The sequence below is a fragment of the Gavia stellata genome, chromosome 11, assembly GCF_030936135.1.
Source record: "Gavia stellata isolate bGavSte3 chromosome 11, bGavSte3.hap2, whole genome shotgun sequence".
NCBI classification, from domain to species: domain Eukaryota; kingdom Metazoa; phylum Chordata; class Aves; order Gaviiformes; family Gaviidae; genus Gavia; species Gavia stellata.
The window spans coordinates 24,296,554-24,833,152 of NC_082604.1; the positions used below are offsets into that span (position 1 = coordinate 24,296,554).

The 536,599-nt window shown below is 47.4% G+C and overlaps 8 protein-coding genes across 13 annotated transcripts; 6 read left to right on the plus strand and 2 right to left on the minus strand.

Annotated features, from left to right (window-relative positions):
- Nucleotides 1–118,543: 118,543 nt before the first annotated feature.
- Nucleotides 118,544–183,491, plus strand: PLD1 (phospholipase D1). 3 transcript variants are annotated; one of them, XM_059822950.1, is made up of 27 exons: nt 118,544–118,573; nt 137,514–137,699; nt 138,044–138,171; nt 138,466–138,611; nt 139,385–139,493; nt 141,047–141,112; nt 147,660–147,718; nt 148,251–148,343; nt 150,993–151,145; nt 151,927–152,076; nt 153,391–153,474; nt 155,235–155,316; nt 158,381–158,491; nt 159,840–160,046; nt 160,724–160,940; nt 161,898–162,011; nt 164,079–164,207; nt 164,556–164,674; nt 164,840–164,953; nt 171,109–171,219; nt 171,930–172,018; nt 175,106–175,219; nt 176,663–176,712; nt 177,749–177,883; nt 180,303–180,456; nt 181,100–181,214; nt 181,811–183,491. In XM_059822950.1, the coding sequence occupies exons 2-27, from the start codon at nt 137,546–137,548 to the stop codon at nt 182,033–182,035; spliced, it is 3,228 nt and encodes a 1,075-aa protein (XP_059678933.1). In that variant the 5' UTR covers nt 118,544–118,573; nt 137,514–137,545; the 3' UTR covers nt 182,036–183,491. The 3 variants fall into 3 exon arrangements, with proteins under 3 accessions (XP_059678933.1, XP_059678935.1, XP_059678934.1); XM_059822952.1 differs by lacking the exon at nt 161,898–162,011; XM_059822951.1 differs by lacking the exon at nt 158,381–158,491.
- Nucleotides 183,492–203,468: 19,977 nt separating this feature from the next.
- On the plus strand, nt 203,469–369,714 carry TNIK (TRAF2 and NCK interacting kinase). 2 transcript variants are annotated; one of them, XM_059822433.1, is made up of 33 exons: nt 203,469–203,526; nt 234,032–234,097; nt 292,991–293,047; nt 295,983–296,108; nt 304,458–304,568; nt 306,944–307,034; nt 308,406–308,536; nt 312,998–313,052; nt 313,847–313,925; nt 318,139–318,314; nt 319,972–320,038; nt 320,879–321,083; nt 329,886–329,996; nt 330,488–330,574; nt 331,734–331,934; nt 337,015–337,179; nt 339,016–339,255; nt 341,606–341,712; nt 344,470–344,633; nt 345,977–346,074; nt 346,794–346,817; nt 350,299–350,483; nt 353,713–353,839; nt 356,092–356,256; nt 359,708–359,822; nt 360,401–360,571; nt 360,868–361,011; nt 362,587–362,721; nt 362,990–363,090; nt 364,646–364,795; nt 366,069–366,228; nt 366,843–366,982; nt 368,868–369,714. In XM_059822433.1, exons 1-33 carry the CDS (start codon nt 203,470–203,472, stop codon nt 368,949–368,951), a joined length of 4,095 nt encoding a protein of 1,364 aa, XP_059678416.1. In that variant the 5' UTR covers nt 203,469; the 3' UTR covers nt 368,952–369,714. The 2 variants fall into 2 exon arrangements, with proteins under 2 accessions (XP_059678416.1, XP_059678415.1); XM_059822432.1 differs by lacking the exon at nt 346,794–346,817.
- A 6,792-nt stretch (nt 369,715–376,506) lies between these two features.
- Nucleotides 376,507–386,865, plus strand: SLC2A2 (solute carrier family 2 member 2). Of its 2 annotated transcripts, XM_059822478.1 has the most exons (12): nt 376,525–376,539; nt 377,221–377,316; nt 377,843–377,926; nt 377,999–378,117; nt 378,628–378,752; nt 379,530–379,645; nt 380,651–380,813; nt 381,695–381,882; nt 383,353–383,457; nt 385,371–385,472; nt 386,264–386,467; nt 386,674–386,865. In XM_059822478.1, exons 1-12 carry the CDS (start codon nt 376,525–376,527, stop codon nt 386,863–386,865), a joined length of 1,509 nt encoding a protein of 502 aa, XP_059678461.1. The 2 variants fall into 2 exon arrangements, with proteins under 2 accessions (XP_059678460.1, XP_059678461.1); XM_059822477.1 differs by having other exon boundaries at nt 376,507–376,539; nt 377,843–378,117.
- Nucleotides 386,866–395,034: 8,169 nt separating this feature from the next.
- On the plus strand, nt 395,035–403,128 carry EIF5A2 (eukaryotic translation initiation factor 5A2). Of its 2 annotated transcripts, XM_059822517.1 has the most exons (5): nt 395,035–395,208; nt 396,684–396,788; nt 398,371–398,502; nt 399,164–399,254; nt 403,100–403,128. In XM_059822517.1, the coding sequence occupies exons 1-4, from the start codon at nt 395,044–395,046 to the stop codon at nt 399,221–399,223; spliced, it is 462 nt and encodes a 153-aa protein (XP_059678500.1). In that variant the 5' UTR covers nt 395,035–395,043; the 3' UTR covers nt 399,224–399,254; nt 403,100–403,128. The 2 variants fall into 2 exon arrangements, with proteins under 2 accessions (XP_059678500.1, XP_059678499.1); XM_059822516.1 differs by having other exon boundaries at nt 399,164–403,128.
- A 448-nt stretch (nt 403,129–403,576) lies between these two features.
- Nucleotides 403,577–405,633, plus strand: RPL22L1 (ribosomal protein L22 like 1). Its single transcript, XM_059822765.1, has 4 exons — nt 403,577–403,609; nt 403,995–404,087; nt 404,486–404,607; nt 405,382–405,633. The coding sequence occupies exons 1-4, from the start codon at nt 403,601–403,603 to the stop codon at nt 405,524–405,526; spliced, it is 369 nt and encodes a 122-aa protein (XP_059678748.1). The 5' UTR covers nt 403,577–403,600; the 3' UTR covers nt 405,527–405,633.
- A 69,177-nt stretch (nt 405,634–474,810) lies between these two features.
- SLC7A14 (solute carrier family 7 member 14) lies at nt 474,811–490,219 on the plus strand. Its single transcript, XM_059822689.1, has 7 exons — nt 474,811–475,114; nt 481,344–481,580; nt 482,347–482,564; nt 484,507–484,653; nt 485,778–485,986; nt 486,548–487,425; nt 489,897–490,219. Exons 1-7 carry the CDS (start codon nt 474,811–474,813, stop codon nt 490,217–490,219), a joined length of 2,316 nt encoding a protein of 771 aa, XP_059678672.1.
- Nucleotides 490,220–497,751: 7,532 nt separating this feature from the next.
- CLDN11 (claudin 11) lies at nt 497,752–507,325 on the minus strand. The gene is made up of 3 exons (XM_059822903.1): nt 507,100–507,325; nt 504,121–504,285; nt 497,752–497,984 (listed from the first exon to the last, which is right to left on the minus strand). The coding sequence occupies exons 1-3, from the start codon at nt 507,323–507,325 to the stop codon at nt 497,752–497,754; spliced, it is 624 nt and encodes a 207-aa protein (XP_059678886.1).
- A 9,129-nt stretch (nt 507,326–516,454) lies between these two features.
- On the minus strand, nt 516,455–529,046 carry SKIL (SKI like proto-oncogene). The gene is made up of 6 exons (XM_009816386.2): nt 527,940–529,046; nt 522,949–523,046; nt 521,280–521,518; nt 520,808–521,058; nt 519,536–519,760; nt 516,455–516,616 (listed from the first exon to the last, which is right to left on the minus strand). Exons 1-6 carry the CDS (start codon nt 529,044–529,046, stop codon nt 516,455–516,457), a joined length of 2,082 nt encoding a protein of 693 aa, XP_009814688.1.
- Between the last annotated feature and the right edge of the window lie 7,553 nt (nt 529,047–536,599).

A 536,599-nucleotide genomic window follows, 5' to 3' on the forward strand; every position in this document is an offset into this window, starting at 1 on the left:
TCTCATGCCAGGGAATCCCAAAGTCCTCACGAATAATTTCATACACATCGCAAATTCAAGTTACAATAAAAAATACGCTGTGACTCAGGCGGCTGGTAACAGCCAGGTAATCAGCTGGCACAAGACCACCAGAGTACAGAGGGGAATTTTTGGCAAAGAGCAACAGGGAAATCCCCGCTCACAAGGAAAGCGTTGTGGGATCTAGTATGTATGTGGAGCGCTTGACCACAAAGCCATAAACTGGGAGTTTAATTTGTCTGCTCTGGAGGGGACGAAGGGCTGAGCCAAACTCACCAGGGTTGGAGCATGCGGTTCCACAGAGGCTTCATGCTGCAAACCTACCACCCCCATACCTGCTCTGCCCCCGCGTGCTGCTAGGCTTTAAATTTACTTTTTTTTTTTAGTTTAACTACTAAAATATTAATTTTTTAGCGAAAACCATATTAGTTTAAATACGCTCTCTTCATTTTCATCAACCTCTTCCAGAGCTCGTCGCACTCCCATCACCTGTGGAGAGACTTAGCCCTCTCACCTCCAGCCATACATCTCAAGACCAGCATTTTAATTTAACTCAGTACCAAATTTAGTACGACTCTCACAGCTCTTTCCGATGTTCTTAATGCGTGTGAAAACACCACTTTTCTAATCATCACTTCACTGAGATAGAAACAGAGGCAATCTATTTTCATCCACCTTTAAATGAAAGCCCTCCTTTTATTTGAGACTCAGTTACAGGACAGAAGTTGTCAGAAAGCTTGGGATGCAGTTGTCAAGAGGACAGTACCTCCACAGCCGGGTTTCAATTCCCATCTCCTGCCTGCACCAACTGCTTTTTCCCAGAGTCTGGCAGCGTTTTAGTCCTACTGTCACCACCACCCTGAATAATCTTCCCTGCAGCGCACACACCCATGGAGCAAGGAATAAGGACACTTGCCGAACACTCCTGTAGCCCACAGGATCAAGCTCTCCGATCTGGCACGGGGCTTTCGGTGACCAAAGCCTCCCTGGCTTGGTCATTCAAAGCTCTGACCCAACCGTGACACGGGCTACAGAAATCTGTCCGGCAGCCCAGCAGCTTTGCTCAACGCATTTTCCCCCTGAAGTTTTGCAATATTTGGAGCTTCTTCCTAAACCTTTTGCTTCTCATTACTTCACAGGCTCAGGTTTTAATTTTGAGAAAGATCCAAGTCCTCAACCTATATTCATAGGTGTTGGGTCTTGGGGGTGGAGGGGAAGGAGTGGGGCAGCGTGGTTTGGGGTTTTGGGGGTTTTGTTTGTTTAAAATTATGAGGAAGAAGAGAACGTGAGTTTTTGAACCATTTCTTAAATGCTTGGGATTAAGAGAAGGACTGAAAAAGCCTAATACTGAACACCAGTGAGAACATATGAGTTAGCAGCTTTCAGTGGAAACAGACTGATTTAGTCAATAGTCAGCTGTACCTCGAACTGCATTGGTTATACATGTAGTTATGTATCTGTAGTTTTTGTGTGTGTGTACATATGAATATTCATATATAAATACATAAAGATTATTTTACAAGAACACAATGTTCATAGGAACTATTTTAAACCCATGTAAAACACCCCCCTCCCCCAAATAAATGACACGTTCATCTAGTCTGAATCTGAAAGCCCCAGCTTTAACAGAGTTTAAGCGTCACGCCAGTGCTATTTTCTTAAGGAAAAAAAGCCAGACTAGCTTGAAGCTACATATTTTCCTAGTAATATTTCTATTCCAGGCACAACAACCAATATGTTGACATTTATTTGCTACATGTCATTATTTAAAGTTTTACAGCTGCATTCCTTTTGCTTTATTAATGGTTTGTCACTACAGCCATGTCTACACTTGCCTCACTTTAAAGGAAAAAAAAGAAAAATAAGTAAGAAGGGCTTCCTTTATTTGTCAGGTCTGGTATGACCCCGCCAGAGGTACTGCCAGCAACAGTACTGGCTACAAAGCACAGCTGGCCACAGGCATTTTTTTTAGCCATATTTCGCATAGATTTACTCCATGCAGAGTTACATAAGACAGGGTTAAAACATCTACCGTGAGGCTGGCAGAATTCACACCAAAGCCAAAACCGTTGGAAACGGGCTTCACACACTTTTTTAGCTTATTTGCTCAACCATCCTACTTAAAACAGATTTATGCACCATGCATTCACACCCCTCCTAAAACCTAGTGTTCCCCCCACCTCAGGCGATGCTCGTATAAGCAAACTAGATTAATACAAAGAAGGTGAGGTCTGAACACAAGCACTTTCTTTTTCCTGTAAATTCAGGAACATCGATGCAAGAAAAGACCAGACAAGGACTCAAAGAGCCAGGTCACATTTCAGGATATGAGAACTCTTCCTTAGCTAAAATATGAACTGCCAAACACTAAACCACAGCTTTTTTTCAGGTACTAACTCAAATTTGGGGTTTTGTCTAGAAAGCTGACTATATTTAAATTTACAAAAAAAGATATTTCCTGTGCGTCTACATTCCCTAGGTTTGGCTGGGGCAGACCACAGCAACGCCAACGTGGAGTAGGAGGCTGCATCTCCCTGTCCAGCTACCTCCAGGAATATGGGAAATCACAGCTTCCTATCTTGCTGTAGAGCAAGGAAGAAGAAATAACCATCCAAGTTTGATGTTTCTCTCCCCAAACCAAACTTCCAAACTTTTTGATGTTTGCAAGTTACTGTTACAAACCTGATTTTCAATTGGGTACTGCAGTCTTCTACTGATCACGGAGATGACTCTTTCCTTAAATTAATTCAATATGTGAATTAGTAATGCACATGACACTAGCGTGAAAATTGAAACACACAGAAGAACAAAGTATACCTATCTAAAAACCAGTGTCCATGTATGGTGAATTAATATGACCCAACAGGTTGTGTCAGAGTTCTCCTGAAATTCCAAAAGCACTGTGAACCACATCAAGATACCCAAGTCCTACTTTTCCTAGAAGGTTTTATCCATGCTATTAATGAGGCTACAAGCCAAGAACATTTTTCTTTTTGTGATTTTTTCCACCTTCTGCCTTTTACAAAGCTGAAGAACCTCCTCCAGCTATGGCAGGCAAATCCAGAGAACCTGGCAAAAGCCAGAGGAGTTCTGAATATTCAGTCTCTGTGACCGCTCTCTGCAAAGGCTCAAATTTTATTTCCCTGTAGCAGACCATTAAAAGCTACTGAACAAAGTGTTCTGAGTTTTATCAGAATCATCTGGCATAACAAAAGTTGGATTACAAAGATGACATACAGCTTTCCAATACCTAGTAGAGCCACGTATCCTGGTTTATTTAATATACAACCAAAATCCAGGACTAAACGCACATTTGCACTTGCGCAGTGCTTACTTAGGGTTATTCAGTCTGACTGGAAAAGACCTTACTGCATAGAGAGTAAGAAGCTACACCACCTTCAGTCCTAGCATTGCTATAGAAAAGATTTAAAGTTTTATACTGTGAGTATTTCAAAAGGAAGAATCTTCTCTTTCCAGCCTAAAAAAGAAAAACCTTACAATTTCAACATGATGAAGTTCATACATAGACGGTGCACGCGCACACACAAGCCCAAACAGTGCATGCAGCAATTAATAAGCAAGCAAAAAAACCCGCCTCATATTTTCTACAACATTTATCCTCAGGCATGATGAGCCATTTGTCCGTGGCCCAGCCACCTCCCGAACCAGCTGGGACCACAGCCCCGCCTGGCCACCAGCCGCACCACTGAACGAGACCGTCCATTTCTCAAACTGCTTTCCGTGAGATTAAGCTCAAATGCTACTCAGCAGTGGCAACCATCAGAGAAAGCCAGAGGAGCACTGGTGCTCAACCTTCCCTTCCTAAGTTTAGGATAAACGTCTAATTGTCACGATCAGTAACCATAAGCTATCCTGCCTTTGTAACAAACCCCCAAAATTACACAGTATTGGCATGTATGGTACACCCATGTCCAGTTCCCCCTGAAGAAAATGAACCTAAAGCCTTCCTTGTAAGGACAACTCAGGCATTGAGAGTGGCTTCAAAGATGGGAGAATCTACCACCCAACAAAAAGCAGTTTTCTTGAAATAGAGATTTTCTCCACTAATTCTTCAAAATAGTAAGACACATCCCACTGAGGCTGGGGAGAGAAGGAGAGGCTTGTGTCAGAACCATATATTTTACTTTTTCTTTTTAAAAATACCAGGTTATATAGTCTAATATGAGCTCCTTCCTACCATCACTTTTTATATGTATGTATGTATTATATGAGCTCCCCTTCTACCATTCTGCATGTAACAGGTGATTTTCTCCTCTTGCACAGTGGTCGATGCACTGATGGGAGAAGCAATCCAACCCAGCAGGAACTCCCTTGGTAGTTTACAACGATGGAAAAAGCTAGTTCAGGTGTGACGTCAAAAGTCAAAGCCTTTTGATGATGTAACCGACCTACTGAGCAGCAGTCACTTCAAAAGTGACTGTTTCTCCCCCCTACCAGCCATTTTCCCTGGCTTGTCCTGGGGCAAACCAGGTTCTGCAAGGAGGACGTTCAGAAATTGGCAGTTGTCTGACCGCAGAAGTAAAGTATTTGTGATATCTGATCTGCGTCCTCCAAACCACAACCTAATAGCACGACCAGCCCAAGCCCTCCACCCTCACCGCCACGGCTGGTTTGAACACAGACGGGTTCCCCCATCCACAGTGCTATATTCACCCTCAAATACTTGCGGTGTTGTAACCGGGACAAGAGGAAGTAGGAGTTGCTTAAAATGGTCTTGCCATGGTTAAAAAATATGTATGGAATCACGGGCTTATGTCAGAGGGAGTCCCACTGAGAAGTTAAACGCGGCCTTAGAAACACAGGCCCTGAAAACAGGGAAGATTCAAATATTTCTAGAGGAAATCTCACTTTTCAAAAGAAATACAGTGAAATGCAATGAGAAGAAGAAAATCCTTTTGCATTCGCAGCAGCCATTACCTGCAGCACACGTTATTCTTCTTCCATAAAAAGAAATATTCTTGGAATCATCTGCTATTTTCCAGGAGTTTCTATGTGGAATTGAAGAACCGTATCAAAGTCTGGTATGTCAAATCATGTCACTGCTGATGATTATACAGTTGAAGAAATGGGTGCTTTTTCCAAAGATATTTTGAACGAACTCAAAAATAACTCGAGAGAAAAATAACTCGGTAAAAATAGCGATCATGTACAAACAGAACGTGTGTACAAATAAGTCTATGGAGGCCTGTATACTCACCTACTCTGACACTAAGAATTTAAAATGACTACATGACCCACTAGGAAGGCTCTGAATGAGAAGTGCTTCTTCTGCACGTTACTGTTGATACTGGTATTTGCATGCGAAAGATGAAAGAGCTCAGCCACAGCCCCATTTTCCTATTGCATTTTGTACAGCACACGTTGAAATTTAAGATAAATTAAAACACACAAAACGCAATTTATTTTCATTGAAAAGCTGAGCGGTAAATATAGATGCTTTCAAGAGACTCTTGCCATGGCTTGCCACTTGAATTCAAAAAGGAGCGGTAATAATTGTTCATGTAGAAAAGCCTCTTGAGACATGAGCAGTACCTGGAGGTATGCGCACAGATGGTTGGTCAAGGCACAAACAGTCTGGAATTTGTCTTGTCTGATGTGCGTTCATTAGTTTAGTTAAATCGCATCCGTCTGAAGAGCGACTGAAACCTGAACCCATTCTTTCTCTGTTTAACTGCAAACACGGTAGATTAATTTGAAAGCATCCAAACAGGCTTCTTCATAACAATTTCGAAGAAATACATTTTAAAAATCTGTTATGACAAAGGAAAACGGGTTAGAGGGAATGCATACCTACGAAGCTCGCTGGCATTTTATGAAGAGGTAGTAAAATGCCTGCCGCTTGCTCTGGGCCGTTTCACAGACAAGGCCACCAATAGCTGGATCCTCTCTCGAGCAAGCTAGGCAGCATAAACATCCTCTCAAAACTTAACCGCTATAATTAATCAGCAGGTTTATTCCCCTCGAGTTCACTTTTATTTTAAATAACAACACATTTCAATGGCCATGGTTCAGTCCATCTCTAAAGATGGAATTAGCAGCAGTATTCAATTCTGTAGGGGATCAAGGAAAGCTAACGGTGTTTTTCCCCACACTGGTGGGATATTATTAAGGCAGCTATCCAAAGGGTAACGATATGATGATTTTCAGTAGTTTGCATTTATTTAGACCTAAAATTTGACATCTAGTTTTCAAGACTGGAAACTCCATTATTTTAAAGAACAATAAATTTTGCAATGCACTCAGCTGCATACGCCTCACGGGAAGTGTTTGTAATTTAGGAACAGACAAACTGTAAAAAAAAAAAAAAAAAGGTCCCTAGCTCAATCTTGGGATGAAATGGAATAACCAAGTAACTTCAAACACGTACCAGAACCGAGCATCAGGAATGGGGAGATCAGGTCAAATAGCATCACGCGGGAGTGTCTTATTTCACAAGGCAAGTACAACTAATCAGCATATAATAGCTCTGATGAAATACCAGAATAAAGCAAGCTGGTGCACAAAGGAGTCTTTTACCAAAGGAAAATGTCACGGCACTAGGGGGTTTTTTCCCCTCCCTGGTTTTCCGGAGGGGAATCTTGTGTAAACTTGTGTAGGAAAAGGCAGCCCACCCTCCTCCCACCACCGCGCACGCCTGGGGTGCGCACGTGCCCCGAAGGCAGTCATATTTGGGTGAAAAACATCATGGCACTAGATTTAAGGGAATAAAATACACCAGAAGTGAAACAGATGTCCAAAAATTGTATTAGGTTTATATTAGCTACAGCGGAGCAGAAAGCCACAGACAGACGAGCTAATGCAATGGCTCCACAGCGTTCGCACTTCTGCAAATAGTATTACAGCAGCAAATTCATCTGCTGCTCAAAATCAGTTCTAAAAGACACGAACGCACCATGGTCACAGCCGGCACCACTGGCCTAAGAGCGAGCTACGCATAGAGAAGACTCATATGCGGCTTGCCCTCCCCATCTGGGTTTTTCTGTGCTTTTTCTTCAATCTAAAAATTAAGTTAGTCATTTTTGCTATTTGTATTCCTTTCCTTCTTCCATGTCTTCACACTTTGCTTTCCTCGCCTTCCTCCACGTTAATCACAACAGATAAAGGGGACTCACAAGGGATGTAGTTGCAAAAATAGAGTTCTCAGGCACACAATTCTCACAGTATTTCATAGCACTTCTTCGAAGCAGCAATAGGCTGAGGTTAACTATTCTTGCACAACAGTGGCCAATTATTTTTTCCACGATTTTTTGTATTGTTGTTTCTTTACATTTTTGATTTGAGTTTTTTACATTTAAAAAATGTCTAATAATAAAATTTGTTCTGGCACAGCTTGCTTTAAATGTTTAAAGTAGTTGCTTTTTTTTATTTATTTAAAGGGAAATTAATTTCTGCAATTCCAAAAATACAAGCAGGAGTCAGCATTATGAACTAATTTGCTCCTGCTTATCCACCCTCGCAGAAACATTTGAGTAAGAGAGCTCAGGGTGCTGATCAAGCGACAGCCGTACAATACACCACCAACCGCACGCAGCATCTCTGTGCTTTTCTAGAAGACCTCAAGCCACATCAAACAGGACAGGACCTTTCTGTTTCACTCACACCCTCCTCTCCACAGGTCAGCAGGAAAGGACAGAGCTCTTCCAACTGCGGTCCCCCCTGTGCCGGGGCGAGGAGCGGAGGACGACAGTCCCCCGACAGCTCTCCATCCCACAGCACCAACTGGTCCCCTAATGGCAAAGAGCCATTTCGTGCAACAGAGACAACATTGCACGTTTCCTAATTAAATGATAATCCTGTTGGGGTTCTCTAGACTCTACATTGCCTCTGACAAAAGCAAATTTAAATGAAATTCACAACGTTACGAAAGATACTCGGTAAGCTTAAACACTGTTGCAAGTGAATAGCGAGTTATTCCAATTATTTGCTTGAGGAGGAACAAACCCCTTCAATCCAGACCTACACCCATTTACAATCTGAGCCCCGATCCTGCAGCCATTTGCACTAGGGTACATCTTTATGCACTCTTACTAGTTTTATTAGCAGTGTACTTAAGCACTGAACTCCCCCGGGTCAGGGCTGTGACCCGTGCACATGCCCAGGGACACAGGCAAAACCTCTACACGAAGAGAAGTTCTTGCACAAAGGTGCAAGTCAGATAAGGCGTATGCCTCATCTGTTTGCTTTCTTCTTCCGTTTAATAGCCAAAGTATTAATCACGGTTAGAGGTCGATAAGCATAGCATTTAGCGATAATACCCTCCCCTTCAACTCTGCGCTCTCAAATAACAATCTCTCTGCAATAATATCACAAAGACCTTGGTTATCTCTTCTAGTGTTCCTGTGCAGTGGAGAATCTACCGAAATCAATGGGGTGGGGTTTTTTTACCACTAATTAAACTACGAAGGAAAAAAAAAGGATATCTACCATATCAATCTGCAGCGCTTGAAAAGCACGCATACCAAATTCCATTTACAACAAGGTTTCAGCACACCTTTGTGCAAAGCAAACTTTTTTGTTGTCACCATTCACCGCTAACCTGACTCCAGGCTGACGCTGCGCTGACAAAGTGGCTCATTGTGTTTTTGTGGGAAACCGCTTCGGAGAGATCTCCCATTCAGCCCTGGGATTCGAGAACAGGCATTCACACGGAGCGGCCGCTGCAAGGGAGCGCCTCTGGATGGCTGCCGGAGAAGTTTCTCATGTAGAAGGAAAGTTGAATGCATTATCGTCATTGTGCTCACAGGATCCAAGTGCCTAAAGCACACGATCAACACAAAACCAACCCAAAACTCACCACCCAAACCCAATCATTCTAGAACTTTTCAGCATCAGGAGAAAAAGTTTTGTTTCACCATCCCTCACTTTCACAGAACATAAAGTAATTCTTGCAAGAATTTTTTACATTTCTGAACTGCTTTGTGAAAATGAAGACAGTATGCTACCTAAGAAGGTTTCTCTTTATTTGAGGTAGACAGGAATTTATATTAAAAAACCCCACCAACCCAAAATCCACAAACAAAAAAAAACCCCACACACAAAATCATCAAATCATTGTTCCATTTTCAATTGAGTAATTTTGGCATCCAGCACCTTACAGGAAAGAAGCCTCTCCTACTCCAGGTATCCGATTTTTATCTCCAATGATAATAAAGCATCAAGGAATCAAAAACACCAAATCTTTAAATACAGAGTACTAGGGGGTTTTGTTTTCTTTAAGGTGGGAAGACAAAGGGTCTCTATTTATCTAGACAGAAATGCTGATCTCTGTTATGCTGAATATACCAACTGATGCAACTATAAAGCTCAAGTTACCTATTAAAGGGTTTAAAAGGGAAAACCTTTGGGTTTGGCTACTTGTGTGAAATGGGGCACAGTTTGTAACACAGATTAGAGGAGAAATGAAGTTCTGTTGATACAGCAGGAGACAGTCCGGTGGCGTTACCAGCACTCAGGTTGTCCGTATCCAATTTTATCTTGAATCCTCACCCTTCTAAGTAAGTTAATTCCCACTCTCTGCCAATTCATTCAGGCAATGGAAGGCTGAAAAAGTTACTCTCAATAAAAATAAATTGGCATTGTTCTTTGATAATAAGCAACAGAGTGAAGTACTGGACAACTTGTATTATGAATTGGGAAACCAACATCCCTTAAAAAAATTAGACCAAACCCAGCAGCGTTGGTTGACAGGCAGCCACGCGGCACAGCACCAGGGAGACAGATGCTCTCGCCTCCGCCTGCCCTGGGTGCACTCAAACGGCAACAGCCCTAATCCTGTATCTCCTCACTATAGGAGTTACTCATTACTAAGCTATAAGTCTTTGTTAACTAAAGTTTTCTAATATTTCACCTATTGACTTTGATACTACAGCTTTCAGCGTTAGCAGAACGTGAAGAGGTAACAGCAGTACCGTAAGGTTATTAACACACCTTACACTAATTATTTTTCACATAATGAAAAATTTCTGAAGATGGATGAGAATTCTGCTAAATCCTAGAACAAGCAGCACACACCTTCCAGTTCACAGCACACTGCTCGTCAGGCTCCTTTGGGAATAACCTCTGAAAGAGTGAGTCTAAAGGCAACTTATCATTTCTGGTTCTTGGGGCTTTTTTAATTACAAAATATCATCCAAAATATCCTGCCCTACTGCTTTTAGCTCCAAAACAGGAGAAAACATTACACCAGCTTGCTGTTACTAGGAGCTATGGCTGAAAGTTAGGAAAATAGAGGAAAAGAGGAAGAAACGAAGCAAGAAAACGATGTGTTCTTACACTAGGTCTGCAGATGAATACCCAGAGTTTCTTGTTTCCTGAAAACTTGGAGGACATAGCTGTGACCATCCAAGTCTACAGAGACTCCATTTAGGATAAAACAGTTAGCATTAACCTGCAGGCTCTCCTTAAAAATGAATCTTGACAGAAGGCAGCTCAGGTGCTTCATGAGACACAGCTGGACACCCATGCCTGAAGAGCAACACGGCCAACCCCTCTGCGCACTGGAGACAAGGCATCATGCACTAGGAAGCTCACACAACTCTGGAGAAAGTAAAATTTTTAAAATAAAGAATAATTAAGGGGGCTCAAAGACAGCAATGGAAAGTTCTTTTGGGAGACTCAAGGGGCACATATAGAAGACAATACTAAGAACCAGAAGTTGAGCTAGGTAAAGGAAGGTAAATTTCTCCACAGTCAAACTGCAATAATTTTTTCATGCAAGCTAACTATTTCATCAAAAAGGGGACAGTCATGCTTCTTTGCGTATCCCTATTGACACAACCACACACAGCCCCAGTGAAGTCAATTAAACCCGTGAAACTAAAGTCAGCTTTCCGCATCCTTTAAATAACACAATTCTAGTCAAGCAAGATACTCGAACGGACAAGCAGCAGAAAGCAAACCAACTTTCAAGCTCCACGCCACATGAAACTGCACTTTCATTTTCCCTTGTAACACTTGGAGAAATTCATTTCTACAGCTGCATAACAAAATCCAGAGGTGCAAGAGTCTAGAATCAATACTCAAACACATTTAAGAAATCCACAGAATGGAAGAAGTTGTACTCCATAGAGGCGGACCATGAGAAGGTTGGTCTTACCGAATATCAGTGGGTTTTTGAGTGAGAGAAAAAAAAGTTCCTGACTTAAGACAAATGCACTTTTACTTCTGCTCTGTAAGAGAGATACCCAAGTACATCCCTCCCTCTCCCCGGCTCCCTAACAGCATCCCCAGCCCGTGGATGCAACGCACTATTCCAGCGAAACAGCGGGGAAGCGTAAACTTCCTGGCCCGCCTGATGCCGAAAGCACACTGCTGTCAAACCCCACGCTGAGAGCCCTTCCAGCCTGAAAAGTTATTTAGTCTGTGTTTGTCCCGGGAGCATTTCACACCACCTCTTCCGACACGCGTGGCCGTGACGAACAGGGACGTGTCTTGCATGGGCTGGTGTGGGAGTCAACAGAGCCGTGCAGCCGCATCGCCCCTCGTCCCCATCCAGCCCCCGAGCCGTGCCACTGGAAGTGCCCACCACAGACCCCGTCCAAAACGCCTCTTTCCTGTCTCTGCTCCACTGATTTTCAGAAGGTAAACTTCATTCATTTCCCAGGTTGGCCCAAACAACCTGCTTGCTACTTACAACCATGGGGTAGATCCATTGTAGAAGCCTCAGAGTAACTAGCTTTAAGGATGCAAAAATAAAATCATCAGCAACAAAGCAGAGTTTATCTTTCAGTCCTGTTAAACAAAATCATTTTTACTTTTATGATGGCGTATGCTTATCCACCCAGTGATAAATCTCTAGCAACAACTATTCACGGCATTTCAGTTTTCTGGAAAGAAGCATTAAAAAAACCCACAAAAAACCACCACATTATCCCAAAAATATTTCATTTGTAATTCTAGCTGGAATTCAAAAATGAAAGTATTTGGGCAAGGCAGAGAAAAAAACTAGCTTTGCATCTTAAAAAGATACAAACCTGGAACTCAAGAAATGGACTTTGACTTGGTTTGCACATGGGGTGGGGAAAATGACCTTCAAAAAAGGCAAGCGGTTTTGGAGGGTTGGGGAGAAGGTACAAATAATACAGAATTCACAGAATTCCAATAAACAGATGAGAACCAAATGTGTAAGTCACACAAATACAAGAAAATCCCCCTTAAAACTCTAGTTGGATGTGTCCAAACTAGAAAAAGACTGAACTTACAAGAAAGGCTAATTCTTTAAGAGTCTGTTTTCTACAGTATCTTGCATAAATATAAAACACTTCTTCACCACTGCATGTCCTGACAGTCTTCAGTATTCACCTTATCCTGGACATCCACCTCACTTTGCTTATTGCAAGAGAAATCCACACAAATCCTGATGGAGCAAAGAATGTTACACTATGTTTATGTCCTTTTAGAATAAATTCCGTATCAAATACAGAAATATAGCATTTAGATATATAAATAAATTTTTAAAATTAAACTGGGGGTTGACAGCATCTTATCTTTGACAGTGGAAGCAGAAACTTCAGAATATTACCAAACCAGGAGTTAGTCTGCAGACTCATGCAGACAGCCTGACGGCATTAGCACAGGAGCAAGCTTTCCCAGTGAAATTTAGTCACGCTCAATTTTACCTGAATGATATAAGTGACACATGACCCAACAAGATTTTATTCCACCGCTTTAACACCCAGGGGAGTGCTATCGAGGCACACTTACTTTGTGTGAATAAGCGGGAACACCCAGGCGCTATCACCCAAAGTACGGCACAATCTCAATTCTTTAATATTTACATTCTGACCCAGTTCAGTCATGTTTTGGCAGTGCACAGCAGAGCAGAGCCCACACAGATATCCACCTTAACAGTACAGTACACAGTTAATCAGTGACAAAAGCTTCCCCATTAACCCCAGTCGTTCTTCCAGCAAAAAGCTTCTCAGGTCTCAGAGTCAAGTGGGTTGCATTTGTTCCCTAATTTCTAGGGGGAAGGTACATATTTTTCCCATCATTTGACATGCTAATATCCAGTTTAAAAAAATAAGTAGAACTAACTGATATTATCCTCTACCTACACCGCAGCATATTCCTCTTGGGGCAGGGGAGGAAGATGACACGTCCATGCAACAATTTCAATAAAGACTCTCAACAGTAAGGGAGCCATGAAGAAAAAAGGGCTCCTGCGCTCTCTCTTGTGAACATATTCCTCCTCTCACTTCTCTCTAGTCCCTAATCATATCTCCAGGTAGTACAGAAGACAGTCTGGGTGTTCAGAGTTGTTTTAACCTGTTGATGAGTACGTAGGCAATGGAGCATGCTGCAGGGAAGCCCTCCAATACCAAAGAGCTGTTGAGCACCTCATCCTCCTCCTGATGCTCACTAAGGAAATGCACAGAATCACAGAATCATTAAGGTTGGAAAAGACCTTTAAGATCATCAAGTCCAGCCATCAACCCGACACCACCATGCCTACTAAACCATTCCCTCATCCTTAACGAATTCTGACTAATTTTTTCCATTGCCCCAGATGAAACTTCAACCGTAAGTTCTTTCTCTAATCTTACTCTGTGTTCCTAGGCATCAAGCCCTGTTAAGAATAATCTAAATCACAGATTGCTGGGCATACCTCCTCACCATCCCATACGTGCCAGAGGTACCTTACACTTCATAAAGCAACTGCCTAGAGCACAACATACGTACGTGAGTGCTACAGCTCTACACCAAGAAGTAATCCTTGCCTATTACAGTTTTAAATACTCAGAAATTAGTACTATGAAATTCAGCACCATTACAAGTCACTTCACCCTTGGTGCCTTCTCTGTTCAAGGAAGAGCAGAACAAGATTTAATTACCGTTTCAATCAGAAGCTCAACCTGCTACAACTTTTGCCTTTAAATTTGTAGCTGAAGAGATGGTGGATGCTCCAATTTTCCTCCTTCTCATCCATATACATTAGCGGTGCAGAAATCTCAGAAAAGTACGTGGTCAGAAGTAATGAATGAGATATTAGTTTCCACCTAAATTGAGCAGAGTATATATGTTTATTTTTAAGAACATGCTAAGGTACATTAGTCTTGAAGGCTTTTTTTTTAATACTTCTTGAATTGATTAAATTAAGGAAAGTCACTTTGTTACCAGTAATTTCCTTCTTGTGACAAAGACGAGTGGGTTGAGCCTCCTATCTGTTAAATGTGGAGAACGTACTTATGCTAATAATAAACAAAGAGAAAGTGTCAGTACAATCACCAACTGCATTCTGCTTACAGCGTGACTGCTGAAGCATCATTGGGTTGTAAGAGGATTAAGAATTCCTGAAGAAGAATTCCTGAAGATTAACGGAAAACTGATCAAAAACACAGAAACACGGTGGTATCTAACAGCAGAGCTACTTAGCTGGTAAACCGACAGAATTTTTAGACCAGCTAACAGACTGGAAACCCACCCTCAGAAGGCACCCTTCCCTCTCTAGGAAGGATCACTATGGGAAAAACATGATTTAGTGCAATTTAACATTATATCCCAGCTGTCAGATCTATAACTGATAACAGGGATCTACATTTGTCATCAAGTTACTAAGCTGCTGGGAAACTGGTAATGGAGAACTAAAGCAAGTGAGCTCCCTATCCCAAATATAAATAGGTATGGCAGACAAAAGGATAAAGACTTTATTTTATACTTTTTTAAATTTAGTACAACATATAGTCAAACAGAAGGTAGAGGTCACACAACAATTTTTAAACCACATCCAGAAAACCTAATCAGTGGCAAGAAGATACAAAGATGTAGAAGAGGTACATAAAATTCACTGCTGGATCCGAAGTTTAGCATTTAAAGGCGTGCCAGTGGTCCCAAAAACAGAACAAAAGAGGTGGGTTCTGTTCAGTACAATAGTGTCAGGCCACTGTTCATCCGTACAATAAATCTAATAACTACTTTTACAGCTTCCCTTGGCAGCTTTATCTCCTGCAGTCTACATTCAGGGTCTTACTCTCCCCATATCTAATCACAGAGGTTTGAGATCATCACGTAAGTCATGAGATATGTACGCATACAGACATATATACGTGTTTGTCTACATCATGGATATAGTTATCTTCATTTATCTTAAGATCCTTAGAATGCTTAAACCACGTTCAGAAAGAAGCGAGTTCAAAGACTATAAAGCAAAGCAGTGAAGAGAAAAGTCTCCATTTCTCCCTCTTTTTCCTGGATTTAACCTGCCACAAACACCTGTAGGCTGACGGTGTGTCCTTCGGTCTTAAAGCACAGCGTGCCTGTACCCCAAAGCCTTACGCACACTCGCTTCAAGAGAGCGGCGTACCGGGGAGCGCAGCTGCTGCCACTGGCACATACCAAAGATTCCAGATCATTTTTGCACCACGACTAAAATGTTCTCATCAACTTGGATTTCTGTTATAACATGTTACTCCAGCCTCAAAAAGTGCAATCTCAGCATGTAAGTTCAGTGTTGTTTTAGGAAGCCTTCTCTTGGGTGCTGGGGATGCAGAGAAAAGAGGTTAAGAAGTTTAACACACACCATAATCCTCCTATTTCCAAAACCAAAGTCCAGCTATAAACCCTAAGAATGCCACACACCTACCAAATTCTTTTTATTAGCATAAGGAAGACAGGAACAAGGGTACTTGGTTAATGCCTCACCTCTTTGTTACACTGGCTTCTTCCTGTAAGTTTTACTAAATTTCTAATATCTGAAGGTTAGCAACATGCAATGTCTACAGGGAAAAGAATCCTTTATGAAAATACTTGTTGCTAGAAACACAAAACAAACAGAAGGAAAAATTATGGTAAACAATAAATTCTCATTGTAGTTAATAGCTGTTGGTCTTTGTTAGAAACAGCTATGCCAGAATACACAGCCACATCCATGAGATCGAGTGAATTCTATCTGAAGTTTACAGAAGGAAGCAAATACAAACAGTCTTACAAAGGTATTTTCATAGCAGGAAGCTACGAGCACTTCTCTGCCGCTCCGGCGGCGGCTGACCCCGCCGCGCTGCAAGCGAACCCGGCCGTCAAAGGGGAGCAGGCAGCAGCAATGCTAAGTACACTCTCCTTTCGCTACGGGATTAACCAGACCACGACTCACCAATTAAATCCTGCTTTATGATTTCGGCTTTAATTCTTTATGAACGCAAAGGCAAAACACGCAACAGAGCCTGGTGGAAGTCAGTCCGGAGTGCTTTGCTCCGGCTATCCCTGTCCCAGGGCTCAGCCCTCCTTGGACGTAAATGCCTTTTTAATCACGATGTTCCAAAGTCTCTCTTTTTTGAAGAATCTAATATTTAATTGCTGTACATCATTGACGGCAAGAAATACAAATCACTGAATAGTCAATGTGCAACTAGGCAAGCTGGTGGTTTACCACTACATAAGGGATGTGTATTTTCCTGTTCTCCAAAGCCTTCCTATTTCTTCCCTGAAGATGGGAAAACTAGAAACTTCTCATCTTCTGCAATGCGCAAGTTTCCCTCCCCCCTTTCATTCTGTGGACTTTCTGCCAATAATATTGTTGAAAAATAAATTCTTGTGGACAGGAAATATCCTGAGCAAAGGATATCCAGCTTTATGATACTTAAAATATTATGCATTCCTCCTTATCTGTCATTGCGCAGGCCAGTTGTCGGCATGCGAGTGGGCGCGTAACGCCTTCGGGCAGCCGGGAAGGGCCCCCCACATCCCTCCGCGGTGGTCAGCCCCCTCGCACCTTCAGATAAACCAGCTCCTTAAGGTTTCCTTAAGATTTCCCTTTTCTCCGTACCCAGCCCCAGCCGTTGCATTGCGGTCCAAAGAGACGAGACGCCAACGCAGCTTTCCAAGCAACGCCGGCTATCAAGAGCACATCCTCCCCAACCTCTCCTGATAAGGTGCTTTAAATTCTGCTCACAACCCTCCTCTTAATGGCCTAATCTGATGTAGGTGGCTTGGCCTTTCAAGCGATCCCTCCGTTTAATTTCCTCAACAACTGCACTCCACAAAAGCAAACATCCTGTCCCGTTTCCAGAGCCAGATCCCAGTTGTGGCAGGCAGCTGTGCCAGCAGCGCGGGCAGGAGCGGAGCGGGGATGAGCAGCACGGCTCCAGCCCACGCTGGGGAGCTCCGCTGGCCGCCCTCATTACGGAGCCGGTTCACTCACTGGAACGGACCAAACGTTACGGTAACGGACGCGTGGTTGTAAAAGAAAGTTTGTTTGACAGGTCTTCAAGCAGCTGCAGGGTGGTGGTGCTGCAGCCCCTGCTGCCGAACCCACCCCGCGGTCGGGCTCCCCGTGCAACCAACTAGGAGCCAAACCAACACGTTCATACTTGGGGTTTTGGGGGTAAGAGCGACTGTACAGAAATCTTAAGCTTTGAATGAAGTCACCTAAATTACATGATGTAGATACTGGGGGATAGTCACATCATAACCTACCGTGCAACCCTTCCCCGCCTGGCCAGCTTCAAGCCCCATGAAACAACATCCAAGTTGACAACTCACATCTAACATTTTCTCAGCAGTCAGCAGCTTACATTTCTTAACCAAAGGCACACAACTCTTAAAAATCACCCACATTAAAATCGGGATTCAATCCCTTTAAGGCACTCTGACACTTCAGTAGCTTGCTGTCTCTTCCTATGAGGAGGACAGCCAACATCCAAAGCTGAAGGCAGAAGAGCAGTTGAGGTAAAGCCAAGGCTGCCATCTCTGGAATGAGGGTGGCTGTTCAACAGAAGAAAGCAAGCACTTCAAGAAAGAAAAGCAAAAATTCTGTCAGCACGAAATTGCAGCCATGACACTCAGATCTTTTTAAAATACATTTACCTAAAGGTGTTAAGTGCCATTTATTATTCTTCTAATAAACAGGCATCCAAATCTAGCCTTAGCAACGATTGGTACTTCCACTTTACACCTTTGCTAGTCTCTATTTAAATATCTCTTTTCTTTACAAGAACACCAAATCACTGTGGTTTCACTGGAGATAATGGGGGGTGTGGGGTGTGATAATGCTTCATTTGTAGAAGACTTAAAAAAACATCAGCTACCATTTTTAGTACCCCATAAATGATCACACTTTTCAAAGTGTTCTAATACAGCCTTAGCCAAAGGGTACTGTAATTTCAATTATACTTGCAATATCTGGCAGTCTTATGGCTACAGAAGACCCCTTACAAGGTAAGGTCACCGTGCGTCCCGCCAGCACGTAGACATTAATGCACTCTCCCAACACTGGCTGATTCAGCGCAACGCTGAACTCAACACCCAGCGACCACCACAACATTCAGGGCTGCCGCCTGCTAGATACCCGGACACCACCCTTAACACAAACTCACGGGTAAGTATGCTATTAATACAGTCCAAATACAACCATACAGATACAGTTTTAAACAGCTACACAGGATCGAAGACAGAAATCACCACTTTCACAAGAAAAATCTCCTGCACCTCCTCTTGTGGCAGAGCACCCCTAAAGATATTTACTCCACTATGGCCAGACCCAGTTTTTATAAAATTAAGTATTCCCTCTGAAAGACAGCTCTACAGAAAGAGGTATGTATCTTGCCCGATCATCAGACGCTTGGACACACTCAGGCTTCCGTCGGCACTGCAGCAACAAAAGTAAAGTTGCAGTGTTTTTTCTCATTTCTGTTGGCTTCACCTTGTTAGCTGGCACAGGTTAGATCCCACTCGGTGCCTCACATCAATAACTGATGTTCAAACCAAAATCCAAACAAATTACATCCTGATCTGCTCACAAATCAGAGCAAGCATTTCATAATAAAGTCCCGTTTATTCCAGTGCACTCAATGCCTGGGGGAAACTAACTTCTAGAAATATTGCACTCTATAGCTGCAGCATCATCTCTCTGATGTTCAATACCCACAATCACAATTTACTCAAATCAGCAACAGACATTATCACAACTGCCTAATCACCTCATGACAGCTCCCCAAAGAAGCTTACTGATTTTCCAGGGATAATTCACACCGCTGGATACACAATACCTTTGGGTCCCCACTCCTTCGGGATCACCCTGCTTGTCCTACCACCAACCTCCAAAGTCACTGAACTAGCAGGTCTGAACACTTAAAAGCTGAGATGAAGCCATCTCCAGGGGTGAGTACCTACGTTAGACATTGCCAACAAGCTTTGACTAGACTGCAGGAGGGAGGAAGAGAATTTGGAGCGCACAGCTCTGACACATCTGCCCACGGGGCATGGAGGGAAGAGAGCCAGCAATCTAAGCAGAGAAGTCTTTGTCCTTAGGTGACACTGAAGCAATCTACACATGCCAAAATTGTTGTGCAATTAGTACATTCTTAATTTTGTACCCTTAGAGAAGTAAGTAAGTGTATTAATCAACTGAAAATAGAGTAATGCAAAACAAAGCAACCCAAGTAACTGATTAGTTACAAGATGTCAAATGGAAACGAAATGTCTAATTATATACCATCAGTTCAAGTGTACAACACAATACAGACCTATAAAAAATATGCCACTTCCTAATTTAAACTAAACAATCCAACTAAACACCCCTGCTGAGTAACTCTGAAAAGAAAAAAGTTAAGAAACTAACACAATGGTTAAAGTTAATTGACAAACTTGAACCAAATTCACAAGATTCAAGGCTTCCTCCAAGACAATTTCATGCAACAAAATTCATTTAAAGGCATAACACAAAAGAAATGAAGGTTTTTGAGTTTTCCCCCAATATTCATATAAATTGTATACTCTCCTGTATCCTCAGCTTTTATTGTCAAAGCAGCATCTCAACCTCCAAAATCATTAAGCCTACTGAGAAACTGGTGTGGACAGGTATTAACCCATCAGGGAAAAATTTCTTCAAAAACCTCCATTCCCATTATTGCACTTCTTTGTCCCTCAAACGGTTCTCTAACACCATCGGTTGACATTATCAATCATGACTGTACAATCTAAACACAAACTATTGAAGCTTATCAGATCACTGACAGTGTCATTTTAAGAGCTTAAAAACTTAACAGTTTAGGGACAAATATCTTGAAAACAATGAAGCTATGCTGACATGCATCAGAGAGAAGTTTATCTATATGCTTGTCAAACTCCCATTTTTATTCTAACCTGAATAATCTCTATAGAAGATGAGCATCAGTAGGAAGGTGAGGGAAAGGGAAAAGACAACGGAGCATTTCAGAGGATATAAAGTCCCCTCAGACATTTTTCCAAATTCAGTTTCATAGAACCTAAGTGCCAAATATAATGGACATTTCCGATGTCCATTTCTGACAAGTTGGTTTGGTTGCTTTTTAATTATAAGTTGCCATCACTACTCCAGTAACAAAAAACTAGCATCCAAAATCCTTCTGCATGTCCTGGAAATAGCAGCAGTACATTTTGCAGAGGAATGTTGTTGTAGCGTTTGCAAATATTGTGGCAATGTTTTCCCTTATAAAATCAAACCAGTTGTTATGAAAAAACAGGCGTTTTCAGTAGAGTGTACCAAGCACAGTAAGATTCAGTCCTTCAGTAGGAAAGCGTAAATTTAATTGAATCAGATGGGATCAGGGCTCTTTTTCATTAGGAGTAAAATAGATTCAATGCTGGAGTGCTTGCCAAGGTAGTATCTGTGGTTTCATGAAAATAATAAAGGTAAAAGGATTGGGCTTTTTTGAGTTGTTTTGTCTTAAGTACCATTATTGGCAATTCAAAGAGATTTTCGGGAAGACTTTAGAGAATCATTTTTAGAAATAATCCTGAAACCTTAAGCTGCACTCAACGTGCAAGTTCCCATCAAGCCACATTAGCAGTCCTCTAAAAAACAGAATTAACCAAAAAGATGCTTGGAATTCTTTCTGCATTACACAGACCTTCGCATTCCACATCCGGCATCCCAGCTCTCTCATGCCTACATTTAAATCATTCACCCACCCTCCGGCAAGACAAAGCCTACTGCTGAAATCAAGTCTCCGATGATGCAAGTGAAGAACAACAGCGAGTGCAAATGTAGCCATAGTGTAGGTGAACCTACATAAACTCAGCTGAATTCAATTAAGTTAAGCCCATTGCTTTAAGGGCGGACCTCTACATATACACACACGTATGGGAAACATGACCCAAGGGCTACGTTCTTGGGTGGAAAAGCCAAACAGACTTCATTAAGTCTTGCTCCATATCTCGGCATGCTTCTTTTTGGATACATCCTAGTAGCTGAGATTTCCAACCAGGATATTACTAAAAGGAGATGCTGTTAATAATCTAACAGTTCTGTGCACTGCCTGGAACCCAACATACCATATAGATATCTCTGTTACCTGTTATTCATTCATACCTCAGTATTTCAGCATTAGAGTTGTCCTTGCGCTTCAAGGCTCACTATCCCTCCCCCCGTACGGACAGAAGTCAAAGATCCGCGGACAAGGACTTCGAGTCAAACACATCCTTTGCTATTTCAGGCTTTAACATAAGCAGATTTCAGCTCAGCTGGATTCTGTCTCAACTTTTGTTTATCTCTTACCAGTGCTGCACTAATTATTCCTGACAAAAGACAGACTTCAATTAACAGGCAATGACCAACCTTTATCTATAAACTCTTTCTTCCCATAAAAGTTCTGCCTCTAAGTAGCTATTAAACACCACATTTTAGCAGTGAATCATTAGGAGATATTCTTACCACACAGAGTTAATGCGGAGTTCCAACAACCAGGAGAGACGCAGGTTGCGGGGGCTGCCAGGGACGCCCTGTCCGCAGCAGAAGCCACAACGCACCTCATGCGCCTCTGCCTGTGGGATAGCCTTTCCGCAGATCCGGGATATTCGTGCTCTTGTGGCACACGCTGTTCCAGGAAGGCTAGGTGGCTGCTATTCAGTGCAGCGTGCTTTGCGGTGAGTAAATATAGAGACAGACAAGCTCTCCGCCTCAAGCTGTGCAGAAGAGAAAGGGAAGATCTTTCCCGACACCCTTTCGTACAGAGGACGTGAAAGCCTGTCTCTTCAAATATGAGAAACAAAGAGCAGAGACAGTTTCAAAGGAGGAAGAAGTTGAGGTATTGGGACAGACACGTAATTTAAATCAAAACCAGGTAGTTGAACTGTTCTTTTAACTGGCATATCACTTGCTAAGGTACTACCGGAGCTCTTTAAGCAAAAGCTGCCCCATACATGCACGCAGAGCATGGAGGAGACCAGGAGATTTCACCTGTAACACTTTTGCACTACTTTGCAAAACTAACTTTTGCACTTATTTACCTTCTCTTAACCCTTCTCCTTCAGGGTGGGAGGTGGTGGGTAGGGGACGAGACTGGCAGACAGGGAGAATGATCACTGATGCTTTGATTTCAAACACCACGAGTACTAACAGACTGAAGCCGAAGTGAAATACGCCATTTGTCCATTTAACAAGGACGTTTCCCCCTTGCGCTGTACCTCAGCAGGAGCAGCCCTGCCCACCCGGGGAAGGTGCTGTCACGGCCGGGGAGATGAGATGGGACCGGGACGCGGTGGGCGCAGGAGGGGCCCCAAGGCACGCCGTGCCCCGCGCGGGCACACCGCCAGCGCAGGAGGAGGGATCACACGCCATCGTTGGCTTGGCTTGAAACCCACAGCCGGCTTGTTTGAGCACAGGTTCAGGAAAGGCTGAAGCAAGCCCAACTCCAGGCCAGCACCAGCGGAGCCAGCCCGGACACCCCGGTGCTGCCCCGCTGCCGGGACGGCGCTCGGCCAGAGGCAAGGCAAGTCAGGTCTAAGGTTAACTTCCAGACCAACCCAGGGGTCTAACTCGTTGAGCCAAAACAAGAGAAGCGATAGGAATAAAGGGAGCTGGAGGCAGGAGTGACCTTTCAGTAGCAGCACTAATTTAGAGCTGTGTAATCAGGCCACGAACTTGCACTTTGATGTACATCTGTAGTATTTTACCTATCAATATACACGCGGAGTTGAAGCGCAGCACCTCCTTTTTTAATATCATGATGTTTAACTACTTAACCGAGGTGATCCGCCAAGTTCTGTATGGCAAACACCTGTGAAACCGCTTCCTTCCCCCACTGCCTACAACATATTTAGAGAATTATTTGATTTAGACCACAAAGGGAATTCAAACATAGCTCAAGAGCAAAAAAAAAACTTCCCTACACCTTACACACACAACCTATATAAGATGTGTGAAAAAACCCACTATTTTACTATCCTTCTGGCTTCCGCACGCTCAACACCCAAGAGCTGGAAGTTTCATCTTCACAGAACCAGTCTGGATCGTCCCGTGAGAGCTTTTGAATCACCACAGCAATCAAACATTAGAGGGAGATGAACTGGAGTTAGTACATGCAGTTTAGGTTTAAAAACACACATGCTAATTTCCCCACACTGATGAGAATTGAGAGGAAAAACTGACTTAAAAGAAAATTCAAGTTACAACTATAACATGACAACTGTAATTCTCCCCCACTTTTTTTTTTTTTAAGGCAGACAACTATGAAAGAGAACATATGATCCTCTCATTTGACAAAGAAGGAAACTTTGGTTAAAAACCTATCCCAATTCAGTGGTAAAATGAAGACAATATAAACATAATGCAATATAAAAAGGGATAGAGGGAGGAAAGAAGAACAAACAGCGATGAAAGTGAACTAGAACTGCAGAAAATTGGTAAGGGAAACCAAGACTGAAGCCAAGACAACTCAGACAAAAAAAAAAATATCATGACATGCAAGACAAGAGAAAATAAGCTGCTTTTTAAAATAAACTAGGAAGGACTGAAACCCAGTGGTACAAGCCCACTGTAAAACAGAATTGAAAATAGGGCTAATAATGCAAGGAAAAAAGCATTTATTAAGTGTTTTGCCCTCAGTATTTGGAAGGAAGAAAAAAAATGCACTTGTATGAAAGAGACTGATGAATTATCTCAGTGACCAAGTCAGCCTCAAAATCTTGCAATTAAGTTTTGACTTGAGCCTTTGAGGAATTGCCTGACCTACTGTCAACGACAGGACGGGATGCAGCAGGATGGAGGGGAGACCGTGCTGATCCAACGGCAGCCAGTAGCTGAGAGGGGAGCAGGGTGACCAGTGCAATTACATCCCATTAGCAGGGCACAGCTTTCAGATAAAACAATCAAAAGTCAATGTAGGATTCCAGTGATAAGGAATCCAAAGATATGAACATAATCAGCATTGTTGTTCTATATAAAACAGGTCCTGTCAAACAAATCCAAGTGCACTCTCCGACGAGATTACACCTTTGGTTGGAAAGATAGCTGGGTTAGCATGTGTATATTCTTTAGCCGGCGTTTGACTTAGTACCACACAACACTGATAAAAGAGTTAGCAACGCACAATCAAAATGAAATATCTTCAATGTATGAAGAGCTGGCCAGCTAACAGACCACAGTTTAATCTGGGAGCTGATAACACTGTTTGTCAATCAGCCATGCTATGGGTGCAGACATACCCCACCGCTCAATGCATGGCACACCGGTGGGACTTACTGGCACTGTGCAAGATTTATTTATATGGTTCCAGGGCCAACAAGGATCAGACGTTAAAGAACAATAAGAACCAGTAAGCAGAAGCAGGAGCCAGGCACAGCAGAGTTGGGCACAACATTAAAAACAAAAATCCAAAGATTAGCTGCTGGAGTGGATGGGATCAGCCAGGGGAAGTGAACAGTATTTCCTCCTCTTATGGAAATACGACTTTATGTGCTCACCAGAAATAAAAGTTACAAGCAAGCCAGGATAACTTTATCCTTTCTAAAAAAGAACTATAACCTTACTAAATTAAGCGTATGTTGTACTGCTTACTGACAATTTTATTAGCTTGCAAAAACTCAGTTGGCATTTGTAAGAAAACCGTTTTCACCCCCCTTACCCGTAACAAGTCAGCCTTTTACAAAGACTTCCTACAGATACAATATAATATATTAAGCAGAAGGCAAATAGTTATTGCCCTCTTGCCACATTAAGCTGTCAGCATTCCTCCTCTGGGAGAGACTTTCAGAGGTACTCGAACCGCACACAGGCGCTGCCGAGAGGCTTGTCAAGTCTCACGTTGGGGAGGGAAACCCCCAGACACATGCAGACCACTAACAGGATTTCTAGTCCAGCCTCAACTGGAGCAAGCCCCAAACAAACAAGTATCTCCAGTTGTTTCACCTCCGCGTCTTGTTTTCTCAGCTGTACAATGGGGACAATGAAATGCATCACCTCTGTTAGGTGCTCTGGTATCTCCTGAGAGCAAAGGAACCATCACGTTGGTTATTCACCAACGACTATTTAATGATTTCCTACTAAAATTGACAGCCTGTCCTGGCCAGTAATACTAATTAAAATTATCAGTTCACAGCATCTATTTGGCAGCCCACATTAACAACTACAGCTTTACACTGCAAATTTTTCACACAGACCTCCTAAAATTAGGAAATGCTTAGCAGATCGTGGGTGGGACTGAAACTAAACCACACTACCCAGCCACCCACACACCGCCACACCATCAAATAAAACCCCACAGATCACTGCTGCTGCCTGTGCTCAAGGTCCCAGCAACCTGCCAGCCCAGGGATGCTCCCTCTGCCCCCTCTTCCCCTTCCCAGCCAGGTTCTTCCAGCCAGCTCCTGCCCTCCCACCAGCACTTTCACCCCCTGAAGCTGGGCTAGTTCCCATTACCCAAATTAACTCTTCTCTTGCCATACTGGGCTGAAATCCCATCAGAACAACAAAAATCAACTCTGACATACTTTGCACTAACTCAACCACGATTGAGCAAGTGGCCACAATGCGAGATGCCGTTCCCAGTTGTTTCACTAACTCCCCAGGCAGAGACTTTTTCTTTTTTAAATTAAGAAAAAAAAACCCCGCTTTTAGATACACTGGCTTATTGTGATTTTTAATTAGTGACAGGATTTCAGATACTGCACACCCAAGGCCCCAAAGGGGGGGTTGAGGGGAGTACGTGTGCGTGCTTGCGAAACCGTCGTTCCTCCATCAATACAGCTCGTCCTCCAGCCCATCCAAGTTCTCAGCTGCCCAGTCACACAACTTGAAAAGTCAACAGCTGGGCGTTTTATAACCCTGGAGAACTCGCAAGCCAATCTTTACGTCGCTGGCAAGGAGTCTTGGCCAAAGCCCGAGGACCCCACGGGGACCATTCCTGCCCCACCACACTGCTTCACCTTCCTCCTTCAACCGGCTGCTAACGAAGGCAAAGTCCGCACTTACAAGCCGGGCGGACAGCTGTTTTGTAAGCAGTTAAATGATAGAGGCAGGCGTACTGGATTGCGTCGGGCAGTGGCTGGGATCCAGGATCTGCAACCATCTGGAAGTCTGCTTGGCTTTTGTTTCAAGTCTCCAGCACTGGGATGGAAACAAGCTCCCAGTTCTTCTGCATTAACATGAAGACAATTAAAACAATTTTCCCCCCCAAGTAGCTCAGAAATGAAAGCACATCACACAAGCTTAAACAAGGCAGTGTTGATAATATATTTAAGTAAAACCTGACTCTTCGGAACAAAAAAACCCAACCCAAAACAAAACCTCAGCTCAATCACAGAAAACAGCTTTGTCAACAAGTTCCCGTGACTCCTTGTTGCAAGAGGAAAACACCCCGATGAAAGCCTGCAGAAGGACTCACTGCGTCCTCCTCTCTCCAAGAAACATTAACTACTGCCTGACAAAGGCATTTCTGCTGAGAAAGGGAACACCACAGACCAGTGTTGCAACAATTTCAGTGTAGCTACCAAGCAATTAGCTAGATAATGCCTTCACTATGTGTTGATTTTTCCTTTTCCAGAGTACTGGTACAAACGTAACTAGTAGTTTGTTGTTTGCACAGCCACTTCTGAAGTTGCAGGTGACCCAATTTAGGTTTTCCTTTCCATATCACTGAAAATATTTTTTTTTTTTTTCACTTTAAGATTTTACATTGTATTTCAGGATAACTTCCACCTTACATCAGCAACTACAAATTCCGACTGATCTTGTTACTTTTTTTCCCCCCCTAAGCCAAAGCATAAACAAAGTCTATCTTGCATTCTGACTCTGCTTTGAAGCTTGTGATTATCCTGAAGTTAACATGCTCCTTCCTAGAGATTATCATTAGTAAAGTTTTGGATACAAACCTCTGGGCTTTACTCCGATAAGCGATCCACCACTTTCACAAATGCGTTTTGGAAAGCACCTTTATTGTTTGACCTGATGTTCAAAGCTCTTTGAAAGCTGCCTGTCTCCTTTCCTGAAGCTATGTTACATCAGGACCTTCTGTCAATAGAAGTGAGTATCACTAACAGGATATAGGAGTGAAATTCCACCGTGATTGCAGCCGTATCAAAGCTTCAGCACCACTACATACAGCTCTCCACATACATAACTTCAAGTGCAAGCAGACTTGATAAAAGTATTCTTGTTACATCGATTCATTAAAAACTAAGGATCGGGTTTATAAATTTTGTTGTTGCAACGAATGCCTCAAGTATTTTCATCATGCAATATTCCAGGAGAGAAGGTCCTCTTTTGGTCTCCCGCTTCCTTGACATCAGTCTGCCACTTGTACACCCCTTATTCATATATGAAAATACTACAGCTACATATTCTTTTGTAGCTTTGCATATAGCTCTATACATTAAAATCAGTTAGGTCTTTCTGCTTGCTATAAGGTGTCTCCTGTTTGGATAGCTGGACTGGATTGGACTAAGGTTTGATCAAATTCTGAAAAAGTTTTTATTTATTGACAGCTTGCATCCATGCCTTCACCTGCTGACACTGACTTCTGGCTTAAACAGTCCTGCACACCTTCACAGTGTTTACATCTCTGATGGATTTAGAGATAGTGAAGTTCATCGGAACTTTTTTCCTGTTAAATATTTCTCCATCTCATCTTACAGGAAAGGCTTTCTACACTTCCGCTCATGCTTGTAACCCTCTCCCGCAACTCTACCACTTCAAATTTATCCATCTTTCACTAACATAGGGGATCGGAATGCATACATTTTCCAAAAGAAGTCCCAGAAGGACTTGCAAAATATTATTAACCTCCCTTCCTATCTCTATTAAGAGCAATATAAAAATCCACCCTTTGGGGCATGCCTTTTTTCATGGCTGTATCACCACTAACAGACCACACTCACTATGGTCAAGCAGCACAAGTAGTTACACAGCCAAGTCTCTGCACCTGCTTCTAAAAAACCCTCAGTGCTAATATTGATCACAAAGGTCAGGAAGAGATGATGTTGGCAGAAAAACATCAAGCAGCCCCGTTAAATCATTGTCTAATATACTAGAAGACAATAGATAAAAATGGTACTTCCCTGTTTCTTCCAACTGTGTATTTTGCATATGACAAGAGTCAGATTCAGTTGCTTCCCCCTTCCATCTGCCAAATCCCTTTGCATTTTCCAAAAATGCATAAGTTGTTCAATGTTGTGAAACATTTTCTGCAAAAAGCAGGGATATGCAAAAATGCTAAAACAGAGGTACTTTATACAGTATATACCTAATATAAACTAGTCATTAAAGAACCAGACAAGCGCTCTTCAACATTTTTATGGGAAGTCAGCTTGTAAGATTTTCTTCATTTGAACCGCCTAAATTTTGTGTACAGCTCCCTCAAATTGCCTTGCACTTGCCAGGCGATGAGGCCGGGCAGACAAGCAGTGCCGGCAGGTCGGTGCAGGCGGCACCTCGCTGCCCTGCCCGAACAGGGACAGCCTTCTGCCGAGACTGCGAACCTGGGGGCAGCTCTGCAGGCGCACAGCTGTTCAGGGAACCACCAGAAGACGGTTAAACCTCACTCACTCTACAGAGCCAGGACACTGATAGGGAATTAAGACACTTCAAAAAAAAAAAAATCTATATATATATAAAATTAATGGAAAATAACTCTCCTGCGGACAGAAAAGGAGGAAAGTTGACAGATCCAATCTGCCATCCCCATATACTTTCTAACTTGAGTACAAAACCTCTTCTCGCCACCCGAGACTAGTCCAGGCACCAGGCCAAAGCTTTGCATTTCCCTCCCGAAGCGAAAGGACAGCTCTCGCACTGCCACGTCGCTAACCCACAGCCAGAAAGCAGCACCTCACCCCTACCCAGCACTGCCCACAGTTCTGCAGCTGCAGTAAAACCACGTCACTGCCTGTAATGAGGATATATCGAATTTGCTCAAAGGTGGTATTGTCACTGTTCGAGTAAACTCCATCATGTAAGAGAGCATATTATTATATTTGCTTATATTTCATTTACAGAACACCACAGAATCTTAAATGATGGCAGGGCCACAAATAACACGCTCGATCTACTTGCAAATGATTCCCTTCATTATTATTTTCATTGTCTTCACATATCCGTATTTTCTATCTCCCAACTCACGTTTCAGATGACACTACAACCATTTATCCACTCGCCTTTGCCTCCTTACGCTAACCCAACAATTCAGGATGCATTGAAATGAATACATTGTAGTCTAGAAAGATCTACAGAAGGAAGACGGAAATAGAGAAATAAGGATTTAAGATAGACAAGAAAGGACCCAGATCTGCTAGTAGGGACAACACTGTAATAGTCTAGAAGGTCTGAGAAACTGCAAAACCTTTTACAGCAATTTTTTAGAGTATAATATCATCCTGTTTGACTGCATGATCAAGAAATGCCAAGAGGAAGTGAAACCGTTGATGTCTAACTTCAGCATTTTATATCCACAAATATTGCCTTTACAGTAACATAGCAGCTCTCACATATCCACTGAAGCAACCTATTCAGACACGTAAAAATTAAAGTGTAGCCGTCTTGTACGTTAAATAGATTGCGGTTACAGAAGTATCTGAATGATTTGACTCTTATGTTTTATCCAGAAGCCAGAGGTGGCTGCTGTGGAAGAGATCAGAGCCCCTTTTGGTTGCGCTCGGTAGGATTGCCTAACTTCCACCCCATCACCATTTCCTGCCCACGGAACAAGGCAGCTGGAACATCTGGACAAGCACGTCCAGCTCTGTTAACCGAGAGGGGAAAGGGTAAAGATAAAACACTGCAGACACGAGAGCTTGTAGAGAGAAGACACTTCAATTAGTTAACAAGACCATTCCTCTCGTTTCAGATATTCTAGCAGTCGTGGGCGTACAGCGCCCTGACTGCCGCCTGCAATGCGCGCTGACCCGATGAACGGGCTTCAAATCAGCAACAACAAATTTGCACTGTATGTCTAACGAAGTCACAGAGGATGTTTATCTTTTGTGCGGTCATTAAAAGCACCAGTGAACTTAATAAGCAATAATAAAGATCTGTTAGAGCAGCATATGGAGTTGCAAAAATAAATATGTGCAAAGCAGAATCAAACAAGTTAATTTTGCCACCAGCTGAGATACAAGACCCAAGCATTAAGGCTGACGGTATGTAAGCATGAGCAGCGTTAACAACTCAGATCACTTTTTTCCCCCATTTAAGTCAAGTTCTGTGGAAGTTTTGCTTTGTTGAAAAGTCTTAGAATTCGACCCTTTTTCCTCTTTAGCCATAAGATTTCTTGCGTCTAGGTTATGGTCAGCTATCAATAACGTAACCCACATGTTCTGTACCAGTCCTGTAAGAGCGCAGCTCTAGACCTTCATGAAGCAAAACTGGACAATATGATACGGTAGCAAAAAACTCTGTGAGCCACAAGCTGCTACCTTGTTACGGCACTTGACCTTCCCAACGTGGTAGGAACGGCTTACTGCCGCACAGTCATGCAAGCCAACATTACCTACGTCTCTGGTGAAATCCATAGGAGATTTCTGTCTTCTGAACAGAAGGCACTGTTACCTCAGCAACATCTGAAGTTAACCAGAATGCAAAGGATGAAGTCATTTTGTTTTGGTTCTTTAAGGTTTCTGTTTTGTTTGTTGGGTTTTTGTTGTTGTTTTGAGGTCCTGCTGAACTAAAATGCAATTTAGTTCTATAACAAATAAACCCAGCGCACAACATACAAATAGAAGGTTACATAATGAGGCACCACAGGTATGAGCTACCTACCTGCTTGAGCGTAAGCGAAACACAAAAGTATCAGAAAATTATGCTTCACTTTTGCTTATTCCGAGAACAGAGTTTCTTTCATCAGTATTACCTGAGACCAGGAGAGCATCTATAGTAACCTAAATCACTAGCTGCTGATTAGGCGAGAGTGGGAAAACCGCTATGTCAAACAAGCTAGACTTACAAGTGTATCCACATACTCATGGAATTCCTATAAAATTAACCCTTTATCCTCAAAACGCCTAACATCATTTCCTGCTGGGACAAAATAGGCCTGAACTTTTCAGAGCAGAATTGAACGCCTGCGAGGTCGTGATGTGCAAAGCGAGCAGCGGATCACTCTTTCAGCTATCAAGTCCTTTTGCGCTGATCCAGAATGTTACATGTTGTTGAACTCCAGAGTTTATACAGGGGATTATTTGGGACACTGGTGCCCTTTTCCCTCCTCCTCCAGGCCGCATAAGGTCACCCATTTAAGAGGGGACAATGTATATGCATGCTTAGATATCAACAGAAATATAGTGAACAGACCATTCTCTAAAGGACTGACAAGTTAGACTGAAAGTTATGATTTATTTTGAACGTAAAGTTTTTTTTTTTTGCCTTCCCTTTCTCTTGCCCATGGATGCCGCCAACCTTCCCGCAGCTCAGCCTGCTCCGGGGTTAGTCTCCAAGTCTAAGCTCCCCGTAGCCCATTCACAGTGCTGTAAGCCACTCGCAGCTTACCTCCTTCCCACTTTGCCACCTCTGCGTCTTAGTGTTCCCTCTTACACGTGATGTTCAAAAGACGAGGCCACTTTACTACGTTACCAATTTCTCATTTCCTCCCCTATCACTCTTCATCCATGAACGCCCTTACCAAACAAGCCAGAAAACTTCTGACCCACTCTTCAAAACCAGCTTTTGAAAGACGCCCGTGGATTTTCTCTCCCCGCATGGCTGGCTGGCAGGTACCACCACCAATGACTCAACCTGTGATCCAAAAGCAGTGCCCTGTGGTCCTGCCAGATCAGACCACTTGGACTCTTCTGAAGTACTCGGGGACCATACACCACAGCCTTCCTGTGTCATTTGTACCCACCTCGGAGTCAAGACACAGCCACCTCGGCTGTAATGCTGGGCACACCCCCACTACACATGTGGATGGACACGTTCCTCCCATACAACAGCCTCGCGTCCACATGCCTGCATTTTTAGTCATGCAAAGGCCACACGTCACACCCACCACGTGAACAAGGGCATGAAGCAAAAGGGAAGAGGACAGAAGGGAATGCAGTGTGCCACAAACACAGATCTGCAGCCCCTCCCTCGCCCACATCTGAAGCATTCAAGAAAAGCCAGCAAAGAGCAAACGTTGTGCCAAATTAAGTGTTGTGTATCTAGTTGCTCAGTTCCCCAAACACAGGGATTGTCAGATGGTGTTGGCTGCTCAGGAGGGAGGGTTCTTCTGCAACACCAAATGCTGCACCCCGAGCCTCCAGCCTGGAGGGCAAGAGCAGCAGTAACCTCGCTGCATGGCTGAGGATCACCTTTAACAACCTGCAACCAGCAGAAGAACTTAAATCATACAGAGATATAATTAAAGGAAAACCCTATCTTAGTATCGGAAACCACGGGCGGCTAATGAATAAGCGTGCTAAAGAAAGAATGGGCAAGTGGGAGACTGAGAAAAGTCCTAGGAATAAGAAAAGTCATTAAAGCAGAAGCCAATTCTGTAAAAATCCAGAGTAAGAAACAGTTGTTTTCTTTCATTTGCTTTTCTTTGAGATGCCAAATCGTCTAACACTTTCCAGCATTAGAAAATAAAGACTTGTAGCTCTCCCCTCCCCAAGGCAGGCTTTGAAAACAAATTTCCTAGTTAACCTGCCAAAGCAGAAGATTTGACAGCAGCCGAGTGCCCCTCTGCCCAGCTCAGGGGATGACTCAGTGGAAAATAGCCCTCAAAAAAACACGTTGTCATCCTTCAGTCAGTGCAACTGAATAGGAACAAATTTCTCACCTTAAAAGCCATAGCTTCCAAGGCAGCCACAGTTAAAGGCAGCATTGTACACTAGAGGAACAGCACCAACACGTTTTGATGAAAAACGACAGCTTACTTTCTACCACTTTTTTCAAATTTTAATACAATTAATAAAAATGTATCTACTGGAATCAGACTATAAAATCATTTGCCCAGAGTTTTAGAGTATCTCACAAAAGAACAAGGTATTAATACATGTTAAGTAAAGTGGATTAAGAGCTGGGGAAAACAAGACCAACATTTTAACTGGTCAAGCCAACCAAACACACAATTCAAAGCAAAACACCAACCCTGTAACCACCCTCCTGCTGCAAGAAGAGAAGAACGCACACACGCACGTATTCAGCTAGGTCTCAAACTTGTATCCAGTTGAAATAGATCTAGAAGAATCAAGTACGTGGTATATCCCAGTTTGCCTTATCTTGTCACAAAACCAGGAATTTTTTCCACTTCAATCTAAGCCATTATTCCCGATACTAAAATGAAAAGCAAAATACTAAGTCACACAGTATGGCAACATGCTTCATGAAGTAAGTCAAGCCCAAGCTGTGCTTTTGCTTTTCAACCTCACCACCTCTATCAGTATTTATAGACAAAAGCCACTATTCAGGCTTTTGAGTGCAGGCATTGCACACCCCAAATAATCCACAACCTCTGCAGTTCCGACTGCGTCGCTTGTTAGTTTATTCTAACAAAGTGATGTTTTGCTTGCCATATGTTTGCTAGTAACAAGAGACTGAAAGCAATTCTTCCTCTTCTGTGAGTTGACATTCCGTGAGTCTGCAAGAAATACAGGCTGGCCAGAAGGAAACCTAGTCAACACTCTCATTAGCCACAAATGCTATCATCTTTTTTTCTCTGCTGCATTATTCCACATCAATAAATAAATAACGAGCAAAGAGCAATGCACAATACTTAATAACATACCTACATCAGCTCAAGTGTCAGCAAGCATAAGGTCACTTACGTTACGTGAATTGCCATTGAATAGGCATATACTTCCACAATAAAGGCGACTTTTAAAGTGAAATAAATTCTAGCAGCTAACTAATCTTACACTAAAGAAAAACAGTAAGGTGATCCTGAAACAAATCAGGACAACTCTCTAATCCCATGCTGTTTCTGCTACCAAGGTCCAAAATAATCACACCATCTTACTTCACTACAGTGTTGGGGTTGACTAAAGAGTCAGGCAGAAATACTTAGGGCAAAAGATAACACAGGGATTTAGATTATAAATGTTAGCGTTTGATTTACTGGGTGAGTGGGGAACGGGGGGCAACCATGTAAAATTGGCACAGCTGCATAGAGGCCCAGAGAACTAGCTACAAACTAAGCAGAACACAAAACTAGCAAAATATCGAATGTAAAAGCGTGGGGAAATCTGTCCACAACATCCCAAGGATCTCCGAGGGTGGCGAGGGTCATCTAACATTGTTGCTTACTGACGTTTTTATTAACAGCCTCTTGAGAGCAATTTCTTTTTTCTCTTTTCAAAACATTCCATATGAAACATTCCTGAAAGCATGAAGTATATGTTTAAATACATATATACACACACATTCTATTATTAGAGTCCTTTGCGAGGACCTAATAATAGAAATGGCCATAATTACGTATAAGGCAATTATAAGAGACTTACATATAAAGCATGCTTTAAGGTATGTGCGTTGCTGCCACAGAAGAGCTATACACTAAATCAGCATAGAGAAATCAGACAAGCCTATCACCTTCATCTCCAGAGAATTCAAGTGTTTGATTTTGGTTATCCGAAATCTAACAAAAAAATCCCACCAAAACACAACAGCAGAAACTCTGCTCCTGAAACCTTCTCCACTGAGTAGCTTCTAGAGGAACTAGCAGCAGATGCCAGCACAAGCAAATGCCACGTATCAGTATTAGGTGCAATCTTTGTCCTCTTCAAAAAATAATCTAAAACAGATACTTAATTACTTAGGAAATGTTTCTTGTTTCATATTACATAAATACCATTATACATAGCTACAGTTTAATAAGCAGAATATCCAAATGGTAACTTTCAGTATATACCACTGTTACAAACTGTCACCACCAGAAATACAAATAAATAACATTTCTTATACAGTTGGTGTTGCAGTTGTCTTTTTGTCTGTTATCCACTGACAAACAACACAATTTACTTGTAAACAAAGGATTCCTTAGATCAAAGGCAGAAAGAATGTCACTGGAGAAGCGGTATATTTTAACCTCTAAGCTCAAGGCAAGCCATCTTTTCCCAATTAAAAGCACCGTGAAGATTTGCTCAAAGCCGCACTATCTGGGACCTCCAGGGAATATTCCTGTTCAGGAACAGACTTTCACACAGACTACGCTTTTCTTGTGTACTTGCTTAACAGCACCCTCATTTTTCATCCAGAGAAGAGCAGAGATTTAACAACCGCAGCAGCATTTCTGAAAGGCAACTAATCTCTCCAACACTGTTACAAATTCCACAATAAATCATGTTTAATTAGTTTGTGCTTTTTTTCCCTGGCTGCCTGCAATCCAACAGAGAGGGGGCTTCCAACTTTAATTTTGCGAAGAGGTGCTTAGAAAAAATTGGTAAAAAAGCAAACCACCGCATCCCCACTGGAAACTGTGTGGAGAGTTATCTGCTTGCCGTCACACCAACATTCCTGCCTGCAGATGGCCTGTTACCGTTGCGTAGCCAGCGTCTCCTATTTCCAACTGCCTTGTTTGAAGAACTTCCCTCTTCCCACATACCTTCCATCTCCAGGGACAGATCACACAGGGACACTAAACCTTGGCCGTAAACAACATGACTTTTGATATTCCTGTTTCTAAAGGATCCCCCACCACTCAACTGCTGCCGTTCAGCTGCGCAGAGATCACCTAGGTGCAAGTCCTCTGTGCGACACGTTGGAGAAACTCTTCGCCTCGCTGGTATTTTGCACAGCTGAGATTTACACAGGGGTCTGCTGGCTTCCTCTGCTATTTATTTTATTTGCTGTACACTAAAGGCTATTGCAAACAAACGGGACTTGGATAACTTGCAGCACGTTGCACAAAACCATTCCGATGCATCGGGACACTCAGTTTTCCAGACTTAACACCCGCTACTACGGCATCCTTGGTGGGGAGATCGGGCTGCCCTCCCAGGGCATCCCAAACCGCCAGTCCCGCTGCTCCCACAGCTCACTCCATCCTCCCTCACGTCTTTTCTTTTGAGAGGACCAGCAAACTATATTGAGAAAAAAAGCACTGTGGAGAGTAATTTGTTTTATTCAGCTGTATACGGGCTCTGGGACTTTTATGTAATTATATGTATTTTGTAGGAATTAAGATCCTCACACTACAAACATTTATTCATACCGTAAACTTTGCTTCTGCGCTAGCGCTCACCAGACTGACAACCTACATTTTTGAGGGAAAAGCCAATTACACTAATTAGAAAGTTCATGAATACAACCACACACATGCATAAGTTTGCTGCATGATCTGATGTTTTCTTGCACAGATTTAGGAATTGTGGAAGTTCAACTGCCCTTAACTGCTTCTCTCTCTCATCAGAGGACTTAAAGGAATCTACAGAGTGAGAAGAAAAAAAACATAAGTTATCTGCTAAGAAAGAGGTGCTAAGCAGAATTCTTCTTTCAGTTCACTAAATACCATATGCAGAAAAAAAAAAAAAAGAAGTGCCAGAATAAACGCACTTTGGATTGGAAGTTATAACTTTTCCGACAGTAAAGACAAAATGTTTGCGGTATGGAGTTACAGCTCCGGGCTTCCTGGCGATAGTAGAATAGCAGCTTATTTTGGATTCTAACTTTCTTCATTTCTTATCCTTCGGCCAACTATAGGCTAACAGTACGAAAAACCCCTCTCATCGCTGTCCCAGCAGTGACCTCAAACCCAAACCAGATGAGTCCCGATGGGTCAAAAAAAAAAAAATAATTTAAATTTGTAAAAGATATCAGTTTCCACACAGACTCCTCCCTGAGCTACATTATGAGCATAAACTGGCTAAAAGATACTGAACTGGGAAGAACAATATGCGATCCTCCTGGGGCAGCAGACGTTTCTGTCACAGCGGGGTCCCGATACAATCGCAAAGCACAACTGCTCTAAAACCAACGAGAGGGAACCACGAAGTGCTGAAGATTAGGAGAAAAGCACTAACAGACCGCTTCTGTGCGAGACCCGAAATGACCCCAGGAACACCGCCAAGAATCATTTTCTTACTGGTAGCACCGGCAGCGTGTTCTCTGCTGAGAAAGATACACGGGCTGTAGGTGGGTGAGACCACCGGAGGACAGGAGCAAGATGCCTCCACTCAGGAGGCAGCCCATCGCCAATTCCTGAGGTTTATGGAAGCGACACCTTTATCCGGATTTCCATCCAAGCATACGTTGTGTCACCCACGTCCAGACCAGCAGCTCCCCATCGGAAAGGAGCAGAGCCCCAGTCCAGTACGGGTACCAAGGCACTGCCAGGCCTGGCAGTCTCAACCTTTCTTAAGCGAGCTCAGCTGCAAAAAAGGTTGAGAAATAGTGTTCTAGACTTAAAAATGGGTGCAAGTTTGAAATCCCATTACCTAGCACATTGTTAAGCTCGAGTTAGACTGGTTTGGCACCTTTCAGGAACGTACTGGTTGAGCCCTGGGTTCTGGAGGGTAAGTGGTTAGGGGATACAGCAAATGCGGTTAGGGCACGGGGAACTGGGATACGCGAATTCTGTTCCCACAAGTCCAGCACTGAGTTCAGAGAAAAAAATAAAAAAAAGCACAACAAAAAAAATCCAAAATAACAAAAGACAAGGAACTTCAGTTTTTCCATATCTCAGTTTCTCCATCTGTGATGGGGTAACTACCACTTTAAGGAGTCAGGCCAGTACTTTTAGGTACTCACACAAAGAAATGCAAAATTACTAATATGGAGAGAGGCAGGCTTGCCCCCCGCCTTTTATTCTACAAATATAGATGGGACAAATGGTTCATTACATTTAACTCCAAGCCGCACTACCTTAGCCAAAACCTTATTTAAATAGAACATTTCTGAGAACCGGGACGGGGGGAAGGCAGAGGGGAGGGACGCAGATGCGGTCTTAACCTAAGAGAGGTTAAGCTTTTAAAAGGCTTTTTCTTTTTTCATTCCGTCTCCTGGTAGCATGCCATTTTAAAAAGGTGTCTGGCAAGGAAAATGAAAAGTTTCCAGGGTTTTCCTTCCCAAAGCCGCCTCAGCCAAGAGCCGGGCGGGGAGGACGGGGCCGGGAGAAGTCGCTCGCGCCTTTCTCCAGCTTTTTCTCCAACATGCCCCCTGGATCCAGACATTTTGGGAGGGAGCTGCGGACGAGCCCCGGGTTTTCACCTGCCTGGCATCGCCCGGCCGGCCCCCGGAGCTGCCTCCTCCCGCCCCACGGGCTCGGCTCCTCCGGGGGGAGCGGCGGGCAGGGCGGGGGCAGCCGCCGCCACGCACACACCCACGCGTGCCACCGGCCCCCGCACACGCGGACACGGGCGCCGGCCCCGGCCTCTCCCCAGACTTCTTCCCGCGGGGGCCGCACCGGCCGTACCCGCAGCGGGGCAGGGCGGGGAGGGCGGCCGGGCGGAGGCGATGACAGCGCCCGGGCCGGCAGCCCCTCGGGATCACCGGGCGGTGCTGGAGGGCCTGTCCCGCCGCCAGCCCCCCGCAGGGCGGCGGCGGGGCTGCTCCCGCCTGCCCGCACGGCGCCGCCCGCCGCGGAGCTCCCGGCGGAGGGGGAGAGCCGGCGGGGCCCCGCGAGACGGACCGGGCGGGGAGAGGAGGGGCGGGGGGAGGCAGCGAGAGAAACTTTCCGCCGAGCGCGGCCGCGTCCCGCCGCAGCCCCGTCCCGCCGCCGCCCCGCGCTCCCGCCCCGCCGCCGAACAAAAGAGCCGGGACCGGCAGCGGCGCCTCGGGGCGGGGGACGCGGCTCCCCGGGGCTGCCCGTCGCGCCGAGCCGAGCCGAGCCGAGCCGCGGGGCGCCCCGCCCGGGACCCCCGTCCCCCGCCGCGTCCTTACCTGGCGGAGGGCTGGTGCGGGGCGGCGGGCCGGGCCGGGCCGGGCGCGGCGGTGAGTCCCGGCTAGCTGGAGCGAGCGCCAGGAGGGCTCGGCGGGGATTCCGCCATGTCAGTGATGTCGGCACCACATGGGGCCCGCGGACGGCCCACGCTACCGCGCACTCTGGAGTAGAGGCTCCCGCCGAAAAGCCGGCTGAGGCGGGCGGCGGCGACGGCGGGGCACGCCGGCCCTCCTGCCCCCGCCCCGCCGAGCGGCCGCTCCGCTCCGCCCCGCCCCGCGCCGGCCCCGCGCCGCCGCCTCCGCCTCCGCCCCGCCCCGTCCCCGGGCGCCGGACGCGGGGAGCCGCGAGGGGCGGGCGCGGGCGGGGGGGGGGCCGAGGCGGCGCCCGGCCGGGGCCCAGTCAGGGCCGCACCGCTGCGTGCCCCGCGCCCGCTCCGCCGCCTGCCAAGGGCCCGGCCCGGCCGCCGTCGCCCTCGCCGAGCTCCCGTTTCGCATCGCCCGCCCCCAGTGCCTCCCCATTCCTGCGCCGTTCCGTATTGGCAGGTATCAGCCCCGGCAGGCAGGTCACCCACCCAGCCTGCCGCCCGCCCCGTCGGCGGCCCTCACCGTGGCGGCGGGGGCCGGTCGCCGTTGTCCCACACACACGCCGTGTCTGGCCGGGGAGGGCCCCCGCCCGGAGGGCTGGGGTCGGGGTACGGTTCCTGGGCCCTCCGCCGCCGCCCCCCCCGGGCATCTGCTGCGGGGTGCGGCACGGGCGAGGCGCCGAACGGGAAGAGCGCTTGGGCCCAGCGGCGCGGCCATTCCCACGTTCCCGCGGGTTGGGAGTGAGGAGGAGAAGTTTCAGGCGACGTTGTTGAGGGATACAAGAAATGCTCAGACATGTCTGAGTTGTTGCAACGCAAAAGACGGGAAGTTTATCCCCTGGCTCTGGAAGAGAGCCCCGAGGAACCACGGCGGTCCCGTACCTCTCAGCACTGCGTCCCAACAACGTGGGAATCATGACGAGAGCTTTACTCTGCTTAGAGGAAAAGCTTAAAATAGGGCTCGGCCTCACCCACAGCACAGATGGCAGCCACGCTATGAAGGGTCTTTTGATCTGCCCGTAGTCCCTTGGCTAGCTAACCTTCCTCAGCAAAAGCTCGGCACCCACACGTCTTGTGCTCTGTGTTCTCTCCATGGCGATATTCTTCAACCTTATTTTCCCTTACAGCTTGTCTCAGCGGTTGATCCGCTTTACCCGCCAGAGCAAGGTTTCCTTGCAGAAACTAGAAAACCCCACGGAGTCTTAGGCAGCCCAGGTGTATTTTCATCACCTTCCATTAAACCATCAGCAGTAGCATTTTTTTTCCCATAGGAATCCTTGATGTTCTACTTCTTGTTGAAACTCAGACTACAGAAAAATTGGTTGGGCATAAATGTTCAGTAAAACCAAAACATCGTGCCCGACTGGGCTGGGTTTTCTTTATTTTTTAAGTGACCAAAGCACAGAAAAATGGAAATAAAGGTATCTGAAATAGATAATTCCTACGAAAATAACAAATTAGCATTTTCCCATGGGAAAGATTTTTCAATGTAAAATGGTCAGCCAGAACTAAGTATTGTTCATCGTTAATTGCAAAAACTTTCGTAATAAGTAAAATCTAAAAGTAGAAAAATGTTTTGTTTTATTAGTGACCCAAAACAGGCAGACTTTTTGATGATCCTGGATTGAATTACAGAGTCAGATGAGATTAATTATTCACTCGGGTGGTAAAGCCTTTACTTGGTCCTGTAGCCTGTTTTGTGAAGGAAAAGATAGAGAGAAGGGACAGAGGGAGGGGGGGAAGGCGAGAGGGAATGTCTTGGTTTGGAAAGGAAGTGGAAAGCCACTGACCTGAGTTGGAAAATGACAAAAAAAGATAAAATTTCATTTCAAGAGTAAACAAAATCAAACCTGAAGAAAGCAAAATGAAAAGAAACAAAGAAGAGGAAGGAAAGGAAACTACTGGCTTGATTTGTAGCTTTTCTATCCAACGGGCCAGAGGAAGGCTAGGTCCTCATTTGGAGAGTCGAAGCAGAGGCCCCAGGCACGGGGACGTTTCCAGCCTCACCTGGAACTGCAGAAGAGGCCAGACTCACAAAAAACAGAGCAAAGCCAGCCTGGGTCTGGAGCAAATGCGTACCTTCTTGGAGCGTTTTCTGTTCAGCCGCTCTGCTCTGATGAACTGGAAGAGCAGATACGGTTAAGAGCAACTGTAAAGTGGCTCAGTGGAAGCTGGGCATGGCTTACCAGCCGAGGAAGAGGGCAGGGGACGGTGAAGCAAGGACCGCTTTTCCTCGGAAAGCTCCTACATAAATAACAGATAAAACTGTTTCTTTAGTGGTTTACTCCCTGAGCCAGCTCATCTAGGAAGGGCATTAATCAGACCAGGAGGAAACGTCTTTTGCCCCTGAAAAAGGAAAAGGGTTAGGTTAAGTGGTGACACAGCAGGGACAGACAAATTACCCTGGAGAAAATGACTGACCTAAACTGTCATCCAAATAAATACAGACCAAAGCCATGAACTTAACTTTTGCATTTTGATGAGTCTGTGTTTTTGTGAGCCTGTGCTTTCAATAACATGCGTGTTTTTCTTTTATCACGGTGAGATCTTTCTGTTTATTCAGGAAGCAAGCGGCGTCAGAAACGCAGTAGCGCATCTCTTCCGTCTCCCTTCCCATGTGTGCCTGTGACAGAGGAGTGGGACGAAGGGACGATGCTGTCTCCTTCTTTGGCCTTTCTCTTGGATCCATGTCCCCAGGACAGTCATTCCCAAGCTGCAGATCCACCAGGAACAGACTGAAACTCCTAACTCCTTTCAAGCAGGGATTGTTTAGTCATCAGACAGTGACAATTTAAGCAGTGTTGCCTGCGGCTGGATCCAAACCAATTCTAAATCCTGTATTCTGCCATCTTCCCTGTCGTCCGCCCCCTCCTATGTGGTGACAAATCCCAGAGAGGAGCCCATGGAAACTCTCCATACGATCGGGATGTGGCCTTGGAGATCAGACATCGTTGCAAAGGCTGCAAAGACGGTCTTTTTTCTCACAGGATACTTTCCCTCACGTTTCTGATGGAATTCAAGTTAAACTTTTACTATTCCCACAAGCTGCGTGTTCTGTATTCTGGAGGGCATGCAGGCTGAGATCTTGGCATCAGTGCTGTTTGACAGTGGACAGAGAACGCTTTGATTGATTTATTTGCTGAATACTGGTTGGGTTTTTTTTTACCTGGGGCGTACTGCCCTCAGTCATTTTTAATACCACGTAGCACCAGCATATAGCACCAGCATATAGGGTGGATGGTTCTGCTCAAACGCTGGATGGACTGGGGCCACAGGAGTTTTCTCTCCATGTGCGTTATTACAGCTCTGAGCAGCTGTGGGGTGGGCTGGCTCTGGACTCGGTGTCTAGCGGGTTGCATTTACCCATAGCAAGAGCTCCGGATTCAGCTTCTTACTCCCAGGGCCAGCAGCAACTTGGATGGAGAAAAAGAGACGTACTCAGCAAGAAACACCTCGGGGACCCCTCAGCAGGGTGAGAGCGGGTGCTGCGGCACCCCTCACTCGGACCTCGCTCTGCCAGGGGAAGGGCAGGATGCTCAAAGCAAACAACTGGATGATCTCAAACAGAACAAAGACATCCAGAACAAAATGGTGTAGTGCCTCTCCTCCCTCCTCCTTGTGATCACATAACTTACTCCTTCCACAGAATAAAGATGGGACCATATAATCTGGTTTTTCTTGCTAATAAACTTTTTCGGGGGCCCTTGTCTTTTTATGTATCACAAACCATTAAAGTTAGTGCAATTTAAACAATTGGGTACTCAAAATCATACAGTCCTATCCGGTCCTGGTAGACTTCTCTCACTCTTTTATCTGAAAAAAATGAAAGCTAAAGGCAGATTAGATTGCAGAGATGAAAACCAACCGAATTCCTTCAATCATTACGATGTTTCGTTTTCGAGAGAGTGCCCGTGGAGACTGGCGCAAGCAAGAAGATCTGGGTAAGCATAGTTCGTAGTTCATAATGGTCACTTTTACTGTAGCGAACCCAAAATTCTGCAGGACGCTCTTTTTAAATAACTAGGCCATGTAAACATTAGCACGAACCAGGATTTCTCTCTGTACCTCTCTATTTAGAGGAAATGAATGCCAGTCATTCACTGAGCATATATTCATGTTTTTGCATTCATGAACTGACCGAGTTTGGTGAGGAGTTTGTATTCATGGCATTAATTAGCAGATTTTTCCCTTTTTAGGACACAGGTCAGTATTTCTCATGCTCAATAACACATGCAGAAATTAAGCCCCAAAAAATCTTATTCTTGGGATAAGATCAAAGGACTAATCTCTGTAAGATTCTGAAATAAGAATTATCTGCCTCTCTTCTTATTGGGGTGCATGGTAACTTTGCATTGCACATCAATCTGTGATAAAACCAGTCACCTACTGGACATCCTTTAATTACATTTAACGGGCAAGTCCTTAATGTGATCTTTGAATCTCTCAGACTACTCCTAAGCAATAAATATGCCCAGTCAAACTCTACTAGAAGTCACGAAAGATCCAGGGACTTCACCAGCAGCTAGAAGAGGCCCTCCAAATGCCAGTGCCGTTATTCTAAAGATGGATTTCTGACACACCAGAAGTTGTTGTCTGTCAGGGATATTATTCTATTAGTTGTTTCTTAAGCTTTACAAAGGCATCATGGAAAGAAAATGTTCCTGTCACCCTCCCTTCCATGAGAAGCACCATTGTCTTCGTAATTTATCTGCTTGCAAGCTGAGGACTTACACAGGGCATTTTTCACATTTTTTTCATCTACGTTGGTTTTATAACTTTAAATAAGTTCCCATCTGCCAAGAGCTTCCAAAGAGCATTGGCGCTCAAACAATTCAAGAAGCTTGCCATGAAGATTACACACCAGTTGTGCTTATTCAAAACAATAACTTCTGACCACTGCACCAGAAGAAAATACTCTCATTTATTGTCTCATAATCACGCATCTCTGCAGTGTTAGTTCCACTTTTGCCAATGAGAAGGATGTTCCTTTTGATATTTTGCAAATATTTCAGCTAAATCTCCTTAACACTGTGCAGTTCTTTGGCTCGCTAGGTTTGCTTTGGTTTGGTTTTGTTGAAAGCTCTTGTTTCAGTTCAGGCTCAAAAGAAAACAAAGTATTGCTTGCATTGTTAAAGCCAAAAGCAGGGCCATGGAAAAAAAAAAATGTTCTTCTTGGAAGATTTTGTAGATTGGTATTCATGAAACAGCTGGAGATGAAACATACAGCACTAATCCTGTCCAGTTGCTCCTGGTCATGTTGCACATTCAGGAAATTCATAATTAGGTGGTTATATCCCCAGTGTTTCCCCTGCAGCACTCTTTACAACTAGCAATTTATCTTCTTTCTTGTCCTTAAAAAAAAAAACCCAACAAAAAACACAACTACAAAGGAAGAAGTGGGGGACAAAATACAAGCAGGAATGACTTAAAATATGCTTAATAGTTTCTTCTCACTGTAAAAAAAAAAATCAGATGTTGTCATTTCTGCACATACCAGCAAACTTCTGCTGATCCATTGCCCTTTTCTATCACAGTACTTTTCCTCTGTGCTGTATCTCCTTCCTCTTCACAGTATTTATTTTACCAGCTAATTTTTTCTTTTTCCTTGCCAGTCATGCACCCGCTTTCCTGTAAAGGGCAGCCACGCCTGACAATTTAGAAATAAACGCTTTAGTAAGTAAACATTTATTTTTCTTGCCAAATGGAAGCACTATACATGGGGGTTTTATTCCTAGCTCCCTCCAAGGTTTCTAGTGAATTCCTAAGTAGTTTCTGCTCTTTATTTTGACTTCTCCAGTGGTATCGTGAAAGCCTTTCCTTACACACTGGGAATCTTCATACCGCATGCTACAAACGGTGTTTTGTCCGAAATTCATCTTCATTTCAAATCAGTCAGGGCACAACTTGAAGGATTTTTCTTCTTTTCATAGCCTTTAAACAGAACAGTAGCCCTGGCTACTGTTAATTACATACATAAGCAATGCAGAGATTGTTGTATACAGGATGAGAAACGTTGCCAGCTTTGGAATTAAACTGTTACCAGTGACTCAGCGGGTTTGCTCTGCAATAGCAAAGCATTAAATACAAGCTTGTTAAACAATCATTATTACTGATTTTTCCCCAAAGTAATTCAAAAAAGCACCTGGGAAAACCAAAAGGACTACTACTTCGATAACGCTGCTAGCTGAAGTTCGGGAGTTGCCACCCCTGCAGTTGGGAAGCGGCAGTGGTGGCTCCGAAGTTTGGCTTTTCAGAGATGAAAAAAAACCCACGGCAATTTCATCATGCCTACAGTGAATGCACAAATAACGTTAAAACAATAGAAGAGTCACAAACCCCTCTGGTGCTGAAATGGCAGTTCCAGCCCCTAGATCGCAAGATTACCATAAATCCCAGCGAGAGGTTAGGGAAGAGCCAGCCCTCATCCCAGCCTTCCTCCCGACGCTTCTTATCCAGGGGAGCCTCGGCCACATTGCTGCGCATTTATGGTTTCCTCGTCCTTTCAGAATTTTGCTAAGTGTATTTTTAGTCACAAATGCAGCAGAAATACACCTAGACGACATCTTTTTTTTTTTTTTCCTAGCCATCAGTGAGCATCTCCGATTCCCTGGCTGACAATGTGGAAGCGGAAGGCTCACTGCTTTTGAGTGGAGATGCCCAGTCGTGCCCACGTACAAGTCCTCTTTGAAAACATCGTGGAAAAGCATGATGATTTTCAAAGAAGTGAGACAGATCTCCTCAAAAGCTCGCTCTATCTGCAATAAAACAAGATCCTTTATGCCAGGTGGGAGGCCCTTACAAAAAACAAATCACCAAGTTTCAATATATGAGCTCAAAAAAAAGCATTGAACGATTTAAGAACATTTCACATCAGATTCCTCTCCATTAATGACTTTTCCTAGATCTTCCCCAAAACTGCATCGAAACACATCAAGTGTTACTTTGAAAAGCAGTCACATTTTAAAAATTATTCACCAAGTTGCTAACTTTTCCAGACTTAAAAGGTGATGCCTGAGATAATGTGTCTATTTCATGTTGATAAATAATTGAGTCCGGAATATAAATGTTTTGGTATGGCCTTGGAAAAATCTCTTCAGCTAAGTGTGCCTCAGGCTAGAATGATTTAAAAAATAATGCTTATTTTACAATTCTATTACTTCTTTTATCTCCAATAAATAGCCAGGCTTAACCTCTCCGTCACGCTCTGTCACACACACTATCACACCCACATTTTACCCACCTTTATCATTTTTTTAACAAAGTAAAGATCTAGTAGCATGCCCTAAAGATCAACAAAACCTGGAATTATTTTTGACTAAGGGAGGAGCAATGGCTACAAAGAAGGCAGTATAGGCAGCGTGCTGTCTCAGCTCCTGCCTTCTTGTGTGCACCCTAGCAGACCCCAGCTGCGCTACGCAATGATGTGAAATGGTGTCCGCGAAGGTCCCAAGTCATTTGATGGCTGATAGGTCAAAGATGAATTTATATCTCACTTGAAGGCTGACCACAGAGCTGGAGGAACAATTGTAGCGTGTTAAAATAAGAAGGCAGGTGGATTCTTCACAGGTTTCTGCTGCTGTTTTTCTTTTAAGCCTTGAAGGTTCATGTGATTTAAACAAATCTTGAAGCGGCAGGAAAGCAAATAGAACAACTTTCATTACCCACACAATGATTATGCAAGGCTTAGTTGGTGGGTATTTATAAATACGCTTTGTGATCTCCAGAAGAAAGTTGTTACAGAGGAAAGGTGCCATAAAAAAATCCAATTCTTCCTGTTATAAATCCTATACCATATACAATAAAGATTAAGTATAATAGACATTTTAGAAGGATTGACAAAGCTCTCATATGTATTTCAGATGTTTCTTATTCCCTCTCCCCACGTTACTTCAGCTTTAGAAACGGAGTTGCGAAATAAAGAGCAATCTGCTTTGGGTTGCACTCTTCACCAATTCCTCACCACGGAGCATGCATTTCTCTTTCCCTGAATTCAATTATCTGCAAGATTTGCAGAGCTGATTCCCAGCACCCGCAGCCAGTGCTCTTATCTTGTAGATAGGAAGCGGGGCACAGCGGTCCCTCTCTCCTCCCTGACCCCCAGCCCAGAGCCCGGGCACAGCTCCCAGCCGGAGGCAGGGCAGTGCCGTAGGCTCAGCCCTGCCATGGCAGTAGAAGTGTCTAAAGCTTCTCCTGTCCCTCGACTTAGCTCCGTGCTATTCCACGCATCGAAGCAGGAGAGACTTAAGTCTCAAGTGAAGTTTCTATCCCACCCAGTGCAGGGCTGTTAAACGTCTCTGTTGAAAATAACTTGACGACGAACGCTAGCAGGCGGCAGACAACGAGGTGTACGTGTGCGTGGTTAACGCCTCGCCTGTGACAGCCACACATCTTGCGGGACAGTTTTGCAGCTCTCATGACTGTCAGGCCCCAGTGAGAGCTCAGCCTCGCTGCAGCCAGGCAGCACTACAGTGCCTGGGTTTTGGCCAGGTTTTAGACCCTTAGACACTTGGAAAGGCTGGTAAGAGACCCAAATGAAGGGATTATCTCAAGATTTCCCCAGGAGTCCAGCTTCCTCTGCATTCCGGTGCCACCCGGTTCCGCCTCCCATGCCACCTAACACGTCTTTTTTCAAGCTGCCTTGGTCTCTCTCCCCATGCCTTCAGCAACCCACTTCGCTTCCCCTGGTCCATTTTTACTACTGAGCCTTTTTTACTGTCCCAAAGTCACAAACATCCTCAGGGTCTCACAGTCAGTGGTCCATCGTGTTTATAACTTTCCAGGTTTCTCCCAGCTCTGCTTGCTGCTGAATGAGGATGGGAAAGGGCAAAGATGTCCCAAGAGCCGTGGTCTCCCTTACCAGAGACCACATCTCTTCTCAGCCAAGGCTGTAAAGCCACGGTTACGTGAGCAGTAATAGTGGATCTCTGTACTTCCAGATTTCTTCTCACCGTGTTTATCCCAGAGCCGCATGTCTGTTGAATTTAACAGGGTGCACAATACAGTTCATGTCAACATGACACCTTTATGCTAACCCTGCATCTGCTCTGAGATTCAATGTATAGCTGGGATGGAAGTGATGGACAGTGCCTGATCTGGCATAAAGCCTGGCTGTTCAAAGTTAATCCATCAGAATTTTAAAAATAAACTGGAACTGGCAGAGAGAGTTTAGACCACATAAATACTTGGGCTCATATGGCAGCACTTTTTAATCCTGTCCTGTCCCTGTCCAAAAAATAACTGTATTGTGTTGTCACACCACTCCCTTAGTCCTTTGGTGTTTGGGTTCTTCCGTAACTATAAAATAGGGATCCTAGCATTTCTGTAATGGGATTCACATAAATGTCTCATGAAAGTGTGCACCTGCTTGAAAGCAATATTGAACTGATATTGATCATTTCTTCTGACTGGCACTAAAATCCTCAGAGATTAACCCAAAAACACATCAATCCTTCAGAGTGCTGGGGGGGTGTATTTATATTTAACTTTACCCTGAGATTAACATATTCAAAATAGACTTGGCTGTTCATTATATGAGACACTTATGAGAATATTCTGAAGTATTCAGAACAATCAAGTAAGGACATGCAGGATCAGGGTCCAAGATGGAGTAATGTGGAAAAAACATAGTTCTGTCTGGCACAAAGAAAATCCAGTGAAGAACAGAATGCTAATTTCAACAAATACTCAAGATATGCCCATATCTATCCTTACATTTCTTGTTAATGGTATGCCTGTAAAGAGGGAGAGTGAGCCACAGTTATTCTTGTTGGGGAAAGAGTTGAGCTTTAAATAATTTTTTTTTTTGTTTTGTTTAAGCTTTAGTAACTCATCTCTTTTTACAAGCTTGAACTTGATCCTGAAAACTGCTCAGTTCCATTCATTGATTGACTTTGTGACTCCATTTTAGTAATAAAAAAAGGGCACCTGAATATTTTAAATATAATTCACTGAATTTAAAAGAGAAAACTCTTGCAATCTGTAAATTATGCAGCCAAAACTTACAATAACTTAACTATGTTAATCAGGGGGTGGAGGAAACACATTTAAAGTGAGCTGATGCAAATGCTATTTTTTAAAGAGCCCAAATATATTAAGAAAGAAGTGAAAAACAAGTACATTGTTATTTTTTGTGATAAATCAATTAAATGCTCGAGTGTTTTCACACCTGGGACACAAGTTAAGAGAATGCAAGCTAAAAAAAATGAGAGCAGAAGAAATTTTAGGCAGGTAAATTTTAAGATAAGCTTGTTAACACCAGATTGCTTTCAACAGACATTATTAGTGGGATTTCTTTAAAGAAGATGTGTTTCTATCACCAATAGCTAAAAATAAGTGACCACACACCGCCCAGAACACGCAGCATGTGGGAGAGACTTGACAGGCCAGGGAAGAGCAGATGAATGGGGTTTGAAGTCTGGGATGAAACAAAGTGATCTTTTGCCGTCTCCTGATTAATTACGTTGGCAGAAAGAAGCTGCTTAATAAGGTTTCTTTGGGTGAAAGACGCAAACCTAAATTCATGCCCCTTAATTCAAAGACAGAGGTAAAAACCAGCTAAACCTGTGGTATTTCTGCATTGTTCAGAATACAAGTTGGGTTAGGCTGAGCTTTGTTCCCCAAACTGCAGCTCCAGCTATAGTATAGGTTCACGATGCAAAGTCTTTGGCAGCAATTCAGACCTAAGCTACCGCTGCCCCTCACTGCTAGTTGGTACCTCTGTGCTCTGCCCTCTCGGTCGTGCTGGTCCTCCTGGTTTTTGCATCAATGCTGTGAATCAGGTTGGGAAATTGATGTGGCTGAAAAACAGCATTCTTAGAAAAAAAATATTTTTTTTTCAGTTCCAGCTAGGTATTTCTGGGATTGGTTTCACACAGCGCAAGAAGCAGTGACCCAAAGGCAGGGGTGGTGGGCTGCAGTACTGAGGCAGGCACGGATGGAAGGGGAGGACAGCTATGCGGTAAGCACACGCAGCAACATGACTTTGAACCACCACATCTCGTCCAGGCACATGTCACATACCGAATTCCACCAAAAGGAGACAATTCTCCTTCAGTTCAAATGCAAGAGACTTGTGGTTTAGAACAGGAAAAGCTGTATTATTTCCTCTCCCTTGCTAAGTATCTCTGAGCAGCTATGGCGTTCGCCCTGTTGACAGGCGTGAAACCCTACCTGGTCACTAATCCCTCACCTGCTCCCAGGGATAATTGACTACTTAGCACAAATGTTGCCTGAAGCATTTTCCGTTGGGAGGTAGCCCAGATGCTGCAGAACGAAGATCCAAACTTGCTGATAATCCAGCAATACTGGGGTTATATTACCAATCTCGCCCACACCCTGAGTCATGTGTCTGCTGCCTCGGTTCCTTCTTTTTGCTTCCCTGATGAGCACATGCATGCACTCACATGCATATGTGCACAAACCACACGCTCTGGGGTTCAGGGCTTCCTGCATTCAGATTTATACAGCCCAAATTCCACCTAAAGGAGTTTTCTAAGGCTTAAATGCTTCTGGATGCTGAGATGCATCTGAAAGAAAACCAGGGATCTCAGTGGAGTCTAAGCAAGAAGAATCTGGTCACTGGTGTCTAGCTGGTTGTAGGTACACAGTAAGTATCAACAGTTGCTCCCTTTAGACAGCAAAAGCTGCATAGTTTTTGTGTACTTCATAGAATCACAGAATGGTTTGGGTTGGAAGGCACCTTTAAAGGCCATCTAGTCCAACTCCCCTGCAATGAGCAGGGACATCTTCAACTAGATCAGGTTGCTCAGAGCCCCGTCCAACCTGACCTTGAATGTTTCCAGGGATGGGGCATCTACAACCTCTCTGGGCAACCTGTGCCGGTGTTTCACTACCTTCACAGTCTTTGCTGCCTCTATCTATTATTTGTCCTCTTTTTTGGGAGAACTCTGCTAGTTCCTCTGCTGCCTGTTAGCCCTCTCTTCTGCCCAACTTCTTTATCCTGACACTTGGCAAATTCTCCATCTGTCCATTATTCACCCTGTCCCCAAACTCTCCCCCATAGATGAAGGGTCAGTGTAATTATGAATCTCTCTTCTAATAGCATCAATGGTGCAGCTATTTTATGTTAACTGTCTTATTATGTATTTATCAACCATACTGCACCTGGTAAGCTGATGGTAACCCCAACTGGTAACAGAGTGGTGCCACAGCCAACTGCCGTGGGGTACGGTTGTGAGCTAGGAAGGAAGGGTCCCGATTCCACTGCTGTGAGCCAGCCAGTTCTCATCATCCCCTGCTCTGGGAGTTTAGTACTTCTGTCTCTTCGTATTGGGCTCTTGCAATCATGATCCTTATAAGAAGGTCTTTTTAGAGTCTGTAAAAAAAAGTATTTGCTTTCCACTGCTGTTTTCAGGAACATTCATTTGCATTTGCTTGCTTTTTCTGCATGCTAACATGCAAATATCCAGAACACCCTAACAGGTCTCCATTCAGAAGTGCTCATATTAGTGTCTGAGAAGAAGCCGGGCATCCTTCACTTTGTATACAGTTCTCTTTCTTCTGCAAGTAAAGCTGGAATTAATTCCTCATCAGGATAAATCCTTTGCGGGTGAAAGACTTTCAGAACTCAAAACATCTGAGAAAATTAATACAGCAGCTTCCCTAAACATCCCAAAATCTTCAAAAAGAGTAAAGGTGAAGAAAAAAACCACTGAGAACAGCCAACAACTTTGAAAGAAAGCCCGTGTGGAACGGTGGAAGTGTTTGGAAGGGAGACTTCCCCAGGGTGAAGAGTCTTGCTTAACCACAGGACTGTTTGAAATGACCTGTCTGTGCTTCAGCTCCAGATTCACTTCAGTGCTGTTCACCCAGGCATGTTTGTAGCCAATGTCAGTCAGAGCCAGCATATTGACTTCTCAGGAACTATTATTTTTTTCTTTTCCTTTTATTTTTGGAACTAGTTCAGAATTAGTTGTGTACTTAGAGTTTAAATTATAAATGACCAAGAGTGATAAGGGACATGCCTTATTTCTCCCATACACACGCCTGTTTGAGCTATTTCCCTCTGGGTATTGCCCTAATGCAAGTTCTCCTTAATGTCCAGTACCAAGTTATTTCTTTATATGTCTCAGGGAGGGTAGAACCTGTCTACCTTATTTTTCTGTGCTTTGTGAGAAAGCACAGAAAGAAAAAGAGGAAGGCTTTTATTTTCCTCAGATGGTCTCAGTGCTAGTTGCAGACTAGGTCTTATTTTATTTCTTCTTTGGGACCTCTGGTCTTTCTCCAACTTCCTCATTGCATACCTAAACTCCTTTCTGGTGCACATGGGTTTTCTGAGGACTTCAGTCATCCCACCTGGAGGATGAAGTATGACAGGTCAGTGATTTGGAATGACCCTTCAAGGCATCCCTCGGGCACTGGTAGGCTGTCAGGACATGCCGTGCAAGCTCAGCTCGCTGTCTCTGTTCGGATTTACAGAAGACAAAGCAAGTCTGCCAAGCCAGAACAGTGGGAATCTGATGAAGAGGTAGGGTTGGTAGAGTTATCAAGTGAGGGTTGTGTTTATCAACCGGACAGGGAACTACTTTGACAGGCAAGAGTGAGTAAGCTTAGTTATGAAGGCAAAGAGATGAGGCAAAACTGAGTCTCTCCTTTGTTTTTGTTTTGTGGAACCAGAGGCCGAAGCCTTGCTGGAAACTGGAGTTTCTCCTTCCTGGAGGGTGGTTTGACAGATGAGCTTTCCTACAGAGCAGAGATCCTCCTGGGCCTTCCTCCTGCTTTCATTTTTGGCTTTTCTGACCCCTGAGGGGTTTTTTGCCACGATTCAAGAGCCAACCAGAAAAAGACATACAAAACCCCGCTTTTTCACCCTTCTTCCCAAAATTCCACTAGCTGGGTTAATTTTGTTCTTGTTTTTATTGCAGTATTTCCTCTCAAGTTTCACAGATCCTGGAAGCCTCTTTACCTGTGATATTACCAAGACTCTTTTCTATCAGGACTGTATATATCCAGAGCAGACATCTTTGATCATATTCTACCTACTACAAGGAGCAACACACCCCAATCACTGGTGGTGTTTAGACTCCCACTGACTTGTTTGGGTGTCCCAATTCAAGGAGAATCTGCAAAAGCAAAGACAGCATTAGCAGAGTTCCTCTTGACCTTCCCTTATCTGTAGACAGAGACAAGGGTCCATAAACTCGATGTTTAGTTAAAACATAACTGCTGGTACTGTTAAGTTCATAATGAGGAAAATGAAGCAGAGATCAAAAGATTCGCTTTTTTGTGGATTTCATTTTCTTCCTCATCTTTGCACTTTGGTCATAAACACCGCCGTTCCCCCTCTGCCCTCCTGTTCCATATACTGAAGATTAAGTTGGGAAATATTTTTAGAAAAGACATGAGTATACAGAAGGGAGTATTAGACTGTGACCTTATAGCTGCTTTTGAAGTTTTTGAAGGCTACATGGCAAACGTTCTCAGTATTTCCAAATTCTCAGAAAAAGGAGACTCAGAGATTGCTCTTCATTAATTTCAGTGTACTAACTAATTGGCCACATGTATGTTTATTCCCTCTCTCTCATGCATGCACAGACAGAGCAAAGCCAACACATATATTCCAAGAGGCCTGAAACAGATAATGGACCCACAGTATTGCTTCAATAGTTACTGGCATGGAACGAAAAGTAAACAGCAAAACAGGAAAAGGAAGGCTAAAACTAGATTAAACAGATTGCTGCATTCAAGAGTGTGCAGTCATCTGGGAACTTAATGAAAAAAAGAGTTGAAAGGAAAGGTTAAAACAAATAACATACAAGCTTCTCTTGTATTTTTGAAAATCCCTCACCAGCTCTGTGGTAAAATGCCTTTAACAAACTAGCATGCAGTATAAAACTTAGATATACAGAATTAACCTTTCATTCACTAAGGTAAGCAAAATATCAAGTTATTCCTCATCAGTGGAATTCAAATTAGGCCCAGACTGTTTGACAGGAGCTGGAAGGAGGATATCAGGGAACCAAAAAAAGGAGCTTCTTTGGCTCAGTTACAGGGAAAAATGCGATTTCTCAACATAAAGACATGTTACCAATAGAAGTTTATGCTGCATGTATGTAACACAATATGGCTTCAATTATCTGTAAGAGGAGGTGCGCAAAAATCAAGGTGATTTAAAAACCTGGCCTGTCACCAAAGCCAGCTAGATGTCTTACTGTTTCTACCATTTGAAGCCAAAGACTCCTGCTGAATACTCTAGTCCTTTTTAATCCTGATTTGGATTTGAAGTTGAACCCTAAGTCCTAGAATAACTCAAACCCAGATCTTAACCTGTTCCTGGCTTTGCTTCTGCAACAATTTCCAAGAGCTACAACCAGGAATTTCACTACTTTCCTGACTGACTTCACAGACATACCTTTTCAGGTTAGCTGATCAAGCCAAAAAAACCCGCCCTAGCCTCCTTCACCACTGTTTCAGGTTTTTACATTTGGAAATATGAAAACTATCTTAGAATAAAGACTGTGTTGGGACAACCCATCATGTCAGTTAGACAGTACTTGTCCCTCTTGTCTCATCTTCAAGAGAGTAATCAACTTGTCTGCAATATTTTGAGTTCTGCTGTAGCCCCATAAATCAAAAGGACTTTTTGGAGCAAAACATGTTGCTGTCCACTGGACAGATGGCACAGAGACTTTTCAATTAAGTTAAGCAGAAATACATCTATTGTTGCCCTGATAGGAACACCTGTAACCAATCCCACAGACCATTTTCACCATGGAATCTAAAAGCAAGAAGTTCTCCTATTATGCTACGAGGAATATTATGTTTGGGCAAGTGCTGTCTTTCTGATGGATTGTGTAACACAGGACACTTCTTCCTTGAACATGAAGTCTTCTGGTCCAGGCCTGAAAAGATCTTTCCAGTTGATTAGCCCAGCCTGGGCTAGTGAATCCCACAGGCTCACCTGCAAGTAGTTATGACTGAACTTATCCAAGAGCCAGATGCCTCTCCTGAATTCAAACTCAGGTAGCTAAACCTACATTTCCAATTATATTTCACAGAGGACATTACTTTTTGTTTATCCTTAACCAATGCTGTGCAGCAAGCATTTGTTTAACCTGTTTCTAAAAATTAGCTGTATTTCAGCTTCCAAGCAATGAAGATCCAGATAAAACAATGTTGTCTCCAGTTCTTCTAAATGGAAGGTGTTGTACCAAAATGCAAATAGAATCTGGAAGGCAGTGATGGTCGTTGTTTGTACTGCTAGCATCCATAGTAATTAAGGGGGTACTTGTAGAAGTCGGCACTGCTAACAAGCCAGTCTTACTGTTTTTATGTAGCAAAACATTTTTTAATATAAAAGGAGCTCTTGATATATCCATCTTTAAGAGTGATTTGACTGCTGAAAGCTATTTACAGCATAACTCCGGATAGAAGATCCTAGTAAAGCAGAAAGTGGAGTTTAAAATCCCATGGAGCTCTGAGTTACCGTGAAGGGGGAGCAGGACCTCTCGCTACACCAAGAGAGCTCAGGCTGCTATGGACAACTCAGATTTACATTAGCCCAGACTCCATTGAATCAGATCTTGTTCGGGAGCACTGGTAAGCTAAGGTCAATGCTAGGGTGGTTTGTGCTGTAGACATCTGAACTATATCTGACCTGTAAACCAACAGGAGATTTCAAGTTCTAGTACAGCCAGTATCATAACCTTTATCTGTACAAATATTTGTCCTGACAAGTAGAAAATATTTTGAAAAAATACACATTATAATGTACATGTTGTATTTCCACCTGTATGAGCCATAGACACCAAAGATTATTACACAGAACTGGAAACATCCTTACTAGATATGAAGCCACAGTAAGACCGAGGGCTTTATATATAGAAGTAGGGCAGTGGCTCCCTGGTTGCTGCCATTTTATTCTTCTGAAGATTCCAGGTACTGGTACCATAGAAACAATGTTAAGATATTAAAATTCTAAGATGTAATGCTCATCACTGTCTCTCTAGCATTAGATATTAGGCTTCACTGGCAGAGCAGGGAACTGTGCCTATTTTAGCAGCCACATCAGAGGATGAGTTTGCAGCTGGACTTACCCCTTTCTTCCAGCTGTTCCTTCTGGGGCCTGATGGGATTTCAGCCCCTGGTTCATGGATCCTCCCACATTCCCCAGCCCAGAAATGCTTCAAGATCTGAAACTTTAGGAGGAGGCTATTTCTCCTTGCACTCACTGCTGAGCCTTCAGCTGCAATCCCCACACCCAGTGGAATGCAGGTGGTAGACAGCAGTCTGTAATTACTTCAAGGTCTGCAAATAGAGGGGGAAAAAAAAGTACTCGGAGATGAAACCCTGGTCCAAATGGAATCAGAAGGAATTTAGCTGTTTACATGAATGGAGCCAGGATTACCCCTCTAGCCAAGATGATAAGACCCTGAAGTTTATCTATACATTTACTCTTGTTTTCTGCCAGCAATAAACACAGTAAAAAGTAAGATAAAGATGTATCAAAGAAGCTGACTGTGCTACAAGGGATGATTCTCCTAGCTTCAGGCCACAAGATTATCTTCCACAAAGCAGTATGAAAGCCGTTGTGCAAACACTACACACCATTGTTTATTTTGTCATATCACAGCTAATCATAACCCTTTCAAAATGCTGAGCAGATATTATGGAAAGCACCACACTGTCATTACTGTGGAAGGTAATCACTGCTAGATTGGAGAGTTCACTTAAACCACTTCAGCTGTGGCTTATATGCATTGTTGTACAGGACTTTGCAACTCATCTGCCCTTGAGAATGAAAATTGATTATGGGCAAGAACTGCTCCAAATATGAACTTTGACATACTCCAAGATCTGACTTATTTGTTATGCCATACGTAACACTACCATAGCTTCGATATACTGTTTCTCCACAATTTGGCAAGAGAAAAGGGCTTCATCACACAGCTTTTCCCAAGCGCTGGTATAAGCATCGTTACCACGGTGCTATTCTACAGGAGGGCTCTGTCAGAAAAACTGGTGATTTTAAGACATTACTGGTCACAGCTGTCTGTCCTGCTTAGGACAAGCACTTACACTGTCACAGTTGATCAGGTGTATCCCAGACATATACAACTGACTGCTTGTGAGTAAATGTATAGGTGAAGCATCCATTTGTTTGAGGCTTTCTTTTACCTGGGATCATCCCAGCTCTGACTGTCATCTAGAAATCCTAGAGAAATGACTATTTGGCCTCAACTAGCCATGATTTTCTGGTCCAAGAGAATCATCACAAAGAAAAAGACAGAGCTGAGGAAACCACAAGGGCTTGTGCTACCTCGCTGCTGAAGGCTACTGCTGACAGCTCACCCGTCTGCACCGCCCAGCCTAAGGTCTGGCGTATTAACTGAGACCATCAGGAATTTGCACTGAGACATTACACCGAACTGTGCAGCAGGATTCTGGCAAGGGGCAGTTGGCAACAGCAGGGCCTGGGAGGACAGAAGAGCAGTTAGGGATTTCAGCCCACGTTCCTTCACAAGATGTAGGGGCCATTGATGTGTTTAGTGCTCCTTTTCTAGAAGGTTGCTGACACAGGGGTTTCCCCCCCACCCGTTTTGTCCCCATAAAAACCCCACACACATTGACAGGTAAGACTTTTCAAAAACTTCCTCCATAACAAGAGATTTAAACCATACTTGATTTGCTTCCAATTTTGATTTCTGCTTGTTGCAAGCACCACAGGTCCAAAGCCACCTAAAATAATCATAGAATTATTTAGGTTGGAAAAGACCTTTAAGATCATCAAGTCCAACTGTAAACCTAACCCTGCCAAATCCAGAGGCTAAAAGGGCATCAGCTTTCCCGGTCCTGATGGACCTGACATGTTGCAGGGTTATTCCTTCCCATCATGTGGCCTGACACAAAGGGAAGAGACAGAATTACGCAGTTCTCCCGCTCCCCCCGCATCCTCCCGGAGACATCTCCCGTGGACACGGCGCACCGGACACAGCCTGCGTGTCAGCAGGAGCCAGCCCCATTTCCCTTCTCCTTGCAGTGAATAACCTCCAGCTCATACCAGGCAGCAGCAGCTAAATGGAAAAATTTACCTCTTTGTTTATCCACCAGCAGTAACATAAGGTTTAATCATATATCCCCAGTCATTCGGTGCCCCAAGATTGGCACCTGGAATTGCAATGCAAGTTCAGGGCTGTTGTCATCAGCACCCATTCACTTTATTAGGAGCAGGAGGACCTGAGCCTGTGGAAGCAGGGTCATTTTTCAGCTCTTGCACTGTTCCTTGAGCCAGTTACTGTCCTTGCTATTATGGCTGCAAAGCCAGGCATCAGCGTGTAAATCAGCCCACTTCTGTCTTGCAGAGTCTGCTAGACAAACTCCCAGCAGAGGTGTGAACTTCCCCAATTAATCTTAATGAAGTGTTAACTTCAAAGCTGAACTGCAGCCATTTACAGGTTAACAGAACCCTACAGAAAAAGCCTCCCAGCTTGACTCGTTAAAAACCAGCTCCAAGGGGACAGGATTGGTCAAATTTGGGGGTTATTCTGGGACCTGGAAAAAATCCCACTTCACTGGCAGCCTTTGCTCATGCACCACTTCCATTGCAGCTGCATTGTTCGGAGACCAAAGGGTCAGGCAGCCAGACTGGAAAAACTGTACAGTGAATGCGTGCTAAAAATATCCCTGGAATGGAGCAGATGGAGCAAGATAAGGAAGCCTGGATGATAAAGGCTGTAAGGAACTGTGTAAGCTTATTGAGCCAAGTGATGACCTTGCTCATACTGTCTTTTACATTATTCAGGTCAGTGAAGTGCAGAGCCAAAGTCAAGTCCTGAGCCCAGATTTAATCTATGTATTTCCAGAACCCTCAGTTAGCCAGGGATGCAGATCTTTTACCCTGAAAACAAGAAAGTGTGTGCTTCAAGTTGGTCTGTAGATGCTTGCAGTATTACTATTAGTTTTGCTAGCACTTTCAGCCCTTGGTTTATTAGTGCGTCTGGAAGTGTGAATCCACATCATGGACCCTAAATCTATTCCTTCATTTGGAAGGGTCATTAACCTTATTTTCCTGATACAATGCCACAGAAGTGGAGCCTTTGCAAGGAAATCTCCTCTGACATGTCTCTGCCTGATTTGCAGCCAACAAGCCCACCTAAGAACCGGGGAGGAGGATGTAATTTGGGGAACCAGGCTATGACCCATCAGTATGTATTCACTTCCGATTCCCAGCATGAAATGGATCTTTGTGCTCATTTATTACTCTAAATTAGGACAAATGTATTGAGCTGGTGTATTTGTAGGGACCCTGAAGGGAGGTGTCACCAGATCAGACTTGCATGACACATACGCTCAGGTACCTCATTTTTAACTGTCAAAGGCAATAGGAAAAGCAACTCCTTTGAAACAATTGCATGGATCTGTTTGATACAGCCCAAAAAGGCAAAGCCGCTGTGGTGAGCAATGCGGATTGCATTCCGGATATAAAGACTTAGTGTAGAAGAGGAAGATCCTTCCTGGCACTTCATTACAAGCTCCCTTGAAGACCTCTGACTCAGCTGATTATTAATTGCCAGAACATGCCCACATTTGCCTGCGTAAGCTTTTAAACTATAAAAACTGAAGAAAAAGGTTTAATTAATTATTCCTATTTTCAGAAGTTCAGGAGTAAATGGTTATGTTGCCATGGATGCAGTTCTGTTTATTGTTTTTTTCTTCATTGTTAGCTGCTATAACTAACAAGAAACAGGAGCTCACTTCCAGCACCATAACATGGCTCTGACTCCAATGTACTGCCAGGGTAGTAGCGGGGCACAACGCTTACGAAGTTTTAGTTTGGCTAGCAGATGGGTGTAAGTCAGATGATGCAGAAGCAAGCAATAGTTCTTCCAGATCCACAAGATTTTCTGCAGAATACCTCAAAACCAGCTATGCTCACGACAGTCAGGAAGCAGTTATTTTCACATTGCAAAGTTATTTCATGCTAGTGGTTACTGTGTGTTCCTCTCCTTTCTCTGAAGTGTCTCATTAAAGAAGACAGACTAATTGAGCTTGGCAACAGCAGACACAGTCAACAGTGGAGCAGAGCAAGAGTCCTACTCCTTTTAGGAGCCGTGGGTCATCAAAGACAGGGAGAGGAAGCAGTTATTTCAACTTACGCAGTTATAAGGTAATGGGAAAAATGGGTCTTTCAGCAGCCTTAAGCTGTGAGATCTGTTGAGCTGCTGTGACACTGCTCAGTCATGAAACCAAATCTACAGTTGCCAATAAGTTCTTTTCTAAGTCAGGGAGGCGCTATTTTTTCCATTGGAATGGGAACATTAGTGAATACTTACTCTGACACACAAGCTGCACAGGCTGACGGAGCTCTGCACTGCCTCTCCTTCTTCCATACCAGCAGGAAAAGAGTGGTGGTGTTCGTCCCCACCAGGAACACACGGCTGGTTGCTAACACATCTCCGTCACCTCCTTCCCCATGCGTGTGTTCAGGTGGAACAGCGTGGGCTGCACAGATTACACTGTCATTCTTAACGTCCTTAATCCTTAAGGACAAGCTCCAGGAAGAGCTGAGCATACAGCAGCTCCCAATAACTTTTCCAACCAATTCACTATCTATCTTGAAAGTCTGGGCTGTGTTGCAGTCTCCAAAAACTGACTCTGAGGTACATAGGGGAACACAATGGAATAGCTGTACTTGAGCATGATTTGTCAGATACAGTCTATACCCTTTTTAGTTTTAATTGCATACCCAGTATGTTCTTCACTTAGAAGACTTGTAGAGACCAGAAACCAATTGCTAACAAAAATAATGATTCTACATTTTACAGATCAATTATTAATGTGTAAAAACTTTGTGCTATTTCTTCTCTAAATTATTTTCCCCTTACATAGTAACAGTAGAAAGGAACTATGCATCTCATGACAGAGCAGCCCTGTTGACTGGGGAGAAACAGGTGCTTCCCCAAATGCTGCTCTGCAGGGCTGCCAAGACATCTGTAAATAAGTTATGCTGTTGCACTTCTCAATCTGATTTGCATAACAGAGCTTGCAAGAGTTTAAACCCATACCAATGAATATATTATTTTGGGTACCAAATCACTGAAGCCATGGAGGCACAAGTTCTTAGGCATCCCTCATCTTCTAACTAATTTCAGTACTAATAAGCAGAAGGGTGCGCACACATATGCTCATGCCTACATCCATTTCTGTATGTAAATATGGAATAATTAAGTAAACTACAACTCTTTGGTCCCAAAAGAGATGGCTAAGACAGGAGTACAGTAGAAGTTTACAGTGTAAAGTGACATATATAAGACAAATAAGAACTGATTGTTCACATTATGTCACTTCAAGAAGCGATGGGTGTCATACAGAGCTAGCAGGTACAAGGTTCAAAACAAAGAAGGTGTTCTTCACATCATACATCATTGAACTCCTTGCTACAGGACACAGGATGCTAAAGGTTTACACAGGTTCAAGGGAAGACTTGAGAAATTCAGATAAGGGAAATCCATTGACAGTTACTAAATATAAAGGCATCAACTCTGGTTCACTGAGCTGCAAATGGTCAGAGATTAAAGGAATACATTGGGGAAATATCACTTCATCATTAGCTTATGCCCACTCAACTACTCTTAGACTCTTCCATTAATATTTGCTTTTGACTATTTGTCAGGGAGAAGCAAGGGCCTTCTGCTCCTTAGGGGATGGACACCAAGGGGGATAACATGGCCAGCAGGACAGGGGGACTTCTCCAGCTACAGCCCATTCCCACAGTACCTGAGCAAGATGAGTAGGGGAGGTTCAACCAAGAGTCCAGACCATAAGGCAATACCATGGTGATGAGACAGGTCCAAGGCCAGTAAGTCAATCCAGGTGTCAGGGCTAAGATCAAGTCCAGTGATTGCTGGCTAGGTCCATGGCAGCAAAACAGGACTGAAGTCAAGTCCGGAGATCAGTCTGCAAGTTGAGGTCTGGACCAATAAGTGCTACAAGCAGGTAAAGGCATTGCCAAGCTGGAAACTGGCACCCCTCCTACACAGCTCAGGCAAGAACTGATGACCTCCAAGGCTGAGCTTAAATAGAGCTGCTGGGGCCATGGGTGTGGGCAGAGGTCCCAGGTGAGGCCAATCAGGGCCAACAAGGCTTCCTAAAGCACTCATAGCCCTGACACCACTGCTGGAGAGCAGGATCTCTGGTCTTAACATGTGGTGTTTTCCTCTATGATGTAAATCCACATCTGAAAGTATACATTAACAACTTACTGGCAGTGTGTAGCGTCAGCCTCACCAACTATTTCAACTGGAGGGACAATGATATGATGAGACCATTAATATTTCAGTAGATGAGGACCAAGCCCTGAAGATGAATATGTAGATCAACAGACCAATAGACTGCAATCATAGCACCTGTAGACAGGCGTAGTCACTAATTAGCACTTTGCACAGCTCCACTTATTCATGCTTCTGAGATCCAAAGACTAATGCCTTGGCTTAAGTTACACTGTATAGTGTTAACCTCTTCCTGAACAGAAAATTTCCAAAAGACCTAATATCTTTCAATTTTTCTCCCACTGATATGTTTCATGTTACATTGAAAAGGCAAGAAAATATTGCATGATTTTAACATATAGACTCGTGGAAAGGACTCTGAGTTGCCTGTTACAGTTACAGAATATGTATTATATTAATGGTTTTCAGCCTTCCATAATGTGGCCTGGATTTTAACAGACTATGGAAAGCCAGCCTGAATGTGAATCATGGACAGTCATGTGAATCCCTTCCCCTTGCATCTCTGATCACACAACATACCCTGGCAGGGACAGCAACAAGGTTCATGGAAAAATAATGGCAGTTATATCATTAATGTCTTAAGCTGCTCAAAATAAGAACACCAACACCAAACTATCTATTCTTTCTCTGTGGACCACTAATGATATATTCACTAAGCTTGCTGAGCCATGGGAACATACAGTCCTGTACTTAATAACATGAGTCATTCAAATGGAAATTTTCTACTCTGAAATTTTATGACTCTAATTAAGAACATTAAAAAAAGTCCATGCTTGCTTCATGCTTTTTTGTAACAACTTTTTTTTTTAATATTACCTTTATGATATTTGCAGTTGTAAGAATCATAAAGGGTAAATGAAATAATAAGAGTTCTACTTGCAAAAAAGGAGAGTTTATTGGCCTAAATTCATGGGTCAATATCCCAAACCACATATCAAATTAAGAAAACAAGTATTTTTCTTTTTTCTTACTGATGCAGTAGTGAACTCTCTTCTTAATTAAAAGTGCTGTTGCCATAACAGCAGTCAGGGTGTCGAGACTTCTGCTGTATTATTAAGTTGGGTAAACAAAGTGCATAGAAGGGTCTGAGGACTGAGCATTCAAAGAAATGCCCGGGTTTCTATCATACTCAGCAGAAATGGATGACAATCATGACACTACGAATCCTACCATGACAAGCTGTCTATAAGAAAATGGATTTGGCCCATCAAATCCAGCACTTCATCTCCGTTACGAAAAGTCTCTCAGAATGGGAAAGGAAAGAATCAGAGCAATGGACTGCAAGTGACAAACTGCAGAGGCAGTAATGACAGGGAGTCTAAAATATGCTACAGAAGACATTGCTGTATAAGCAACTCTTAGATGGAAATGGCAAGGCCAACAGCTAGCTAGAAATGGAAGACTCATCTGGACAGAAAGAGAAATGGCCTGAACTTCTCCCCGGAATTTGATCTGCAGCCAAAGCAAAAATGTAGTTTGTATTCGAAACAGTCAGTGCTGTTACTGCAGAGTGTTTGTTGTTCTCTCGGCTTTTGGTTCCAGTCTGATGTTCTGTTTCCACAGAAAAGTCATTGTACCTCTACAGACAATAAAACCCATGAAACTATAGTTATAAATGAGCATGGCCGTGGAACAGCTCTCATTCAACAGCTTCTTGTCAGCCTGCATACTGATGCCTTTCTTGATCACTGCAGCTTCCTCCCCAGCCTGCCTTGGTTCCTGGAAGAACACTGTGAAATGCAAGTAAGATTTTTATCCAAGGCAGTTTTTAGCCCTCAGCTTGCTACCACCAGCTCGCTCTGGCAGACTTGAACATCTGAAAGGGGGTTGCAGAGAGGTGGGTGTTGGTCTCTTCTCCCAAGTGACTAGCGACAGGACAAGAGGAAATGGCCTCAAGTTGCGCCAGGGGAGGTTCAGGCTGGATATTAGGAAAAATGTCTTTCCTGAGAGAGTGGTGAAGCACTGGAAGAGGCTGCCCAGGGAGGTGGTGGTGTCACCATCACTGGAGGTGTTCAAGGAACGTGCGGACATGGCATTGTGGGACATGGTTTAGTGGGCATGGTGGGGTTGGGTTGATGGTTGGACCTTATGATCTTACAGGTCTTTTCCAACCTTAATGATTCTGTGATTCTGTGATCTCAATTTACTTTCCTAATTCTGTACGAAACTGTCTGCACGTGAAAAATGGTGTATTATTTTAATCTATTATTGTATATTAATAATTTTATTATTATTACGGTCATTTTTCTTAATGACACTCACTACATTCAGACAGCTTTGCAAGAGGGACAGCATAACTGAAGATAGACATGGTGGGTTAGTGGATGTGGGTGCTGTAGTGTGTTGCCTGTGCAGTTAGTGATGGTAAGACTATGAAGATAACTCCCCATACACATCGTATTGTATCTTGCATTGCATCCAAGCGTACTCCTGCTGTCAGTCAATAGTTCAATAGTCTTTACTACTAGTTCAATCAATACTCTTTCTGGCAATACTGCTCCTACTTCTTTTCTGTTTTTCCTCCACCACTTCCAGCCAGCAGCTCAGTGTTTTCTTTAAGACTCAACAGTTTCGTAGATGTTCAGAATACTGCTGCCATGCCATGCTCAAACAACGTAAACCTACAGTGATTTTGTTCCGGCTTTCCCAAACTGACCTTTTTCTGGCTTTCCTAATACACCTTATCTTATTTGCATGAATCTCTCAGCTAATGAATTCATCAAGGAGGTGAATTCTGAAATCTGTGTGATTTAATCTCTGTGTCTTGGAGTGTGTCTCAGGGGCTCCTCAGGTTTGTGGCTGAGAGGAGGGGTTTAGTGGGGATTAATGGGGTTGGATGGGAAAAAGATCAGGGGCAAAGTGGCAGAGGATTGGAAACTGGGTTTTATCATGTTAAATTGAGTTGCAAATATTAAAAAATAAAACTTCACTGGTTTTGCCATTTTTCCCCTGTATTAGATTTTGTATAAATTAAAGACATATAATACATGGTATATAGAAATATAAAATACTATCATCTTGATTTATCATTTAAATATAGACCCATCCAGTGAATCAAGTTCTGAAAGGGACCTCTTGTTTTCCTGCTGAGAACTGAGTCCTTCCAATTTAAAGACTTTTTATAGGTTAGCTGCTATGGAAGTCGGTCTACAGGAGAGCTCGTCAGCTCAGCAGCGCTGCTCACATAGAGCATCCGACATCCATACTCTTTTTGTTCGCTGCATTTTGCTGAACACCAGACAATGTAAAAAGTCTTTGCTTTCGCCCCTTGTTACATGATCTTGGCCTCCCATAACACCGCCCTCGTTTCACCAGAGCCCTGGTCAAGTCAAGAATAAAACATATCCTTTACAGGAACATTTTTCAAGGAAAGTGAAAATTGTATCTAGAAGGCTCACTTAAAGAGATTAAATTAACTCTGAAACTTGTCACCTGCAAATACAGCTCAGCTGCTTCTGCTTCATGTATTCTCACCGTTTTACAAAATCATCTATAGAGATAACCCCTGATTTCAAGAGATGATGGGTGATGGGCCCGGATCAAGTACCCGAATCTGGGCTGAGACTGTTAGAAACTCCTCAGCCCCAGCTCTGAGATGTGAGCAGCAGGGCTGTCCGGAGTGTGAATAACTGGAATTTATATCAGGGTGATGGTGATGTAATTTGTACAGCTGGGACATCACATGAAAGCCAAAGAAAAATAAGAAACAACACATCCACAAACACAGACACACACAGATTAGTGGGAAATTTCACCTCAGGAAATCACTGTGGCTCTCTGTTCCTGTCAGTAATGTGTCTGCAAATGTCACCCAGCAGCAATGCATCACCCCACGAGCAGCCCCAGAACACAGAGGCAACCAAAAGGGTGATGAGAAAGAGGTTGCCAAATACTTTGGAAACAAGTCAGGGATTGGACCTGTCGGGAGAAAAATTACGCAATTAAATAAACAACTTTTGCCAAGAAAACCAAGACTGAGGGAGGAAGTTGCCTGTGCCAGTCCTGGCCACAGAGGAGAAAGCTGTTTCTCTGGGAAGGACAGTGAAGTCGGATTCAATATTTGCTTCTCCCCCTTGTCGACTTCCTTCTCTACTTAACGTCTCAGACAACTAAGTTTGTCCAAGCTGGTGCTCAGACCCAAAGCTTCCCCTGTGAGTGGTGTCTGGCTGCACACAGGCTGCACGTCTGCGTGAAACCACTGAACTAAATTTTAACAGGTATACGTGGCATGGGAGGGTAATTTCCCTACTCCAGAGAAGCCCCATTTTCTTCTCTGACCTCACCTTACAGCAGAGCTCTGTGGTCTGCCATTAGAAGAAAGACCTCTTTTATCTTCATTATAGACCAACAGTTAGAGAAGGAAAAATCACACGTCCAGGAAAACCTAATTCCATTCTCTGCTCCCTGTGAGCACACCTTCGCTGCTCACTGAAAGGAGAGAAGGAGGGTTGGTAGACCAAGCCAAAGGGTGCACCTTCAGATACCCGTGACAAAAGACACAGAGATGCGTGGCTCTCCTACGAGAAATGAGAGCCTACATGGACCCGTTGCTGGAAAAAGTCTCCGGAGTTTCATCTGCTGGTGTTCTGCTGTTTGTGTCCTGACCCGGAGCCTTCATGCTGGAGAGTCTGCTTCACTTCTGGGGCCCGCTCGGCCTCAGACGCTCTGCTGACATTACCGGCCAATTTGCCCATCACGACGGTAATCACAAGTCTACAAGGAAATGAAGTCACAACAGTAACTGGAATAACTTCAGAAAAGCCTTCCATGAGGCAGCGGGGACTGAAAACCATTACCGACGAGGGCTGAATTAGAAACAGTGGAAAACTCTATATCTCATTACAAGTTGCCACAATATGCGGATTAAAAGGATTAATCTGGTTGGTGGTGCCATATGCTGCTCCAGGTGGGCTGAAGAAGGACTTGGCTCGGTCGAGTACTCAGAGTTTTAACAGGTTAATACTGGCAAGTTTATTTAATACACTGAGCTCAGTTCCTGTTGGCTAATGTTAATGTTGGCACAATTAGGCTGATGAAAACACTGTGCAGATGTCCTCTGGTGATCCAGTCCCTCCCCAACACTTGTAACTATCAGATAATAAACTCTTTTTCCATGGTTGCTCCAGTTGGTGATTCACTGAAGATTACTTACACTAGTTCTCCACTTCCTTTTGTAATGTGTCTGGGCTTCTTACCTAATGCAGTACTTTCTTCTCGGCCGCTCTCGTTACTGGCCGCTCTCAATTTCTCCGGGATTCCTCGCTGCTTGCAGAGAGGAGGACTGAGCTAGGAGCGCAGCAAGCACACGGCCGACTGCCGCCCCGGCTGGGGCAGGGCTGCTGCGGGAGCGCGGGGGGGTGAGCTCCAGAGCCGCAGTGGGGACTGGCACACTTCTCATCTCACTAGTTGGTTTTAAATTGTTACAAATACTTCAGCTTGCTGGAACTTTTTTCTTTCTTTTTTTCTTCTTTTGGAGCTTTTTTCTCCTAACTGAACTTGTCTTACTCCCATGTAACTGATTCCCTGTTAATATTTATTAAACGTGACATTGAAACATGATTACAAATTTAAGCTCCTGCCTTATTTAAGCCTCCATTTAGAATATTCAAAGCAAATCACAGTTTTCCTATTGGAGTTTAATTAATTCTTGTCCATTGTTTTTGCTTCTAACAGGTAAATTTTGCTATCTTACTCCTACTTTTAATGATGCTCACCTTTCCTATAATCATTGCTAATGAAAAACGAGAGGTAGATGTTGAAAAAACAGTGGGTCCTTATAGGTGCTTGTTGTTCGATATTCAAGTGGAGGTATGAAAAAAGCAATCCGTAGAACAATTACTGGCTGTAAGAGCTTGAAGGCATGAGGAGCAAAGGCAAACCTTTGTTCCCTGAAGAGCGGTGGCATCACGTGGTGGGAATGCTCTTCCAGTTCTCTTGACAGCAACCTCTAGCATCAACATGAAGTCCAGAACAGATTTTAGTTGCTCTGCTTGCCCCCATACTGCTCTTTTCCAGCTGAGGAAGAAGTTCGGAGATTCTGGAGCATTTCAGCATGTTAATGTTGTTCTGCAAAGGCCCGTATCTACTGGGTGGAAAGTAGAGTGTAAAAGGACGTGTTGGAAGCAGGTTTAGTCCCCTGGCTATGTCTGGAAGGAGGAAAGTGGGTTTCATAGCATTCAGACAGCTCCTTAGCCTGGTTGTGTTTTCTGCTCCGTGCTCAAATTCCAGGCTTTCCTCTGTATTTTCATTTTATAGGAAGGAAATTTGCATGGGTGGGCCAGATTAAGGTCACTGTGTGGTACAATCAGATTCTGGGGCAGGACAATCAAGGACCAAGACCCCAGGACGTCCAGTGGTATATCCCCGCAGCTCAGCTGAATTGTCACCTGGTAGCAGTCCTTACTGCCCGTGGGGGACGAAGCCCTGATGTGATCTGCAGAAACCAGGCTGCTCCTGTGGTGCTGACTTTCCTCTTACTTTCAGCTGCTAGAGCATATTAAATAAGCCTTTTCCCAGTATTACTCCTCCATGCAAGCCCCTGCTTTAGTTGCCATAGGGATGGCTTGTGACTGCGACTGGCAGGGATCTCAAGGCCATCTCTCTGGTGATGTGATGTCTGCTGTCAGCAAGTGAAAGCCCTTACTCATTTGCATTTCACAGCTACAGTGATGTTTATTGCCAGCATCAGAGCAGATGAAAAGAATGATTTGTTTTATTTAATTTATTTTTTCTTGCAGGCCAGTTACAATTCTATTTTATATTCTCTTTTGATAGAAGTCAACGTGAATCAAGCCTAGAAACTCATCATCTGAGGCAAGGAATACGGTGTTGACCTTATCTCCAATCTAAAGTTGTCATACAGATTTTCAAGAAACATAAAGCCTAAGGAATTGATCTGTGCATGGAGAGAATCAGAACTGATCTGCGCATGGTGGGTGGCAGCGGTCAACTGTGCACTTCAAAAGGCATTCTCACAGAATGGCATTAGTCATTTACATGCAACAGAAAACGAGGAAAGCCCCCTTTCTTCCACTGCATTGTTTTACCTTGCAAAAGAGTATGTTGACAGCACTGTTTCTTAATTAAAAATACTTTGAGTGTGAGATGCGATAAATATGAACCTCTAAGAAGAGAAATAAAATGAATATTCAAAGAATAATTCAAACTATGTGTGGTTTGTGTTTCAGCAAACAATTCTGGGGAATTTGTCCTTATTTGTTAAACAATACTATCTAGACAGAAATATAAATGAAATACCCTACTTTTCTGCAACACTTTTCACTGTAACAACTCACCGGTGCTGCATCTGGCACTACAAGAGCCATGTACTTTCCCAAGGACCTCTGCTGTCTTCTCTTGCAGTAGGATGGGCAACAGGAGGTTTTGTTTTGGCCGTCTTGAGGAAGGGAATGAATTTCCCCTTGATGCCTCCTCCCCAAAAGTTAGCAATTAAGTGGAATTTCCTTCCGCAGAGCCACTGCACCCAGGAAGGGCAGGGACTGGGGACCAGATTGCGAGGCTGAAAAGGAAAAACCAGGGATCAGCTGTTTCAGCATGCAGCAACCCTTCTTCACAGGACGCGGGAAAGGACAGTAGACGCATGCCTGTGTGTCCTGTCGCATCCCTCCAACACTGATTTTCTAGGCATCGTGAATGTGAATGCAGGAGAAAGTAATGGATCTTAATAATGCCTGGTCCAGGGAAGGCTGAATGAGTTTTGTAGTTGAGTGGTTTTAGCTCAGCTCTTCCTCGCGGAAGAGGAGTGCAAATTCACATACGCTTTCGATTAGGAGTTTGTCTTCCACATGAGTCTCTGAGGTGGTGGAGAGGACAAAGTGTAACTGGAAGAATGGATATTATTAGTGACCTCTGAAACCATCTTTCAAACTTCTTTCAGATTAATTCTCCAAATTAGCTTGGCAGAGAGTAGGGCTGCCTTCCATTTCTTGTCCATCTGAGCGTATTTAAGACAGGCCATGTCTAAACTACAGGACCAGCAGTGCTCTCTAATTGTGGATTACACCCAAGCATGCAACTTTCTACTCTCTTCCCCCATGTTCTGGTCTCCATGAGAAGGAAAGGCAGGCAATTACTCTCCATGCAGGTTTCCAACTGAGCAAGACTGCATGAAAAATCTGTAAAGAATATTTTGCATGCAGTCTAGAAGTTACAGAATCAGCACCGCCCCATCCCTCTTGTGAAAACAGTTGTCATCATCTCTCTGTCACTCCCTGCTGGTCTTAATCATTGTATTTCCCTTGCATCTTTTCATTGCTTTCCTACTGCATTGCTATCTTTGCTTTTTCCTCTTCTCCATCACATTTCACCTCCTGCTCCACCCTGCTTCCTCCCTTGCTCCCCTCAGTCTTTACCATGCTACTCTTCACGTGGGTGAAAAATCCTAACGGAATAGGCAGGGTCCTGCCAAATAGGTGGGAAGGACTGACAGAGAATAACTGGATGTACGGACAACTGCAGACCCTTACAGTGGTGCCTGTCAGCAAGTGGCGGACAGAGGCTGCATCGCGTGGCAGAGTAGAAAAACGATGCTGTACCAATGAATCCGACACCAAGACTGCTAAGGCTGAATTAAAGAGCTTCGAATCACCCATGCTATCAAAAATGGGTTCCACTGATTGATTTAGAAAGACAAAAAGCTTTCAGGCTTGACAAATCAAAATGTAACAGCTACATCCGTGAGAAATAACACGGCTGAGTACAGTACTTGAAACTTCACGAGATGAGCTTGTCCTGCTCCTGGTACGTCTGTGTGTGCTGCGTCCTAGAAAACTGTGAGGCCCTTGTGAAGCAGGAGACCTACAGTAGAATAAACATTTGTATAGTGTGTGACTCACATACATAGAAACAAAACTGTCCTTGCAATTAAAGTCCAGGAAAGCATCCTAGAACCCCTTTGACTTAAGTATCTTAGGATACCCAGTGTATGCTCAGTAACTGATAGACGGCTGCTAACCGCAGGCTCGGGGCTGTTTTCTGAATCCAGCTTGTCCGGTGTTTGAATAGAAAACTTGGTAAAGGCATTACAACTTCCCATTGAGAGACTTCACATCTCGCTGAGAGGTCGATTTACATTTTTAACCCTACTGACTGTTGACGTATTTGTTCTAATAGCGTTCGCAGACAAACCCGGGAAGCTCTGTGGGTAAGAGTGCCTCCTGATTTCATGTGGATTGCTGGCGCTTTGAGTAGGCATTTACCAGCAGCTGGGAGCTTGGAGATACAGCATCTATTCTTTCCTTTCACATTTGCCTACAGAGCTGTAAATGTCAAAGCCTTTCAAGTGCCCCTCAAACAAAACGAGTTAGTAAATCAGCAAATGTGGCACCGCACACACTCATGCGGTGCATGTTAAGCTACTGTACTTCATTCATTTCTTTATCCGATGGCTCCGTGAGAAAAGAGAGCTCGCTCAGGCGCCGAGATGCCTTAGTCATTTTGTTTGTTTTTTCACATGGCTACTGTTCTTGTTTTGTTTTTTTTCCAAAAGCTGCGTCAGATGTGCTTAGCATTCAACTCAACTAGATACATTGGATGAAAAGGCTATTTTCTCTTCACTGATGAAATATAATTGAACCCACTTATAATGAACTCACATACCAAATAATGAAACTCCATTTGTGTGACCGGGGCTCTTTTCCGAACCCCACAATTCCCATTCCCCTAAGGGAATGTTTTATGTGCGTTTCCATCAGTTTCACTGAGATCACAATTTGGCACATCGGCTTTGCTTGAAAACGCGAGTTCTTCGTTGTCTCTATACCAGAGAGGAACAAGTTTGTAAAAAGAAAATATAAAGAGTAGGAGCAGTTTAATTAGCAATCAGTGTTATTTACAAAACTCCCCGGTCTGGCTTCGCCGAAGAAACCATTTCTTTAGCACCCGGTTTTTCCCAGTCTTCCATTTTATTGTTCCATTTCACTGCGACTCATGGTTTACTGGCTGTCGTCTTTACCTTCAACCTGTTTAAAGTTATCTCCTGCAAATTCTCCAGGAAGCTGCCAGTTTTGGCACAGCCCTGCAATCTATTCCCTTGAAAGCCGTAAGGACCTTGTTAAGGAGCGAAAGAGCGTAAGGCAAACATTTCTATTGTGTCTTTGGGGCTCCTGCAGAGATAAAACTCTCCCTTTGGTTCAAATATGGGAAGATGTGCCCAACCTCCTTTACGTGCAAGCATTGTGGATAAGCGGGGTACTTAGCCAAAAAGTGTCTGCATGACCTCATGTGCATATCTGGAGAATGTCAGAACTGCTCGCTGAAGATAAGGAGGAGACTCAGCCCCAGACAGGGAAGATGTGGAAGGAAGGGTGGGCTACACTGTCTATACATTCTGGATTTTAGGAAATAAGTACATTTCTCCTGCACTTATTCAAATCTGACTGCCTAAAGCCAGGCATTTCTGGTCCTCTGAGCTCTGCCCCCGGGGAGCTGGTGTGCGAGGAAGTCAAACCAACTGAAGGGGGCTTAGTTTTTAAACTGAGTGATGCGCTTTTTCTGAGGTGGCATTAACCTCGGCAATCTGGGAACTCAGGAAAAAAATCACTTAACTTTGACCAGACTGCTTCTGCCTGTTGCCAGCCGAGCGTTTTCACCAGCCAGGGTGAGGTCTCATCTGGGAGCGGGCTGCCCGCAACCAGAGACCTGCGGGTCAGCGGAGCCACGGGACTTTATCACAGGATCATTTGGGGAGAGGTTCTGATATGTGGCTGTTGTCTGCTTTTGTTCTCACACAGGAATAAATCGGTATTTAAACCATAGTTAAAATGAGTATCAGCAGCAGGTATATGTGTCAGGGCCTCACGTGGACTTAATGGTCCTGAGCAGCCTCACCTGGGACCTCACCCACACCCTGCCCATGGGCCCTGGACCCTATTTAAGTTCAGCCCAGGTCTCTTACTCCCTGTCTGAGCTATGTTGTAGGGGTGCTGGTTTGCAGCCTTGCTGCTGCCTGTGCTCCTTGGACTGATGCTGTCAGTAGCTGTCTCCTGCATGGCTCCTTGTATGTGCACTGCGGCTCATCTGGTCCTGTCTCTTTTTGCTCCTGACTGGGCTCCTCGGGTGGCCGCTGGGCCAGTTCATCCCTTGCTGGCTCTGGGGCTGTTGATGGCTCTGGCTGCTCTGCTCAGGCTCTGTGGGAGCGAGGCAGTGCCCTCACTGGGGTTGCCCTCGGTTCCCTTCCCTCAGGGAGCAGCTGGAGCCCTTGCTGTTACAAAACTAAACTATCTTATGTGTTGTTCATGTGCATTGTCTTTTCAGGAAACAAGGAACAAAATCTCTCTTTCTTCAAGAGCTGGGAGATGAATTACTTAAATGAGTGAGGCGTTCCCCCAGACTGCCATGTCAGTGGTAGCCCTGCTACTCCTGGGAGAGCATCTCTTCATCCATGTGAGTAAGAGCACATGAGCTGACCCTGTCTGCTTCAGACCCCAGGTTCTGAGAAAAGGCATCAATTTTTGAGCTCTTCCTAAACCAAGTATAATATATAATGGTTTCTGACTTATATGGCACCTCTTTCCTGCTCTGAGATGGTTGTTGTGACAAAGGGACAAGACCTGAATATGTTTTTCTGTAGTTGTCACCCTGCTTTCACTAGAAAGTGATGTTTCCCACTATCTAACTGATTTTTTTCAGTTATAAAAATTATTGTTAGCAAATATCTCTCTCGTAGGCATGGACTTTAACTTTTGGAGTGAACAAGTAATTCTAGCTCACAGGAAGTTATCATCTTACCGAGTGAAGCAGACAGCTATATGAGTAAATCCTAGCCACTCATTAAAACTGCGCTGTGGGTCTAGCTGGTGACAAACCACGTCTGTCAGACTAAAGACAAAGGTGGCTGTACCTTTGTTAAAGCACTGTGTAGGCTGAGGAGAGCCACTGTTGGTATATCTGTGCTGATCTGAGAATGACATTCAGATGGAGACAAAGGAAGGCTGGGAAGGTGTCTCGGAACTCCCCACCCTTTCCAGCTATATTCTGGGAAAGCCGATGGGTTGCTGGATGCTGTTTCCCCAACACCTGTGACCACAGGGGAGGCAGCACTAGGGAAGACCTGCAAGACTCATCTAACTTGTTTTTCTTAGGCTCCTTGGCTTTTCTGAAGTATCAGTTTATTGGTCCTGGTCTCTAATTGACCCCTCATCACACTGTGTTTCAGATCATGTTGAGGCAGGTCAAGTCCCTTATTACTCTTGTCTTCCCTTGGAGATTGCTTGGAGGTTAGACTAGGTGAGCTAACTCCATGGTTGAATTCACTCTGGTAGGTGATATATTACTAATATCCAGGAAAGGAGCACTTTGGAGGTCCTGCTGAGATGATACATGTGTAAACAGTGTACAAAATGAAGATGGAAAATAATAACGATGTCTAGCAGTAAGCCGTTACCTTGGAGCAATAGTCCGGTGAGGTCTGTGCCTGGTTTCAGTCTTACTGTAGTTAAATAGAGCTTTAGCAGAAATCCTGACAGCAGCTAGTCTACCTTTGGGCAAGAGCAAGGCTGAGCTTCTTTAAATCAGTACTAAAGAGGCATATCAGCTGCTGATTATCAATCAGCAAAGAATTAAAGTGTGAGGATGAATAAATATTGCTTGTCTTTTAAGACGAGTTGGTTGCCGTGTCCCGCAGCCTGGCTACTGAAACCGCCGGGAGCTGCAGACTGGTTTCCCTGCAGACGTGCAGCTTCCCCCACGCCTCGGCAGGGGCTGGGAATTAGAGCGGCAACTCTCACTTGAGTTTCAGAGTAAATTACATAGCACTTCAACCTAAGCGTTGCGAGCAAGGACGAAGGGCTGTTAGTTACTGCCATGATGAAGCTAATCCAGTCCTGAGGAGGATAAAGGGTTGCTTAGCAATACTTTAGCAATGACTAACAATGCTTTACTAGACTTTTACTGTTTACTAAGACTTTAATACTGCTCAGGGGGTTTTTTAGAGGAATGTTTTTACTATTTTTGCAATGGTCTCCCCTCTTGAGAAACTGTCAAACTCATCACATATAATGAACAGGCAGCAGCCAGCAAGCATTTGATTGCTGATCATGTGTTGATTTTTTGGCCTGACCTCATTAAGATGCCTTATCTCTACCTTCCCTTTCCCTAGGAGTTCTGAAATTAGCTACAGAGATTAGATTATTTAAGTGCTTTTCATATGAATGCCTCCTAGTCTGTTTATTTTTCCTAAACCACCCCTTGTCCATGTGGAAGCTCATTTCTGGTACTTAAAGGAGATATGTACTGGGGAAGAGATTGTGTGAACTAGTCCAGAGCCACATCTCACAGAAAACTTTATTATGGTCTTTTGTAAAGCCCTTTAACAGGGCAAGATGTATGTTGCTCCATTTAATATTCCTCACTAGCATAACTGTTAAGAAAAGTTGCCTTCTTGATGGCAAGAGGCTACTGTATACTTTACAGTATATTCATATCATTTCCATAAAATTATATATTGAGGGCCAAGTGCTCTATTCATGTTTTTAGTATTCAGCTGAAAAATACAAGCACACACCAAATAAACTGGACCTCTTATCTGCTGAGGCATCTGAGTCATGGCTGTCACTGCAGAAATTGTATGGTAATATTCTGGGGAAAGGAAAACACATTAAAGCAGAGGAGTGCATCTGGATTCTTTAAGTGTTCCCCTTGGCCGTATCCACACTTCGGAGCCGATGCTATCAGGGGAACCAGTAACAACATGGTAATCCCCAGCAAAACATAGCTCACATTTTAACTGTGTCCAGAGACTACCGTGCAAGAAACTGCCTCTGTGGGACTTCATTACGCAGCGTAGATGAGCCCTGCGTGTCTCACCGCCCCGGCCATTTGGTCCAGGCAGCCAGACCCTGTTAGCTCCCCTGCGTGAGAGCCAGAGCCTTTCTGTTCCAGCTGGGAACTGGGATCCCATTTAATCAGCAGTGTGTGTGGTGAAGGATGGCAATACGGTGGATTTCCGTATGTTTGCTCATATAATAGCCATGTATGAGTTTTCATCTTGGGAGCTCTTCAGAAAGCAGTACTGTGGCATGACTGCTTGGGGGCTTTAACAAAGCCACCTAGGTGGGACACGGCAGCCCCGCAGGGGATGTGAAGTCTGAGTAACTGTGTATCTCTCTTGCTTTGCATAGCTTAAGCAGTTCTTAGATTGATTCTGAGATGCGATGTGTCTCTGGTCTTGTGAACACCAGTATGATTTCCAAGGCTCTGGAGGATGCAATGTCCCTCATTCAGCTCCCTTACCTGTGCAAATTGGGACTGAAGAGGAGAGAGAAATTGAACGCATTACTAGAAGCTCCTGGTGCTTGCTCTGTGCTGAGATTCTGTTTTTAATTGTCACCGGAATTTATGTATCTCAGATTATTCAGCCGGGATCCTGATTTCTTTCAGCACTGCTAATTCCACTAATTTCTTTAATTTCAGCATACTTAGAAAAAGGGACAAACTGGATGTCTAGGAACTGAACTGGGAGAAGGTCGCACAGTAGTCGCCTTGGTCTGAGATGTGGGATGCAGCCTGGCGTGGCTTTGTGGACCTGTGAGGACGGCACAGGTCCTTCCCCTCTTGGATTCGGTGAGCTGAAACAGTGCTCTCGGTGTACCCAGTGCTGTGCCAGCTGCCCTGTCACCCGTGTGTCATCGCGCTGAATCACCGGGGGAAGGTTTGGTGACTAGACACTCTGGAGCACAAAGTCAGCTCTGCTCTTTGATGTTCCTAGAGGGGAAATGGAGAAAGCACGTTCTCTTCTGAGTTTTCTCTAAATTTATAGTCTAGCTGTAATCTCAATCACGCTGACATGGAAAGGAAGAATGACAATGCACTTTGAAGTTAAAATCCAGGTTTTAGTTGCTCCCAGCTGTAATATGAATATTACCCCAAAATCCAGTTAAGAAAACTTCTGAATTTAGCAGACATTACTTGAAATTTGAATGTTGTCCTCTAAAACCATGACTAGACAACAAAACTGATGTAGATAAATGTTGTCTTTGATCCTTTATCAATGTTGTCAATTAGAGCCTAGAGGACAGCAAAGAATTAGGGGTGACATTTCTAGTGAGCTGTTAGTATCTGAGTCCCCCGAAGACTCCTTCAGGCTTCTTAAAATTGGAAAGACCTCTTCTAGTTTAGATTTAAAAAAGAGAATCACTTTACCACTAACCTCATAGCACTGTTACTTAATGATGTGAGCTCAGTGTACCAACACAGACATTTCACTTGTATTTTACTGCTGGTATTTTTATAAGGTATTTGTCTAACTATCTGTGGAAATCCTTCAACACAGCTATTTCTACATATCTGCTTTTAGTTAGCCTCATGAAATCAGTATTTTGGTGCCTTCTTGGTATGTGTAGACTAATAAAATCCAATATATTCATCTTTTCTACTCACTTTTTCCAAGCCTGTCTTTCTCAGTGGCCCTCAGTGGGTACAGATGTCTGACACTGAAGGTTTATCCAAGACTTTTCTAATACTCTCTGCTATATCTGACTGCAATCGGTCCATAATATTTATTACCGGAATGTAAGGCTTCCTGAGCTTAGTAGCTGTGAGAGGAAGGGAAAGCCACACAATAACAGCAATATGTGTGAGACTGAGCACATTCCCAGCAAAAACAAACTTCCACTTGGGAAAAAGGATGACGATGGCACACTCCATAAAATAAAATCAAATTTGGGGTAGGTTTTCAGGTACAAGCCTCCTGTTGGGCAATGAACTGCGATAATTTGGGAAGTCTTACTTGGCAGAGCTCAGTAACAGGGGTGTCTGTAGCAGTGTCAAGCTCAAACACTGTTTGGGGTCTGGGGCTTGATTTTTCTGTCTTTGCCCTCCTTAGAGATATAAAGATAAGAGAAACATCAGCACCTAGCACAGGGGTAACAAAAAGCATCACTAAACTTCGGTGATTTGCCTGGGTGGAGTACCCAGAGACCAAGTGTTGGAGGCTGCCTGAGGTTTATATAGGGGTGCCAGGCATCACCTGATGCTCCTCGTTGAACCTCACTGGCAAAAGGATTGGGAGGCTGATTCTTAAAATAAAAAGCTGTTTTCTCCCAAGCAGTTTAGGAAAGGGGGGAAAATGTGTGTGTGTGGGGGGGTGATCTTTTCAAGAGAAGCAGGTAGGTGAGGGAGGAAGAGACAGGAATGCTCTCATAATGAAGAATTCCTTTTTTACAGGGATCTCCTGCCTACACAGAGAGGAATAAGCTTCAGAGCAGAGGGCTAGACATGTGGGGAGGGATTTTAATACCACAAAGGTAGGAAAATGTGCTTGGGGTATGTATTATTTGTCTAGCTTTTTTCTATTTCTTGTGCTAGCCAAGCTGCATTTGTTTTGGAGCTGGTCCACCGGCTGTACGCGTGTCACATACCTTTGCCCTGCAGCTCGGAGCGTGGGCAGGGTGGGAGCCCTCCCAAAGCACAGGACTGAATAGTTTGGATGGTTTAGCAAGCTGAATCATCTTGCCAAGGGGTCAGACAGGCAAGGTGCTAGGAAATTGGTAGGAATATGTGGCTGGGACTGGCACTGCTGCTTTTGGTGACACTGAGCTGTTACTGTGACTCAGGTACCTCATGACACCTCTCTCTTGGACATCAGCGCTGGGGTGAGGAACAGAGGGGAATGTCTAAGACAGTAGAGGCGCAGTTTCTGATTCAGACCGAGACAGTATTTAGTCTCAAAACCAGCAGACTTGTCGGGAAGTGATTGCCCGACACCTGTTTATCCAGTCGCTTAAGACCTGCCCATCTCTCGGCATGCTTCAGCTATATTTGATATTTTCCCATTCCATCATGCAACTGCTTTGGGAATTTTACTGTAAAACCCAGTTGGTGAGGTAATCCAAGTTAAATTGTGCTATCTTCCACCCTTGTTTTGAAGCTCTCTTTTCTCAGACTAGAGCATTTCTGTATTAGTGCCACCAGCCCAGACGGCTGTGGACTGTGGCAGAAATCATTAAACTGGCTTTGCACTGAAGAAACCATTCTGTGTAATTATATTCTGATTATAAAAGGTAGCTAGGACACATCTGCTGAAGTTAACTGTAAGTTCAACCAGGGCAGACATTACCGAGAAATTTTCCTAGAGCTTCATGAGATCAATTCCCCCGTGCCCCCAGTCATCTGGGAGGTGGATCCCTTCAGGGGTCAGCACATCCGAATTGTGGGTAGAAATGGGATCGCTGAGGGTTTATTCAGCCTAGCTAGTCACTGGGCTGCGTGTAGGAAAGTAGATACATTGGGTTAGTCCCACAGGGCAAAATCCCAACCCAGATGGCGGACACCGACAGCAAGGCGATAGCTGGTGTTGGTATTGTGGAAAAACTTGTGTCTCCCTCCCTTTTGAAGCAATCCTGTAAGGATCTATTTAAGCCTTCTGAGATGGGCCTTGAGGTAGTCCTCCCACATAAGAGCTAATTTTACTTCCAGTTCTTGTTCCTGCTTGCCACCAGGCATCTTGTGATAAGAGCGATGCCACAGTTCAAAGTGGAAACTTCTCACCTTGCACCATTCTCGTGCTGAAGTCATTACTGAGGCTGAGGGGATGCTTCCAGTAAGGACAGAGGTACCAATTTCTCAAAATATCCTTTTCTCCCTACTCTATAAACAGAATTCAGCTGCTGCTGACACCCTCTTCCTCCAAGAAATTGAGGGTATAATACTTGTGTTTCTCAGTTTCTTGGCTTTAGCCTCTAGCCTGCGGCAAACCTTGGCATCATCAGTCCCTCCTGGCAATTAGGAGTTAAAAGAAGAGTAAGACCTGCTTGGCCTTCCCCAAGAGCAGCTGTAAGCACCCACCCAGCATGGATACTGGGCTCTGTTTTCAGCCAGTGCCACCCTAAAGCCTCAGTCCAGGTCTTGAAGCCCTGGAAAGAGCCAGAATTTCGAACTTTTCCATCCTGTACCTGCTTCCTCCTCCTTTTGTTTTTGTTTCTCTCTGTTGCCCAGCTCAATATCTGCGTCTTTGGGCCCTCTATGAATGAAGTACATGACTTCTGCCATGTATGGAGACTCCAGTAACTTAGCGTTACTGGCGTGGATGGGAATTCACCCTGGGAGGCAGGCACCTAACAGCCAGGCACTCTGGTATCAGCTGTGTGGGCATCACTTTTCTGCTGGGTCTGAGCTTCCATAAATGGGCCAATCATTAGCTCAACTGAACTCCAAGTAGAATATTTCAGTAGGATTGGGATAAATCTCATAACTTGTAACTCGCAGGGAAAAGAAAACGGTATGCCAGCTTTGCAATTGGATTGTTTATTTAATCTGTGGAGTAGGTGCATGTTTTTTCTCCTTGAAGGCTATTCACACAATAGAGAAGTTACTGTAACTAGGGGTTTTCAGAAGATATGCATAATATTGCCAGGGTTTTGAAATTATTTTCTTTCTGAGGGTGTACATGTACCTTGTTTCAAAGGAACTTTACAAGAATCAGCTTCATCAGATTCTGATTCATCAGCTGTTGCCTTCAAAGGAAGGGCTTCTGGTTTTAAGAAAATATGACTATTAACTAATGCTTTTACTTCTCTTTGATCTTTGCCAGAAAAATTTCTTTCCTGAATTTCTTCTGTAGTCTTTCTTCCATATAGAGTTTGTGGCACACTCATTTGTTCCTGGATTAGTTTCCAATTAATTATCAGAGCCAGTTACAAAAATTGCCATCCAATACGATAAAAAGGCAATTTTTGTGGAGCTGTAAAATCAGGCAAACACTGTCTCCTTTCATGTGGTTTGGCTTTAACCTAAACTGCCCTGAAGGTAAGAGATGAGATGAACTGCTCCTTATTTCTGATGGGCATTTGCAGTCAAGTCGGATGTTAAGACAAAGCAGGAAGCACTTTGTCAATAATAAATCAGGTGTCCTGAGGAGGAAAAGGCTGACGGGGCCTCAGTGATGTTTTCTTCTCTGTTATTAGTACCTGCACAGTAGGATTAATGTCCGATGTTTTCTGAGGCGAGTCAAACATAAAAGCTTGAACTTGGATGGAAACGTCGGGATTTGCGCAGAAGCCAGCGCCGCGGGCGGGCGGCGTGGCGTGGTGGCCAAACGCCCGCGTGTCCCCCCAGCAGAACCAGACGTGCTCTTAGCCAGGGTTGGGGAATGTGAACTCGTATAACCTCCCTGTGCACAAAGAAACACAATTGCACTTCACATGCTTGAAAGTATGTCCCTTAACTGCTAGTTTGTCGAGCCCACGTTTCCAAGCTTTCAGTAAAGTCTGTAAGCACTGCATATTTGGTAACCACAGCTTCCTTAGTGTTTTTCCTGTATAAGATTATTTGGCTTCGCTTATTTACATGACGTATTAGCAGAATTAAACCCCTCCATCTGTGTGATGAGCAAGTGGTCTCGGGTCAGTCTTCTGCATTGAACCCGTGCCACAGGAGCTGGATCCAGTCCTTCCCCTCACAAACATTCATGCTATGACCCGTCCCGCTCGAGCGTTTACAGCCATACAGCAACTGGGATATTTTAGTAGGCTGCTCGATCTTCTTCGCTCTGGTCAGAGCAAGAGTTGATAGCACTTCATTTTTGCTTTCTGGTTGCTACCAGCGGTGGAGCTGCATGGGTGACAGCGGTGGCAAGGTGTCCACGAAAAACCATCTAAAGCAAACACCACCCAGAGACACGAGGGCAGCCTGGGGAAAGCTGGGGTGCTGCTGCTAATGATTACCTCCTGACTTGATAAACAGAGGATTTTGTTGTCTGGAATGACACATCTAGTGCTAAAGTGTTTTGTTTTTTTTTTAAACAAGCAAAATAACCTGTTCCTCAGTGCTGTAGTATTATTTAGATCCTGATTTGTCCTGCTAAGGAGACATTGTATTTTTGAAGAGCTGGAAAAGGGTTGCAGACTGGTAATATCACCTGGAGCTGCTGTAGCAAAATCTTACATGGCATCTTCATTAGAGCCCCTGCAGTATTAATTACTCAGAAAACTCATTTGTGGGCATTGACAGTTCAATAAGGAAGCGTGCTGAACTGAAATAGAAATTAAAACACTTGTGGAGAAAATAGCTTTTGTATGCTTGCTGCTCACATGAGCAAAAATGCTGACTAGAAACCCAAGAGATTAAAAAGGTTATCGGGCAGGAGTCTGCTGATTACCTGCCATAAAGCACTCACTTCAGCTGAGCAGACCATCTCCCACTGTAATTTTGCCTGACTAATGATTATAGGTTTAGGCTTTAATTCTGCCGTCTGCTCTGTGCGCAGATGGACACCTGCTCCGACTGCAGCCAGATGAGAGGAGGAACCCACGCTCAGGAGTGATGTTGTTTTCTGAAATGCCTCATAAATCCTTCCTTTCTATTTTGGTAGAAATGTCTCTAAGCATCCCTAAGCTTTATCAAGTGTATGTGATAGTTCAAGACTGTCGTTAACCAAGACCACTGAAAACGGCATTACTGTTTTAAAAATCTAAGTAACATTAATGTTTCCATAAATACCATATAGCATTTCCACACAGTTTAGAAACTGTTGTTGAGTTATGGAAAGTGAAAATGTAACACAGGCTTACGTAGGTCGTTAGCTATCAGGGTTGCCAGACTTCCCTCGTCTGGAAGAGATAGTATCTTGGCTTGAACCATAGTTATTGTCTCTCTGGGCAGAAAGACCTTAGGAGGTTAGGTTGGCTGAAGCTGCAAGGAACTTTCCTTTCCATTTCTCGTTAGGAGCTAGTGGATGGAAAGTGTAAGCAGCAGGATAAAGGATTGCAGGATGTCGCTGACCCTGAGCCACAGGTTGAAGAGTGGGGAGTAGAGTCGGGGAAAGGACAGTGATGGCTGTGCAGGAGGCAGGTGGGGAGACTGGGTGAACGGAGGTGGTGGGCTGTTTGACAGAAAATGAGTCAAAGTCAAGAGTGACCCACAATCAGGAATGACTTTTGGAGCAATGCTGTGAGTTGCAGGAGTCAAGGACACGAGTCCATGATCTCGTGCGTGGAAGGTCGGTGCTCAAATCTGTGGAAGCATCAAATGTGGGTCAGTGAGCTGGCTCTCAACTTGGCTGTGAGTACCAGCCTGACGCACAAGGATAAAGGTTTTCTTCTTAAAAGTAATGCAACAACCCAAATAATCTTTCTACTTTTCTTTTGTAAATTAAGGTATTTTCTGTGGTATAAATATAAGCCAGTGTCTGAGCAGGCAATGGAAAGACTGTAGCTTCATCACTTCAAGTGATGTACTGGCATTCATGGATTAAACCCATGGTTTTACAGCACAGTTGTGATTCAGATCCCATCTGACTTGTAATGAATCCTGATTATCATAACACTAGTTACAGCACTTGTGTCAGGCTGAGTTCAACAGCATTGTCTGCGTGTCTGCTGCTAGGTATGTGCTGAAGTATTTTGTTGAGTCAGGGCCTTTATATCTTGCTATATTTTTAGGTCAAATATCTCATTTTAGGTAGGTGCCTTACCATTACCTTCCGCTTTTACCTTTGCATATATGCATGATGTAAGTCTGATGTCTCAGTAAAATGGATACCACCTATAGTCAAATTTAATTGCAGTGAAATCACGGCACTGCTCAGACTTAGTAGCAAAATAAACTTTTCTGGTTCTTGAAGGGTGCTGAGAACCCTTTACAACAGGGTGAGGTAAGACCCTGTGTGCAGCCTCTTAGCCCAAGTGGTGGGTGAGGATTAATCCATCCATTTTGCATCAAACCCAACTGGAAGGACAAGTAGGATCTAGAGAGGCTTTTCTGCTGGAGGACAGCTTTCATGGTGGAGGCAGATACCAAAGCCTGTATCTCGAGTCTGTATCAGCTACTACCGCTTTGATTTTAAATTTTTCTCCTTGTCAAGGGCAGAGGTCCCGGCAGTCAGTGCTGTTCTGCGCAGGTGTTCATGCTGACATTAGGCTTGGAGATTTCCTCTGTTTCTCAGCAATACATGTTCTGCCATATCTTTCTGATGCAACCATTAAATTAAGAGCTTCCTTTAAGTGCACTGGAGGTTAACAGGATGTCAATACATAAAACAAATTTTCTTAATGTCAGCATAAGCCTTTGTTATCCCTATTAGTCACAGTGCCAAAAACAGAAAGGTGTTTCTGCTCACAGGGGATCCCATCCCCAAACTGGTGTAATTGGTCAACACCCTTCCTATGGCTTTGGGGTCAGCCCTTGAGTATGGAACAGTTATTGACCCTCCTGGGTAATCTAGAAATCATATTTGGAAAAGCTCTGTGTAGACCTAATTCAATGCCTTTTTTCCTGGTGTTTACAGTTATTGAGCAGATTAATACCGGTAAATATTAAATAGGGTCATCTGGAAAGGGATAAACACTCTAGCTTTTGCCAGCAAACCACTTCAGCATATGCTTGGAGATAAGCACACATACTAAGGTAAATGGAATTGCTCATAAGCTTGGTGTTGAGCATATGTTTAGGATTTCTGGATTTGAAGAACCTTATTGCTCAAAATCATCATCTTTTATCCTTAATGAACGGAAATTAGATTCTAGTATGAGAATTAATTTTCATTAAACAAAAAATTAAAAACTACTAAAAGGTAAGAAAGTCGGGATGAAAAAGGAAATTATCTAATTTGAATGCCATAAAATGGAAAGATCATAATTTCAAGAAACATTCCAAAATTTCTTTCCCATCTTCCAACCTGCTTTAAAACTTATTCAGGCCTCCAGATTGCCTGGCAGGGTCAGCTCAGCACCTCCGGGAGCAGATTGCCATGTGTGATGTCTCTAGCACTGCTGGTGAATGCCATGCTCGGGTCTGGCCAGCACAGGGGAGGACCACGCTAGAGGAGGAAGTAGGAAGGGCTCTCCCCTCACCGAACTGGCTGGAATAAGGTAAAAATAAGATTAAAACTTGTTTTCATGCTAATCCTTAGAGCAATGTCATTCATTAGGAAGTCAATGATCTGCATGAATTGAGCAGTTATTTTATGTGCACTTCAAAATCTTGGTTGGAGCTTAAAATGTCCAAATTTAGAATTACAGACCTGCTTTGGATGTCGTTACAAAACAACGTTTGGAGAGACAACTCACATGAAAACATATCTGACCTTCTCCCGCCACTAATACTGCAGGAGTGTGCAAAAGCTGATATGAAGAGAGCTTCTGGCTTACTGTATACGCCTTTGTCCCCAAGATTAAGAGAAGTAAGATGGTAAGAAACACTCTGAATCCTGCTTTTTCCTTGATGCACCATTGAAAACGCACTGCCATGCTGAAGAGTATCAGCATCAAAATGGAGGGAAGATTTTTCCAGAGAAGTCCAGTGCAAACTGAGAATTCCCACTATGGTCAGTGGGAAGCTATATAATCCTGGCCCTTCGTTTGGCAAGAGTTTGACTTTTTCACAGGGTGGAGTGTCCCCAGCTGGGGGGGACGGGCGGTGCGTGCTGGCGTTCCCCGTCAAGCAAAACTGGAGTAGAGAGAGGGAAAATAATTATTATCAGATCTTGGATGCGAATTCTTTATAAGATTAAAAATGGATAAGCTGTGCTCTTGAGAGGAAGACAGAGGAGGGAAGGGAAGCTGGCGAAGGGCTGCCCCTGCGGTGGGTCGAGAAGCACTCCCGTTACTAGCGATCTTGTAGCATCAGGCTTTTAACCAACTCATTAAAAGCTTGATTTGTGCTGTGCCTGGTGAAGGAGTGCCTCCTGTTTACCTACCCACCGTGATGGAGGAAAGGGCCTGCCTTGCTCCCACACGCAAATGAGGATTTATATGGCTGGAGCTGAAACATTTGGCAAGTGAGCGCATGAAATTTAAGGTTACCTGTAGGCAGCTGTTGCTCACCCTGTGGGTGTTTTATATGGCTATTTAATTGCGTGTTGCTCAGTACTAAATGAGTACGACTTGCGTGAATAACCACAGCAACGCAAATGCTGCTGCCTCTGAGATAAAGGACCTTATTTGAGAAACAAATGCTTAACTAGTAATACCATAGGGCTCATGCACTTTTTAAAGTCTGTACTTCATCTCTGACAAAAGGGAAAGAAACAGCCTAGTCCTTAAAAATAAACCCAAGAGCATTTTAAGGACTTTCCCCCCCCCCTTTTCTATTCTTTTCCCAGGTTGCAAAAATAACATCCAATAATGAAATGAAAACAAGCTGAATAGTTACATTCAGTGGAGGAGGGAAGAGGTAGTCGCAGACAGCTGGAGCATGTCTGGGCCAGAGTCTCAGTTCTTTTCTTTCTGCTAGTTTAGTGCCACTCCAAGAATGCAGACAATGCTGGCTATGACTGTTTCATATTTGATTTCCACACTTAAATCTGCGCTTGTTAAATGAAACCCCATTGTCAGGTTGGCACGCATCCACGCTGCCTCCTCAGGTCCCGCTTCAGAGCTTGCTGTCTGTGTTTGGGTGTCCTGCTCGTAACCCTTCGGTGAGGGTCAGGTATGCAAAGAACATTTTGCTGTTTTAGTGCTGCTTGCGGCATTGCAACAAAAGCTTCTGGACTTTTCTTGCAACCGCATCCACGGATAACCCTCATAAATCTTGGTCTGAGGGCAGACAGAGGTGCCGCAGGGAAGGGATGGGGTTTGGGAACGGCTTCAGGAGCGGCGGATCAGTCGGGCGCTGGGTTGGAGCTGGTCTCTGGGCAAGGTACCGGCTGTGCCACCCGCGGGAGAAAACACTTGGGCAAGCGGGGCCTGAGTCTGCAAAGGGCCGAGATCCTGCCCTGCTCGAGAGAGGACACCTCAGAGATGCTTCTGGTCTCGGTGGGCCCTTTGCGTGCTTTGCTGGGTCAGGACCAGAGGGTTCAGCAGTCGCGGGGCTTTGCTGAAGGCGGGGCAGGAGAAATGCTGTGTATTGGAAGCAAAGCAGTGACTGAATAACAAAGGATCATTTCATATCCTCTGTAAAATACCAGGGAGGGCATGAAAATGATGAATCTTTTATTAATAAAGCTTAGGGGATTACAAAACCCAACAGCTGTCCAGTCCTTTAGACCGCAGACCCTCTTGGTCTTTCTACCCCTCCATAAGCTGATATCATGGTCTGATACCTGCTCGTACGTCACTTGTGCAGTATGACTTACCGTTCAGTAAATGTCAATAGTGCCGAAGCGGACAGAGCTCTGCCCAAAGTAGTTTGCCATCTACTTCAGCACAAGGGGAGGGAGAGGCGGTAGGATGGGGCTGTGGCACCATGGGGTGCGATGCTGGAGCAGGAGGAAGCACTGGCCATGTTCTGATTCTTCAGATGCCCCGGAGGAGTCCGCTGCTGGGCTGTTGTCATGGAAACGCCGTTATTTTCATGGATTCAAGACTGGCTCCAAACAAAGGTTAAAGGGAAGAATAAAACCCAAGGGATCGGATGCAGGGGCAGTGAGATTTTCCTCAACGCAGCAAAATTTGCAAATGTCTGAACCAGCAGTGAGTCCTCCAAGGCATGTGGGCTGGAGGTACGGTACGTCGGGGCTGGAAATCGATGCTGTGCCTCATGCGGGAGCTGTTTGGGAGCATGGTGCTTGGGCTCTGGCTCCGCTCCAGGTCACCCAAAAGCCTGTTTCTCCTCCTTGTACTGCTCCTGCCCTCACCTCTCATCCTCCCACGCCGTCGAGGTGCTGCTGCCCTGGAGCAGAGATGATACTGGCTGGATGGTGGTTATTTCTGACACCTCTTTTGCTGGTCGGGTAACAGATCTACGTCTGCGCAGGTTTTAATGGCTCTGTGCATTAACGGCAGCACAGCGTTCACAGTCGTAAGGAAGAGCAGAAAGGCAAATCTTCAGGTTCTGCTTTCTGTAATGTCAAAAGCAAATTGTATAATTTCCATAAAATTTTGCCCAGCCTTTAAATTCAGAGGCCCAGCCTATGTATGCTAAAGATGTGTCCCCTGTACCCTTTGCATCCCAGTACCATTTCAACTAAAGGGACGAATTGCTGTTTAGTAAAGTGATTTAAGCCTGGAATGATGCACATGGCTTTAGGGGTGTTACTGAAGTACAAATGCAGTGCAAGTGCATTCAGGATCTGTCTGTCCCTGCACAGCCGTGCCGCCCTCCTGGCTGCCATTACGGCATTGCAGGCAGCAATCCACCTTCCCCACCGTGACTGATGCTCGCATTTAAATGTCCAAACCGGAGCAGTCTCACAAAAGTCATCACAGAAACCAAAGAGGCACAGAACATGGCCAAACTCAAGCACAGGTCTAGTATTTGCAGGGTGAGGTGGTACCACTCATAACGCGATGGGTCTTTGCAGAGGTTTGGGAAGTCGGTGTAGGGAAAGGGGAACAGGACGGCGTAACCCAGGTAGTTTGTCCCAGCGATCCCAGCAAGCAAGCAGTAGCAGTATGGGCCAAAGGGAAGAGATGCAATGGCAGCAGCAAATTGCACTGAGGCGCCCGTGACGCTCAGTATGCCGAAGGCAAAACTAGCCTCCCACTGAAATGGAGACAAAAGCTTTTTATCACTTTTCTGACCTGCTGAGAGCATTTTTTAAAAAACTTTAAAACTAAAGAGCTCAGTATTTTTGTATTTCTTCATTTGCAACTTGGAAAAAACACCCTTTTTTATATTCATTCTCCTTTAATCCGTGTCCAGAAAGGGATGTGATGGTAAGGAAAATTAGTAGCTTGAATGTCATGAACTTATTAAAGAAAAATGTGGATTTCTTTTTTACAGGGAAGACAAAATCATTGAAACCGTATTTTACTAAAAATACTAGAAGAATAAATTGGAACAGGTATACTTACGCAGTTTGTCATATGGCATATAAGTACAGTGAATGGCCTTTAAAATTTAAACTGCATACTTGAATACTAACCAAGCTCCTTGTTATAAAACAGACAATGTGATAGGAACTGGCAGAACTACTGTGCTGGTGGGATATTTAATGTGCACCCTCTGTAAGCCCTGCACAGCACATTTGATCCACAATATTAGCCAGAAAAGTGCTTTCCCTTTCGAATGCATTGTCCAGATTAACTCTGCTGCTCCCTTGCCATACAGACTCCTGGGCTTGTCACCCCCACGGATGGCACTTCACACTGACTTACCACCTACCCCTGCCCTCAGCAGCTCCATGCAGGACGATTTCGGCACGGTTGAATCACAGAATCACAGAATCACTACGGTTGGAAAAGACCTGTAAGATCATCAAGTCCCAGCGCAGCTCTGGGGTGGGTGGGCAAAAAGCTTTGCTGCTCGCGTCGGCACAAGCTGTCTCGCTGCTGGGTGCTCAGCCCTCGGCGCCCGCTCCCTGGCGCTCGTGCCTCCTTCTTGTCCTGGCGCATCCCTGCCCCAGAGGGGTTTGCTATGGAGCCAGCTCCATCCTTTGTGCCAGCTGAGAGGCTTTTCCATGCTGGGGGAAGCCTTAGAAGAGCTTTTAGGAATAATTTACATTTCCTTTGATCCAGGAACTCTGCAGGTAAAGAGCTAATACTATTAAAGCAAGCAATAACTAGCTGCTGCACGTGAGCCTCTTGAGGAGCAGAACAGGCTCTTCTCTACCGGGCTGGAATAACTATTCCACGTTTCTCCCTGGTTTGGTGCACAGAGAGTGGCTTTAAAAGGGGTTGGATTCTGCACAGCAGAGGCAGGACCAGGGCCCTGCCTCTGTGTGCATTCAAGGCCATTCAGGAATGTCCTGGAGGAAAAGTTAAAATTCACCTTTTGTGGACTCGGGCATAACATCGCATCCTTTTTACGCACAGCGTGGCCACAGGCCACGGTTACTGTTTGTTGCCAAAAGGCCAACAAAAACTGTTCTGTGCATCTCCTGTGTTTGTTATTCATGTGTTCCTGAGTGATCTTGGGGCACTTGGAAGAACATGGCCATCCCTAACAGGGGACACCGGCCAAGCCACCACGCTGGCACTGACCACTGCGGCATAGTGACTTCGATCAGGATTTTCCTGTTGACAAGTGGGGAGCAGGGGAGAAATCCAATGGGAGTGCCGGAAGGAAACCCCAGGAAGCACAGAAAGGAAGGTTATTAAGGTTATTTTAGTGTCTGCTTCATGCTGCTTTCATCACTCTGGACAAGGAATGAGTTTGGGTTTGGTTATTCTGCCAAAGTGCTGTCAAAGGCACAGCAGACATTTGCATTATTCACCAGGTCCCCATCAGGGCAGGGTACATTTCATCATTGTCCTTATTTCAGAACCAATTTTGACTGGGAGAAAATCTGTGTCGATGATGGGGAGCTGACACACAGGCACATTTTCATTCATTTAAATACACCAGCAGTGACTCTGGCTTGCAGGGACTAATCTTTCTTCCAGTGTAAGTCTCTTGGACCCACATGTATCTTTGCTCCTAACTTCAGGCTGGTGAACGGAAAGAAGAGCTGAAGATGTACTAAAGGCAAGAGTCTGGGTCCGAGGACATGGAAAATAGCACGATCTGGGCTGTAATTTCTGGTGCAATGTAGGAGACTTTATCAACATGGATCCAGAACCTTGAGCAATATTGTCCTGCGGCTTGATTTCCATTCTGGCACGCAAAATGCAGTAAGACCCAGGTTTTTTGTGGCACTTTCAATTTTTTATTTAGGGAATTTGAAAAATACTTGTCTTGAGGCTGAGCCTGGAGTTATAATCTTGGCGTATCCATACCATAAAATTCCCGTGGATAAAAGCAGAAACATCTGGATTCATGAGTGGATGTTGGCTAAATCCACCAGAAAAAAAAAGCCTTTAAGAGATCCTAGAGGGTTCTAGCCAGAATAAATAATACAACAAAATAAGAGTGCTATTAAGAGTAATTGTAATACTGAAGCTGAATTATAAGATGAGGGCCAAGCCCTTTTCACAATCTGCTTTTCCAGCTAAGAGCCCTTCAATTTACACTTAACGCACATGTGGCTGATGGAACAAAGAAAAATTGAAGAAGGATGAAAGCAGTGCAGAGATTATTCAGCCTTGCTGTTTTAGCTCCAGGCACATCGTTTAAATGAGTAGATGATCAGTTTCCAGTTTGTTTTAAATTCTCTGGCAAGAAATTTTATGCTCTATCCCAAGGTTGGATATGCTTAAAACTTTTTTTTTTTTTTAAGGCTCTGCCATTTTGTTTTATTTCTTAAGGCAAGACTCTGAAAGTGGTCTGCAGCAGTCACCTGAGTGCTGGGACTGGAGGGGCAGCCTGGCTGTGTCACTGATGGGGCCGCGTCCCTGCGCCCAACCCATGGGGACCCTAGGACCAGGTAACAGTTGCTCCTTTTCTCCCACACCCCTGGGAAGCTGAGGCCTGCCTTGCTGAGCCAGATGTTATATCTAAGATATATCAGCACCCAAAGTCAAGGCAAGTGGCCAAAACCACTGGGTCCCACAGACTTGCAGCCTCTTTGGCTGCACCCTGTTGTACTCACTCCTCTTGTCTGGTGTAAAGCTAGTGAAAGACGGAAGGTTTGTATTGCTTGTCCCTTACATATCACAGAATCACTACAGTTGGAAAAGACCTGTAAGATCATTAAGTCCAACCATCAACCCAACACCACCATGCCCACTAAACCATGTCCTGCAGTGCCACGTCCACACGGTCCTTGAACACCTCCAGGGATGGTGACTCCACCACTTCCCTGGGCAGCCTCTTCCAGTGTCTCACCACTCTCTCAGGAAAGACATTTTTCCTAATATCCAGCCTGAACCGCCCCTGGTGCAACTTGAGGCCATTTCCTCTTGTCCTGTCACTTGTCACTTGGGAGAAGAGACCAACACCCACCTCTCTGCAACCCCTTTTCAGATAGTTGTAGAGAGCGATGAGGTCTCCCCTCAGCCTCCTCTTCTCCAGACTGAACAACCCCAGTTCCCTCAGCCGCTCCTCATCAGACTTGTGCTCCAGACCCCTCACCAGCTTCGTCGCCCTTCTCTGGACACACTCCAGCACCTCAATGTCCTTCTTGGAGTGAGGGGCCCAAAACTGAACACAGGATTCGAGGTGCGGCCTCACCAGCGCTGAGTACAGGGGCACAATCACCTCCCTACTCCTGCTGCCCACACTGTTTCTGATACAGGCCAGGATGCTGTTGGCCTTCTTGGCCACACTGCTGGCTCATATTCAGCTGGCTGTCAACCAACACCCCCAGGTCCTTTTCTGCAGGGCAGCTTTCCAGCCACTCGTCCCCAAGCCTGTAGCGTTGCATGGGGTTGTTGTGACCCAAGTGCAGGACCCGGCACTCGGCCCTGTTGAACCTCATACAACTGGCCTCAGCCCATCAATCCAGCCTGTCTAGATCCCTTTGCAGAGCATTCTTGGTGTTTTCAGGGTTAAGAGCTGCTGAACAGCACATCCTCTCACCACCCAGCCCCTCCTGCATGGATCTCTTCCACCCTCCTTGCGCCAGGTCTCCAAAGCTGCCACAGGCATCAGGTCACACGGCATGTCTTCCCCTGCTGCGATGGGGTGAGCTACACCCACAGCCATGTGATTAAAAAGTTGTATGTTGCTAAAAATGCCCTTAACACGCTGACCCTCCCCTCCCCAACAGGTGTAGTCAGCATTTCACATTACCTGTACTTTGTTCATGCAGATCTGCATTACTGACCCTCGCTGACCTTGCACGTTGCGCTTCCAGATTCCTGGAAAGCCTCAGGCATTTGCCCGCTCTGTAACCTTCAGCCAACGCAACCTGGGGTGAGTTACTTCCTTGTGGAATAAAAACCCTATCAGTCAGTCCTTGTCTTGTCCTCCCTCCTTCTTGCCCTCGTCTTCCCTGTTGTCCATACCACAGCCAACCAGTTGAATAGCTCCTGAGGGAGCCGGTCTGTTGGTACCACTCTAATAGGTCCTCCTCCATGGAGAGACTTTAGATTGTCCTCCATAGAGATGCTTCCTGTGATGCACTGCCAATGCTTAAGGCTCTCTGAAGACTGCCACTAGGCTCTGAACAGTGGGATACATGTTTGGGGTGAGGCAACACTTGAAGTATGACTGGAAATACCAATGATACACAAACAGTGACATTTACGCTGCCTTATGTTCTATACAAGGAATAATCCTGTTTATACTGTAAGGAGTGGGGTTTCAACTGGCCTTAAAATAGCCTCAGCACATCTAGGAAATCCATAAAAAAGGATGCCCTAGTATTTCTTAGGACATTACTTTCAGCAGATCTTGTTATTTAGTTTGCTGCCAACATCTGTCATTTCCTCCACTGCGTATAGCCCAGCACCCACAGCCTGGGTCTGAACCAAAAGCTCACAGGACCTGACACAAAAACTTCAGAGCGCTGCCTTCTATTCGCATGGTATAGCTTCTCGACCATCAAAGTGAAGCAAGGAAATACATCTGCTCACAGATGTTACAAAATATTTGTTTTAGATTAGCTGCTATCGCTGCCACTGTCCACGTTTGCAGTCATATTCTTCCACCCAACTTGAAGCTGAAGGCAATAGGAAGGTCTGCTGAAACTGCAGGGCTCAGTTAGGATCAAATAGTTTGAGAAGCTGAGGAATGAGAGATGAAGCAGAGCTAAATTTAGAATCTCAGATAAGAAAATATCGTCAGTGCTCCGTGGTTTTATTTTGCTCTACACAAAGCACACCTTGGTTTTGCGTGGCTGTTTGCAGATTGTACCGATTCAAAGAAGGCTTGTGGAAAAAAAAGGCTTTGATGTCTTCAGTAAACAACTAGCAGTGTTAAAAGATCTTCAGTTCTTGTTAGTGTGCTGCAAACAGCTATGTTTGAAGAAAAATAAACATCCCAAGGTTGATGGAAGGGTAGGAAAGCCATAAAGTACTGTAGTCAAATCCTTGGTATGAGGACATCAGAACTGACAGTGCCATGAAAAACCTCTTTATTTTCTCTCTCCTTTTGGATTAAAAAGAAAAGAACAAACTGGCGCGTGGTTTACCAGCCATGTGGTGGGAATACATGGGTATAAAATCCCATGGCCAAGTGAGTAGCGACAGAACAAGAGGAAATGGCCTCAAGTTGCGCCAGGGGAGGTTCAGGCTGGATATTAGGAAAAATGTCTTTCCTGAGAGAGTGGTGAAGCACTGGAAGAGGCTGCCCAGGGAGGTGGTGGAGTCACCCTCACTGGAGGTGTTCAAGGAGCGTGTGGATGTGGCACTGTGGGACATGGTTTAGTGGGCATGGTGGGGTTGGGTTGATGGTTGGACTTGATGATCTTACAGGTCTTTTCCAACCGTAGTGATTCTGTGATTCTGTGATTACCATCAAAATCACAAGAATACTATCAAGTCCACTGGAAAACGAAAGGTAGGAGTCCCCTGGAGATCTTGCCCTCCAACCATTGGGGCAAGGGGAAGACGACTCCCCCTTCCTCCAACCCCCCTTTTGACTCAGCTTCCTCAGTGCTCCACCTGATGCCACAGGGCCACCAGCACCTCTTAACCCTTGCAGCTACCTTGTCCCAAAAAATCTCATCAGCTTTTACGTCGTGCTGAGGAGGCACCAGGCACGCATCGAGCTCTCAGTGAGGAGGAGGAGGATTTCACACTGCGTGCCTACCTGAGCTTTTACTTTGTGAAGCTTTTTGTACTTGTCTCATTGCATCACTTACTTACAACATCCCTTTGGAAATGCAGAAGCTTAGGAAATGAACAAAAGAAAAGAGCTAAACAATGATCTCAGTTACACCAGCATAACCCTGGGGATGTTAATTTACATTTATATCCTTTTAACAATCCAAATTTGGTTCAGAACAAGGAAGTTTGGGGTTTCTCAGTAAAGGGAAATTAAAAATCAGCAGGTCATGATAATAATCAATACACCAATATTTAATGCAAATTTAAATCTTATCAAGAGCCTCTAGGGAGCCTCTTGCTTTAGTTTCATGTAATTCCAAGCATTTATCTGTTTAAAGAGAGTTCACAGGACCTAGGAAATAAATAATTCAGACATAGTTGACTTTTAAAAGTCTTTGTAGCATCACTAACATCTTTCCTTTGATAACACTTTTGTTCTGCCAACCAAAGCTCCATTCCAAATGTGACTGGCAAGGCAAACACTGCTTCCACCAAACCAGGCTTGTAAGAAAAAACAGGGAAAAAAGCGAAAATTTTGGAAAAAAATGTTTATAATCCCAAAGGTAATAAGTATCCCTCTGGTAACTTCACACAAGCTCTTCACTTTCATTGTGAGCCTCTCCCTGTTGGATTCACAGCAAGGGTTTGTAGCTAAAGCCGAGGCAGAGACGGTTCATAATAAACAGAAGCTCCTTAGAGACCGTAGCCATGGCATGTGGGAGCTGTTTACCTGGCACAATGAAGCACTATTCTGTTTATCTTGAGATGTTCCGACAGAAACAGAAGGTATTACAGTGTAGTAAATAAGGCCCCTTCACCCTCAGGAATATGTTGGGGTTTTTTTCCAGACTCGTTGCCCTTCACTTTCAGCTGCAGAAAGTCCATCCTGTGATTTCTGAATTACTCTTTCATCTGTCTTCCCAAGAGGACAGACCGCTGCCTGGTGCAGAGAGAGCCAGAAACTTGCTGACAGCAAGTGGGGCTGGCGTTTCCAACGCTGACCAGCCCATCGCAGCCAGAATGAAACCGGCACCCTCAGTGCCAGCAGCGTCTGCAGGATACGGATGTGTCCTCCAGAGCAGGACCGCCTTCTCCCTAGGGAGAGTTATTGTCCATGTAATGTGTTTGTAGCAGGGAAATTTAGAAGGAATAGGCTCTAGCCTGTGACTTGAAATCGAGTGAATTGCACAGTTAATGCTGTTGGTGTCTTCAATTGCCCCAAATGTGAAAGATAAGGTCCCTGAGAGCTTTGAGAGGCGCTTTGGGAGTTGGAGGTCACTCCCAGGATCTGTTCCTGGGCATGACGGGGGAAAGGCCTTTGATTTCAAAGGGATTAGGGCTGGGTGCCTCCCACTGCTCATCAGACTGGAGCCCTGTTTTTCCCTACCTGCCACAGCAAATATTTTGATTGCAAGAGCCAAAGCAATTGTGTTGTGTACTTTATCATACGCAATCCCTGAGGCACGCTGCTGATAACCATCAGACTCATTTCAGACCTGTGGTGTATCCCTCCCTCCCTGCTGGAGTGCTGCCACCAACCAGGGTGGCACTGGGTACCACCACGTGTCCCAGGGCATGTCCCGATCCTCCTAAAGGGACTCGAATGGGACGGTCGCACTTTGGGGTAAGCCAGCTTGCACGGCGGTGGCTCCTTGGGCCGCTGCAATGCCAACGTCCCTCCACGCAGCGGGGGAAAGCGGAGCGGCAATTTTAACAAGCGGTAATTTTACCATTGAAGTTACGCCTTTGAAGATCCTATAATACTTAATTCACCCCGTCGGGTGGGATTCGGCACTGAACTGATTGATGGCATAGTGCAGCGGGCTGCGTGGAACGTGTTTATACAAATAGCATTCAGCCCTCTTTATCAAACACTATTCCAGTTCTAGTTTAATTAAAACACAATTAGCAGGGCTTGCAGTTTTCTTAAATGTGCCCAATCTTCTATGAAATTAATATTCATCTCTGTTCGATGTGGAAGTCAGTAAAGTGACACGTGGAAAATTACACGTTCTTGATTCAGGAATGCAACTCGGAGGATGACTTAATGTTCCTGGATGAGAAGATCGGCATGCCAGATGCGCCTAGTGCCTGACCCCTTTAAAGGCTCTGAAAGATCACACATAGCTTTAAAATGTCATTTCATGCATGCAGAAGGACGAAAGAGAGCCTGATAGCTTTACGTTACTTAGCTTCCCATTTAATTTGGTTAGGGTGGTGTGAATGTCTTAATAATGTGAAGCAGAGCTCTGATCTCTGTTCTGGCTGCATGTTTCCAATAGACACCCTAATGCCTTTCTCATGGCCGGAGTGGTTAACAATCTGTATTTTCTTGCTATTAATTAGAAGTTGTATTTCATTTCCTGATGAAGAGCGAGCCTCGCAGTGTAGCTGACAAGTTTGCAGTCCTCACTTTGAGTCACGCATTGAATCCTACTGAATTGTTTTATCTGGAGATAAAAGCAACAAATGTGAGTATAGAATTAATACCCTTTTAAAATTGCAATTATACCTTTAAGTCATAAAAATCAGGTGGCATTCAGTCTTTCCTGCTCTTAACATTTCCTCTGCTATAGACTTGAGTGTCCTTTCTTTTCCTTTGCCCAACTGCTTACTCCCAAAATCCGACTGAAAAGTATCTGGAGAATGATCCAGGTCTCTGTCTTTAATAAGTGGGTCCCCATAGCAAATTATATAACAGCATTTTGTACACTTGTGTTTTTCCTCTCCCCCAGTGCATTCCAAGCACCTACACAGTCATGCTAATTAGATCATGTAATAAACTTAAACGTGGCAAAAAATCTGTTCACAGGGTGTTGCAAGACAGAGCTGGATTTGGAAAGCAGCCATTCATGAATTTTGTTTTGTTTGAGAAAACCCAAAGGATGTTATTTTACTGAAGATGAAGCAAACCCCATGTATGAGGAGCTGTAATCTAGGGGGACAATTTATTTTATTTAAATAGTCCGCAGTGAGCCCTGATATAAGGGCTTGCTTATATGAAAACAACTGCGAAAGTTTAACAAAGCCATTAAAAATAATTAAACCTAAACCAAAAAACCAAACTCATGTTAAGCTAAACTTGATTGGTTTAGTTAAACTTAACTAATTAGTTTAGTTGAACTTAACTAATCAAAACTAAACCAATGTTAATCCATAATGTATACCTACTAAGCTAAGTAGCAAGGAACTTAACTTTGAGCATCAGGTAGCTTTTAAATGAAAAGAAATGTCTACATTGGATATGGTGATAGATTCAAAATGCACCTCAATCCATTTTTCTATAGATGGTCTTAAACTGTGCATAATATAGTAATCCCTGCATTCATGGGGTGGTAGAGGAGAGTGAAAACACAGCCTTCTCTGACATACCACTCAGCATTGCAACCTTACACCTGCATGCTCATTTCTAGGGAAAAGAGTAATTCTGAGCACTCTACACATTCGACAGCAATGTTTCATTGATCCTGGGTTTTACGATACAGTTGGTAACATGATCAGCTGTCAGGTAGGCATTGCTTCTTAATTTCAGTTCAGATGCTAAAAGTTTTGGCCACCGTTGCAGCGAATCCCATTTAAACCTGTAGATCTATTGAGTCGGCTCTTAAATATAACCACAGTAATTTTCATAACGACCTAGACAGACTGAGAGCATTACCAGATGACTGCACTTCTGCAAAGCTGGTGAAGGCAGTGACATGGAGCATGAAAGACACGGGAGAAGGAGCGGAGGCTGTGGCTGGGTAGTGGTGTGGTGGTCCGCGAAAAGCCAGTTCCCTGCCTGCAGATTTCCTCAAACTGCCATTGATGAAGTATGACGACTTTCAGCTATATCCCTGATCAACACTAGATGTTGCTATGCTGCTACTCATATAAGCTATACATTAGCGAAGCTTTTAAAGGGTATTTACTGCAATTTCCTCTTTCCTGTTTCTGTTACACGCTGTATTCTGAATGCTGGGTGAGCCGCTACTTTAATTTACTTTTTTTTTAAAGTTTCACTTTTATTTGTATAATATCAAGTGTATAATCCCCTCGAATGTACACATAAAACTTTACAAGCAAGAGAGACTCTTATAAGTGATAGCATGAAGCAACTCCTATATGAATGTCAAATATTTACTTAAACTCTGCTTCTGGATTTTTTGCAATCCAAGGGGAATGACATTGTTAACCAGACGATTCCGGGAACAGACTGACAGCTGCAAGGCCACGGAGGGAAGTTTGTTTATAAGGGGGGGAAAAAAAAAAAATTATAACAAATTAAAAAAAAATGGTTAGCCCTGCTGGGTTTCAGGCTTTCTACTCCCACATGTTTGAGTGGGAGAAAGGACAAATCTTAGGACGTTGATTTCCCCATGGCAACAGAAAACGGAAATTACTTTAACCCCATCTAGTGACAGATGACTCATTGCTCAGCCTGCTGCTATTTTCCAAGCACTGAAACAATACAGCTGCAAAGAAAAGGCCAGCCTATATTATCTCATAGGCTGAGCGCTGGGGCTCGTGGGAGAGGGCAATTCTCTGGCTGCCTTTTTATCGGGGAAAGACAGAGCCGGAGCCTTTTGGCGATTCTTTTATTGTATAAGGCAAATGTGCCCGCATGCTTTCCGACCCCACGCCGCTGGAGGGCAAACCCGGGCTGTCCCTGGGACGGAGGTGATGCAGTCCCCATGGGGTGAGCTGCTGGTGGGGGTCCCACTGCTCGGTCCGCCTCGCCCTGCATCCAGTGGTCCAGCGGGACACTTCCGTGCTTTCGGTTTAAACACCCCCCTTTGAATTACATGCAATGAACTGTGTATGCAATGGAGGAACGATTCGTTCACAAACGCAGCCCGGTGAGGGGACAGCAGGTATAAGCAGGGTTTCCAGGCCCCTGCATGTGAAAAAGGTATCTGATGGCAGAAGTGCGTCGCTGCATTGCTGGGGAAGTTGTAATAGGATCCCACAGAAAAGGCTGAAATAGAAATACTCAGCTTTGAAAGCTTAATTATCCTAGATGCAGGGGTAATTAGGGAGAGTGTTTTCTGAGCAAGGACGGTGGAAGCATTATCGCTTGGAGTCCTTAAACCCAGATGAGGTGTTGCCGTGAAAGACAAGCTCCAGCCCAGCTTGTAGGACAATTTGGTAAGCTATGTGCCGAGGCGGTCACCCTTAACAGCTGTATCCCTCTTCTTGCACCTTAGACCCATTGCATCAGAGCTGCACAGAGCCACCAGCTCATCTGAGGAGCATCTCTATTGAGCATCTCCAGCATCTGGACGACGACCCTTGCTCAGCACCTTCTGGACACGGCAGAGAAGGGCTGTTTTGGAGAGGAGCTGGTTCAAGCTCATGGACTCTGGGGTGTTTCTTCATCCGCCTCTTCCCACAAGCAGCACAGTGCAGGAGACACCCTCTCTACAACTGTCGGTTTTCCCAAATCCTAGCAAGGATTTAGTGAGGCTAGTAAGGCCTACTGAGCCTCAGATGCATTTTTCACATAAAATACTACACTGTTGAACAGGGAACCATAGAATCACAGAATCATTTAGGTTGGAAAAGACCCTTAAGATCATCGAGTCCAGCTGTAAACCTGACCCTGCCAAGTCCACCACTAAACCATGTCCCTAAGTGCCACATTTACATGTCTTTTAAATACCTCCAGGGATGGTATTAATGCAACCCCTGAGATGATATGCTGAATTATTGGTCAGTCAACACCCCTTTATTCACCTCAAACTGGGGGCAGACACCACAGTGTTGGGAAATTCAGAACCCTAGGGAACCTACATGGCAGGATGGTGTGATGGGATACATGAAACATTTTCTTTCTGGGAAAGACAGGCTGAACTGCTGGTCCAATAGCTGAGTCTTTACTCAATGTTGTCATTTGTATGCTGGTATGATTAATTTTCTGTTTCCTAACAGCAGAAAATCAAGTCCATAAGTTTCTCTTTGGATAGTACAATTAGCAAAAAGAATAACTCCATTACCAGGTCGTTCTGGAAACCAGATGCTGGATGGCATTAACAGCACAAAGATTACCTTCACGCAGAAATCAACGCATACCAACACGAACAGACGGCTTTCCAGGCTCAAACCCAGACCTTGAACCGGGTGCTCCGGGCTGCGCAGTGCGCTGCTATCTGTGCCTTGGTGCGGGTTCGTTATCTGGGAACACCCAGGGGTGGGCTACAGCCCTCCCAAAGCCGTGATTTCGACAGCAGCTTAACTGGGCTGCTCAGAGCTGCTGCCTCCACCTCGCCTTGCCCCTCTCGGCTGCTGCTTCAGCCCAAATCCATGGCCAGCTCTGATTTCTGCAGAAAGAAAAGGGATATTTTGATCCAGAGGTGCTTCTGAGCTATACATTATTTTCATATTTCTCTTCCTTCTTCTGATGCTTTCCTTAGAGTTTTGTTCAGCGCTCTCCTGTAATGCAGAATGTCCCCCTCCCAAAAATGCAAGAGCCCTGCGAACCTGCCAGCTATGGGGAAGGAGAACCAGACATCACAACAGCTTATTCTTGAAAAAGAAAATATGACTGTTACCGTCTAAACTTATGCCAGCCTGGTAGATCCAGAGAAAGACATGGGGATTCAGATTAAACTCCATCTTTCAAGAATTCGTCCATCAACGTTCTGGTTTAGAAGCCCATGAATTATGGTACTAAACAAAACGATCATTCCTTTCAGAGAAGAAGCAATTGCCAAAATGTCCATGTAGAAAATAACAGTTTTAATTTAGTCATGCTTTTTTGCTTTAACGTTCTCGCCACTTCTTTAACTAGAAAATGGCTGTATTACCTGGAAAAATATTTTTGTATTGCGGTGCTTGAGGGGAAAAGAGCTAATTAAATTTGTAAAAGTGGAAAATAATGTCTAAGGGGTCTTGTAAGGCTGTGATTCTGACTGCTGGTGTCAGCTTTACTGCCAATATGTGCAGATGGTAACAGATGAGCTACCATCAACCACCCTTTATTGTCCTAGGGCCCCGCTCAGCTCATAAATGTCTTCACCGGTTATTATTTCCAGTTACTTAGTGTGCAGTTTGTAAGTGCAATACTCCCATTGACGCTGTACCCCAAACCAGGAGAGCAGGGTAAGTAATTGCAGTTTCTCGACCAGCTCTGTGCGTACAGAGCTCCCTAGCCAAGCGCAGAGAGGCTGCAGAGGACACGCTGCAGCAGCCACACGTGAACCAACGTCAGTAATGAAACCAAGACCGCCACAGCTGAGTTGCTTGCACATAAATGCGGCTTTCCAGCAAGAGCTCGGCCCTGTTGGGACCTGTACAGCACAGGGCCAAGACCAGGCATGGACCACAGGCTCTGGGTTTGCCGGGCTGGTGGCTGCGCAGGTGAGGTTGAGCAGGGTGATGAAAGGTGGTTATTCCCCCGGTGGACTCCAGGACTTTTAGGTAAGGACTTCTCAGAGAACATATTGTACTGAATTTTGCATAGCCGGAGGACAGCATTTCTTCTTACAAACAAGGACATAATAGTCTTCTTCAGAACAAGAATATGAACCACTTTCCCAAAAATAGCATTTGAAGCTTTGGGCAAATGTAGTGTCCGCTCTTTGATTTATCAGCCTGACTCCTGTGCTGTGTTCAGTTCTTCACAGTCGTCCTTAGAAACACTTCCTCCGCCTCTTTCAGCATACAAACACTGCGGTAACTTATGTAAACCACAAACAACTGCTGTACACTTTTTGTCAGTAATTCTTAGTTCATACCAACAGGTTCTTCTATTAGCAGTATCCGCAGTTTCGGTTTTACCGCTCTGCAGCGTGCGTTGCCCCGAAGCCTCATCCCTAGGCAAAAGCAGCAAGCAGAGGAGCTCTTCGCCGCCGCCGGGCACGTGGAGGCTGGGGTCCAAACTCTCCATCTCCTTTTTGCAAAGCTACTTTCTTCAACTCTGTCAGAATATTTTCATCCCGCTTAAGCCATGAGGGCTTAGCTGTGCCTGGGTCTCCGGCCAGCCAATGCTCTCTCCTCAAGCAGCCTTCTTACTTCCTCGTGAACCCCAAGGCTAGTTTCCCTTTGAATGCAGAGTCCAAGAAATACCACCCCTTTCCGATTCTCGTCAAGGCAAAAGCCTTTCTTCCTTGGTGTCCGATTCTCCTAAGCGCATTTGAGTTTTCCTACTGCAGTCTGCTAATTTCCAAGCAGAGTTGCCTATAAAAATTTCCCTCTCTTGATTTCAACACATTTTCCCTTGCACCGGAGCAATGGAAACGGGCGCGGGCTGCCGGCTTTCCTGGCTCGCCTTTTGAGGAAGGCTGCAAATTTGTGTTTCCTGAGAACTACAATTCCCAGAAGACATCTTATCTTCCCCCAAACCAGGAACCGAGGTCCACTGGCTCTGTCGCATCTTTCAAAATGTTTTCTCCTCCCTACTGAGCAATGATGGAGGAAGGGACGAGGCCTCCTGGAGCAAGCACAGGCAGGTTGGGCAGGAGGGGAGTGTGCACGGGGAGAGGCAGGTCCTGCCGCTGCTGTTCCGTATCCGTCTCAGCACAGCCTCTGCTCATTCAGAGCTCCGTGCAAAGTCACGGGGAGAGCATCATAAGGTCACTGAAAGCACTGCTTCCGCTTATACAGAACTACAAAATCCCAAGCAAAAGCATGGTGTTTAAAGGGCTGGCCGGTGTTAAATAAAGTGCTTTAGGGACTGCGTGAGAATGGAAGAAATGCCCTCCCCAGCCCTGCGTCTCCACTGAAGTAATATTTCAGCACGCCTGTTCTTAGGAGTCCACAAAATCCTCCTCTTTAGCCTCTGATCAGAGACGTTTGTGGCACCCGCCGGAACGGCGTGCTGTGATCCCAAAGGCCCCGCTGGCTTCCTCCTGCCAGGGGAGCAGTCTTCGGAAAGATTTTAAAAGGACGGACTTAACTCCATGGCCCTAAGCAGTCTCCGTACCGTTTCAGGTGATGTGACTCAGTACCATACTCGGTCACTTAACAAGCCTTAGTGCTCCTAATTAAAACCAGTGCTTGCCCAGACTATCGCTGAGGGAGTGCTGTCTCAGTCAGTAAGGTCATTAATAGCGATACCACCCTAAACAAACCTATTTGCGCAGGGGCTGTAATCTCCGGGAGTGATCTCTGGTTTTTGCAATCAGAAGTCCTTTTACAACATCCTTCTACAGTCTGCTTTTCAAACTGTTGAACGCTCATGACTGCGTCTGGAGTCACGAGAAGCCTCCCAAAAATCAGATAGCGTAGTACATCGTCGGCAGCTTAAAAGGTCCAAGGCTGGCATTTGCAGTGCAAGGAGGTTAGGCTCGGTTTCCAGCAAGCCAAAGGAGTTGGGTAATGAGCTGCATCATGTCTTCAGTGCTTTAAAAACGCGGTGGGACTTGGGGTGCAAATGTGAAAAGTCAGACTGGCGTTTCAAGAATAGCACGCTTTTCCCCATCTAAGCAAAGCAGGACTTAGCTGCTCACTGATAGCAATAGTTTACTGAAATAAATACTGACCTTCAAACAAGTACTAGCACTAATATAAAAACTAACCTAAATACAATAAACCTAACCCTTGCCTGGTTTTTTCCCCACTGGAACGCACTCTGTTTCCAGAGGGTTTTTGCTTGGATTTCTCCCACGGAATCTCAGCATCCCTTTTCATCGCTAAACGAAGCTTCAGGAGAGCTTCGCTCTGCAGGTTCAGCCTGAACCACCGGCCTGACAAAAGCTGCTGTGTGAGGAACTAGAAGATGGAAAAGAAAAGTGATTCAGAGTAAAGATGAGACAACCTTTCAAAAACCTTCAATCAAGCACTTCTGAAGAGTTTATGGGAAATATCCCCACTTGCCAAGAGTAAATCGTGCGACAGGTATCGCACCCCCACCGCTTATGACATTTCCCTGTCCCTCACAGGAGGAAAATAACAAAATGCTGTTGCCGCAGAAAGCAATCAGATAATGCTCGTTTCTAATTGCTGCTGGCAGGGAAGCCTCGTTGTGATCCAATTTTGGTGAAGCAAGTTTTGGTTGCTGAAGTTCAGCCGCTAACACAGCACATGCCTTCACTACCTCTTCCCCAAAATGCTGTAATTTCAGTGAACGTCGTATGCGATGCTGAATATTTATCTGGAATAATTGGCCAGTGGCTGTAAGTAGCTGTGCACCATGGCGTGTGAGGGCTGGGTGAGATGCACCCAAGGAAATGCAGCTGAGCGGTGGGACTCCCACCTGGAGGGACCATGCAATTGCCGGCTGTTTGCAGGAAAATCACTGCTTGAACACCTAAATATGCCACAACCGTCTTGCTCGGCGATCGTGGGGAAGGAGTGTGCTCCCTCCCCACTTTGTTCTTAAAAGGTCCCCCGCGGGACCGGGATGCTGTATGTGCGTGGCTCCCCTGGGACCAGATGGGCAGCAGAAGAAAAGCAGAGCTGCCCTGTCAAGGTATTTTAGCAAATTTGAAATAGCCAAGTGGTTTCATACCGGACGAGCACGCTGTATCGGGGGCCGGGCGTTTTGAGCCAGAAGTTGCAATCCTGAAGCACCTTTTCCCCTGCCGTCACCCTGCAGCCCCTCACTTCCCTACCTCTGTTTACCCATTTTTAAAGCAATGTGAATATCCTCACAGCACAAATCTGTTAAAAATGATGATGAGAGTGGCTGGCCAGAGTCCCAGTTTTGCCTGCTTTTCTGAACACTGCAGGGGATTTTTCCTTTCCATTTAATATGATTAGGTGCAGGAATATTATACAATTTGTTTCCCACTACTCTGAGATAAAAAGTCACTTCTTCCTACCGTTAAAACAATAAAAATGTAGCTAGTTATTAAAAAAAAAGAAGAAAAACAAGGCCATGAACCGCTTGCTTTTGGGTCCTTCAGCGTAACACTGAAGTGACGTCGGAAAGAGGAAGCGCCTCAGCGCTGGAGCGGCGGCGGGGGATCCTGCGCTGCTGCTGGCGTATCTTCACCCGCTTTATCTCTTCACTTCACCCATCTTGTGGGTCAACTGCCTCCCAGAGCAGAGGCACTTCGGTCCTCTCTGCAGGCTCCGGGAGGGCTCCAGAGATAGCTGTGTTTACGGTGCGGTGCTGGAATTTCACACGGCCGGCCGCGTCCCGCAGATTACCGCCCAAGCACGGCGTGTCACGTCGTTTCTGGGGACGTTGCAGTGAATTTAGTTCAGAGCCAGGTAAGTGCTGGCTGGCTGGAGGGAGAGTTTGTCAGGGCTGGCTCAGCAGGGCACTCGTTGGCACGAGGTTTAATTTTGGGAATTCTACTAACAGCGGGAGAAAGTGATGTGAAATCGTCCTCTCCCTCGTCGGCTACACTCCATTCCTGACTCCAAAGCGTAGTTTTGCTTTAAACGCAGAAGGAATGGCACTGGCAGGAGATTAGGGTGTTTGTATCTGGGATGGGCAGTTTGCTCACAGTTACTTAAGTCAATACTAAATACAGACGTGCAGCTCTGAATCACGCCCAGCTGCAACCTTGCTGCGCATAAACCAGCCTGGAGATGTTTGGTTACTGGAAGAACCCACAGATTGGGAAACAGGTGTCTTCCGAAGCAGCTTTTCAGTTCAACGTTAATGCAAATTCCAAGTAAATGCTCGTTGTTTGCATACAGATCTGCCTGGAGAGATGCCAGTAATGATGCTGTGACCCCAAATAAATGCCAAGCCTTCCTGTATGAGCACAGAAACCTCCTGTGTCCTCAGCTGGAAATGGGGGTTGTAGCTGTGGAGCAGATGCCGACCAAATACCTCGCACTCATGTCATCCACCTACATGCGGGAGCGCCAGAAAACTCCCAGCAATGACCTTCCTCCAGCTGATCTGAGATAACTGGGTATCCGGGTATCCATTAGGGAGTGGCAGAAAGTTAAAAGACAAAGAAAGTTAAAAAACAAAGAAAGTCACAACCAAGCAGCCTGTCTCTGGGTGTGCGTTACAGGCTGCTGTACGTGATACTTATAATTAAATTGCTGAAGAACCGGTTCTGGTTTTGGTTTACGTTCCCTCAGTAAGCGTGACAGAGGGTAAAACAGGGTAACTTGGCACTTCACGGCCACTTTCATGTAAAGGTTTAATAACGACTGACACCTCTAAGGCTGCGTGCCACTGGTTGCTCTGTTTGTTAGTGTTCTTTATGTGTTTGTTAATAATTTTCAGAAATCTATAATGGGACACCGATTGCCAGCTGAGAGAGTGCAAAAACTGGATGAAATGGAAAAATTTTCAATGCTTTTCCTTTAATGTCTTCCTCTGTTGAAAGAGGACCTGATGCATTAGCCAGGCAAATGGGCGTTGCGGTACACGTAGGTAAATACCATGCTGCTCAGCACGCTGATCCCAAACCTCAGATAAACACTTGTGTCCAGTTATTTCCTCGAAAAAGGCTTCCATGTGAAGGCGACTCATCCTGTGTTGTACACTTGGGTATCTTTGTCTGCTGAGCACGCTGTGATTTGCAACACTCTGGTCTTCCCAGATTTATGGACAGAATTAAAGGAAGGTGAGAATATACCCACAGCAGTGCTCTTTTGAGGTCTGTGCAGCTCGCATGTTGGTGAGTATAAATAGAAACGATGGCATGGACTCTGCTGGGGTTTTGTATGTAAGATTTTGTGTTTCTTTAATTTTACTTTTTTTTCCACTTGTTCTTCCTTTTTCAGTTTTTATCCTGTGGCAAAGCCTGGTTTTACATGTTTTACTTGGACTGTGCAAAATGACTGGGAGTCTGGGAAAAAAAAAAGAGGAATAGAGAATTATGCAACTGGTTTTAGCGGAGGGCTTGAGCAAACTGGGAGTAGAGTACTGGGGAACTGGGACTGATGGCAGCTTTCAGTTTGGTTTAAACTCCGGAAAGGCAGCGCACAGTATTTCTTATTGCCTTTTTGCATGTGTGCTTGTCAAAGCGTAAAATAACTTTTTTGAGACTAGCTTTATGCTTCCTGATGGATTTTCTGAAGGAAGAATAAAACCTTTTTTGTGTGCCTTCTGTTGGGGGGTGCCATCTGCTCCAGCCTGCTTTTTCCTCCTGTGTGTCTGCACGCCTTTGCTGCGCGGTGCCACGGGGCGCCTGGTCCGTCTCTGGGGGACCTGCTGGTCACCTCAGACCTGCTGCTCCTTCTGCATCCCCTGCAGAGCCTGCGGGTTTTTCCAGCGCACGGTGTCTTGAAACTTTCATCATTCGTTCAACCCCTTTTTTTCTTCCTGTTGTGATCCACCCAATGGTGGGTGGATCACAACATAAAAATCCTCTTTCCTCCGGCCACCCTGCCCGTGGGCCACCAGCGAGATGGTGTGTGCAGCATCGCGCAGGGGACGGGGCGGTGGCAGGAGGGGACAGAGCCATCCTGGCTGTTAAGCTGCATGGCCCCAGCACGGGGACCTCGGAGGAAGCGCTCGCTCGCTCGCACGTTAAGGAGCAAAGTCTGAGAGCTGCCTCCAGCTCGGCACCGTCTCCTCTTCTGCGGAGCACTGAACAAACTCCTCTGCGTGAGTCACCTTCTGATTTAGGTGACTCAGAAGCTGGGGAGACACTAATGCAACAATAATCATGGTAAAACACTGGCTCTCCGTCTCCAGGAAGATGGAGGTGAAGTGGTAGAAGATGTATTAGGCCAGTTTTCTAGCAAAGTTTTGAACAGGAAAGTTTTTGAAGGTTATAGCAGAGCTCAGATACAGAGGAAAACAAAGTAAAAGCAGCTGCTTTACTAGTTGCATGTAAGATCAGAACTCCCTTATCTTGTCTGACCATCTCTCTACCAGATGCAGTTACAGTTTGCCTGGATATTTGTAAGTTTTTAAGTATGAATGCCAGAACAAACTATTCTGATCATCTGTTCTGACCTGCGGTGTCAGGCAAGCCACGGGATTTATAGTTTCTGTGAACAAGTGTAGCCTTGGGAAGGAAAAAACCTCTAGTCTTTAATAAAGGTATTTTTAATTATGATGCTTCTACTTCACCTGACGATGGACCGTTTCACCAGCTGGATTTGTGTCAAATCCAGCTTTGCCTGGTTCAGAGGCTGACATTCAGGTGACATCCAAGAAAGCATTTTCACTTCACGAGAGTAACTTTCCAATAGTATAAACAAGGATCTGAGGAACCAGGAAAGTAGCATATTGCAAAACCATGCAAAAAAGCTGATCCATGTGAGAATCAAAAATTAAAGTGATGAGCTAATTTTGAGCATTTTAATAGTGTGAGTGAACGGAGCCAGAGTTTAAATGAAAATATTCAGAACTAATACTGGCAGTAGCTCCAGGGACATGTAAGCCTGACAGAGTTGGTTTAGATGCAGAGCATAACTGGAATACACAGAGCTAGCACCAAGCAAAAATGAGAGTATAGAGAAAAATACACTATTTAAAAAAATGCACCTGTAGAAAGATAAGATATGTGTGCTACAGAGAGAGATTTTGTAGTGCCTTCTCTATATGGGATCATATGCAGCCAAAACAGCAATAAAGAGAAAACGGTGTTTTCTAAAGTTAACAAGGAAAAGAAACTCAAGAGAAACAGTACGGAACATTGTGAAAGAAGCAAACAGTGGCTCAGAGGATGAGATTTTTGCATATACTTAATTAAAACAGAGGGGGAAAAGAAAATAAAGTGGGAAGGTTGGAGCAGCGCTGGATCCAGAGGCATGAGAGCAACGCAGAGCTGGCGGGACGCTGGATAGCACAGGGTATCTCAGCACTGTACGAGAAAAGAGAGATTTACACCAGATAAAACCAACTTAAAATTATGCAATGAATAGCACACTTCCTATCCCCCCCTTCCAGCCTACTTTAAAAATAAAACATTAGGAGGAACTTCAATGCAGAAACTGTTGCTTTTAATTTAAACAAGTGAATATGTGCACCTAGAGATATAAAACCAGGGAAAAAGGATTCAGTGAGGAGGCACATAAGCAGAACAATGTTATGTCTCGAACAGATAAAGAACTTGCACTAAAACTGGAAAAAACGCAGTCGCTTTAGTTACAGCACACCCGCCTAGCCCCGCCGTGAGTAAAACGCTTGCTGCGGAGGCATCACCCAGCCTCACCTCTGGCTGATCCGTCCTCAGCTGGGCTGAGTCACGGGTATAAATGCCAGCAAAGGGGACGTTGGGTGGTGGTGCTTTCCTGGTTGAAGGGGTGGAGAGGGTTGCAGGAAGCTTTAGGGGAAGGAAGTCTAGGGATGAGTGAGCGGGGGATCTGTGCGAAAGCGAGAAGATGTTGGGGAGGAAGGGCTGGCTGAGACCTGGAAGTTGTTTCTGGTGAAGAAACGGGCTGACGGGCAGCGAAAGGGGAAGGAGGTGCCGGCCGTGTGGCAATGGCACCGCGAGCTGGGGTGGCACTGTGAGTATCTGCCGGGGGAGCGAGGCCGATGGAGCAAGCTTGGGCTGCGTGTGGGGTGGGAGAGCCACGCTGTGCTCCGTGCTGAGCTCGAGGGTTTAACTCAGCCCCAGAGAGGGCTCGCCAACACTGAGCTGGGGAATTACTTTTGGTTTGGGAAGTGCTAAACCTTTCTCAGGGCTTGAGTGGTGAGGGTGCAAATTGGTGGCAGCTCTGGGGACCTGGGCTCTGTGGAGGAGCCTCGGAGCGACCGGGGTGATGCAGCACGAGGGGTGCCGGGGTGATGGCCGCCGATGCTGACACCCGCGTGCAAGGGGCAGGGAAGAAATACAGAGCTGAAGAGGCATTAGACAAAGCCGCAGCAGGGTGAAGGCTGCGCAGGGGCGTTTGCTGCTCTCTTGAGGATAGAGGCATCGCTGTGGGGACCGTCAGCGGGTGGTTTCTTTGGCTGAGGAGATGGTGACAAGATCCTATTAAATATGTGAAATTCTGAGATGCCAAATGATGAAAAGCACATCCCTGTTCCCCAGAGCGGTGCGTCGGGGTGGTACCAGGCACCCGGGGGGGGGGTGGGGCATAGACCCCTACCCCAGCAGGGCCGGCAGCCGGGGCCAGAGGGGAGATGCCCAAAGCCCTCCGTTATCAGGAAGCTTCAGGCTTACGCTAAGATCATTTATTTCCTCCAGGAAAACCCTGCATCCTAAAGTAAGCTGCAAGGACGTGTCTTAAAATGTTTCTGAAAGAGGTGGTGTTCCCCCACGACCACAGCAGGAAAAGCCCCCGACGAGCATCCCGCAGCTCAGCGAGCAGGGTACCCCTGGTGCGGGCTGAGTCACGGGAACAGTGAGTTTTGACATTGCTAGGAAAAAAAATATAATGGTGCATACCGATGGCTGTCACAGGAAAGACTTGCTCCTTTCAGCGGCTTGGCGCTGCAAAATCCACTTTATACAAGACAAAGGTCTCTTCTCAGGAGTTTGAATGGCTGTTCTTAGCTATTGACAAGCCTGGAGTTAGCAAAATAGGTTCTTCTTCCTTTTCTATAAGCATAATAAACATAAATGTACTATGATAGAGTCAATAGAATATACTAAGTTCTTACACAAGTAAATTTGCTTAATTTTGTTCTCAGACAACAGCAACAAAGAGATGTTGCAGCGAATGCCTTGCAGTGATAGAGTTGCGTAGGGAGAGGAAATCGGGTCCTGCTTCTGAAAGGGGAGACAGAGTGGGGCTTTGTGAACGAAGAACAAACCTAAAAGGTGCTGCTTCTTCCCTCTGTTGACGCTCAAATATCAACACAGGGAATAACAGTGGAAGCTGCAGCTGGAGAGGGCACTAGGGGTCACCACTGTCTTATCTATGTCATCTGGATTTAATTCTGAAGTGAGATAAATAACATGATAGAAACCAAAGCCAGGCTATTCTGATTTTTTTTTTTTTTTTCCTGGTGGCCCAGACAGCTTGCATTTCATTTCTTCAATTTCTCCTCCTGCCTGCCTTCTGTCTGTCTCTCCCTTAAAACAAACCCCAGGGAAGCCTGTGGGAAGCAGCCAGGGAGGATGCTCTAGAAGCAGGGGAGTTGCATCAAAATTCCCTCTGTGCAGCTCCCATTTATTTAGAGCAAAGGTTAGGCAAATCGCAAACGCTAAGTCAGTCAGGCAGAATCACATAACAGCCTTGGCATGTTTCTGCAAGTACCGCAGAGCAAACTGATTATGGTAATGAATAGCACCCTTGTCCAGAGCGTAAATCCTGATACATTTTGCTCTGCCTGGCCAACAATCCCGGGCCTGAAGATCCTTCTCTCCCTACTTTTCCCCCACCTGGGGAAGTATCCCTGACATCTCATGAAACTGCATCTGTTATCTGCATTAGAAGGAGGACTGGGTGTCTGCGTTGTGAAGAGGACTGCAAATCCTCTTCTCTGAGACTTTTTTTGACCTCGTGTCTAGGAAGTAGCCATTGGGCTGAATCTGTTGTCTGAGTGTTGGAATAGTGCATTTTCAGGTGGGATGCAAGGTGTCTAGGGAGAGAAAGCATTTTTTTACTGAGGTAGCTGACTTGTCTAGAGGCAGATGGACAGGCTTTCAGGCATACAAGACCTGATGAAAAGGTTGTACCCCCTGAAAGCCTACCTTTTTTTGGCTATAGTACGTGATCTGGCAAGACATGGATTCCCTTTTCTTCGCAGATAAATTATGGTATAGTAAATTGTGGCATTTCTTGCTGCGTGATATTGCGGAAGTTGAAAGTTCATGTGAACTTGAAACCTGCCTGGACAATTTATTGAAAGAAATAGCTGCCAGGCTCCATAAAACTGCAAAGATCGCACTTCAATGTCCCTTGCTCGCAAATCCCTGGAGACAGGGAGAGTCCTGAAGAAGTTTCCCTATAACCCGTTTGCATAATCCTTCCCAAGCACCGGTTATAACTCAGTGCGGATGGCACCCCGGGATCAGATGGTGTTTAGCCTGACCTGGCACACAAGAGAACACAAGAACGGATATACGTTCTTCGATCATCCCAGCGATGATAAAGCTGCTTGGAGCCTGTTACTGTACACGGCTGTTTCCGGAGAAGCGTGCATGCAAATCCAGACCCGTAGCCCAGGCGAGAGTGTGAGCACACGCAGGCCACGTCTGTCGGAGCTGCTCGCTTCTGCCAGCTCCAGGCCTGGCCATCAGCTGCGTGTCAGCTCCGAGCTAGTTCCGTGTCAGCTCAGGTGTGTGTGGGCTGCAGTCGCGCTACCGTCCAAAGGTGGGGGAGTTCTCTGGCTCCCTATTTTTAGGATTTTATGTAACATCCAGCTTATATAAGCCTTTGTCTGTTAACAAAATGGGTGGAGCGTGTCTTGCTTAGATTCCTCGCTGAAGAAACGCTCGTTACTTAACTCATACTCAAGTGCTCATTACATACTTTAAGAATATTTTGGTTAGTTCCTTTCCTGTTGCTAATAATAATGTACCAACTTGACAACCTGCTATGGACAAATGATGAAACATGTAATTCACCATTTAATGAACTGCATCTTAGAATACATTAGCAACAGTGCTGTTGAGGTAGATGAGGGAAAACCGAGGCACACCCCAAACCCTGGCCCTGGGTTGCATCTTGCTTTCTTCTTGCCCTCTCCTGGCAGGAGACAGTTTGGGGGTGCTGGTAGGGGAGGAAGGATGGTTTGGCCTTGCCGGGACGGCTTGGCCTGCAGAATACACCCAAGTACCCGGTGCTGCTAGCACAACCCTCACCTTCAGCACAGCCAGGGTTGCACCCAGCACCGGTTCCCAGGCAGAGGGAAAGGGGAGAGGGCAACAGCACCGAGCACCCTGCGGGCTGGTGTCCCCGTCCCAGCGCGGCTTTGGACCCCGGGGAGGCCACGCTGGTCTCTGTGGTTAACTAAACACCTTTCCAGATCAGGGCTTCAGTTCTCCAGGTGGGTCGTAGCCTGCAGTGTGGAAATGGCAAGGCATTAAAGGCTGCCGGGTGCCCAGATTCCTGCGGTAGAGAGGACCGTGTAAATTGTCTTCAGATGGACTTGTTGAGCTCACTTAAACCTGGCATTCATCTTACTGCGGGGCTTTAAATAGAAAGACAGTGTGTCTTAGCTTAACACCATAAGGGGAGGGCGTACACCCCCTCCTTCCCCCAGCTACTGTGCTTCATCTACTGACATGCTTGGCATCCCTTTAAGTTTTGTGAATTGCTGCGAAAAACCTCCTTTTTCTCTTCCTTCCCCCCCTTTTTTCCTTAAAGCTGTGCGTCGCCCCGCAGCCCCAGCGCTGCCCCCCCCACCACCACCACCACCCCGGGGGGGCCTCGGCGGCTGCCGGCTGAACGATGTGCCAGGGGGGGCTGGCAGGGTCTCCTGTCCAAAAGCAAGTTTGCCGCCCAAGAAATAACGTCTCCTCTTAGCTCTGAGGGCCGTTTCGGTCCCCTGAGGCTCTAAGGGGTGACACAGGTCGGAGATGCGCCGCCGCAGGGAAGATCAAGCGAGAAGTGGTATCTCGTGTTTTATTCCATACATTTTTTTTAAATTACTTTTTTTCTTTTAGCTATTTCATTCACACACCCCCCCTTGGGAGGAGGAAAAAAAACCCACCAACCAAACCCAAACAGTGAGAGCTTTGGTTTTGTTTCCATGGGAATTCTGCGGGAGCGGGAGGGTGCGAGAGAAAACTGAAATATTCTGGCCAAACCCGCTGAGGGTTGGGGCCGGGGCAGCCCCTGGGCTCTCTGGTAGCGACTGAAGTCCCGGGGTCTCACCGTCCTCTGGCCGTGCACGTGGGGAGGGCTGGGATGGGGCTGCGACTGCAGCTGGGTCACGGGGAGCGTCTGCGCCAGACGAAGGGATTTGGGTGGGAGAAGACATGCCTACAGCTCCCAGGAGGCACCGTGGCCAAGCCAGGCCATCGTCTTTAAGTGCCTTTCATCAAAATTTCCTCCCCTGCCTCTTCCTCCGAAGTTAGGAGGGCTATTGCGGTCCTTGAAGCGGGGAGAGGAGGTAAAAAAAGTACTTGATAATGTGATTTCTGCAAACACCCCGCCCTTTTCCTTTTGGAATACTAGTCTTATGGGACAAAACCGTAAAAATCGCTTTTTTGTGCATGTATGTGGCTTAATGCCAGTTGGCCCATGTTAGGTGGTCTCCGGGTTGCTCCATCCTTGGCGGCATCACCAGTGGCTGCCCCAGCGTGGACCCCACGGGGTTTTCCTGGGGTGTCCGGTGCACACATCCACGGGGCTCCATCCGTCTGCTGTGGGTGTTGTGGCGGTCTCTGGGTGCGGGAGCAGGAGGCTTGGTGGTGTCCCACGCTGGAGCTTGCAAGCCTCCTGCGGTGCCAGAGCCAGCCCTTGTCTCACCGCCAGGCAATGCAGCTGGTTCCTCTCGCCCCTGGGGCTCTGCAGGCTCCTTCCCAAGTGGGACCCAACTGGGGCGGGGGGGGAAACGACCCCCAGTTTTTCCCCTAGCTGCCCTCCGGCCCCCATGGCTTTGCAGAGGCACCCGCGTCACCCGTGCTCGGGGCCGGGGAGCGTCTGTGCGGCTAAAGGGGAAACACAAGGAGGAAAAAGGTCCTGCAGGTTGTCTGTAGACATGAAAGACAGGCAGAGAAGTGCTCAACTCAAGCAACTGATGTTTTTCTCAGTTGGTTTTGCCATCTTTGATACTTCACCTAACCAAGAATACGTCGGTTGCTGTGAACGGTGTCGGCTGGAGCGCGGCAGTTCAGCAGCACCGGGCTGGGGAGTAGCCTGTTGTTTGTGACACTGTAAATAACACAGCGCTGGAGTTTGTGCTAGTGTAGCTGTGCTCATCTAACAAGGGCAAAGCAACCTGGTGAGAAAAACTCCGTAGGTAAAACCCTGTATTTAGATGACGCCTGTGTTCAGTACGTCAGACGGATGCCTGTCGTGGCTCCGCTGAAACCGCTGCGGGCCCTCCTGCACTCCAGCTCTTGGGCAAAACTGCTTTTTGCCGTGGAGTGAAAGGGAAGGGTGCTTTTCTGGGTGCGAGAAAATGGTTTGAGAGGCTTGGAGAAGTTGATGGCTTCTTTGTGCTGCCACATGCTCCCTCCCGCCTGCTCTGAGGCCATAGTTCGGCATTTTTCTAGTGTCTAGCAGCCGCCGTCCCTCTGCTCCTCCCCTCTCCCTGTGTTTGTGATGCCAACTGGTGACCAAGACTGGGGAGGGGGGTCTGTGTTTAAAAAAAAATAATCCTGTTTTCTTTTCCTGTGTTACCTTTCAGCTGGAGGATTGGGTTTGGTGCACAGCAGCATAGACTTAGTCCTCAAAAAGCCCTTCTGCAGGTATCTCTCTACGCCTCCTGTTTCCCCGCCTTTGCGCAGCTCATTAGGCATGGCAATGAAAAATTTTAAAGAGAAGAAAAAATATTAATAAAGTGCAAGTAAATAAAATTTAAAAGAAAATATTCCTAATATTCGCACCTTGGTTTTACAGACTGCAGCAGCATCTCGTGTTAAATAAGAGAACTTCGCACTCCCAGTGATGGCAGTAAGTGTCCTCCGAGGGATGCGTGGGAAGGTCCTATAGATCGAAAAGCAGGTGGGAGCAGAGAACCGAAGAAACCCCTGACAGACAATATTGTGTTTCTTCAGCGCTCAAGATATTTTTGAAGGTATGTGCCAAGCACCCACTTTATGAACTGCCTCTGGGACAGGGAAGGTTATGGGAAGTGTAGCAATCACTAATGGACACGGGCACAATGGCTTTTCTCCTGTACGAGACGATAACTGTGGGTGAAGAACCTGCTCTGTCGTGGTGCTCAGGAGAGGGAATTGTGCTATGTAGATGCCAGAATGCTCGTGGAGAGTGTCTGCTCTCTTCTGCTGCTGGTCTAGCCCTGCTCAAGGTGGCTGCCAAAATAAACCTAGCAGCAGAGAAATGAAATATGCATTAACTGAGCTAAGGTTTATGGATTTGTAAAGATTTTCCAGAATTCAGCCAGCCAGTTGTATAGGTGATGAGCGCTGGGCGGGCGGGCAGGGGTTTGCTGTGGAGAGAGTCGCTCCTCTCTGTGTCTGAGGTGTCCCCTCTCCGTACCAACATGCGTGGAGAGGTGCACAGAGATGGGAGGTGGCGGAGGTCCCCGGCAGCCCGCTGGCCCCCTGCCCGAGGAAGCTGTGGGGTTAGCAGAGGTGGGGCTGGGGAGGATGGCGGAGGTGGGGCAGCCCGGGCGGGCAGGTGCCCTGAAGGATGCTCCCCGTGCCGTCTGTCCACTGATTCCCATCCCATATGTTGGCATTAGCATGAAACCTCTCTGCAGCGTGGGGTAACGTGTCCTTCTCGAGCATGGCTTTGCCTGCTCTTTGGGGTGAAAGGTGATGCCAGGGATAATAGGGTGACTTTTCTTATTTCCCATTGCCCCTATTCTTTGCTGCAGAATTCCACCCTGATTTTCTCTGTTGCTTTGTTCTCTCATGACACTGAGTGTTAGAAATGTCTGTGCCGTCTTTTTCCTTGCTCAATACAGGCAGCACTGGTGAGCCACCCTGACTCACAGCTCTCCATAGGTGCTGAGTGTAGCAGTGTTTGAGCTCAACACCGTGAGCTGAGAGAAGCCGTGTTGCAATACTGTTGGGAACCCACCTTAGATTCCTCAGTCTGATTTTTAAATATGAAGCACATCACTCGCGCTGGTTTTAGTAAGCTTTTGGTAAGCCACGTCATAGTAAAGCCGGTGCAAACGAGCTGAGCCGATGTGCTGCGGGTGTGCCCGATGTGCAGGTGTGAACCAACCATGGTCTCTGGTGGAGAATGTGGAGACGCTTCTGATGCTCTGGTGGAGAACGTGGAGATGCTTCTGATTGCACTGCCAGAACAGGGGTAGAGTCTGTCCCTGCATTAGCAGCAACCACAGTTGGCTTGCTGATCTCATGTAGATTTGAGGACCACGGTTCAGTTCCTCACCTTTTAAAAACAAACAAAAAAATCCTTTAAGGAAGAAAAATATTGTAACGCCCGTATCGAAATCTTGCTGTAGAGGCCGAAGCGGGAATGCTGAATTCCCTGGAAAAAGTCACCAACTGTCCCCTGTACAGCTGCGGCGGTGGAAGCCGGAGTACTGCAGACAGCCTTCAGGCATTTTACCAGCGTGCCAGTATGCAAGACTGTGTTATAGCTGTTTAACGTATGGACGATTTTTGCTTCTCCGCTTGTCGGTTCAACGCTTCTGTAAGCACAAAAATTTTCTCTCTTGCTAAAAAATCTGCTTCTTTGCATATTAAAAAGGGTGTATGGGAAGTAAGATGAAAACCGCAGATGAGTCCTGCTCAGATACAAATAATACGTGACCATAATGATTAGGTTGTCTTGTGCTAAAAATAACATTGCACGTGTACTTAATTCATTGTTAATTTGCACGGGCTTTTTTCATTTGTTCCCCTTGCCAAATGTAACTCCTTGGCGGCGGCAGGGGAAAACTGCCTTCTCCCCGCTGCAGTAAGCGGGCTTCTGCGAGGAGGGTGCGAGGAGGGTGCGAGGAGGGTGCGAGGAGGGTGCGAGGAGGGTGCTGCCGGGGCAGGCTGCGGGGGCCTGGGAGCGCAGCGCATCCCCTCCAGCCCCTGCACTCGCAGGGCTGTGGAGCTGCGGTGGAGAAGCAGACTGTCTCCTCACCGTTAGCGCATCATTTCTTGGCGGTTATTTTTTTTTCTCTCGAGGAAGACGCGCCCACCCTAAGAAGGGGGCAGCACCCCTGCCACCACCCTGCCCTCTTCCCCCACCCTTCCTGCCGCTATCCCACTCTTCTCCTTCGCGCGCGGGGAGTGGTTTCCCTTCATCAGCCGGTGCTCATAGGCTGGAGCGCCCCGTGGGCTGGGTCGCGCTTCCTTTCGCCTTCGGGGAGCCCGCCTGGATGCTCCCACCCAGGCGCCGGGCGGGCGGTGCCGGGGCGCGGGGCGGCTCCTCGGGCTGCGGGGCCGCCGCTTCCTCGGGAGAACGCCTTGCCGGGCTTGCGACCGCAGCATGAGGCACCCGCTCCCGCGGGGGCAGGAGGTTGGTAGAGAGGGACCCGCCGCCGGCTGGTTGCGGCGCGGTTCGGTGGCCGCCGGCGGGCGGGGGGAGCCCGAGGCGCTCCCCGGGGCGCCGCGGGGAGGGGGCGCGGGGCTGGGCGCCTGGTTTGGGGACGGTCCGGGGCGGGGGGGGAGGCGGTTACTTCAGCACGGGACGCTTATTTTCAAGGGAATTCCCCGCTTGGGCTCCTCGCTGAGGCCGGGCGGCGAACTTCGCCGGTGGGAGGTGTTTATCAGCCCCGCAGGACGTGCTTGGGGTGGCTTTGCTGGTCTTCCATGCTTTGAAATGGGGGGGGGCTTGGGTTTGGGTTTGAAATGGGGGGGGGGCTTGGGTTTGGGTTTGAAATGGGGGGGGGCTTGGGTTTGGGTTTGAAATGGGGGGGGGGCTTGGGCTTGGGTTTGAAATGGGGGGGGTTTGGGCTTGGGTTTGAAATGGGGGGGGGGCTTGGGTTTGAAATGGGGGGGGGGCTTGGGTTTGAAATGGGGGGGTTGGACCCAGCGAGGCCGGTGAGCCCTGTGCCGGGCTGGGGTCAGCCGTGGGGGCTCTGGAGCCGGGAATTGGGAGATGGTGGCTTTACCCTTGCTGCCAAGTGCGGTGTTGGCGAGGTGAATTTGGCTGGTGCCTCTCCACAGCTGGGGAACGGCGTCGCTGCCCCCTCCCTTCTAGCAGTCGCCGTTTCGGGTCGTGGGGAAAAACCTGAGAGTTTCCCAACAGGCTGGCAGCTGGCTGACACAACCCCTTCTGCCCGCTCGGTTTCTTGCAGTGAAAGCCTTTCCTGCCTGTTGCTATTTTTCTTTATTTGGCGTGATGTTCTTTCTTGGTATAGGAGGCTGCCCCTTAGAAATCTTAAGCCCCCAAATGCCTCGGATCTGGCCTGGGCAGTGATTCAAGCCGCTGCAGCTCCGTTGACTTTGGGAGTGTTTTGCCTGCGCGGTCAGGGCTGACGCGCGCCGTCTGTACGCAGCAGGACAATACGTATTATGTGTCCAGGTCTACGCGGTCTCCAAATCCCTCCTTTAAGTAAATCTGCACGATGCCTCTGAAGTCAGTAGAGTTATGTGGCTGTTCGGGGGACAGACACTGATGGGGTAATTGGGTAAAATGAAGCTCCACTGCTTTGACGTCCGGTTGAGGATCGTAAGTAATGGGATGTCACGGCGAGGCTGGTGCGTCCGTGGCTGCTGGGACAAATGCTCTCCCTTTGCGTGCGGCGTTGTGTTTCGTAGCTGCCTGTGTTTGCAGCTCGGGGGGGTGGGAACTCTGTTTTGAGTGTCTTTAATCGCTCAAGAATTCATGTTTTCCTTCCTGTGCCGTCTCTGGCATTTGACAGCGTGAGCTCATGCCAGAGGCTCGCAGGTAACAGGGGAACTTTTAATTTCTGACCGCCTCTTCTCATGATACTCACAGGAGTGTTAGCTCTGTGGCTTGGGTCTCACAGCCAAAACCTGCCCAGCTTTGCCAGAAGTTGGGAAGCACCAAGTTTAAGCCTTCGAGCCCTGGGCTACCCTTCCTTTTCAGCTTGTCATCAGTCTGTACTGTATTTACCGTGAGTAGCCAGAAAGCCCCTTCCTTCAGGGTAAGTGCTACCGTGTGATGCTGAGTGCTGCCCAAGGGTGCTGGGATCCCTGATCCCTGCTCAGGGGATGGGTGCTGAGCACTGATGTGGGATGGCAGCTGCCAGCCCCCTCTTGTGCAACTGCCCTGCGCTCGCCTGCGGCTGCAAGGGGCCCTTCCTCCCCTCCTTTTGCTGTGAGATATCACCAAACCTGTAAAATCAGGTTTTTTGCAGCGGGAAGGTGTGTCTGGCCTTCCCCGGAGCTGGGGGTGCAACACATAGGAGACCTGCGGTGCGCGCATCGCCGCGGCGTCCCCATCGCCCGTCTTCATGCAGGGTTTATCTGGCTGGGGGGGCTGAGCCCCGCGCTGCCCTCCCCTCCTGCGAGGGGGCCAGCCCCACGGTCCGTCAGAGCTTCCTGGGGGAGAGAGTCGAGGTTTATCAAACCAGGCTGGGGAAAAACCCAGATGCCTCTGAGAAGACCTACTAAAATTTACAGAGATTCCTGTAGGCTGTGGTTCAGCCGAATAAATGAAAGTTTACTGAGAGGGACATCTGTTTAATTTTTTTTGCCAAGATTTGACTTTCCTACTTAGAGAAGATCGAAGGGTCTCACTTGAATACCCATTTGCACATTTTATTTTGTCCAGGTATATAACATCCTCCTTTTCAGGATTATTGAAAATTAGTGTTGAGGCTCTGGCCTTACTGGAAAAGACTTTATTAAGTGACTTTTCCTGGGGGCCACGATGCTTTTTTTACTTTGAGACGCTTGAACTCCTGCCACAAACAATGCTGTTGCGTGCAGGTGTCTCCTGAGCTCTTGTGGCTGAGGAAGAGTTTGCTGGGGGCAGAATTGCCGCTTCTTTAGACTGCTGAAGATATTGTTTTACATATAAAGAAAATTGTAAGCGCTAGGTAGGTAACCTTTGCTGGAGAATTCATTCTTTCATGAAGCAGGCTGAAGTCCCATGCCTCACCTAGAAATTTTTACTACTTTTCTTAATAGTAGCAAAGTGTAAAGGCTTGTGTCAACTTGACATTGTTATCCACCGTAATTTATGAAGTGTTCTTTAGACTGCAGGTGTGTCTGCAGTAAAGGAAAGATCCCGTGTTTACAGTGGGTCTGCTTTTGAGCAGTGATTTGAGAAATCTCTTCCTTAATAAACCATGCAAAGAAGTGCAGTTGTGCCTCCGCTATTGGTTAGTTATGAACTGAACTTGGGTTTTCACAGATATTCCTTCTCTGGTAATTGATTTAAAGCAGGTCAGCAAAAATCTTCAGGGAGAGAAACGTCAGGGGAATGTACTCACTGCCAGTGTTGCCACAAATTTTATTCCTTTGAAATGAAATCATAAAGAAGATATCAGTTATTAATGTTCATACAGGCTTCTAACTTGATCTTCTCTGTCTCTGCCTAATGAACATACCAAAGGAGAAACTCGGTCTCTGAAATGACTGAAGCCCCGGAGTACTGCAGCAAGCCGTCAGGCTCTGTTATGAGAAGCTCCTTTCTCCTATTGCCTTTGTTGCAAACAGGTGCTTCCTTGATTTTGCATTGAAACGGCTATTTTATAGCAAGTCATTTAAAAAAAAAATAATAAAGAAGTTTAGGTGGGAACGGGCATTGTACAGTGGCTCTGAATCTGTGTATAATAGAGCTGAGGAAGCAATTTGATTTTTTTTTTTCTGGGTGTTGCGTTGCTGGAGTATCTAATGTCAGTAAGCACCTGGTTTTAGCTGAGGCTGAGGAGGGTGAGAGCCAACACTGCTCGCCTTTTCCTCCTGTTGTCTGGCTGGCAGTTGGTGACGTGGTTTTTAACTTGCTCTCGCAGGCCCTGTACTCTGGAAACTCTCCTGCAGGGACGGAGAGCGATTCGGTCATGGCCTGTGTCTGACGGAAGCTGCGGTTGGGTTCTTTTTTCTTTCCCTTCACAAAACCTTGGCCAGCCTTTATTTTTGCCAAAAAGAAGGGGTTTTTCTGTCCTTATTCAGGTGCTGCTTGCCATACTCTTTCTGCACTCTGAGATGTGGGATGTGTGAGTAGCTGGCACGCAGCCTGGCTTCTTTGCAGCTGGCTATGCGGGGCCAGACCTTGGCCCTGCTGAGCTGCAGGATGGCAATACGTATATATTATATTATTAAATTATTTTATATATATGAAAAAATAATTTTTTAACAGATACTTAGCCAGGTGCCCCTGTCCTGCCACTCATTTTCATGGACTCGTGAGCATCTGCTGGATGTACATACCAGTTCCACATATGCAGACACCCTGGGAAGCAGAGAGGGGTGGAGGGATTGGGGGGGGAAAAGCTCTGCTTGCCAACTTTTCTTTCTGAAATATTTGCCATGCTGCTTCTCCCCCTGCTTGGTGTCCAGGGTGCCAGGAGGCAGCTGTGGTCCTTGGGGCAGGGGACACGCACCCTTACCCTGGCTCCTGTGCCTGGGGGGAGCAAACGGGAGGGAAACGCATGGATTTGCCGGTCGTGAATTTTATATATAATGTCTTAAGGATTCAGCGCTTTTTCTGTTTCCATGCAATAATAGTGGGAGGTAGCTAATTGCTGGGGTCAGCATCGGGTGCCATCGCCACTGCCCCGAGCGCTTCGCACATCCCTCGCTCCTCGTGCCCACTCGTTGCGGTGGCATTTAGTGCTTTCTAGATCCTTAAAGCAGATAAACACCAAAACCTGGGGGTTTATGTAACAAAGCAGGAGCGGGGCTCGTGTCTGTCAACTCGCCTGCGCTGGGGTGCCACGTCCCCCAGGCACCCATCTGCTGGCGTGGGGTGGCGGGGAGAAGCTGTCTGGTGGCTGCTGCTCCCACGCTGGAGAGCCGGGACCCCAAAAGGAGCTGGGATGGCGCCAGGCATCCCCCCGGCACGTGCTGCCAGGGAAGGAGAAGAAGCCACGCGCCCTGGCAGGGAGGCGAGTTTTGCTTCTGGGAATAAAAAATTGTGATTTAAAAACAGCTCCGGCTTGCAAGAGTCTATATGGACACCGGTGAGGGAAAACTTGCTAAAAAGGGGTCAGGGAGGGGAATGGAGCTACTACCAGAAGGACCCGCTGCTGCTCTGGCAGGGAGCGTGGCATGCCGGGTGACAACGCAGCATGTGGTCAGGGTTTATTGCCGAAAAGGGATTGCAAGGTTTTAATATCGAGATAATCACCTCAAGATAGCGATCTTATCAGGCTAATGCGCTTGCTTTGTTGCCAAGAAAATATGTCTGAGAGTGGGGCTGGATGGGAATGAGCCCAGCAGTGTCTCCTTGGCACGTGTCCGCTTGTCTGTTCCGTGTTGGCACCGAAGCTGGTGTCGGCCGTGTGCAGCGTTCACACCTCCATGCTCCTCGGTTGATCGTGTTTCTGCAGCCATTTTCCCTTAAAACTTCCCCTCTGCACTCTGGGGATGCAGTGCTGGCTGTGTTGAGCTCCAGCAAATAAAATTGTGCTACACCTCTAGCAGGATTTGACAGCAAATTGGTCAGTTTGCATTAGTTATATTAGTGTAGTGATATTGTCCCTTCCTCCTCTATCCCCTTTTTTTCTGGCAGAGAAGGCACAGATAAACTAAGAAGTGGTCCCCTGCCTTAAGGAGCTGACTCTCTAGGGAGAAAGGCTGTAGTAAAAAGGCATCATGAATGGTGATGGGGTGGGCATTTTGCAGAAGAGAAAGAGCATCCCTCCGCCGCCCGCCCTGGGCAAGCTGGGACAGGGTATGGAAAGCCCCTGAGAGAGGGGGAGCAGAGCTGAGGATGAAAAACCTCATCACGATTTGCAGGTTTACTCAACAGAAAGAGCCTTTTACCCTGGGTGGGGAGACCTGTTTGCACCATACTGACAGCAGCAACTATTCAGAATATTTCTCTGGCTTACACCGCTGTTGGTGGAAGAAGAATGAAATTTTCATTTCCTTGATTACATTTTTCCAGGTCTAGCTGTAAGTAGGGCTGATTCCTGTCTTAGACTTTTATTTCTGGCAGTGCAACGAGCCCTCCTGTGTAGGGCACGTTTTTTTGAGTGAAATAAGACAAACCCGCTGATAAACGCCCGGTGCTTTCCAGGGCTCCCCCAGGGCCGGCGGCGGGCGCGGGGGGGATCCCGGTGCTGCTCCCCAGCTGGAAGGTGGTCCAGGCACAGAGGGACCGCTCTTCTCCGGGACGAGCGTCCCAGTGCGCAGAGACAAAAGGCATACTGGGCAGACAATGTCCCACAGAGCAGCGCTCTGATGGCCTCTGTCCAAGCCTCTGCAAGCGGGTGATTCACAGCCAGTTGGTGTTTCTGGTTATCTAGTCGTGTGGGAACTTGCTTCTCGGCTCTTCTCCCATCAGGGTCCCACCGGTGGCGTGCCCCGGAGCTCCTCCGTGCCGTCGGCGCTGATGCCTCACCGAGCCGCTTCCCAGAAACTTCACCTGTTTTACCAGCTGGACTTTTAGGAGGATTTTTTATTTTAATTGGAAATCCTCATCCCCTGCTCTTCCCCCCGGGTCTTTATTTCCCCTCCCAGAACGCAGCCCTCTCATCAACACACACCGCTAACTGCGTGGCTCTCGGATCAGACGCACCTCGCAGCCAGCATCAGCTGGGCTGACTCCTGCTTGCAGCCTCCAGGGATCCCCGGGGTAAAAATAAACCAACAAGAGTAATTCATTGCATGTTTCCAACCCTTTGGGTGACCTGGGGTGTTGTGGCCATGGCAGTACATTGTAACTGTGCCCTGCTAGCTGGCTAAAGGCAACCTCACTGCTTTTTTCTTATTATTTTAAAAAAAAAAAGTTTCTCAGCAAACTTTGAATGTGACGCGCAAGAGGTAAAATAAGTGGATGTTTTGGGCATGCATTTTCTCTTAATTCAAGTAAAATGCAATTACATGATGCAGTTGGCTTTTTTGCGTGAAGAATGCAAATCTGCCTTGTTTAGTGTTTTCTTGGGTGTGGTGAGAAGCACCCGTGGGTGCTGGGGTCCCCCAGGAAGATCAGCTGTTCTCTCTCTGTCACAGCTAAAGGGCTGCTGAAACAGTTTGAACAGCAGGCAGTGCATCATACAGTCTTTTCGGAAAGAAATGCTTTGGTGTCTCATTCCTCTTTTTCTAAATGCCTATTTACATAGTCCCCATGAGATGTTCTGAAGTGTATTTTTCCATGACAGGTTTCCTGCAAATCGTTTAGGTTGGTTTTTTTTTTTTTTTTGCAAGGGTCCCACCCAGCGTTAAGTCTTACAAGAAAGAATAGTAGATGACTCACGGTGGATTTTAAACTTCTGCGGTTAGACCTGATCCCTCTGAGTTTTGGCAGCAGTTATGACAAACGAGCCATTTTGTTGACTGGGAGAAAGAACTGGCGAGATGGGAACTGCTGTATGAGTCTGTTCAGGTTTTTTTCTCTCCCAAACCTATCGCTTTTCTTTCTGCTGAACAGCTTTTTTTCTGCGCGTAGAAAACTGTCCGCAGACACCTTTCTGAGCTGCGCTGCTCCAGAAGGTCGTGGCAGTTGAGGGAAAAATAATATTTAATTTTTGTCTCATCGTGTGCGGCTGCCCATCTCGCGCTGAGGTCTGGAGGGTTACGCTTGTAAGTCGTAACCTTCATGCTCTGATTTCCTCTAGGAATGTGTAGGAAAATACTATACAGGAGTTTTCACAAAATGAGAAAGAGCTGCAGGGTGTCTTTGGCTCGTCCAGACACCCATGTTGCTTGTAAGGTGCTGGAGGTGTGGGAACGTGGGTAGGGGAGAGGAGCGAGGAGGCAGCTGAGGCTCGATTTGAGTTCAGACACAAACATCATCTTTCACTGCCTGCCATCAGCACACCTCTGTACTGGCTTGATGGAGGCATTTCCCTCTGGGAAAGGAAGGAAAAAAAAATGTATTTGAGGCACCTATTTTGTTCTAAGGAAGCTGTCAGTATTGTCAATATGTGTAAATGAGCTATTTTGCATAAATTGGCAGGTGTTTAGTTGTATTTAAGCAAGAAACACAGGAGAGCTATTCTGTTTCTCCCAGTTACTTCTTTATAATGAGCATTTTTGCATTGACTTTTCCTGGGTTTGATCTTAGTTCAGCAGGTACCAATCTGAAACCTCAGCCAGCGTTCCAGAGTTACTCGTGAAATCGGAACTGAACTTCTGTAATTATTTGCTCATCGTTAATTCTGCTAATGAATCGAACTCTTCAAGGTATAGAAAACTAACTTTCCAGTAACTCGAGTACCCTGTGTCCTCAGTGCTGTTACAATCCCATAGCTGCCCAGGGAGGTGGTGGAGTCACCATCCCTGGAGGTGTTCGAGGACCGTGTGGACGTGGCACTGTGGGACATGGTTTAGTGGGCATGGTGGGGTTGGGGTGGTGGTTGGACTTGATGATCTTACAGGTCTTTTCCAAAAATAGGGATTCTGTCATACGGAGATCCCATGGAGGGTCATACGGAGATCCCATGGAGGGTCTCCTTGGGAGAAGCTGATTCGCGAAGCCCCCAAAGCCCTCCATAACATCTTGGGGCCAACGCCACCTTTTCCCTCTGAGCTCGGCTCACAGCTTCTCTTACAACTACCTATGGGACTTCCTCAAGCCAACTGTTTTCTTCTTGTAAACTAGATGTTCTCAAATATTTGTTTTAGCTGGCCAGAGAGAAGGAAAATGCAGTTCTTGGGAGGCCTTAATATTATCCTAGATGCATAGATGAAGCTGTTCATGAACTGCTAGGGGACTCCTGGGTGTGAAAGGGAGGGTGAGGGCTGATGTTTGCCCGTGTCAGTGCTTGCTGTTGGCCGTGGCTGAGGATAAGCAGCTGCTTTTGGAAATGCAGAACAGTAGCAGGCGTGTGCCCGCCTGTCATCTCCTCTGGCACGTGTTGCTGCTGGCACGATGGGCGTGTGGTGCTGGATGTCCCGGCTCGATGGTGGGAGCCGAGACCATTGAGCGCTGTAGCTTTAGGGGCAGGCTAAAGAATGGAAGTCGGCTGAGGGTGGAGACATCAAATTCTTGTGGAGTTTATTAGCCAGAATGCATGAAATGTCTTTAAAAGCGTTGCTTAAAAAAAAAAAAGTCATTAGGGAACTTCCATTTGGAAAGGTGCTAAATCCAGGTTTGCAGGCAGGGGTACGGGAGCGTTTTGGGGCAATGCAAGTGGCTGCACCATGTCATGGGGCTTGGCACCAGTGGCTCCAGCTTGTCCCTATTCTGGGCAGGGACAGTGGGTGACGGTGGTCTCGGGGTGGTGCAGGGTCCCATTTGGGATGGGGAGGCAGTGGGGTGCTGGCTGAGGAGCAGAGAGAGGAGCTGTGACACACTCTTGCTGGGATGGCTGGAGGTGTGTGGAGTCCCCAAGGTGCCCCAGCTCCTCCCGCTCCCACGAACCTGACGTTCAACCCGTGCTTTAGGTTTACCAAAGTACATCCCTGATACGCTGCGCGCGCAGTAAGCAAACAGCTTGGCAAAGGTTAATGTTCAGCGTGCGCGGTGGCGGGGTTGGTTCATGCCACCGGGAAGCATCAGCATGGGACGGCACCTTGCAGTCGCCTGCGCGGACCCGGGGGCTGCCCGGGTGGGTGGACGTGCAGCAGCCGTCGGTACTGCATGCGGGTCCCCGCCATGCACCCTGCACTTGGGGGCTTTCTTTCAGAGGGACAAAAGCAGCAACAAAACCTAGGTGGTGGTCACCCTGCAGTGGTTGTCCTGGAAGCTGGTGTTGTCCCAGGGAAGCCACCCTGGGAGATGAGCTTGTGCCTTGAACCCCCAGGCAGGGGAGGGAGCTGGATTTGGCTGCTGCTTGCACAGGAGCACGCAGAGTCCTGCACTGTGGTGCTACCTTCCTGCTCCACCGTGGCCTTCTGCTCATGCCAACTGGTTTTTTCCAATGAAAATTATTTGAGGAATTCAATTAAAACTAAAAAAAAAAAAAGACAACAGAAATGGCATTTTATTAAAGCAATAAACTATTATTAAAAATGCATGGTCTCAATCTGCTACTCCTTGTTGCTGTGATACCCACGGAAATTTCTCATTTCTTTGAGCAAGTCACGTAAAGGGTCAACAAAAAGCTATCACCTTCATGTGCTTTCATGTGTGGTTTTTAACAGCAGGAGGAGAAAAGAAAAATCATGTTCCCACTTAATGGAAACTTGGCAATAAGCAGCAGGGTTGCAGCTGGAGCGGGGACGGTGACCTCCTGACACATACCTGCGCTCTCTGCCTTGATGTAGAGCAGCAGCAGCAGCCGGGAGCGAGTGCCAGTGCAGGGAGCAGGGCTGGGGAGCGGCGGCTGAGGGATCCGGTTTTAGTTGCCCAAATCCCTTCCCAAGTGCAGGCGGCAGTGCTTTCCCCGGGTTTAGTTTGGCTGGCCAGAGTTATGTGAAGTTCTGTAAGTGTTTGCATATATCAGCTGTCGCCCGACCCCTCCGTGGGATGGAGGTGCCGGGCTGCCATCCAGCGCGCCCGCTCGGCTCCCAGCCACTGAAATTCCCTGTGGAAATGTGGCTTGGCAGGTGGCGGTCGCTGGAGCAGACGTGGCACCGGGAGATAACAGAATAGTGTTGAGTGATGTACAGGACATCAGCCACATAGATATCTATACATTTAGATCATGAAAATATGCCCTGTATTTATGACATGTTCAAGTATATGTAAGAGCGGCAGCAATGGTTACCATCCCGCGGGCACTGTGGCAGTCCTTGTCACATCTGATTGTTGTGGAGATGGTTATTCCAAGAGTCCTTTGCGTTATGCTGTTGCCCTGGCAAGCTTCTCGGGTTTAGGATTTTATATTAAGCTTTTACAGCCGAGCTCCGTGTGTCTGCCAGCACGCTGAAGTGCTGCATCCTTTGGCCTTCCTACTGTTTGTGCTATTCGAAGCAGGTACTTTTTCCAGCCCCTCTGTTCCCTCCACTCAGGACTCCCTTTGCCAACCTCTGTTGCGGAGTTTGGGGATTCCGAGGTGGTGCCGATATCCGAGGTGCTGTCAACCAATTCCCTTTGCCCTCTGCAGCTACAGCGCTAGCAGGTCTCTGGGAGTCGATAAGACGGTGCTGGAGGCTCTGGGCATCCCCTGTCCTGGCTTTCAAGGGTGTTATGTGCTGTGCCCCTGGGTTTAGGGGTGCGGGGCGTGTGCCGTGACCACATTAGAGAGCGGAGGGTTCACGGTGACCCGGGGGTTGAGCACAGCTCCCCGGAGGATGCACGGTACGAGGGGTGAGCGCTGTACTTAAACACTCATCTGTGCCTGAGGAATCCAAAACATGGTGATGGATATGTACATGAAGGGCTGGCATTAATCATCGATAAATACTTAATGATCGGCTTCCCCGGGGAGGCTGTGCTTCCCGTGGCAGCCCGGGGAGCGGGGGCTGTGGTCGGGGTGTGCTGCCGGGCAGGGGGGAGCCGGAGCAACCAGCACATCGGAGTGAGATCAGCAGCCAGCGCTCATCTGTGGATGTTTATGTTTTTCCTTTCAAGTCACTGTTCTGTAAAGCAAATAAAATGAGTCCTTGGGAAGGGCCTGACGCTTAGGCTGGTCCTGGGTGTGGGGGAAAATGCAGCACAGAGGGGTTTTCTGACTAGGGCAGTGGGTTAGTCACCACGTAATGACAGCGCTGCCCGCTGTGATGACCGGTGCCTTACCTCATCGTTTCCCTTGACCTGCCTGTTCTTTCTGTTGCCTTTGCTCTAGCACGAACGTGGTGGGATGGATGCTGCAGGACCCAGTACCAGGGCAGGCTCTGCCCCGGTACAGATAGCCCGGCAGGGACTTCCATAGATCGACCTGTTATTTCCAGGCAATCCCAGTCTTGAAGCATCTCGTCCCCTACTGCAACCTGGCTGTGCGGATGCCTGTGACTGAGCTTTTCCTCCGGGCAGGCTGGTGGCTTGGCCATAAGCCTGACGCCGAAGGGACTATGGAAATCAATAAAGCAGAACCAGGGAACTGTGCTGCAGTCGTTAAAGTGGGAAGCGCTAATTGGTTCCTGCTTTTAGAGGTATTGGTATTCAATGTAGGAACTCTGTGAGAATAATTGTTTTGGAAAGAGTGTTTTAAAATATTTTGGTTTTATCAGGACTGGGTCAAAGATAAGAAATTTAGGTCAGGACCATGTCTGAACATGATGTTGTTTGATTTGGAGTCATATTTCAGTTCTTCCCCAGCTCCAGATCTTTCCAGGATGGGAGCAATCTTTGGTTCTGGGTTGTTTTGTGTGTGTTAAAAAATAAACTCTAATCCTATGGCGCTGTCCCTGTAGTATGAGCATCCAGAGGGGCGGATTTTCAGGAGGCGTCTCCGTGTGCCATACTGGCCGCTTGCTCATCTGGCTAAATGGCTTCCTTGTACTGAACTGAAGAACAGGGTTAAATCACTGCTGAGCATTTTTGAACCCCCCAGTCTTTTAATTTCATATGTAGGGAATGTAACATGCTACCTACAAGAGCCCTTGGACTTCGATTAAGTAGTGGCAGAGGGTATGCTGAAAAATAAAATCAGTGCACGTCTTTTTTGCTTCTTATGGGTATGTGGATTTCCTGGGCTGGAAAAGCAGGATCCTTGTCACAGGTGGGGACCCTGAGCCCGGGGGACATTTCCCGGCTGCTCGGTGGAGGTCTGAGACCTGCCAAGGGCTGCGGAAGAAAGATGTGCCGGGGCGGTGACAAGCCCGGCTTCTCCTGGGGGATGCAAATAATTCCTCAAAAAGGGCTCTTGTCAGCCGAGGGTATTTCTCCGTGAATGAGTGGCCCAAAGCTAATTTTAGGTTTAAAATGTGAGGAATGGGGGAAACATTTACGTGGAAAAGCTTCATCACCACCAGGCAGGGCAAATAGCTGTGGAGGGCATCGTGCGTAGGATTTCCTTGGCATCTCCTCTGGGCTCTCAGTGCCTGTATGGCATCCAGGCTCCTGGCAGCAGCCTGAGGAAATTCATGGCTCAAGTCGTTTGGGGTTTGTTTTGCTGTTTGTTTCTTTTTTTTTCTTTTTAATAACCCCATCTCATTGCCCTGTTTTAGCCCGAGCCCATTCCGCTTTGCTCCATGCGGCCACGGAGGCTCGCGTGGGTCCCACCCCCGGCACTGCCTGGGGGACAAAACCAAGTATGGGAACAGAGGTCTCTTGTCACAGTCCTTGCCAAAAGGTCACTGTACTGGGAGAGATGTCATGAGAACTGGAACGAGGGTAGTTTTCAGGGATTATAGTGTTTCTCGCCGTGGGGATGGGAGTTGATGTAGAGCATCAAATCCTGGGAGGCATTAGCAGGAAATGCTTGTTTTTACTGGATGTATTTTTCTTTTCCCTCCTCCCCTCTTTCCCAAATGCAGGCTTTCTTGGTTTCATAGCGTGGTGCTTGTCAGCATCGTAACTTCCTTAAGGAGCAGTGATTATCTGGGCTTGTTGCAGATCTGCCGCGATACATGCAAGACAATAAACTCGGGCTGACCAAATTTTAGGTAGTCTGTGCTATTACCAGCTGCGTACATCTTCACATCAGGACTTTAACATCTTCAAAACGCAGAACTGTTCATGAATATTTACTAAAATATGCATTTTTCTGCCTTCCAGTTTCCATGCCTTTAAAGCCGTGCTTTTGTTGTCCTATGCAACAAGTAGAAAAACACTGTTTCTTTAGCAAAGGCTGAGATTTTCGTATGATCCCCTAAGTAATAACTTGGGGTTAAAGCATAACCGAAATTGCAAGCCCGATATCTATTTTTGTTATTTGCCAAGTTGCGGGGTTGAGCTAGGGGTTTGCAATACATTCACAAGGGTTCAGGGATTATATATAGCTAATTTTTATTTTTGTGTAACTTTTCCTGTAGTTGAAACCTTGACTCTTGGTGCAGTCACTCTTTCCATTGTATATATTTTGCTAGTTCAAGAGGTTTGGGGCCCGTGTGCTGCGGGGACAGCCAGGCAAAGGGAGATAGAGAGCTTAAGTCATGCTTGGAAGACGAAATCATTAATCTGAAAACTGGGCTAGACAAACGTGGTGTCAGCAGTGTTTGTGGGGGTTTTTTAGTATGTTTTTTCCCTTTTTCAATTTTATTACTATCTCTCTCTTTCCTTGTGTGTTCATTCTTTCCAAAGCTTTCCTTTACCGCTGACTTTTTTTCATTGGCTTTTCCTCCTTGCTGCTCTTGCCCAGGCTGACTTTGAGCCGGATAAAGCCGGAGCAGCGCCTTCCCTCTGTTAATATGCGGGTCGCCGCCAGCTCCTGGCCACCCAGGCGGCAGGTTTGGGTGCTGGGGGTCTTTGGGGGGAGTCTCCCAGGGAGACCTGGGCAGGTGAGTAAGGGCAGCCTGCCCTTAGGGACCTCCAGCCCTGGGGGCTCTGCAAACCCCTCCTCGGACAGTCCCATGCCTTTGCCATCAGGGTTTTTTCTCCCTCTGCTTTAAACCTGCAATTCAGAGCAATTAATTATCTCTTGTCCGTCCTGCTCACAGAAGTCTTCTACACAGTTGCTGACTGCTGTCACGTTTCGTCCAAGCCTCTTCCTTCTCTCAGTCCTGACACTGTGTTCTCATGGGTCAAGTGCTTTAGGTCTGACTCTTCCCTCTTTGCAGACAACACCAAGTTGGGTGGGAGTGTTGATCTGCTCGCGGGTAGGAAGGCTCTGCAGAGGGATCCGGACAGGCTGGATCGATGGGCTGAGGCCAATTGTATGAGGTTCAACAAGGCCAAGTGCCAGGTCCTGCACTTGAGTCACAACAACCCCATGCAACGCTACAGGCTTGGGGACAAGTGGCTGGAAAGCTGCCTGGTGGAAAAGGACCCGGGGGTGTTGGTTGACAGCCGGCTGAAGATGAGCCAGCAGTGTGCCCAGGTGGCCAAGAAGGCCAACAGCATCCTGGCCTGTATCAGAAATGGTGTAGTCAGCAGGAGTAGGGAGGTGATCGTGCCCCTGTACTCGGTGCTGGTGAGGCCGCACCTCGAATCCTGTGTTCAGTTTTGGGCCCCTCACTAGAGGAAGGATATTGAGGTGCTGGAGCGTGTCCAGAGAAGGGCGACGAAGCTGGTGAGGGGTCTGGAGCACAAGTCTGATGAGGAGCGGCTGAGGGAACTGGGGTTGTTCAGCCTGGAGAAGAGGAGGCTGAGGGGAGACCTCATTGCTCTCTACAACTACCTGAAAGGGGGTTGCAGAGAGGTGGGTGTTGGTCTCTTCTCCCAAGTGACTAGCGACAGGACAAGAGGAAATGGCCTCAAGTTGTGCCGGGGAGGTTCAGGCTGGATATTAGGAAAAATGTCTTTCCTGAGAGAGCAGTGAAGCACTGGAAGAGGCTGCCCAGGGAGGTGGTGGAGTCACCATCCCTGGAGGTGTTCAAGGAACGTGTGGACATGGCATTGTGGGACATGGTTTAATGGGCATGGTGGGGTTGGGTTGATGGTTGGACTTGATGATCTTACAGGTCTTTTCCAACCTTAGTGATTGTGTGATTCTGTGATTCCCATCTTCTACACCCTGTCTTCCTTTTTGGCTTGTGGGTGGTAGCCCTGCTTGGGCATTTGGCACAGTTTTTGCCTTTGTTCGGATTGCTGGTTCTTGACCCACTGAAACCCTGGTCTGTCTTATTGGTGTGGTTTTGTTTTTTGTTTTTTTTTTTTAATTTTTCTTTCTCTAGCAAACTGCTGCTTATTTTCTATCCTGTATGGCAACAGCCAAATACTGAAATGTAGCACTTGTTTCTAATAAATTTCATCCTATTATTTCCACCCTCCTGCGTTTTGCTGGTATCATTTGAGTTCTCTCTCTATCCTTCACATAATTACAGCCTCCAAAGCTGACAATACCAGCAAGTTCTATGAGCCCATTCTCTAGTCCCTCATTAGCCCCAGCAGCGAGCGGCACTGGATAGACGGGGCCTTCTTGATGCAGCCCTTCTATTTTGCTGCTGAATCACGGATAACCGCGCTTGGCACATGTTTGTACCCAGCCTGTTGCAGATTAACCCTGGCGCATTCCTCAGCTTGCCTATGGGAATGCAGACAGTGTCCACATGGAAACTCTGGCCAAGAGGTTAAATAGCTCTTACCGAGCACAGCCGTATAAAGCAATGTGCAGAAGCTTTCAGAGGGATGTGGTATGTCCCTCCTTTCCAGCTGACCCCCGTGCTGCCCTCCCTGCCCGTGGCTGGGTTTGCCCCGTGCCCTTTGGCTCTGCAGCCGCCGGCTGTGACGGGGGGGCTCAGCCGCTCCCCGGGTCCGTGGGGCTTCTGGCTGGGCCGTAGGCAAGTCACGTTTTCCCTCTTGAACCCAAATCTGTCTCTAATCTCAACAGGGGGAATCTTGCCGCTGAGACTGACCCGGATCCAACTGAGTTTGAACTCTGCTTTATCCCAGGACTTGTCTGTGCCAGCTGTGAAAACAGCTTTAGCTTTTTAAAAAAAAAAATAAAAAATGTCCTGAGTTATGCAGCGCTGCTGTGGTCCTTAGCAAATAATTGTTGCATACACTGGTTAATTGTTTATCCATTAACCAACTGCGTCAATTAATCTGACAAGAGGATCCCGGCTGTACCTGGCACGGCGGGGAGGGGAGGAGGAGGGAGGATGCTCATCCTTTCCGTGTTGGCTCCTGTCCGCGTGCTCTTCCTCCAGCCCTGTCGATGTGATATTTGTCTGCTGGTTTCGTTCAAGTGTAATTGCTGCCATGGCTTGTACAAAGTGTGTTCGGGCTTGTCTTCTCTTTGACTGTGCAAACCTCTTCTTTTGGAAAGTGCACTAAGTTTCCATGAAGGAAGAGCATCTTTTCAGACTTAAAAAAAAAAAATCCACAAACTGTGTTTTGTTTCTAAATATGAATACAGACAGAAGAAATGCAAAGCAAGATGCTGCTTTATTTTCAGCTAGAGGTGGCCAAAAAAATTATTTGTGTGGAGTGCTGAGTGGGAAAAAAAGCAGGATTTTATTGTACGTGTTGGTGCAGAGTGAGGAAGCGCTGCTGCCCGTTGTGGGGCAGCTCTGGGCTCTGTGCTCCCCCTTACCACCCCCCGGGGTTATTTGGGAAAGCCTTGATAGCATTGCCTCCCTCCCGGGAATGCTATTTATGTATGCCTGCTTTCTAGGGAGAAAATCAAACATCTGAAGCCAGTCTATATCTGGTGGAATGACTTCACTGCTAGGAGAAAATAAAAATGCACCTTATGCTCTCTGAGTAATCAAAGTCCCCTGCAGCATACTGTTTGGAATGGGTAAAATGTAAAGCTTCCGACTTGGAGACCTGGCTTTCCCTAGGGCCACAGGGAGGGAGGTGTGGGGCAGCGCTAATGCCGAATTCCCGCTGCAGGGAGGCTGTGCAAACCGGGTAGGGCGGTGGGTAGCATCGGTGGCTTGATCGCCCCGCCTTTCAGTGTCTCTCCATCGGCGAGGGTCCACGCAGGTTCCCTTTTTGCCCTCCCCGGGCCGAAGGGGAATGAGGTACCCGGGGGTATACGTGCGTGGGTTTGTGTTTGAGTTATTCAGACGGATCTCTTGAAGTGACGTGCTGGTCCAGCGAGCTCCCAGTCTGGCCCTAAAGCCTTTTGTGCCGTGGTGGCATTCCCAGCCACCGGTGGAAGGTGGCAGAGCCACCAGCACCCTCGCAGCCCTCACTTTCCAGGATGAAGTGGTTGATTCTGCATTTACTTTGGTATAGAGAAAAGATTGACCCAGTTTTTCTTGATTCAAGTCTGTGTGCAAATGGATTTTTTTGTTTTTCTAAAGGCAACTGATTTTAACATGTTCTTGAGCTTACATGATGTCAGCCTTCTGTAGTAATAAAATTATGTACTTGTTTCAAGAGGAAACAATAATAGTGTTCTTTCAAAAGCAGCTAAACACATGAATTATTAAAATGTTAAATTATTTCCAAATTACGGCATATCCAGCTCTTTCCATGGAGCTCGCTCAAGAATAATTGCACAGTGTTCTTTGCAGAATTTAACATCAGAAATGTTGCACTTCTTTTTTTTCTTTTTTTTTTCTTAAATCATTCTTTCACAGAACGTAAGGACTTCCACGGGTGTAAATGGGCATCCTTGTATTGGCTTCTGTAAAATGTTGCCAGTTTGTCCCATATGTATTTTTCCAGCGTAGCTGTCAAGCTGTGACATTTATTGCAGAGCACAACAAAGATTGAAGGGACTTTTTATCACGGAGATGCCCAGGAGCTGGAGCTTGGCTGCGTGCAGGGACTAGCAGCCAGGTCCACAGCCCCACGACGAGTTGCAGAGCCTGGAGGAGGAGGAAGAAGCAGCTTTGCAAATACTTACAAGCGCTGAAAGCTTGCGTCAGTGTTAGTGGATGTGCCTTGTATCTTGATTTTTTTTTTCTGGTTTTTTTTTTTTTTTTTCCTTCTTCCTTCCCCGCTTTTGTCCTGACGCAGGCTCCTGGCATGGGTGGGTGGGGATAAAGGTGGGAAGTGCTGTAGTCATCAGTGCCCAAACATCTCCAAGTGCCACTGCCTGATGGCACCAAGCAGGCGACAGCCTTCCCCGCGCTCGCTGTCCCTCTTGCAGAGGGATGGTGATCTGGTCCCCTGCAGCCCCTGGGGCTGTATAAGGGGTGCGAGCTCCCTGGGGGGGCTGTTGGAGGGGTGAGCACAAGGACGAGCTGCAGCGTCCACCCGTGTTGCTCCCAGGCTTTCTGTGGACATCGGGGTGCCCTGATCCCGTGCTGCTCCGCGGATGGGAGCCCTCGCAGATGTGACTTTTGAGCCTGCTGAGAGGATGGAGCCGTGGGAGAGCATGAGACACGCAGATACCACGGGCGATTGTGTAAGGTGCATAGAAACAGAGGAAATATTAATAATGCAAGGATTTTGTATTGCTAGTTCAATCAAAGGAAGAACACTTAACAAAAACGCCTACTGATTTTCTGAGTGAGCTTTTCCTCTGTGCAGCCAAAGCTGGGAAACGCAGCGTCGTGTGAATTAGGTCTAGGATTTGGCCAGGCATTAATACTGTTTGTGCTTTTTCTGGTGCATTGTTGGTATTACAGAGATAGCCGAGATGATCGGGTGAGTTGATGCAGAGGCTTCCTTGCTTTCCCTTTGAAATCAATATGTGAAGGTACTCCTAAGCCACAATGAACTCCCTGCAGGTTTTTGTAGCTGGAAAGCATTTTTTCCATTTCAAAGTACAACCGGAGCGTATGAGCCCTATGGTCACCGGCATTGGGGGAAATACTCTCTTGCAGCCTGAAGCTACCTTTGATTTCTCGCTGCTCTGGGCAGCGGTTTACTGTAGCTGCAGGGCTGGGCGTTTTGCGTTGGGTGTGTAGGATGGGGATAGTTGGGATGAATGGGGGTAAGGGGCTGGAGGGAGGACAGGGCCACGCGCTGCCGGGGGTTCCCTCAGCCCCGCTGTGCCGGTGTTGCAGAGGGGGTGATGACAGCCCTGCTCCTTCCTCCTCCCCAGCCCCCCGCGGCTCCGGCGCGCCGGTCCCTGAGATGTCACTGAATGCCGAAAGCCATGCAGCTACGTCGACGCTGAAGAAGATCGCTGCAGACATGAGCAACATCATCGAGAGCCTGGACACGAGGGAGCTCCACTTCGAGGGGGAGGAGGTCGACTCGGAGGTGCTAAATGACCCAAAAGGCGCCGGTGAGTTGATGCCCATATGTTCTCGCTCCGCATCCCGCCTGGGTTTAATAACTGCTAACCTGTTGAGAGGTAGGGTACAACCTCAGCAGTTTTACCAAGCCCAGCCGTTGGCCCTGTTTTAGGAGCAGGAGGCATTACTCTTAGCGGTTGAGCTCTTCAAGTCAAGTCCTTTCTGTTGGAAGCTTGTCTTTAAGCTCTCTTAAATAAAATCTGGTGTATTTTAGTGGAATTAATGCTGCTGTGCAAATGCTCCCATATTAAACTGTCGCAGTTATCTGCTGGCTTTCCTGCCCTCGTTGATTGTTACAAGGCTGTTGAGCTAACAGGGTTTGTCATCCTTCCAGTGTGCATTCCCTTCTCTGCCATCTATCACACCCATGGGTTCAAAGAGCCGGCCACGCAGACGTACCTCACGGGATGTCCTGTTCGAGTGCGTGTGTTGGAAGTTGAACGCTTTACTTCCACAAAGAAGGTCAGAATTTCCAGAAATGGAATTTAATTTCCCTAGAACTGTATTAAAATGCTGTTTGTGGGTTAATTTGTGCCTGCTTGTTGATGGGCTGAGGAAGCAGGGATGCCTGTGTCTCAGAAAACGCTTGAGAGAGAAGGTTGCCTCTCTGTTTATAAAACCTGATGAAGCAGAACAAGAAATTGTGAGATAGAATGATCCTTAAGTAAAATTGAATGAGGGCTTTTTAGACCAGCAGCTGCAGGAAAATGACTTATTTCAAAGCTGCATCCCCTGTGGTGGTGTTCTCCTCTGCAGGTCCCAAGCCCCAACGTTTACACCATCGAGCTGACCCATGGAGAGTTCACGTGGCAGGTGAAAAGGAAGTTCAAGCACTTCCAGGAGTTTCACAGGGAGCTGCTGAGGTACAAAGCCTTCGTGCGCATCCCTATCCCTACCAGGAGGTGAGTGTGCAGCCCTGCGGACGCAGCGGGCTTTGGGAAAACGCGATTTTCTTTTCTCTTTTAATAGTATATTGGTGTGGCTTCGCCAAAGCCAATTCTTTGCTGTAAGGAGGAGACTTTAGTTCAATCTCTGCATATTTAGCAGCTATAACCTAAGTGGTGCAAGCATCTCCCTGCTGACTCAGAAAGTATGTTGTGTCCCAGGTCATCAACTTGTGGGCTGAATTTGCCTTGAAATTGGGGAACGGTTACACTAATGGAAATTGTTGGTGCGATGTCGCTTTCTGCCAGCATGGGCTGCATGTGGGAGGCGCGGAGGTCCCCGGCATGGGTGGTCAGCCCTGCCTGGGGTGGCTGGAAGCGTAAGTGGAAAGAGAAGTGAAGTGGTGTGGGTTGGCAAGAGCCTCCTGATGTGGAGAAATGTGGGGAGATGATATTAGGAAAGGTGAAATCCTGAGGGGTTAAGGGCGAGGGGAACATAATGCCCTAAAAATAGGTTTTAGGCTCCCTTTCCTTAAAGGGCAAGAGGGGACCCTGAAAAATCAAACTCTCATATTTCTGTGTTGCATTTTTGTTTGTGAGCCAGTTGGAGCACAGTGGCTTCTTAAATGAATCCACACTTGCTTTTTTTGCTTTCCTGCCCACCCATCTCTTGGTTTTTAAGAATTTGGATGGGAAAAATAAAGTCATCGCCCAAGAAGGGTTACGGAGCGAGGTGCACACACACAGTTGCAGCGCTTAGACTCGACGTCGGGGTTTGTTTTTCCTTCCAGTCACACGGTGAGAAGACAATCCATCAAAAGGGGAGAACCGCGGCAGATGCCGAGCCTGCCGCACACCGCGGAGAGCACGGTGCGGGAGGAGCACTTCTCCAGCAGGAGGGTAAGCGCCCGGCTGGCTCCGCGGGGTCGGGGGGATGCTCTGCGGGGGCTTCTGAGGTGCAGAGATGCCAGGCAGGTTGCTTGCAAAGCCACACGCTATCAAAGTCTTTGGTTTATTACCATTAAAGTCTCTTGCTTGACCAACTTAGGCTTTGGCAAGTCCAGCTTTAACGCCCAATCCTCCTCCGTGCAAAGACGAGGGTGCTGCTCCCGGGGTTCATATGGGTGAAGTTTTCCTCGGCCGTGGAGGAAAACCACGATGCCCAGAGCGGCAGTTCCCCTCCTCCCACCTGCTCCGATATAAAGACAGAAGAGGCAGTTCGCAGAGTCAAGTTGCGTGATGGAGGCAGCCCCGTGGCCATCAAAATCTGAGAGATTTCAGTCCTGTCCCCCTCTGAAAGAGGAGATGACAGTCAGGCTCTTGATGCTGAAGCGGGTAATTTTAGCCGAGGCACACGTGTTCTATGTAACTTCATCAGATGTTAACAGATGGGCCCTTCTATGAAGAGGGTGGATGTCTTCCTACCTCTTCATTGCAGCTTTGCTGTTTGGAAAAAAAAAAAAAAAAAGAGTCTGTAAAAACCCATGTTTGTTCACCCTGTGCTTATCGTTCTCTTTCTGCTGTTCACTCCCTCCCTGGGCTTTCTGCCGCTGAAGCCTCGAGTCCCAAAAGGTTGTGTCTTGTGGCTGTGCAGTGCAGATAACCCTCCCTGCTGTGCACAGCTTCGCTGCTGTGCGGGAAGTTTCAGGAGAGAGATGTTGGTTTAAAAGAGGAAGAAAAACGTTTTCTAGATTTTTTTTTAATTCCCCCCCCCCCTTGTTTTCCTTGTGGGAACCGCACAGCTTTCACCACGGGGATGTATACCCCCGCTGCCCACCTGGGTGGCTCAGTGCTGTGATGCTAACACTGAGAAGAGCGGAGGTCCCGATGGCATTTGTTTCTTTTCACCTCATTTTGTGTCCTATAGGACTCTGCCTGGTTTCCCACACCCAAACAGCTTAATCTCTTCTTTGCCCACTTACCATGAGGACAGGAAGAGATTCTTTCTCCTGTAATGGTTTCTTCTCTTCCCCTCGCCCGGCCACTGCCCTCTCTGTGGCTTTGGGACAGGGCAGCATGGTCACCGTGCTCCTCACCCCATGAAGCCGGCGTTTGGGTTAAATAAGCTCTCTTGGTTGCGTCTGAGGCTGTGTTTTCTCACGAAGCTGATTTGTGTGGGTCAGAAACAGCAGGGACTGATTTTTATATTTAAAATTGTTCTGAGACTTGGGCTCAGCCAAGAAAGTTGACCTCTAAAATGACAGTGCCAAGCAACAGGTCTGCTGGTGGAAGGTACAAACATGGATCTGTGAACAGTAAACAACCTGTGATTGAACCGTTTGTGCTGCCGAGCTGTAATCTTCAGTGAGCACATAATTATTTATTTATCCATTCAAGCTTGAAAATGTATCTGATTTCTTGATCGCTTCCTAATGACAGACAGTTGGATTGTGTTGGATTTTTTTCTTGAAAATTCCTGCATCTTATCTAAAGTTTCAATGTTTCAATTGTAGAAACAGCTGGAAGACTACTTGACAAAGATCCTAAAAATGCCGATGTACAGGAACTACCATGGAACAGTAAGTAGAAATTAGTTTGCTTAAATGCCTAAAGAATATTTGCTTTACAAATGTTGAATTAATTGGAAGAAGACATGCAGCTTAGATAAGAAATATTTTACAGCCGTTTTGCAAACGTTTTGGCTTAGCTGATTTCTCCAACATGGATGTAATGTGATTGAAAGCAAAGAAAGAGGGTGAATGGCTCACTCTTTGAGGTCACTATTCTAACACAGTGATAATCTCAAGGTAGTCCAGTCCAGAAAGCTGATCGTACATGTATGATATAGTGGGTTTCTCTTTAATTCTGGGGAGTGTTTAAGAGGACAAATTGAAGTTTTAAATACTTAAACAATTGGAATCCAAACCACACCTCTTCAGTTTGGGCTTTGTGTGTGGTCCTGGGTGCAAATTTGTCTCAGGTTCCTATTCTGTACAATTCCACTGGACTTCGGTGACGTTGAGTTTGTATGAGTGTGATACCCGTGCGCCTCTGCAGGTATTTTTGTCACTTCCAAAGGGAGATGATAATTGACTTGTTTCCTCAAGTCAATAGTCTTTTTGAAATGAGGAGAGATGTCAAATCTAACTTCAGACCTACTTTAAGCAAAAATATTTCCTTTGGAAGCCATCCTCGAGTGTTTATTCAGTAGTCCTCTCTGTCAGCCGCAGCTGTAACATCTCCCTGGGATGGTAATTTATTTCCCCCTTTTTTTTGCTGCATTATAACTGTGTTACTCCATCTTTTGTATTATCAGAAAAACCTGATGCATGCACTGAGTGGCTGCAGAGCTTGGTGACGCTTCTGAGCAAGGGGTGGTAACTGGGAACACTTGGTTTTCAAACAATGCAGAAATGCAGACTAAACTTAGGGTATTTGTAGCAGCCAGTTCTTCTCTTCCACTTTTGTTGTTGTTGTTCAGTAGGAATTCTGCTCTTTTGCAGGTTTTCAGTTGTGTAGAGATGTTGGGCAGCTTGTAGCTGGATGAAATGCCCGAAAGCAGTGTGTGCTTGTGTTGAGCACCGCTTGTTACGTGGGACACAGTGCCCAGGGTCCTATGAGGAGCAGCTGAGGGAACTGGGATTGTTCAGTCTGGAGAAGAGGAGGCTGAGGGGAGACCTCATCGCTCTCTACAACTACCTGGAAGGGGGTTGTGGTGAGGTGGGTGTTGGTCTCTTCTCCCAAGAGACAAGTGATAGGGCAAGGGGAAATGGCCTCAAGTTGTGCCACGGGAGGTTTACCTTGGATGTTAGTGTAGATTGGATATTAGAAACAAGTTGTTCACTGAAAGGGTTGTCAGGCATTGGAACAGGCTGCCCAGGGAGGTGGTTGAGTCACCATCCCTGGGGGTATTTAAAAAAACATGTGGCGCCTGGGGACATGGTTTATTGGTGGACTTGGCAGTGTTAGGTTTACAGTTGGACCTGATGATCTTAAGGGTGTTTTCCAACCTAAATAATTCCATGGTTCTGTGATCTAGCATTGGCTGGCGTGCCTTATTTCGACCAGCATGCTTTGGGTTGCAAGAAGGCTTCAGATCTGGGCTGAGAGGACCTGTGGTTTTTTAGATCACTTCTTTTGGGGACAGGATGTGGAACTTAAGCAGTCAAGAGCTGTGTTAGTCTGCATGTGGAAAATAGTCATCTTTTGTTCTAAAGGCAAGATTGGGATAACTTGGCAATTTTGATCAGTAGCATATGCAAAGCGGGGGAGAGTTATTCTACAGTGCAGATCCGTCTTGTCAGTCTTAGGCAGGCATTGCTTTTTTCAAATATTCTGGAGAATTTCTGCTCACGTAGAAACGTGGGTGATCTTTTGACCAGGCTGTGGTTCAAGGCAGGCTGCCGCGGTGGGGGCCGGGCGAGGAGATGAGCGGTCCTGCCTTGCCCGGGCAGCTGTGGGGTGCTCCCCTCCTCCTCCGCTGAATTGCCCTTCTGTCCCCAGCCCCCGGAGCCAGATGTCACTTTGCACATAAATTCTCAGTTTATTGTTGGCTTTTTGCTGGATTTGGCTGCAGCGAAGCATTCAGCGAGGGCTTTGCTGCTAATGGCGGTGCTGCTAAGTGCGGCGGGTACTGCAGGCGATGCTGGAAGAGTGCACAGGGAGAAAAACGTTTCCTTTTAAAAAAAAACCACCAAAACAACCCCCGCCATTCTCAGGCTAGAGACTAAAGTGAAAATTTCTGGCATTTTCCTTGGAACTGTATTTGTCCTCCTTAAAACAAAATGAGGGCTTTGCTCTTCCCGTGGGTGAGAAGTCTTTTGCCTGAATGCTGACAAATGCTGTCTTAATCTCAGAGCACATTTTGACACCTGTGTGCTCCTCTCATCAAATCAGTGCACCGAGGTGTTTTTCAAAATCCTACATTCTTTGTAAAGTCAAGCATGGAGTTGCAATGGCAAGCTGCAGCCTGCCTGGTGCGTAACCCTTGGTCCTTGTGAAGAGTCTGCTCGGGTCAGTCGCATCTCCTCGGGGATGTTTTTACAGCTGACCTGCACAATTTAATTAATTCGCTTTTTTACTTCTTTTATTTTGCCTTTGTGGTTACTTTGCTATTTGTCAGTGAGAGGATCACCACTTTACACGCTGTCTGGAGGACGTACAGTGTGCTGGGAGACTCGAGCCTGCAGGTCAAGCTTGTAGCGCCTTTGCAGACCTGGAGTCCCCGGTGGGTTGAGGATCAGGTCCATGGTGACCGCGTGATATTGTGGAGGTTGTACGTCCTCTAGCCCTTTCTAGGTGATGCTCCTGCAGGCTGTGGAAATCAACCTGCTGAAGCATCATCATTTAGAGATGTCCCTTGCTTTGACTAGTTAGCTCTGACTGGTAAAAATTACAGCCTTCTTGCTTTTCCCTTAATTTCTCAGCATTTGTTGTAACAGAGCATTTTGTACGGAGTTCACAAATAGGCTGGTAGATGCGTTGTATTTTGTGATCAGACCCCAGACTTCATAGCCTTTCATTATTTTTTTTTTTTTTCCTTTTGGCTATGTGACTTATGATTAAATCTCATGTCTTCTAGTCCTTTCCAAAACCTTTTTATAGTACTTCTGGGCTGAAGCGCTTCAAGACAATTACCATTAAAATGAAAGTTGTGGGAATCTCAGTGTGTTAGTTGTCCACGCCTTTTGCTGGGAAATGGAAACTGGGGGAATATAGCCCAAAACCATTAGGAAACAGGGCCTGTGGGCTTGATTGTATTCCATATAAAATTTTTCGTAATTGGACCTTTGCATCATTTTTTTATGTGAGCTGCAATAGTTGGAAGATGCCTAAGCAAAATGGAAAAATAAGATTTGGTTGAGCCAAAGTGTGTGTCTGTAACATTTTGCATGAGCCTTAGTAATTGAGTGTAAGAACCTCATCTTAAGCGAAAGCAGTACAACTTAAGAACAACTCAGATATGTGAGAGTGGCTCTGTTTTGCCTCTGATGTGGCACTTGGATCTGCAGACCATTGCAAAGGTCCCCACCCATCCCTTCAGTATTTTTAGTTATTGCACTTGAACTTTATTATGTTTCATATTTTTTTAAATTTGGGTTTAGTATAAGCCAATGTTATGTGTAAGAAATAGCTGGCATCTTGCTTAAAATATTCTGAACAGTGATGTAATTTCATTTTATTGCTAACCACTGCTGCTAATCAACTCTTTATAGTTTTTTTTAACCCGCTAAATTAAAAACAAGAGTCAAGATGAAAACACAGTGTGGAGCTGCTGAATTCTTTCTGAAATGCAGATGCTCGGTGAAATTTTTGCTTACATAAATGACGCATGCTCGACATTGCTGGCAGAATGGGACGGTTTAAAACTGTGGCTCGTGCACCTTGCAGCTGGTTCTCCACCTTTCATAGCTTGTCTTTCTGCAGCTGATGGCTCCCGTCTGTGGTTTTTTTTTTTTTCTTTTTATTGCTACAACAATGTCATTGAAACGGCATTCTCTAGGCCTGTATTTCATACTTAAAATATTCTTCTGCGGATGGCTCTGAAACCAGAGCGGGATGCCGGCTCCCCGGGGAGGCAGCTGGGCAGTGCTGGAATTCAGATGTGAAGGAGATGAAAGTGCCTCGCTGCTCTGCCTTCCCCTCTCGGTTTTTCTCTGAATGACGAGCACCTCGGATGAAAGGCACTGTAACAGTAAAAATAGCTAATGCAGCAATAATCATAATAATAAATCATTCGATCAGGTATTTTCCACTGCACCGAGGAATTTTCCTTCTAACTGGTGGAATTTATTTATGGTTTTTTTACAAACCAACAGTCCTGATTGATGCTGCTTGATCAACGTGTTGGGTGGGCTCCTGTCACTGTCATTGCTTTTTCAAAGACTCCTCGGCTGAAGAGCAGGTTGCTGCGCTGCTGGGCAATCTTTTCTTTCATTCTTACGTACTAGTAGTTCTGTTTCTGCAAGTGATTTTTTTTCCTCCTGTTTTTTTCTTTTTGCTTCTTTGAGGACAATTATTTCTCTGCATGCAGTGCTCCTCAAATTGCTGCCAGCTTTCTGGTTGCAGCCAACGTTTTCAAAGGGTTTTGACATTTGTGTGCAGTTTTTCTGTGTGCCCACTGTGAGAGAGATGTCTGGGTTTCTGATTCGTCTGATGGGGAATGCCAGCCATTTTCTGAAGAAATGAAAATGGGATCCAGGGCAAAGAACTGGCCCGAGACTTTTCTGATGAGAGCTTGTAGGATACGCTGGGTTTCCAGATGCTCCCCATCCCACTCCGAGTGTCACTGCAGAAACAGCCAAAACGTTCGTAGGGTCACCACTGGTGCTTTTCCAGAACGTATAGTGAGAGCGGTGACAGCAGGATTGTTAGTAAAAGCATGGAATACCTTGTTCTAGGCACTTTCTGAAAACAGGCTGAAATCACCCCAAAATAAGGGCATTAAATTTGCCTCTACTGAATGGAGGTTACTCTATGTCCTTGAGCTACTCAGAGGAGAACAACAGATTGTTTGTTCTTCTCCGTGACCTTACTGATGTGAGAAGTTTGGGAAGGAGCAGCAGAGCGTGAGGAGGAGGAAGGATCTTCTGTCCTACTGCCGCTTCCGTGGGGCAAAAATGATGGTGTTGGGAAGGGAGCCTGAGCCAGCCTCACCGTAACTGCAAGATAGACTTTTGCCCCAAATTTACTGCTATTCTTTGTTATACATAGTGTTTGAAAATATCTCCGAGACTTACGGGTCCAATCCTGTGCAAAATCGGATTTTGCCGCTGAGGGCCCTGAGGTTGGTTTGCCAAAGAGCAGGTGACAGTGGCCACCTTGGAGGAGAGCCCTTCCTTTTGGGTGCTGGCACCTGAGCTGCTGTGGGGCATGGATGGGCATGGCCTGAAGCTGGCCCCGAGGTTGTCTCATGTCCCGACCGCGGTCAGGAGCGTGGCTTGAGTCCTGGGCTTCGGTCCCAGCAGGCTTCGGTGCCAACACATGTGGTTAGAGGGTTCCCTGCGGCTTGCTGCCTGACCAAAGGGGAGAGCAGCTCTCGTCCGCACCCTGCCCTGGGCACCTTTCTGCACCTGGACCATTTTATGCGATAATGAATTACAAGTGCCTGGGTGCAGAGAAGCCTCTGCCATGCAAGGCAGCTCCTGCCCAAGCCCTGTCCTGCATGGGACGCTCAGGGCAGGCGTTTCTCCCTGCCGATGGGGCCCAGGGCTAATAACCAGCAGACTGTCAGGAATGTCCTGCTGTGCCAAGAACAGCCCGCTCGGTCGAAATCGCCTGGTGTCCTATTTTTAGAGGTGAACGCAATCGCGCTGTTCTTCCTCACCGGCTTCGCTTGTCGTTACATTCCTCTGCAATCTCTGCTGAAGCAGAGGAGCCGTGAGGAGGCAGGTTGCTTGGATTTGAGATTTGCTGGTAAACTTGATAGTACGGCACATGGGTTTCCCAGGCTGTGCTGCTGTGGAGCTCTGTGCAGAATGGCAGAAGTCACAGAGAGTGTGCTTGACCTTGCTCTCCTCCTGCCCCGCTGTGGCTTTCCTGGGGGTTTTTGGCTCCTGGGGCCAGACGGGGCAGTGGACTGTGTGGAGCGGGAGCGACCTGCTGCAGTGGTCTTGGAGGATGCTCGTGGGTTGAGGGGCTGAACCCCCGTGTGGTGTGTGTCCCTGGGGTAGGGGACTCAAAGGGAATAGGTTGCTCCCAGCCCTGGGTGTGTGTGCTCGTTCCCTTTCCAGCCTTTCTCTGAGGTTCACTGGAGGAAGAGAGGATTCAGGCAGCCAGCCAAGTTCACACAGGTCCCCAGACAGTGTCAAACCCGAGTCCTCGTTTCAGCCAGTGATCCAGGCGGGAGGATGCCCTGGGTCCCTGTGATACATTTGATCTTGATTGTCCTGGTTGCCCGAAATGTGTTCTCCAAAGCACATTTAAAATAAACAAGCAAGCAGACAAACAAAAACCCCAACCAAACTACTTTTCTTGGTGGTCTTGAAGATGCTTAAGCGGTGGTGGGTAACTTCTGCTCAGGATCTTCTGTAGGTTCTCTCTTTATGACAAGTCACTTCGATAAATCAAAGTATTTTGTGGATTTCAGAGTATGAAAGATGGGGGAATCTTTTCCTCTTTCCCCAGATGGAGTTCATTGCAGTAAGCCAGTTGTCGTTCATCCATGACCTGGGACCGAAGGGCATGTGAGTTGTGAGCTGTGTCTTTGTGAGTTATGGTTCACCAAGAGCAGGGCCTTATAAATAAATATTGTTAAAATGGATAGTTTTCCTTTCTGGCAAATAACTGACTGGGGAACATTTCACCACCCAGGTAGGAAAAATTATTAACGTTGAGACAGAAACGCTACAACTTTGGGGAACAGTTTTGAGAGCGGGCTGCTTTGCGAGATGCGGGCTGCAGCGCACGGGCTGGCTGACGGGGTTTCTCCCCTTCCCTCCCTGCAATGTGTTGACCTGCTTGTTCTCATGCTTGTGCTATAAAACAGGGCGCTGCATTTCTTAAATCTGCATGATTTCCCTTTGCAGGGTTATTTTTGCCCTTTTTTCCAGCTTTCAGGGCAGTGGCACAGAGGCTGCTTGGGCACGGCTGGAGGCACCAGGAGCTATCCCTGGGACCAGGGGCTGGGGGTTCAGCAGGCACCCTCCACCCAAGAGCCGCCCTGCACCTCCAAGAGAGCTGTGCCACCCGTCCTGACCATGTTTCTGTCCTTTGCAGGGAAGGGTTGATCATGAAGCGCTCCGGGGGCCACCGCATACCTGGCCTGAACTGCTGCGGCCAAGGAAGGATGTGCTACCGATGGTCCAAAAGGTACTGCCAGGGCGGGTGAAGGTGGCGATGCTGTGTGCTCCTTGGGCACCCATACAAAAATCCTCGTTTGTTTTTTTCCCTCACTAGAAGTCTGAGTGAGATTCTTGCTTTTTTACAAAAGCTACAGATTTTCAGGTCAAAAGGGTCTGCAGGTTATTCCTTTCTCACCCTCCTGCATGGAGGATGGTGAGGTTTTTCTTTTGCATTGGAGTTCATAGCAGAAGGGATGTGTTGCTCCAGAGGAAAATTGGGATTTCCTACATCCCTGAGCTGGCAGAATTGGCAATAATCCCCTGGTCTGTGCCCAGCTTGCCCTGCTGCGGGAGCGGCTGGGGGCCCTGTGCCTTTGGGAGGGGACACGGCTGGTGACAGTGCCCCGGCCACATGTCAGCCCAGTTTTCTGAGCTTCTCTTCCTCAATACACAAAAAGAAAATCGATTCACTGAAACGCTATCTGGGCTGTTTTGGAGTCTGGATTAAATCGGACGTGACCTGCAGCAGTAAGGAGCTCTGTTTGTTGCAATTAACCTTGGAATTAAATACATAACCTCTTCCTTATTACTGCACGTGCTTAAATGCCGGTGTTTTCATGAGAGTTTTCTCAAGCCACCCTGTTCCCGTGTCCCTTCCCGCTGCAGACAGACATAACTTACTGTCCCCATCCCTTTACCTTCTGTGTTAGATCTCGGTGTTTCCTGGGGCTGCAGCGCAGGGAGGCGTGTGCTATGGAGGAGTACATGTCTTACCAGCTAGCATCCAAAAAATGTAAGGGGTATTTCCTGGAGCTTGCCCTTCCTGGGCAAATCTTTCCTTTTGAAAACACAAATAGCACATATCTGCCTTAGAGCAACAATTTCTTGGTCTGTAACAGCTTCCCCAAGCATTATCAACCTGTGGATTTTAGCATCACCAATGGGCTGTTATTAGTTTTATCTTAAAAAATTCTGGTTTCCAACAAAACCTTTCTGCATTCTCATGAACAAAAGGTCCTATTTCTTCATAGTCTTTCCAACATTTCTTAATGTAATTTTACAGAAGATCTCTATAATGAGTGTACAAGGAGATGAAGATGTGACCTTCTTTCAGGTCAAATCATTAAATTTTCTCCAATTCTTTTTTTCTCTTTTATGGAAAAAAAATGCCTTTTCCTCTTGATACTGCTCAGTTAACTCTTCCCTATGTTATGCAAAGCTCAAGCTTTAGGGGGGACAGTAGCACATTCAGCTCTGATGGATCTTGATTTTCCTTTATAGCCTAAAAAGAGGATGGGAGAGGTGTTTGAGTGGGATTATGTGCAGAGTAACATCAGAGGGCTGCCTGGACTGACAGCGTGTGCATCAGTAAATAGGCAAACAACAGTAATATTTCCCAGAGAGTTATTTAAGTGAAGGATTTTAGGACACGTCAAGCTGGGGGTAGAGCTCCCTCCGAGCATGGGGCAGACTTCAGCCAGCCTTTTCCCACAACAGCTTTGCTGCAGGCATTGGGTTTTCTACACCCCAAATTCATTTCACTTAGCGTAGTAGGTTGGGTGTGTTATGGCCATGGGAGCTGTCTAAAGGGACGCGGAGGAGGACAGTGGGGTGAGGCCGTGAGTGGGCACAGGCAGGACTTCTTGGGCATGGCGAGCTGCCTGGGAAAAACAGAAAGGGGAATGAATGCTTGGAAACGTACCCACGTGGGATGTTTTGGAGTGAAATTATGGGCCAAATAGGGAGGGGGGAGGTCTTTTGGCACCAAATGAGAGGTGATGCTGGGATAACTCTGTCATTGGCCCTGAAGAAAAGAAAAATTATGGGCCCTGGAAGTAGATGAGGAGCTGGGGCTGTTACTAAAGATACAAGAATGAACAGATTTTTGCGGTATTTTCTGTTGCTTTGTGTGTTTCTGAGTGTGCAGAAGAATGAGGCGAAGGTCTGGGGGTGGAGACCTGTGTGGGACAGAGGGGGCCGGTTACCCCAGCTACGCCACAGGGGGAGAAAAAATTAGAAATGCCATTCACAGTAAAAAATGTGTTTTTTTCCTAGAGTTGCCTTCAGGCTACGGCATTTATGTAAAACCTGCTGGTCATCTCTCATCATGTGTTTCTAACAGGGTGCCTGTTGCTTGGCAATAAAAGCTTTCCAAAATGTCTCGCTCATATATTTTCATAGGAGTGAAAGTGATCCTAGCATCATAATTAATGATAGAAATGTCAAGTAATTCCCGTATTGCCTCTAGGTATAACATACAAGCTGAATAAAAATCTGGGATGGAGGGATCCTTGTTGCACCTTGCCTGGTGCTGGGGCACCTGGCTGGGAGGTTTGTGGGCAGGGAGGTTCGCACGGATTTAGTTAGACGCGAGAACCTGTATTTTCAAAGACTTCTGTAAAAAGGAGTCATGCAAATAACTCTGAAAGTCTTATTTTTGAATTCAAACTCACTACCCAAGTTCACTAAATTGGCACTTTTCTGCTCAAGAAAACCATACCCAGGACCTGCCCCTGAAAAGAAATTTTACCTTTTAGTTGAACACTCCTTTCCCTGATAAATGAGTTGCACTTGTTTTGAAGGAAGCCCCTTTTCACTTTATTGGTCTTTTATGGCTCACCTGTTGAAGAGAAGGCATGGTTGAAATACAAGTTGCCTGGTTGCTGTGCCCGTACAGGTGGCTGGTGGTGAAGGACTCTTTCCTGCTGTACATGAAGCCAGACTCGGGGGCCATTGCCTTTGTCCTGCTGGTAGATAAGGAGTTCAACATTAAGATAGGCCAGAGAGAAACGGAAACAAAGTACGGGTTGCAGATCGACAATCTCTCTAGGTAAGAAATACAGTCTTTATTTAGACCCCTTTTTTTTTTTTTCCTTTGCTTTTTTTAAGGAGGAATCGATGCCCGTCTCCAGGAGGGGTTAACAAGGTGTGCCGGGCTGCCGCGGTGCAGCTCAGCTTCCCGCTGGGTTCGGCGCCCGGGCAGCTGCTGGTGTGTTTGTACCTGCTGGGGATTTGGCCTGTGTAATGCCGATCATTTCCCATGTCTTAATGAGGCGTTTGGAGCCTCAGCCACCACTTGTCCATCCTTGCGGTTATTGCTCAGGCCTGAGGGCACGGTGCGCGTTGAGTTGCACGGTCTGGTTTTGCAGCAATTGCTTACAGTAATTTTCTAGGCATGCTGTTCCTCGGTGCTGCAAGCAGGGACACGTTCCTCTATATCCCAACTGGAGTATTACCCAAAAGACATGCTAGTTGGGATAAAGAGGTATTTAATGTTTTTATGCTAGCATACAGTATAAATTAGTCTTTTAAAAAATACAGCATTAGCTAGGTCCAACTCTCCTCCAAGTTAAACTGATGCTATTAGTTTAAATCTGAGGGGTTTGGATTTTTTTTATGCTTGGCAGTGTGATACTGTGCTAGTCACTCGGAGCAGCTCAGTGCTGATGCATCCATTTGCAAACAAAACAACAAAGCAAAGCCCTTACGTTTTGCTTAAATAAAATATGACTGATACAGGTGCATTTATCAACGTGGGCAGGCAGCGAGGAGCAGCCCAATTAAAAGTACATGCCTTCAGCATCCTGCCCCATGCATCGTCTGTTTTACAGGTCGCTGATTTTGAAGTGTAACAGCTACAGACATGCCCAGTGGTGGAGGCAGGGCATAGACGAGTTCATTCGGAAACACGGCAAGGACTTCCTCACAGCGCACCGCTTCGGCTCTTACGCAGCCGTGCAGGAGAACACGCTGGCCAAGTGGTGAGGACCGCGGCGAGGCTGCGACCATATCATGGTGCCTCGGGCGCTGATACCCGCAGCAGGAGCGGCACACGCCTGCCTGCGTTAGCCTCGGGTCTGATGGATAGAGCTGGTAGCATTCGGTACCTGTAGGGACTGATGATAATCAGAGAAGTTGGGAAAAATGGGGCTTTCTTCACCGGGAATAGAATAGCAGTACTGATGACAGGAGTGCTTTGATCCTGTTATGGCTTTGCATCACAGCTAATAGCATTTTGAAATATCAAGTTTCGTTTGAACACGTTGGATATTTATCGTAATGATAAAAATGGTGTTTTGATGCACATACAATTGGCGTGATGCTTATGAATTAAAACCAGAACTGCTCTTTCATTAAGATATTCCTGGATTCAATTTTATCCCAGTTTCTGATTCTGGAAATGCTGTTCCCTAAGGCTTTAGGTCTTTGGGCTCTGGGTTGTAAGCCCACGATAACACAGGTGCTATAGAAAATGTCTGCCTCTTTGGCTACTCCCTTCTCCGTAGCTGCCTCCCAAAGCAGCTGTGCTGCAGCCTGTCCTGCCCGTGCTTCTCTGCGACCATGGGTCTGGTCACGTCCTTCATGCTCTGAAATGCAAGATATGTCCAGCTCACCACATTTGCAAGGCTGATGCTCGTTCTGTAGCATAGCATTACTCTTCCAGGCACCATGGATGTGTTCGGGTGCAAATGTCATTCATCTGGTTGAAGAGCAGCATCAGATTCAGGCTTTGCGGACTGGCTTTGCCATGAAAGAGAATCAGCAAATGCAAATTTGGGTATAGTCTAAGGGGACTGGGCTTTATCCACACAGCAGTCCCATGAGAAATCCTTCCGTCCGTACAGTAACCTGATTGCACTAAGCCATTCCCAGAAGCACCTGAGAAAATTGGTTCTAGCTGGAAGCAAACCCTCGCAGTGCTCTCACTGCAGCTTCTGCCTTGCAGCAACCGCTGCCCATGTAGTTTCTGTAAATCAAAGCAAACACCACTCTGCCATCCTTTCCTGAGAGCCAAACCTAGCTTGCACGTTGAGCAAAACCCAAGAATATTGTGTGCAGTTGGCAGAAGTACCAAGTGGCACTTAATAATCTCTTATTGTGCTGTTTCGTTAAGCTACTAATAGCAGCATGAAATTCTCCCTGCGTGTTGTCCTAATTCCTGAAATTAGGTTTGTGTTTGCTTTTGAGAAGAGAATGTAAGTTGCATTAACATGGAACCCTGTTGGTTTTCAGCTATGGACTTTGTTTAATGAAGTGGGAGGAAACCTAGATCTGTTCTGTGTTTGCTTTTACAGGTATGTAAACGCTAAGTGGTACTTTGAAGATGTCGCAAATGCCATGGAAGCCGCTAAGGAAGAAATTTTCATCACAGATTGGTGGTTCGTACTTACATATTTGGATGTTGACCAGCCGTCTCTCTTGGGACATTCCCAACAATGCGGCGCTGTTCGGAGGCCCTACAGTATGGCAGCTAGCCGTGCGGCCAGATGGTTTGGCAGCACACCCAAACATCTCCTTGTGCTGTATTCAAAGGCCTTTTCAGGAGGGTTGGCAGCAAAAGCGCATGCTTGAAATCAACAGCTTGTTGTCTCCTTCCAAGGAAAGGCCTGGAACTGCATGAAGGCACCACCTGAATTGCAAATGTTATGGCTTGAGGCGCTCATCAGGAGCGTAAATTACTGCAAACCCAAGGGCGTAAATTACTGCAAACCCGAGGGACAAGAATGTTTTTCAGGGTGTAAGGGAATATGGACACTCAAACACCTCTGACGGTGCTCTTCCCATGTGACCCTGCACGGGACCCTCCGTTCAGCTCCTCGCTGTTTTGGGAAGCCTCGTGCCGGCGATGAGAGCATTTTGGTGGGGTGTAATTTTGCTCTGCTCTTAAATGGGCTAGACAAAGGAGGAGAAGTTCTGTCGTTCCTTCCCTGAGCTGCGTGGCTGCCGAAGGACCTGGCTCTGCCCGCTTCTTAACTAGTAATTCAATATGTTTATGCAGTGCTCTGGTGCCTGTTTGAGGCAGAAAAAGGGTGCTCTCACAGACTTGGGGCAGGGTTTCTTGGCTGGACACCGGTTGCAGCTGCCTGTGTCTTGCCTTTGTGGAGGTTAATCTGGCTGAGCCAGCCTGGACCTTGGGGACAGGATGGTAGGGCAGGCTCCCAAGCCACAGCTCAGAGGTCCTCTTTAACCTTGGGCACGTCTCTGTGCTCCTCTTTCTCCATCTGTAAAATGAACCTCTCGCTACTAACCCACTGCCCTTAGGAACTGGGAGGATTAATTCTTAGGTGGCAATTATGAGAAAACTAAATATGATGTTTGCATTTACTGGGGTAAACCTGTTCCCTGACACGGCCACAGATAAACGCAATGCTCCTGGATCCCCACGTGCAACATCAGGTAGCACGGCAAGAGCATCGCCTTTCAGATCCGTTGTCTCTTACTTACCATTTTATTCAGACAATTGTTAATGTAACTTGGAATTGCAAAACTTATCTGAAACTTGGAGTTTAAGATAAAAATGCTGTAGTCAGAAGCATGTTTTTATGCTTTAACCAAGGACAAGTTCCCATGCTCAGTACGAAAGTAAAGGAATGAAATTCTGTCACCTTGCTTTGCAGGAGTTAGATGAGATTGCTTAATTATTCCTTGTAATCCCTGAAGCGATGAATCAATAAAATGTCCTGTTGAGAGATCGTATTGCTTTGTCTTTAGGCAGCAAGGAAAATTCAGCACAAATCTATGCTACTCAGATAGCCTAAGTACCAGGAGAACTGAAATCCCACTCTTATCTATTATTCATGTCTACACATTTCTTTCAAATCTACCTTGGGGTTTTCTTTTGTTCCATCTTTTTCATAGATGGAGTCCAAGTTTCCCCATTTATACATCACTGCTAAACTTGGTTTCATGGGTTGTTGAATGCTAAGATGAATGTGCTGGACACGTCCCCTGCCCTCTGTAATGCTCCGTTATTAAAAAACAAAGAGCATGACGTCGGAGGATGCATCACTCTGGGACATGAGCCTTCACATCCACTTTATATAAACTTCTTGATTTCTTTGCTTCCTGAGTTGATTAGGCAAATGTTCTGTTCGCAGACTACATACAGTGTGTTTTTTCCACCCCTTTATTTTCTTAGGCTGAGCCCAGAAATCTTCATGAAACGACCTGTCGTGGAAGGAAATCGCTGGCGGTTGGACTGCATTCTCAAACGGAAAGCAGTAAGTGAGCTCCAGCTTCAGCCATCGCTCTGCAGAAAACCCCGTGTGCCCACCCGGTTACAGGGTCGTACTGGGACTGGAGCGTTTGCGCCATTTATTTTGGTAGGGATGAGAGTTAAAGCTGACCAAGCTTCACTTCCCATGGCCTTGGAAAAGTATGCGTCTTGATTTGCTTCCCCCTGGTTTGGGAAGAGCTTGGAGGCAGAAGGGTAGACCCTCTGATTGCCCCTTCGAGTCCTCAGGTTTGGGTTGCTTCAGCCTTGTGTTGTGACTGCCCCATCTCCTGGTGGGGTCAAAGAGCTGTTGCTGTTGGGTGCTTTCCTTGTGGCATATGTAATTTAGAGGTATGGGAAGGACTAAGCACTTTGTGGTGGCTCTTGGTAGGTGGTTCCTACGTTACTGTGCTATGCAAATCCTCTCTGTCACTACCATGTATTGTGTGTCTGTGTTGCAGCTTTCAGAGCTGAAGCTGTGAAAGATAGATCAGCCTTCCAAGAAAAATCAGGATGTCATTAGCAAAAAGTCACTTGGTATCATCCAGAGGTTCATGCTATCTCACGGCAGCCTTCTTATTGGGTTTTCCGTACTTGATACATTGCATAGGTCCTTGCTACAACTGAACACCAACGGACTGATGTTCTGGCTGTTCCCCTATCATTCCTTGCTGTAGCGAAGAAGTGCCTGTTGACATTAAACATCATTCTAGTGTCCCCCAGCCCCGTTACCCCTGGTGGAGCCCCTCTTGCCTTTGTCCTGCCTGGCCCAGGCTGCCCAAAGCTCTTCTTGCCATAGCTCTTTCACAGCTGCTACCATTGGTAATAACGAATTTTAGTGGAGCATAAGAAAGGCCAAAGCCTGAAATGTTTTTGTGTTTTCTTATTACTATTTTTATTTCCAAGGATACCTTACATGATTAGAAAAGGCTTTATTTTTTTTGATAGCTGCCTCTTACTACCTGTACGTGTCCTGGTTTTGTTTGTTCCTACCCACCCCTTTCTATATTCTCATGGCTCTCGTGACCCCTAAGAGGAGGAAGATGAGCAGTGTGCTCCCTGCCGGTCCCTTCTCAGGTGGAGGCTCTGGTCCTGAGGGTCCTGGTGCATTGCTGTGGAGAAGGGATTTGGGGAACGGGCTTCAGGAAAGCATGAAAAAAAAGTGTACGGACAGAAGCAGCATCACGTTCCCCAGAGCTGGACTGTGGTGCTCACAATGTGTTTACAAGGAGGTGATAAACATGACTCAGAGACTTGGACTCCTATTTGCATTGCCATGTTATCTGAGTTAATAAATGCTCGTGTTCAGTAAGCAAATGCTCATATAAACTTGATAAGGCTTTTTCCCCTTTGTTTTTATTTCTCCTTCTCTGGTGTTCCTCCTGAACAGAAAAGCTCAGACCTGCTGTTGACCTGGTGCCTTTCCTGGCACTCCCAGTCAGGATTCCTGCGCGAAGCTCTGTGCATACTCTCCTTTCTTGTGCAGCACTTTGAGATGTGAGCAAGCAACTGCAACTACTAGCTCTGTTTCTCTTTTCTGCAGAAACCAGTTTATTTTGTTGTTGGTTGTACTCTGCTTTCCAGTAACACATCTGGATCCAGACTATAGAGAACGCGTTTCACAGAGCCAAGCAAGGCAGACAGAGGAGCTGAGCGCGAGGTGTTTACAAATGTGGGCTGTACTTCGGTTGTTCACCCAACCCATGATAACACCAGTGCTAGAAGTGGTAGCTTACCCCACGTGAGCGATGAGTCAGGAAGGGAAGCATGGCCAGGGAAGTCTCTTGAACTCTTGGTGCGGTAGAAGGGCTGGAGTCCACGTGGACATCCTGAAGTGGTCTTGGACTCCCTCCCCTTCCAAACCAGTTGTCGTCATAGTCCTCACCCCTCCGCGTGCCTAGAGAAAAAAAAAAAGAGTTTTTTGTGTCTGACTGTTGTTGATTTGTAGTCTTATGTTCTGGCAAATGAAACGTGGCCACAGGGCATGCTCATTGGAAGACTTTGGCTTTGTTTGTCATGTTGGCATGGATTTTCCTATGGCTATTAAGACCTTGTAAGAGTGAGGAGTGTGTTAAGGTTAGTTCCTGGAAATACTTGCCTGCTTTCTCACTCATGGCATTTCTTTGGTTCGTCAGGGCGGCAGCAAGCTGGTGTCTAGGTGTAGGGGTACGGCTGTCCTTCGCGTATGTACAGTGCTGCCTTGGACTGCTCTGGGTGCAGTGGGAAGCAGAATATCCTCCACAATTTGGAGACTGCCTAAGCTCTCAGTGGCAGCTTTGTGGGAACAGGAACTTAAAAGGCTGTGGAAAGTTTATGTCTCAAGTTGAAGCTGGCAAACTCCACTGCGAGATTTTAAACCGTGCTGATTTACAGCAGCTGAAGGTGTCCCAGTGTGTCACCAGCATCTGCCAAGGTTTGGGAAGTACTTGACAGTTTTGAAAGTGCTTTAACAAGTGTCCTTAGAAACCCTCCTGTGGATACCATTCTAGTCACAAAAAGCACCATCCTCTGAGCACTGCTCATTGTATTCCAGAAGCATGTTTAGCTCTACCAGCAGAAAGAACTTTGCTGGCATTGGGTCGGTTGCATCCCCTTTGGGAGAGGGATGGCCGTGTGACCGCACTCGTATCGTTGTCCTGCAGATGCTTGTAACTGTAGGTAAACCTCAGGGCAACCTGAAACAGCAGAAAACTGAACTTCAGTGGATGTGTGCAACGCTGTTACATGTGGAGTGAATCACATTTGCAAAATTTTACCTCAAAGGATGTTTAAAAGGGGCTACTGTAAGAATGACCTGTTGATGGGCTTTGGCGTAGCTCAGCTTTTCACGGATAAATCCAGGTACTGAGCCCTTCTCTGGAAGCTGAAGAGCTTTCCTGAGCAGTGCAGGTCCTTGCACGCTGTGGGGTCACCATGGTGGATCTGCAAGAGCATAATCAAGAACAAGTAACCTCAGCCTGCATTTCTGCCCGCAGGCGCAACACGCTTACTGCTTCTTAGCTTTTCCTTGCTTTGGAAATGGATGGTATCCATTGAAATACCTGCATACCGTGTGTTTTTATTTCTGACAGCAACAAGGAGTGAGAATTTTTGTTATGCTGTACAAAGAGGTGGAGCTTGCCCTAGGGATCAACAGTGAATATAGCAAGCGGACACTCATGCACCTCCATCCAAACATTAAGGTAATTGCTCATCCGGCAGTCGTGTGAAGGACATCTGCATTCATTTACTCTCAATAGCTGGTGTTGACCCTCAGTGTATTTCGGTGTGAAATGGAAGAACAGTGTTTCCCATCATTACAGTGGGAATAGTCTGAGAAGACATACCCGTACAGTGATTACCACATCTGGCAACTTCATTTCTTTAGGTTATAATTGAACATAAAATTGCTTAGTTTAGACTTGCCAAAGCAACTATTCATCTAATTCACAAGAAACATATTTCATGTGACAAGTTAATGGGGTTTCATCAGATGGAAAATTACAATTTGAGAATGTTGTCGCATTTCAGCATTTCTGTTCTTATATAGACAACGAGAGTCAACACTGGATGTTTACGTTCCCATTGCAAATGAACAGCATTGCGCTGTCCTGTGCTGTTTCGCTGCTGCTCTGCCACTGAGCAGAAAATGGGTTGTGGCACGCGAACCAGTAGATAAGGCTAGATCTAGTCTCATGAAATTAGAAACCATATACATTTAAATGAGCAATAAGATATATGTATGCATGAGGGTGACTAACAAACTGCCAGAATAATAGATTTATTGTCACTTCACCAGTTGTCACGGTGAAGGGAAGTGTTTGTTCACCATCATCTTCGCAGCAAGGCTGGAAGGTGTAACTGGAAGATATACCCTGTGTGTGTAACAGATTTTTGGGAGCAGCCAGGTGAAACTCTCTAGCTTTTTCCCCAGGAGGCTGGTCTAAGGGCTCTCCCCTAACATAAAAAAAAAAAAATTAAACTATATACTCAATGCTTAGCTATAGAAAACACTTTGCTGTAAACACATGTCGAAAGGAATCTCATGAACAAATGTCAAACTATTTGCTGATTTTAAACTGGGGAAAAGAACAGCCAACTTCTCATTTCACTTATATAGTGGCAACAACCAAAGAAGTGAGTCAGATCACCAATATGTTGTTTTCTTTTAGAGCAGGCTCCGTGTTTGGAAGGTCAGCTGTTATAGCTCTACTGAAAGCATGATTTTGTTTGTTGAAACAGTTTCCTTGACTATAGTCCTCTTATGAACGGAGTTGTTGTAAGTGTGACCTACCCCAACATCAGTAACCATCGCTGCTCGGGAATACCTGCATTGTGGGGAAGCACCAGTCTGCCAGTGAGGCTGAGCCCAACTCGGGGGGGAGTCATGTAGCTTCAGTAATTACAGCAGTCTGTGTGGAGGCATCTTCTAAAAACTCCAGTGTTTCCCCATCATCCTGAGCAGCCAAAAAAAAAAGCTGGGCAGCTCTCTGGCTGGAGGGATGTAAATTAGGCAATGGTGCTGAGCTTGAGGGCTGTTTCTCTCCTCAGGTGATGAGACACCCAGACCACGTGTCCTCCTCCGTGTACCTCTGGGCCCACCACGAGAAGCTCGTCATCGTTGACCAGTCCGTGGCATTTGTGGGTGGCATCGACTTGGCGTACGGCAGGTGGGATGATGACGAGCATCGCCTGACCGACGTGGGCAGCGTCAAACGAATGGCGGCAGCGAAGTCGGTGTCGACGGCCAACCTGGCAGTAAGTGAGCTTGCTCCAGCTGGTGGCCACCTTCAACATCTGCACGTCAGGTTTGCGGCGGCGGTGAACAAGCCGTGTCCACTTCTAAGCACAGGGTTTGGTTTAGGAGGTTTAAAGAGGAATAGTAATGGGAAGGACGAAGTATCTGAGTATCGAATGACTTCAGAGCTAGATCCTGACCAGCCCTTGCTAGGGCACGGAGGTAGACAGCTGGGTTTCCCCTGGAGCTTGGAGCAGCTGTCACCATTTGGAGGCTACGTTCTTAGCTAGAAATGCACAGTAGGCACTCGCGGAGTGCTCCGAACTTCTGGATACTCGGGCCTTCAGCAGGCGCCTTGCTTGCTGAGCTTTCTGCTAACCTGGGTCTGTATGCATCCAGAGATCTGTAAGAAATTTAGAGGTCTAAATGTATGAGAATTTCAAGAGGAGTAATAATCCAGAGTAAATTTATGAGATCGAAGAATGTGCTGCTAGCATTAATAGGGTTTTCTGTCGGGTGTCTCCTCGGTACAGGCTCTCTCCCTCAAAAGCATTCGTAGTTCCCACTGCAGTGTGTCGTTGTCACGGAGCAAAGTTTGGCTGGTGGTTTTTTTCTGAGCATTGATATGCATGATAATCTGTAATTAAAGGGGAACCTGTGCGTACATCACCTGCAGCAACGTCCTGTGTCTTTTCAGTCTGCAGCGGAGTCGTCTGAACATGTCCCCCTGCAGTCTCAAGCTCTGTCCCCAGAAAGCCACTTGTTCCAGAGAAATGCTGATGATGCCCCAGACATATCAAAAATGAAAGGAGTAGGAAAATCCAAGAAGTTTTCAAGGTTCAGTATTTACAAGCATCTCCATAAACACGGCATGCACCACGCTGACAGCGTCAGCAGCATAGACAGTGAATCAAGTAAGTAATGTTTTTCAACTAAACAACATATAGAAAGCATGTGTGGAGGTGGGTGGGTGGGTGTACATGCAGATTCACGTAATTTCTAGGGTAATGTGTTCTTTGTAAGGAAGGAAAGTTGATGAATTTCTTAACTATCAGAATAATAACTGCATAGTTGATACGTAAATTGATACGTAAAATATACAAGAAAAGTTTTAAGTGGATTTGCATTTAGTTAATTAGCAATTGTCATGAGCCATCAGATGACGTGATATAGTGTACATCATATCTGATGTTTATACTGCTGGAAAATTTTTGTTCTGTAAGAGAGAATCGAATCTTTTATTTTTCGACTTGTATTTATTATAACAAGCAAGACGGTCTCAGAACGTGATTATCCCCTCTCACAGGCTAGTGTTACCTAGGTTTAAATCAGTGTACTTAAATGGAAATATTCCCAATTTACCCACTTACTAGAGAGAACAGACTATTCAACAGCTGAAGATTTGAATGCAGCTTTTAATTCCCCACATTAAAAACAGCTTCAAAGCTAAAATTACAAGGATCAGCTTGACATTTGTTCCAGCATGGAGTCCTTCCTGAAATCTGTTCCTGACGTCCTCAGCTCCTGAAGCTGTAAATTGCTCAAGGTGGGAACTTATTTGAGTTCCCATCACTCCCTGCAGATCTTACTCCTGCCTCTGGCCGGAGGAAGCCTTGCTGGAGCATCGTTTGCATTGGTGGCAGTCAGCTCAGGACATCGCCGTGGCTTTGCTGCTTCAATATATCTGTTTGGTTTAAAACCAGCCGGGTCTTGAATTTGGTCCTTTGCCTGTTGGTCACTTGTAGTTTCAGCAAATTGACATCTCGTTTGAGCTCCTGTCAGGCAAAGTGTCTTCAGGCAGGATCAGGCACCAGTGTAGCAGAAGTGGACGTGCGTTTTTGCCATAAATAGAGCATCTTGACTTTCTGCAGGTTACTGTAACCCCACTAGAAGTCAACCGAATATAATCCAGAGTTTAAAGCCCCATCTGAAAATGTTCCATCACCACAATGAATCCAAACAGGGGCTCGCTGAGCCTCAGGAGGGTAAGTGGAGGAAGGCAGAGATGCAGACCCCTTCAGGCTTTAGCTGCCGACATTTTTGCGTTGTAACAATGGTGAGAGTTAGGTTGGGTGCCAGGATCAGCCTTTGCTGCTTGTTGTTCTCCCAGCATCCTTAGCACCCCTCCGAGGACATCCTGGCAAGAGAACCTTCTCCAGAAGCTACAAAAACTGCAGCAAAAATAAAAAAAATAATTTAAAAGACACCAAAACAACAACAACAATATAAAAAAAACCCAAACAAATTTGCAATAACAACAACAGTGAACAGTTGAAGAAATAGCTCTGGTTCTGGTATGTGATGATTTCAGCAGCTCTCATCCTGCAAAGGAAGGGGCTTATTACTGAAATTGGGAACTTCTGCTTTGCATATTTTAAAGTAAACCTGATGCAGGAAGACATGCAAACAGAGAGAGGAAACAGCAAAGTGGCTGCTGCCAGACCTGTTTGGATGAAGACTTGGGGCCCCCTTTTTGCCCCTTATTAAAATCAATGAAAACAGACTCGATTGAGAAAGGAGTTGGGTGGTTATGAGCACTGAGCTGTTCTGATCTCTGGACCGATGTTGAAAGGGCCTGTTTCAGTATGGTACCTCATCGAGATGCCTTTGAGTTCTGGGACGGGGTGAGGAGCAGTTCTTCAACATCTTCCTCTTGCTAACGTCTTCCTCTAAGGCGCTAATTGCCAATTATAAAATATTGGTTACGAAGTAGTGGCAGGTAACAGGAAGAGATGCAGTTGCTTCATGGAAATGAAGTGGGATCTCCCCTGTGGTCACCTCATGCTCATTCATGAGTCGGTGTACAGTCATCGAAGCTCGGTACATGAAGTGTGTTTTGGCCGGACGGCGTGTCCCACCCATTCCCATTCGAGCATGCAGAGTCAGCGATTCCCCAGCTCCACCTGGACTCTCACTAGAAACTCATGCTTCCCAAGGCAGCTGTGGTGCATACCTGCTGCATGGCGTTTTTGGCATGGCTTGGCTCGGCTCGGTGGGGTTACGGTGGTGCTGGCAGGGCTTGCTTCGTGTAAACTGGTCTTGTTGCACTGCTGCCGATGTGTATTTTGTTGACTGTTGAAAGGGGGTTTTTTGTGCTATGGGGTTTTCATGGTCACCTGGTGATGTGGTTGGGTAGGAGAAGGCTTCTGCTGTTGGCATGTTACTGTGTGATCACTGCACTAGTATTTGGTACAGTAGATGAAGGCTGCTCTCAGGGTCAGGAAATAAAGCTAGTTAAATGTTCATGGTCTAGGCCAACAGTTTTGGTTTTCTTAACAATGAGGAAAAAGAATTCACTCTGCACCAAAATATGTGCTCTAGAAAAGGGATCCTATTAGGAGGGAATATTCCTGTCTACAATATTTTAGACCATTTTTAATCACCATCAGTTTGGAATTCAGGATCCATTTGTCGAACATGTAAAATTTGTATCAGAAGACTCATTGTTATTTGGAAAAACAAAAACAAACAAAACCCATGATACTTAATGAGGGAACATGAGCTTGTTAATCATCTCATTCCAGTTAATAAAGACTAGCTTCTGTTGGAGGAGATACACTCTGCTACAGAGGCAAAATCATAAACCCCCTAGTAGAGAAGTTAGAATTAGTTCATTAGTCTTGTAAAATATATTAACTAGATGATATATGTGATGTTCCTGTACTTATATCCACTAAGGTCAGTTGCAGTTGAGAGTGGACTGCCACGTGGTAATATTTAGGCGTCATAGGACTGTGGAAAGACAAATGATTATAGGGTGATTTTTTTAGTCCAATGTAGAGAGAGTTCAGCGTCTGCTTTTTGTTTCCATAACAGACGCCTATACATAACCTGTCCTGATGGTGTAACAAGTATTAAAATAGGGAAGAAAAAACACTAATATGCATCCTTTGAAAGCAACGGGAAGACTAGGGAGAAAACAGCTTCAGCCAGCTGGGACTGGCAGGTCCCACCAATGCTTTTCCGTGGCAGTGAGTCTCTCGCCAGCAGTGTGCAATGGACAGCCATGACTTTGGAGCGTGTGTTTTTGTTATCTTGTTTGCCTGTGACAGATAAAGGATCCATCCGCAGCTTGAAGACGGGTGTTGGCGAGCTGCTTGGGGAAACCAGGTTCTGGCACGGAAAAGACTATTGCAACTTTGTCTTTAAAGACTGGGTTCAACTTGACAAACCTTTTGCTGGTAAGTGCCTTTGCACCCTGGCAGTCATTACTTTCCCCTAAACGCTATTCTGCATCTTTTCAGTCTCAAACCATATTTTTTCCTGCTTCTGAGCCAGAGATAATGAGGCTATTTTGGTTTGGCTGCTAGGAAGAAGCAGCAAAGCTCCCTTTGAGAGGTTCTAGGGCCAATTATGCTGTTACGGTCTGTGGACTTGGACTGCCAGCAATTTCATGATAAGTCTAAATTCATCTGCACAGCCCTTGGTGTCATGTCCCAGAAACTTTCGTCTGAGGAGGGGGACGCTGTGCTTCTCCACATTCATGCCCTTTGTCTGAGGAGGTCCAAACATGCTTTCCTGTCCCGTAGACTTCATTGACAGATACACCACCCCGAGGATGCCCTGGCATGACATCTCCTCCGTGGTGCACGGCAAAGCAGCGCGTGATGTCGCCCGACACTTCATCCAGCGCTGGAATTTCACCAAGGTGGGGTGCGGGCATCACTGCTGAGGGCATGGAAATAAATACAGCCCCTGCCTCACCCACGTGCCCTCCCTAGGCAGGCATTTTATGGTTTTTTTACGTTATTCTGCTATGTTGCAATCTCTTCAAGGATTTTTTTTTTTTCTTTTCTTTTTTTCCCCTGGACAGATTATGAAGCCCAAATACCGATCCCTGTCCTACCCATTCCTGTTGCCAAAATCTCAGCAAACTGCTAATGAGTTGAAGTACCAGGTGCCTGAGGCTGTTCATGCCACAGTCCAGGTGGGTGTTTATGGTCTCCTGCTCACCCGTTCCTAAGAGAGCTGGGTTTGCATCTTTCCAGCAGGAAGTGTCGATGCCTCACAGACCCTCTGCAGAACTTTAAATAAGAGTTTTTTGTTTTAGAATTTCATGTAACTCGCAGCATAGGTGGTCGGATCCTCAATTACAGTAAAATAATGCAAGTCTCTCAGAAGAGATGCGTTAATTTATACCTCCATCTTTGAGGTAAGAGGACCAAGCTGTATGCAGTACTCAAGTTGTGGGAACACCATGACTTTGTATAGCTGTGTCATTTTCCATTTTGTTTTCAGCTGCTCTTCTTCTAATGCCTAATGTTTGGAGTTTTTACGTTTTGGGAAGGCCTGATGGGTTGAGGTTGCCCACTGAATATTTATCTCAGATCTTAGAGCGATCTATCAGGCCCCCGACGCCTTGCTCAGGCGGGTGGTGATCAGCTAGAGCCCAGCATTAAGTGGAGTCTCAGGGCTGTTGCTTTCTGCATTGAACTTCATCTGCATTTTATTATGCAGCCACTCAGCCCTGTGGGTCCTCTGCAGTTCTGCACAGTCAGCCCACAGTCTCGCTTGTGACAATCATCCTCACAGTCATAATTGCCAGGATACCTATATTTAAAACCCTGTTAGCTATATTGAGTGCATATATTGAATACTACTGTTACCCAGCAGAAACATGAACTTGTTGAAGAATACAAAGTCAAACTAGTTATGCTGAAGCAGCAAAACAATTGTGTGTCTCTGTGGATGAAAGATGTATGAAATAAGAGCAATTAGACCAAAACCAGGAAAAATACATGCCTTTGCTCTTCGTAAGGAGTGGTCCACCCAGATGACAGCAACGCTTGGGGAAGCTTAGTGTAACAAGATGCATTTTTCTGGGTTTGTGGGTTGCCAGGGTATTGTCTGCTCCTCCCCGCGTGGTGTGAGGGGTGGCCAGCACGGGGATCTTGTGTCATGGATCTCGGGTGTTTTACATCAGCCTCCAAAACAACGCTCGCAGCTGGTTGAGAAATAGTCTCACTTCAGGCATCATCATGCTTCCCTGTGGCTGCAAATGCCTCCCCGGCTGTGTCTGTGACACCAGCTTTTTGGGAAATTTTGTTCTCATGGAAGTGAGGGGGCTTGTGTCCCCTGAGCACGCTCTAACCGCACGATAAGCCTCAGCTCCTAAATCATGGGGTTTGCTGTAGCAAAAAGTTAAGCTCTACCGATTACAAAACTGGAAGCAGTTCCCAAAGGAGAAACTAAACTGAGCACAGTCTAGGTCCAACTTCCCTTCAGTCCGTACTGCAGAGCTGCTGGCTCGGGACACCAGCCCTGGGAGAGGAGGATGAAGCTCAAACGGTGACTGCTAAATGCCACATACACCAATGCTGAGTGATGGGTGAGCTGTTTGAAAACTAGCCTCATCACGACATTGTTAGGGCGTTACAAATAACTGATACATTCCAGGAAATGAGGGGCTGTTCTCAGTGATGCCATAAACGGCAAAAAGAGAGCAGGTTTGTCTTGTAAATTATTCATTTGAAACTACCTTGCTCATTTCTAATTTATGTCAAATTGCAGCTTTTAGAGATCTGTCAGGATAGCCCAGCCCGGCATATAGCCAGATAAATAAAACTCTATGATATGAGGCTGAAAACATGTTGCCCTGCAGTATACCAGCCTTCCCGGTATGAGGGAAGGCTGTGGGGGAAGAGCGTTTGCAGCACCGAGCACAGTGGAAGCAATGAGGGCAGCTCCTCTGCCCAGGCTGGGGCACCCTGCCCGGGTGCAGGTCCCTTGGCCCTGGGCTGCTGGCAGCTGGGTTGTGATCTCTGGACAATCTTCTCGAGCTCTGAGGCATGGTTTTGCACGCACACACTGTAATTTTGGCTGTCCTTTCCACAATGCTCACATTAGCCTGGTTTCCATCAATCCCTGGGTGACACAAGTGCCCTGAGTATCCCTGAAAGTCCCCGCTGCAGGTCAGTGAGCGGCTCGGGCTCTCCTCCTGATGAAGGTTTCAGATTTGGCTGCCAGAGGAGGTGGGGAGATGGGAGGACACCTGCAGCCTGGTTCTGAACCCCCATCCTCCCAGTTGCCTTTTCCTGGGGCTCCTGGGGTGTGCATCGGGGTGTCCACACATGGCTCCTCCTTTCCTGCAGCCACAGGAATATCAACCTCTTGCCTGTCCAGTGTATTACAGAATCACTAAGGTTGGAAAAGACCTGTAAGATCATCAAGTCCAACCACCAACCCAACCCCACCATGCCCACTAAACCATGTCCCACAGTGCCACATCCACACATTCCTTGAACACCTCCAGTGATGGTGACTCCACCACCTCCCTGGGCAGCCTGTTCCAGTGCTTCACCACTCTCTCAGGAAAGACATTTTTCCTAATATCCAGCCTGAACCTCCCCTGGCGCAACTTGGGGCCATTTCCTCTTGTCCTGTCGCTAGTTTCGGACCAGAGGGCTGCGGGTGCTCATGTCTCTTTTCAGTGGTACAGTCGAGTGCAGAAATAAGCAGATACCCTAAAATCTTTCACCAGCTTTTCTGTCCAGAAAATCTAGAGCAATGTTGGTGCTGCTCTTGATGTTGAACCCTTTGGTTGGCCAACAGCCAAACCCGTGTTATCCCTGTTTTGGTGCTGCATAGAGACCTTATAGGCAGAGGTTACTGCCCCGAGGTAAAATCCAGCGTCCAGTGACTGTCCCTGGCTGTGGGGTGATTGAAGAAAGTCTGGCTGCCAGTTTTCTTGTTTCTGAGCTTGCTTGCAAATCTGTCTTCAATTGTGGGCAGATCAGAGGAAGGGGAAACACAAAGGATCTGTGGGGATTGCAATGTTGCTGCAAGCCCGAGCCCCTGACCTGTCAGCAACAAGTTTTGACCTCATTGTACCATCTGGTTTTGCTCTCCTTTGTCAGAGGAGAGGAGCAGGAAAGTGTTTTCAGGAGGGTGGGGGTGGCAGGAGCGACAATGACGGGGGCTTTCCCCTGGGCAGGGAGGGTGAACGCAGCGTGCATGGGAAGCGATGCGGAGGTACAGGCTGGGACGGAGGAAGGGAGCCTGTCAGCTCCACGCGTTAGTCAGACATGGTCTCTCATCCTCTTTCGTTTGAACTTCTGGGCTTTGCTCGCAATAGCAATGTGGTTGCACATTGATTTTTGCAAGAGTCAAATAGTCGTCTGCCAAAGGCAGTGCCAGGTTTTTTTCCATCTCTCTATTTCCATTCCAGAGTTTGCAGTTATCAGCCAAAGCCAGCGCTGCAAAAGATGTGACGTGGGGAGGCAATATCCAGTTCCTGATGTAAATGCAATGAAAATTTAATGCTTTGGCAACGGCTAATGCCCTTACCTCTTTGAAGTCTGCGTGAGAGCTTGCATTGTTCAGGATTTATACACTAGCCCACAGCAAACATCAAATTTATTACTGTTGTATCGGTTAAAGAAGTTAGAGATGACAAGCCCGGCACAGCACTCAGCACTGCTACTGAGAGGCTTGAGGGAGAGGAGAGGGAGGAGGATGGAGCCACCAGCCCTGGTTGGTAGGGGCTGTGCTGGGCAGCGTGTGGCCTTTTCTCCCTGGGAAAATAGGCTGGGTTTGAACCAGCTTGCTTTAAATACTCCGCCAGGAAAGGTGACATGTCCAGGAGCGCGAGATGAAGCATCAGTGATGAGGGAAGGCCAGCGCAGGAAACTTCTAGGTGTGTGTTTGTCTTTGAGTGCTGCAGCAGCAGCTTTGTTTCCTCGGGGTGCGTGCCGCATCCATGCGGTGCTGCTGTCGGTGGCCGCAGAGCCACCAATGTTGGTGGCCTTGTCCTGCCACCTCCTCACTTGTTGGCCTGGCTGTGGAGCTGCGCTGTGACTGGTGCTGGCCGCTGAAGTGATCCAGGTTAAAAATAATTTGATTTTGAGGAGGTCCAAGCTGGAACACCTTATACTCATTCTGCTGCCCCAGACAGCATCTTCTGTCACCTCTTCTTCCCTCCGCGCGTGGATTCGAGGTTGTACCTGATGTCAGCTTTTTGGGTGATGCTGAGCCAGCTTTTTAGGACAAGCTACGGTACATTTTTTCTGGTATGACGGTCCTGTAACAGCGGGCAGCCTGGTGTGTGGAGGGAGCTGGGATGCTGACGTGGGGAGGGATGAAGAGGAAAGTTTGACGGAGGTCCCCAGCCCGTGGGGACCTGCTTTGTGGCTTCACCGCAGCTGGACGAACAGGAGGGAATGATGTGCAGTGTCGCTGGCCGGGCTGGTGAAGGTGGAGGGCCTGGGAGCTCCTGCCAGGCTGTAGCCTAAGCTGTATGTATGGAAGAATTAGCCTGCTTTCTACCCAGAAAAGCTGTTTTTCTGTCCTTATTAATGCAAATGGTTGTATTTTGTTCGGGAGCTCTGTCTGCCGTGGTGCTCGGCGGGGTTTCAGCAGTGCCCAGCCTGGGAGCACGCAGCGTTGGCACGAGCGGAGGTTTGTGCAAGCAAAGGGTGGCTGTTGGGGACCAGCAGAGCCCGTGATGGCCCTTGCATTCAAGCTAGTTCCCTCACCGAGCATCTGCGACCCCGACATTCCGTTTGGGAGGCTGCAGAGCGCTCCCTCCTGTTGGCCAAGCGAGCAGCCAAATAGAAGAGTTGCAGGAGCTGTTTTTTGGTGACTTGTGGGAGAAAGCTCCTTCTGTCCAGGTGAAGGAATCAGCTCAGGAGTCGTGTGCTACTTAACAGCAGTGCCCCGCAGTGCCACCTCCAGAGATGCTCTGGAGACCAGGGAGTTGGTTTGGTTACGGCACACAGCACCTGGACCAAGGGGCCAAATCCGTATCTACTGGTGTACTGCTCTAGCTGTTAGAGTAATTAATTAGCCCTCGAAGGTCCTCAGCCATGCCACATCCAGCAGCCTGCTATGGTGATGGATGGTGATGACAGCGGAGCTCAGGGTATCAGGGATGTCGGGGGGACAGGGAGAGTAACATGGAGCAGAGCAGAAGCTGGATATGGAGAATGAAAAGAAATCCATTGGAGGCACTTCCTGGGAAAAATGTGGTTGAGCCCTGGAAGAGATCAGGATTTTGCACGCTGACACACACGTTTCACAGATCCTCAGCACTTGGATCTTGTCCTGGGTGTGACTGGCCCCGAGTGCTGGTTTAATGGCTGTATTGAGATATTTTAAGGCTATTGTTTCAATGTTTTTGTCTTGACAATGTTTAAAGACAGAGGCTAATCACAAGTAATTATTTCCCCTGAGCACGTACCCTGCCAACACTTTAAAAACTACATTTCCATCTAGGAGAATGTCACTCAGGGCATAGGTGGCTGCTTCTTGACTCAAAGCTCAGGAGTGGGAGATGCCGTGGCATCTCTGGCTGCCGGGGATGGGAAGCTGCCTGCCGCGGGGATTGCTCAGCCCGGCTGAGAGCATGAACAAAGGTCGTTTCTCTTATTGGTTTGGCTCTCTTGCACAAGAACTACAGGAGGCAAGGGCACAACGTGCCCCAGGGATCTCGCAGTATCTACTTTAAATGTGGATTTCCAGTAAAAATTAATAAATGAGTGTGGGCAGCTGAACTGCTATGAATTTTAAAAGTTGTATCATTAAAAATCGGATGGCTTGTGCAAGAATTTGGCAGAAGAAATAAATGACCTCGAGTGCTCAGGACAGAAGCATGGCCTGCATTATCAGACTGACTGTATAATTACGTACCGCCTATTTGCGGGGAAAAACGCATTGCCCCAGCTGGAGACCAGCTTTAAGTTTTGCTAGAGAGGAAACTTGATTGGATGCACACCCCTAAAGCTTAGAAATTTAGGTTGTTTTAAAAGTAATTTAATCATAAGGCCTTAAGTAAGAATGGAACTCCTGTGCTGCTTGTATCGCACCTAAAACTCTCAGGTGGGAGAGGGCAGTGATGCAGCAAAGGGACAGGGCACTTATGTTTTAAATCAAAATGTTACTAAACATTAATACTCTATTTGAGCGTCCTTTCTCCTTATTACAAATGCAGTATAAGTGGTGAATGTTGCACATATTACCTTATTTAGTGAAATCCTGACAAGCAAACAGTGCCAGGGAAGACCATTGCCTCTTAAATAATTCGGTTGCAATGCTGCGCCATCCTGGATGGGAAAGAGCTGAAGGTGTTAATGTCTCGCTTTCCAGGTGATCCGTTCTGCTGCTGACTGGTCGGCCGGCATTAAATACCACGAGGAGTCCATCCACAAAGCCTACATCAGCGTGATAGAAAACAGCAAGCACTACATATATATAGAAGTGAGTGGCCATGAGGGAAGGCAGGAGGGTCCTGATGCTCTGGGCATGGCTCGCAGCCATCAGGAGGGTGGTGGTCTTCTTGAGGCTTGGTCTTACTTTTTTATGAACTTAGATACATATTATAGAATCATAGAATATGTCAAGTGGGAAGGGACTCAAAAGGAGCATCATATGGATATTAATACCGAATCTGCTCTGAATTTTTGGGGCTGTTTCCATTGACTTCAGGCTGACAGCCTTCTGACCGCAAAAGCAGACCTCTCCTTTATGAGTCTCTTTGCAAAATTGCCAGCAACTGTCATGGCCTGTGCAACAGTCTTCCTGTCCCCTCCATGGCTTTGCAGTGTCCCCTGTGCATGGGCTGATCTGGCATCCGTACAGCCTGGAGCTGCAGGAGTCTCCTCTGTCAGAGCAACTCTCAGTGCTGGCTGAATAGAGACTCTTATTCTCCTCTTTTTTTCCCTTTTGTTTAGCCTCTTGTTAGGTTGCTCTTGAACTTTCTAAGGAGTGTGATTAATAAGAACTAATTCATTCCCTAAGCAGGCACAGACACATACATCATTTAATAATAATTTATAAAAAGCATCCATTCAAATGGCACACAAAACCCAGCTATCTTTAGTTGCTGTTGGTCTGAAATAAAGCATGCAAATGTTTTTTTGCTCGTTGCTGGCAGTGTCTGACAGTAGCTTTGCTTGCTTTTCCTGCAGAACCAGTTTTTTATTAGCTGTGCTGATGACAAAGTTGTCTGGAACAAGATCGGCGATGCAATCGCTCAGAGGATTCTTAAAGCTCACAGGTAACCTGTTCTTAACAAGGCAATGAAAGTCTTCCAGGGGCATTTATATGCTGTGGTGTAAAATAATATCTTAATGGACACAACTGTACAGTAGCTTTTCCAACACAGAACCGATGCGGTCAAACATCCGCTTGTGTTTGCAGTAGTGAGACTCTTTAGCGGTTTCTTTGCAGCCAGAAAGTGTTTTTCAGGACTTGCCCTGATGCAAATGTATTTTTAACTATGGAACTTGTTTAAAAGCAAGTCCTTTATACTGTGGTTCAGTGACACCTTTGCTCCATAGCCAACCAGTCTTGAACTGTGTGGTAATGCAAGTTAATGGGTGAGAAGGTTGAACTGGGATTTGAGGCTTATTTAAATTGTCTGTAGAGAGGACTGGCTTCAAATAGGGGAAGCAAACACATTTCGAGGATTTTACTTCAGGGTGCAGCTATTTTTTGAATAACTTTCTGGTAGATGCTGGAGGGTATTTACAACCTCCAGCCATTGCAAAGGGGCCATCGTTTGTTCCTGGATTAATCGAATCCAACCGTGTTTTAGACACTCCTTTTACTTGAGCGTGCCTAACCCTATGTTAACATTAATACCACAGGTAGTGGCTTGTCTTCACTTGATGCTGGACAGCCTTGCTTAAGGTTGCTTTCCCGGAGTCTGTCTTTAAGATACATAGATGTCATAGTTTAAAACTGTGTCCTGGTCTTGCTAGGCTGATACACAGAAAACTTCCTAAACGCCTTCCTTTCATCTCTCATGTGCTTTTTTGCATGGAGACATTTCTTGCAATTATTATTTTTTCTATACTGTAGTTGTCCAGAGCCAGCCAGGGGCTGCTTTTTCCCAGAGGTGCGCTCTCCAGAGTCACAGAAATTTCACTCTCTGACACTTGAGCTTGAAAATTCCCACTTGGGTAAAGGCAACCAAGCTGAGACAGACAGTGGCTCCTGCCTCACAGGCACTGAGGTATGGGTAGTATCTGCACGGCCACAGGAGCTGCCATGAGACTGGCTTTATTCAGAGGCACTGTGGAAAGAGGAGCACTATTCAAACCGGGAGAGCATGGGTGTTATCTGCTGTGCCGTTAACAACAGGGCAGAGTAACAGGGTGGAGTTGCTTGTAATCTGTGAGCTGCAGTGCATAGCCCAAGTAACTGAAATTAGCTAAGGCTGAAAAGATGGGGTGGATTGTCTCATCCGGGGTAAATGAGGAGTGGTGCCAGCGCTGCTGGAAATGGTGTTGCTGGTGTTTGCATTGCAACCTGGAGGCTCGCGGGCAGCCAGCATGGCATCTCTGTGCGGAGTCCCCTTGGAAGGCCGCTCTGGATTGCCTTTCCTCCCTTTGGGAACTGATTGCCACAGGCCCTTTGCATTGCTTGCCTGCTTTTAGCAATGCTGCTGAGATAGCAGCATATTCTCCAGGTAATCTGCTAAGATTTTTCCTCTTATGGAAAGTCTATATACAGGGTGACATTCTGTCCAGACATCAAAAAGTCTAGTAGGAAAGGGAAGCGCACAAATTCTTCAGTGACCCGTTTTCAGATGTGGTGCTCGCTTCTGTATTACTCCAGTTTTATGCCGATATTGTGCCAGCTTAATGTCGGTGATTCCTAACTGAATATGAGACTCAAATTCTGCACGTTCTGGAGCGCTTGGCATTGCCTAAGATTAAAAGTAAATTCAGACCTAAATGGTTTGTATCAAATGTTCATGTTCCAAACTGACCCGGGAAAACAGTATAGGTAACACACAGATGTTTAATTATAAATTAAGTTCTTAAGCTTGTGCACTTCTTGCTCTGCTAGACTAAATATTTCCTACTGCTGTAGTTAATAAAGTTCTTTTCTTGGTTTCCTCTCTTTTTCATGGGTGGCTCTTTAACTAGTTTAATAAACACTGGGCTTAGACAAACAAGCTGCTTTTGGGAGAATGCTTTTGTTGGTAGATCTTTTTCCTGATACAGGCTTAGTTTCAAAGTGTCTCGTCCTGTATGGGTAAGACCTCATTAACTGTTTCTGAGGTCTGCTGACAAACTAAAGCTAGTATACAGTGCGTAGCACAGCTATAAGGAAGCGCTGGCTGAAATTAAAGAAACACAGGTCCTCACGGTCTCCCTCCCAGCTCAGACGAGACCCCAGTGCTTCACAATTCCCCTGCCCTTAAATTCACAGGTGTGACTTGCCCGAGGAAGGAATATTTTTAACAGAAACTGCAGGCTGGCTCATCTTCAGACTGCTCCTGAAATGGTTTTGTCCTGGTTAAACTGTGTTTGCCATCTAGTGGCAGCACCCTTCAATGGAGCATCCTCCTCCTCCTCCTCTGCGGCGCAGGGGATTGCCAACACCCAGGGGCGCCTGCAAAACGCTGGCAGAGCAGACGCGCCTGGCATTTGTTAGCAAAGAAAACCCAAAAGTGGGCTTTAAGAAAAGCCCCAGGCAGTGCCACGATAGTAGCTTTTGTTCTGAGTCAGATCACGATTAGGGTACGGTTTAGTTTGGGAGAACTCTGGAATTGAGTTTTTGTGGCTTGTGATGTTCAGTGAAATACTTGTCTTCCTTGAACGATCAATGTTTTGCTTGTGCCCTGAGCTTTTTCCACCTTTTGTGATGTTTCTGACTTCTAAAAACCAGGATGTAGTGGGAACGTCAGGTTAGATTTTGGTTTTCCGCTCTGTAATCTGTGCTGTGCCCTGCCAGGCAGTCGTACGCACCAGTCTGCACCAGTATGCGTGTGACTGGGCTGTCAGGGTGCTCAAAAGAACTTTTACAGTGGCAGACACAAGCTGCAAAATAATTAGCCTGCCCTTGAACTTTAGTGAAAATGTGTTTCTTTTCCTTTAGCTTCTTTTGTTGTCTGCTGAGTGTAAATTATTCCTTCTCCCCCTGAAGGTCTGAGCCCTTGCTGAAGTACTGATGACAGGTGATGAAGACCTGAAACTGGAAATACGCTTCACACTTTGCTCCCTTAAAATTTGTGTGGTAGCCTTGGCTGGAAACTAAGTCGGTCAGCACAGGGACAGTGAAACCAAGGGGACTTGCCTTGTACAAAGCTGTAACATTTGCAGGCTAATATTCCCCCAAACTATCGTTTCAGGGAAAACAAGCGTTTCCGAGTATACGTGGTGATCCCGCTGCTGCCTGGGTTTGAAGGAGACATTTCGACTGGCGGGGGCAACGCGCTGCAGGCCATAATGCACTTCAACTACAGGTACCGCAGGCAGCCCCGCTGCGGGGAGGGCTGTCGGAGACCTCCCCGGTCACCTCCCAAGGCTCCAATGCCATCAGCATGGCGTCACGCTAGAGGTCCACGCGAGCACATGGTGTTTGGAAAAGGAGAAGAAAACTGTTTGTGTAGTTTTCACTTAGTACTTTAGCTCATTTATTTGCTAGCCTTGGGATTTGCATTAGGAGGTGAGGGTGATGCTAGCTGAGCAGGGAAGTGCGGTGGGTAAAGCCCAGTGCTCTCTGTGGGTAAATCCCTGCCTCTGCCCTGGCACGGTGGGTCCCCCGATCCCTTACACAAACCCCCCCGTTCCTGACTCTCAGCTGCTTTCCTTTTAGCTCATCAAACCAGGACTGACTTACCCCTGAGGTCTCTACCCTCCCGCTCAACAGTCGTGCTCTCCTTTAGGCACTTACGTGGCTTTTACTGCGGTCCCTCCCGGCAGCATCCCCATCGCCGCTGCAGCCGGGAGGGAGCACGCAGCCCTGCGGGTTCGTTAGCTCAGGGGATCTGCGCCCGCTCTGTTGGGTGGAAGAGCTGGGCTTTGTCTCCAAAGCTGCCTTTTCAGCCGATACTTCGCCTGGCTCTGCCCGTCAGCCCCACAAAGGCAACAGCTTCTTCCTCTGCTCCAGGATGGATGTTTTTGGGGGCAACACAGCAAGTCTCGAGGGAAGGACTTACAGGCAGCTGTTCCGGGTAGCCCTACGCTGGGAATGGGGTGTAGAGGAAGGTAAAATGGCCCAAGACAAGGAGGTTTTACTGGAAAACTGCTGTGTTCTGGTATGGCCAGGGCACAGTCAGTCTGCGGAGACTACTGCTACCTCCGGAGTGACATCTCCCTTGGCCGCTGGTCTGCAGGGGTCCTGCCACACCTCCGTAAGGACGAGTGGGGCAGAAGATGCAAGCAGAAGGAAAGCAGCATGTCTCCCTAACCAGGCCGTTCTGCCTGAGCTTTCTTCTGCAAGGGCAACCATAGGTCTTTAGAAATTGCCCATGGGTTGGATTTTTTTGGAATGAGAAGCTGGCGGTGGCTTTTCCAGCCCAGCCGTAATCACGCAAACTGCCTGACCTGGTGTTCTGCATGTGTTGACTTTCTTTCTTGATTTCACTTCACGTTCACACCTGTAGCACAGATGGTAGCAGCCCCATTTCCAACATGTTTGTCATCATCGCGGTGTGCTCTAGAAGGCAAAAATGCTCCCCGGCTCCTACGCGGATTGGTACGAGCTCCTTTAGGAAATGAGCAGTCCTTGATATATCAACAGTCGCTTGGGAAAAATGTGTGCTCTGGAAGCACCGTGTTTCTTCTGCTTGCGCGGGGTATTTAAGAGGCATCTGTGTTTGCAATTTACCTCGCCCGGTTCTGCTTCAGCATATGTCGTTGCCTCGAGTCACGGTGGTGCTGACGGCTGCCTACCTTCTTTCCAGGACCATGTGCAGAGGAGAAAACTCAATCCTGGGCCAGCTGAAGACAGAGGGTAAGAGCTTTATTCCTCTCCTCTATGTTGCTTAGTCTTGGGATGCTGCTGTTCGATGGATACATCTATAACACATAAATCAGGTTCTCCAGCTTCTTATTAACGTGGGCTTGCTGTGGCGGAGGGGTTCAGACATGGACTGGGGCATCTCACAGCAACTTGTGCTACGGGCTCGTGGGGCTGGTGAGAGACCTCCTCCTCTGCCGTCATCCCGTGGCGAGGTCTGTCGGGTCACGCGAGCCGTGGCCGGTTGTCAGACTTCGCGCTTGGATGCAGCCCTGATCCGGAGGAGGGGAGAACCCCAGGGAGGAGCGCGGCACGGTTGCAGCTGCTGAGCATCGTGTTACTTGGAAAATGTCCTGAGCCGGGTCATGCTTCTGGGAGCGATAAGCCCTCAGCCTCCCCCATGAATCCCACCCTGGGTTTGGTTCTGGCAGTTGTCAAACACGGAGAGGAAAAACCTGCCTAAGCAGGACGCTGTTTCTGAGTTGCTTCCTCACCATGAGGATGCCTGCTTGAATTTGCTCCGCTGGGAATCGGAGCACCATGAAAACCCACGTATCGCAAATACTAGGAATGCACATAATGCCTCATTCGTTCTAGGTCTTTGTGTAAATCTGAACTGCAGACAGGAACATTAAGACGTGTTTTCAGTACTGTGCATGGACAAAACACCTGCTTCCAGCCTCCTTTCTGCAGGATCTGCAGAAGAACCATCACGTAGTCCAGTTATTTTAAGATGTTTGGATCAATTGTGAGCACTTGCGTGCTATGCAAGGGGGATTCAGGTCATTTTTCACCAAAGTGGAAGTATCCGAGGAGGCAGGGGATCAGATCAGCACAGAGAGCCCACAGGAAGCTTTTAAAGTCTATTTTTAAAGAAACTTATTTCCATTACCTGTTTGTTTATTTTTTTTTTTAAAAAGTCAAAAGTGAACTGTTATTCATATGGGTCTTTATATAAAGAGGGTCTTTTCTCTTTCTTCTCTCTTCCACCTCCCTCATCCCATCGGTTTTGTTCTCTTTCAATTTTCAGTTGGAGATAAGTGGATAAACTACATATCATTCTGTGGACTTCGAACATATGCAGAGTTGGAAGGAAGGCTAGTCACGGAGCTCATCTATGTTCACAGCAAACTGCTCATTGCTGATGACAACACCGTTATAATCGGTGAGCAGGGGGCTTACGGGTTTGGACCACTCGATTATATCTGGATTAGTCCCTTCACTTCTCTGCCCTGTACTCAGTGCAGGCTGCAGTGCTGTGTGCTTTTCTATGTTGTGATTTCTTTCTTGTGAAATATTTTGCTGTTTAAAAAACAAAACAAAAAATCTCATAAATTCATCAGGAGGGTAGGTAGGAGGGAGGAAAGGATTTGGAGGGCTGTCATTTAATTTGTTTTTCTAAAATGGTTTTAATTCTCTGTGTAACAGTGAAGAGAATCCCAGTGCAGGGAATATTGTCCATCTGTCTTGTATCAAACTCTGCTGTAGCAGGAAGACTTGTGAGACTTGTCATCTGTTCCTTAAAGAACAGAATGTGCCGTAAAATTTGGAAGGTTTGGACAACATGTGTCGTTTATCAGCTCCATTTCCTAAGAATGGGGAAGTATGTTATAACGAGTAATAGATAGCATTTCATCCATTTCTCTTACCATATTTATTATGAGATCACGAAGCAAAGACCAGAGACTTCAGGCTCAGAGTGCTACATTGCAGCAGAAAAGCAGAATTTTAGCCTGTTTCTTTAAAGAAGCCCTTTTCGATCTGTTGTATCAGCAACTAAAACTTTGCCAAAGAATAACTTAATATCAGATTTTGCAAGACTCAAAATACTTCCCTCCTTCAAATGTAGTCCCAGATGACCTGTGGTTAGGTTTGCTCCTTTGTTACCCTCTCAGGGGTCAGATCCCGTCTCCAGTACGCAGAGCAGCCCAGAGGTGGTTTTAATATTACAGCAGGAGCAGTGTTGTTGCAACTGTGATGGTCTGGGGGCCTGAGACAGCTCTTAATTTGTATTTTCTGTACCTATAAGCCTGAAGACAGATTTTTATACAGCTTGTGCCCCCGTGCCGGCTGGTGAGGTGATGGGGAGCCAGTGTCATCTCTTTGCCACCCAAGAAAGAGACGGTGCGTGGAAATAAAATGCTAATGGGCCCACCATGCAGGAGAGGGAGGTGAAAGGACGGAGGGGGGCTTAGCTTGTTTTTCCTCAGGAGGTGTTAGCTCCCCTTGAGTTAATTCAGTCACTGGGAAGGCTAAATGGCTAACTAGTGCCTGGGGGTCTCTTACAGAGCTGGGGGCTGCGTCTGGAGATTTTTTTTTGTTGTTGTTTGATCATTTCTGTGGGTTAATGACCTGACGACTCCTATCGCTGGCTGCATCTTGCTGTTCCCCTGGAGCGAACAAGGGCTGCGGTGTCCCCCACCCTTCGCCTTCTGACAGCTGCGTGGGTCAGAGAAACCTGTTTGGGGGATAAAGCCTCAGCTGGTCTCGAGCAATGCTGCAGGTGTCAGACCTTGCATGGCACATGCGGGCTGGGGAGCTGCCACCGGGGTGCAGTCAGGGCTGGAGCCACTGCACGAGCCCAGCACCCAAACCCTTACGTGTGCAGGGTGGTGCATTTTGGAGAGGGATACCCCCCCACACTCCCCCCCTGACAAGCACAGCCAGAGCCATGCAGTAGAAGTGTGACGGGGGGAAACTTCTGCTGCCCTCCAGCAGCTTTGCTGGGGACTGAAGTGGTTATTTCCCAGCGTGCAAGCAAGGAGCTGTGCACAGGACACCCCTGGGTCCCACCACCGGGGAAGGTGTCCCCCCAGCACCCTCCAGAAACCACCCCTCTTCTTTCTGGGGTTCAGGTTTCACGCAGCATGCGGTAGTGCTGCAGCAAACACAGGGCAAGGAGTAGAGAAGAAACATCTCCTGTGCTCAGAAGGTGCCCCAGAGCCCTGGGGTCTGCTGCTGCCTTGTCACCTTAGCAGGGACGGTGCCTGAGCTCTTGCGTCTGCGGACACGGAAGTGTGCTCCTGGCAGGACAGGAGGGTCTGGGTGTCGGTTACCCACAGCGAGGAGATGACGTCCTTCTTCCTAGATCCCCTTCCCGAAAACCCCCTAACATCCAAATGCAAATGAAAAACTTCCCCTCTTTACACTAGTAAAGATAAGAGCGGATTTACCCGTGGAGCCCATCCTGCACTAGGTAACTTGGTACCCGAACCAAATGCAGTTAAGACCTTTCAAAGCTGTGGCATCCTTCAGCAGAAGCATCTGGGAAGTTACAGAGAGAGTAAACTTTTGAAAATGTTGGCGTGGGCTCAGCTATGGTTTAACCTTCTTCCAAGCCTGGAGCTCTTGAAGCCTGCAAAAATCAGGGGGTTTTGCCTTCCCCCTCATCCTGGTTCTTGGGATCTGTGTTCCCATAAGGAAGCCCTCTGGTCGGGGTTTTACCTAGCGAAGCCATAGCTGGTCTCCCATGGAGACGAGGGATGCGGAAGGCCTGGGGCGCGGTGGGTGGTGATGGAGGGCGTGCAGGAGCATCTCATGCGGCAGGTGATGCATTGCCGGTGCTTCGTGTTCCCCTTCGCCAGGCTCTGCCAACATCAACGACCGCAGCATGCTGGGGAAGCGGGACAGCGAGATGGCCATCATCGTGCAGGACACCGAGACAGTCCCCTCCGTGATGGACGGGGAGGATTACAGCGCTGGGAAGTTTGCCCAGTCCCTCCGGCTGCGGTGCTTCAGGTGGGATGCATGGGGCTGGCCGAGCGCGGGCAGCGAGCGGGGACGCAGGCAGGGCTTGCTCAGGCTCACGCCAGTCCACAGCCTTTCAAACCAACGGGGCTGCTGCTGCCTGCTCAGGTTTAGCATCGCCTGGCCTGGATTTAGCCTAGAGTTCTGCTGCTGTTTTCTTGGCGTTAGCCTTTCCCATGCCGCTCCTGTCCTCACCTCAGCAGCTTGACTTACAAATAGTTTTGCTCCAGGATTTTGCTAGGAGAGCTTATAAACAAGACAGTGATATTTTGCCTCCAAATCCTGGTTTCACACTTTCTCAATTTTGGGTGGCAGTGCCTCTTTCTAATGGAACTTCCCTCACTCGGAGCAGCCATCTGGCCCACAACACGGCTGTTTTTTCATTAAGGCCTTTTTCTTTTTCCTTTTTTTTTTTCCCACCCTGTTTCCCATCTGGACAGTTATTGCACAAGAAAAAAGGAGATCAGGCAGCATTAAGGCTGACAGACTGTTGCAGGGAACGGGAGCAGGAGGGCGCTGGGAGCACGCAGGGTTTGGCAAGTCCCAAGGAAACTTTTCCTCCCCTGGCATTTCACAAGAGGGGGAGCGCCCGGTGCTTCAGCCTGGGTGAGCATCGATCCCTTTGTCTTCTCAGGGTTGTCCTTGGCGGCTCCGATCTCAGTCCGGAACACCAGGATCCCGTCTGCGAAAAATTCTTCAAGGAGGTGTGGATTTCGACGGCGGCTCGCAATGCCACCATCTTTGATAAGGTGAGGAACGCAGCGCCTTTCCCCTCCCTCCTTCCCACGCGGCGGCAGCAGATGCCAACGGGAGAAGCAGCACAGGGAGGGTGAGGGCAGCAGGTCCAGCTCCTGAGGTTGGACCTTCAGAGATGCTTTGAAGAAACGAGTAGTGTCGGATGCAAGAGCTGTGAAAAAGAAACTGGACTTTGTGCATCCTCAAAGCGTGGCTGCAGCCCGAGAAGGCAGCAGTTCTGATTTCTCCTTTTATTTGGAGAATCCTATTTATCATCTGTAGCTCCGGTGAACTGCCGCAGTGTACTTTCTACTTCTAGCTGGCCATAACCTAACTGGAGTAGAAGCAAATTTTACTTGTGGTTTCTAATGAGCTTTTGCAGTGATCGGAAAAAACCCTGGAGCTTCCCCTCTCCCTGCTCCAGCCATATCACAGATAGGCACATACCTCTTCCCTCCCCGTTCTCCAGGCTGTTAATTAAGTCACTCCCATCCCGGGGAATTTGTACTAGATATTTTGGTGTATTAGGTATTTTGGTCTTTCTCGGGAACTCTGCATTGCAGTATTTCCCCTGCACTGACATGCCACTTCTTCTTTCTGTTTTGATCAGGTTTTTCGATGCCTTCCCAGTGACCAGGTGAATAATTTAACCCAACTGCGTGATTTCATCAACAAGCCCAAATTAGCAAACGATGATCCTGCGAAAGCAGCAGAAGAATTAAAAAAGATTCGTGGGTTTTTAGTACAATTCCCCTTTCGTTTTCTGGAGGAAGAGTACTTGCTTCCTTCCGTTGGCACAAAGGAGTCCATGGTACCCATGGAGGTTTGGACTTAAGAAGATGAGGACGCTTTTAGGTTTTAAAGTCTGGTTCTCTAGAGACAAGTTGATGAACAATATGGGATTTTGGAAAGCTTTTTGTTGCTAAGGGAGGTGAAAAAGATCTCCACCAAGCTAATGTGCCTTTCTTAAGGATTTTGGTGGAGGAACCTGAAGCAAATTGACACAAGCAAAGGAGAGGAGCAGAAAGACTTGGAAATTATGGCAAATGAGAAGTTTAACCTCTGAAGGAGTTACTTCTTAAGACATGTTCTGAGCACCTAAAGGATGCAGGCCACTTCCTAGGACAGGAAACAAATTCCCATCGATGTTGTTACTACTACCAGCTGTATACTGTGGTTGCAAACGTACTGTCATCGTGCTGTGGCTGCACAGGAGTTGTGGGCTGCGTGTGCTTTCTAAGGCTTTCGGGTATCTGCGCCTTGGCTCGCTGGAGTCCCCCCATCTCACCCCTTTGTACGCCGTCAGAGCACGTCATGCAGCTCTGGCGCTGTCGGGAAGTGCTGCTTGGTGCTGCCTTGGGCTGTCCTACAGCTTGCTAAGCGTAGGCTTTTCACTTCTTAAATGGAAACGGACTAACAATCTTCTATCAGAATCAGCATTTCGGTCTCCTCTCCCCTCTGGGGGAAAAAAATCCCCTGTTTCTACCACAGCTAGAGCAATCAGCAGTCCTCACGCGCAGCATGGTGCTGCCCAGGTCTTAGCAAAGGGCAGCCTCGATGGAGCCGGAGGTGCTGGAAATCACTGGCGTTTACTGGCCTTTACAGAACGCAGCACGTCGGTTTGTTCAAATTGTGCGTGAAGGCCTTCTCCAGGAGAGAATCAAGGTTTAAACTCAAGCCTTAGATCTCCGGAGCTGAAGGAAAGCAAGGCACTGCATGTAATGGGACAGAAACTTGAAAGCCAGCATGGGCCAGACTAAGCTCTGCGCTCTGGGTCCTCCATTCATGCATTTAGGTGGCAGTACATAGGTAGACTTTTCTTTCCATCCCTTTCCTCCCTTTCTAAAGGAAGGGAAAGGCCATTAAGCTAGAGCTGAAGCCATGCTCAAACTGAGCTGACATGTCGCTTTGTAGATGGGGTGAACGCAAGGGGGAAGGGGAGCAGTTGGCAAAGCGTTGTCTCTGGTCTACTTTGCTGTTAGACCAGCCGCAATCTTGAGCTCAGTCGTGCAGGACGTGCCTTCCCAAGCACAAGTAAAGCACAGCATGCCCAGTCCTGTTTTTCGTTTCTGTAAGACAGTTTCCAAAGCTATTTTACATCTCACTGTGCTGCGAAGCAGCAATTCGGTTCAGCATCCTTGGGCAAAACACTACTGCTGCCGGGTCAGGATCTCACGTGGTGGGTGCCGTCCTGGGTCTTTACGCCATCCTCCATCCCGCAATGAGCTGTATCGCCCGATTTCATGTCCAGCTCCACCTGCAGTCCCGGGAGAGGTGCTCCCCGGGGGCAGGAGCGCCATGTCGAACACTAAGAGAGAAACACCTAACGAGAGTCGGATCTGGAGAAGTGGGAGGCTGAGCTCCTCTGCTGCCAGTGCGTCCAGAGGGATCCCTTCTCTAGCTGGGTTTAACCCTGTGCCCAACTCTCCCTAGTCAAAAGACCAGGTGAACTGGTATTTACTTTTAGTTCGCAAGCAAGTTTATTTTTTTTCATTTTCTGGCTCTTCCAACAGTCTCACCTATTTTTTTTTTAACTGGAAAAGAATCACACCAGTTGCCTAGCTATCCCCAAAACATAGCTGGCACCACATTTTAGCTGATTGCCTTCTGTGTCTTCAGACCTATAAATAGGCACCAGGTAATGCTGTACCTGCTGTGTCACCCGAGTAAGTAACAGCCCCAGACGTTCCTCCAGGGCAGCCCGAGTCTCAGCCCCTTCCTACAGCTTCCACTCATGTTTTGTAGATGCAATTGCCAATTACACTCCTTTCTGGTTGGTGCGTCTGTGGTCTGGTTAGCCTGTTGGAAGTGCATGTACAGCATTTTATGTGACGATCTTTGGTCCAGGGGGTTGATGCTTTTATCTGGCATGCTGTAAGCAGATAAGTATGTTCTCTTGATTTTTTTTTTTTTTTGCCCTTAAAAAATTGACCAGGGGTCACCCCCTGCAGAGCCAGAGCAATATGTGCCCTGACCATTTGCAATCAAGAAAGATCAAAGGTGTCTGGTTATTTTACGCCAGTGCTAGTTCAGAGCTTTTCTCTCCTGGTATGTTTTTAGCTGTTTTAGTTTGAACAAAGCTGCTAACTTTAAACAATTACAGCCTGTCAGAGAATCATTGTAAGTCACACAGATCTGTATTCATAGCTGAAAAGGAAGCATTCAACCCCGCCACCCATACACGTGAACCTTGAAGAAGTGCAAGACTCCTGTCATCTTCTAAGTGCTCTTATTGTCCCTGTCCTCATATTAGCAAAGATTCTTGTAATCGTTAAATTATCCTTTATTGCCTTTTATGGTGGTAGGTAGCTAATTATCGGGGCTTCATAACTCCAGTGGCATTAAGTCCCCCTCTGCCAGGCTGCTTTTGGGGAAAAAACACCCAGGTTCTGCAACACTCAGCCCACCGTGTGATGGCTGCTGGTCCCAAGCGACACAGCAGAGCCACGGAGGAAAGATTTAATTGACTGATTCTGTATGAAAAGGTGCTAATTAGGAAGGTCTTTATTAAAGTAGCAGACAGGCCTCACATTGGCTCTCTGGCCGGGAAGAGGTTTCCCTCCGTGGGAACAGAGGCGCTGCCCTGAACATCCCTTCCCTGCGTTGGTGCTAAATTCCTGATACCAGGAATTTAGTAACATTCAAATACAAGCAAGGTGAGCAAGGCAGCCTCGGCACAGTGCAAAGAGCCCTGCATCCCCAGGGGCTTGTGGGGCCACTGAACCCCCCCACGGATGCGGCACTGCTCGCCCCAAACGGATTGTGGGGCTGGAGCCATTTCCAGTGAAGGAACAACTCTTGTTCGCACCCGTGGGCTGTGCTGTTCGGAGCTGGCTCCTTCGGTCCTGTCAACTGGAGGTTTATTTCTTACATTAAGAAGCCTGTGAGGTCGAACACCTTGAGAGAGTTAATTTCTGCACCTAAACAATCACTACTTCTTAGTCCGTAATACCAGCGTGGGTTTATTTTTAATACCTTCAAACTGGAGAGGATCGCTCGCAAATACGCAGCACTGTAACAAGTGATGTGGATTCAAGCACTAGCAAACCTGGAGACATGAACTGTTTCTTGTGGCATTTATTTGTTAGAACTATAGGAAATGAGAACTTCTCCCAGGCTCAGACTTTATTTTGTAGTTCAACCTGGGTAGAAAACTTATTTTTCTTTAATGTATTCCTTAACGCGTGCCACTTTGAGAACTCACACTCCTTACCATATCTTTTTAATAGTCTGCTATTTTAAAATATATGTTTTGTTGTATAGATGTTGGACCGGATAAATATTTCACAGTAAAGTTAATGCACGTTTTAAAAAATGAGGGATAAAATGTCATCATATGTAAGAACTTTACTAAAAAATAATTTGTAGGAGAACTACTCCAGTGCTCCATGGCAGATGCAAAGTGCTCGGCTCAGTTTCTGGTCTCTTGGTCTCAGTTCATCGCCTGACTTGATGTGACCTTTGCTGGATTAAACCCCAAACACTCCATTTTCCTTTCTTTTGATCAGGTTTCACAACATGATTTCGCAATCCTGGTGCTGTCCCTGGGGGAGACCTCAGTGCAGGTTTTGCCTAGCTGGGACCCTGACATTAATAATTTACAATATCTATTCCTTCCAAGGAAACATCCATGTACAATCAAGCTCAGACGTGGTTTGCTATTGTTATTTCAGTGTAACAAGTCTTTTGTGCACTTATAGATAAGACAGTCGAGGGCTTGTAATCTGTGCACAGAAGCTGCATTTGTGGGGACATTGAAATAAAAGTCTGAATGGTCCTTTAGGTTGATGCCATCTCCTTCTCCTGCCAAATGTAGAACCAAATCCACACTGGTCTAAACTGACAGACCACCATCAGCTGCAGAGCTGCTGCACTGCTTTTCTGGCAGAAAGGACTTGGTCTGTAGGGTGCAGAGGTGGTCGAGGCGAAGAAAGCAAGTGGTCTCCAGACCAGGTATATGGGTGGAGGTCAGCATCTCTTGGGTGGCCCACAGGATGTGAATACACTCTCATGTTTTGTGGGACTCGTTCTACAAATTCTTTCAAACAAGCAATCCCTTCTGCACAGCTGAGATCCTGCTGAAGCCAGGAGCTTTGCAGAATCGAGGTTTAAACCAGGAGCGTAACGCCATGGCAGTGAATCGAGTTAAGCACGCAAAATTAAGGTAGATCAAAGTGGAGCGGACCCACAACTGTACATTGACCACTGAATGCAATGATCCTCTTGGGGTTTCTCGTCTTTTTTTTTTCCCCTGCCTGCTTTCTTGTATTTTCCAGTATTTGTGATTATTCTATTTTTAACCTTCCACTGTGTATTCATAAAATCTCCTCCATGTAAATAATTCCAACTTACCTGACTCTTTCTTGACACTCAGGAAATGAGGAAAAAGTGTTGGAGGTCACAGTTTTGGGAATGTTTTATTCTTTTTTTTTTTCTAAATCATGTCTCTAGCTAACCTAATCAACAAAAGGAGAGCTTCCACTTTGGGTGTGAGTGCAGGTCTCCGTGCGTCTCTACCTTCCGACGGTGCGGTTGTGAACACTGAATATCCCTTCTGTGAAGGCTTTTTGAATTGAGTTTTGTATCCTTGTTTCTGCTAACGATTGCTTTCCTTTCCACTCCGTTTGTATCCGGTAAATGAATGTGTATTAATGGACTGCAAATACAACTGGTCATCATGTTGAGACATGTGGCTTTGGTCTCGTTTCTGCTTGTTTTGGGGACTGTGGCCACATTTTGCTTGTGGGCTGAGTTCTGCCCTTGCCTTGTGTTGGCAGCGCTGCCCCAGCAGCCGAGATGTGATGGGAAAAGGCCCAGGGTTACAATAAAAATGGCTAGACTGGAGTCATTTGGGTTTTCCTGGGAGAGAGAAATTGCTGAAGTGAAACAGCATAGAAAGAGAAAATTGGACTTCTTAAAATAGGTAAATTAAAAAATCCTGGTTTAAGGGAGTTTTAATAATGCAAAGGCATTATGAAAGGCACAGACAAAAACGGTCTGTCTCCAAAATGGAATTAACTTGCCACTGTCCCTTTTAACTTTCAGTAAAGGAAATTCAGCATAGAGAGAGGAAAAAGCAGATTACTGTTGTCCTCCAGGGGAAGAAGAGATGAATAAAGCGTCAGTGGCATTTCCAAGCTCTCTTGCAAACTGAAAATACATTAACTTCTCTGTTTCTTAGGTTTCATCTCCTTCCTCAAATGCCAAAGGGCTCTCCGCATCTTCAAAACTTCCAATCCAGTCTTCGCCCTTGATAAACACGACAAACCAAGATAAGGGAGTCGGAGCTGCAGGGTGGGGGTGTGTTGGTGAAAGGCAGGCAGCTGCTGATTGACACCATCGGCTTCTGCTGCCACTCCGACATCTCACGGCTAATTACACGCTCGCTCTATCACGCTTGCGAGGTCTTCCAGGCAGAGATAACAGGGAGCAGGAGCGCTGCGGAGACCTGCCGCTCGCCGCCGGGTGCGGAGGTGCCGGCTGGCACGAGGGTGGCGCAGGGCGGCTGCAGCGGAGGTTGGCAGCCGTTGCTGGCTCCGTCTTGCCGGCATTGCTTGGTTTCTGCGCTAGCAGCGCAGGAGAACCACGTTCTCTTAACGCAAGCTTATCTCAGTGAGGAATTAATGTGAAACTAGAAGTGGTCCTGAATCGAGAGAGTTTAGGTATCGGTTTGTAGGAAGGATCCTTTCCCTTTCCTACGTGATGTAGGGGCCCATCGTGAGGGCACTGTTGCTGCTTTGCCTCTCCTACATATAGGCACGCAATGCTTTTACTGGGCACAACGTCATCCACATCCATCAGCCCATTAAAAACACAAGCGAACGCCAGCTTACGGGCTATAGCCGGCACAAGCTGTGCAGGGGAGGCAGGAATTCGCTGCCTCCGGCGAGGGCAATGGCAAAACTCCCTTTGACTTTCCTACAGCTAAAGCGTTCGCTTGATGAACGACTTGCAAAGCCTCTAATTTGATGGCTCCTCGCTGAGCAGAAATGCAGCCCACGCGTACCCTGAACACAAAGCGACACTGCTAGTATGTTTAATAGTCCTGTTCTTTCCAGGATGGATTTCTCCAGCCACTTTTGTACCGAGGCCGTTCCTGCCTCCTCTCGCAGGTCAGCTCCTCCATCACTGAGGTGTCTATCCGCGGGCATCCCGTGCCGGAGGCTGGAGAAATCCTCTCCTCCACCCCAGCGCCAAGCAGATCTGCTCTTTGGGCCTTCGTTAGCCATGCATTTATGCACTGAGCTCTCAATAATGTGTCAACTTTTTAATTAGTGCCAGCTTTTTGTGTGCATGAAATTACTAATACTCTTTAGTTATTTTTGTAGAGGAGTAAGGCAGGGAAGAAAGAAAGAAAAGGGTTTGTGAGGCGGGTCTAAAGGTGCATGAAGAAACAGATTTCTTCTCACTGCTAAAAATCAATCTGTTTTAGTTTCTGTGCAATTGTGCCGGCTCTTCAGGTTTTCAAGTACATCTCTGAAGCGCTGATGCGGTGGAGCAAAGGTTTTAAGAGCTTGAATCGCAACAGCACTGTGAGTGAAATGCTCAATTTTTTTTATTGGAAAAATTAAAAGTGACAGTTTCAAAATTGGTTCCACTGCTTTGATTGATTACTCAGAATATTTAGCTCAAAATGATAATGGCAAGATTTTCTACTGAGGCTCGTGGCTGGGATGGAAATTAATTTGGAGAAAGTGGGGGGGGGGGGAAGTTCTTAAAAAAGAAATTATTCTGTAAAGGAAACTGTGTATACCCAGAATCAGTGATGAGTAATCTCTCCATATTCAGCCTGATCTCAATAATTAAACATCCTGTGAGTTTCCATTTGAGGACAAAGGAGAGGAGGCCGGGGAGATAGCGTTATCATGGCTTCACAGGTTTCTGTTATCTGGAGATTACCGGTGCCCGGCGGAAGCGCGGGAGCCGTCTGCATGCTGCTCAGGAGCTTTGCAGTGCTCCTGTCCACACGGCAAGTCCCTGCTGGGAAACCTGCCCTGGGCCAAGCGTTGTGCGTTTGAGAAGGCAGAGGAGTGCTGAGTCCTGCTGGCAGTCCCCATCGGGGAGGGAAGCTGAGGGACGCTGAAGGTGGTGTGGGCACAAGAGAAGTTCAGGTGAGAGCTGGACCCACCTCCTCAGCTGGAGGAACCTCTGGGGCCAAGCTGTGCGGTGGTTGCACTGCGGCTTTGGCACCCGCGGGTGCACCGTGCTGTCCAGGCAGATGCCATCCCACCACCTCGGTCTGCAGCTTCTCTTATCCTGCCAGGTCCTTGTGCGCTCCCTCAAGTTCCTGCAAAAGGCACAGCTTAAGAGCAGGAGTGTCACACGGATGCTCTGGTGTCTCCAGGTGGATGGCTGCTATCTTGCTCCAGGTCCTTCCCGGGCCGGGAGAGCCGGGACCAGCTGGGAGAGAGGGGACAGGTAGGCTTAGCTGTCACCCAGCAAGACACCAATCTTCCCCCCTCCCTCCTGCCCACAGCTTTGGAGCTCTGTCCTGCTCCTGGTGTGCTGCCTTTGGCATTTATCTGATTCCTCCAGTTTATCTCACAAAACAGGCAGAAAAGTATTTATATTCTCTTCTCCGGGTTGCCTTTCTTACTTCATTCTTTACCAACCAAGCCTCAGTAGACTCGCACGCTGAAACGTGCACGTTGTACGTCCAGAACAGAAACAGAAAATGCATCCTTCAGGAGAGGACTCGGTCTGTTTGGCTGGCGTTTTTTAATTTCGACTTGAAAGGTGGGTTTGAGACCTCAGATTTTGGATTTTTTTTTAAATTTTAGGATTTCATGTTTCAAACATGCTTCCTCTTGAAATAGATACACGGTTTATGAAATAAAATATAAAGCACTGTGACTTCAGAAATATGAACTAGATACTGTATACGGAATTAATTTGAGGCATAGTTAATTGCTTTCTTTATACAGAAAAGCCCCGTTTTGGCCAGTATCAGATCTGGAACTGGGGAACTCCAGAAACAAAGGCAGCCATAGCCACAGACCAGCACAGTACAGCAGTTGGAGGATGTTTGGCCTCCGGTGTCTCATGTCCTCTACGTGGCAAATCCCAGGTGAACCCCATATATATGCTAGGACTGTGTATTGACCAACACGTACCGACTGGAAAGAAGATAGCAGATACTGGTAGCAGAATTACATCACCTGGATGTAACCTGTGCGTTTAATTACATGTAGGAATTTAAGGTATGTTTCCTCGGGGCCACACTAAATATGATGTCACTGGTAGGTCACTTTTAGATAACGTTCAGCCTAACTTCTCTTGGCATGCCACAGCCCAAGGGAGAGCAGCCGCCCTCTCGATGGGAGCGTAGGGATGCTGTGCCAGCGGCTGAGGGATGCTGGGCTAAACTGAGCCGCAGCCTACAGCCCTCTGGGGACCTCATGATGGGAGTGAAGTGTCCTTCTCTGCGCCTCGACTTCCAATTTGGGTTAAACCTGCCAGCAAGACAACACTGGCGGCAGCTGGGGACATGCTGGGGACACACTGGGGACCTGGAGTCCTGCAAGGCAGGAGCCGGGAGGACTTTTCCCTGGGCGCTGCTCCCCAGCTTGGTGGGGAGCCCCTGCTCTACCTCGCCCTCTCCATCCCAGCTCCTGCCTGCAGCGCTGCCCACCTCCATCCCCTCTGGCACCAGGAGGGACAAGCTGGAGGCCTGATGCCACCCAGCAGAGACACACAGGGCTCAGCAGCGATGCGTCCCCAAGACGAGCCGCTGCACAACCATGTGTTAAACTTGCCTGAGAAATCGCTGCTGGAGAGAGACGCTTTCCAACGCGTCCCCACCCTCCCCGAGAACAAGGGCTGAGGGTGCTGCGGGCCCGACGTGCTCACCCGCAGGAGCGGTGGGTGCCCGCGGCTGCGAGCCCTGGCCCGGGGTGCTGGGTCCTGCCATGCCCGCAGGACCCCATGGCCACAGCCGCGCGGGAGGAGGTTGGAGCGACAGCACCCAACCCCACCGGGCTCCTCCTCCACGGTGCCCTAACTCCCGTGGGAGCCTCTCTCCAAGGGATGCAAAGCCCCTGGCGTGCACCCCCAAATTGGTCCTTGCTGGCTGCACCAAAGAGGGGGCTGCTGCGGGGTCAGCGCCTTTCCTCTGAACACGATCACGCTGAGCCATTTTAAAATGAAATACTATGTATACCTCGCCTGTTTGGGCTTAAATACATTCCCCGCCTAAAATGTTCCTCCCAGAAGGCCGTATTAGCTCTCAAATGACTCGCTGCAATATATATCTCCGCTTTGTTTCCTTGCAGACCGTATCTGCGTGACATCAATTGTACTGGCTAAGAATGCTTACAAACCTATTTCCTGCTGCAGGATGATCACATTATACACAATTACACACTCTAGGAATTTCTCCTGAGATCCAGCTGGGTACAGGCTGGAGTGGCGGAGGAGCCGGCGCGTGTGCGGAATAATGAATCATTCATTCAAACCTCCGCGCTGACTTCAAGCTCTTGGGTTGTGCAAGCATGTGGTGAGCTGCACTAGCTGCTTATTACCCTAAAAAAAGCCTGAATCGTTAAATCATTCCAAATTCGGTTTCCACTGTGTCTGTACACTTCCTGTGTCTTGCCATTTCATTATTATTATTTTTACCATATCAGAAAGGTTTATGCAGAATTTTTCAAAATGTCTCAGCAGGAGAAGTCTCCCTGAGCCAAGATGTGCTGTTTCAAACAGAGACTTTCTCAGCAGGAGTAAAATCCAGTTGTCCACGTCCACAAGGCTCCCATCCTCAGAACAGACGCAGACCAGTATCGCTTGTCCTGTGTTACTGGTGGTGATGGCAGCAGCTGTGGCACTGTTATGCATTTGCATTGCAGGACTGTGGTGCACCTTTCCAGGATCCCGGGATGCTAAGGGACCTAAAACCACAGCATTTCCCTGCCCTGGAAATCCGACAGCCTTACATAGGACAGAGCCAATTGGAAACATGGAGATGGTACCTGTCCTCGTGCTGGGTAGGGATCTCACTTGCAGGGCTTTTTTCTGTAAAGAAGTAAACTGATGCTTTTCTTTGACCCACTAGTGGATCCCTCTAGCAAAACCACACGTTGTAGTGTCATGGGAGGGACACGGAGGTGATGCGTAGACACGATGAAACCCCCCGGTGAGGAGCACGAAGCCCCTCAGGCCGTGCTGACCGTCCCCGTTGTGCCAGGGCTGCAGCGTTGCGCGTTGCAACACCCCGTGAAACCGATCCGCCACCTTCCTCTTCCTCTCCCTGGCCGAGTCACGCCAGAAGCAGCTGTCCTGCCCTGCACGGCTCGCTCTGGCCTGGGGAAGCAGCCCCCTGCATGGCACCATGTCAACTGCTTCCCTGAAATCCAGCTATATTTTATTCACTGTCTCATTATCTGCCAGCTCAAAAAGCTGGAGCATATTTGTTAGCTAAAGATTTCCTTTTAGGGAGCTGGCGGCAGATTATCCTGGCTGTTTCTAACGATGTGTAATCTAAGCTGTCACCCACATTTCCAATATTTTACTTCTGGTAAGGCTACAGCAAGGCTGGAAAGGAGCCAAGGCGCTGGGGAGCCCTTCTCACGCAGGATAGGGTGGTCTCTGCGACCTGGGACCTCACAGATCACATCATCTCCACCCTCAGGTCATCTGAACTCTACCTTCAGTTTCTTTAACCCTCTCAAGGATCATATTCTATTGCTTTTCTAAGGCTATGACTTTCAGTTGTTTATTTATTTTTAAATAGGAACTAAAAGTAACATATAGACACGTAGTTCCAGGATCTGCAAAAGTGCTGAATATAGTGAGAGTTGGGACAAAAATCACGCGAGCTGTCTCCATCCCCTCCCCGTGGTAACACCCAGACATACCGCTTGGAAGAACCATCCTTCCTGAATGGGCTTGTGCACTCTCCTTTTTTTCGTAAATCTGCAAAAAGAAATTAATACAGGATTTACTGGTACACAGGCTGTTTGCTAGTTTCCTGATTTCACCGTCCGAGTGTCTTTAGCAGGTGCCCAGCATCTTCTTGATAAAATTGAAGTGGACATTTTCCAGCGCTATGTGAGATAATGTCATTTTGACCCTCTATGCTTCTTTCTTTCTGATTAAACGGCTACTGCTGTTGGTGATTTTATTGTGTTTAATCTGAACTTGGTATTAAGCCGACGTGCTCGTTATGTTCCCAAATTGCTTGATCTGCAACGTCAGCACCTGAAACAAAACACTGGTAAGGGTGAACATGGCTGTTTCGCATGCCTGGAAGAAACGGTTGTCTTACAGTTGTCTTACAGGTTTTTTTCATTATTTTTAAAGGGTAATTTCAGGTCAGCTGCATCCCAGCTCTTGCACTAGCTCATGTTAGGGACAGAAAAGAAAGGAAGAACAAGGCTGAAGGAGGGTCTGCATGTTTCAGGAGCTCAAGTCCTATTTTCCAAAAGCAACCTGGGCTTTTAGCAGCCTAATTGCCATTGACTAGCAGTCAGGCTAGCTCTCAATGCTCAGCTTTGCAGAGGAAAAGGCTAATTTCTTTTCAGCAAACAGCCTATGTCAGCTATGGCACTTGCTAAACTCATATTTTGCTGTACAAGTCGTTTGGTGCTTCTGAGAGCAGGATTGCTCATAAAGTGCTAAATCCACCACCTGCCTCTATAGAGGATAGTGGATTTTCTGTTAGGATATGTCTAACTTGCTTCTTAAGATATTGTGTAAGGCACTGAAATCTTCTTTAACAGCCAAATAATCCAGAGAAATTTTGCAGAGAGGTCTCTTGCGGAGCTGTCGGCACCTCCCCTCCGTGCATTTTGGTGAGGTGCTGCGGTACGGAGGGGATTTATCCCTCTGGAGACCTCTGCAGCTTGCTGTTCTCTTAAGGCTTGAGGTTTCACTAATGAGTTTTAGCAGTGAGTGTCTTTGGTTAGGCCCCGGTACTGGTGACTGGCTGAAATCAGTGCAAGCACTGCTTGTAGGAGATGAGCTTTAGTATTTAATCCTATGAGTATTTCTTTCCGATCTACACTTGTCTCCTACCAACGCCTCTCCAGGTGGAAAGCTCCAGATGAATATCTATTTATTCACCCCCATTTGGGATCTGGAGGCAGTGGAGGGGTAGCAGGGCACGTGGGACAGAGGAGAGAGGCGAGGGGCAGGGGACGGAGGCAGCAGGGCAGGAGGGGCTGGCAGCGGGACCAGGGTGGGCAGCACCGGTGGGCTCACTGCATCTACCCACCGTGTGCCAAGCAACCTCCGGACAAAGCTGCTCGCCAGAGAATGTGGCTCAGTAGCTTCAAAATATCTCTGCTGCACATCACTCTGATTTATCATCCCCGTCCGGCTTGTCTGACTGCCTCAGCCGTGTCTGTGTCCCCCTCTTTACCCCCCCGTTGCTGTGACAGCCTCTGTCTGTGCCCTTAGTGGCCACTCTGCACTTCTTCAGGGCAGACTCGGTCCATTCCCTCCTTCATCAGTCAAGGCACATGTGCCAATTGTTCCCTGTTCTTTTAACGATGTATTAGTTATTTGGTGGAAACACCTTCCAACTTTATTTCATGCCATTACTGGGCTGTCATTTATCCCAGGTAAGGGAAATTGCATGTTTTCAGCACTCATGACTCTTTCTTTTCCAGTTACTATTTCCAGCTGAGTGCATAGTGTATATGTTTTTAAAAGTCAAGTGGCCTAGAACGGATAGCAAGAAATGAATCAGTTTGGGAAGCATCCTCAGTTTCCCTCGAGTCATTGCTGCACCCTCCTCGCCAACCTTCCTTTCATGGCACATAGCCAGGGACGTCTCTCACTGAGATGTGCAGAACGGAGCCAGGACAGGAGGACATGGGACAGGGCCAGTAGGTGATGTGCGTGGTCCTGTCCCACCGCGGGTTCCAGCTCATCCCACGCAGCAGCAGGACAGACTTCCCACCCCGGTGGCTTTGCAGAGCCCATCTCACAGCCCAGCTGTGCTCACCCTCCGTCCATGCACATGCCCACGGCGGAGGGGGACAACAGGACACAACTCAGTGCAATTCAGTTTGGTCAAGTAGGACTTGGAAGTGGACCAAGACACTGGCTCAACTTTACAGCCCCCTTGACGGGCAACAGGGAGGAGGATGCTTACTCTCAGAACAGCTTTGATCTCATCCAGCAGGCAAGGGCACAAAAATACCTCTTGCCTTTGCCGCTGCCCCAAGCATTTAAGCCGGCTCCTCAGCAGAGGCTGGTTTAGAAAAGCACTGGTAACAGTGCAGTGTATGGACAAACATCATGTTAACGCAACAGTATCAAAGCAGCGGTCCTACCTCCAAACCAAACTATAAAACAGAAATGTCAATGATGCACGTTAAACTTGATGTGACTTTTCGAAATGTCTTCCGTGAACAGAGCAACGAGAGAAGCTGCCGGTAGAGTTGGTGTCTCAGCTCTCCAGAGCCTTGCGCTGGACATGGCTGGAGCACTGCTTTGACGGTGTCAGACAGTAGCGATGGACGAAGAAGTCACCCTCCATTTGCCGTCATCTGTGGCGAGTCTCTTCCCACTCATCACTGCATGCTTTCAAGGGCCTGATCTTGTAACCATTGAGGGGCAAAGCTCCCAGTAACCTCAGTGCAGGCTACAGTACTGCCGGTGCCAGGAGCCACAAACTGGGACTCACAAAATTCTGAAACCCCGAGATTAATTACATGTATAAAGGCACTTTTAAAAGTCTCTATAATACACTGGCTGCTTTGAGCCTGTAGGGGCCAGAATTTCAAAGGAAATTTTCCAGTTCATCCTTCCCACTCCGGCACTGGTACGCAGGGGAAATGGGGCTCGGTCATGTCTTTGTCATTTGGGGTTGATCCACCTTTCTTGCCAAGGTTTTTCTGACTGACCTATTTAGTTCCCAGCTGATGGCCTCCTTGTTGTAACCTACTCGTGAGTAGCCCAGGCTGCGGGCTCAGATGTGGGCAGGGTTTCCCCCCACTCCGAGGACCAGCCCACGCTTTTCTGCTCTCTTAACTGAAGATGGAGTCATTCCACTGAACATGCAGCAAGACTTTCATAGACATTTTCAAAACCACCTAGTTTCCTGCCTGGTGTTTTGGTAGTTTCTCAGAAATCACATGTTAACACTAAAATCATCAACTTGTTTAAATATACCTGGTTTCTTTTGTTCTATATATCCCTGAGCTGAACCAAGTGCTGACCATGCTTTTCCCATCCTGGATGTCACTTCATTTCCAGGTCTCTGCTGATCAGTGGATGATGCACAGCTAGATGAACCCTTCTCCCTTCTTCATGGGTTTGCCTCCTGACACTTGTGTTTCAAGGACTTTTTCCCTGCTATAATTACTCAGAGTCCTGCTTGTCTTGTCTTCGTGGCTTTCTGGAGGTATTTCTTGGTGGCGTGGTGTAATCTTCATGGCCCTTGAGGGATTAGCCATCCTTCCGCGCTACATTTGCAGTTGCATTAACAGCATTAGTCATTAGCCGAAATGGCAGTGGTGAGGACACGGCGACATTGGCCAGGCCTGTTGTCTGGCTCTTCACCTTTTCGGAGACTTTTCCATCTGTAGGTGAGGTGTTCAAGGAACGTGTGGACGTGGCATTGTGGAACATGGTTTAGTGGGCATGGTGGGGTTGGGGTGGTGGTTGGACTTGATGATCTTACAGGTCTTTTCCAACCGTAGTGATTCTGTGACATCAATGACTTCAGCTGGGATTTGTAGGAGTGAAGGCTGTTCCATGTCGCAGGCTGAAAAATACCTTCTGAGGGTCACAACACTGATGTTGAAGGAAGTCTGCTCTTTCTGCAGTATTCTGATACGATCTGTAAATCAAAATATCTAAACTCCACAGGATCTCCTGGGGCTGAAGTCAGCTTGCATCCACTTCCCTGCCCTCCAGCAGCATGCTGCAGAAGACCTTCAATACATAAAATCCAGACCCAAGCAGCTCCTTTCTGAGATAGTGAAGTGATATTTTGGGGTGCTTTGATGATGATTTTGTCTTTCAGGGAGTCAGAAAGTCCCATGCCTTTGAGATTCTCCATCCATTTCATAAGAGTGCAGCATGTCTTGTCTTCAGTGAGCATTTGGGTTAGCTTTTTTAAGCTTTTCCCTGTTATGACAGGACCTAGAAACCCTTTTTCTTTTTTTTTTCAAACCATTTTCATCTAATTCCAGGAGGAGTGCTTTCATAGACTGCCACATCTCCGTGAAGGCACGAGGAAGTAAACACCTCTGAGCGAAGCCTCCACAGAAAGGCAACAGCAGTTGGCTCAAACCCTGTCTTCCTACTCAGACACTGAGACTTTAAGCACTACTCAGACGATTTCTTTAACTTGCTTTAAGTACTTCCAGTTGTTTTCTGACTTGCTTCTGCTTTGGTCATTGACTATGAGTGGGAAGCCTGAAATATCAGACTTGGATTCTGTGGTTTCATCTTTTTTTTTTTTTTTTTTTTGCGTGTAAAAGACTTTTGCCTTTTGCAGGACAAAATGATAAGTACTCAAGATGCTTCCAAAAAGGCAGAAGCGTAGTGCCTTTGTGGCTCTACCTTCTTTGCAGAACAACACGTCACAAGCCATGGTGAAGACACCGATCATTAAAAATAAATGAAAATCTGGAAAAACATCTGTGCCGAGGAGGTTTTGGACCTGGATTGCCTCCAATCTCACAGGTCTCTGAACACCCTGTATGTTTGCCCACCACCAAAGCCCTATGGGACCTTTGTTGTCAGCACCTTTGCTAACTGCAGTGCGCAGTTCCAGTTTTGTAACCCCTTTCCCCAGGAGAGATGTCGAACCCTACCCACACCTCAGGACTGATTATCATTTCAAAAAAACCCACCTCACTGTTCCTGAAATGTGTCTTAATTAACTCTCAGCAATTTGCATCTGACAAAAGATAGAGCCAGTTTCTCTTGTTCTACTGATCTATGCTTAATGCCAGATTGGGGGTGGCTTCGGGTCAGGTGTTTCCCAGGCCTGGGGCTGCCTTTGGTCTGCAAGACAAGCCAAGAAAGAAGAGGGAAAGAGAAAACATAAATACTCGTTGTCTTAGGGTAGCTCAGCTCCAGACTGATCAGCATAAAAACCATATTGGGATACTAAATAATTTTGATAAAAGGCACTTGAAAAATGGAGCAGCTGTTCCGCCCCGTGGACAGGGTTGTAAAGCAGGTCTTTATGGGCAGAGATCCCCGGAGGACTTTCCTGCTGCCGCAGGTGGGTTCTGGAGAACGTCTCTGATCCCGCAGCTCCTGTGTTCTGGACCTTATGCATACTGATGCTATCCTTGAGATCTCAGCAAAGAAAGAAGAAATTAGTATTCCTCTGTGAGACTGTGGGAATGTGGTTTGCTGGGGGCAAGGCTGCATTAGGTTTTCTGCAAGCAGTGCAAAAATGGGATTTTGATTGGTTTCTAAAGAGTGACAATTGGCAGATTTTAAATGACTATAGAAAACTTGACACCGTCCTGAAGAGCAGGACTGCCCTTTGATGGGTTTTTTTTTTTCTTTGCAGAGGAAGCACAAAGGAAAGAGGTTAATTGACAAAACAAAGTCCTACATCTCTAGCGTGGCATGTTCCCAAGTAGCGACATGGCAATGCGTCGCCCAGATCAACAACGCGTTAGGCGGCTGATGCTATAGCCAGGCTGGTGGGAGACCAACAAAGGTATCAATGCCAGCTTACATCTGCTAGGGAGGCACACACGTTATTACACTCATTTCTGCTTTAACTAAAAATTGCAACTTTACATTTAAATCTTAGTATTCTGGTAAATAATACAGCGGCGCTTCAAAGGGTCCAGGCGCTTGCTACCCTGGAACAGCCTCCTTTAACTCATGCAAGGCAGAGAGCGACTCTGATCTACATAAACCAGGGAAGGGCACAGCAAGCAATCTTCCTTCTTTTAGTACCTTGCTGGCCTTGCTGGGGGAAAGCTTCTAGGCTGTTGTCCCCTTGGTGACCTTGGCCCATGGTGGCAGCCCTCAAGAGAAGTCAAATGCAACTGCAGTGGAAGGGGCATAAAGCAAACCCTGTGCTGGTCCTCGGTGCCAAATATTTTGGGGAAGAACAGCAGCTTGGAGGGGTGAGATGGGCAAGTTAAGCTGTTGGACCATCTCCCATCTCTCTGCAGTGCCCCAGGACTTTGCTATTTAAATGCACCGTGCTGTTCCCTGGGTATGAATCTGTGGAGGTACTTTTTTTTCCAAAGAGCCCTTGCTGATTTTCCATTTACTCCCCCATTGCAGTGATTACAGGGTTTTGTAGTTGAACAATGCTTAAGTGAGGGAGCGATTAACTATTTACAGAGGGGATTTTTGTGTATGGCTACAGGAAAAATCCTGGCAGCAGGGTTCACAGGCGTAGTCCTGCTCAGCTCCAAGGATGCAATGGAAAAACACTTCTCTCCCTGGAGAGGATCCCGTATCAGCAGAAGGACGAGCAATCAGTAGGTAATAATGAATCAGTTAGAGTGCATTTGAGAAGATCAATAGATGCAGGTTAGGACACATGTAGCCATTCATTTCTGAGTGTCTTTTAACACAGCTGCATGTTATCATGTTAGCCTAAAACCCAATTATTATGCATTTAACAGAGTATTAATTTTTCAGCATCCTCCATCCAGTTTGGGCAGAGTCCCTTAATTACTGCATTACATCGGCAAACACTGGAGGAAACCAGCCTGGACTTGGGGAACCAGAAAAATTACGCTGACGCCAGCCATGGGGCCGAGTGGTCACAGAATTACTGGGAACAAGTGACCCACATGCGCTGGTGGAATAAATCATGTGTTAGGGCCCAAAATAGGGCCCAAACATGCTTTCTTGTTTGCTTCATTCCTTTTCTTGCTAATCTTCTGGAGAATGCTCCAAAGCCTGAAGCACCTGAAGCTCTTGCTAATCAGACAAGGCCTTCTATGTCATTTAGATTTACTCATTCTACATATACCCCCTCATGATATAATCAATAGTGGTGGTACTCTTAGGTAATTAAATTTAATTTTATGCAGAGGTCAAATGACCTGGGTAGTTTATATGTGAGACGATGACCTTCAATGAATAAATCAAAAATACCGACCCTGACATTAGCCCCCCACTGCCAACAGCAGAGCTTTGGTTCATCAAGGTGCTCATAGCTCACCGGGGCTGACCAAGGCTGCCACGCTGTAGGAAAACATGACATTTTCACATTTCTCCACTTTCCAAATGGGGATGAAATGGCAAAAAACAACGACTTGCCAGAGAACGGTCCCAGCTCTGCAGCAGTAGAAATGCCAGGTACGGAGCTGATGAGAGACGCGGGGAGCTGAGCTAGGAGGGGCTGTACTCTTCTTCCACGGCTCTTGCTTCATGAAGGATGGGATGTGGCAGCTTAACGCCTTTGTTCGGCTCGGCAGCGCCCTGCCCATGCTGCGGCTCACGTACAGCCATGCCAGCGCTGCCACGCAGCCAGGCTGGCTGGAGCACAGGGCACCGTGCGGCGAGAGGGACCGCGGCGAGACACAGCAGGGTCCACCTGACATTCTCAGGGGGGTCCTGCCAGGTGGAAACACGATTTCATGCTGAACTGACTCACAGCAAAATATTTTGGGCCAATTCGACTAGTGCTCTGTTTCGGGTCATAATGAGTCCAACTGCAAGATTTTTTTTAGATGCTCCTGGCAGCAAAACAGTATACAGAGAGACACAGATAGATATCTCCTTGTAAAAAAAAAAAGCAACATCTTGGAAACCTCATTTTCTGCAGAAGCAGCTTCCCATAGAAAATGACTGCCCAGCTCTGTGAATGTCCTCCCGCAGCCCCAGCATCTCGGGCGGTCACTGCGCACGTGCCTCCCTGCTGAGACCGCTCCTTTCCCCCGAGCAGCCTGGAAATGACAGCCCTCATTGGGGTTTTCCTTTCACCTCGCTTTATGCATTTCTTATGTCAGTGGTAACAGAAGGGTCCCCTACATTTTTACCATCTTGATAGACAGTGGGTAGATGGTAATTAAATCACAGTTTAGCTTGGGACTTCGCATTCATGCTGAGGAGCGGGGCACTCCATCTATTTGCAGGACTGGGCATATATTATTTATTTTTTAAAATCCTTATGTGTTTCGCGAATAATCCGGTGTGTTCTCGGATGGAAAGCACTTTAGAGCAAGCCAGCGTCCTCTCTCATCCTGTTTGTTCTTCCCTTCTCTCCCCGAGAACAATGCAAGCAGGAGGAAGTCTCGCATTGGTTTGTTACTAGTTTCCAGGCAGTTTTGCTTCTAGCTTCACAACTATGAGCAAAACATTGCAATACCTAGGTTTGAACAGACACAGACAACACCTCGTTTCAAAAAACACCCCAGCACCACGAAACATTCAGGAGGCTGCTGAGCCGGTCCCTGGTGTTTATTTCATTGAGTTCAGCATTTTGATCAATTTTGCCTCTTTAAATGCGAGTGAGGACTACTGACTGTGCAAGGTACCGAGGAGTGATGATTCGTGGCTCGGAAAAAGGGGATAAATCCAGGCAGGCTGCCGTCGCTGCGGGCGCTCCGCAGCCCTGCGCGCCTTGCCCACGGCAGGCGACTTCCGCTACCTGCCACTCCCGCAGTTCATTACCAAAAAAAATCACATTCTGCTGCACCCTCGCAGCCCTGCAAGCCGAAACGCCGGCGCTGCCGCTCCCGTCCCCAGCCCCTATCAGCCCTGCTGCGATCAGGGCTAATAATGTTAATAAGCCATTGATGCAGTCCCTCCGCTGCGGGCTATCTGGGGAGCAGAGGACGGAGGCGCAGGTGGCCCCTGACTTCTGCAACCGCCTTGGTGGATCCTGTCGCTCCTGGGGAGGTTTCGGCAGCTCCTTCTGGCCTTTCGTCCGTCTGTCCGTCCCTCCCAGCCCAGCCCGGAGAGGCTGCACCTCCGGCACCAGCTGCAGCACGCAGCCTCCCCAGGACCACACGATTGTTTGTGATACAATTTATTATTTCTTTTTTGAAGCACATCTCCAAACAGAAAGCGTAAGAAAATCCCATCCGCCTGCCAATTGACTCATGTGTAGGGTTTCCGCTTCCCAGATCTGCATATTGTAAGCTCCTGACACAAGTTGATGTTGTAAGTACAGCTTCCATACGGTTCTCTCAAAGGCAACAGATTATTTTACACATATATATTTATATATGGCACCTGGTTTGGCAGAAACCACATCCGAAACAGGGAAATCAGGAAGGCAGTAAAAGCTGAATCCACCTAGCTATTGCTGGCTTCGGAGGGGCTTTGGCCAATTCCAAAGACAGCAGAAATCTCTTATTCTCGCTCAGGAAGGGCATGGGAGGCAGCAGGGCTAGGGTGGCTCCGAGCGCAGGGGGAAAAGGTGACGAGCCCAGGTCCGACATCTGGATGCAGCTGGAGAAGGGCCACTTCTCGGCCCGAGCACCCCGAGGCGCATAAAGCAGACGGGTGCTTCGGCACCGAGCAAGACCAGGCCCCGGCGCGTCCCGGCGCCCCAGCCTGGCAGAACCCGGGGGCAGCACCGGACATTTGGCAGCTCTCGGCACCAGACCGGAGAGGCACAACGGCTCCGGCGGCGCGCTGGGAGCCCGGGCAGCCGGCACCTTCCTGCCCGCTGCTGCTCGCGGGGGTCTAGGTGCTAAACAAGCCCCTTCTGGGGCTTGGCGGTGAGGCGCGCCGGGGCTGGAGGCCCGCCGGAGGGTCTCGCCGCCGTTACCCCCCGCCCGCCGGAGGGTCCCGGTGCCGCCCGCGGGCGGCACGCGCCGCCGAGGCTCTTCCCCAGCCCCGTCCCCCCCCCCACGGCTGCCCGGCGACCGCCGCGGATGCGCCCTCCGCCCCGGGAGGCGGCGGGGCCCGAGCCCCCGCGGGCGGCCTCGGGCGGGGCGGTGCGTGGGGGGGGTGTTGCTGAGGGGCGGGCGGGGCGCCCGGCGCGGCCGCGGGGCTCTGCCCGCCGCGCTGCCCGCCCCCTGCCCGCCCCCGCCCCCTGGCGGCGGGGCCCGGCGCCGCCCCCGCCCCGCGCCGCGGCCGCGGCCGCCCCCTCCCCGCGCCGTGACAGACAGCTCCGGCGGCGCGCTCGGCCGGGGAGGCGGCGATGCGATGCGCCGCCGCCGCCGCCATCCCGGCGCAGCCCGCGGCGTGCCCAGCCTGCCGGCAGCCCGCGGCCGCCCCTAGCCGCGCTGCGGGCGGAGGGGCAGGGGCGGCGGCGGCTTCTCCTTCCCGGCGCTCCCGCATGAGGGGAGGCGTTAAGTAGCGCCAGCGCCGCGGCGGCCGCCACTGCCCGCTCGGTGGCGGCGGGGCCGCCTGGCCGGCGGCGGAAACATGGCGAGCGACTCCCCGGCGCGGAGCCTGGACGAGATCGACCTCTCGGCGCTGCGGGTGAGGCGCGGCGCCGGGTCGGGGCCCGGGGGGATGCGGGAGCGTGTCGTGTGTGTGTGTGTCCCCCCTCCATCCATCCATCCATCCATCCATCCCCCGGGGTGGGGGGGCGCGGGGGCTGCGGGTGCGCGGATGTATGTGCATGTGCGCCTGCACGTATGTAAATAGCGAGATGTAAGCCTGTGCGCGTGCATACGCATGTCTATAGCCGCGTGTACGCATGTGTGTGTGTGTGTGTACACGCACATGTGTGCCTGCGTGCATGGCCCCGTGCGCACACCCATGTCCGGACGCGTGCACGCAGGTGTGTGTGTGCACACACGCACACGGGAGCGGGTGTACGCCCGTGCGTACGGACCGGCGGCTGCGGCTCCTCCGGCGGGGGCCGCCGGGCATCGGCTGTGGCGGGGGGGGGGAGCGGGGCCGGTCCCCTCCAGCCGGCGCTTGGGGTGGGCGCAGCCCGGAGCCCCGCGGGCGGTGGCGGGGCCGGGCAGTGCCCGCGCTGCTCCGCCCGTGCGCAGACGGAGAGGGATCGCGGAGCCGCCGGACACCGCCGGGGTGCGGGAGCGGGGCTGCTCCCCAGACCCCGCTCCTCCGCGCCGGCACGGCCCCCCCAGCCTTGCCACCACCTCCCGCCGTGCCCCTTCGCTCTGTCTCCTCCTCCCCCCCCGCCTTGAAAATGAAGCTCGTCATGTACCCTTGAAATGTCGGGCTCATCAAACGTGTCAGCCTCTGCGTGGGCTGTGGCCCGATGTCCCCCCCCCGTCTATTTTTCCTGTAACTTTCTTCCCTTTCCGCCTTTCTTCTCCATCCTTCTGGTGGTGAGACCAGCCCGTTGGTCGAGAACGTGGGGGCTCGTTTAGAGAAGCAGCGTTTATTCGGGAGGCAACAGCGAGGCTGTTTCTCTCAACCTGCTGGCGTAGATAAAGAAATAAAATCAAGCAGAATCCGCTGAAGACTTGTACAAGTGTATTTTTAAAAATATTATTTGCTTCGGTGAAAAAAAAAAAGAAGTTGTCTATTCACTTGCCCTACTTTCTTCCTGGTGAGTTTCTGGTTGATTAATAGTGTAAGTGATTGCTCAGCAATAGGCAGTGTAGACACGATTGGAGCGGGGGGACCAGCCAGCTTAAAAACAGACCTGGAGCTCTTGGTTCCCCTCTTAGGTGTGGAAGGTGCCTTGGGAGAGAGGTTGCTGAAGCTGCTGGAGTTAATCTGGGAAAGCAGTATCATTGGGGGGGGGGAAGGGGGCCCTATCCCCTCCCACCCCCTGAAAAATCAGATTTTATTATTTATTTCTTTTTTAACATCTGCATTAGGAAGTTTATTTGAACTCGGGCACCATTTCTTTTTAAAACCATATCCACACATGCTTAGTTTTTTTTTTTTTTTTCTGTGTTTGCGGCTTTTCGATAGCAATGCGCACCAGATACAGTCAGGGTTTTGTTTTCGCTGTAGGAGGAAATATATATTCCCTCCCCCGAGACACACCGGCAGCACCTGGTCTGCGAGCAGAGCGGTGCTGGCGTTTTCAGGGTCACCGGAGGGGCCTGAAACCCTGACCGATGGTGGGGTGGGAGTGCAAAGCCGTGTCCCCCTTCCCGGCCGTGTCCCCCTTCCCAGCCGCGGCCGCTCCGGCCGGACCCCCGGGACTGCAGCGGGGCTGCCGGCTGCCTGTCTGTGGGCAGCACGGTGCTCCTGCTGCTGGGACCTCTGCCCTCCCAAAGGGAGAGACCTGCTACGGCGCTTTCCTGTAAACGATGAGAGATGCGTTGGCTTGTAAGTGAGACAAGAATAGGAGCTTAATTTGCCAAGGAATAGATCTTCTTCTCAACTAAGCTCTTTTAGCACTTAGAATAATTGTTAAAGGTCGTAAATTCAGCAGATAGGGCAAGGAGCGTGAATCATTCCGTGGGGTCTGAATCAGAAATCAATAGTAAATTTGCTGCCTGAGCACAAAACATGGCAGGGAAGAGTAATTCCCCAAGCCTTGCAAAATTTTATTTATTAGAAAAGAAGTGTCACGTTGCTGCGGGTTTGCGGATGAGTCCGGATGGAGGAGACGTTGCTCTTGTGCCTACGTGTTTGAAGGGGTGAGGGATGGCTGTGTGAAACGCTGGGAGCAGGTAGTGACTCAAAACCTGGCAGAGGGGATGATTCGTTCCCAACAGTGGGGAAAGGAAACGCTCGGGCCGCTTATCTCCAAGTTCGAGTCACCGAAATGTTCCAGGAGGCTGGGTTCTATGAACAACGAGCAAGTGCATATAAAAAAGGTGGACCTTTGACTGCCGGTTCGCCCCGTCCTTTGCTTTGGCTTCCCTGCTTCTGTCGCAAGGGAGGAAGGTGGCTTTGCGGGACCGGAGCGTGCTGTGGAAGGTTGAGCGCGGCTTGGCACGAGCAGAACCCCGCACGCGGTCGTTCATTTCAGCTTGCCGCTGCCCGCGAGCTTACGGGGTAGGATTTGTAGACCTGGGCTGAAAGGTGACACAGGAGGTGGCAGGCACTTCTGGTTGTGCCACGCTAGAGTTTATCTCGGCCACGCAGTCGAGCTCCACCGCAGCAGTGCATCTGCTTGACGCGCTGGCGGCTGGGCCGGGAACAAAGCACTGAGTTCTGATTAAAATGCACGGCCTGGTGCATCGAGTGAGCACACTTCGGGCTGGCTCCTGCCTTCTTTGCGACGTGTTTCTATCCATCATTGTGCGCCGTGCTCATTGCCATGGTACCCAAGGGTCCCCGTGTCGGTGCAGAGGGCAGGGTGAAGCCTTCAACATCAGAAGGATTCTTAAAATAGAGATCTTCCAGTGGTGGTGCTGGTAATGAGTGTTGTTAATGTTGCAGAAAACTGTAATTTAAAATGATGAGGCCATTGAACAGGTAGTGCTGCATGTCACACTGACAAGGGGATAAGATAAACTACATTATAATGTTCTTTTGTACGGGCAAGGAGATATTTTCGCTAGTCCACTTGGCACGTTTAATAGCCAAATGACCTGGCGGTGCTATTAGCAGAATAATGATTAACACGGGGATTTGCCCAGGCTGTTGACAGGCGTGTTTGGGAAGGAGATTTTTACAATAAAATGGGAACGAGCGTGAGGAGGGGTGCGGTGGGCCATCCTGTCTTCTGGTAAATCCACAGCTGATCCCAATAGGAGAGGCAAGCAGAAAGATAGGGCTGGGTTTGGGGTTTTTTTTCCCACCCTTTTTTTTTGTCTCAGCAAATGCAGGAGCCTGTCATCTCTTGCTGAAGGCGGTGGCCTTGATCCTTCTCAAATATTCAGGTCAATAGCTTTTTCTCTGCTGCATCCATCTGCAGGGACGGGCCTCTGGCTGATGTGCCAGCGGTGGCAGTGGGCTCCTCTGCGGCAGCTGCCACAGCTGGATGCGTTTGGGGCGCTTTGCGAGGTGTGTGGGAGGTGGTGAAAGCTCTCGGGGAGGAAAACCTTTCTCAGGGAGCTGATAACCCCCTGGGGAGGGACCGGCAAGCAAACCCCCCTTGCTCACAGCTGCTCCACCTCTGCTTGGCGAGGGGCTCGCCCTGGGCGTGGGGCTCAGCTGATGGCTTGCAAGGCTCACCTGGGCTGTGCGGCTGGGCTGAGGGTTTCCTGCAAGCCTGGGAATTTAAAAAGAGCTTTTTTGGGGAAGGAGTAATTGTTTTCTTCATGTACCTGGATGTCGCTTTTGTTTTGAACTCATTAACAAAACCCAAGCTTTTGTTATTTACTTTTGCAAAGTGCTGACCGTGCACTCTCTCGAAACTGGATCCTAAAATCGTTAGCTGTTTTGGAAACGCCTGGCCTTTAATGCTCAGGCTTGGAGAGGAGACAGCACAGAATTAAGGAGCCGGTGGGTATTAGCTGTTGCTGGGAAGAATTGGATGAAACCCAAAAATGTCACTACTTTTCCTTTAGCTTTGCTTTGTATAGAAGTGAAGTTTCAGTGGCCATTTGTTTGCATTAGCTGATCATTGTCAACGAAGATAAAAGCTCTCATATTAGAAAAACACAGACCCCAAACAAGCATGCTGGCATTGTCCTGTTTCCACAACTTCATCAGTTTATGGCATATTTCAGCATCATTAAAGATTTAGGAGAAGTTCTAATGGGGGATAAGCACTGCAAGCCACCACTCAGGAGCATTATCCTGGCAGCATTATGTTAGGTTTCTTCTTCCAGCGCCTTTTAAAAACCTCTGTAGCTCGACAGAATTTGGGCAGCTTTTGCAAAGGTCACCTTCTTCCTAAATAGAAAGAGGAACAAATTTGACTAGAGATGACTTCTGGAGATTAAAAAAAGACATGAAAAGCTCATTTATTTGTGCTGTGTTTTACATGATATGCTACCATGCAAAATTTGGGACATATCTTTGACAAATAAATATATACAGCCACAATTCCTGAGGATAGACACTCTCAGGAGTCTTCCATCAGGGGCTTCATCTGTCCACTTCCAGTGTGATTCAGTGCATGTGTAATCTACGGACCATGACTGTGTCCGTGTACTTTGTATATTTGTGAGTCTTTTTTTTTGACCATAAAACCTTGGCAGCACAATACTGGTCTCTGAATCATCCCAAAGGGATGAAAATGTCCAACTCCAAGCCTTTATTCTGTATCTCGCTTCCATTCCTTGAGCCGGGAGTGCTGATGGTGGTGCAAACATTTATCCTCTACACATGCATGCATATTCTTGTGTGTGTGCTCATGAAAAGTTACAACAGAAACAAGGCTGTTTTCTCTCTAATCCTTCTGCATGGTTGATTTTATTTTCTTTTACCTTTTGGAGTTGTGCAGCTCAGATGCTGCTCCTCTGCAGTTTTCCATGTGTCCTTCAGCACTGGTTGTGGTTACTCCTCCTCATCTTTGGAGATCTTCCACAACACAAAAGTGTATGGTGTTTTTTAAAGGCGTGGAGAGTCTCTGTTCTCACTAGTGTTCCTGTGCTGGTCGGCCGTAAAAATTAATAATTTGGAGTGAATTTATAGCAAAACACGTGCTTGAGCAGGTTGAAGTTTCAGCACAAGCATTTTGTTGAATCGGGGCTTGAAGCAACAAAGAGTATTTGATTGGTGTGCCTATTTAAAATAAAGTGTCTGATTTTTTTAATCCATGCAAGAAGGAGTAGTTAGAGGAGGCTTTTTTCCTTGTTACGTGAAGGTAGTTTTTATCTGCCAGGTTCTAGTAGATGTAGTAGTACAGTTTGTATGGAGTGAGGGGGGAAACGGTTTCCATTTGATCTGTGTGTAAATCTCCAGGAATGAATCACCCGGCTAAGGAAGAGGTGTCCTTGGAAGTCGTCATTCACGTGGGGCCAGGTCACACCAAAGCCGCTATCACCTCCTGGGCTCGGGCTCTCTGAGCTGCTCTCTGCAAACCCTTGCCTGGCTCCTAATGCACCCACAGTCACTTTGCAAGGGTAGTTACAGACAGCAGCGTGAGTTCCCCGCCTCTGACCTGCAGACCAAGGACAGGGTATTGATCCCTGTCTCATTTCTTCATGCCTCAAATGTAAATGGGGAGAATCCCCTTAGATTTCCCACGTTTCCCCTGGTCAAAAGCTACCAACAGGCAAAAGGGTGCGTGGCGTGGAGGAGCAGCATCAGTGAAAGCTGTTGTGTCTTGGGGTGGGGAGGGTGGTGTTGAGGAAATGGCCTCGAGTTGCACCAGGGGAGGTTCAGGCTGGATATTAGGAGAAATGTCTTTCCTGAGAGAGTGGTGAAGCACTGGCAGAGGCTGCCCAGGGAGGTGGTGGAGTCACCATCCCTGGAGGTGTTCAAGGAACGTGTGGACGAGGCATTGCGGGACATGGTTTAATGGGCATGGTGGGGTTGGGTTGACAGTTGGACTTGATGATCTGACAGGTCTTTTCCAACCTTAGTGATTCTGTGAGGGTTCAGCACCTGCCTCCTGAAGGCAGCTTCTCACCCAGGCGTACCTGGGGAGCGTATGTGCTGTTTCCCCTCTTGCTGCCAGCTGCAGAAGAGATCAGGAGCATTGTGGGGTGAAGCGCAGACCCGTGGCAGAGCTGCGCTGGCCGTTGGCACCGTTCCTTCTCCCGGGGCTTTGGCTGACTCTTCCTCCCCGCCAGCGGCGATTTCGGCACCGACTGCTCTGCAGGTGCCCCGCTCACCTGCGGGAAGCGTAGGGCCTCCGTCACACAAGGCTTGTGTTTGCTGACCCTCAGGCACCTTCTTCGTTACCTTTCACACAGACGTTAAAGCAGGCTGTAGGCTGCAGGTCGAAACCCGCTAGCCTAAGCCCTTGATAGCTCCATTAAATGAGGGGCTGTATTTCCCACTCGTGGAGCCAGTAGCTTTGATTTCTTCCCCCCAGCCTCATCCACTCCTCCTGTCCCCTTCTGTCACTTTGAACTGTGGCTGCACATTGAAACCAACGGGCTGTCTGCTCTGGGCTCAGGAAAACAATTTATATAAGCGAGGTTTGACGTTCCGCGTGTAAATCGCTCATGATTTCTGAAGGAGGATTGTCTAACAAGCACGGTCCTTGGGAAACGGAGGCTCCCCCTCTCTTCCCGTTCCCCCTCTGCGGTGGTTTCAAGATGAGCCCTGCGAGGGGCCGAGCATCCCCTTCCCACAGAAGGACGAGGATGCTCGGCACGTAGGGCGCAGCCCTGGGGTGCTCCTGCAATGGCTTGTTAGTGAAAGGAGAGGAAAAGCCGCCAAGGTTGGAAAACACTTGATAAGAAGTTTAGTTGGAACTCGGTTATATCTCTCTGCATGCCTGATTATATTTTGTAATGGCAAATCAGGAAACCTTCCTCCCCTTTGCTCGAGAATGTTGCTTTTCCACGTTAATTTTCTGCGGTGCTTGCCAGAAGTTCAAGGTTGTGTGTTGGTAGTAAATGCTGGATGATTACGATCAGGTGGGCAGCACTGGGGTATCCAGATGCATCTCGCGTAGCTGAAAACCGACGTTTCCTCCTTCCGTACCCGGTGAGCAAACAGCGTGTACTGCCCCGTGCTCAGCTGCCGAGTTACCCCCAGTGCAGCAGAAGGCATGCACTTTGCACTGCTGCAGACAACCAGCTCTCCTCTGCTGCAGAAACCTTATTAGATATTAACGGCTTCGTGCAAGCACCACCCTCTTGCCAGTAAGTGAGACCTGAGCAGTTCACATGGTCCCATCCTTCCTACATACACACGCAGGCTAAAAACAACCGCGGTCTCTGGCAAGCGCGGTAGCTGCTTAGTTTGTGCAGCGGGCTGTGAACAGTGAGTTGCTCTTCTGAGTAAAGCCGTAGCAATGTGCTTTTAACATCCTCTTGGTTTTAAGCGCTGTCGGTGCAGCGAGGGCGGGTGGATGTGTTCCGTTCATGTGAATGCACGTGTGGTTTCCAGCTTCAGAGGGCGTGAAACCTTTTGTTACAGTTCTTGCTTGATTCTTCCAGCAATGGTATTTCAGAGTGCAAAATGAAATAAATTGCTTAGCTCTCCCGAAAGCAACGCTTTTGAGAAGCCAAGGACGTTGCATAGGATGTGTATTCCTTTATAAGCTAACAAAGAATTGAAAATTTAATTTAGGTGGCTGACGCTTCCCCCCCCCCTTTTAAAAATTCTCCTTGCTCCTAATTTTGAAACTCAGCAGGAAAAAGCGTACTGCCAGCTGAGTCATGTGTTTAGTGCATGACAGAAGTGACTGTTTGGGACCGTGCCCTTAATCTGCTGGATGGAGACTTTAGGAGGCATTGGAGGCACTAGAGCCTTTGCCGGGGAAGAGATCGCACAGCTTGAATCTAATAAAATGTGTCTAATAACTGCTGTAGCATGCTATAGAAATACAAGAGATCAAAGCTTCGGAGGCATTTATTTTCATAATTTGTGGGTCAGATCCTTGCAGGACTAATTGGGTGCTGTTTGATGTCCAGGCAACAATAGAAATCTCGCTGTAAATCAGAATATATTTGCCTCTTCCTTTCTCTTTCATACACAGGCATAAAAGCTTGGTATGGTTTTTGAGATAAACTGGCAAAAGCAAATGTACAGCTCTCCTCCCTACTTCACTGCTGTCTTTCTTGGGTGTCTTAACACTATGGGCCGTATAGCTGATACAGTGACCAAAACAACGGCATTTACCCAGTAGCTGGTGGTCCTTCTAATGTTGGTGCTCCAGGAGCACTAAGCTTGCCGGTTATCGCCTACCGCGTTTCTGCTCCCCAAAGCATGAACGGAGATGAAACCAGAGAACGAGCTTTGATGGTGCAGTTGGTGGGATCTCCCCAGTTGGGGCTCACTAGTCATGATACCCAGGTGGTGTCTCAGCTTTGCAGGTGGTCACCCCCAAACCACAGCAAGTCAGATATGCTGTGTGCTTTGTGGGGCACTTACAAAGTTCCTGTGTATATATATAAAAATAATGCATATACACAATACATAGATCCACACTTTTTTAATATATATTTTTATATATAACTGTTCCTTCTTGAGTGGAGTAGGACAGCGTGGTGGGCTAGTGTGCCTGTAAATTGTGAGCCGGGGGTTGGACTAGATGATCTTTAAAGGTCCTTTCCAACCCAAACCATTCTATGATAAGTGGCACAGCCTGTGTCCCTGTCCCTGGCTCATAGACCTTCAAAACACAGGCTAACATTTTCCAAGCTACTCACTTCTATGGCTAATTCAGCATCTCCCATATTTCTCGCATGTGAAACCTGGCTGGAAAGGAAAGGGCTGGTGAGGGGTCTGGAGCACAAGTCTGATGAGGAGCGGCTGAGGGAGCTGGGGTTGTTCAGTCTGGAGAGGAGGAGGCTGAGGGGAGACCTCCTCGCTCTCTACAACTGCCTGAAAGGGGGTTGTGGGGAGGTGGGTGTTGGTCTCTTCTCCCAAGTGACAGGACAAGAGGAAATGGCCTCAAGTTGTGCCAGGGGAGGTTCAGGCTGGATATTAGGAAAAATGTCTTTCCTGAGAGAGTGGTGAAGCACTGGAAGAGGCTGCCCAGGGAGGTGGTGGAGTCACCATCCCTGAGGTGTTCAAGGAGCGTGTGGACGTGGCACTGTGGGACATGGTTTAGTGGGCATGGTGGGGTTGGGTTGATGGTTGGACTTGATGATCTTGCAGGTCTTTTCCAACCTTAGTGATTCTGTGATTTTGCCTGTGATTCTGGGCACTGCCCTTAAACTTGTGTTTTTTGTGTTGTATCCTCCCACTGAATACTCACGGTAGGTGTTTGTGGGGGGCTTCTCTCGCATGGCTGCAGATGCCACCGTTTTGGGAGGAAAGATGGGTGTGCAAGGGAACTGTGTTCTTGGAGCAAAACCAGAGGCCAAGGCAACAAAATTGAAAGGGCTTTAAATGTGTTTTCTGGCTATGCAGACAGGCTGTCTTCACTGCAATAAATCTTCAGCCTCTTCATATTGATTAGCTTCAGTAAATAGTGTGATGACTCCGCTCTTCCTCTTGCTATTCTGTGGGGATCGGTGTGTTAGTATGGCTGAAGAGGCTGTAATAGCTAAATGGGATTCCAGTAGTGAGAGTGGTTTACAAATGCTGTCCAAAGCGAACCTCACAGCCAGTGTGAGTGTCTTTGGCTGCTATAAATACAAACATGGAGCGCTCCACTGGTGACCGGGCTGGTAACGGCCGTGTTTTCTAACAGGCAAAACCGTGTTCCCTGAGCCAGGCGCCCTGCGGTGACTGTGCCCTGCCCTGGCAGGGATGCTGTCTTCTCCTGGTTCACTGGTTGGGGAGCTGTGATGGGTACGTTGTGTGTGCGGCGAGTGAAGGGGGCAGGAACGGAGGGGAGCGGCTGGCGTCACGTTGAAATGTGGGGCTGCTTGGCGAGAAAATGGAAAATGGCTGAAAATGCCTCCTTTTCTACCCGCCCTGTTGATGGCTTGTAATAGTTTCTTCAATGTTCATGTGTCGCTATGTGTTGGCATAGTTCAAAGTGATTTTGTTTGTTGGGCTTTGTCCCTGCTCTTGGGGGCAATGATGTGGTGTGCCTGACCGAAGGTGTTTGTGTTTGAGCACTGGGCAAGCCCCATATCCTTGGAAAATCGTCATGGTGAAGTATGAACGGAGCAGGAAGGTGGTAGGGACAGCAGCTTGTTGTCCCTGCACAGCAGCACTGGGAGGAGGGATGGAGAGATGCTTTCGATATTAGATGCCGTAGCTGAAAACCCATCCAGAAGACCTCCCGTTGGCGTGCCCAGGTTTTGTGACAACCTGTAACTACACCGCGGTGGAAAAGCACTTCTAGAGGCAGTCTGGGCCATGAAGTGAACCCCAGGTTGCTCCGGAGACGGTGGATGGAAAGATAGGATGGAGCAGATGTAAAATTAGCATAACAATATACCTTTAATTCAGCTTGACGGAAATAATTGAAGAGTAGTTGTTGCTTATGATGGTGACCTCTGCCAAGATGACTCATGCTGCAATATAATATGAGTCACTTGTTAATGGTGGCCTGTTAAGGAGAAAGTGCCAAATCCCGGTAACTTCTTCATTGTGTGATATAAAAGCCAGGATGAAGAAGGGTGTTCAGGATATTGTTGCCTAAAAATAGTCGATACTTAAGAGCACTGAAGCACCTTTAGTTGGCTCTGGGGGACTCTAGCATGAAAAGGCAAAGACCCTGAGCAGAAATGCTGCTTCTTCTTTGGCGCTGGTTTAAAAGAGCCACACGATACGCTTTTTACCTCTCTTCCCCAGCCTTCTGCGTTGACATGATGTTGCCCGAGGGAGGGGACCCTGGTAACTCTCCTTCTTGCCAGATGGCTCAGCTGGCTGGAGGGCAAGTGCCCACGGGTGGGAGGGAGGTGGGTAGGCGCCGAGTTGTGCGGTGAGCATGGAAAGCCACGGCCACCTTTGCAAAGGCTGCCTGGCAATGGCTTAGCATGGGGAAAGAGGTCTTGGGGGGCAGCCTGGCTGATGGGAAAGCAGGAAGGTAGGAACAAGATCCTCCATGGGAAGGTCCCTGGGGTGGCACTGATGGGGAGCCCTGGGCTGGAGACCTGCAGTTACGAACCTGGGGGCTGGGGGAGAGGGAGGCGAAGAGCTAAGTCTGTGGCCGTTCGTCCCCTGCAGCGAGGGCTTTGCCGGGCACAATCGCTCCATGAACTCCTCGCCTCTGACATCTGCCAAATGGGTGCAGGGTGAGAGGTTTCTTATGGCTATGAGGAGCCTGTGGTGCTCCTGTAGCAACTGGCTCGAGCACTCACTTGTTAATCATCTACCAGCTGTCTTAAATGCTTCCTTGTGTTGAACTAGTGTTTTTCCTCAATACATGAGGTTTTACAATCCACAGAAGAAAGCGAGGGCCTGCTGCGAAGGCGCTTGTGACCAGGGGCAGGAGCTCCCCAAGAAGCAATAGGTGGACTCGCTCCTGGGCTCAGCCTGGGGGTCGGTGCCCCAGGCATGCTCTTCTCTGCCCTTTCACGTAGCAGGGGGGCGAGAGGAAGGTATGGCAGAGGGGCACCTTGCTCCTGGGGAAGGGTTTCCAACTTGTCAAAAGCCTGATGGTTTTGTCTGCCGTCATGAAATCCTGTGAAGTCCTGACACCAGAAGTTAACTTGAGGGGAGTGGTTTTTTCCTAGATACCGTAATTGTAGGGAAGCATGGAAAAAAGGCCTTCCTAAAAGACCGTAATCCAAAGAGCAAATGGAAGACTCCAAGTAGTTTATTGAAAATTCAGAAGAAAAAATGGCGATAAATACGTGAGGCCTTGCCGCCTTTCTTACACGAGTGAGGCACCGCAACGGCTGGAGGTCCCCAGGCTGCTTCTGCCACACTTTCATTTTCTGGGTGAGCAGCTGTCTGCCTCCACCGTCCCTCACCGCTGCCACCTGCTTCAATGTGTATCTTGCCCTCTGGACCTTGCCTGTTTGCAGTCCAGACCAGACTGCTGGACCCTCTAAACATGAGGTTCCATCTCAACATCTAAACATGATGATCCATCTCAACATGAGGACCTCTTTCCTTTGCGGGTGGCAGAGCACTGGCACAGGCTGCCCAGAGAGGTTGTGGAGTCTCCTTCTCTGGAGATACTCAGAACTCCCCTGGACGCGTTCCTGTGCGATCTGCTGTAGGTGAACCTGCTCTGGGGGTTTGGGCCAGACGATCTCCGGAGGTCCCTTCCAACCCCTGTTAGTCTGTGATCCTGCTGCCTTATGCAGCACCAGTGTGGTCTTCAAGGAGATAGGAGGGTGGTGATGAAGGGCTGTGGAGGAAGGCTGAGGTTTGAGGAGGTGAGAAGGGGTGGACCTGAAGGAGGAAAGCTGTGCACTCAGGTGTTGCTGTCAAGGCAATCTGAAGCAACCAAAGGACATTGAATGTACCAGTGGTTGCATGGCAGAAAATTGATGTGTAGTACCTTAGGAACAGATCTGTCTGAGGGACAGAGGAACATCCCTTCCTGAAAAGAAACAGCCAGTGCAGTGGGACCCAAATCTTCTACACATCTTCCTTTTGTCTTGCTCCTTTGATAACTTTCATCCTCTTCTTTAGCAAGTTCCCACCATTAGCGTAGAGGTCCTGCTGCTGTGGCAGCTCTCGGGAGCTCTCATCGTGCCTCTCTTGCCGTCCTTGTCAGCTTCAGCACCAGAGGGGACCCACAGTAAGGAGGGTTTTTGCTCCTTGGTGGGGCAAACCAGTGCTGTTGGTTTTCACTGAGCAGCTGGATCCCAGGTGCCAGCTCCTCCTGGGGTCATCTCCAGACTGGCCCTTAGACCGGGGGGTGCCCGGAGAGGACCGTAGTTTCTTTGCCATGAGTGGAGTTGGGGTTGCCGTGTTGGAGTAGAGCACTACAGGCTGAAGGATGGCTGGGCTGCCTCTCCATCACGTCTTACACGCGTTCAGGCCTGGGAGGGAGGGCCAAATGTCCTTTACGTGGACTTCCAAGGTGTACCGGCTCGCATCCTCTGAGAAGCGGGTGGAGTAAAAGCATCACACTTTTGTATAGACAAAGGCTGTATCACGTGGTTCAAAGGGAGGGATGCCTTGTAGGTGGACAGACCATACCCCCCAAAAAAACAAAGCAGTGTGGTTGACAAGGGAGATGGGGTTTAAGTTCAAAGCTGGAGTCACTTTCTCAAGACCCTTTCACAATAAGTTACAGTTTTGCTTTCACCGCTTGACGTGACCTCTTCTGTGCTGCTGGTGTAAAGCAAAGTGCCTGCACGGATGAAACGTCCTCGAGAGAAGATGCAAGAGCCCTGCTCATTATCAGAAACGAGTAAAACTGCTCCAAGCTAATCTGGCTGCCTAAAAATAGAAGTGGTGGTAGGGGGAGGGACTGTCTTCTGTGTTCGTTTGCCCTTGATTTTCATGACATTTTGCTGCTCTATATTATGTGTCTTGTAGGGAAGACGGTGTGTCCTGGTCACACTGGAGCAATTCACGAGAGCACGTGCTCGTGTCAAAAACCATCGGGGAGGGAGGCTGAGAAGCTTGTTCAGGGTTTAGCAGTTAACTTGCAAAGTGCGGTTATTCAGGTTTATTCCCTCATTCTCCTGCTCCTCGCAGGTTCACAGCCTCTCCCTCGGTGCGATCTTGAAGCCTCCCCTGGGGCAGGTCTGAAGAAGCGATGTGGCTGGCCGCGAGGCTGTGGGGTGGGACGGATCCCTGGTGCTGGGGTGGTGGCATCCGTCATGTGTGGACCTCGCCAGGGAGAGTCATGCCTCAGTGGAAGGTTGCAGCATCTATCTACTTTGCAGCTAAGGGGGGGGTGGGGGGGGGGCGGGGAGGGGAAATCACTTATGAGACTTAATTACCATGTTATTGTTATTCAGCATTTAAAACCCATGTTTCATAGCTGCCTTGTGATATCAGCATTTACGTTCTTTGTCAGTATTATGCAAGCAGCTCACCTTGTGATCATGGAATACCAAAATGTGCTTTATAATGCTCACCCTCTGTTTCTCAATGAGTCCATAAAACCTCTTCTGCTTTTCATTAATTATGGAACAATAGGACATTTTTCTCTTCTCTTTTAAAAAGAGCTGAGCCTTTTTTTAATCTCTTTTTCATCATGTTCTTGGGCCGGCTGCTCCTCTGAGACCTTTCTGTTCCAGGTAGCTAGACCAGAGTGGACGTACCTTCTGTTCTTCACTGCAGTGTCTTTTGCCACTCAGGAGGAAGCAGGAGGTTTGTGGACCCATCTAGGAGCAAAGGTCTTGCTGTGCTGGAGCAGTCCCAGCTGGTGTGGGTGCGGCTGATGGGATGTACCTACAAGGTTAGCGGAGGCAGCTGGGAAGGATGGGAACAGGTCAGGATGGGGTGACTTTCCTTCCTCCCCAAAAGAGCTGAAATATTACCTTGCTTGTTGATATTCAGTTGTTTTCCATCTGGAAGCTTCTATTTAGAGCAGAAGCAGCCCTTTCTGCACCCCACCAGAAGTACTTGGAGGGCCCCCCCAAAGGCTGTAGCGCCAGGGCAAAGCGGAGCAGGAGCCGTGCCGTAAGTGAGGTCCCATGAGCTTGGGCCGTGGTCTTATCCATGGGAGCATCTGTGCCGGGTCTAGATTCTCCCCATCTCCACACCCAGCTTTTCTAGGACAGCAGGAGCAGAATTCTAGCTTTTCTTCTCCGCAGTCCAGTTGTGCCGCTCAGTGGTGCCCAGAGCAAGGGTGGGAAAGGGAAGGTTATTCTGCTCTGTGGCCGTGTTGCCTATGGGGTAACTCTGCAGGTGACTAGCCAGAGGTGGTGGGGTCTCTGGATACTTCGCTGGAAGAATATCACATGATTTCCATCATTTATAGAGACCCAGAATTTAACCTTTTCTCTGAGCTTTCTCACAAAGAAAGAAATTTTTGATTCCCAGCCCCCCGCCCCGTAGAGGGAAAGAATTAAGATTTCTCTCTAAGCACAGATGTGGAGTGCAGGGCAGTTCAGTTTGCCTGAATGCGCTGAAGAGGATATGTCTCCAGGCTCGGTGGCCAGTGCTGCTTCTCCACTCTTTCATACTTGGCTTTAGGTACACATCCGGAGATGTAACTCTTTTCAGATGCTAATGAGGAGTTTGTAGATAAGATCCCCTGTGAGGAAAGGAATGCTAGGGTAGTCTCATAGCAGGGGAAATCAAGGTGAGGAGGGGTCAAGCATCTTCTCCAGATTCGCTTACAAGCGATGCAGCCCTGGCAGAGTTGAGAGTAGAAGTCAAACCCTCTGGCCTCTCATCCTGTGCCGTAGCCGTTAAGCTGCGTTCTCCTAAGATTAGATAACGTGTGTTTTGGTGTCTGCAAGACCTGATGAGCAAATTCCTTTGAATAAATGCTTTTCTTGTATACTTGCCAACACAGAGTGAGGTTTGGGACATGAGGGAAGGGAAATAACCTGCAGGTGTCAATTTTCAGGAGGGAAATCAGATGGGGAGGAAATACCCAACAGGTTAGAGTTCTTGGAAGGGCTCGGTGGTGAGGATCGCATCCTGCCTCTCTCTTTTAGAGTAAGGGATGTGGGGAAGCCAAGGTGCGACCGTGCTGCCGGCAGCCTGACACAAGTTTCAATATCACCGAACGATCTGGATCTCTGGCAACAGCAAGACGTGGCGCTGGAGTTTGTTTGGGCCCTGGGATAGACGCTAAAGTTAACAGGGTTAACTTCACGCCTGAATGTTGGGGTTCTTGATGGATCCGGTTGCAGAACTCTGAATTTTCTTGCAGCGTGAATTGTGGTACGTGGTACTCGGTGTCACCCCGACTGAAACCTCCCTCCTGGCTTCAGCGCACTTGCAGTCTGGGGAAACGCTGGAAGCTGAACTGGTTTCCCAGCGTAATGAAATATCCCTTTCCCATAGGTCAGGTCTTCAGAGGAGGAAAGAATTACAAGGGCACCTTGGTCTTGTAGCAGTCTGTCTCCCTCGCTGCAGCCCGGGGCTGTAAGGTGGACCGGAGCTCGGCCGAGCACGCACTGCAGTGGCTTAGGATAAAACCGCTGCAGCTGCCCTCCCCTCTGGCCGGGAGAGACGGAGATGGGCCAGCCGGGTCTGCCAGGTGGGGTGAGGTGATGCCGGGTGCCGCAGACAGCTCTCTGAGGATTTAGGGTGGCCAGGCAGAGTTTGTCGTGCTATTTGTTTTACTTTCTGAGACAGTGTGTTGTTGCTGAACCTGTTGCATGGATTTGATTTCTGGTTATGAGCGCTCTTATCTGCTTTTGTAGCCATCAGCTCTTTGTCTTGCCCATGTGGGAAGCTGTAAGTTACTTCGTCTGATAAGGCTTTTCTTATCAGCTCTGACATTTATTGTGTAGAATTCAAATTATTCCAGGAACTATAAAAAAGGGGATGGAGCCTGGGAATTACAGCTGAGAAGTTGCGTTCCTCTTCCCTGTGCAGACCAGCGAGCTATAAATGGAAAGTATGAGTCGCTCCATGCATCAAGCTGGGGCTCAGTTCTTGGTTGCGTATCATGTCTAGAAAGAAGCACATGTCCTGACATTTCCTTTCCTTTCCTTCCTTACTTTGTGCAGCATCATCAAAACGCTCCTTTTGGCCTTTTAAACTCATCAGCCTGCTTGTGAAATATTCAGAAAAGCTTGGGCTGAGTTTGCATCACTGTCAGTGGGTTGCATCCTTTTGGAGTGGCTTTGATCTTGCTTACTCCGTGCTGAGTAATTTACACTCCTCTCACATGAGCAGCAGCTTCAATGGATATGCCGCCCTCTGAGAGTCTGGCCCTTGCAAGCTCTCTGTTTCTCCTAATGGTAAGCATTTAAACGGTATTAAAGCTGCTTATCGGAGTCTTGTGCTTTTTTAGAGTCATTAACACCTCTGCAAAGAAAGTGTAAAACTCTAGTAAGTCAGTTGGAGGCACTTCGCGATGGTTTGAATGGTTACCCGGAGTGCGGGGAACGGAGGGCTGGGCTTCCCAGGCAGGTGAGGGTGTTTAGGAAGGGTGCTGGTCGTGGCTGCAGTGCCCATGGGTGGGGAGCTGGTGCTCCCGTGCACGGTGGGGATCACCCTCGGGAGGTGTTGCTCCCCTTCGGCCGGGGGTCGGGGCTCCCTTCGGGGTGTGAGGTCAGGCACCTCAAGTTTTTATTGGGTTCCCCCCCCGCCCTGTGATTCCCCAGGGGTCAGAGATGTCCATCTCACCATGTTTGCTGTATCTAGTGTAATGGCACGTTTCAAGTGACGTTAGCAATTTTCTTTTAAAGGATCTGTGCTCTTCTGTTACCTTTACAAGGGGACATTGATGTTCAAGGGTGATACCGCCATGAAGTCTTCCAAAAGAAATGAAGCTGCCTTTGTTCTTCGCCTTGAACGCTGTCCTGTGCAGCAGCAGTGCCGCAGTGGTTTGATCTTCCTCATGGCCACTGAGCAGTCCCACTCTTCCTCTCATTGCTTGGTCTCTTGAGCCCGTTGAGCTCTGCACTGCGTAACAGGAAATTATCATGACTAACGCTGGGCTGGTAGAAAGACTAATAGAGGTGAATAATGGCACAAGATACATGGAAATCAACATTTTTCTCCTTGGAGGCTGTAGATGTAATCCACTTAATATTCTGTGGAACACAAGATTAATTTTCTTTGGCATAATACATGTGAGAGGTTTTCTTTTCAGTTTGCTGGCAGAGGCATTGCTGCGTTGCTGAAGCTGAGGGCAGGGGATTAGGAGGGGGGAAGGATGCTGACCCAACTTCCAGAGGATTCAGGAACAGTGAAATCTGTCTAGAGAAGATTAAACTTCTCCCTCGCTGGTAGGGCTTTTCTGCAAGAAGTGTGGCTGGGACTGGGTGTCCCGCACTGGGATGGTCCCCATTGTGTTTGCTCATTGGGCTTTGCTGTGTAGTAGGGTATCTTTCAACTCTCTGGATGTCTAAAATACTGGGGGATAGATCTGATTTGCTTGGACTATGTGCTGAGACTCTCCCGGTGGGCTCCCAGCGCAGAGCCGGTGTCTGTGGCGCATGGAAACCAGCTCCAGCCTTGCACTTGTCCTCCGTCACAACATACCTTTGCTGTGATTTAAACTTGCAAAGCTTTGTAGAGGTTCCTTTAAAATAATAATAAAACAAAACCCGTGTTCTTTTTCTTTCACAGGATGGAAAGAATGCAGTGACTTGCCAAGCTTAGAGGAGTAGATACAGCAGAAATAAATAAATCAAGCCCATTTATTTTAAGTTGATTAATCTGATACGTTCATAGTTTTCTAAAATAAAATCTAGCCCTGGAGGGTTTAGCAAATCAAATAACAATAACGGCAATTAATTTAGAAGCAGTTACGAATGTTTCCCATTCCCTTTTCACATCCCTACACCTACATGATTAATCTCACCGCTTATGACTGCGGGCCAAATCCTGCTTGAGGATGTGCAGTTGTCTTTCTGGGGTTGGAGGAGGTGCACCTGAAGAGCTGACCCCATGCCTGAGCACGGGGAAGGACCGTGGGCAGGGATGAGATGGGTGGCTGGTGGATGCTGGGCTCCTGGGGCACCCTGTGCCTGCAGGAGGGCTTGGTCTGCCGCCGGGTGGGATTTCTCTGCTGAAAACCGGAGTATTACGGACTTCTCCACCCGCTTTGTTTTCCCATTTTGTACTGGTCTTCAGCAGGCTGGTACCTGCAAGGGCTTGCTTTGCCGCTGTGTGTGTGTTGTGTTAAGGTTTCCAGCCTGCTTGTGTGAGCTAATAAAAAAACCTGGAGCTCTAGCAAAGAGCGTTTTGCTAGGCAAAGGCCACATAATGTCACGGCTGGCTCCAGGGACCAGAGCTAGCGGAGAGCTCCCAAGGCAGGGAGGTGTCACGGGGCCGTAATTTGACAGGGAGCTCAACTGATCCCGTAAAGCAAAAGGTGGTGGTTGGGTTTACGGGGCATCGCGGTGACTCGCAAAGCAAAGCCAGCGCATCTTCCTGGGATGCCTGTGTGAGAAAGGTCCCTCCGCTTTGCCTTAGCTGAAATGCTATTGTAATGCATATATCAAATGAACTAAACTAAATAATCCTGGCCTCCCACCCCGAGTTTAGTAATTTGGGGCATTGGGATTTGAAATAGAAAGCATCTTCCTGAATTTACAAGAGCCTTTCACAACGTAAGAAGCCACCAAGAAATACAGAAGTCTTGCTATGGGAAATACTTTACGACCTGGCAAAAAATTACTGTGAATCATTTCAGCGACTGTGGATTGTCTCTGACTTTCAGGCCGTTTTTTTGGCATGCATCAGGCAGGAACTTGCTTTCTGCTGTGGGACCTTGTTTCCCCCCCAGTTTAAGTGAGCATCTGTCAAGACCAAACCTTCAGACTCCCTGCCGAGCCTGGCGTTACTGGAGGCAGCCTGTGAAATGTAGGAAAAAGGTGAGAAGCCTTCCCTCCCCCTTCCCCACAACTCGTTAACTCTTGAGTGAGAAAGGTATTTCCAGATATGAAACAGGCAAATTAACATGTATTCGATATTCTTTTAAATAATTTTGCTGCTTCGTCAAGACAATTCTATGAAAAAATGTGTTTATAACGCACAGTTTTGGGAGCTTGTTGAGTATAGTTGTGTTTTTTATAGTCTATTGGCTGCATCTTGCAGGGTTCTGTAACTAGTTGGATGCTCAATAATTCGATGTAATTTGTTCTCCGTATTGTCCTTTTTCGAAACTATTGCTACTGGAGAGTTAGCTGATCCTCTCCTGCTAACCAGCCCTTGCAGAACCAACTGTAAGGAGCAGATGAAAAGTGACAGGCAGTGCGTAAACTCTTTGAAAAGCACTAAACCAGCAGATAACTCCATCTCCAGATGATCTGTGAAAATTGGACCGGTGTGAAAAACTTGACTGAATCCAGTAGAGAGGTGATGTTTCTCCAGGCACGTATATAGGGACTCTGCCTTGTTTTCAACAAAATATTAAAAAGCGATGGCAATCGCTTTAAACTGGGATGTAGTGATTTCTGATGGGCAAGGCTCTCCACCCACCTTGTCTCTCTTAAGACCAATGTGTAACTCCTGCTCTGTTCAGATGGTGTGAAGGTTCCCAGCAGCTCCACAAGACCAACCCCAGGTGCGGTATCTTTGGCCGTAATGCTCATCTGCTGCTCCTGGGTGAACACGAATGGTCACAGCTCTGGCCCAGATGCCTTCTCAGCTCTCCCTTGGCTTTAAGTCTCTCTGAGGCTCCTTGGTGTGCATGCATACATGCCCTGGCCTGTGTGTTGGTTGTTGCACAGATCCCTGCTGTTGAAGGCTGTAGCTTATGGGTTGTTGGTGCCACGATGACACAACCATTTCATCCCTGTCAACTTTTCCCCGGTCAGCTCAGCCCACGTCCTCAACCATGACTTAAAAACAGACATCGAGATGGAAAACCATCCTACTTCTAAAAAGCAAAGGGTTTTAAGACTGCTTAGCTTTTTTTTTTTTTTGGTCCTAAATGCATCTGGAAGGCATTCTTCTGTCCACAACTCTCGCTACAAGGAAGGAGCGAGGCTGTCTTTTCTTGACAAAGGCCATCCCAGGTGGCTGACCTCAGCAGTCTCCTGTGAGGTCTGCGGAAGCTGGGATGTCCAGTCTGCAGTGGCTTGGAAAGGTGCAAACTGCCTTCTGAGCTGTCACCCCTACAGACATCCACAGACCAAACCACAGACGTGACCTGCTGTTGGAGACTGAATTTTTGCCTGTGTGCGAGGGAGGGCTCTCTGCTTTTGGAGTGAGCTTGGCAGCAACTTGCTTTTCAGAGTGAGCCTCTAGGAGTGGTATGTTGAGAGGCTGTAGCTCCCGAAACAGCTGCTTTGGTAAGTAATTAAGCCAAGTCCTCTGAGACCCCATAAACCTTTGACAGCATTTACTAGTAGGTAGCAATTTCAGCTTGATGCAAACATTTGCTGGCCGAAGTGAAACTCTTTATTTCTCAGAGGGGTGAGAGCTAAACATTTAGGAATAATATCTTATTGGTCTGAAACTGCAGATAAGTGACTTCCAGTGAGGAGAGTGTCCAGCTGCTGTGCTCTAATTGATGTCTGCATCCGAAGAAGCGTGGTACAATACTAGTAGTGACTTTAGATCTTCTGGGGACTGTAGATATGATTTATAATTGGCACTGTAGCTTTTTAGAGACACTGAGCTTAGCCAAGCCTTTTATATATTGTCCCGTTGAAGTTGCGTGCTTGAATTAGGCATATGTTGAAGTGGCTGATTGTACTGGGGCCGCATTCATCTATCACGGCGTTGAAAACCTCAGGGTTCACTTAGCAGTAGTGCTTTCGCTGGTGCTTCTGGACTGATTGACTTCTAAACCTTCTAGATGAACAGTCTTCTGTGAACTGGAAGGAGGGCTTATCATACGACTGCAAACAATTCGTGGGATGTGCTGTAGAGCTTTAAAAATGAGAGAGGATTGTCTGATTTGGAGGGAGTCCAACTTCAAATGAAGAATAAGTAGAATTGTATTGTCTTAAGGGTTATTGAATATCTTAGTCTGCATCTTCTTACCATGGTGAGACTCATGGAAGCCAGATGTTGATCTTCATTAACTTCAAGTCAAAATTCATTGCGTCTTGTTTGAGTGACATCAGGACGAGATGGCTAGCGATGCTTAGGTCAGGCTTTTGAAGGAATGAATGGGAGGCTTGGACCCTTCTTGTTTTGATTAGTGTAAGTGTGTAGCTTGTGGATGGATTTTCCTTAGACTGGGCTGCTCCAGCGTGCCGTGTTGAGGGAAGGTTAGCTTTATATGTGACGGTGTAGTCATTGTTGTCCTCTCCTGGTATCACTACTGCATTTTGGGCAGTGGGACCCACTGTCTACAGTGGTACAAATGCATCATCTTGATTTGGTAAATCTGTTTCCAGGTCTGTACGTGTTCCTTACTGGCTTGGAGCTTCCGTGTTTCATATTTGTGGAGGGTGTACAGAATGGCTGCTTTTTCTGTTGACATGGTAGGAAGGAGAAACTAGGTCAGAAGAACTCTAATTTCGTGTGTGCAAGTGCTGGTCTGTGAGCGGGAAATCTGGAATAGGTCAGTGTATTGCAGCTTCATTGGCTTGGCCTCAGCAGGACCAAGCGTGACTGGACTGTGTATGTGCATGGGGGACTTTTTCCTTTTCTTCCTTCGGTAGTAGTGTTGGCTATACCTTAGCTGGCTGGTGGCTACAAATCCACACTTAGGTCTTAAATTGAACAGGTAATAGTTGAAGAAGTAATCCAGCTTTATTGACTGAAAAGCCCAATGTGGTGATTAGTTCTTACTTAATTTTGCTGTTGCCAGCTATTGGCAGGTCTTAACATTTTGGAAAGGGAAATGATGCACGTGTGGTGGCTGGAGCTTTCCTGCAGCAAGAAGCTAGGGAGAGGAGTGTTGGAGACCCGGGAGACCTGATTTATGATTTAGGAAGAGGAGATGGGCAGAGCACAGATGTGGCTCTCAGTAGGGGCTGGAGGAACAGCTCCTCGTGAGATGCTGAAGGGGAATGGTTCAAATAGATTTGTAACCAGGCTTCTCTCAGCTGTCAAGTGGAGAATTTTTTCTCCTGTTAATGACTTACCCTTAACAACAGTTTTTCTTTTGCTGTATAGGAGTGTTGTTTCTTGACTAACATCTTCGCTTAAGATACGGAGCTGGGTGTTTGGGGGTGAGGGAGGACAAACTGCTTCTTCAAAATGAAAACAAAACCCTCGGTGAATTCCTTATTACTCTTCCAAGTAGAGCAGCTTGTATTGCTTGAGTAGGCAGGAGGTGCAGTGGTAGATGGCATTGATGATAGCTTGTCTTGTGAGTCTCTGGATGGGTGGGCGAAGGAGGGGAAAAGTACCAAAGCTACGAGGAGAAGATGTGAGATTAGGCAATCCTCGTGAGGGCTGAACAGCATCCAGTAGTCCAGCATGGTTCTGCTTCATTACTTGGCTTATAACAAAAGCAAAATATCTAAAAAAATAAATAAATAAAATAATACCTTTGCAGCCTGTTGAGTTTTTTCCACTGCTTTAATTAATGGGCAGGCTTAGGGCTATGTCTGTGTGATGGGAAGGCAGTGTTTGAAGCTCAAAAAGGTAATGTTCCCAACCTCTTTTTCTGGAAGTTCTCAGTAACTCGATCGATATTTTGTTGCCTTGGCCTTTGCCTTCCTGCTTTGCTTGCTGTTGTCTGCGGCTATATTAGCAATCCTCTCCTGGCTTGTGCAATCCGTCTTCCTGTTACTCACAGGGCTGTTAACTAGAAGTGCCTTGGAGATGGAGACGACTAGTTGATTACTAAAAAAGAGCTGTGTCTTCAAGTAGTCTTCAATCACCTCCATTTTTCTCTGAACTACATGCCATTTGGGGTAGCTTCCCCAGGGTGATCTGGACCTCGTTTCGTCAAATCGTACAAGTGCTTCAATTCCCACTGTAGAAAGCAGTGTAAAAAGTATGGCAAAATGGTTGAGTTGATGTGTCTTCAGAAGGAATAGCAGTTGACTTCTTAGAGCTTGAGGTTACTTGGGTCCTGGTGCATGGGAGATGTGCATGGCTGTCTACAGAGCTTCTGACTTTGCTAACATGAAGGATGGCTTCACAGAGTGTGGCCCAGCTTGGGCATTTGGCCTGGGGAAACAAAATCTGGGCGAGTATATAGTATGTCAACTTAAGGCTTGATCCTTATACTTGTTCCTCGTTGTGATGTTTTGCATAATCAGAAATACATTACTCTGACGACAATTTTACGTATCGAATTGAATTGCTGAAGGGCTTTTCTGTCTCTCCTGCATTCCTTGCAAACCCTTTCTCACGCAGAATTAATGAGCTTCCTTTCCTGGTTGGAGCTCAGTGGGGTTAGAAGACTCGACTTTCTCCAGGCAGTTGTGTTCGTACACTACATCTCAAGACAACCACTTGTGTTGAGAGTGCTGCCCGCTGCTGTCGTGCCAAGCTGTGTGATGACGGGTGGGATTACGGCTGTCCTGTACACACAAGCTTTCTGCATGCCGTAGCGTTGCCATTAATTTACAAGAGCCAACTGCTTGGGGGGAATGACCCTTTGGTGCTTCCCAGTGCCAAAATCTCTCCTTGTGGCTGCCAGGATTTGTCTAAGCGGAGGCACCTGCTCACAGGCAGAGCTCACTGGTCTGGTATTGAGGGTTGTGAGTCAATGGCTTTGTAAGCCTGCTTTGGTTCTTGAGGATGCCTGATCAGTTTAATGGGATCTACTGTTGAGGCCGTTTTATTACGGAGCTGTAAGGCAGAGGCTCATAAAATCCTGATGTTTGGAAATGTTAGTTGCACAGGCTTTATTCTTAGTGGAGATGAAAAAAACTCTCCTAGTGCCATGGAGTTGCTTCAGCAACTGGTGCCTGGGGATGCTCCTCTGTTACTGACCCATAACTGTGTGCTGCTTCCAGTTAGGCAGCGTGTTTTCCTTCTCTAGGGTTATAACATTTGCTTAATGACTGGTTATCTCCATGATTTTTGGCTGGAAGTTGTCATTAGCTGCTCAGAATTGGGGGACTAAGTGCGCAATGATTATAGAGGCTCTGATCTCTCATTTCCCCTCCTGTGCATTCACAGCAATTGCGGTTTAATTGGCGTGCCCCTCGGTTCCCCGCAAGCATCTCTCCACTGTCTCCTCATGTAACCCTTTCTGTTACGTACCTTTTGTGTGGGCTAGAAGGGAGAAAAATGAGGCTCCTTCAAGGAAAACAAGCAAGTTTGGCGTACAGACTCTGTATAAATGCTGCTTGTGTTTGTGGACATCTGCGTGGCCGTATTTAAGGACAGCTAACTGGTGATCTGCTCAGTGGTCACCATAGCCAACACCGATACATACCTGTAGCCTTCAGCCATGAGCTGGCTCAGCCCTGATATGGTTATTACTCTCTAAATAGCCTCCTCAAGCAAAGCGTTGGCTCTTTTGTTGGACTCGTTGAGACATCGTGGTGTAGGCGAGGACGTCTTTCAGCTTTAGCTCTGCAGGGTCTGGATTAGGCAGAGCGGAGTGGCTTTAACCAGGAGCGTGCTCCTGCTGCGAGCCCCACTGCTGCGTTTTCCACGCCGATAAGCCCTTCAAAGGAGATGCCTGTTTTGTTGCTGAAATTTGGATGCATCCTGCTTTATCATCCATGTGCAGAAGCCCCTTTTCTGATAATGCAGCAGTTTTAAATATACTGTTTATTTAAAATAAAGTGGACTTTTTTTTTTCCTATGGTATTGCTGCAAAAGATGATGTTCTTGCCTTGTTCTGTGTCTCAAACTGGTTTTAGCCATTGAGACTTTAGTACCAGTGATTTTCCTGGGAGGTGGATGAGGAGCATAACAATTTCCCACTTGAATTGGAGTCCATCCTGGCTGCAGCTGTGGAAGCAGGGTCAGATCCTGGCATGGGAGAGCTTGGGTGCCAGCCAGTCCCTGGCCAAGAGGACCACCGGGTCTGCGCAGCCCTTGCCATGGGTACCACTATGTAAAACATTTCCCATCCCATGAGCGACTGAAAGATCCTCTTGTTCAGTGTTTCCTTGCTTTATGAAGAGCCCCATGCCTGAGTTTTTGCTGCTCTGTCTTGTGGCACAAATTCCGAGTACCTCGTCCTCCTCAGCGAGGTTTTGTGTGCCGTGGCAGGTGAGTGGCCGTGCCGCGGCCGGTGGCACCTTCGTATGGAGGAACCTACAGGTGGGGTCTTCTGGGAGCGAGGTGCTGAGCCTGTGCCACCCCAGAAAGCTCACTTTTTTACACTCAAAATAAGCTCTTTCTGTCCTTAGCAGGAAACGGTCGAGCTGCGTGTCACGGCAGGTCTAAAATGGGAATAGCTGGTAGTGGGTGATGTGCAAATGTCCGCCGGCGGCTCTGCAGCCCCTGCCTGGGCTTGTGCGGCTGCCCCTGCCCTGCCCGCTCCTCCTGGAGCCGGGGTGCGGGGCGGTGGGTGCTGCTGGCCCCTACGGACCAAGGACGAGGTTAACGTGGGCTGAGACCAGCACTGCCTTGCCGCGGTGCATGGGTGTCGGGGTCTCCTGAGCGAAGCCCCGGCTGGCGCTGGGTTTTGGCTCTGCCCTTGCCCCCCTGCCTGCCTTTCTGCTGCCCTCCTTTGTTCAGGCAGGCTGGCAGGGGCGGAGGGAGGGACGCTGCCTTGGTACGAGGGCTCTCGGCAGAGCCCTGGTGCTACTACAACTGTGCAAATCTTTTTCTGCCTGAAGCTAACATAAAGCTGGAAATTATTCGAGGGTATCCACCCACCAGTGGGGTGGATTGAAAACTGGCTGATAGATAGAGCTCAGAGGGTTGTGATCAGTGGCACAGAGTCTAGTTGGAGGTCTGTAACAAGTGGTGTTCCCCAGGGGTCAGTGCTGGGTCCAGTCCTGTTCAATATATTCATCGATGACCTGGATGAAGGATAGAGCGTGCCCTCAGCATGTTTGCTGATGGCACAAAACTGGGAGGAGCGGCGGACACACCGGAAGGCTGCGCTGCCATTCAGCGTGACCTGGACAGGCTGGAGAGTTGGGCAGAGAGGAACCTCATGAAATTCAACAAAGGCAAGCGTAGGGTACCACACCTGGGGAGGAATAACCCCGTGCATCAGTACAGGTGAGGGGCTGACCTGCTGGAGAGCAGCTCTGTGGAAAGGGACCTGGGAGTCCTGGGGGACAACAGGATGGCCATGAGCCAGCAATGCGCCCTCGGGGCCAAGAAGGCCCACGGCACCCTGGGGTGCATCGAGAAGAGTGTGGCGAGCAGGGCGAGGGAGATAACCTCCCCCTCCACTCTGCCCTGGTGAGGCGCATCTGGAGTGCTGCGTCCAGTTCTGGGGTCCCCGGTTCAAGGACAGGGAGCTGCTGGAGAGGGGACAGCAAAGGGCTACGAAGATGGTTAGGGGACTGGAACATCTTCCTTATGAGGAAAGGCTGAGGGACTTGGGTCTTTTTAGTCTGGAGAAGAGAAGACTGAGGGGGGATCTTATCAATGCTTATCAATACCGAAGGGGTGGGTGCCAGGAGGATGGGGCCAGTCTTTTTTCAGTGGTGCCCAGTGACAGGACAAGAGGTAACGGACACAAACTTGGTCATGGGAAATTCCATCTAAACACAAGGAAGAACTTTTTTCCTTTGCGGGTGGCAGAGCCCTGGCACAGGCTGCCCAGAGGGGTTGTGGAGTCTCCTTCTCTGGAGATACTCAGAACTCGACTGGAGACATTCCTGTGCAACTGCTGTAGGTGACACTGCTCTGGTGGGGGGTTGGACCAGATGGTCTCCAGAGGACCCTTCCAACCCCTGTCAGTCTGTGATTCTGCGATTCTGTTTGTCTTAAACACTGGTTCTTTCCCCCCCATTTTAAACAGTGCATCTTCTTTTCCTAAACTAACAGATCGCCTCAATTTTTCCCTTTTATTTATGGGCTTGTTACTTAGTCCAGATGTTTTCAGTTGAAAAAAATTAAAAATATATGGTTTCTGAAGGCAGTCTGGGGTGTGGGAAGAGGAGGCTGCCGTAGCAGGAGGGTCGCAGCCTCGCCGACTGCGCATCCCTCTTCGCTGGGGGCGAGGGCATCGGCAGAAGGGGGTAGGCGCCAGGCTGGGAGCAGCTGCCTGTAGTGAGCTTTGAGGCCCCCCCCAGCCAAGTGCAACGCAGCACGCTGCTGTGAGCCCTGATCTGCAGTGCAGGCTATATTTGGTCTGAGATTACTCCCTGCTTGGCCTGGATTGGTCCCCGTCAGGGCTCTGCAGGGTGGATTTCTTTTCCCCTAGCTAACGTAAAAGCCACCGTGCAGCGTGCCTCCGTATTTTCCTCCCTCGCTGCCCGCTCCAGCCTGCCCGAGCTGCTGTCGCTGCTCTCTGGTACCCTCCTGAAGCATCTCAGCTGGGGCTTTGCAGGGTGCAAGGTACCAGGGACAGCCTATTCCCCAGCAGCGATAACGATGCAAAGCCCATCTCCATGTAGGAGCCAGTCCAGGAGTGGAAAGAGGGATTTTTCGCCCCCCTCCGCCCACCCCATCCTCTGCTGTGTATTTTTTGGAAAGGCCATTAACAACACATTACTCCTGGGGACAAAGAGTGGCTGTTGGGGAGAAGCGTTGTCCCTCCGACTGCCTGCTGCATGGGCCGAGGAGGGCGGCGTGGCTGGGAGGAGAGATCAGCCCCTGCACTGAGCTCGCTCCCGGCGCATCCATCGCCGGCATTCCCGGCGTGTTGCCATGGCTGTGCTGAGATGGGGCGGCTTATGCCAGCAGTCAGGGGAAAAGTGTCACTCAGCGCTGCGCTGCGAGATGCCCAGTTACCTTGGCGATGCTTCTGGAAAAATGCGGAGAGGAAACGGGACGGAGGGGGGACGTGCAGCAGAGAAATTGCTCGGCGGGTGAGAGCTGGAGCGGGAGCTGTGGGTGGTGGGAGCAGTGGGGGAAAGCCCTCCCAGGGTACGAGCTGCCCCAAAAAGCAGGGTGGTGGCAGCGGAGGCAGGCACGGGGCTGGCAGGTCTGCAACCAAGTGATGGATGGACTCGGATAAACCTGGTGGAGCTGCACCATGCCTGATGTTTGCACACGCTAGAGGAATGAAAAGCGACCTGGGATGGCGGGAGGGGGTAGTTTTTGGTTTGAGGATTTGTGGAAGGAGGTTGGAAAACCCGTTGCGAAGAGCAGTTCTCTTTATCAGAAATGGCCAGCTTCTTCCCTGGATGTTTCTCCAAACCTCTTGATCATCTGCCCTAGGCACAGCTTTCTTCTCTCTTAATCTCCTATCAAATATTCAAAAATAGATGTACTTGTAGCACTGGAAAAGCCTCTTTCAGAGTTGTTTCAGCACTGCAGAGAACAACCCTTAGGAAAGAAACTCAAAAAATAAACAGCAGCTGCTGCTGTGCTTGCCCCCTCATTTCTCACTCAGTTTGTGGAAATCCAGTGCCCCGCCGGTTCCCTTTCCCATCCCTTCATGGCATTTCCCTGCCTGGCACCAAGGCAGTAAAGCCATGGGATGCCCGCACCTGGCCGAGATGCTGGGTGCTAGAAACCTGTTGTGCCGCAGCTTCACCTGCATTGCTGAGTGTCCGGTTGAAGATTTGTTGGGGTATATTTGCATCAGGGCAGATGTGTCCTCAGTGGTCTCCAAGCCTTCTTCCAGAGCCGCTTCCCCACCCTTTGCTGCAGATGGTACCACCAAAGGCTGAGCTTGGGCTCCCCGGGGTGTCCCGCGTGGCAGCCCAAGGAAGCTGCACATACGATGGAAACAGGCAGAAGTGGGATGTGGCATTTCTAAATGTATGGGGTGATCAGAGGGGTTGCTGTGACCCTGGCACGGAGGTGTGCCGAGCCCCAGCAGGTATGCGGCAGTGCACGTTCTGGGCTGGGTGGAAAGGTGCCTCAGTCACGTCAAGAGTTGGATTAATTGACTTGCGGGGTTATTAATATGTTGAATCTCGCTTCTCAGCTGCTTACAAAGACCCAGTGTTTGACTTTTGGACCCAGAAGTCATCTTGAGCTGATGCGGGCTTTGTAATGAATGAAACCTCTATGTCCGTAACGCGGTGGTGGGTGTCCCTCTCCTGTCTCCCAAGGAGTGCTGCTGGCTGATCCTCCTTTGCCTGTTAGAGCCGTTAATCGACTCATCTGCATCCTCTCGGATCGCAGCTGGCAGCCCTTTGCTCACTGGGATGCCAAGTTGTTCGATAGCTCAAGTGACTCAAAATCCAGCGGGGAGGATGGGTGGTGCCGTGGGGTCACCCATGCCATGGGCGGGTGGGCTGGGTGCTCCCAGGGGTGCGTAGACCCCCGGGGTGCTGGGACGCCTCTGCATCCGCGGGGGCATCGCGCTATCCAAAATCGGAGTGATGAGTACGGGAGAAGGAGGAGGAGCGGAAAAGACTAAATAAAGCTTTCTGGAAGGGGAAAACCCACCAAGAGGAGAAAATAGCAGTGCTGGTTTAGTCTTTCCCCACCCTCCCTCGTACCTCTCAGCTTGTATCGTCTCTTAACAGTGCCGGCGGATGCGCTCCGGCTTCTGCACGCGTGTGCGCTTGCGTGCGACTGCCCTTCCCCTAGCTGGGCACACACCGGGGTCTGGGGACGGGTTTTGGTGCTTCAGTGCCACCTTCCAAATCATTGCGTCCTCACGTAGCGCTGCCTTAGATCTGCTCATCTCAGTTGGTCAATGGCCAGGATGCACCAAACCAAAAATGACATTTAGGCCAAGTAGCCCTAATGCTGCTGACCTCAGGAATAGACCTGGAAAACCCTGTTTTGAGCCCAAAAGGGACATCCCGCCAGTTAGCTTGTTTTATTCCAAAGCTGATGCGTAAGAAAACCTGTTTTAATAGCAAATAATTGCTATTGCATTATATACGCTGAGCGTTCGCATTTCAAGCGGGTGACGGTCAAACGGATCAGTGTTCGCTCACGGGCACCAGCCTGGTATCTCCCAGCCCAGGTGCTGGAGGTGGGCAGCGCTGGGCAGAGCCGTGCTGCCAGCAGTGCTGCGGCTGCCCGCGCCGGGAGGGCTCGGCTGGGCAGTGCCACGCTTCTGCTCATCGTCACTCTGATGCTAATCCCTGGGCAGCCTGAGAAGTTTGAAACACTCAAAACATTTGTCAGTGAGATGTTGATCTGTCTTTGTTGAATGTTTATCTTTGCAGAAATCTGTAAGTACTGCTTATTAAATATATATATTTTTTTCTTCCTTTTCTCCTAGGATCCTGCGGGAATCTTTGAACTGGTGGAGCTTGTTGGCAATGGTACCTATGGGCAGGTCTATAAGGTAAGTGATCCCATTTGCCTTGGCCATGTGTTGAACATGGAGTATCCCAGCACATCATCTTGGCTAGGTTTGACCTGTTTCAGGCCTGACAAGAAGCCTTGCTGAACTCTGGCTTTTTGGTCTTGCGTGCAAGTACCATGTAGCACGCAGACCTTTTATAATAGGCAATTCGTATCAGCTCTGAAACTGTCACTAAAAAATAAATCGCTTTTTTTTTTCTCTCCCCCCAGTTGCTTTTTATTGATTATATGATGAGGAGGGAGTGAAAAGTCTGTGCTTTAATAGATAAATCTCGATCTCTTCTAAGAGCTGAGTTTACGGCTGCAATAGGCTGCCAAATGAGTTTGCTACAGTCTAGTGCTCTGCTCGCACGCGGGCTGGCTGCCGCCTTTTCCACCGGCAGAAACCAGCTGCAGGAGAAGAAACCCAACAGTCAGTAGGCTTGCTTTAAATTTCTGTAAACATCTGGAAGCAGCTCTCCAGATGAGAATAGTGAGGGGACTGTGGAGAACAGAATTTTAAACCCATGAACTTCTTTCCAGAAATGTTTAAAATGTCCCCCCTCTGCTAAATTACATCACGTGTCCCAAACAGCTCTTAGCTTGGGGGATTACCAGAATTTGTTGTCTTGGTGGGGGTTTTTTTTGTGGATGATTCTTGTGGGGTTGGGGAGGGATTGAATTATTTCAAAGTCTGGGTTTATCTGCACTTAATATATTGGTGGGGAGAGGTTTCTTGGCACGGTTGCATGAGGAATTTGTCAAATATTTTGGGTCTGCTGGGAGACAATAGCTCCCCTGGGCCCCAGTGTCCGAAAACTTCCGTATGCGTGGGCATAAGTTCTGTATATATGTGTACTTGGGGGTGTGTGTGTGCACAGAGATCCTGTTTACCTGTGATGCCCATATTCTCTTTTGACTATAGAAAAGAATATATTCATGTGCTCTTACTTGGTCGCTTGGAAGGCACAGCTCTTGGCTGTCATGCGGTAAAAGACAGCGAGCTGCCCCTGCTGAAGAGAAGAGAAGGGTGCTTAAAAAGCCACCCGTCAGGAAATACTCTGAATTTTGGTTTCCCCATCCTCCCACTGCTGCAGGCTAATCCCATCAGTTTGAGGACAGAGAGATTGAAGTGAACCGAAGGTGAACTGGAACTTCTGGAGTTTCAAATGTGTGAATTTTTGAACTGGAATAAGTTTAAAAAAAGAAACAAAAACAAAGAAAAAAAACCCTCCACACCAAAACAGTTCTTATCAAGGTTATATTCCAGGGACCCTTCCTCTCTGGTGTTGGTTGTTTTTCCACCGTGCGCTCCCCGCCATGGGAGCTCCCTTCTGAACTGTTTTTCTTCTCAGCCGCTAACATAATGTAGAGGGTGACCTAATTTTAACGGGTGCACATTTCTAACAATCAGTGGAAACTATGCGCCTTTAACGGCCTTTTGAAAGCGTCATGTTTTTGTGGAGAGCAGAAAAGGGAAATAAGCTAGCTGGTGCTGGCGCTGCTGGTTGCACGGCTCTGCTGATCGCGTTTCCTCTTGCTGTCTGTTTCCTTCACTGCGTCTGTACGTTACCTCAAAGCGGGGAAAAACCACCCCGAAACATCCAAGCGTAGGCTTTCCGGGTGGTGAAAGCTTCTGTGTTCCCTTTTTCTCCTGCTGTACAAGAAAAAAATCCTCTTCTTAACTGTTTTTAACTTGGTTGGAGTAATCGGATTGTCCTCGGTGTGATTCACTTGGTACCGGTGCCAGATGGGATGGTGCCGGGGGGGACCACTGCTGTCCAAACCAAATTAGTAAGTATTGAGGTATGAGTTCAGGCTAAGATTGACTTCAGAGCTCTCTTAAACTGAAGTCTTGGAGTAGCACCCGCTCTATAAACAAAAGGAGACTTTGATATAAAGCATACACAACTGTTTATGGTGTCCCACCCTAAAACTTAGCGCGGAAATAAGATCTCTGCGAGTCTTCTCCTCCAGACACCACCGCTGTATTTATCTTTTGCAGCAAAACAAATGGATCAACTTTCATTGCACACAGACCTTCTGGCTCCCTTCTAAAACAGCCTTTACAAGTGGCCCGTACCTGGGAGCGGTGTCCTCTGTAGTTAGATGGTTGTTCCACCTCCATTTCAAACCCATCTCGGGCAGGGCTGGGGTTTTCCCACCCCTCTGTGCCGGTGCTGGCCGAGGTGCACCGTAGCTGTCCTCTTCGAGGCTGTGCCTGTCTCTAGTTATGTTTTTGGATGCGGAAGGAATAATTCATTGTGGTGCCCACTCTGGTGCTGGCTTCCTAGCCTGGGCTTTGCAGGTCCAAGCCCTGGGCTCTCCGCCGGGAGCGGTCACCCGGTGAGCATCACCTCCCCGTCGCAGGGCTGGTCCCTCTCTGAAGCGAGCCGAGCAGCTCTCCCGTTGGGAAGAGGCCGAAGTGAGATGCTTATCCCAGATAGGGGAGAGCATATTCCATTCGCGTGCTGCAAGACAGCCGAAGCAGGACTGCCGCCCTGATGCTTCCCCCAAAAACCTGCCTTAGCGGCCAGCTCTGACGCGGCCACGCAGCCGTATTTGTGTTGGAGACCGCAGGTGTCCAGGCGGTGACCAGCTGGCCTGCCCAGGACCTGGAGGGACACGTGCGAGGTGCAAACCTCCCGTTGATCCCGTGGGATAAAGCGCACGGTTACGTTGTTCTGACGACTGAACGATATCGCAGCCCGACGGGGTGGGCAGCCTGAGGACTGTCGGGTAGTACCCCAGTAACAGGGGCCATCAGGGAGGTTGGCTCCATGAAGCCAGGATCCGCTCTGTCGGAGAGGTTGGGGAGCCCCTGCCACAGCACGTGCCTTCTCCTTGCTCGTAGGAGAAAAGACGTATCGGCCAAGTGCGGTGCACACCAAGAGCTCCCAAAGGGAGCGCACCGCCCTGCCGAAGCCCGGTCACCGGGATGAAGCTCGCTGCACAAGTTGCTTTGATCCTGCTTTCCGGGTCACGATTTGAAGATCCCTTTCAGGTGGTACACAACGCTTCTGTAAATCAAAGCCGCCTTCTGAGGCTTGTGCTCCAGAGGCAAAGGTAACTTCTGTGGATTGATCTCTGTTTTCAAGTAAAGGCCTTTCTTTGCTCAGGACTGCAGGTTGAAACATGGCTGTGGTGCTTCCCGGCTCTGGCCGTACCCCAGGGGCACCCGAACGCCGCAGGAGCCCTCGGCAGCGACCTGCCCTGCTTGCTCTCTGCGAACCCCAGCCACGAGCTCTTCTCTTTGGATAATAGCAGAGAGAAATCACATTCCTTGTTCACTGCTTAACAATCTCTTGTGAATAGCTTGATTTTTATTTTAATGAGGGACTGCACTGGTGATGGTTTATCTCTCTAATTGAATTGGAAGCTTTTCTTTATTTTCTAGTAATCCTGCATCTAACATTACAGATCGTAAACTCTTCTTGATAAAAGACTGAGAGCTTGCTAGCTCCTGTGCCAGACGCTGTTTCAGTAGGTGATTTCCGTGTCCTTGGATTTTCTTTTTTTTTTTTAAGGTGTTTAAAGGAATGGCTAACAGAAATACAGTGAGTTAGACTTGGGGAATTGAGCCATTGCCTCTGTTTTTTAGCAGGTAGCTGATGGCTGAAAGCAAAACTGTAAACACAAAAATCACTAAGACCCTTTAGAGCATTAGCTAAAGTGTGAGGAAATGCTGCTTTCATATTCCAGAACATTATTACCACTGCTTATCTCTGCTTTGCATTAGAGAGCAAGCAAAAAGTCCTTAAAATACTGCGTATGCTTAGATTGCCTGGATAAATCACAGCATCAGGGCCACAACTGCTGGTGTGTCAAACACCAATAAATACACGGCTTGAAAGTAAAAGGGACGCTGGGTTACTCAGAAATAAATACCTTTCCAACGTCGTTACAAAGCTGGGGGAAGACACGCGGTGGGCTACTTACTGTGCACTGAATATGTTAAAAACCAAAGCAATCCCCCGGTGTTTTTAGACCTGCTTAGCCATGGGCGTTCACACGCTGGCCCGTGGACAGCATCACCCAAGCAGGATTTTGATGCAAGCCTTTGCAACGGTGAAAAAAATCAGTAAATAGGTCAGATGGTAACCTTTGTCTCTCTCATCTTGCGCAGTTTTACAACATCGAACAGGGAAATAAATGATGTTGAGATTACATACTCACGTGCTTCTTCCCAACCATACCAGGACAACGGTCAGTAATGCCAAGTGCTGCTTTGCTGCGTGCCCTGGGGATGCGGCTCTGCATTTACAGCTTTAGCAAGCTTTATTTTTACAGGGTACAAGATACCGTACTGTGGGCTGACTCCATAACTGCACAATAACTATTGATTGTTTAATTAGCTGGTAAATGCCATATAATCACTAAGCCATTACGCAGCATTATTCTGCGCTCTAATTTAGAGCGTGTGGGATCTGCGAGCCGCAAGTCTCATAGCTCTGGCTCCACAGGGAGCTCCTCCACTGTCACCACAGGATGGGGCAGAGCAGGGGTCACCCCCCAGGAGCCACCTCGGGGTGCCACCAGCCACCTCCCGGCAGGGTGACTGGCCGTGGGCTGTCCCTGTCCCTCGCCAGCCCAAGTTAGGCAGCAATTTGAAGAGGACACGTTTTTTGCACTTCGTTGCATGGTGTTGTGTCTGTGCGGGGTACATGGGGGGGAAAAGGATGAGGAAATGCATCCCAAGGTCTTTTGTCAGGGTTTATTTATTTATTACCCAGCTGGCATCTGCCAGAAGCCAGGACTGATCCACCTGGAGGCAAACCCCCGGTTTGACCCAGTAGATGAAGATGTTGAGGTGTGTGGGTATGAGAAGGTGAATAAAGCATTTGAAATTCAGTGCTGGTGTCTGGTGGTGAGCTGGGAGAAGCAGGGCTGCCAGGACACTGTCGTCCTCGAGTCAAACCCCTGAGAATGTCCTGGTAAGGACAAGAGGAAATGGCCCCAAGTTGCCCCAGGGGAGGTTCAGGCTGGACATTAGGAAAAATGTCTTTCCTGAGAGAGTGGTGAAGCACTGGAAGAGGCTGCCCAGGGAGGTGGTGGAGTCACCATCACTGGAGGTGTTCAAGGAACGTGTGGACGTGGCACTGTGGGACATGGCTTATTGGGCATGGTGGGGTTGGGTTGATGGTTGGACTTGATGATCTTACAGGTCTTTTCCAACCGTAGTGATTCTGTGAAATATGTTACTCCTTTTAAAAGATTACTATTTTTTTCTTTTACATTTATTTTGGAGGGGAGGTATGAGACGGTAACTGATGTGCAGTCTGTGCCATGTTCAGCCTGCCTGAGGTCTGGCTCAGCCCTGATCTGGCTGCTGCTGCTGAAGCGCTGGGCCCGTGCATCAGCCCTGGTGAGAACAGAGGCTCGGCAGGCTCCGGGGTCATTATTAGCAGTTCAGATAATTAGCCTGAGTCAAGAATGACATTAATTGTTTTTAATAATCAGTTGTTTTATTGTCTCTCTTTCCGAAAGGCTGATGGTCAATAGTTTGATAATTAATCACTGTTGCTTTTAGCCATGTGGAAGAAGTTAGCATGCTGCACACAATTAATATTTCCTGGAGATTGTTGCTGTAAAGAATTAATCTTAGTTTACACACACGGCTTTTATAGCTGAAGACTGACTGCTGTGCCCTGCTTGAGAGGCTGTATGCATGCAAACCGTGCGCACTGCCCGCAGACCGGGTCGTGCTGCTGGCCACCCCTTGTCCAAACACCCGTCCTGCCGCGGAGGCTGCTGTGGGGTGATCCTGAGCGTGCCGAGGGCACCTGGGGCTCACCTTCACGGGCCACCGAAGAAATTCAGAGCTCCGCCGTCTTGCAATCTAAATAAACAGCTCTAACCCTAGACAGCCAGCTGTTGCGTTTGAAGGTGCATTGTAAGCATTTCCCTTTTCACACCTTCTTGTTTATAAAATGAACTGTGGTGGTGTGAGGTTGGGTGTGACTTGAGCCCAATAGAGTCTTCTAGTGTTATATCCTTGACTTTGGGTCCTTCTTTTTGTTTTCAGCCTCTTCAGAGATTGCTTTTGCAGGGCAGGCTGAGCGTAACCGCGTGCGCGTGTACACATATAGCCATCCCTCGTCATGGTCTGACGGTCACCGCGGACTGAGGCAAACGCGTGAGGGGTTGGTCCCCTCTGATTTGGGTAGCCCCCGGCTTTCCCCATGATTTGCTGCTGTGCTAAGAGCCTGCTCCATAGGGCTGGGACAGGGAGGCACCTCGCCTGGGAGAGCAGAGCAGTTAACCAGCGCCGCGCTGATGTGCCCCATCCAGGGCTCTTCTCTCCGCTGGGATGGTTTTGGTGGTGGCTGGGACCGCTCACGTCCAGATACAGACTCGCGTGGGCAGGCGCCGGCCGCCCGGCGTCTTCAAGGTCGTGTAAGGGCCGTGCGAGCGTGAATGGATTTACGAGACTTACAAGCTGCTTTATAATCCTTCCGTATTACAAGCACAGTATTAAATATTAAGCCATTGTTTCCGCTGGGATGGCTCCCTGTGCCCCAGCGGAGAGGACAGTGGTGCTGCTGTGTGAGGATGCTTGCCGGTGCGGGGGTCTCGGCTGCTGCCGTAGGCACCGGCTCGCGGGTGGTGCTGGGCTTTCATCGATTCTTACTGCGTTGCGGAAGGGGCTGGGCTGGCATATTGGTATGTGATAATGTGTGCTAGCGTTATCACAAGGAGAACGGGCAACCTCAATTTATCGCTTCCCTACGATGTTAAAATATGTCTAGAAGAGAAGGTCCTTTCCTTGCTGACTCAAATGGGGGGTGTGTATTTCTGAAACGGGGACTTGTTTTTGCCATGCAGGCAAGGAGGTCTTAACTGGAAAACACTTAAAATGATGTTACACTGTTGTGGTTTTTTTTTCTTTTAAAAAAGGGGGAAAAAAAAAAGAAAAAGCTTTGTTACCAGAGCAACTGGTACATCTTGTGCTGCTTCATTTCTCTGAAACATAGAGAGCACCCTCAGCCCTCCCTCCCCCCAAGAAACCAGCCCACACACACCTACGCACCAATATGTCACATTAACTTCTCTGCTTTCTCGAATAATATAAGGGAAAGGTGCTTTTTACATTTCAATCTTATAGAACACAGGTTATAAAAGGTGATTAAAAATGTTCCTGTATTGCCTCCCTTTCAATCTCTATTCCCTTCCCCACCTCCGGAGTTTGCGATGGGAGGGGGCACGGTGAAGGTCAGGAGCAGACCAATGCGCCTGTGAAGTGATGTTTGTCCACTCTCCCTTGTGCAGGTGCTCCGCTTCTGTAAATACCGCACAATTTTGCAGGACAAAAAAAATCTGCGGTGGCATAGGGGGGAAAAAAGCTACCTTTGAAGGTGCTGAGTAAAGTCAACAGTGCACTGCAGAGCACGGGGAATGTGGTGGTGGGTCTTGCAGCACTGTTTGTGTGGTTGTCAAGCATGGACAGGGACGGAGGGAGAGCCCTCTCCTTGAGTTGTGGGGATTAGAAGATGCTCCGTGCAAGCACGTGCCTTGCAGAGGTCATGAGCAAGCAGCATTTCCAGTGCCCCCTTCTCCTATCCCATAGGAATGACTGGACTGGGAACTCAGACCCATCTTCTCTCGGCATCTTCTGTGAGGACACTTAAAGTGGGCCAATTCACTGGTTGGCTGTATGGCCCTGGTATCCATAGGTTACATGGCTGTGGACGAGCACTGCTGGATGTGTGGCCTGTTTTATGCAAGCGGAGCCGCAGCAGGACAGTCTGGGAAGAGGAGGATGTGGACGCATGTAGCTATATTTAATACTGAGGTCTGAGAAGACTTGCTGCCTAGAGGTCTCCAAGCTCCCCAGGAGAAATTGGTCCATGTGAGTTGTGAGGCTGATCTGTGCTCGCGTGGCTGCTCGTGAGGTTACTCCAAGACCCTTGACTTTGGTCTCTTTGGGTTCAATCACGGTGATAGACCTGGGCATCCAGCTACCATCTGCATTGCTCAGCCTGGGAGATGGGGGTGTGGGGAGCTGTTTGGGAAATAGCCAGCTTTTCAGAATTGGGCTTACTCGACGTGAAGGCATCACTCTCCCTTTCGAGAGGTGCAGCTTCTTGTCCTACTGAAGCTTTCATTGCTCTGCTCACTGTAATATCTTACAGTAGTATGTAGTGTGTTATGAGGGTGTGGTCATGGCCAGTGGGTGAGGTATGGATGCTGTAAGGCTCTGAGTGGATTATAAAAAGCAGATTAGGAGCGTCTTGCTCTAAGTAGAAGCTGGTACCTGCTGATTTTTATTGTTGTTGACTTGTTTATAGTATTTAAGGAGTATTGGGTTAGTCTAGTGAATTGGAGCCTGGCGCAGTGTACAGGAAGCCTAGGGCCAAGTCCCCGCTGTTGCAGACTTGCCCAGTGACCTTTGCTAAATGACTCCTCTCTTCTCCCTTCCCATCCCTGTCCTCACCCCTTTCCCCATAAAATCAGAAAAAGGGCAGTGCCGGTGTGGTCTGGGGGCAGAGCCAGGAGCTGCTTGGTGGTACCAGCATTGGAAAGTCATCTGTGAGGAGATGGTGTGCTAGGTGCCCCTGCACCAAGATTTTGAAAACAAAAGGTTGGGGGTGAGGCTGGTTCCCAGAGGAGCAAAGTACGGCAGCGGTTAGTCCTTAGTAGGTCAGCCGAGCAAAACAATCTACAGAAGCACTGAAAAGTAGGTTTCAGAGCTGGGAAGTACTTTGTTCCTCCCAGCTCTGAAGGTGCCACTCTCAGCTAAGAAGGCAGTAGAGGACTTTTTGGAAGGTTTAGAGAAGGGGATGGGGGAGCAGTAGCCTGTGAACAGTGGTCTAGGCTGTGTATTCAAGGTGTTCACAGTTGCCGGAGTGTTGGTCTTCAGAGACGCTTCTTGCTTGTCATTTTTTATAGCTTTTCATATTTTGATGCAGCTTGACTTGCAGCTGACTGAAGACTTGAAGGCAAGCGATGCCTACGGGGAGCTGGTCAGAGCTCTGCATCTTCTCCTGGTTACTCTTTGAAGGCTTGCTGCAGAGAGAAGTGTGTCTCTCTTGAAATCTGCGGTTTATTCTTAGGTTTACCTGGGAAGCCCTTTACACTAATTACCTAAAGATGGAAAGTGCCAAGCAAACACAGCCTGCTTCCAAATGTTGTGGGTTTTTTCCCTCCCCTCATATAAGAATGGCAGGTTGGCATTTTTTTTTTTTTCCGTTTGTTTTGTTTAGGTCTTTAAATTTTTTTGTCTTTAAGTCTCTCTAAATTCTTGTGTTTGAATGTGCTCATGGAAGCATGTGGCTAGGAGCCCAACTCCATCCCCACGTCCCCACCATGCTGCCCTTGTCCTCCTGCCCTCATCCCCCTCAGCTCCTCATGAGGAGGAGGTCAAGTTGGGCTTCAGACCACACTGCAGTCAGCTGGAGAGGGATGCGGGGGAACCTGAGCCTTCGTTAGCACGACCTGCAGTGATCCAGCCCAGGGAGTCCCATGTGGTACCGCGAGCATGGTGAGGTGCCACGGCCACCCCTCTCCCCGTGCCCCGGCGGGGATGCAGGGCTCGGTGCCTGCCCTTGGGTCTGCAGCATCCTTGGCCCTGTGCTCGGTGCTGCGCGTCCTGAGCAAGGGTGGTGTGCCGGGAGGTCACTGGTCCCTGCCAGTGGTCACCTACCCAGGGCTGGACTGAACTGGAGACCTGTGTGTGGTGTCCCAGGGATTACTTGTATTCTTGAAGTTGTCCCTCCCACCCCAAGATTTTTTACTCTCCACTGGTGCAGGGCAGTGCTCTTAAAGAAGAGGTGCATTGCCGTAGTTTTCCCAGCAGAGAGGATGTGAAGTACTGGATGCATCCGTGAGACTCAGCTGTGGCCCGCAGGTCTGCAAAAGGATGAGAAATCTGGGTGCTGGGTTGGGGTTCGTGGGCTTTCTCTTGGTGTGAATATCTGCTTGAGTCTGGTGGTTGGACTCAGGGGCTGTAGGAACCTCCTGGGTTGTTGGGTTGCATCAGTTGCATGGTTGGGGGCTTTCGCCAAGAGTCACAGCAGCTTTGGCAGCAGGAGCACCCTGGGCTGGGAGGGATGCTGCTCTGCCCCGGTTTCTACTGTTTTATAGGGGTGCTTGCAACCTGTGGCAGTGAGTTTCCAAAATGAATAGCCTTCTGCAGGTCTTTTTTTTTTTTTTTTTTAATCCACTGTAAAGCTGAACCTGACAGCCAGTGATACTTGACATGACGTGGACGTGCAGGGGCAAAGAGGGATGGGGAAGTTATCTGGCCCAGCGTGTTTAAAAATGAGTCTTGTGAAGGGGAGGGAGTTGCATAAAGGACAGAGAATTGGGTTTCAGATGTCCATAGTTAATTTTACAAAGCTGCCCACGAGCCCAGTCGGGAAGCTGTGCTGGCTGTGTTAGCTCTCCACGAGCATTAAAGATCAAGAGACAGATGCACCTTATCTGGGCGAGACCCATTAGGGTGATGTGCTTCTTGCGCTGGAGGTAATGCTTCACCTCGGTGGCAGGGAACGGGCGATGCACCATGCTCCCGTCTGATTGCGTTTCAGTGGATGTTGCCTTAGCTAGATGTAACTTTTTTTTTTCCCCAGCTAGTGCTGGGTGGGCATATTTTTTCAATAAGTCTAGCTATTGAGCTCCAAATAAACAAATAGTGTTAGCTCGTTACAGTTCTTCTACTCCCTCGAGAAATAGTTATTAACAGGGTCAGTGTGAAGAAATGTATTTTATGTTTGTCTGCATGGTATCTAGCTCAAACGAGATCAGGCTTATACAGTAAAACAGCTACATTAAAAACAACTAACATTAAAAACAATTAACTCGTGGATGCCTCCTGATTAGTTACAAGGTGTGATTCATTCCTCACAGGTTGGCATTGTGTTTTCCTTGAAATAGCTGTTGGTGTGTTCCTCCATCTGGGCAAGCAACTGTGGGGTGTCTGCAGGGATTCCTGGTGGGGGCCCCAAGATGATGGGGTGGGATGGGATGGGGTGGGATGGGATGGGGTGGGATGGGAGCCTCTGCTGCTGAGCTCTCATCCGAGCTCCTCCTCCAGAAATCCTGTTGTAATGGTAAGTAGTGGTCGGTGTGCCAGACAGAGGGTTGGAAAGGAAAGCTTGGAGCTTGTTCCAAGGCTTCTACTTCTCCCTGTCCATTTATCCTTGATTTTCCCAGTGAGGGTGTAACGGCCAGGGCACTGGGCTGGCGGGGCTGTGTGCCCGCAGGTGGGTCAGTGTCTTGTGTGGCAGTGCTGGTTTGCATTTAAAAAAATACACATTTACAGGTCACTGTTGCTGAGGAGGGGTTGAACACGTTAACCTCAATGACAAAGAAAACAAATTTAAGCAGATTTTTTTTTACTTTTTGTTTTTAAACCCCCCACGATGGATCTGTCCCCGCAGAGCCAGGACTGAGGCATGGCCGTGGGGAGCAGTAGCGCACTTATCTCTGCCCTGAATTAAGCTGGTTTGCATCACACCAGGGAGCAGAAAGAAAAGCAAGTCACTGCAATGGGACATTGGTAGCAGTCCCATTCTTCATGAATTGCTCAGGTCTCTGCCCACATTTTCCAACACCTATATATCCACATTCAGTCCTACTAGGTTCAGCCCTAATATTTCACTGCTTCCGTATGACAGAGAAAAAAATCCCTACAAAGTGTAGTGAGGAGTTGAGCCTTCATCTGCGGTGTGGTCTTCCAAGTGCTGAGCAGCTGGTGGCACCCGTGGGAGTCAGCAGCACGGCGTGCTGTCCCTGGGCTCCGGCACCGGCATCCCTGGGCTCCGGCACGCTGCTGGTGCCGGTGCTGAGGTCCAGCGAGCGAAGGGGATGTGCTGGGAGAGACCATCATCTCCTGCCGCGGTCTCTGGGCTCAGCCCCACGTTGGCAGCGGTGAGTCGCAGCCGGGGAGCCATTTAATCCTTCCAGTTCACTCTCTTTCCCCGCTTTGCATCCCCTTTTGAAAAGGTGGGATGTTTCTGCCCTGGCACATCTTGCCGTTGATAAGTCTTTATGCTAATGCTTTCCCTGGTGTTGCAATTTGTCCCTGAGCAAAACCATGAGTTGGCAATATAATGTCTCATTAAGTATCTAACTTGAGCATTCAGAGGTCTCCAGCCAACTTCCCCCCCTCCCTGCCTGGCACATAAAAACTTCTTTAGAGTTTGAAGCTCTTACGGACAACATGAAAGGCTTTTTTTGTTTTATGGAAGTAGAAATTCACATGTAAGCCGCCATCAGGGCTTAGGAAAAAATTGCAAATACCACTGGACTTGCCATTAGTCTTTTGTTTTGTTAGAGCAATTACGGTTATAGCCGAAGTCGGCAGTACTGCTGGTGCACAGTGGAAATGCCTTCGCGTTCCTGTGCTTCAGAGATTTTTTTTTTTCTTTCACACTTTAATTCAGCAGGTCCAGGATCGAGGCCAAAGCTTTTCTTCTCTACATAACTAGTAGAAAGACAGCCAATTCAGCAGAATTTCTGTAAATAGCCTGTTCCAGATGAATCGTGAATTGTGTATCCGAATGCCAATAGGGCTAATGCGAGGGGTAGTTTGCAAAAGAGAATAGAAATCTTGTGTTGGGGGAGCAGGCTTCTGAAACGCAATGTAAAATTGCACTTTTGGACTTTACAAAAATAATGTTTGCTCTAGTCATGAAACTGCCCAAAATGCAGAAAACCAAAGACTTGACCCCTGGTGCTGAAGGGAAGCGTCCAGTGGGTGAATCCTCCCAGTCACACACAAAATGCTCAGCTTCTGCTTCAAATCCTAGAGCAGCCAAGCAGCGAGATGGTCCCTTGAACAGCTATGGAAGAGCTTCTCCAGTAGTTTTTATTTTTTTTAATTGACCAAGAACAGCATCCATTGGGATAGAAGAGCCGTGGCAGTTGTGGCGTGGTTTGGGGTACTCTGCCTTTAGCATCCGTGTGGAGTCGGGTGTTTAGGGGGGCGGTGGGTACCTCAGGGGAGCTGCTCGGCTGGGGGGTGGTCCGGGGCATGGCCCCCCCAGCAGTGACCGCTGTCCATGGGGTTCAACCCCCACGGGAACAGCTGGATTCGAGGTCTGTTGCTGTCCAGCCTTTAAAAGCCAGCATTGCCGGGGCAGGTTGTTCCTTCACGCCGGCTGCCATGTAACTGCTCGGACTGTACACGGATTTGCACGCCTGCTGCTGTGCTGGCACGCCGGGTTGTACAGGGCACGGGAGATTCAGGTTACAGCTTTCCGCTCGGGGAAGGGCACCAGGGGCAGGGAGAGCCTTGCTCTCAAGTTATGCACGTCTTTGGCTGGGTTGACTTGGTGTCTGTGCATCACTCGCGTTTAGCTTTGCTGCACAGTACGTACAGCATATTTGTTTGCCCAGGTTAAACAGTACAGCGCTACGCCAGGGCTGCATCTCCGTCTTGCAGCCTTTTTCTTCCTTATGGCTAACTTGGGTTGGGTTGGGTTTTTTTTTTTGCATCTGCCTGTATTAGCGGAAACTTGGGACAGCCAAGGAAAATTGGTGTCTTTCCCATGCTGTTCTGCAGCAGATACAGGCTTGCGTGCAGAGCGGTGCCGGCAGCCAGCGAGGGCATGTAGCAAGGGATATGGATTAGCCAAAGGGCTGATGGCAAGAGCACAATTTTGTGTGCTCTTGTGTGACGAAGACGAGCCTTCTTCCTCCAGATCTGTCGCCTCTCTTCTAGAAAATGCCCTAAGCCTGTGACACAGTGCCTGGGGTCGCGTTTAGCGAGGACTCAGCATGTCACCAGTTGGATTTCCAAGTACCGTGGGAGGAAGAGGCAGCGTGTGAGCCCTGTCCCGGGCACTGGTTGAGCCCCCGGCAGCGGGATGTGCCCACTGGTGAGGGTCCGAGAAGCCCCCGCCGGGCTGCAAGGGCGGCCCGCATCCCTGGGGAGGGGATGCGGCTCCCGGCATAGCTACAGCCACGTGCGCCTTAACCTCTGCTGATTCCTGCCTTCAGCCCTATTCCCATACTGGGGAGTATCGCTTGGGTTGCGTGAGCCAGCGGGTGCGTTGGCGTGGGGAGAAATCCAATGGCGGGGAAGAGCAAATGCTCTTGAAAGCTCCAGCACATGCTCTGAGTGTTGGTTTTTATTTTTTTGTTCCTTTATTGGTGACCGTTCACAACCTATTTGGAAGGCACTTGAGAAGAAATAAGCTAATTACATAATTTAATAAAAGATGTGAGAGTACCAATCCGAGCACGCCGGCGGTGTTGGAAGAGCTGGGGCTGCAGAACGTGACTTGCGTTGCACGGGAGAGATTAATCACGTCGGCTCCCGGGAGACAGGTCTGCTAGGAAGGTGGTTGTGTTGGATGCACTGTTCGTATCGTTAAAATTAGGCTGTGTACAAGAACTAATAAAAGCAGAAGAAAGATTTCTAGCAGAAGGGATCAATAACTTGAAAGCATTTTAATTCAAAATTAGAAAAATGAGAACAGTTATGGGCAAGGAGAGTGTATTAATAAAGGAAAATGAGTATTTGTTACTGCTGGTGTGAAATGAGATAATTTAAGAGAAATGCTCTAAGTGCCTTTTGTCACAGTTAATGCCTTTTGTTAGATTTCCAAGCAAAATGGAGCCTGCGACTTTCAATTTCAGGGTTCTCAGATGATCAAAATACCATGGGGCAGTCTGATCATCTCATACTTTACTGGAATGAGGTCATCAATAACTTTTGCCTGGGTGTGATTTACACAGTTGTCAGCGTCTGAATTGCCATAATACGTCTCTGCCTGGGAAGAATGCTGCATTTGGAGGGGAAAAAAAAAAAAAACAAACAACCCATTGCAGGAGCTCTCTGGGTAGCTGGTTCACTGCTAATAATGGATACAGAAAAGTGATTACTTCTGATCCATTCAAATAGAAAGGCTCGGCCTCTAAAGCTGGAAGCACAGAAGCTGTTACAAGGTCAAGCAGTGTCCTTTAAGGAGAAATAGGTGGCGAATACTGTCAGCTGCAGATAACACATCTGCAACATCATGAAAAGTACATCTGAAATTAAGATTAAAGGTGCTTTGCACTCCTATGGGGGGGAGGGGGGAAGAGAAGATAGAGGCAAAATCAGAAAAAAGAGGATTAGCTTTTGGTGGGTGACAAGCGATAGCTCTGGCCAGGGAGAGATTTAAGCAGCGAAGTGCTCAGTAACCTGGGGAATTATCAGAGGTTTCTGCAGCTGCTTCCAACGGACGGTCTTCAAAAGCTCAAAATCGCTTGTGTTTGAACCTCTCTCTCACCCCATGCCTATGTGTGTACATGGACACGCAAAATCTCTTCCGCAGCTCCGTGTGACAGGCTGGGAATCCAAAAACCAGAGGCCCTGGTCATCCACGCTTGCAGAAGCCTGCTCTAATTTTAGATGCCCTAGTTTACTTCGAGGCAAAAAGGGACCTGACCTTCAGCTGTGCTGGTAGACCTCTTTCTTTTGCTGACATACCCTCTGGGTCAGGGCACCGAGAGCTTCTGAAAATGAAGTCCTCGTGTCTTCGCAGATATTTTCAGGTTTTTGCTTTGGTATCTGGGGCCAGGAAGCTTTGCTGAAGGTCCTGCAAGAGAAACTGGATCTCTTGACTGGTGGATATGAGCCAAAACTGGCATCTCTTGTATGTTGAAGAGGGCGATACTGCCCGTTTTGTCAGTCCCACCGTGCTGAGAAACGCCAGTTTGTGGAAATACATTTTGCCTACAACCTCTCCGCGGAGGAGAAGGACTCGACCCTTTATAAGCATGGGTAGTGGCTTCACAGGTGGGAAACTTGGATTCATGTTCCCAACTTAGAGTGATCCCAAAGGAAAATACCTCCCCTGAAGCAGAGTAAGCAAGGTCCAATGCGTCTAACGTGCTTTTCCTCCACCTTGGGAAAACACCGCAGCCAAACAAAACCTATGGGTTTTTCATTCAAATCGGACCCTTCGATGGAAATCTCATTCTTGCAAAAACTTCCAAAAGGTTTGGGGCTTATTCTGTAGTGGAAGAAAAATATGTCTGCAAATCTGAAGCATTTTGGGGAAGCGGTGGGGTTGTCCTGGGGTCAGCGGTACCCAGGACCGTGCGTCTGCTTGCTTCCTCTGTGGCAAGACGCTTGCCGACTCCTGATTCATCAGGTCCGCAAATAGCCGGCTGTCTGGGAGAGCTTACTGGTGTCGGGTCCGTAGCTGACCTTTCATTTTGCTAGCAGAAAATTAAGATTAACCTTGAGATCAGCAGACTACAGTGAAGATTGCACACCCGTGCTACAGGATAAAAATAGACACAGAAACGGGAAGGGGCGAATATCGTATCTGTTAAGATCATCTATGTGCTATTACCGTACCAGTGGCCAGGCCTCATCCTGAGCTTTACCTGCATAAGAAAAATGTGCGTGAACTGTAACGACCTCCCAGGTACGTGTCCTTCTTGCACATACATGGACCTTGCCTTCTCCATTTTCTCATCTGCCCAAGCTAGTCTTATCAAAGGACCATAGTGTTTAAACCGAGGCAAGCGTCAGAAGAATAAGCTACTATGGTTTTTGGGTGTCTGGTACAAAATTCTTTCTGCATTTCTTGGCGCTTAGTTATTAATGAGGCATTTGTTCTGTTTGCTTAAAAACCTCCCAGCAGCTAGCACATGTGTGCTATGCAAATTACTTGTGGTCTGGTTAAATACTGTTTTTCTAGGAAGGGGAATAACTGAAATTAGTAGAGGTGAAATAAGTAATGTTAACCCTCTGTAGGTTGCTCCCTCACTAATTATTTTGTTTATTTGGCCCTTGTGGTAGAACTGAGCGTGCCGCTGTCGTTAACAGCGATTCGGGACCTGGGCTTGAATAGTCACGTACCCCTGAGTGCTTACTTCGGGTGGCAGTGGTCCAGAAAACTGCCAGCATCCTAATTAACACACTTTTTCAATGGACAATATTAATATTCATACTATTATACTGTAAAATGAGTAATTTGAGTAGACAGAATGTCTTGCACTCCCTTGATCTCTTGTGGATTAACCTACAAAAGGCCATTGGCACTCATTCTTTCAGGCCTTAATGGGTACAAAGGCTTCTGATAAAACGGTGTGAAGCAGAGGTACCTAAAAACGTGTAGCAAATGTAACGATAGGGATGTTAATATTTTGTTAGAGTGGCAAAGGAAAATGTGAAGGGAAATGCTTGTAATAGATGAGCACCTCCGAATGATGGAGGAGTAAGGCGGCTCTTGGGGGTGACCGGTCCCACAACATCCATCTAAATGATGTCAGCCCGGCAGCGGTGATGCAGAAGTCCCACAGCTGAGCCGGTGCTTAGAGGAAAATAGTACTGAAAGGGAGAAAGCAAATATATGTTTGACTGGAAACCAAGAGACTTGAAAGGCTGGCCATGTTTTATTGATGCCCACCATTAGGGGCTACCACAAGATATACTGCTGATTTTAGCAAAAGGAATGGAAGTGTGGAAAATACTGAGAAAGAAAAGAGATTCCCCCGGAGGAAAAAGCAGAGGTGCAGCTGAAGCAGAAAACACTGTATTTAGCAAATAGGTTAAGAGGCATGAGGGTTGCAGGATATGTTCCCGTAAGCACCGACTCATTTACTGAAGTATCCAGATTACTCCGTTCACCTGAGATACGTGCCCCGTCTGTGCACAAACCATCCTGTAGCAGATACCCTCTGCCTCTCCCACGCTCCAACTGACCTTGGGTCCTCAAGGAAGGAGAAACTGGCTTTGGGGTCTGTATTGAGAGGAAATAGCTGCTGAAAAAAAGGCAAGTCTCAGCACACCTTCGTTTTAACATTCAGTATGGAGTAGGCTGTTAGCCGGAGGGAATGAGCTTTCCAGTTGCTCCATCCTCTAAAGAGCTTTTGCTGGTGCAAATAGTGCAAAGGAAGGAGGCCCTTTCGGTCGCTGGGGATTTGGCTGTGGTCCCTGCAGGACTTGGGATCCTACAGAGACATAGGTCTGTCTTCAGCAGTGGAGGAGAAAGCCTACTCGAGTGCAGAATTGATGCTAACAAATTGTATTTTGGCTGGCTCGGCAGAGGGATGAGATCACATTTAACGGAATCGGGGGATGCTTTGAAGAATTGATAAAAGGGAGCTGAGTGAGAGGGCAGCTGTGGACACAGACTACCTGGACCCAGGATGGTTTCTGGTGGCGTCACACACAATCTGTGCATTCGCAGGGCCTGGCATCGGCTGTGGTCTCTTACGGAGGATGCAAACATGTCTTAGATCTCAACAAGCAGAAGGCATCTGTGAAGAGCATCATTTTTCTAAAGAGGAAGGTGACTGTGTAGTGCTACGGGGTTCACTGTTTAAAACTGATTTAGTTCACTTTGTGTGCAGGTAGCTTTGACTTCTGGATGAAAGCTTAACCATGGAAATCGTAGCTTTGCTGCCAGTCAGAGCAGCAAACCTCTTTCTGCAGAGCCTGGCCTGACTCCGCTCTGCTGGTGGCATCTTCGTCTCCGTGTCTGTGGCCTGTACAGGCTGTTGGAATGGGACAAACCGCTTCTTCTGAAGGTAACTCATCAACCCCTCTGCCAGCAGCCGAGATGGGGAGACAAGACTGAGTTGCCCAGTTGACTTTAGATGCTGCCTGTCAGCTGGTGGTACGACCTAAAGCATTTGTGTGTGTCCGCCTAGCCTGTGTCCATCAGATGCTCAAAGATGGGTGGCCTCTGCTCTCTTCAAATAGCTTCAAATACCTCTTTTTATGGTGCGTTCACAATGAACGCTTACCTTTAGTACCACCCATGAGCTCTTTCCGTAAGCTGGGACATGGCTGGTCCTATGCAAACGCTGAATGTGGATGATGTACGTGCCTTTGCCCGGCACGTTTGTGTATCCAACCGCAACACCGATGGCTGTTGTTAGCTGTCACTTGGTCCACCGTATCCCAGCTGGAGCACGTCCCCAGGCTGCATCTTCATCAAACGTCATCCTGAGAAATGCTCTCATAGCACAAAGATTTGCACTGAGCTATGGTACCTGGAGAGCAACGCTGTGAACCTGTTCCCATCAGCTTTGGGTATGCACATTCCCATAGGTATCATCAGGAGTGCCACAGCGGGGGCACTTAGTCTTCCTGGCTCTGTGAGCTCAGTTTAATGTTAAAAAAAAAATAATAAAAAATCTATAGTAATTAGAAGAAAAAGAATGTCTTCAGCCTGTGCCACAGGTTACTTGAGTCCCTGCACAAAGGAACCCACTGACCAGACTGGAGACATCCCGTTAGCCGGGAGCTAATGGAAAAATTGGAGGCTTTTAGACCCCGAGACAGTGTCGTGAATCAAACGCTGAAAACCTGCTTTGTCATTGCAGCTTTAAGAGAACTAGCAAATCTCCTTCAAGGAGTTTCTGTGGTTGAATGAGTGGAAAATAAAAGTCCAGATCCCACACGCGTCTCCACTGCGGCCGTGGGGGCTGGCTGGGGCTGGGGCTGGCAGGCTCCCCCGTCTCCCCTGACTTTCGCTCTCCGCACCTCCCTCCCTTGAGCAGAAGATATTTTGGCTAGCAGTGAAACAGCCGGTGAGTCAAAAGAGGAGGAGGAGGAGAAAAAAAAAAAACAAAGAAAGGAGAGAGGAATAATAATAAAAATAATACTCAAGCCTGTTGGAAGGGGAGGGGAGCGGGCAGCGAGTGGTGCAGAGCTGTGACTCACAGGCAGCTCCGCTCCCGACACATGCCGAGCCAAGCGAGCGCAGTACTGCAGCATCTCCGCCGACCGGCTTGGCAGCTTCCCGGCAGCCGGGCAGGCAGCGAGACCCACGGGCTGCCCCGCTGTCCCCGTCCCCTTCATCCCTCCTCTGCCGGGTTTCCAGCCCGCTGTCTCCTGCCCGGACCAGCCCCGCTCTCCCCGCGGAGGTTGCCCTTCGCTCCGGCCGTGGAGAGCGGTGAGATCGAGGAATGGTAATTGCGGCGCGGAAGCGAGGTGCCCGGTGCGGGGTGGCACGGGTGCCCTCCTGCTGGGTTTGTGCACATGATGAGCTGAGCTGAGCTCCCTCACTGCTTCTTCCATCTGCCCGTGTCTTTGCTGCCAGAGTTCATAGAAGTACCGAAATCTGTTTTCCTGCCGACACTTGCTGTCCTTACGTGTCCGCCTTTTGTGAAGTGCTTTTGTTGTAATCGATCATTTTTAGGAATTTTTGGAAAAAGTCCCAAAGAAGGCCTTAAACCTACATGATTTTCCTATTTTAAGTATTTTTGAGGAAGGCTGGGAAAATATTCTGCAGCCTGCTCCATGACCTTTTGATGTCTCCTAGGAGGCCAATAGCAACTTATTTTTGAATAATCCCCCAACTGCATTCAAAATGTGAAAAATCCTCATTTGTATAGCTGCGCATTTTGCTTCAAGGTGACAGAATTAAGTCTTAAATGTACTGACGGTTGGCAAGCCAGGGCTGATGCCAGGAGGGTGTTTGTGTCCATCAGAACACCAGGGCATGGGGCATGATTTTTTTATTTTTATTTAATCTCCCTTATGAGAAGGCTACGGTTAGCCAGGCCAGGCTTGAACGTCAGTCTTGGCTCCGCCTAAAAGCTTGCGTGACATTTTATTCAGTTGAGCTTGAGAGGGTTTATTGCTTTGTTCTCTAGGCTCAACCCAGAAATTATTTTCCCCCTTTTCGCAGGAAGGACTTTTTCTCCCAGATCCTTTGCTTTGGTGGTGGGGGAAGGAAGCTTTTCTGACCCAAAATATTCAAATGATGGTTTCCTGGTAGAACTTAACTTCTTTTTTTTTTTTTTTCTTTTCTTTCTTTTCTTTCTTGTTTTTTTTTTTTCCCTTGTCCCAAAATGTGTATATATTGCAATACCTGTCCGGGAAACATGCGCTATTTTTGAGCTTTGGTTCCCATTCTGGGGTTTTGCTTTGTTTTTAACGTGTCTCTGCAGCGGGAGCTGCTGCTGTTCCAGCTAGCTCTCCTCACTGACATGGAGACAGTTAATGAGAGGTCTTCCAAGGCTCCCCTTTCTCAACCGCATGCCTTTTCCCTGCCTCTGCGCCCTGGCCCGAGGTTAAGCATCTCTGCTCCTCCAGGAACGCGGGAGCAGCTAATTGACAGCGGCTGCGGAGGTGACGGTGCCCTTCGTCCGCCAGCCAGATCGAAGCTGTTAGCCAGCGGCGTGACAGCACAGAAATGAACCGTTTATTTTCTAATTACGGTTGTTTTGGCAGATTCTTCTGACTTTCTGAAGGGCCTGTAACCAGTCTCTGCCACGGTGACTGGCGAGCGGTGGCTCGCTCCAGCCTTGGCTGCAGAGCCGCGTTATCCTGGTGCGGCGTTCACAGCCTTTGTCAAAATACTGCTTCTTGCTAATTTTGTATCGTGCTTTCAGAGGTGCTTGAAGCTGGGACTGGGCCAGCGCGAACTGCAGCGGAGGGATCTGTGTGTTCATCCATCCTTCCCGGCCCCGCGGGATCCCCGGCAGCGCAGGGAATAGGGATGCTATGTGCACCCTCTGGAATAGCTACCCTGATGTCAGAGTTGGCCTGTGAAAAATGTCAAGACACATATTATTTTGAACAGAATGAGGTATCTGCTTGCAAAGCAAACAGCTTTTGTTGGTTAACTTGAGCTGTCCACAGGCTCACAAATTTTGGGCGGTGTAGAGGCGAGGCAGCCAGCTTGCTTGGTGTTGCAGTAAGGGAAGGAGATCACCTCTGTGGTTATTTAATGGTGGCTGGCTCAATCTCGTCCGTATTAGTTCCTAATATGGTTTTTTACGTGCCCAGCCCAAGCATATGAACAGCCCTTTTGAAATCAAATGGGGCCGCTTGGCTGTCTAAGGGTGAATATTGGGGAAGAGCTTTGTGCCTACAAGCGCTCCCCTTTATTTTACTGGCCCTCACATGGTCAGGAGATAAAATTATATTATGTTTTTCTCCTGTGAGACTGCATGGGTGTGTATAAGCCAGGGACAGACAGGTATAGATGCACCACAAAGAAGAAAGCCTTCGGCAGAGGCGCTGGCCAAGGAGACCCTGCCAACGCCCCTGGGGCGCAGCGGGGAGAGGATGCTCGAGTCAAAATGGGAAATGACTTTCTGCAGGGTTTTATGTAAAGTCCAGTCCCAGTTACTGCTCCAGGACTAGTTGAGTGTGATGAAGAACTAAGAGCTAGCGGATTATTACAAATTCTTTTCTTTTCTCTGGAGACAGGAGAAAAAAAAGTCATTTTTAAGCTGTCAGGGCTGTATCAATTATCAACGAGTAAGAGGGTGGGGAAGCCCCAAGGCGTTTGCTGCTGCCAGGATGGTGGTACGGGGGTCCCGGCCCCGTGCCCCGAGGTCGCATCCTGGCTTGTCAGAGCAAATGGGCACTGATGTTGTTGTTCCCTCGTCGGGCAGGCAGGGATCCGTGGCGGCTGGGCACGCGCAAGGCTGGCAGCCGAGCCACGGCTGCAGCGAGGGGATGCTTGGGCAGCGGGATCTGCCACCCTGGTCCCCCCCAGAGCATCCCTGCCCGCCCTGCAGGGCTTCAGGTGGGACCCAGCGGGTGTTTGAGGATGGCGGAGGGGGCATTACCTCCAAAAATTAAGGCTTTCTTTATTCCCATCATCTTTTGGTTCTGAAGCAGCGTTTACATTCATACTCGTTTTTCCCTGGCTGCTGCGAGGTTTGTGCCGAGGGGACCTTTTTGGAGAACGCCTCTGACAGAAACGTGTTTTCTTATCCCTTGGAGCTGAAAGCCGTAAAGAAAAGAATGACTTTAATGAACAGACCTTGCCGAATCACCACCTTGAAGCTCTAGCCGCTCATGTGAATCAAAACCTGCCGAAAGTAGGTCATAGAGTAAAAATGAATTAAGTTTACTTCACGTTTTATTGACTCTGCCAGTTTTTCATTCATAGAGGCTTATAGTTAGGAATGTATCTTGTCTTTTTAATGCTAGGCTCCGGTAAAAGGGGAAAATACTGTTCTTTATTCCCTCCCTTTTAGCTTGCATGTTTGAGGTAGTCAAGCGTATGATGGATGCCCTTCCTCTTTTCCCTGTTTGTTTATCCTTTTATTCTCCCGCACTGAAGAACTGCTGAAGTGATGCTCAGACTCCCATGGTACGTTCCCAAGTGGGAATTCAGCCCGCTCCCAGAAGTTTGTGCAACACCTAAATTCTTAAAACTCCCGTGAAGGGCTGAAGCGGTGGCGTGGTGCCCGTCTGCGGGCAGACGGATTGCGCTGCATCTCTGCCGTAGTGCCCTGCTGAACCGGGGAAATACGCTTGGACCGAGCGTGTTCGGGGTCTCCGACCCTATTTATTGTGCTGTAATTGAGAAGGTCCTGCGCTAAGGTGGGCTGTGGGGGACATCCGCGGGTCCGGAGGGTGCCAAGTTTTTTCAAAAGGAAGATTTTCTTATAGCCCCTCATTTATATGGTTCACTTTAATTATCTGAGAAGGAGCACAAATGAAAATCGTTGTAGATGCTTGTTTTATAGAGCTGCGGGTTGGACTCTGCTGCACGCAAGGGAGGAAGAGGGACCCAGCTGTGCAACCCCATTTGTGAAGGTTTTATCACCAATGCAGCAGCCTGTTGCAATCCTGAGAGTTAACCTGGAGTTTTGAATTCATATTCGGCTTGCATTTATTACGCGATCGCTAATTCAGCCCCTGTTTGTTTTGGCAGCGGGGGGCTGCAGCGGCAGCGTGCCACTTGCCAGAAATCTCTCCGGACGGCGAGGGGGGAGTTGGTGGTTTTGGGCACTGAATAGCTGAGTATCTGGGAATGTTAGGAGCAACACTCTATTAATTTTGCTAAAATACGGGGCTTTTAAGACAAATCTGGCAGGGTTTTGGATTGAATGCTGTCACTGTCCCCGTACTGTTGGTAGGACAAACCTGGCTGGGTGCAGGCTTGGTGCGGGAGGTGTGTGCTTGGGGCGTTTCCGATAACCTCCGTGCCCTCTGTTTCACAGCTGCGTGATCAGATGAGCTATCTTTTATTTGTAACGTTAAATGTAAGTCGGTGTGGCTGGCTTACAGCAGGGCAGTCCGAAGCCAGCGGGTCGTGTGGGTGGGATAACCACGTGCAAGTGGGACTGTGGGACCCACCAGCCAGTCACTGTAGGTAGGACCCTATGTAGAGATGAATTCCGAAGGGCTTCCTACAAGGCCAGTTGGCAGGATACATACATAAAATAGCAAGTAATATGCATAAAATGGCAAATAAATCCTGGAAACGTCTAGACCTGACGCTTCTAAACAATCCAGCACCGACCCCTGGATTTCCAAATCTGGGGAGTCTGAACCGCGTTCCCATGGCAGTGCACGGAGAAGGGAGGGATGGGAGTTGGGCTGGAAAAGGGGGGTTGCAGTGACGAGGATTTTCAGCATCCAAGCACCAGAGCCATGGTTATTCAGCTTTGTTGGCGTACTACAGGTTAGATACTTGTACCAAGGATGAACTGGTCAGATTCCTTTCCAAACAGCCCCGCTGGTCCAGTCCCTGTCCTTATTGCCATGGGGCTGTTGCTCCTCAGACGTGATGGGGTGGGAACACTCGTGGACCAAGGCAGGAGGTCTAGTGAGACTCTTCAGTGGAAGGTACCTAAGTTGGGGTGTCTTTGGGATGCGCTGAGAAGGGGGGTGAAAACCACAGCACGGTAACTAATTCTTCGAAAGACTCGGCCAGCGTTCGCCATGACATGCAATACGTCTTGGAGAACATGAGGGATGGGTTTGAATGGCCAAGGCTGGTGGTGAACAAGGGGCAGTGAGGACGATGACTCTGTGCTCGATATCCATCACTGGCAGGGCTCGGCGCTGGTTATGCTGATCATTTCTATCCCTTTTTATAAGGTTGGAATTAGTTGCCGTATTTTAAGGGTGATGATGGAAGGGTTTGGTGACGTGATGGATGTTGTAGCCCTGAGATACTGCAGTGGAGATGAGGTGAGGTAGGTCTCAGCCTCCAGCGCTAGTGTGGTGGCAGGATGCCTCCTGGGCTTTTTAACTGAGAATTAAATGCACTAATTAGGATTCGAGAGTGTAAACAAGGGGGTGCAGCTCCAGAAGCTCGTTTGACCATTCGGTTACAGCTTGCAGCAGTTTTTTTCGACATGACTTACTGCAGGCAGCAGGGATGTTTTTCTGGTGGGAAGGGAATAAAAGGGAACCGCAGGCCAGATGTTCACCCGCGGTAAGCGAGGGCAGTCGCACTGGGTAGCGCCTGTCTGTCATCCTGCGGCTGGGGAGCTCGGTGCTTAAAACATGAAGGTGTGAGGGCTCTCTGGCAGCAGGGCTCCCTCCCTGTGAAATAATTTTCTGGTTATGCAAAATCCTGGATTTCGGGGCGGTCAGACCTCCCTTGTCATCTGGCAGATGACGGACTCCAACCCGTGATTTCTGCAGCGTGGGCACAACTGCAGGTTGGGCACCTTATTCTGATCAAACTTTTAATTTTGGCATAAAGCCTTCAAGCATCAGCGGTTCCACTGCTCCTCCATCAATCCCTGTGGTGAGTAATTACTCTCACGTAAAAAAGATGCACCTTATTTCCCATTAGAAATTGTCCGCCTTCAGTTTGTGGTTGTTGGATCTTGCGGTCTTTGTCTGCCATGTTCTGCCTCTTTCTGGTATTGTGATTTCTCCTGAAGATTCTGCTGGGGTTAAACAATCTGGTCTCAGCTTTAGCGAGAAGCTGGGAGGAAGAGGATGGAGAGAAGGCAGAAACATTGCAGCGGCGGGATCCCATGGCTTTGTGCGTGCTGTGTTCTTCATTTAAAAGACATTTTTTAAGGGAGGCGTGTAATAACGCACACAGGGCTGAGATTTTATGTTGTGTTTAGGATTTCTGTCGTAGCTAATGGCAAAACTGTGAATGAGGGCAGCTTCTCTAGTGATTGATGGGTTTTTCCCTGCCTTCCTATCTCTTCTGCCTGCTGTAGATGGTACATACTTTGAGGGGGTGAAAAATCCCTACTGATAAATAAGGATTTGTTTTGCAGCCTTCTCTCTGCAATTATAGCTAACTGCTTTGATCTCAGCTGAAGACCTTTATCCAGTGACAGAATATAAATCTTCTCTACCTGTGGTTTCATAGTTTAAAGAAATTAAAGCCAGAAGCTGTCTGGGTAGGAGGAGAGAGTCCCCACTGGGACCCCTGTACCAGGGTGCCTGGGGAGGGCACAGCAGAGAGTACAAGTAGCCTCTGTCCTTTTAATTATTGCTGGAGAATCCACACATTACCTAAAATCACAGCTTGAAAAAACTTTACTTAATCTTGGATAATACAATGTGACATACAGATGAAGGCCTGTAAGTAAACCACTATTCTACTCCAGAAAAGACCTTCATTGACTACTATGTGAATAATAAATCCTTCCTTTTCTCTGAGAAACAGTAATTACAGAATTTTCAGCTGCGATGGGTATCTCCTGCTGACAATAAACGTCTGTGCTTCAGCACATCATCAGTATCTCGGTGATGGATGCTGGTGTGGACTACGCTGTGGAGATAATATAAAATACTGTCTGTAGTACGTACTGGCAGCCCTTTTTTTGGGGTGGTGTTTTTTTTTTTAAGCCTTGTGACTACAGATTGTGATGGTGCTCTGTGTAACCAGGAACACGTCTTGTTTGTCACACTTTCTTATTTTAACAGTTCCAAGATATTTTTGCTGTCTGGCTCTTGGTTACTAGCAAGGAGCTCCAAGGAGATAAGCTCCGCTCTTCGGTAGGTAGGAAGCTGCCTCAGCAGTGCGGGATGACATCTTTCACTGCTTCACCAGCAAAATCGAAGCGGAAAACCAAGGGGATCAATGGGAGCCGTAATCCAGTTTTGCAGTGTGGAACTGGGTCACGGGGAAGCGCGGGCAGCTGGGAGGCTTCGCTGGTGCCTGCTACGGGGAGCCTGCCTGGGGGTTCAGCTCCAGCGCCCGGAGCCAGCTCAAGGTCACGTTCGACTGCCGTTCCCTTTCGACCCTGATGGCCACCGACTGTCCTGCGACGGGGATTGGTATGCGTAGCAGATGAGGAGAGCAAAAAGGAATCGTCTTCGATATACGTCTTCATTAGGGCTAACATGGACGTCGCTGGAAGGCAAACGTGAAGTTTCTCTGGCGTAGGACCGACAGCTGGAGGCTTCAACTCTGCTGCCCGAGCCATCCCCGGGGATGGCGGCTCTGCCTCATGTGGGCATGTGTTTGGTTGCTGGTTACGGGAGATCTTGGCTCTAGATACTGTGGACCTAGCAGGACAGCTGAGTGTACCAGCCAAGTGCCAGGGGATCAGCCCAGTGTGACCTTCAAGGAACGTCTGGACGTGGCATTGCGGGACATGGCTTAGTGGGCATGGTGGGGTTGGGTTGATGGTTGGACTTGATCTTACAGGTCTTTTCCAACCGTAGTGATTCTGTGATTCTGTGACTGTCTCTCTGTAATAACAGCTGAGAGCTGAATTTCTTCACGCACCGTAGAAGGGCTTCTGCTACTGCGTGTCTACAATTTTAACACAACGTTAGATGGATTTATTTTTTTTAAAATCACTCTTATTCATGCAGGCTGTGTCCAGGTGGCGAGCTGTGCTGGGCACGGGGGAGGATCCCCTCCCTCCCTCCTTGAGAGACAGCAGTTCTCCCACGAGACTGCTTGACGCTTCCAAAAGTTGTCTTCAGGGTTAGTTCCTGATAGAGACTGTTGTGATGAGCTGGTCTTGAGCAGAAACGGAAAAATAATCGTGAGAAGGTCCGGATGAAAAAAGAAATGTTGCCAAAACCTTGCAAAGTGCAGGTTTTAAAAATACACTCCTCAGCACTAGCTTGTTGACCACCAGGCTTCAGCCCCACTTCCAAAGCGTCCACACACACCAGGGGCTCTCTGGCTCTAAAACTGGATTCCTCTTTTTGGAAGGAAAAAAAGAAAATAGTATTTCCGGACTCAGAATGCTTCTAATCTTTAACTCCTGAATGTACGTGCCTTTGAGATGAACGTAAAACCAGAAAGGATTTATAGGGGACTTCATCTTTCAAATGCTATTCTTGGGAAGAGCTGTGCAGCAGCGAATCCCTCTTGGACGCTGAGCCGGGTACCCTGAAAAACAGGAGCCTCTGGGGTGGGGTTGTTTTGGCTGGGCGGACGGGTCTAGCCTTGGTGGCTGCTTGTCTGAGCTGGACTCTGGGTTTAATGCTGAGAAAGATAAAGGGATGCAGCTAGATGTACTCTGTATCTATTTTTAATTCTCAAACTGGTTCTTAAGAAGATACTTCTTGAAAAGAATTGCGACCTTATTTAGATGGCTGCAGATCTGAATTTACTGACAATTCTGAGATTTTTTATTTTATTTTATGTCTTTTCCCCCTGGCTTGATGCTTTATAACCCTGCAGGAGATAGCTCAGGTAGATCTGATTTTCTTGTAGTCTCATTAATTACAGAGCCTCTTTGAATCACCTGGAATTCAGAGCAAATCAGGGTCAGGGTATCAGGTTGTTGCCTGCTTTGGCTGTCACGTCATAGCGGACGTCACCATGCGGACTTCACATGCTTGAGACTTGAAACCATCCCGATAAACACTGGGAGATGCGTGAGCCTCCATCAGTGCTGCTGGGGGCTTTGGCGGAGTCTTATCTCTGGTTCTGTAACGTTTAAAAAGACTGCGATCGGGCAAGCAGATGCTGTGCTTTGACCCTGGGATTTTCTCTCTTCTCTTGCCTCTCTTCCAGGCTGCTCTTAAACAACTGTGCAGTGGGCAGACGAGGAACTTGATACTGGTTTGACAAGGGCATCAAAATAGGCAAATATCCCACTTCTGTCTTTAATAGTAGCTGCATTTCTTGCTTCCCTCTCATCTTGTGATGTATAGTTTCTCTGTTTTTTCTTTTTTCCTTTTCTTTCTTTCTTTCTTTTTACCTTTCCCTAACTGAAATTGCCCTAGTTACAGCTGTCAGATTCTACCTTTGCGGTGCTCTGATTTGGCAGCCCTATTCCCTCTTAAAACTTGCAGACAAATGATGACGTTTAACTTGCAGCATCCTCTGGTTGCTCTAGACTGTCACAACAAGATTAGAGTAATTCACGTGAAAGTAGAAAACCCAACTGTCTTCTAGGAGGAAAACTGTACAGAATATGAAGATGGAGCAGGTTTTGCTGGAGAGCCAGAGCTCCCCTAGTTGCACGCCCGTGTTTAAGCCACGTCAAGCGTACGCTGCACCCTCCAGTATTAGTGGTGGCTTCATGGTGCTCTGCATCCATCCTCTGGTTGTCTTCTGGAGGTGGAGTCAGCTGGGCACCATTTCGTTACTGCTGGTTTAAATCCCAGGTTGAGACATATTGTTCCTCGGAAATGAGCGGAAATGACTTGCGGAGATGACTGCCTAAATAATTTACTCTTGGAGGAGCATTCTTTGTGCGCTCTCTGAAGCGGTGATGAGGAAGGAAGCAGGACACTTCTCCTACAGAGCAGCACGTTGAAAAACATCTCCACTTCTTTTTGAGTGATAGGAACAAATTTTGCAGGCCATCTCAATATTCTGCTACCTCATGTCCGGTGACTGATGTGGTCCGTTTCATATTATCCAGTGTTTTTCTTCCTGCCTGGAGCAAAAACTGGCCTTGCCTTTGTGGCTGGTGACAGAGGAGCTCCTGGCATTTCCTGAGATGATTCATCTCTTGCCATGTTGATGCATTTGGGATGACTTTGGGCTCTGTGGTGGTTTGGTAATGAACTGGGCATTTTTCTGAAAGGGCTTTCAGTAGTGACTCCTCGTGACTCTTTTTGCTGTTTAAGTCATTGAACTGCGGTGATGAGAAACTTTTGTTTGTGGAAAAGGGAGCTTTTGGGTTTTCCTTGCTGCGGGATTAGTCGGATAACGCCCAGTGGGCTACAGCTCGAAAAGGGGCAGATGTATGTGGTTAAAGGACAGGGCTAAGATTGAAGAGCTGAATGTTCTGCGATTCCACGTGTTTTGGGTATGATCTGGGCTGTTGACTTTTCTGTGCCTCCCTTGGCTCATCGGTACCGTCAGCCCAACGGGGACATTGCTTACTTCATGACATTTCTTGGGTGATCGATGCCAAAACCGCAGTTTCTAGTCCGCCCTCCTGTCTCCTGAGGGAGTTGCTGAACGGGCCTTGTGAAGCTCTGGGTGGGTCCTTGGTGTGGTACGTAGGGTCTGGTTAAGAAAGGGGTTGTGGAGGACCCAGGTCCTCAGCTGCAGGAGGGCTCCGCGGGCATCGGTCCCCGCAGGCATCAGTCCCTGCAGATGCGCCTCGGTGCAGAGCAGTGTGCCTGCAGCTGTTGACAGCTGTTGACAGCTCTGAGCGATGGCTCTGGGTCCGCGTTTCAGTAGCGTTTGGGGGAGATCACGTACCTCATGGAGAAGACTTGGTCATGGACCCGTTTTTGACTGTGCAGTGGAAGGGTCGGGTCTAGGGAGCAAGTGTGCTTGTTCCTGGGAGGAAGCAGAGGCTGCTCTTGCTCCCATGAATTTATGGCACATGCCCCCACCATGGGAGCAGGTTTTAAAACCCGGGCAGCATGGCAGTTTGTTCTTCGGGAATATGCTTTGTTACGGGAGCAGCCTTGGGCTCTTCTGTGAACCATCCCATAAAGGAGAGAGTAGGTCTCTGTGATAAAACACCTTGATCTGGGTACTGGCGTTGCACTAATTACAATATGTAATACTCTATTAGGGATCACATTGCTCAGCCTCACCGCGGCCCCGCAGGGAGAACGGAGGAGAGGATGAGCAGGTAATAGATGACTGCAATAGGAGCACGGTGGATTTAGCTGGAGGTGATCTGTGAAGAACCCTTTACAAAATACCGCTGTGGATAGAAAACCTTTGCACTGGTTTTAAATGAAGTGGGGCCAGCAGGGTCAGAGCTGTCCCCATGCCCTCCACAGTGTGTGGCATATATATGTCACTGGGCTGGATCCTGCTCCGTTCATACCTGTCGGCACCATGGGCTTCTTAGTGTAAGAAAAACAGAGTCCTTTTTCAGCGTGGCTTTGAAAGATGCTATTTTTCTGACTGAATACCCAGGACTTAGCTGTGATCTTCTCAGAATGACTTTTGCACGGACGGTTTGATGTCAACCTTGGCTGCGCTGTTATAAAAAAGCTGTGATTTTATGAAGGCTGGAGTTCATGGAAATAATACTAAAATTCTATTTATTGTCAATACATGAAAATCCACGCTGAAGATGAAAATTCATCTCACAAACTGCTCTTTAAATCATACCTACGTGGTGCTCAAAACATTCTGCTTCACCCTTTTAATTAAAGACTGAACTCTGAGGCAACTGCTTTGCATCCCTCCCCTCATCCCCCCTTCGCTTCCTTGGCTGTTTGCTTAAAACACATTCCCACTGTTGGGAGGAATGACTGAATTCTGCAGCTCCTTCATCTCCCAAGTGTGCAGGGGCACGTTATTTTCTGGAGAGAGCATACGCTGTAGTATGGGTTGTATATTTATAGTCTGGTCTCTTTTCCCCAGTGAGCAGCAAAACCCAGTGGGTACCATGCCCCGACTCCGACCCGTGGGTAGGTTCAGCTGTGGCCCAGTAAGGTGTCACCCAAAAAGCTTTGGCTATTACATGTCTTGCTCTCCTGCGTTTGCTGCCAAACTGGTGGCTTTTGGGCCAGGAAGACCTGATGGTGACCTCGGGGAAGACCTTTACAGCTTTGTAGTGCTCCTGTCATGCCAAAAGCATCCTCCTCTTTGGTAAGCATCGCTCTTGGTGGGGTTTTTTTCCTTCTCATCTGTAACTGTAGGGTTGTTAGTAGTGTTGTACATCGTGGTGCCTCTCCAAGTGCTGACAGCATTGCTGTGGCGGGGTCCTTGCTGTCGGCGCTTGGAAAGCAATCAAAGGCTTTGATGTGTCAGGTCAGCTGAGCTCAGCGTAGCGTGAGGGTTCATTTGTGCCACCTAAATAAACAGCGTTTTACCCAGTCAGCTTTGCTTTTCCTGCCCGCTTTGAGAACGGCTAGGGACGGTGTCTCCGAGAACAAAAAGGCAGCAGTGATGTGAAGAGATGAATGAGTGACTTCTCTAATAGACAAGTGACCGTCACAGAAGGACCTGGTGGACCCTGCGCGTTGCTGGTGCCCGTGGCCTGTGCAAGTGGCAAAGCCCTGTCTGGGGTGTTTTCTTGTCCCTCCTCATCTCTTAATACCTATTTTCTTCTTAATACCTTAGGAATGAATGGCATCAGGCCCAGGATCGAGGTTCAAACAAGAACCTCCTAAAAGCTTGAGACCATTTTCTCTTCTGAGCACTGTGCATGTACACTAACCACTGCAGGAGTCAGGGAGCAAACTACTGTAATGAAAAAAGTCCCTCTCATGAACCACTGTGTTCTTGCACACTGTTACAGGAGAATCCCAGAGTGTGTTCAGTTGTGTATTTGCAAGAAATAGATGGGCAGAAGGGAACGTGAGTGGGATGGGTGCTCTTCTATCCCACTGAAGGAGAGAGCAATCTTGTACTTGCTGTTCAGAGAACAGGGATGTATTGCTGCTGTAATATAGGGATGCACCTATATTACAGTAGCGAATTGAAAAGTTGTGGGTAGAAGATTAGGTTTACCAGCCTGGAGAATGCCTCCTGGAATTCAGATACAGTTGTGCTGGTAATAGAACATTAAAAATTGATAGCTCTTGGCTTTATTGAAAGTCTGAATTTACAGCTAGTTGGCGGAGATGGTGGAGGGTCACTGTGGTGGCTGGTAGAGTGTCCGCCGGCATCTCTGTGCCGCAGCCCTGCTCCCTCCCGTGGGTCGGCTCCGGCACCCAGGCGGTCATGATCCATGGTGGCCCTGCCTTGCATGGGGGCTGGACCAGATGGAGGTCCCTTCCAACCTATACCCTTACAAGTTTCGAAAAGGAAAAAGTGAGGGCGCTGGTTTTGTCCGTGAAGCCAGCCGGTGTGAGTCGCTCTGGCTGAGCAGAGAAAGTCTAGTTTTAACTCTGCTGCTTTCTGACCATCCCCGTATCTGAGGTGGGTTACCAGATGACATCCCCAGCAGCAGGCCCAGGGAGCGGGTGAATCGGATAGCCAGGCGGACATCCCATTGCTGCACCGTTGGTACCGCGGGATGTGGTGCACCTTCCCCTCGCCACCCCTTCACCTGTGGACAATGGCCAACCACCGGGAAGCGCAGGGAAGATCTCCATGCCACACTGAGCACTGTGACCTTTTGCTGGCGGCGCTGGCTGGCCACCGGCCCCGGCTCAAGCCGCTGGTGTTTCCCGGGCGAGACTGGAGGTGGGAGCGGCAGAGCTGAGCGGGCACACCGCATGCCTGTGCTCGGCACAGATCATCCCGACCACTCGCTTCGGAGGGCTTATTATTTTTAGACGAAGCAGGAGAGGGGAATGTGCTGAGCTGGCTCCTAAGACCTGCCAAAAAAAGAACATCTTTCAGGACTTATTTTAACTTCCAGCCCTGTCTCGACACAAGAGCGATCTACCTGGAATTGATAAGTGATACTGCGTAGGGTCAATAAAGCTTTTGTAACACTTCCATAAAGTATGAAAAACATTTCATGACTATTAGAGGACATCTGTCAGGGCAAACATCAGGCTTAAAAAATAAAGCGGACTTTTTACACCCAGAAAAATCTAAGAACTAGATTTTTAGTACTAAGCAAGTCTTAGGTACTTCTCATCATTTAGGGACAAATGATGGCAGCTGTATTTGTGTTGGGGTTATTAGTGCTCAGTGCATGACTGGAAGGCACACAGCCCTCTGGATGAGAAGAGCAGTGGAAAAAGCCAGAGTCCTGGTGCAAGGACAGGCAGAGCTGCTGGCCCCTACGTTCGTGGGGTTGGGTTTTTTTCATCTGCGCTTCCCTCAGTTTCGTGAGGTAAACTCATGAGTTCTTTCATGAGTTGTTTGGTGGTGCTCTTCAGCTTACCGAGACCCAGCGATGCTTTGAAGTGGTCCCCGGTACTGCCGAGCGGTGGGAGCTCCCGGGGGGACCCGCAGGCAGCGGGTGTTTGTTGCCCACCCCTCCGTGCGCAGCTGTGCCGCAGCCCGCCGACAACTGCAGAGCAGTTTGTGTGACGCGAGGAATGCGAGGCTTCCCCAGCGAGCAGGGCTGGGCATGACGCGCACCTTCAAATATGCTCTTTTATTCTTGGCCCTTGCAACCAGAAGATAAACTCATGACTTATAGGGTAAAGACAAACACCAGAAGCACACCCTTGAGTGATCTTCCATGACATTATTGCTGTGATGAAGTACCTTACAAGGATGTTATCACAGCGTTTTGCTCCATTATAAGGATAGCAATAGGGGGCTGAGGAGGGATGCGGCATTTTTTTTATTGCACACTAAGCTTAATAGGGATAACTCTTTTTTTTTATTTGTTCCCCAGACTGATAAGTTGCATTAAAAGTTTTCAAGACCTGTAAAATTAGGAGTAAATTTAAAATGTCTGGAGTAGAGGTAGCTTTTCTATGTAAAACTTCTTGTGTACTTAATAAGCAAAGCATTTAGAAGCAGTGTTCATTGTAGCCATGATGAACCAGGGACAGAAGAAGAGCCAGGTTCGTAGCAAGATGTCTTTTATGAGAACAGCCGGCAGAGCCGGAGAAGCTGCCTGAGCTGTAGGGCATGCTCAGTCCTTTCCTCGGTCTGGAAAAAGATGATGAAAATATTTTAAGCAGATTGCTGACCGCATTAGGCAGCATCTAAATCAGTGTCCCAGGGCAGTGATTCAGTTAGGGTGGGAACGGCTGGTCCATCTCCACGCAGGATGGATGGGATTTATCTGCCTCCATAAGGAGATCAGAGATCCTTGGGTCAACGGCTGATGTGAAACCCGCTGAGATCAATTGGAAGGCGTTAGTGGTCACTTGGGTTTGGGGACGGAGCACGGGCAGCGTTATTTATGTCCTCGTCCGGCTGCTCCCACAGAAAACAACTTGCAGGTGTCCCTGGGAGGGGGAGAGCTGGCTCCGTGAGCTCAGCTTTCTCCTTGGCTATCAGTGCTTCGCTTCCATGAGTGAAGGGTTTTCTGCCAGAAAAATGTTCCCAGCTATGTTTTTTTTTCCACTGGCTTTATGGAAACACTGTGCCTTTCTTCTCCGGGCGTCCCAGCTGGTGCCTGCCCTTCCTGCGCATACCAAGTCCTCCCTTCGTCACTGATAGGGGCTGCTCCGACGCTCTTGGTCAAACTGGTTTGCGTTAGGAAAAAAGAAATAAAATACAGTTTCATGCAAATTAGAAGTTTGTTTTCCATGGAGAGGCTTGACTTGGTTTTCACCTAGTTTCTTGGAAGGCAGGGTTCGGAGCGAATGTGTGCAGCCAAAATCCAGCGCCCGTAGGGGCCACCCTGGTGGGACACATCCCTCAGCCCCCCAGGTAGGACAGCCCCTGGCCTCAAGTTGTGCCAGGGGAGGTTCAGGCTGGATATTAGGAAAAACTTCTTCACCAAAAGGGTTGTCAGACACTGGAAGAGGCTGCCCAGGGAGGTGGTTGAGTCCCCATCCCTGGAGGTATTTAAAAGACGTGTGGATGAGGCACTTGGGGACATGGTTTAGTGGTGGACTTAGCAGGGTTAGGTTAATGGTTGGACTTGATGATCTTCAAGGTCTTTTCCAACCTAAACGATTCTATGATTCTATGTCTCTGAGAGGGGCAGTTCCAGCAGATTTCCCAAGGACAGGTAATCAGAATAAACGAGAGACCCTCTGTGCTGCTGTGGGAACAGCTGCAAGCACTAAACTCAGATAGATTATTGAACATCAAAGAATTTATATTTATGAGTGGTAGAAAGTAGGTTTCATAAACTGCGGTGCTTGTTTCTCTTTACCTTTTTAATGAACAGAATCACTTGTTTATAAAAGATGCTTAAAGGACCCTGAGTGCACCACTTATTTAACAGCTTGTAGTGAGCCTTGATGGGAAAGTGACCTAGTTCAAGTCCCCGGAGGCTACTGCAATAAAAATGATTATGAATAAAAATACTTTTATCAGCATATGGCAGTTTCAGGCATTGCACAGATACATAGTCTGCGACCATTTTGTCCAGGAACGGTGAGCGTTCTCTTAAATAAATCTGTCTAGCAAAGGCAGAAGAGGAGGGGTTGCCATTATTAGTATTCTTCCCCGTGAACTGGCTGCAAAATCCTTGGTTGCTGGAAAGGGGAGGATGGGTTTTGTTCTGCAGGCTGCCCTGGATAATGTGCTTTGGGGAGCTGAAATCCTCCGATGGAACAGAATCCGTTTTGCAGGTGCAGAGCACTTTACTTTTTCCTTATAAGCCCAAGCAGAGATTTAATTGCCGCTCTTCAGAAGTGCAAAACAAGAGAATGTAATAATTAGAGCTGTCAGGGTGTCCTTTCTTTTATGCTGATGCTGACATTAGCTGGTTTAAAGCCTATTTTAAACCTCTGCAGCGCTGAAGACTTACTGTGTATTTTCAGTCTGGCTTTTATTTGTTTCGAACTTTGTAAATTTTAAGTAACCTAAACTGGAGGAGGTGGGGAGAAAGAGGAAAAACTGGATGAAAATAGGAAGGAAGGAGGATAAATGAACCAAATTAAATGAAAAATATGTTGGTAGATTATGTCTGCCTTACTGTGAGGTTTGGGGTTTTTTTCTTTTTATGAGCCTGCAAAATTCCCTCTAACTGGAAGCTAAAAAAATCTCAAAACATAAAGCACCAAGCGCCTGGTAAGATAAATACTGTGTTTAACGTACCTTTAGACAGTGCCCTGGGTACTGCAGACAGCAAGAGGACCGTTTTTCTGCTTAAATAGTCATGGTTTTATCAAACTTGACCCCTGACTCCTCTGGGAGTTATCCTGATGAGCCAGCAGCCGTGATAGCAGGTAGGATGTGCAGTGCTGATTCAGCACGTTGCATATAGTATATATATGTACATAGATGTGTGGGTATTTATGTCTACATAGGCATAGTGAGTGTCGAGAGTGGCCTGCCGCTGCCCTGCAGCTTTACTGGGGTAATGGGGAACTGCTGGTTTTTACTGGAGACTGGAGAAGGCTGAGCTGGTGGAGGTGCAGCAGGGTGCTGAGAACTTTGCCGTGATGTAGTGAAGAGTTCTTCCTTATCCTGGGTGGATAAACCTGAAGGGCACACTGAAGCTGGGACTTCTTGCGATGTCAGAAAGGTCACAGTCCTTCGGGGCTGGTTAAGTATCTTCTTTAAACCGAGGCAGGGATGAAAGAATAGCGGTGCGGTTGCGTGGTCCCAGTCTCGCTAAATTAGTGCCGGAATGGGATGCTCAGACCGCCTCACCACATGGCTTCGCATATATAGGGTTTTTTCTCTATCTGGCATTTAATTCTATTTTTTTTTGGCACCTGTCAGTGCTGTCAGCAGTACCTGGAGACTGCAGGCAGAGGTGGGGATGGGTGGCTGGTGGAGGACTCCTCTTGGACCCATCTGATGGTAGGGTGGACCCTGCCAGGTTGCTGGCTGGGCGCTCAAATCTTGTGGCTGTAGCTGGAGAAACCCAACAGAGGTGGTGGGAGCCTGCACAGCGGTGCATGTTAGCCTGCCCAGCGAGGGACCATTTTACTGGAGAACATGGACAGCGGTGTTTGCAGCAAATTCATTATAATATTTTTCTTAGAGTTTCTTGGCATGGATGGCTCATTCTCTGCTTTCCCTGCCAGTTCCTCACAGGTGGATTAGAGCGTCGTCATGCCACTGCTCCTGGCCCTATTCTCATGCAAGGTATTGACATCCAAAATACAGATTCCTAATCCTAAAATTACAACCTGCCCTTTCATAACACGAAATCAGTTAGTTAATCTCCAAATAGTTCCCCAGCCCCTCGTTAGTCACTTTGTGCTATTATGTTCTCAGCAAAACCTTTATCCAGGCATTAAAGCATGAATGTTAAATACGCCCACTGTTTCGCTAAGCCGGATCTGAACCCCCAGACCCCAAAAAAGGATGGGGTAGCAAAGGATGGAGCTTTCTGCGGATGAAGTGACCCCCGGTGAGCTCAGCGCTGCCGTGGGGAGTTGGTGGCTTCGCCTTCTCCTTCTCAAAGCCTGTTGGCGTGTGCTGTTAGACCCACTGATCCTGACTTTCCTCTTACATGGGGGAAAGCGCGTCGCTGGAGTCACTGAGAGGCACTGGTGTAAATCGGACCTGAGAAGCAGGGTCAAAATCTTCTTCCCTTGAGGCTGGCCAAGCTGTAATTTGTATTCTGTAACCGCAGTTAAATCAGAAACAGGCTCCTCCCGTAATGAGCTCAGTTACTTGTCCATCATGAGCGCCGTGTTTCTAGGAGCTCTTGAGTTTTGGTTGGTTTTGTTACTAACTTTTTCAGAAAGAGCAAACTAGGACTGTGCTATTAAGATTACTGATTATTTTTTTTTATCCCTCCTCCAGTAATCAGGAACCAAATGGGCATTTCTGCAAGCACCAGAACTAATAAACCTGTTTTCCTTTGTATTTATGTCTCTTGGTTGATTGAGTACTTCCCTAATTAAATTAGGATTCTATTATGTCTGCTTATACCTATAGTCTCTCCCTCCCATTACTTTCCTGGCAACACAGAGGCTGCTATAATTGACTGGAGAAAGGGGCTGACGGGATTAAAAGCTGTTGGAGATAAACCTCGTGAATGGCTGCGTCCACCCTCCTTTGCCACCCAGCTGCCTGTTTCCATGAAGTTGGTAGAAAATAATTATCTTTGACGTCTTTGAAGCTACCTAATAGCGTTAAAACTCGCAAGCATGCACCCACGTGAGTGGGATCTCCGGGACGGCTCGTTGCCGAGGGAGCTGGGATAAAATGGTGGAGGGATGGTGTCTCTTCAGTCCGAGCCAAGCACTGAGGATTTTGGGTTGCATCCTTTGCTTCGGAAGGCAAAGAATGTCTACGGTCGGCACGTTAAAGCGTGATTTGGCAGTCGTGAAATGGCACGGGGCTTTGTGCACTTGCGCTTTGGTAGTGCTGTACGTAAGGGAAATCGGCTTACAAGTGAACGTGGTGGGGGGTGTGTGTAAGCACCAGCTTCCCAAACGTGGTCTGTACCCAAAAAATCAGGCTATGCCTTGAAATTGAGTGCCTGAGCGCCAGGGTAAACCTTACTGATTTCGGGGCAGGTGGGAGGTGGTTGAGCCCGTGTGAAAGCAAAGGTGCTTGGGAGTGCCGCCGCATGGGTATCAATAGGAGTAAACAACATCTCATAGCCCCCTGGAAGGCGCTTCATTTGTAAGCCCCGCCGCCCTCGTCCCCACCTGAGAAGGGGTGACACCCTCTGAGCAGGAGACCCTCCAAGCTGAGCCTCCTGCATCTCTCCACGTTGGCCATACGGGGTCTTGATGTGCGTTTTGGGAGCCCTTACTCCAAGGAGCATTGCAAGAGCTTTCAGTAGAAGTGTGCCTGATGCAAGACTGTGCGGACTCTGTGCTGTAATAGGGTTGAGGAGGCAAGTTAGTAGGTTGAAGGGTGGTGTGAGATACTCCTCCATATGTTACAGGAATCTTGGAATGATTGTAATTCTTGCTGGAAATCAATCTTCAGTCTGAAATGCTAGGTCAGGCTTGATGGTTTAGAAAAGATGGGAAAATCGAGACCTTGTATGGCAGATACCCACATGCCTATAATGATCTGGCTTAAGAGATGACAGCAATGCTCAATTAACCTTTTTTTTTAAAAAAAAAACCCAACACACAAAACCACAAGGGTGTGGAGACAACCTTAGGACTGCAATAAAAAGTGAGCTACCTGAGAAATGTGAATCTTTATATATGCATGCATGGCAAGACGGGGGAATTGCTTAATACTGTTATGGCAGCATGGCCCGGTCCTACAAAAGTAATTGCATAAATAGAAAATGTTCTCAGCCCACCTTTTTGCCCTTTCTTAAAAGTATGTATATTCTTCTACAGGATGGGATAACTTTGCAGCCTTGGAATTGCCATTTGTTCATTTCTCATTAACTAATTTAGATGTACTTTTGCTTTTCTGAATTATTCTGTTTTATTCTGCATGCTTTTAGGTGCTTTTAGTTTTAATTTATGTTGTGTCCAGGTGCCACAATCAGAGAAGCAGGGGGGGGACGGACAAATCCCCCCATCAGCCCTGTCCCTGCACCCCCCGTTGAGATGAAACCGTGGAGCGAGTGGCTTTGACCAAGTTCTCTGGCGTCCTTATTGGGTAGATGCCTTACCAGGTGGATACCTGGTATCGGGTGGATACCTCACCATCCTTACCAGCACCACAGTGGAAGAGGAAACGGGGAAAAGCAGGGTGTGAGAAGGGGAGGAAAATGGAAAGAATGAAAATAAAGGGGAGAGAGGAGGAAGGTAGCGAGGAGGCAGCGGGGTCTCACGGGGCTTTGAAAGCTGGAGACAAGCAGCTGTCAGACAATGCCGCAGGAAGCCTGAACTTGTATTTTTAGGGACACTTGGTTTTATACTTTACTGTAAATAATGGGTCTGGGGGAGGATGGGGAGAAATGACTGCTCTTCCTTCCGCCTGCTCCGCTGGGCTTTGTTTCACTTCTGTTTCCCTTCCTCCTAACCTGAGTGTTTGCAGAACGAGGGGCGTTAGCATCCTCCCACCCCATCACTCCTGGCACTGGTCCCCAGGACGGCGGAGCGTTTCAAGGTGGCACATGAGCTGGGAACCACCATGTACTGCGTGGGGTGGGCAAGGACCCAGCCGGTCTCCTGGAAAACTAGTTCATTCAGTCAGTTGTTTAATAGTGTTTTACCAAATTGGCAACCTCTTGACCCAGGACCAGGTTTGCTGTATGTCAGAAGATCTTTCCTTTACGTTCCTAAGTCAGTGTTTGCATTTCAAGCGTCTCTCAGCTCAGAGCAGAAGAGCGATGGGTGGTTAATCCAATTTGCATAAAATTGTTCAGGAAAACAGGGTGCTTGTGGTGTTTGGAAGGACAGCTGTATTTTTGACCTTTTCACTAAGCTTTCAGAAGGAGAAATGATTTCAGATTTCCTCGAAGTGATTTCAAGCTGTTCAGGAGTTTCAGGGGAGACGAAGATCTTCTTTTCTGTTGTCACATGGGGTGTTTTTCACTTCTTTCTGACTTACTTCTTAGCAGAACTGTGACACATTTACATTAAATCACAACATTGTGTGTTACTGATAGTTTTGTTGAGGCAGGTTTTAAGAGCGCTTTTAGAAGACTCTTCCCCCATCAGCATTTAAGACAGGACTACGAGGATGACTTTCATTTATCATCAGCATAAGCCTTTTCAGGAGGGACGGGACCATCATTTCAGAGCACCTTAAGAGGCTGCTACAGATGGCATACCCTGAGCAGGTATAAGGAGCTTTTCCCAGTCTGCAAATGGTGCTGAAGTCTCTTATTCTTAACAACTGTCCTCCAAGACCACGAAACCCAACTCCCCGTCAGCCTTCCCTGCAGGGAACAGCCTGACTTGACCATCATTCGGGTCAACTTAGTGGTGACCAATCTCTTCAGGTGGATCTACATCTACATGGAGGTGATTTATCCCCTCTGTATTGCCATTTGTCTTCAGGGTAGGTTTTATTTGCTGAGTCCCATTTCTTTCTGGTCTATCACGTTAATGCCTTCAAGGAAAGATATTGTAACAGAAATTTTAGGGGATGCACATGGAGCAAATGCGGATGAGATTTATTGAAATCTCTGGTTCTTCTTGATCTGAAAGGTACTGGGAACAGCAGCCTTCAGGGACTACTTCAGCTTATCTCTTTCAGAGATGGGTAGGAATTTGGAGGAGGGAAACAAAATGTGAAAAGCTTAAAAAAGAAGAAAAGAAAAAAGAGAGTTGTAGCACAGGTACCTAATCCAGTCCAGAGATTTGCGTTTCAGAAGTTTTGACGAAGGCTCATTCTTTTGTCTGGAATTGCTCATCATCCTTCTTTGTTTGAAGTGCTGGAGGCTCATGACTTGTAGGCAGCGCTGATGAGTTGTGGCTTCTGCAGTCATCTCCTGTGCAGTCGCTGGTGCTGCTGCTATTGCCATTGACTTTGCTCCTTGATCACAGCACCGCTGTGAGCATTAACCACAATTATTCACCTGTAAGTAAATAGCTAGGATGGATTTGTAATGGCGTTGTGGGCTGTCTGGAGTGAGCTTGGTTGGAGGCAACATCTAGAGAACTTATGCTGGGGTCAGCAAGCCTACCGGAGTGAAAGGCAGGAGCAGGGGGTTGGAAAGGAGGGCCTGAATTAGGGGAAATGACTGTCCTAGGTGTGTTTCTCCCAGCTAAAAGAGTCCTCTCTGCGCTTGTTTCATTTGTGAGAATTAGCTTATGCAACTTTTAAATCCCCAAATAATGGGAAGAGGCAGGAGGCAGTTTAAAGTCCCAAGCCATGTGTTGAGGAGCGCTTACATCTATCCTGGGGAGACTTGGAAAGCTGTTTTGTTTAGGGACAGTGATGGTGATACCATAAACACCTTCAGGTGAGGAGACTGCTACATCCCCCACGCAGAAAGGGGCCAAAAACTTTGCAGTGGTGTTCATCTCATCTGTACTGACCTGAGAGGAGATCAGTACCTCCTCAGTGCCAGAGGCTGAGGGGAGACCTTATCGCTGTCTACAATTACCTGAAAGGGGGTTGCAGAGAGGTGGGTGTTGGTCTCTTCTCCCAAGTGACAAGTGACAGGACAAGAGGAAACGGCCTCAAGTTGCGCCAGGGAAGGTTTAGGCTGGATATTAGGAAAAATGTCTTTCCTGAGAGAGTGGTGAAGCACTGGAAGAGGCTGCCCAGGGAGGTGGTGGAGTCACCATCCCTGGAGGTGTTCAAGGAGCGTGTGGACGTGGCACTGTGGGACATGGTTTAGTGGGCATGGTGGGGTTGGGTTGGTGGTTGGACTTGATGATCTTACAGGTCTTTTCCAACCTTAATGATTCTGTGATGCTATGAGAGCTGTCAGCCTGAGGAAGAGGTGTGAAGACCCTGTGCTTGGTAGGGTGGCTGGTCCCTGCTCAATGCATGCTTCCTGTTTGCTGTGGTCCTGATTTCCATCAGGAAATGCTCAATTGAGAAATCTTCCTCCTGGTGTCTTGCCTCTTGAGGGTGGTGACCTGAATGCAGGCAAGTTGGGTGCTGGGAGGGAACAAAAATGATCTGTCACATTCTGTTTTGTTGTCCGTGTCCTCCCCTGTCTAATCTTCCCTTTTTGTATTATTAATTGAATGGTGGACGGACTTCAGGGTTATGTTGGTCTTCTCTACCGTACCCTCAACACGGGTTCTATCTTGCAAGCCTGATACTTGAATGGCACTAGGGTCTGACTCTCTTTGGGCACAGCTCCGCAGTACTTGGACGGTGACAGAAGTCTGCCACCCTGCCCATTTGCCTGTGCTGCGCTTCGCATGTTAAAAATGTGTATTCCTATTCAGAATGGACTCATCTTTGTGATATAAAATAAGCCGCTTTTGGAGAAGCTGTTTTGTTCAAAGGGATCTGCATGCTCTTTTGTGATGTGAGGGAAGGAAGGTCTTTCACCTCTCGCAAGGACCCAGGTTGTACAAGGGCACCCTGCAGAACGGGAGAAGAATGACCCGATGTAGAGACACATCCAGAGGTTTAAGTTCACAACTACCTGATGCCTTTGCTGTAAATGTCCTCTGCTTCTCACAGCGCTGCTCCTGTCTGAGCAAATGCAGCCCTGGCATTTCATTACCCTCTTGGAGTCTCCTGCCTGGGAGTCTCCATCAGAGGTTCACCTCTTGCAGAAGCCATCGCTGTGAGGAGCACCAGGACGCACTATCTCTGCCTAATCTCGGCGCCTCACCCACATCATAACTGAAACAACAAAAAAAAATGGGCCAGACACATCTTGTAACTCCCTCAGGGAAATGTGATGCCTGGGGAAATATTAGAAATTAAATCCCAGGGTGATATTCCTGTGGGCAGTGTGTCCTGCTGAGCTACAGCAGTGGGAGGGGTGAGAAATACCAGGCGGTTTGACAAGTCAGTTTTCTGCTCTGAAGGCAAAGGGGCAGGTTACATTTATGGTGGTATTTATACAGGAAAAGACGTGTGTTGATGGGCTTTGTTATTTTTGTGGGCATCTTAATGCTGGTTTTAAAGGCTAACAGCACAGTTCGGGTTCTGGTTGTTTTTAAGGGCGTGCCAGTTTGGTTACAGCTGACGCGGTGGTTTAGTGCCTGAGGACCAGGGAGAGCGAGCGCCTGGAAAATAATCTGCTACCTTCTGCCAGGTAACACGCAGCACACAGCAATAAAACCCTCTGTCTGCGAAGGACTGGATAGCTGATGCTGGCCCCGGGGGAGCAGGGATGCAGGGTGGCTCAGCGCTGCCCGGCGTGCTGCCGTCCCCTGCCCTCCCTCCTTGCCTTGGTGGTCCACGGGGCTTCAACACCCCATTTCAGTGTGGGTCACCCCCTGGGGTAGACCACTAGTAAATGAACGCCGTGGTTATGGGTTGGGTTGCAAAGAGGTAGCTTGGAGGAGAGGGGCTTTCCTTGGTCTCCGTAGGGCAATGCTCCCTTTGATCTGGTGGACAAGTGCCTGTCATCTCCTGAGCCTTCTCTTCATCATCCGAGCTTGCCACTGCACCCTGAGAAGTGTGGGATGAGCGATGGAGCCCTCGCACCTTCCTCAGCGCCAATGTCGGCGCCAGCCCCCTCAGCTCGCGTAGGGATGGTCGGGTGGAGGGGGAGGCCGTTGAGGAAAGCAAAGGAGATTCATACAAGGCAGCATTTGGGCTTCTGTGAAGGATGGAGAAACTGGAGAGGAGAGCCAGGTCCTCAGCAGTGGTTCGCTGGCGGGTTGCTAGGTGGGTTCCCACCTCTTCCCATCTTTAGCAGTTGGCTTGAGTTGATCTTGGGATCCCCTTGGGTTTGAGGAGGGACCCTGGAAACAAAGGTGCCTTGAATTACCCCTCCCCAATCCCCTCTCTGCCCCCAGCTCGGTGTTTCTGATCCCTTTTGCAGGGAGGGGTCCTTGCTCGGCGATTTCGTTGGCGATGCTGAAGACCAGCTGGTTCTTGTGTCTAAACAGGAGGGAGCCAAGTCTCCTGCATTCACCGCCGCACTGGCACCCTCGCTGGGCTCGCCAGCTCTTTGCATTGAGGGTTTTAATCTCACCCTTGCCAGGTCCTATGGGAAAATCCTTCCACTCTGTGACAAGGCTTCTGTTTTTAAAATCATTAGCAAAAACATGGTTTCCCTGTTTGCAGAGCCACCTCCTCCAGCACTAGAGAGGGGTTTGGTTGCTCTCATGGGCTGATCGTTTCCTCTCTGATGCCGCCCAGAAATTAAGTGATAATAACTTCATTTTATCTGTTGCCCATCATATTTAAGCAAACCTTGCCCTAATCTTCGACAAACGTTGGCAGCTCACTGTGCTCAAACAGTGCTCCGCTGGCAGAGCTGTCTGAGGCCAGGGCTGAAGCCTGCAGAAGCCTGAGTCATCTCGTAAAGAAGATCAGCTTTTAATTACAATTTCCAGTGCACTTTTTAAGCAGCCTTGTGGAAATGCTGTGTAGGAGCATTTGAATTACAAATGTAAAGAAATTGTGCTAATTTTTCTTTTTGTAAGGCTGCTGGGAAAACGAAAGCCCTCTGCTATAGGAAAAAAAATTAAGAATTTATAGAGCGCTGGTTTTTGAAGGTGCAGATCAGGGCCCTAATGCAGAGTATGGCTGCATGAGGAACAACTCCTTTTATTCTCAAACATGCTTCTACGTCTAGGCAAGGCTTTGGAGGCTTTTTGCAATATAGCATCAAGCATTGCATCATCTTTATGGGCTAGCTGCAGTATTATTTTACCCCTTTTATTGGGGGACAAAGTTGAGCGGCAGAGCCCGGTCTCTCGCCCAAGGTCGAGTGCAGTTGGTGGGGATCCGGGAATAGCACCCAGCTGCTCGGCACAGCCTTGGCCCCATTTCCCGGGAGATCGGCCCACGCCGCGCATCGTCACTGCGCTTTCCCCCCTTCCTTGGGGTTTAAGACTCCGCGGTGTACTTAAAAATCAGCATTAACGTAATCAAGGCTCTAATATAAAGGGAATTTATACATCCTGTTAAGCGTATCAAAACTTACCCCCAGCTGTGGGAGTTCGAAGGAGCAGGCAAATTGGCAGGCTTGGGGTTTTTTTTTCCCCTGGAAAAATGCAGGGAGGTCTTTCCCCACTCCTGTGCAATGGTGGACTTTTACGCATCACCTTTGCCTGCTCCATTACAGATGCCCAGACCCCGAATTCCAAGCAGCAAAACCAAACTGCAGTTTTGTCCTGCAGCCAGCTCTCGCTGCTGGGAAAGATCTTGAATTTTTAATATGAATCTGCCTGTAACGTATCGGCGGCTTTTAGTGCTTAGCCAGCATTGGTCCTGCTGGGAAAGGGTTAAAAGCCCCGGCGGGGTGGCATGTTGCCCTGGCAGTAGGAGATGGGGCGAGTGGGTGGCCTGAGCTGCCTTTAGGTAGGAGCAGGAAGCAGCCGGTCCAGAGGGATGCTTATAAAGAAATATCTTATCATTTTCTTTCTTTTAGTACAGCTGAAGTTGCAGGTTTGCGGTTTGATTCGATGCAGCGCATGGCCTCGGGTCGTTCCCGACGTGCCTGCAGCATGGCACAGTCCGTGTCAGGTTTGGATTAGCTGTGGATGAGTTTTCACGCCGAGCCCTTCAGATTTCCACTAAGATCTTTATCCAGTGGGATAAAAGGCCATCACCCCCTGCCCATATGTGTTCTCCCTCCAAAGCTGCAGGCAGCCTCCGAGCTGCCCACGTTCCGGCAGGCGCCCTGCCTGCAGGCAGCTTTTCGGGCTGCTTTGAGAGCTTTTTTGTCTGCTTTGTTTCACTTTGCACATAACAGCGAGTAAAATCCATAGCCTTCAGACGGTTCCTTTAACCTGTAGACTATCGATTTGTGTCTATACATGTCATTTCTGTGTAAATAGGACCCTTAATGGCTAGACAGCCCTCCTGCCATGATAATAACCACGTCAGGCAGTGGCTGGAGTCCCTTAATTACCAAACAGCGACGTGCTGCGCTGGTGCTGGGCTGGTCCCTTGTGTCCCCAAGTGCTGAAGGTAGCGGGGACACTCGGTCCTTTCTGGCCTCCTCCCACTCGTTCCTGAGCCGTATTGTTCTCCTGCAATCCCTGGTACTGCTCCCGTGCAATCCCTGGTACCGGCTTAACCTTCCCGTGCTAATCCCAAGTCCTCCTCCTCTCCTCCCTGCTTTCAGATCTCTGGCTAAAGTCCCCCCCACGGCTGTGCTGCCTGCTGCGAGGCTGGATGGGGATCCTGTGTGGGGCTGGGGGGGATCTTTTGCTTTGTGGGGCCTTCTAGGGCTCCCTCCTTTCCTCGAGGAGCCCTCGCACCCCGGTTTCTCCATTTTGCAGAGAAATGAGGACCACCGAGCACTGGGTGTCCTGGGAGGAGGGTCCTCTGCCAAGCAAGGGCAGCACGGTGTTGCCCTCGGGTGCAGCGAGGTCCGTTTTGCAGGTGTGTTGGGGAAGGCAGGGAAAGGCAGTGATCTGGCCATCGTATTTCTCAGTAGAAAGGCTTTGCCTAGCCAGTGTAAGGGTAGGGGATTCCTGCTTGAGAGGGGAGGCTTGGAGAGTGAGAAGCTATGAAAGCAATGCAATTTAATCTGCTGATCAACTCTGTTGATCCTAACTTGCAAGGCTGGCTTAGAAGGGGAGCCTCAGTGGGGCTGTTTGGCAGCAGGGTCAGAAATGCCATCTTTATTCCAAGCAAAGCAGCAAACACACTTGTGACATATGTAAAGCAAATATACAGGGTCTACACGTAATTTCTCTGACTCCCTTTTCCAGTAGCAGTTCTAAAAATTTCCTACCCAATGGCTGACTTGCTTAAAGCAGCGGACAACATGGAAGTCTTGAGGTAGCCCTGTACAGCCAAATTAGTATGTATATCACATAGCATTGCTCTAGGCATGGCTGGGTCTTTTAAATCCGTAGAACATAGGCACTGCAAAATGTTTATTGACTACTGACAGTAAATGACTTGGAGTAGGATAGGATGGACAGTAAGTTGTCAAGGCTGCTCAGGGCAGACAAAAACCCTGGAGGCAACTCTGGATAAGAGAGTGTGATGCCCATCTGCCTTCAAGTATGTGAGGTCTAAAATTGATATTTGAGCTGACATAGATAGAAACGTGCGACACAGGATCTGCAGTATCTTGAGTTACAAAGTCATTGGGCTTAAGGGAGCACCTCAGCCCTCCATAGTACTAGATGTGGGGTTACTTATGTCATTCTTACGCTTCTTTTCCTAATGCTAAGACCTAAGTCACCCCAAGAGATATACGTGAAAGCTCTGGCAGTGGCGGCATTTTATCCTAAGCCCCACGAAACGAAGTACCTTTATCAGCTTGCTCTTGTTATTTCTACTGTTCTGAGACGGGGACTTGAAGTCTTGCTTACGAGTGATGAATGTGTGAAGCCTGAATGTACGAATTGGCTCAGATGCCAGTCAGCCTTGCCACGTGGTCAGGAATCAAGGTGGTTAGACCTGAACTGATCCAAGTGTTAGCAGGGCTGGAGAGACTCAAGGAGTGAGGCAGTGGAAGGGTTGTAAGGATGGCTTGCTTAGAAATTGGTTCAAGGTATTGGACGAATGTCCTGGCTCCTTCTGTGCAGCAATTGCCAGCAGTGGGACTGGACATCAGAAGTTCAGCCCAAATTTCTCCCAGATTTGGGGCGTTAGGGTGGTCAGAAGAACCCGGTGGGTTTGTGTTCGGGCTCCTTTCTGCAAGCTGAGAGACGTGGGGCAGGTGGGGGTGAAAGAGGCGAGAGCCCCATTTAACTGCCTGATAACCACTGCTGGAGTGTCTGGTTATCAAATCCGGAGAGACCCAAGGTGGGACCCCAGGAGCTCATCCTGGGTCATCATGTCTGCAGAGGAACATAGGGCCATGGGGGAATGTGGGGCAGCGTAGGCAGCTATGTCGTGCTACTGTGAGCCAAGATAAAAGAAACACTGCCCTGGAGTTTTATGGAGAAACAGAGGGAATGGGAAAAACTTGGGTTAGGAAAGCAGGCTGGGCTGCTCAGTCAGCTTGGGTAATTCACGTGGACATGGACACGGCCGTTTTATGCCATTGGCAATTCAATGAAATGCAATGGAAGCCCTTCACGGAAAACCATCGACAGCCGTAGAGTTAAATTCCCTGAATTAAATTGTCGGGAAATCACCGAGAAGAGATTTGGGCTTTCCTTCATACTCAGTTTTCCTTACTCAGGGACGAAAGAAAATACAAAAATACCTCAATCGGCTTTAGATAAGGGATACCTCAGTGTTACCCGGCTCCCCCGTGGCTGTCTCCTGCCACCGGCGCCGTCCGTCCCCGCTGCCGGGGGGGATGCTGAGCACTCAGGCTCGCGGGAGGTGGTTCTCCCCGCTCTTTGTTGGTTGAACAACCACCTTGCACTTTACATGCCGCCTCCAGAATTGGATCTTGCTACTATGAAACTAGAGCCGAAGTCAAGCAGATGGCACTGAAGAGGTGTTTCAAGAAACCACATTTCCATCAGCATGTGTAGTGTTTTTTCCACAAGGGCCATTTTTTAACTCGGCTGTGGTTTGCAAGACAGTTACTGATTTGGGACATGGATTAAAGAGCAGGGGAAACGTCGCATGTTGAAATGCAGCTGTTTAATGCATGGCACAGATTAAGGGGGTACCAAAAGCCTGAGGAGACTGAGGGGTATCCACGTCTGTCCGGTGTTCCGGGATGAATTGCCATGGGAGGCAGCAGTTCGCATTTGCAGGTGTCAAGCCCCGTCTGCCCCTCAGCAGGGAGCGTGTTAGGAGCAAGCTGTTTTGAAGGGACCAATTTTTTTCTACAAATACAGAAGAAACAGCCGCAGCGCTGCGGAAGCATGTTTTGTGATGCAGATCTCGCCAGTGCCCCCATGCTGCTGTGAAGCTCCGGACACAGCAGCTCGCTCCCATCCCAAAGCAGATGGTCTCCCATCCCAAAGCAGATGTTCAGAGGTCGTGGGCAGCCCCGGTGGTTACGGAGAAGGGCTTAGAGAGCTCCCTGGTGCCCTGGGATATCTGTTCCTGTATCCTGCGCAGAGCCAGCTTCTCCTGCGATGGGAACTGCCGCCCTGGAGCTGGCAGGCTCATCCTGGAGTTTGGGTTTGAACGTCGAAACCGGTGTGGTTGTGGCCACGGTAAAGCCAAAGTGTCCTGGGACCATGCAGAAATGGTTGGCTGTGGGGCAAACTGGGGCAAACTGGGTTGCATACAGCAAAAGCACATGGAGCAAGGTCTCAGCCGGTGGGAGGAGGCCCAGTGGAGGAGGCTGTGTCTTTCTCAGGCCACCTCAAGAGCCATCTCGTCTCCCTTTAGAGGACCGGGTGGTCGCGGCACGCGTCGGCAGCACCGTTCCCACCATGGCTCAGTGCATCCTGGTGGAAGGAGCAACCTGCCGCTGCTCTCGGAGACGTGGCCTGTGTGAAAGGGTGCCTTGTGGGTCTCTGAAACGGAGATTTAATTTTAGTTATGAACGCTGCAGTGTTGAATAGGCAGTGATGTGAAACAGAAGCGCAGTGGGGGTGTTAAAGGGTGGTAATAACATGGCTGTCATGAACCAGTGTTATTGGGAACAGACTGTACTGCCTTCTTTTAGCTGCAAGAACGTGCACTCGCAGCGAAGCCGAGGGGTTGGGGGCAAAGGGCGGACGGGCTGTGCGGGAGGGGAAGGAGCACCCCCGGGAAGCGGCCGCTGCCCTTCCCGCCCCGGGGGGCCGCGGGCGATGGGCTGCTCCCTTGGCAGAGCACCGCGGGGATTGCCCCCATGCCCGGGGCTGCCGTCTTGGACCTGCGGGTGCTGGGGGTGCTGGAGCAAAGAGCAAAGCTCACGGAGGGTCCGGGGAAGTTGCAAGGGGCCCAGCGGTAACTGGCAGCATCCCTTTCCTCCTCCATCCCACTGGTGCTCCTTTCAATCCTGCTGCCTTCAGCGTGGGACCAGCTCTGGGATTATTTTCCTAAGGCACCGTTTGTCCTCCTTTTTTTTTTTTTTTTTTTTTTTAATACATTCCTCTTTGTCAGGAACCTCTCTCCTTAGCCCTTTGGTGCCTCAGGTTTCCATGGGCTGCTCCCTAAACCCGCTTTCGGTGTGCTTGCTGTCTGTTGTTGATCTCTATGTCTGCTCCATGCCTTTATGCTTGGTCCACTCATCTTCCAGCCTAGACTTGCTCCTGTTGAGGCTTTGACCTCCCTTTAGGAGAGCGGTGTTGGTTCCTGTGTCCTGGGAAAGCCCTGCCAGATGCAGGAATGTCTCGAAATCCGGTCTGTCGCGAGGTTTCCCATGACCGTGAAGCGCAGCTCTTCAAAACCTACAGCTTCACACACGTGTGGACAAAATCTGTGCGCGGTCCTTTGTGTGAGCGTGTAGCAGATGCACAAGCCCCCGTTGCCAGTTTGCTGGTGTTGGGTGGTGGCAATGCCGCCGGGAAGGGGGAAGTGCTCTCTAACCAGTGGTTTTCCCTGCGTAGGAATTAAAGCGGTGAAAGCCGCATCTAGAGGAACTGTCTGCAGGAACTTCTGGAAGGATTTGGGATCTCTGATGCTGATTTAGGACGACCTCTTAGGCTAGCGGTTGTATCCATGGAAGAGGAAAACCTCTCAGTTCTTCCTGAGCTGGAGGAGGGCTGGTGTCTCCAGCCTCCTTTGAACTACAAGAGGGATAGGGGATGGCATAAGTGCAAGCATTGGTGTAAGAGGTGTGTTTCCCATATATATAAAGGAATGTAAGATTATAGTCTTGCTCACCTATGTGCTATAGTGCGTGTTATTCTTGGAGATGAATAATATGCTAATTTAACAATTTAGCTTGTTAATCTAATAATCCTGCCTTCTTTACTTCACGTCAGACCTATTGTGGAGCTGCAGTAATGGAATTGCAGCTCTCCCAGCTGCACGGCCCCGATCGGAGCTTGGATTGATAGAGAGGATTAGAAATATTTCAGTCCAAAGGTCGGCTTTGTTCGGTCAACACAGAGCATTAGCTTGGCCCTGTGCAATTAGAGACGTCTGTGCTGGGAGAGGATTTATGCCTTTCCAAGGGGAAGCTCTGGTTGTTCAATCCAAACTGAAGTATTAATAAAAATGCCCAGCTGAGGAGAACCAAAAAAAAATATATATCCACTTTATTTTTGTTTCTCTGAGTTTTTTTTGAATGCTTTTCAGGATTTTACTTCTTAAAATGCTGGAAAAGATGACAGATATAAGGGAGGATCAGCTAGGAGTAAAACTTGTGCTTGTCCTGCTCAGTGATGGTCTTCTGCTCTCCAGAAGCAGCCCGAGGGGTGGCAGCAGGTTGGCCAGAGGGAAGGAGCCGTGCTCAAGCAAGCAAGCAGCTTTCTGCAGGAGAGCTCAGGAGGACGGAGGAGCAACTCTGGAAACATCACCTGGCCGGCAAATGAGATGTCGAGTATTGGATGCACCTTCTTATCTTTTTCATAGATGTTCCATTTCTGTTGCCAGAGCATTGGAGTTTCAGGCATGCTGTCTATATGGGAGGATGCCGTTGGCAGAGGGTGTGTTGAAGCCTGGGGGAACAGAAGGTGTTTTAGGTAGCCCCATAAGCAGGTGGAGTTTGCCCCAAGTGGAAAGGAACAGCATCAAGTCAGTCGTGCCCTTTAGTGCCTTGGGGCAGTGGGGTCCCTCTGAAGCTCTCGCAAAGCTGTTTGTGAACCCAAGAAATGATGGAGAGATGGAAGTGTGTGCTGTTGGAGGGCAATGCAGTGCCGTCGTGGTCATGCTGTTTCTCTCAAAAAGGGCAGAGTTTTGATTGCAGTGTTTGGCTGGGAGGCTGCACGATGGGCTGTGTCCTGGCCAGGGTGAGGACCTGGTCCCCAGTCTGCAGGGTTGTCCTGAGTCCCCACTACCTTGAAATCCCCCTGCCAGTAGCTCGAATTAAGTGCAGGCAGGAACAATAAGGTTTGGCCCATGAAGGCTCTGTTTTAATCAGATATTTTACTCTTTGTTAAAATAAATGTTTTTCCCATCCTGTTATATGACTCACTTTTTCTTATGCTGACCTGGTATTTAGAGTATCTGATGTTTTAATTACCTTCTCAAAGACATGGATTTATTTCAAATACGTTTGAAGAGATGTGTAAACCAACTGCAAAGCTAGAGTACATCGTTTATAAAACCAGCTTCTTTTGAGATTGCTGACTTTTCACACTAGGATAAACCTATTTTTCCACCAGTAAGTATTTTAGCCCCTTTAAACTAATTGGAGACGGGGTTTTTTGCACCCTCAAGATTGTTTTCAGTGGGAAATGAAGTACATAAACATGCCTATACTCCGTAAAAGCCAAGGCGGAGTCACACTGGGTGCTATAAAATGGTCTAATTTACAGTGGGATGGCAGTTCGGATGCACAGTTGGGAGGCAAAGTTCATTCTTCCAGGAAAAACTGGATGTAATTTTCAGTGCATTAGTGCTAAAGTGCCCTCATGCTGAAAATCTTGGGCCGAGTCCCTGAATTGCCTTCAACTACGGGAAAACGAGGAGCAGCAGGACCTGGACCGGAGACCTGTGTGACGTTCTGGCCCATCCCAGGAGAGCTCTGCTGCAGAAGGTCTTGGATGCAGAAACAGAGTCCGGAGGAGATGAGACTCACCAGTGAACGCCTTGACGGTGTGTCTGCAGAAGTAGGGCTTGACAGAGAGTTTGTCGTAGCTAGCACGTATCAAAAACGATATGTTAACGTAGGAAAACGAACTGACGATTTCTCACCTGGCAAAATCTCTGGTGTCCCACGCCATTCCTGTTGTAGGAAGAATACGTGTGTGCTGGAGTTGGCGGTGTCGAGGATGCGCTAACGGCACGGTGTAGGGGCAGGAGTTGGCCAGCAGCAAGGGCAGTTGTTGGGTTGGCTGGCATCAGCTTGGTATTTTAACAGCAACAAAAAGGTGATGGAAGAAAACTAGTTGGGAGGCTTCTGTCCTGCCAAAGTGGTAATGTTTGGAGTTTTATGAGACTTTTTGTTATTTGTTTCAGTTTACTGTATGAAATGGAGTGTTCCTCCGGTTGTACTTTCTCAGCGGCGAAGGGTGCCATTGTGGTTTGGTCCCAGCAAAGCTGTCTGTGTCGAAATTTCTGCAGTGCCTTGCAAGAGCACCCTAATCCCTCTTATTTTAATATTTACACGTTGCCTGACTAAGGGCTTTACAAAATGGCTGGATCCCAAGTGTTTTGCTTCAAAGTGTCAGAGCTGCAACGGGGTTACTCCCTTGAATGCCTGCTGTGGGGATTATGCCTGCACGGCGCGTTGGAGGCTGGCTGCCCTGGCTGGGAGGTTTAGGAGATGATGCTCTGCCCGTCTGAAGGAAATGGGAGCTCTGCCTTTCTCAAGAGAGTGACAGTTCCGATTGCAGCAGGCGGTGGGTCATGTATTTTGTTGAATGAATAGGAGCAGACAGCAGAAGTTAAGTAAATATGATGGGATGCATTTCTGGGTACAGAAATTGCAGTTTTTGCTTAAAGGTGAAATCCATGCTTGTGCAAGCAACATTTTAAAAAGCAACAATCAATCATCTTCTTTCTGCCCTTAAAATGTGGACGTGGATTTTGGGCCAGGATATGCAGCTTTTATGTACAAAGGCCGATGTTGAAGCCAGGGTTTGTTTATTTAGTAAATATAATGCCTGAATGCATCAATTGATGTTTGAAGGCGTTTACCAATGTTCCCATCATGTGCCGGTCCATTACATTTTATGGAGTGTGAGGACCACAACCTTTGAAGAAAAAACTTGCGGTGCCTGCCTCGTTCACAGAAATTAGTCTTAATATTTGACATTATCAAGTTAGCGATAGTTGATATAACATTTTGAGAGTAATTAGGACCATGAATTTATGCTCAGATGGACGTTTAATTAGAAACTGTGGCAGCTTTGAAGTTCACGCTTGAATAATCTTGAGGCTGAAATGTGGGTTTATACCCAAGTGAACCTTGACAGCAAATCTGGAGAGGGGGGAAACCGCTTTAGTAGCTTCGATTTCCTCTGTTTGTTTTACGCCGTCGCAGCCATCACGACATCTGTAACGGTGCCGTATTTATGAAGATGAAAGCAGATCTTGTAGTTCAGCCAGGATGTCGCGTAGCCAGATGCAAAACCTGCGTGGGGGAAAGGAGCAGGGAGGTGTTGGAGGATATTTGTGTATTTGAGACCTCTGGGAGCTGACCCCAGGTGATGCTGGCAGTGGTCCTTCAAAGCTTGCGGTGCTTACTGTGAACAGCCAACGTGGGGTGGTGAAAGTGCCTCCTGGAAATCTCTTCTCCATCCTCTCCTTGAACTTCTGGGGGGTTCAGTTGCCGCCCTGTGTGAGCAGGAAGGAAGAGGAGAGTAAATCCATGCTTATGTCCAAAGCAAAGGTGGTGGCACGCAGGAGTTTGTGCCCCATGGCAGGGTGGGTCTGGTGGCACCACATTTTGGGTGCTGGGATGTTGTGGCAGCTTGAGCTTTGGGAGGATGCCTGTCCTCTTGCATCTCTCCCTCTTACGGGTGAACAGCTAGAAGCAGCTCATCTGCCACCAACAAGCAGAAAGATCCCGAACAATGCCAGGAGACAATGAAGGCGAGAAGACAAAATGTTACAGATTGCTAAAGAGCAGATCAGCTCCTTTTCCGCAGGCAGACAGCGACTGAGGGCTGTTGGCATAGATTATTAAGCAGGCAGGAGGCAAGGAGGGTGCAGGGAGCAAGGGTGGCTGCAATGATTGCTGCTCCCCTCCAGCTTCCTTCGCTCCTGTTGCCAAAAATGTCAGTGGTGGTGTGGTCTGAAGGCTCAGAAGGGACTGTCTTACCTGGAAGGGTCTCATCTTCCTGCACGCTTTGCCTCCGGGCTTCTGCACCCTCTCCAGCATCCCCAGGGTGAGCTCCCACGTACGGGAGCACCAAAAACTTTGAGGAATTTTGAAAAAGCAGAGAATTTCTGTTGAAATGCTGTGTAGGTGAGTGTTTTGACTGTTTTGACCCACATCTTTGCTGTTGGGGGAACAGAGGCGACCCCAGGAGCAGGAGTTGGGCTCGGTCGTTGTGTGGTTTTGTAGCGGAGGCCCCTGCTCTGGCAATGGTTTAAAGGAAAAAGCCAACAAGTTTTGATGGGTGGAGGACATGCAGGAGGCAAAAGCGTATTGCACAGGGGTTTTCTGGTGCTTTTCTTGGTCTTGCTACCCCAATCCCCATTTGTAGCTTCTTAACAGCAGTGCAATGTTCACACTAGAGAAGTTAGCGCTTGCCACTCATTAATTACCAGTTTCAGCTGGCCTTGGGTTTGTCAGAAATGGCTCTGCTGCCTGGTCCAGCCTGGTTCCTCTGGAAAGGCTGCAGGGACACGGCTCCTCCCGGTCCCGCTCCTGACCTTTGGGCACGGGCACTTACTTCTGCACGGCCAATGCGCAGGAGGCGGTGGCCAACGCCAAAGGGCTTGTTGCTGGCGCGACGTCTTTTAATGTGTACAGGTCGGATGCTCATTTTATTCCTCTGTTGCATCTATCGCTCTGAGATCTCTGTGTCTTTCTCCAACCAGTCTGTATCTGTATTGTAAACCCAAGAATGCTTGCAGTAGGGTGAAAATCAACTTTTTTCCCTAAGCTATATACGATGGATTCATGGCAAGTATCAATGCTGAGCACTAGGTATATGGAATTAACAGGGACAGGTAACTGGTGAGGAGACGCCCGGTTTCCCTGCTTGCAGGTGGAAATCTGCCTAGATGAAGCTGAACAATCCATCGCTGCAAACAAAGTGTACGAAAAGCACATCTTTGTTCTAAAGTTCCAAGGCTAAATACTTATTGGTTCTACTTTGCCTGATTTTTGCATGACTAAGTGTCCCTCATGGCTTACATTAACATACATTTCAAAGCGGTTTATTTTGTTTTGATAAATGTTCACATAATATTAAGATCTTACCTTCGCCTGTAAATACTTGGGAGGTGTAGAGGGCGGCGGGAGATCCCTGGGAGAAGGATGGTGTGGGCATGTGGGGCTCCTTTTTCCCTTGACTGGTATCGGGGGTAGGCAGCAGCACTCCACCGCAGCAAGGCTGGGGCATTTCCTTACAGTACAAAATGAGGGGGTGACATGTCAGATGAAGGTGGGTATAACTAGCAAATACGTGACTTGAAATGCCCCAACTCGCTTCCCCATCTCCCTCCTCTGTTGCATGGAAGATGCAGCATGCCTGGTTGCATCCGAGCGCATCCTCTGGTGCTCTGTTGGCTTTAATTAAAGAGTCGGTACGCGTGGGGGCTTCCTGGCCAAGCGAACAAGGATGAATTTAGGGAGGGGAGGATTTGTTTTGCACATCACGTTGTCTAAATAGATGGTGTCTAGCGATGCTCCCCTCCTTCCCAACAGCCGCATCCAGGGGATGCTTCCACCACAGCCCGGTGCTACTGGACTGTGTTTTATTCCATTATTTTTTATGTTGCACATTTTAAAATAAAGCTCTTTTTCCGTTGTTAGAACACGCGGTTGCTCAGGACATATAAATTGTGTTAATAAATGAGCGAGGAGCCCTGGTGGGTGAATTGGCTTCCTGGTGAAGTCATAAATTTGGAGAGGATGATGCTGCCTTGCTCCACAGCCGGCACGTGGGTTTGCTCCCCAACGCCGTGCCTGGAAACCCGAGGGGCCAGGGAGAGGTCCCCGTGTCTGGTAATTTGGGGTTCGTGCTGGAAGTGAGATGGTGTGAAAGATCATCTCCAGCCTGCAGGAGGGCTGGGAAACCTGGGCACAAACCCCAGCTCATCAACAAGCACGCTGCTGAGGGGCCAGAGGAGCCTGTAATTTAGGAAAAGCTCATATTTTTCCCTGTTTCTGCCGTGCTGCAGCATGTCCCCTCTCAGCCTCTGCTCTTCGTTGTGTCCTTGGTGCGTTAATTATCAATGCTGCAGGGCAGGAGCTGCCGTTCCCTGTGTGTCCTCCACGCCGTATCTCATGTGACGTGGCCTTGGGCTGCTCCGGTAGCAAGGAGTGACTGGGGAATAGGGATGCTTCCCTTTGCCTCCTGGCTTGCCTGCTGGGATCGGCATCTGCCGGTTTTCCTGGAGAAGAAGCATCTTTTCTGCTGACTCTGCCTGGTTTGTAAGCAGAGCACGTGCCCTCAAATGGAGAGGGGGGAATGATTTGATACGAGCAATTTTGTTGTGACGTTGGGTGATCTGTTTCTTGGGAGAGGAGGAAAGGCTGGGAATTGGCTGGCTTGATAGCAATTGTGTTGGTTTTAAGACCCCCCTCAACAGTTTGGGCTCTCTTCGTTTTCCCTATCGGTTCCAGGCATTTTTTCCATTAGGATTAATGTAGCCGAGGACTATGCAACAAGCAGTTCGTTGCAGTGATTTGCTAATTTTTCAGTTGCTGAAAACCGAGGGGGCCGTATGTGTCGAGGGGTTTCTGTTTCCGTGCTGGGTGTCGAGCATCTCCTCTAGATGCACGCTCCCTGCTTGTGCCAGCGCCGAAGATGGGGTCACTTCCACAGCCAAGAAGCAAATCTGATTTTAAAAACCTCTCTAGCCTGCTAACCAAGGCTTTTTGCAAAATAACTAAGTCAATGGACAGGGTGTATAATGGTGCCCCCCGGGCTTGGAGTCCCTGGTGAGCCCCCAGGTCTGTGAGAGCCGGGGCTCAGAGATGAGGCGACCGAGGTCGGTGCCGTTGGGCACCCGAGCCAGCACGTTTCCATCACCGCAGCTCCAGCAGACCATTTCCAGCCGAGTCATGCTCTGTGCTCAGGAGAGGCCCCGAGCTGTTTTTTTGCATGGCTGAGCATTAAAGGATATTTCCAGCACTTGTTTGCCAGCAAAATACAGCATTGAAGGCCCTTTACTAATTAATTGTAATGGCAGGAGGAAGGGGAGGGAATCGCTTTCCCATCATGGCTGCTGTGAAGATGCTCTTGAAAAAGCAAAAAAAAAAAAAAAAAGCGTGGATGCTGCCAGGGTGAGGAGATTGTTTAAGGATATTGTTCACTGCGAGGAAAACATTGCCACCAAGCAAACCAAACAAACGTCTCCCTTTTCTTTTGCAGGGTCGTCATGTTAAAACAGGTCAGCTTGCTGCTATTAAGGTTATGGACGTCACCGGGGTAATGTATCCTCCTCCTCCTGCATCCTTCAATTACAGATAAGAGGGGAAAGGCGATGGGGTGTGATAACATGTGGGGGTTGGTGGAAGGCTTGTGTTCCTGGGAAGCAAATCCCCTTTGCCTTAATGTGAAATGTGCCATTAAGAGGTTTGGGTTTTAATAAATGTGTGTGAGAAAAATAAATCTGGAAGAGTTTTACAGATTAAGTAATTTTATGCTGAAACAAAGCAGCATCCAGTTCCAGCAGTGGCTCTGTTGAATGCGTTTATAAAACCTGAAGAAAATCGTACCAACAGGATCGTGTATTCATAACACATTTCAGTATCTCCAAATCCATGTTTTTCACTGAAAAGCTTTTGTTCACCAAAACTATGTGCAGGTATTGTTATGAACAACTTTACTAGGCAAGTTAAATTACTCCTGTGCATCCTACTGATAAAGAGGAAAAAATGCACCACCCTGGTCTCAGAAACGTGGCTCTTTTGAAACTTGTATCAGACTAAGAGAACCAAGAATTTACGAGTTATTAAATTAATAACAGGATTTAGGGGAAAGAATGGTTTTGCCATTTCCCAGTGGCTACAAAAGAGAAAATGAGTGGAATTGCTCTGATCCCTGAAAACCAAAACAGATGCATTTAGGAGGGTGACGTGAAAGTGCTTTTTGTTGAATAATTTTTTTTTTTTTTAAGTGCAGTATGATACCTCCCAAAGTTCCTGCCTACATAAAGAATGCCAGGTTTGGGAGTAAGAATGTGTTTTGTTTTGTTTTGTTTTTTTTACTGGAATAACACATTTCAAAATTTAGGACTCTATCCCAATCCACCCACCTTATTTTTTGAACTGATGTTTTTAATGAACTTTCAGGAGTTCAGCACGTATGGAGCTGACTTACCGAGAAAGCAGTCAGCTGGCCTCAGGAGTATGTTTTTAAATACCTTAGATGTTGTGTTGTGGTATTAATATCTACAGGACCTTCATCCAGGTTCTTTTTTGTGCTAACAGGTGAAATGATGCATGGAAATAAGTCCATAAATGTGAATGAGATTTGTTTCTGTTTACTTGCAATATCTACAAGTGCCATTTATCTAGTCCTCATGGGAAGAAAGCTCTAAAGGAATGGGCAGACCCACCAAGCATAACCCCATGGCATAAGTAGCAGTGAGATTCTCATGGGGTGAAGTCTGAGGTTACAACAAATTTAAGCTGAGAAATCAGAATATTACTTTGAAGCCAAACAGGGGCTTAAATCTGAGTCCACACTTAGTTCAGTGGTTTTAAAATATCATCACTTCCAAGCAAAGGTGTTGGAGAAAAGTAGCCCAAATCTGATCCTGCCCAATAACTAGTATTTTTAGCCACATCTTTAAGAAGATGTCCCTGAGCTAAACCTTTACCTTTCAAAGCAGGGTCTCAGGTAGGGTCTCTGAGCGTCCAAGGTAGTAAATCAGATATTTGGGATGGGATGTGTTATTTGGATATTTCATTATTTTCCCCTTAAGCTGCTTTTAGCCATATTAAAACGCATCAGGTATTTTTCTTTTAGTATATAATGTATGCATTTTTGGAGTCAGTCCTCTAAAAAACCCCCCTAACCGAACTTCTGCTCTCTTCTACTTCTCCCTACCCCACCGAATACCCCGTGTGGTGGTTTCTCAGCCTCAGGTGACACCAGTATTGCATGGGTGGAGAAGTAGCCAGCTAGCAGGCGGTAACAGGATAGCTGAGGTGCAGAGGACCTCCATGTCCTCTGAAGGGATGCTGCCGGCCCTTCGTCACCAACAGAAGGCTGCTCGGGGAGCAGGACCAGGCTTGGGCAGGGCAGGTGATGACCACAGTGAAGACGGAGCAAACCTGTGACGTGGTAGGGGACTGACTGTGCTTTGTAGCTGTTGATGCTGAAGTCGCATCTAGGGCTGTGTCCTCCACCCACCGCAGGAACGGTCCTGGGAATCACTGCTGGAGTCATTTCTAAAGCCGGTCCCTGAATTGTGCCATCATCTCCCAGCACCGTTGAGCATCCAGCTGCTTTTTTTGTTGCAAAGGGCTTCAATTAAAAAAAAAAAATCTCTGGGGCCTGATAAACTAAGTGTTGTATTCCCTGGTTTCCTGGGCAAATGAAAACAAGCAAAGTTGTGTTGACTGCTTGAAGGAAAGAGGTGATAAAGGTCTTCCAGAATGGTCTCCGGGTTTTCCTTGTAACATTTGGGCCCGTTCCTCAGCCTCTTTGGTGCTGAGGCTCTCCCTGTTCTTCCCCAAGATAAACTTGGAGGTTGGCACTGGTGGCCCTCTGGATGTAGAGCGCATCTTCATGGGAGGGCTCAGCTCCTGGCCAGACCTTGCCTTGCTCCCACCCTGCAGACCAGTGCCCTTGGCCAGCCCCGCTCACGCCTGTGGCACGTGCAGGTATTCGGCCTCTCGGAAGGTTCCCAGGATCTCCGCTCCCCTTGTGCCACAGGGTTTGAAGCAGCACACGGGGCTGGTGGGTCGTTAACCCACGCGAGAGGACTGCTGCCCGCCCTTAAACTCTGCCAGCACCTTCGGGATCCCATTCTGGAGGAGACAGTATGATCTCAACTGTTTGGAAACCGCCTGATCTCTGCACCGCCTGAAGATCTGTCCAGTTCAGGGTTCGGAAATGCGATGGGCAATGTGGCAAAGCATGCGTTTTCTCCAATTTCACTCATCTTAGCTTTTTAATTTAACCCCATTAGTTGGGTTTTTTTAGTTTAACCCATTAGTCTCCAGTCCAGGCTGCAGGCTCCCAGGGCTCTGGTGTCAGTTCCATGCTGCAAAATATGGTGCAAGGAAACGTGGGCGAGGTCGGTCAGAAGTGAGGTGCGTGGATGTTCACCCATGTACAAAGAGAAATGGGAGCCTGTGAAGTGCAGTCTCTTAGTGTCTCTGGTTTTGTTTTTCTTTTTGCCTCATCCCAGGATGAAGAGGAAGAGATCAAACAAGAGATTAACATGCTGAAGAAGTATTCTCACCACCGAAATATCGCTACATATTATGGTGCTTTTATTAAAAAGAACCCACCAGGAATGGATGATCAGCTCTGGGTAAGTTGCTTTCTTTTCTTTAAATTAACTGACGTTTGACACAAATGATTTATTCCGTGTTGTCCTCTTACCATCACCTATATTGCGCAAAAAGCCTTATTTTGCATCTGTCTTTTTCAAAGTCATGGCTTTGAAAAGCCTCTTCCTGTGCTGCAAAACGCTTCTCCATTTTGCCATAAAATCTTTGCAAACTGATGATAAAACTGTTCTTATTCTGATTTGTCATTTACAACTTCTTTGTTATAATAGTCAATTGAAAATTATTCCGTCCTATGAAAATAAATGCATCCCAAAAAAACCCAGTCGGAGGGGGCCGGGAGCGTTGCTGGAAGATGGAGACTGGGCGCGCGTGATTCCTGCCAGCTCTCGGCCCTGCTGCTCGTGCTTAATGTTTCGCGGAGCCAGAGCAGGCGAACAAGGGGAGGGGGACGGCGAAGGGCAGGCAGGAAGGTCTGTGGCTGTTCAGCCATTTCGGTGAAGATCGCCTCGTCTTGCTGAAGGGCTGCAAGCTGCTTTGCCTCTCCATAAATCCCTGCCTGCCTCCTCCCGCTGCTTCCCTTGTCAGTGGCTTCTCGGTTATTAATTTGGCATTCCCAGACCGTGGAGGATAGAGTTTCAATCCACCGTCTATCTCGGGAGACAGCCGGAGTGTCGGAGCCCACCTCCTCGCTGGCAGCTGATGCTGGCGGGGGCCGGGCAGGGCAGCAGGCACCGCAGGTCGGGGCTCCGGACGCTGCCGTAAGGGAAACGAAAAATTAATTCAAGTTACCGTGCTGTATTCTGAGCTCGGCTGTGCTGATCTGAGTCTGTGGAGCAACAGCCTTCAGCACCCGTGGGTGTCTGACCAGCAGTTTGAGAGCAGACCCTGCTTTCATTAGGGCAGCGTCGAAGAGAAGGCTGCGTTTGAGTTAGCTTAAATATAACAACCTGGATCTTGTCCCGTGATCTAAATAGCATTTATTTCCTCACATCTTGCAAATCCAGTCAGTTCTGGGTTATCCATGGGTGGCTTCCACAGTTTTTCTGTGTCTGAACAAGATCGCTAGAGCCTAATTTTTCAGGGGTAACAAATTTCCGTGGTCCGTCTGGGCGGCTGTGGAGATGCTGACGAGCAGCAGAACGCTCTTTCCTTTAGTTTCTGTATAATCTAGGCTTTGTTTTAGCAAAAGGTTCAGTGGCTTCAGCTGTTTGCCCCCGTGTCCGCATGCCAGAGCATGGCTGTGGGAACCAGGGGGTTTGGAGGACATTCCTCCATGTCACCTCGGACACAAAAGGAGCCGATGGGCTTCTGCCCTGCTTTGTTACCCGAGACTTTCTGATACGCTGAATTATTGGGAAGGCTTGGGGGCTTGGGCTCCAGGGGCTTTTCTTACTTGGGTGTTGGAGTTATTTTTGGTGGGAACTCTTAAAAAACATGTTCTTCGCAGCTGGCCTGGGATTCAGCGGGGAGAAAGCTGTCAAGCTGAGAAATGCCTTTTCATCCCGTGAAATTCCATTTGGCTTTAGCTGGTTTATAATCTGTTTTTAAAAAAAAGTAAAATAGAAAACCAACCCACAACACTTCCCCTTGTGCTGCTGGAGTGCCTGGGAGGGGTGGAAAATCTCCACCAACTGTGTGCCAAAGCCCTGAAAAGTGAGAGAAGCCCTCCCCGGAGCTGGACTCTGCCCAGTGCCCTTACGCTGCTTGGGTCTGGGGTTAGCACAGTCTGACCAGGGAAGAGGGTTCGTTATTTCTCTTTCCTCCAGCTCCAGTGCAAAGAGCTCTTGGCATACACAAGTGTTAATAAAGTAATGTTTTTTAAATGATTTGCCCATCCAGAGCAGCCCAAATGTCCAAAAAGGAGAAGCTCAGTAGAAAACCCCTTGGATTGAGAGGCTCTTTCATCAAATCCTCATCATCATGAAACTGCAGAGGATGCTGTACGTGCTCGATCACCTTCAGATGGCCAAAGTCAGGAGGAGAACCTGGGCTTTCCCCCCAGCAGGTCACCCAGCCGTGCAAGGGGAGGTCTTCATCACCCAAGCTGTGCTGCTTGTCTCTTGACCACTGGGAAGGGCAGAGTAGATAATCTGAATTTACTTCCAGACCAGCTACCTCTCCTCTCAATTTTGGGGCCTTTCTCATGGGCTAGTGGAAAAAAAATTGTTGCAAAAGCTGCTTTCCTTGCATTGAAGAGTGCTGGGGTGTGAGGTTTTTGTAAATCTATGCCCAGTGCTGGGGCTGGTGAAGGTATTCACGGGAAAGCTCCCCGGCCACGGCGGAGAGGTGTGCTGGTGTCGCTGTGTTAAATAGCTGTTGTTTCAGGATCTGATTGAATTAGGACTTGCGCGAACTCTATCAGTCTTGCCACACAGATAAAGGCTTGTTTATTTTTCATTGGCCCTTTGTTGAAATAAAATGGTTTCTGATAATGCCCAAGTAATTCTTTTTATCGACATTCAGGAGGCTGATATGGAAATAAAAAACAGGGAGCTCTTTCAGTGGAGATTAAGATCTCTCGGAAACACGGCAGGCTTCTGACATGAAGTATTGTCATCGTTTCTGCCGCGGTGATGAGCAGGTCTTTCGGTGCTGCTGCTCCATTTGATAGCAGCCACTGGCCCTGAAAGATGAGCATACTAAACAAGTGAGTTTTCCTGAAATTAAAGAACTGCATGGAGGATATTTTAGCAGATGACAATGGAGATGTGCATCACAAATCTTATACATTAAGAAAAAAAGGAAGTAGAAGTCATAGGGACAACCTTTGGGGAACATTCAAAAAAAAATAAAATTGGAGGTAGGCTTATTCCTATGTCGGATAGAGTGTTCCTTTCTGGGGGTGCCGTGGCCCTTTGGAAGGGATTGTACCTATCTCTAACGGAGACAAGGAGGTCCTGGCCGGGGGAGCCTGTGGTGCAAGGGGGCAAAGAGAGGGCGGGCTGCAGAAACCGGGGAAATGACCTGGGGGGCGGTGAGGACCCAGTTTATCAGTTAACTGCTGCTTCTCGGAGTTAAACTCATTAAATTCCCCTTGCACATCTCAGATCTAAGGTATAGGTTGCCAAGCTGCATGTAACCCGGGAGGCAGGAGTGGCGTGTTTTGAGATTTTTTGGTTTGGTTTTTTTTTTTGCGGTAGAATATGGGGCGTTCATTAGGAAATACGAACTTGCTGGAGGAGGCAACCCCATCCCAAAGGACCCCCTCCCCAGCGTATCGCCCACCCCGACAGCTGCTGGAAGTTGTAAGCTCTCTACTTTGTTCCCATACGTTAACACACCGTATACATCCGCAGGGCAGTAGGGATGCCACTGTGCTGGATGTTTGTCACCTGTCCTTGCCGTCCACGGTCCACTGAAGCCATTAACGGAGAAACTGTGCCACGCGTGGGCAGCGGCACCGGCTGTGGGGCGGAGGGGGGTTTGCGGAGTGCGGCTGGTGGCAGCCCAGGGCAGAGCCCACCCAGGGCAGAGCCTGCCCGTCGCGGTCCCCGGGGACCAGCGGCGCTGGCTGCCGATGGATGGCTGCCATGGCAACCCTGCCTGCGCCCGGAGCTGCATCTGCCACGAAGGGGGGAAAAATTACTAATAGGCAGGTTGCCAAATACCTGCTCGTGGCGAGCACCGTGGGGTGGCCTCCGGTGCATCCTCTGCAGCGGGTAATCCGGGGCAGTTTTGGGAAAGAAGGAATTGGGGTGATTTAAGGCCGGAGGCTAAGTCAGGATGGCACCGCTGCAGCCTTGCAACGCTCAGGGCTGTCACCGCGTAGTTGCAATGCGCTTTTTCACCGTGTCAAGCTGTAGGGGCCCTTTGAATCACTGCCGGGTGGTATGAACAGGGTCACGCTGGGGATCTGGAGAGCAAAAATGGGGGCAGCGAGGCTCCATTGAAAATGGAGCACAAGCCATCAAAGCACTGGCTTGCACCTGTGCTGCTCAGAGTAGGATTGCTCTTAATCTGCTTATAGGCGCTGAATAATATTTTTGGGCAGTTGCTGATACCTTGCATCACAGGAATTAAATCATTAAACATTTGAGAGGGGACGGTTTTGAGTTGAGCTGTAATTCTAGTCCCTCCAAGCCCTGCAGTCCCAGGATAGTGCAGGGGGAGCGGGGCTGCTCCTCCGGCCCCCGACCGAGAGCCTGGGGTTAGCGGAGAGACTTTCTGCTGCTGTCTGGCTGAGTAAGCCAACGCTATTTCATTCTCACTCCTCTTCAAAGCTATGTCAGTGCTGTAACCACTGCAAGACTGAGAGCCCAGCTCCGACTGCTCCGTCCCTAAGCCCAAAGCTCTCAGCCTGCTCAGGACCCGTGGCGGCAGCTGCTCGCCGGCTCCCTAAGGGGCAGGAATTGTTTGGCTGGCCTGGAAGCGCAGGGAAGTGTGGGCAGGGTGCAACCAGACGAGTCACTTATTTGTGAACGCGTGCAAGAGCAGTTTGATGCTGCCGTCGGAGAGGGGAGAGTGGAGCAGCGCTGGCCCCGCTGCTCCCACCCAGGCGTGCTGCTGCAGCATCGCAGCCTGCTCCCGCTGTAGCACTGACACAGGCAATTAAAATGTGTGCTTACTTTGCTACAGAATATTTTAGTCATTGCTTAATACCAATTCGATCAATATTTCTGTTTCTGAAATGGGCATCAGCTTTGCTGATCCACCAAGTGAAGGTCTCTGCATTCTTTTTAATGCTCCATCACTGGCTCCAGGTGCCACGATGTGTATGACGAGGGACCCGTTTGCAAGGGAGCCAGGCTGTGGGGTGGGATGGGAGGCTTTGGTGGCCTGGGCATACGGGGCTGCATTGCACCCAGGTTCTGTTTACACACACAGCAGGAAGAAGGATTTCCAGCAGCATTTAGTCTGGGGGCGTTGTGTGCTTGTTTTGTGTAAAAGAGAAATCGAATTGTTTGTGGGGTGAGGAATAGGAACGCAGAAGGATTTGGCTTGCAGAATAGAGGAGCTGGATGATTTTGGGGGTTCCTCTGGACAAGCTGGAGTGGTTCACCATCAGCTGAATTGGGGTTTCTGTACTGGGGATGCTCAGGTTTGAGCCCTTCCGGGTAGTGTACAGTGGCAGTGGGAAGAGATGTCTTACTCACCATTCCCAAACTGGGGAAGGTGGTGGTTGATCTGAAAGCTGCAAAGGCTCATTAAACAAAAAAATTGTGAGACAGCAGAACGCAGAGATTTACAGCTGCTGCTTCTGAATTTGCCTTGCTTATGAAGTTTGCTGTCACTCTGATATGAAGAGCTAAGTAAATGCTAAATGAACTGTATTTAAAAATACTTCCTCAATAAATGGACTTGCAAATTAAATTTCAGAAGATGATCTTACCTTTACCCCATCTTGATGATAATTTTAATTATGGTTAACAAAAATTAAATCTGCGTTTCAAGCTTATTGTCTTACTCCATCATGACTTCATCCTTTAACAAGATTGGTAATGATGCAAGTGTGTGCAGGGCAAAGCACTCACCTAGAGACATGGGTAAGAAAGTATCTTAGTGTAAGTGCCCTTTGAAGCCTTTCCTGAGTATACTAAGCTCTGTCTTAAAATCGGCTGGAACTTTTGTTCCCTTTTCTTTTCCCCTGGAAGGGTGTTTGTTGGTTTCCAACCTAACGCTACCCATAGGGTGAATATTGATATTATGCCAGTATCTACCTTGTTCTTCTCCCTCTCCGGTGCTTACCTGTCCATACTGTTGACAGTATGCATGCGTATCCCATAGCCACCCATCTCCTCGCTGGCTGAACAAGTCCTCAGGTCCTCTCAGTAGAGCTGATCATCTTCGTGTAGCTGCTCCAGTGTGCATTTACCACTCTTGGGCTCCATCGCCCCGCAGGACACACAGTGTGTGGGTGAGGTCTCACCTGGCAGGTCGGTGGGACTCCTTAGCCATCATCTGTTTCCCTTCTCTTCGGAGGCTGCATGGTGTGAGCTGTAGTTGGGACTTCTGTGGCATCCTTCCGTCTGAGGAGCAAAGGAATCTATAAAAGCGTAAGGGGATCGCAGTGCCGCTAAGCGCCGCAGCAGCCAGCTTTCCTCCTGTTCCAGCCAAACCTTCTGGAAACGGTGGGTTTTCACATCGGGCGTCCGTCACCTCTCCGTGGCGGACACAGATACTCGGGCAGCCTCGTCATCTTTTTGCTGCTCGTTTTCATGGAGAACTCGGGGCAGAGCTTTCGGGAAGTGCCTTACTGTTAGCAGCACGTGCGCGCTGCTGAGCCCCCCCGGCCCCTGCCCAGCTGGTCCCGGAGCCTGCTGGTACTGCCAGAGATCTGCTGGTGCTGGGTAGTTTCCTATGGATGTTACGGGACTGTGCAGCTCTTAAAAAACCGAGCTGGAAACACTCCTCTTAGGATTGTCTTTCTCTTTCCCTCTCTCTCTGTTTTTTTTTTTTTTCTTTAATCTCCAGGACATTTCACAATTGCAGATTTGGGATACATCAGCAGGTGGCCGTATTATTCACTGTCTGGCACAAAATTAATCTTTGCTCTATGGAAATCAGGGACAGGATAGAGGACTGAGTGAACTGTCAGCTCCATAAAGATAATCTGGCAAATTAATGGATGCACTGTGTACTTTTAATGGGATTTCTTCCATCTTCTTTTAAGCATTGTGATTGCCATACATAAAATAGCATGCCCTTCCTCTTCCTCCTGCTCCAAACCCTGGTGAAAGCCTGTGGATGAATTTCCATGGAGAGGACAGCCTTTTGGGTTGGAAAGTGTTTGTGGCTGGCTCAGCTATCCAGGGTTTTCCTTTCCATGCTTGCTGCCGTGGTATCCCAAACATTCATTTAATCAGAAACACATGCAGAGGCCGATATTCCCCATGTGTCAATCGGCCAAAGGGAAGAAAGAGAGGAAAAGCAGCTTTGAAAGCAGTTGTTCCATTATTCCCCGTTCGGTGAGCAATGAGTAACCCATGACTTAGGCTGTGTCCCAGTGACCCAGCTGGATTGCTGGTCTCCTGATGGGGTGGAAGAGCTGCAAGGGCTGCAGCAGCGTTCCTTGCCTTTGCACTTTGGCTAGTCACGCATCTATTTCTTGAAGCCAGTTTCCTGACCTAAGAGGGATGTATAAAGAATTTTTCAACTGCCAGTTTAGGAAGAGGAGAGAAAGTTAACATCAAAACTAAAGATAGGAGCATGGTCAAAGCCAACTAAGGCATAGTCTGCTCAAGTATTTTATTTAACCTGAAAGTTTCCAGCAGTACTCTGGATTTTATGATCATTTATTTATGATAGTCTTTTAAATCACCGTGTTTCAGCAATCTGGTTAGAAGTAACCCTTCTGCTGTTTCTTTCTCGTCTCCTCTTGGCCCATGCTTTGAATAAAGTGATGTCACTTGCTTGGAGAACATTAAATGCTCTGTAAGCTTCACGTGATAAGAAACTTTAAACAAGCTCATTGAAGAATCCGGCAAGGCATGACACGTAAGGGAATATCTTTTAGTAGCAAGCTGATCTAATTGGAAATATGGTTTCACATCTGAGGGAAACACTTCTACAGGTCTTGGAGGAGGCTTGTTGCATACGCGGGCTGTGCTCGCTTTCTGGAGCACACTGACAGCTCCTGCACGCCCTGGGGATCCGTGATGTCCCTGGGAGCAGGCTCATATCCCGTGCTATTTTTAAAAGGTTTGTTTCACAGTTGCTCAATGACAAGATTAGGTCTGGGCCTGGGTTAGATCATTGTACTTCTATATTTGATATTACGAAACCTTGTAAGTGGTGCAGGTGGTGGTGCCCACTCTCATTTGAACCAACCCAAGCAGGAGGACTCCAGCTGCAGCTGCACGACAAGCTTCCCCTCAAGGAGGGTTCCCTGCTCAAAAAGGTGGTCAAAAGCAAAGACCTCCCCGTAAAAAAAAAAAATTTTAAAGTATACCTGTTTTTTAAGCTTGTAGGAAGCTTTCAAACATCTGGCTTGTTGCCTTCACGTTTTCACAGTTGGAGAACTTATATGCAAGAGGTAGAGTTTTACTTGTATTGCTGTTGATACCAAATATGGATACTAAACATTGATTTTAAGTATAAAGTAGGGTGTGTAATGGTGGGATCTGAGATTTCAAGGTTTCCAATTTCCTCTGCTGATTTTCAGCACTGGACTGATTCCTGTTTCTTGTTCCCATGCTTCTGAAGAGCAACAAACCTTTCAAGCCTTCCAGCCTTTTATTGTTTCATTTTTATAACGAAACCCACATGGATGAAAAGCTGATAGGTTCACAATTATGTCCTGGGAGCTCTGCATAGCACTGCGGTGGCCCCACAGCTGTGTTGCCAGCACTGGGGTCCTACCCTGGAGCCGGGCAGCCTGGAAGATGCTGTCAGAGTCGTTGCAGTAATTGCATTTTTGTTCCGTTTGGCAGCTGGTGATGGAGTTCTGTGGCGCGGGCTCTGTCACCGACCTCATCAAGAACACGAAGGGGAACACCTTGAAGGAGGAGTGGATCGCCTACATCTGCAGAGAGATTTTACGGGTACGTGTCCAGAGGGAGCTAAATGTTGGGGGTTGTTGGAGTATCGCACTCGGTGCTCGGGGGGTGTGGAAAGCCTTTGGCTCTGCAGGCGTCGTGGCTGCTGCGCTGCCATGGGCTGGAGCCTCTTTGGTGCCCGTAGGTATGAATGATTCATGTGCTTGTATGATGCATAATAAATAAGCCCTATTTAATGCCCTTTAGCTCTGTTAGTTCCCTGACTTTTAACCCTCTTTTTCCTTCAACAGAAATATAATTTCCTTTAGTATTAACAGGGCAAAGATTTATTTACATTAGAAGTACATTTTCAATTAACAGAAAGGTGAGGACTAATAAAGTCAGTGGGAAGAATCTTCATGATTAAAAAGCACCCCAGGTTTTATTAAATCCACATGTCTCTGGCTTTAATGAGGATGCTGCAGCTTTTATACCCACAAGATAAAAGTTTGACTGAAATGTCTTAAAATGGGCCGTGCCAGAGTTTCATCTACTAGGAGATGGCAGCTTCAGCAAAGGCTTGCTTGCATTTTGCCCAGCTCAGGTCAGATGATGTGATTGTAACGGTTGCCCAACGTTAAAATCTATCGCTCTGTGAACCGAGGTTTTGTTCAGGAGAAAACAGAAATACCAGGCATGTGAAGGAAACCTGGAGAAGAGCCATTCAAGTGATAGGACAAGAGGAAATGGCCTCAAGTTGCGCCAGGGGAGGTTTAGGCTGGATATTAGGAAAAATTTCTTCACTGAAAGGGTTGTCAAGCATTGGAATGGGCCGCCCAGGGAAGTGGTTGAGTCAGTATCCCTGGAGGTATTTAAAAGACGTGTGGATGAGGCGCTTAGGGACGTGGTTTAGTGGTGGGCTTGGCAGTGTTGGGTTTGCGGTTGGACTCGATGATCTTAAAGGTCTTAACCTAAACGATTCTATGATTCTATGAAAGAAAATGAGGCAAAATGACTGCTCCGAAAGGAGGTGTCTGACACTGCTGCGGAGGCTGCCGCTGGTGTCCAGGGGTGACACAGCACTTCTCTGTTGACCCTGAATGCCACCGTCTGCATCAACATGATGTGCAGAAGACGCTGGTGCTGCAGCTAATCAGTTGTCGTACGGACGCTGTTTTCAGTGCCAGGACACCACAGTTACACAGGCTTATTTTAAGTGTCTGAGCTCTGTGAGCCTACTTCTTAAAATAGACCCTGGCAGCGAGTCGGAACCCAGCCACTGACTCATGTCCCAGGGCCACCGTTGCGTGTCGTCGCTCGCGTTTTGGCCGCGCGTTGGGGCGGTTGGTTGGTGACCTCCGTAAGGTTTCAGGTGAAGGTTTCGTGCTGCAGAAGGTGGCTCATTCTTGGTTCAGACGCCCAGGAGCAGTTGTAATTCTAACACGAGGCTCGATCTTGCGCTGTTAAAGGATTTTTTGAAATTCAACGAAATTTTTGCTTTGCCTCCAGTGCACAAAGGTGCCTCTAATCAGGTATAACATGGCTAAAAAAGGGCTCCCATACAGATCCAATCTGTTCCGCAGTGTTGTCCCAAGGTAACGAGCGTAAAATGACTAATAACTACCAGTAGTGATAGCAGAAATTATTTTCTTCCTCAAATATGAATGTTTCATGTGAAATGTAAACCTAATGCAAAATTAGTTTTTGAAGTAATCCATATTTTTACTAAGCTGGCAATATAGGTGGATGTTACTTTGAAACTGAAATAATAAGTGAATGAAATAAAAACGTAGGTTGCAAAAAGAAATTAATGAGCTAATAAAAAAGCACAACAGAAAAGCTAGTTTACCTTTAGCCTTTGAGACAGGCTTTTAATTTGAGCTATATCTCCATTAGGGATATGTGCAAGTTATAATATTTGTATTGCGTGGTAGCTTTTTTTAATACAAGCTTATCAGTATATTGAAGTATATTGGACCGATATAACAAGAGAATTGTTTTATTCAGTTTCTGGATGATGGAAATACAGAAAGGAGACAAAACCATTCTATTGTTCCTGCCACAGAAATGGCTCCCTAAGGCAAGGGAGCATATGGGGGAAAATATGTCTAGCGATACGGAGGAATTTGGGTTAATATGAGTTCCTCCAGAAACGGAAAGGTTGGTTTAATCCCTAGAGAATTGATGGTTCCCAACTCCTGCTATGGAGAGCACCCACTGCCGCACATATAGCCCGTCGGCGGGCGCCTCGCTTGCCGGGCATGTCCTCCCAGCGTGCGACACAGGACAGTATTTTGAACACATGATAAACAAAAGCGCTCTCAAGTGCTTAACTCCAACTGTGAATCTTTCATTTCTGGAGCATAATTGGTTCAGGAGGAATGTCAGAAAATAACATGCTTTGAACTTGGACTCCTCTAACCTTTCTCTGAATTCTCTAGGGCTTGAGTCATCTACACCAGCATAAAGTAATTCATCGAGACATCAAGGGACAGAATGTATTGCTGACGGAAAATGCAGAAGTTAAACTAGGTAAGAGTGGGTTAGAGCTCTTGGAAACTGCAAGTGCGCTGGGTGGAGAGGAGCAGCAAAACTGACTTGCACATGACTTGGAGAAAGGGGATGGATGCTACGAGCTACTGTGTGTTTTTTCTTGTGCCAGCCTCAATAACGTGACCTTGGGTGTTGACCAAGTGCCTTGCAATAAACTGCCGGTGGTTGATGGCCAAGTTCTGCATGCAAAGATGTACTTGCAGTTGTGTTTCTGTTCAGACAGGTAGTTGGGGCAGCTCGGCCATCAGATACAGGTTAAGCAATCAAGACCATTTTTTCATTACCTGGACTGAAAACTGGCCTCTGTGTATCACCAACCATTATCAAAGGCTGTTCCCTCACACCTTCATAGTAGTATCCTACAGGATCGTAGTCCAGTCAATTTAATGTCACATAATCCAGATTTTTTTTCCCAAGCCAACCTGTTGGAGAGAGCTTAATTTGCAAGAACTACTCTGAATTTCATATGCGATGTTAGTCAGCAGCTGGAGAAGACCAGACATTCACTTGAAGATCATCTGGAAGACAGCAGATCAGCAGAGATGATCTGCTGATATCCTCAGTTGTCCAGCACCAATGTTATTCAGGCTGTCTTTGTGCGTTTTAATTTATGCTAGTGATGAAAGATCCCTTACACTGGTAAAGTGAGGTGCAAGCCTTGTTTTCCCATGTCTCTCCTCTCTCTTTACAGCAGAATAAAACCCCAGCTTAACAGATGGCACCACCAGCTTGTTTGGCTTTATGCTGGTGAAGATTCCCCTCCAAGGGGAAATTCTCCAGGGCAAATCTCCAACCACTGTATTGCGCAAAGTGAACTTAGTGGACCATAGAGTATTCGCTCATTGATTTGGTTTCATCAGTTTTTGCTTCATTTTGCAGCTCTCTGCTTGACATTTCCCTATGGGCCTTTGTCCTTGGCCCTTAGTTCCTTAAGTCTTTTGCATTTCTGCCATTTCCAGCAAGAATTTAGGGAGAAAAATGAGGCTTCTACCAATATTTGGCAGGCTTTAATTCAAATGAGAAAGCATAGAACAAAGGCTGCTGCTTATTCATGTTGCTAACCCTGTTTCTCATTAGTATGAGGAGCTGTTATTTCTTTTCACTGCCTCCTGGCAAGGAGGAAAAGGCACAGGGTTTCTTACAAAACCTGGACATCAGATGATCAGGTTTGTCCTTGATTGACCTCTGTTGATACCAGCAGAGATTGAACAGGAATGTCTCTGGCCCCGTCTTTCTCTCCAGACTGTGCAGAGAAGTTGGTCTGAATGAATTTAAAGTTTTACAGTCAACGGAAGAGTTGCTCGGGTTGTCTCCGGCCTTACAATGCCCTCTTGTCTCTCTGATCCACAGTGGATTTTGGTGTCAGCGCTCAGCTGGACAGAACGGTGGGCAGGAGAAACACCTTCATTGGAACGCCTTACTGGATGGCCCCTGAGGTCATTGCCTGCGATGAAAATCCCGATGCCACTTATGACTTCAAGGTACCTACACGAGCATCTTCCTACTCTTTTGTGTGTCATTACAGATATGATATTTGCAAAGTCTAGCACGTTCACAAATAACGTAGGCAAGGAATTAAAGCAGCGCTTATCGGTGCTTGCAATGAGAGTTGTGATCACAAGCATCTGAAGAAGGTGCTTGGTGTGATCTCAGATTTTATGCCCCAGTACCATGAACTTGAGCACTCAGGAATTTGGTATATTCTTGCAGCTTTGCAAAATACGTTGACAGGTGGCGTAGTCTCCTCCGGCTTTCTGGCTGTTGGATTTTGAGATGCCAATTCAGGTCCAACGTGAATCTTTGTTGTGCCATTCACATATCCAGATTTACTGGGAAGAAGTCTTCCCTGTGCTGAGAAAGGTGTCAGACTGAGGCTTCCTACCTGCTAGCCTGCTTTTCAGTGCTGCGTGTTTAAATACTACAGTCAAACATACTGTATTTGCTCTATTTACTCTGGAGAGAAGTCGGGTCAGGTTTAGAAAGGGCAAAATCACATCTTCTGGCCTGCAGGCTGGTATTCGCAGGGAGATCTGAAGACTGCCCCACAATCGGACGGTTGGGGGACTGTCCTACTTTTCACATGTCTCTCTCGTCTGTTTGAAGTTTATTTTTGGATCAGTGGCAGCACAACTTTGCTGCTGAGTTATAAAGTGGCGCAGAGCCCCGTGCCACGCAACAGGTCCGCAGGAGGATGATGAGTCCCACCTGCCCATTCAGACTATAGCGAGGCCTGATGTTGAAAGCAAGGAGAGCTTAATGTATTTTGTCCTGTTTCTGCCTTACTGCAAGTTTCTGGACACCCATCTGTAGAAATGTCCCTTGGTTTTTGTCTCTTGGTGTTTTGAAGCATCCAGAACTTGGATTTCTAGCTCCAGACCACCTAAGGTTCACTGGGTGTGTCCAGAGAGCAGAGCAGGACACTGACACCTGGGCTTTTGGGGGAGAAGCTGAGACATATGTAAAGCTTGCTCTACCTTGTTCATGTGCATGCTGAGAGGTCACTTTACAAGGTAAAAAGGACTTTGAGACCCTCTGGTGTGGAGCTGGGTAGCTGCTTTCTAGCAGTGGGACACTACGATATAACAGCGCAACAGCCCACCACCGTGGTACGATTCGGGGTGCAATTACCGATCGCTCAGAGAAGTTTTTGAGAGGTGAAGAATTTTAAGTAAGCAAGCGATGCTTTGGTATTGCAGCTATTTAAGTGCATCAGTCAACTTTTGAACTGATGGTTTTCCAGAGAGCAGCTCACCAGTCTGAGTTCAGACTCCGGGTTACATAAATCGTTAATGATAAGGACATGTAGAAATACTTTAATCTGCAATTACTTAATACTCTTTGATTAACCAATTACAACAGGCGTTTCCTCGACTCTGCTGATGGCAGCGCTTCGTAGCCGGGCTGCAGCCCGCGCTAGCTGCTCTCGCCGCTTCTCTGCTGACAGCCGCCTGGCTCTGATGGTGCAACGCTCTAATTAATCACAGCTGCTTTTTATTATTATTTTTTTAAAAAAAGGACTGATATCTTCATAGGCTACTTTCTACCCTCAGAAATCCTTGAGGTTTTTTCTCTTTCCAGAATAACTAGGGCACTTAATATGCCGTTGAGTGATGCACAAGCTCCAGGACCAGAATCCCTCTATTGTCCCCGGGGATCAAACGCTCATAACAAGCCGGGCGCTTGCGTCTCTGAAGTTGGCATTGACCATTTTCCCTTGGCTGGGGGTATGAAACAGAAGGCTGATTGCTGCCGACACACTCACTGCAGGGTGTTTTCGGAGCTCGTGGTGATGTGGGAGCCACTGGACGTTAGTCCGTACCCCGGATCACATCCCTGCACCTGATGCTCTTGCTTTGAAGTGGGGAGAAAAAAAAATGTAAATGACTTGGTGGGTTTTTTTTTTTTTTAAAGGAATGCAAATCAGATGCTCTCAGGTTTAGCCGACTGGCTTAAAATAATGAATACAAAAGATGAGATTTATAGGGTGAAAAAAGGAATCCTCGCTGGCTTAATCTGTTGGACAAAAAGCCTCTGATCTCACTGTTTTCTTAGCCAGAAAGAGACGCCTGTGTAATCTATGGAAGGAGGCAGTAAATACCTCCTCACAAAAATAAATCACTTTAAACAAGAACAAATAGATATCCCACATTATTGAGGTTATTTGTTGGTTTTTTCCCCCAGCCGGTCTTCCTTTTTTCTTTAGAGGCATCTTGTCAATAAGCTTAAAATCAAAAGCGGGGGGAGAAAAGGAAGCTTGCTTCCCTTCCCAAGTCAAGACAACGCAAGTATATTAGCACAGCGTCCTTTTGCTGGGTGGACTGAAAAGCTTTTCAGTCTCAAAAATAAAAGCCCCACACATAAAAAAACCCTGAATTCCAGATCATTATAAAATGCGTGCTTCCCGCTGAGTTTTCTGCTTTCTCTGGGAGACTTAGGGAGGTGATAATCCCTTTCTATATTGCTCTGGCTTTAAGATCACTTGGCATCTTGCATATAATACTGGGCACCTCGATATGGAAAGACACACTAGGAATTTGGAAGGAGTTCAGCGGCAACCCAAAGGGAAGGGGTCATGTGTGCTGAATCATGTGGAAAGACTGCGATAATTAAGTATGCGGCAGAAATCCCAGCTGACCAGAAGCAAAGAATGGATGAGACTGTCCTGCGAAAGGGCTGGAAATAAGATTTGAGAGAGAATTTTTAAGCAGGTACAAAAATGTGTAGCAAGGATGGCATTTGTTAGGGGAGAACTTGAGTTAAAAATGAGGAAAAGTGCCTTGAAATTGAAAATCCAAGTTGTCTTTCCTGGATGGAGTATGTGAGAAGGTGCTTGTGGTCCCTTGAGGCTCTCTCTAGCTCTGGCTGAGCTTTGGGGCTCTGTGCTGGGAAAAACAACCTTTCTGGGATTTACTCTCTAAATTTCAGGTTTAGAGGCTTGAGGCGGTTTGGAAAGGCCAGCTCTTGAAACGGAGAGGAGAGAAGTGAAGTGGGACTGCAGGGACATGGCAGAGAGCAGGGCAAAGGGAGAGTAAGATGTGAGAGCTGGGGGTGCAGGAGGAAGGGTGGAAGGCAGAGTCCATCCCTTCCACCCTGAGATGTACCTATTTACAACATTTACTGGTTTTGACGTGCTAACCAGAGTTTAGCTGGTCTCCAGCAAACGTCAGGTGCAGCTACATAGCATCAGGCTTGTTCTGGTCCCCTGTGCGCCTGCCGCTTCTGCCCTTGCTGTTGCCACCCTCCCATCTCAAGCAGGTCTCTCCACCCCCCTGGAGATGTGTCAGAGGCTGCGCTTGAGATGAAGGCACCAAAAGTAGTCTGGGTCCTGTTCCCGATGCAGGGGGTGCTGGGTGGTGAATCATTAGCAGCCCTGTACACGGTGTCCAGAATAATGAATTAGCCGCCTTCTGCCAAAAAATCAAGTTGCGGCAGTGCCGTTTAGGGAAGGTGCTCATTTTCTCTTTCCGGGCACGTACTGTCTCTGCCACCGCTGCTGTCCGGGAGAGCCGAGCCATCCTTTGGGGCTCGTTACCAGACCTAGAGGTGCAGCCGCAGCTCATCAGTGATGGTGGGGTGGGGAGGAGGCGCTGGAGGGGGGCTCAGCACTGCTCTCTGGCAGGGAGCGGGGGCTACAGATGTCCCTGTTTGCAAGGGAGCAAATGGAAGGAAGAGTGTTACAAGTATGAAATCAAAGAGTTTTCCAAATAGGTGCATACTCTGTGCTCTGATCATTCAGGAGACTCAACCAACCACGTGGGCTGAGCAGGGCTTGGGAACAGGGTAAATGAAAGTGTCCGTCTCTCCTTCCACTGGGAAACACCCCTTTTCAGGCTTCCATTTAATTAATTTAATAATACAAGAGCCTCCTGAGGTATCTCAAGATACTTCATGTTTTTAATCTATTCCAGGCAGCCTGTTTTCTGTGAAGCTGTATCAAATCCACGGATGTATCACCCAGCTTTAAGCAGGGAGCCGGCAGCCAGGTTTGCTGCTTACCCCAGCCGTGAAGCCGGGGAGTAGTTTGGCACCAGCTCATGCAGGAGCCGGGGGTTCGTTTGTTAGTGCACAGGGCTCGTTAAGATGCCCCCACGAGGGGACCTTCAGGTCAACAGCATCTCCCCAGCCAGTGTCCTCACCACGGCTGCTGGGAGCGGTGCCCCAGCGAGGTGGCCGTTCCCCATACCGAAAACACCTTGAAAGATTTAAAATAAATCTTGGGATAAACAGCAGGGTTGGGAGCTTCCTCTAAAGCCCCAACACATGGCAGGAGGATGAGACAAGCTCCCAAGGTGTGGGTCAGGGGGTTGCAGAGGACACGGAGACCTGGCTCACAGGGCTGAGCCCCCCGGGCTGAGGAGAGCTGCGCTTCCCCCCTCGCCTGGTGCCTGCCGCTGTGACGATGCTCCACTGCATCACGTACGTCCCTGTGCTTTCTTTTACAGAGCGACTTGTGGTCTTTGGGGATAACAGCCATCGAGATGGCGGAAGGCGCTCCCCGTGAGTAGATGCATTGCTCTGCTTTAATTAACCCTGGGTTGTAATGTGCTGGGGTTTGCTGAGCACCAGCCGGCGCTTGGTTCTGTGCAAGAAATACCACGCAAAGGTTTTCCCAAGCAACCTGGGCTTGCTGAGATGGAGCTTACCAAGTCCATGGGGAGAAAGCTGCCAGGGCAGCGTGGCCCAGGGGACAGGATGGGCAGTGAGCAAAGGCACATGACCCTGTGTGACTCCATCACACCACTTAAGCACTCTGGGACTCAGTTTCCTCAAATAAAATACCTACGAAGAAGAGGTGGAGGACTGGAAGCAGGTAAAACACTGCCCCTCAGCGCTGGTGTTTTGCTGACTTCCGCAGTGACACAGATAGCGGCGTGCCGGGTTTAGCTGGTACGTCTGCCGTGGTTTTTCAGTGTTATCCTGGGACCATCCTTGCTGGTAAATGGAAGTAAATAAAGCAGAGCATAGTGGCACGTGGTGCAGCTGTACCGTGCTCTGAGCCCGTTACTGTCAGCACCTGGCAGGGTGCTGGGGACGCGCAGCTGCCGGAGCCCAGCGGTGCTGGGGACACGCATGACTCTTGGCTGGGGACGTCGGCTCTCATCTGAGCTCCAGGCTGCTGCCGGGCCAGGGTCTGCAGGGGGTTGTCGTCGCAAATCCTCCTGCTCTGCAGGTCTTGTAGCTTCAGAGGAGACTTGGGTCTCCCCGGTTGGGCGTGTAGCCTCTCTTTAGGAAACGCTGGGGGTTCTGCAAGACGCCGTGCCATGTTTAATGCCTCTTCTTGCACATTGCAGCTCTCTGTGACATGCATCCCATGAGAGCCCTCTTCCTCATCCCCCGCAACCCGGCCCCGAGGTTGAAATCAAAGAAGTGGTGAGTCTCTTTCTCAATCTTCAACGGTTGTAAAAATGTCTCTGGAGCAACTTGTTTCTGCAGCCTGGGTGTGCTGGGGATTTGGTGTTTGCATTTATATAGCTTTGGGGGTCAGTGACAGTCTCCAGCATCACTCTGGTTAAGTGCAGGTTGGGGTCTTGATCGCCTATGGAGAGGCAGTTTGGTCCGAAGGAGTCGTGCACCGTGGGATGGAAGGCTTCCTAGGTAGGCAGAGAGGGGAACGCTCTCTAATGCTGCCATTTCACAGCACAGAGTCGGCTTTTCCAAGGCAGTTCGTGCAGCCTGAAGCCAGATGACACTTCGCTTGGCTCCAGTTTCTTTCCAGGCAGGTTCCGTTTTCAAGTGGAAACATGTATCCATGCCAAAAAAAAGGATAGTTTATCTTGAAGGCCCAGGAATGTGGAGATTTGTACTTAGTTTGGGCTTTATTTTAAAATTTTGCAGGAAAAAATACATCACTGTTTTGAAAAAAAAGCAGGGCATGCCAATAAAAACCCGTAGGAAAAATATTCTTGAAGCCCAGCAGATGTTGTTTTGTTACTGTGTGTTCCGTACCGATGGAGCTGGAGTCCTTAAAAACACCCGTCTTTGGTTCATGCTGTTTGCTTGCCACAGGTTCAACAGTGGTTTGGTCACGAAAGATCTACCAGATGTCAGAGAAACAGCACTGCCCCTTGGTCCTAGATAGGCTGAGCTCACGGAGGGAGGTTTTGCCTCGTTTCTTGAAATGATGCTTATTACCTTGTTGAAGACACACAAAAAAAGGAGAGAGTAGTTGCTAGGTATTGAAAACACTTTGTGCCAAAGCAGCAGGTATTTTGTTGCTGGGAGAGGAGCGAGAGGGGCTTGGAGTCCTCTGCATCGAATGCATGGTGTTGGGGTTTTAGGTCCAGCCCCCTAAAACTCACCCAGGCTTTGACAGGAGGCGTCTTAATTTTGTCAGCCCGATGATCAGCTGCTCCAGTGCAAAACCAGGAGGAGAGGGACCTTTCCCATCTGGCTCTGCAGAGAGTGTCGAAGATGCTCACTCTCCTTGCACGGCCTTTTGAGGATACCATTAGTCAGCTGAGAAAATAGTTTATACACTTGTTTTCTGCCAGATCACCAGTCTCCTACTTCATTATCCTCACTGCTACAGCACAAAATGGATTGTAAGGCTTTAGAGTTTCTTTTTCATACAAAAGTGCTGTTTATTCAGCAAAGCCTTCCTCATCCTCCAGGCAGAGGGGAGCTGACGAAAGCAGGTTTTGAGCAGAACATCTCCCCATCTCCTTAAGGTAAATACTGAGCTGGGGTGGAAGCTGTATTTTAGCCCTGCTGCGAGATACCGGGATGTGCTTTATGCAAGCCGGGGTATTGCTTGGCACCACCTTCCCCTCGCATGGCCGGTGGCCGTCTCAGGTTTGCACATCTCGTGGTGGTGGACCGTGGTGGTGTCTGCCCAGGGTGGCTGGTCTGTGCAGGGCTGCCCTCCCGGGGATGGGATCCTGGCTCCTTTGAGAGAGGCCTTGCTTTGGAAGTCATAGTTTAATGAAACTCCAGCTTTGAAGCCCTCCAGGGGAGCGTGGTGCTCACCTGGCCTCTGCTACCCCTCCGTGGGCAAGCAGGGATCCCCGGTCTCCAGCAGAGCTGGGACACACGTACCCCGGGCAGCTCAAAACCTATATCCATCTTCCAAACTCTCATTGCAATGAGAAACTCCAAAGGACCCAGGTGAAGCTCTAAGCTAGTACGACTCCACTGATTCCTTAAGAGCAATTTTTTTCAGCATTTTCGGTGGGACACTGGGCAAACCTGCTGTCCTCGGCTCATTTCTCAGCTGGAGGTTTTGGGCCCGGCTAGAATGGGTCCTGGAGCTCTGCAAGCCTGACCCAAGAAGACCGGAGCTGTTTGACCAAGCTTTCACAGTGATCTCTGGCAGCCAGTGGTTTCCACAAGCACAGATTACAAGAGAAAAGCAAAACGAAGAAAGGTTCAACTTGAATCTTGAGTTCATCCTTGCTTCTGTGTGCAGCAAGACGCGAAAGTACACCAAGTGGGCAGACCGTCTTTTTCCTTACGTGAAAGAAATAGCCAAGTGACTCCAGCACTTTTGAGGGTAAGTCAGGGAAAGCTGAGAGGGAAGGCAAGCACGGGAGCTGCCCTGAATCGAAAACCCCAGAGAGGAAAATACTTCTGTTGCCTACTAAATCCTTGAACTCACTTTTAAAATAGTGCTGTGTTCCTCTGAAATTAAAGAGTCTTTGGTACAATTTTCTTTCCCAATTGAAGCCAGCCAGCAGTGAAGCTTTATTTTCTTCTTCCCATATTTCACAGGTAAAATAAATTTGAACTATAGCGATGTTGTTGCCATAAACACTCCCTGGCCCTGCCTTATAAGAGATGACAAAACCTCTTTGTTAATGAGGAGATATTTGCACTGTGATGGCACTTTTCATCCAAGCAGCTGCAAAGAATTTGCAAACATTTATTTAAGCTTTGCAAACCCTGGGAGCTGGAGGAGCACGTGGTTCATGAAGGTGGGCTGACCTGGGGAGGGGATGAGATGCGTGACGAAGTCCTCCTGGATCAGAGCCAGGGAGAAAGCCCTCGTCTTCTGCTCCAGCCCTGGTGAGGGCTGAACTCTGCCAGTGGACAGGCTTGCTTTTTTGGAGAGGAAAATTTCAGGAAAACCAGAGGCGTGAGCTGGTTCCTGTCCGTAGCTGCTCAGCTGATGCAAAGGTGTCTTAGGGCATCGCAGGGCACTGGGACCCCATCCCCAAGAGATGGGCAAACCCATCGCTTACTGGAGGACAACTTTTTAGCTACTTCACCTCGACCGTATTTGCGGGTGCCCTGGACCACGCATCCAGGACCGGAGTCTCTCCAGCTTCACACCAACAGGGGAGAATCATATTTTAGCAGCAGATTTTTTTGGCGCATCACGTGGATTGTCCCTTCTGGAATACACTGAGACACGGGGTTTCTTGAGGCAAGGTGGGGAAGGAAGATTTGCTTGTTAATAAAGCTGGAGGGAGGATTTAATTGGATCCAGTAGTGTATTTTATTTTTGCATCTCAATTTGTATGGATTAGCACTTAAAAGATAAATCACTTTTAGTCTGACAGCTTAAAAGTAAAATCCCTGAAAGCTTATTGTTTTACTTCTAATGCAATTCTGTAGTATCTGTTGGCTTCTGACATTAATTTACACTCATTTTCCTGTTTGCTAAAGCAACATAGAGTATAGTGGCCTGTCAACATCTTTCTTGTAAATCCCTTTTCTCTTGGGTTTATAACGTGGTGAAATTAGTTCTAGGAGAACTTTTGATATGCAACACATGAGACTAAGAGAAATTTGTTTATTAAAGATTTGGCTGAAATTGGTTTAGTTGAGATTGAATTTAACTGTTCGCAGAAAGGCAGGCTGTGAGGAGGGGCTGGGCTCTGCCACCCGCAGCCGTGTTCCCACCTCTGCCCAAGCCGTGCAGCCCAAAGAGCATGTCCCATTCGCCTGGGTCCGTGATCAGGGGGACAGGGACATGGTGGCCCCCGGGACCTGGTGGGTCAGTAGTGCTGCTGGGTCTCCCTGTGAGAGCAGGGAAGGGCGGTAGGCAGTGAGCATCACCCAGAGGGTGACTGAGCTTTAACAAGTTGTGTAACGTTGGGTGGTTAAATCTAGAAAAACCAATCAACCTAGCTTGTCCCACTCATCTTCAGAAAATTACATCTCTTGAAACACCGCCCAGGGCCACAAAATGAGAAACGCTCCATTAAGGAACTGCTTTTATATCTGTATGTGTTGTCTCTCATTTCTACCTGCACTTTCACAGGGTAAGGGGAAGGGAGGAGGAACACTTCCTTGCATTTTCTTGGTTGCCACTGATGACATCTGGCTTTGGTGATTTCCCGGTCATACTGATGGTTCCCAACTTCCTCCAGACTCAGCAGGTTTCTTGTAGTTGTGCCAGGAAGGCATAGGTAGGAGCATGCATGGGAAGTGTAGGAGAGGAGAAAGTGATAGAGGGCACATGTGGTGGTGCTGCTTTGAGACGGTGCTAAGCACCAACAGAGAAGTCATGGGAATCCTCTTGGAAAGAACTGTGTAGCGGCCAAATGATCTTCTCAAATACCCGCAGGTTTCTCACTTTCTAATACGAGAATCGATATAGTTACCTGTTTTTTCTGTACCTTCCTTTTCTGTCTTTGGCCAGGTCTAAAAAGTTTCAGTCCTTCATTGAGAGCTGCCTAGTGAAGAACCACAGCCAGAGACCAACCACGGAGCAGCTGATGAAGCACCCCTTCATCCGAGACCAGCCCAACGAAAGGCAGGTCCGCATCCAGCTCAAGGACCACATCGACAGGACTAAAAAGAAGCGAGGCGAGAAAGGTTAGTGGAGAAGCGAGAAAGGTTAGAACAGAAGCAGCGTTCCGGGCAATCCTTGACCTCTGCCATGTGTTTGGAGATCCCTGGGGTAGACGAAGGCGCATCCGTGTGGGCGAGACATATGGGTAGAAGAAGGGAAGGCAAAGAGGACTGGGTTGCTCGTGGTCTCAGTACCAGTTTGCCTTATTCAGATGGCTAAGTCTGTTCGCAAACAGTTTGAGTTAAATTAGTGTGGTCCTTCCGTGTGACCACACTTCGTGTGGTTTTGAGGTCAGATTATTTTGTTTGATTTCATTCCTCTCAGTCACTGAAACAAAAATAAATATCCGTAACAAAACAATCGGTGTTTATACAAAGCCTACAGGTGATTGTCATCAGAGCTAAGCAGTGTTTTTAAACCTTTTTTTTTTCCTGGTGAAAAGCGGTGTCTCTTTTGTCCAAGTGGTAATTTCCACATGGAACATTTAAGCTTTGATTCATTAAAATGTGTGTATAAAATTTATGTCTGCATATATACATACTGGCGTGTGGGAGAGAGAAGCTGCTAAGCTGAATTTTTCCCAGCTCACATATTTCACGCCAAGTCTGTTGATCTGCGTGACATTCATGCTGCACCAGCGATGAGCAGAGTCGTGCAAACGAACATCTAGATAAGACCCTTGCCCCAAAGCAATTCCGTTGACTAGGAATAACCTATTAAACTGAATGTTTTCAGTGAACTCTCCAGGCCCTATCAAAGTCCTTTGAAAGGAAGATCATATAGCTGAAGAAAGTTGTTAAAGTATTCAGCTGCTTGTGAACCAAATTTTAATTTGGAAGCTCATTTGTAGAATCCAGCAAATTAATATGTCACTATTTCTCTTCTTATTGGTAGCGGTATTAATTTTTCATGCGTACCTTCCAGCCCCTTGTAATAGATTTCACTACAATCAAAACAATAAAATGGCATCCCAGTGAAGTATTAAATGTGTTTAGTCTGGCAGATGAAGGTTGGACCCTAGAGATGGAGAGTAATTGGATAAATGCAAGCCTTTCTTTTACTATCATTCCCTTCATCCGATAAAGATGATATCCCAATAGAAATCACAGTATATAGCACAACATTGCAGTTGGGCTTTTATGTAGATGTCTTCATTGCCTGGAAAACACATGGATTTGCATAGGAAGAGCATATGCTTAGAGAGAGAGGAGTTGGTGCCTTCAGAGCCATAGTTAAATCCCACCTTCCAGTGCCTGTGGCTTCAATAGCTTGTGGTGCATGTCCCTTTGAAGAACCTTCCTGAAGAAGAGGGTCACTCACTGTCATATGGGGATAAATTCTTATTTTATGGACATCCTCCATCTTTACATCGAGTGTCTTTGGTTGTTGGGGCCGTTGCCCGCTGTGCTGGTGCTGCCCGCAGCGCTCCGGCTGGGATTGCAGCCCTCTTCCCAGCCAGCACGGGCGTGCGAGGTGCCAGCACCCAGGGAGACCGCCCATTGCTTCCCTGGCCTTGCAGCCCCCCGTAAAAACAGAAACTGGAGAGAAATAATGCTGCTTATTCTTTGTCATGCGAGAAAAAGACAGTTGTCTGTTCCACCTTCAGAGCTCTGGGGTTTTCAACCGCTGGAAAAACAAATGAGTCCAGCAAAGGGCACTGATGAGCAATTCTGTTCCTAGATGAGACAGAGTACGAGTACAGTGGAAGTGAGGAGGAGGAGGAGGAAAATGACTCTGGAGAGCCCAGGTAAGAATCAGCATTTCATTTCTGCCCTTACATCTCTTTAACTCTCTGTAAAAGTGGCTTGGATTACAGGCTGGTATGAACTAGAGATGGAAAAAGGGCAGTTTGAGCACTCAGTCCAGTTCCCTGGCAGAACAGAGTATATTCCCCCTGCTAGATGGTGCGTGGGTATAAACTGATGCTACAGGTCACCTGGCCGAAAGCTGGGGAAGAGCCGGGTACCCCATTGCCTGTGGGATCTGCAGCGCAGTGTGGTGCTGTCATGGGAATGTGGGTATTTAGATGGGGAAAAAATGTGAGGTGTAATTCAAGAAGACTCTTTAAAACGCGGTTCCTTACATCCAAGTGTAACTCCCTATTTCCATGTAACTTTTCACCATGAAACCTCCCTGGTGCTGCTGCAAGCGCGGTACGCTGGAACTTTCTTTGGTGACATTTTTCAGAGCCATTGTAATTAGTATCAGGTTATTCCATTATTTCACTGAGATAATGTAGTATTTTAATAGCTGGCAATGATTCATGCTAAATGTGCTTTGTGAACAGCTAAATATAGTGTGTGCCACTGCAGCAGAAGAGGCTTTGGTTAGAAACTTAATGTAAAGGAAACCTTTAGCAAATAAATTGCTGGTGAGCTGTGAACAGAGTGCTGTGTCTGCTGCCCTGCCTCAACGTTTGTGGTCCCCCCATCCCTCCATCCGCTGCTGCCCAAGCTCTGTCAGGTGTTGGGATGCTGTTGGGATAAAGGGGAGAGGAGCCACGGCGGAAAATCACGCAGAACTTCCCCTGGCAAGAGGTCTAAGGATGCGGGGAGGGGATCTTCTCTGATGCTTTTCTCCTGCGCAGCTCCATCCTAAACCTGCCCGGGGAGTCGACGCTGAGACGGGATTTCTTGAGGCTGCAGCTGGCGAACAAGGAGAGGTCGGAGGCGTTGCGCCGGCAGCAGCTGGAGCAGCAGCAGCGGGAGAACGAGGAGCACAAGCGGCAGTTGCTGGCTGAGCGGCAGAAGCGGATCGAGGAGCAGAAGGAGCAGAGGCGAAGACTGGAGGAGGTAACTGGCCAGAGCCGAGCAATGGGCTGGCAAAGGCTGGATTTGGGCGGAACAGCGGGATTCCTGGTAGCAGGTCCCAAGTGACTGTTCTCAGCCTGGTTTAAGAAGATCACATCCTAAACTCTCTAGTCGGTAACCCCGAATGTTTTGTTACACTGGACAAACTCCCCGCTCATGCTTTTTGCATACCAGCCTCCAGCCACTCTCCTCACCACAGTAAGTGTTGCCAACTCTTGTGAAGGTAATAGAGCTGGTTTGCTATAAATAAACCCTTGAAATACCAAACTTAAAAGGATCCCTGGAACTACTGAGCAGAGTTAGCCCATTATTGGGGTGATAGCTGTATTCAGTTGAGGTGGGCAAAACTCTGAACTGGTCCAGGCATCTGTCAAGTTCATTATTGTTATTTGCTGCTGTGGACTGTTACAGTTGAGAAGACGCTGAATAGCTCCATTTGCCCTTTCCCCAGATCCATGTGCCACTTGTGTCCCCTTTAATCCCCAATTTCAACTTTAATCCTTCCAGTCCCTGCCAATTACAATTTCTCTTGCAGGGGAGGGGCAGATGCCTGCCTGACTTGTGCAATGATCCATATGTGCCCCGAAGCATAAGATTTCATTACCCTTGTCTTAACATACCAGCTACAAATGCGATCGGTCATAAAATTATCCACCCCATTTAAAATCCAGCTGCAGGATTTGACCGAGTGACTTTGGGTGTCCGTGAGTTGCACAGCCCGGCTGCATTCTCTGTATGAAGCGCTCGCTTTTGGTTTAGCTCTCAGTTCCTGGATTGCAGAAGTCCACCAAAGAATAAGGAGGGGTTTCTCCTATTTTGGGGGTTTTGATGTGGTTTTGCACAAAGAAACCCGTTGCCTCGCACTGAACTCATCCCAGTTGTCTCATGGAAGGGTTCATACCTTAAGGGTAATTGAAGTAGCTTTTTGAAAAGGTCACTGATATGTCTGAAAAAAGGACTTGCTGTAAATGGGCCATTACAGCAGCCACCCCCTTAATTTGCACAAGGCAGAGTGTCTCTTGCATTTAACCTGGCTCTTTGTGTGCTGGGTAATGCCCCCAGGCCAGGGGTGCAGACGGGGAAGGAATTTCAGGCAGCTGGTGGTGATGATGATGATGGTAAGGCCCCTCTTCGAGGTGGTCCTCTGAATCCCTCCGGGGCAAAAACCAACACGGGCAGATCCCAGGCAAAGCATTTTTTCAGTCTGGTAAATATGTAGGTCTGTCGCGTTGTCAGAGCGCAGAGCGTCGCGCGTTCAATACAATGTAGGTCAGGCTTTGCTTGCGTCCTGCACCCTTCCCAAAGCTGGCGAACTGCTTTGAGAGAGGACGGGGTTGGCATGTAGACGCACCCCAAAATCCCCTGCCCCAATAGATCTGAGGACTGTCGTAAGGAAGCCTGGCTCTGCCTTTGTCCCAGCCCGCTTGCTGCAAGCGGTACAGGAGCAGAACAACAGCAGAATAAAAGCAGACACCAGATTAGCTGCAATCCTGTAATGAATACAATGCTTGCTGCTGTATTAATACGTTCTCTTCACATAGAAGAAAATCGTTCTCTCTCTTTGCCACTTCCCAGGCAGGTTTTGAATGGAGGACTAATCCCCTTGCTAAGCTGGCAAGCTCTGTCCTGAGCTACGGAGGCACTGCCTTGCGGGGCCCAGCTGTGCGCAGCCCCCCCGGGCTCTGCTGGTCCCCCCGTCCTTTCCCCCGTGTCATTAAAAGCTAATGCCACCACAGCCAGGATTTAAAATCAATGCCTCTGTTTCTGGTGGCTCTAACAGCCCCCCTGGGCTCTTCATCCATTGCCTTCTTCCCAGCTGCCTTACAATTTTCAGACCTAAATGGAAAGGGAGAAATCTGCTGGGGCAAAGCCGGCGAAGAGGCGTCTTCATGCTCCTGCCATGTCGGAGAAGTGGGGAAAGACAGTGGGACTGTAGCCGAGGGGCATCCTCTGCCCGCCCCGGCATGGGGCCACCGGAGTGATCAGCCCGTGGGCTCAGCCAGGATTAGGGCAGGGCGGGCAGCTGCGCGCGCTGGTGGCTGCGATGGCCCCAGCACCTTCTCAGGTCCCCGTCTTCTCGGGTCTGTCGAGGCAGGTTTAACCTCACCTGCATCTCCAGCCACAGAGAAAATGAGCTCTCCTCTCTATTAGACACCATTTATGTGGTGAGCAAGAAACATAGCTGAGTTGCTATGGTGAGGATTAGTGCAGGAGTCCTTGAAGAGGTACAGACCTTCTGTTGCAAAGGCGGTGGGTTGTGGCAGCAGTTAGGAGGGTCGCTCCCCAGCGCGGCCGGCTGCGGCTTTGCCAGCTACAAGACATCGTGTGTCTGCCGTAGGAAAAACAGAAAAATAGTAGAGGTGGAGATTAGCAAACAGAAAGTTGTCGCTCCTGCAGGGAGTGGGATAGAGGAGCCGCACAAGCAGCTTTGAGCATCCTCCTCCCCTTGAGCTTCCTGCTCATAGACAAGCCCCAGCACCTGCCCTGGGGAGGGATGCTGCCTCTCCCCGGGGAAATGGGAAGGGGTTTGTACCCTCAGGCTGTCCCGCTGTTTCTAGCACAGCCAGCCAGTGGAGGATATGGGGTTTTTTTTATGTTCTTCCCATGTATTTTGGGGCAGGAAGCATTGATGGCCAGACAGGAACCAAACAGTGGCTGTCAGGACTGTGCCGAGTTTGATACTGCTGCCCGGAGGCACCCAGCACGCTCCATCTATGTCGCTGCAGTTTTGCTCCAGAGAACAACGCTGTTCCAGCTCTCCTAGCCATCACAACAGCACCCAAAGCCTTCGGCAGCAGCCAGGCTTTGCCTTTTGGCCTCTCTGCGTTTTCTTACACTAGCTTTGCCCTAACTTCAGTTATTGACTCTTGGCTCTGGATTTATTTTGGTTAATGGGCACATGGTTTCTTCCATGCTTCTTTATGGTCTGACTAAGATGGGGTGTGCCTCCCAGAGGGCAGCACCATAGCAGCAGATCTCTGGGAGGAGAGACCAGTGGAAGACTCAGATTACTGTGTTTTCGAAATAAAGTTGACCTTTAAAACCCGATAGCGCATCGGGAGAAATAAACACTTGGAGCTGGTGGCTTTTGGGGCTTCTAAGTCAGCCTGTTTAGTACTGCCAGGCATATTACTGTGTTTATAGAAAGAGCTCTGGTTCATAGTAAGACGCCGTGAAGGTGGCCAGGCTGGGCAAGCACATCGGCTGGGCCCCAGCGCAGCACCAGAAGGATTGACTTTGGAGAATGCCAAGCTCAGAAATGCCTGGAGTTAATTTGTACTGGAGATGCACAGCAAAAGAGCTGGAGAAAGGCTTTTAGTGGGATAACTGGTCCATTCCTCTGTCAGAGCAGACCTTCAGTAGGTTTTCTTGTGGTTTTCCATTCTTGTTTTTAAATACTGCCAGGGATAGAGCTCCCACCATTTCTGTTCCCTCACCCAGCAGAGCTCATAATGAAGGAATCCCCTTTTTTCTCTCATCTTGATCTTCCTAAAGCAGGATTTCTGAATCTCTCACGAAGTACCTCTCATTTTAGGGCCTTTTTGGGGAAATCCACCGACTCCTAATGTCGCTCCGGCAATGACACCAAATGCATATATAAAAAAGTCAAGTAAGGAAGTCTGCTGGTGGTCTCCTGATGCACTTCATGCTGCCCCCGAGACCTGCTGCCATCCTTAGCGTGCCTCCTTGCATCTGTTGGACACTTGAGTCTCCTTTTTCAACAGCTGACCAATTTCCTTCTTTAAGGCTGAATCTTCTTCCAGGCAGCCGGAAAGATTTAGGTTTGCAGCTGTCTTTAATTGCGGTGGAAGTAAAAATCTCCAAGCTGGCTTTGAAACCTGGACCGTCATGGGAGTAGAGTTGCAGCTTTGTTTTCCCTCGTGCAGAAAGTTGGTCTCATGAATTCAAAATGTGCACCAGAACTAACTGCAAAAAAATCCCCAAATTAGAGAATTAAAGATCAATACATCAAATAGCACTGAGGAAAATATTTGTGTAATGCAGAAGGGTGAATAGGCTTGAATATATTTTAGTTTTTCCCTATATATACATATATGAGATATATCGTTCCCTAGTAAATCCTCCATTTGTTGCTGGCACAGAATGAGCCTTGCTGCACCAGTTTAACCACCAAAACTCCAGCTGAGCTGTAGGAATAACACATCTCCCAGTCAGGAGCATTAGGGATCCTGTGAGACAAATCTCTGTGCAGACCCCTTAGCAGCAGTGGGCAGATGTAGTCAGGGAGGGGTTTACATAAGCTCATTTTCCTGCCATGTTGTGGATTTTTTCCTTTCTAGGTATAAAACAAAGGTCAGCTCTTTACAGGGAATGTAGAAAGCAAATCTAAGCATCTTGCTGTGTGCATGTGAGGTTTCATTCAGTGCAGTTACAGAGCTGGATGTTCAGGGCATAAAAAATAGCTGCAGCTCCTTTATATGTTAATCAGCAGAAGACCGTCTGCTGGAAGCTCTTATAAAGCAATGCAAAAAAATTTGAGCAATTAATCATAGATCAACTTAGGTTAGCTAAAATGGTGGTCGTTATTTTCTTCTGCATATGCAGGTGTCATGTAGCTTGTAGGAACATTTTCATTAAGATGACAACCTCCTCGCGGTAATGTGGTACCTGGGGGCACTGCACCGGTCCTGGCAGCAGTCCTTGTACCCATTTCCAAGGAGAGCTGCATTACAGCAGCTCCTGTAGTACAGGTATGTGCTAAGCCTTATGTCTCTCTAGTTTTTCTTTGGTTAGAAAGCGTGTAGAACTTATAGTTTCTGGAGCATGAGCCTCTTCCTGCATGGAGCATCCCTTCATGATGATCCCGACTAATAGCTCCTGCGATGGTTCAGAGCGTATCAGATCCCCATTTGCCATGGTGGGAAGTTCTGACCCAGTTTTTCTACCAGTGGGAAACACCTCTCCATGCTCCAGTGCTTGGTGTGTCAGGAAAGATGATGTTCCAGCCCCAGTCACTCTTTCCCTGGTGGCTCAGATAAATGAGCCTGTCACAGCAACGCAGCCACCTAGAATATTTGTTTTCATTTGTCACTTGGAATTCCCCTTCCACTTCTTTGCTGGACCACGCTCGTGTTTGGGAGCAGCAGCCACCAAGGTTTCCAGGAGCCTCTTCTTGCAAGGGTCGGTGCCTCTGCAAGCTCGCCGGGGTCATGGGGCAGCTCCAGTTTGCCGATCGCTCGTAGTCCTGAATGCGTCTGATCTAGCCAAGTGAGCTTGCTCCTTTGAAGTCCTTGTTTCACGCCAGGCCTCCAAGGGCCTTCCCACCAGAGGTTTTGCCTTCGTGTGTCTTCCCTCATCAATATTTAAAACCTGTCATTTCTAGTGCAGCACAAATAAGATCCCGTTCTGGCTTACAAGCAGCTACATATAGCTTTACCTGCAGAGTTATATAAATGCAGTCCTAATTAATTGGCGCTCTTGCTTTGCATGAATAATAGATCTGGATAGTGTAAATACACACAGTAGTTTCAGGCTTAGAGAAACGTGGGAAGTGTGCATTCGCAGTGGGAGAGGGAGGGCAGAAAACAGGGAGAAACAGAGGCAAATAAAGAGAGATCTTTGAATCTCTCCCTTTTTTTTTTTTTCTTTTTACATGCCCTTTCCACATGCAGTTTTCCGCCGCTTCCTGCTGAGCTCAATCCTTACTTTAAACAGGGTCCCCGTCACCCCGGTGCTGCTCAGCACCGCGTGAGCAGAGGTAGAGGGGAGATGGGTGCATTGCTGGAGGCTTTGTCCTCCCCTCCCCAGTGCCAGGTCCTCTCCAGATGTTTTCCAGCTGCTGAAGCAGGGCCGTATGGGGAAGGCAGCTGAGCGCGCCAGGAGGCTGTGCCGCTGCCTATTCAGCCCTGCTCCGCTGAGACGGCGGGGCAGTGTTTAGCTGAAGGTGCTCGTAATGCGACCGTGACAAATGACTTGCTTATAATGTGACCTGACAAAAACGCTGTTGAGCTGGAGGGAAGCTCTGTACTCCTGGCCTCGGTAAATTTATGTATTTCATCCCACTCCCAGCCTCAGCCTGAAGAGCCTGGCTGCGGCAGGGTGCAGAGGTCCTTTAAATATCCAGAAGAGCATCAGGCCTGGCTTTGAAAGAAAACTGCTCCTGGGGGGGGGCTCAGTTCCCAGCTCCTGGGGTTAAATAGGCTTTTCGGTGTGGAAATGGGACGCTGGGTGGGCAGTCCCCTGGAATGAGGGAGGTGTGCTGCTCCCTCCCTGGGAAAAAAGCTTTTGTCTCCTTCCTTGGAGGGTTTGGCTTTGTTTGCCTGCCGGATTGGCAATAAAGACCGATCGAGTGATTTTTAGTTAAGAAATAGCTGCGGCATTCAGGGCCTTGCCTCCTGCCAGCCAAACCCAGCCTACACAAGCATTATGCGCTTTATTCAGCAGCGTGCTATTTTAACTAAAAAAACAACACTAAAACCCACCCCAAACCCAGAGTGATACACACTGGGATTGGAAGCTCAGGGTAACGTGTATTCAACCAAAAGATCCATGTTCCTGAGTGCGCGGGAGCAGTGACCATCACCAACAGCACTCTTCTAAGGAGGTCAGGGAGCACTGGCAAAGCCAAGAAATCCCATATATTACCATTACTGCTGCAGAGTTACCACGTCCCGTTGGCGTCTCCTCTGCAATTTCTAGTATAGAGTTCAAAAAACTACAAACAGCCCTATGTTCACGTTGCGCTCAGCGAGGACAGGCGTACGCGCGGAGTAACACATGCATCCCCGGCTTACGTGGGCAGTGCAAGTGACTGTGTCTGGCGTGGGACATGCCGGAGTCTGGAGCTGGCAGGTTATTTCAGGTTGGATGTGATTTTCCTTCCCTGAGGCGAGTGGAACAGCACTGATAAAGATGGCTATAGGTGGCACCAAAGCTGTGCTGCAGCTCGAACGTTAAGCTCGAGGAAATAGGCAGAATCCCTGTGCAGGGTGGCTGTGGATGTCACCTGTGGATGAGGAGGTAGCAGCAAGACAGGCAATGGCTCCTCCCTCTGTGGAAATGTGGAGGTGTCTTTAAATGTTTGTTAAAATATCTATCTATCTATTTATAGATAGATATATCTTTATAGGTATCTATCTAGAAAGATACCGATATCTATCTATCTCTAGGGAGAGATACGGGGATATATAATAGACTACAGAGTAGAATATAGAATAGATATATGATAGAATTATAACACCTATAATAGATAGCTATCTAATAGAGTATATTTATCTATTAGATAGTTATCTATTATAAATATATATATATTAGAGATTGATCTATTGTATTAGATAGATATCGATTATAGAGATAGATCTATATAATAATATCTATATAATATCTCTACAGATAGATATCTATAATTGGGATAGATATCTATATAGAAGGTATCTATATAGATATCTATCTATAGATAGATATAGATATCAAATCCATCTGTGTATACAGTGCAGGTTTACTGCAGAGCAGCAGTTTAAAGTGGATGCATCTTTGTCTCTGGCTAGCTCAGCCAGCTCCTTGGGCAGTGCCGCCGTAGTCAGCTGCCAGCTCCATCCCTCCACGTGATTCAGCTAACGGACGTGATTTAGCTAACGGATGTGATTTAGCTAACGGACGGTGTTGCCAGCCCCTCCGGTGCCTGCCTCACCGCTGCCGTCAGCTCAGCCGCTGTGTGTCGGCAACGGGAAAAAAAACCAAAGGGGAAAGAAAAGGGAGAAAAAAGGGCCAGGTTTATGTCTCAGCAGGTTGCCTCCCCGTTAGCGCTGCATGCATCTTGCTGCACCCAGCGCATGGTGGAGTTAGGGCAGGCCGCAGCGCCCCGCTAGCCAATATTGGCATTTGAGTGCCCTCTGCCGATGCGCGGGCTGCGGGGCTGCGGGGCCGAGCAGCCTGCGGCCCCCTGCTCGCTGGCAGAGCATTGCAGCACTTTGCTGCGAGCCCCTGCTCCCCAAGACAGGAGAGCAGGGTGGTTTGGGTAGCTGGAGGGGTTACGCCGGGTTAAAAGCGGGAGGGGTGGGGGCTGTGGGTGTCACCTGGGTGCCCAGCCCGCCCTGGGTGGCTCACAGCGGGCTGTAGGTCATCATCACCCCGAAATGCCTTGGGTAGCTGTTGGCATAGGTGCTACAGAGCGGAGCAAGCAGGGGTGCGACCCAGGAGGCGGAGGGCAGGGGTGGCCTGAGGACAGCAAGGGAAGCCCCTCCACCCTGCTCACTTTGTGTTTCGAAAAGCAAAAACGTGTGGATTTGGGGTCTTCTGTGGTAGCTTCTGGTCTCAGCAAACATTAAGAGGGCTGTGCTTCCCCTCTCGGCAGGCAGTAGCTCCCCCAGCGCCCTCCCTCATCCTCCCGGGTGGGTTTGGGGCTGAGGTATGAGCTCCCCATAAACGATGGGCTCGCGCAGCTCCTGGGGTGAGCCCCCACTGCGTCCGGGGCCTGATTAACCCACCAGTCAGGCACCTGCACCGGGACCATGCACTGCCCGCATGGCTTCACCTGCAAGGGGGAGAAGAAATGGGGTTGCCCGCATGGTCCGGTGCGGGCCAGGAGGATGCTGTGTGTTCTCTGTAGCCAGTGCCGGGCACCGGAGCGTGTGAGGTGGGATCCACAGCCCCTCTACCACCCCAAGCGGACCTGCCTGCTGGCAGGGCATCTCCGCGGGCAGGCGGGCGGGAGCACTGCGGGTCACCGGGCGAGGTGGCTCCCCAAAAACTGTGACAAAAAAGGACTTTGAGATCCCGGGGAGAGGAGTTGGGGGTGCTGACCTGTGCCTCCTGCCCCCACAGCAGCAGAGGCGGGAGAAGGAGCTGCGGAAGCAGCAGGAGCGGGAGCAGCGGCGGCACTACGAGGAGCAGATGCGGCGGGAGGAGGAGCGGCGGCGCGCGGAGCACGAGCAGGTAACCCGGCGGGAGCAGGGCGATCGCCTTCGGTGCCGATTCCTCTTCCTCTAATCAGAGAATTTTCTCGTAAACACTCATATTTTTTGCCACTTGAGAGCAAATTGCTTAATTGTTAACGCCGCGTGTGTCACTTTCCACCGCCGTCGTTTATTTCCACGTGGATCCACTTGCTGGCCCGCAGGTGTGGAGACACTTGATGCAGGTTTTTCCCACCCGCTGGTTCCCGGGGTGGGGTTCTGTGGTTTTCCCACTTAACATCTGCCATTTCCCAGTGGTTTTCACCCTTTATCCTCAGAGGTCCCTTGTAGAGTGATGGATGCCCCAGGCTTTTTGGGCAGGGATGGAGAGCGCCTGGGCTGATTGATCGGCGTCGGCTCTCGGGTGGGATGGATGCGGGTGTCCACCTCATTCTCCTTCCTCTTGGGAAATACTGTCTCTTTTACCTTCTCTCTCTTTTTTCCTTTGATCCTTGCTGCCCACGCCTCCAGGAGTACATCAGGCGACAGTTAGAGGAGGAGCAGAGACAGTTAGAGATCCTGCAGCAGCAGTTGTTGCAGGAGCAAGCGCTACTTCTGGTAAATGGGAGGCCCCAGCCACGCTTGCCGCTTTCTGCCCGTGTCGCGTCCGCCTGTGCCCGTGTGCACCCATGTCCCCCGAGTGCCTCCTGCCACGCCGAGACGTGGGGGACACCGTGGCCGCGAGCATGCCTCGATTCCCCTGCCGCCGCTTCGGGCTGGGTCCCCTCGCGGTGCACGCCTCTCGTTGCATCCCTTCCGCGGCATCGGCATGCTTGTGCCTTCGGGAGAGGAGCGGCCCTCTTTGTTGCCGCCTAGTTTTGAAGGCTGTCGGCAGCATGTTGGAGCATGGTCGAGCTGTCGCGTGCTTGCACCCGGCAAACCCACCCTGCCATGCGGGTTTTTGTATTCTGAGTGAAGGCTTTTGTTTTAATTTCCTCGCAGGAACACTGTATATTCCCTCTCATGCAGTTTGTATTCTAGATGTCCTCTTTTTTATTTAATTTGTTTTTGAGTTATCCTTTTTAATACTGCTAGCCGTTACTCTCACTGTGTTTTCTTTTAATCTGCAGGGATTGTTCTTTTTCTTTCTTGCTATTAATTTTATTTAGGGAAAAGAAAAACCCTCACACAAGCCCTTGCCTTTTCAAAAGGCCCTTTCAAAATGATTTACTCGTTAAACCTCACAGAGTCATAGGGATTCGGAAAGATCATACAGTAGGCTCTGCTGTGCAGCCCTTCCCACGAACAATAAATTGGTCCTACAGAGGACTTGGCTTCAGCTGGGTTTTGTCTGACCCGGTGGTGTTTGGCACCTCATCGGATTGACGCTTTGTTCTTCCCATCCAGAAAGATCTGGGCAAAGTCGATGGTAACTCCTAAGCAGACGTCTGAGCCCTCGGGGGGTCTCGCCGTGTTTCCCTGGCGAGGCGGTGCTGGCACCCCCCAATCCGGCAGACAGGGCAGTTCACCGGCCGCAGAGTGCCGACGCCGGGGTCACAACTCTGAATTTGTTGGCTCTGTCCTCCCAGCTGTCTCTCCTCCAAGGATGTAAAGACAGCTCGGTCCCCAAAGTCCTTCAAATCCATGAGCTTTGCCAGAAAACAGCTTTTCAGATACTCAGGCCCCATTTTCCACCCAAACAGATAAATCTGTAGTTTGCAGCCCTGCGTTTACAGGCTGGCCGGGCACCCGTGTCACTGTGTTTTCTTCTGGGTAGGAGTATAAGCGCAAGCAGCTGGAGGAGCAGCGGCAAGCGGAGAGGCTGCAGAGGCAGCTCCAGCAGGAGCGGGACTACCTGGTCTCCCTGCAGCAGCAGCAGCAGCAGCAGCGGCAGGACCAGAGGCCAGCAGAGAAGAAACCCCTCTACCATTACAAAGAAGGGATAAATGCCAGCGAGAAACCAGCGTGGGCCAAGGAGGTAGGCGAGAACGAGGAGTGCGGTGGTGCTTGTCTGCACCCGCAGGGCTGGGCACGCAGGTCGGTCCGAAATATGTACGGCAGATTGCGCTCTGCTGGGTCAGCCTCCAGCAGATGCCATTAGCTGTGCTGGAAACACTCCCAGTTCAATGCAGCGTGTGTTTATCTGAGTGTATGTTTGTGCAAGGAAAGAGAGTGGAGGAAGGAGGTTTTTCCATGAGGGCATGCAAGGAGAAGGATGGATCCCTCCTGGAGGGGTTCAGCCATAGCTGGGGACTTGCGGACATGCCAGGAGCTCCTGACGCTCCTTTCTGGCACGTCCACAAGTCTACTGGGGGTTGGGGTGAATGCAGAGGGTGGTTGTACAGGGTTCCTTGCTGAGCACTAATTCAGCTCCCCATAATCAAATGGGGACCAGACAGCTTTTCCTCCCGTGCTCAGGGCTGTATCTCTTGGGGTTGTTCTTCTTTCAGGATTTTCAAGAAGGCAAGCCGCATTGCTGATTTTCTTTTTCTCTCCAGCAAAAAGAGGGAATTGTTGTAACAATTGTGAGATCTTGAATATTAATTACTGCCTGGCTGAATAGTCTTGAAAAGATGAAGACATGCATTGTCTGCAGTGCGGTTTCAGGATCATGTGCAAACTCTTTCTCCTTAATCTCTTTGTGATAGCTCCAGTAAGACTGGTGCCCACTCTTGCTACTCATTTTTCTAAAGATCTTTGTGTTTAGTTGGTTTGATTTTGTAACCCTACTCCTGGGCAGAAAGGTCTTTTAATAACTCACTTACTCTTCCTACTAAGCAGAATCACCGCTCTGCTGCCAAATGTCTGGCACCCTTTAGTCCTGGCAGAGATGCGATGTGCATCCAACATGTAGCTGTCTCCTGGTCTTTCCTCTTGCCAGCCCTCAACTGCATCCACAATACCTGAAAGCACCAAATGCTCAAGAAATTCACTCTGCTATCCATGGCTAAGCAAAGGCCAGTAATACAAACGCTTCTTAGCCTTTCTGAACCGTCACAAAGATAGGTGTGGGCCTCAAAAACTCTTTTCACTTCTTTGTACTCCCTTGGGTTTCTGCTTTGTTCCCTTCTGATTTAGTCTTCAGAGTCTTTTGGTGGCAATGCGCCCAATGACGTATTTTCATGGAGTTGCAGCATTGTTCTCCAGACCTTCCAGTGGAAGAAGAGGTTTGGTAGGTGGGTCTGTAGACAAGATGTTCCAGATGTGCTGAGGTGCCTCTGACGGGAGAGGCTTCCACCTGGATGGTGTCTCTGCAGCCTTCTGCAGAACTGTGTCTCTACTGTCCATCTGCAGAAGTGCGGAGAGTAGGTAGCAGGCAGGAAAACGGGAGTAAACTCTGTCTTTCATTGTCTGGTTTTAAATAAATCCTCTAGAACATTGCTAACGTACCTCTGGCACTGTCTTCAAAACTATAACAAAGATATATAAGAAGGAATCTTACACTTTATCTGGGATGAAGGAGAAAAGTACTGGATTTCCATTTCAAACACAAAGGCCCATTTCTTTTGTTCCATGGGTAAGGCATCTTTTTTTTGATGCCGTCACTGGAAGCAGGGCATTGGGAACTGCAAAATGTGAATAAGAGCAGCAGAATGTGGCCTCATACCCTTTGCTGAAATCAGAGGGAAGACAAGTTTTCCTGTTGTTGGGGAACATCTCCAGCTTCCACTAGTTAGCTCTCCAAACCGTTTATTCTTTACCTGTGTCACTCCGTCTGGTTTCTAATGAAATGCTCGAAGCAACAACTGTGGCATCTTTATCCTCTTGAGAGCAGTTAGTTTGATGTACTGCCTTGACACAGCACCCTTGGGAACTTCCCAAAACTACTCCTCTTGACTCCATCCCCTGTTTTATCTACTGCATAGTCCCACTTTTAGCAAAATTCAGCTACTTTGCTACATATATTGAAGTACCATCCTTGCTGGCTCTACAGATAGACTTGCTCCGATACTTAATCAGCATACTGTGGTTCTTGGTATAGTTCAGCAATTTCCATACCCAACCCATACATGCTAATTTAACAGAAATACTGAGACTTCGTTTTCCTTTGGGAACAAGGAAAAGACAAGTCTGGTGCTCAGTCTACAATTTCTGGAGGCTCTGCAGAGCTTATTGGGATATTTCCTGAGGATTTTGCATGATAACCCGTACCATCCTTGTTTTTATGCTCTTTGGTCTCAAGTCTTCTCTCTCAGGAGCTTGATCACCACAGCTGAGTTCTCCTCGTGCCATGCCCCTCTCTACTTTTCATACCTGTCCTTTATGCACTTATTTTCCCACCTCATTCGTCACATGGTGACTCCAAGACCCTGCAGATGTGGGGTAAAGCATGAAGGTGAGGCTGTGGCCACTCGCGTTGCGGTGGTGTCCCTGCATCCCCTTTGTTAAAGGACTGGCTTGTGGGTGAAGACAAAGCTCTGGGCTGTACTGCATCTTTCATAGCTTCACCAGAGCTCAGTCAAGGGTAGCTCTTTTTTATGCCAAACAAAATAGACTGATCAAATAGTCCCCACCAACATGCAACATCTCCATCTGCTGTCCCTTCTACTCATCTTTATGTGAGTGAAGGGTTATCCACTGGAAGTCAACTTGGGATATAGCTTGGCCGCTGTCCCTGACCTGCCCTGTTTACCCAGGCACATCTCTTCTTATAATCAAGGACTAGCTGGGCCTTTTCGGATGTCATGTTTAATAGATTTCTGTGATTGCTTTCTGCTCATTCAAAGTGGATAATGTGAGTTTTTCCCTTGAAGAATCACAGAATCACTATGGTTGGAAAAGACCTGTAAGATCATCAAGTCCAACCATCAACCCAACCCCACCGTGCCCACGAAACCATGTCCCACAATGCCACGTCCACACGTTCCTTGAACACCTCCAGGGATGGTGACTCCACCACCTCCCTGGGCAGCCTCTTCCAGTGCTTCACCACTCTCTCAGGAAAGACATTTTTCCTAATATCCAGCCTGAACCTCCCTGGCACAACTTGAGGCTGTTTCCTCTTGTCCTGTCGCTCGTCACTTGGGACACTCCCATGATCCAGCCAGGGACATGGCATTAGCACTCTAAGCGGTAGTCCTGTAATTAGGAGCTCTCTCTGTTACTGACTTTTCCGCTATGGACCAGTATTTGCTAAACAAAGTCATGCAGATAGCCGGGTCTGACTTCTCAGTGACAAAGTACTTGCAGCTTGGTCAGCTGAAGGATGGGCTTGGGCAGGTATATGCCATACATGACCATGCATAAAGGAGGGGACAGGTTTAATGGGACATTTTCCACGAGGTGGCTGGGCCCCACGGTGCTTTCGCGCAGCGCAGAGCTTGCCGGGGGCTCGGGACTCGGCTGTGCGTCATGAGCCTTGCTGTTCTTTGCAGCAGCCAACGCGCACGTCAGCTCCTCCTTCAGTCCCCATGGCTTTTATCCTTCTCTTGCTTTGAAGTGATGTATTAAAACATTAGCAGCCTTCCACTGGGACCGGCACAGAAGCTGCTAAGGACGTTTCCTGTTTGAGGGAAATCTTGAGTTCAATTAGAGATGACTGGAACCAGAGCGATGATGAATTCCTGCAGGGTTTTGCTGCTTTTTCCCCCGCTCTCTGCTTGATGGTAGAGTCAGTAAGGCTCCACGGAGGATCCAGCTGGAGAGTCCCAAGAGCATCCTCTGCTGTGCTGGTGCAACAAAGTGCTAGCGAGGGGATGCTGGCGCTGGGAAAACCAAGGGCCTTTTTCCTTCCCAGCACACAGACATCCCTATTTCATCACTCTCCTGCCTTCTCGTCCACACAAGCTTTGAAGTCCTCCGTAATCAGCCGTGCGTTACGGCTTGGCAGCGTGCCGGAGAGCGCCTGCAAACAGCCGCAGGACTCAGCGGCGGCACTGTCTCTGCCTGCTGCCACTTGTGCCAAGGCTTGGCTGATAAGCAGATGTACCGGACCAGGCCTGCAACCCAGCGCTCGTGCTGCTGCCCCCTTGTTCAGAGGGAGTTCTTCTTCCCGCCCTGCTCTCCTTCCCATCCTTGTGTCCACTCCCGTGGGCATCGCTGAACTGAGCTCTGCACGGCCTCTGCTAGCCAGTGGGCAATGCCTGGGGAAGTTGTGAAGTCCTCTTGGGACACAGCAGTGGCGGGTGGTCCCTCAGGAACTAGAAAGGAGAGAGTCCGTAACACACATCTCTTACCCAAACTTTAGTCTGACTCCTGCTCAGTATCTGAAAGAGGAGAAGATTCATTTTTGTTTATACAATGGCTCTTTTGTTTCCTGTATGTTTATTTGCTTAAAAAAGAGCTGTGGTTCTTTCCAAGCAAACCTGTTTAGAGATTGCCTTTTAACATGACATTGTACATGGTGGAATCAAGACATGCTAAGGGTATTTAACACGTTAATGATACGTAAATGAAAATGTACGTCAGATCTCGAGGTATGAAAAATTCTGCATAGCATATGCTGCATGAATATCAATGCATCCAGTCGAACTGCAGGAGCACCCAGATTGCACGTATGCCTGGGTTAGCTGAAGCCACTGTATTTCCATCGAGAGTAACTGAAAGCAGCGGGCTTTGGGTTTATTTCTCTATCAGTAATAGAGGTTTTCCCCTTCCCTACATGACAAGGTGCCAGACTCGCTAAATCTAGATCAAAGCGAGCTGTTTTCTGGCTGCCATGTTTATTCCTTTATTCAGATCACACAAAAGCACTACTCATGGTGTTTATAACAGTGAAGGAAGAGGGTCCCCTTGCTTAAAGATACCTTTGAGAAGAAGCAAGAGCTGCTCAAGAGTCATATTCTAGAAACACATCTCTGGGGCATGTTGCCTTTTCTTTATTTTTCCATTTCATTTTCAGAAAATAATTATGCGCATAAATACAAATAGGCCTTTCAGTGGCTTTAAAATGCATTTATTGCACAATTTGCTGGGTAACTTGGATTCCATGGTCGTACAATACCCTGATACACCTAAAGAGAAAAGAGCTTCCTCTATATATATGCATACATACCTTGGGTTTCAGTTGGCAATGGCTTTTTATGGGGCGTTCACCCACTCTCCCCATCTCGCTGCAGGTGGAGGAGCGCTCCCGGCTCAATCGCCAGAGCTCGCCGGCCATGCCCCATAAGGTGGCCAACAGGATTTCTGACCCCAACCTGCCTCCTCGGTCGGAGTCTTTCAGCATTAGCGGTGTGCAGCCGGCCCGGACCCCACCCCTGCTTCGACCCGTGGACCCGCAGGTAATGGTGCTTCCCCCGGCAGGCTCACCTACCGGAGCCGGGATGCTGGGGGTGCTGGTAAGGTAACAAGAAAAAGAGCGGATTAAAGGGAAATAGTGTCCTGCTCCCTGGTTTCTCAGCCTTAAGTGTGTTCGTGAGTAAGAGCAGCATCTACATTCATGAGTGGATTCCTCTTGTCACCTCCATGTGTTAGAAACATCACGCTGGTTTATACCTTCCTTTGAAGCATCACGTACTGGTTACTGCCAGAAACAAGCTGGAGGACCGAGAGGAACTGCTGGTCTGGTCCAGTGCAGCAGTTGCTCTGTTCCTCTTTGGATCTGGTTTATGTAAAGGACTAAGAAAAACCACAGCGCCTGGTAGAAAAGACCTGGGACGCTTTGATGCTGAGGATCATCAGAAAGAGGTTTTGCTTTCTTTGCCGCTTTAATTCAAGGTTTTGTTTTGGTTTTCCATTGAGTTGACATCAGTCACAAACACATCTGGAGAGGGCATAGATCACCATGACCATCTAAAAATTCCTCCCAGCCACGAGGTCTGTAAGTACTCTGCCACCGAAAGCTCTGCACCGAGTGTCGGTGCTGGCTCTGGTCCAGCCCCTGGAAGTGCTCCCGCAGATCCGCAGGGGATTTCAGAGAGAAGTACAAAGCCTTTGCTCCCCGTCCACCTGGGCTTTCTATGGGAAAATGTGCCAACTAAGTGCCATCCACGTGTGGTACGTGCACCTGTAGGTCAGCAGTACAATGCCAGCTTTAAATGAAATACAGGCAGGAAAGCCCTTAAACATGCAGCTTTTTTCTCCCCAATGTACACGGTCTATATACGTTGGGAAGTGGGTAAAACCCCACTTCACTGTAATCTCTCTGATTGACCAAATATTTTTTCAGTGACTTTTTTGGCAACCTCTATTGTCAACAGCTACAAAGACTTTTGTTTGGCAATAAAATACTGATGAAAAAGTTGCTTGAAACCCAGAGACCCATGTAAATGTATGCATGGAAACACAGATACACACGATACATGTACATGTGTACATAGAGATGTATGCAGAAATGTCAAATAAAAGTTACAACCCCACTGTATCAAAGAAGTGCAGCTTCACAGGGTCCTGGGAAGAAGCTCTGATTTCACAGACTCTAACTTTGTGAATTCCTCAGATTTCCCAAAACAGCAGTCCTTTCCCTCGTAACGCTTAGATCTATAGGGCTGATCCATGGGATAGGGGCTACCTAGACCTATAGAAATTCATGCCTCAGGGTATTTTTTTAAGCCATCTATGCCTCAGAATTCCTGACGATTTTTTTTATTAATTATTATTTATTATCGTTTCCTTCTTTTTTTCATTTTTAACAAGGAAAATCCATGCCAAACCTCATTAACACGACCTTAGAGGTGCAGGCGTAGGAGCTGGAAGTTCGGCCAGCGGCAGGCAGAGCCTGGGGCGGGCACGGCGTGTGCGGGAGCTGGCAGGAGGGAAGCAGCCTGCCCCTGCTCCTGGGGTGGTACCCACAGAACGGCGCGGGGCTGTCGGTACGAGCCGTTATCACCCTGTGCACGCAGGAGCGGTCAGGACTGAAGCGTGGCTCTGACTTGGGCATTGCCTGATTTTAAAAGGCGGAGCTGTGCGAGCGTGATTTTTAATAGAGCTTGCGTTGAAGCGATGTAAGTCAGAAGTTCCTGAAACCAAGGCAGTGCTGATCTCAAACGGAGGGGGCTTTTTAGTGCATCCAAAGTGCTAATCAAATTTTTTTTTTAAATCAAATTTTTAAATATTTTTTTTGATTCTTTTTTTTTTTTCGTTTTGTACTGATAGTTCTGTTTTGACTTGGTGCTTAGATTCCACATCTGGTCACTGTGAAATCCCAAGGAAGCTCCTTGTCTGGGTCTCAGTCACTGCATGAACAGCCTGCAAAGGGACTGGCTGGGTTTCAGGAGGCTCTGACGGTGACCTCTCACCGCACTGAGATGCCAAGGCAGAACTCGGACCCCACCTCAGAAAACCCTCCTCTGCCCCCTCGCATTGAAAAGTTTGACCGAAGTTCTTGGTTACGGCAGGAGGAAGACATTCCACCAAAGGTAACACTATCGCTCCTCACTTTCAGCACGTCAAAGAGGCAATCCCAGAGCTAAGTCCCCGCGGGACGGTGCTGTGCTCAGCACCTCCGGCAAAGCAGAGTGGGCAGGACTGAGCCCATCCCCGTGGCTCCGCGGCGGGTACCGACCTGCCGGAGGGGCTGCATTTCCCGAGGCAGGTTTTGCACGAGATGCTGGGAGCCGCTCTCGGGTGCACACACAGGGCTGCAAAATAGTGTTGCCCTTCAGCAAAGAAAGTTCTCGAGCCCGGACAGAGGCCAAAGCATATTAATTTTTCCTTTCCCTAGGATGAAAAACAATCTCTGTTTAAATAGAATTAGAGGAACATAAAATTTGTCATACTCAATAAGACGGGTCCTTTTTAGTCCGGTACCATGCCTCCAGTTGCAATCAATATTTGATGGAAGACTTGTAAAGTCTCCAGCAACTTTATACCTTCATTGACATTTTGGCAGCGTCTGGCAGTACTTCTTTAATTAAGGCTCTTCTGGGCCAGTATTTTGATTGCATTGTTTATACACCTTCATTTTGGAAGAATTATAACTTGGCCATTAAAGTTCTTCTTACAGTGAATCAGCGCTCAGCCTGGGAGGATTTTTACAGAGAAAAAAATATTACAAATCGGTTAGTGACAGTGAGGCAGTATTTGTCCCTGACTGAGAGGCAGTATTTCTATGTATTAACAAAGTAAGTGACTTGCCTTTTTGAGAGCAAAATATCAGCAACGAGGTAAGCCTCCCTGTGCAAGGGATCTATGGTGGCGTGCCACGTGTGTTAATAATAATCCTGTTTCTGCTACCACCAAGTGAAAAGGGACATTGGCACTTGCTTAAGAGGAAAAGCAAGCCAACAGCTCCTGGAGTTGTTCGTGTGCTTTGCTCTTCAGTAGTGCAGAAGGGTGGCTGCCTGGTTTTAACCCAGTTTTGAGAAACCTCTTGCAATTTAAGGTTGGCTTTTGCCTTGAGTCCTTTGAGAAGGGCATCTCTTAACTGCAGCGATGTGCTACGCGGTGAGACCACAGCACTTGCTCCTTGGAAAAAAGCTGTTTTCCAGCATTATGGAATATTTTCCCCCTCGACTGAGGGAACATGAGCTGTGGAAGGGGTTCCCACCAGGTCACGTTTAAGGCCGCCGTGTTGGCAGTAATACCCATGGGGAGCCTGACTTCACATTTTACTGCCCAAAGTGGGTTTGACGTGTTTGTAAGCGGGAACGAAAGGACTGCCCCGTGAGGCAGGGCTGGCTGTCTCTGTGGTCCGGGCTCTTGTTTCTGCCAGTGCTTACTGCTGGATGCTTCAGAGGAAGGTAAAAAACTCCCCAAGCCCGACTGCAGAGTACCCTACCCGGAGGGGAGATTGCTTTTTAATGAGAAAAGCTGTAGCTAGTGATGCCACAGAATATGAAGCTCGCTCGCTAAATCTTTTTATCTTAAAATCTTATCTTTTATCTATAACTGTGTGATTATTCTCAAAAAAAAAATGCCTAATCTTTTTTTGCTAATCCTGCCAAGCCCTTGGCCTCTCTGTTACCTGGTGCAACGTATTGCACGGTGAGTATCGTCGTGCCTCTCCACGTCAGCCTGCGCTGCCAGGGGATGAGACCACCGCACCTGCGGCCACGCGGCAATGCCCGTGCTCCCACGGGATAGGGGTCTGGCCGAGGCAGGGCTCCAGGGTTACCCGCCGTAGCACCCAAAGCGGGTGGCTTTGGGTTTCTGCTGGCGGTATTGGTGAGCCAGCCTGCCGGCAGCGGAGTTTTGGCAGCGGCATCGGAAGCTCAACAAAGGTCATAGGGTTTGATTGCGAGTGTTAGGTGGTTCAGTCTGGATCTTTCCACTGTCAGTCCTCTTGTTTGTCCACCAGTCAACACCTTCTCTCTGCTGGTGCATGTTGTATCTGAATTAGAGATGCTAAAAACGCCACTGTGGCTGCTGAAATGCACTTCAGTCTGAATTTTACCTTATAAATTACTTTTCTGGGGTTTGTTGGATTTAGATAATATGTATGTGTGTGCGTACATTCAGCTTTTGAAAGAGTAAACGCCCTGTTTGATGGTCGCCGGGCTGCTCTGTGTGCTGCTCGGGGCTCCTCTGCCGGGAGCGTTCCTGACCGCACCTTTGCAGCTCGTTTCTGCCTCGCACTCAGGCGATTCCTTCTAAAAGCCGAGAGCTTTGTGTTTTGTAATTGCTATAAATACTGCCTATCTCTCAGTGGGAAATCAATTGTAAATCAAGTCTTAAGGCAGTGCTGAAAAGTGATCTCAGATGTGCCCACAGCCGCCTGACAGTGGTGGGGCAGACTCGGTGACGGCGAGTATCTCCGTTCCTTTCCAGGTGCCTCAACGAACCACTTCCATATCCCCTGCTCTGGCGAGGAAGAACTCCCCAGGGAACGGCAGCGCTCTGGGGCCCCGGCTGGGCTCCCAGCCCATTCGGGCAAGGTACGGACACCGAGGGGGACGGGCAGGAGTGATCCCGGTGTGCTACTGCCTGCGCTCCTCCTGGCATCGCCCGGCTGGGCAGCCCGAACGTGAGCTGGGGTTTAGCCCTGCTTTTGCTCACTGGTAACAACACAAGATATGCCATGCTGCTCTTGTCGCTGGGGTGAACTGGTTTTGCATTCATTAGTATTTTGTACCAACAGCAAAGGCCATGAGCACTTGGGTCGCTGGAGGTTTTGCTCCTGGGCTGAATACGTTCCTGGGCATTCAGGGTTTGGAGGTGGATGCTGCATCTGCTGCTTTGGAGTCAAATGGGAATTTGGGCGCTCCCTTTAGTGGAATTAGGTTCTGGTTCTCCCAGTGTCATCTCTTGCATATTAAGGGCATCCATATAAGCCAGTGGGGAGATTTCAGTGATACATACCATACATTTCCTATGCATCAGAGCAGCTTTTCACAGATAATGACTGAGGAATGTGCCGGGGGACAGGCAGTGATACAGCTTGGTGAGATCTTCCTTAGATGTAGATCAAGGATTAAATTCCTTTTGGCTTCCTAGGACTAGGGCCTTTAGCTTAGCCAGATGCAGCTCTCCAGCACGGTGGTGTGCAGGGCACGCTCGTAGCACCCCGAGGAAGGACACTGCACCACAGCAGCGGTCCGATCTCTGCCGTGTCAGAGCTACCCCTGGGCATGTTTAAAACAATCAGGGAAGTTGACAGGCTCTGCTCAGAGCTGGATGGAAAAAACGTGGCTTAGTCATGCGAGAGCTTGTCTCTGGTTTGCAGAGCATCGTGGGCAGATCTGGACCTCAGACAGGCAAATCTCAGGGTAAATACGTGTTCCGCGTAGCCTGGCGTGATGGAGCACTTTGGTTTCTTCTTCCTGCCTTGTCCTTTCAGCGTGAGGTTGGAAAGGCGAACGCTAGGATGTTCGTAGCCATGTGCTGTCACCAGTTTCAGCATACACCTTTCTTTCCAGCTCAGTGCCGCAACCACGTATCGGCAAACTCCCGTAGAGCGGGCAGCAGCTTAGAGTAGCTGGCAGGGGTGGCAGAAGGGAGGAGGAATCTTTTTTTGTTGGTGGGGTTTTTTTTTAAATTAGACAAAAAACATTCATATCATGGTTGGTTCCTCTTTACTGCGCAAGGCTGAAGCATTTTGAATTCTTGAAAGTGGTGTTCTTCTAATTAGCTGTTGCTTGAAGGACAACTTAAAATGCGGAGGGGTATTGGACTGCACGGCCCTAGCAAGTGATAGTATTGAAAGTAAAAAGGATAATGGGAGCCTGTGGGATTCAACTTGAAGGTTGCCCAGTGTTGCCTTCAGCCTCCCGGTCCCAGTCCTGGTCGGTACAGGTAAATACATTAGTATTATTTTATTCAAATACATTTCATGAATTAATTTAGCAAAGGACATGTCAGCTGCACAGCATAAGCTGGAGGCCTTCAGTTTGATGAAAATTGGAAATGATTAGGATGCTGCCATGTTCATTAAACTGAGTATTCAGTGAAATAGTTTCACATTTCATTTCTCTCACAGCAATGTAGCATTTCTCCAGTTTTCCTTTTTAACCACCTCTCCTATTGGTTCTTGATTCCTCCCATGCATAATTGTAAATATTATTAAAATATGCTTTCTTTTTTTTTGTTACCCTGTTGTAACAAATGAGGGTATACTTCCATGCACACAGAAAGCTACTGTCTTGCTCTCATCATTTTAATACCCACCTATGTCAATGCAAGGTAACGCTAGGCAGGGATTTTATATAATAGCCATGCTAAGCAGGTGTCCAGATCATTCTGCTAATCACCCCGTTACGGCAATGGGCCTTTTCGCAATTTGCCCCATTGCGGTCGTTCTCCGAGGGACGTGGCGTGCATGCTCTGCACTTCATGTGCACGGCCTCCGATTGCAATTGCATTATGTCATGTGGCAGCATTACCGCATCATTTTTATGTACGCAAGGTCCTAATTGGACTCGATGGAGAAAGCTTTCTATGTGTTTTTAACAGGACTTTGAATAATAAGCTCACTTAACAGGAATATTGTATAAAACCAAATTGCATAACTCTGCGTGGAACATGTCTTCTGATGTCATTTCAATGCCAAATAAGAATTAATTTCCTAAAGGCATCTGATACTCTGAGAGATATTAGTCACTCTTTGTGTATCAAGGACGCTTTTTATTCTAGATTTATGTAAGTTCACAAGGGTGAAAGAAATCAAGGAAGAAAAGTGGTTATCTTATGTAAGTTTAAAGTGAAGCCATGAAAATTGGGAAGTGTGATTAAGTGGCAAAAGTGATCTGCAGCCTTGTGATCCTTTCTTTGCTGAAATATTTCTTTCTCTGTCTAACAGTGATTTGCAAATTCCTGCTTTTATGATGAATATTGGTGGTTAATTCAGATAACTCCAGCATTGCGTATCTACAGGCTGAAGGGGAGTTCTGAGCAAAGAATCTTTTAATTTTTGCCGAATTCAGCAAAATAAGAGTAAAAAACTGCTCTAGCCAATTTTTCATCACAGTTGTGGTCCACCTCCATAAAGATGTTGGGTGCCTAATTCAGCTCCCGTGGATTTCAGTGGGGCTTGCAGGCTCAACAGCATCAGAAGAGAAGACCTCAGCCCTGTCTTCTCCAGCTGAAACGGTGTCTCCTCACCTTCCCACCGTCGCTGTCAGCGTGGGAAGGATCTGAAGCCCCGGAGGTGCACGCAGCACCATCTGACAGTGCCCCTCTGTTTTGTGCTCCCGCAGCAACCCGGACCTGAGGAGGACGGAGCCCATCGTGGAGAGCCCACTGCAGAGGACCAGCAGCGGCAGCTCCTCCAGCTCCAGCACTCCCAGCTCCCAGCCCAGCTCCCAGGGTGGGTCCCAGCCTGGCTCCCAGGCTGGCTCCAGCGAGCGCAACAGAGTCAGAGGTGAGGTTCTTGAAAACGTCCCTTAGCACTAGGCGTGCTTTCTGAGGCTTCTTTGGTAAGCAGCAAGGGCAAGAGGTCTGTGATCTCATGTATGGTTTTTAAAAAACTAAAAAATCAAAGGATTCATCATTTCTGATGTAACTCTGTGACCAGCTGCCCTCCTTGCAGTCAGAGGTGCCGACACTCCCTTTTGCCTGGATGCTGATGTAGGATGCCCATGGCAGCACGCGCTGCTCCCGCACTCTACCGAAGCATCACAGTGCCAAGTAACTGATACAAAAGGAGATGAGGGTTATGCTGTAGGGTAAAAAAAAGAATACCAGCATGCTTCCTATCTTCACTGACCCAAGCTCACTTCTTCTGTGATGGTTCTTTGGGATTGTGTTTCACTTTGGGTGGTTATCTCTATTTTTCCTTTCTTTATTTTTTTGAGCTTCGTCTTTGTGCAAAGCCTGAGATGGGAGCAGAGGAGTGAATTAGCCCGTAAGAAGCTTCTTCTAAAACGCTTTCACCAGACAGCAGTGTTTACACTGGGTTTATGTTCTTATCTGAATTGTTTCCTCTCATCTTAAAGTCACTCTTAAAGACCTTCCATTCCCCCGTTTAATCGCAGTAGGAGTTGCTAAAGCACATACAGCCCATACATCTGCATTTCTGGCACAGCCCCACAGTATAAATCCCCAGGGCTGAAGCGCATTAAAACAAATGCTGCCTCCATGCTTTGAATTTTTTATGACTCGGCTGTAAGATGACGTGTCTGTTGTTGAAATCGTCACTTCTCTAGGTAGTCAATAAAAGGAGTTTATCGCCAATTGCCCTTTTTGGTTTGGTTTTGGGTTTTGCTAATGAGGAATCCTGTGACAAATAATGTCTTAGCAATGTCAGATGCTGCAGAGCTTTTAATTTATCACATGCCTTGCTCTTTTGCAGGGTGAATTTGTTTCTTTAGTAGAAAAAAGGGTAGTGACGCTGCGAGAGGGCTGTCAGCAGGCGCTGGGCTGGATTATGGTTTCTGTCGCTGTACTGATGGAGACTTGTTGCAGTGAGAGTCAAGCAGAGAGGAGCAGGAGGGTTTTCCAAGACAGCAGAAGCAAAACGTAGTGAAACTTTATTAGCTGGACAGAAAGTGCCAATCCAGTCCCGAGCCTGGGATGTCCTTGTCTGCTTTCACCTCCGTCCTCCTCTGCTTCATGGGCAAATAGCTGGGGAAGGGGCTGCCAGTGCCCCGGCGCAAGGGGGAGGACGATGAAGCCCCCCGCACCCACCCGTCCCAGGCGATGGGGTGCAGCGACGGCTTTCAGCAGCGTTTTAATTCCTGCTTTTTCCGCTTGCCTTTCACCCAGGGAACGCCAAGCCCGAAGGGTCCCCTGTGCTCTCCCTCGAGCCCGCCAAGGTAAAGCAGGAAGACAACAGGGACGTGACGCGACCGAGCCGACCCGCTGTGAGTCTTAAATTATTTCCCGTGGGAATGTTGCCAGCCGGCTTGGCCACGTTTCCCTTCGGTGCAGTAGCACAACCGCGGGGACCCCAAAAAAGAGGCTAGTACTGTTGCTCCTCCAGCGGAGAGCCTGGAAAGCGGCGGTACGGCGAGAGCCCGTGGGAGATTTGAACGCTTAAGAGAGTGCATGAGTTTTTATCAGGAGCCCAAGTCTAGGGGAAAGCACTTAAGCCTGTGTTTTCACGTGAAGCAGATGCTTAAGGGCTTTGCTAGCTTGGGCGCGGTGGTTGCCGATGGCACATCGTTGTGTTCCGTGCTGCATGTCCCCCCGCAGCAGCCCAGCGGAGGGATGCTCTGCTCGGGAAGGCTGGGTGACCGGCCCCCAACAGCCTTCACAGCTTAAAACCGAACCTGGTAGTGGTCTCTGTACACTCCCGTTTTATTATTCTGAGCAAAATCTCATCCGAAGTGTTGCCTCCTGGTTTAATGCCGTTGACATTTGTATTTTAAAACTGCAGAGTCAGCCTAATAACGAAATGAATTTCCACTGCTTCTCTTTTTTAATGTGTATTAATGTTCTGTTGATGTTGTTTTTTTTCTCTACACTCCACAGCACTGAGCTAACAATTCTAATTTTATTTCTAACCTGCTTGCCCTTCCTCTGGCTTTTTCCTGTCCTGATCTGTTTCCTCTGATGCTGATTATTCTTCCTTTACCCACAGAGCTATAAGAAAGCTATAGATGAGGTTAGTGATATCTTTTCTCAGTGGGTCATGCCTATGCAAGGTTGACTAGTTAGTACTTAATATCGAACCGGGTGTTCTTGGTGCTGACATTGAAAAAGGTGTCGATGCAATCTTGGGTCAGACGGGAGACCGAATGATAGCGTTTCGGTGTAGGGAGCCCACCCGCGGGGAGGGGAGCAGCGCTGCCGGTGTGTTCTGCTCAGCCGTGGGCTGCCTGAAACCCGCTGGCCAGACCACTTGCATGGAGGCCGTGGCAAGAAGCACCCCGACGTTCACGCGCGGAGCAAAGGGTGCTGCCGTTGTTCGGCGTATTTGAAAGAGAAGGAGCGAGAGCGGAGGTTTCTCGTGCCGGTGGCGGTGGTCGGGGCAGCCTGCACCGCTCACCACATTCTGCTCTCAGCTACAGCCCCCGGCCGCCCGCTGATTTCAGCGGGGCCATCGAGCGCTATTTGAAGTGCAATTTAAGCCTAATTCGAATGAAGGCGCTTGGCAAATAAAGGAAAACAGAGCAGTGGAATACAGTGGGTAATTCATTCTCACGGACCAGACCATCCGCTGTAAAGCCGGAGTCAGCGGAGCCGTCCTGGATGTTGATGGGCAATGCTAGTCTTCATCCATCCTCTTAAAAAAATAAGAGTCCTGAGTTACACCTTTTTCACCACATGATAATATCTTAAATATGTGTGCATCCGGCGATGGTGAATGTTTAAATGTTCATGGGAAAAGACCAAACATTCCTGATTTGGCATCGCTGGGCACACACCGCCGATACTGGTAACTGCGGGGCTGTAATGGAAAGCGCCGGTATCAGCAGCCTCTCCTGCAGCACTCTTTCCTCTAAAAATAGAAGCATATGAAAGAAGGAAGATGTGCTGGTTAGTTAACTTGTTCTCTTGGATAAAACATGAGCAATGCGTTTTGTTTAATGAGGTGCTTTGTTAGGAAAAAAGCACATAAATCAGTGTCTAAATAGAGGCAGCGTGTGTGCTAAATTCAAATTCCATGAGCTATGTGATTTTGGAAACCAATCTGACTTGATTCCAGCAAATATTAAATCTAAAGAAGTCTTTGTAATTAAAAGTAATTAAAGAGCACTGATACTGCTAACTTATGTATTATGTCACCCTCAGTAATAACATTTCAAACACATGTGGAACTACAGAGCACTTTCTTTCTGGTTGTCAGATTGTTTTTGGTCCAAGAGCAACTCAGTGAAGCCGTTTAAGCCTACAAAGTGCTCATTACTTAGAGAAAATGATAGCATCAAAGAATTAACCATCCTGAGGCAAAGCTTTAACTAGGAAATACGAGTTATCTGATGATTTTGTCTGGGAGTATTATTGCTGTTATAACTTCCAAATTAGTTACCAAAAACTAATTAAGCCGATTTTTAAAATACTTGACTATCTTCCAGTGATGGCCAAAGAAGGCTGATAGGGTGCCTTGAAGCACATTAGAAACGGAAGGTGCAAAGAAGTCGTCATTTTCAGGGTCCATCGCTGTGATAGAGAAGGGTTCAGTCCTAGTCCAGCTGCAATTGTGAGAGGCTCTTACGCAGTCCTAAAGTCCTTCTTCTTAAAGTTGAGAAGGCTCTAATCCAACTCAAAGGCAAGCGCTCAATAAAGAGCATATTTTATACTCTAAAGGGCTTTCCTTTGTTAAGCTGTTGAAATTGTCGTTGATTCTTATTTAGGAAAAGAAACAATCGTATCATAGAAGCTGCCACAGCGCTAATTAAAATTAGTTGTCGTGACTGCAGATTTGACTGCATTTCAATCCCAAACATGTTGGCATCGAAAATAAACTCTTGAAATACCACATTCTCTCTTTAATCATGATAAAGGGCCTTTCTTTAAAGGTACAGAGAGCATTTGGAGAGGGATAGCTAATACCCATCACAGGTACCTGCTGGGAAGCAGGGATTGATTTTTCTATTTATTTTTTTTTAAACTAGCTTTTTTTGTAGACTAATATTTACGGATCTGATGCAAAGCCCTCTGATGGCAGTCCGTGGGAGTCCCTGCTCTATGTCAGAGGCAAGGCAGGGCAGACCTGGGAGCAGAATGTGCGGCTGTCCACCGGTGGGAGCCCACCGGGAGGTGGGGGTCACCAATAACCGAAGTACAAATCGCTTGCAAATTATTCCTGCTTCACGATTAAAAAATAAACTGGGTTCGCATCTCAGCCATAGAAGTTTTCCATGGTTTTCTTCACGTGCCGACGGGATAGATTTTAAGAGCTCCCTTTGCAACCGTAATTAATATTTCTGTAGTCGCCCTGCTGGAACGGTAAACTGGAAATGCACTAAATGAGAGTATGGCCGTAAGACAATTGTGGAATTTAGTCTTTTTCAATGAGTTTCTTTCTCCCTAATCCTTTATCTCTGACCGAATGCACTGATGCCTACCTCGGTCACTAATATAGGGAGAAATGGTAAGACTGACAATTGCGATGCTTTGTTCGTCATGTGCATGTCTTGTGCAACAGAGTTCTCTAACCCATTCTAATTCGAGCTCTCATGCTTTTCTGCCCTACTGCTTCCCCCTGCATTGCTATAAAAGCATGTAAGATAACAAAAAGTCTCTTTTCTACACGGTGCCTGCCATGTTCCTTGTTTTGAAATAGCAGTGTCTATTTTATATGACTGTCGGGTCTGAGGCCTCATCAAAGTCATGGTAAACTGAAAAATTATTACTAGGCTTTGGGACTGCTCCTATCTTTTTTCTTGTTTCAAGGCTTTTTTTTTTTTTTTGCCCTTAGCTTGTAGGCTGCCACATTTCACATAAAGAGCTTAATGGGTCCCGCTGAGGGATTTTTTTTCTTTTTTTTTTTTTTTTTTCTTTTTCTGATCGTGTGGCTGACTCAGAGCTGTGACTCCAAAATCTGGCTGAGCTGGGTGCTTCTCCTCGTGCTCCTCACCTCTCAGCAGTCACCCGACAGCGGAGACTCACCACGGAAGCAGCTCTTGATGTGGGGATTGCACCACTCCATGGGAGATGCTGTCATTGCTTCCTTCCCAAATGCATTTATTACAGAATAAATACAATTACAGGGTCTCTTTGAGAAGTTTGAAAGAAGAGAAAACCCTGCAGGAGAAATTCTCTGAGCCAATCTTTGAAGTGACATTGTTTTCCAGTTTACTATGATGGTGACTGAACTTCACCTTTTCCAACAAATATACTTTTGTCGTGTATATACATATAAGTGTGTGTATATATATGCACATACACGTTCCAAACAGAAAAAGAAGAGGTTGGCTATTGATTTTTCAGTGAGCGTAAATCAGTTTTGTTTTGTTTAATAAATGCTACATGCTACAAACATTGTCTTACGTTTGTCTCATGTTTGTAATGACTCTGTAAAGCTATTTCTTGTTGCTCGTGCTGTTAGCATTGGCTTTTGAAGAGATGTATGTGACATTCTCCACACTTTAAATATAATAGCCATTGCTTTCTTGTTTTCTTGCCCCCATCCCCTTTAGGACCTGACGGCCCTAGCCAAAGAGTTGAGGGAGCTGCGCATCGAAGAAACCAATCGCCCTCTGAAGAAGGTGACAGACTACTCCTCCTCCAGCGAGGAGTCGGAAAGCAGCGAGGAGGAGGAGGAGGATGGGGAAAACGAGACGCACGATGGGACCGTGCCTGTCAGTGACATCCCACGGCTTATGTAAGAAGCGCTTTCTTTTTGGGGGTCAAACGGTGAAAGCGCGGCGTGTCTTGGTCTGGAGGAGCAGTAGGTGTGATATGGGGCACGTCCGAAGCGCGTCGGTGTTTGGTGGCTGGCGCTGGGAATGGCGTCACCGTTGCAAGCGATAATTTGCTCAGATGGGTCTTTTTCCTGGTCCAAACTAGAGATACTTAATGGGAAAATCTGAATTATTTCCTCTGCACGTTCAGTGAACTTGGGCTCCAAGCTGATGGACCTGTTCCTGCTGTAAGCAAGGAGGGCTTTTGGCCAGAGTGGACGCACCTGACCTCATCCACACCTTGGTCCTGACCTCATCCACACCTTGGTCCTGCCCATGGGGTTGGCATGTTAAAGCTCTGCCTGCTCTTGACCCTGGTCTAGTCCCAAATCAAGCCATGCTGAGTTGCGGTACTTGGTGGCCTGCCTGGTGCCAACTGCTAGAGCCAGGATTATAATAATCCTGAACCTTTGTCTTTGATTTTTGTCCTTGGCTCAGTCACTGAGCTGGCAGCGAAACGTGGTGGGCTAAAACATTGAAACAAAAAAGTCAGCAGACTCTATTCTATTGCCTCCCCGTTACAGGTCATGGGACGCTTGTGCTTTTGAATATCTCTGGATGAGGGAGGCGGGCAGCAGAGCTCCAACACACACCCAACAGCTGTCGTGATGCAGAGTGAGCTCGCGGAGCATCCCTACCCGGGCTCCCTGCCCGGTGCTTTGCAGCACTAGCACTGGAGGGGTGTTTCTGGGGGCTCTCTGCCTGGCAGCGGGGTCTGACTCCTGCCCCTTGGAATTCACAGAGGAGTTGTGGGAAGGCTTTAGGGGACTATTTGCATTTTAATCAGTTAATATCCATTCTTCCTGCTAAATGAATTATTAGTTGATGTAGATGTACCTGACTTCATGGTGGCAGGGTAGGGAAGCCCTCCGGGTGGCAGGGAGACTCAGGGGTCCATGTTATGCAGAGTGCCAAGCTCCTGGGTTGCAGCTTTCTTCCAGCAGAAGAAGAAAAATCTGAGCTCTTGGAATTCGTCAGAGAAAGTCAGGAGACAGAGGGATGGCCATGAATATGCAGCAGTCGGATGGGCAGTCACGCGTGCAAGAAGGGGCCTTGGGCTGCTCGCAGAAGAGGAGTTTAATCAGGAGTGGTTAATCTGCGCTGACATCCTTCCACCAAACACCTTGTGTTTGACACAACACTTTTCAGTGGATAAAATATCTCACTGAATGCTTTGCAGCCAGATGTGTCGGACGACAGGCATGGCGGTGAGATGGATGCTTCAAACTCGCTGCCAGCTGAACGCTGCTTGCTCCTTAACGTCCTGTCCATGAGCGGGCCCCAGAGACTCAACATGAAGACACAAACCCTTGGTGTCACAGTGAGGTGGCAGGAGCTCTGTCTGTATCTAAGCCTTCGCGGGTACCTGCGGGCATGGCTGTACTGCTGTGTGTCTGGGGAAGAAGAAGGCAAATGCTTGGCTTTACACCCTTACTTCACAAAAAGAACCTTAACTCAAGTTCAGACTAGATGTAGTTGGGCATTTTTCTATCAAAGCTTTATTTTTCCTGTGTTCCGTGTTTGTCATTAGAAACTGGGGCCGAGAGAGATCATCTCATCTTCTGCACCTTCTGAGTGATCTTCGTATAACCCATTTTTAAACTTCCCTGGGCATCCTCTCTGAGCACTGGGCTGCTCTTCATTCCAGCTTTGCCCAGGTCTCTCCTGCTGCGGGATAAGCCCACCCATCGCTTTGTGTCCCAGTGGATACGAGGGACTGTTTACTCCTTCCACCTCACCCCTTTCTCCATCTGAAGACTATGATGTCTCCCTTCAGCTCCCTCTCCTCTGAGCTGTGCAAGTCAGCTCTTGCCCATGTCCAGGGATTTCTTGCAGGTTGACATGGAAACTGCACGCCAATGAAGTTTGGGACCTCGGGGCTACCACAGCCATTCATTCACTCACTCTATAGTCTCCAGATTAGCGTAACCTCCTTTGTCTTTGCTTTCTTATTTCTAAAACAGGAATAACTGTATTATTTTCCCATGCTTTGGTGGTGTTGAAAAGCTAATGGTAGGCAAATGTGAGCTCCTCACACGAAAGGTGCCACAGAGGTATGGCACGCTGTTTTTTGGGGTGCTTTGGTGATGCCTGTCCAGTCGTACGTTTGATACGATGGAGGCGAGGATCCATCATCGAGCCAGTCCACCTTGGGGTCCCCAGGGCTCACATCTCGCGTTGGACCAGCAACCCCCTTGATTAAAGCAGGCTTGCTTTGGCTTTCCACGCTGCCAGGCTCCCTCGTGAGCCTCTGGGCATTGACAAGTAGGTATGCATGGGGATGACATCTTAAAGAGTGAATTACTTCATATTGATGGAAAGCAACTAATCTGTGTGGTTTTTAAATGCAAAGTAACAGGTCTCATCAGCAACATCTTCATAACCACCATCGGCATTCTCCAGCACGCAGGCAGGGCTGGGTAATCCAGAGGCACTTCGTCATTTGCTTTTGCTTTTGTTTGAATTATATTTAAGCAGCTGGTCTGCTAAGAACGTAATAATAAAGTAATGGTGGCTGCTTACCACCTGCGACATCCACTCTCAGGCAGTCCTGAAATTAAATGTGTGTGAGAATAAATTGCAGTCTCTCTCTTGAGATAGGAGGCAGAAATAAATTCAAGGCGAAATCATGGATTAGGGCTACATTTTCACCTGGAAAACAGCAGAGAGCTACAGGACACGGCGTGTACTCCTGCCCGCCCGTCCTCCAAACCCCATCCCCTCCCTTGTTGTCTTTTGCCGTCGGATGCTCTGATGCACTGTTCCCTTTTCAGGGGTTGAGATGGGAAATAAAGGGAGCGAATTATTTTTTTAAAACTTTCTTAAGTAGAAAAAATTATGTAAGGTAGAGCGGGACTGCAACTCCTCGTGACCTGTTTGGCAGCGCTCCTCTCAGGGCACCTTGGGACAAGAAAGGCCCTTCTCTTTGGTCTCCCTGCTCTATTCTGTAGTGTATCGACCTGACCGTGCTGCTGTATTTCTGACAATATAAATAATTTCCCCATACATTTAAGTAGATATATTTTCTAGTTTTTCTTCCTGTGAGATACAAAGCCCTACCCTTATTGAAATAATACTGTATTAGAGGATTTTTCATCTAGTTTAGCAAAGGAAATACCCATCACTAATGCTTTTCCATTCTGTCCTCAGACCAACAGGAATTCCTGGAAGCAATGAGCCATACAACCTGGGAATGGTGACAACCCACGGGCTAGAGACTTCCCATGCAGATACGTTTAGCAATATTTCAAGGGAAGGGACTTTAATGGTGAGGGAGGTAAGTTGTAAAACAAATATTTCCATGGAGCATCTTCAGGAGGTTTTGCCCATGTAAGCACAAAAACTAACAGTGCTGTGTGTTCGGAACACAAAAATGACTGAGTAAATTGTGCTCGTTAGCGCTCTCCTTATACAATTTACACTCAGAGCAAATGTGACAAGTGCAAATGTTTCTCAGAACTACAAACAGCAGTGAATAGTAATGCCAGGGCATGGTGGGGAGGATGCTCATACAAATGACTCTGCTGTAATCCCACAATAGCTCCAGGCAACAGAAGTTATCTTCAATTTATAGCACTTAGTTAATACACTTGGAACCTGGCCCAAAGTTTCCCCTCTTCTTCCCAACCTGTGCCACTGTGTAACCGTCAGAGGCGTGCCGTGTTTGTAGAGCATCTGGAGGCTTTTACCAGGGGCTGGTCCTGCTCGGGGAGGACCGAGCCCCCCCTCCCTACCAGCCAGCCATCCTGCGCTCGCCCAGCGAGCCGGCTGCGGGGACCACTGGGCATCCCGCCCGGATGCGAGCCCCCGTCCCTGGCTCCGGTGTCACGGAGGTGAGGCTGCAGCGGGAGCAATCCTGATGGATGGTACTGCAGGAGTGAGGCAGAGGAGGCACGTTCGGTTGGCTGTGGAAGATCTCCCCCAGTGTTTCTCGGATTCCTGGTTGCTGGAACATGCTGGCGATGCTGCTGGAAACGCAGACAGGTAGCAGGTCTCCTGTTGAGGGGCAGGAGGCTCTGGCAGTTAGTAAAACAGGAGTCACTCTCCTGCCGGCACGTAAAGGAGGTGGATGGGAGAAGAGAAGGAGGAAGGAGAGGTTGGAGTCAGCAATCATAAAGAAGGAATGTTTAGATCAAATGCAAACTGGGCTTGAGCAGCATTTTATTTCTTGATTCCATTTATATAAAATATTCACATGTGAAGGGAAAAAATAAAGAATGCAACCTGGAAAGAGAGGAAGGAGTTAGCAAAAGAAGTCGCAGCATATTTGCTGCCTTCCTCCACGAGTTTTGGAGCTGGGCAGCAATGCCCACCTAACCCTCCACTGGTGTGGAGCTGTTCAGAGCAGGGGTGCCCGCAGCCTGGGCAGCCCTCTGCGCACCCGTGTAGCAGGGAGGGTGATGCGGTTGAGCAGGGGAACAAGTCAGTGCTGTAACAGGCAGCCATTTCTGAACTGAGCTTGGTGTTAAGCATCGCAACCGTAAAACACGTGCCACGCCAGCAAGGCTGCTTGAGAAACCAGTGATGCAGGAGGGTTTAAATGCCACGGGTGCGAAAGCAGCTGGGAAACCCCTTTGGGAGGAGGGAGCGTGGTAAGAAACCCAGATTTTAGCTTCGTGCTGGGTGCTTATTGTTTGCTCCCCACCACTGCCGTAGCCATCAGAGGACGGACCCACTGAGGTCCATGAGCTTTGGGCAAAGGGCTTTTCACTCTTTGGTGGGACGGCAAGGTGGTTGAAGGTGATGGTAATGAGTGAGCAAAAGATAAATGTTGTCAGGACTGGTCAGAAACTTGGTGAGCCTGTTCAGAGGGAGTTTTCCACTAATCCCAGTAAATGGGCAAGTCTCTGTAACAATCTTGTTGATGTGCTCCAGGTAGGTGGGAGTCATCAAAATTGCAAATACCTCAAAATGATAGGCAGGGAAGGGAGAAACTTCCCAGCAACTGTTTTGCACGAGGTGGGGATGGAGAGGAAGAGGAGCTCCGGCGAAGCCCCCAGAACCTTGTGCGCAGAGCGAGATGCCAGTCGTTCTGCCGACGCTGCCGCTGTTCACTGCTGTTTTGGGTTACAGAAACATGCGACGGGGGCTGTGTTGGCATTTGCAGTCAGGCTACTCGCTGCCGGAGCTGTGCAAAGCCGTTAAGGCTAATGCTGATCGAGGGGTCAGATTCTGCTGTCACCGTGGCCGGTGGCTATGTGGGAGGAGAGCTGGCCATGGGGTTTGCACCCATGGTGGCAAGAGCAGAATCTGCCCTAAAACAACGGTGATCAGGTTTCTCTCGCTGTAACGTGACTAATGGCTCTGTATTGACTTTGTGATTAATCCTGTCTGTATTTTTCCTGGGGTGGGGGGTTGGTTTGCTGCTTGCCAGATTGCATGGGGATGGAAACAGAGAGGGTCCTTCTCCTGCGCTTGCTCTGGGAACTGGGGGACTGCCAACGACTTGGTTTTGTTTGGTTTTTTTCTCTTCTTTTTCTCTTTTTTTCCCCCCCTTCTCTTTCTTCCTCATGCCTTGTGTCTCTGCAGACCTCTGGTGAAAAAAAGCGTTCTGGCCACGCAGCCAGCAATGGCTTTGCAGGTCACATCAATCTCCCTGACCTGGTGCAGCAAAGCCACTCGCCTGCGGGCACGCCGACCGAGGCCCTGGGGCGAGTCTCCACGCATGCGCAGGACATGGACTCGGTGCCTGAAGTAGGTGGTGGGGGGCTCCTCTTTCTCCTCCGCATCGCTTCAAACAAGTATTAACATCTCTGCCCTGTAAAGGGGCTTTCCTGCTTTCCTCCCTGGCTTTCTTGGCTCTCCTCTCTCTCTGTTTCTGGTCCACGTGGGTGAGTGTAGTGGAAATAAAAGGGAGTCTGATGGGTTATTGCTGTAAGGATCTATGGCTGATAGTAGAAATGTATATTAGGTCTTTTCTGAAGCCCACCCGGTTGAGTTTTGGTGGTGATGGCTTGAATGCTGCCAACTGATGTGAAAGTGTCCCCCCCCGTTTTTTTTTTTGCACTTGGAAATAGGAGAAAACTATGAGCACCAGAGATGCCATTAACATCAACCTGGCCCAGCTTCCACCTGTGCGATCTCTGATACTTAATGTGACTCAAAAGTTTAGCAAAAACCAAAGCCAACAAAATTCTGGATAGTCCTTCAGACTAGCAAAAATTGCGTTTCCAGTCATGGCAAAGTGTTTCTCCTTGGTAGCTGTTTTACAGGGACACGATTGAACAGTAACATTGTGTAAGGTGCAAAAAGTCCTCGAAAGGACAAGATGTGACACACAGGACAAGGGAATTGGTGTTGCTTGCTTACCATCACCAGCTGTGGGAACCAAGCACAGTTTTCCAGTGGAAAATGAACCCATTTGGTGCTAAACAAGCGATTTTATTTCATTTTTTCTTTTCATTTTGTTGATTATACATCAAAAGTTCTGTCATCCTATTCTCTTTCATAGAAATGATGTACTCATTTTACAGTTTACTTTTACTAGCAGTATAAAAATAAAACTTGCTTGGAATTGGGCATTGATAAAACGTAAGAACAGATGGTGCGTGACTTGACCTCAAGGTTTTACCCCTTTCCTCGTTGCCTTTAAAAGCGGTGACGAGAGAGTTGATCCTGCAAGTAACACCTTCCACGGTCATCCTGGGACTGCTTAAATGCAGGCAGACAGTATGCAAAGATTGCGTTTAAATATATTCATTTATAGAATACCAACCAAGAAGATCTTTTCCATTTCTAAAACTGCGTTTTTAGGGCTGACTGAGCCAGGAGTGGGTGTAAGTGGCAACTTGGGGATTTAGTTCACAGACTTCCAGGTGACTCACGGTGCTGCGAGCAAAAAGCAGGGAGCAAGCACGACCTCACCCTGCAGCTTGATGCTGTCTCCGTAGGCCACCACGGAGATTTCTAGGCAGTTGAACAGGACCTGGAGGAAGATGAGGTCTTAATATTTAAACAAGGGGCTTGGAAGTTATTAAAATGCCAGCTGCTTAGGAGAATAGCTGAATCCGAGCAAAGAAAATAAATGCTTGGTGGGTTGGATTGAGGGGGTTCTTCGTAATGCATTTGTCGGAAAGCACCTGGCTCTCAGCTGGAAAGCATCCCTGTAAATACTGAATTTTTCCCCTCCTTGAATTGTTGGTGCTTTACGGAAAAGACATCCAGCGCAGGAAAAAAATGTGTGTTTCTTGGATGTGAAAGAAGCAGAAAGAAGCGAGTTTATCTTACAGGCGCACAGAAATACCATGGCTTACTGTGTATGTAAATGTGGTATCTGTTCCTGCAGCCTTCCCTGCCTCAGGCTGTTAACTCCTTCCATGGGTCTCGGTTACTATGTACTTTTTGGAAATCTATCCCATTTCTATGGAAACAGGCGGGCTGTCAGGGACATAGAGACGGGAGGGAAGCGGGATGCGCAGGGTGGTTTTGGCAGGCGCGGGACATGGATGCCAGCCCCAAAAGGCTTGGAAAGTTTTTGCCCCTAAACCTTTTTGTCACCTGCCGGAGGACAGGTACGAGCCCAGCCCAGTTTCGGAATGGATGTGCCGGGGCGGTGGTGTTCCCCATAGCACGTGTCCCTGCGGCACGGGCTCGTCCCCATGGCAGTTGTCCATCCAAGGGCTGCGGAGGTGGCGTTGGGCACAGGGAGCAGCCTGGGCTCTGGTGACTTGGTGACATGAAAGCTGAGGAAGATTTATTTCAGGGAAGGAAAAACGTGAGCAGTGCTGTTGCTGCAGCAGGACTTGGGGTTTGCTGCTGCTATAGCTCTTAACGGAGGTGATACATAAAGCATATCCTGGGTAAATATGGGAGTAGGAAAAATAAGCCACTCAACAAGGGGGGGAAATCACATCACTTTGATTCCCAAGGGAAGGATTTCCTTTTGCCTGGCAGAAGGTCTTAGCCCCATTTTCTGCCTTGACAAAGCAATGGCTTTAAAAAGAAAGCAACACCACATTGCAGTTCGTTCTTCTCCACATTCCCTTGGCAAAGTATTGGCTCTGACATTCCCTGCAATAGCATCAGGTTAAGTTTTGTTAGCTTAGAAATGGCCCTTTCTGCAGTCCCACCTGAAATGCTATAGACAATTTAAAACGCTTTATTGCAATCGCAGGCGGCCTGTACGTGATGTCCCTGTGGGGTGTCCTGAAGACCAGACTTCAGGGGGGATGGAGCAATGTGGGGGATGCCATCTTCTGATGAGCCATTTTCAAACACCCCCTGTTCAAAAGTTCTCCCTAAAGCATCACATAGCTCCCCCCAAGCCTTCCCCATCTCCAGCACTTCAGATCCTCCCAAAACCGGAGCAGCCAGGCGTACCGAGGGGCATTGCTGGGTCCTGCCTCAGCAATAGGTGTGAGGACCAGTGACAACAGCCCAGCAGAACAAAAAATAGGCATTTTGCTAAAGAGCTAACTTTTCCCACTTTCCCAAGGGCATCAATGTTTTGGGCTCAGCCCAGCAAAGCCCTAGATAACGGGCGGCAAAAGCAGAGCAGTGTTACGGCTGTACGAGCTCTCCTGCCTATGCTTTACAGACCCTAAAATGGATTTCCGTGACCTGTTGAAATAAAATCTTTGCTCAGACCATGCTAGTTAGCGTTTGGCTTTGGCACAAGGAAAGCAACAGTCCCACCTTGTCCAGCTCTGAATTACTCTGGTGGTCGCAGGTCCGTGTCAGCTGCCCCATGCCGGGGCTTTCCGGGGGCTCCCAGCGCCATCCTGCCAACCTCGGCTGCAAGGTGGGAGAGCAGGAAAAGCAAACCCTCACCTGCCTGACATCCCGGAGCGGGCTTTTAAGGCAGATGTGTTACGTGCAGACAAGTTGGTTTTTACCTGCATTGACTTTTGCCTCTGGCCCTGCGGCTTCTCCGCTAACCGGTCTCATGGCTGTGCTGTGCTTCTGCCTGCGAGAGGAGAGCAGAGCTGGGTCTTGCTCCTCTCGTTTTCTGTTGCTCATGGACACTCACAAATCCAATTTAATGTTTTTCCTGATTAGTTATGGGGGAGGAGGAGCAAATGTTCATAGAAGGCTCGAAAAGGGCACCGCAGAGTTCTGCTAATTAGAAAGTTTTACGTATACACACATACACAAAATTGTTGTTATTTCAGTGCTCTGAGCTCTCTCTTTGCTGTTTATTTTCCAGTATGGTATGGGAAGTAGCACCAAAGCCTCTTTCACCCCCTTTGTGGACACCAGAGTGTATCAGACCTCGCCTACTGATGAAGATGAAGATGAGGACGAGGAGTCATCTGCTACTGGTAGGAGGCAATGGGACCACTTTTAGAGGGGAGGCCCTTGTGGAAACCAGGTCATGGAGCCTGAATAACCTCACTGAACCTCTTCTACATTTCACTTATTCTTGTCCAAACGTCGCTCATGTCTGCATCCTTGCGCTCTCCAGTTTCCATCCAACAACTTCTCCCCCACCAGTGAAATGCCACCAGAAAGATTCAGGAGAAAACAGGGAATGCACGGGCTGTGCAGCTGGGAGAAATGTTCCTGGCAGAACTGGGAGGTGGTAATTGCTCCAAAAAGCTGGCAGTTGCTCAGATGTCATTGAAAATGGCTGGATGTGGGCAGGTGGGCAGCACATAGCGCTGGTCAGCTCGGTAGGCAGGGCTGGAGGTCTGGAGACATCACCTGCTGATGGGTTGGGTGGTGGTTCCAACCCACAAAAAAATCCTGATGATCCCTCTTCAAACTAATAGCTCCTAACACAGAGATGACATCAGAAAATAAATCAAGTATTGTATTCCTATTCAAAAAAAAAACTGACAGAATAGATACATACAATTAATCCATCACACCTCACTGTTTTGTTGTGTCTCCTTACAAGCCCTGTTCACCAGCGAGCTGCTCAGACAGGAGCAGGCCAAGCTGAACGAAGCCCGGAAGATCTCGGTGGTGAACGTCAACCCCACCAACATCCGTCCCCACAGCGACACCCCGGAGATCCGGAAATACAAGAAGCGCTTCAACTCGGAGATACTCTGTGCTGCTTTATGGGGTAAGCCCCTTATCACATCATGCCCTCAGCAAAGCTCTCCAGAGCATGTAGCTGGTGATGAAAGGTGAATGTGTCATTGCGGAACGGAGCCCCTGCCTCTGGTTGTCCCCTTCTCCATCCCGGGCAAGGCTAACGTCCCCGAGTCCCTGCGCTGTAAGAGTGACTCTTCACGTTCATGGGAAGATCACAGCCTTAGCTGGGATCGGTCACTCTCTCGGTGGTAGCAGAGATGAGCTCGGGGTGTTGTCCTTGGGAGCAGCCATGGCTCCTGGCACCCATTGCGCTCTCCTCATCAGGTGTGAATCTGCTGGTGGGCACAGAAAATGGCCTGATGCTGCTGGATCGAAGCGGACAAGGGAAGGTCTACAACCTGATCAACAGACGGCGATTTCAACAGATGGACGTACTTGAGGGTCTTAACGTCCTCGTTACAATATCGGGTATGTCTCTTGTGCTCTCACCCCCATCGTTAACTTTCTTGGCCGTGTTCTCACCCGGTTCCAGCTCAGACAAAACCTCCCCACCGCTGTCAGAGGGAAGCTCCCGGGGAGGTTGGAGGTGGTTTATTCCAGAATCAAAGGCGTTAGATCTGTAAGAATGCCTCTGAAAGCAATTTGCTCCCACCACCTGCCAGCTCCGCTTCATCTGCAACACTCCATCCTCCTTTAGCAGGGAAGGGAAGGTGCAGGATACAGGCAGGGTACAGGCAGATACCCCAGCAAGGCGGGTAGTCATGGCTTGAGGAGGCAGCGAGCTCTGCTTTTGGTCTGTTTGGCTTTAGCCAAGGGAGGCTATGGTTCAGGAAGCCATGGTTCAGGGCTCCAGCTCAGACCATGGCTGTGCTCGGGGTGCCCTGAGCATTGTGAGGACCACAGGCTTGTCACTGCCCCCAGGTTCAGCCGGGAGCTCCGGAGCTCTCAAGTCAGGCTCATGGGGTGACTTCTGGCAAAAAAGCAACAACTCTGTAGCCCAGTCTCCCAGGAGAGCGCCCAGCATCCTCCCTGCAGAGCAGCCCGTGAAGCACACGGGTGGTGGAGCTGGGGCAGAGTCTTCTGCTGATACCTGCTCCGCAAAGCTTAGGGAGGACAACACGAGAAATGCTCGTTAGGAAAATTGCTTGATATCATCCTTCTGTTTACTTTCATGTTGTTCAGCACCCCCCTGGGCTCGCTCTGCTTTCGCCAGCAAATTCCTGCTCCCTCCATTCAGATAGGGCTCTTAAAAAACGCTGCTTCGTCATCTACCTTGCTCTGCAGCTCCCCCGTGGTTTTGGGGGTACAGCTGTAGGAAGAAGGGGTGGAACATGAATAGGGGTCAGCGCTCCCCAGGGAACACCAGCCCCTGAGATGGCACTGAGGACAAGCCCTGGGGACTTGTGGAAACCCACGAGCAGACAGAGCCTCTGGTTTATGGTTTGGGTCCTCTCCCACCAGCCTCAGTGTGAGCTGTGTCCTGTCCCTGTAGCAGGGGCTTTGCAGCAGCAGGGAGGTTTATAGCCAGATCGCAGCCATCCAAGAGGCGTGCAGAAATTTGGCAGCCCCTCAGCGTTGCAGAGCCCAGCACCAGGCTTGTCGGCAAATAGCGGTGCCTGTTGCTGACCGAAGAGCTCGCGTCTCAGCTCCGGGGTGGAATTAATGTTGTACAAAGGAGAAGAGAGGGAAAGAAACCAGGTAGTTGGGTGGTAAGAGAGCTGGGGTCACAGCACTGCTGTGCCCGAGTGTCTCTCCATGAACACTGATTTATAGGAACAGGAACATTTCCAGCCTGCGGTGAGCCAGAGCCCAGCTCTTCCAGCATCCGCCTGCAGTCTGGGAGACAAGAGGTCTGGGCTCTGCTTTCCATACCTTTTTTCCCAAGAGAAAAAAACCAAACACAACAACTGAATTACTATTTTCAACTGCGTTGTGAAACGAACTTTAATTTTATCATCTTGTAAGTGAAAATAAGCACTGAAATCTCAAGATTTCCCCTGCACCCGTGCACTGCTCTGACCGGGGAGTTTCCCTTGCCAACAGGAAAGAAGAACAAGCTGCGCGTGTACTATCTCTCCTGGCTGAGAAACAGGATTTTACACAACGACCCTGAAGTGGAGAAGAAGCAGGGCTGGATCACGGTCGGGGACCTGGAGGGATGCATCCACTACAAAGTCGGTGAGTGGCCTCTCCAGGAAAAAAAAAAAGTCTGGAGGGATGCATTTTTATTCTCTAGTCTTAGATCTGACCTGACAAATTCTCTTAAAAGTATGGGTAAACCACAGCCACAGAGAAATTTGGTATTCATCTATATGTATTCGGTGGACACTTGACCAAATGAGAATCAACAGAGGGACAGCCTGAGAAGCTGTTCCTGGAGATGAGTTGTTCAGTCTTGTTGGGAAGAAAGTGAATGTTTTTTAAATTGGTTTTATTTTTATTTTAGTCAAATATGAAAGAATCAAGTTCTTGGTGATTGCCTTAAAGAATGCTGTAGAGATCTACGCTTGGGCTCCTAAACCGTATCACAAGTTTATGGCATTTAAGGTATGTTTATCTTTTAACCAAAATACACTCTGTAATTGTAAATACATGAGATTTCTGTACTGTGCAGAGCAGAAAAAAGTCCTGCTTATGTAGCTGAGCTCCTCGGGATGCTTGGCAGGCATGGGAGATGGGATACATTGTGCTTATGGCTAGCAATGAAGCATTGATATTAGCTTATGCTGGCAGGCTTGACTTGGGAAGTTTGCAGAAAGCTGATCAAATGTCCATGACTGAAATTAAGTTGGGTTGTTGCTTTTTTTGCGGGGGCGGGGGTGCTGGGTTGTGGTTTGAGTTTTGCTTTTTTTTTTTTAACTTCTGACTAATTTTTCACATAAAGTATGAAAACAGGTTGGCATTATTTTCCATTTTTATTTTGCAAGGTCCTCTCCCCTTCTGCAATGTGGATTCTGTTTCAAGACAGAAAGTCCAGGAGAATGACCTACTCTTTCTCTCTCTTTTTCTCTCCCTTTTCATCTCTCTTTTTCTCTCCCTTTTTATCTACCTCAGTTTCCTTCAGTGAGACCTTTCTCCCCCATAACCTGCCAAGGGGTATTTTGTACTTAGTCCTTTAAAGCACTTTTCATCCTAAGCTCTGTGTAGAGACAAGTCACAAGGGGCAATGCCTTCTGGAGACGTTCATGCTGGGTAATCTCATTTTGCATCCTTCCAGCACAAATGGGCTTATTCAGTATTAGGTCACATTTGCTTTTTCTGAACAAAAGCAAGAATAAACGGGCTCAGTGACATGGAGAGCTCAGCGGCATTAAAATACCCTGGGATCTAGCCTCCGCCAGCCCTGGTGAGGATGCTGGTTAGTGCTCCTGGTGCTGCTGCTCAAGTCTAGGGTGGCTGAGCATCCTTCCCTTGCCTTGTAGGCAGGGATCTGTCGGGATGGTGGGAAATACCATCCACTGATTTTTCCCTGTCAGGAGCCAGAGTGGTCCTTACACAGAGAGCCAGGAGCCCTTTTTTCTCCCTGGGGGTGTTTCACCCTCCTGCTGAGGACCTAAGCCACGGAGAGATCCTCTGTCCTGGATCGGTCCTTGCCGGGGAGCTGGTCCCAGCCTGCATCCAGCAGGTTAGATTGAACAGGGATAAATAGGTCTTTGCTAATCTGAACTCATTTCAGCTACCCAAACCGGAGCGGCGATCCCTGCCGAGAGGGGAGGTGGGTGGTCACAGCTCTCTTCAGATTTTGATCTTCTTACCCTGAGCAGCACCGGCATCGGGGGGGTCCCCGCACGCTGGCTGTATGCACACTCATGTAAAATTGAGCTGTCACCTTCCTTTAGAGACCAAATCCTTCGGCTGGCCTTGGGCTCCTGGGGGAAAAGAGCTGTGCTTGGCAAGGGTGAGCGCTTATCTGTTGGGATGGCTGGAGCGAATCGGTAATACCCTCTGAGGCATCTGACTCAGGAACAGAGAGACAGGAATATAAATAACCACATATTCAGTAGGAAACACAGTCAAACAAATATGATTTCAAAACCGTATCAGGCTGCTGCTATGGGGATTTGTTGGTTTTCTGTGGTACTCACTGAAGGGATTATAAAAGTCTTTTGCAGATCTCCAGCACAAGCCGTTGCTTGTGGATCTCACTGTAGAAGAGGGTCAGAGACTCAAGGTTATCTTTGGATCACACACTGGTTTCCATGTGATTGATGTAGATTCTGGGAACTCTTATGATATCTACATACCATCTCACGTGAGTACACGGGGGAGTGCTGCTGCATGACTAACGCAGGTCACGCAAGGTTTGGACGGGCCCTTGGTGACCATCAGAAATGGTGACCATCAGAAATGGTGACCAGTCAGGTGACATCTTGCCATGGGTACGACATTCTCCAGTGCCATCTTCATTGATACTTGCTTAAAGAGCACTTGGTGTTATCACATACTTCGTGTTCATTATTTGCACAGGCTATTTCTGTCCTCATGCCCGAGCAGTCAGGTTTAAGGTTGCCGTGTCCCACAGAAAGGAGAAACTGTCCATACGCTGCATGGAGCGGTAATGGAGCTCTCTGTAGGGCAAAATACCATGAAACCAGGTTCTTGGTTGTTGGACAACATAGACCCATCAAGAGCTGGGTGCCCAGCGCACCATTGCGTGGTGTCCCAGCTGTGCTCACCAACACTCACTTGTTCCTGCTGAGGCAGTGCAGCTTGCCCAGGTGAGGGCTGCAGGATTAGGGTAGCCCAAATCTCTGTAAGCCTGCTGCTCAAAACTCCCAAACCCCTTGACAGCAGGGACTCACCACAGGACCTCTCTCAGGTCCATCGGCTATTTCAAGAGAGAACCAGTGCTACAAAAAAAAAAAAAGGTAGGTGAGGATTTTCTTGTTGGCTCATTTAAGCTCCATCCGTGCTGTTGGCCCAAGCAGCATGAGAAACTGGGTCACTAATTGAATCCAGGAACTACTGAATCTCATCTGAGCAGCAGAGTCCCCTCTGCAAGAGCTGGCAAGAAGCATAGGGAGAAATAGTGGGGCAGTTTGGGATGGTTTTGTTGTCTTAGCTATGGAAGGGCAGGCATGGGTGGAAAGTCACTGCAGCTGCCCTTGGAGCTAGAGACTGATTGCTAAAAACATGGGACTATTTCCTCCCTAGGGCTACCTGTAAAATTCTGGGTTTATTTGCCTTAATTTGAATAGGAGATGGATTCGTCAGTCAGCAGTCACTTACTTGTGTTACAGCCAAGTGTCAGCCGTCAGTCTTGGGGGCGTGTATGTTGTGATCTCTCTATAATTGCTGAACCTGTTTATCCTTGACGTATCGGACAGCTTTGATGGTAGGGTAAACGTGACAGTTTATTCCCCTTCAAGCATATCTCTGAAAGCCAGTGCCTGCTTGTTGAATCGAGGGAGGGGTTTGTTCTCAGGTTGGTTTGGGGGTTTGTTTTTCTAAGGCTCTGCTCCCTTCCCCTTATCCCTTCCTCCATTCAATGTAATTCTGACTTACAGGGTTTATTTTAACTGCAGATTCAGGGCAATATTACTCCTCACGCCATTGTCATCCTGCCTAAAACAGACGGGATGGAGATGCTTGTGTGCTATGAGGATGAAGGCGTATATGTGAACACCTATGGACGGATAACTAAAGATGTGGTGCTCCAGTGGGGAGAAATGCCTACTTCTGTGGGTAGGTCAACCCTTCCTCTTCACCTGCGTAAAATACAAATGACAAGTAAGATGAGGAGTTGAGGATGCTGAGATCGAGTCATTTGGGCTTTTGTTTATCAGAGGAGATTTCTCTCAGCCAGATAAGAGATGCAATTGCTAAATTTCTACAGTTTGCTCCTGTGCAATAAGAGCAAGTGACTTCTTGAAGATCTGAGCTCTGGTTCATCTTAAGTAAAAGTATAAGATAATACAAGCTGTTGCACTGGGAGGATACTATGTTGAGTGGAAGAGGGGCTCAGTGTGGAGCTGGGAGCAACTTGGGTTGCTCTTCTGGCTCTGCCGTTGCTCAGCTCCGCGACCCACGGAGGCAAGCCACTGCCCAGCTCCTCACCCACAGAAATTGGAAGAAGTGGTGGTACTTCCGTTTAAATTACTCATCAATTTCTGGATGAGAAGTGCTATGTAGAGGCTATTATCTCTGCGGGCACACGCCTGGCTACCTGTGCCTCCAGCAGTCAGAGCTCTGCCATTGATCTACATTGAGTAACAGCTGATAAGAGCTTTTCTGCCTGTTGCGTAATATTTAGCTCACGACACACTTTGTAACACCTACCAAACGCTTCCTTTTGACAGCCTACATTCATTCCAATCAAATAATGGGCTGGGGAGAGAAAGCTATTGAAATCCGGTCAGTGGAGACGGGACATTTGGATGGAGTATTTATGCACAAGCGAGCTCAAAGGTTAAAGTTCCTATGTGAAAGAAATGATAAGGTAAGTCCACTTCAAAGCTTGTATCCACGCTTTAAGCTACAGCCAGCTACTTTTAGACTTTAAGTCTGGTTTATCTTGAGGTTAATAATTAATCTGAATGTCCTGTTCAATAAGCACTGCCCATAAACCCACTCCCAATTAATTCTTTCCAGTGGATGCAGACCTCAGCCTGCAGTGGGAAGATCTGCAAGATCTCTTCCACCTCAAGCTGAGATCTGCGTTGACTTGGCTTGACTTTCTCCCAAGTCTTGCATCTGAACATTAACTATTGAGGCTGCCAAGTAAACGCTGCAAAAGCTGAGAAATGGTAGCACTAAGGATGTGTAAGTGACCCCGATTTGAGCTCTGGTGCCGAAACATTTTGATGCATTTTTTAGTTTTGTGATCTTAAAACTATTTTGTCTATGGAGCCCCATCTTTTTCAGTAGACAGCATTGATAAATACTTCTCTGGAGGGGCACCGGATTCGCATGGGGAATGCGGCTGTCATGTAGATGACCCCTGCCGCGGGTGTTGCTGATGGGCAGGGGGTGCTGGGAACGCGGGAAGGAGAAATTGCTGGAGAAAAGGAATATTTGCACGGAAGATGGTTGAATGCCGAGGTCTGTTTCTGCTATTGGTATTTCCTCATCTCACAAGGTTTCACCGAGATAAATCAGGACCGTGCAGCAGGGAGTTCTTTCGTAACGAGCATGATCGCGAAACACATGAAGAAACTGATTGCTCTGTGCCCAGAGCAGGGTTAATAACACGCAATAAATAAGGTTTGAGGCCACGATCAATTTATTGAACAGCTGCTCATTAGTTGAGCATTGCCCTACCTGTTGCATGGAGTTAGGCTGGAGCTCTGCAGAAGAAATGTATCCTAACCATGCGATTGAGTACACCATGGGAAGCTGCCCAAGAAGCTGAATTTAAGTTGACCAAATACCCCTAGTTTGCTTTTTTCTGACTTTTGAGTACTTGACTCTGCAGGCTTTATACCATTTTTTAAAGGGTTGTTCTTCTGGTTTGCTCCTATTGATTTTCTTCCCTTTTCTAAGAAAACTGGAAAAAAACCCACCTTGATCTTCCTAAAATACTGGAACCAACTGATCACTGGTGGGTTTGAAATATTAAACACAGATGTTTCTCTTTCTGGAGAAATGATTAACTATTAATTGAATTGAAGATTGAATAATTTTTGGTTTAAAAAGGACAGAGGCTTCAGACTGTCTCCTTAAATATTTGCAAATTATAGCTTACTTAGTTTTTAAGACTTCCATTGGGGTCAAATGCTGGTGGATCCTGACAGAAGCACCAAAAGGTGCTCTCTCTTATAGAGAGTCGTGATACGTTTCTGTGCTTTGAGCATATTGAAGGGAAGTAGTTTTCCCGAGCTTTACTTTCAGAAACAGCTGAAATACCAGGACTAACTTTTCCAGAGAAAACCGTTTCAAACCGAGGCAGATACTGACCCAAATGGTTAACGTTTAGTAAGAGCCAAACCACTGACAGCAGTCTTATTAATATTGCATAATAAAGGGTGCTATGGCAGTAAAATGTGATAAACTTGGTATTTTTAAGGCGTTCCAAACCTTGCTCTCTTTGGTAGTGATAGTGAGGGAAATTTTATTACTGTGTTTATTAATAAAGTGGTTCAATTTGATCCCAGTCTTGCGTGGGTTAGCTCCAGCCCCTGAGCTCCGCAGAAAACTGAGAACCAGGCAATGGGTCTGCGTAAAATTTCTGCTGTCAGCTGGAGAAAAAGAGCAGGGGGGGAGGTTTAGGCAGAGGAAACCACGGGGTCTGGGGCAGCTCCTGCTTTCCTTGCTCACCGAGACAATTAACAGACTTTTTCTCATAATAAAAATTATTAATAAGGGTTTTTTTTGCTTCCAAACAGGTATTTTTTGCATCGGTGAGATCCGGAGGAAGCAGCCAAGTGTTTTTCATGACTCTCAACAGAAACTCCATGATGAACTGGTAACAGAGGAGCACTTGGCACTCACCGCCATGGCATTATTTCTAATTTAAAGGACATTAAACACGTGGACTAACACTGTAGAGGCAGACGCGGAGTAGCGCCGAGGAACACCGCTCCCCCGGCGCCGTCAGCCCCGGGGCGGGGGCTGCGGGCAGGGATGGACTTTCGTGCTTGGACCCCCCCGAGGTCTCCTGATTACGCTGTGTTATAGTGGGTTATGAGTTTTCCTTTATTTTTTTTTTTAATTTTACTTTTTCTTTGTCCCCTACTTTGTAAGAATGGGGAAAGAAACAGTGTCAAAAAGTCTGTTTTTAATTCTGTCTGCCTGCTAGCATCAAATATATAGTATGTTGTAAAGTTACCAATTAAATCTGGTGAGAGACAGCACAATAAATGTACCTTTTATCTTTGTGATGAAGGCCATAACCGTATAGCTGGGTAATTTTAGAAATCTTTTGCCTTCACCAACATTTACATGTTGCTTTTGGCAGCAACGGCTTAACGGATTTTTAAAGAAGAGAAAAAATAATAGGTTTTTTTCCCCTCTTTTGGGAAATGGATTTTAAATGGCTAAACTACTAGCCTTAGACTAATAAAAATCAGCTACCATTTTTGTCAAGTCTGTCAATCCATATTTCTATATGGATCTTCACATAATGGTGTGTCTTGATAGGGACAGAGGTGCCATTTCTTGTTGCTCCGGAGGTGCCCGCCTGCCCCGGGGCTTGGCTGCGGGCACCGTGCCGGGGGGGATCGGAGGAGGAGAGGGCGGCGGAGCGGTCGGAGGAGCCCCGCGCTCGCCCCCCAGGCGGGATTTGCGGCCGCAGACGGCTCCCGGGATGCCGCGGGCGCCGGACCCCGATGCCGAAGTTGGCGTGAGCTGTGGGCGCTCGTCCCCCCCCGAGCCTGGAGCCAGGCATTGGCGTGCGGAGGCAGCCGGCGCAGGGATGGGGACCACGAAACGAGCTGCCCGTCCCCCGCGTTGCTGGATTGGGCTTGTAAAGAGCTTAAAAAAATATATATGTGTGTGGTTTCTTCGGCCGAGGGTCTGCATCTCTACTCGTTTTCCGCTCCCTAGGAATTACCCAACATACAGTGAAAGACAACATCTGTGCCGAACCGTGTGTGTGTGTTTAGTTCAGGTTGAATCGTGTCCTTATAAACTCTGCTCAGTTGATTTCCGTTTTCGGTGCGTATCTGGGGTTTTCTTTCTCAGTAGCTGCAAGCATGGCCGCCTGTGGTGTTGGGGTGTCGCATAACAAGGTCTGTGTTGCTGGTTTTAACCTACCTCGTTTCGGTTGGGGTTTGTTTTTTGGTTTGTTTTTTTTTTTTTTTCCGTTCCGCTGTTGATCACAGCGCTGTTACCTCCAGCGACATATAGAGAGCTTAACTGGCAATCTTGGTGTACTCAGTAACGATGGCTTTATTAAAAAATGATTAAATCAACAGGACTTGGTCAAACTTGAATCTTTATGGAGGGGAAGAGGCGATGCGGGGTGGCGGGGACGGGATGGGATGGGCCACCCTCGCCCGAAGCATCCTGCGGGCAGGGCTGCGCGGTAGCGGTACCCGCGCGGGCAGGGTGTCGCATTCGGTACCGGCAGGGATTGCCAGCGGCCGGACTCCCGGCGGGATGCGGCATCTGGAGGAGGGTGGGCAAGAGGTGCTTTGCAGGTGCCGACTTCACCCGCCGGGCATCGGGCACCTTCCCGCTGCTCCGGCGCAGCCCCGCACAGCAGCAGCCTGCCCAGCGCCCTGCGAAGTGTAGGGATGGCCGTAACACCACAGTACTGGAATTAAAACCCCATACAAGTCCCATCACGGACACTGATTGCCACCAGCTCTTCATTGGTTAAAATATAAATAAAATAAAAACCAGAGCTTTTTATTAAGTTATGTTGCAAACTGATAACTCTTTTTTTTTTTTACTCCCCCTCACAGTGACAAATACACAGCTTTGGATGGTTATTATTTTTTTATTGTGGGTTTTTGGGTACAGTGACAAAATATAGAAGGGAATCGTTGTGTTTAAACATAAGGTAGTTTGTGAATGTATTTTTTAAAATCTTAGAGTCATTTGAAACAAAAAGCGTAAGAAACCAATATTAACAGAGTCTTGTCTACGGAGTGTGTGCATGGACATACCACAGAGAAACGCATTTCTGGTGCCAATAAACCAGAAAACTTCAACGTTAAGCCATGCCTTTTATATTTTTGTAAATAAAACCTAGGCTGTTGACCTTTAGCAGGTCATGGAGGTAAAGTGGCTTTTCAGGCCTCTGAGTCATGATGCTCTTTGCCTGGAGGGGCTCAGGAAAGCAGCAGTTTTGGGCAGGATGAGTGCGGGGGGACAGGGCATGTTCCCGGCGATGCTGCCCAGCAGCGAGCAGCAGCCGAGGGATGTCTCAAAGGACCATCACCCCCTGAAAACTTCTGCTCTTCTACAAAATCAACCCATGATTATTACGAAGACATGCTTTCCCCTCCAAATATTCCTAGCTTTGATTTGCTTCTCTTCTGTTGTAAGTAAAATACGCTTGTGGTCGACCAATGCTGTCAGAAACTACTTAATTTTAGTGTTTAAAGAAATAAAACCTGGGGCTCTTTTTAACACCCTGGTTCTGGGAGTTTTTACCTGGGAAAGGAAAGTGTTACTCGTTCAGCTGAGCGGTGCTGCAGGAGGAAATAACGTCCGTGCATGCAGGAGTCACTTGAGCCCATTGCAGATTCAGTTATTTACAGAGTTGTGGTGAAATACTGCATGAACTTCAGGGCCAAGTCGTACCCTCCGTGGTAAATGAAGGAAAAGCCCCGAGAGCTGGCGTGAGGCTGTGCTTGGCCGCGGGGTTACCCCCCGCGCGCTGCGGACACTGGGGAGATGCTGGGTACCATTCCCAAGGTAAAGGATGCTCGGAGGTAAGGCTGTAGCAGCTACTCGTGGGAATTGAATGTGTTTTCAAACCTGTTTCAGAATGATTATCAAATGGCATTTTTCTTGTTGCGAGATGGTTTCGGCATTAATCATATTATGCATTTTGGGACAGAAAGGGGATGCCTGAGGTCACCCTGGCCCCGGCCCCAGAGCTGGGCTGGTTGCTGGTACAGTTGCTGTGCTGCAGTTGTCTCGACCTGAGCCCACGCAGGTCCATTGCTGCTCATGCACAATTTGTGTGGTGACACTAAGTAATTGGGGCCAACATGAGCATCACATAGGCCAGCAGTGAGCAGCAGCAGGGACTGAATCTGTTCGTTCCTGAAGGTGTGATGTGGACCTCCATACCATACCGTGCCTGTGCCCAGGATGATGAGCTGCCTGCCTGGGGACACGGCTTCTCTGAGGAGATCCAGCAGAGATGCGATAAGGATGCGGTTCAAGGTGTAAGATGCCTGTCGCAACCGCCGCGCCCCTGCAGCATCTGTTTACTGCCCTGCGTACCGCTGCAGAGCTGCTACTTCCCATCTTAGCTGTCGTGACCTACTGCCAAACAGGTTTGCTGGGTTTGCTTCCCAATTTTTCTTTTCTGGGAGATGCTGCACCACCCAGAGCTGGGCGGGGTGGGAAGGGACCCATTAAACTCCCCTGGTTTAAGGCCACTACTTTTTGCTGGAAGGGTATAAAGCCAACGCACCGATATCTTTGCAACTGTGTGGTAAACGCACCAAATTCTCCCTCTCAAATGTGTTTTGTCAGCCTGAAGCCCCTGTCCCGGAGGCGGCCCCAGCACTGCTGCCTGCCCCGGCTGCTGTGCACATAGAGAGAAAAACTGAACGTGTATCGTGTTCTTTTTGTGCCAGCCTCTGATATGCCTCATCAGCCTGCTCTCACCTGGAGAGCCACAGCCTTATGGTCTGGATCTTCCTTTCTGTTTTTGTTTTGGTTTATGTTTTTTTCTTTTTTTTTAACATCAAAGCTGCCTCTGGATGACCCAAAGGCAGTAAAACGAGTGTGCAATTTACCCCGGCCGCAGAGAAAGCCTAGCTGTCCTTATGGACTCTTTAAATTACTTCTACTGATGTGGCAGCATGTTCAGTTGTTCAAAAGCAACGCCCGACCATAAACTTTAACCCATTGCGTTTATTGCATAGCATTAGATTTATCAACCACACCAATTATAGTAGACACGACATACAGTAGGCAATAAGCACGGCAATTCTGCATGACAGTAGCGTTATACATAGGTCTTACAGTTTATTAATAAAGTAACATACTTCGCAATAATGCAAGCACTGTTGTTTACAAATAACGTAAGTGATGCCCATCACGAAACATTAAGATTCATGCTACAAGGTGCAGTCACCCAGGGTTAAGGGGCTGGATGCTGTTTAGGATTCCTGGCATTTATCTGTTTTGCACACTCGGGCAATGAGAAGCTACAAGAGCAGTTTGGAGCAGCTTCTTGCCGGGAGTGCTGCAGAAAAGCCACAAAACCCTGCAGCACTGACTAAAGCACTGATGGCGGTGCAGCGTGTGCTGCTGTCCTGAAAACAGTGAAACTGGTATTTCTACAGCGCTTCACCTGGGAACGGCAGTGACGCCCTCAGACTGGGGGTCACCTCGACCCACGGAGGCGCTCGGCCACGGACGTGGAGACCCACATTTGTCATCTCTTCATCACACCACATTCCCTGAATAACTGTGGGATGAATCTATCCGGCTGAGCTGCTGTGTTTGCCCTGGCAAGGAAAGCCCGGCGCGTACAAGCCACATGAAGCACACGTGCTCTTGTTACGCTCAGACATATTCAAAGATCATCTGAACATGGACAAGAGAAAGCACAAACAAGCTCCGGGCTGGCAAAGCTGGGGTCCTAGCAGTGAAGCTGAGGATGGCAGGGCTGGCCTGGCAGGGAAGATGCCCACGGGCCAGCTGCCATCTCCCCTTTTCCTTTTTGATCTCTGTGCCCTCTGTCAAATCACTTAACAGCTCTCCGGTGTGGCTCACCAGCCGTGGGACGGGACGGTGTCGCTCCTGAGCTGTGCTGTGTTGATACCTGCACCCTACGGTCTGCAGCCATCAAACACGCACAAGATTAGATGGCCTGATCATTCATCCTGGTGGCGTTGGGTAGGGTGCTTTAGCATGTAGGAGCGTTGTGCTTCAGTTTTCCAAGCGAACAGTCAAGGTGTGATGCTCTGACAGCCCCTTTGGGAACTGACTGCTGCAGGAGGCACATTTACACACCGACCTTTCCCATCCGTGAGCCTCGGGACCAGCCTCGAGCTGGCCTCTGCTCATCGGCACATCCGCATCCAGACCCCCGTTCAGAAAAACACAGGGCTTGAATCTGACGGTGCCCCTGAGAGCTAAATATGTGCTTAAACTGCCCGGGGGCTGCGGAGGAGTGTATCATAGCCCCGCTGGCATCAGCTGGGGACTGTACACAAAAGCGAGGCAGCCCTGGGCACCGGCTCGCAGCACCCTGCCCGGCAGGGAGGGTAAGAAGAGCCAGGAAGGGATGAGAGACCCGGGATATCTCCATGCCTTTTGCCAACAGACCTGTCCAAGGATGGCTGGTGGCCAACGGACTTCCAGCCTTTGGCATCCATGGTTTCCATGGAAGCTGCCAGGCTGCTCCTGGGGAGGTGACTTATGCTCCCCGATGCTTCCCACTGCTGCCCCAGCCGCTCCGCACCCCCTCCCCGGGAAGCCGGATTAAGTTCTGCTCTGTAAGCAGCAGCGGGGAGGACACAACAGGGTGCAAGCCATGGAAAGGCCACCCTGCTCTCTCCGTTCGGTATGTAGGTGGCCTTCGCCCCCCCAAACTGCCTCCGGTACGCTGGGAAGGGTAGCGGGGAAAAGCATCATCCTCCCTCGGCCGGACACCCATGACGAGATGCGGATTCCAGAGGGGGACGTCGGTCCTGACCAGGAATTTCAGAGTGCCCTAGAGTTTCAGTTTGGGATATTGGGTAAGGGCTTTCATTTGTTTTCTGATTCAAACTTGAGCAGCCTGTTAATTGTCTAACCCTGCCAGCCCCTGGCGTGGAGGCATTTAACCACAATGCAAAGAAACGGTGCTTGTAAATGCCTGGGTATCCACACACAGCGAGCAAACAAACGCGATGGGCAAAGATCTCAGCTGGAAGGACAAATATTGGGGAAAACTTCAAAAAACTCAGCCTCAGGGCCCTCCCCCTTGCAGCTACGCCAGCCCGGGAGGGGAGTGCAGGTGCTGTGGCTGGAATCAATGCCTGCATTAATGCAATGAACTTTTCTCCTCCAGTTAAAGTTTTACTTTACTGGAGGAGACCAGTGCAAAGATTAGTGTGGTTTTACGCTCATCTTTTTTTTTTTTTTTCTCTTTCTCTGTAGAAAGTACCTTTTGCGCCCATGCGAAGCTTGCTGACTGAGAGCATCATCCAATGAGTCGCCGTAACTTGGCTGCCAGACCCATCAGGGGCTTATCTGGAAGGTAATGGCATTAATCAGCATTAATCACCTTCTCGGCTGATTCAGACTTTGGCATGTCCGCTATGGATGCCGCCATCCACCCTGGCCCTGCAGCTCTTCTCGCTGATGATGTCAACGACAGCAAAGCCCGAGCCCGAGTGAGACCAGCTCAGACCAGCTTTTGCAGATGTGCAAAGTTCATGACTACCGAGTGCGCCAAGCTAAAGGGCTGCAATATTTGGCAGCATCAGCAGTATTTGATGGCATCGGCAATATGTGCTAGCATCAGCAATATTTGACAGCGCAGCAATCAGCTGGTGGTGCTGAAAGGCTCAGCGTTCACACCGTTGTGGGTTTTTTAACGAAAACGTATGTTGTTGTAACATTCTGGGTAATTTTGCTATGTTATACCTCCATATACACATACAGCTGTCTCCTCTGAATGCTCAGAATGCATACGTACAGGTGGGTACTAGTATTACAGCTACGGGTTTATTACCATTACAGCTATGTGTTGAGGGGGCTGTATGCATGCAGGTACGTACGTACATATATAGAGAACTGTACACATCTGTATTTATATGTGTTTGGCTGGGTATGTTATATACACACATAAATATATTTTAAAGGAGGTGCCAAGTGCTATCTGAATGAATAGTCATTTTTTAACTTCTGTGCTACATATGCTGGAAAAGTTTCTTCTTGCTAATTCAGCAAGAGGTTCATAATGTAGCCCATAAACCCAGCACAGAAGCCAATAAAGGTGTTGAACATCTTGAAATAGGCTGTAGCATGTTCCCAAGCCCCTGGCAGGTCACATCACAGACTGTTCAGCTGAGGGACGGCCCCAAACCAGCCTTTCAGCTGGTTCATTTGCATTTCCCAGGTCCACTCTATGTCTTTGCGGGTCTCCCGTTGTTTCGCTTGTCCCTCCAAATACGGGGATTGGTAGTGGCTGCTCTGAGCCGAGCAGTGGCCAAATAACACATGGAAGGCTTGGGTTTCTCATTAACTCCAGAGATTATATAGTCCCATCTCTCAGAGCACCAGCCAGTTTTGCTGCCTCCATCCCAGCCCTGCTGTCCCTCCTCCCCTGCCCAAGCTCTCACCTCACTCCACAGCCCAGGACAGTGACCGCTCCCGGGAGGACAGCGGAGGAGCTGCGGGATGGACAAGAAAAGCAAAATGCAATCAGAGAAGGTAACCATGGCTCGGAGGTATTTTTGCATTAGAATTTCTGCAGGAGCCCAGCACTGAGCAGTGGCATTTATTGCTTGCCAAGACCAAAACCAAGAAAAAAAGATCCCCTCCCCTAATTAATTGCTCTTTGATGTCTGCAAACTGAGCGCAGGGGCAAAGGGCTCAAGGGATCATTTTTTATTTTTAAGATCTCCATCATATCATTGGATAATTTTAACCGTGATGGAAGGAAATAATATTTGAAACAGCACTGCTGAAAAACACCATTTTGGTCATTTTTTTCCTAATTGTTCTGCTTCAGCAGTGGTGCTGCCCGTGCGCTGGGGACGGGGCAGGGCACGCTGCTGCTGCTGCCCGCGCTGCTGTACCAGGCAGAGCTCCCGCTCGCCGCAAGCACCGGGGCAGGGACGGGCAGCGCAGCAGGGAGAGCCCCGGCACAGATTGCTCTTTGTGGGGCAACACCGCTCTGCCCTGGGGGCCTGATCCTGCCTGCCCCCAGGGGCTTTCTCGTCTCCTTTGGAGCCAGCCAAAGCACCTGTGCTGCTGCAGCAGCATCCCTGGGTGCTGCTGAACCGGCCAGCTGGGCAATGGGGTCCCTGGGAACAGGGATGGGGTGCAGCCCCCCAGGTTTGGGCAGGGCTAGGACAGCAGGCTGAGGCTGTTCTCTGCTTCCTCCCCCAGCATCTCACGGGAACGCTGGTTCTCTCCGTCTTCACCGCGGTGTTGGGCTTCTTCCAGTACGGCTACAGCCTGGGTGTCATTAACGCCCCCCAGAAGGTAAGCTGGGCCCCCCCCCCAAGCTGTGCACTGCCAAGGGGCGAGGGTCTCAGGGCAGCCCGGGCTGGTTTGTCCCTTGCAGAAGCCCTCAGGAGAGCTCTGTCCTTTCCCCAGTACAAAGCCCCCGCAATAAGACAGTGGGGTGAGAAAACAGCGAGGACCCCCCACTGCCACCCCCCAGTGAAAGGAGCAGGACTCTGCACATCGTGGTGCCGTCCCCACTGCAACGTGGTCCCTGTGCCCAGACCGAGGGACCGCACCTCTCTGCGGGTGTTGATTCCGGACACTGCGCTCACCGCATCCCCGGGAGGTGGCATTGGACAAGGGGGGATGTTCCACACCCGCCCTTGCGGCATTCCCCACTGGGGGTCTGGGTGCTGAGCAGTTGTGGGGCGTCCCCAAGATTTCACCCCTGTGGAGCCTGTGATGAAAAGCTTTTCCTGGGGCAGAAAAAAATGCCCAAAACAGGGGCTGGGGGTGGTTATAGATTTGAGCTGACAGCTTTTTTCCTCTTTGCCCATCACAGGTGATAGAAGCCCACTACGGCCGTGTGCTGGGCATTGCCCCCCTGGACAGACATGCCACCAATGCCTCCGGGGAGGATGGCACCGTCCCCATCCCTGGCACAGAGCCCTGGGTTGGCACCAAGGGCACGCTCGCACCCCCGGCCGACACCAGTGAGGACCTCACCACCTCCCCGCACATCCTCACCATGTACTGGTCCCTCTCCGTCTCCGTGTTTGCCATCGGCGGCATGGTCTCTTCCTTCACCGTGGGGTGGATCGGCGACCGGCTGGGGAGGTGAGAGGACCTTGTGTGCTGTGATTCGCGTGCCACAGCCCAAGCCTTTCTGTTTCATTTTTCCCCCAGAACCGTTTCCTCCCCGTAGAAACACAATTTGTATTATTTTCCCCAATTTAATAAAAAAACCCCTCAAACCTCCAAAATACTGTTCCAACCATCACAGAGATCTGGCTTATTAAAATCCTCAGTTATAAATCAGTCATTTTATTGCAACTTTTAGCACTTCAGACAAGCAGCTGATGAGCAGCTTTGATTAACTTCCAAATTCCTCCCTTTCTTTCCACGGCAGAAGGGAAAGGAGGGCATCTGAATGGTGTTTGCACGGGATGTATAATATACTTTTAGCTACTCTGATTGCACCCCTGCCCAATATTTCTCAGTGCCTACAATCATTATTTTTTCCCCTGTAGTGCTGATTAAGTCACTTAATAGCTCTGACTGTATGTCGCGATGGCTGCTTTGGCTGAGAGAGCTGCCAGAACGAGCTGTGCTGCTGCTGCCTTGCAGGGTGAAAGCCATGCTGGTGGTGAATGTCCTCTCCATCGCTGGGAACCTCCTCATGGGGCTGGCGAAATTCGGCCCGTCTCACATGCTCATCATTGCCGGGAGAGCAGTCACAGGGCTGTACTGCGGTAAGTCCAGGCAGGGTCATCTGTCCCTTAGCAGGGTGCTGGGTGCTGCATTGCTCCAGGGCTGCAGTTAGTTTCTTCGATTTTTAAATCTTTTTTTTAGTTCAGAAGAAGTTTCACAGGTAGGATTTTTCCCTCTTCCCCCTATGTCTGTCCTTCTCAATCCAGGATCTTTCCCAGAAATATTTGGGTTGGCTCTATCATGAAATCAGTTTATTTTACGTATCCTAGAAAGGAGCGAGTCCCTCCTCTATATCTCAAGGCTCGATCTTGGTGGTGGCTGTTGTAACAGTATGTTATTAGCCATGCTGTTTAACAGGTTCCCTAGACAACAGTACTATCTAGCAGATAGTACAGGAGCACTGTAGGTAGCAAGGATAAGATAGTAGGCAAATAATATGGAATTACATGAGAATTAGCTTAGAAACAACAGCTCATTATCACTGTTACTGGTACGCAAATACAATCCTCCGCTCTGAAGGTTCAAGGCAAGTTTTAAGGAAGTTCTTTGCTCTGTGATTACTTCTCCCAGAGGACAATCTCTGCTCCATGCTTATATGTGTGTGTTGGAGTGTAAAGGCTTCCCAGCTTGGGGCTCTGAATTGCAGACATCTGAGCACCTTTGCAGAGTGTGAGTGGTTCCCAGCCAGGCACAAAGGACTTGGTGGGATGTGGGATGCAGCACACGAGCTCCATCCTTCTTTCCCATTTGGGAAGCAGTTTCTGCTGGTTGCTGAGCTGTGGTCTAGAAGAGGTGACACCCATGTGTGCTTGCTGCAGGGCTCTCCTCCGGACTTGTGCCCATGTACGTCAGCGAGGTCTCTCCCACGGCCCTTCGAGGAGCACTGGGGACATTGCACCAGCTTGCTATCGTCACGGGTATCCTCATCAGCCAGGTAAGAAGGAAGCGCATGAGTCCAGAGAGGGTATTTCAGAGATTAGGGATACCCAGTGATACACTGGGGTATCACTCGTCATTCCACCCCAAAACTGAAGGAGAGTGGGAAACAATCTGCTCTAATGGGGTTAAACTGCCACCTTGAGTCAGAGGTGTCCTTAATGAAGATGACTTCTAGTGAAATAAAAAGTACTTCTGCAAACAATTTCTCCCCTCCACTGCAAAGTTTTTATATGCATCTCATCAGAGTCAGGCTGGATTCTGCACATGAGATCCCTGATATTCAGGTGCTCAAAAATGGCTTCATCAAGAAGCAGGGAGTCCAACACCTCCATCAGCATTTCCCACTATGGCAGGAGTCCCAGCTACGTGACAGGCTGCCACATAAATGTGGCAACACATCCAGAAAAACTTAACGTAACCACAAAGTTCATCTAGTCTGACTTAGCCAAAGACAATGGACAGACCATGGGGAAAAAAGCTCGCAAGGTAGGTCCTGCCAGCTTCACTGGCTGGGGGAGTACAAAAAATGCTTTGCAAATTGTGAAAGGAAAAAGGTTGCAAGTACTGACAACCCCTGTGGAGCACCTTTTTCAATGCCATAACGACACACCAGAGGGCAAGGTCTGAGGAAAAAACATTTCATCAGCATGTCTGTATTAGCTGAGCTGTTTACACAGTGGTTCTGGCCAGGCAGAGGTCTCCTGCTGGTGGCACGTCCCAAGGAGGACCGAATCACCCTGGGGTGGGGAACAAGCTTGCGGAGCTTTGTCCCACAGGACCCGTAAGCTAAAGTCTTGCTCATGACATTTTACACCATCATCTGTTCATTCCCTCCTTGTAAATGTGCATCATAACTAAAGAAATCAAACTGTTAGGACTGAGAATTGGTATTTTCTTCTAGTTTTCCTCCAGGTTGTTGCTTCGAAATGCCATAGCGGTCAATCACTTTCTTTTTCTAGGATGCAAAATAAGCCATTCAAACATGCCTCAATTATTCCAGGTCCTTGGACTAGACTTTCTCCTGGGCAACGACGAGATGTGGCCCCTGCTCCTCGGCCTGTCTGGTGTGGCTGCCCTCCTGCAGTTCTTCCTGCTCTTACTGTGCCCCGAGAGCCCCCGATACCTTTACATCAAACTGGGGAAGGTGGAGGAAGCTAAAAAAAGTAAGACACACATTCTGGGCTTGTCTGGAGTTGTTTTTATACTATACATAGTATTAAACACAGAAGAAAAAGCCCAGCTGAGGGCTCACACGTGTAACTGGGTATAGTTGCTCCATCCCACGCAGTACGTTTGCAGGAGGGATTTTGGACACTTGCATGTAGTCACTGCCTAAGGCACGCTTGCAGGTCGCTGCGGGTGGTGTGAGCCTTAGCTCCTTTCCATCAGAGAGATCACACCTAGCAGATGCCACCCCCAAAAACCCCATTCAGTTGGAAGGGGTTTCAACCAGGTGTAAAAATGACATCTTCTGGGGGACAGCTGATCTCTCTATCCTTGGTGCTATTTGCAACTACACAGCAAATCCACTGCAACTACACAGCAAATCCACTGCAGTTACTGCAACTGCTTATACATCTTCCAGCGTGGCCCTCCTTAGCTGGCTCCAGCCACCTCTACAAGGAGTAAGAGCAATCAATGGTAGGACACAGCTGAAACTGAGGTGAGAACCCAGGATCGAGTAAAACAGAGTATGTCCACATGCTTGGGAGCAGAGTTGCATGCCCATGCTCTGAGCTGCTGATGTATAAGTTAGCTCTGGACTAGAAGCTATTGAGATATGTTTGCATAGGACTAATAAGCATTGCTGAGGGATGAGGCTTGAGCGTGGCATCTCAGAGCTTTCACAGAACTAATGTGCTGCTGCCCCTTGCTAAGCAGACACACCTTTGATCCCTGATGTGCCATAGCAGTCCTCAGAGCAAGAGGACACTACTGTCCCAGTGGTTGGCTTACCCTGAGTTTTGGCTAGAGAGATTCTTGTCCTTACTCTACTCCTTATCTACCATTGAAAATAAAATGTTGATCTTTTTTTTTTCTTAAGGTTTGAAATGGCTCAGAGGAAACTGTGACCCGATGAAAGAGATTGCTGAGATGGAAAAGGAAAAGCAAGAAGCTGCTAGTGAAAAGAAAGTCTCCATAAGACAGCTTTTCACCTCTTCAAAGTACAGGCAGGCTGTCATTGTGGCGCTGATGGTGCAAATATCTCAGCAGTTCTCAGGAATCAATGCGGTGAGTCTCCCAAAAACTTTTGTCTTCAAAGAAATCCATGCTGAGCATGAAAAGGCAATGCTGACTCCATCCAAGCCATGTAGGGGTGAAGAGAAGGCTTTCCCATGACTGCAGTAGGCTCCTCAGCCACCACCATCGGTGTTGAAGGTGGACCTCACCACCGAGCACGGCTGCGGGAGGGCAGGAGGGGAGAAAGGTGTGAGGGAGTTCAGCATGAAACCAGCTGGCACGGCAGACCCACGCTGAGCTCCCCCATGACCCTCCTCGTACCTGAGTTTGTCAGCAGTTTGCTTTCTTTAATGACTACATGCTCACCCCAGAAACCTCAGAATCACTATCTTCTAGCTATTTTTAGCTAAAGAGTTTTTGCAGCACCTCCTGGGATACCAGAAATCACCATTTTACACCCAGGAGCATGGAGCCTCCTTTTCAAAACTGGCTCAAAGACTCAAATTTTTGAAAGTCTGATAGCAACTTTACAAAGGTTGGCCTTAGAGGCCTCTGTCCCACTGGCTTTCAAAACTCTAAGAGCATTTCCGCATCGCAAGGCGGAGCAGCCTTCAGGGAAGACCAGCCTTGCAGGGGTTGGTCAGCCTGGAGAAGAGGAGGCTGAGGGGAGACCTCATCGCTCTCTACAGCCACCTGAAAGAGGGTTGTGGTGAGGTGGGTGCTGGTCTCTTCTCCCAAGTGACTAGCGACAGAACAAGAGGAAATGGCCTCAAGTTGCACCAGGGGAGGTTCAGGCTGGATATTAGGAAAAATGTCTTTCCTGAGAGAGTGGTGAAGCACTGGAAGAGGCTGCCCAGGGAGGTGGTGGAGTCACCTCACTGGAGGTGTTCAAGGAACGTGTGGACATGGCATTGTGGAACATGGTTTAGTGGGAATGGTGGGGTTGGTTGATGGTTGGACTTGATGATCTTACAGGTCTTTTCCAACCTTAGTGATTCTGTGATTCTGTGACCCCACGGAGCCCGGCTGCCCCGGCTCGAGGCCATGCCCAGCCCCATCCACCAGCCACGCGGTCAGCCACCCATTTACCTCCTGCCCTTCACTTCCACCAGATAGGAATCGCCTTATTGTTGGAGAGAAGGGAAAAATTTGAGTCATTCCAACATAGCAAGGGTATTTTAAAATTAATGTAAAACTCGGTCATATTAAGGTATTTGTCTCCAGCGCTCGGTGCTGGAGATCTGGCTTTCAAGATTAAACACGGGACTACACAGAAGAAAACATTTTTAAATGTGCAAATGCAGTAGCGCAGGAGGGGAATCTCAATGGAATTTTTAACTCCCTCAAGCTCCTTTGAAAGTCTCAGCTTTAATTATTATAACAAGCCATTAAAAAGTTTAAAAACTAATCATAATTAAATTACTTTACATCTCAGCCAAGCAAGTGCAACTCTTCCCTCAAGAGAACAAAAAGTTCCGCCAGCCCGGTTACCTAATCCTTCATCCTAATGTATTTTGATAGATCTTTTACTACTCTACAAATATTTTTGAGAGAGCTGGAGTTGACCAACCAGTTTACGCAACCATCGGTGTTGGAGTGGTGAACACAGTCTTCACTGTTATCTCCGTAAGTAAATATTCCTGGCCCCCAGACTACAAAAACACGTAAGCTACAATGTGGTTTTGAAACATGATTTTATCCTGGGGCTGGGATTTGCACTTTTGCAGGGCTGACCCTGCACACCTTACAGAAAAAATCATTCCCTGGGTAAGTCTCATTTGAAAAATCAAGCCTTGAAATACAGCCTGTTGCTATCAAACAGCACTGCTAAACGCCTCATGGGGGAAAACTGCCTCACTGTGTTCAGGGAAGCTCTGGTAGCTCAGCATTTCCCCCCAAAATAGAAGTTGCCTTTGAGACTGAAATTCTGCGGGTCCCATTCCCCTGGGGGAGCAGGCAGGGGATCGGGGTTGCAATGGGGAAGCTGGCAGCTCACAATCTCCCTCTTACCTGTTATCTTTCAAATTATTTTCTGTATGTACATAGCACCTGCAAGAGTGATATCCAAAGGCTGTTCCACAGTAATAAAAGTAATCTAGCACCTATCCTCATCATATCTATATAGTGCTCTGCAGCAATAAAAGGATGGTTCCATTTTCACAACCTTTCCCTCTGCTTGTCTCTCTCCTGAGAGTATTAACACAATTCCTATCAGCAGGCAATTATTTTTTTAATGTGGCCATTAATATAAGAAGATCAGGAAATGCCAAACCCATTTCCCTCACATCTCTAGAGAGACTTAGGGACCAAAGGACTTTTACCCACCATGAAGCAGGACTAGCTGTAAGGTAGAAATACACAGTTCTAAGAGTCCAGTGTGCATGAGATAGGCGGTCTTGGGGTGAAGCTGCTTTAGAGGGAGTCCATCACAGGTCCCGTACAGAGGAGAAAACGTGATGTTTATTGTGAAATGAGGCATGGAGGTGTGCAGCTGGAAGAGGTCTTTCCCCGGATTGGAGGGTCTCCTGCAGTTTGATCCTCACCCCGGGGCTGTGGTACTTGCAGCCTGGGGCATTTGCTCTTTGCTTCTTTTGGCCATGAAGACTTAAAAATTACCTGCATTTGTCAATAAATGACAGACCCCGATCAAAAGGCAGAAGCACTGACAGCCGGGTGGACCTTGGCAAGGGGAGAAGGGAGCGCAGAGGCTCGCCCTCTGCAACTTCACGAGTTAGCAGGATGAACTGCCTCCAGCAAAAGAGATGGTCTCCTGGAAGCATAAATCACTTGCTGTAATGGCAGGAAAGGTTGAGCTGATGGCCAAAGGTGTCCTTTTGAGCAGAGGGGAAGGAGCAGGCAGCCTCAGAGGCTAGTGCACGGTCTCTTAGGGCAGGCCAGATGCACTGTCCTCTGGAGGTACCTACATCTCCCCACTGGATGAAGTGATTGGTACAGACTTAGATGTCAAAAGTGGGGTGAGATGACGGGAGGCCACCAAGAGAAGTTGAGAAGGAGCAAGATAAGCCTTGGGGCTACCAGGGAAGCAGAAGGACTCTGGGAGCCACTGAAGGAAAAATCCTGACTGCAGCTGCTACACAACTATCCCTGCCCTAGGAGAGGCAAGGTGCAATGGCCTGTGATGTGACTTGAATCATGCTACATTTTGAAGGCTGCTTCCAAACTAATGCAGACCTAGTAAGCTTATTCATCCTGAGAAAAAGAAAGAGAGAAAAAAAGTCCATAATCAGCAATACATGTGTAGAAGCAGCATGAAGTCCTGAGAGCTTGGAAATGCATGAGCTCTGAGTGTACATGATTTTGCCTTGCCCTTGGCATGGCAGCTGCTCAGTCTGACTCCCTAACAGCCACCGGCAGAGTTTCTGACACTTGGAAACCAGCACATAAATCTCTACCACGAGCGCTAAAAGGGCAGGAATGCAGTGTCGTAGTGGTAACAGGCTGCTCATTGCTAATGGACCTGATCGACCTTCCTGAGAGCAGCGGTGCTGGTGACTGAGCTGCTGTACGTGTTTCTACAGGTCTTTCTGGTGGAGAAGGCGGGCAGGCGGTCCCTGTTCCTGGTTGGTTTGATGGGCATGTTAATAAGTGCCGTGGCCATGACAGTTGGACTTGCACTCCTGGTAAGGATTTCGCTTGATTTTTTTACCTTGGTTTGCAAACAAGTGAAGACAAACCACCCCTTAAAGCAAATGTTTTGCATGTTCATCTCAAAGAAGTTTGGAAAACATTTTTCCTTAGAAGGGACAGTTCAAAGTGGCCACAGCTGGAGCCACTTCTGGTTACAGCAGAGCCTAAGGACGTTGCACTCTTTGGCCCCTGCGATACCCCAGTGCTGCTAGAAAGGACGTGTGTCCCCTGTCCCCTCCCTGAGCCCGCTGGCAACCTCAGCTCCTTACACAGCACCTGTGCTACTCCCACAGCATAATCCCATGCCTGCTAAGAAAACCCAGGACATATCTCCATGTGCAAGCACTGTGTACCCTAAAACCTCAACCTCTGTCTCCTTGGCTTGGTGCAGGGATGCTACACTAACATCTTGTCATAAAAAAAGGGACAAATTATTCCTCCCATTATTCCAACCAAATAAGGGGTGGCCTCCTTTACTGAACACCCTGGTTATTAAAAACAACACCATTTTCCCTCTTCCTGGCCATGCTGCAGGCAAGGAGAGGGCTCAAAGGTACAGCTGAGCTGATAGCTGTGAGCTCCAACATCCCTCTGCCAGCGGCAATGCTGGCACCGCATGTCCAGCCAGCCCCAGGCACAAGAGTTTAGAGCTTTAATTATGCATGTCCAGTCCCCACTTGTCTGAATAGAAAGAAATTTCTGAAAAAGAAGCCTAATTAAAGTGATTAGCAATAATTAATGAGAGTCGTGTTAGGACTGTAACACCAAGCGCACTCTCTTGCAGAGCCAGTTTGCCTGGATGAGCTATGTCAGCATGGTGGCGATCTTCCTCTTCGTCATCTTCTTTGAAGTTGGGCCTGGGCCCATCCCCTGGTTTATTGTAGCCGAACTGTTCAGCCAAGGCCCACGCCCCGCCGCCATCGCCGTCGCCGGCTTCTGCAACTGGGCCTGCAACTTCATCGTGGGAATGTGCTTCCAGTACATAGCGGTAAGAAATTCCTCTAAAATTGTACAAATTAATGACTGGCACGACCCCACTGCTGGGCTCCCGAAGCAGCCCAGCAGGACATGGATGTGCCTCCCAGATCTCTATCTCCAAGCCCCTCAGGACACCCCCCCACCCAGGGTAGGAAGTGGAAGCCATCCCTATGGTGCTGACGGCGGTGTCCCCTGTTCTCACTTCCCCCACTGCAGGATCTCTGTGGACCGTACGTGTTCGTGATCTTCGCGGCTCTGCTTCTAGTCTTTTTTCTGTTTGCGTACTTCAAAGTACCAGAGACAAAAGGAAAGTCCTTTGAGGAGATCGCAGCTGTGTTCCGCCGCAAGAAGCTCCCGGCCAAAGCCATGACTGAGCTGGAAGACCTGCGAGGCAGCGAGGATGCATAGACATCGCCACACACCCAGAAAGGAGGGACTGCGCATGGACCTCCTTCAGGCACCGTGGGAAGAATGTTGGGCAAAATTCTCATTTCACAAAAACCTTGCAGCTGGCAGACCAGGAGGACCCATCCATCGGATGCCTTCTGGCTGCTGCGGCTCACACCTCTGAGCCGCAGATGCTAACTTGGCGTTTTACTCTGAAATACTCAGTACAACTGGGCTGTGGGAAGAGCTGGGGAAAGGACGGGAGGAATATGTCACATATGTATCTCCATGCCCCACTGGAAGAGCCCGGTGGGACGATGATCTTACCAGTTGGCAAAGCATTACATTGAGGATGATCATCACTCAGCTGGAATGAAAGAGGGTTCGGCTGATGCTGTATCCTCATGTTTTCACCTTTTTGTCCCACGCTTGCTGCTTCCTTCTGCCGAGTGATCTGATGCCTTGAGAAACCAACTGCTAGTGCAGTTGTGCTACCAGCACATAGCACCGATCACCCGAGATGCTAAGGAAAACAGACTGAGCAAACTCCCCCTTCCTGTTGCCTGTGCAGAGGAAGAAGGTGGATCCCACCTGAATCGGTCGGGATGCACCTTGCTTGCTTTGCTATCCATGCATTATGGAAATGCTGCCCAATCTCATAAGGATTTCTCGAGTCACAACATCTTTTAGGAGAATCTTAGAAACTCTGTCTGGGCTGATGTGCATTTTTTCTTCTTTTGTTTCAGCCAGACTATTTACCTCCTCTTTCCTCCTAGGAAGCCTCTCCTCCCTCCTTTATCCCTGCTGCAGCACAAGGCATAGCACATCATTGACCACACAATGGGCCTGGGCACTCCCAGCCCCCAGGTCAAGAGTCCTGCTGTCATCCCTCCCATGGTGTGACCACCGCCAGCTCACCTCCCCTCGCTGCTCCTCCTTCCCACCCTCTGCGTCTGCCTTCCCTTCCTTTTGTACAATGCTTAGACCCACAGGCTCCATCTTCAGCCGAGGCCTCGGGCTGCCCGTACTGTAACAATTAATGATAACCCAAAGGGGAAACGGGTATTGCAGCGTTAACTGGAAGGTGCCCCACTAATCCGACCCCCACTTTGCACCACTTACAGTTTTGCTGGCTGGATATGCTTCAGCCAAGATAGCGTGCAAGCGGGAGGGTGTGTTGTTTCTATAGCTTTGTTTGTGCTCGTTTCGCTTCTTTATGAGATACTTTTATATGACAAAATCAAACTGCAAGTATTTTTCTTCCTTTTTGGGGGATATGTTGGAATCATTGTAAAAGCCTGCTCTCCGTTTGCTTGACTTTTAAGATTTGCACATTGCTTGTTGTGATACCAAGTTACTTTCTAGCAACTTTCCCAGGATAGAAACCCGTTATTTATTTAGAGATGAAACACCAGCATTGCTCAGTCACTGTGAGCTCATGGCGACTGCCACTGAAGCAGTGACCATAATGTAACAGAGGATGAAACACAACTAAAAGCATGAGAATAGATGGGCCAAGGAGGATCGTAGGCTGCTGCTGTGGGTTTGGTTTTAGGGAAGGTTCAAGCTCCTTTCCATATGCCTGAACTTCTTTCCTTTGTAGGCTTTACTCTCTTGGTATTAAGACCCTAAAGTAAATTCTAGTCCCTTCCAAGTGACTGGAAGTATAGCCACGAGGTCCACTGGGACATGTGTCTGGCCCCGGTATGTGCACTGAAGCATTAAGATTGCACCAAAGGAGTGACTGCTGGGATTTAACTCGAGGAGAACTGGGTCAATGCTGTCATGTGCTACAGCGGTGGGGGACCTGGCCCTGCCACGGGGCATGCAGGGCGTGCGGGAACCAGGACCCAGGCTGTGGCGCACAGAAGAGAGCAGCAGAGCTGGGGCGCAGGCTCTGGGTTGAACCATCAGTCTATGTGCTGCAAACAGGTCTCCCCAGGTGAGACTGCAGGCTCAGAAGCTCTCCATGGTGTCTAGTGCAGTTAGATAAATATTATAATGGATTGCCTGAATGTAAAAAAAGGAAAAAAAAGAGATGGTTCTTGCTTTCAGCCTTGTTATCTACGTCTGTTACATAAAAGTGACCATGAACAACACTTATGGCATGTGTTGGCTTGTGCTGTTGTGGTTTTTTTTTCCCTCTGTACATCTCAGACGTGTGTCCAACTCCAGATGGGAGGTATTTTCCTGGCAGGGCACATTTGCTCCATGGGTGGTAACTGCTGTGCAAGCCCCCAGCTAAATCCCTTTGAAACTGATGGTCCAGGGGTGAGACTGCGGGGTTGGGAGGCAGCCCTGGAGCCGGTGGGAGTTGGCTCTGTGTTGGGATGAACCCTCGCTGGAGGTGTGCCAGCATCTAACCTCAGCCGTCCCCACTGCCCACCTGTAAAAGCCCACTGTAAAGCACAACTCTGCTTGCATGGGCACTGGTGCAGCTTAAAACTTGGTGCTGGCACGACTGGCAGGAGGAGCATTTGGGGAGAGATGGGGTTTGAAGCAGATTTGCCCCTGCTCTGAGGGCTAAGCCAGGCTGGGCTCCCTCCAGGAACAGGAGGATGGGACAGCAGAGGCAGGGTGGCAGTGAGGGTGCTGTCACCGGGGTCCTGGACATCCCCGCTCGGTCCTTGTGAGCCGGCCAGTCTGTACAAACAGAACAGCTCGAGCTATGGCCACACAACAGCTGTACAAGTGGTTTCACATGAGAAAGGCTGTCCAAAACTGCTTTGCTAAACTTGCGCTGAGGTTTGTCCTAATGCCTGAGGGCCATCAGTCAGTGACACTGCCAGTAACTCAGCAGTGAGGGGTCATTTATTTAGCAACACTCTGAGCAGCCAGTCTTTGTTTTCCTGTGTGTTACTAGGTGAATGATCATAGAAAGCCTGACCTGATTACTGTAGTGCAGCACATATATTAGTTTAACAAAGCCCACAACACTAACATTACCCGTAGCTATATTCCTGAACTGCCTGGAAGATCTGCCTGGGGGTTCAGAGGCACTTGTGTAAAATGACTCTGTAAAAACGGTTGTCAGCTGAAAGCTATGTGTACATTTAATCATGTTTTCTCTCCTCATTTCATCCCACACCTCTGTGAAGCTTTTGGCTGACCATGTAGCTTGAAGCAGGAGTCTCAGCGCAAGCAGACTTCATATGCCAATAATTTATTTTTTCCCCTGTCTGCTGCCAGCATGCTGTGAATCCTGCAGGCTAACAAGGTGCACCCTGCGCTCGGTCGCTGCAGAGTTTCACGCTGTGCTTCCTTGCAGCAGCTTCTGCATATAGGAGAAGTCAGTCTTCTCCTTCCAGGCTGGGACCTGCCACCAGGGACCCTCTCTGACCTTCTTAGGCCACAACTGGACAATGTGCCTTCATGCATTTTACTATTATAATTTCATTTATTTGTATATTCCCTTGGAGATGATGCTTTGCTCATCCCAGGATGTTTCAAATCAGTTCTGTTAATGGTTGCAGTGGGGCGGGCTGCAGCCTGGGACAGGATGTGCAGAGCTCGGCGCTGCTGAAGGCTGCAGCAACCCTGTCCTCACCAGGGCTGCGGTGGAAGGATTAAGCTGATACTCTGGGCTGAACTATCACAAGTGACTTTTACCATGTATGATGATGCAGGAAGGGGTCATACGAGTTGGTTAAATCTGCAGATATGTTTACTTTTGTCTTGTCACATCAGGCTGGTAATTAGGACTGTACACTTTATCTGTCCTTCCTACACGCAAGTTGCAGTTCAAACTTGTTCTTGAGACACAGCTTGTCGAATCATTATTTTTATCTCTCAGTGTTACAGTTTTACTAAGTTGCTAATCATTAAGAAAATTTAAAAGACCGAGCCATACTTATTAGCTAAATGGTTGTTGCACTTTAGTTAACATGCGAAATATGTTCCCATGCTGTGGCTGGCTAATAACGCAATATAATTAATAATCCCTGAGAAAGCATCTTGTCAGCAAGAGCTTTGACAGTGTTTTCCTAATGTGCTGAGATGACAGCCATTAAGACTTTTCTGTTGTGTCAGATAAATGGCTAAGGATATCTTGTTGCCCACTCTCTAGGCATAATTTCAAAATTAGTTTGACTTCCCTAATCCAATAAACTCAGGACATTTGGCCCCATTAACACTTTCCACACTAATTTATCACAGATTTTTCTGCCTCACTTCAACTTGTTTTTCATCACTGAGGAGCACTACCCTCCATCTCCTGAGTCAAACAGGTGATGAGGATGAAGCTGAACCAAGTACTACATCTGCAGGGGCCAAGTCTTTGAGGTATGATGCATTTTCCAAGGTGCTCAGTGTGCTTATCTTTCTTTGAAATATGGGAGCTGAGGAACTACAAGGCAGGACATCAGGTCTGGACCCAGCAGCACATGTGAGCACGAGATTTAATTTAAGGCAAGTAAGCCTATACTCAAGTGCTTCACTAAATCCTGAAGCAATACTGGCAAATTTTACCTAGAAGCGCAGCCTGAATAGCTGTGCTGAAAGAGAAGGAATCTCCTCCCCAGCAGCATGGCAATAAATCCTGGCTGTAGATCAGCAGTCCTTAAATTTTACAGGCTGTAGGTATAACTGCAGACCCATGGCTTGGGCAGTGCCTGGTGGTTTTGCCCCCCTGTATTCTGTTCAGAAGAAAGAGCAGCTCTCATGACTATGGAAAGCATCAGGACTCCCCACATTGTGGGTGGGGTATCACTGTACTAGCCCCAGGAGGAGGGAACAGCCAGAGTAACTATGTGTTTTCCCTCTTCCTAGTGGGAGTTACAGGTGGTTCCTCAATGTCCCTGCACTGTCACCGCTTGCCTCTGATCTCCAGTGTGTGCCCAGGGTAATGCCCTGGGTAATTCAGACAGCATGGGCTCTCTGCGCACACCTCATCTGACCACGTTTGTCTGGCTGGGCTGTTGTGTAGACCACCGAAGAGGTAAGGGTGACCACAGAGCAGGCAGAGGCACTGCATTCATTCTTCTTAGGAAGCAGAAGGTGAACAGCAGGATTAAAGCAGTACCTGGAGCAGAGTCAGGGTCACTGCAGAGGCTCTTTCATCATGCTACACAGAGAGATTGTAAGTAGGAGCTCAGAGGCTGGGCATGGCACTGTCCTATGGAGGTGGGGATCATCGGTCGCCAGCCTCTCTCATGTCCTCCTGCTCAAGGCTGCGCCCAGCAGCCCGTGTGAACCCTCACCTCCAACAGTCAGGACACATTGGTGGGATCCCAGGTAAGACAGCACAGCAGTTGAAACGGAGATGCTTGCTCAAGCTGGAATAGGGCTGTTTACACTGCTTTCCTCACGACCCGTTACTTCTAATCTTGTGACCTGAACTAAGACTTGCTGAATGAGCCTCCCTCTACTTTCCCGTGGTGCTCACCCAGTGCTGAGGGGAGCAAGGCTGGGGAAACTGCTCACCGCCGCTCTGCGTTTGTCCCTCTCTCAGCTAGCCTGCAGGGCTTTCCTCCGGCACCCTCTTCTGTCCTCCGGGCACCCAGGCCTGGATGTCCCAGGACACAGCTTCCCTCCTTGATGTTCCCCAGAGGGATTTCTCCCAGAAGCTCGCGTTGCACCAGGCAAGTAGCTGGAGTGAGAAGGCAGCGTAAGCTGGGCTGCATCCACGGCTCATGTTAATGTAAACACCACCTCCTGCGTTCCGGTGGGTTTGCTGGAAACAAGGTGGGATGTTTTCCCCAGCGCTGGCTGAAATGCATACTCTTGAGGCTAGGCATTAATGAAGTGCTCTAGGGCATCAGACGTTTCTCCAGAACATAACTGAGAACAGATACAACTCGCTCACTTTGAATCTTCCAAAGGTTTTCTAACGCCGATCATTTCTGCAAAGCAATTTATATAAACACTTAGATAGGAGAACCAAAGCTTGATAACATACTGAGTCTGCTCCAAAGAAAAGATGTGTGTTTGATCCAGCTGTGCAACACTGGAAAGGAAATATATTTAAATGTGAAAGGCTATGTTATTTACAAATATGCTTTGAAATCGAATTGCTATTGTTGTATAGAAAAGTGGGATAATCACATTAGTACTATCAAGAAACATGCTTTAGAAAATAAATGTTGATCCAGACAAAGGAACTATGCCTGCAAGCAATGACTGATGGAGCTGATTTCCAATTTTTTTTATTGAATCTCAAATAAAGGCTGCCTTGGCATATTTGTTTTGTGTCTCAAAAATAAATATGATCTACAGCTGCACTTCAGTGAAAGGTCTTGATTTAGTCCGAAAGATCTCTCAAGTCATCCAAAATGAATCTGTTAATTGGGGAAAATCAACCAAATTTATAATCTGATACTTGAGGGAAAAAAACTATCAGTGGCGCTTAGCCCCAGCCTGCTCCAGTTTGGGTTCAGAATAGTTGGTAGTTCTCTCACAAAGTATTTTATTAGAAGAAAAAAAGCTCTAGAGCATGTGCAACTAGTCATACACTTGCAGGTAAACAAACACACACTGCACATGTAAAAACACTTAACAGAATGCCCCAGACTGTGCTTATCAACTGACACAGAAGAACTATGGGCAGTTCCCCAGGGTAAAGCGTATCATCTCTAGAGCAGGCTGGGTGACTCAGCGTCCACTGAAAACCCTGGTAACAGAAGAGAGCCGCTGTCTTGACCCGCTGGAGCATTGCAAAGGGGACCTCATGTAAATGAAAGCCAAAGTATCTCCTTGGGTACATGCTGGACAGTTTGGAGTGACCAAGGGCAGGACCACAGGCGAACAGATCACACAGATTAACATGAATAAAAGATCCGTGCAGCACTGGGCAGGGCTGGGCCCCGTCCACCGGCAGCTCCACAGAACGGTCTTCAGGTGAATTTGGTCAAACCGCTGCGAGTATTACGGCATCCGACTTGGAGAGTTTTAACAGAAATAACCATCTGGCCTCGTTTTGTTCGGGATCCATCTGTCTGGCCTGGTGGCTGCGTTCATCACCATACGCCTCTCCTCAGACAGCGCGGGGGGGGGGATGCCGGCGGCTAACGAGGGCTGCGCTGTTAGCCTCGCGGGTCGGGGGTAGGGCATGGAGCCATGCGAGCCTCATGCCCGTTAATGAAAACACGCTTTCACTGTGGCGCCTAGGCAGTTTCAGGCCCTTTTGACTGATTACTGCGTGCTTGCAAAACTCTCTGATTATTCTGAAAGGGGAAAGGGGATGAATGAGCTTTGTGTTGTCAGTTAAGCACATCTCACGAGGAAGCCGTATCCCGCCAAGCTTTGGGAACACCCATTTCTCCTCCAATTCGTTTAAAACCGAGTTTTGTCGCCGGGAAGCCACTTGACTGCCCTTCAGGGGAAGAGGCCGCCAGAGACACCGGCGCCAAGATGGTGGAGGCGGTGGGGGGGGGAGCAGAGCGGAAGCACGCGCGCAGCGCCGCCTGGCGGCCGAGGGGCGACCCCGCGCCTGCGCCAGCGAGGGTTGGGGGAGTGAAGGGGTTGCCTCGGTAGCAATGGCGCCGGCGCCGCGCGATTGGCGCGAGGGTGCGCTGAGCCCAACCGCTCTCCGTAGGCGCCGGCGAGGGGCGGGGTGAGCGCGCCGGGTGGGCGAACGCGGGAAGCGCCCCCAGCACGTGGTCAGCCGGCGGGCGGAGGGGGAGCGCCCCGCCCCCTCCGGGGGTACAGGCCAATGGGCGCGGCGGCCGGCGGAAGCGAGAGGGCGGGGCTGGGCGGTGCGCGGTGCGCGCGCTCCCGGCCGCCCGCCGCCCCTTCCCGCCGGCCGCCGCAGTGGTCGGGTGCGTGTGCGCGGCGCCGTGCCCCCGCCCCGCCCCGGCCCCGGCCCCGGCCCGCCCGGCCTCCCCGACCATCCTCGCCAGGTAAGAGGGGCCGCGGCGCCGCTGGGGGCCAGCGGCCGGGGCTGCGCGCGGTTGGCGGCTAGGCCGCGGCGCTGAGGGGACGGGGAAGTGGGGGTGAGGGCAGCCCGCGGGCGGGCGCCGCCGCCACCGGGAGGGGGGGGGGCCCTCGGCACGTGGCGGGGCGCGCGGCGGCTCTCCGCCCGCCGGGCACGTGTGGCGGAGCGAGGCGGGCCCGGCCCGCCCTCCCCGCCCCGGGGCGCCGCCATCGCGCTGCCCTCGCCGGGGGGAGGCGGTTGGGTCCCCCGGCCCGGCCCTTCCCGCCGTCGGGGCTCCGAGCCCAACGCTCTCGCTTGCCTGCAGCCCCCGCCGCCAGCCCCCCACCGCCATGGCCGACGAGCTCGACTTCACCACGGGCGATGCCGGCGCCTCCTTCACCTACCCCATGCAGTGCTCGGCGCTGCGGAAGAACGGCTTCGTGGTGCTCAAGGGGCGGCCCTGCAAGATCGTGGAGATGTCCACCTCCAAGACGGGCAAGCACGGCCACGCCAAGGTGAGCGGCCCCGGGCGGGCCCTGCAAGCCCCAGTCTGTTGCGCAGCCCGCAGCGTGTGCTCCTGCGGCTGCCGGCCCTCCGAGCGGCATGGCTGTCTCGCTGCGTGTAGGGAAGGGTGTAGCATTTCATTTGGCAGAGCGTTCTGTATCCTGCCTTTGCTTTTCTCGCAGCAGTGGCTCATATGTCTTCAGTCTAGAGTTAGCTCAAGGGTTTCCAGTGATGTAAAGGAGGAATGATTGAGGACAGGGGGTAGAGTTGGGGTTTTTTTCCCAACTTGTTAAAAAGCTTTAATGCTGATAGTGATAAAACCTGTTTCTGTAGTGGGGGTAGAGTAAGTTCTGGAAGGGGGTCTGATGAAAGCACTAGGGCGTGGTTGGATTGTGGTGTCGCTACCCACCAAAGCATTTCTGTGTCTGCCTGTGCTAGCTGACTTTCACTATTGCAGCACTCGGCTTAAGCGCTTACTAGAAGTGCCCAGGTTCTGTTACATAAACCAGAATAGCTCAGCAGACAATCGTTACCTCTGTGGGCCCGCTCTGGCCCTATTCTGCTGGCTTACCTTGCTGCTGCTTTCCTTTTTTCAGCAGAGTGAGGAGTGCCTTCCCCCTGCTGCATCCCAGCAGGGACATAGGGACATTCTTAGCTGCTCTCTGGGGCTGCAGTCCTGCTGCCTAAGCAGTTGGCTTATGCAGCTGTCCAGAGCTTGGACCAAGGCTAGACTCCCAATTCATTCATTCAACAACACTTTATGGTGGGTATTTTAGAGTTTAGAGACAGATCTGTTGCAAGCACAAACTAATTAGAGTTGTAAGTTTACACAACCTTGTATGATACATGTAGGTGGGTAAAGTACTTAGGATTTGTCAAAGCTAGAGTATACCAAGCCCTTGACAGTTTTTTTTCCTTTCTCCCTCCCCTTGCTTTTTTATGGCTTGTTTTATTAGACAGATCCAGTTTTCTTAAATACTGAAACAGTTGTGAGAGTGAAAGGACCTGAGAAGAGCAGGCTATGAACTGGTAATCTGAGCGCTAGCTGCAGTGGACAGCTGCTGCTAGCATAAAGGGAGGTGGGAGCTGCTTTAATCTCTGTGCATGACTAGCTCTTCTTTTCCTCTTAACCTTCACGTAGTCACCAACACTGTTGTATTTCTCCAAACAGCTAGAACTTGAGGTTAACATTTTCTTAACCGCTACATGCTCTCAGTTCTAGCTTGCTGCTGTAAAACTACAGAAGGCTATGGCTATGGAAGATAACAGTGGCTGATCTTTGTTCTCATGTAGTGTTTCCATAGTGTGCTATGAAAGGGTGTGAGAGGCCTTCTCTCGGTGCTTAGGCTGCTTTCATACCGCAAGCAACGGGTCTAGGCAGAATCTGGCATTAGACATGATCTCTTGGAACCAGCAATACCGACGGCAGTGGCATCTTACTTCTCTAGGACCAACAGTAACTGATGATGTTTTTCTTTTCTTGTAGGTCCACTTGGTTGGTATTGATATCTTCACTGGTAAAAAATATGAAGATATTTGCCCATCAACTCATAACATGGATGTTCCAAATATCAAGAGGAATGATTACCAGGTGAGCTAATAGTCACTGTGTCCTCCTACACTTTTAAGAGGCTTTATACTCCTAATACCACACGTAAACTCTCTTCATCCCAAAACTGTTAATAAAGTACTGTTGTCAGAATTAATGGAACTTGCCTGTCTAGATGTGACATTGCTGAACTCGTAGCATTTACTGAGTTATTAAAACTGTCAGAGCTCACTGATGGATAGCTCCTTACTGTACTAACATCCTCATGTTATAGTAGCAATCTTTAGAAATGACAGGTAATAGACATAATTCAGAATTGTGTTTTTTCTAGCTCATGTTGTAAGGTCACTTCTTTATTCTTGGTGATACTGGCATCCTTTAGAATCTGGAGAGAGGTTATCCCTGCTCCGAGTTATTATTAGTTAAAGGATAATCAAGGTCTCACTTCAAGTAAATTCGAATCTAAGCATATATTGTCATTTATAAGTTCACCCTTACAAAGGGTAGATGAATCAACAAGACGATCTTAAGCTGCATCTGACACCAATTCTAACTTGCTACAGTGCTTTCTGCTCCTTGCGTGGAAGCTGGCTTTAGTTGATCTCAAGTAATTTTGGTGCTCCTGAGCTCTGCTCTGAAATATATGTATGTATGAAACTTGGCAGGCTTCTGTAGCTTCTGTAATGCCTTCTGTGATGTGGATTGTGAGATCTTAAAAGCAACACAGTTCAGGTTCTGAGTTGTGACGCGTTGGCTGTCTTCCCATTGTCTTGGGAGTAGTTCTGGTCAGGAACTATTATGTCCACATCAGTTGGAAAGCTGCAATTGCTTGAGAAAGCAAAAGTTCAGAGTGTTAGCAACTCTTCAGGACAGCTGATGCTGTTTGAATAAAGTGTGACTAGCCTGTCTTAGGGCTCATACCTTCCAAGAGACTCTTAATGTTATCTTGGTGATCTTTCTCTCGTGTTCTTGGGTCCTTACTGCTACAGAAATTCTTGCTGTTTATCAGACTTGTTAGGGCTCCCTTTTGGGTTTGCTGTTACGTGTTCCATGTTCCCTAACCTGCTCTGTCAAAATAGCTGTTCCCCTTAGCTCAGGCTTTCGGTTAGGCCGAAAACAGCATTATAAAAGTGGTCCAGAGCATTCCCTAATTAATTCATTAGCCTTTAATGTAAATGATAGTAACTCATTGTACAATTGAAGGTATAGAAGTGTACAGTTCAACCATTGTGTACTTTGTACACTTCATAAAAGCAATGCTGTTCAGTGAACACCATTCCAGTTATTGTTTCTAGTTCACAGATGTAAAAAGCTGAACTAGTGACCTGGAAGCAGTACGTCTTCTAAATCACAAGGATGGGCTTTGCAGTGCCCCGTATACTAGGAAGTAACCAGCAGGGTTCTGGTGATTCTTGATGGGACTGGCTTTTGTTACAGTTGCCCTAACTCTCAGCCCTCTAAACTGTTGTTAAAAATTGACTTAAATTAGGTTCTTGGCTGTTACAAAGACGGTGCTAAAGAATTACTGTATCAGGTAGAGTTCACTGCCTTCTGCTTATCTCCAGCTACTGCCTACTAGTGACTACTGATGTTAAACTTGCTAAAAATGGACTTCTCTTCACAGCTGATAGGTATTCAGGATGGGTATCTCTCCCTGCTGACAGAAAGTGGTGAAGTTCGTGAGGATCTAAAGTTGCCAGAAGGGGATCTTGGCAAAGAAATAGAAGGAAAATTCAATGCCAATGAAGATGTGCAGGTAAGTATAGGGGGCAGACAAGAAGAGTTATGGTTAATTCCACTTGATTATACAATGAAGAAGTCTTACTCTGATATTGACCATTTGTATTTCTCTGTGAAGAGTGGGTTAGAAGCATGGGAATTGGTCCTTTGAGATCTAGGAGGACTTTTATACTGGAGCACTCAATATGGCACTGAAGCCTGGCTCAGTTGACAGCAAGGTGATATGGGTGTCTCTCAAATGTCTAGATAAATCCTAACAGTGCTGTCTGCATGGTGTGGATTGGAGCCTTCCAGGCTTTCTTAATTGGGACCAAGTGTAGAGCTTTGTGATGTAGCCTGAGTAGTCTAATTTGCTATGTTAGTAAACCTGTCTGCGAGTAGCTCTGCAGGCTAGGCTATACTGGGCCACACCAGTTGCTAGTTTGGCTCTATTGCAGGAGTTTGTCTTCCTCTGTTGTATGAACCACAAGCTGTCAGCCAAGGCAGTATGGCAAAGAGGAGGCAGCAGAAGGGTAGGTACTGTGGAAAGTCTTCTAATGACGGGATCTTAGCGGCTTCAATTTCCTTTTTTTCCTCTCAAGAGAGATGTGATAGATACTGAAAAATGAATGTCTGTAACTTCTAGGAGCGCTTCCTCTGGCATGGGTTGGAGCTCACCTATCTGTCTCTTCTTGCAGATATCCGTCATAAGTGCAATGAATGAAGAATGTGCTGTAGCCATAAAGCCTTGCAAATAAAGAAGATCGCCAGGCTCAGGCAACTGCTCAGGTCTGGACAAACCACAGATCTATAAATTTGGTTCTTATTGTCACCAAAGCTCTGGCCTTCACAAGCAACCTCATTTCTTTTTTGAATTGTTAAAAAGCCGTGCTGGATTCTGGATTAGTGTTGCAGGCTAACTGGCAGTTTTCAAAATCACTGAGATTTTAATTCCTTAATTGTAACTATTTTAACATTCCTGTGGGTTTCAGCTATGGATCTAAGAAACCAATCAGGTGTTACTAGTGGATATATTTTTATTTGCTTGAGCAAAACAGTGTTTGTCTGTATGAACAGACAAAATACAGTATTCAGGGGCTTTTAGATAAGCTGGTAGGTATCTAGGATTATAAAGTGACCTAGAGCACAAATAGTATTTTTCTTGACATGTTTAGGTAGAACTGACAATACAAGTAGCATTTTTTTTTTTTTAAAGCTTAAGTGTTTTGTGGATTGGGACTCTTGCAGAACTGTAGGTGCCAATCGCAACTTTTAGACCAAGAAACTCAAGTGATCAAAAATGCCAGCTGGCTTGACCAAGCCCCAGTGGCCATGTGCAACTTAACTGTATTACCTCTGTATTCTTCTTTGCCAACTTGTTGGCTTATTGTTAACGATAAAATGGTGTCAAAGCCTACCTGTGGTTTAGGCAGGCAGTTGGAATATTGGGTAGATAAGACAGATAGGTCAAGGGGACACAAAGGTGAGAATGGATGTTAAAGCTATAGACTTTCACTCGAGGCCTTTGTCAGACTTGAAAAATAAAATAGAAAAATGCAGTTCAATTGCTTTCCTTTATTGTATTTATCTTAAAATATAAAAGGGTGACAAACTCCATGGGAATCTGTTGCAGTGCTTCCAGCTTTAGGTTTTAATCTTCAGGTTCAGACCATATTTTTGTAGCACAGGGACCACATGGTTTTTCAAAAAGTGGGACAAACTGTAGCATTGAGCCTAAACTAAATGCATGTGATTCTTTTTTAAAAAAATAAAACTATTGCATTTTCAAAATACAGACTTGACAGACAATGCTGAACAACCATGGCTTAACTATAAAAGTAAATAAATTGCTACATAGTTATGAAAGCTAGCTCCTCTCCAAGGGAGCGCTGAGTCATTGAAACACGCATGCATGCCTCTAACTATTTAGTAGCTTAACAGGCAAACGCAAGGCTTCACAGAACTAGTCATGGAAGGATAACTAGCCCGCTTCCATTTAAGGCGTTCAACTTGAATTCTAAGACTTGGTGACTCTTCATGAGTGGGAAACTTCCTTAGTCCGTGGCTCAGACCTCTCTTCACAGTTGATAAATGGTTTCATGAACTTGCCTTAAGCTTTGGTGGCTGTTGGCTAATGGAGGACAACTTGTAAACACGTGGCATGCTGCCCTGGACAGCATGCACAATTCATGCTCTATTGGCAGTGAGAGTCAGACTTCACGCTCCCATTAACTGCTTAAAATGTTTTCAGCTTAGTAGTATGTACTCTTTAATCTCCAAAGGGCTCACGGCAACTGTCCTGAACCACCCTTGTACATACTGTGGCAGGGCTTAGCAAGCTTGGAGGTCTCACCCAGGTGGCAAAACCACGTATTTTCCATAGACTTCTCATGACAGGGAGAGCAGTACCAGTGAAGGTAAAGACAGCAATAAATACACTCTGGTAATAAAGCACAGTTACCTGGGACACCTGGCAGAAGTAGGATACTGCCACACGCTCTTGCCTAGCACAATACACATTGCAGGTGAACTCTATAAATAGCACCTTGACTGAAATTGTAAACGGGCTTTTAAAAAAAGCTGTAGGTGCAAGAGATTGAAATGCATTCAGAACAGTTTTGAAGTGCATGCTGAATAGTTCAAGCTAGTCTGCACTACGCTCCTTTCTGCCTCTCCATCGAACTGGTACCTGAAAGACAGGCTTTGTTGACTTTGGAGATGACTGTGAAACCATTGATGATGGTCTTGACAGCAAGCTGAGCTGTGTGATGTCAAATGGGAAGTTATAGGTTGCTATGTCAAACTAATGCAAGTTCTAATGCTATCACTGCATTACGAATACTTCTCATACGCTTGAAAACTACAAGACCTGGATTTGTCCTTGTGCTGGTAGTGCTTTAGTCTACTTCCAGGTGCCTGTCTGTCCTCTAAAACCTTGTTGAAGACAGGTGTTGGATGCCACTGGCCCACAACCTAAGGATTTACTTAGACTGCAAGCTTTCTGGGACGAGGGCTGGGTTTTGTCCTGTTCCTACAAGTGGGGTCCTGGTCTGACTGGAGTTTTCAGGTACTACAGCAGTCTAAAGATAGTATGACCTCCAGCTTGCTGGAAGAGCCCTCCTTGGGACACATGGACGTCCTTCTATTGCAACCTTCAGTTCTGCAAGATTTAAATGATTAAGTACTTCATTATAGGTTTGTTCTTATATACTTAGTTGTCTTTTGTGAAGCACTTCAGGCACTATGGAAGTGCAGAGCATTGGCTTGTCATGCATGAAGTTTCCTATAGGTAATACATAAGCATGAGTCTTAGGCATAATCTCCAAGTTTCAGTAAGGTTAAAAGTTGCTTCTAAATTAGAACATGTATTTGAGGCATTTTTTCTGAAGTAAGGTGTTTCAGTTTACTGTCAGAAACGTTTGCAACAAACTTTGTTTGTGATCAATAGTACATATATATACACGTATTTTTAAGATCCCTAACCAAACGCTTAGGGAAAGTCTGCTTTCATAGCTTTACTTTAAAACAAATCTTACCAACGTACTTGTTCTGTAGTACTGTCTTAACACTTAAATTATGTCAAAACCGAAAACTATAAACTTCTGATAGCTGATGCAATTGCTTAGAGTAAAGGCTGTGAAAACTAGGAGGCGAAGAAAAGTATTTCCGCTCCAAATGATGCATTTTTTTTATGGCTTAAATTCATTGAGTTTCTCTTACTACTTTACAGAATTGGAAAGACTGCAGTGTTTCCTGCCTCAAATGTTGGCAAACAATACTTTAAGGTTTCAATAGATCCTTCTAATTTTTGCTTATAATGGTGGTTTTTCAACTAGGCTCTTGCTAGTTGAGCCATGTTCTCAGGGCTGATTTTTTTTTCTTAAGGAGTTAGCTGAATTTCATTGTTTTAACGTAACTGCTTTCAAGCCTCTTGCAGGTTTTTCTAATCCACAGTGTACCCAGAAATGGTGCACAGTCTGTCGTTTCACAATACAGGTGATTTTTACATAATCTGTAAAGAAGTCTAATTTGTTGACAGTTCAAACTCTTATGGTTACTGCAGGTCAGTCTCACAGAATTCAAAATTCAATAAACCCCACTTTTTTTGGTTGAGTAATTTAGAATGTAGTTTGTTACAGTAGAATTAAACTTCAGGAAGAAAAAACCCACCTTGTTAAGGATATTTCGAGTATCTCACTTACACACTGAGAATGTTAATGAAGGCTTAGATCCTGGAGGTGTTGTGGCGTGAGCGTGGAGGAGCGTTCAGCACGGTACGCCCAGAGCGCCACGAGTCTCTCCAGCATTTGCAGTCTGGCCCTACAGTATTTGGCATCTGAGGGTGACTTGGTTTGTGAATTTGAAACAAAATGTTTGCTATGTATTGCTGTATCGCAGAAAACCCCTGTTGTCCTGTGCTGTATATTGTAAGCGTAACTGTTGTTCGGTGCGGCTTTCAAAATGTGGGGGAAAGAGGCGCAATGGCGATGACTCATTTTACTGATCATAGCAAAAAGCAAACCCTGTGAAGGGTGCGAACCGGGGACGCTAGTCCTCGTGGTTCAAACGAGTATCTGTGTTGGAAGGTGTGTTGAACGGCTGGGGGAAAGATGTAAACCTCTGTTTTGCTCCAGAAAAAATAAAGATGTCAGTGCTGTGGGGAGCTGGGTGCTGGTTAAGATCACGGGGGCCGTTGGAGAGTCTTCAGCGCTTCGGGCATGGATCTGCGAGCTCCAGCTGCAGCCCGGCCAGCCCCTTCCCGGCCCTCGGAGCCCTGGGGCCGGCCGGCGCCCTCCGCCTCCCGGAGACACGCTTCACCGCGAGAGCGGCGCGGCCTGCCGCTCCTGCGAGAGCAAGAGAAGCGCTTGCGTCCCTGTCCGGCAGAAATACAAATCGGAAAATAAAGTTAAATAAACGGGTGACTCATTCATGCTAAAGCCGTCTGCGCCTCTCTGTGCCTCGGAGAACACACCGGCCCCGGGAAGGGCGGGGGCCCCGCGCCTCCCAGCATGCCCCTGGCCGCGCAGGCGCGCTGTCCCGCCCCGCGCGCTTGCGTGATGACGTCACTGCCAGGGGTATAAAAGCGTGGCGTGCGGCTGGCGTCTCCCTTTCTGCGAGCGCGGCGGGCCGGCAGCATGCCGCCGGTGAGTGCGGGGGCCGCGGGCCGCCTCGCCCCCACGGAGGGCCGCTTGTATGGCGGCCGCGAGGGGGGGAGCGCGTCCCGGGTGCGGTGAGGGCCCCGGTGAGGCGGGGGCCGGGGGAGCTGTGAAGCGGCAGTGGCTGGTGGGGAGCTGGCGGCCTCGCCGCCGCCGGTGACGAGCGGGCCGCTCCCCGAGAGGGCCTCGAGTGGGTGGCCGCCGGCCGCGGCCGGGGCCTAGCGGAGCTGGCTGCAGTGACCGCCGCTCTCCAGGCGGTGTCGGCCTGGGCCGGCGCCCGCCGCTGTGGGGGCAGCTCTGCCGCGTCCCCCTTCGCTCTAATAAATGTTTTCCGGGTGTGGGTTGTTAATGTTGGGGTTTTCTTGTGTTTTAGCAAAAGGACAGAAAATCTAAAAAGTCAACCTGGAAGTTTTGCCTTGACTTGACCCATCCTGTGGAAGATGGAATTTTTGATTCTGGGAATTTTGTAAGTCGTGGTTTTGCTCACACTTCTGGTGCATAGTATAATAACAGCCTTAGTACTGTACGATAATTGAATTACAACTGAAAACTTACATTTTAAACTAGTAAAATCAACAGCTGTTCTTTAAATTATCAGCACTTTTTGAAAGTTTCTTGCGTTTAGATGTAAACAAGATGGTTCATACCTATCTGTGAATAGAGCTATTTTAAATTGAATCCTGTTTTAGCACGGGGGTCATTTTTTTTAATTACACACTGTAAAATCTTACTGTATTGTAAATGCTTGCTATTAGGACATAAGCAAACGATGATTTTTAACATTGCTATGTGGCTAGGGTACCTTCCCTAGTTCATACCTAGGGTGCCCTTCCCTAGTGTTCTATTTCTTTAATGTTGAAACAGGAACAGTTCCTAAAGGAGAAGGTTAAGGTCAATGGAAAAACTGGAAACCTGGGCAACACCGTTCACATTGAACGTCTGAAGAACAAGATCACAGTGACATCCGAGAAGCAATTTTCTAAAAGGTTGGCATAGGTTTCCTTTTGTGGCACTTGCGATAGTGGATTTTGAACAGTCGTGTTGAGCGTGACGCTCTTCTGATACGTACAGAGAAGGTGTTAGCGCTAACCTTCATAGCACTTATAAATATTAGTGACAAGATGTAATTCAAACAAATTTGTAATATTAGATATTTTAAAAACTGCTTTTTAAAACACAGGAGTTGATTGCAAATTAATGCTTCCTCTAGTATAAACATAGTAATACAGAGATGCTTTATATAGGTTGTTAGAAGTATATCAAGGAAAGGGATGCTTTTAAATGTCATACTGAATTCACGTTATGGGTGGATGTTTTACTACTGAATTGGTTGTATTAAAATGTATGTGTACGCGGTATGTGTTGGTGCAGAAGAACTCCTTAAGTCGAGTGAAGCCGTAAACTGCTTAGTGCGTTAGGGCATGCAACAGACAAGTGCCCTGGTTAGAGGTACAGTTCCTTCCCTGCATCCCCTGCTGATAGAGATGCACCCATATCTATTGTGTTAGACCAAGGCTTAGAACCACTTCGCAATGCTTTTGAGTTACTGGCATTGTGCTATGTAGCCAAAAAGCATCAAATAATAAGTTCTTATGTATCTGGAATGAAAATGTACTTTTATTATATGTTATATATGATAAATTTTTATTTCTGGATATAATTGCGTTGTTGCCCTGCTAGGGCCATGTCTTGGGTGGAGTGCAGACAGCAGTATGGGTTGTTAAAGGAGAAGGTTCTAATGTATAATTACTGTTTTTAAGGTACCTAAAATACCTCACAAAGAAGTACCTCAAGAAGAACAATCTGCGTGACTGGCTTCGTGTCGTTGCATCTGACAAGGAAACGTATGAACTACGCTACTTCCAAATCAGTCAAGATGAAGAGGGATCGGAGTCTGAGGAATAATTGAAGCTTAGCTTTATACTCAATACAGTGTACAAAAGACTAGAACGCCTATTTATAAGAACACTTAACTTATTGGTGAATAAAGATTTTGTACCCTGTTTAACGGAGCGTGGTTAGTTTTCTAGTCTTTTTCTTAAATTCTAATTGAAAACCATGATGGGGAATCATTTGATTTGCAGTTTTCCTTCCATTGCTAGAAGTCGGAGCTGTTCAACATGGCATCAGTGAAAGTCCAAGTAGTAAAGAACTGAGCCCTTCGCCCAGTACACACGTAGGACAGTTACATCAGTGTTTAATTACTTTTTGTGACTAAAAGTACCAGCTGCTTCTGCTAATTTATGTGGAGCTAATGATGTAATATTTAATAAAAGTTTACTTTTAATTATTTTAGTTAAAAAACAGGCTTACATATTTTAAAAGAAAAGATTTTATTTCTGTGATCTAAATCATTTTAATTGGTTGTAGTATTCCTGCGTACAACCACAGGTCAGACTGGAGTATAACAAATAAAGATCCGTTAGCCAGGTTTATATGAGATTGACAAGTAACGAGGTAGAGATGAATCTCATTGCCAGCATCTAGCTAAAACAGCTTAAAGGAAGCAATGAGATGTGCTTCAGTGTTGACAGTGACTGAATCCCATTAAACCCATACAGATGTTTCTACTTTCATGGTGCTGTATTTTATGGTTCTGGTATTTGACTTCTGGGATTAATTCTTTAATAATTTAGTACAAGTGGCGGGTTCTTCATTGAAACACAAATCACTCCAGATTCTCTAAACTAGTTCTTTTGTTCATGTAGTATCAAGAGAAATTTGAGTTTTCACTGTGAGAATGCATATGCATTTCAGTACTGTATTCTGTCAAGCTGGTTAGTATACCCTGCATGTGATTAGTTAGAATATTTACTTTCGGTGAACTCTGGAATTAGTAATGCCGTATTTGTTTAATATCATAAAACAGGGATGCATGTAGGCTCTGATACTAAACTTTGTGCTTGAACAAACCTGCTAGTTTAGGCTGAAGTGTGCCTACTAAATGGTTTAATTTCCTGGTTATTATTTTTTTATTATTTCAGCATTGTTTTTGCTGGCAAACCTCTGCGACAGACTGTTAAGAGAGTTGCCAAACACAAAGCAGTGCATTAACAGTTGCGTGACACCCACTTGTGCTACCTAAATGTAAATGAGAAGTAGAGAAGGGGAGATGAACGTTGCCAGCAGCCTTTGGGTCTCATTTGTCATGTCTGGGTTTGCTTGAGCAGCAGTTCCTGAAGCATGGCCCCCGGGGATGAGAGGAAGCAGCACTGGAACAACAGCTACTTGTGTAACCCCTGCCTTGTTGATTTGTTCCATTTTGCTGTTTCAGAGTTAGTGAAAGGCAGGGAGCAGCGTGTGTAACTGGCTGCAAGGCTAAGGATTATTTCCTAGCTCATGGATGTTGAGCTTTGTATGCTTCAGTGGAAATAACTTAAAACACCTGAAGTCCTGCCCCCTGATCTAGGGCACTGGATGATGCCAGAGTGCTGCCTTGGAATTTGCTATCTGAGAAAAATCAGGCAGTCTTGAAGCAACAAGTAAAGGTGGCTGGGTTCTTCCTTTTCTGGAAATCCAAAAGGTTGCTAAGGCTTTTTTAAAATAGTTACAATAGTGGTAGTTTATACTGTGTTGAACAAACAACATTGTTTTTCATGGTAAAGTAGCAAATATTTGAAAACCTCTGGTCTGTTTTCTTTGCTGCACCAAGTTAAGCAAAGCGCATGACTAACAGCTGTGTTTTAAAATACATCCCCACCTGTGTTTTCAGAGTTGTGCTTTTATGTGACAATACATCCTTTACACTAGACTGATACGACGAAAAGTGTTCTGATTAAATGGAACAAGCACAGATGCCATCAGAGCTAATAGGATCATGCTGTCTTGTTACCCTTCCTTTTAAAGCAGGCTGGCAGCTATGTGTGTAGCTATGTAGCCTAGCAGATACAGATTGTCATTTGTCAAAAGAGAGGAAAGCAAGGCCTGGGATTTCAAGCAAAGCAACTTATTTCATAGCGGCGTTTGGAGGAAAACTGCCAAAGTGATCGTGTGAGTTGTATTACTCGCTGAGCAGCGAGGATGGAGCCTAGGAATTCCTTTCCCTGATGCTTGAAAACATGTTAAACTTTGAAAAAACAAAATTCCAAATTTCTGATGAGTGTTTAATATATTTAGGAAAATTTTCCTTCCTTTAGATAGCAGCCAGGCATTTTTGTTCTCTCCCTGCATTGCTGGCCGTACCCAGAGACTCCCGTCCAGCTCTGCTCTTCGGAGCGTGCGGGGCCGTTACAGCTCTCTGGTGCAGTCAGGAGCTTTACTGGATCAGCAGGATTAGTCAAAGTGCATATATGCGTGTTACACGTAGAAACTACAAAGAGGGGGATTTAGATTTAAATGGAGTGTTTACAATAAGGTGGTTAAAAGTTTCATGGAGAAAAATAGCTGGAGTAGACAAAGGAGAAGCTGACCTCAGACGAAGCTTCAGAAAAAGGGCGATTCTTTCATAATTTCACATATATCACAGCTGAAGAGGTGAGGTGTCATGCAGGTGGCAGGCAGGAAACAACCTGTTATTGTTCACAGGAGGTAATTAATACGAATTATCCAGATGAGAATTGAAGCGAGCTTTTTTAAAAGCCACAGGTCAGCATTTCTCTGATCTTTGGTGGGGTCCAGCTCCTTGAGATGGCAGCTCTGCTGTGCCCGGAGCTACCAGGTACCTTCATCGGGGCACCTGGCGATTGTTTTTTTTCCAGCTAGAATCTGCTGGAAAATAACCAGTTTTGTTCATCTCCATTTTGAAAGTTAAAAGATCCCAAACAGCTTGAAAATGGACAGGACTGACTGTTGGAATTTTCCATATATAATGCTGGATAAAAGCCCAGAAAAGCCCTGCTCGAGGGAGGGATGGGCTCTCCTCGGAGCTGCAGAGACGCGTGCTCCTGCGTCAGCCAGGCGAGGAAGCTGCTGGGAAAAATAATGCACCCACAGCAGGAAAATTTCGCAGGTGACCAGGGCTGCTGCCAAGTTTGGTCCCCGTGGCTCCTCGGTAACGTGCTCAGCTCTCGGACAACGCTCAGGGTGCTTTAGGATTTCCAGAAGGGATAAGCACGAAATCCAGCAGGAGCGAGTGCTTCGGGAGCGCTGCTTTGCCTCCACCCAGCTGAGAGCCCCGGTTCATCAAGCCAGAAGTTTAATTTGGAAAGAGGAATAATCTCTGCAAAGCACAAATTGCACTGGTAGTGCAGCAGATGGGCCAGCGCCTGTGAGCTTGGGGTTCAGGAGAGCAATGGCACCATCACTCTTACAAGGCTTTAATATAGCCAAAATTTTATATATATACATATACACACGTATTCTCCCCCCTTTCATTTTTCAATAGAAGTTTCTCCCCTTCATTTCTCAAAAAATGTTTTTTTCTGCTCTCTTCCAAATAAAATCAGTTTATGAGAGACCTCCCACACATGGAAAAATTCAATCTCTGGCAAATAAAAAAAAAACGAAACAGAGATTTATAAGCGCAAGAGCTATGCGGCTGTTGCCAGAGCAGCAGTAGCAGTGCCACGTGGGCTATTTATGTGCGAGCATACAGAGATACTATTTTTCTGCACCATCAGTCTCTATTGCCATTACTGCAGCAAAACTCTCACTGACTTCCATTAAAAAAAGAACAACAAAACCCACAGGATTTCACCAATCCTAACCACCACTAGTAAAAGTTACTATATGTCCTTGCGTACCCATATGCTTTCTGTTTGCTTGCCCTTCTTGCCTGTAGCCCCATCAGAAAAACAGCTTTATCATATACCCAGAAGTAGTAAGATCAGAAATAAAGAGGTAAATAATAGCAGAAAATACCTGTAAAATGTGTTGGGGTATTAACGCATACAATAGGCCCAGCATGTGGCAGGTATTAAAGGAGGCACAGGCTCAACATACTCATATAACATCAGCACAAAGTAATTAGAAACAGAGAGGCCCATGGAAAAATAAATATTCAATAAGAGTTTCAATGTACCCAACAGCAGGAAATGAGCTTCAGTGGTGGGAGTGATCTGAGCACACCAAATAGAGGCAAAAATATGGAAAAAAGAGTTGTTTCTTTTTAAAAACAAACACAAGACAAAGACTTCGGGTTGGGCAGATCGGAAGGGATGGAACGCCTCCTCGGCTGCTGTTTGGGCCCTAACTCATGCCAAAGCTGCTGCTGGAGAGTCTCTCTGCTGTTGCAGAGCACAAACCGTAGTGGGATAACTGGGCCAAGTGGCCAAAACATGCCCCAAGCACCCTTCAAGCACGATGCGATGAAGCCCTCAGGGAGGGGGTTGAGGGGTGGGGGGTGTTTCCATCACCCCTCTGAGCCTGGAAACTGCCCTTGGCAGCTTTTTGCACCTGAATCCCTTCGCTCTGGGGACTAATAAACTCACAAAGTACCAAAGAGCCACCAGCTGGGAAGGATTTTCCGTTGCTGTCCATCCATGCTGGATTTTAACAAGCAATTAAGAGAGCTATGCTTTAATATTGTGTTAACAAATCTTTTTTTTTATTAAGTAGTTTATCTCGGCAAGACAATTCAAACACCCCCATCCCCACAACAGCAAGAATTAAGCATGATTTAAGTCGCAGTTTTGTTATAATGTTCTCACCATCAGGTTAGGGTTTTGGTAGGGATTTTAAATGTGACAGTGGGACAGCAGGCATTTTTTTTCAGCAGCCCATTGCCCACAGAGTGGCACCGATGTTCCCCGCACACCGACAGGACGCTCCGAGCCCAACCTCCGGGTGCCAAAGCCAATACAGGCATCAGCATCTTCTTCATTGCTGGCGCACGGGGCAGGGAGGGGAAACACGGCACGGAATAATAGATACATCAAGGTGCACAAACAGCAGAATGGAAAGCAAATAACTAAAATGCTTTGGTTTGACGCAGAAGGACAAGATGCTTCTGGGTGCAGCGCTGCTGCCGGCTCCGAGGGGGAGCCCCCAGCTGCCCCCCACTCCTTGGCTAGAACAGGTAAGGGGGTGTTCAGCCATCCTTGTTCCCAACTAGGTAACGTTTGCCAGCAAAACTGCATTCGTCAGTCCTCCTCCTTCCAGCTCATTTAGAAAATACTTACGCTGTTGGAAGACAACGGCCCTGCGATAGGGGTAGGTTTTTGCTGACGCAGCGGGCTGGGAGCTCTAAAGCTGCCACGCTTCTCCCCAGCAGCCGTTTCGGGGCTCTTCCTCTTGCCCCAGCCTGGGGTGCTGCGACCCCCGTGGCGGGCAAAGACCCTCCCCACGGCACCCGGCTGCGATGGGGCACGGCGTGGGGCCGGCAGAACTAACTTGCAGAGGACTGTGGGCGGTCAGCAAGGGGCAGCTCAGCCGAGGTGATCAGCGCGAAGCCCAAAGCAGGAAGGTGCTGCCATCGCTCCTGGCTGCGCAGCACCCACCACACACCCCAGCGCCCCATGTTTTCCTCCCCGTGCAGGTCTTGGGGCAGATGGGTATACGCTGGAAGCAGGGATCAAGTCGTCTTTTCTCTGGATAGCCTCAGGAACGCAGGAGCTGGGATGCTGCTGTAGAGCATCCCAGGGAGCATTAACCCTCTGGAGGTGACGGGTGTGCTGCCACCGCTTCTGCACTGCCGTGATCTACGGCTGTTTCCCTGAGAAACTACACTGCAGCTGAAAAACACTAACGAAAACCAAACACAGGAGCCCCCTCATTACACCAAGAGGTCTTTGCTAGCAGTGCTGCGACAGGAAGGTGGACGAGAAACATAGAAGGGCAACAAAATTTGTGGTATTGGCTTAAAAATCATGAGGTCAAATAATGAATTATTTTTCACTCTGCTGTAGTTTAAGGAGTAGTGTTTCCCAACTCTTCTTGGCAGGAGAGTTAGAAATTAATTTGCTTTTAAAATGGAAGTCTTAGGAAATCGTGTGATGCCAAGGGCTGAAGTTTTAAGCTAAATACATGGAAAAAGCTGTAGTGGGTCGGACCAAAGGTCCCGGACCCCAGAGCCCTCCCTTCAGCGGGGGTCAGGAATAGGAGGCAGCATCAGCTGTACCCACTAGATTGCAGCAGCTCGTGGTTAGGGACCTTCCAAGCCAGAGCTGGTATCTGTGTGTTCAATAACCCTTGCTAGATTCCTTTCCTACCATAAATTTGTTCAATTATTTCTCCAAACACCAGTTATTGCCAGGCCTGCAGTTATACAAAAGCAGTATAGCTGTGAGCCCAGCAGAAGATGCAGCCAAATAAAGCAGGCATGTTCTGAAGCCGAGATCAGCGCTGCTCTCCTCCAGGAGAGAGCGATGACCAGGGAGGAGGGTTATCTGTCTGAGCACCGCTGGCTCCGACTGCATCCCTCCGCTCCTCCTCCATGGGCAAAAGCACAGCCATCCATTAAAGGGGAATTAAAATGAGTGCCCCAGTTCAGGCACAAAATGGGTCAGTTTGCCCAACTCCCCTCCCACCCCCCGCTGCAGCCCACTTGGTGCTTTGGAGGAAAAAGCCCTTAATTAATTTTTGTACAGGACCAATCCGAGCCCAAATGCATGTGTAGAGCCAAGGGCTGGCACAGGGAGTGAACGTGACCTTGGCACAGCTATATCAAAACCATATATATTTTATGTAATTATTCTTTATAATAGCTATTATTTCTAATAATAACATATATAATATATAAAGTATACAGATCATGTATACATAATATATATATGTAGATTATATGTAAATACTATATGTATAGTAGATAGATGTATAATCCCCAGGGAAAGTGCCTCTCAGAGGACAGGTCTGACGGCGGCAGGGTGCAGACAACGCTGCACCGCATTTGAGCTTGCAATGAGCACTGGGCCACCGCACAGCTCCAAACACCGTCAGGGTATCTCTGTAACTACACGTGCAGCCATAGAAGTATAACCGCATATCCCGAGCACCACACCTTGGCTCTGGGATGAGCCGTATGCACTTGGAGGTTAGCAGGCAGAGGAAATCTGCTTTTTCTCACTGACTTCTGACTTTCAAACCCACCCTGGAAAGCTCAGGAGGGCTCTTTTCCTCCCTCCCCAAACACAACAAAGAGGCACAAAGTGACCGATGTTTTTGCAGGTGCAGAATTATCTGTTGGGAGAGCAAACTGCAGAGATTGCGATAAAAAGCTGCAACTTTTCTGCTCACCTTTAGCAGGACCCTGTTTCTAACATCAGCCCAGTGATCAAAAAATCAATAAAGCCCATGAAATAAGAAACTGGGCAAAAAAACCCCAGCTTTTGTTCCAGTATATTTCAGGGGGTTTGTCTGAATTTCCTTACAAAGCGATGCCATTAGCAGGGGTGCCCTGGGAGGGGTGCGCACCTTGGCTGCCGCCCGCTCTGCCCCGCTTTGCCCGGGGGGAGATTACTGGGACCGGGTGCAGAAAGGGCATTTTGCTACCATACACAAAAGCTCCGGGGAGAGCGCTGCTTGCTAGTCAAGACGTTATTGCTGTCGCTTGCCTAATTCCTTCGGTCTCTCCTGCTGTACACAGCAAAGTAAAAAGGGTCACGATTATACGAATATTTACGTGTGCTATCCTGAGCTTTGCTAAGCCCCAGAAGCAGCTGGGACGCCTAATGCCCTTTAAAACAAATGACATTCCCGTGACACCACCACCCCACTACCCCCCACCCCCCCCGTAGTTTTGCAAATACAGATACCAGCTCAAAAACCGAGTCCAGGGCAGCTGCAGCCAGCACCGTTACCCTGCCCCGGGGAAGAGAGAAGATAAGAGCAGAGTTTGTAACATAAATGCTGACCGTAGGCTAGGATCAGACTGACGGAGGGATGCGTAAACATGGGGGCGCAGTCAAAGTCCCCCCTCCAGTTCACCCATCGCTCTTCTCCTTACCAGACAGCTCCCCGAGCCACCAAAGTTTAAGGTGCAGTGCTTGAAGACGTGCTGGTTTGCAGGAAAAAGCCTTGCTGGAAGGCAGGGGCAGGGGTGGCGGGGCTGGCTGCCCACGCTGAGCAGCGCAACCCCGGCCTGGACCACAAACAGAGCAAGGTGATGGTGAACTGGTCACAAACAACCCACGGAGCAAGAGTTAGTTGCCGAAATGCTTGAGTGAATGATACCAAAGCAATGCACTTGGAGAGTTGCAATGGGCAATCCGAAAGAGGCTGTCAATTCATTATTTATCCCGGTATTTGGGACAGCTCTGTGGTTTATCTTTTAATTTGAAATTCACTGCACGAGTGTTTATCTGCACTTGGAGGTAGAGGTTAAGCAACGCTGCACTCATTTTTCATAAACCTTCCCCGGGGTGTGACAACGTATCTGATCCATTGCTCATGTCAGGGTGTGATAAAGGGAAAGTCTGCTTCCAAAATGTGAAACACTGCCGCAAACTCCGTCTCCACTGCACAGGAGAAAGATCAAGGGGGAAGATCACATTCTGCCCCAAATAGCTGCAGCCGTGTCCTGCCCAGGACCCCCCGCTGCAGGCAGGAGATGACCCAAATCGCCCGGCTCCAGCCTGGATGGGCAGCAGCAGCCATGGGCTGATGGTCCAGGCTTGGCCCCACCAGCAGCTGAGATCCAGGGCACCTTGTCCTCGCTCATGTTTCTACTCAGCTGCACCAAAATACCATCTCGGGTCACCCCGGGACACCAATGGAGATGAGACACTGACTGCGACTCCTGGGTCCAGCCGAGCGCAGTTGCTCTCATGTTCTGCCATCAAATCTACCAAAGGCACAGGGTGGGCTTGAAATGTGCAGGAATGATTCGAAATCAGCCCGGCAAAATTAAACCACAAAGAGCAAAGGTTTGGCCAGCAAACAAGTATCATTCCTAATAACAGCACATGTGCCAGGAAGCTCCCTGCACTGGTCAAGAGTGATTACAAGTAAATTGGTTATTCTCAGGTAACTGCTGGATTGGGTAGATCAGTACTAAAAATCCAGGGCTCGATTGGCTTCTTAAATGAAAATTTCTCTTTTTCAGATCCTAGGTGTCAGCTGGAAAGCGCACGGGTGTGACAATGTCTTGTCAATGAGCACCGAAAGATGCTCAGGTTTCCCGTGGAGTGTTCACCTGCAATTGCAACTCAGAAGGTGGACGATACATTCCAAACCAGATTGATATTGATATATTGATTATAATTTGGAAACCTTTTTTCATTTTAACTAGAACTGGCCTATAAATAAACTGAAATAATGAGGCTCATGCCTTATTGGAGAGTCTCTATGTAAAGCACCACAGTGACATGAGCTTCTGTGCTCAGATCCATCTGACCACGTGCCAGGGCGTCAGAGAGGAGGGACAAGGTCTTCGGCTAGGAAACCAGTGCGGCACCGCCGTGCCAGCTGCCTGCCCAGGTTTTAAGCATCACTCATGACTGATCACTCTAGACTTTTAACAATAAAATGAAAAGCCAGAGAAAAGATCCAGGTCTTGCAGCAAGGAGTGGTACGATGAACGCCAGGCAAATGTCCATGCGTGGTGTTCAGGGAAAACTCTGACCTAACGCATGCAGTGAGTGCTTGGATTAAACCAAGGCCCATGGGTATGCAAGGGAAGAAGCTTGCAGGGCTGTGCCAACCTGCCCTGACCTAAGTAACCACTGAAGGCTCTTCTTGGTCTATTAGCAATGAGCTCTATGAGTTGTAGATATTATTGCACCTCCTGCAGCGCCCGCATGGTGTGGAGCCATGGCCGGGACTGCATACAGCTTGCAAGGCAGGCGTCCCGCTGGGTTGCATGCAGCAGGATTATTTTAGGTTCTGTAACACTTCCTTGCAAATAATTTGAGATTTGAGTTTAGTAATTAAAAGGTCTAAGGTGAATGCAGGATTATGGAAAAGAGCTGCTTGTCCAGCTGGTGCACAATATTCCAGGCATGCACAATATACTTTTTCAGCTGTGTGTGTTATCCATAACCGATTCTACATTTCCCTGGGTATTTTTCTCAACTAACTTCAAGAATTAACATGTCAGTATGCGCACGCACATCCACTTGTACTTTCAGATTCCTCCTTTGTTCCTATTTCTAAGGAAGTGCATTGACTTCACCATCTAGGTATTATTTACAATACCTTGAAGCCCAAATATTGACACTAAAATGCTTCAAGACCCTACCATTAATGAGAACACACTTTGATTTGTTGCAGATGCAAAAATAATGATGAAATGAAAACAGGCAAGTGAGAAGCAGAACAAGGATGTGAGTGAGCATCCACATCAGGGGATGTTGGTCTATTAACTGTGACAGCCCAGACTGACACAGTCAGAACCACAATTACTTTATGCCAAGCCTTTAAACACCAGAACCACATGGAAGAGGTGAGATGATATGGTAAAGCTAGACACCAAGTGAGGTTGGAAACTCATAGTGTAGATCAAGCAAAATGCTTACTGAGAATAAGCTGATGGGATGCTCCAACTCACCCACTGAACTAGCTGCCCAAAAATACAGCAATTATGGGAAAGAGTGCATTAGCACAGCCCAGGAGCAAACGATGGATCTCCAGGACGAAGAGCTGGGGGGAATTGTTGGCAGACTATTTCTTGGTTGATTAACCAAAATCAAAATATTCCTCGTAAACCCCTCAGTTTTGGTGAAATGTTTAGATAAGTCAGGGAGGTTTCCTCCCATATCTGTTTCCCTGGGCAGTTTATCTCACTGATTGGAAATTACTATTTTTCCTAAAATTTTAATCACCCAGCAGACACAGGAGTCTTCCCAAGGCAGCTCCTGGGGACAAAGAGAAGTCATGGGAAGAACTGTGACCCGGAGAGGGTGGTCTGAGTCCGGCTGCATCCCAGCAGTCCACTAGCCTCAAATACCCAGCCAGAATAACACTGGGGAGTTTTGTTGTCATATCTGGCAGACTAATTAAATACCTTGGAACATCCAGGCAGCCACAAGCAGGTCACACCAGCTCTGTTTGCCACCTTGCCAGCAGAGACCCCTTGCCTGTGTGCCGTTCTGTGCCGGCTGCTGCCTAAAAGCAAGCACAGATGCCAGAAGATGCTTCATCATCTACTGATAGGCAGTTCTTGTGTTCCTGCCATCTGTTCACTACTGCAGCCCAGGGACCAACACAATGCTGCAGTGTCACGCTACGGTGACAACAAGCCCCCCCCCCCCCCGCCCCTGGTGGGCTGTCGCCTCGGGGACAGCACACATTTGCTTTGCAGAGAGAGATACACGAGGACAGGGTCTCGTGTCCTGAGCCCAGTCCTTCCAACGTGGTGCAGGGTCTTCCTCATACGGCCCCACAGTCACACGGGAGGAGCTGTGTCCAGCAAACGCCATCACGTCCAGCTCCGTGCCTGGAGCTTCCAACTGCCTGGAGTCATGGAAGTTGCACCAAGAAACCCCCTTGACTTTGGGCTGGGAAATAGTTAAACACCAACTTTTGTTTATGGTAGGGATGTTTAATATATCATAATGAACTTAGGTTGGTTAACCCTTTCCCTGAATGAACTTCCCAAGCCTGGTTGGGTCCTGTCACAGGAAGGTAAAATGTGGCATGGAGAGGTCTATGTGACACCCACATATACCCCTGGATAGAGCAGCACTCCATAAACAGTCATACACAGGTTTCATTGCTAGAGCCAGACTGTATTAAATTTGTTTCTCTAACCTATGTACTCACCACTCAAAGAGATGATTATGCTTCTCGCCTTTGATCCTGAATCCGAGGGACCAGGACGAATGAAATATGGTTGATCACCCAGCAGATGAAAATTCCTAATGATCATTGTACCTCTGTGACTCCCTTCAAGGTCTCCACCAGCACAGTTTAGGCGGATGCACTAATATGTACAAACAAAAATGCACCGTGAATTAAGAAGTGTTGCCCTGATGAGGGAGTAGTTGCCGTAGTTTGTTTTGCAGGCACTTAGCAAAAGCAGAACTGGGAGAAATGGGGATAGTGCCCAGCAAAATAATATGAAAACAGAGCCTCTGGCAGCTGCTGAGATGCACACTTCTAATAGAATTAGAGCATGGAGTGGATGGTGGACCCTGGTCCTGAAGTAGCCAAACTCCAGCTGTGTTTTTTTGTGCTGTGAGAGAAGTACTGATGTGTCTGCACTTCTTAGCTCTTCTTCCAGCCGGGGAGTGCAATGCAAAACCAAAGGGCTGCCAGCAGCAAACCGTGCCTGGTGCCGTAAGGGAGCTCTGCCGCGGTTCCCTGTGTGCAGCCTGGCCCCAGCCGCGGCGGTGGGAATACCCACGTTGGTCTGGAGCCAGCCAGCCCTCGATGCCCAGCTCAGGCACATGTGTCTGACCCCACTGAGTTCAGGAAAACACATCTGCCTGGGCGCGAGGGCTTGCCTGAAGGTGGAATTATTCCTTAACAGCCATTCTGATCAAAACCCTTTCTCAAAAAATGGCTTGTTCCAAAATAACTTAATCTGTGTGGGATCTATTTGGACAGATTGCTCTTGGACAGGCTGTGCAGCCAGGAGCTGACCCGCTTGCCTGACTTCCACGCTGGTGCCAGCTGCAGCTCATCTCCTTGTGCCTGCACTGTCCTGGAGAACCCGTGGCCGGGGCTCAGTCTAATTCATGGCAGCCATGTGCACCACCGGCAAAGGTGGCTTTGCACCATGGTATCACCAGGGATATTCCCCAGGGAGGGAAGGGTCCTGTGGCAGGAGCAGCCGCCTTGGTTGACCGCAAGCCAGGAGCCCACCAGAGACACCTCCAGCACATCAACCACCACCCAACACCTACGGTGGAGGACCTGAACTACAGCGAGGACTCAAATGCTTTGGAGTGAAATGAGCTATAAAAACCAACAAGAAAGACAAAACTTGCAGCAGTCTGGACACACCACACTGTGCCAGAGGAAGGAGAGTGCCTATAGCACAGCCTCCACCACCTCCATCCCAACCTCAGCTGTGCCAGTGGTTAAAGCTGCAGGTCTGAGAACAATCTGTTCCACAAGTGACTGGAAAATACATTACAGCTGTGCTGTGATGAAAATGGATTTTTCTTTTCTTCTTCACCTACTGTGAAATACGAATTGGGAATTCATTAGCTATGAGCTGCTGCAAAATAACATTGCTCTTAAAATATTCAGTAGTCTCCTGGCTCCAAAGGACCTTGGTTAACTACAGACAGAGCAGCGGGTTTTTTCATTTTTAAAAATGTCCTGGAAAGGATCATTAGAAATTACTTACAGTTTCTTTCAGAGGCTTTTTTATTTCCATTTGGCGACTCTAAGCGGAGTTGTGGAGAACGACTCTGCAGCGGTGTTGAGTCATGAAGGAGAGGGTGCTGCGCGCTCTGCTGCTCACAGAGGCAGGAGTGGGGAGGCAGAAGGAGAAGCACTGGGGAAAGCAAGCTGTGGCTGTGGTTTAGCAACGTCCCAGAGCCCTGCTGCGGGATGCTCAACAGCTTTAGATGCAATGAGCAGCACCAGTCCTTGGGACCCGCTCAGGTTCCTGCAGGGAACCCAAGGGCCAGTAAGAGCCAAGATGGTGTGAGGACAGGCATGTGCAGCCTGGACGTTGTCAGAGATGTGGGGCCATTGCCCTGGGTGGGGACCTGGATGGGCTATGCTCCATCACTGCAGCATCTGAGCAAGGTTTTGGAGGTTCAGGGACCACCAAGATCCACCAGCAATGGGCATGGGCAGTAGGAGTGGGATGGGTGAAGAAGATCTGGGACTTTAAAGCCTTCTTGCTAGTAGAAGAGTTTGGTCTCCACAGCCTCGGCAATACTTGATACTCCTGCCAAGAAATCACTCATCATGCTTAATTCTGCTTTTCAAGCAAATGATGAACAGTCCTGTTACTCCAAGGTCTACTCAGACACTGCTGTAAGTCATTAAACATAGGTGGCTATACATCTATCTGCTCTGCCCAAAGCTGGGGCACGGTTTTGCCCTGTGGTCAGGTCCCAGCTATGTTTTGGTTCCAAACAACCCAAAAGCCCCACAGGAACCAGCTCCATAGCTTTGGCTTAGGCCCTTCACAGTCTCTGTGTTAAAGAGCTGCCAGGATTGTTATCCAGAGAGCCCGGTGGACCCGACGGGCACGCTTCCAGCATCATCATACAATTGTAATTAAACAGCTGTATGATGAAGTGGACCATGCAGGAGTAACTCAACACCACCAGAGCTGGAGCAGCCTTTGAAGTCAGCACTTATCACCTCCATCCACCACTAGCACAATTCAACCGTTTTTTTTAACAAAAGAGCAGATGCCAACACAAACAGAATATCCCCCACGCTTCTCTGTTAATCACTGAACAAACCCACTACAAAGGTGACCCCAAGCCCTTGTGCAGAGTGGGGACGGGGATGTGCTGGGGCACGCAGGCTCTCGGAGGCGGCAGGACTGTGCTCGGGAACGGCTGCGCTGGGCTCTGCCAACAAAGGGATGCAGCAGCCGTCCGGACAGACGGACACAGAGGTCCTCCAGTGTGCTGAGCAGGGCAGGATACTCCCCTGCCCCGGCCTGTCCACCTCTCCAAAACGCTTCTCCTAAAGGGTTTTGAACCTATTTGCCAGTGTTGTTCCAAATTTGGCGTGGCAGTAGTACTCCCGGAGTGTTGCATTTGCTCAGATTTCAAGAAAACGGTGACTAAACCAAGAAGGAAAATGGGGAGAGGAGAGAGCACCTCCTGCCCTGCCTGGCCCAATGGCACCAGGGGACATGGCAGGAGGACCAGGGGACATGGCAGGAGGACCAGGGACCCATAGAGACCCACGGACACCCAGGGGGACCTGGGGAGGGAGAGGTGGCAGGGCAGAACAGGGGACCAGGCAAACCACAAGCTGTCAGCTCGGCTGCTCACGGAACAATTTATTTTCGAGGGCTTTGAACAAAAACTCAGAGGAGTAACACGATGATTTCACCAGTACCTAAAAGAGCAGCTGTAATCTCCTTTCTCCTGGCTGTAGGGGAATCCATTTTCCTTAAGGTTTAGAGGCTAAGGGGCTCCAAATGTCCAACGCCTCTCGACAAGCAAGAAGCCGTGGGCTGAGAATTAGGAAGAAGAAATGAGTGAGGTCATCTTCAAAGCCAGAAAGATCTTCCGAGCTGTAAAGGTGAGATCTCCTTGAGCAAAAGAGTCACTTCCACCTCTGCTGTCACTTACCTGACCTTTTTGTTTGGCAAAACTTTGCCATCTGGAGGGCTGATAAAATTCACGTGACAAGACATGCCTGGTGAAAAATCCTTGCTTACAGGTTTTTGGTAGAAACAATATGCTTCCCCCCAAAAAAGTTTGAAACCAACCAATTAAAAAGAAGTTTTAAATGAATTCAAAAGCAATTTGCATTTTGGTTTTTAAGATTTTTCAGCTCTTTCCCAAAGGAAAATACCAAAGTAAGATGGTAATTCATGTTATTATGGATATTTATTTCTTCTGGCATGGTATCTTCATGCCAGTCTTTTGAAAATGGTGAATAAATCCCCGCCTGGAGAGCTTGCAGTGCGGAAAGGGAGAGCCTAAAGCAAAACTGACAGCAGAAAACAATAAAAACAACAATTTCTTTTTTTTTTTCCAGAACTGACATTTCCCTGTGAAAACGTGAAGTTAAAAAAACGTCTTTTTCAGTGGGAAAACAACTCAAGACATTCAGTCCCTGCCAAGAAGCCGTCCCACCCGCCCCAGAGCAGGGCCACAGGCTTTGCAGCAGGCAGAGGTGAGCTGAGTGCCGTGATGCTCAGCCAGCCAGCCTACCTCTGCTGCCTCCCCCTCCCTTCTAAACACTCACTGCCCTCCAGAGAGGCTTTTTATTTTTTTTCTTTTCTTCTTCTTATTTGCATTTGCCTGGGGCTCACCTCCCAGGAGGATTTATATTTTACACCAGCGTGCTGATAGCTGTTCAAGTCCCACCAGGCTCTTCCCTGCCAGCATCCCTCACGTCTCCTTCGGGACCGTCCTCACTCACCCTGCGGTGCTCCGGGGTGTCGCTGAGCTCTCTGAAGCCCCAGCACTAATGCCCTGCTCTGCACTCAGCTTTCCTGCAAGGCTTTTCTCCTGGTCGTTTCCCCGCCACCCTTTGCCACCACTGTTTGATTCAGTTTTCCCGGTGTTTTCGCTCAGATGCAAAATGCTTAATTTCTCACCCGCCCTGTGCACCCACCCACCCACTGCCAGGGACCACCACCACCAGTGCTGAGCTTCACCTCCCCTTCGGGCATCCTCCCTCCGGGTATCATGCATCTCCAGTAAGGAAGAACTGGCATCTTTGGAATGAAAACCATCTCCCTCATATACATTCATAGCCACCAACCACAGCAGATGCTGCATCTCTCAACGTATTCAGCGAAGGGAAAGTCTCAGCAGCAGCTTTGACTCTCCAGATGCCAGCGCAGAGGTGCCTCCTCCTGCTCACTGGCCCCAGAGAAGAAAAATGATTGATTTTACAGTAGCACAGCCAGATCTGCAGTCACAGATGACAGCTCTGGGGAAGGTTTTACTGCTGACTCCTTGTAAGCTTTGAAAGATCCGTAGTAATTACTTTTCCTTAAGAAAATAGATGAATTAATCCTTCTGCTAGGGTTGTGGTTCGTTTTCCTAAAACTGGTGTTTTCAAATGATTTCAGAAAGCAAATAAGACTGCCTAGCACGATTTTTCAAAATCGTTCCCAGTCATGTATTTCAAACACTCCATCAGATTTCCAGAGGAAAATAGATCAGATTCCTGAAGTGCTCAGTGGGTGCTGCTGGCTGCTTGAGAAAATGGGGACGTTGTCTTGGTGCCTCAAAGGAAAGCGTCGGATTTTGCACAGACTTAACACGTTGGAGATGGATGCCAAATACATGCTCTCCCTGAGTTTGAGTTGCATTTTCTTTTCTGAAATGATCCATTTATAGCTCCAAATATGAAATAGGGATAAATCCAGGAAAGAGAACAGGAGAATCTGAAACATGGATGAAATACCATGACACGGTTCCTGTGCACCACCATGCTCCTGATGCCAACAAACCAAACCACTCTGCTCTAAGGCTCAGGAAAACACCTGCAAAGGCTAAATTTTGCAATATGCTAAATGCAGACCTCATGACACAACTAAGAAGGTTTGGTCAAGGGGTTTAATGACAGAGCTATGGAAACCCCTTACCTCTTCAGATGGAAATGCTTCTGTGAAAGGCACCATAGAAGTAGCTCTCACAAAAATCCCTCCAGTTTCATACAATTTAGTGTCAATTAGTTTAATCAGTGACAATTAGTCAGAAATGCAACCTGAAAGACCTCTAACCTTTGAAAGTCAGGTTTGACATCGGCAATGCAGATGGCTCTTCTTTGCAGCTGCTCTGCAGATAATCAGATGGGCTAACCTCCTTTCCATGGTTATATATATATAACCCCACATTTAGAAAGCAGTTTATTTATTTCAGCTTCTCTGTTTGTTTGACTTTACAAGCACTTACATTCGGCAGGGGAAATCGTGGTCAAGTTAAAACCAGTGGAGATTGGCTCAGCAGCTCCACGCGGCAGCGTTTCACCCACTGAGCAGACAGAAACTGGGACGGGAGATCAGGATCCTAATTGGGTCTTCATTTATGGATTTAATCATTTTATTGCCTGAGATAAGAGAGTACAACTTCCTGAGGAGTGTAGAGAAGTTTGGCTTATTTAGCTGAAAAAAATTAGCAGGTTGAGAGAGGATACAACTGCTGTTTATAAGTATATAAGGAATAACAGCAGGGAAAGAAAATAATTAAGCTAACAACGTAAGAACTAGTGGGAATGAGCTGGCCATAAATAATTCAGGATGGAAATGAGAAGAAGGTTCACACCATTAAAGGAAATCTCCATAAAAAACATCAATTCTTGCCTCCAATTAGTCTAAAATAACATGGGGAGTTGGTTATATTTTCAAGCCATGACCTGAACGCCTCCTCCCAAGCTGCTGAGCACCGGAGGAGGACATACCCCGGAGACTCCCCAGTCCCCTCTCAGCCTCTCAGCCTGGATGCAGCGCTGGGGACCCTTTCTGGGATGGGGCAGCCACGTCGGGGCAGGCACCAGCTGGAGAGTGAAAACTTACTGAAATTTCATTCTGAAAGCTTTCAAAGACACTGAAAGGCACACACCTGGATTGCTTTCTCTAGGTTAAACAACTGATGTTTCTTTGCCGATAAACAGGAGCTGGCAAATATTTATACATGTTTTACAACATATATCCTGGCATTTCTTTGATTTCCCTTTTCTATCCCAGTTTTACTGGCCCTTGAGCTGACATTGCATTTTACCATCCAGGGGCCAGGCTGGCAGTGGAAATGAGTTTGTACCTCTACCTTTTGTATGGGAACCAGGGTCTAAACTTTCGGCTCAGGCTTTTCTGTAATTTATCCTCTACTTTGGCAAGCAAAGCTCCTCTAAGCAGTAATGCAGCTATTTAAGACAAAACAAGCTGTCACCCAGCACAAAGACTTGGACACCTCTGATGTCTTGAGCAGGTCCCTATTTTGATGATGGCTCAGGCCACCAAGAGCCAAACCATTAACGCGTCCGAGTCCCCAGAGACCCCCTTCGAGCTCTGGGGTGGCCAGACCCACAGCACAGCAGCGAACGCTCCAGGCAGGATCACACCCCAGCACGGTCTGGCAGTGAACGGCGGCAGCGGCAGGGTAAAAGCCTTTTTACACAAGCAGCAAGTACACGAGCATGGCCCAATACACAAACACACATACTACAGACTGAGGAACAGTCTTGGGGAAGAAATGGCCACCATCCTTGGCTCCTCTCAGTTTATGATTTCTTTATCACTGCCATTAAGCATCCTCAGGCATTTTATAGGATGGTCTGAATGCAAATTACAGGATAGTCAAAGTAAAAATAGGGTCGTTAAATAAACTATTATTTTCTTAAACTGTTCCCTATGAAAAGAAATGTCTCTGTGAAACTTTAATAAGACAGCACGGTGGCCCTCATCTAAACCTCAGGTCAGGGCACAGGAAAGACTGGGGTGGCCAGCTGCAGTCTGAGTCTAATTTAAATGCCAAAAACGGAAGAAAGTGCTTGAGAATGAAGGGTTCATAAGTATAATCTCACTCATGCCCTACTGAAAGCAGGCAATGCTGATGACCTGCGATCTTCTGACCAGAAAAGATTTCTAGAAAGCAAAAAATAAGCATAATTGGCAGGTGGAGGGTGGTTTTGGGCAATGTTCCTTCTGCTATAGTGCTGCAGGCACAACAGTGTCCCCTCCCAGTAGCAGTGGGCTTGAAGGCAGCCCCCTCGCTCCCGGGGGTCTGGATCCTACCGGAGGCGTTAACAGATACATCTCCCTTTGCTCTTCAGAAAATACAGCATCGGAAGGACAACCGCCAGCAACCTGCAATACATTCCCAAGCTGGTCGATTGTAATTCCTTGAACCTGCAAAGCACCTTTAATTGTAGCACTCATCCAAGCAGTTTTTAGATGTTAATTCTCACAAAGCCCCCTTAAGGCTGTTACACCCCGAGAAAGTGAAGCTGGCAGAGGTTAACTGATTGGCACAGGGTATGTCATGGCTCGGCAGAAGGAGCCCTGCCCTGCCCCAGCTCAGCTTTGTTGCTATTTTATAGCAAAAAAGTGCAAAACCACACCAAGCTAGGCCTGGAAGTCTGTGCTCCGGCAGAAAGCGCCGAATGCCAGGCTTTGCTGTGCAGTCGGCTCGTGGGTACCCAGCATCGCTGCCTGCAGCTCCCACCCATCGCCCTGCTCAAGAGCGGGTCATTGCAAAAGGCAAAGGTGCAACATAGGATGGAAAAACCAAGCTGGAAAGGTTTGGAGCTCTCTGTGACTCTTTCCAAGTTGGTTTGGTCCTAACAAATCCTAACAATCAGTTCCTGGTTTGGTCCTAATGAGTAATGGTGACCCTTCGGGTGTCCCTAAGGACCCGGGGGTCCCCCTGGGCATGCACTCCCCTCCTTACCACCACCATGAACTCCCCTTTAAAACCAGATCCCCCCCAGATAATGGCACCAGCTTCTCCACACAGAAAACATGGCATGACCAGATTTCTTTACTGCCATCCCAAATCTTTTCTCCCTTAGCCACCCCAAACCCAGAAGGGTAAGGGCTTCGGGGCACATTCCCACTTCCACATGTCACTCAGCAGATGAAGCACTGATGTTTGACCATGGAACTTTCACTGATGATAAATCCCTCCCCGCACATCCGGATCATCCTTTAACGAGCTGCTATGGATCAGCCCCTGCCCGGGGTCACCCGGTGCCAGTTAAGCATGAGCTTGGCAGAGTTGCCTTCATCCACCTTGATGGAGGACCTGGCCAGGCTTGCTTAGCTCAACATATCCCTTATCAGCAAGGACACTCCTCACAGTGCTTTCTGCCCCTCTTGCCTAAACAAGAAACATTTCTGTGCAAGTCAGGCGATGTGTCCAGGAGAGGCGACTCCAGCCCGGAGATAACATGGATACAGACGCCTCTGTTCCTGGGAAATCTGCTGACGGGAGAGAGGGTCTCACCTGGGGGAGCTGCTGTTTGTGGCCATTCAAACTGACGTTGCTGATTATTCCATACGAGGCGGCGTGAGCCAGGCTTGCTTTCCCAGTGTGCAGGACAAGAGAGGCTGCCGGGAGTCAGCATTTTGTATCACTCCACGCAGAGTTTATCTAAGGAAAAGGCACCAAGGACAGGCTGCAGATGCACAGCGGATGGCGGGAGGAGAAAAGCCAAGCACAATGATATCATAAAATGCTCCCTGAGTCATTAGCTACGACTCATATCTTTGCTAAGGCTAAAGAGACAAGGGGTTGCAAATAGATACCATGGATAAATGCCAGGAGAAAGAGTTTCAATTTTACTGATGAGGTTATTGCTGATTAACTACTTTGCAGCTTGGTCTGCACCGAGGGCTGGATCTGGACACAAAAATCCTTAAATTGTTTCCACTTCAAGTGTGGGCAGCCAGGGAACCAGAAACTGCCCAGCAGACATCTCATCCCCCTCCAAGTCCATAGTGCCCTGATGTTGGCCGGTGTCTCTCAGGGTTGGGGTTGAAGGGTTAGAAACATGCACGCTAGAGTAGGTAGAGAAAAGGCATACATTACACGTTGATGGGAGCTAATCAGTGCCATAAATACATCCTCCTTCTGAAGATATCTGTCCTGGTTAGTGATTTTTCGTAGCTAAATGGTTTTGACAGGTTTTCAGGGTAATGAAAATCTGTTTAAGGAGTAAATATATTTCTGTGGATCTGAGGACAGAAGAGTGAGGATGCAATCTTCAAGATGAGCTCCTCTGCAAACTTAGAAATTGAAAATTCCAGAACCCATCAAGGAATGGACAATAAAGCGGTAAATAATAAAAGTAATAACCCATAGAGCAAAATGCTGCATTTCATCTCTGAAACGGCCCCAGCGCCCAGCTTGCTCTGCTATGGTACCTGAACACACTTTCTGCTAACACATACATTCCCTCCCGCAGAGCAACGCTGGCTCGTGGATGCTCCCTAGGTATCACACACCATGACTTTCTCTCCAAATCATTTTCCCTGAGCATTGCTTAGCAACTCATTTCTGGTTATCAGTAACTTCAAACAGTTCATCCTAATGACCATGCTAGGGGGTTTTTTGGGTTTTTTTTTTTTTTTTCCTTGAGCTTTTCCCATGCTGCTTCTTCCAGTGAGGAACGGCAAGCAGCAGCAATTTGAAAGCTCTGGGCAGGGACCGAAGTCTCTGCAGGTCAACCTGTCCCCTGCTCTCCTTGCCGTGAGCGTGGACCCGCAGGATGCTCCTAGGCAGCCATCACAGCTCCCCCGGCCTAAAGTACCCGAAAGACTCCATGCTCCTGAAAGGCTCTTCCTCTGCATCACTCCATCATGACCTATCGAAACCTCTTTATAATTTTTAAAAATTGTTTGAGCACTAAATGCCAAAATGACTCGCTTCCTTGCTGGTGGAATTGTGGGTTGCAAAATGGGATTGCTCTGTCTGATGCCCCCACCCAGCCCTAGGCGCTGGGAGAGCCGCCCTGCAGTGCATGCAGCAGGTCTTCCACCTCCAAGGAAGGTCTGCAATATAGACCGCCGCGTGGGCCCCTACATTTTTCCATTCTACAGCAGGCATTAATTAACGTGTGCATGCAAATTATACCGGATAATAGTGTGCAAAGAGACTGCCATCCAAAACAGAAGGAAAAGTAGGAGATGTTTCTAATCACATGCATTTATTCCATCAAAGTGTGCTTCTGGTCAGATCATTAACTGCAAAGAACCACTCAGACTGCAATCTAATATTCAGAGGTTTTAAACATCTCATGTCTTCTCGTGCCAGAGGAATATTTCGGCTCCTGCATCAATCTCTCTTTCACCTTCCTTGTCACCACCACAATGACAAGTCCCTTTTCATGGCTTGTAGCATCTTGCCAGATTCCTCAGGCAGAAAATTTCCCTTTCTGAATCACTGTAGAATATCGCAGGCTGCAGAGCAGCCGAAGCCTCCCCCCACTTCCCAACTTGTTGCACAGTTTCACAAAATCTTTGTCCCAGCCTGAGGACAGAACTGCAGCCCCATAAATGGCATAAACATCAGGAGATGTCTGCTAAACCCTGCACTTCACAAGCCACAGCTGAATTTGTCTATATGCTGCTGGTCAAAAGCGTGGTACCTGCATGGGCAAAGGTAGATCATGAGTGCTGTTTCCTCAGCTACTGAGTTAAGGAGCCGATATAGCGACGTATGTCTTATTTAGGTGGCCTCCCAGTGAACATGTGTGGAGGATGCAATTGTGGCTCCAGGCAGACCAAAAGTTGAATTTCAGGATGGATCTAGGGTCCTCCGAAACATGGAGACACCCTGAAACAGCTCATCTCCATCCTGAGACTCTGGACTTCTCTGAAGCTCAGAGTTTGCACGCAAGCCTATTGCTAATATTTTCTTTTACTGGGACAAACAGATAAAAACAAACAAATCCGACTTATTTTTGAATGACCCTGCCTGAAACCCACAGGGATGCGGTAGATGAAGCCTGACTTTCGTGGGCAGGAAGGTCATGGCATCAAGTGAGTGAGGGCTACCCCAGCACCACTGTCCCAACCGTGACCCGGCTCCAGGCTGGACAGCCGCGGTGCCACACGGCAACCTGTACCGGGCCGAGCAATAAATGCTTGTTTAATGCAAAACCAGTGGCACAGGGCTGAGAAAATAACACTGGGAGCTTCCACACAGCTCAGCATCACATGACTTGAGTGATTAAAGTTAGAGATTTCCTTTCTGCATGTGATCCTGCTCCACCGTGACATTAAAAGCAGCATATAACACAAAATGGTGGGGAGGGGGAGCCGGCAGCACAGCGGGGACCCTGGGCAGGACAGCCACGCGTGAACACCACGTGCTGGTGGTTCCCTGCCCAGCCTTGACCTGCACCATTGGTTAACAGGGAGTGATTCCTAGGCAGGATCTAGTTGTACAGTTTGGGGCAAATGACTTGGTTTTCTTGTTTCTGTCAACCTGTAACACCAGCTTCTTGTCTATATCACCGAGCTGTTTTGAAGATGCAGGTGAGAGAAAGGACTCTCAGGGGATCGGAGGAGTTCAGTACCCACCTCCCACTGCTGCTCCAGCATAGCTGGCATCTGGAGCCAGCAGAACAGAGGAAAAGAACTGAAATAAAGCCATTATCACTTTCTCCTTTAAATGGCATCCTTCTTTGTCTTTTTTTCTGTTTTATTTTTGCATGTGGAATCTAAAGAAGATGGGGAGCAGCATGACATTAAACCCCTGTATGTGCTCACCTCACTGCGTGCATGTACCTTGCAGCAGTGACCGCACCGTCCCGGCTGGCAGCGAGCGACAGGTCCCAGCCTGTTCTAGGTTACAAACACCAAGCACTGGAGAAGGAGGCCACGATATGGGCAGAAAGCTGCAGCCATTTGGTGAGTGGCTGCAGTTTGTGGTTATTTCAGCTAATAAGACTGTAATCCTCTCAATGTCTGGTCCAAAAATAGGTTATGATTTTGGAGAGAGACAAAAAGCATTCATTCTGGGGTCATTCCCTGCCCCGCAACTTTGCTCTGCTTTCCAAAATAACGAGCTTTGCCAGCAATGCATGGCTGCAGATGCTCAGCTCGAAGGTAATTAGGGCAGGAGATAAATATGCGTGGTGGCCGTCGGTCCCCCCACCATCAGGGGCATCTTGGGACAACACATCTTTGAGTGTAAAAATGTTACTGCAATCTCTCCAATCTGCAGCTTAACGTAGTAACGCCTCTCTCGAGCAGAGCCCTGGCAGATGCACAGCAGCTAAATGGATTTTGCAGGCTGAACCAGCCACCCAAACAGCAGAAGGAAAATCAAAGTTTCCTCCAGCGTCACGGGACTGGTGGGGAATCCGACAGAGCTGACCAGCCCGGGAGGCTGGGGGTGCATGGGGAGCGTCGGTGATCCCCGCTCCCTCCATCCCGCACCCTGGGGGGGGTCCCCTGCCTCGAGCCAGGAGCTGCCTCCCTTGCTCAGCCTGGGCATGGAAATACTTTGCACTGCTGAATTTATTTTAAATCTCTGCAAATTGAGTAAACTCCAGCAGGATGAAGAGCATGAAACAAACCCTGAGCACACAGGATATTTCAGCATCACGGCATTTCCTACACATGGAGAGCCCAAACACAGACCCTGCACCCCAGCTGCCCTTAGAACCAGGCTGTGCAAGAGCTGGATCTGTGTTTCATGCTTCTCAGTGCCTCAGGCTTGAAATGGCTTGTCCAGTTTAAGGCCAGAGGATTGCTAAATGCTTTATGGCAAGCAAAGAGTATCTTAGAGAGACTATGAAAATATTGGTAACAGCATTATCCAAAAATGTTAAAAGCATTAGCTAATTAAATCATACAATGGAGTAATAATATATTTTAAATGTAAGCTGTAAGGCAGTGCCTGGAATCCCAAGGCAGTACATCTTTTCCAGTCTGAAAACAAAACCTTTCTACAGTAGATGTTGGCATCAGCACAGAACCTAAGACTATTCAAGCTGCTGTGAAGAGCCTCCCATATTTCCCCCCCTCCCAAACACCACCCAGCTTTTGCATTTTAATTGGGGCCCATCACAACACAAGACTGATGTGTTTCATATCTGATCTTCAAAGCAAGCACGCATTGTTCAGACACACAATTAAAAAGGAAACCTGAAAGCCCCCAATATTTCAAGAGACACTGAAATGAGCAGAGATCACCGGAGAGGACGAAGAGTTGCATCCCAGGCAAAAAAATTAAGCAAGAGCAGGAGCAGAAGCAGACTCTCCCTGATGGTGGGTACAGAATAGTGACATGTAAAACTACTTTTGGAGCCAGTTTAGGGCACTGAGTAGAGAAAACACACTTCTGAGCGCAAACAGGAAAATACTCCATCCCCTTGTCTCCTTTTTCTCTAATAAAATTATTTTCTCCAAGAGCTGCAGAGGTTACAAGTACGGCCACGTTTGAGCATCACTCCCTCCGTTGGCAGCTCACTTACCCAAGCACGAAGGGGCTACTTGCTGACTAGTTTTTCAGAGTCCCTTTGTGAGGCTAATTAAAGCTTTCCATTTTGTTGATGCAAGTAGCAGAGCTGCTAATTAACTGCCAAAAATTATACTGAGGATCCAGTATCTGCTGTGCAGCTACCTCAGTGCTCATCAGCTTCCCAGGGTGATGCGGTAGGGTTGGAGCAGCAGCAGAGACACAGAGAGGATGGGGAAAAAAAAAAAATCCAGCAACTTTTGGAAACACTAGCAGTTTGGGAGTGTCTCTAACCTAAATTTTACAGGAAATAATAATAAATAAATAAATAAATAAATAAATAAATAAATAAATAAATAAATATATTGGATAGCCAAAGTAGACTACAACCCAAACCCACCAAGCATTAGCCTCTCTTTGCATTCTCTTCAAATGCAGGGGGGGGACAATTCCATTTTTGTCTGATTCCCCTGCAACTCTCTTTCTTAAAAATGAGTAAAGAAAAAACAATATTAGATGCTCTCCCTCTTTGCTAAAAGCACTTTTAGTTCCTCCTCCTCTCCAATGTGCTGGCAGGCCCTGACATGGTGAAAGAGGGGAACACTTGTTTAGATGAAACTTCATATGCCGTGAGAGCCATCCTGTCTGTGCAGGTAATCCTGAAACCCTGGGACCAGGATTCTTTATTTCTGATGCAAGGGACCATTCAATAACAAGATCCCCGTGGGAGTATAGGAAACACACGTCAAATCCCTGTGGAGTACAGGAAAAAGTGCAATGGCAACTGGCCCCTCAAAATGTGTCACATTTGTATGATTTGTGTTAATTTTCTGATTTATCGTCTTAACTGGACCTGGTCACCAGGAGAGGAGAGGGGTCGGGGTAGCTAATGGCACACGAAGTGCTGTTGTTTGAGAAGCATTTCAGGGAGAGCTGTGGCCAGGCTGGGGGATGCTTTTAATTAAGCCATATCCCTAAAAGGCACTTCTTGATGAAATGCCAAAAGTTGGAGCACTAGATAATGAAGCAAGTGATTCAGGCGAGATGTACATCATCTAACCAATGGAAATGACTTAATGAACTGCCCTTAACTCATCAACAGAGCTACTGAGATATCTGCAAGCAGAAAAGATGATTGCACAAAAAATCTGGGTTTTCTTTTCTCCTGGCTCTGATGACCTCCTGGAAATCCCCATGCAGCCTCCCCTGCAGCCTGAAGGACCAAACCTCCTTCTTGCTCCTTGGAGACCGCCCCACTGCGGGGCAGGCTGACCTTGCTGCCAAGGAGAAGATTTGCCTTTGGGAGATTTGTTTCCTGATGCTCCTTGTGGGTACGTACCGCAGGAGCTTCAAAGAAAAAACAGCAGGAAATCTGACCATGGTTAATTAAATAATATTTGCCTGAGCAGGAACATGACCGCTCCACCGCATCCCTCTGTAACTCCAAAAGAAACCCAGAGGCTGCAGATGAGTCTGTGTGGTGACGCTTCCTATGGGTCCTCCTCCCAGGGCTTCAGGATGGTCTTCCAAAGCCAAAGAAAGCCTTTTCCTATGCGTGGCTTAGCTGAACGTATTAAACACAGCATTCAGTTGGTTTCAATTGTTGTTGCTGAGCTATTACATGTTGTTTATGCTTTGCCCACTAAGTGGAGCTGGGGACTCTCCCATGCTTCCTCTCCTGGGACAGTGCCAGCACAACATTTATTTTCCTCCCTGAACGAAGTGGCAGGGTCATCTGCCGGACACATGGCCGCAGCTCACACCGACCCACACTGGCCCACGGCTCACCCACAGGCAGGCAAAGGTAATGGTATATCGTTTGCTTTCCACCACAGAATTTTGGGGTCTTTCCCCTTTTTCCGTAGAAAGAACGTATGTTTTTGAACCCAACCAGTGTAGCCCTGGGTAAGTGGGCTTTCAGAGGGTGAAACTAAAGCAGAGTTTCCTGCTTTAACACTTTCCTGCTTCACCTTTTTTCACAAATTCCATTAATTAACGTTTCTAATATCTACAGGTACTGAAACTTTTCAGGAACCTCCTCATAACTTGGTCCGCTGTTGTGTTATTTAAACCTGTTCTATATAAACCACCTAAAAATACCTACAGTATGATATAGCAGGTCAGCTACAAAAGTATTCCTATTCTCTACCATGAAGATCGATTCAACCATTAAGGCAGACTATTTGCTTTGCTAGAGACCATCCAACACCTGTACAAGTATAAACATTCCCAGCAAGACTTCCCCGGGAATTTGGGAAAACGGCTGACAATGAATTCATCCACACACCACCACCTTTCCTGCTGGCAAAGATCACGTCAGAAATAACCTCAGAGGAGAACAGAGTGTGTCTCTAGAGAAAATAGAGGACGTGGAAATAAACCAGGATAAAATTACAGCTTTACAAAATTCATTGCATTACCCTGCCATGGAAAGATAATTAGGAAATTGTTTTTGTACTAATGATTCATATCTAGCTGGGCAGGAGCTATGTCAGGAACATGACTTTAATTTAACCTAATACTGCAGTACCAAAACATGGTTTACAATATTTTTATGCCCAGGAATCAGATACTCCCAGTGTGCTGCCTCTCCCCTCCCCGCCCCTTCTCCCCAAATCACCGTCACAGACAAGGGCATTTGGAAATTACCTGCACAACATGAACAGCAGCTAATTGTCCTTAATGTTGTTTGCAATGATGCAGGTTCAAACTGAAATAGTTGGGGTAGTGAGATGATTTTCCATGAACCTGATTATGAATGTTGAGGCTCACTTTATTATAATATGATCATCTAATTGTTCAGGCTGGATAAAATCCATAAGACCACTGAAACCTTATACTGAGACTGGTCCACAAGAAGCTCCTACTTGGAGCAGTCTCTGAAAAAAATCTCTGATGTTACTTCAGGTGTTGGAGTTTCCTTCTGAATGTCCCTTTCCTGGCAGTCAAGCTTGTAGGAAAAGTTCAAGCATTTCTATTCAGTTATAACAAACCTCTCCCTATATTAAAGTAATAATTGCATTTGAATTATGTCAGCACATTGGCAATGTTGACTGAAATAATATCTGTAAAACAAATGTATTTATGGAGCATATATATCTTACGGTTGCTTCTACAAGGGTTTTCTTTGCAGAAAAAATATTTGGTTGATGAAAATTTACAATTCCTCATGGAAACGTTGTCCATGGAAACCATACTACTGATATGCGATGAGACAGAAATATGTTACCCACCACTGCATAATAATCTGTGGATGAGCAGTACATAGAGTAGATCAATATATAGCTTTTCAGTTTATGAAACAAAGTCTACCTGTTTTTCAGTGATCACTATACAGTTATATGGCAAACTATGCTTTCTCTTCAGTGTGTAATGAATTTAATGAATTTAGAAGTATTTAATGAATAGCAGATTTCATCTTTTCACCTTCTTTTGCATCCCAAACTTGAGACTGACTCAATAGCTCTTCCAAACTTATAATGGGGGTGTCCTTTTCAATAGTGGTCTGGACCAGCACACAGGGCACAAGGATTGCCTTGGAGGAAAGCAAGTTCACCATAAACCAGGTCCATCCTAAAATGTAATAGACATATACTGAATATTATGTACTTAAGTAAACTAAAAGGAGAAATATCCTTGTAGTCACTTCCTTTTAATCTAAGAAAAGGGAAAAAGATTTCATAGCATGGAAAATTTGCTAAATATATTGAAACATATTGTCATTATTGCTTTATTGCCAGTTATCGCAGGGTTCTTATCAGCACATCCACTTGGTAAATGAATAAACCCTTTCACGACACAGCTCTGGCACAAATGCTAACCACAGGCTGGGATGAGAGAGCAGAGCTCCAGGCAAGGCGGAGGATGCCCGTCCTGCCCGTGTGGGGACCCACCAGCAGACACGTGTCCATCTGGGCAGCACTGCTGTCCTTGAGGGCTTTACGCAAAGCAAAGAGATTTGGTGATTTAAAGACAAACAGGACCACAGCCAACTACTAAACCCTTCACCTGCCCATTCCAGACAAAACCGTGGCAGGAGCTGGTGTCACACCAACCACTGCTTGGGGTGACCGAGAGGGGACCCGCACTGCCGGCTCTGCTCTCGGGGCACCGATGTGGCTCCCTGGTTGCAGCAGAGATGCACAAGTATATTACTGGATAGCATTTGCCTTTAAGGGCTTAATTCAGGGAGCGTCTCATTCCTGAGTAGACTTTACACGTTACGGAGATACAGCACTTGATAAATACTGATGAGAGGGTCACAGTATATAAATGCGCTGGTGGGCTGTATTTTGGTGAATATATGGGAGAAACGTCTACGTGCACTTCCAAGATGCCTGAAAGGGATCCTCCCAGTTAAATCTATGCCTCTTTCACTCGTACACACACTTATAGAAAACATAACACCGGTCCCAACTTTCACTGTGAAGTCAGTTCTGTGCCAAGTGACTGAAAAATCCCTTCACTGCACCAATTTCCTAATTGTTTACATGCAGACTGGTGCTACCTTTCCTGTTAGATAGGGTTCCCATAGCAACGTTACTTTTATCACAGAAGAGGATTCACCGGCTCAAAACAGACGCCTTCAGGTAATTAAAATACATGAAATTTCTTAGTTATTTACATTTCTGCTGGTGAGGAACCACAATACTCAATTCAAACCAGGATGCTGAGGATCTTTGCGACCGAACAAACAAGAAATAAAGCTGTCAGTGTTTGTCTAGTACAAAATGGGGACTTGCCAACTGCAGGAGGCATTGCACACAAAAAGCCTCCCAGTTTGGAGCATGCGATGCAGAGAAGGGCAGGCTGTGCAACCTCGTATTTGCATTTGGAGCCGGTGCCAGAAAGTTGGGATGAATGGCCTGGTTTATTTTCTAGAGAGGCAGTTTTTCAAGAGAAGACATAATGCATTGGATGCGTAAGAGCTTCAACCCTGGTGTCCTGGTCTGAATGATGGTAAGGGGTGGATTGGAATGCGGTCACCTGTTTCCCAGCTGGACATGGTATTTGCTGCCTCTGCCTTGCAATGCATCAAACCTCCAGTTTTCTAGAGGCTGTGCAAAACTCATTCTTCCTGAAATTGCAAAAGTTGAGTTCCCAATAGAAGAGCTCCAAGGTCCAAACCCGTGTACCTAATGCTTTCCATCTTTGTCCAAAGGGTTTGCGTTTTGGATATTGCTTTGCCCCCTTAGCACTTCCAGAGGGAGGGTGCAGGGTTCATTCCCAGCTTTACCCTTGCGATGCCGTGGCTGCCCCAGCCTGTCACAGGTGAGGCGAACGCAGGATTCAATCTCTCCTGCAAGGTGACAGGGATCGGAGCAGCTCTGGGAGCGCTACCGCTGGAGTCGGAGCAAAACAGGGAACTTAGCAAGGAAAGTCGGATCTGGAAAAGCAGCCTTCCTCTGGGCACTGAAGGGCATTTTGCACAGAGAGTGGGTTTTCTTCTGGTGGTTGATGTGGCCATCAGGTAAGAGCTGGGAGGTTGGAAGTAGGTGTTTGTCCTTGTCCTGAGTGAACAGAGAACCCAGCCAGTAAAAGGGCTTGGGCTAGAGGGCTGAATTAAACTGCTCGTTCCCCTCCATGGTGGTAACAGCAAAGATGAGATCATTCAGAAAGCTGGATTTCAAGCTGCTTCACTGTGAAGCTAGATTCAATGCCACAGCATTTTTGTACATCTTCCAGTAAACCGAAGTGCAGAAAGCCCTTCTTGAATTAAATCTGTCCTCGGTGTATTTTAACATCTTTGTTTCTAATTAATGTGAGTGGCTCCTATGGAAAGTTTTCTGGTTTGGAAGTATTGGGAATATTAAATCCAATGTTGTTCTTAACTGTGTGCCTAAGTACACTGCTTCTTATTTACTCCACAGCTAGAGACTGGAGGAGTGAGGACTTAAGTCACACTGTGTAAGAGGCATCTTCGACTTTAAGAGCAAAGACAGTTTGGGCTTCCAGCTCCCTTCCTCCCTACTTCAAGATATAGTGTTTCAGCAGAGGTTTAGCATTTGTGTCTAACCCTTGGCAAGCCCTGGCTCCTCCCAGCAGCTACCACTACACAGGCCAGTGGTGGATGAAAGCAAAAAGACATTTAAATGCAGACAGGGGTGTCCTCATCCTTTTCTCTGAGCTTCTTAAGGGTTTCTCATCAGAGATGAACAGAGCAGCTCACCCTCTCAGAAGTGAGATTCAAGGTCCCTGCGATCCATGAAGACCCACCGTAGAGAGTCACGTTTCAAGCTCCTTTGCCAGACATTATAACTAGAAACTTTTTTCCAAAGTTATGAAAGAAAAATCTAACTTCCATTATTTAGAATTAAACACCACATTCAACTCTCGATGACATGGAACTGCAATTAAAAGCTGGCTGCTCTGGTGACAGACAGAAGACCGTAACATGCAGCTGAAAGTATGTCAGCCCCTGGAAGTCCAGTTTAGCCCCTGGAGGGCCAATCTAATGCTGTCACATATTTCTATTATAAATGGCCTGTGAAGTCCATATGTGACATGGCTGTGGCCTTACAGTATTCTTTTTATTGTCCTGGCATACCTTCAAAAAGATACATTTGGTTTGGGGAAGATGAAATGGAAATAAATTTTAATGAAAAATGAGTACAGAGGGAAATTAAATCAACAGTGTTATGTCTGGCAAGTCTCCTCCACCCTTTGAATAAGCTGGTTATCTCTTGATTAAAAAAAAAAAAATAACAACACAAAGAACTGGAAGACAGGACAGCATCCATAAAACAAAGTTATAACTGCAGCCAACACCCTTCACTCATCTAGGAAAAATGTTGATTTGGGGTCATTTGGAGCAAGTTTAGATGCTACCATGGAGCTTTAGTGATGCTGACACTGCAGACTAGCCCAGTGTGCTACTCAGAGGATGCTTGCAAGGGCCTGGGGTTTGCACTGACTGGTGATCTCTTTATGGTGAATCTATCTATTCCTTATTGCAGCTTGAGCTGCAGACTAAACCTAACACCAAAGAAAATGACTCACATGAAAACATGGCAGCCTACAGACTCAGATGACCACCTGAATATAGTTTTGAACTCATGAAACATTTCTAAATGAACAGAAAGGAATATGATACTCTGCATTTGGAGAACAACGAGGATGCCAGGAACTGCGTGTTCCTCACTGCCCTAAGACCTTTGGCTCATCTGTAAATCCCCTGAGCAGGCTCTGATAACTTTTCACTCTCTTACAGCAGCGTCACACAAGTGAATACCCAGTAGCTCCCACCTGTAGTTATCACAAAAATAAGATGACACCTTCCTACAGACTTTGAACACAAGATGCTCACAGACCCACTCAGACTCACAAGAAGTGTTTGATTCCTGCTATGGAGGGTAAATTAACCAGCTGACTTTGCGCAGAAGAAACCACGTGTGCCCACGCAGCAGTGGTGACCTGGCCACGGAGGCAGTAACCCCCACCAAGGGGCACTAATTCGCCTCTTATCTGTGAACATCTTCCAGTTGTTCCTAAAGTGTTCCTAAAGAACCTAAGGGCTCAACCTCACCAATATTTACAATGCAATCCTTACCTGCTTGGAGATACTTAGATTAAAACCACAAACCACTTATTTTCTAGACATTAAATTTTAGTATAAAATTGCAAACCCCATTGTGAAAACTACCCATTCCCTACAATAGCTGACCAGCATGCACTAATGCCGCTGGCACACATTCCTGCCAGGCTACACCTAATCATCGCACGCTGAGCTACGGCACAACTACAAAAGCAGGGATTAACAGAGCTGTTGTAGATCATAAGTGTCTTCAACTTAGTGAGAACAGCAGCCATAAAACGTACCATTGTCAGAGCATTTGGAAGAGGAGGTGCCTATACTCTGGTGGTCCTCCAGCAGCACATTACTGCTGTCCAGGTGGTCTTCGGACTTCAGTACACTTTGTCCCAAGCATCGCTCCCAGCCTTGTCGCTGTGTTCACCTCTGCTTGGGCAAAGGGCAGATGAAGGGTGCTTCATGTCATAACGCCACGAGATGTGGCTGCCTAAAAGGTTCCTGTCTAGTCTAAGACCTCATCCAGGTTCTCTGCAGCCAACAAAGGACGGTAGCACTTCCTGAGGACAAAATGCATCTCACCTGCCCCAGCCATCTGCCCTACCACTGGTGTGAGCTCCAGGGATCCCACACAAACATCTTGGATTAGACATGATTCATGGAGTGATTCAGGTGCCTTAACACAAGTGTCAAGTGACTCAGCTCTTAATTGATTATACTGGTCATAGCCTATCTGGTAAAAATTAATGTGAAGGTCATTTGGAATGAAACGAAACAGGTGTCTTTCTAAGGCTGGTTACTAGCTTTGACGCTTCCCTATAGATTTTCTTGTTTTCGAAAATGTAGTGGCAACGTACAGCATCTTTGAAACAAAGCCTGACTCATTTATCCATACAAGCATAACGATCAGAGTCAAGGGGGTAAAACAGAGTGGTTTCTTACTTCGCCTTAGCATTTCCCTTGAGCTTAGGCACGGCCTTTATTCCTGTTATCCTGCTTCTCATGTCCACGGTTTGTGTGCCTTCATGCACTCCTCTTGACTGCCTGCACAACAGCTGCCTTATTTAAATCCATTTTCAAATCATACAGTTTCTCACCTTCCCTAACAAGAGAGACCATTCCCTACCTGGAAAGGGACATCCATTATAAGTTAAGCAACAGTGGAAAGGAAACCCCGTGATAACTTGGTGTTATCTTGCAGCAAGCAACATCACTGTCAGCAAGCAAAACATCACACAGTGGTCCTGAACATATTACAAATATTTTCTTTTTTTTTTTTTTAATTAAATCTGGACTCAAACCATCAAGGCCCCAATTCCGAAATAAACCCCTATAAACAACAGTTCAACCAGGCCTTTGCTGACACACAACTAATTTTATGCTTCATCAGAAAGAACGCATTTCACTCCCAAGAATAATTTTAATCCTGTTCCTAATTCACATACATTAACACTCAGAAGTGATTAGAGTAGCACAACATGAAGTAATCAAGTTTAAGCGCTGTACATAACACTCAGCAATTTCTGCCCAAGGCAGAACATACCCTCCACAAATTTGTTAGCAGGGTTGCCCTTTTGAGACTATCTGTGTATTTTCTGTTGACAAAAATGTTTCCTTTATTCCCATGGTATTTGCCCAATGTATTCCCTGGAACACCAAAAGAAAAAGGACAATAAAGAGGCTGCCTTCATAACCCTTCATACACAACTTCTGGTTTGTATGAGGCCCGCAGGGCCTTTTTTGCTTTGCTTTCTTACTCATCTGAACTAATTTACCTTGGGTCAAATCCAGAAGTTGTTACTGAGGCAGAGATTCATTGCCTCTAAACGACCAAATCTTGAAAGAATCCTCAGTCCCCTGTAAGCAAACAGGCAGTTCAATCAGGCTTCCTCTCTGTTAATAAATTAAATATGCTTGGGACCATTCTCTCGGTTATTGTCCAGCTGGCACAGGATGACCCGTGTCCGTAATGCTTAACTCTCTCAACCTGCAAAACAAAAAGGTTGTGTGCAAATTGCCTACAGGAAGGGCTGACCCATACTGACTTCTGCACCATACCCAGGGAGTGCTGGCTGGTACAGGCCAAAAGCGTGCCATGGACGGCTCTAACATCTGAATGGTATCAAGGACTGACCTCCTGCACCAGGGAGAGCGACTCCAAACTCCCTGAACACGAGCACAAACATAGCCTCAAAGTCCAACTTGGGTCAACACTTGTTGCTAAATTTGCGTGCTCCTTAATCAGGGAAACTATCATTGAATCCAAAGGCAAAAAGTGAGCCAAGGCTTCTGAGTTTAGCAAAATATTATACTCTTTGGGTTAATCTTGGAAGCTTGAACTTGCAAAGTTTTCCAGTTATAATACCTTCTTGATGCAGTTGATAGGAAAACCTCATTAATTCTTGTACGATCCATCACGTTACTCTATTTCTTCACTCAGTCCCGCATGGATAAGAGTGAGAGGAAGCATGAACAGAGTAGGATAAATTGACAGTGACTATTGACAAAACAATGTTGCAAAATAATTTAGCTGATTCAATATGTTCGGTATTGAACATATTGCTGCCCCCGAGCAGCAGCAGCGAGGGAGATCTGGGCTTTGGCTGCCTTGGCACTGCACAGAAACCATGGCATGATGCCTTGTTCTGCTTGCCTCCTCCTCCTCAGGCATGGCTCTTGTATAAGGAATGACTAATGCCACATTCAATTTCTTTAATATGGCTTTGCATCCTCTATACTGCAATGGAGATTTATATCTGAGTCTGAACAGGAAGAACTTGTACTGAAGAGATGAGAAGGACAGCCAAAGCTAGAGGCACTCTTGGGCTCACCACCAGTCATCAGCTTCTTGCTGGTGGCTCAGAAGTCATCCTCCCTGAAGGGCACCTCAGTCCTGTTCAAGAGCGCACCTTTGATTTAAATCAATTATTTCAAAGTATTCACCGCTTGGTCCAGCATCTGCTCCCTTCAGAGATCTCCAACAAAGCCAAGGAGAGTGCTAAACACAGACCCAGAGCTGCGCTTTGCAATGTAACCTCTATTTAGCACCTTTCCTCTGGTTCTCATCTTACCCATCTAGTCCATCACTTCTCCAAGCCAAGCACTATGTTAAAGGATGCCTCAAAACCTCTAGAAGATGGCTTTTCTTCTGTATTGCTCGAGGTACTTTAAAAAACATTAAATAACTTCTATTGTCCATGTGATACAGCAAGTATTGTACCATCTGCATTTCACGTTCAGGGAAAGAGAGGCAGGGAGCACTTACATACCCGAGGAAAAGCTATCAAATTAAATGGAGTAATGGAAAAAAACCACCCTGAAACCCACAGTTCGTATTTCTACAGAGTTTAGGATGATATGAAAGTGAAACTACTTGATCAAAGAAAAATTTCCAGGCTGTTGTACAGCCAATGGGTTTCTTCTTGGGTGCTGAGCTGTTTCCCAGTTCCTGAAGACATTTAACCTGTAAGCACTGCTGCAGCCGCCTCAACAGAGGAGCTGAAAATTGTGTGCAGGTGCATTAAACTCCCAGCCACAGCTTCACGCGTGTTCACGTCCCTCCCATGCAGCCCATGGGCACGTGCCCTGTGCGTGGCACAGCTCTGCTCATCCCGCAGGGACCGGGAAGGCCAACTGCACAGATCTCTCTTGGACAGACATGAATTTTCCCAATGTTTGCTGCGCTTGTTGTACATTCTGGTCTGCAGCACAAGCAAAATGGGAAAACACAGGCAACGCACACCCCTTCACCAGGCAAAGGTGTCCATTGGCACGAGCTTGCTGCAGGGATGAGACCGAAGCTCCATCGTGATTTGGCCAGAGTGCAGAAAATGGAGGCAGGCAAATGGTCGGGGTGGTTTGGGATAACAAGGATCCCAATATCCCGATTTACCAAAGCTGATGTGATGTTTCGCCCATGCTCTCAGCTCTGCAAGCCAAGGTTGCTCCATGGCTGGGGCGTGAAGAGCGGCAGTTCCATCCCTCACCCCCAGACACCATCATCACCATGGGATTACACAGTGTGTGCTGCAACTTCAGTATTAAAATGAGAAGCTCATCTACACCCTGCTCTTTTCAAACTTAAGAAAAAAAAAAGACATTATGGAGCAGCAGGCTGGGCAAGCCACGAATAAGAATTTCTAACCCCATGGTGATGCTGTTAGTTATGAGAAAATGGTTTATTCTCTCCTCCTTTACCTATTTTAAGTTCTTTGGAGTTCTTCACCCCTATCACAGAAACTCAGAGTTATATTGCCAACCTCCAAAACAGTCTTCTCGCAGCACAACATGGTGTTACAAGCACTGTAGAACAGCTCTGTGTGCGTACAGATCAGGCAAGAGCTGTTGGAGGCTCATCCTCCCAGGCATTAGCAGAGCTTTGGCCGGGGCTGGCCTTGTTTGCAAGGCCTGAGATATTCTGCATTGACATCAGCAGGTCTTTTACAATGTAAAATTGAAAAATTGACCAGAAGTCAGGAAAAACAGGACAGAAGGGAAAACACATCTGTAACTCCAGGAGAAGAGAGTGAGGCAGTGAAAGATTCCATCCTAATGGCTCAAAAAGGAAGTATTGACTACTTCTCAGAACAAAACTATTATTATCAGTAAATTCGTATCCTTATTTCAGGATGTTAACTCCACGCCCAAAAAGCATCTCTGACAAGAGTCCAATGGACTGCAAAGGGAGTGATTAGGGCAGCAAAGCGTTTTGGAAAATGCCTTCTACCATCTGCCAGTCCTACATAGCTTTGCAGCACTTAGATATCACTAACACTTGTCCATCTGCAGGCACACTACCTTGCCTCCAAGAGCTCCATAAACATTTCTTGGTTTCTACTGCCCTACAGTCCTTCAACGTTTATAGTTCCTCCTCCTGATTCAGATACGTGCAATTATCTCCAACAGATCACCAAGTCGTAAAATAGCATCAACTCCTCCAGCCGCCTCCAAACCAGGACAACCTCAGGACAGCAAACCCGCCGTGTTGTTCTCTTCTGATCACTTTACATCTGTTGTCCCCGTAGCCCCATGCCATAGTCTGCCCAACGTAGCCTTTGCCAAAGCCCGCAAGATCAACACAGTAATGAGCCGAGAGATACAGCAGATAAACCCTGCTAACATCAATAGGAATTGTAGTGCTTTATTTTTCAGGGCTTTTGTTCTTCTGGAGAGCTGGCAGTCACTGGTACCCACTTGCAGGAAAGCTTTAGGAGACAGTCTCCCACCAGGTGACAGGCACATAGTCTTTTCATTCAAAGTCATCCTTCAAAAACGCCACCCGGCCCTCCGGTCCCAAACCTGCGGTTACATACGAGACTTCAGCTCCAGTGCTACCCAGCAAGGCCCCTCTACCTGCATGAAGTGACTCTCAGCACAGCCCTGACAGGCTGAGGGATTCATCGAGCACAGACTTGAACGGGGACAGGAAGTAAAGCAATTGCATTAGACAAGACAGACAGAAATTTTTCTTATATTTTTAGAGCACTCAAAAAAAAAAAAAGTAACTGCAAGGAGACACTGTGGATGAGCGATGGGTTAGCAGCTTAGCAATATCTCCAGAAGAAATTCTGTATCATTTTCTTTTGCTCTCGAGAGCTGTGATGGATGAGCTCACCATTCACATCTTCCTGCCCTTAAACAGAGCTGATCGTCACCGAGCTTGCTCCTCGTTTGCCTTGAGCTTTCAGGAAGGGACAGGGTAAATCTCCACGAGGTTTCACAGCAGGCTTTGCAATCACTCAGAGCTGCCAGTCTCTCCCCAAACACCCCATGGCCAGGTCAGCACAACCCAAGGGATGGTCATCACTGCGCGATCACCTGAAGTCACTCTCTGTAGGGCAAGGTGGAGTCCCACCAACGTCAGGCTCCGGGGTCACAGTCAGAGCCTTGCGCATGAGACAGGAGGCCAGTGATCTCTTTCTAAGACAGGAATGTTCCGTTGAAAAAACACAGCTGGCAAAAGTCACAGAGGAAGGCGAGTGTTAAAGATCCAGGCAAGAAAAAGCAACATGAAGTTGTTACTCCCTAACACAAAACCTGAAAATGGGACAAAGCACGTCCCAGTGCTCTGCTGTTACACAGTGCAAAGAAATTGCTTCTGCAAGAGAAATAGTTGTTTGGGTTTTTTTCCCCAGCCAAAAGAAAAGCAGAGCAGGGACTAATCAAATTCAGTGTTCTTCAGCAATATAAGGCTAATTTCTCCTGCTCCAATGTCGTTTCAATCATTTGAAAACAAAAGTGAGATCTTTAACACGTAGCTTGCTTTTCTTGTAAATGTTTGAAAGACCAGAGGGTCTCAGTACGTCGGTATCACCCTACAAGCGTTACTGAGTTCATCTCCAAAAGCTTCTTGGAAGTAATCGAGTAAAAGGTTAGCCATAAAGGCAGGTAATTATAAAGACGGTGGAACAGACCTGAAGGTCCAGGGTGAGGGTGGGGTCTGGTCTGGACCTCAGAAGCGTTGTGCATGCCCCGAATGCAGTGTTGGCCATTCACTTGTTCCTTGCTGGTATTGATGCAACGAATGTGCTGGTTGCTTTTGCTGCGGGAGAAAGGGTGGTACCCCCCGCCAGCTGCAGACTGCGGGCTGGGAGCAGATACGTTCAGCTTAGGGAAAAGCAAGAAGAGATTTTAAAATGCTACTTAATCAAATTCACTAAGCATTGTGGTAATTTAACTCTGGGTTTGTTTATTTATTATTTCCAATCTGTACTTATTTCTTCTCTTTGCCTAATTTCTGCCTGCTATTTTGCTGAAGTGTACTGTCTCTGGACCACAGATCAGCCTCCCAGGGGTAAGAGAGGCAGTGGAAAAGACGCATCCAGATCCAGGTCAAGAGTTTGCATTCTCAAAAGCTTTGGGAGATTTCATACAAGCACAGCATTTTTAGGGTGTATCTCGAGGGCATGGTTTGGACCTACTCTCCTCTTAGCTCGTCCACTGGGTGCTCAGGAGAGAGTTCAGGGACAGCATTCATTAAACATTAAAAAAAGAAAAGAAACTGTGCAGGATGCTGGAAATGCTCAACCTGGGAGGGGAAGAAAAAACTGAACCAACACTCTTCTTACATTGCCCAAAAGCAATTTAACACTGACTAGCACATGCTTGGGGGGTTTTTAATTTTGTAAATGTGCTCCTTGCCATTAAGTGTGACTTGCGCTGTCTAAACTGACTTCTTTTTGCCAGCTCCTCCTCTAATCTGTGACCTCCTTCCTCCCAGAGAAACAAAGCCATGGTGGATAAAAGTACTGCAGATTTACTAGATAATTGAAATAATCACAGAAAATAGTGATATATGCTTTAGACCTTGCCTTGAAAGCATCAAAGACATGCGTATTTACAGCATTAAACAAAACACTGAGCTTTAAAGAAAGAGTTTACATCTTGGACTAGATAATGGCTTTTAATTTTAAAACACAAGTCAACCCTTGCTCACGACGGTGCTGGGCTGGCACTGAGGGGGCTCTGACCTGTCCATAATGATGCATTTTTTCTTTCACAGTTACAAATGGACCACAGCTCCCTCCTGGCGAGATCCCCTCTATAAAAAAAAAAAAAAAAAAAAAAAATAAGAAGAGTTGCTGAAACTCTGTCAGGTTCCCGAGTGCTAACAAAAGTGCAGACCTGAGCCATTTCTTCAGGTGGATTTCATGATGGCAACATCTACCCCCTAAGAAAGCAGCTGAGCTGTATCCCTTCCCGTAGCACATTTCATGCCGACCACAAAAAGGAACATTTGCTTACAAAGCAATTGTTTTAAAGCCAACTCCTGACTTTTTAATTTATTGAATATTTGTTCCCCTTGACTGAAACTTCAGCAGTCTTTCTCTGCCAGAGCTAATATTTTAAATAGTGTATTTTAACATCATTTGCATAACTTTTTCAAAACATGTTATCATTATCCGTGTCCTCCTATTTTACATCCTCCCTAATCCCAAGGTCAAGGAACTCAATAGGAGCCCCTTGATTTTTCTGGGCTTTGGACAAGTATTTACAGACCCAACAAGAGAAGTCCGCCAGCGATGTGGTGCATTCGCCACGGGCTCTCGCCTCTCTCCTGCGTACACTGGACACTTGACAGCAGGACCGCTCTTGGTTTGTTTTTATTCACTCTGTGCCATGCATTTTAAACTTTTATCCTTGCTCAAAAAGCCAACAATTATGCTTGCAACATTGTTTTGTAAGGTCTTTCGCGGCTACAACAAAGTCTTCAGTCAAAACCTGAGTAACAGCTAAAATTAGTCTTTTCTAAAACATTATTTTCCACAGGAATAAAGATGTTATGGAGAAGATGTCAACAAGCACAGCAGCCTTTCTGCTCAAAAAGCTGCAGGAAATTAAGACTATGCAAGTAGCAGTCACTCACCTGTAAGCCTCAAAAGCAGAGACTTGCCAAGAGGGATCCTGACCTGAAGCATGGTAGAGTTAATGAAAATGCTCTTTTTGGCTCCTCTGAGCCAAAGCCCATCCTGGCTCAGAGCAAGAGGGTCTCATCCTGATCCTGCTCTGTCAAAACCCAATGGGCTCTTCTGCACCCATCCACACAACCTGACCTTCCTCACCCTGCTTACCCCCAGGACTTTTGGACAAGAGCACATGTCCATTTCCCATTATATCTTTGCTAAGGTAGGTCAAGGCGAAAGAGTGAGAAGAACATGGCCATTTTGCATGCTTCAAACCAACATCGCTTCCATGTAGGCATTTGCCTTTCAGCATTGTCATTATGAAAAAGGTTAGTTTTGGTGCACGTCTACTGTCCACACAACCCAATAGCAATGTTTAACAAAATGTCAGATTGACTTATTTTGGTTTTATGAAGTGCCCTTTTGCAATCTGTTCTATAAATAACACAGTTTTTAATTAAGGATCTCTAAGCCGATGGTTGACAAGAGTCGTTACCACTAGTGGCAAGTATATATGAAGCTATTTTGTATACCGTGTTACACAATGATGATAGACCTGTTCTGTGTATACTACTATTATTCAGTGGTTCTACTCTGTCCCTCTGCTCCCTCCACATAAGAGTCTCTTAGTTTTCAGTTCAGGATGGGAACAAGACTGAGACTGTTTCCCATCAGCAGCCAAACAGCCCATGCCCATTTGACAACCAACCTGGTACAAAGATAATGGCAATTCTGCTTCTATATTAGCAGACAAAAATTGTTCTTCATTGGTGATAGTTTTCAGATAGCTCATCCAGAAGTTGCCTTCTGAGTCACATCCCACCTCCCATACAGGAAGGTGCTATGAGCCCAGCCCAAAGGAAAGCACACCACTGCGGTGTTCGGTAGGGTCTCTAGCCTGTCAGAAGCAATTTCTCAGGAGAGGATTATTGATTCTGAGTTGCATCATCCGTGGGATGCAGCAATCTGACATGATTTAGAGGATATGAAGGAGAATACAGCGCCCAGCTGAAAGAGCAAGGAAAATTAAGGTGTGAGTGGACTAAATACATTGAACTGGAAACCAACAGCAACACAGGGGACAAAAATAAATAAAAATAGAAATCCTCCTTATGATCTCAATGAAACAACTGCAGGAAACTTTGTTTTTTACTTGATTTTCCCCACATTTCTGACTGCATTCTCATCTTCAACGCTTATAAAGAAAATAAGTTTTATAGATAGCATTTTTGTTTGTCTAAAGCAAGACATTTAGAATCAAAAAACAGAAGAAGAGACTTGCTGCAAGCCCTCACAGGCCCACACCTACCACGCTGCTGGACAAGCGGAACTCCCCACGTCCTGCTGGGATGGCACTGGTCTGCAGCTGCATGCAGGGAGGTTTCCTCTGCTGCTTCCCCAGGACTTGGTTGTCCCCTGCACACCTCTCTTGGGGTGGTACCTACAGCTGGGTGAAGCATCACCTCCTGAGGGGATAAGGTGCAATGCCAGCTAGCACCGAGGCAGCCAGCCACAATGGGTAATCAGGCCATTGCTTTCATGTGTGTCTCCTATTTAAGCACTGATCAGGCCAAATCCTGTTTCACTAGCTTGTTTTGAAAAATTGCAGGTCAGAGCTGTTGGGCTGCAGGCTGTGTGCTTGCATGCAGCGTGTTTGCTTTTCCCCGATGCTGCCTGGAAATACCCCCCTGCCCTCGCTGCAGAAAGCTGTCAAGGGTTTTATTAACAGAGAACTATTTTTCCCAGTTCTTTAAATTGAGCAGGAAGATTATTTTTTTTTTAATTTCTCTCCGTCACAATTGACTTGATGATAATTCGTACCTCTCAGATCAGCTGCCCCATACTGATGGTGTTCACCCAGCACAACCCGTGGGTGGGTGGAATTGCTGTAGGAAGCGGTGGATCTTCCACTGGCGTGAATCAGCCCAGCTGAGCCGACTTGCAAGGCAGTCGGCTGATTCCTGCCAGCTGAGCCTCTGCCTTCGCCTCCTCTGACTCATCCTTCTCCGAATTAAACAAAGAGCCCCCAAACCGCAGGCTGAGTCACAGCTTTGAAGGTGGGAGTGGGGTGGCTTTTGTGTCACCCCCTCCCTGCCTCGGGAGGGAGTGCCGGGGAGGAGGTTGTCTCTGCAGCAGTAAACCTCGAGTCAGAGCTCTAAAAATAATAGCAGGAGGAACAAGAAAGGCATCTGAGAACAAGACCCCCCTTTCAGCCACCTCCCGTAACAGCATTTCAGTCCCTTCTGCAGGGGCAAGGGGGGACGGGGGATGTGTGATGCAGGGGATGACCGAGTTCCCAAGGACTGTAATTACACAGGATTAAAATGCACAGCTCTGCAGTTAGATTTTGACAGAAAATTACAAGCTCAACAGGGGGAAATGTTGGGAAAGGGCACCAATAAAGCAGAACAAGCAGGGCAAATTCAGCTCTGATTTAAGCACATATGGCTCCGCTGCCAGATTTGGCCACTTGGCACCCACTGACAGCTGTATATTACCCAGCAATCCTTCCTACCAGAGGCAAAATGACAAATTTCCTTAGAGATGGCATGGCTCTGGCTCTAGATTTCTGCTTCAGTGTTGGTTATGCATTTCTTCCCGTCCCACAGATATCTGATGCTTCTCCTGCAGAGAGGAGCTGGGAATGGGTTCCCCAGCCGGGCACAGCTTGCCGGGGCCATCGCTCCCCTCCTGCTCTCCCCTGGCCAACAGCAACCTCGGCTGCCGGTCCCCTGCCGCCTGCCTTCAAAATCATTAATTGTCATAAGGAAGAACATCTCCTATAACTGCGCAATGTCAAATGGCTCTTCAATTTAAGCGCTCGTTTGTTTTCATCAATCCAGAGCCGAGCTGCCGCACTGCTGTGCGATGAGACCGACTGGTAGTATTCCACTTGGGAATATGCTCAGACTTGGAAATACTCAGACAATCCACTGCCAGCAGGAAATAATATCTTGTAAGTCATGGAAAACCCAGAAAAAAATGGAGGATAGCCTTGGATAAGCGCTGCTAATAGGGAATTGAGAGGGTGGGTAGGGGTTGTCACTGGTTATCTTTGAGGAACCCATTAGGCTGAACGTCTGCATTTCCCAGTAGGACTAAACTATCCATCAGGAGATTGGGTTTGCTCAGATGTTGCTTTAACGTTCAATTTATTCAGAGTAATTTAGCTTCATTTGGGGAGTTGCAAATGAACTGTTACTTGCTCTGTGTCAACAAAACACTGGGGTTTCTTGCTTAGGAAAAAAAAAAAAAGAAAGGAAAACACATCTTGTCAAGCGGATGTTCCTTGATCACCATCCCCCTGTCCGAAGACCAGCTGGGGGAGAGCGACCTGGGACAAGTCACCCAGCAGCAGCCGGTGATGCCCCGCAGCGACTGTGTCGAAGCGTAACACACGTCCAGACTAGTGCCCAACAGGAAAAGGGAAATTACTCTGCTAGACAGCTCTTTCCAGAGTGGAAAGTGGAAAGAGTGAAACACCCAGCAAACCGCATCTTCCTGCACCCCCTCCTGTATGCTTCAACACCAGGAACTTCACAGAAACTCCAGGATGAACTGGCTTCGTGGTTTGGTGTGGGCACAAGAGGATAAAAATTGCCTGCAGGCATGCACATCTAGAACGTATTTAAGGAACCGGTGCTGTCGGGCACCGTGTGCCCCGTGTGCAGCACAAAGCATCAAGCAGCTCATCTCCCCGATGAATGGGAAAGGAAAGCCAGAATTCAAGCTCAATGAAGCCTGTTTATACATAAGTTAGTCAGCAGGGTGGGAGGGGGGGTTAAATAACTGTTACACACTATAATATTTGCTATCCTACAGCAAATTTTCATCATGTGTAACTCTCCTCACTCCTATCTGTGCAATAAAAACACCCCAGGAAATTCCGTAATGCTAAATTTAGCAGCCAAGTCTCCATTCAGATCCCAGACTAGAAATAATCCTGTATCAGCACAGAATCACAGAATCACTACGGTTGGAAAAGACCTGTGAGATCATCAAGTCCAACCATCAACGAACACCACTATGCCCATTAAACCATGTCCCACAATGCCTCGTCCACATGTTCCTTGAACACCTCCAGGGATGGTGACTCCACCACCTCCCTGGGCAGCCTCTGCCAGTGCTTCACTGCTCTCCCAGGAAAGACATTTTTCCTAATATCCAGCCTGAACCTCCCGTGGTGCAACTTGAGGCCATTTCCTCTTGTCCTGTCGCTAGTCACTTGGGAGAAGAGACCAACACCCACCTCTCTGCAACCCCCTTTCAGGTAATTGTAGAGAGCAATGAGGTCTCCCCTCAGCCTCCTCTTCTCCAGACTGAACACCCCAGCTCCCTCAGCCGCTCCTCAGCAGACTTGTGCTCCAGACCCCTCACCAGCTCCGTCGCCCTTCTCTGGACACGCTCCAGCACCTCAATAAAGTCGTTAATAGAAGACCAATTTTAATTTCTCCTTAAAGCATAGATCTGCTATGAAAACCTTATTGGTTTTAATCCCTTCTGCTGCCATTGCTGCTGCTGTTCCTCCTGCTGTGGGGCTGCCTCTGTGCAGGCAGCAGGTAGCAGCGAAAGCTGGGCAGGTCCCTGCTGTCCCCTGGGGTGACCGGTGCCACTGCACAGGAGCAGCTTCTGGGTCAGCAGCAACCGCTTGTCATTTCCACGAAGCACAGAGCAGCTTTGTCCCTGGTCCCTCAGCTTTGATGCTTCCCAGTGGGAAGGACTCGGTGGCCAGCCCCCATTATGCGGGTTGCAGAAGAGCTGGCGCTGCACCCATCAGCTCAGCACCTAGCTGTCCACCAGAGCAAAGAGAATGGCAATAAGAAACTGGGGAATAAACCCATTTTTGTTAGGCCAGTGGGAAAACACTGAAGCATTAGCATTTTTTAATTGCTTGTGATACTGCATATGTAAAAGATGATGATGGACGCTAAGCTGAGGGCTTTTCCTCCTTCCCTTTGTAGTGCTACAGTATTCCTCTGTTGCTTAGGTTTGTTTGCTTGCTTTCTCATGCTCCTGTATGGTTAAAAACTACCTGCTGTTAGCTTTGCCCACGCTGCCAAGCCCCCAGCACGTGCCATGTGTCCCGAGCCTGGCTGAGGCACCTCGGGTCCCTGTTGTCCCCAAGGGAGGCCACTGAGCTGTGGCATATCTCCCTTCCCTATAGCAAAGGCAATGAGCCCGCAGCCCTGGCTCCTGGCTTGATGCATGTAATCAAAACGCCGTTCAAATATTGTATTTTTCACAGGCCAAGTCACACACAATACCCAAACAAGAAGACTGTGGATGAGGGTGACCACGCTCGGTGGATCCAGGAGGTAAATGCCGTCTCCAGCACCGGGCGGTGAGGACCACTGAAGACTTACATCCCCCGCGAGGAGCTGGAGAGGGGGTGGAAGGGGGGGCTTTCCCTTGCCTCCTCCCCTGCCTGCAATAGGAGTAATTTTCTAACCAGCAGTTGTATAAGCCATGAGAAACATGACTGAATCATATGCTTCAGGGTCCTTGCTAATCTCTGTTCTCATAAATCAAGAAGGTAAATACAGATCAGTTATTGCCTGGGTTTATCAGGGTATATTTGAGCAGAAGCCAGGCTGTCGATGCTTTATGTGGACAGCGAGGACGCACCTCTAGCATTAATCTGGTTTGTCTAATTGATGTGTTCGTTTCTCTTTTGCTGACTGGATACATTAAGAAATTACTCATTCACTCCTCCTGGTTTTTAATTGAAATCTACTTTACTGTACCCAAAAGCAGGAATCAAAGCAAAACTCTTCATTTTCCCGTGTGCTCTGCACAGAGAAGATAGCACCAGCTCCTTCTTCAGCACTCATTTCCCACTCCATTCAGTGCTGGTTTCATGAGACTGAAAACATCACCTCAGATTAGGTAAACCTTTTCATAAAAGCCATTAACTCTTCCGTGGAAAAGCACAGTAGATTTTTCCATAAGACATAATTTCTAAAAGCCTGTCTTTATAAATGTGCAAAGTTAAGGGCCAGGAAAATAACAATAAAAAAAAGCAAAGCAGAATGGGTCAATGTAAACAGCATTTCATTTATGTACAATCCACCTGATTTCAAGAGCTACATTATCTCTATACCTGGCCCACTCCAAAACCCATTCCTTAAAATGTGTGGTTTTTAGCATCAGATCTAACTGAATTAGAAGCAATACTATTATTGGGTTTGCATTCTGGATCAACCTTTTTTTCTGTCTACATACTAGTAGAAAAACTTATTTTTTCCTCAACTTTCCAATCCTTTCCCTGTGTTGTAAGAGCAGAATCTTTTTGCATACTAGCTGGCACATCAGTGATGAAAAACATGCTGTCCTAATATCCTCCCCCAGCACTGCAGAAGCTTGCTTAAAACCTATTTACTGCTAGGATGCGCATATTAATGTCTTGTCTTATTTGCCTCAACAAACAGAAAGGAGGCTATTTTAAGTTACTAGAAGATACACAAACTAATCGAAAATCCAATCTTCATTTTCTAGAGAAGCCATCTGGTTCATGTTCTTCCTTTTACATTATTTTTAAAGCACCTTTGGGGTACTCTGATGGAGAGCACACCCCCATGTATCAAAGGAGGGTTGTCAAAGGATAGTTGCCCTGTGACTTGCCCAGAGACCCGACACGCGGCAAGTCACTGAACCAAAGCCAGCGGAGCCAGCAGCCACGCATCTCGAGATCCCATTAGCAGCTCAGGACCCTGATCGCTGATAATGATATAATGAATACCAAATTAAAACCTAAAACTATGCTACTGCAGGCTACGATCTTATCAACCTCCCCTGAAAGCTGAGCTGCATCAGACCCTGCGGTTCTTGAATAAGGGATTTCAACTAATATGCTGCGGGTAATTCAATGCGTGCCACTCTCCTCTTTCAAGCAGCACTCAGCCAAGGCTGCATTACGATATTAAATCCATGGTGACTTCAGAGGTGTAGGCTTTGGCTCATCGTCCTTCAGCTGAGATAGATACAAAATCAGGTTGAACAGACCTGGAATGACCTAGCCAAAATATCTTGGCTGAGCTTCAACTGAGAAATTGCGTTTACTCCATGGAAAACTGCGCTATGGTTTCGCCTGGGTAACATTTCTGCCTTCGGTGCTGACCCTTCCTAGCACTGCCCTTTGGCTTTAGCAGTAAGAAATCATTGGGGAATAGCAAGTAGATCAATAGAAACGTCAATGACAACAAACAATCAGATCAATATAATCCCCTTTTTTTCTGCAGTGCTGCCAGTTTCGGAGCAGACGTGCAGTGCTCTCCTGCTGAATAGCTGATGCCACTTAGTTTCAGTCCGTGGAATGTTCACAAACCTTTCCTTTCCTGCAAGGCCTGCTCCTGGGACGACAGCAGTTATTCTGGACACGCAAAAAGCTACACTTTTGTGAAAAACAAACAACAGACAGTAAACCCTCTTATTTGCATGCAAAGCAAATGCACTCGCACAAACAGCAGCCTCTCTTCAAACCCCGGAATGGGCAAAGCCCCATCCATTATTAGCAGCAAGACGGATAAATCAAGCAGCCAGTTAAAATGCCAAGGAAGCATTCACATCTTTTTCTTTTTTTTTCCCCCCAGAAAAAACTGTTTGGATTTTTTTCTTTTTTTATTCAAGCAGAAATAGTTCAGTCTCTGGGTAAAATTTGGCAAGTAAATGCTAAAACACTCTGAAGACCACTAATTTTAACCTGGCGCTCTCAGCAGTAGCGCGTAAGCTATTTGTGTACAAACCCAAAACAAATATTGTCGCCTAACGCTGTTTTTACTGAGGACAACAGAAACAGCTTCTCTCGTGCGTGGGCAGCCTAGCAGAGAGTAAGCTGGACCTGTCACCGTAGCATGTCGCAGTGGGGACAGACAGCTCGTGGATGCTCCCCAGCCGTGTGTGCGGCACAGGGGGTACCACTGCCCAACCAGAGCCCGGCTCTGCCAGCCTTCTACAACAAGACGCAGGTGATGGGGAGCTGAAATGAGTCCAGGATGGGGGCCATGAGAGGCAACAAGGGAAAGTGATGGAGATCAAACACAGCCTGGTGTGCGCAACATCACAGCAGAGCAAGTCAGCCCCGCAGTAGCCTCCCAAAACAAGAAGCCCTTGCAGCAACACATCTTTCCTGTCCCCTGCTCATTGCAGGTGAACCGGGCTATGAGATGCGTCCTCTTGCCAAAGCCTTGCCCTCAAAGCATTAGCACCCTTTTAACAAAACCATTTACAGCACCTGCTCCTATACCAAAGAAAAAATGTTCTCTCTGAGCTCTTTACTGATACAGTGAGTTTCTGCCTAAAACTAGCCCAGCATGGCTCCTGCTAGAACCACGGCTTTATTGAGGTGAGTAGATGGCTACATCAAGCAATCTTCATCAGCTTGAGAGGCATCTCTTTACATGGCACGTGAGGGGTGGCAAACACCGCGATGCTCCGCTCTGGAGTAAGTGCTGAACCACCGGAACGGTGCAGTGCCGACAGATACAGACTACATGTTGTACGTCGCATCAAACCCAAGGTGGCTGGCAGCTTTTGGAGAGCTTAAAGACATCACGTAGGTGCTGCTTTTCTGGGGAGCACCCCACGGGAGTCAAACTCATTCCTAACACAGTCAGAGATTTTACCCAGTGGTGACTCTATATCCAGAGTCACATCCTGCATGTGATCTGCCAATATATTCGTCAAACACCCCTGCGCTGGTATCATTTTTCATGGAATCATAGAATCATTAAGGTTGGAAAAGACCTGTGAGATCATCAAGTCCAACCATCAACCCAACCCCACCATGCCCACTAAACCATGTCCCACAGTGCCACGTCCACACGTTCCTTGAACACCTCCAGGGATGGTGACTCCACCACCTCCCTGGGCAGCCTCTTCCAGTGCTTCACCACTCTCTCAGGAAAGACATTTTTCCTAATATCCAGCCTGAACCTCCTCTGGTGCAACTTGAGGCCATTTCCTCTTGTCCTGTCACTTGTCACTTGGGAGAAGAGACCAGCACCCACCTCTCTGCAACCCCCTTTCAGGTAATTGTAGAGAGCAATGGGGTCTCCCCTCAGCCTCCTCTTCTCCAGACTGAACAACCCCAGCTCCCTCAGCCGCTCCTCATCAGACTTGTGCTCCAGACCCCTCACCAGCTCCGTCGCCCTTCTCTGGACATGCTCCAGCACCTCAATGTCCTTCTTGCAGTGAGGCTTCTTGTAGTGAAGTACATTTTTGTGCTATGGTACTTCATCTGTCACTCTTGGAACAGATAACTAAAACCAAATCCTGCCACCAGCTGCACTCCTGTTACTTTAACTGAAAGCCAGAAGGGCTAAACTCACCTGCAGGACAGTGGGAACTGATACTCAGCAATGTGTCAAGTTTCACTTGATTAAGACATAATTGTCATGGCATACGTGGTGTGTCCTGGATGGACAGGTTGCACTTACTGGCTACACAGTGGCCCAAAGCATTAATGTTAAACCACGGGATGAAGAAAATGAGAAAGCATCAAACACGCTTCTGCCTGGTTTGTTGTTAAAAGCAGTCTTCTCTGGATAAGAAAAAAATAGCGTATGGTCCTTTAAATAACGCAGCAGCCTCCAAACACTGAATCATTTAATCCCCTCTGGCTGGCGGCTGCTTTATCCCAGCCTCCCCCAAAGGCACGTCTGCAGCCCCGCTGCAGTCCCTGTCCCAGCGCGGGAAGGGGAGCCCCACTGGGGACTGCAGCTCCCTGTCCCCAAGGGGGGTGTCCCCACGCGTATCCCCACCCCATGCAGCCCCTGACCCCATCACACGGGTCTTTATCTGCCCGTGGCCGAGGCTAATGCAGCTGTTTTGGTGCCAGTGGGAGCTCCGCGTTGGGGATGGTGATGGCACAACCAAAGGGCATTTTTTCTTTTGCAGGCGACAGTGACAGCCTCCAGCCAGGGGAGAGGGCACAGCTCATGTTGGAACTAGACTTGGGCTGTATGTTCACGTATAGCTCTGAAAGGGATTTCTTTAATGCTCCATCACCCCATCTCTATCTGAACTGGGAACGAGTCTGACAGATGCATTACCCGTCTTATCCGCTCAACCTGGCATAGAGGATACTGAGAAAGAAAGAAAGAGACTGGGAGAAATCTTAGCTGGATAACATCAAATGGCAAAGCATCCCCTGGCTTCACTGTGCTGGGATTTTACCCCAATTTCCGTTTATACACAGACACTACTGAGGTTCCCCTCCCACGCAGGGGGAAGCGCCACAATTTTATGAGAAACATCCACACCGCTGTTTTCTTTTAACCTGTCCAAGATGCCCCTTAGTAGGGCAGATTAACCCTTTCCCATGCCCTAAACAGAAATTAAGCCCATGGCCAGTTCCGCTACAGACAAGTAACTTAAATAGTAAGAGCGTGCCCCGTGAGTGCTGGGCTTGGTCCCTGCCCAGCTGTGTCAGGGCTGCAGTCCCTGTGCGTCAGGGTGAGAGCTCATGGGGTCAGGGAGGAGGGAGGTACAGCTCGCCACGCAAGGGGCTTGCTTTCATCTGCCCAGCTAATCACATCTACCCAGCCGAATTGCCCCAGTGAGGTCAGGGTCCCATAAAGCCTGTAGAGACAGTCCCTCACCCAAAGAAATTACAGCCTATGCAGCCAACACACCCACTGAGACGGGGCAATATTTTCAGTATCATTTCACAGCATTAGGACTGCAAAGAACAATGAAGCTCACCCAGGAAACCTGTCACAGAGCCAGTAACTTGAGTGAGGTTTTCTAAGTCTTGAGTTGGGGCTTTAATTACAGGACTATCCTTCCTCATGCTGGTATTCATCATACCACCAGTCAACAACAGGAGGTGAGACAGCAAGATTAATCCCTCTTCTTATCCTCCTACATTAATGCCTCCACCACTTTGACCCCTATAAGGTACTCACTGAGGTTCCAACTGATGGAAAAGTAAGAAAAAATGTGGCCAAGCATTCTGGCCATGTTTCTAAAAATACCGGCACTTCTGCAGGGCTCCACGTGGTCTCTGCTCAGAGACACTGTCAAGTGAACTTCGCACTGGATGTGCAGGAGCTACTGCTGTTCAATGAGTTATCTTGCTATGCCCCAGCCCAAATCGGAGCGAGAACTCTTGCCAAAGGCATGGGCATGAGTTATTGGACATGCAGAGCGAGCAGGGGGAGGTCTAACCAGCTCCCATCACTGCGTCCCAGCAGCTGCTTAATAGGATGTCCCTGTAAGCGGCCTGGAGCTTGCAGACAGACATGGTGCTTTTCTACGAAATATCAATCTTTCCTAAGAGTGTGTATTCAGAGTCACAAAAGAGAAAGTTACGTCCCACGAAATTGGAAAGGCCGTATTTGACGCTGATAAGCAGAATAGCTGAGATAATGAGATAGCACCCTGCTATAAGGTGTTACTGAGGCCAAAGCCTTGGCCAAATTAAAAATAGGATTAAGTATTTAAATGACTAGTCAGACGGCCGCTTGCTGTTACAGAAAAATAGGCAGAAATTATTTTGATCGAGAAACTAGGCAGTGCCTGGGGACAGAGGAAATTCTGCCACCAAAGTATCATCATGTGCTTGGATGTTACGAGAAATTTCACCCTAATCTGAGGGTGATCTCGCTGATGGGACTTGTCTAGAGGGTACCGTGGCCTCATCCAGTTCTTTATCTAGGTGACAGACTCGCATTTAATCAACTTGAAGAGCACCATTAGAGGGGCAGCTGTAGAAATTAATCTTCCTGGAAGACGGCAAGTTGGAAAACTCATAGGAACAGGATAAGGATTAATGAGAAAGAGCTTAAGTGAGCCTCTGACAAAACATGTGCGCCTTTTATTGCTCAAGGTGGTGGCAGGTCATTTCGGGTAGCTAATGGTAGGTACCACTGGATAAAACAGAGGCAAGCATATAAAAAGTAGATCAAGGCTGGACTGCAACAGGGTCTGGAAAACTATTATACAGCAGTCTGCCGGAGCAAGAGTCTGAGCAGTAGAGGGAAGGTGGAAGGCAGGGATGGTATGGTGGTACCGAACAATGATTTGTACAAACTTTGGTGCCAGAAGTCATTGCTAAAAGGACACAAAAGCCCCTCTTTACTGATACCAACCAAACTGCAATGTGCTAGTTGTGCCAATAGCACCAGCCCGCAGGTCAGCCCTCAGGGCGTGCAATCCTGTGCCAGCCCCAAGGAGTAAATATGACTTGAATGACTCCGGATCCACGCACACAGTTAAGTCCCATTAAAACTTGGCCACACTGACAATCATTTCAGAAACACAACCCCCCCCTGTACCCCGTGTCCTTTACTCACACTCCACAACCACAAAGGAGTCAGATGTGAGTGCGGAAGGCTGGCGGTGCTGTCAGCTAGAGCCCATCAACGTGTTAAAAGTGCTGCGAAACAAGATGCAATAGCAAACGGAGAAGCTTTTCTCTTTTGCTCAGATTTAGTCAAAGGGAAGCTCCCGAGATCAGCCATCCACAGCTGCGTCTACTGTCCACGGACTGAGCAAAAGCAGCTGGGGAAGCCAGTGAATGAGAAGAGAAACAACAACCAAATGGGAAGCATGGGGACTACAGACAGAGACAGAGAGCAGCTGCAACTCTAAGCGTTGCTTTCAGGCAATCAAAGAATAAGGGAAAGAATAAAAACAGAGGTTTCAAAACTGCTGGTTGTGAGGAGGGTAATCAGCTGGCTGCACTTCAGCTCCGGCGAGGCTTTTTTTGCTGTGCGCTGTATGGTGTGATGTGTGCTGGCCAGAGCAGCAGGAAGGGAATGGAGCATCATGTCATCCTGTGATGACACCTTCTGCTGACCCGCAGTAACCTGGGAGAGGTCTTTTCTACTCTTGTTTGGGAAGAGACTGCTGCGAGGGAGCGAAGAGAGAGAGGTAAAGCTAAGCTGGAGAGAGGAAGGAGCCTGGTAAGAAACTGGGAAAATTATGTCACTCATCTGGAAAGTCACAAAAAATACCACAGAAATCAGGGCTGGAAAGGAAATCAGATATGACGTGTGGTCCACCATCCTGCCCAAAGACAGGATCATGGACATCCTGGCTAGGTTTATCTGCGTAGTGTTGCTGTCTGTAGGTCCCCAGAAGGTCACTGCCGTTGATGCGGTTCCTGTCAGGGTCATTCACATTAGGCAAACATTGGCTTCCCAAACTGACCCGAAGCTGAAGGATCACACCTTTCATTTTTACCAGCAGACTTTTATTTCAGTGTTTAGAGAATGAATAGCTTCTCTCCATTCGAGGCACACCCCACATCCAGGAATAGGTCCTGTTAGAAGTTACAGCATGAAGCTGTAACGGAGACTGCAATCTGATCCTCGCCAGACATCACTGGGGATGAAACCATTTTGGATTTGATGTCAAAATGGTAATAATACAGATACAGAGAGGGAGTGCTGCTAGCGGGAACCAAATAGCAAGAATCAATAAATAAAAATGCAATGGAAAAATCTTGAACATAAATCCCAGCTATCCTCAAAAGCAGCCTTGGACATAAAATATAAAATATATCCTGCACCTGGTATCTAACTCCTCCCAACCAGGCCACGCAGAGGGCTGGACAACACAGCACCCTGCAATACATGAGGCATTATTTTAGTCCTAATTCTGCCTGTTCCGGGATTACAGTATTAGCTCCCAAATCTCACAGTGCGGCTCAAGGAGAAAACAAAGGGAGGGTTCCCCACCCTCAGTCCCCGGGGTGAGGAAAACCCTGCTCGGGAGGAGGCAGCCAGGAGAGTTCTATTTCGGCAGCCGGGCAATCTGGGGGAGGCCGCCCGCAGCCCTCAGGACACCTGGGCAGGCGGAGAGGACTCGATGGGTGGGGACGGGGCCGTGGGGGGGGGTGGCAGCCCCGAGCAGGGAGCTCTCCCGCGGCCGGCACGGCTCGACCCGTGGGTATTGCCGGGCGGTCACATGCGGCAGGCGGGGAGAGCGCAGAGAGGGGGAAGCGCTGAATAATTGAGGAGCTGCAGCGCCCTCCTCCCTCCATCCCTCCTCCCTCCATCCCTCCTCCCTCCGCCCTGCGTGCGCGGCCGGGAGCCGGGGCCGGCGGTGCCCAGCGCAGCCCCCCCGCCGGCTGCAGCAGCGCAGCCGCCCCCGCCGGGGTGCGCGCCCGCGGCGGCTCCGCAGCATCGCCCGCCCGCTGCCCTCTGCGCCCGGCGGTGAGTGCCCCGCACCACCGGGGAGGGGAAGGGACGGGGGGTGGAGGGAGGGGGGGGAAGGCGCTTCCCCGCGCTGCCACCCTCCTGCCCGGGGGGAGCGGCTCGGAGCCTCTCGGGGTGCGGGGGGCCCGGCTGCCAGCCCGGGAGCGGTCTGGCCCGGGGCCCCGCGGGGGAGGGGGAGGGCGGCCGCGACCCCCACTCCCCCCCCGCCCCGCCCCGCACCCAGGGCCGGCTCCTGCCCCGCTCGGGGCAAGGGGAGCGCCCCGGCTCCTCCGGGCCGCGGGGGCCGACCCGGGGGGACCCCCTCCCGCTTGGGCGTCCCCCTGCCCCGGCCGGGCTGCGGCCCCGCGTTTACAAAGTGCCGGGGCACTCAGCGGGGGGGAGGAGGTGCAGGCGCCAGGGCTGACGGCACGGGATCGATAGGAAACGGGGAAAAACAGAGTGAGGGGAGAAATACCGGGTGGCCTGACCGAAGCGAGAGCTCTGGCTACAGGTTACCGCACGAAACACGTGAGGGGGAGGTCGGGACGCTGCGGGAAGGGGGGGCAATGGGCAGAAAAGAAATCCGAGCAGAAGAGAAACCGAGAGGGAGGCGGGCAAGGACGCGAGGGCAGGTTAGACCCGCCGGGGGGGCGGCACGGGAGGGTGCTGGTGGCGGGCGGGGGCCGCGGGCTGGAGCCGGATCACGCGTGGGGCCGGGGGGGGGGGGGCGGGCAGCGGCGGGCGGGCGGGCGCTGTCCGCGGTGCTGAAGCCCCGACGGGGCGGCCCCGGGCGCAGGCGGCCCCCGCCGAGGCCTCCCCCCACGGACGCGGCTGACCCACGCACGCGGACCCGGTTGACGGCTCCGTCCTCCCGCCGGCGCCTGCAAAACTCCCTCTGACTTAGAGGCTGGTAATGGAGTTAGCTTCCTTTTTACGTCACCCCCGACTCGGTGCTGTTTATTGATTCCACACGGGTATTTTCGAACTGCCTAATACTAACGGTCTGCCCGCCTCAGCCCCGGGTAGGTGTGCTTCAGCATCACCGTATTGAAAATCCTAATCTCTTTTCTCAGAATTGCTTTCCAGCTAAGGTTTTGTGGCCTATTAAATACTAGTTTATACAGATTGACATAGTGCCTTCCTGTCGCAGGCTGTACCGAGAGCGCTCGAATATAGGGCTTCCTAAATCATCACAGACTCTGGGGAGGAGTAGGAAGCAGTATCACTCTGGTCAACCCCAGAGAAGACTTTCGGCTCAAAAGGGCCATGTCTGATTTAGTCTAGCGTATTAACTAATTAAGCCTCCCAAGTAGTACATTTTAGAATGCCAAAGCATTTGTTTAATTGCCCAAAAACTGTCATGAGACTGAAAGTCTGATTGCTAAAGATATTTACATGTGTTCATTTTATTGGTACACATTGCTGAGGCATATGACTTACCGTAGTTGAACAACATATTGTAAACAAACAAAAAACCTCAAACAAGCCAAAAACAATACTCAAGTGAAAAGTTACCAAGATTAAACTGACTAATTATCTGTTCTTAAAACGTACTGCTCCATGGGGAATCCTTGTTGCAGGAGAACAGAGAAGTAAGGGGTTCTTGCGGAGTTCCAAGGTCTAAGTGCTATTTCCCATTTTCATCTGTCAAAGGTACTGAACTTCGCCAACAAAACAGAGACTGATGAGTAGTAAATGTTGTTGAAAAAGAATCTTCGGTCCTCTCAAAGTAAAGTCAAATGTACAGTACGTATCAGAGAAGATAGGATAGAGGCAATATCTGCGACAGGACAAGCCGTTGAACAAGACCAAGGAAAAAAAAGCCTCGTTCAATTGCTGCTCAGTAAGGGGAGGTGTAGGAAGGAAATTTTACCTCAGCCCTTGGAAAATGAGACTGCTAGAATACAGTAGACATCAACAAAAATGACAATAAAGTTGGAAGTAAAAAAATAAAAGAAAGAAAAGCCACAGTCTGTCAAGGACCGGAGAAAGGACCTTACAATGGAGGAACGACAGCACCTGAGCAACTCACTCAATTAAAAAGAAAGGTGGGAGGTGACTTGATTCTTGCATGTAAAAGCCTCTACAGAACGAAGTTACTAGGCACTGAGTTATTCCTCCGTCTGCCAAACAAAGGCACAACATTAACTAGTGCCGAGATACTAAAGCCAAAACATTCTGATTTAAGTGAGGGATCACATTTTTGAACAGTGGAGGGCTGATGACCTGATGAAGGAGCTATCAGAAAACCTGCTGGATTCTCCATCTGTTTATGTCAAGACTTGATGTCCTCCCAAAAGATGCAACTTAGCTGAAGCAAGTCATTGGGCTCCCTGCAGGAGTAATTGCCTGGAAGCTAATGGCCTGCGATTCAGACAAAATGAACTCGGTGGACTTAATGGTCCCTTTGATCCTTAATTCCCCAAGTTAGGCACAGAGATGTACAACTTTGCTCCCAGGTGCCCCAGCCTCCTCTCTAGACAAGTACAACATTCCCGGCAGGTGGGATTTTTGACCACATACCAAAAGCAGATCAAATGACTGACCAACTTATATTTTGAATCTCCCAATTTTCCAACATGTTTCATTAATTAACTCTCCCTAAAAATAATCTCTTTCTTTGTGCATATTGCAGTAAAGTGAAGCAATTTAAAACACAAATCATTCTCTTTAGGGAGTCAGTCATGACTCCCAAGTCAAAAAATATCTTACCCTTCTCTAATTTTTTAGGATCATATGAAAATGATGAAAATTCATTCTTTGTGGAACTTCAGAGTCTCAGATGGGATCCTATCAGAAAGGATTCCAGCCCAAAATATTTTAAAGGATATATTTATAGGCTGACTTGACACTACTTCCTTCTTGAGCACAAGTCAGTCTGTTTTCTCAGTTCTGAAATCATACACATATAATAAGATTTCATCCATCTTCCCTTGAAGGCCACAGGAGTTTTTCTGGAAAATTCAATGAGAACAGGGTAACCTCTCAATGGCTAAATTAATGGTTTTCCTGTGATGGCCTGCAGCATTCAAGCCAATAGGATGGCAAGAACTTACACAAACATAAATACAATCCTAGGATCTTCATTAAAAAAAAAAAAAAGAGGGTAACAGAGTAGTCTGTAACAGAACATACTTAGTTCCTCAGACTTCTTAGCCCCCAAATAATCAAAACTTTGCTTTCAGAGCACCTGAGCTATTAAGATCATCATAATGTATATGTTTAAGTAACATGTTGTTGTTTGGATTATTAAGACACCTTAAAAATAAGAATGTAAGACTGTAAAAAAAGAATCAAGTACTTCTTCATCCATGTGTGTTAGTGGGGTCCCTATGTCATGCAAAACCCCATTAGTGGGTGGGTAGCATTTGTGTCTTTCACATTGATTTAAAAAAAAAATTAAGAAAAAACCCCCACCACTCCCAGATGGGCGCTCTCTATAAAATGTAAAGCCATAGTTTGGCCTGAACTTGTGATTCTTGTGAGAGACAGTAGATCTAGGGATGCAAAAGGATCCAGAGTCAAGAAATTTAGTAGGCATTTTTAAGCTACTTCCTATGGATATGAAAACCTGGCCAGAGTTCCACCGCGGTCCAGGGTGAGTCTGCTGAACTCATTAAGCCACTCACGGTGTAAATGGGAGCAGATTCTAACTTAGATCCACAAGCCACAGAGACTCCTAAACCATTTTTCATTTACAAGCGATGAGATGTAGCTAAGCGGTGGTTGTCAACTGGAAACTGCCTTCTAGTACCGAGCGATTTTTCTCTTGTATATGTTTCCTTGGCTCATCAAATAGCAGCCCTGCGTCTAGACCACACGGTCATCAGCATGGGGCTGGGTGCTCCAGCTAGCATTGATGCTGCCACCACAGCCCATCCCTTTCTGTCACCAGGCTGGAGCATCCCTAGGAGAAAACTATTTTTCCCTGCAATAAAACTGTCAGAGCAAAGCCCAGGCGCTTAAGAAACAAAACCAGCGAGGTGGAGCCACGCAGCACGTGACTCTATTGTTTCTGTTCCTCTGCACAGCGGTTGTATCAATAATTTACTGAAAGACATGATACCATAAATTAAATCTACCTGGCAGGTGAACAGAAGAAGACCTTTTGCAGCGCAGGTTTTTCAAGCACCGCGTCCTGATTCTGAGAGGACAGAGTTACAGGATCAAGTGGTTTGCTGCCTTTAGGGAAATGGGTTACTGCTGCCATGCTACAAGTGTCTGTGGGGGTATCTGTGTCGAAACTTCAGGTAAACGTCTATAAAACCAAATGTGTGTGTTTGAGGGCAGCCCCCCTCAGCAGCCACTGACTCTTGCTTGTTGGTGTCCGTGACCTAAGTTGGTGGTTTGGCCCACTCCTCCTGCAAGTCTTCAGCTCCCTGAGTGCAGGCTGGGTCTTGCTCAACAAAGTTTTTTAAACCTGAGGATGGAGACACCCCATTGTGCTGAGACACCACTTGCACATCTGGGCATGTTCCACCCACAGCAGCACAATTAAAACTTAGCTTTAAACGTGTACTTGAGCATTATTGAACCAGGTCTTAATGGTGGACCTGTTGAGTCGTACTAAATGAGCGACTGCTCCGTGGTGCTCGGCAATGCCAGGGTGGCCTCCAGGTAGGATTTGGACACCCTAGTCTGGTAGTGAAGGAAATGTATGCTTCTCCTGCCTGTCCTTCATCCTCGGCTGGGAACAGGCAGAAAGCACTGGCGACAGGTCTTGCACTGCTCCAGCCCTGCAGTGGGGTGCTCGGGAAGCATCTGGGTATGCCAGTGCCTTGTCTAAGGCACCTGGGCAACAGCAGGCATGTTCCGCTCATTAACTGGCTGTGGAAGCAACAGGGACCAGGAGATGCGCAATTAATAACTAGGGTCACCAGCTCTGCACAAAGTAAATTAAGACAGAAAGAAGGAATATGTCAAGTTCCTTTAGCTGAGAGCTCCGGCACAAACAAGCACTACAGCAATAATATTTCAGGAACTCTACTCTCTGCTCTTAATTGCGGGCGGGCACACCAGTTGAGTCACGCCTGCCAGGCAGGGCAGCTCACCGCGGGGAGATTCTACTTACTGTGGCTGGGAGACAAAATATGTTGCCTCAGTGAAAGAGGTTGGGTTTTGGGGTCTCACCGGTAAGGGAGGCTAAGACCAAGTATGCAGTTAGCTAGCAGAGCTTCAATGGCAAGCGTTATTTTAAGCTAAAGGTAATCATGTTGGCTTGTGCCGATTCCCTTGCTACACAAGGACATCTCTGGGCAGTGTGTGTGCATCTCTCAGGAATATTACAATACCCTAATTTTTATGCTATTAGCATTTTTGATAATTCTTCATTTAATTCTGCTTCACTAGTACCATCCTAGATGCCGATTTAGTCTTAGATGTGCATTCATAACTTAGTGGGAAATGTCAAAAAGCCTTCATGCTACAATGCCAGGTATTACTCACACTACACACCGCTTAGGTGTTGCAGTGCATTTGCCTGACTGATGATGATAAATGACTAAACACAGAAACTCTATTCTAAATCATCTTCTTTCATCAATTTGTGCTCACATTACTCATATAATCGGTTGTGTTGAAATGCAGGAGGATTACTCATGTAAGGCAAGGATTTTTTGTCCTAGTGAATAACAAGAATAAGGAGCCAAACATGTAATAAAAGCAGCAGGAGCTGCTGCTATTCACTTCCTTGGAAGAACGTTGAATCTACCTCACACTTTTGTTGAGGAATTTAGTGACACGGGCTACAACCAGCCAAATTACCATGCAGCTCTAGGCTCCCTATTTCATATGCAAAAAAATCCCATTGATTTGCATATACTACTATTGCTTCTTCTGGAGCCTTTAGCAGGCTCGGGATTGAAGAATGTGTCTTTCCAGCTTCTTCTGAGGAAAGCAGTTCTTTGAGAACCTCTCCTGCATTAATTAGCTGATAGCCAAAATCATGGAAACGGGGCAGCGAGGCATAATCAATTACGGTTGTATAACTGCTGATGGAACACGATAACTAATTAATGAGACCATGTGCACATACAAAAGAGAAATGCATCTGAAACCCGGCAAGAACTGAACCGTGTTTGTAAGCCTCATGTGTTTACAGTGTAAAAGACGAGTTCAGACTCCTGCTAAATTATTACAGAAAGCTGGAAAGACTGCTGGTAAGTGAGAGTCAGCGTAGAAAGGAAAAATAACAGTTTCTTAGTGGGGAATAAAGGAATCTCTATAAAAACGGCAATCTTCAAAATAAAAGTAGAGGCTTAAAAATAGTGAATTTTCAGATCCTGTATTTGATACACAGGTGATTTTTTTTTTTTTTTCCTGCTTTGGATGACAAAGCCAAAGGGTTAAACTGGTATTTTACTGAAAGATTTAATTTGTGTTTTTGCTACTGAAATTGGAAATGCTACCCAGAAATGAAGTACGTTGTCATAATGATGCATCAGCTAGACTCTCACAACAGCAAAAATCCATTTTGTGTAGAGAGCCTCACATATTAATAAATAACCCATTCTGTGAATTACGTCAAATGAAGAAAGCTCTCATGGCTGGCCTGGAGCAAACCGTAATGACTCTCTTCTGCGGTGTAAAAGTATGGATCCACAGAGGAAAAAAAAAGAAAGCACAAGCCAGTAATTACAGAAATTTCCTCCTGCATGTTGTTAAAGCAAAGACAGTTTTTAAATGAGTATAATTCTAGAAGAGACTGGTAACCCGGGTCTAAACATTTCAGTGATACAAAGGCAGCCCTTGTCCACACTGACAGTGAGATTCCTTATAGAAAATGTGTCTCTCATCAAAGCAGTAATTACTGAAAGTATAATCCACTACCCAAAATAGGAAAAAGCCCAGAGCTGCAAATGAGCATTTGAAGGTGCATAGAGCCGCAAAGGTCCTTCTGCAGATGACCATGGGCAGGTACAAAAGCAATATTGTTTTCAACAAGGTACGGCTAGAGGAGCATTTCTAGTTTTTAGCATGGTTTCTCTTCCGCTTCCTTAGAAAACCCAACTGAATTAACCACTCATGCACTTCGGTGAGGTAGCTACTGTCTCCATTTTACTGACGGAGAAATAAATTTACTAATTTCATGTGGTTTCAACACTCTCATGGAGGGAGTCTGTCAGAGCAGTTCCAAGAAGTTCCTGGTTCCCCATCTCCTGCTCAGCTCACCCATCTGTTGATTTGTCATTTCCCTGCATTAGCAGTATCATTAAGTTTTTTAAGGCTTCTACTTTGCCATCTCAAGACAACAATGACAAACTAGACCTTTTGGAAAATGTGCAAAGTGACTATACCTCTTTCTCCATAATTCTCTCTCTCTTTTTTTTTTTTTTTCCTGGTAATTAAATAGCTTTTTTGCAAACACAAATGGAGCACTTCATGCATATTGCATTATTTACAGCTCAGCACTCACAGACTGTTGTATCCATCCTAAGTACCCTGCATTCAATCCTATGCCACTCTGCACCATGAGGGATCATTGGTACCTGGACAAAAAGGGCAGAAAACAAGTGGAAACCCAAAATGCCAGGCATAGGACTGCTTTCTATAGGCACAAGGAGGAAAGACAGCAGAAAACCTGGTGTCCTGGGGAGGTGGATTTACTGTCTAAGGGGAGGGGACGTGCCTGCAGGGATGCCCATGAGCATCTTGGAAAGGGCAAATGGTGCATTTGGGTTCCCATCCCCTGCAGACTGTAAGAGCTATAGGTGCTACCTCCAAATGCATCCAGCCTCTAGGAAGGAGGAAAACACTAATCCCTCCAGCCCCAGAGCTGTTTCTCACTAGTCTGATGCTCCAGAGGATCCCAAGGGATGCTTGGAGCAACTGCTTGTGAGGTGGGTATGTAGTTAAGCCTGGCAAAGTTTAGAACAACCCAATACCAAGGGATCTGCTGGCCTTCACCATGACCGGCTCCAATTTCACCCCTGCGTGTGTCACTTCAGCTCCCGTTTATTCCTCAGGCACCTAAACCTCCTCATTGCTCCCCTCTGTGAACACGGTACCCAAAGACTGGTGCTCAAATACTGACTTAGCTATTTAGCTTTGGAAACGGGACCTGCTGACTGGAGGTTTAACACCTCTCCCATCCTTCTCTCCACCTTTTCCCCAGTTATTCAGGCAGTCCGGTCTCTCCCCAGAGATGACAGCGGTTAAACCAACGCACTGTACCACCCCTCTGAAGGCTGCAGGGGGGCAAGAAGAGTAATCTCTATGTACATGCTAATTGTTTTACCGGATTACACCTCTGTGCTCTTTTGACTCTTGCACTAGAGACTAGAATACAAAGTTTAAGGACTCCTGGGGGCTGGCTCTGGATGCGTGGCATCCTTGCCTTATGTCTGTCGTCAAAGTAAATTTTTCCTCTTTTATTTTACTTATTTGTCAAAGCAAGATAATTATGTTTAGCAGTGCTAACATTGGTAAAACACTTACAGTAACGCAGATGGAAGTAACACAGAAAAGTGCTGTTCAACCCCTCCACTTCCATTTTGCTATGAGGACAGAGAAAAAAAATCCCTGAACCCATTTTTTTAGTTGATGCAACATAGAAAGTTGGTCTTAAGCCTGAAATATATCACCAGTTTAATTTAGCGAGAATTTTAGTTTAAATTAACCACAGCTCCTCTTGAATTGCTCAAGTAGAGGTAAAAATGGAGAGATTAAAAATAGAAGAGCCCAAAATTAACAGCAAAGGCACAAGGCCAGATTGCTGAAGCTGGATCCATGTGAGCGGCACCGAGACCAGCCGGGACCAGCCCTCGCTCTCAGCTCTGTGCCCGGCTTTTAAATCCCTTTAAGGAGGGCTGATGATGGAGGCAGAGCCAGCTTTTACAGTGGCAGCCCAGCTGGGGATCAACACTGTAAAAACAAGCACACAAAACTCCAAATCAAATCGCATTCGCAATGAAAACATTAACGTGACGAGCAGCCCCGGCAGAAGGCATCCCTCTGGTTGGCGGCTGCCGGAGCTGCTGCCTGACTCCCGCCGCACCGCATCGCACCGCTGACGTCATTTCTCTGCCTGCTGTAGGAGCTGTAATGAAATTCGGTACCTTGTGTCTCTTCAGACAAGTCCGCCCCACCGTTACCGATCTCGTAATTAAAAGAAAAAGGGGAGGGAGAGCAGGAAAATCAGGCTAGCAGGTTTCTTCCTCTTTCTCTTGTCCTTCATCTGGGATCGCAGCGGGTTTGCTGCCAGGAGCTGCCTCTTGCATTGTCTCAATCCACCTCTTGCATCCCCTTGAGCCTTTGGGGCTCCCTTTCCCCAGGGGTGATGCTGCAGCCCAGCTCGGCATGCAGCCCCTGCACGGAGCGGGCAGGGGGTCTGAGGGCAGTTGCTCCTGCACTGTAAACATCTGTATTACTATTTCTGAGGTCCACAGCAGGCACCTCCTCGGGATTTAATAGGAACCTGCTTCAGTCCTGCATTTCTGGGGCACATCTCCCCTGGGCAAGGAGGAAGGGGCTTTCCCCATACAAACCCCTGCAGCAAACTGGGCATTGCTGGCCCCCGTGCCGGGGCCATGCCCACCCAGCTGCTGCCAGGGCATCAGCAAGTTTTTCTCTATAATAATTACTTCCATGAGCCATGAAAACCAGAGGAAATCCAACCTTTTCCTCTTAATGAGTGCCCCTGCCTGGCTTTCTGTCAATACACCAACAGGAACTCTCTTTTTTCACTTATCACCATCGATATTCTGTTTCTTGTTTCATTCCCAGCATTTTTTAATTGAGTCTTTGCTTAAGGGTACCCCTATGAACTCCTGGATGGAGGGGAGTCATTAGCAGAAAAATTAAACAAGCCATCCCGAAGCACACACGAGGTACGGGGAAGCTTGTCTGGGGAAGCTGGAGCTGCGCGGGGTGACAAGGACGGGTGATGCCGGGGATCGAGGGGCACCGTGCTACGTCGCACTGGCATGGGACAGCCGGCAAAAGCAGCTTTGCATCGGGAATAATTCAGCACCGACCCAAACACTAAGGAAGATCCATGCCCGTAAATACCTAGGCCTCTCCTTCTGACTTGATTGCTGTTTTAGTTAATTTACCCTAATGAAGAAGAGTGTTTCGGTACAAACAGCGGTTGCTAACAAGCGCGTGGTGGCAGCAGCAAGCGCCAGCCGGCGAGGCGGCAGCCGGGGAAAACCAACCCAGACTGCCTGGTGATGGAGAGCTGCGCAGCTCTGAAACCCGGCTGCAGCTCCCCGAGTCGGGCTTGCCCCCTCCGAGCCACAGCCCCCTTGAGCTTCCTGGGTTTATAATGGAGAGAGCAGATAAAAACCACAAATAAACACTCTCCTTTCCTCTCGCTGTGTGCTTCTAGCTAGCCAGGGTTAGTGGAGCAGAGCAGAAACGAGCCGTCTCTGCCCCATGTAAATGATTGCCATCCATGAGATTTTTTTTTTATGGCTTCAAGTGGAGTGAAAGGATGTTTTCCAAGCTACAGAGCAGCAATATGCTGATCTCGCTTAAACATCTGGAATAGTTTTGAATGATCGCTTTAATTGAGTATAGTGGCAATTATAATTTCATTTCAGACATTTTGGAGGCTTTCTTAATTCCTTGGTGACTCAGGAGGGGCCATATAAATTGCAGGGCTACATTGGGCTGCCTCATGGCAATGGGCAGCCATGCAGGAGGACCCGGTCCCAGCCCAGCCCGAGGCAGCTGGAAGAGCTCAGCAGCCTAAATCTGGGCACATCACAGATCCACCAGCCAATTCCTGCCTTAAATTTAAACCATTTAAAATATTTAAGTTTTTCGTTATTTTAGCAGTTAAAAATTATTCCTGGACAAGACTGACACATCTTCCCTTGAGGTTCTTTGCAAAAAATGAGAAAGTCATTTCCATACCCTGATGTGCCTTGAGAGTGAACTGGGCTGTCTGAATCAGTCATGCTCAACTGTCTTCAGTTTGGGGGACACACTAATTTTTCTGGTGTGGACGTGGATCCCTCCAGCAAGACCTGAGCATACGCCGCCCTCCCCAAACCCTTCATCAGCCACCCATGCAGACATGATGATGTAAAAGCGCTGATCTCAAACCACATCAGCCCCAACCCCCTTAAAACACGGGGCAGGTCTTCCCATCCCAAAGCACAAAGCTGGTGATAGGACCAAGGACCAGCCCACAGCCTCAGCACCTCCATCCCACGCTATCCTACCTCTTCTGGTGGCCCAGCGGCTCCTCTGTGAAAAGCACAGCCTTCACAAAAGCATCCAGAAATGGTCTAAAGACATCAAGAGACACAAATCGGCTCCTCCCGGTGTTCATCTCTTCCCATAGTTAATCACCCAACTTTTATTTGTCCAGCCTCAACTTCCAGCCATTGATTCTCATTGTGCTTCTCCTTACAAGAGTTAAGAGCTGACTCTTCAGTATCTATCATTTTCACCTTGCGAAGGGTTTTTGCCAGGAGTAAACCAAGGATGGGCTCACTTGGAAAAGATGTTTTCTTACAGTATGATTTACATGAGAAAATTATGCAGAGATAAAAGCATCTAGGTTGTAACAGTTCAAAAACCAGACATACTTCTGCCCAGCTTCTGGGCTAGTTTAAGTCAATTTGGCACAAGCATAGCAACCCAAATCTTTCAAACTCAGCTAGGAGCATCCATAAAGTCCCAGTAAGGAAAATAATTAAATAAAGGATGGAAAGCGTTTAGGTGAAGTGCAGCAAGACCTCTTTGCCAGCCAGTGCTTCAGAGATGCTGTGCTTTGCTTAAAAGGAGAATGAATTTTGGGTGATGATCACTTTGGTTAGAGGAGTTATTTCCTCCATAGCCAAACCACAGCCCTGGCAAAGCAGAGCCACCCTGGAGGTGTCAGCACATGGGCACGCTGCCCCGAGGGCTGCTCTGCCTCGTCCCAGCTGGCGCAGGACCACTGAGCTCTGCCTCAGCTGCCCCCTTCCAGCACAAACCTTCATTTAAACCAGAAGGTAAAACCTAACCCGAGATCCAGCCCATGCCACAAACCAGCTGATTCCTTGAGCCACCCAAAAGCCAAACCCAGTTTTTATTCTCAACCCAAAGATGCACATTGGCACAAGAGTGGTAACAATTTCTCCTCATTATTATTATTATTCTTAGCTAGAACATCCAGCCTTTCAGCTTGAGGTTGCTTGAGGTAAAAAATCAGCACAATTTGAACGGTGATCAACCAAAACATGAAGTGAATGCTGTGTTTTATTTAATAAATTCCAGCAACACAAGCCTGCCTGGTAGACACAATGTAATTTGTTTTGGATGTAAAGATGGAAAAATAATTGTTTTGTCTTCAAGGCAATTAAAAAAAAAAAAAAAGATTTCTGTATTAACAGGAAGGAAGCTGCCAGGCTAAAATTCATATTTAATAAACTATTTTTTCTGTTCCCTTATATTAGCATTCAGAGACTGTCAATTCTTGTTACTTTCCTCAAAGTCAAGAAGTCATCACGTGTCACTAGGAAGTCTTCACTGCCGATATTAGGAGCTTGCCTGAGAACTACGTGGTTTGCTAAAAGCAGCAGAAAGGAGAGTGGGAAATGGCAGTTGCTGAATAGTTCTTGAAAATACGACTTAAGACAAAAAAGCACAGAGAAAGAGCAAAACAAGATAATCTCATGATTTGGAATCATAAGACAATTTTAAGACAGTCTTAAAGCTTCTGATGAGCTTCTCTCTCAGCTTGCCTTAACTACGCAGAAGCCAGACCCCACAGCTTGTTGGAGTTACTCCAGAAAAACATCTCTTAATTAAAAAACAACAAAAAAAGGTATTCCTACAAGAGTATTTAGATAACTACAAAAATGAAGTGATAAACTGAATGAAGAAACCACACCCTGGACTCTTTTTATCCGCATGATGCATTGCGACCTGAACAAGCAGCACCCTTTAAAACTTTCCCCATTAGGGTTCAGCAGAATTATGGTAGCACATAAAAAAGAAAAACCAACCGGAATAGCCAGAGAGCTGTAAGAGTCAACTTCTATAACACCAAAAAAATCACCTGTCCCTGTAAGGGCCAATTCGTGGTGATCAAGCCCTGTAGCCAGCGGCAGCCTGGCACAGACAGGCAGCAGCGTCAACACGCTGGATACAGGAGCAAAGCTACGGTCCCAGACTCTCTTTTTTTTTGCAGTGCAGATGGAGCACAGCGATGTCCCACAGAAGGTCCCGTGTGGATGGGCACGACAATAGTGGGCTGACACACGGTGCCCACAGGAGCATCCCCATTCCCCAGACATACTGCTGAGCTTTGGGCCGGGCTTGGTCCCCACCAGGACCCAAGGTGCCACAGTGGCTACCAGCACCTGACGGTTATACATAGCCATCATCACTTTTGGCAGCAATTAAGCCACATAATGGGTACTCAGAGGGTATCAGGTTCCTGCTGCTTATGGGGCTGTATTAATAACTGGGACTAAAATAACGCAGACAAACATAGGACAGAGCATCTCTATTGTACAAAACAATTGGGATGGAAAAAGGAGATTTCTACGGAGCAGCCGTGTTGGCAAAAGCAAAGCTCCCCTCAGCCCCCAGGGCTCTCCCAGTGCTGGAGCACAGGCTGGAGGCCAGCCAGAAACCGGCTCAGGGGCCCCTTTTGATTCCTCCATGGGGAGCACATCCCTCTTTCTTTGCTATTTCAGTTAAAAACCATGTTGCAACCGCTTTTGCTCTCTCTTGCAGCCGGGCCGCCAGCGCCGGAGGGAGCCAGGGCGTGGGGATGCAGCCGCAGCCCTGAGCCGGCACTGCTGAAACTGTCTGTGACCCACCTCCGTGGAGCCCAGCACCAGCCATGAGCGGCTTCTTCTCACGTCTGGACCCGCGGCGGGTGCCATGGGGGGCAGCAGGCCATGCCCTGCGCACCCGCGTCCTGCGCACCAAGCCCGTGGAGTCGATGCTGGAGGGCACGGGGACCACCGCTGCCCAGGGCACCAGGCTGGCCAAGGTCCTCACCACCCTCGACCTCATCTCCCTCGGCGTCGGGAGCTGCGTGGGCACTGGCATGTACGTCGTGTCTGGCCTGGTGGCCAAGGAGATGGCGGGGCCCGGGGTCATCGTTTCCTTCATCATCGCTGCCGTCGCCTCCATCTTGTCAGGTGAGTCACGCGAGTGGGTTTTTGAGGAGCACACCATCTCATGCATCCTCTGGCTCCATTCATGGGTGGATGCCTGGCAGGACCCCCGCTCAGCAACACAAGCTAAGAGGAGGCAGTGACTTCTCCACAGACTAAAATACACTTTCACACTGGGCTTACCCAGCTCGTGCACCATCTCTCACTGCCCAAACGTCAGACCGAACCCTGTAGCGGGAGCCAGCAGCCCAAGCATAATTACCCCGATGAGCTGCTGATGGCTTCCCCAAGGATGAAGTCTGTGGTCAATACATCTTAAAACACCAGTGAGAGTTTTGCAGCACGTGTCCCAGGCAGAGAGCATGGCCAAGACACAGCATTGGAACAAGAGCGCAACATGGCTTGTGGGCCCCCCTCTTTCAGCAGGAAGGAAATGGGTGCCTTGGGTAGCACCCGGGCCGTCTGCTTTTGCTGTGGACATTGCTGACAGTTAAACAATTCCTCAATTAGATTTGGAGTTGATTTTATTGGCTCCTATTCATGCAGGATCGTTCTTTGAATTTCCAAACAAAAAAACCAACAAACAAATGTGCGGAGAGAGAGGAATTATGTATTTTCGTGAAAAGCTGGTGAATTCCATCTCCTCCGTAGGAACCCAGCTGAGCATATGGCTCGAGCTGCGGTTTCCACATGAAGCCAGTACTGCTGGCATTTGTCCTTTCCAGATCAGTGCTAACACGATGATGTGATGTTCCCACTCTCCCTGCTCAGAGGACTTTGCATGCTGTGTCAGTCTGGTATCCAGCTTTTATCTGTGGGTTGGGTAAGGAAACTGAGTAAATGGCAAAGGGCTTTGAGAGAAGACAGGAACAGCAAACACAGCAAAATGACCCAGCTCAGCTTTTCAAGTCTCTGGATTTTTGTGGGGAGAAGTGGAAGCACATCATGCTCTTTCCCTGGAGGTTGCAGTGCTGCTCCATGGAGACCCCACCAAAGCCATGCCAGGGAAAGATCCCAGCGATGCTGGCTGAGAGTCCTGCCTCCCTGCTCCCCAGTTAGGCCCCAGTGACAAGGCAGCTCGGACACATTTACCACTGGTTCAGTCCAGAACAAGACCTGAGAGCATGTGATGAGATCCAGTGCGCATTTGAGATCCCAACACAACAAATGAACCAAACCACCCATTTTTTAACCGAGGCGGTAGATAGCATCAGTCTCTTTATTTTTTCCCACTGCCTACTTTCTCTCCTCTGCGAGGGTTTCGCTGGCTGTGATGCAAACCAAGAGCAAACAGAGCCTGGGCGGGTCTCATCAGAAAAAAGAAAAAAAAAAAAAAGCACACTGTTCTCCAAAAGGGGCTTTTTCACCCCAGATGCGAGCCCTGCCCCCCAGCAGGGACCTCCTCCCACCTTCGCCCACAGGAGCCCGCACGCCGCTTCCCGCTCAGCTTTCATCTCCCCTTGCTTTTGTAGCCCTGGGAAAGTGTTTTGATAGTCTCCTTGGCCACTTCCTCCCTTCATTGTTGATGCTGTTGTTGTTTAAAACAGCAACACGTTTCTGGCAAGTAAAACCGAGCAAGGGCTCGGGAGCTGGACGGGCTGTCGGGCTCACGGGGGGAGTGATTTCAGCTCTTGCATCACCGTCACTCCGAGCACTGACCTCGGGCAAGTGTGCGTGGACAGATTTTAAGGAGTTTCTCACAGTTTTAAGACCAGATGGGACCACTAGATCACCAGCTTTCCCTTGATGTGTCAAAGATCACAGAGTCAGATCCCACGGCACAGTGAGCTTAGGAGGGGTTTGGCTAAAAAAGCCCCTTCCAGGAAGCCATTCGGCTCCCCTGGGTGACAGCCATGCGGAAGCCCTGCCGGGCAGGTCTCAGGGGTTGGAAATCCCTACATCCCTCCGTGCTGTTTAGCCTGGTTTCAGATAGGGATTTTTCCAATTTCATCTACCTGACAAATTCCAGTTACGCCTTCCCCGAGGTTTAAGCAACATATGCCATGTCAGGGTACTTACAGACATAGTATCATCGATTAAATGGATAAATTAAATCAATCCCTTTCATTCTCTCACTGGAAGGCCTTTTATTCAGCTCTCAAACAGAAACATTTGCCCGACTTCCCTCCACAAAGCCTCCAGCACAGAGGGGGCCGCAGGATCCTTCCATCAGCTGCGACCGCCGGGATTCCCCACGCTCACCCCCATGTCTAACCAACACCCCTTCTTGGCAAAAATCAGCCGTTTGCCTCTTGCCCAGCCCCGTTGCCCCCTCCACAGCCTTTTCCACCAGCCGTTGCTTGTCCCTTTAGTGGTCTCCTTTCCTAAAGTAATAACAACCTTGTTGATCGCATTTTGCAAGCTCCTCACTGTGAGCTCAGGCGAGGGTCACGTCCTCCCCCACCATAGTTACTGCTGTGGGATCGTTTTCTCTACCACACAACCCCACAAGCTTCGGTGCCAGGCTGTGCAAGAAAATAAAAGACTCCCTCTCCCACAGGAACTGCTCTGCCACCCCAGCAACCCTTGATGGGGATTTCAAGCACCAAGCCACACAATTTTGGAGCACATTGGCATGCTCTTACCTGGAACCCACATGGGAGCAGGCTCAGCAACAACCAGGGTCCGCAACGGGGCAGGGGAGAGCTGAGCATGTGCCTCAGGTGCTCCTTGGCTGCAGGACAAGGGCTGGGATGAGGGGCTCCGGCTGCAGCTGATGATGAGCTGCTTGGGCAGTGCTGGAGAAATGGGAGTCCTTTTTCTAAGGAAGCTTTCTTTATGGAGCTGCCTTCTATATAACTGCACGCAATGATCATGAAACACAAGGCACAGGCTCAGTGGCTTGCTGAAAATAGATTTTGCCGTATACCTGCCTTGATAAATTTTCTGCTCTTGTTTAGTGAAGGATGGTCCCTCTGGATTTCTTGTGTGGTAGCATGAATTAATTGGTGTTACCTCCAGCACTGCTGAAAGACCCCTCCCCAAAGGCTTTTTTCACCTGAAACATCACTCCCATCATGCCAGTGCCCTGTGGGTTGTCTCCTGGTCCCTGTGTGTCCTTGTGCTGGGTAGCAGCGGGATGGTCAGCATCCACACCACAGCCACCACCGCCCCAGCACACTGAAAGCAAGGCAGCAGCCAAGAGGGTGCACTGAGCTGTGGTGCTTGCACCAGCCCCTTGTACCACCGGTTGTGCTGCCCAGCGGCTATTGCAGCGCTGGAGTTTGAGGTTGAAGCCAGTGGGGACTTCGTGGTCCCTCCTCCTGCCCCACCGAGGCACCGCTCACCAGCGAAAGTCCCCACCAAGCAGGTCAGGATGGCCAGTGTGACCCCAAGCCATCACTAACACAAAAACCTCTAACCGTATACAGGCGCTGTATGGAAAGCTGCTGGCTGCCTCGCCTCCTACCCCCAAACAAGATAAACCAGAGAATGGAGAGGTCAATTAAATCTGAAAAAATGGCGTTTTGTAGGTGGGATCTGGGAAGGGACAACGACATGGACCAAACCGCTCAGCTGTGTTTATGTCCTTCTGAATAATGTCAATAACTGTATAACTACACCAGCGTAATGACTGTCACTCCAATCACACAGTGTAGCTGATATTGAAGGAAAAGAAATGGTCTTCTGTAAAAAGACTACTCTTCCAAACAACCGCTGTGTTGGTTTGCTTTCTGCAGAAACTTGCAATCACTCTTGACTGGGGAGGGGGGAAAGAACTCTGTCTCCAAATCCAAAGAGTTGTGGTGGGGAAAGTGTGCCCAGAGCACCGGGAGAGCTGCATCTCTCTGGGTACCAGGGGATGAGGCGGCGAATAGCCGGGGCTGCCGAGGAGTAACTGAGTAACACAGTTTTATTATGCAGTTGTATTATTACTACTACTACTACTACTACAACAACAACAATAATAATACACTACTGATGCAGCAGAGATTAGTGACATAAAATCTGCACCCTAATGAACTATTATATTATCTGCACCCAGATAAAATCTGCACCCTAATAAATCACGGTATTATCTTCCTTTTTAAGCAGAAAGGGAAGTGCTGTGAACCCCGTTTCTGATGGAGGACCTGCAGCACCGCAAAGCAAAGTGATTTGATTAATGCCATCCGATATAGCCGGTGGCAATCAGGGATTGACAGCAGATCTTGCATGTCATATCCCCCAGACTGGATATTGCACGCTATGATAAGAAATATTTTATTTTCTTAATATATGCTGATACCTAATGCAGATATCCACAAAGCGTTGCTCTATGCAATGCACAGCGAAAGATTACTCTTCTATTTTGGGATCCTAGCAGAGTAATTGAAAACTCAAACATTTTATATATAGTAATATCTTTGCTTTGCCATTATCATTCTGTATCAATAACAATCCTCTTTAAGCCTTATCTTGTCATTGGATAAAAGTAGAGCTGTGTCCAGGAAAGATTCTATGATTTTTAAGGCCATCAAAGAGACAAACTAGATACTTGTCCCCATCAGAGCACCTGTTTCATAAATCATTCAGGCCTGTAGTTATCTGTGAATGTCTTACCTTTGCCGAGTGCATGCATTTTTCATCAGCTTTGAATAATGGCTGTCTGTAAGGCTGGATGATGGGGATGTCTTGCTGCTCCTGCAGTTGGGCTTGCTTTACAGAAATCACATTTTGAAGACTCCCATTGAAAAGCGCTGCCAGCATCATGCATGCAAGTTAAACAGTGAATGGAATATAAAAATCCTCCAATACCAAGAAAAGAAGCACCACCAAATTCAGCTTAGGGATTCAATAATTCTGTGTTTGTACGGTGTAAAAACTGCACTTACAGTAAGAGCAGCGACCTCATAACATTTTTATAAATTATTCATTCCTCTCTCTATACTGAACTGATTGCAATTTTGAAGCAAGTATTATCTTCTAAATAGAGAAAAGTAGTTGGTAAAGAACTCGATAACCACCTCGTGTTTACACAACGATAATGACAGCCCTAACCCGTTAACCCGCAGGAGCTGAACTGGGGTCTTCAGGGCAGGGGCTTAATCAGTGTTAAACGTGCAGGATGCAGTGTGGCCTTCCAGTGCTTGTTCTGACTAATATTTGGGGAATTTATGACTAAGTCCATCCATTCCTTTTAAATAAAAGCTAATGGTTGTTTTAAGACAGCAATGTGTCAGGGTCAGGTTTTTATTGAAAAGTATCCTGACGTAAGTACACAAGGAGTTTGGAAAGTATTAAAGTGCGCTGAAATCTCCTCCCAAACAGTTCCAGTTAAATATTTCTTTTTGCTTTTCTTTTCTTCTTCTACAAAGTTAGTTTTGCAATTATTCTTCAGAACGAGACTTACATGTAACATTTTTAAATGTTAAAATAACTTATGTCCTCTATGTAAGATGGCTTCAAACTCCTCTTGCATGGGTACAAATGACAGCAGGGATGATCAGGACAGTGCTCGCACCTGGATCTGCATAGCAATAACCCAAGAGAAGCGTTTGGAGATTGCACAGTCAGGGCAGGGAGAGGTGTAGCCTTGTGTGAGCCCTCCTGTGGCATCTTGCTCTAGGATGAGGCCGGGCAACACTGGTCCAGGATCCCATGCAATGGCTATAAACATCCCTGACCTCCTTGTGCCCAAACACTGTCCTCTGGCAGGTCTCACTGCGACCACCTTTCCCGGGGCTATGACGTTTTCTGCAGCCAGAAGCACTGGGAGCTTGTCAGTATATCGATACCACAAATAAAACATTAGAGAGAAACATTCTTGGCAAAAATCGTATTATGGTGTTGCTGTTGGATGGGGAAAAAATGGTATGTATCACCATCAAAGCCACTGCAGGGAAACAGTGCTCCAAGGAACCCACCACCAGCACTGCCCAGTTCTGCTCCCTGTGCCTGGATTTCCCCCCAGCTTTGGCAGTGTGGCTGGGGGGGCTGCAGCTGGCCGTGCCGGAGGGTCCCACAGCAGGGGCACACGCCTGTGAGAAGGCACTTCTACAACAGGCTGTAAAGATTTGGGTAGTTTCAACTGCGTATCCTCAAAAAAATTCCATCGCAGCTTGATTTTCATGGGAAAATGGGCTGCTTTTTAAGCCAAGCGATTGGGGAGGGAGGGTCACCATGGGCCCCTGCGATGTCTTTGGGCTCCTCCCCACACTGACTACAGTGCTGGGCACCTCATGGCACCTCCAGGCAGGTGGGACCAAGGCAGTTTTACTTTTTCCTTTTCCAAGCACATTTTCCTGACGTTGCTTCTTATTTTTCTAAACAGGCGTTTGCTATGCTGAGTTTGGCGTGCGGGTCCCCAAGACCACGGGCTCTGCCTACACCTACAGCTACGTGACGGTGGGGGAGTTCGTGGCGTTCTTCATCGGCTGGAACCTCATCCTGGAGTACCTGATCGGCACGGCCGCGGGCGCCAGCGCCCTCAGCAGCATGTTCGACTCCCTGGCCAACCACACCATCAGCCGCTGGATGATCAACAGCGTCGGGACGTTGAACGGACTAGGTGCGTCACGCCGTGCATAGCTACCTGCGTTGATTAGGGCCTGAAAAGTAATTGGAAGCTCATCAGAAGTCAGACATGGATATTAGGCTTCATTCATTATTTACCATCCGTCTGCCTCTGGTACTTTGCCGTTGCAGTCTCATTCACAGACAGAATTCGGTGAGATGGGTTACACGATACTTTGAACGCCTTCGGGATGAGCTAGCATTTAGCAGAATAAGCACGCAGAAAAATGAGCCAAATGTCAGAGGCTAACAACTTGACCCGGTGCAAGCACTCTGCTTAGTCCCGTTAAGGCACACGCAGAGCCTTGTTAGAGAGTACAAGCTGGTGTCTGCAGTACTGCCGTGTAGAAACTCAGGGCTGTGATGGTCCTGTATGACCAGCAGTTCCAGCAACAGTGCATTGTTGCTACCAGTAAGTAGAAGAGCTAGCTGTCCTGTACCTGTGTCGTGAAAACTTAGCGTTTGATTGATTTTTAATTAGTACTTGGCTGATACATGTTATGGAAACTGGGACCTGATCATTTGTTTGCTGCCCTCCCAAAACTCCCAACAGTGTCTTGTGGCATCAGGATTTATCACCTTAATAAAACAGCTTTAGCTAGTGGAGGCAGGGACATCTGGAGACCACCTTTGCAATGAGATCAAGGAGTTCTGCAAAGCCTCAGGGTCTGAAAAGCATTTTTTAAAGCCCCCACAGAGTTTCTGGAGATGCTGTCCCCAGCTATGGATGGAGAGTTATACACCTCTTTTCTCTTACTCAGGGAAAGGAGAGGAGTCATACCCTGATCTTCTTGCTCTGGTCATTGCTGTCATTGTCACCATCATCGTGGCCATGGGGGTGAAGAACTCAGTGGGGCTGAACAACGTGCTCAACGTCATTAACCTGGCAGTCTGGATCTTCATCATGATTGCTGGTCTCTTCTATATCAAAGGCGACAACTGGTCTGAAGGGCAATTCCTGCCGTTTGGATGGCCGGGGGTAAGTCCTGGGCGCATGGAGGGACACGTAGCACCTAAGCGGTGCCACCCACCTGCCATGCAGTCAGCTTTGCTCGTGGTGTATGCATCCTACTTCCACTGCACTCTCCAAATCTCAACCTTGCCAAACCCACCTGCGCTTTGGCCAGGGACCTCCAACTTCCACCACTGCAGACTTGGATCCAGACCTCCTCGCTCCACCAAACCCAAAGGGTACGGCCATGCTTTGCCCCTATCTCCTGCCAGCTCTTAGAATAAATTCAGAACTTTTCCAAAATGTCCTCCTGAAGACCCAAACTCCACGTGAAAGTGGAGACCAGGAAATACCACTAATTGCCAGGCAATGGAGCAAAATGCAGTGGCCATCCGGGACAGGGTGCTCAGGAGGAGCTGGCTCAGCCTCTGCGGAGGGGGAGATACTTGTGTTGGCTGGTTTTCAACAGCAATGTTCTCAAGCATTTGTTTTGAGGACTTCATAATGCCACCTGCCAGTACTTATTTTATGGATGTTCCCTCAAAGCTTACTGAGAATTTGGACATATTTGGCTTTTTTAGCTTGCTTGCACTGGTTTTTATCCAAGGATGAACAGAGACTGAAAATATCTCAGCTGGCCTAAACCCAAGATAATTTCTTAGATTTACACTGCTCGACTCCATCGGGGTTTTGTGCAGAAAAATAAGCAAGAAAGTAAAGTAAACCAACAGTCTTGATTACTGAAAGGGTCCCAAGCTGCCATACAGTCCCTGCACCTCCCTTCAGTAAATCAATACCTCTCTGCCAGAGAACAACAGTGAGAAGAGCACCAAGGCCCATTTGAGAGCAGAGGTCATATTTACCTTTGGATTGAGCTTGGTTTTTTATGCCATACAATAGAAAAGAAAAAGAGCAAATAGAAAATAGCTGTTTTGCTCTAATTTAACCCACCAACTATCTCCTGGCAAAAATACGTTGTTTTAAAAGATACGTATCTGAAGCACATCAAAATCAATAGCGTCTTCCCATCATTTTCAGCTGTTTGTTTGTCTCCCAAATTGTTTGCAAAAGTAAATCCACCATAGCGCAAGCACGAGATCCCCAGGAGCATAGGGGATACATTAAAAAGATAATTACAGGTAGTCAGTCTCCTGAAATAGGTGAATTTTACTGTCTGCTCCGTCACTAGACAGCTGAGATGACAGAGATGTGATGGGCACGTGGTACCCAGCTAGGCAGCTAGATGTATGTGAGAGTTTTATAACCAAATCAGCTCACTCCTTAGAGCCACACAGTCTTTAGCCTGCTTCGGTGTTTCTTCCCTATAAATCTTCGTGCTAATATTGTATATTTAAAAAAAATCACATAAAAAAATAACTAAACAGTACAAATAATTCCTCATCCAAGTGCTCCACCGTGTGCTCCTAACCTGTCTGCAGCTTCCAAGCAAAACAGAGGTTGTTTGGAAAGCGGCGCACATCTGACTGTTGCTGCTCTCTTCTGCTTCCTCTGCTAGCGGATCTTGCTGCCGCAGGAGACATCTTGCTAAGATGGAATGTGTAAACATGCTCCAAATCCCTACTAATATAAACGGATTTGGGGTGGAGTATTGTGAAAGCAAACCTGAAATGGGTTAATCGTCTCCTCTGTCGCTGCCAGGATCTCCCAGCAGATTGGGGCACTGCGCGGGCACAGGTTTGTGGTGCACCACGAGTGAGCTGCAGATGCCTCCAGTGACTTGGGCTGCACGTTGAAATCTTTTCCCTAGACCAGCTCACTGGGTTATGGGTGTTCCCAGGGTCAGTCCCCAGATGGGAACACCCAACTCAACATGCGCACTCCCCGATCTGCCCCACTCACCCTTCAGCTCAGAGAAGGCAGAACTGGGCTCCTTCATTTTTGCTCGGTTCCCTCTCCCTCCTTGGGTGCCGGAGTCCCTCCTGGCACTCATGCTCAATCCTCCCTGCAGGTGCTCAAAGGGGCCGCGACGTGTTTCTATGCCTTCATCGGCTTTGACATCATTGCGACCACGGGAGAAGAAGCGAAAAGTCCCAACACCTCCATCCCCTACGCCATCACTGCCTCGCTCGTCACGTGCTTGACAGCATATGTGTCCGTAAGTACTAGCTATACATACATAAATGCACATAAATACATAAGTATGCATATATATATATATAAAAAAATAAAAAATACATATAGCATGTCCCTTCTGGGCATCTGCGTGGCTCCCCTCCCCATGAGCTGGGGTGCCAGTCTGAACCTCAGACAAGGGCCCTTTCTTTGGTGGGAACTGAGACATCAGCCGTGCTTCCGTGTGACTGCAGTGCCCTGCCGAGGCTCCTCTCAGCCCCAGCCTGGATTGTCCCCAGGCTCCTGTCATGCTGCTGAGATCCCTCTGCCAGCCGTGGGGAGATGGTGGCAGCCGCTTTTTTCCCCATGCCTCATCCCCATCCACGGCTATTTTTGCATCCAGAAGTGAAGCAAGGCTGAAGGAGCAGCAGCATTACAGCAGCCTTTCTCCATGTTTTTGGGAAAAGCAGCACTGCCTCTGCCGGAGATGTGGGAGAGGGTCCAAGTGAAGGGGGAGGATGGGCAGGGACGGCCATGCGAGAGATGTGGCAGCAGCAATGTCCAGCTGCTCTGCACTCCAATAAATGCATGTCTGTACTCAGGGGTTTTCCCTGTAAAAGAGCAAAATTGAGTCACAAAAGAGAAAAAATATTGTTCTGATCGTTTCAAGGAAACTCACCCACTGCCTCTCCTGCAGCGTGGTGGGCTTCCCTCCAAACCGATTTCTCTTTGGCTCAAATAAGATCAGAGTGTTCCCCAAGCGGTGCCATCTTGGGTGTTGGGTCTGTCCCACGGGGAGTGCATGACTCCGGCAGCATGTCCCCGCACAGGAATGTGGCTGATGTGAGTGGTACTAAACCCACCGAGTCCCACCAGCCTCCGGCGTCACCACCGCAGTGAGGGTCAAGGTGTCACCTTCTTGCCTTCAGCTGGCAGAGACCAAGGCCCTGCAGTCCCCTGGATTAACCACCCCACAGCAAAACGCATACAGGCCTTACCTCCAGCATTTTACATCCCCTCCACAGGGGTCATAGGGGTACAATCCCAATCAGACTTGACATTTCTTGGCTTTCCACCCTTGAGAAGCAGCCCCCGCGCCCTGCCAGTCCCCAGTGGCCCCCAGAGCTGCTGCTGACACCCGTGTCCTGCTCCTCTTGCCTTCCCCAGGTGAGCATCATCCTCACACTGATGGTGCCGTACGATGCCATCGACACCGAGTCCCCGCTGATGGAAATGTTTGTGGCCCATGGCTTCTACGCAGCCAAGTTCATCGTTGCCATCGGGTCCGTGGCTGGCCTGACCGTCAGCTTGCTGGGCTCCCTCTTCCCAATGCCAAGAGTCATTTACGCCATGGCTGGTGACGGGCTGCTCTTCAGGTCAGTCATGCCCATGATGGCATTTATTTTTGTGCCCTTGGGACCCGGAGGGGAAATGTGCTGGGGGGACAGGGGCTGTCCTGCACCCAGACAGCCCAGTGCCATCACTGCAGGGAGCAGCGGGCACGCACACTCAGTGCTTGCAGAGCGGGGCACACACCAATGCAAAATCCTGGGGGAAAAATATCATGAGAGATCTATGCAAAAGTTTCTCATTTGGTGCTGGTACCTAGAGATTCAGCTTATGGGAGGAGGAGCATTTAATTCGAGAGTTACTTGCAAAGGAGAGCAACTTGTATGCCTAAAATCTTGGCACTTACTTGCAAATGTCCCAGTGCCCATTTCAGATTGCACAGAGCTAGTTAGACCTAGATCTAACTCCAGATCCAGCCTCAGCAGTATTTCCAGTCTCTGGCTGTCTGGAGTCTGAGGTCCAAAGAGCAATAAGAGCTGAAGGGTTCACAGCTCCAAGCCTGGTCCCTCCAGCCAGGTAAGGGTTATTGCAACAGGCAACCGCTGAGATCTGCAATTCTAACTTTCTATGACTGTTTCGCACTCCAGATTTTTGTCCCACATCAGTTCTTACACGGAAACTCCCGTAGTGGCTTGTATCGTCTCCGGATTCCTTGCGGCATTGCTCTCCTTGCTGGTCAGCCTGCGGGACCTGATCGAAATGATGTCCATCGGCACGCTGCTCGCCTACACACTGGTCTCCGTCTGCGTCCTGCTCCTCCGATACCAGCCCGAGAGTGACATCGATGGCTTCGTCAAATTCCTCTCTGAGGAGCACACCAAGAAGAAGGAGGGCATCCTGGCCGACTGCGAGAAGGAAGCTTGCTCCCCGGGGAGTGAAGGAGAAGAGTTTGCTGGCCCACCGACCAACACATGCGGGGCAAAAAATCTGCCATCGCTGGGGGATAACGAGATGCTAATTGGGAAATCTGATAAATCCACCTACAACGTGAATCACCCCAATTATGGCACAGTTGACATGACCTCAGGGATAGAGGCAGATGAGTCTGAGAACATCTACCTCATCAAGCTGAAGAAGTTGATCGGCCCTCGCTACTACACGATGCGGATCCACCTCGGACTGCCGGGGAAAATGGACCGTCCCACAGCAGCCACCGGCCACACAGTCACCACCTGCGTGCTCCTGCTCTTCATCCTGATGTTCATCTTCTGCTCCTTCATCATTTTTGGGGCAGACTACATCTACGAGCAGAGCTGGTGGGCTGTCCTCCTCGTCGTGCTGATGATCCTGCTCATCATCGTGCTGGTGTTCGTGATCTTGCAGCAGCCAGAAAACCCCAAAAAGCTGCCCTACATGGCACCTTGTCTGCCCTTCGTCCCTGCCTTTGCTATGCTGGTGAATATCTATCTCATGCTGAAGCTCTCCACAGTCACGTGGATCAGATTTGCTGTCTGGTGTTTTGTGGGTGAGTCCCAGATTCATTTATTTTAATTTTTTAACTGACATTCTTTTGAAAGGGTGTTAATAATAACTTCCGTAATTACAGTGCTTAGGCTGATGCTTCTTCAGCTGGGACATACCCAGTCCTTTGCATTTGCCCCTTGTCATCCTGAGGTTCTTAGAAACCTCGGTTAATCAAGCCCCCAAACCACAGCTAAATGGAAAATTACACCTCCAGAAAATGTCAGTTTGATGGAAGTAAACTGCTCCATGCAAAGGTGACTATTTTGATGAGTCTTTTGACGCAAAGTAGGTGGGTTCTGGAAATTGCCTCACAGGCAGGTTTCCTACAGAAATCTGCCTACTTTCGTGCTATTTCACCCACTTGAGCTCTTCAGAAACCCACACCAAAATCCCAGCACTCCATTTCCAAAGCCCAGAGCTGCCCAACCCCAGCAGCCCTGGGAGAGACAGAGCCAAGGGATCTGTAGACTGTATCTCCTTTTCTTGGTCTAAGTCCTTAACTTGGTGGCAGGGGGATCTCGGAACTCACAGGCTCTGTTGTGGACCTTTTTTGCCAAATTTATTCTTCCTGGCACATAGCCAGGAGCCTGGCATGTCCATAGTTTCCCTTGCTTGACATTGCAACCCACTTACTCCACAAACCCAAGAGAAAAGAGCTGCTCTCGTAGCTCCTCCTGAAGGCTCCCAAGTCTGGACTATAGAGAACTGAAGCAACAAGACAATATCAAAGCCAAGGACTCTTTACAGAGAAATAATAACCCTGTGGGTAAACATATGTATTGCAGCAGCCCACAGGAGCCCAAGTTGCAGACAGCAGACCCTCAGCATGGTGCCAGCACCCGAAAGGACCATCCCTGGCCAAGTATCCCACCAGCAGCCCTCCCCTTTGGGAGCAGGGTTCAGGGTCCTAGGTTGAGAGGGAGAAAGTGGTGGGGAAAGAGAATGAGGATTGATGCAAGGTCATAGTCAGCTGCCATCTCCCATAAAGGCAGGGGTCACCTCTCCTGGAGGAGGGATGGGAAGGCACAGGCCACCACACTGGGCTCACCAGCCTTCGTGCTTTTCTCAGGTGCCTCCTGATGTTTGTAGATGTTTGACCTCAGTTGCCAGAACCAGGAGATGACACGAACAGACCTTGGATCTCCCTTTGGCATCTCAGAGAGTTTAGAGTAATCTCATGGTTTCTATCCTTCAGGGGTAGGTTGCTACCACCTTTTTTCCTCCACTTTGCCGTTCCCACTTTTGCTTCCTGGTGAGGACAACAGCTATCCTGAGTCAGTCCTGCAAGACTGAGGTCCCATAGCAAAGCTCCATCTCTGAGAGTCCCCTAACCTCAAGCCAAGCCGTTGGGCAGTAGCTGCCATGTGCATCCTTTGGGCTGGAAAATACGTGTTCAGCACTTTTTTGGCTCTTAAAGGCAATAGGTGAAGCTGCAGACCCAGGGAAAGCCCTTCTACCTGGAAGCAAAGTGACTCCAAAGCATCAGTTTAATCCACTGTGATTAAATACTTTCCCCGGTGAGTACATCTAATACCTCTTCAGCTGCTAGCAGTGGCAAGGAGTCAATTAAGCCCCTCCATTAAGGTGTGATGGACTCCACCAGCCCCATCCATGGCTGCTCACCTGTTGCAGGAGGCACATCCCATTTGTTTCTCTGGCAGAGATGTGCGATTCTGCCACACAGACCTCGGATTACACCTCACAGTGCCCTGTGGCCAGTCCACGGCATGTGAAGTCTGGGTTTCTCTATCCACACGTTGTCTGGGGTAGGTTAATCCAGGATCCACTGGAAATTAGATCTCCAGATACATTTGCTTCTGGTGCAAGAAGGTGAGATCAGGTAGGGCTAGAGGGAGAAGATGAAATGAAACTCCTGAAGAGAGGAAGACAGAACTTCCGAGCTGTTTTAATACCAAATACACTCATACTGACAACCCTGGGGCACGCGCTGGCCGCGAGCACCAGCAGGAGAGAGACTGAGAACATAAGAAAACTCCAGAGAGAAAAGGATATTTGGGAGGGTAACAGGGTGGAGATGTGGGTTGTTGGCACTTGGGAACCTCCACACATCTGCCGGGAGCTGCTGTCCCACTGAAGTTGCAGATGGCACAATCACGTGGCCAGCAGCGATCTCAGCTGATGTCTAAAACGTACAGCCCTCGGGTCACAGCTGGCAGCCCGAAAAGAGAAACTCGATGGGTTTGAAGAGCAGACATCAGCTACAAAATACACCGGCTTAAAAAATACAGCTAGATTTAAAGACATTTAACCCTCACCAGCTGGCACCAGCCTGGTGCTGGGTGGGAGGATGCTGGCAGTGAGCTGACCTGGATCCCCCACCCACCTCTGACGTGGGTTTTGTGGGGCAGGTGCTGTTTTGGGGCATGGCGTGTTTATAGCAATGTTTTTTCCAGGGTCATGGGGCTGGTGTGGGCAGCCGGGGTCCAACTGTCTCCCTCTCGCCTGCCACAGGTCTGCTTATCTACTTTGGCTACGGGATGTGGAACAGCACGCTGGAGATCAGCGCCCGGGAGGAGGCCCTCCACCAGAGCACCTACCAGCGCTACGACGTGGACGTCGACCCCTTCTCCGTGGATGATGGCTTCTCCTATGCCACCGAGGGTGAGAGCTACCCGGGCTGGGGTCCCTCTGAGGACAAAGGCTTCTCGTACCAGCAAATGGCAGGAGCAAAGGAAAGCCATCGGACGAGTAGCAGGTCGAAAAGCAAAGGGAGGCACAAACCGCCGTCGGAGGCTCTCATCGCCAACGACGAGTTGGACTACTCACCTGAGTAGCGGGGCGGGCAGTGGGGCGTCGCGCCGCCCAGTCGATGAGGAAGGGTCCCCGCGGCTCCCCTGTCCTGTCTCATCCTCCCCAGGTCCTCCACCACCACCCCGCTCACCTCCGGTCCTCGGGACACGCTCTGTGATTGCCGTTGACCATGAACCAAACACACCCGTGGCCCGTCCTGGCTCCACGAGTCGGGTCCTGCTCTGGTGAAATGCTGGCCGATCCCCCAGCACCGGTTGATCTCCCGGCACCGGCCGCACCAGTGGAGGCAGTGGAGTGGGAGATGTGCCAAACTGGGAGGGTGTTGAGAGGTGGAAGGAGCCGCAGGAGGGGACGAGACAAGTTGTCCCCGGGGAATGTCCACCCAACAGCTGCAGCGGTGAGATGCCACTCCTACATTTTTGGCACTTTCTTAGCACGTGTGTTTTTTTCTTTGAACCACCTTAGCTGAACCAGAGGGACAGACGGGTAGGTAGGTACGAAATGGAGATGGACAAACCTCTTTCAAGGGAGTAGCTCAGAGGTGGATCCAGGGATGCTGGTCCCATCACACAGCGTTTCCATGGCCTGTTCTGGCACAAAGGCACTTGTGCACCCAGCAGTGCTACCCCTGTGTCCATCCCCACACCCCGAATCCAAGCGTCCCAAATACTGTGATTCAAAATTAGTCCGCGTCTCAATCCCTTGAAATCCCAGACAGCTGAACATCCCAAATCTGTGGTTGGGAGCCTGGTCCCATTTCTGGTCACAGCAAGGGCTGTGACCTGCTCTTGGCTCAACCCACCTTGTGCAAATGGTCAATGAGGACCACGCGCCGTTTCTCTGAGCATCACCAGTCTGAGGCTGGGCACTGTTTTCACCACGTTGTGTCTTTTACAAAAATGACTACGTTGTAATTCCCTCACTGTGGTGGGCACATTTCAGCGCTCGCTCTGGCCTCAGTGCTTCAGCGACGTGTCCATGCCCCCGCAAAATAGCAACGTCTGTGGGTCAGCCACATCTTGGCAGGGCTGGGCCACACGTGGCAAGCGGAGAGGACTCAGCTGCTGAAATCTCCCTCCCTGCTGCCGTCTCCACCTTGTACCATTTTGTCCGTTTCTGACCCTGGCTTGGTGGATGCTGTGTGAAAAAACACTAAAACGCTGCTCATTCTGTAAGTGTCCGTATTTCAACACGAAACCAAACAGAGCTGGTGGCTCACAGGGCAGAATTGGTCAGCAGGTGGACGTTTCTCGTAGTTAAACTGTCCGGTACGTCCCAAGCATGGCCATGACCCCCAGCAGTGCCATCAGGTTCCCTGCCACCAGCATCCCCGCAGCACTGTCAGCAGTGATGGGGTTTGGTCGCAGCCACCATCTCCCCCAACACGGACCCACAGCTGCATTGCTGACTCAGCGATTAGCAGCAGGTCCAGTTCTGGAGCCCATCACCAACATGGTTAGTTTAAAATACTGCAACAGGGGAACGTCGTTTTGAATAAATAATAACCAAGGTAGCACCCCATCAGACAGCAACACCCATCCTACTCCCGGCTGCAGAAGGCTGCGGCCGGATCCATCACCAGGGCTCTCCTGGAGCAGCCTAGACCAATCCCAAGTACCAGGGGCTGCTGCTGGCATCCCGGGGAACAATTTAACATCGATGGGGGCATGACACAGGATTTCCTATGTGTGATCCTAAGAACCGTTAACACTTTGGTTCACTGGGTGAGGCTCAGCCCCCCAAAACACAGCGCAGAGCCTGGCACCCTTTGCGTGCAAGCGGGCTGCCGGGTGCACCTGGACCCACACTTGTCCCCATCGCTCCCAGGGCTCAAGGGCTCAAGGGAGATGCTCTGTCCATGGCTGCAAAAGTTTCCCACCTGCAGCTCCTGTCCCAAATGGTCACAAACTACAGTCCTTTTCCCAGTGGAGAAGAGCATCCGATTCTGCAGATTTTAACCCAGAGCACCCCAGGCAAGCCAAGGGAAGTTTGGCCTCTGTGAGGGCTTCAGGACAGGAGCGAGGATTTGCCGAAAGGACCTGTAAGCTTCGCTCTGGCATCCCCTCCCGCTGCCTGCCCCTACCGTGCTTCTACAAGCAGAAATCCCGCACACGTCCCACCGAAAAGCTGTTTGCAATGTGCGCACCACTCACGGGCCAGCTCGGGAAACCTTTCCGGCGGTGCCGAGCGGCGCTCACAGAGGTCACCTCTCACTTGCGCTTGGCTGTTCTCCTCCTCCTCGATGCCTTAGAAGTACCCAAGAAGAGATGGCACCTTGCAGGTCTGGCTTGACATTTTCAGGGAGAAAGATGGATGCTATTTTCCTACCAGCTCTTGTACTATACCATATCCGAGGTAGTCGTCTTCGTCCTGCTTCCGCACGGTATGTTGGCATCTGCCGAACCACAAACTCGTACCCAAGTACCCTGTCGAATCGAAGCCTATTATTACTTTTGCATCCTTAATCTCTTGCTACAGAGCAGTTACCAGTACCAGTGTCTGTCGTCATGTCCGCTCTAGTTATGCCATATAATTTGATGAGGGCTTGATCCTTTGCTCTTTGGCGTCTGTAGGAACCTTTCCATTGGACCCACGCACTGAGTGAATCTCTTCAGCTGCTCTTGTTCCTGTTCACCTACCCTCCTTCCCCTTCCCGGGGAAGCGCTGGGGCAGGACGGCTGTGCCATGTCCCCGGGACCACTGGGAAACAGCATTTGACGCCACGGCACGGTCTGGTGTGGACAGGCTGCCATTAACCCTTGTTGTCGTGGTGGGTGGGAGCCGTACCCTGCTCCTGAACCCACCACATCCCACCGAACGTTGGAGCGTAAGGAGCTGGGACGTGCCTGGGTCCCCCCACCCCGCTCCGAGTGGCAGTGCCTGGGGGACACGCAGGTTCAGCCTCCGTTTGGGAGCTCGGGCGCTTTCCCTTGTAGTGGGTGTTGGGGTCTCCAATGGGCACAAGAAGAAGCTGCAAAGGCCAAAACGTTCAGGCGTGTCCATCGCCTCTGGGCACCATTGGCCCTGGGCGTGGTTTCGGATGCTGGGAGGAGGTGCAAGTGCTTGTTTTGCTGCAACCCCAAAACCCAGCCTTTCCCTCTGGGTCCCCTCAGGGGGGTTCTCACAGCCCTGACCCACCAGGACACAGGCAGAGCGGTACCACCCCGCTCCCACCACCAGTGAGAGGCACACAGCCCCCCCACGCCTGACCGCCCTCCACAGGGCACGCACCCTGGGGGGCCAATGCATGGTACGGAGAGAGCATAAATACCTCAGATCTTCCAGACCGACTCTTAAGATCTCAGTCCCTCCACAAATTCACTCCACACGACTACGACCATGGGGTTATGAGGCCCAGCACGCTGGCATCCTCCCCACGGCAGAGAAATCGCACCCCGAACGACATGGGATGTTGTATATCCAGCTTGTAAATGATCTTCACTTCGTTTCGTTCAGTCTTTCTGATGTATATCTTGCTTTTTTTGCAGATGATACTTTCTGGTGTAACAATTCTCTGCAGTTCTGGTATGAAATTGGTGTATTTGTTAAAAGAAGTTTGTTATATTAATTTTAATTTTTTTTTGTGGTTTCCAAAAGCCCATTGGTGCATTGTACAATGGGATCTTGTAGTGTGTCACGAGAAAGAAAAAAAAAAAGCAAATATGTTATGGAGTGGTTTTTATTTTCAAATTATTGTGTTGTTGACATCTATACATATAATATATATATTATCAAGATACTAAGAAAAGAATCTAAATTTACCAAAATCTGTATATTTTAATAAATGCATAAAGCTTTATTGTGTGCCTTTACATTTAAAAATCAAACAGGAACTAATGGATTTTTAAAGAAAGCCAGAGGCAAATGTGTCTTAGTATCGGTTTCCATAGTAATGTAAATCTTTCAAATGAAAGACTAAACCAAAAAAATAAAATAAAAAAAAGTTCCCATATAAATTTTGTTAAGCCAGTCAGTACCTGAAGGTCTGATATTTTTCAATGCTAAATTGAAGCTAGAGATGAACAAATCTTGCCTTAAGTGCTTCAAAATTTCCTTTGTAGAAGATCCATTTCAATGGGCTGACTTTGGTATTTACTTGCACTGTTGTGAAAAAAAAAAGGTTATCAGTTTACACAATAAAAAAAAAAAACCCTAAAGCCAATGACCGCAGGTTGACTATTGCAGTGCGAAGCCCCATGGAGCGCCGACATCTTCGCATCTGCTTGGGGTGCTGCAGGCACCCACCTTTCCCTGGGGTAACTGGGGTGTCACAGCACCGTCCACCCTCTGCACAGGCACCGGGGCCGCGGGGAGGCAGGCATTGCTCACAGGGCCACGGCCACCTCTCCCCTTCGGGGTGCTCAGGACCACCACTGTCACCCCATGGGCTCCCTTGCTGTTATTCCTGTTATTTGGGGAACGGGGAGGCTGCCAGGCGCACTCCTTATGATGGGGTGCTATAGCTGGTCCTGGCGGAGCCGGGGAGGACTCCACCGGGGCATCAAGGACCACCACCTCCACGCCGAGGTGACCACCACAGCTCACACCCACTACTCCGCAGATTATATTGGGCATGGTGCGGAGCAGTTTTTCCATTCAGGAGAATTATATTTTACTCTAGTTTGAGGCTTTGGGTCAGCAAACAAGCACTGAAAGCCTTCAAGAGCCAACAGCACTGCGTACAACCCAGCCCAGGAGAACCCTACAGGGGAGCAGGGTGTTTTGGGAGGGGGCAAGGCAGGTATTTCAGCTTTGATCCTTTAAAAACTGGAACAGTTAATGTTCTTTGTGCTTCCTCCAAACACTTTCGCTCTGCGGTGCCAGCACTAATATCCTGTCCCATTCTTGGCCCCGTCTCCTCGCGCCCCACGGTTGAAGATGTCTGTTTTCCCCGTGGCTGCTCCAGGGTTGTTTTGCTTTGTTTGGGTCTTTTCTTCTCTTCCCTGAAAGAAACCTTCTTCCTTCCTCCGAACAGCTTGCCCAGGGCCTTTTAAGGGTTGGCTTTGGGATAGGCCACCAGTAACCTGTGACCATGGCAGGGCGAGCACAGCCCCAGCACCAGCCCCTGCCGAGAGTCCCCAGCCCTGCGTGCCTGAAGATGCCAAGATGCCACCCAAGGGTGCGGGCAGTAAAACAAACCCATAAGCGCTGGCTGGCAGGGCTCATTCCTCATCGGGTCATGCACCACTGCCCGGGCCCCTCCAACAGCACCAACGCCTTGCCAAAAAAACCCCCTCAAGCATCTCAGACAGGTTTTCCCGTGCTTTTTCCTCCTGGTTTGCTCCAGGGCCATTTGCAGGGCAACGTTCCAGCAGCTTTCTTCTCTGAGGTCTCCCACGCTGCCGTCGGCCCCGGGGTTAACCAGCAGAGCCGCTGCTCGGCTAAAGCCGCGGGCAGCGGCACACAATCCACAATCCCCGGGCAGCCTGCACAAGCTGGCACGTCTGTGCGCTACCCCTTCGCCCGTGGCACCCGCACATCAATGGCAGCACTTATAGCGTCTCTCCAGCGCGTACAACAACTGCCTGTGCCCTGCCTGTGATGTAATGGGCACAAGTGTCCTGCTGCCGGCCCCACGCCGCTGCCCGCCTCGGGTGCATTGTATAGGATGGCAGCGATGCAAAGCCTGCACAAGAGACGCGTTCAAGACCAACGGGTCTTAAAGGCAGATGCTGGGGCTGCGTGTCGGAGATGGAGGGTGATGCACAGGCAGCCCAGGACATGACCAACCCCTCTTGGAGCCTCCTTATTCACCTCTTTTAAATGCTCCCACCTTGGCTTTCCACATGGAGGAGGCAAGGTGTGGCAGCTGCAGCATCCTTGCCCGTGGCTGTGTCGCCCAGCTTGGATTCCCCAACGGAAGTAGACCAAGATGAAAGGACAGTCCCTAATCCACCGAGGCTTGCCCAGCAGCCTTGTTTTCAAATTCTTCCCCGTCATCCCAAACAATTTGGTTGGTCCTCTCCTCTGCTTGCTCAATTCCCTCTCCTCCTACATGCAACACCTTGTCCACGCTTGAGCAGCGGCTATTCCTCTTTTCCTGCTCCTGAAGCCTGGCTTAGACGAATTATTTGAACTGAGTTAACATCTCCGGGAACAGATGGGATTTTGTATCAACGTAATTAAATTGCTACAGCCTCTGGTAAGGACAGAGTTAGATCTTGATCTTACACGGTTTTAATAAAAGAAAGCGATGACCCCAGATCAGACTCTTATTTTAGTTGAGAGCACTTCCAGCAACATGACTTATCAGCTTCAGCACGCCCAAGCAGTGCTGGGGGTACACCTCCACCACCTCACTGGGTTGCTAAGTCTCCCTGATGTGAAGAGTACCACGAGTCGGTACCTCTGGTGCAAGCTGCTCTCAGGAACATTGAAAGAACGAATGGATAAGACAGCGGTCAGTACCATGCAGGAAGATTACTCATACTTTAAACATTCCCAAAGAAAACAAAAGGCCCACTTAATTCCACAGCAGAGCAGAATCTCTCACCCTGAACAGCTATAAAACAAAAATAAACCTTCAAAATCACTGGGAAACCCCTGTCATGGAAAAGCTAGCTATGGAAACACACAGGAAGGAAGGAAAAAAGGAAGCCAGTGGCTGCAGGTACTCTGTTATTTATTGTACAGTATTTCACTGAAAGTACAAAGGCATCATCAGTATTCACCAGAATTGCATTGTAACAGGTACATTATACTGCATGTTAAAATGTGCTACTTTAATGATGCAAGACAGAACACAAATTTAGAGGAAGAAAGCAAGGAGTTTAAAAAAATGTAAAAATACATTTTTAGTAACCGATCTGTACAAAGGAAAAAAAGAAACCAAACCAGGGTGCGGGGATTAGAGCCCCCAAAGCCATTTAAAACTATATAAAAAGGCACTGTTATCTACCGTGTGATAAGGACCTTTGGGTTCTGTTTCCTTCATACTGATGACTGGGGGGGTGGGGGAAATACTGTTACTAAAATGATCAAACTCATACAAAAGTATTTACAGAGAAAGGCAGAAAAAATTCCCCTACTCTTGTTCCAAAAGAGAAACATTTGCCCGGTTGGAGAGCACAGCCTTCCTCCCTACCTTCTCGCCCAAACCGTGCCAAGCAGTGACCTTGCACAGGGGAAGGCAAATAGTGACGAGGTGGGAGAAGCTGCCAGAGTCCTTCTAACAACGGGAAAGTGTCTCTCTCACTTCTGTTGTATTGCTTTAAACTCTCCTATAATCAGGGGAGCTAGAAAAATAAAATAAAAACCCTAAAACCCACATGAGAACCCCAAACCATCTGAGTCATCCTGGCTGCAAGAAGATGGGGCGGGTGGTCAGGACAAAATGGGGGGGACCAAGAGGTAGGGCTGGCTGGAGCTTTCCTTCTGGAGAAAGGGGTGAACAGATGGGGGGAATAACACTTCAAACTACCAGACATTTGTGCTGCTTTTCTAAATCTTCCCCTGGGAGCCTGACAGCGGTGTGTGTCAGTAGAAGCAAACCCAGGGCACACAAACCCACCAGCCAAAGCATCCGACGGCAGCCGTGGGACGTCCCGCGGGACGCTTACACGTGAGCGCTCTTCGCGTGGGTAGGGGAGCTGGATCCCGAGGCGTAGTAGAAACGGTTTTCACCGAACGTCTGGGCATCTCCCGAGCAGCAGACGATGACGCAGCCGCCGAAGAGGCAGAGGGCAGAGCCGATCCAGCCCGTGTACAGGGAGTAGCCGAAGCTCATGATGGTGGTCTCGCGGTGGGCGCAGACGGGAAACCAGATCGTCGCGACGACACCGCACATGGCTGGGGAGAGACGGAAAGGAAAGGTAACGCCGGGGTGTAACCCCGCCGCGGGGACAGAGAGCACACCAAAGGGGAGGGAAGGCTCTGCAGGAGGGGGGACGGAGAGGAAGCCCATCCCTCCTCCCTTGCCGTCCCGCAGTGGGGTCTGGGAGCATCAGGGCTTGGTCCAAGAGATCTCCGAGCAGGAGGCAGCGTGGGAGCCTCGCGGGGAGAGGGATCAAGGGAGAACAGCAGTCTCTCTCAGGCACCAACAAACAAAAAGAAAAAACAACTTCTGCTTGACACAGTCTGATATATTTATTACAAGGGAAACAAATTTGTTCCCCAGAAATATCTTTAAGGGGGAAGAATGAAAGTCATCCCTCAAACTGATCCTCTGGAGAGCTGCAGGATTAAGAATAGATCAGATACGAAGCAAGACCACAAAAGCCGTATGCATCGGTGAGACAGTAAAACCAGTGGCCCAGAGTCAACTGGCTTAAATCACTATTTCTGCATGAATTCCTGAGCTCCATCCTCAGCCCGTGCCAATCAGCATCACTGCAGTTGCTCTGCTGAATGGTCACATAAACATTAACAAAATATCCCAGCACTTAGCAAGACAGAGTGGGGTTTATAAAATACAAGCACAAAATGGGCAGGGGCAAAATCAGCAGCAGTACAGCATTGTTGGAGTCTTTTTAGGGAAAAGGAAATGTCTCACAACTCTGGAAAGCAGATTCCACTTCCCTACGGAACATTTCTGTATATCAAGTGATGGGGACAAACCCAGCAAGGCTCTCCAGAAACCTATTGAATGGAATAGAAATGGGACCTCATCTGAAGGGAAAACAGTATTTTACCTAGAGTCTACAGTGACTCAAAAAATGACCAAGGACTTCTGATTTTGCTTGAAATGCCATAGTTTTTTTCCCCACGAAAAGCAGGAAGGCTGCCACGGTGGTGCTGCGGGGACTGCTAGGCAGGTGACATGTGAAGTAGATACCCTCAGGCCAGCAAAGCGGGTTCAGATTCAGCACTTTGCAGGCAGCCAGGCTAGAGACCACGGGGTTTTCAGTGTGCCACACACACGCGTGGTTTGCTCCAAGCAGGGAGAAAACACGTGCCCTGCATTCTCCTTGTGCTACACAAGGTCACGCTCACTTACCCTCACTAAGGGTCCTACCTCCATCCTGCAAAGTCCCCGCATGCACCGAGGGCAACGGGAGTTGATGGTGTTAATCACCTCACAGGAGCAGGTCCTAAAACAATACTCCTTTATGGCCTGTACATCTGAGAAGAATTAATCTGTCAATATTTACTTGCCTCCGGGACAAGCTGTGCAGGACTCCATCCTTGTGGCTATCAGAGAATCAGAGCAAAACAATAACAGGACCGTGGCAGTGTTACAGATTTCCACCGACCGCGTTAAAAGGTATCTGGAGGCAGTGTCAAAAAGTTAAGGTTGCAAGAGGAAAAAAAAAAGGGGGGGGGGTGAGATTAAAAATAAAATTGTTTAGTTAAAGTGGAGAACAAACCGTAGCTCCTGGCCGGTACAGCAGAAAACCCATCCCCAATAGCTGCAGTTATTGTGAGAGAAAATATTTTCTTATGGAAAAGAGAAGAACATTTGAAGGATGCTAATAAAGCCAGTAATAATTTTGGGCCTCCTCAAAGCAAGGACCCTGCGGGTTTGGAAGGAATTTTTGGAGAAGGCAGGGAGGGGAGAACAGCATTTCTCCTGCGTGAGGATCAGTCCTGCAAACAGCTCGTGAGCCTCTAATGCTTTAAAACAAAAATGTATCAGTTGGGAATCCACAAAGCATTCTAATGGGCTCCGGAAAAAAAGCTTCTTTGTTGTCCAAAAAAACACAATCATCTTTTCTTTTTCTGTCAGCAGTAAATATATATATATATATTTATGTCCATAGACTATAAGAGCCTTATCTATCCAGACCCTCCCCCACAACACAGGACCGAAGAAAACACTTGCATGGGGTGAGAAGAGCTCTCAGGGACACTAACACAATGGCACCTCTTGTCCATGTGGCTCGACTACATGTAAAATCACCTTATTTTAATGCTGACAATACTAGAAAGCTGTGAAACACGAGCCAAGGACTTTGCGTGGGTTAGTTTGACCTCTCCGTCCTCGGAGGCTACCAGCTGCCGTCAGTCAGCGGTGACCCCCTTGCTCAGCAAGAGGAACACCCTGAAACAAGACTGGATTTCGTCACTCTGCATAGGTTAGATTGGGCTGTAAATCCTCCGAGAAGAAGGGAAAAGGACAGTCTGCAATTGCAAAATATTTCTTGGTGAACTCAAATTTTGGTCTAGCTGTATCACAGAGAAAGGGTGAAAAAAAGTTGATTTGCCAAGAAACCCAAAAGGGATCGGAAAAGGCATTTTAGGGCAAGTTTCAAGTTCTAAAATAACTGCCTACATGGAAAAGGTGTTTGAATAGAAATTACTACCCCTTCTCTTTTGTGCTAATGCCGAGAGACCCTTTGCTTCTCTCTAAATATGAACGTCTTTAGATCGTAGAGCTGCTGTAGTCAACATAGTCTAGCAGAAAACTAAAAGGAAGCCTGCAAACAGAAGGAATATTTTCTATTAGACGAACTACATTAGCTGAAAAAACAGGCACGTTTTGGGGCACGCAGGTGCTGGAAATCTTGCCGGCTTTTTGCAGCTAGAGTAGGCAGTCCTGCAAAAGTCATCTCAGTAATAGTATGGTTGTCCTTGCTGCAAATCCACAGGGACACGTCCCAGGCTCCCGGCATTTCTAAGTCCTTTTTGACTTTGGACTTGCAGTGGCTTAATCCGTTGAGCTGAAACTCTTAAGATTCTACATTACAGGCATAATTTAATCAGATGGAAGCGCACATAGACAAGAAGCACAGAAGGTGCTTGGGGAGGTGGGGGAGATAGAGCAGGATTACTCTAACTGAAGGCACAGAGAGTCCCTGCCAAATTCCTTAACAGTAAGTTGAAGGCTTTCGGCAGAAGAAAGAATACTTCTCTTTCACAGCTAAATTTAATTATCTTGAGTTGCCGACTCAAAGTTACACAGATTTCTCTTTCAAAGCATCTGGTTGAAATAATAGATATCCATGATGTTTTTTCCCCATGTTTAAGGCAATCTTTTTATCTTGATTTCTATGGTTTTACGAGTAAATCTCATGCAGTGTCCAGAAAAACTTATTAATAACCTTTTTTTAGTATACAATAGCTAATATGGTCATTTTGCAGTAGTAATTGCCAATAATTAACATATTTTTCATCTGTGTTTTCCGGTGTCTCGAGTCCCTCACCTCCATTAGGAAAATGCCCGCTTGGTTACCAGCACGGGGTCCCCCAAATTAGTATCAACAACACAGGGTGGGCCAGGGTTTTTCCATCAACACTAGCGTATGAAATGTTTTCCTACTGGCTCAGAGCAAACCTCTGCTGACGGTTGTTTTCGGCAATAAATCAATTCTCTCGGACAGATAGGATCAAGCAAAGACATAAATACATCAGCAGGCAGGATAGGAGGGTGTGCACACAGGTCGCACGCTGCAGCCTGCTATTATCAGCAGACAAAAATCAATGGAATATCTGAGCCCATTGTTTTCCTGGCAAGTTTTCAACTTCTTTTGTTTGGGTTTTTTTTTTTCCCCCCCACACTGTTTCAACCCCTGTTTTCCTTTTTAATAAATTTCAGTGACAAACTGCCATCCCTTCCCCGCGCAACAAGTCAAGTTCACCATGGGGCCAGCTCCCCTAATCACATCTCCACTCTCGGCTTCTGCAACGTTACTGAGTGTTTGGGGTTTCTTTTCTTTTATCCAGAGCTCTGGGAGTTGGTCTCCACTTCGAGGAAAGGGCTGGAACCCAGGGGCTTGGGGAGAACCATGAACGAGAGTTCAGCGGCCAGAGGGTGAATAAGAACAGTCAGGGGCATATCACTTCTAGAATACAATGAATTTTAAAACAGTATTATGTCTGATTCATGCTTATTAAATGCTCTGGAATGGTAACACCTCATTCTGCAAATAACAGATCATTAATCAGCTTAAATAATGTCACAGTCCCAAGCCCTGTACATTATTCTTCTTCTAAAGGGACTGTCTTGCTGATCAGCCTGGAAAAACTTGGGGTTTGTAAAAATAAGTGTGGGTTGGTTTAAAAAAAAAAACAAAACAACCCACAAACCTTAAAAGCAAAAGGAGCTTATTTATTCTTCATTGGTGATCTGACAAAAAGAGCATTATTGTAATTGTGACTAAAACATTGTGACCAGGCTGCTGTTCCCAGCCCAGATCACTCAGGACATCAGTGACATGAGCAAATCACTTCACCTGCAGATGCTTCAAAACTCACAGGGGTAAAAATCAGTAAGAAGTCCAAATCTGACCCAAAGAGCATTTGTCTGCCAATGTCTGTGTAAAGACACATTTCCTTTCCTCACATGATCTACTTAGTGGGAAAACCATGTTCTGAGGCGGAGAGGAGCCTGGCTTACGGAGCACCGCAACCCCTCTCCTCCATCCTCTTACATCTATTCTCCTCCCTGGTGTTACACCCCAGCAAGACCAGGATAGGAGAGTGGCACAGGAGACCCCAAACCCCTGGTGCAACACCGCGAGGTACGGGATTTCACTTGTTCTAACGCAGCATTACCCAATACCACCGCTGCAATTTGTTTGCCGCGTGTGCTGGTCCTGTAATCCTGTTGCCCTTCGGCGAAGCAGATTGAAGGGCAATGCTTTTGCCGTGCGGACAGGGTTGATATACAGCACGATTCTCCTTGACGGGAACCGAAAATTCGAGTGCGTTTGTGACAAAGCGCAGCTCTGCTGGGCCTCCCCCATCTCAGGCAGGGGAAATCCGGCAGAGTAGATTCCTCCGGCACTAAAATTTCATTCGCAGGCAGAAAAACAAACACTTTTTCTTTCACTTTGCCAAGCCCAAATGCATGACTTAAGGTTTTGGGACAGGGACGTTCCAACAGCTCTCAAAAGCGGCCGTTCATGATCAGGACGTCCTAAACAGGCCCTATAAAGCTGATTTTAAGACTTCCAGGTGTGGCAACATGCCCTTAAACCCCACAGACGTTGAATGGGCCCCTTGGTCTCAGTCCCTTTGATTTTGGAGGTAACTGAGTTGCACTAACTGCTTCTCACCAAGGCACCGGAGGAGGAACCGCATGCAAGGAAGGAGCATCCAGAGGACAGCCCTTCCGAGCGTGCAGCTATATCCAGCGCCCACTTGAAAAAAAATAAGGAGAAGCAGCAGCGAGAAGACGGGCATGATGTCAGCGCTGGCCGCCAGCGAGCAGCAGAGCCACACAAAGAGGCCACTTTCCATCACCCCTCCTCCTCTGCCGCACAGACGGGTGAAAACAAGGCACCGCAGCCTGTTGCTGAGATGACGAGGCTTCAAGAACATGCAGGTGTTGCACTGGGGACAATGAGCTCCACAGTCTGAGCTGCTCAAAACAATCTCCTCCGCAGGGACTGAGGAGGGGAAGAAATTCCCTGGGGAACTTGGAGGCCAAGGGCAATGCTGGCCAGAGGGGGTTGGGAGGCACAGGGGACATGCCGGTCCTCTTCCCAGCTCCATGCCACCTCCTTGCTCCCTCCCCTGCTGTCACCACAGGAGCAGCACCCCTCAGCTGTGGGCTTCCCTTCCCAAACGCCTCAGCTTACTTTGACCCGGCTGCATCTGCGATGCCTAGGGAAAATTCCGAGGCTGTCCTTTCCCTGTAAGCAGCTTGGGAGTTTAGACCCTTTTCCAAAAATAGCATCGCTTCCACAGCAAACCAGCAAAACCAGTGCCCGCGGGCAGCTGCCTGTGTGCGACGGCTATCGCCCTCCCGCAGGCACAGGCGGTGGCCGTGCCCGAGGACTCCCCAGGACGACGGACAGCAGGGTTTCGCAGCCCTCCCCTCTTCTCTCTGCTTCGCTCCCTGCCTCCTGTCTTTGTCCTCCCACTCCTGTTCGTGCCTTTTGTTCGCCCCACAGACTGCAGCCGTGCTGGAGAGCTTCAGGGTCAGCCCAGCCTGGACAACCGTGCTTTCAGGTGATCACGCTCAACCAGCTTGCACCACACCGACCTGGAGCAGAAGACCACCTCCAGCTCCGCACACCCGTGGGGCCGGTGGGCGCCTTACCCAGGAGGATGATGAGGATCCCTCCCAGCTGGGACCGCCGGTACTTGGCAGCTCCAGGCTCGTGGCCCATCCGGATGCAGGGCAAGACCGTTATCAGCAAGAAGATAGCAGGAAGACCCAGGACGGAGGCGGCGATCATCAGTGCTCGACATGCTTGGACATACCCTGTTAGCAAGGCAAGGAAAGAGGGTTGTGACTATTCGGCACAAGAGGAGGAGACCTTTGGACAAAGGCTCCTGTTTGATTAGCTCCAAGACTTGCATGGAGTACGGGAGACAGATTCAATCCTTTGTGTAAACAATTAAATCTTTACCAGGCATAAGACAGTGAGACTGCAGTACAGTGGGTAGTGCATGAACACAGGATGTGCAGCCTCAAAATTTTCCAATGAACAAATAGCACTGCCTGGAAAACACAAGCTCTTCCCAGCAAGACGATGAGAAATCATGGAGCTGGGAAATATGGGAAGGGAAAGCAGGAGAAACAGCTAGGAAAGAGTTTTCCTAAATCCTTTCATAGAGGGCTTTGATTAAATAACAAGAATTTAAAGTCTTAAAGAACAGTTTGCTGTGAGCAGAGGAAGTCCACAGTCATCCAGAGGAGGGCTGAATAGTTGAAGACCCGTTACCAAAACATGCAGGTCCATGAGATACTCCCACCGGCTGCCCTGAGGAGCTGAGGACTGATGGCCTGGGAGGAGGACGGATGCTCACCAACCGCAGCCACGTCCCAATGCTGCACCTCAGGAATCCTGCCTGCTAGCGGGGCTTCAGAGGAGACCCGTGGCTCGAGCTGAGCGCTGGCACAGCTCTTCCTTAGGGAGAAGAAATGACTGCACTTTGCAGAGCTGCTTGAGTTGCCAGAACCAAGGGCCATGTTATTCCTCTGGGTCCCGAAGGACACCACGGGATCCCCTGGCATTTCATCAGTTACCACCCCTCTCCTGCCTGCCCCGGTGCAGCAGCAGCCTACCACAAGGCAGTGAGGAACAACAGGGACCAGGGACTGTGGGTCTGCTGGGCAGGGACGTGTTATTTCTACCACTCTGTGAGGGTTTATCTACAATAATGCAACAATTTTTTTTATATTTATATATTTTTATGTATATACAATTTATTTTTATATATATTCATATATAAAATGTATATACACTATATAAAATGTATATACACTGTATAAAATGTATATACACTATATAAAATGTATATATAAATAAATAGAACTGGGTCATAACTTGCACGCAAAAGAAAAAGAACAAGTGTCAGATTTGCTCCAGTGCCTGGTGAGATTCCACCGGCTCTCAGGACAGTCTCAGCAGAGTGAATATGCTGGCACTCTTTCCCCTCTTATTAAAGAAATGGAGCTGCCATATGCAGACATGGAGTTTTATGACGTCTCAAACAATATCAGCAAAAAAGGAGCCTCAAGCAAGTCCCACTGACGTACAGGTGAGACGCCAGGAATGAGGATTTTACTGTTCCTGGAAATGCAGGCTCTGTGTATATTGAATATTTGCTTGATTTTTTCAAGAGGAAACTTAACAAAAAAAAGGTACCTGAGGAGTTAAGGACAAAAAATGAGACCCTAAACAAAGGAGGTGACAGTGCCCAGTGTGGTTTCTGCGCAATCAATCCCAATCAAACGAGAATACAAACACATTCGTTTGTAAGACTTGGGCAATGAAAGACTAAATACATCTCAGCTATCAGGCACACCAGGATAAATTTCTCTCCCATGGAAAGCTGTGGGTATCGAATGGGTTACAAGCAGAAGCATCTTGTTTTCTGATTTGTTTCTGCTGGAGAGAAACATTGCTCTCTGCTGCTGAAAGACCTATTTACCTGTTTATTAAATGTCATTCAATAATGTTTCTTTGGGGCAAGCCTTTTCTATGTCTTCTGTGCCAGATCATATTGGACACTAGTAGCAATAAGGAAGGTAAACCTACTTATAATAAGAGTATTCATACACAGAGAAAGGGAGAACAGGAGCTAGTCTGAGAGATTCAATACTGCTAAGCACTGCGTGATACAGACTAGGCTCTTTAAGGGAAAGAAATTCAGGAATAATCTTTCTAACCTCTTGTGAAATTATTTTCACAACACTTTAAACAAAGAAATCAGGGAACATGAAAGAAAACTGTCAGCTTTGGAAGAGGCATCTCTGAAATGCTAGAGGAGGTGCCATCTAAAACAGCAGAATGAAGAAGCGCTACAGAGTTAACAGAGATTGAAACAGGCAAGATCATTAACTGAACTTACAGGGACCAGACCACGCAAGACTTTGGCAGGTTTAATTAGCTCAAAAGGTGTATTAATACTGATGAAACACCTTGCTTAATTTTTGCTTTGCAGTAAACTAGATGAAAATTACTGTATAATTGGAAAACATCAGGACAAGTTAAATGCAGTTACACGTTTGCTATGTAAAAGTTCTCTCTTGCCTTAGAACATGTGGGAAGCACAAGACCATCAGGACTAATGACAATCTTCCAAAAGATTAAAAGCCATAGCAGCATTAATAATAGATGCTGAAAGATTCATTGTGCTCAAAATCATTTTAAGGCATAGAACCTTAACATTTGTAATAGTTCATCATCTCAAAGCAAAACTCAAAATACTCTATTATATCTCAAAGTACTCTTCTATACCTCAATATTCCATATATATTTTGCAATGATACGAGATGTGAAGGGAACAGCGAGCTTTTACTGAGAGCAATGATTAAACATTAACTGGACTTTAATAGCCGCAGATAACACATGATACCTAGGTATGATTAAACCCAGGTATAATTTAAGAAGACTCCTGTTAAGAACCACCATACGCATTCTTCAGCATAACTAATGGACCATCGCCTACGCTGATGAAGTTGAAGGAGCTTCGCCATCAATTCCTCTGGCAGCGGGACCTGCCCCGCTCAGGACAAGGCTTCGCTCCTCACCTCCGGGTGGGAAGGGGGAGGACGGGACACACGTACCTGGCAGTATGAGGATGTCCACGAGAGGCTTGCAGTGATAGAGACCTGTCGCCATGACACAGTCTGCCCACAGCCCCTTGGATCCCAGCTCATCCATTTTCCTGCAGGTGGTAATGGTGTAGCCGCAAGTCACCACCCAGTCATTGGTGGCCGTTGCCACAACCACCCCGATCCACCCTATGAAACTGCAGACAAATCCGGCCAGGTGCAGGCAGGTGGCCACCATGTCGGTCCCTTGGTGGGACAAGCTGGACAGGAGAGCGCCCGCGAGGGTTCAGCAAAGCCGGCCGGCGAGCTCCCTGCTGCGGATCCCGGCTGCTGGGACCCACTGCGAGCTGCGAGCAGAGGGACGGGGGTTTGGTAGGACGAGGTCCGTGACCAGGCACTGCTGCAGGCGCTCGGCTGCCTCTGCCCAGCTCCCTCCCTGGGAGGGGTTAGAGCTGCCTCCAGCCCCACCACGCATGGGAGGAGCGAGCGGGGAGCCCCAGCTTCTGCCAGTTCATCAAGAGAGTCGGAGGGGAAGGAGGGTGCGGAGAGGAGGAGATGCAGAATGACACCCACCCGTGCTTGAAAAACAAAACCAGACTGCTTTATTCAAATGCAAACAGCCCGACTGTTCAAAATCAGGGGAGATAAAATAAAGCAGTGTTTTCTAACTGAAGACAGATGATCACACTGGGACATCTTTATGGAAAGACAGGGCAAGAAACTTGGCGGACAGAGTTACTCAAGAGGTGGAATTGATCATCTCATCAAAGCCATCGGCACGGCTGCAGTAAAAGGAGAAAATCTGTCTTGGGTCTTCCCTGATGTTTTCAGTAACTGCAAAAACATAAAGAGACCCCATCACCGTGTTCTCTGCTTGCGCCTGGGTTTAGAGAAGTATTAACTAGCACTCACAGAGTCTTAAATATGTCTTTAACAGCACCTTATTTCCACTTTCGAATGCTAAAATTAACACGAGCAGCTTCTTACTCAGACTCATTACGGGTGTAAATTTTAGTCGACTTGATAGAACAAGGAAGAGCCCACTTCAAAACGCCAAAAGAAAAAGTTCACAGCCCTGCATCAGGAGAAACAGGCAGGATCTTTTCCTGACTTAAACCCTGTGCTTTCACGAACACGCATCTGTGCTGCCGGGTGCCAACGCGTCCCTGATGAAGTGTCACCATCGCGTCCCTGATGAAGTGTCACCATCGCGCGTCCTCCGGTGCCTCTGGTTTGGATGCGGGCGGATAGACCGTGGCTGCAGAGACCACTAGCGGGGAGCCCTCCGCATTGCACGGGGAAGGGGAAAAGCGGGCAGAAAACGTCAGAAAACTGGATTTGGATCACTCTTAGAGCTGGCAGTGAGAAAAAAATATTGGGAGCTCCACGCCAGGATTAAGGTGCCGGGAATGAAATACATCCTGCTCTTCATCCAATGCTTTTTTGCCCCCCATTCTTTAACAAATAAAGTGAAAAACACGAACCAGACCATCCTAAGCTTCCTCACCTGTTCCTTAGATTCAAAATTCCAGGACACAAGGCCACAGTTTTCTTTTGTCAAAGCTTCATCTGAACACTGGACTTACCACATAAAATAGTTGAAAATTATCTTTGGAGCAGAACTTTTGTAACAAATAGAAATTTAATAGTTGTTTTCCCATTTGTTTTATATTTGTGGTTACTCCTTGGGGTTTTTCTATACCTGGTTTATGGTACTTGTGTGAAGCCATGCTGCCAGCTAGCCTTCCATTGACTTTCCCAACGTGATTCCACCTTTCTACGTGGCTGATTCTTCTAGTGCACCCACTTCAGATGGAGCATGCTGTTACTTACACCCAGCCACCATTTTCACGTTGTCTAGGGTTTCATTCTAGATGGATTTAACCTTTCCCCAAACAATATTCCTGCTTGTTTATTATTCAGGAGAGAAACTTGTCATCTCTCGAGTGAAACTAGTGTTGTTCCACTTCTTGGACCACACAATTGACCACAAAATCACACGTCACCTCCCGAATTTGGAAGGAGACGAGCTGACAAAGGAACACGTTCCTGCCTCTCCCTTCGCTGACTCAGTTTGCATTTTTTCAGGCGAACATTTCCTCCATCTAACTTTATAGCATTCTGTAAATTAAACATCTGATCTGTTTGCATCAAGCGTAACTGTACATGGCTTAATACTGCTCTTTGATTAATAGCAGGCATAAGGCTACTTATTCACTTTGGGGTGACTGATCCCAATCTCTATCATCTAACAATACTGTGACCACACAGTCCTTTGGAGTTTAAAAACCCACGCATATTCTCTAAATCACGCTTAATACTTAGATTTCCAACATATTTCAAAGTATTTTGTTTTTCTTCAAAATACCAGAAACTTTCGCAACATCATTTCATCCCAAAGCTGAGATTAGAAGCATTTTACGTGGTGCTAGCGCAGGCACAACCTAATGCACAAAACCCAACTTTTTCAAATGCCACAGGATATGAATTCGCAGGCTGCGGACACTACAGTCTCCTACGGTCGCAGTTTTGTTAACCACAAAAGCTTCCTACACTGCCACATCTTCCTTCACAAATGTGTTTGTCAAGGAGTGTGCAGTGGCTCAATGAGCAAGAAGTGAGTTTGACACTTCAGTAAGCAGTACTACTCCACAGTACTCGATCTGGGGCCCACGGGGCACAGCTTGAATTATTTCATTGATGTCGACAGGGACAGGGAACATTCACTATTTTGTCAGCGTTATAAATAACACTACCAATATTTAAGTGAATATAAGTTAATATGCTACAAGTGAACAATGAATCACAAGATGAATAAAGTAAGAATGACTTACCAGCAGTACCCTAAATAAACTGAAACACAACATTCTTAAAATTTACCATTTTTAAAGAAAGTGCTACACATGCATTCATCTCAGCAACAGCATCAACACCTTAAAAATCAATCTTTCCACCTTGTCACTCCAGCAGTTTTTTCCTTGATCAGCATTGTTTTGTTCGACAAATGACATGCATTGCAATTAGTCACACTTACACAAGCTGTCAACTCCCTATGACTTTTTCGCATACAAGTGACTCACCTTGAATGTTTTCTTTGCAGGGTTTTCAGCCCAATAGCTTCTCCCTCGCTTGGAAATACAGCAATATAAAAATGTAATGTGGGATGCAGAAATAAACAGGGTTAACAAGTGGTACAGCTAGTTGTTCATTTTCTTCCATACTAAAGGCTGAACTCAGCAAAATATTACCAATTTCATCTTCATCCTGGTTAATACTGCCCATTTCTCTCTTCAGCTGTAAAATACAAGCACGTACGTGGTAGCATTACGGGTTTGCAATAACCTGAAGCATGATCAGGATTTCCTATATGCAAGAGCAGTACCTAAAAACAAGGATGAAGCACTTTTGCTTTGGTTTGAGGGGAAGGAAAAATATCTAAGTGTGCGTATGTAACCGTGCTTGCTTAGCTGTCAAAAAAAAACAACCCCAAAAACCCTCAAACGTCATTATGAGTAAAATCACCTAGAAAATCTCCAAAATACTATTTGCAGTAAAAGTTGTATTTGTTTTTCCATAAAGCTAAATGGAAGACCCATTCATACAAAGCTTACAGGAACAGCTCCCTCTTTTCTCCTTGCTTCCTTCCTTTCTCTCTTATTCTGAATTTTCTGCTACTTAAGCTCCCTGACGGTAAACAAAAATATTAAGGAACATAATCACGATCTACAAAACCTAGGAACTCCTGAGAGTCACTGTAGGGCATATTTTCCATCAGCAGTAATTTTTTTTTTTTTTAAGTAAATACAGCATAATTCTCATTTCTAACTTTCTATAAAAAAACCCTCAGCATTATATATGGTGATGTGTGTTTTTAATAGCTTAGTAATGAACACAATAAAAGAGGAGGTATGAACAACTCAAACATTGCTAGAGTAGTCAACTAGCAACAAAAGCTGTGCACCAGAAAACATGCCAAATACACAAGTGATTGTATTTACACCTATAAACACCAACTTTATGTCAAGTTACATAGACATCTTAATGTCAGTAATGGCTTCGCAGAGCCGTAAGAGCTTTAGAAAATGGACTCATGGAGAGGGAGGGTTATCAATGTTATAGATTTTGTGAAAAATGCCCTTTAGAAAACCAGGGACCTGCTGCAGGCAGTGGGAGTTTGGCTAACAAGTTTCAGTGTAATCAGGTTTTAATTCACTGCAACCAAAGCAAGGAAGACTTTGTCCTCCCTAGAACAGCACCATTGTTAAACACCTTCCAAAAAGTCAAGTTTACAACTCAGTATATAAATATATTACGAAGACAAGCGTTCTGACATTACAGTTCTTTATTTGTTTTTGAATCCACAATCTATACAGGTATTTACAAGGCATGAAAATGGATAACAGCACAAAATACAATTGAGGTATAAGCTAAGAGCACAGTATGTCATGTTGCAATAAATATAATTCAAAATTTGTAAACTAAGTGACCAGATAGATGCATCTTGTTTACTAAAACCATACAAAATATCTGTTAAATCTCACGTGAGGTAGAGGACAGTTTTGTGTGTCATGTAATGCAACCACAGCAACTCTGACAATAAGACTGTACATCATTGGCAAAGTATTAAAAATCGTTGAATGCACTGATTTTCACAGGCTTTTACTCTGGTTTCAGAATAGTCACATTCAACCTGTTGCCTTGAGCTATGACAGACTCTGTTGTTTTGCAGCTACTTTCTGTAATTTAGTTAACATAATTATACTGGCATGTCAACATCAATAAATACTTTCGAGAGTGAGTTATGAAAACACAAAAACAGATTTTGTCAATCACAGAAAGCAACATAATGGCAACAAAATATTTTAGACCAACTACTTCTTATTTCCTAGAATTAAATACAGTACAGCTGTGCTTTCCTTTAAGTGAGGTATCTATATTTGAAGAAAAAAAATTCAATTGATATTGTTACATTTAATGAATTTTCAAATAGCAAAATTTTATACCATTTGTTTGCTGTGCTTGACAAAGGGCTTAAAACTGATTTTTCAAGCATTTTCCAACTGAACCACTAACCCTGAAAAACCCCCTATTTTCCAAATAACGGAGACACACTACAAAATTGTCGTGCAATGTGTAAGCAATAACTGCTTTCACGAAAACTAAAAAAATTGATGTCTTTTTGAAATAGATTTATGCAACAAATAGAAAATTCTACAAGCTTTCTGTAAGGAAAACTGATGAATACTCGCACTACAAATGTAACGAGCAAAAAGAAAATTGGAACTTGCAGCTTTCTGCTGCTTACTAGTTACATCTTAAATAAAATTACTGAAATATTGCAAGCACAGATTAACAGGCAGGTGTAATTACGTCTTTTGCCGACTTCACCGTATTATAGAAAATGCTGTTGTGTGGATTACTTACACAAATTAAGTGCAGAAAAAATACAAAGTTGTTATCTTTACTGACAAGCAAAATATATACTCTACAAATGAGTGAATTTGAGGAAGCTGACCATGACAGCATTTCAAAGCCAACTTCACAACTAATGCTAGGAAAGTTTTCCAAAAATTTCATAACACATTCTAGCCATCCCCTCCCCTGATATAAAACAAGAATGTATGAATAAAACGTCGTGACTTCTAAAATATGGGCCAAGCCTTATTTTTTCAGGCCACCAGTAGCTTTATGCTCCCACTCAACTTTTCCTACTTCACTAATTGCATTATGCCTTTACTATATACAAATGATTTTACACCTAAGCTATTAATATATTAAATATAGAATAAAATTAGTTTAAGAATGTGAAACATAACTACATTTATCTAAATACTCAAGCAAAACAATATGCTTTACAAAAACTAAAACACAGACTTAACTAAGTTTGGAGATTTAGATAAAAATCTCTTCCGTCTAGGGATACAGGGCTACACTGTGAATGCAGGTGCTTTCAGACTGACACAATTACAAGAGTTTTACTCTTCAAGCTCTTGTATTTTCTCGTTGATCAGAGTACATAAAGCATGTGAAAGTTCTCTTTTTAAAAAGTATAGGAGCAAACTAGGTATTCACCTTGAATCCTACTTACTTTGTCGCAAAAGGTACACTAGGCAACTTTGATCTTGGACTAGGTATTTAATAAGCAACTTTCAAAATTATGGACAATTTTAGGATTTTTTCCTAAAGGCTTCATATCACAGCTATCTGGGAAAACGACTTCCTACCTGAAAGACCAGCAAACAATAACTGAAGGCAGAACAAATAATAATACATAAAATGAGCATGCTGTGACTACAAGCAAGGACCTAATGACAGAATTAGTTTCTACCATTAAGTGTGCACTTAAGTGAGGGCCCTTAAGTGTGCATTCCAAGTTCCTATATTAGGCTGTAAAATAAACCATTCAATATAACTACTATAAGGTAGTGAAAAAAGGTCAACATATATTTGTTCTAGAACTTATACAGTATTATTTACAATTTACTAAAAAACTATCTTTCAAAGACTGTGAACACACAAAATCTATGGCACATTTATGTATACATTATTACTTAAAATCAGTATAAAATTAAGTCTACACATATGAAAATTATTTATGTTATGTAAAGAGCCTGAAAGTAATATTTAAGAATTTTAAGAGGATTACAATAATTTAAAATGCATTCTAACTTACAATTAACTAAATGGAATTATTTACAAAGCTACTTTTAAAGTAATTTTAATAAATGTTCCATTAGCTTTTTCAGCCAGATGTTTTAAAACAATTAGGAGGCCTTATCTGCAGCTGGAATTGCTAAAACTTCACATAGCTGCTTGAGTTCCTGCAAGAGTGAAAATATTAGTACAAACTACGGCCACCAACATTTTAATAGTCTACAGCATAAGCCAGTTAGCAGCCGGTTGAGAGATGGCTGAAGTGCTGGTTGAGGCACAGGAACCTGGGCTATACTAGTACTCCACTGCAATTGCTGCTGCTGAAGATCAACCGGCGGCAAAAGGGGAAATTTGAGCAGAAGTCACGTGACATAGACAAGACCTGGATGGAAATGCAATATACAGTATTCTAATATAATAATCCCATGAGGATTCCATACATTCAACGGCTAAGCTATAAATACTGTGGTAAATTAGTTACTGCAGCTGTGTTAAGCGAGTCTGTATGGCCTTATCTACACTGACAATCAAACAAGTCTGGTTCAAAACATCAATACTGAAAAGCAACTAGAACGCTATCTTTTGATCCTTTGATTAATACCCGGACGAAACTTTCCAGTTTCCCAGGACAGTGTTTTCTTACTTGCCCATCTAGCTAATACAACGTAGGTTCTGCCAATCAAGCTGGACTACCTTCAAGCTCCATTCCCTAATAATCACACTTTTACCAATATTCCTGCCTACCCTCCCTATAGCCATGGTTTTGGTGCTTGCTACAATAAAATATTCATTGCGTTTTTAAAGCAAGCAGTGCATACCCAACCAGAATCATTTATACTCAGCACCTTTCCTTCCAAACCATCACTGTGCTGCAAAGACAGGTTTTTTCCTTTTCTTTTTTCTTTAAAGCAGTAATTTGGAGATGGAGTTGAAGAAGGGAAAAATGTAACCTGGGTCCTCTTTTCTGATCAACACTGACAAAAAAAGTTGTTTGGTATTTTTTCTTCTAAACTGCTTTAATTGTCAGTGTAAATATGACATAGAGTCCATTAACAAAATTATACACAGCTATAAAAGAATCATCCCATGACTCCATGACATTTAATTTACCACTTCATTTCTCATTCAATTTAAAGATATGTGCAATTTTTTCTTTCTCTGTGATATTCAGTCCTGTTATACCACTAAAAGAGAAACAAAAAAGAACTCAGAAGTTTTCAGTTTTACTAATTCAGGGAAAAAAAAAAAAAAAAAAAATCAGTGTAGGCTTTTACTAGTGGTTTCATCCAGAATTAACTGAATTATTAAGAGAATAATAAACCTAAGCATCTCAAAAACAGAAGAAAAAGCACAGGTTAAAATTATGTAGTGAATTACTAGAACTACTAAAATATTCCTAGTCACTGACATAATCAGCTAACATCTGTCAGCTGTATCAAACTTTTTGGAGAGAAGTGCAAAAAATTATTTCTTCATCCAACTTTGTAGTCATGCGTTTAATCCACTAGGAACCAGGCTTCTGAAGTACTCAAACATTATATATACATAAAACAGTAATTCTGTACAACTACACATTTTCAAATGTTATAGCTTAACAAACATGCTGTATTTCTTAATTCATGGTAACATTACCATGCCATTCAAATACAGAGACTATCAAAATGATTTTCAAAGTGCCATATCTGAGAAATTTTTTTTTTTAAGTTATTATCGTAATGTCAGTTAAGGCCATGTTCATTACATGTAAGAAAAATCCAAAAGTTGGCAAGAAGCTCGAAGTGTGGAGGCTTAGGGTGCTAAAGAAACTAATACATATTTTTTTAATAAATACTATTTTTTTTGAAAGCATTAGTATCTGAAAACCAGTTAAGTCAAGCTTTCTCGGTTTCTAGAAGGAAAAGCCCCACCTTTAAGCCTTTTATTAACGTTTCTTTCATACCTACTACACAGAAGAAAACAAAAGAAAATACGTGAATTTTTAATTGCCAAAGATTCCATTGTAATTGTAAATTTTTTAATTTACAAAAAAACCCTAATGTTTTCTTCTTCCAGCATGGCAAGCAAATGCTGGCTCTAAAGCTCTTTAGATTGATAACGAGTTGTTAAATAGAAAATACTGAAAAGATCAGCTTGACTTCACACAATGAAATTATGGGAAAAATTCATGCTGGTAAATGACTTTTGATGATCAATCATCTATCATCGTGGTGATTTTGAGTATTACCTTACAGATGAAAAGCTGCCTTTACTTTCCCCAGTTCGAGAACACAATTCTCATTGAAACCCGAACTATTTCTGACCTTGAAGAATTCAGAATGTTTTTAATGTACTTTTATAACCGGATGTGCAATTGATAGCAAAATAAAGGTCACCACATGTATTTTAACAGACAATATTAAAAGGTATAGAGTCCTCAAGACTGCATTAGAAATAGACAGAAACTGGTCACTCTAAATCAAGAGTTTCGTATTTTTCATTGTTTGAGAAAAACACCAGTACAAATAAATGCAGATTTTCATTGGTTAGGAAAATCTAAAAATGTGTACCTACCTATCTCTATTTATTTATATATATGTCTATCTTCATCTGGCCTTGTCTGGGAAATGGAAATCTGTACAGAATACTTTTTCTTACCATACAGAAACTGCTCACAGTTCATTAAAAACCAAAACACCCTGTTTGAAGGATGCAGTCATGCTTCCTCTTTCAATTTCTATTTTCCTTTTCCATTTTTGGAAGATTTCAAGATCTGTAGCTTCAATTCCTTTATCATCATCTCTAACTTCTCCCTTGCCTCTCGTTCTTGTCTCAGTTCATCTTGAAGCTCTTGTCTATCTGCCTCTGCGTGATCCAATCTCTGTCTCAATTCTGCTAGCTGTAAAATAGAGAGGAGAGACAGAGAGGCAGAACAAATTTTAGCAAACTTATTTGTAAATGTCAGCTATTCATTTCAAGATGCCACTGATGACCACCACAGACATCAGATAAAAATATTCCTGTTCACCAGTGTTTATCAGCTTATCTTCTACAGTTACCAAGAGTTACGCAGTTACCTACTACACCATTAGCAAATGGCATCAATATGCAAAGTTGCATAAACATCATATTATAGTAAAAAAATGGGAAAGTCTAATTTTTAAATACATATAAATTGTAGTTGTATGAACTGCCACACTAGACCATGTCAATAATACATATAATCTGTTAGGAAGATTGTGATGATGTCTGCATCAGATGTTTCACAAATCCCAGAATAAATAGCACTTTTTCATTTCCCAGTTCATTTCTCTCACCTGAGAAAATATTGCTTCTTTATTTCAAAGCCTTAATGCATTTCTAGAACAAACAAAACCACCAACACCGTTTTCTGAGACCCTTTAGCATAAATACAACACAATTACCAGAAATGAGATTCAGAAAATCTTGAACGTAAGAGAGTGTGTGTGTGTGTGTTTTCAAACATGAACGTGAGTCCACCCAAATTTTTTTGTAAAACATTTTGTGTTTAAACACAGAAATTAAATAATTTTTTCATCTTTGGAGTACAGTAAACCTCAAACTTGCTAGAGTGTCATCAAAACTTATTTACAGTGAAATCTGGAAATGTCTGATGACTTTTTCAAGTGTGGGAAAGTTACTGTCAAATTGCTTACAGGTATACTACCAGCAATTAAAACAGGGAGGAGACTGGAAACCAGTTATCTTCTCTACCATTGATTTAAGGGGCTATTTCTTACAAAAAAGACCTCACTGAATCTAAAAAATCCATCTGCCTTTATGATGACTGGTATCTATCTGATCTAAATCATCACTAAGCATACATCTCACTGAAAATGAGGAAGACCGCCAATGAGAATGAAAGAAGCAGGAGCGTACAGGATCACTGGTGTTCACCAATTGCTATAAAATGTACTGGGCAAAGGAGCTGCTGTGCTGATTTTAGAGAAACACCACATTCAGTGGACTTTCATCTCCACTTGTATAATCAGAAATATTTAAGCAGTTCGTAGCATGATCAGAAATATTTAAGCAGTTCTTAGACAGCAATAAGCTATTCATGCAAGTCTTCTGACTCCACTAGTTTGATTAAGTAAAATGTTGCAGTACGATAGTGCCCACTGCCTGCATGTTACAGCATGTACTACATAAGCACATCTCTGGTTAAGTGTTCATTTTCAGCTCTACGGTAAGGTTCCAGTACTGGTTGTACTGCCTTATTGTGATTGACAGAGTAAAGCAACAATTAAACTAGACAATCCAATAAAGACGTTAAAAAGGGGGAGAAGACACTTAGTGCATCTTCAGGCAGGCCTAGAAAGAAGAACAAACATTTAAACAAGTTCCAAATCGCAAATTATTGATTTTGTTTAATGTACAAAGAGAGTTCCTCCCAGCCCACGGTTTTCGGAGAGAAACAGCAGCCTGGGCAACTGCCTCAAGAAGACATCGGACTGAGGCTTTTTTTAAACGCTGTATACACAGCTTGGGGAAGTGACCTGTTGCCAGGACCTCTGTTTAAGTCGGGTACTTCTAACAACTGCTTGGAACCTAGGGTCCAACATCTATTGTAAGATGTGATAAATGGAGAAAAAAAAGCTCAAATTTTATGTTGTGAATAGCTCTACCACACAGGTAATAACAGAGTAAACTTTCATGCAAGGAACTTATTTAAGTTTTCGAAGTCTAACTTCAAAAGAAACAATCAACCAATCTCCTTAGGGAACAATCTATGGTTTTTACCCTCTAAATAAAGTAAGCTATACCAGCCATATAAAACACGCTATACATGATGATCTTCAGAAATTAGAACATGTTGTTACTTGCAGCAATAGGGCTTGTACCAGATGTTTAGTAAATCAGGCCTTAGTCAGAGAGGATTATTTCTGGCAGCAAAGGCCAGGAATCTGTGGAGTGGGATGTCATGAAATTAAATTAATGAGAAGGATTTATGATGCGAGTCTCTGCCCTACTCCCCAAAAATACCAAAACCTGTCTCTCAAGTACTGCCTGTTTCTTAGTTTGAGACAGTAAGAACAGGAAATATATACAACTATGATCAAATGACAAAACTTTACTGAGCTTAAGTTTCAGATTTTGTTTCCTTTAAAAAAAAAAACCAAACTGTGAAGACTAGTTTTCTGTGACACGGTACAAAATACATCAAGATACATTTAATCGTAACTGCAACTGATTTTGAAAAGGGGCATTCCAAGGCTCGCTCTGGCATTAACTGGATTTTTCCCATTGGAATTACATGAATAGCCTCCAACATGAAGAAAGCAATAGTAAAAGTTAAAAAGAAAGAAAAAATATCTCCATAGGTTTTGACATATGAACTCAAGAGGCAGGAATGGAAGACAAAAATATGATTTTCATTTCCAAGGGAACTCTTGACCAAATGCTTTTATAGAGCACAGAAAGGGGCTCATCAGATAGCGCAAAAGATCCTACCTCCAAGGAACAAAAAAAGCAGCAAGGCATGCTACTAACCTGACAAAAAGGTGGTTGAGAGGTTTGGATTTTTTTCTTTTTTAAACATAAAAGAAAAAAATTAATAGCTTATTTCTGTAACCAACACTTGACAGATTAAGTGTTTCTGTAAATTGCATTCCACCTCAGGTTCAATCAAGGGACAGGGCAATAAATATTGCTGTCACTGTGACCTATTTTGATATTAGTCTATGGTATCAGAACACACAGAAAAGATGAAACCTTAAGGTGGCTGAGCAATAGCTTCACAATTTCCTGATAACGCTAAATACGGTTTGGTTTGAAACAAACTTTCCCTTCTCACCTGTGCTGCATATTCAGCTTCTTTGTCTTTTTCTAAATTGGAGTCACAGCTACACTTCTGCTTCATCACTTGGTCCAGTTTCTTCTCCAAGTCTCTCTGCTCAAAGTAAAATTCTTCCATTCTTTGCGCATGCTCTGTTTGCAAACATTCAAGTTCTTTTTGCAAATTCTGCTGCTCTTCAGTTAATTCCTTCATAGCTTTAGAGTTGCTTAACATTTCCACTTCCTGTCAAGAAAAATCAGGATCACATACACCTTGGTTCTAAGACCAGAAAAGTAAAAAACTGATTTTAAATGTGTATCTGGAAACAAGAAGGCCAAAAAGAGCACATTTAACTACTGATAACAATAGCCCAATAATGGTATTTATCTATTCATCAATGACAGCCTGGAATTCTGTAGCAAGTATTTCAATATAAAGAAATTATTTATACTTCCAGGTACACGGAGCTCCCAGAATCAGATTCACAACTTCCAGCAGTGAACCTCAGAAAGCAGCAGCACTGATTTACTAAAATATACTTTGAAGATGAAAGAAGTGTATTATCAGAAAACAGAATAAATGCATTTGATTTCTTTTTCCACTAGCATTTTGATATTTTTTAAAGTCTTAACTTTTTTTAACTTATCTACAAGCTTTACCTCCAGCAGCAGAACAACTTAAAAGCAGCAGCTCTAGGGCCCTATCTGAGCTTGTAGATTCCGAGCTTAATGTTAAATAAAAAAAACCTTAAAAATTAGATCTGGTCTATGAATGTAAGAAGCAAAGACAGCATTTACCTTAATGCAGAAAACATAAGTGAGGCAAAAAATCACAAGTGAACACCAGCTTCTAATGTCATCCGTTATTAAAAAAGACTACCAAAACCCCCCTAAAAATAAGGGCTTAACAAGTAGAAATAGGAAGGTGGTCTTTTTGTTTTGTGGTTTTTTTGGGTGGGTTTTTTTTTTACTTAAACTATACTGGCCAAAATACCTACATGTTTGGAAAACATTTTAAAGTGAAAGCAGTTGTTTTAATTTGGCTAAAATAAAACAAGGAGCTGCTTGAACACAGTAGTTGCAAACTGAAAAGACACCAATTATTAGTGGACTCGAATCTAATCAGCTTAACAGATATTGAAGATTTCGTGTCTGGATTCAAGTTGGGGGGGAAATCTGTGTATTTTGGTGTTTCTAAATGAATGTAATCTGTGATACTGATTCTGGAACCAACAAGCTAACATCAGTTTTCTGATGACAAAAGCGAAATGCACTCAGATTGGCACTGTACCATTTGAAGCTGCTGTTTCCTCCGCAAAATAGTATTTAGTTTTTCTTGCTGTTTGATGTAGGTTTTCATTACTTCTTCCATGATCCTTCCCTTGTCATCTTCACAACTGATGTCTTTCATGAGAGTGGGGGACAAGGTTCGCACATCATTACCTACTTCAACACGGCTAGCTTCTCTAGAGTCTCTAGTGATTTTGGAAGAAACACGTTCAGATTTTCCACCTCTTGCAGAACGAGTTGACACAGGTGGATCTATAGAGAAAAGAAGAACACAGCATAATAATCACAGAAAATTAAACTTCCAGAGTGAAAAAAAAGCGAAGAAAACTGAAGATTATAAAAAGGTCAAAAGAACTTTTGTAAAACTGAAGTGACTCCACAAAATACTAGCTTGGTGTTGAGATTTCCAAAATTATATGGTATAAACATATTCAACTTCAGAATTCAACTTCAACAGAATATTCACTACTCACCTAAACATTTATGCTGCTCCACGCCAGTTTTCAAGTCAATTTTTTCCTGTTCTTCAAGAGAAAGCTCTGGATAAGAGGCAGCTTTTTTGTGCTTTCCACTACTGAGCTTCTTCTCTGACTGTCCAGGTGAGGATTTAATTACTTCTGAAGCTTTGACTGTTGTTTTTGCAACATCCTTATATTGTGATGCAAGAGATACATTTGGGGCAACCACTTTATCACACATATAAAGGTAGTAACTGAAACAGTAGAACAGTAAAATTAAGAATGAAAGGTGAAGCATAATAAATGATGACTGGTAGAGAGCAGTAAGTTTAACTTAAGATGACTTCAAACTGTAAAAGTTTCCATGAAAAATAAGCATGTCCTTTTTAAATTTTTCCTATGCAAAAGGAAATCCTAATGTCCCACTTAATCTATACTGAGTAGATTTTCTAGATAAGGTTTTGAGACCATCAAACAAGAGGATTTTTCAAACATAGCTGATTAAAAAAAATCATATAGAAAATCATATGAAGTCTTCATTTAAATGCAAAGAGTGAAATTAGTATGCCACTGAATCCAGACTCTCTAGCATTTTCATAATCCTTCTATTAGCAATGGAGGAGGGAGGAAGCGATCAGTGTAGTGGGAATGAGCATATCACACTTTAAATAGCAAAGCTGTGTACTGACAGTGCTGGGGCATGTCCGAGATCAATGCTGGACCTTCTTTCCCACATATATTGACCAATCCATCTGGATTTTCACAGCTCCTGGACTCCTGGGAGCACCCTTCTGTACCACCCTAACCTAGCCACTCTGCTTTTGTCTAGTAGAGAGGGAATAGAGTGCCAGATGTGTTAAGGTCAGTGCCAAGATAGTCAGTGTCACGATGCTGGAGTCAACACTGCTGTCTTCAACACTTCCTTTCTCCTAGTTCTGAAGGAAGGCACTGACAGAAACAGCAAACCAAGGGACCGTCACGGAAGTTCCACCACTCACCTGCTTGCGTGGGAACTAGTTTGATGCATGTGTGCTGCTTTGATGCATGCTGCTAGCCAAAAGCATCTGATCTCACCCATATATGGTAAATGCATAACCACATGGGGATGAGGGTAAGAGGTATGTCAAGAAAAACTGTTTCCCTCGTTGATGCAGATGACAAACGTTGTACTATGTTAAGAAAATGCACTTGGTTTCTAAAACCAGGAAACTAATGAACAGATAATTCAGCTGTAGCCGTGGCCCAGTGTGGAATAAAGCCTTCAAACACCTTTTACAAGTCTTTTTTGAGAGGAAATTAAGTTGCACTCATGGTAAATAGGCCCTATGCAGCTTTCCACATGTATGCATTATGTTATAATAGGAAAGATTAAAAATTACCTTCTGTCATTTCTACTCTGAAAAGGGAAATTGTAATTACATTTCAATTGTATTGCCACTGAAGAACACTCATAGATTACAGCTTGAGTCCTGCACCAAAAATCACTCCTAAGCAGCTCATTAATATTTACACCAAGAAACACATAAAAAGTTAGGGTTCAATTATTCTTGTGCAATCGCTTGGAGTTTTCCTAACAGCTCAGGTTGCAAGCACCTTTTTTTCCAGTTGAAATTATCTTTAAGTAGCCAAAAGTATTTAACTTGTACATAAGGTGGTCATAGTTCCGCAGAGGAAATTCAGTTACCTGGGGTGGAAAAAGGAGGGTGGCTGAGGATCAGTTTCTGCTTCTTGCTTTATAACTGGATACCACTGTGATAATTCCAGGCTCTGCTGTGAATCTGCCTAAAGAAAAGAAAATAAATTGGTAATTGGAAGATGGGTACATGTTATTTACATTTTCATAAAGGGTCCTCAGTGGAATGACATTTACACCATGAATACAAACACACCAGAGAAACTGGGGTACTGGAAAATGGAAAGTCTTTGGCAGAGAGGCAGGGTGATGCAAGCCACAGAAGTTTCTTCGATTCTGTTATGGGCAAAGTAGCAACGAAATTAAAAGAAATCTCTTTACAAACCTATATAAAAGCTCTTCTGAGTTTCCAGAACTCTGCCAGAGGCATGCTAAAAATGTTTGGGAGAAACAGAAAGCAGAAACTAGGATTCCCAAAAGGCTGTAGGAACCTTTTGCAATAAAGTATCCACATCATAGTAAGCACCTGCCAGATACTTTATTACAAAATAAAACCTGTGAATAAAATGGAACAATTACTGGTGTTCCAGAGACAGAACTTTTTTTTAGTTGTCATGAATTTTTATTACAGTGGGCAAAGCTGCTGCAGTAACATGACAACTCCATTCCCTTTGCAGTAACAAACAAAATTAACTCTGTGCACTTTGTATTTGGATAGAAATTCTTGTTCTGTTTGTCTCGAGAAACATTTTTGGAATCACTCTTTAGTCCAAGTTACTGGTGATACTTTGTGCTCCACTGCAAAGTTACTATTAAGTTCAAGTGAAAGGGGTCTCCTCATGTATTTAAAAAAGACTCATAGCTAAGAAATGGATTTTTAATTTCATTGTATTAAAATAGCCTTGGGAAGCAGGTTTTCAGGTAAGGTGTGTGGTTGGTTGACCCCAGCCAGCAGCCAAGCACCCACGAAGCTGCTCCCTCACCACCACCCCCAAGGGGATGGGGGACAAAAGCAAGAAAGCTCCTGGATCAAGATAAAGACAGTTTAACAGGTGAAGGAAAGAGAAAATAAAACAAAAAAAAAAAAACACCAAGTGAAGCAAAGGATATAACTCACCACCTCCCACAGGAACACTGATGCCCAGCCAGTCTCCGAACAATGTCCACCTTGGATGCCAAAGCCCCCTTCCTTCTCCTTCCATCCCAATTTTTATTGCTGAGCATGACATTATAAAGTACCGAACATCTCTTTGGCCCCTGCCAGCCTCTTGCCCACCCCCAGCCTACTTGCTGCAGGGGCTGAGCACAAAACAGTGAAAGCCGTGATACTGCAAAAGCACTGTTCAGCAGCAGCCACAACATCGGTATGTTACCAGCACTGTTTTAGCCACAAATCCAAATCACAGCACCATATAGGCTGCTACAAAGAAAGTTAATGCCATTCCAGCCAGATCCAATACCTTCGGAAAGTTGCTCAATTAAAAAAAAAGCCTATAAAGATAAAAAAAAAATCCTACTGTACCAAAGGCTCCATCTAGCATTCTAACACCTTCACAATTTCTTGCGTACAAGATACATTATCAGAAAAGTTTATATTCACACACCCTGAAAGAAACTGCCACAGAACTTCATCTCTGGCAGTCAAGAGGGTACCCAATTACAGACATGTGGTTTGTACCAAGGTCTGCAGAATCAAACGCCACATCACCATGAGAGAGACCAAATCCCATCTACAATATGCTGGTCAAAACTTCCAGCCCACTAAATTCAGCTCTGGCAATGAAACTGAAATTTAAGTCCACCTCTGTGGTTCCTCAAATCTGTTCCAACCAGGTAGAAAGGAGGGAGGGCACAAGGAAGCTAAGCTCCAGAACAGCAAATTCATAACCAAGCCTTTAAATAACGAAGATCTGAAATACACCAAATAATCTCTAGAAAAATGGCCTCATCCTGACACTTGTCAAGATTTTTCTACTTATTCAGATCATTCTAGTAATTTAAATAATGTACATATATTCTTCTACTTACATTACAGCTAGTACACAGTAATCCAATTTTAACTTCTGAATCACATCTTGGCCATATTTTGGGACTCACATTTTAACACATTTGTGTATCTACATATGAAATTAAAGATCAGGTAATCCGTATTTTCAAGTTTATAGGTCAGATGTTTACATTCCCACCTATTTCAAATGGAAACCAACTGTACTGTCTACCCATTAGTGTGCATTTTACAAATGAATTACATAACTTGCAATCAAATTTTTACTTAGGAAAGAAAAGGAAAGGTAATCGTAAATAAACATGAAGTCTTTTTATAACACGATTCCTTCCTCGTCATCTAGGTTAATAAAACAGAGATAAAGCATGTACTTCAATATATGTATGTGTATTTCATTGCCTAACAATCTATTTAGTTCAGATGCTCTTAAATAATTACATAAATGCAATATATCAAGTAAACGTAAAATTGAATGACTTCTACCTAACCTGTTTGCAAGGGCTACATGAAAAAGATGTCTTATTTTTCTTCTAAAGCTAGTTGTACAAAGCTGTTCTTTAAGAAAAAAAACTATAAATAAGTAGTGGTTTCAGCCTAATCATAAGCCAGTCATTTTAGCAGAGACGGGATTTATAAAAATACTCAGAAGAAATGTTAACTCTCCACATAGAGAGCTTTTCCCTGAGCATGGTGATAAACTCAAGGAATTGGTTTGAGAAGCAAGACAAAGTTTTAGTGCAGAGCAATTATGAGAAGCTGTCACAAAGTCGAAGGGAATGGGCATCTGACAGCGCAGAGATCAGCAGAGACTTAGCGACAGCTGTTCCCATGAAGAGCAGGTGGATGTTACACTGCAGAGTCTAGAACTCAACAGAAAATGAGAAACTCGGTGGCAATCAAACACACAGCTTACAGCTTTCTCATTAGCACAAAGAACAGAAAGGAATTAACCTTGTGAGTACAGCAGGTGAGGGCCTACATTGTCTGGTCTTAAAATACTGAAAGCAAAAGCATACTTGCACTGTGAGGCTCTGACTAAACTCAGAGTGAAATGCTACAGAGAAATGCAAGACACAGGATCTAGGATGCTCCAAGGACTATGGGATTTAATTAGTAATTTACTATTCCTGGATGGACAAAGACCTAGCCAAAGGCAACTGTTCCTGGGCCACCAAGATAACCTCAAAGATGCATGAGCACTTCTGAGGACTGACTCAGCAAAGGTGGTAAGAAGGTGACAGAACAGCAAATGGAACATCCTGCAAATAGATTTCCCTAGGCATGTAAAAAAAGGGAATGTCTACATGTCGTGCTTAATACCTCTCTCACACCACAGAAATGAGGGAAAGAAAAGGCTACTGAAGCAGCACAAGCTTCCCCAGGATGAGAAAACAGAGGCTGCGCTCCACCACTCCCCTGTTAAACTCTTCTCATCTTTTGTACTTTCCACATGGATATCCATGAGACAAAAAAAAAAAAAAAAGACAAAGAACCCTCCCCCACCATTTTATCTTCGTCCAAGTTTTCAGTTTCTCTCTCATTCTGACTTCATACGCTGCTTTGTAAGGAAGAACTATACAGGTCTGCAAGGGAATACTCCAGAAAGTTTTTGTACTTCATTTGCAACGGTACAGTCCAAATTACTGTCACTGCTAATTTCAGCTGGTTTTTTCATCTGTACACATGAAACTGAAAGATCTCATGATCTGAAATCTGCTACTGTGAAAAGGGAAGCAGTATTATAGGTATGAATATGGAAGACTATTTCCACTGATGCATCCACTATACTATAGTTTATTACCTACACTGACATTGCAAGGATAAAGGCTGCCATGTTTTTATCAGATGAAAAGCGAAGTCTCCTTGCTATGAACTTCCCTGCATCTTCACGTGGAAGCACTGCACACTGCAGACTTTCATGGAAATTTTCTGCTAAAATCCCTTACTGTAGGCTGGCACGACCTTAAAAATACCTGTTACTACAGTAAGCCTTCCTGCAATATTAACTTTTCAGAAGTTTAGGCTGAAAGGTGTCAACTTGCTGCATACCTTTTTGGGCTCAACCATCTGGACTGCTCTTGCTGCTATTTTGAAATCCACCACAAAACATCCAACAGGCAAAATAGATACATAATCAAACCAGTAGCCATCAGACAGACATATAAATGCCAAATACACTGAAAAGAAACAGTGGCGGGGCAGAAACCATTTAAAAACAACTTAATTTTAAATTATACCCCAAAAATTGTACATTGTATGAATGGCAACATCTATGATGTATTTATCTGATGCTTGTCTTATTTAAAGTAGAAGCTCTCTAAAGGAAAAATAAGCTCTGTATTTTTGAACCACAGTGCAGACTTGCAGCAGTATTTTAGGAAAAAATATAACATCTATTATTAACCATTGTCAAGATACCGGCCTACAGCTCGTTACTTGGGCTCCTTAAAACCCCCTCTTTTTGGCATATTTCTCTATACAACTGGTTTAAATGGAAAGCTACTGCTGAACAAGCAGACTTTGGGCTCCTAAACAGCAACTTATCAATGCACCATTACCCTACATGCAAAGTCATGAGGTGGGTGGTTAACAAGCCAGGTCGCCATACACCGCAGATGTGCACGCTGGAGTAAAAGTAACAAATGAAGAATTAATTTGTAATACTTGATTTTCAAGCTCCTTTCTGCTTTGCTCAGCTGCTGCAACACACACCGCATAAAACATACTCAAAGGTCAAATGGCAGAATGAAAATTTCCACAATAGCTCCAAATTTTCCAGAGACTGTACACCTTATAACACAACAAGAACCAACAAAGCCAAACCAGCTCTAATGAAGTTACTTACAGCCCAATGAGGAAAGAAATTACCGCACCTTTTAATGAGAAATGTATTTCCATGACGAAGCTCTCTCACAAATTTAACTTAGGCTTGAGTTGACAAGCATTCCCACTTACAAAAGGCAAGCAAAGCCCTTCCAAAACAAGTATTTACGTGTGAGCAGAGACGCAGGAGTTTTACAAGACTAGGTGAACTTACTTTGGACCGAGTTCTTTTCTGATTTTTCTCGCTAAATTTCTCCTTCATTTCCTCCAACAGATGCTTCAGTTCCCGCTCCTCCGACGTTCCCAAATATTTTTGGTTGATATGCAGGTAGCAGTGCCACTTGGCCGACTCAAATCCCCAGTGGCAGGTCCTCTTGTCCGGGGATCTGTGTGAATGCATCACAAACGTCTGGGGTGAGAACATCCCGTAGCACTCCAAACATTGGATACACGGGTCATCCGGCGCAAGGTAGAATTGAGGTGCGAACAACCCCTGGCACTTGCCCAGGCATTCATGCTCTACTTCAAAGGCACTGCCAGTCTCTTTCAATTGGGCCAAGGTGTTCTTACCAGGGAGAAAACTGCCATTTTGAGGAAAAGTGCGCGGACGTAGTAAAGCATTGCATAGCCTCTGAGCATCAGTCAGCGTAATTAGCCCACAGGACAGGGCATTAAATGGAAGAATTCCCAACACCTTCAGAATATGAAGCTGGTCGGAAGTGCACCTTGAGCAGTATATATACAGTTCGTCACACACCGTATTGATCTGTTGCAATGAAAAGTCTCGGAGAACCGAATTCAGCACTTGAGGCAGGCAAAGTCTTTTTTCTCCTCCCACTTTAAAACAAGAGATAGATTCCCCCTCCAGTATAGTCTGGGTGAGTTCCGTGGAGCTGTCCGAAGGAATGAGCAGTGGACCAGAAAGTATTTGCGGCGATGGAAGAGGCAAGAAGACAGCGGGTGACATACTTTCCTGCGAATAACGAGCTGAAAAAGCTGCCGGTCCACCCAGTGAACTCTGGCTGCTCAAGTGGAACTGTGCCAACGTGTGTTTCAAACCTGGATTTAAATTCAAAGGCTCAGATAGTGAAGTACTGTTTGGCTTGGCGGTTTCCCCATCAGCCTCCACAGGAGTTTCATCATACTCGTCCAAGTTTTCCTTCTTTATTGTTGGCAATTTATTTATTACAACTCGTACGTTGCTGTTCACATGCATTTCTGTCATTGCTTTTTTTAATGGAGGACTCCCATCCTCTTGGATCCCACTCCTTTTTTGGTCTGAAACCAGACCTAGAGGGAAGTTTGTTTGTGGGCTTTCCATTGCTAAACACCAGAACTTCAATTAAATAAGTCTTGAATGTGCATTTTCCTGCTTGTTCATACAAAAAACAATTTCAAGTGATCTTGATCACCTCAGGCACACCAAGTTTTGCACTGCTTTCAGTAAAATGTTACTTCTTCAGCCTCCAATGGTAAAAACTGTAACCCATTTTGCATGTAATACCATAAAATAAATAATGGAGAGGTTACGCAAATTTTTCGTTTTATAGTTATTAGTTCAATGTTCTCGTATAAAAAAAATGCCGCAGTATGTATACAAAAGGCTTTTCTTCATACCCTGCCCACTATTTTACACCATAGTCTTGTACAGCAATTTAGTAAAGACCGACGAGCTGATGCAAGAGTGTCTATCCTTGATCATTTTTTTTCTTTAAAAAATACACTGTCTTTTCAAATAAGTCTCTATTTAAATATTAAAATAGGAAAACGGTCTCAGTGTGAAGAACGCTGATCTTAATGCAACCGATCCAAAACATAGCCCAAGTTGTACGAAAATTTTACTCAGCACTTTCAGTTCCCGGAGATCAAACATAATCTTAAGGGCTTGCTTTATTGTGCGGCCAACTTCATGATTTCACCACCACCACGAGAGTTACCATGGTAGTTCACAAACAAATCCCCAAATTAAAGGCTGAGCCAGATCGCCGGCCAAAACTGAACGTCCCCAGAGAGTCACCTTTCGCACAGATGTCACTGGTGTGTGTCAGAATTTTCCCACCCCGAGTTATGAGTAAGAGCGGTAAGATCCAGGCCATCGGCTAATTTCATGTCTTGTGCTGACAGAGTGCTGTCAGTCTGTCCAGATAACCTGTGAACAGAGAAAGAGGTCAGGCATAAGCAACCCCAAAATGCGAGTTTGCTACGTCAAAGGAGGGATACGTTTCCCAATTAATTACGAAACACGGGCGCGCAGAGCAGCTTTCCCTCACGACCGCAAGCCCCGCCACAACCCCCGGCAGACGGGCGAAGCCGGCAGCAGCAGACGACTCCCGAAGCGCCGCGTTCACCGGGCGGGGGACGGCACCGGGGCGGCTCTCTCGCGGCGTGCACAGCCCGGGAGGAGCGGGCGAGGAGGGCCGCTCCCCATCCCCGCCGCCCGGGAACCGGCCCCTCGCCCCGCAGCCCCTTCCCGGAAGGGCCCGGGACGCCGCATCCCGCCGCCCGCCCTCCTTCCCTCCCGCGCCGTGACTCACCTCAGCGCCGCCGGCACCGCTCCGGGCAGCGCTCACCCCCTCCCCCTCCCGCCGGTCTCGCCGCTCCGCTCCGCTCCGCCCTGCCCGGCTCCCCGCGGGCGCAGCCCGCCGCTCCGCCGCCTCGGTCGGTCCCTCCCCGTCCCGCTCTCCCCACCGCCCCCGCGCTACGCCCGCCCGCCCGCACCCCCTTCCCCCAGCCCGCCGCCGCCGCCGCCGCCGCCGCCGCCGCTCCCTCCCCACGGGGACGCCGCGCCCCTCCCCCCGCCTCAGCCCTCAGGCGCTCCCGCCCCTCCCCCACCGCGGGGCCGGCCGCGCCCCTCCCCCACAAGCCCCCTCCGCCCCCCACCCCGGTAACTCCCCCGGCTCCTCACCCGGCGCCGCGGCGGCTCCGCCAGCCCGGGGAGCGGAACAGGCGCCGCGCACGCACCGCCCACCCGTGACCTCACTGCGGAGACGGCGGCGGCGGCGGAGACAGCCACGGAGACGGCGGCGGCGGCGGCGGCGCGCGGGCACGAACCCGCCGGCGGCGCGCGCCGCCTCCGCCCCCTCCCGGCGCCGCAGCCCCGCCCACTGTCTGGGGCAGCGGCGGGAGCGGCCGCCCCTCCCCCGCCCGCCGCCGCCTCAGCGCCGGGAAACCCTCCGCCAGCCCAGCCCAGCCCAGCCCGCCGCCGGCAGGAAAAGGGGGGGGGTGTAAAAACCCACAGTTTAATAAAAAAGTGGTATTGCTGCTCGTCCTCCCGCCGCCTCCCCTCAGCCCACCCGGGTCAGAGCCAGCCCCGCGCCGCCCTGCCGCAGGGGCCTCGGGAGGGGCGGCCCGCAGCGGCGGGGAGCGGCCGGGCGGCGCCGCTGCCGGGGCCGGCGAGGCGCGGAGGGCCGGGGCCCGGAGCGGCAAGTGGGGCGGGGGCGAGAGCAGCCGCGGCAGAAAGGGAGACGGAGCCAAGCCGGAGCGCAGGCAGCAGCCCAGGCGGGAGAGGCGGGAGGAGGCCCGGACGCTGGCAGGGAGCTGTCAGGCGTAGCGCTCGCCTGAGGCGCGGCGGCCGGCAGCCAGCCTCCCTCAGCGGCGGTCCCTCAGCGAGGGTCCCCGCGCGAGGTGGGCTCCGCTCCGACACCCCGCTGCTGGGGGACGGGGAGACGTGGGGAAGGCAGGAGGGACGTGATGGTGTCTGTCCCCAGAGCGGTTTCACAGACCTCCCCTTCCAGTCGTGGGCTCATCGTGTGGCACCGGGAGCGAGGAGATGCTGAAGCGCAGGAGAAGGTGTCTCTGTCAGTCGCGGAGCCCGGCTGGGAAGCGGTACCATCAGCTCTGTGGAGATGGGTTCACGTGAGGGGCTTCTCCCACTTCAGGCTTGTTGCTGGAAGGGGAAGATGCTCTTCAGGGACTGCTTAGTCTTTGTACAACCGGTTTATGTATTACAAGTTTCTTCTGCCTGCAAGGAGCCTAAAGCTTTTTGGTTTACATCTTGTAAAGACGGCGCTTTGGCTGAGATTAAGGCACAATCCAATTTGCCGTTGCCTTTCATCCCATACAGTTAGGTACTTTGATGCAAAGCGAGTATAAAAGCGTAGCACGTGAAAACGGGGCAGTTGTACAACCACCAGGCACCGCTTAGCACCAGCCAGCACTGCCCGCGGCGAGCGGGCTGCCTTCTGCGACATCCCCTAATGCCACGCCAGAAGGATCAGCACGGAGCAAACAAAACCTCTCTCGCTGCTGATCCACAGAGGGGTTTGATGCACTTTAATCCTTCACTTCGCACCTCTGATACGCTCAGATTTCCTCTGGGCTGGAAGGGTTTATTGATGGAGGGGCCTCTGAGAATCACTGCCAAGCTGCTTCGCGGGTCACCTTGTACCTCTTTTTTAAAAACACCGCATCAGTTGCAATATCTACAACATTTCCTTCTGATGATGGCTGGGTAAAGAGTGATCTGGGATTACTGATGTTGTTTTGTCCACAGGTTTTGCCCTTGTTGCTAACCTTAGATGGCCACATCTGTAAGTAGGAGCTGTCCTACTCTATGCTTGCACAGTGGCTAGTGCAATCTTTAGGACCTGTGGTGCTTTTAACTGTCAATTTATTATTTTTGCAATATAAGTAGTACAATAGGGTTTAGGAAAACTATAAATAGCAATGCCTGGGCTTTTAACAATAACTCTGTGATCACAAAGACAATAACGGTTATATTTATTTTTTAAAACCTAAAGAAAACCACTTGACCTTTCTGTTATTAAAGAATTCAGGTATAGATGAAGGAATTGTAAAACTGAAATAGAGCATGACCTCAATTTTTATATTCAGCAGAAGGTGTTGTCACAACAAGGATCGTTCTTTTACTGTTGCCATATTGCATAACGCTCCGGCAGAAGGCTTTCCTACAAATGAAAGGGTACCAAAAGGAAGCCTTTGTTTTGTTGAGGGATGTAAACCTCCAAATGAAATTAAGTGCGCTCTTTCTGGCAGCTACTTGAAATAGGTATTTCATAGAATGCCTGCAGAAAATCATAACTTCTCTTTTCACAGGCTAGAGAAAACAGAGAAGGAAGGGAAGGCATAAATTCCTTCCACTCCATGTAGGCCAAAGCAGAGATAAAAGCATCCCAAAAATTAGAACCAAGATTTAATCTTGGGGAAGAACATAAGTATTGGAGAAATGCAGGTTTTTTCCCCTTTAATACTCTACTATCCGTCCTTTTCCATCATCATTTTGTTTCTGTTTTTATTGTAAATCACTAGAGATGGACTCAGCCTTTCCTCAGGGAGCATTTATCATAATAACTACCACCATTATGGGGAGCACATTTTTCCTTACTCACATTTACCCTGCTACTTTCTAGCTCCTTTTGCCAGACTTCATCTGTGTAACTCCTCTGTAGCAGCAGAATACCAGCTGAAACATACAGGTACAAAAACATCAAGCTTTACGCATTATTTGAGTTTCATGAACTGAACGATGATCAGGACTGACACCTCTGTGCTGTCCAGCCACCTGAGATTCAGCAACTAGTATTTGTGTATTTAAAGAAATTTCGTGCACGTTGGACCATAAACCTACTCTTGGGCCATCTTTGCATCCAACTGCATTTGATCTAATTTAGCAACACACAGAGGTTAATAAACACCTCATGAGGTCATTCCACCTCTGTATGCAGTTTTATATCTAGGCTTGCTGTTTGTACTTTTCAAAGCAGGGAAGTGTTATAAACACGTTTAAATGAATTCCAGCATTGTGCAGCAATGTGGAGTCCCCCGGTGCTTTCCTAAGCACTATTCTTTAGCCTGCAGCCACACAATTACATAGGACTGTGCAAGCACCATCTCATTCTGGCTGCTACACCAAATGCTTCTGCAGCATTTCCAGCCTTGGAGGAGCACTTCATCTAATGATTCTGCAGAAGGATTTTATAACTATTGCTATTTTCCCTCCATTTACAGTTAAGCAAACAACACAAGGCAAAGCAGTTGCAGGAGTACAATCACTAGCCTTACATGAAAACGTGAACTGCTTTTGTGCAGGGCAGGGAGACAGAGGAAAGTGATGGATAATGTGCAAAAGCACTTAATGGTCTGTCTACATGCTGTTTAATTCTTTATTCTTCTGCAATAAAATGTTTGAGGGCAGGACAACTAATAGTTTTATGAAAAAGACATTTGTGAAGAATACTAACACTCTGTACTTATTTATTAAGCAGACACAAAGTTTGCTTAAAAGCCACAACAATGCAGCAGAATAAAACAAGATTTCTGACTCTACCACCTTTTGGAGCCGATCCTGAAAGACAGGGCCCTGTGACACAATTGTCCAGACATTCTGGACACTCCTGTCATCTCCACCCTCCAAGAGGTTAGGATCTGATAAAAAAAATTCTCTCCACATACCAATCAGTGAAACGCAGTATGTCATATTTCCGTTTTAAATTTACTGAAGAAAACGCAAGATCCGTAACACCAGAGCTGGACTGATCAATGGGTGCAAGGAAAGCAATGTATGTATGCAGATATTACATCTTTTATTAGACCTAGCGATGTCATGGAAGCTTAGGAATTCAATGACATTGTTTAATTTGAGTTTTTCGAGTCCTGCTGCACATTTTCCATTTCAGGTTGCAAATTCTGATAACTATTGTGCTGTAATGACAGTGTTGCTATAGAGCTACAATGATCAGGCAATGTAAGACAAAGTTTGTAGGTAGAGGATTGTCTAAAAAAAGATGTCAGCTCTGCCTACAACTTCTACTGTAGACTGTGAAAAGCAGTTTCAACGACACTGTGCAACTAGAACCCGAGTTACAGACCTCTGCAAGACGTAATAAATTGCACTAACCGAGCATAGGAGGAATCTTTCTTTTATTACTAACTCCTCTGAATTTTCACGAAGTGCTGAAGCTCTTGGGAAGCTTACAAAATTAACATTTAAGGTTGTCTTAAAACGCAATTCACAAGTAGCACCTTCACTGCTTGGTTTCAACACCTTTTGTTTAACACTGAGGCAGCCTGTACAGAATTTCAGCCTTTACTCTTTCAAGTCAGCTCTAAGGAAAAGAGTTATTATTTAAAAAATAAATTTTTACTTTACAATTAAAGTGACTACGGAAGTTTCATTTTCAGTTAAAATAAAAAATGAGGGATACATAATAATAAATGAGAAACCAAGCAGGACTCCCTAGGAAATATACAATTTTTATTTCATGTATTTCTAAAACAATACCAAGCAGGACACACTCAAAACCACAGACCTACAAAAATATCATGAAGCAAAAAAAGGGTGTTTAAAAAAAGGCAAAGTCCCATCCTCCCCCCACACACGGCCCTTTGAGTTCCTTGCAGGCCACCTTTGACCACCGCTGGGGTCGGTACCTCCTCCACTCACACACTAGGAAGAGGGGCAAGCGAGACAAACTAATCTGCATTTCTAAGTGCAAATAAAAATAGATCCTTTAAACTACTGCATATAAAGTGAAGTGCCAAATACCATATTAAAACCAAATAAAACAATCTTTCAGTCGAGCTGGTTAGCACAGATAGAAAGGTGTTTGTCAGACTGCTAAGGTGTCAAGAACTTTGTCACAGTTTTGTGAATAAGATTCAAGTTGCATATTTATGAACAAAGGGAGTTTTCTACAGCAAGAATTATTTTTTTTCTTTAAAGTGTTTCCATATACACAGTCTCTAAAGATGCTAAAAAGCACAATTTAACACTGAACAGAGAACAAAAATCGGGTGTTTTCTTTTCGGAAGACATTAGCTTGCGCATTTTAAAGAAAAAGATTGGTTTAGTGGCGATTTTTAATAGCAAGTTGTAATACTTAGGACCATGCTCGTGAAACCTCCTATGACAGATTAGGTAACATACACAAGATACTGTATTAGATAACCCTGTTACGCCTCTTATCATAAGCACATAAAGTCGAGACTTTATCACGCACCGTAACTTACAGGACAAGTTCCTTTGGAAACAGTTTGGTACAAAACACCACAGCTAATGAAGAACCTGAGCTACGACTTAGTTTCTACATCTGAAGTCATGGTCAAAATTCAGCTAGATGCTTCCCCACCCAACGCAAGAGGGATGTACGCCCAGATACTTTGTTCAAGCTTAGAAGTCAAATGCGGATGCAACAGATTTCTGGTTCTATTTATGCCTGAAAAAGCTCACTTCCCGCAAAAGCCAAACAGACCCAGGAGATAGATGCTCCTCTGCCTTTAATTGTTGGTGATTAAATACATAGTGGTAAGATCACACATTTCAACTATGCAGTTCAGATCCCTTTATCATAAGCAGGGGGGAAAAAAAAAAGTCTTAAAAAAAAAAAAACCCAACACTCTAACTGAGCTCTTCTCAAGAAAATGCAAGATACGGTAAAATCCCCTTTTTCTGAAAAAGGCTCCAATTCCCAACTCCCTCTTCCCAGGAAAGCGTCATTAATCTATAGGCAATTTCAGATACCCTTCTTGCTTAAACTGCTTATGCCGTCCATCATGAAGCAGGGATGCATGCTTAGCGGTTAAGGTATCGAGTATATATAGATTACACAAGCTATTAATTTCTTTTACAGAGTGTCTTAACATAAACAATTGCTCAGACTGAGCCGAGAGCAGTTGGCCACCAAACTGAACAGAAACAAGAAGGGTGCGTGGGGGGAGGTTAAGCATTTAAGAAATGCAACCATCTGCAGCATTTGCCTAGGACTGCCGATACATACTTGTAATAACAAGCCAGATTGCAAGAGGAAATCTCTTTTAAAACACAGATACACAGATATTGAAACACATATACGTATACGTTAAAATACTGCATCTGTAGCAGGGTATGAGGTAAATGCCCTTGCCCTCCATGTCAGA

Bases quoted from the DNA above. Each gene is read 5' to 3' on its own strand.
- RPL22L1 (XM_059822765.1), top strand. The intron at 404,088-404,485 runs GTAAGTCGTGGT...ATGTTGAAACAG, and splicing joins TTTTTGATTCTGGGAATTTT to GAACAGTTCCTAAAGGAGAA. The intron at 404,608-405,381 runs GTTGGCATAGGT...ACTGTTTTTAAG, and splicing joins GAGAAGCAATTTTCTAAAAG to GTACCTAAAATACCTCACAA.
- EIF5A2 (XM_059822516.1), top strand. From the start codon at position 395,044: ATGGCCGACGAGCTCGACTTCACCACGGGCGATGCCGGCGCCTCCTTC. The intron at 396,789-398,370 runs GTGAGCTAATAG...TTCTCTTCACAG, and splicing joins TCAAGAGGAATGATTACCAG to CTGATAGGTATTCAGGATGG. The intron at 398,503-399,163 runs GTAAGTATAGGG...CTCTTCTTGCAG, and splicing joins ATGCCAATGAAGATGTGCAG to ATATCCGTCATAAGTGCAAT.
- PLD1 (XM_059822950.1), top strand. From the start codon at position 137,546: ATGTCACTGAATGCCGAAAGCCATGCAGCTACGTCGACGCTGAAGAAG. The intron at 160,941-161,897 runs GTAAGTAATGTT...GACTTTCTGCAG, and splicing joins CAGCATAGACAGTGAATCAA to GTTACTGTAACCCCACTAGA. The intron at 164,675-164,839 runs GTGGGGTGCGGG...TCCCCTGGACAG, and splicing joins AGCGCTGGAATTTCACCAAG to ATTATGAAGCCCAAATACCG.
- SLC2A2 (XM_059822477.1), top strand. From the start codon at position 376,507: ATGGACAAGAAAAGCAAAATGCAATCAGAGAAG. The intron at 378,118-378,627 runs GTGAGAGGACCT...GCTGCCTTGCAG, and splicing joins ATCGGCGACCGGCTGGGGAG to GGTGAAAGCCATGCTGGTGG. The intron at 381,883-383,352 runs GTGAGTCTCCCA...GTATTTTGATAG, and splicing joins AGTTCTCAGGAATCAATGCG to ATCTTTTACTACTCTACAAA.
- SLC7A14 (XM_059822689.1), top strand. From the start codon at position 474,811: ATGAGCGGCTTCTTCTCACGTCTGGACCCGCGGCGGGTGCCATGGGGG. The intron at 484,654-485,777 runs GTAAGTACTAGC...TGCCTTCCCCAG, and splicing joins GCTTGACAGCATATGTGTCC to GTGAGCATCATCCTCACACT. The intron at 485,987-486,547 runs GTCAGTCATGCC...TTCGCACTCCAG, and splicing joins GGTGACGGGCTGCTCTTCAG to ATTTTTGTCCCACATCAGTT.
- TNIK (XM_059822433.1), top strand. From the start codon at position 203,470: ATGGCGAGCGACTCCCCGGCGCGGAGCCTGGACGAGATCGACCTCTCG. The intron at 346,075-346,793 runs GTGAGTCTTAAA...CTTTACCCACAG, and splicing joins CGCGACCGAGCCGACCCGCT to AGCTATAAGAAAGCTATAGA. The intron at 360,572-360,867 runs GTAAGCCCCTTA...TCTCCTCATCAG, and splicing joins ACTCTGTGCTGCTTTATGGG to GTGTGAATCTGCTGGTGGGC.
- CLDN11 (XM_059822903.1), bottom strand. From the start codon at position 507,325: ATGGTGGCCACCTGCCTGCACCTGGCCGGATTTGTCTGCAGTTTCATA. The intron at 504,286-507,099 runs GTACGTGTGTCC...CCTTGCTAACAG, and splicing joins GGACATCCTCATACTGCCAG to GGTATGTCCAAGCATGTCGA. The intron at 497,985-504,120 runs GTAAGGCGCCCA...GTCTCTCCCCAG, and splicing joins GATCCTCATCATCCTCCTGG to CCATGTGCGGTGTCGTCGCG.
- SKIL (XM_009816386.2), bottom strand. From the start codon at position 529,046: ATGGAAAGCCCACAAACAAACTTCCCTCTAGGTCTGGTTTCAGACCAA. The intron at 521,059-521,279 runs GTGAGTAGTGAA...TTTTCTCTATAG, and splicing joins GGAGCAGCATAAATGTTTAG to ATCCACCTGTGTCAACTCGT. The intron at 516,617-519,535 runs GTGAGAAGGGAA...TCTATTTTACAG, and splicing joins AAGCTGAATATGCAGCACAG to CTAGCAGAATTGAGACAGAG.